This window comes from Meleagris gallopavo, chromosome 23 (assembly GCF_905368555.1).
Source record: "Meleagris gallopavo chromosome 23, MGAL_WU_HG_1.1, whole genome shotgun sequence".
In the NCBI taxonomy this organism is placed as follows: Eukaryota; Metazoa; Chordata; class Aves; order Galliformes; family Phasianidae; genus Meleagris; species Meleagris gallopavo.
Window position 1 is genome coordinate 4,762,387 of NC_139426.1, and position 557,432 is coordinate 5,319,818.

The 557,432-nt window shown below is 46.6% G+C and overlaps 35 protein-coding genes and 3 long non-coding RNA genes across 82 annotated transcripts; 12 read left to right on the forward strand and 26 right to left on the reverse strand.

Annotated features, from left to right (window-relative positions):
* The first annotated feature begins 2,453 nt into the window (after nt 1-2,453).
* LOC146542891 (uncharacterized) lies at nt 2,454-6,276 on the forward strand. Of its 2 annotated transcripts, XR_014887931.1 has the most exons (4): nt 2,454-3,506; nt 3,646-5,401; nt 5,979-6,116; nt 6,208-6,276. It is a non-coding gene; the product is annotated as an uncharacterized LOC146542891 (long non-coding RNA). The 2 variants fall into 2 exon arrangements; XR_014887930.1 differs by lacking the exons at nt 2,454-3,506; nt 3,646-5,401 and having other exon boundaries at nt 5,408-6,116.
* Nucleotides 6,277-8,490: 2,214 nt separating this feature from the next.
* Nucleotides 8,491-17,856, forward strand: NBL1 (NBL1, DAN family BMP antagonist). Its single transcript, XM_010722957.3, has 4 exons — nt 8,491-8,690; nt 15,293-15,487; nt 15,579-15,690; nt 16,493-17,856. The coding sequence occupies exons 1-4, from the start codon at nt 8,668-8,670 to the stop codon at nt 16,745-16,747; spliced, it is 585 nt and encodes a 194-aa protein (XP_010721259.1). The 5' UTR covers nt 8,491-8,667; the 3' UTR covers nt 16,748-17,856.
* A 2,474-nt stretch (nt 17,857-20,330) lies between these two features.
* On the forward strand, nt 20,331-44,635 carry HTR6 (5-hydroxytryptamine receptor 6). 4 transcript variants are annotated; one of them, XM_085242643.1, is made up of 5 exons: nt 20,331-21,079; nt 22,974-23,132; nt 23,216-32,025; nt 36,253-36,363; nt 43,533-44,635. In XM_085242643.1, exons 1-3 carry the CDS (start codon nt 20,351-20,353, stop codon nt 23,627-23,629), a joined length of 1,302 nt encoding a protein of 433 aa, XP_085098769.1. In that variant the 5' UTR covers nt 20,331-20,350; the 3' UTR covers nt 23,630-32,025; nt 36,253-36,363; nt 43,533-44,635. The 4 variants fall into 4 exon arrangements, with proteins under 4 accessions (XP_085098769.1, XP_085098770.1, XP_010721258.1 ...); XM_085242644.1 differs by having other exon boundaries at nt 20,331-20,901; nt 21,003-21,079; nt 22,974-32,025; XM_010722956.4 differs by lacking the exon at nt 36,253-36,363.
* Nucleotides 24,808-62,682, reverse strand: TMCO4 (transmembrane and coiled-coil domains 4). Of its 4 annotated transcripts, none has more exons than XM_085242641.1 (15): nt 62,626-62,682; nt 62,019-62,185; nt 60,075-60,259; nt 59,689-59,863; nt 55,339-55,366; nt 53,577-53,709; nt 48,516-48,613; nt 47,841-47,984; nt 47,250-47,369; nt 45,168-45,332; nt 44,496-44,632; nt 42,294-42,378; nt 38,595-38,712; nt 35,809-35,926; nt 24,808-26,202 (listed from the first exon to the last, which is right to left on the reverse strand). In XM_085242641.1, the coding sequence occupies exons 3-15, from the start codon at nt 60,251-60,253 to the stop codon at nt 25,777-25,779; spliced, it is 1,926 nt and encodes a 641-aa protein (XP_085098767.1). In that variant the 5' UTR covers nt 60,254-60,259; nt 62,019-62,185; nt 62,626-62,682; the 3' UTR covers nt 24,808-25,776. The 4 variants fall into 4 exon arrangements, with proteins under 4 accessions (XP_085098767.1, XP_003212354.2, XP_085098768.1 ...); XM_003212306.5 differs by having other exon boundaries at nt 62,505-62,637; XM_010722955.4 differs by lacking the exon at nt 24,808-26,202 and adding an exon at nt 31,992-33,140 and having other exon boundaries at nt 62,505-62,637.
* LOC146542892 (uncharacterized) lies at nt 53,603-63,563 on the forward strand. 2 transcript variants are annotated; one of them, XR_014887933.1, is made up of 4 exons: nt 53,603-53,730; nt 54,955-55,079; nt 56,625-61,362; nt 62,390-63,563. It is a non-coding gene; the product is annotated as an uncharacterized LOC146542892 (long non-coding RNA). The 2 variants fall into 2 exon arrangements; XR_014887932.1 differs by having other exon boundaries at nt 54,955-61,362.
* A 1,567-nt stretch (nt 63,564-65,130) lies between these two features.
* RNF186 (ring finger protein 186) lies at nt 65,131-68,854 on the reverse strand. Its single transcript, XM_010722953.4, has 2 exons — nt 68,713-68,854; nt 65,131-68,558 (listed from the first exon to the last, which is right to left on the reverse strand). The coding sequence occupies exon 2, from the start codon at nt 67,048-67,050 to the stop codon at nt 66,034-66,036; it is 1,017 nt and encodes a 338-aa protein (XP_010721255.2). The 5' UTR covers nt 67,051-68,558; nt 68,713-68,854; the 3' UTR covers nt 65,131-66,033.
* A 12-nt stretch (nt 68,855-68,866) lies between these two features.
* On the forward strand, nt 68,867-76,855 carry OTUD3 (OTU deubiquitinase 3). The gene is made up of 8 exons (XM_085242217.1): nt 68,867-69,080; nt 69,547-69,695; nt 70,455-70,567; nt 73,164-73,286; nt 73,975-74,100; nt 74,645-74,741; nt 75,513-75,694; nt 76,036-76,855. The coding sequence occupies exons 1-8, from the start codon at nt 68,872-68,874 to the stop codon at nt 76,210-76,212; spliced, it is 1,176 nt and encodes a 391-aa protein (XP_085098343.1). The 5' UTR covers nt 68,867-68,871; the 3' UTR covers nt 76,213-76,855.
* A 947-nt stretch (nt 76,856-77,802) lies between these two features.
* LOC100539729 (group IIE secretory phospholipase A2-like) lies at nt 77,803-79,866 on the reverse strand. Of its 2 annotated transcripts, XM_003212308.5 has the most exons (4): nt 79,514-79,866; nt 79,258-79,405; nt 78,691-78,797; nt 77,804-78,133 (listed from the first exon to the last, which is right to left on the reverse strand). In XM_003212308.5, exons 1-4 carry the CDS (start codon nt 79,539-79,541, stop codon nt 77,991-77,993), a joined length of 426 nt encoding a protein of 141 aa, XP_003212356.2. In that variant the 5' UTR covers nt 79,542-79,866; the 3' UTR covers nt 77,804-77,990. The 2 variants fall into 2 exon arrangements, with proteins under 2 accessions (XP_085098344.1, XP_003212356.2); XM_085242218.1 differs by having other exon boundaries at nt 77,803-78,133; nt 79,258-79,866.
* Nucleotides 79,867-81,265: 1,399 nt separating this feature from the next.
* Nucleotides 81,266-83,226, reverse strand: LOC100551023 (basic phospholipase A2 Cll-N6-like). 2 transcript variants are annotated; one of them, XM_085242221.1, is made up of 6 exons: nt 83,070-83,226; nt 82,637-82,693; nt 82,399-82,528; nt 81,907-82,013; nt 81,627-81,772; nt 81,266-81,569 (listed from the first exon to the last, which is right to left on the reverse strand). In XM_085242221.1, exons 2-5 carry the CDS (start codon nt 82,674-82,676, stop codon nt 81,666-81,668), a joined length of 384 nt encoding a protein of 127 aa, XP_085098347.1. In that variant the 5' UTR covers nt 82,677-82,693; nt 83,070-83,226; the 3' UTR covers nt 81,266-81,569; nt 81,627-81,665. The 2 variants fall into 2 exon arrangements, with proteins under 2 accessions (XP_085098347.1, XP_031412552.1); XM_031556692.2 differs by having other exon boundaries at nt 81,266-81,550; nt 83,070-83,225.
* Nucleotides 83,227-84,466: 1,240 nt separating this feature from the next.
* Nucleotides 84,467-86,290, reverse strand: LOC116216161 (basic phospholipase A2 Cdr-13-like). 2 transcript variants are annotated; one of them, XM_031556691.2, is made up of 5 exons: nt 85,866-86,290; nt 85,426-85,478; nt 84,990-85,134; nt 84,782-84,888; nt 84,467-84,702 (listed from the first exon to the last, which is right to left on the reverse strand). In XM_031556691.2, the coding sequence occupies exons 2-5, from the start codon at nt 85,463-85,465 to the stop codon at nt 84,578-84,580; spliced, it is 417 nt and encodes a 138-aa protein (XP_031412551.1). In that variant the 5' UTR covers nt 85,466-85,478; nt 85,866-86,290; the 3' UTR covers nt 84,467-84,577. The 2 variants fall into 2 exon arrangements, with proteins under 2 accessions (XP_031412551.1, XP_085098345.1); XM_085242219.1 differs by lacking the exon at nt 85,866-86,290 and having other exon boundaries at nt 85,426-85,483.
* A 228-nt stretch (nt 86,291-86,518) lies between these two features.
* Nucleotides 86,519-87,580, reverse strand: LOC104914211 (phospholipase A2, membrane associated-like). The gene is made up of 4 exons (XM_019622405.2): nt 87,544-87,580; nt 87,213-87,357; nt 87,004-87,110; nt 86,519-86,909 (listed from the first exon to the last, which is right to left on the reverse strand). The coding sequence occupies exons 1-4, from the start codon at nt 87,578-87,580 to the stop codon at nt 86,764-86,766; spliced, it is 435 nt and encodes a 144-aa protein (XP_019477950.2). The 3' UTR covers nt 86,519-86,763.
* A 1,017-nt stretch (nt 87,581-88,597) lies between these two features.
* UBXN10 (UBX domain protein 10) lies at nt 88,598-91,600 on the forward strand. Its single transcript, XM_085242480.1, has 2 exons — nt 88,598-88,745; nt 89,598-91,600. The coding sequence occupies exon 2, from the start codon at nt 89,613-89,615 to the stop codon at nt 90,462-90,464; it is 852 nt and encodes a 283-aa protein (XP_085098606.1). The 5' UTR covers nt 88,598-88,745; nt 89,598-89,612; the 3' UTR covers nt 90,465-91,600.
* Nucleotides 91,601-91,976: 376 nt separating this feature from the next.
* On the reverse strand, nt 91,977-99,161 carry LOC100540041 (ATP-dependent RNA helicase DDX19B). 2 transcript variants are annotated; one of them, XM_085242475.1, is made up of 12 exons: nt 99,031-99,161; nt 98,879-98,927; nt 98,738-98,791; nt 98,100-98,235; nt 97,099-97,191; nt 96,776-96,878; nt 96,425-96,539; nt 95,985-96,162; nt 95,360-95,597; nt 94,648-94,810; nt 94,018-94,209; nt 91,977-93,823 (listed from the first exon to the last, which is right to left on the reverse strand). In XM_085242475.1, the coding sequence occupies exons 1-12, from the start codon at nt 99,085-99,087 to the stop codon at nt 93,762-93,764; spliced, it is 1,440 nt and encodes a 479-aa protein (XP_085098601.1). In that variant the 5' UTR covers nt 99,088-99,161; the 3' UTR covers nt 91,977-93,761. The 2 variants fall into 2 exon arrangements, with proteins under 2 accessions (XP_085098601.1, XP_085098600.1); XM_085242474.1 differs by having other exon boundaries at nt 96,776-96,881.
* Nucleotides 99,162-99,273: 112 nt separating this feature from the next.
* Nucleotides 99,274-118,610, forward strand: VWA5B1 (von Willebrand factor A domain containing 5B1). 5 transcript variants are annotated; one of them, XM_085242456.1, is made up of 23 exons: nt 99,274-100,082; nt 101,240-101,397; nt 102,037-102,198; nt 102,471-102,693; nt 102,767-102,909; nt 103,011-103,142; nt 103,295-103,419; nt 104,848-105,018; nt 107,475-107,585; nt 107,651-107,853; nt 109,154-109,268; nt 110,333-110,518; nt 110,618-110,792; nt 111,288-111,335; nt 111,450-111,631; nt 113,160-113,361; nt 113,630-113,947; nt 114,202-114,339; nt 114,605-114,712; nt 115,346-115,420; nt 115,928-115,997; nt 116,166-116,289; nt 116,431-118,610. In XM_085242456.1, exons 1-23 carry the CDS (start codon nt 99,571-99,573, stop codon nt 117,070-117,072), a joined length of 4,323 nt encoding a protein of 1,440 aa, XP_085098582.1. In that variant the 5' UTR covers nt 99,274-99,570; the 3' UTR covers nt 117,073-118,610. The 5 variants fall into 5 exon arrangements, with proteins under 5 accessions (XP_085098582.1, XP_085098584.1, XP_085098583.1 ...); XM_085242459.1 differs by having other exon boundaries at nt 99,943-100,082; nt 101,179-101,397; XM_085242458.1 differs by lacking the exon at nt 114,605-114,712.
* A 5,427-nt stretch (nt 118,611-124,037) lies between these two features.
* On the reverse strand, nt 124,038-125,969 carry CAMK2N1 (calcium/calmodulin dependent protein kinase II inhibitor 1). Its single transcript, XM_085242485.1, has 2 exons — nt 125,553-125,969; nt 124,038-125,070 (listed from the first exon to the last, which is right to left on the reverse strand). The coding sequence occupies exons 1-2, from the start codon at nt 125,713-125,715 to the stop codon at nt 125,000-125,002; spliced, it is 234 nt and encodes a 77-aa protein (XP_085098611.1). The 5' UTR covers nt 125,716-125,969; the 3' UTR covers nt 124,038-124,999.
* A 1,787-nt stretch (nt 125,970-127,756) lies between these two features.
* Nucleotides 127,757-131,127, reverse strand: MUL1 (mitochondrial E3 ubiquitin protein ligase 1). Its single transcript, XM_010722947.4, has 4 exons — nt 130,962-131,127; nt 130,754-130,841; nt 129,617-129,737; nt 127,757-129,042 (listed from the first exon to the last, which is right to left on the reverse strand). Exons 1-4 carry the CDS (start codon nt 131,079-131,081, stop codon nt 128,313-128,315), a joined length of 1,059 nt encoding a protein of 352 aa, XP_010721249.2. The 5' UTR covers nt 131,082-131,127; the 3' UTR covers nt 127,757-128,312.
* Nucleotides 131,128-132,414: 1,287 nt separating this feature from the next.
* On the reverse strand, nt 132,415-133,793 carry FAM43B (family with sequence similarity 43 member B). Its single transcript, XM_003212297.5, has one exon. The coding sequence runs from the start codon at nt 133,459-133,461 to the stop codon at nt 132,583-132,585; it is 879 nt and encodes a 292-aa protein (XP_003212345.1). The 5' UTR covers nt 133,462-133,793; the 3' UTR covers nt 132,415-132,582.
* Nucleotides 133,794-134,519: 726 nt separating this feature from the next.
* On the forward strand, nt 134,520-139,039 carry CDA (cytidine deaminase). Its single transcript, XM_085242484.1, has 4 exons — nt 134,520-136,301; nt 137,407-137,518; nt 138,280-138,334; nt 138,557-139,039. Exons 1-4 carry the CDS (start codon nt 136,007-136,009, stop codon nt 138,668-138,670), a joined length of 576 nt encoding a protein of 191 aa, XP_085098610.1. The 5' UTR covers nt 134,520-136,006; the 3' UTR covers nt 138,671-139,039.
* Nucleotides 139,040-140,594: 1,555 nt separating this feature from the next.
* Nucleotides 140,595-147,888, forward strand: PINK1 (PTEN induced kinase 1). Its single transcript, XM_010722946.2, has 8 exons — nt 140,595-140,995; nt 141,300-141,566; nt 141,923-142,026; nt 143,429-143,611; nt 144,350-144,513; nt 145,345-145,472; nt 146,161-146,397; nt 146,851-147,888. Exons 1-8 carry the CDS (start codon nt 140,699-140,701, stop codon nt 147,109-147,111), a joined length of 1,641 nt encoding a protein of 546 aa, XP_010721248.2. The 5' UTR covers nt 140,595-140,698; the 3' UTR covers nt 147,112-147,888.
* A 135-nt stretch (nt 147,889-148,023) lies between these two features.
* On the forward strand, nt 148,024-151,265 carry AGMAT (agmatinase (putative)). 2 transcript variants are annotated; one of them, XM_085242478.1, is made up of 8 exons: nt 148,024-148,808; nt 148,964-149,246; nt 149,328-149,530; nt 149,714-149,762; nt 149,898-150,093; nt 150,232-150,411; nt 150,513-150,597; nt 150,855-151,265. In XM_085242478.1, the coding sequence occupies exons 2-8, from the start codon at nt 149,011-149,013 to the stop codon at nt 150,926-150,928; spliced, it is 1,023 nt and encodes a 340-aa protein (XP_085098604.1). In that variant the 5' UTR covers nt 148,024-148,808; nt 148,964-149,010; the 3' UTR covers nt 150,929-151,265. The 2 variants fall into 2 exon arrangements, with proteins under 2 accessions (XP_085098604.1, XP_003212361.2); XM_003212313.5 differs by having other exon boundaries at nt 148,024-149,246.
* Nucleotides 151,229-160,635, reverse strand: DNAJC16 (DnaJ heat shock protein family (Hsp40) member C16). 2 transcript variants are annotated; one of them, XM_085242472.1, is made up of 14 exons: nt 160,400-160,635; nt 160,245-160,311; nt 159,483-159,813; nt 158,444-158,628; nt 157,878-157,982; nt 157,549-157,707; nt 157,045-157,175; nt 156,465-156,648; nt 156,100-156,282; nt 155,771-155,847; nt 155,274-155,354; nt 155,085-155,183; nt 154,433-154,600; nt 151,229-154,075 (listed from the first exon to the last, which is right to left on the reverse strand). In XM_085242472.1, exons 1-14 carry the CDS (start codon nt 160,561-160,563, stop codon nt 153,679-153,681), a joined length of 2,331 nt encoding a protein of 776 aa, XP_085098598.1. In that variant the 5' UTR covers nt 160,564-160,635; the 3' UTR covers nt 151,229-153,678. The 2 variants fall into 2 exon arrangements, with proteins under 2 accessions (XP_085098598.1, XP_085098597.1); XM_085242471.1 differs by having other exon boundaries at nt 154,433-154,603.
* Nucleotides 160,626-167,585, forward strand: CASP9 (caspase 9). 2 transcript variants are annotated; one of them, XM_085242476.1, is made up of 10 exons: nt 160,626-160,801; nt 162,028-162,241; nt 162,736-162,816; nt 163,214-163,245; nt 164,341-164,517; nt 164,767-164,856; nt 165,463-165,610; nt 166,153-166,332; nt 166,707-166,816; nt 166,953-167,585. In XM_085242476.1, exons 1-10 carry the CDS (start codon nt 160,670-160,672, stop codon nt 167,043-167,045), a joined length of 1,257 nt encoding a protein of 418 aa, XP_085098602.1. In that variant the 5' UTR covers nt 160,626-160,669; the 3' UTR covers nt 167,046-167,585. The 2 variants fall into 2 exon arrangements, with proteins under 2 accessions (XP_085098602.1, XP_085098603.1); XM_085242477.1 differs by lacking the exon at nt 162,736-162,816.
* A 669-nt stretch (nt 167,586-168,254) lies between these two features.
* Nucleotides 168,255-170,427, reverse strand: CTRC (chymotrypsin C). The gene is made up of 6 exons (XM_085242487.1): nt 170,072-170,427; nt 169,877-169,974; nt 169,683-169,805; nt 168,860-168,996; nt 168,638-168,783; nt 168,255-168,529 (listed from the first exon to the last, which is right to left on the reverse strand). The coding sequence occupies exons 1-6, from the start codon at nt 170,363-170,365 to the stop codon at nt 168,332-168,334; spliced, it is 996 nt and encodes a 331-aa protein (XP_085098613.1). The 5' UTR covers nt 170,366-170,427; the 3' UTR covers nt 168,255-168,331.
* A 142-nt stretch (nt 170,428-170,569) lies between these two features.
* EFHD2 (EF-hand domain family member D2) lies at nt 170,570-173,860 on the reverse strand. Of its 2 annotated transcripts, none has more exons than XM_010722943.4 (4): nt 173,098-173,860; nt 171,463-171,610; nt 171,239-171,373; nt 170,570-171,143 (listed from the first exon to the last, which is right to left on the reverse strand). In XM_010722943.4, exons 1-4 carry the CDS (start codon nt 173,427-173,429, stop codon nt 171,009-171,011), a joined length of 750 nt encoding a protein of 249 aa, XP_010721245.1. In that variant the 5' UTR covers nt 173,430-173,860; the 3' UTR covers nt 170,570-171,008. The 2 variants fall into 2 exon arrangements, with proteins under 2 accessions (XP_010721245.1, XP_085098609.1); XM_085242483.1 differs by having other exon boundaries at nt 170,570-171,166.
* A 109-nt stretch (nt 173,861-173,969) lies between these two features.
* Nucleotides 173,970-190,414, reverse strand: FHAD1 (forkhead associated phosphopeptide binding domain 1). 10 transcript variants are annotated; one of them, XM_085242464.1, is made up of 30 exons: nt 190,089-190,414; nt 189,452-189,685; nt 187,950-188,184; nt 186,359-186,441; nt 186,012-186,236; nt 185,626-185,749; nt 185,122-185,252; nt 184,253-184,318; nt 183,608-183,712; nt 183,385-183,492; nt 182,987-183,070; nt 182,349-182,501; nt 181,817-182,012; nt 181,151-181,221; nt 180,641-180,778; nt 180,301-180,405; nt 179,826-179,915; nt 179,455-179,680; nt 178,738-178,810; nt 178,410-178,516; nt 177,833-177,992; nt 177,404-177,521; nt 176,560-176,695; nt 176,168-176,295; nt 175,944-176,027; nt 175,259-175,479; nt 174,797-174,962; nt 174,626-174,706; nt 174,411-174,499; nt 173,970-174,305 (listed from the first exon to the last, which is right to left on the reverse strand). In XM_085242464.1, exons 1-29 carry the CDS (start codon nt 190,182-190,184, stop codon nt 174,446-174,448), a joined length of 3,798 nt encoding a protein of 1,265 aa, XP_085098590.1. In that variant the 5' UTR covers nt 190,185-190,414; the 3' UTR covers nt 173,970-174,305; nt 174,411-174,445. The 10 variants fall into 10 exon arrangements, with proteins under 10 accessions (XP_085098590.1, XP_085098587.1, XP_085098594.1 ...); XM_085242461.1 differs by lacking the exon at nt 174,411-174,499 and having other exon boundaries at nt 190,089-190,413; XM_085242468.1 differs by lacking the exon at nt 174,411-174,499 and having other exon boundaries at nt 189,452-189,547; nt 190,089-190,412.
* A 1,607-nt stretch (nt 190,415-192,021) lies between these two features.
* On the reverse strand, nt 192,022-199,448 carry TMEM51 (transmembrane protein 51). Of its 3 annotated transcripts, none has more exons than XM_085242481.1 (3): nt 199,298-199,448; nt 194,055-194,479; nt 192,022-193,226 (listed from the first exon to the last, which is right to left on the reverse strand). In XM_085242481.1, exons 2-3 carry the CDS (start codon nt 194,393-194,395, stop codon nt 192,815-192,817), a joined length of 753 nt encoding a protein of 250 aa, XP_085098607.1. In that variant the 5' UTR covers nt 194,396-194,479; nt 199,298-199,448; the 3' UTR covers nt 192,022-192,814. The 3 variants fall into 3 exon arrangements, with proteins under 3 accessions (XP_085098607.1, XP_085098608.1, XP_003212362.1); XM_085242482.1 differs by lacking the exon at nt 199,298-199,448 and adding an exon at nt 198,008-198,619; XM_003212314.5 differs by lacking the exon at nt 199,298-199,448 and adding an exon at nt 196,378-196,527.
* Nucleotides 199,449-204,127: 4,679 nt separating this feature from the next.
* Nucleotides 204,128-350,334, reverse strand: KAZN (kazrin, periplakin interacting protein). 2 transcript variants are annotated; one of them, XM_085242096.1, is made up of 10 exons: nt 350,130-350,334; nt 313,082-313,239; nt 256,019-256,187; nt 214,091-214,282; nt 210,479-210,615; nt 208,927-209,097; nt 208,499-208,688; nt 207,393-207,520; nt 207,255-207,305; nt 204,128-205,909 (listed from the first exon to the last, which is right to left on the reverse strand). In XM_085242096.1, the coding sequence occupies exons 1-10, from the start codon at nt 350,227-350,229 to the stop codon at nt 205,742-205,744; spliced, it is 1,464 nt and encodes a 487-aa protein (XP_085098222.1). In that variant the 5' UTR covers nt 350,230-350,334; the 3' UTR covers nt 204,128-205,741. The 2 variants fall into 2 exon arrangements, with proteins under 2 accessions (XP_085098222.1, XP_085098221.1); XM_085242095.1 differs by having other exon boundaries at nt 207,393-207,523; nt 350,130-350,332.
* A 2,693-nt stretch (nt 350,335-353,027) lies between these two features.
* Nucleotides 353,028-415,780, reverse strand: PRDM2 (PR/SET domain 2). 5 transcript variants are annotated; one of them, XM_085242621.1, is made up of 10 exons: nt 415,646-415,780; nt 408,829-408,902; nt 400,780-400,897; nt 399,661-399,764; nt 396,243-396,395; nt 391,191-391,317; nt 373,974-374,081; nt 368,227-372,595; nt 357,253-357,383; nt 353,028-356,208 (listed from the first exon to the last, which is right to left on the reverse strand). In XM_085242621.1, exons 2-9 carry the CDS (start codon nt 408,835-408,837, stop codon nt 357,278-357,280), a joined length of 5,094 nt encoding a protein of 1,697 aa, XP_085098747.1. In that variant the 5' UTR covers nt 408,838-408,902; nt 415,646-415,780; the 3' UTR covers nt 353,028-356,208; nt 357,253-357,277. The 5 variants fall into 5 exon arrangements, with proteins under 5 accessions (XP_085098747.1, XP_085098751.1, XP_085098750.1 ...); XM_085242622.1 differs by lacking the exons at nt 353,028-356,208; nt 357,253-357,383 and adding an exon at nt 364,672-366,312; XM_085242625.1 differs by lacking the exons at nt 391,191-391,317; nt 396,243-396,395; nt 399,661-399,764; ... (1 more) ...; nt 408,829-408,902; nt 415,646-415,780 and adding an exon at nt 390,865-390,883.
* LOC146542894 (uncharacterized) lies at nt 357,505-358,856 on the reverse strand. The gene is made up of 2 exons (XR_014887926.1): nt 358,129-358,856; nt 357,505-358,026 (listed from the first exon to the last, which is right to left on the reverse strand). It is a non-coding gene; the product is annotated as an uncharacterized LOC146542894 (long non-coding RNA).
* Nucleotides 415,781-415,875: 95 nt separating the features above from the next.
* LRRC38 (leucine rich repeat containing 38) lies at nt 415,876-472,188 on the forward strand. 5 transcript variants are annotated; one of them, XM_085242632.1, is made up of 8 exons: nt 415,876-416,023; nt 417,905-417,955; nt 418,303-418,360; nt 421,987-422,044; nt 438,695-439,024; nt 457,021-457,138; nt 457,723-459,073; nt 469,949-472,188. In XM_085242632.1, exons 7-8 carry the CDS (start codon nt 458,446-458,448, stop codon nt 470,200-470,202), a joined length of 882 nt encoding a protein of 293 aa, XP_085098758.1. In that variant the 5' UTR covers nt 415,876-416,023; nt 417,905-417,955; nt 418,303-418,360; nt 421,987-422,044; nt 438,695-439,024; nt 457,021-457,138; nt 457,723-458,445; the 3' UTR covers nt 470,203-472,188. The 5 variants fall into 5 exon arrangements, 2 of the variants coding, with proteins under 2 accessions (XP_085098758.1, XP_085098759.1); XM_085242633.1 differs by lacking the exon at nt 457,021-457,138 and having other exon boundaries at nt 458,411-459,073; XR_004161929.2 differs by lacking the exons at nt 457,021-457,138; nt 457,723-459,073 and having other exon boundaries at nt 469,949-470,087.
* On the reverse strand, nt 426,545-441,085 carry PDPN (podoplanin). Of its 4 annotated transcripts, none has more exons than XM_019622578.3 (6): nt 440,723-441,085; nt 430,034-430,119; nt 429,423-429,516; nt 428,952-428,990; nt 428,221-428,332; nt 426,545-427,600 (listed from the first exon to the last, which is right to left on the reverse strand). In XM_019622578.3, the coding sequence occupies exons 1-6, from the start codon at nt 440,790-440,792 to the stop codon at nt 427,594-427,596; spliced, it is 408 nt and encodes a 135-aa protein (XP_019478123.1). In that variant the 5' UTR covers nt 440,793-441,085; the 3' UTR covers nt 426,545-427,593. The 4 variants fall into 4 exon arrangements, with proteins under 4 accessions (XP_019478123.1, XP_010721236.1, XP_010721237.2 ...); XM_010722934.4 differs by having other exon boundaries at nt 428,231-428,332; nt 429,423-429,555; nt 440,723-441,075; XM_010722935.4 differs by having other exon boundaries at nt 429,423-429,555; nt 440,723-441,073.
* A 21,150-nt stretch (nt 472,189-493,338) lies between the features above and the next one.
* CFAP107 (cilia and flagella associated protein 107) lies at nt 493,339-496,542 on the reverse strand. Of its 2 annotated transcripts, XM_003212318.4 has the most exons (4): nt 496,251-496,540; nt 495,021-495,134; nt 494,349-494,526; nt 493,339-493,673 (listed from the first exon to the last, which is right to left on the reverse strand). In XM_003212318.4, exons 1-4 carry the CDS (start codon nt 496,506-496,508, stop codon nt 493,390-493,392), a joined length of 834 nt encoding a protein of 277 aa, XP_003212366.1. In that variant the 5' UTR covers nt 496,509-496,540; the 3' UTR covers nt 493,339-493,389. The 2 variants fall into 2 exon arrangements, with proteins under 2 accessions (XP_003212366.1, XP_085098760.1); XM_085242634.1 differs by lacking the exon at nt 495,021-495,134 and having other exon boundaries at nt 496,251-496,542.
* Nucleotides 496,543-496,760: 218 nt separating this feature from the next.
* On the reverse strand, nt 496,761-501,447 carry LOC100544156 (arylacetamide deacetylase-like 4). The gene is made up of 4 exons (XM_085242630.1): nt 500,764-501,447; nt 498,634-498,850; nt 498,380-498,443; nt 496,761-497,772 (listed from the first exon to the last, which is right to left on the reverse strand). The coding sequence occupies exons 1-4, from the start codon at nt 500,941-500,943 to the stop codon at nt 496,998-497,000; spliced, it is 1,236 nt and encodes a 411-aa protein (XP_085098756.1). The 5' UTR covers nt 500,944-501,447; the 3' UTR covers nt 496,761-496,997.
* A 708-nt stretch (nt 501,448-502,155) lies between these two features.
* LOC100544311 (arylacetamide deacetylase-like 3) lies at nt 502,156-505,804 on the reverse strand. Its single transcript, XM_010723029.4, has 4 exons — nt 505,628-505,804; nt 504,165-504,387; nt 503,890-503,953; nt 502,156-503,073 (listed from the first exon to the last, which is right to left on the reverse strand). Exons 1-4 carry the CDS (start codon nt 505,802-505,804, stop codon nt 502,299-502,301), a joined length of 1,239 nt encoding a protein of 412 aa, XP_010721331.1. The 3' UTR covers nt 502,156-502,298.
* A 906-nt stretch (nt 505,805-506,710) lies between these two features.
* On the reverse strand, nt 506,711-510,528 carry LOC100544468 (arylacetamide deacetylase-like 3). Its single transcript, XM_003212336.5, has 4 exons — nt 510,312-510,528; nt 508,936-509,152; nt 508,455-508,518; nt 506,711-507,740 (listed from the first exon to the last, which is right to left on the reverse strand). Exons 1-4 carry the CDS (start codon nt 510,486-510,488, stop codon nt 506,966-506,968), a joined length of 1,233 nt encoding a protein of 410 aa, XP_003212384.2. The 5' UTR covers nt 510,489-510,528; the 3' UTR covers nt 506,711-506,965.
* Nucleotides 510,529-513,970: 3,442 nt separating this feature from the next.
* LOC100544625 (arylacetamide deacetylase-like 4) lies at nt 513,971-519,615 on the reverse strand. The gene is made up of 4 exons (XM_085242454.1): nt 518,839-519,615; nt 517,026-517,242; nt 515,066-515,129; nt 513,971-514,745 (listed from the first exon to the last, which is right to left on the reverse strand). The coding sequence occupies exons 1-4, from the start codon at nt 519,019-519,021 to the stop codon at nt 513,971-513,973; spliced, it is 1,239 nt and encodes a 412-aa protein (XP_085098580.1). The 5' UTR covers nt 519,022-519,615.
* Nucleotides 519,616-526,503: 6,888 nt separating this feature from the next.
* Nucleotides 526,504-532,521, reverse strand: LOC104914187 (arylacetamide deacetylase-like 4). The gene is made up of 4 exons (XM_010722939.4): nt 532,369-532,521; nt 528,885-529,101; nt 528,404-528,467; nt 526,504-527,284 (listed from the first exon to the last, which is right to left on the reverse strand). The coding sequence occupies exons 1-4, from the start codon at nt 532,519-532,521 to the stop codon at nt 526,504-526,506; spliced, it is 1,215 nt and encodes a 404-aa protein (XP_010721241.1).
* Nucleotides 532,522-540,731: 8,210 nt separating this feature from the next.
* LOC100544780 (arylacetamide deacetylase-like 3) lies at nt 540,732-549,701 on the reverse strand. The gene is made up of 4 exons (XM_031556688.2): nt 549,450-549,701; nt 544,821-545,037; nt 543,978-544,041; nt 540,732-541,503 (listed from the first exon to the last, which is right to left on the reverse strand). The coding sequence occupies exons 1-4, from the start codon at nt 549,618-549,620 to the stop codon at nt 540,732-540,734; spliced, it is 1,224 nt and encodes a 407-aa protein (XP_031412548.1). The 5' UTR covers nt 549,621-549,701.
* Nucleotides 549,702-557,432: the final 7,731 nt, after the last annotated feature.

The window sequence follows — 557,432 nt, forward strand, 5'->3', positions numbered from 1 at the left end:
GCACAGCTGCCTTGCTTCTTGTTATTGATATTGACACGTATTTTTTGGATATATGCCTACATAACTTGTGCACAGTCAGCCTGTATCTATTTTGGTGTGATTAAAATTGTATTATTCAGACCCTGTTTTTGAGCCTGTCCATGTAAGCTGTACAAAACTCCTTGTGAGGACAAACCTCCTCTATGGGAACGAGACCATACTGCTCCCAACTGAGGTTGGAATAGGAACAGTTTCCTGCTGCTTGATTTCTAATTACATAAATGGAAGGGGAAAAAGTGGAAATTCTAAGTACCAAGTGGCATGTTAAATTTAGTAGAATACACTCATCTGGAAACTATCACATTTTTCCTTCTTTCTTAAGCCTGCTGAAATCATTGCTTCATCTAACTGTAGTGTGATTTGGATCGGTACCAAAAAGTGCAAGCAAGATAGGCCTAAAATGTCAGGTGTCCCTACCCAAAACTTAATGACACCTTTTAGGGAAGAAGTTACTGTGTCACCCTGATGTAATTTTAATGGGAAAACTGGATATGCAGTGAATAAAGAAACCATATTTATCTGAGAAAGGGAAAAAAATAAAAGTAGCTGTTTGCTGAATAGAACTGGTTTCGAACATTCAACAACTCCCTAAGTGCTCGATTGACCACAAATCTAACTCTTAACAGCTTGATTAGATGTCTGCTGAGGCTTTGAGATGGATAAACAAATCACGGAAAGCAGAGCCTGCAGAAAGAAATATCAAGCTGCTTTTCTATTGTTTATCTGAGTTCTTCGTGTTTGATCAAGATACCGTCATTTCTTTGTATTTCAGTCATGCCTAGGAGCCCTTGCCAAGGTCAGGACCTTGCTGTACGAAGTGCTGCACACACAAATAAAAATGAGGCTCTGCCATGGAGAGTTTACAAACTAAACAGATAGGATTAAGGGGGGTAAAAGTGGTTTGTAGTTCCCATTTTAGAAATGGGAGATGCTGCAGCCCAGACTATTGGTAAGTCTTGGAGGGAATGTGGCATGCTGCTGGGACTCTGATTCCAGTCTTCAGCCATTGCCTCCATCAGCCTTCCTTTCTGACTGCTTTTTCACTTGGCGGGTCGTGGAATCTCAGGGGAAGGCTGCCCTCTTCATAGTCTGGGTGTCTGCAGAAGGGTGTGTTCTGTAACTTTGCTATCCTGACATTGCCTCCAGTTCTTCATAAGAAATACCTGATGAATTAGGAATTCTGTTTTACTGTCCAGTGAGCGATTGTTTTTACAATCACTAATGCAAACGCCAAGATCCTCAATATTGACTTTGGTGTAAACCTGTATGTGATAAGCAGAGAAGACACTGAAATGTATTCCCAGCTCTGTGCATCGCTGGGATGCCTTCTCACAGAACAGGACATCCCTGTGTCAGGTACAAATAACCTAAGCAAGATCCCAGAACTTGGTCACAGCCATATTAGGTCTACCTTATAGATGAACTTAAGTAACGGAGGGAGGAGATAAATAGGGGCCCATAGATACCCCAGTGGGAATGGGGGGAACCATAGGGACCCACAGATACGAGGTGGGACCCATAGGAAAGGGGGGCATGCATAGGACCCATAATAAAGGGGGTAACCCGTAGATGTAGGGCCCTCCATAGATGGAGCATGCCCCAAAGATGGGGGGAACCCATAGATATCCCAGTAGGAATGGGGAGGGACTCACAGGATCCAGAATGACCCATAAATGTGGAGCTCCCCACAGATCCAAAGAGAATGGAGGGAACCCATTCCAACCAGACAGTGCTGCTCAAGTAATAGAAGTGATAATGGCATCATTCAGCTCTCGCAGAGGGTTCACGAGGGTGATTCTCCAAAGGAGAAAGAACTGGTTTTCAAGATGTTTTCAATGGTTTCCCTCCGATTTTGCAGAGCAATGCAAAAAAATGCACAAAGACGCTTGTTTGGAAGGCAAGCAGCGGGTGTATGAATGGACTAAAGGAGAGTGTGGTTGTTGCAGTGATTCCTAATTAGAGCAAGAGCTCTTCTGCTTCAGCTAGAAGGGAGAGGCTAATGGCAGGGCTGGAGAAGATGTGATCGTTGACTTGCTCAGAAGACCACTTTTTCAGCAGGCACTGCTGACCATTCCTTTTGCTCTGGGCTGGCTGGGTTTTGTTGATTTGCCTTCCTACCACACACATCCTAACAGTAAGAAGTGAACAAACTTTTCCTTTTTTTTCCCCCATCTCCCACTCCACCTCTGCCTTTGTAAAAGGGACTGGTGTGAATTTTGGCACACTAACACCAGTAGGCAGCTGTGTGCAATGTGTACAGTGTCTTAACTGCCCTGATGGCCCAGCCTATAGCCCACCCACAGTGAAATACTTAACTGAGACAAGCTAAAAGGGAACAGAGTTTATGGAAATTCAGCTGTGGATCTGTTTCTCTGGTGACTTCTGGCTGTCAGCACTTAGCTGTACTGCACTGCTGGCCGTTTAAGGCTGGATATTCCTTGTGGTGGTGGATACCCACCTCCTGTTGCTTATAAAGATGCTGAGAAAGTTGTTGGTGACTAATAAATCACTCGTCATCTACAGTCTTTATTGGTACTGCTTGTAAAGACTCCAGCTCTGGGTTAGAAGTGTATATCCCTTCCTAGAAAAGGTCATGCCCTTATCAGTTCAAATTCAGTTCATAAATCTCTTGTTATACGAAGGAGTGTGTTTCTTTTTAGAAGTTTAAGACAGAGAACTCTTCCTCCCCCTCAGTGTTGCATTTGAAGTAGCAGTGACTAAAAGCTTAACCCAAGACCCTTACTAATCCCGTGAGCCACGTGGTCCCTGAGGATTTAGGAGTCCAGTCGTGATAGACAGCACCTCGGTTTTGTCCCCTGTAGAACGGAAGCAACAATATTCTCCCCACGTGGCCATGGCTTTGAGCCCTGCTTCACTCAGAGGTGAGATTCAGCAATTTGAGGATGCCAGAAGGACAAGGTACAGGTGCAAAAATGGCCAGAATGGTTCTTGAACAAACTGGCATCGGGAATGTGCACTGAGAGAAACTGTTCCTCCAGCTGTAGGAGGTGGCTGGATTACAATAAGGAGCTGACTTCCTGGAAAGGAAGAAAAAAACAACACAGGACCAGGGTTTACTAATGGGGAGAGGTACAGTGAGAAGCAGTGAGACTGAAGCTTGACTCCTGCAGCTGGGAGTGAGGCACTGGATTATAAGCAGTGAGACTGGGGTAAAGCCAGCAGTGGAATGGGTGCATTTTTCAACTCTCAGTGTCTGAAATGCAAGTTCCAGCGCTCAACATGGGAGTAACCGGGTGAAGTCTAATGACCTGTAACACACATGGATTCGTATCAGATGACCTAACTGTTCGTGTTGGCCACAAACTCTACTGAACTTCAAGGCTGTAAAGGTTGACTGCATTGTTCCGATCTCTGTCCCACGGCTTAATCTGGTACGAACTAAATGCAGAAGTTTTTCAGCTCAAGGACACTGTTAGATGAAGATGTCCCTGGCATGCTTCTCAGATGTAAGACAACCTATTTCTATGCTGATCATGACTGCTTTGTTCTCCCAGCTCCTCCCTTTCGCCTGTTTTCTCTTCCTTGGTTTGGTTTGAAGGAATAGCTGATGGCGTGTGCTTTTTTTCCCTTTTCTTCTGGGCACAGGGCCCGTTTTTCATTTAGTTCTCTCTGAAGTTTACACGGTGTCGTAGATAATCGCTCAAGAGCTGAGGTATTTCATGCATCAATAAATGCATCTTTGGACGATGGACATCAGCCTGGGGCTGCAGGAACTGAACGTGCTGGGTTCTCCTATGCCTGAGAAGTGATTCCCTTAAATCTCTGGGAGCATCCTGGTAGGCGACACGCTTGTGGGAGGCTGTGGTTTACTATCGGCTCAGCTGTGGATTTTATATCCATATTAGGTATAAATAGAGGTGGGCTGGCAGATAGAGAAAAGGTCACTGTGACTCCTCGGAGCACAGGATGAGCCTCTAATGATTTAACTGAGGCTTCAGCGTTAACTCTTGTCATACACAGGAGGAGCTGCTGAAGCAATCCCTATCGGCGGTACTGTTAGAAAAATTAAAAGCAGAATAGCGAAAAATGGCTCAGACCTGTTGGCACGTTGAAGAGAGCAATGACAGGCCAAGACTTCTGGCTGTGTCCCCTGGCAAGTTGTGTTCAGTTCCTCACCAGCTGCAGTAGAACTAGCTGCTTCACATACTCCAAAATCACGCTCCTGCTTCAGGGCAGGAGGGGAGGGAGGGAATGAAAGCAAATTGCTCAGGGTCCCACCTTATGGTAAGGTTAGCAGCCACACCCTCAAAAATATGAAAATCCTGTTATCACCTTAAGGACAATATTTGCATTTACCTTCTGTGAGGTGTGGGGAGTGGGAGAAGAGCAGTTCAAGCTACCAGTGAACACGTATTCATCCTTTTTTTCTCCATTGCCTTCTTTTAAAAAGAATGTTCAACAACTCTGGTGGCAGCAGGATTGAAGAAAGCAGGACTTCAAGCCTTCTGATTTCAGGTGTTTTTCTTAAAGGCCAGTGAACTTGTCTACAAGCCTCTTCCCATGCAGCAGCAGCACAGTATTGCTGTGAGCTGAGTCACCCCACTTGAGGCAGGCGCTGGTTTCCTTTTGGTAGTGTGCAAAATGTTCCCTGTGCACACGTGTATGTTCTAAACTTGTGCTGCTGGTTGACACTTTGTAGGTGCTTCGGTGCCAGAACCGTCTCTAAACACAGACAAGCACCTATTGTGAGGAGGCCCTGGGCTGGGGCCATCAGGCAGCCCTGCAAGGAAAGCAATTAATCGAACAAGAGGATTGCAGTGAAGGTGGTTGTGGGGGGGTTTAGCTGGTTGTAATGGAGTCAGAGGGAAATGATATTTTGGAAGTGGAAGGGGAAAAAAAAAAGTTTGAACTCTTAGGAAGGAGGGCACCTGCAAATGAAGCCCAGCCTTCATCGCAGGCTTCCCAGGTAGAAACTATTCCTGCAGACACGGGTTGAACTGAAGAGTTTTGCATGACCTGAGTTGCTGGGGAAGCGAGAGAGGGAGGGACGGAGGGGCCTAGCATGCCTGCGAGCGGGAGCAATTGGGCAAGGTGGAAAGAAAAGCAATTAAACACACTTGGACTTGCTCGCAGATGGGAGGGGTACTTTGTTTTTTACTGCTGCCCCAGGGCCCCAAAATGCATTGGCACGGCACTGCAGAGAAACCACTAATCCCAGTCACCAAGGGGAGGGAGCAGGAGTCTCTCGTTCTCTCCTGCACGCCGAGCAGAGCATCGGGACCCCCATGGCAGGAAGGCTGATGGGATTAGAGGAAACAGCTGGCTCGAGTCTCACCCTGCAGGAGCTCACATTCCCAGCACTCGAGAAGAGAGGAGCGCCCCGTGCTGAGTCGCATTCCAGGTCTTTTGCTGAGCCCAGATGTTTTCTAATGAGCTCGATGATAAATCCTTTTCCCTTACTCCTGAGCACAGACCCTGCCAGCCGAGTCTGCCCACAAGTCCTGCTTTTTTGCACATCTTTTGTGCACACTTCTGTGTGTTGGGCTTCCTAGCTCACGCCAGCTAACCCAGAGAAAGGCACTGCAACTCACGTCTTTCTGCTGTGCCCACACAGAGGGCTCAGCTGTTACCCTAAAGCCGCGTCCTGCTGGAGGTGGATGCTCCGAATTACCCCCATGACTGAACCCTTTCTCCTTCAGCCTCACATTAACTCTGTTACAAAGCCAGATGCTCTGCATGCATCCCAGGGGTTTAAAAGCACATGCCTTGGTGAGGAGGTGCAGCTCACACCCTACTGGCCCCTGCTGGCCCCTCCCTTCATCTCATGAGGTGGTGATGAGAAATCACTCCAGTTTTCTTGCTTGCCGAGAAGTGAAGTCTTTGAATCCATCTCCTGACATGAGCACTGCTCCCTTCCCTCACTCACATCTGCTCTTGCACACAGCAATTTGAGATTCCAATCTTGGAGATGTCCCCAGGTTTATTTAGGAGCTGTGTGACGGGTTGCCTCATCTGGCAAGAGAAGAGGACTCCTGAAGAGCCCGCTTTGTCCCAGGGATCTGCACTGCGTCGTACCCTCCTGCAAATGAGAGGTGGAGTGATCTGAGCGTGGAGAGGTGGGTTGAGCTGGGATGACTGAGGAACAATTCCTTCACCAACACAGACGCTCCCCTTTCCCAGCTGCCTTTCCCTGCTTGTGTTTTCTAGCATCCAGGTCGCCTTGGAATCTGCGCTAAGACGCAAATAAAAGGAATCATTTTATTTTTAACTTCCAAATACACCCTGTTAATTCTCACGCCTACAGTTCCTAGTCCTGTCCTGACAAGCGGGGAGCCCCTGGCACTGTGGGCGTTTGTCAGCAGGCCCAAAACAGCAGCAGGGTGAGGGAGGGAAGCTCCCAGAGACCTGAGAGCGGATTTCTGCTGTGCCGTGATCCAGCAGCAAGGGAAAGGGCGGAGGTGTAATGTCCATCAGGGCACAGACCTTTTAGGCGAGGCTCTGCTCTCAGATGGCATCTGAATTTGATGTCGGGAGGTGAGACTGCAGCATCGTGTCATACTGACCCACATATCGCACTGCTTGGCGTGGGAACAGCAGTGTGGTTTGGCACCGGTGTTTTGGGGGCAGGCAGGAAGTTCCCAGAGCCTACGGTGAGCAGGAGCCAGTAAGAGAGGAGTGTAAAAGTGCTGCTGATGTCGGCAAACCTGGCTGGGACTCGAGGGGCCTCGCTGGTGAGAGCTGCTCATCTCTGCTGGCATCACCTCCCTGCTCTGCCTCCCCTCTGCTCCCAGCCGCAGTGCAGCTGCCCCCAGCCCGTGCCTTAGCCAGCATCCGTCCGAATGACATCTACAGGCAGCAGGTCTTCGCTCCTTGTTCTGGCTGTGATGCTGATTGACAGAAAGAAGGGGGGAAATGTTGGCCTGGGGCTCCAACAGCCTCTCAGCAGCTTCCTCCATCTCAGTGAGCCAGCAAGTCGCACAGCACCTCTGCCTGCTTCTTCTGACACCAGAAAACCTGGGGTCTGCTTCTTGCACTCCCCCACCCTCAGATGTACAGATGGCCATGTTTCCCTTACTGCTGTTTGGCTGTTTACAGCGCTGGAACACAAATGAATAGTAGGAAGCAGTGAATGAACCACAGGCTGGCTTACATGGCTGCACACTCCAAATAATCACACCCCGGCTGAGATCCCAATCATCCAAATAATGAACTGAGGACGCGACACATTTGGGTGAATTTCATCTTAATGTCTGTGGTCAGTTGCTTCATATCTGGTTGTACCTCCAGCTGATTTTTTTTTTTATTATCCATAAACTTGAGATGCTGCTTCCAAAACTCCGCTGTCTCCTCTTTCATCATTCAGAATAAAACATCCCCCTGGGGCAGGGGCTCGCTGCTGGTTGTGTTGCCCTGAGGAGCAGGCAGGGCTGAGTCCAAAGCCCACATTCAGCCCCGTGATGCAGAGGGGGAAAGAACAGGGAAATTGAGTTCAGGCTGCCAACGGCGGCGGGGGCAAAAGGCAGCTCCTTTGTCTATTGTTGGCCCTTCTGGGGCTGAGCAGGAGGTTGTATCCAGCAGGATAAGAAAGCGATGATGGAAGCAGGATTTTGCCATCCTGCTTGTTTACAACATCCTATTATCCTGGGGCTGGAAGGAACCAAGCAGCAGGAAAGCATTGCCCTGCTGACAGCCTCCAGCCTTCTTTGCCATCTCCAAATTTCCTTTGCTTCTCCCAGCACACCTCTCAGCACGGCTGCTGCTTTCTTACCACCATCCCTTCCAACTTCTCTGATCTCTGGATTCAAATCGAGCCTCGGGGCCCATCTGAGCCCTGCAGGTAACTTCGATTTGGCAGGGCCGTGCCAGTGTTTCATGCAGCAGCCTCTATTAGATTAATTGCATCTGTACAGAAACAGAGCCCTTCCAGTTCTGAACAGTTATTGTAAGTGAAAGATGGCAATGGACGGGGTTTCACTGGGCTGTGAGTTTTAATGGGAAGGAGAAAGGTAGAAGGAGAGAGAGGGAAAGGGAGAGAAAGAAAAGAGGAGTGGAGGAAAAGTGAATGAGGAAAGGAGAAAAAGGCAGGGAAAAAGCAAAGCAAAGTGTGTTGTGGAACGTTCCCAAAGCCTTCGCCGTGGCTCAGCCTCTGCCCCAAGCCCTCTCTATTACATACTACGTTTTCATAGGAAGTGTTTGCGTTCAGCGAGCCAAGCGCAGCCTTTGTTTATGTCACCGCTGGAAGCGAGCGCTGGGAAATCACCTCCGCACACAGCCTTGCCTTCGTCCCACGGCCCCGTTTGGTGGCTCGGAAGGGCGCTCTGGGGCTCGCTCGGAGCCGAGGAGGAGGAGGAAGAGGAGGCGGCGGTCCCCTCCCTCTTTCCCCCTCCTTTCGCTTTCCTCCCCCCCACGCCCCGATTGTGCAATAGCGAGCGGCGGGGCCGGGGGCACCGCCCGGAGCCCGGCACCGGGGAGAAGGGAGGGAGGAGAAGAGGGAAGGAGGGAAGGAGGGAGGGACGGAGGAAAGAAGGGAGGGAGGGAAGGAGGGAGGCGGCAGCTCCCGCCCGCCCCGCGCCTCCGGGGGCCGCGGCGCCGAGGATGCGGCAGCCGCCGGGCACCGCGGGGCCGTAACCGCCCGCAGCCGCCGCCCGCGGCCCCGGAGCCCATGGGATGTGCCCGCCGTCTCCTGGGTGGTGAGTACTCCTCCGGGAATCCTCCTCCGGGATCCCCACCCCTCCCCGAGCCGCCCTCTCCCCTCCGTGCCCCGCACCGAGCCGGCCCGCTTCGCTTTCTCTGCCTTCGATTTTCTGCCTCCTTTTCTCTCCCGTTCTCCCCGAGCGATTGATGAGGGCGCTGCCACCGGCACGAATCGCTCGCAGACGGGGCGGACTCCGGGAGATCGGCTGTGCGGTCATTAAACTATTTTCACCGCCGCCTATTAGCTCGAATGAAATAAGAGAACGGGAGATGGGAAGCACGTCTGCGGGGCTGGGTTCTTCCCGTCCGCTCCGTGGCTTTGAACGGGAATGCTCAGCGAGTCGGTTCTCAAGGCAGTGCAGGACGAGCAGTCGCTTGGGAAGTGCAGAGGAAGGTCTTCCCAACGGCGGTCAGCTTCTCTCGCTTGAAAAGCTTGCACTGAGAATGGATCCTGCAGGTTTTGCCTTTCCTGGAATCCGATGAAGCCGTTTATCTGAACTATCTGTAGCTGCTTCTTGAACCGTAACACAGTATGTCCATTTTTACAAGTATTTGCAGCAGTCGTTCTGTGTTCAGTACAACAGTCTGCCCGTTTGGGGAGATTTCTCTTTTTCTTGCGGATGTTTTGGGGCCAGAACACAGATTAGCTCGTTAAAGCTGCACTAAAATTGATCTGGACAATCCCTTATGCCATAACTTGCCTGCTAACATCTTACGAGGGCACCGTCCCTTTAGAATCTTATGCTCTGCCCCATTGACAAACTCTTTTGTACAGGATTAACCCCATCAACTTCAAAATTCAGACTGTGTGATCTGTTGGTGCAGCTGGGGCACCACAGCTTTGCCATAAGGATTCTTATGGGAAAAAAAAATAAATCAGCACCTCGCTGAAACAAGCAGGGTTTTCCCTTGTATTTTTAGCCTCAGAACTTAACATCCTCTTTGCAGCGTCCCACCAGCCAAAAATCTTCTGCCCACAACTGGCACTTTTGCTTTTTGAAGGCAGTTTCCCATCTCAAAAACAAAGCAGCTCGCCTCAAATTTGCAAACCACAGGACGGGAAACGGAATTTGCCTTCAGTATAAAAATCCCAAGTGTTTGCAAACAGCCCCGAGAAGAATCCGAGCTCTTGGCTTGACCTCTCAGCTCTGAATTCCATTTTGGGGAGTTTGTGGTCTTGCAAAGAGGGTGATCGAGCTCAGCTCTGGAGTGCCCGGCTGTGTCTCCGCAGCAGGGAAAGGAGTACAGCTGGAGGGAGAAATGGCTCGGCCGCTTTGATCAAGCTCTTATCAACCTTCACTGTGTGTACCGGGCCCAGTTTTGGAGAGACTGAATGTCAAGTGTGAGGTCAGCCCCAGCGCCTGGCAGTAATTGAAAATAGCAGCAGGGCTGCGAGCGGTGCCATTTGCCCTGAAAGCCGCCGGCCCCGCGGCGCTGTGTCTTCTTGTATCTTAATGCTGTGGGTAAGGAGCGCAGGCAGTGGATTTCGTATCGGCGAAACAGAGATTAACCGAGCGGGTGGAACAGCAGCACCGGATTTCTGCCCTCGGTTTGGCTGTGGCCAGGATGTGGCCCAAGCAGGACAACGGCAGGAGCGTCGCTGGGGAGCCATCCCTGTTCTGTCCCCTCTTCCCACCTCCCGCTGGCAGCTTGGAACCCGATCCCGCTGCACGGGGCACGGCTCGATTCTTTATGCAAGTTTGGTAATGAATGAGCGAGCGAGCCGAAAGCGAGCGCGGTTGGCATTCGAGACAACACCCATCCCCGGCTGCAGCCGGCCTCGCGCTGCGGGTGTGCTCAGCAAAAAGAAATCTTCGTCCCGGTGGCCACTATTTACTCAAACTGGTTTTATCTGGTTCCAGTTAGGCTTGTTTTGAGTAGGATGAGCGGTGCCAGATTCTGATCTCATTTGCACCGGCGGAGTCATTCGGAGGAGCCGGTCCCGCTTTGCTAAGTGGAAGCAGAGCTGGGCCTGCTGGGAGCCAGCACCCCGGGGATGCGGCTGCGCCGGCTTCAGATCTCACACCGGGAAAAGTGAGCGCCGCTGGGACCCTTCCGGCTTCACTGTCGGCCCAGGAGCGCTGGCTTCACCCAAAAAAAGGGGTGTGCAGGGCACGAGGCAGCCGCTTCCCACACCGGCTGATGTGGGAAAGGTGAAACTGAACAACCGCGGTGTCTGATTTAGGGGCAGCGCTTAGGAAACACCGGCGTGGGGTGGAAGGCGGGCGGGAGCTGAGCCTCGCTCAGGTCTGGGCATGTGAGCACGGTCTGCAGCTGCAGCGCTGCTCCAGGGCCTGGAGGAGAGAGGGGACAGAGGGCAGCGCTTCAGGTCTCTGCGCCTTCCTGGCCGTGGCTGTGTTAACGCCGAAGAGCTCAACCCGTTGAAATAATTCACCAGAAACCGCTTACGTTGCTCTCGCCTCCACCACGGCCCGCCCGTGTCCTTCCAGCAATGCTCCTTTCAGACCCCATCCTAAGCCTCGGTCGTTAAGTAGCTTTCCGATGACTTCTGTAGGCAGAGGAGCTTGGGTTTCTCTTTCCAGCTGCACCGGTTGGGTTTTTCAGGCGCTCGGCGCGCAGCTGAGAAGCCAAAAGTGAATTCTGGAGGGGAGAGGGATTTCGATGTGCTGCACTGCTTTTCTCTCCTCCTGTTTTATCCCTGCAAATCAGCCAGCCGTGCTGGAGTGGAAGTCAGCACATTACTGAACGACGAGCTCTAACACCTCCTGCTTCTGAAAGGAGCAGTGAGAAATGTTTCACAGTGAGAAGTGAGGCAGCGTTTGCTCCGTTAGCACAAGTTTTCAGGATTTATCCTTGTGCATTTTAAACATCTTGGGGTGTTCCCTTTTCATTTTGTTGCTTCTTCCCGGATTTTGCAAGGCCTGAGCTCTCAGATGGGATTTCTGCGTTCACTTAAGCACTCATCTGTCTTGCTGTCCTGAAGAGTTACCTCTAACCACTTTCAAGCTTGATCTCTTCCCTCTCCCCTGGTGATATTATCATGTCATCGCTCACGTTAATTTGGGACGCTGCTGGCACAGCAGTGGAGCCCCAAAAGGATCTGGTGCTTTCTGGTTTTTGTGACCAAGAGCCGACTCTGTTTCCGTGCAGTATGGTGGGCTTTGAGCCGTGGCTAGGTGATGTTTATAAAGCTCAGGGGTTCCTTGTCTCGCACAACCTGGGATGCCACGTGTGTGGCCTTGGGCACCGCATACCCGTGTCAGCATTTTTATGCCTTTGGCAAAATTGTGAGATCCTGGCTGAGAAAAATGCACACAGATATATGAAACCACTCGTGAAATGTTCCCCACGTCCACCTGCAGGCTCGTCTTCTATCACAGTTTACACTTCCCTCTGGAAAAACAGGGTAACACTGATTAGTTTTTTTTTTCCTACTTCCCTCCTGAAGTGTTGGGTTTCCAAATGGCTGGGAACAGCTGTGGGCTGGGTGGTGGGAACACGGCCTCGCAGGGAATTGCTGTGATTGTGCTCCGGCCGGCAGGACGATGCAGTTTTCCAGCTGCTTCCAGGCATCGTTGGGACCGTTCTCCTTGCAGGGCTCAGAAAGTCCTCAGGGCTGCCGGCACCAAAGCTCCACCTCCAGACCCCCAGCTCGCAGGAGGCTCAGCCATGAGCTGACACCCTTTGGCCACGGATGTTTTGCCCTTTGGCTCCGTGGGTGCAGGTTGTGGTTGGAAAAGGGCTTTGGGTTTCGAGGCTGCAGCTGCGCGCATGTTGTTTGTCTCCAGAGTCCGGGATGTGCCAGGCTCCAGGGCTGAGTCATTTCTTTGCTCCTTCATCAGGGAGAGGAGTTGGGGCTGTGATAGAAGCGTTTTTCTTCTGGCTTCAGAATCTTGGTGGTCACGAGTGACCCCAGGTGTCTTCAGAGCAGAGCCAGGGCACCTGGGCACCGCGAGGGAGGAGAAGGAACGCAGCTGGGGACGGGCAGCAGGGGAAGCAGCAGCGTAGTTCCAAACCGGGGAGACCTTCGGGGCTGATGATCTGCAGAACTGAGCTGAACTTTCTGCTTGGAAAGCTTTGACCAGAAAAATCCGTGCCCTGCTGTGGAGAGGAGAAAGGCCCTGTGCTCAGGTGGTGCTGGTCCTGCCGGCAGGCCAGGCTTGGGGTCATTGCTGGGGAGCACACACTTGTTCCTTGAGGGGTTGCACCATGTAATTTAACTTGTCACTGAGGAATGTGCTCAATGCCTTTATTTAATGGTGAGTTTGCAAACCTGCTCGGATACCTCGTCTTCCTTTCTCGCTTCCCTTCCCAGCCAGGGAGGAGAAGGAAAACGGTGCTTTTGTCCCCCGCCCTGTGGCTGCTGTCAGATGGATGGTTTTCATGGCAGCTCTGTTTGCTTGGCTGGTTCAAACGATGCCAGAAAACGAGGCACAGCCGCCAGCAGGCTGCTTGCAGCCCCAGCTCCCTCCCAAACTCAGCTGCACTGCTGTAAATGTTCCCGGTGCCTCTGCAGCCCCTCTGCAAACAGCACCAGCCCCACGCTGCTGGGGCCCTGCTCATGAAGGCACCCTTGCTCAGGAAAGCAGAGGGCTTTAGCGTGTGCTTAAGTGCTTTCCTGAATCCAGGCCAGGGTTTGTACTTTAGCAGAGCACAACCTCACCCGCCTTCCTCTTGGTATCGGAGGCAGGATCCCAGGTGCTCCAGGTGATCCCTGGTGCCTGGGTATCTGCTGAGCCACGCTGCAGCAGGATGCTCCAGGGCGGCGGGGCCATTGGAGCTGCTTGCCTCTTTGCTGCCATGTGTACATGCAGAGAAACCTGGAAAAAAAAAACAGCCACCACCTTCTTTGGAAGGAAGGAAATTGCTTTCTGATTGGGCATGTGGAAGTGAACTTGCGTGCTGACTCCTGAGGAATTTCAGCTGTTCCCCAGGGGGTTTGCAATTGCTGTTTGGGTCACATCCCAGCTCTGATCTCGGACTTGCCTTTGGGAGTGGGATTCCTCAGCACAGAGCCGCTGGCATTTGAGGAATGAGTGATGCTTATTTCAGAAAACCAAGCAAACCCAGTGTGTGCAGCTTAGCTGCGTATTCCTCTGCAGAAAATTTCAGAATTTGCCTAATGAAACGGAAAGAATTCTCAGGGAAATGAGCCCTAAGAATTGTCTGCAGGACAAAAGTGTTTAATCACACCGCTCTCATTAACAGCAGCGTGAGTTCAGGGGCTAAAACCTTCTGCTCTTCTCCGACCAAAACCTGCACTGCCTGCTTTGCATGGGCCAGGCCTATAGAAGTGGTGGTGCATTATATCATTTCAGTTCCTGTATGGTCAGGAAGTAAGAAAAGGTAGCAGAGACGCCAATCTGATCTGCTCAGAGATGGTGGGGCCAGGGAGAGAGGCTTTGCTGTGTTGGGATGGAGGACAGGGAAGCTCTCGCTCCGTGTCCCTCATGAGGAAGGGTTCCTGAGTCAGACCCGGAGGTCAGCCTCAGCAGAGGGCTCCCAGGGCTGATCCCTCTCCCCCATAACGACCATACAGCAGCAGAACTGAGCTCTGAAAGCCCCAGCAGTCCAGACAAACTTGGCGGCCCTCAAGCTGAGAAGGAAGATGTGGAAAGGCTGAGTGCATGGCTGGGAGGACTCCAAGCAGAGCTGACCCCTGTGGCCCGAGCTGATAAACACGGTGTTCTTCCTTCATGTTAGAGGGCTGGGCCTGGGAGCCATGGGAATCAATAGGAGTCTTTCCAGTGTGGGCTTTGGATCTTCATCTGGATAAATAAATAGAAGGAAATAACAAATAACACGCTTCTAACAAATATTTTAGAAAGCACAAACGTCTGCCTTTCACTACGACTTGATCCAAACCCCACGAAGGAAAAAATTTCCCTGTTCCTGTGATGCTGTTCCATCTGCCTTTCCCCAGTGACTGGGAGTGGTAAGGCAGGCACCTTGGCCTGCCTGGAAACTGGCGTGGGATCTGTGTGGGTGCTACGTCACCTCCTCGGCCCGTCAGCGCTGCGAGCAAGCTCCTGCCTGGTGGTCACAGGACCCCCTTGTTTGCAGACCGAGTTCCCATCCTCGGAAGAGCCGTCGGACAGCACTGCCGAATGGCAACGGCTCTGCAAGCATCAATGCTCCTTTGGCCGTTTCTGTGCTTTCCTGCCTCTGCAGTGAGGTTTCCTCGTCTCCCCGCTGCCTTGCAGCGACACCTGCTGCGCGCTGCTCGGAGAAGAGCGGTTTTCCTTCCTGGGAAAGCGGTTTGTCTCTGCTGGGAAGCCTTGTGGCTTTGGCTTTTAAGGTGGGAGAAGCGGAAGCGGGCAAGCCTGCGCCTTCCTCAAACACAAACATTTCTGCGGTCTGCGACCTCTCCAACCTGGCGCAGGCTGCGGTGGCGACGCTTTTGTTTTGCAAACTCCTTCCAGCCTGTCCTTGGGTAAGATGTGGTGGAAAGCCTGCTGTTACTCCTGGCACAGAGCTCGGAAGAGAGGGTTTGCTGCGGGGGAGAGGCAGAGCAGCGCGTCCCGCTCCCTGTGCGGCACTTTGTGTGCGTGTGCCCCCGCCAAGAGCTGCCACGGGGCTGGAGATGGGTCAGCTTGCCTGTTTTCCTTCCTGCTAACGCTTTTCTCCCTGGCTCCAGTTGCAGATTTTCGGCAGAGCTGGCCATGATGTTATGGTTTGTGGTCGGAGCCCTCTTCCCAGCGCTTCTCCTGGCTGCGCCGCCTCCCATAAACAAACTCGCCCTTTTCCCGGACAAGAGCGCTTGGTGTGAGGCAAAGAACATCACCCAGATCGTGGGGCACAGCGGCTGCGAGTCCAAGTCCATCCAGAACAGGTAGGGATCCCACCTGCCAGATCTCTTCCTGCCTTCGTCGGGAGGAGCAGGCACCCACCCGGAGCCCTCCTCCCTCCCATTGTCTCCACAGGGCCTGCCTGGGGCAGTGTTTCAGCTACAGTGTCCCCAACACCTTCCCTCAGTCCACAGAGTCCCTGGTTCACTGCGACTCCTGCATGCCAGCCCAGTCCATGTGGGAAATTGTGAGTATCCCTGCCTGCTCCTCTGTCTTTTCTGCCCCTTTTCAGTAGGAGGCTCTCAGCTTTGCACTGCCAGCTCTTTGGGGGAAGTCATTCTCTTTCCCTGAGGTTGCTCTGCTCGCGGTTTCCTCCAGGCTGCCTCAGGTGTTTCTGCCCTGCCTTGAGACTCCTGGCTGGCAGGGGCTGCTGGAAGCAGCGTGACTGTGGTGATGCACGGTGCATTTGTCAGTGTAGGAAGAAGCATCCTCTGTCAGTCCCTGCATTATTCATCCTGCGTGCCTCCCCTCTCCACCACTCCCCTTTGTCACCTGCTCCTGACTTAAGAGTCACCTCCTGCCGGCCACTCCCAGACCTCCCAGCATCTCTGTTTGTTTCCTGCCACATGGATCCTGGAAGGACCGTAAACGCTGTCTCCAAGGGAGGTTTGGGCAACCAGGGCACTGGCTCCAGCTCTCTGCTTTGCTTTGGACTCAGACGTTTGGGCAGATGGCTTAAGCCAAACTAGCTGAGATGATTGGCACCGTGCCTTCTGCAGTTACCGCTGGTGTTGCTGTGCCTGTAGTGCCTGGGGGCAGGTCCTGCCTCACTCATTGCATTTCCCCAGCTGGTACAACATGCAGGTACAACATCTCTGCAGCTGCAAGATGTTCCCAAGCACCCTTGTGTCGTGACCATGACTATTTGGGTAGCAAGCCATGACTTCTAGCTTAAAATACCCTGAGTCTGCTGTGCACGGCACAGGTCAAGATGGCCATCAGGGGATCAAGCCCACGCGCTCACTCTGTATCCTCATCCCTCTCCCCAGGTGACACTGGACTGCCCAGGCAACGACGAGATCCCCAGGGTTGACAAGCTGGTGGAGAAGATACTTCACTGCAGCTGCCAGGCTTGCGGCAAGGAGCCGAGCCACGAGGGAGCCCTGTTCAACGTCTACTTGAACGCGGAGGAGAACATGCCTGCGGAGGGCCCCGGCCCCCACCACTATGCCCACCACCAACAGGAGGTAGAAGAGCCCCCTGCTTCCAGCCACCACCACCACGAGGAGGAGGGCGACGAGTGACCCGGCCCTCGTGGACTGTCCTTGCAACGCGGGCAGGGAGTGTGTGCGAGGGAGAGGGCCAGGGCTTGGGGAGGGAGGGGGGTGGTAGAGGCTTTCCTGTCTAATAGCTACCCTCACGCTTTGCTCTCCACGACACCCCAGGGCTGGAGGAGCGTTTTGAGGCACGAGCAGGACATGGGGCTGGAGCAACGGGGCCACAGGAGGGCTGGGGGTTTCTGATGCAAAACTACTTGCACATCATAGTAATAATATATTGAGAGAAGTGGGGACGTGGGCAGAGGGGGCTTTGGCAGAGAGTGGGAGCCAAGCTGGGCTCCCCAGGGCTGTCTGCAGGATCCTCAGCCTGCTGTGGAGCCCTTGATGAGCCCTCTGGGCTTTTCTTTTGTACGTGGCTCTTGCCTGGCCTGGAGGAAGAAGGGACACAGCTTCCCTGCAGCCACACACGAGATGCACATCTCTTCTGCAGCGTGTGGGATGGGGGTCTCCCTTCTTCCTTGTGCTTCCCCTGACTGCGTAGGGATGCCTGGGCTCGGTATGGGCACGCTGTTCCTCCTGGCACTCACTGGGTCTTACTTCAACCCCCACGCCTTCGTGTTAGGTAACTCATAGGAGTATTTTGCCCTGGCTGTGCCTCTGGGGCGGTGTGTGAGGTTGCTGGGAGCCATGGTGGCCAGAGCCCTTTCCTTTCTGGTCCTCAGGGCCACCACATAGCTTGCAAGGGTGAGGGAGCTGCGCTGTGCCATGGGCACTGGGGCTTCACATTTCACAGCCTGTGCTGGGGTGGTGTTGGTGGGAGCCGGCCCCTCTCCCCTCCTTCCCTGCTGCACTTTAATTGTGGTGGAGGGAGAAGGGGGACAAGTCCTGGGATGCTGATGGACCTTTGTAGGGGACTGCTCTGGACCCCACTGCAGATGGGGGGCTGGGCTCAGGGTGGGGGCCCCTCCTGCTACCCCTCTCTCTGTTGTATAAAGCTAATTTCTTTGGCACTGTCCTGACAAGAGCTTCCAGAGCTTGTAACCAACGCCTCCCTCTCCTTTTTACGAGTTTTGGTTTGTGTTTTTTGTTGGTTTTTGGTTTTGTTTTCTTAAATAAATTAGTTCTGACTTCCATTTCTGGGCGCTCTGATGCCTGTTTTCGGCAGCAAGCTGGATGTCAGAACCAGGCAGTGCTGCAGGAGAGCACAAGGAGAGCCACGGCTCCCTTCAGCTTCCTGCTGCCTTCCCTTAAAGAGCAGGATAAGCTGCTGAAAGGAAAACCAACCGCACGGATGCAGCACCTGGTCCATGTCTGCATTTCTGGTCCCTTTCTCGTAGGCATGCATGGGCTCTCTGCGGGTTCACGCGACCTTGGTCGGTTCTGTTGCCACTAGGTGACACTCTCGATCCAGCACGTTTTGTGGCCTCCAGGAGCGCTTCTGGGCCGGAGGAAGGCAAGCTTGGACCAGGACTTCACATAAGGTTCCAGTTGCTGGAGGGAGTGCAGCATGCCCAGGTGCTCAGGCTTTGTTCAGTCTTCTCTGGAGCAGAAGCTCTGCGGTGAAGCTGAGATGCTCCAAGCTTGGACTGCAGCGGTGCTGAGGAGGAAGCAGGGCGTTGTGCTCCCTTACCGAGCAGCAGCGTGGCCCAGCTGGGATAAACGTGTGCTGCTGCACTGATTTATCCCAGCTGGGAGGCCGCCACAGCGTGGGCTCGGGGTGGGTTTCCTTGCTTGTTCCCAGCACAGATGGGACGAGGAAGTGAGGCTTTCCTGGTACAAACGCATTTCTAAAGCAACCTCCTGCTGCGATCAGAGCCTCGCATGTGCGTGCTCTGCCCCGGGCTGCCTGCCAGGACGGCGTGACACAGGGATGGCTGGCGAGGTTTGCATGGCAGCGTCCCAGGAGGAGATCCTGCAGATGCAAAGGGGCAGATGCCACACGCAGGCACCCAGGAGAGTTCATCCTGAGCAGCTATTGAGTGGCACACTGCTGGGGGGAGCACCGTGCTCCCCGCGCAGAGATGAGTCCTGCTATGCATCTCCCTTCTGTCTTGCTCACAGATGGCATCCAGGCCAGGCACTCCCATTCAGCTGCTAGGAAAAGTGGGACAGAGTTGTTGAAAAGCAGATTAGCAAAGCAGATTTCGATAAAGAGACAAAGTTCTGTTCCTTCCCTTCATTCACGTTCTTGTTTCCCACCGCTAACATAGGCAGTGTGTTAGGGTCAAACAGGCACATCCTCATAACTCACTGAGATGCGGGGTGTCCCGTCTCTCCATCAGCACTGGGGTCGGTGCTGTCGGCTGCGGTGCCCTCAGCCTGTTTGAAGGATAAACCCTTCCAGCAACGAGAAGAAAATAATCAGTGTCTGCCGAGCACCTCGGGGTACTGACTATGAAAGGTGGAGGTGGGAGCTCAGGTTGCACGATGGCACCTTGAGATTTGGAAGCATCTTCTGGAGAATGGGATGGAGAAGCTGCTGGAGCACGTAGGGTCCTCGGCCTTGCTACCAAAGGGGCAAGTCGCCCTGGGCTCACCCAGCCCCCTGCATGCCTCTGGCTGCTGTCTGAGAGGGCAGCTGCAGATATTGGATGCAGGCTTTGCTGCTTTGTATTTGGTAATGCAAAATTTTGCTCTCATCAGCCAGCACTGAGGATGGAACCTTGCACTCAGCACTGGCGGTCGGGCTCAGCCGCAGATTGCTGTTGGCCTGCAAAGTGAGCATGGGGTCTGCACAGCAACGGGGTGGCAGAGCACGGTGCGGGCTGCGTCTTTAAGGCAGAGAAGGGAACTCTCTGGCTGCCACTTCGCAGAGTTTAGCCCAAATCCCCGTTTTCATTAGCATTTCATTTCATTTCATCTCCTCCCCTCCGCCCCACCTCCTCCGAATCGGCATTTCTGCATCCTGCGCTGTGCATCGCAGAGCAGCAGGTAAAAGTCTGGCTGGCTCCTGCACGCACACGCGCTCGCACACATCCCCGCACGCCCGACGCACCTCTGCCGGGGGACGGGCACCGCCGGGCGGCTTCCCGTGCTCCTGCATATTCCTCCCCGCGTCTGAACGTGGCTGGGAGCATCCCAGCGCCCACCCCAGGGCTGCTCTGCCTCTCCTCGCCGTCTCCGGCTGCAGCAGCAAAGCTCGGAGGAGGTCGGTGGGGCAGAGCCCTGCAGGTGGGCAAAGACGGCGGAGAGGTGAGAGCTGAGAGCTGAGAGCTGAGCATCGCCAGCGCTGCGCGGTCCGTCTGACTCCCTGGTGCAGAGCATTCAGAGCATCACAGAGTCCGGCGTGTCCTCCCGGAGCTCCCCTGATGCCCACGGCATCCTCAGCGTCCAGCTGCGCTGTCCGGGCACGGAGGGGATTTGCAGGGACGAGCAGACGCCTGGCTGTGAGTAACAGGGAGGGGAACCTTGCTACTGCTCATCGGCTCCTGGAAATGTCACTCTGCCCTGATTGCCAGTGAAGAGAGAGAGAGGAGAGGAGAGAGGGAAGAGGGAGAGGAGGAGAGCAGAAAGGAGGACAGCCGGAGAGATGGCACTCCTTCCCCTGGAGCTGGCCCCTGCGACGATCACCTAGCACAGGTGGAGAAGGGCCTCAGCTGCAGAGCCAGTCCCGCTGCCCCGCTCCTCATGGAGGGCATTTTGGGGTCCCCCAATGCCAGCGTGCTGGGGGAGCGCTCGCTGCTGGTGGGGAGCAGCTGGATGGCCGCCTTCCTCTGCTTCATCATCCTGCTGACCACAGCCGGGAACTTCCTCCTCATCCTCCTCATCGTCACCCAGCGCTCCCTCCGCAACACCTCCAACTATTTCCTGGTGTCCCTCTTCATGTCCGACCTGATGGTGGGGTTGGTGGTGATGCCCCCGGCCATGCTCAACCAGCTCTACGGCCACTGGGTGCTGAGGGGAGACTTCTGCTCCCTCTGGTACGCCTTCGATGTCATGTGCTGCAGTGCCTCCATCCTCAACCTCTGCGTCATCAGCTTGGACCGCTACCTGCTCATCATCTCCCCTCTGAAATACAAGCTGCGTATGACATCCTGCAGGGCCCTCTGGCTCATCCTGGCCACCTGGACCTTGGCTGCGCTGGCCTCCTTTCTGCCCATCAAACTGGGCTGGCACAAGCTGGAATTCGAGGTTTGGTCCCCAAATGTCACCTCCCGGGGGGACGAGGAGCAGTGCCGGTTAGTGGTCAGCTTGCCCTACGCCCTGGTGGCCTCCTGCCTGACTTTCTTCCTCCCATCCGCTGCCATCTCCTTCACCTACTGCCGCATCCTCCTGGCAGCCCGCAAGCAAGCCATGCAGGTGGCTTCCCTCACCTCCAACGTGGCCACTGCCACCACCGACGAGAGCATGGAGCAGGTAAAGGGCTGCAGCTGGGTGGGGTGGTGGGGAAACTGTGACGGTGTTCTCTGCAGGAGCCAGGGAGCAGGGAAGGCTGGGAAGTCCACGCAGCTTGAATCTGAGTATGGGGGCTCCAGCGTGTGCCTTGTTCCATGCGCCGTGTCACAGCCCCAGAACGCAGGTGGGCTCCTTGTGGAGAGGAGGTGTGCAGTGGGGAGCCATGCACTTGCTGCATTTGTGATGGGACAGGAGCAGAGAGCCTTCATCACACTCTTGCAGCTTGCAAGCAGCAAACCCATCGCTGCCAGCCATCAGCAGCATCTCTTGTTCTCCCGGATAAGAGTGGGGATTTGGCAACTGGATGGGGATTTTGGGCAACACTCACCTCCATAGACGGAGGACGGTGGCTCTGCGGTGTGCTTGGTGGTGCCCAGGTCTCATCCCAGTGATGCTGAGCGTTGAAGCTGCTCAGGAGCACAGGAACAGCATGAGCAGAAGCAGAGAAATAAATTCAGATGCAAAAATGCTCAGTGGTACAAAATAAATGCCGCTTCATTCACTCTCGTGTCATCCCAGAGGGCTTTAATCGTATCTGACTTTCAATCTTGGCTGTGGTGGGTGTGAGACGTATGGGGAGAAGGAGTTTAAATAGCAAATAGGAAATTCTGGAGGGCACCTTATTTTGCACATCCAGGTTCTATTTTTGTTACCTGGTCTACAATAGGAACGGCAAGATAGCTCCTTACCTGAGGTTGCTGGTTAAGAAAGAGCATGCGTGTTCTGCAACCAAAGCGTGGCTGCAGTTGGGGCTGTCTGTATATCTCCAGGAGAAGGTAATTGCCACTAAATCTAACAGCTTTAATTCCTTCTAACAGGCTTTATTGACCTCATATCCTACAGGAAAAGACAAACTTAATTGCATTTAAGTACCTTGATTTGGTTTGTTGTTCTCTTTGAAGAAAGGAGCCAGGACTCAGACCTAGCCAGCCCTCCTTCGCACGATGAGCTGTACCAGACTTTGAAAAGGAAAATGAGAGTCAAAGGAGAAGCAGGCAATATCAAAACATGTTGTGTTTTTTTTTTCCCCCTGGATGATGGGTTTTTGGACTCTACAGAGCAAACCAAACCCAACCAAGCCAAGCCCAATTCAACCAAATTCAACTCAACCCAACCAAACCCATCACAGCCTCATGGCCCCACTGCTGTACTGCTCAGGGGATGCCCAGGCACTTTCCTTTGCCACGGGGAGCCTGCATCCACCAACTTTTCAGCAGAATTAAAATGAGGCAAGTGTCCCAGCAGGGTGCAGGTTGTAGGTTGTTTATAGGAGCCTCGCATCAGCTCGGGTGAGTGGCCAGCTGAAAATGCAATGTCAGCTGGGGAGCCTTTGAGCTTTTAAATGGATTTTCGTTCTCTTTTTGGGCAGGAAGCTGAGTGGCAATGGGGCCTCACCTAATTATGGCAGAGAGCTGAGATAGTAATTTAATTTTAGATTGCAAGAAGGGACAGAGAACTGAGTTAGTTATGGTGCTTATAGGCTGAAATGTTTGACGTCCCACTTTTAAAAATATAATTATTTTGCTGCTCTTATCAGCAGCTAGAGCTGCCTCTTCGGGGCATGCTTTATTCTCACCAAAACACTGACTGAGCTGGGTTTCCTAAGTAACTTAATGATAAAGCTCCTGTTTTACAGGGGAAAAAATAATCTTCTCAATGTTGAGGTTTTCTATTGCTTCCTCTTCCTGATTTATGGTACAGAGGTGGTGGTGTGGGCCATCCTCCTGCCTCTGCCAGAAGGGATATAATAGTGGGATTTTCTTGCAGGATTAGCAGCACCAAATGCTACTTCCCTTGGGCAGGAGGGTCTGGCCTGGGGAGAAGTCCTTACTCACCACCCCAACTCCTAATGCAGGTTCCCCACGCCCCAAGTCAGCCTGCAGCTGGCAGCGAGAGCAGGAGATTTGCCAACAAGCACAGCAAGAAGGCGCTGAAGGCCAGCCTGACACTGGGCATCCTGCTGGGCATGTTCTTCGTGGCCTGGCTCCCCTTCTTTGTCACCAATGTGACGCAGGTAAGCAAGTTGTTGGGTTTTCTTACGGCAGAAAGAGCTTTTTTCAGTGGAAGTTGCAGCTAACCCTCGCTGTCTCCCCCCAGGCAGTGTGTGACTGTGTCCCGGCTGGCTTCTTTGACGTGCTCACCTGGCTGGGCTACTGCAACAGCACCATGAACCCCATCATCTACCCACTCTTCATGAGGGACTTCAAGAGAGCCATGGGCAAATACCTGCCCTGCTGCCGGCGCACCGGGGAGCCCCGGCCCAGCGCCATCTCTCTCTCCATGAGGAACTCCAACAGCGGGCCCCGTGCGGCCACGTCCCTCAAGAATGTCCTCACCTTGCAGGCTGAGACCGACTCCGTTGTCTCCGAGGTGGTGGCAAATGAACACAGCCTGCTGCCGGCCGCTGAAGGTGCCCTGCCAGCCCCCAGTGCTCGCTCGGTCAGCCTTTTTGAGATGGAAAACCCAGAGCTGGAGCTGCAGCGCCGGCAGCTCGGCACCCCTGTGGCCTGAGTGCCAGCCTGGGTATGTCTCCCCGCGCTTCAGCCCAGGGGAGGTGCTCAGCTTCTGCTTGTACGGCCCAGCAGGTCACCCCTAACTCACACCAAGGGGAGAGAAACAGAGGGGGGAGCACATCCCGTGACTCACAGGCAAGATTTGGGGCTGCTCCATTCCACAGCACATCATGTCCCCCGGGGGCTTAATTTTCTCACCTGATCTGGGCTGTATCTGTCAGTTTCCCGTGAAAGCAGTGACTTGCAGCATGCTGAAACCATCCTATTTAATCATGAGCAGTCTGCGCTATGGGGGATTAAATCTGATGCAAAATGTTCAACGCTGCTTTTTGGATATTCCACACGGGCGTGGGTGTTCAGCTTGTTTGTAGCTCCACGGGTATCCTGACAGTAGTAAGGAACGAAATAAGCTTCCCTTTAGCTTTCATCCTACAGCTTCCTATTTCTGGCATACAGCCATCACACTTCGCTCTGACAATCCATCAATTTGAAGATGATGCCGTTAGAAATCTTTTTTTTTTCTTCCAATGCAGTCAGCAGACACTTAATAAACACCAATGAATTTTTTCAGCTAATACTTCCTCAAGTGCCTTTCAGATCAGAGATGGGTTGGTAGGCTGTTGCTGTGCCCTTCCTGGGCTGCTACTCCACCAGGAGGTTTTGGCTGCCCTCCTGAAGCCCACGTTTGCACAAGTGAACCCCAAGCATCCCTCCAACATAGGAGGCCAGGAGAAGAAAACCGCATGCCAGGTGAAGTCTCATTCATTTTCTTCCTGTGTTGCTGTGCTGCGTGTTTGACTGCATGAGAAATAATCCAGAGGTAGAGTGTATGGAAAGCTCGGGATAGAAAGGGGAGGTTGCTGGCACAGGGAGGGCTCCAAATGAACCAAAATCACAAGCTACAATTGCACTGAGTCAATGAAACATTCCAGATCAGGAGGTGGGAAGGTATTTGTAGCACACAGCAGTTGTTTTAACACTGGAAAAACCCAGAGGTGCTCACAGAAGGGAATTTATCCTCTTGCCATGTTCTTGCTAGGTTGCATTTTCTTGGGCTGAGCAGCAAAATCAGTCAGAAAAGGAACTTGTGTAAAGCTGAGTCCCTCCAGGTTGAGACTGGGGAAAAAGGGAGCGGATGTCAATTCCCTTTATGGAAGGAGGGAGAAATCAAACAGGTTTATGTTTATTCTATGCCAAGTATTAGCTTTATTTTAAACCAATTAAAAATATAACTTTTAAGGCTGGAGATGTGTGTGGGATGCAAGAAGAAAGTCTCTATGTGTTGCTGGCTTGCAAGGGAAAAAGCCTTACAAAGCAATAAGTCATAAAAAGCCCATTCTGTTTTTTGCTGTCTTTCACCTCTGGGACTCAAAGCATGTTCCTAGTAGTAACGAGGTCTCAGACACTCATCACCCTCAATTTGCAGGAAGGAAAACAACCTTGTTGGTTGGAAAGCGTCAGAGCCGTGGTAGCGAAACCTGCAGCAGAGCGAGGAGGGCAGCCAGAGACTCTCAGCCTTTCTCCTCCCTGCTTAGCAGAGCTGAAGTGGAAAAATGCTTTTAATGACCTAGTAATGAGTTCCTCTCCACAACATGCTTAAAGATACCCACAGAACCATCTGCTTTCCCAAGAGCTAAGTACCAGAAAGATGATCCCCAATGGTGGCAATTGCTTCCCTCAAGAAGAAAAGAGCTTGTGCAGTGAGGGGATTGCCACTGCTTCCTGAGGAACTATGCTGATTTGGACCAGAATTGGCCTTTTCTTGTCAGTGGGAGATGCTGAGGGAGACTGCTCTGAGAGCTGTGATCCAGTGATACTGTGATGCCATGTGCTGGGCCCTCAGCAGGTTCTGAAAGCTGCTGCTCGGCTCTGTGGGCTTCACTGATTGTGCTCTGAGAGTAGTTTTAGTGCTGGCTGAGCATCCCTGCCCATCACAAAGAGCTGCAATTGGCCTCCAGCAGGCCAGGCAAAGTGTGGGTTCGCTGATGGTTCTGCTGCCTCCCACCCAGCCACACGGCAGCCTTGGGAGCTGCAGGGCAGCAATTCACACCCTGCACGGGAAGCTCTGCAGACTGTGTAGGGCAGGAGGCTGAGGATGGCTCTGTGCAGCTGACGCTGGGCTGCGAGGAGAGAAGGTCTGGAGATTCAGTTCAGTCTGTTATCTCCTGCTGCCTGCTTCGCACTGCTGGCACTGCTGGGGCAAGTTGGGCAGGGAGGTGAGCTCTCTGCCAAGAGAGATCCAGGGGAATCCTGGCAGTGATTGGCCAAGGAATCATCTCCTGGGTGCAGGTTACCATCGCTGCTCGTGCCAGCACTCACAGGCTGTGTTAGTGCAGAGCTCATGCTGGTGCTGGTTGTGGGTGCTTGGCAGTCACTGTCAGCCCCATCCTCCTCCTGCACAGTGTTTTCCTCTCCCTGAGTCTCACTGCCTGCTGCTCGTTGTGATTTCTTGGCTAGAGGGGAGAAAAGTCTGGTGCTGCCTTTCTCTTCCTGCTGACATTCCTTGGTTTTAATGCCCACAGCTTTCAGAATCGTGTCCATTTGCTTCATGTAGTCCAGGTGGCCGCTGACCTACAAGCAACAGGAGAAGTGCAGTTAGTGAGGAAGCTACAGGGAACCCAAATCAATCCAGTTCTCCATCCCAAAAGCCACTGCTGCCATGAGATCTGCCTTCAGCTCCAACAGGCTGAAAGGGATAGGTCTGAAGAATGTGGTATTCTCTGAAAATAAGCCTATATGGCTGTGCTCCTGGATCGCTTTACCCCTGAGGAATGCATGTTTAAGTGCAGAGGACTAGACTCTGAGTGCCATGAGGGTAAAGGAGGAGGTGATCTGCCCTGGTGACAGACTCCCAAGCAGGAGATTCCTTGACTCAGTTCGACTCACTGTTCTCTGTTAAATTACACACCCTCCCCATGCCTCAGCTTCCTTGTAAAAGCAAACATCTCATTCATATTGAGATAAAGTAATTGGAGCAACAACTGCTGAGTGTGTTGGCTGGAAGATGAGGTAGTATTTAAATGTGCATTGATCAGTCCCATATAAAACTGGGAGTCCACGAGGTTTTAAGTTCATAAACTAAATTAAAACCAGCAGTATGTTGTTGCAACTAACCAGACATTTATCTGTAGGGTGATTTCCACGATAAGATAAACCCTTCTGATACAGATGTTAGGAATTTGTCCTTCATGCCAGGGCACAGGAGGGAGAGAAAACCTCCTCTGCAGTGGTAATTACTGTTATGTATTAAAGGCAGAAGCTGCCCTTTCTGATTCAGCTGTCCTGTTCAAGCCCCATGTTAGAGGTAACTACAGCCAAGACCCTCCTACAGAGCAGTCTTCAGATCTCCAAAGCTGGAAGCACAGTGCAGAATGCAGAGCTCCTACCCAATTGCATGAAGCAGCCTCTGAGTGGTAACATTTGGAGGCACTTAAGGCTTGGAGCAAAATGAAGGATTTAATCAGCATGTTAGTAATGCAATATGCAATTTTAATCAGTCCAGATGGCTCAACAAGCTCTTGATGTTTTGAACAGATTAGTTAATTAAAATAACCATCGAGGGTCTCATGGATTGGTTGTTAAGATGCTCTCCCCAAAAGTACAAATCTTTTACTGCCCCACAGCAGCGCTTGGTGCTAAAGAAGGAAATAAGCACAGCATTGGACAAGGTGGAGAGAAACAAGAATGCAACAGACTGGCTGGGAAGGGGTGCTGGATCTCTTGGTTTGCTGTGTTCTGAAACCCCTACGGCCGTTACAATCGACCTGTGGTGGTCAGTGCTTGGGATAGAAGTGGCACTGAGTGACATGACATAAAGTGGTCATAGGCATGGGCTGAGGGCTGAACTAGATGATCTTAGTGGTTGGAATCTTACTGAACCATCACCAACAGAACAGCAAGCAACATTCCTTGCTATTTCCAAGCTGTGAAGGCATCCTAGTGGGAAAACTGAGCAATTCTACCTCTCAAAAGCTTGTTTCCATCTGCTGTCCAAAGAGCTGAATGCTTCTGCTGGGTGTGCTGGGAACTTCTACATTGCAATGAACAATAAAATCTTTAAAGAGAAATAAACAATTGCTTGATTCTTTGTCAGAACAAAGTGCAGGAGGAACATCAAAACAAAAGGAATGGAAAAGTGCTCTTGTAACCACAGCAAACAAATTATGCTTGTTATAAGGAAATGAAAACAGTGAGTAAGGTTTATCACTGTGCTAAGGTGACTTCTCCCCTCTTGTAACCGATGCTGCTTTGAGTCACTGGAGGACACAACCCAAATATTTATACCACCAATTTGGTACAATTTGATTACAGACAATAGCAGCATTCAGGTGGATCTATCAGTCAGCTGAAGGAGCCATCAATTCACAGAGCGATGGAAAGATTTTCAATTTAACGTCAAGAGTTTCCTCATTTTGGCATCATCAGTGAATGATTTACAGGATTTCCTTCTGACAAATACAATTTTAAGGGAAGAAACTCAACTGCCTCTATTTCTTCTTTCCAAAAATCCTCAGTCATGGATACTGCCTCAAAATCCATGCAGCTTTCTGCTTCCATATGGTCAAGGTCTGGCTGATGGCAGGGCTCCCAAGCTATGCTGGTTGTCAATTAAAATGCAGACACCTTTGCCAAGCTGGCAGGCTCAGAGTTCCTCCCACTTGTCAGAGTGCTGGGCGTACCCTGCTTGATAGATGACATTTGGTTTTGCCAAAATTTCCTGTTTTCCCCAGTGTTTTCTGGAAGCTCATGGCAAAGACCTAGCAACCTCACACTGCTCAGCCAGAGGAATGGTGCTGCAGTTGGAGTGCATGCAAAAGCCAGTGGAAGAGTGGATTCCCATCATGAGAACCATCAGAACATCAAGCAAACCTTGAAAGAGGCTGTGACTGGCTTGAGTTACCACAGAAACACAATTCTCCAATGGAAACACAATTCTCTTTGGAAACAATGTTCTCCTGAAGAGAGGACAGTGAACATGACCAGTAATTCAGAAGCTGGAATGTAAATGGATTAATAAAAAACGTAGATTTGACATCTGCAACAAGTTATATTTGTGGAAAACTTTGTGGAGCTGAAGTTATTTTGAAAAGACTCTCAATGTCTCTTCCATTATTCCTCTTCAATGTTTCTATTCCTGCTCTGAATAACTGATGGAATAAAGATCAGAGCATGATTCAGCCAGAGGTAATAGGCTTTGCTTCTAAGCCATCCCTTTGCACAATTGCAATTCTTGTGAATTGAATAATTCACCGGCTCGACTGGTAAAAGTTCTGCTCTAATTTCTGTGACACTTCTTGAGCAAGACAGTTTTTACAAGCAATCATCTTTCAGCCACAACTCATCGATCAAATCATTCTCACCGCTGTAACCGCGGGCTCCGTTTCACACCAATGCCACAACTTTCACCCGTGGTTTTTTCCACCAAACTTTGATACGTTTTGTGGGAACACATCGATGTTGGCAGTTCTGGGTGAGCACTGTTTTTCTGTTTGGAGATGTGCACTGCTGAGAAATTCACAGAGCTTTCATCTCAACCCACCTCTACCAGTTCCAAGAACACTGTGATGGAGAGCTTTAACTACGTGCTGTGTGAACACTGAGTCTTTCCAGCCATATCACTATCACTAAACATGCCACTTACTCTTACAGTGGCTATAATCAAATACTTATCTGACTGTGCTAAGTCAAGTAGAAGGTATTTAAATTAGATGGTATAAGGAATATCTTAAAGGCCTGGAATACCCCATGCATGTAATTATAGCTGGGAAATGGTTTGAACATAATCTCTTAGACCTCAGAGGAAAAGAGATGCCCCGAAATAAAGGCTGGATTAATGTACTGAAGCATCTGGAAGACCCAGAAATCTGACATCATAAACTATAGCAGTCCACCAGCTATCCAACACTGATCAAGTCAGGATGATGGAGAAGTTTTAGAAGAGCTCAGTTGCTGCAAATGAGGACTCTGAGATGAGATGAAGTCTCCATATCCGGATGGTGTAACAGTGTCTGCCTGCAGCAGGGGAAGACTCCTCCCCTGTGACTCTGACAAAGACCCATCACCCTTCCTCTCTCCTTCTTCCTCCAGGAATACACGAGATCTGGAAGTCAAAGGTTACCAAAACAGACCAGATTTTCAGCTTCATGGAATGAGATCAGTTTTTACCAGCTAAGCTCCGGGTTGCAGAGCACGCTTCAGCATTCTCTGAAGGGCATGCCCAGCTCCTCCTCTTCCTTACCTGCCTGTAGCACAGGTAACATCTCTTACCAAATCTCAGACCAGGAAACCAAATCATGACTTATGCTCAATGTACAGGAAATAAGCATGGACCTGGCCAGTTCCAATGAGTTGGAATGAGTTCTTGCTGCACCATTCGCTAAATGACTTTTCCTGCAGCTCCTGTCCTGTGTCTCATCTCAGACTGCTCAAAAAGACTCATCATTTATGAGACTTGTACTGATCCCAAGCACTTACTCTGAGGCAATGGCTCACATCTCCCTCTGCTCCCATTTTGCTGATGGAAATGACTGTACGTACTGAAAGGAAGAAATGATATGGTGGCTGAAGAGTGATAATAGCTTTCAAGATAACGCCTGGGTTACGAGGGCATAACTCTCCTCCTTACATCACAACACCCACTTCTGCACTGCCAGAAATCAAACTGCCCTCTCTCTTTTAGCGGGTCATTCAGTGAGGGCTGTGCTACTTTAGTGTCATCCTCCCGGTGCAGATAACAGCCTCTTGTCCTTACTGTCTCCCATGCCAGACTGAAACTTTGGATGGGTGGCTTTAAGACATGGGTTCAACCACCAGCAGGTAGGACACAGGAAACAGGAAGCTAAATTCTCCTAAATCCACCTGGCTGTACTTTGTGTAGCCACTCTTCCAGAATCAAACATTATTAACATGACTTAGGGAAAACTGCTACTGCTTTCACTGGCAGTTTTCCTTGTGTAGTGGCTGTGTGATTGGGATGGCTGCTTGCAAAATCTACAGCTACAAACCTGTTCACTATGAACCTGTCAAGAACAGAGTCTTCACTGTCTGCCTTTATGAGAACGAATTTTTATAGGGTACTTCAAAATGGTTCTCTTTGCCTTTTAGGAGCAGCTAAATATCCCCTGCCTTCCAAGGGGTACATCAAGATTAAGCAGTGCATCTGTGATGGAGCAAGGAGGGACACCACCCTTTGAGTTTTCATCTGCCACAAAGGGAAAACAAACTGCAAGTTATTAATGGCTCAATTTGCACTTTTTTGGAGAAAGACTTTCAGTTCCTTCCTCTGTTTCAATACATTATCAGTGCCCACTGCTTGAATTCTAAAGATAAAATGTATTTAACATGTATTTGATATACGATTTGATTGTCAGAGCTCCCAAATGTGTTCAACAGCAAGAGACACCACTGAAAACTAAGGCCTGACAACTTCAGGGCTGCAGGGACACATGAAGAGGAAGAAATCATCTTTGTGAGCTTTTATATCCCAGTGCAGCCCAAAGAATAGAGGAACATACCCCTTACAGCCTAGCAAACAACTAGACTTGTCTTCACAAAGACTTGCACATCCTTCTGGGAAGAAATCATCATCAAACTTGGCCACCAAAGAACTGCTCCAGCACCACCACCAATAGCACTTCCCTTCTGCCAGCTGACAAAGGGATGAGAAGATAAGAAACACATATTTGGGATGCTGAATCGGTTGAGAAGAAAACCTTGTGAGACTAAAGAGGAGACACTAAGGAATTATTTCAGGGGAGATCAGTTCCCTGTAACACTGTGAAGAGGACTGGATATGTCTGCCTTCCTGTATGCAGATGTGAGAGAACACTCTGCAGGAGCCACTGTCTGAAGCCAAGTTCTGCACCTCACTGTTGCTCTTCTGATCCTCTTCATTCCTGTCAGCACGAGAGGTGGCACTGCTCATATGAAACAAGTGGAATAAGGGTATAACAAGAACAGGCAACCTTTTGCATTTCCAACTCCCCTGTGTTCTTAATTAACCCACATTTTGTAACCACAATTAGTTCTTTGCTTCAAGTCTTGAGAATACTAGAAATAAAAAAAACAAACAACAGTTTAAAGTCTTTTTGTGGAAACACCTGAACCACGGAAGTGCCAAATCAATTGGATTTCACAAGATTCAGAGTTGTCATCTGCTTCTGGTATTTCTGTACCTGGCTGGCTGAAGGCCAGACTGTTTGGAGTCTGTTTGCATTCCCTTCTAACAGGAACACTAAGCTCCTCTTCTGAGAGCGCTTTTGGAAGAGAGATCAGTTATTCCTGTTTTTCAATTGCTGTCACAAAGACAGCTTCCCCAGCGCTCAGTTCCCACAGCAAAGAACGGGTAGAAAGCTTTTGAGGTGGCTCACCGGGAAGAAGCAAAGGTGTGCCAAGGTAAGACATGGACTGTTCTATAAACGAGCTCTGCTGTTTTGCCTTCTGTCATGCAGAGATGCTGTGGGAGAACACGGCTGTGAGCACATTTTGCTGCTACGTACTGTTACAGCAACTGCTTTAGAGATAAAAAAAAAGTACTTGTGTCTGTGAGCTGTACAAACCACAGCTCCATCCAGCTGTGTGCTTCAGCAAGGAGGGGTTTAATCTCAGGTGGCGTTTCTGTTGTTCCCTTTATAGGAATTTATGAGTTCCAGCATGATTTGAGCAGCTGCCATTCACACACCATGTCAATGAAAAGCACAAAAAGGAGAATTTAGCTGCCAACATGCTCTCTAGCAGATTTCCAGCCATGCATTCCTATTGCCCCAAGCTTGAGAGTTCATCCCTGATTTCTGCTGCAGTAGAACTGCCCAGAGGAACAGAAGCACTCATTCCTGACTTGTGAGCTTCTGTGAAAATGCTCTGCCTGCATTCTGACACTGAGCAGTGCTGCAGTATTCAAATGTTAATGCAAAATGTAATCTACAATATCCCACTTGAACAAACAGCAATCAATCTAACACTTTACAGCTCAATTACTTCCTTGGTATCCCTAACAGGTGCTGTCAAATAAATCCACTGAACAAATCAGTCCCATTGTAACCATTAGGAAGGCTTTTATAACTCCATTTGCTGAGTGGGAGAACATCCTTCATTTTTTTTAGACAGACAGAAAAAAAACCAACACATACTAATCAAGAGAGACACGCCAGAAATGCCTCACAGGTGAACTGGTGTTCAGAGCGAGGTCTCCTAGTCCACCACTCATTTGAAGATTGTGATGCAAACAGAACCAATCTCTTCGGGCCCAAACTATTGTTCATCCTGGACATACCATGAGATGATGAAATACTGAAGCTGTCTGTACAATACTTTCACACTCAGGACCCTGCATCACCCAAGCTTTATTTCTCTATCACTGCTCATCCCTCCCTCTCCCTGGTTGCGTTTCAGTGGGACCTGAAGGGATTCATTGTTGCAGCTGTCCTTGCTGAAGGTCCCTCAGCAGATGGGTGGCTGTGCAGCCACTCTTTGCAGGTCTTTTCAGGTCCTTTGCAGAGCCCCAGGGTGGTCTGTGAGGGTTGAGGGCAGAAACAGAAATGAAGGCATGACAGATAAGCTCATCCCAGTGCCTGCTCATTGTGCTGAAAAGCAGGCAATTAACGATCATCATTATTGTTCCTCAAAAGCAGTGAGAGCTTAATTGAAAAGCACTCTTGATTTTAGATGCTTAATTTCCACTGAAGCTGAGAATGAACTGTATTTTTCTGGTGATCTCAGGATGCATCCGAGACCTCTGCAATCCCAGCAAGCCAAACTCTTCCAAGTACAGCCAAGCACCCTCACTGGAGACACCGCATCAAGCTGTCTCCTCATTAGCAGCTCTATCTCTGTGGGCTGTGAATGTGCCCATTTCTCAAGTCATTCTATTTATTCTTAATGTTTTGAGAGCCAAAGCTCAAAGAGAAAAACTCGTAAGGGGAAGCAGCAAAGTAATAGGCTCCAGTGAATTACCCCACAGCAGAAGGCACTCACCATGGAACACTTCTCAGGCAACACTATCTACTAACAATGGAGTCTGCATCACTTCAGGACCTTTCTCAAATCAGATGTGTGTTGTGGGTTATAAATCTTTCTGCATAAGACATCTAAACGAAAGGAAACTCCAAATATTTTATGGAATTAGGTTTAAAAAAAAAAGAAAAAAAGAAAAAGCCTTTACTGGGAAACTGAATCCTACAGAGGCCTCTTAGTCCTCCTTTACTTGAGCCATTACACTCCATTTCTCTGCAATGTGCACCAGAATGACAAGCTCTCTGCAAGGCAGATACCTGATTTACATGCATAAATAAGAATATGCATTGCCATGGGTGTACAGTGCCTCCCTCTTCCATCTTCTCTATTTCTGTAGAAAAATCAGGAGGATGTTCTGTTAGGCAGGGTACTGAGCTTGATGGATAGTAGTCTGAACTACTGTAGATGTTCTTATGTTTTGTTTCCTCTACCAGAAAGACAGATTTTTTTTCTTTAGTAAAGGAGATTTCTTGTATTCTGCAATTTATAGAAAACATCTCTCTATATTTCTCTTATGCAACTGCACTATATTTGCAGCAAGATCCATCCTTGCTTACTCGTCACTTTTTACACAGAGCTTCTGAATATTTCCTTCCCCTTCTTGCTCTCTCTTTTTACTTTTAAAATGTTCATCAGAACACACTGAGTTTCTTTTCATAAAGCTCCATGCTCTGGAAAATGGATCAAGAGAATGACACTTACTTAATACAGGTTTTCCCCGCTGTGGGAATTGCTCTTTTTTTCCCCCCAGTGCTTTGCAGTAAGATTAAAGAAGTGAAAGTGTCAGCTCTTTCTGAAGTGAGAACAGTGCTGGGATTGTCTGCTGGCACCAGGCAGCACAGACACAGATGCACAACAGCAGAAGATCAGCAGATAGCAGCTCTGCAGCCATGATTCATTTAGCTGAATGGTAAATGGTTCCTTTGGGGAAGAATGGAGAGGCTGCGGGCAGGGTCAGGTCTGCAGGACTCCAGGGGGTTTGAGGGTCAGAAAGCAAAAGGTCAACAGAAAGAGGGGCTCTGAAGGGAGGAGAGCAACCTGGACTAACTTAACAGGAAACATCACCTCAGTGTCATCACTGTTTGGCTTCTTCAGCCATTTATCTTTTAACCAACAGATGCTTGCAAGTGACTGATGACAATCCCAGGGATAGTGAAAAAAATGAATGTGGGAGTGTGTGGAAATGCTAACCAAGGTAACCCAGGAAAGTGCAAAGATTCCAGAACAGCTACAATGCTGGACCAATGTTAAAAGGTTCTACCATACTACTTCCTTCTGGAAGGCCCACATTTTGGTCTGTGAAGTTCTTATTTTATCTGTATGGCATTGAGCTCTGTATTTTCTGGCAAGAGCTCATAGCTCAGTTATAATGAATGAAACGAGTTGGTAACAGTTGGGTATTTATAGGCTCAGCAGGCTGGTTCTCAAAAAATCTGAAAGAATTTAAAAGTGCCTTTGGCTCCAGAGCAACACTGACAGTGCTACCAGCTTATGGGGACAGGCAGGAGGGATCACAGCAGGAAGAATGATGACAGATGTGCCCTGAGCTTTGTGCTGAGCATCCTCCAGTCCAGTCTGCAGAGTAAAAGATGAGCTGAATCATTAAGATATGGGAAAACAAGATTGCATGCCCAAGATTCCAGTGATTATGAACACAGAAGCTAAGTTCTGCATGGTCTGCTCTGTAAGAGTTCACTCATGAGTAACGATGAGGCATTGAGATCATTAGTTTGCTTACGATAATCAAGTTCAATACTGCTAATCATTAATGACAGCCTTGAGGAAGCTAAGTGTCTCCCACGCACACAGGTGAAACAGGTGAAGCAACACTTCCTGCTTCCCAAAAACACTTACTGCAAAACACAGCAGCCTCGCAGCCTAGCAAACCAGCAAACTGCTACCACAGAGCTGTCAGTGCAAGCTGCCTCTTGCACCAGGGTCATTGTGGCCCAGGACCAAGGTACAAGGGTATGCAATTGTTCTCGTGTGAACTGGCACTGTGCTGGAGGAGCCATCCAGATAAGGCTGCAGGCTGCACCTGCTCTGCTGCCATGCGTTGGAGCTACACGTTCCCCAGCTGCTGACCTACCTTCCCAGTACCACACTTTCTCCTGATCAATGAGTGTGAGGGCAGATGGGAAAAGTGAGACTAGAAGTAGTACTTACTACAGATGAAAGGTCCATGTTTACCATCCTCCTGTCGTCTAGCTTGACTGGCTGGAGGCCAGCAACATTTAGCTGGACAGAAGAGGTTCTGTATACAAATCCCAGCAGCCAGTCCCCCCTAGGAGTAGAGCAAAAGAAGAGTGTGAATAAATCCTGTTGCTAAACTTGCACAACATGTGACTACACAGAGCATAGGGAGAACAGAGGGGCTGGGAAGCACAGTCTAGTCTGGAGCAATGCCCATTGCAGCTTTGTCAGACACAGGAATCAGAGCAGTTGCCAAAATCAGGACAGACTCCTGGGAGGTAAGAGTGTGAGTCTTAGTTAAATCCTGATTTGGGGATGCAGTCTCATTACACTCAGTGAGTTTAAAAATCTGACCCTTTCTGTATTTGCCTGGAGACTGCAATACATTCACATTTACTCTTTTTAATGCACAAATAGGTTGAAGTTCTCCAGGCTCCAGAGAGCTGTAAATGTGATGAGGCCAACGATATCAACGCTGCTGACACAGACATGGGCTGTGAAGCTCCTCAGTGTGCTCCTGATTTATAGGTACTGTATAAATATGTAGTTCCAATGACAATACTAGGAAGGGTCTGTTTCCACTGTAAAGCATTGCTGTAAGTCATTGTGGCAGTATCAGGGTAGGCTACAGGATGAAGAGAGGAGGTGATACATCCTTTGGAAATACAACACTTGTTCTGTGCAGAACCCGGGTACCTAAACATCACTACAGTCAGATTTAAGCTGGATGTGAGGGGTGTGCAGACTCTGGGAGGGCAGCAGATGAGGCTGCCCTTTCACTGCAAAATGCTGTGAGCTAAAAGTCAGGAGTCAAGTCTACACAGAGCTCTGCAAAATCTCTGCAGCACATCCACACTGCGTTACAGTCACTTTTTTATCTGTCACCCCATGGCTGGCTTTTTTTGACATGCTCAATGAGTCTTAACTAATTTGGTTAAGGTTTTCCACTAGGAATTTGTAACCTTGCTGTGAAATCAAGGGGGACAGCCCTGACAGCTGGCTTTCACTCCCTGGTTCCTTTCAGACTTCAAAGCTGGAAGAGATGAGCTGCAGCAGACTGAAGCTCAACAAATTATGTCCAAATCTGATCTTGCAGAAGTATTATTCATTGTACTTCATGTGAACTAAATATAGTTACTCCTGAAGTGACAGAACAAGGGCAAAATTTGTATGAGCAAGAGACAGAGTGATGAGATTCAGGTGGGGCTTTATCAAGAAATGTTTGTACAGTCCTTCTCTCATACCTAGAGAACCTCCCCTCGCTGCCCCTTGTGCCAACAGAGTAACATTCAAATTCAGCAGCTGAGAGCAAAGCAGAGAACTGATGCAGCTGAGTATTTCCTGCCAGTGTCCTCACCTGCTTCTTCCTACTTGTGGGCAGCGTGCTACAATTTTACACCTTTTTTCCTTCAATACTCAGTAGATGAGTAGACTAACTAAATTATTGCCTACACAAAGATAAGAACATACAATGTGCTCCACCAGCATATACAGGCTTTGAAACTGTAACAAAATGATTTCCTTTTTATTACAGCAAATGGATATGCTGAGCTTTTAGCACTGAAACAGATACTTGTTTAACACATGGAGGAAAAACATTTGCCAGGGCAAATGCAGCTCTGTGCAACAACTGCTGTAATTTATGGCTTCTTGGAGGAACACAGAAGCATTCCCAAGTCCCCAGTCACTAATCGACAGGAGGCAGCAATTGCTTTTTCTCTGTGTCAAATGAAGAAATATTTTAATGGTGTGCACATCCAGCATCCATAAAAAGTCCTGTGATCCAAAAGAGACAAAAGCAACATTTTTCAGCCTGACAGATGGGATTAATGATTTTTTTGGGGGGTTATAATCTTGAATGCTCTTAAATCCTTTTATTTAGTTCTTCTTTGTAGATTAATATACTATGTTAGAAGTGCAGTAATGCATTAATTTCTCATCTTATACACATGTAATACATACACATGTGCATATGAAAAGGACCAACAGCATTTCAGCTGTCCTTGATCTGAGGGGTTGTGGCTCTAGAGCTGTCTTTACTCAGTTACATGTTCTTTGCTAATCTTCTTGCCCAGTTATTTCTCAATTTATTTTCCCATGCTCTTCCCTGCTTCATTCCTTCATTTTATTTTCCCTCTTCTAATTGTGCTGGTAAATGGTGCTCTTGTCACAATTATCTCCCGAAACAGAGTCATTAGATTTGGTACTGTCACTTGAATTCTTAATAGCTTTGCAACGCTGCTTCAGTTGCTTCCGGCCTCTGAATCTCCCTCTTCTCACCCAGCAGCTCTCACACCTCTGCACAGCACTTATCTGCACAGTTTTAAAGGCTGGCTTTAAGTTTCAAGGTAACCTTCCTATTCTTTCACATTCTTAGTAAATCTGTGACAGCTACTCCAGTTGGACCCCCTCTGAAGTGAAATTCTTTGTTCACGTGGACTACTTTGACCAGAAACAGTCTAGATATAGCAAGAACAGGACCTGTGTGTTGAGAACCTCTGCCTCCCAGTGTAAGTGTGCACCACAAATAAGCAAGAACTGGGGACAGAGCAGCCTTGAACTGTCTCCTGAAGACTGCCATCTTCAAATAATCTGAAGGAGAGACCTCTGGAGAGGAGAGACGCAGGCACTGCTCAATAGTGGACTCACCAGCTGAACAAACATGTGCTCACGAAACATTTATAAGGGATAGAATCCCTTACAGAATCATTTCAAAGTGACACTAGAATAGTGAAGCAGGGCACTGTGTGCATACAGACCTGCAGTAACCATTTATGATCCTGCCTGACACCACTCTTGTGATTGCCTTCCAGTACTTGGCCTCTCCCTCCACTGGAGCTCCCAGCAGGACCACATCTTCAATGATCCCTTGGGAGTCTGTTAAGGTGAAAGCAGAACAGTTCAAGTTTAAAAGACAGATCAGACAGCGTCTGCCAACCATCAAACTAGTTTGATTTTCTTAAGAGGTACCTACATGCACAGGGCACCATTTGCTGAATAGGCATGTTGACTTATGTAGTACGAGGGCTGCTCCAAAAGTAATGCCTCCTGTGTTATTCTGTTGGCCCATGACATCAGAGGCAAATGTTGGGGATATGGTAGTAGAAGTTAAACCTTCTACCAATATCCCATTACAATTTGTTACTGTGCAACAGATGGCAGCAGAGGGGCAGCCTGACAGAGTGGCATCCGATATGGAGTTGTGTATGGAGCTGAATATCTCCTTTAATGCATTGGAAACAATGGTGGCAATGTTGGAATATTGCAAAGTTTGCACCAGGTGGATCCCATAAATACTCACATGGGAAGAGAAAGAACATCATACGCAGGTTTACCAGCACCCAGTGAATCAAAATGAAGCTGAAGGAGCTGAACATGAATCGCACAATTATGGGTGATGTGGTGCTGAAGATGCATAGCTAATAAATTTGCTCTATCAAATAGTGTTTCTGTGCTCTTTGCAGTTGTGTTTTCCATGGAAATAAACAGAAGGCATTAGTTTTGGAGCGACCCACATAAATCTTCCTCTCTTATGTGACAGCTGCAGCTGGGAAATTTCAGTAGAAATGACAAAATGAAAAATATCGGGCAGCTCTGCAACAGTCCTAAATTAAAATTTAAATATTAATGTGCTTTCCCACTCCTGCCATCTGAAGACAAGAAGAGACAGCCTCAGTCTAGACACTATTCAGGACATGCAGGGACCTTATTTAGGTCTTTTTCAGTTAGACTTCTGTGCAGATACAGGCTTGAAAACAGGGAAAGAGACTCTTAAACAATATATTAATATACATTCCTAACTCTTCTTTGTAAGGAGACATCAAGCACCTGATGTAGTAGTTAAGTGACATTGAGCCCTGCAGTCTCAGGAGCCTCATGGGCACGCTGTGCTGAATCAATACTTTCCAGCTGAGACCAGCGTTCACAAGACATGAGCTGAACTATTTTCGAGCTGGTGTCTGCAGTTCGTAAAATAATACGCTGAAAATTTCTGGGAAGTGAAGGTAAGAGTGCACCACTACAAGCTATGATGGAGAGGTGATGCCTGGCTAGGCTTTTTAAATAGAAATCAACTGGTTTCTTTTCCCTAATAGCACTAAAAACTTGGAGCTCCTTGCAGTGCCTGCATCTTTCTCGACACAGTGTAAATCCCAGCACCTGACAACAGTCCAAAAGAGCTCTCTTGGTATTATTTCTTATTGCAAAGAAAATTTTGCACCAATCAAGAGAACAGCAAAGAGCAATTCAATTTTGTTAGTGTAATCTGTGAGCAATAAAGTCCTGTGTTTCCACAGTCATGGGCAATGAAAAGGAAACCCAGTGCCTGTTCAGGGAGCTTGCTCCAACCGAGGTACTAAATTCCACGGCCACAATGTGAGCCAACTGAATAAACAAACAGCCAGCTCACCAGGATCTTGGACATTTGGGGAAGGTGTTGGAAGCTTTTTTTTTTTTTCCTCCAGTCCTTTGCACAGCTTATTTTGTGCTCAGAAGAAAAAGACGTTCAGCTTTGGCTGAAAAATACCCATTTTCTTTCAATGCTGACAGAAATCTGAGAACAGATCACTGACCTATGTGGTTGCTGGTGCTCCTTATAAATTAAATGTATTTCACAGTTTGCAAATCTTTTATACTGATGGAGAAAAACAAAGTCTGCATAAAGCAGGAAAATAAAAATACAAAAAACAGTTACTGATGGGAAAAGATTGCTAACTGATAAGATTATTTGCCTGGTAAAGGTGTGGAAGATCCAGGCAGGAGGCTGTAACCAGTTTTCAGGAGCCAGGCTCTCCTGTGCCTTTAATACAAATCACTGAGCAAAGAGGAAACACCAGGTCAGTCCTCAGTGGAAAGAGAAGAGTGATGGAATTCAGGAATCACAATGAACAAATCAGAGTGATGGACTCCCTGTGCCATACCATTACTACATTACTACACCTCCGACTACAATGTCATCTTCTGGAAACTCAGCTCTGGCTTCCAAAGTCATTTGCAATGAAGGATCCCAAAGGTTATTTACCTGAATGGCAGAAGAGTGTTTTCTCTTAACGCACTTTGAATTTCTGCCATGGTCTTTCACTGAATAATCCATGATTAGCTATTTGTCCTCATAAATGCCACTGCCATCTGGATGCAAAAGGCTTTCTATTTCTTTTGTGTGAGACATCCAAGTCCAAACCAAAATCGGTCTCAGATGTCCCAGGTCTCAGCTTCATTCCTCCCGTGGCTTGCTCTGGAATGTGCATGTGAAGAACGCCTTGGCAATCTGCACCAAACATGCTGCTTTTCATCTCCCAAACAGCTCAGCTTTCATAATTCAATTAAGGAACTGAAAAATTAGTATACTGTGGGGAGCTGCTATGATCCATAATTACGATGCTTAGATTTCTTTAGAATAGCAGCCAGCTTTAAAGACCCCATATGATTTCCTTTCATGTATTACTTAGCTATGGTCCCATGTTATTCCAGTGAGAGATAGCAGACCTCTAAATAAAAGCCTGAAAATACTTCAGCCCTTAACATTCTTAAGACACAAAAAGAGTTGATCTGGAGCAGGATTAGGATCTGGATTCTGGCTTCAGTGTAACTTCATTAGGATCATTCTGGACTTGATTAGATTTACTCTGAGGACAGAATTCTGTATTTGAGGACTTTTGTCTTAACCCAGAAGTAAAGTTCTGGCATACAGCTGTCAAAAGAAAATATGTTGACCTCCTTTGTCCTCACCCGACACCATCCCCACCTTCCTGGACTTTACTGAACATTTTACTTCATAGAGCTCCTTATTTATGAGAGACTTTCTGTGAGCTGCACAGTTAATGAATCACATGAGCTACGTATGGGAAGGCAGGCTGCACGCACACACTCATACTGACTCAACTCCAAGATGCATTTCACATCAACTGATCATAATGATTTTATTCTTCTTCTCAAATTAAAAATAGAATCTATTAATAAACAGAAACACAAGGGTAATAAATTGACAGATGGTTTTATACTTGACTTCAGGGAAAAATTATCATGAAAATAGCAGATGACAGTGGCATTTCAATGACTTAAATGGAAGGGAGGACTGGTGGAATTAGATACAATAGTACAGAGAGCTGCCAATAAAGGCAAGGCGTCCTCTGCCAAGATCTCAGTGGCTCTGGGCAGCTCACAGATTGATCTAGTGGTCCAATGTCACAACATGTCAGGGTTGTTATTTACAGACTGGTGACCAAACCACGCTGTCAGCCACACTGGAGCACCTCTAATGAAGACTGTGGATTTAATCCATTGAACTGGTGGAACTGACAGGAGAATTGGGCCCTAAACGCATTTCAAAACCATTTTTTTAGGTTTCTGTGTGATTCTAAAAAACCTCAAGCTCTCTTGCAGAAGAACATTTCATTGGAAGGAAAATTTATCAGCAGTAAGGAAAATGAATAGAAAGAGGACCAGAAGGTGAGGCTTACCTTTCTCTTGAGCCATCTCCTGCAGGCAGAAGTAGATGACTCTGGCACCCAGACTGAAGCCAATCAGTGTGACAGGTCGCTTGCCCTAAAAACAAAAGAAAGGAGGAAAAGCCATAAAATGTTCCACTAGACCTGGAAAGAGAGACCAGCCACAGGCTTCCCAAGACCCTACACAGAGAGCGCTCATGCTGGTGCTTGGTCTTTTAAGCATGAGAGAGATTCTGCCAATTTCAAGGAGACTGTCCCTGAAGTTTTACACAGTTCAACATCCAGAATCTGTTATTCTGGATTTTTAATGGCTAGAAAATCAATTGAAAGAATCCAGTGATAAGATATTACTCAAACAGAAATCAAACAGATGCTCATTGTTTTGAAATTTCCAACAGAGAGCCAAATACGTGGAGCAAACTTTTTTTGGAAATGTTTCAATAAACAGAAAAAGCAGCAGTAAATCAAAAATACTGAACACTTCTAGATTTGAGACTGAATGGCAGCAGCACTGTGTGGCTGTTATAAGAATGACATGTGGAAAGCTTTTATTTTGAACAACCTAATGAGATTTTCCTAAAGATCAAAGAGAGCTTAATCTCAGCAGCAATGGTCTTTGTGTGAACCAGGGAGCAGGTGTGTGATGGACTGCCCAGACATCATGCAAACTCGTGTAGGCTCTGCAGCACATTGGAACGTGTGTTTCCACAACAGTTACCACTTGAAAGGCAGTAACAAATGCCCCCAGCATAACAAGGGGCTTGTATGAAATAAAGCTTATTGCCTTTCCTGAGATTGTATTTTTATGAGAAATCAAGTTTGTTTCTACTCTGCTGTTTCACACTGTTATTGATGATGTGCAGGTTTGTGGCCATAGCTCTCACAGGGCCCCTCAATAACAGATTCTGGACTAGGATGCCTGTGAGGAACAAGTGGCCAGCAGCACACTGCCTCTCCCTGTGCCAGAGATAGCCCAGCAAAATCGGCAGGCCTTGGGGGGGCAGAAATGACTTTCATAAACCACCTCAGGGAGCCCTAATGATGTCCATCCCTTCTTTCAGGTGCCAGTCCATTCCTCTTCCCTGTTTTGGGTGTTGTATTTCACCTCTAGTTCAAGCTTGCATTTGTACATGTTTTTTTCTTACAAGTCTTTAACACCATGCTGCTCTTTCTTCCTTCCTTTTCCATTTGTGAATGCCCTCTGCTTTTCTCATTTTCCCTTTAGCTCATATCTTGCCTTTTGTTTCACAGGTTTCCAACAGGAGCATGGAATTTACTAATAATTGTGCCTTTGCACTTACAAAGTACTTGTTGGAATCACCTGAATAGCAACATCTGTACGGATCTGTGCTCATGGCCACTTCCATACCAGTGCTCTGCAGCTGCAGCACAAGTGCATTTATCATGATGGGTCAGCATGTGCAATCCTTGCTTGTGTGCCTGATAAAAATGAAGGAAACTGCAAGCTACTGAGATCTCTTCCCCAGTTTAATTCCTCCCAAGAGAAGATATGTCAAAAAGAAGAAAAATCCAGCTCTTCTCTTTTTCTTTCTGTTTCAAAGGATTCTGTTAGCTGCCTGTCAGCACTGGATTTTCCTCCTTAACTCTGCAAGAATACTGCAAAGGCATTGTTATAATATTCCAGACTGAAGCCTGATGAAAGCTGGTGCAGTTATAGTTTAGGATCAATAAAAGTAGAGAGAAGCTGGATTCTTCAATTCAATTATTTTGTATGTGTTCTGGTATCATTTAGGCAAAAACAGGGCTCATGCTGCATGTAATGCTACAGGGTGTTCTCTTACACTGTTTTGTGCCCCTTAATTCACTGTGAGTACTTTAAACACTATGTATTCTCTCCTCCTTCCCACCTATCTTTCCTTCTGTGCTCAGATTTTCACTCAGTGAGCTGGCCTGCCAGTTTTATGGCATGTCATTTATGACCTGGATCACTCCTTCATTTAGGGAAGCTTTGGGTCAAATGGAATGAATCTTAGCAGGAGTTCTTTGATGAACTTGGGACTTTGTAATTTTCCTCAATTAACTAGATACATGCTGGTCACCTTCATGCATCTTTTTTTTTTATTATTTTTGTTTTTGTTTTTTATTTTTCATGTTCTTATTCATTTTCTTCCCTCGGGAAAGATATCTGTAATTTTCCCCCCATGGGCCAGATCGTTTCCTGACATTCTTTCTGGATAATTTCTAGCCAACTACCTGCTGTCGACTGAGCAGTATATGTGCTAGGTGCTTGCCTACTTCAGCAGACCGATGCAGACACACTCCCCAGGGGTTGTCAATGACATTGGCAACAGTCAAGAGTGAAGTTGGCCAAGTCAAGGCCGTAACAATACCTGCAACACAGAAAACAAACAGTGCAGCACAGTCACAAATCTGGATTGCTCTTAGGAAACATCAAAAGCAAGATGGTTCACTGAAGTTAAAAGCTAAACCTATGGCCTTTTGTCATTTTCAGTGCTTCTTTCTCAAGAGCTGGTCTGAGAAATGTTTTGCTAGACTAAAGATAAGAAAGAATCTGATGTTCTGATATGGAGGCAAACAGACACTATACATGAATGCAACCTGCATGTTTGAAAGGTTTGTGTAAAGCACTAAAATACAGTGTAATAATATAGAGAAATAAACACACATATGAAAAAAAGTGTTTCCAGCTGTAATTTTAAAAGAACAAGTCAATGACACAGAGGCAGAGCAATCCAGGAAAGCAATTCTGAATTACAGGTGTGGTAGAGAAGGTTCTCAGGCCACTTTTGCAGGGTGATGCCAATATGCCTTCCCTGAAATCCTCTCTGATCAGGAAAGCTCCTTTAAATAAACACCAACAGTGAAACTGTACAAACACAGATCCAGTACAATATGGGTTCTTACCTGACAAAACAGTGAATTTTAGGGCTTCCTGAGCCATCATGTTAACAAAACCATTCACCAGGGTATCCAGGGCACTGCCAAGCTCCATCAAGTACTTGGATTCCCAGGCCAGACAGTATTGCTCACTCGAATGCAGCATGCTGCTCCAAGGTGCTGTGAAGCTCCCTGAGAAAAGTTGCAGGCACTGAATTCATGTTCACAAAAAGCACAACAGTGGCTGACTCCTGGCAAGACAGCTCCAAAAAAAGAGCCAGAAAAGAACCTGCGGGGCACTGGAACATTCTGTGATAATCAGGAATTGCATTTAAAAATATTGTTAGATTTAGACTCCATCGTTCTACTATTTTACAATAAATTTTGGCTTTGTAAATAATCCCACAGTTTTAGCTGCTCTGGTAAAGTCTTCAGTGCAGACAGAGATACTGCATGCAGGCTGAGACTTCACGACCCACTCAAGTAGCTCAGAGCCTGCCAAGACAGATGGACACTGATGTCAATTACGTAGGTACTGAGGACATTCCTCCTATCCTCAGACATCAGGCCAAATCCTGCAGCTCCAACTTCTCATACAGACCAAAGGAGTGCCTGTTCAGAAAAAGATCAAGTGCTAATGGCTGTATGGACTGAGTCCAGAGGCACGGAAAATATGTAACATCTTTTCAAAATCTACCACGCAGCATCTTCCTAGCACTTTAGTTAGGCAGGCAAAAATTGCATTAGTGGCTCTGTTGGAAAATAAGGAATCTGTATTTGCAGATCTAGACTGCAATTATTTTTATTCTGCCATCTAACTTAGCCACTTTAGTTTAATTTTTCCCCTTCAGAGGCTAATCAAAAGCAGTGCCTGAATGCTTAAGAAAGAGTGAATAATATACACTGTACAATGTCTAATTTTTGGCTGCAAGACCAATTTTTAAGCCATTCTCTGTCCCGTTCATCTTAATTAATTAAAACCTTTTGACTTTGTTCATTCTCTGAACAAAGCAGGGCAAGTTGAGGCAGCTGCTGACCAAAGTGGCGTGGTAAGTCCCATGCCAGATCTCACCACAATATCCTGCTGTATTTCTGGATGTGCAGATAGGCAGATAGTGGGAGATCAAAAATCCCAACATGTTTTGTAATAATCCTGTCCTCACTCCCTCTGTGTTAACAAGTCATACAAGTGTGCAAATAGGCACAGCTATAAGGAAGAGAGCGAACGACAATTTTAGTTTTGCTTTTTTAAACATTATAACAGATTGCTTGTTTTGGAAGAAGAATGTGTGTCATATGTAACTCCCTTTTAAGGGCAAACAGACACCAAAAGGTTCCTGAAGGGATGCACTTGTGTTTGTAACAGTGCCTGGGAGCCCTCCAATGCCAGAGATCTGGAGCCCTGCTAAGCAGTGAGTAAAGCCAAAGTACTGCAAAGTGAAAATAACCTTACTCAGACAGCTAGCTGCAATCTAACAAGCAACAGGACAAAGAAAACCTTCTACATTCATGATACCCAGTGTTAATTATGATAGTTCTGAAAAAATTGGCAGCTCCTGAGCCAGGTTGCTGAACTGAGCAGACAGTTGACATATTTTATACGACAAGCTATACTAGAAACTAAAACAACACAAACTTTTCAAGGCTGCTGCCTTTAAGTTCACTTCCTGAGTTCTGTGCTTAATGGGATTTGCTTTACACAACTTTCTTGCCAATAAACCTCATTAGCTGGCAGATGGAGAGAAAGAAAACAACACTGTTTTCTGTTAATTGCTGGAGGATAAACATAAGGTCTCAGAGGTAGGTGAGACATATTGTCCTAGTGCTGGAAATCATTCAGCCCAACCAGGTTCTTCCTAGGAAAACCAGACAGGATTTACTGACAGAATCGGTCTCGCTATCACTACCACCAATCCTACCATAAGTACAACCAATTTACTGTACCTTCTCTTTCCTCTGTTTTGATTGGCACTGCAGAGTGGGTTACAAAGTCTTATGTTAACAGCTGATCTGTTTTATTCAACAGCCTATGTAAGTGTGTGAAAGGCACGGTGCTACTACAGCACAAACACTGCTAGGCTCCTCTCAATTTTCTCATCTTGTTCTTACCATATTTGCCAGCACACAGCCATCCAGTAATTGCTATGGTGATGTGAAGCTGCCTTCCTTCAGTAAGTGGGAGGAATTCAAACTCTTCTATGGCTCCCACACGTTTCTTCATCTTGTATCCTACACACAGGGTAGAAACACGGATCTCAGAAATCACACAAGAACAGACACTGTTAACAATAGAAATTCATAAGAGATGTCTTGGCTCATGACTAAGGTTTTCTCTTTCCAAGACCCTCAGCAAATCTATGTATTACTTGGTATGGAGCCAACATGATCCCTCTGAGCTCTCATGATCTGTGGGTATCTGAGCAAAAGGCTGTTTTGCAGAAAACTCAACATCAGCTGTAACAGCTACTGCTCTCTGTTGCTGCACCTTTCTAATCCAAAGCAGGAAGCTTTCATCTCTTTTACTTAGCCACATATCAAACACTATTTTCCTAGTTAGTCATCAAGCATGTCTTGAAATAAAAGTTATCTCAAAGTTGTGAGATCATACTTGCAATCACTTTCCTTGCTCTGGTTATGCTCTACATTTTGGAACACGATCCTGTGCCTCAGTACCTGTGAAGTCTGCAGTCACTCTCTTACCAGTAAGGCCAGCTCCAGCAGCTCCAAAAAGGGATGCCATGACAGCAATTCCTGCAGTTGAACCAAGAGCAGCTGCTCCTGCACTTCCAATGATAGTAGCAGCCCCAGCAGCAACCAGAGGGGCAGCAAGACCTCCTGTCAAGCCTGAGAAGGCAACAAGTGAGTTCAGCAGTCTCTTACCAAGTGCAAAAAACAATCATTTCCCTGTGCTGGGTGAGTACTGCTAATGCTATTGAAAAAGTGACCTGTTTTGCATCACTGGTAAAGGGGCTTTCTAAGATCATCGCCAGGCCTTGAATCTCTGCATTTCAGTAAAAATAAAGAATAATTTAAGTTGAGGAAGAACATGTGATAGATTGTGCCCCAGACAAACATCATCCAAATTCTTCAGTCTCTCTCCAGTATCTTTAAACTGACTTTCCAGCATGCACTGCTCCATGCAATGCTCCCACAAACCCAATGGATTTTCACTTTTACAACTCTTTCAGTTTTACTTTTGGACGGCAGAAGCTGAAGTGACATACTACCTTTAGCCTGGCAATAAAGAAGGAAAAAAACAACACAGTGAACACTTTAAAGAAGCCTGACTTCTGCTGCTGAATATGCAAGTCAGAACCCCACTTTCTCCCCCTTGCACTTCAGGAGCAAGCTTTTGACAGCCCAAGGCAGCCTCACCGATCACTGTTCCACCCCCAACGGTTGCCAAGCCGATCAGCAGGTATCTCTTCAGCTTCCTTCTTCTTTCCTTCTTTTTTCTTGAGACTTCTGCAGTTCTGCAGGGGGATTAAAAGCATAAAAGCTGATGGAAAAGCCTGGCAGATAACAATGCTGCACCACAATCTGCTTATATCCTCCTCAGTGTAATTTCCCTACTGGGAACAGTAAAAAGTACCATGCAGGTGTGGACTGTGACAACACATTCAGATTTATGAGCACGGACATAAGCCACAGATTTAAATTGAAACAATTTAATTGCTTGGAAAAGCCAACAGATGTTACTTACTTTGAAAACACTTCCTAACAGGGGTGAAGCTTGTTAAAAAAAAAAAAAAAAGAAGCAAAGTCAGAAACATTTCAGTAGCTATATACTGCCTATGTGGCTTGCAGAAAATCTATTGCAGTTTTTATAAGATGAAAACAATTTCTGCATTATGCAGTTAATTCTGCGTGTCTAATGGAAAAGAAGTGGGTCCTACATATGTGATGTATTGGCAGACTGCATGGGAGGCTCTCACCTCTAGGCTGCAGAACAACTGCCAGGCTAATCTGGCCCATTATTACTGGTTATTTGTTGTGAGATGCTCTGAAGTCAGATCAGGTTGCAGGAAGGAATGCAAGCACAAGCAAACAGTGAAAGCTGATGGGCACACAGCTCAGGACTTCAGCTTTCAGGGAAGAGAAAGAACTGACAAAAAGAACCATCTACTGATACCAGATAGGGAAGTCTGATACTGCACCTTCTAGGTTCTCTCTGACACAGTTCAATTTCTAAGTATTCAGGGATGCAGAATGGACATTTGGTCTGATCACACACAAATTACTATAATAAAGATGTTAACCTTTCTGATCACTGCACCCTACAGCTTGCAGTACTCTGCCTAGTTCCAGCAGGAGCTGTGCTCCTCCTAAAGCAAACCATTCTCACACTAATACTCACCACACCAAGCCCCATCCATGCTGCACCCTCTGTAGCACATGGGGGAGAAGGAGACTTAACCTTGGGGACAAACAGCAGAGATGCTGAGATGGGTTAGCTCAGATCAAACATCACCAGAGTGAGCTGCAGAGCAGACACAAGGTAGTTTCCACAGAATCATTAAGGTTGGTTTCCCATTCCTCTGTCATTAAAAGTCCATAGCTGTGTGATGATGTAAGGGGAACTGCTTGATGTTCATTAAAAGCAAACCTTGAGTGCAGATAGGACTTTGAGCAGCATCTGTGGTATCATCAGACAGGAAGATAACTGCCACAGCTGTCAATTTTCATCTCAGTTTTTAGGGCAAATCAGTTCCCTGAGGCTGTGAGCATATCAGCTCAGGGTTGGATGTAAGGACATCAGGTTAAATCATGTCTGTGTCATGTAAATGCTACACCAGCATTATGTAAATCTTTGGAACAGATCAGATATTCCTAAGTGAAAGCAACCCTGCAAATGTAAATGATGACTGCTGCAGTCAGCTGTGTAATTATAACAGTTTCTAATGGTGCAGTTCTATGCTGCTTTCTGTTTTGGTTTCAGCAACAGAGCATCAAGAAAACCACCTGAAATGCACCGTGACTTTTACTCCCTTATATTATACACCAGACGTATTTTAAAGACCTGATTACAGAGAAAGTGCAATTCAACTCAGGAACTGATTTTGACCTGGTGACCTCATCCAGCCGTGCCAAATGCTACTTGATGGTACTCATTAAGGTGAATGGTATTCATTAAGATGAATGATCCTTAGCAGTGACCACTGGCCACCAGACCTGTGAGCTGCTGTGTCAGACCTGAACCAAAGGCCAGATCCTCCTTCTGTTGCTCATAAACAAACTGAATTATGTTAGTATTAGAAAAATCAGAATTTGGCCCTGAATTCCCCCACAAGCACATCAGAAGACATTAAAAAAATAAAAACTTCTCCTTTTAGGAACAAGAAATAAAATTAAATTGGGTTAAAACCACAAGAAAATTAAGTAGAAGCAGAAGCAGAGAATAAGGGTAATTTGTGCTAGCTAACAGTGAGATGGAATCAAACTATTTTCCAATAGCAGACTTTATATTTAGCTGCTCTCTAATTATACCTCATGATACAATAACATAATAGTATTAAATACAGTTCTAAGTTCATTTGTCTCTGTACATTTAAGCTGTACTTTAACAAGCTTAGCCAAAACAGGTAAATAAACTGAAAGAGAAAAAATGCCACTTATTAGGCATTAATTTTGGTTTATCTCTACTGTCTTTGGTTTATCTCTCACAAGAAGTACTTTCTATTTCAGAGGAAAGTGAGAGAAACAGAGGATAGTGAAGTTGTTCACAGAGCAAGTTTTCTTCTAACCTGCCTATTCAGTGGTTAATCTGAGCCTTCAAACATGAGAATTTATCTTACTTCCAAACTTGGATATTTTCCCTCCTAATCCTAACCTAATAGTGGATTTTCATTACCCATATAATTGCCTAATCCTTCCTGGAACCCTCAAAGCGCTCTGTAATTTTGATAAAGACAATTCTAGATGAGTCCCAAACAATACACAGCATTGTACAGCACAGCAGGAGGAAAATGAAGCACAGTGGGTGAAATCCCTGCTTCGTTGAAGTCAATGGCAGAACTCCCACTGACATGCATGGCACAGGGATTTCATCTCCACAGTGATCCTCCAAGAAAACCACTGCATATTACCTCTGTTTGCACGTTCTGCAGTTGCAAATGTAGCTGACAGTGGAGAATTGCAGCCTGCATGGCAACATCTTTAGCACCATACAACCTCACCTTCTATAACTCCATGGTCAAAGTGGAGTTTGGGTCATTGCTCTCTGTATGTAACTGCTAAAATTGCCGGTGATGGTTGCTTTCCTTATAGTTTCTACATGACAGCTGTCCCTTGGTTACCTGACTGCTTTTTTCCACTGTGGCAACTAACTGCCTCTTCTCAGTGATCTTGGATTTGCTGCTGAGCCACAGATCACATTTGGAGAGAAGTTATAGGTAGTGCTACAGATCATTTTCCAGTGACGAAAAGTAGCATGAATACATGTTAGCAAACAACTGATGTCATATTTTCCAATTTCTCATAGAGCTGCCTACAGAAGAGAAGTTTACACCTGCAAGTCAGAACACGTTTGGCACAAGTAATGTGGATTTAAATGCTTGGAGCACTGTTTTATAGATAATCACACTGAACATTTAATTTGGCACACACTGGGCCACAGGACATGTCCACGGGAGCAAAGGCAAGAGCAAAACTTCCCATTACAAATATCAGTAAATAATGCATAAGCAGAAGCTGCCAAAAATCCACTTGGTTGTTCCTATTCTTGCAGAGGATGGGCAGAGCTGGAAGGATCCAAAGCAGATCCTAAGATTGTGTTCCCTGCCCCCAAAAATCTGTGAGGTCAAAGCAGCAGTGAGATTACATTCCACTGCATTTCCCAGTTGAGTCCTAACTGTAAAACAAAGAGTCATGAATTCCCCACAGGTCTCAGCTCTGTGCTAGTTTTAGTGCTGTAGTAATGAATGTATTGACACTGCAGCTGTGAACTGCTCTTATTGTGGAGATTTTCTTCTTTTGTCTAGCAGTTATTTCCATGGCTGCAATTTGGGCCTTTAAGGAAAGAACAAGAGTGAAATCAATGGCTTTTGTCACCCCAGGTACACCTGACAACCCGTAGGCAGCACAATTCTGCAGTCACTCCTGCTGCTGTCAGACATCTTTTAGGGCTGCACTACAGCCCACTTCAGAAGCCACAGTTCAGAGGGAAGAGAATTATGTACCAAGGCACTATCTGTGCAAGCGAGGCTCCACTCTTAATATGTGTGCTGTCCCATGTCAGAGGCTCAAGATTGAGTTTATTTTCATAAGCCACAGCGAAATAGTGCCCATTAGTACCAACCCTTGCTCCTGCATTACAAATGGTGCTCTCTTTAGCAGTACATGATCTTTGAGATTATTTTGACTTTCCCTTTTTACAGTGTGCTATAAAGTTAAGCTTTATTTAAACAGTCATAATTGAAAGGTACCTGTTACCTGCTCCTGCCCAGCAAAATGTCTGAACATGTTCTGCGTCAGAGACATTAATTAAAGTAGTTTTTGGCACTCAGGCTAACCTCGTAACATTTTGTGCTGAACTGGCATAAAAATATTAAACAGTTCCTTGAAAGTCTCCTATGGACAGGTTTACTGCCTCACACACTGCTAAACCTTCACACGGTTCCTGGCTCATAAGCAAAGAACTGTGTTTCGTAGAGACGCCAACTGTTTGGCAGTTCTGAATATAACAACTTGCAATTAAGAGGCTTCATCTTACATTAATAACAGAGAAGTCAGGTGATCAACAGTCCATAGATACATAAAGATGCCAGTGGTTGCCCTCAGAGGTCTACCTCCAATAGGAGTTAGACAGCTGACTCTTTAGGCAGAGTGGGCGGATCTGTAGAAAAGCAACAACTGAGGATTTAATTTTACAGGAACTTCATTCTGCAGGAGGCATTATTGCAGAGGTGTGAGTTTGGCCTGTAAGAAATAGCCTGGCTTTAGCCTTGATATATTCACATTGACCCATCCCCTTCTGTAAAGCAGAGCAAGGGAAATAATCAAAACACTGCCGGGTCAGCAAGCATCTGGCCTGTGTGCCTTTAAGAGTCATGGTTTCTCCAGAGGGAACAATTCCTCTGTAAATCTATTTGTTTCTATCTGAAGAGTATTAGGCCAAGAGATACAGATCTTTCTGGTGCACTTAAATATAATCTACAGTCTAGGAGACAAAATAGGAACAAGGAGATGAAGGAGTTTGGTGTGTGCATTTACCAGCTTGCAAGGTTGGGTTGCAGCTCTGATTTTACAAATGCTGAGCACTGTTGGCTCTCAGTGCAGCTGAAGTGCTTTGAGGGCCCTGCAACTCTCATCAAGCTGTAAATGATTAAGTTAAGAGCCACAGGGGGAATGAGCAGAGCCTGGACTTAGGCAGAATAACTGATGCTAAACTTTCAACCACCAGCAGTGCTCCTTCATCCCTTAGCCAAGTGTTCTTACTCTGACTCTTCCTCTGTTTGTTCCTTCAGGCTTTCAAGCAGAGATTCCTCCAGGGCTTCCAGCTCCTCCAAGGGGATTCTCAGCAGCCAGCTGATGTGGCAGATCAACACCCTCACTCGTGCATCATAGTACCCTTAAACAGAGGAGAGCCCAGGTAATCCATCAGTCTTCATCACACCACATTAAATAACAAGTGGAGAAACCCAGCTGCACTAGAGGACCACGTTACACAAAAGCATATTCCTTCCCTCAGGCCCTCTTCATCTTTCACGTGTTTGAAGACAATTGTTATTGTCTAAAGAAGAGAGCTCTAAATGGAAAACCCTCCCCAGTGCAAACCTCATCCTGTCAGCAGAGCCACTGCACCAGGTAACTGCCTATACGGGAGGAAAAGATCTCAAATCTTTAGGTTTTCATTGTCTTTTGATAGAGGACAAGGAGCAGAGGAGTGGACGACATCACGCAACCTGCAACAGGAGAAAGGACTGCTCCTGGGCGTATAAACAAGTGTTGTTAGAAAAGTAATCATAAAAATTTAGATATAACATTTCAAAATTATTTGTGCCAACTCTTTTTTTTTTTTTTAATGTGTTTCTCTCAGTAGCATCTGCTGTTTGCTGATAGCAGGCTTTTATAAAGGGCTCTTGGTGCACTCTGTGATGAAAAGCACAACAGTTTCTCTAGGGTTGCATAAAGATACCAGCAAGACACAACTACAAAGTATAGTTCTGATACGTGCTGCACGTAGACCAAATATGGCCACTGGCAATCTGTTCAGTTTATTTATTTATTACCATCATTACCAAGATACCAAGCTGCTTCAGTAGGCTTTAATGAGTTCACTTTTAAAATCTGTGCTTAGTAGAGAAATAAGGTTAATACTTATCCTCCTTTCATCCCTGATATGTAGCACAACACGCAAACCCAAGCAGGAGTCTTAACAGCAGCCATCCTGCCTGCAATGCACAACTTAGCTTCTCACTTAGGCAGCTTGGCAATAAGTCACCAAGGCTTGAAAATACATTTGTTTTAAATTCCAGCTTAGCAAAACAGGCAGTTTTGCAATAACTGAAAAGCTGATTTTCCATTAAAAATAAAACAGGAACAAAAGTGGTATTTGTTCTCAAGTGAAATAGGCTAATCAGCAGCCAGGGAGCTCTTTCCTGTGTGAACACGCTACAACACGGGGCTTTTAAAAAATGCAAGCTGCAATATAAAACAGACTTCTTGTAAAATTGAACATTTTGTCCAGTAGGCAGTCTGTTGCATGAAATTTATCAGACTAATCAATGCTACACATTGTAAGCCAGAAGTTAAGTGAATCACGTTTATTCACACCAGAATTTATTCTCTGAATATGTATTTGTTTTCCTTCTAGGCAATGAGTGATCTGCAGAGGATTTTAGGGTTGAAATTTTCATAACTGCTCCATGGCTTTCCAAAAGGAAGAAGAGGTCACCTGCACCCCTGGAAACACTGGAGGAGAAAAACATTCCACTCTAGGTATTCAACTTCAGAACTTTTCAATCATTACACACAATTGCATGCCAGTACATGTGAAGCTACAGAGGTGACCAGTTGCTGAGTTTTTGCAGGTAGTATCAGTTGTTTTTCCTGTAGTGGACACAGGGGAAGAGCATGCTGCTTTTGTTATAAAGGAATGTAGGATAAAATCGATTGGCACCCTGAGCTCTTCAAGCATTTTAAAGCATCAGATACGAACTCACTGATGTTAGCCTTACAAACACTAATGTAAACTTACCATCTCTGAGAGAGAAGGACAAAAGATCCTAAAAGGAAAAAAAAAAAGAATATTGAAGTTAAGAGTGATGATGTACACCTAGAGGTCTTAAAATGGAAGTATGAAATCCCATCACACCACGATTTAATGGCTGCAGAGTGTCTATTCTGCCTGTGGGAAGGTAGGGAGCTACAAATCAACAGAGCAAAGCCAGATGCTTCCAGTGCACAATTATGCATATGCAGGTACAAATGGCTGGACAGAAGCAGATAAGCACAAGATGGGAGAGTAGTGCCTGCTTGGTATGTGCTGAAGCAGCTGATTGTTGGGTTGTTGTCGTTGTTATTAGCAATCCTGTTGCAATTGAACGCCCTGTGATTACACAGGACTTCAAAGTCTGGAGAAATCAGGCTGTAAGCTCCCAGCTGCACTGATGCCTTCTGCTCTTCTAGTCACACCTACTCGAATTTTCAGCTCAAATAGGTTTGAATGTTACTTAGATGGACCAGTGGCTTCTATTTCCTTTGGCATTCTGGGAATTCATAGCTCTAGGGAGTAGGGCTGAACTAGCATGAAGTTCTTATGGATTAAGTACTCAAAAATAGAAATCACAAGATTTATAGCTATCTGTAAAGATCGAGGGGCTATGTTGGCTTTCCATCTGAAAAATAAATAGGAAAAACAGATCAATATAAGGCTTCCATGGACAAACCCATGAAAGAGGTCAGTGCTCCTCAGATGAGAAATTCTAATGTTTTACTGCTGTGTTCTCTTCTTTTATTGTCACTGAATAACAATAACAATAAATTCTAAGCTATTTACATAACTAAAACACTAAGCACTAGCTCAGTCTAGCTAGTTCCTCTCCTCCAAGCATAAAGCACAGCTAATTTTATAGGGAATCCTTTAACCCCTTGAGAACATGAAAAATACATTCAAAGACACAGGATGCTGCCAAAGAGTTTATGTTTATTAGACCCATAAGCTTCTAAGCAACATTTGAATTGTAAAAATGTCTCTAATCTGCTGCATGAGAAGCATAGAGAACAAGGCATCTTTAACCCAGTCCTTGAAGAGGGGCAGACTGTAGATATTGAGTCAAATATTAGGACCTGTACTCTGAATATCATTTTAACTTAAGGAGAGTCTACTATTTCATACAGGAGAAAAGCTTTTACATAGCACGAGGGAAACCACAGGGTCAGTGCAGCTGAATGTATGTTGCAGAATCTATGCTTTTTTACAAGGCATGACTCCAAAACCTTTGCTCTGTTGCTGCCTAACATTTACATATGAGTTTCCTACAGATATATTGCTCAGGTGCTCTGCTGCTAAATGTCTATGTGGCTCTGCCCATCCTTGGCCTGCCTGCCCTGCAAGGTCCAACAGGGTAAGTGTTTCCTGAAGATTCTGCTGATCTGGGCTCTGCACAACACAGACAGCATTCCTCCTGCATCCCAGTGGCCAAAGGAAAAGGAGAGGAGGGCTGGTTTGCTATCTCTAGTGCATGAGTAACTGTTGTCATTGTGAATCAGAACTCTCGTGTTCCGAAAGCCACCACAATGTAAGGGAAAAAAAAAAAAAAAAGGAGGCTTCTTTTTGGCTCCAGGCACAGTTAGCATTCTGTGCACAATGCAGGCAGTTCCCCAGGCAGGTTGGCAGGGTGTGGGAAATGGAACCATAAATCCACCAGGCAGAGGGAGGAATGGAACTTGGGTTTTGCAGTCCCCAGGCACTGTAACTGCTGCCATGCCCCCCATCTGGCTTCAGGGCTGCCAGGAGGGGCTGGCACAGAGGTGACAAAGCCCAGCAGAAAGCCCAAGGCTGTGAGGCCCAAGCAGAAAGCTGATCAAGAATGGAACCTGAAATCTGGAGTTAGGTGAAGCTTTTGACCTTGCTGCTGTCGTTTGCTAATGTAGGCAGTCTCCTGAGCAGGGTTGCTGTGCTGCACAGAGCCAGTTCAGAGCAATAAATGCTCCCTGGGTTTTGTGAAGGAGCCATAGGTCATGGCTCAGCTCCTACACAATTTATCCAGTAGGCTCAGTGGCACCAAACGTCAAATAACTTCTTTCAAAAATCTGGCCTAAGCATTCAGACACGTGTAGTTCAAAAGGTGAGAGATGGATACGGGTAATCAGGTGACAAACTGGAACAACTGTTTGATTGCATTGGTAACCATTAGCATACTCAAGTATTTATCAGTGCTTCAGGCTTTGCACGTACTACCATGCAGTCACCTGGAGTCCAATCAGCACTGATTAGATCAGTTCACAACTTGTTTGTTTTCTCTCTCTGTGCAGTAGCTATTGTGGTTTGGTCATTTTGAAGTGGAGGTGTTTTTTATTTTAATTGTGCTCAGGACACACAAAACCTCACAAAAGAAAGGAAAGCAATCTTTATTACAAGTCTTTGCCAGTATTTTATTAATTGCTATAAGTCCAAAATCTATTTCCTCATAGAGATTTCACACTGCAATGCTACTGTGTGTGGGAGGGAAATAACAATAAGGAAAAACACAGGAAAATGGGCATTCTAAGCCTGCTCAAAGCAAGAAAAAAAAAGATTCATAAGAATTTTGTTTTCTCACCCACTATCAGGAAACAAAAGTGGGCAAAATCAACTTCTTCCCCTCCTTTCGCTGTCACTAAATGCAAATAGAAAATTTATTTCTATCCAGACAGGAATCACTGCTTTCTCATACCACACCCACAGCTATTTTTATGACTACTGTCTAGAAAGACAGCATTTGCATGTATTCATCACCTGCAATAAATTCAAATGAAGGCATAAATCCATAATCCTCCAATTTTCACTGAATCAGTGGTGAGCTCACCTCCTGATCTGTGCATCATCCCTTGGTAGAGGGCATTCAAAAATACGAGCATCAATGCACCAGGACCCTGCCACTGAACACACTGAGCATTAAAGTGTGTTCCTGGAATAAACATTTACAGTTAAATAAATAGTAAATGTGAAGTCAGCAGCAGCAGAACACAAAGAAACAGTAGTGCCATAAAGCAACAGATGGAGAACTGACAAAGTTTGATCCTGTGGCTTATTTTCAGGTAATAAGGAAAAAGCTTATCTCAGTCTGGTACCTTGAAGTTTCCCATATGCCAGTATGCTTTCCCATCAACACCCTGCAAGCCTCTCATGCCTTGCCCTACAGCAACCTTTAATTATATGTTTCATCTGACAACACTGATCACCTCACAGGACTGCGTGAGGTCCAACTGTTGAGGCATTAGGCTGATAGCTATTACTGATCTTTGCTTTCAACTAATCAAAGAACTGTTATCAAAGGCTTCTGTGCTCCACAAGGAACCGTGGCAAGTGCCTCCGTTCTCATAACAAAATATTGCACAATCCCAGAGATTGTTATCTCTGAGGATCCAGAGACTGTTTTGTAAAAGCACATGGAGACCTAACACAACATAAACTTGGAGCAAGCACAAGTTACATTTTGCCAAAATTTCACTCTTATTAAATGCAGCAGCCTAATTCTAGAGAATTCATCCTGGAGTAGACAGAGCTAGGGAAACGAGCCTGGGAAATGCTAGGTCATCTCAACACAGAAAGAACTGAACGTACGCTTACTGTTTTGAGCAAACAAAATAATTAAAAAAAATAAATCAAAACAGCTGCTCTTATTTCAGATCTGTCTAAACTTACTAATTAAGCTGATTAAGCTCATTAATCTCTGTCACTGTAGCGAGGTTGCTATAATATTTTGAGCATTATAACATACTGATGTTTGGAGCAAATCCTCTGATGCCTTTTATGGACCAGCTAGGAGACACAAAAGAAGGCAAAGATAAAGGGAATTCATCATGACCAAGAAGGAACACTTCCATCATCTCTTATGCAGCCTTGTCATGTATGTAGAAGTGCTTTGTATTAGAGAAGGAACATTAAAACTGTAAAACTGCTGGCCCTCTACACACCTCCTTGTATGTACACATTTTCCTGCTCCTCCAAAATCCCCCTTTTGCTCACAGTAAGAGAAAGGGGCTCTTAAATGAAAAATAGGGCCTCTCATGTTCAGTGTTTCACCAAAATCTGCAGAATGCCCATGCGTGTAAAAAAGATTGCAGCAATACAGTCAAAGTAAAAGATTTGACAGTTGTCTCTAAGGCAAAGGCATCAAAGACAGAAAATGTTAATTCAGCAGTAACTGCATCTCATGCTCATCACTTCCACGTGTTGTGAATGGATAGACTGCTAAGCACCCACAGAGCTGCACAGAAGAAAATGCATATCAGGATTCTGATTTACTTCCCCAACTGTACAAACAGAACTGGACAAACAGGCAAGTATGACAGATCTTTTTTTGTAAAACCAACCAGAGGCGAGGGGAACGTACGAACTTACCTGGGTAATGACAACAGGATTATCTTTCACGGCGGGATCCTTCAGCAAAAGCTGGGCAAAAGTTTCTGTGCCCTCACCTCCTAAGCCACTAGCAAATGCTGTCATGGCAGGCAAGACAGCATCAGGCAGGTCCAGCCATTTCACCAAGCCCTCAATGAACTCTGTCCTGAAGGAGCTGTAAGGCAACAAAGACAGGTGAGGCCTTGTAACAGAGTATTTTTGCAAGCCTTGAGTGGCCCCTGCTTCCCTGGGATACACTTAAGTCTTTCTTTTTTTTATTTTTTAAACCCAATCCATCCCATTTGCAAGAGACTCTGACACCACTTCGGTGTGAGCCGCTCCAAAAGCCACCTCCTGTGCTCATTTCCTGTGCCCACATTTAGTACCTTTGTTCTTTTTCAGGGAACAGCCACGCCAGGGATACCCCACAGAGTGCTGCATAAGTGAATTTTCCTGGTTCACCCAGCTGCTGGCTCAGCAGCACACACGATTCCTTTTCTTCTGCTTGTTCAGCCCCACTATGCTGCTTTGAACCCGAACTTTTCCACCTCTCTTCTGTAGCCATTTTTACCTGGAAGTTCAAAGAAGAAAAAGCAGAAGGGAAAAAAATAACATAACAACTAGAAACCAGAAATCGAGGAAACAAATTGCCTTTGCTTTTTCACTGTCACACTTGCTGGTCTGTAGCAATGCAGGTCTGTCAAAGCCCAACTCGTGTATCTCATTGCAACATGATGCCGTGACTAGAGAAAATAGGAGGCTTTCTGTTCACCAGTTCTTAGTTCTTTTGCACAAAATCAACAATACTTCTCAAAAGGAGAAGTCTACTTCAAGATGCAAAGAAACTGGGCTCCATTCAGGCATATTATTCACGTATTTAGTGGAAAAAGAGATGGAAAAATAAAAGCTCTGCACCTGGCACAGGGACCAGTATGGCTGCCTGGGAAATAATTTGCTTATGTCATCCCCAACCCAAATTGCTCCTCTGTTCATTTTGCTGACAGTGTTAAGAAAGTTAAGTCCAGCTGCAGCCTCTGATTACGACTGTTAATGGAACTACTTATTTCCCAAGGCCATTGCTATGCTTTGTTTATAGTATAATCTTACCTATACAACCTCCCACTACGTTTCCCTAAACATAACATCCCCATGCTACGTGGAACTTAGGCTGGGCCAAAATATTATTTTCAGAGCACCAAAATGTAAGCAGCTTGTGATCACACACTTCCAAATGAACTGCTCCAAAGGGCTTCTGGGAGCCTCACTGAGTATACAGGGAGTTTTGGCTGCTAATCCAAGCAGCTAGCAGAGAGGACAGAAATCAGGCAGAGGTGACAGCAGCGCATTTCACAATCGAACGTCAGTAAGTCTGCTCCAAAGCTCACTTACATTACCTGAAAGTTCTACTGACTACATCAAGACTCAATCCATTTCCAAAGGGCACATCACAAATGGCAAACCATTTTGTGCTTGTTATTTGGATACTTTCCTCTGAACCCTGCTGTTAGGAACTGGAGACAACCTGCTGTAACAGCATTAACCAAGCACTCAATCTCAGAAGATTCAGGCACCACTTACAGGGTAGTTTAGAATCCCAGAAGAAAGAAGTGCAGCAGAGGAGCAGCTCTTTGTAGAGACTGTATTATCTCCATGCTATCTGTCATGATGTTCCAGGTAAGCTGTCTGTCTTGCTGTCTCACTCAGAAATGTATTTGAGGCTATTCATATTCCTCAAGGCTTGCACTATGTAACTGCTAGTGTATAAACCAACACATATTAATCACTGAAAGGTTGGGGACTGCTGTAATTCACATGCCTGTCCCCAGGAGAGCTCAGCCTCCCTGTAGCAAGCATCTCCTGATGCCGCCTATGGCCTGAGCACACAGGTCTAAGGAACCTCAGCACGTTTCCATGGAAACATCACATTCCAGCAACACGGGAGCACAAAGTCCTCAGGAATAAATAAACGGTGTTCTTTCTGTTCCAGTCAGAGGAGGGGAGGGCCAGGTACACTCTACCAGGGATCAGCACTGGTCCAGGTGGCACTGTACCTCCCCTCAGCACACAGCACTATGCCTCGGGCTTCGGCTCAGAAGGCACAGTGAGATGTCTCCATGCTTTCCAGGATTTCACCCCCTGCCAAAATCCCAAGACTTTTATTACCTCAGCAGCTCCAAAGCCCTCACGTGGGTGACCAAAATCCATTTCATACCACTCCCTAAGCTCTGATCTTCCTAAACCATCCAGAGCCTGACTCAACACGACTGCCTAGAAATTATGGAACACAGTCACAATAACTTCACGCAAAATAACCTGGCGTGTCCACTCACCTCTGAACATAGATGTATTAACTTATTATGGGAAGCAGTACTGGAAATAAACAGTGATTTGTGATGCTGAGTGTTTAAAAGGGCAGCTTCACTTGGCCCTTTTCTGTCACCTCTTCAGTCAAGGAGAGCTCTGAGCAGTACACAGATATCGACTTCTTCATAAATATCTAAGGAAAACGGGGAAAAAAGGGAAAATGTGCTGGGGTAGTACAGCTGGTGGCACTGAATTCAGGACTCTACAACGTCATTCAGCAACTTATAGCATTGCCATCATCTGAAATGTCACTTGAAAGTGATCTTTTTTTTTTTTTTTTTTAAATCATTTGCAGCGCTTGTTTCTCACACAAACACTTTTTTTTTTTTTTTTTGAGATGTGGTTTCTTGCAATTCTATTGGGAAAGGAGGAATCCTAAAAGGACCCGGAGCTGTGGAGAGGCAAAGAGAAACGCTGAGCGGGAAAACGCGCTGAGGGGACAGCAGCAATACCTGAGGAGAAGCGCAGCCCTCGGACACCGCTACAGTGCCCTCAGGAAACAGCCTGAAGCGAGGTGTCCGCCCATCCCACCCCTCAGCCCGGTCCCAGCCCCTCTCGCCGCCTGGCTCCGACCTGCTGCCGGCCCGGAGCGCTGCATTCCCTTCCGCCGCCGCCCCCCGCCCCTTCCGCCCGTCCCAACTCTGCCCGTCACCCTTACGCAGTTTCCGTACGGATGGCGCCGGGCAACCCTCTGCTCTCCTTACGCCGATAGCGTAGCAGGGAGCGTAGTTTACGAAGAGCGGGAAGGAAGCGCGCTGCGCTGAGGCGGCGTCTCACCTGAGGTGATGGCGGGCACCAGGCTGAGGCGGTGGTTTACCTGCGCTGTTGGCCGGCCTTCTGGGGATGGGGAGGAAGCAGCAAGGCCAGCTGCTGCTTGATACTTTAAATCAGCCGAGCAGGAAAGTCTCTAAGACTCAAGATGGAGTGTTAGAAAGCAGGCATTCTCTAATAGCAGTGCTGGATGCTTGGGGGTCATCCTCCTATAATTCACAGCTTACACAACGGATCTTCAGCTTATATATATTACTCGTGTTGCGTATGCAGGAGTTTCCCAGGTGTATGTTACATATGCAGTAACCACATCCAAGCAGGACTTCCTATTTCCCTGATACACTCAGCAGAACTTCCTTATCTCCTCAGCCCAGAGACACAGCTCTGTCTGTTACCTAATCAAACTGCAGAATGATCCATCAGCAAACACCAGCATCCATAACCCAGAGTTATGGGTGCAATCAGCTTGGCTCTGCTCAGCTCTGGTTAATTGGCCTTGTAGAACTCCTAGGGTTGTGCTAAGGCTGTGGAGTTAATTCAGCTCCCTGAATTGCATTGCATTGGTTTTATGGGTTTTGGTCAGTACTTTTGCTCCAGTGGTGGAGCGGAGCAAGCACAGTGCTTGGTGATCCTTGGCAAAATCTGCTTTTTCAGGAGGAAGCAAGCAGCTTTGCTGGATGATCACGTTTTGTGAAAGTGAACCTAGTTTGGGCTGCTGGGTAACTGATGTATACATAAAAATCTGCTACTTTAGTCTTCTAAAATAAAATATCTAAAATGTGTTCTGTTGAAGAGCCAAATTTGACTTGGCCAAACATCCTTGTCCTGCTTGCTTGCTACTAACATTACACCTTCAGGTTTGCTCTCACAAGTACTCCTTATTCTTATCACCCTTTTGGTTTTTGGGCATCATCATGAACTTAAATGTGACGAGAGGTTCAGAAGGCTCCATGATCCCATCTGGGGTGCAAAAACTGACCCAGGTAACCACAATGGACATCTGCACATGGTTCACAACAAGCAGAAAGCCATCTTGACACCAATCTGTGTTCTCAGACCCAAATCTGCAGATTTGTTTCTTGTGTTTGAGGATTGAAAGTTCTCCTGCAGTTAAAAGCAATTTAGAACACCTGGTCTAGGGTTCTGTCTATACAGTCCACGATATTTTGTTGGGTCTCATCATGCTCTTAATGTCTCCATGGCATTCTGTCCTTACAAAACACAGTTCTGGGGTATTTGTGCAGTATATCAGCCACCACCTTGGCCCATTTCTCACCGTGCACTATTTCTGTGCTATGTCATTTAATCACTATGTGAAATCAGGACCCACCTAGCTACTGTAAGCAAGGCAGGGTAATTTGGAACTGAAACCTGATTGCCACTCAGATTGGTATGAAAGAGAACTGCATACAAACAAATCTTTTTATGTTTTAGAATACAAACACATTTTTTTTGTAGCTTTCCACCATAAACTTATATGCCCCTTCAAAGGATTGCATTGTCATTGAGCCTTATCTTGTCAGATGGGAATTAATAGCTGCTGTAAAAGAATTCAGCTCATAGGATGTAATAACTTCCGCCAACATCCATGAACTCTGAATTGGATGACTGTTGGTGGCTGTAAAGGTTCAGGCATTGTTCCAGTTGAACTGCTGAGCACAAGTTTGTAATGTGCTGGTATAGAGCTGTAGGATGATCATTTTGAGGTAAAAGATTCCTTTCTAATAATTTTGTGTGTGTGTGCACTATGAGCATCAGTTCAGGAGCAGTATCTCTTGACTGGAGACAACAAACTGATGCTGGGTGTGACCTGTACACCCTTCTAGAGTGGGTGTTGTTTGGTGCCAGTCTCACTTGGTCTCTTCCCAAGTGTCTTCTCTTGGGCCAAACTGCCCTTCAGTTTTTAATTAGGCTATGTTATGGCTGTAGTCCATGTCATCTTTGTCATCTTATCTTCAGGACAGTATGTTCTATCCTTGCTGTCTTGTCATTTGAATGAGATCAGTGTTCTGCACAGCTGGTGCATGCTTTTCCTTTAACCCTTCTAGCTTATTCTTTTGTATTCATGCACATCACATTGAGGCTCACATTAGCGTTTGTTACAAACATTTACAGTACCAGTCATCCACTGCTGTGGAGAGGGCTTGACAGATTTGTTTTTTTAATCAAAGAAAAAAGCCCAATGCAATACTTTTCTGCTTTACTCACAGAATGCTTTCTCAGTTGTAGTTCCTGTCAGCGAGGGAGCTGTGAAATGTTTTGATGTTAATTGGCACGCAGAATTGAAACACAGAAATCAATGAGCAATTAGCATTATTAAACTTTAATGGATATATTCCATATATATTAAAAAAAAATAATCAGATTTGGCATAGCATAACCATTGGTAGATTTATTTTGATCTCTACAAGGAGGATTGTGGGCATCTCCAAGGGCAATGTCACACTTAATGTAAAGAGAGCAAGAGGAGAGGTGGTACAGGAAGCCAGATAGAGGAGTGCAGCTGAGAGGAACCATTTCTGTGCTAAATAACGCAGAGAGCTTGGAATGTCATGAGCTTTTCAGAGCCTTGCCCTTTGCAAGTTGTGGACTCAAGATTAGAAGTGTTGATTTTGCCTCTTCTCTAGTTTTGCGTGCAACTTAAGGTGGCAACAACCAACGCTGCCTTCTCCCAGCCCTACCTTCCCACCACTGACAACAACCTTTAGGTCCATGATACACATTAAGGTGATACACTGGGTTAAAATCACCCTCTTCCATTGAGGCTAGTTGTCCAGTCCCAGATTATCAGGCTAATTCCCCACATTATCACAAGAAAAGGTGTGGGTATGTTAAGAGAGCAGGAAAACACAGCAATGGGGACAAATTTTCAGTGTCAGATGTTTCAGATAATGTTCTGCAGCAGTAATCCAGAGATGACACTAACAAGAACAAAATGACCAAAGCAAAACAAAATAATTATTCATCTGGGATAAAAGCTGTGAGGAAGGCTTACGATTTTCTCTTACAAATATCAGAATACGAATGTTTTTCTATGTTTTCAGTAATAAAATTAAAACAGCACTCTGCATAGCCATTCAGCCTTAGGGCTATGTCAGACGCTTTGAATTTATGATGTGTTTGCTTTCAAAGTCCAGTAACTGACTCGTGCTGCTGACACTGAGCTGTGCAAGGGGAGCGAGGCATTATCTCCAGGTATCTCAAATTGTTTCAGGCAATAGCAGCAATGTGGGTCTCCTTGTGGCAGGACCTGAGCGAGCTTCCATTACAGCGCCAATAAAATTTAGGAGTGCAGCAAAGCACCATAGACATGACCAACCCCAAAGTCAGCATGATACAAATGACCCATTTTATCATCCCAGAGTATATGAACGGGAGGATGAGGATGGTGAGAATCACCAAAAGCAGCAGGAGCAGCACAAGTCTCTGCACAGCCAGTCTGTTGTCTGCTGGAATAGTTTGGTCTCTGTTTAAAATGTCCTGGCTGCTCTGAGCCCAGCTGCTGCTATCCAGCCCTATGGCAGAGACGTGTACCTCAGGACATGAGTCGGGGTGTTCCAAGAGGTCCATGATCTCTTCTTTATTTGGGAGCGTGCGGATAAGTCCTCCTGACACGAACGTGTTTTTTCTGCACAGGGGGCAGGTGATTATCCAAGTATTCTCTTCTTTCCTGAGGATAAGCTTCAGGCAGACCGCACAGAAAGCATGCTGACAGCCCAGGAGCTTTGGGACCCGGTAAATGCTGTACTTGTTGAAGCAGACCAAGCAGTCCATGTCTGCAAGAGATGATGTGGGTGAAGGCTGGTCGTTCCTTTCAGAACTGCATACCTCAGGAGAGCTTCGGTTTGTTATCATAGCAAGAGATGCTGAGTTCAGACCGTCTCCTTCTGGAAACACTGTTTTCAAGGCATCAGGACTGTCTAGCTCTGTGCCTGGAGAGCTCTCCATTTCTTTGGAATGTCCCTCAGTGAATGCCAATCTCTCCACATCAGCAGCATCTTCTGCATGGGGTTCTGCTCTGCTCATTCCTGCAGCCCCTGCAGTGGGAGCAGGACTAGCCTTCTCAGCCTGAGGTGCTCCAGAAGCTGTCCATTTGTTCTCGCTGCTAAGCTTGTCCATGGATTTCTCCATGGAGATAAACCTCAGTGCAGTTTGTCTTCCCTTAGCCGAAGGACTTCCCAAGTTTCTGTCTCCTTTTATGTGTTCCTTTATTCCTGTTGTATGCATGATCTAGTGACAGCTGTTTTTAAGTGTGTTGTGCTCTCACAGTGTGATGTTTTTATGAGCTGGCCAGTTAATAATTAACTTCATGGCCAAGACGTTTTACAGTGGCTGCTATCACTGAGCAATTCCCATCCAGAAGGAGATCCCATGGTGTAATGAGACTGCAGCTTTTTTCACAGGGACAGCCAGACTGAGAGAATGGCACTACTGTTATTAATCAATTAGCACTTAATTTGTTAAGGGTTCTAAGCACAGCCTGGTTGGACAGTGACAGTCAAAGAATTGTCTAATTGGTGTACTGAATGCAGTGCTTTCATTAGAGAGCGAGGGACAAAAAGGCAGGAAAACTGTCCTGCTTCTTTCTTGCACTGGCTTTCTGCACCACCTTGGTAAGTTGTTTTGTTCTCCTTCTCTTTTGGCGTTAGAACCACAACGATGAACATTACCTACGTGCAGGACTGACAGTAAGGAAGTCTGTCTTGCTTTAGCACTGCTCACTGCCCTAGAACTTGAAATAAAGAGTAAAATAAAGCACTGGCACAGCTGCCCAGGGAGCTGGTGGGGTCAGCATCCCTGGAGGTGTTTGAGGAATGTGGAGATGCAGCACTTAGGGATGTGGTTAGTGGGCATGGTGGGGGTGATTGGGGTTGGACTGGATGATCTTAGATGTCTTTTCCAACCTTCTGTGATTCTTGAGTGTTCAGTGTCTGATTATTATCAACTCTTATAGGAGCAACTCTGTTGGTTTTAGGTGCTCACTGAAGCGTGACTTGAGATCCATGAGGTTTTCAGAGCCCACAAGAGAGATCTGGAAATTGTCTTGGTAGGACTCTTGTTGGCATTCACAGGACAACCTCTTGCTCTCAGTAATGCCCAGGTAGGTGGCTCTCAGCTCTTCTGAAAAATGAGTGCCTGAACAAAATCTCTTTTATTTGAGGGGTAAAATACAGACGGTTTTCTCAGTAAGAATCCATGGAAGGAAGGAAGGTAGAAAAGGAAGGGTCACTGATCCCAGAGGGCTTGGAGACACACAGTACCAAGCCTGTAGCCTCAAATGCACCCAAATGCTATCTGTGCTACTGCATAGCAGCCCCTCCACAGTGGGGGAGCAGCAGAAAGAACTGAAACAACCGCAATTAAAGGGGAAGGAATCCAGGAGGACTCTAACCTGATGAACTGCTGGAGCGTGGCTGGGGTGAGAAGAGCTTGTTCTGTGCCTGGAAATAGCAAAAGAGTTGTTGTAAGCAAACTTCAGAGAAGCGTCTGGGCGTTGTGCTGTGTTTCTGCTGACAGAAGATACAGCAGTGTTTGACGGACTTTTGGGTGACCCCAGGTTTTAGGGGCATGACGAGCTTTCAGTTGAAGACGCGGGCATCACATGGGCTCTGCCTGGTTTTTATTGGTCAGATTGAATTAAGAATGCCTTTTCATGGCTCTTCTGCACTGATGAAATGCTCAGCTGGTGTCCAAAGGAGTCCGAATTTTGACTCGGTTTTGTCCTTGGCCAGCATCTAGAGGGGCAGTAAGAAAAAGGGAACAGACTCTTCAGCAGAGCTTACTGTGATGGGACGGGGAAAACTGGATAAATCTAGCAGAATTGCAGCAGTCCTGCTGGCATCCGGAACACTGTGTCGTGATACCTTTGTAAAGCGACCGTGCGCTTACCCTGGTTGAGCGTTTGTGCCCCAGCTCGGATGGAACAGAAGCCCGGGTTCGGACGGCTCAGCTCCGCTCCGGCGGTGCCCCCTGGCGGCCGCTCCTCCCGGGAAGGGGAGGGCGGGGGAGCAGAGTGGCGGCGCTCTACACACCCCAACGCCTCTCTCGATGGTGCCGTCCCGCTGCGCATGCGCGAAGTCGCCGGCGGGGATGTCCCGCAAGCAAGCGACCCGGGCGCGGCCCGGCGGCCCCAAGAAGGCCCGGCGGTCCCGGCAGCCCACCGGGGGCGCGGCTTCGAAGCCCTCGGAGGGCGGCGGAGGCCTCGCCAGGCAGCTCCGAGCCCTCGGCCTCAAGCTGCGGGAGGTGCCGGGGGACGGGTGAGTGCCGGAGGAGTGAGGGCTGAGGGGCTGCCTCTCCTGGTTGAGCGAGTCTGCGCCCCGCAGGGATCCGGGCGTCCCCCCGCATCCTCGGATAACGTCGGTCTGTGCCCTTCTGCCCTCCGCTGGCACGGACGGCCTCAGGGCTGTGCTGGCCGGAGGGCTTCCCGGCGGTGCCAGGCGTGGGGGGACGGGGTTGGACACGTGCCTTTTGAGAAGCTGGTCCGTGAATCCTTGGGTTGGCCTTTGCTCTTTGTCTCCCTGCAGTTCAGGACAGCTTGGCCCCGCACCGTGCCTGCTTTTGACTTGCTCTGTAGGAGCTGATGACGTGTTCACTTAATTCTTGCCCTGCGTTCTTCTAACCTCAGTTCCCGCTGTCCAGCCTGTATTTTTTCTGCATTGGTTTAATAGTGCATTTTGTTAGCAGTGCTGCCAACGCACTCACAGGTGGTTTCTTGTTCGTTAGCAACTGTTTGTTTCGTGCCCTGGGTGACCAGCTTGAGGGACACTCCCGGAACCACCTCAGGCATCGCCAGGAGACGGTGGAGTACATGATAAAGCAGCGAGAGGACTTTGAACCCTTCGTGGAGGATGATGTTCCCTTTGAGAAACATGGTATGGTTTCCATAGGACACTCATAGATGAGGTTATTCTGGATATGATTGCTTCTCATCTGAGTACTTCCTGTTAAGCTATTCCTCATCCCAGCAGTATGTTATGTTCAGCCTCTAATCTTTAGTAACAGCATTGAGTTTACATTTATTACGTTTCTATAGAAAGATGAGCCAGTAGGGTTGTCCTGGAACTTATTTGAATTTAGGAGGAACCTGGAGCAAGAGTGAAAAGTTAGTGTTTTCACAAGGAGAAAATGAAGCACATGAGGTTTCGCTTGAGAAAATGAAGCATTCAGAGTACTGGTGGCCGTTGAGTGCTGACTTCTTTGGATTTCTTTCTCCTTGACATGTGATATTTTATAGTGTTAACCTAGAGGAAGATCCAAAGCAGAGACCAATGCAGCCTTTGTTCTCACAGCCTTGTGCTTGTGCCAGGTGACATGAAGGTGGTGCATGAAAGCAGCGTGGTCATTTAGTACATGGCACTTTTCCAGAGAGCTAATGCAGAACTGATGGTCTTGCATAATGTAAGGTGTGCTGCATTTTCTGGAGTCTCTGTGGTCATTTAATACTCATAAACTTCTGACACTGCTGGATTCTTGCCCCTGCAGTTGCCATTTAACAGTGGAATTTCCTTTCCAGAATTTATTTTTTGGACTCCTTGTTGAAATTTTATTACTTGCTATCCCTGCAGTGCTTTTGGAACTGTCAGAAACCAGGTCTCTAACTCTCATAAATCTCTTGAATTTTTTTCCTTCAGTTACCAATTTGGCAAAGCCTGGTACCTTTGCTGGCAATGATGCTATTGTGGCCTTTGCAAGGAACAATCAAATGAACGTGGTTATTCATCAGCTGAATGCACCGCTGTGGCAGGTGAGAAAGAAAACTCTTGTATTTTGGCTTCACTTCTAGTTGATGGATACAAAGTATTGAAACTTTCTGATCCATTAAAAGAGAACAAAAATGCTGCTCAGCAGCCATGCTTAGCTTGGCGTGGTGGAGAGCTGTCCTTGCTTTTTCAGCCTTGAAGAAAAACTCTCAAGGCTTCAGTTAGGGGGACAGGGAATGAAAGACAGCAATAAATGTTTGAAAAGTAAATATATGGAGCCAGAACAGCGTGAGAGAAGAAGCTTTAAAACCCGAGGGTGGCGTTTAATCAGCTTCTGGAAAGGGCTGTGTGCTGTGATTCCTTTTTACAGGGGGGGACTGGAACAAGTCATCCACCAGCTCCCTTTTGCTCTCCTTTAAGTATATTCAAACTAGCTTCAGATGGATTCTTGAACCCAAACAAATTTCATTTCTCATTTATATGGCAGCCATTAGCAGTAAGATGTCTAATATATGTGAATATGTATAAATATCTTAACAAGTGTACCTGCCAGTGACACAGATGAGTAGGAACACTGATCTGCTTGACCTGCAAGACTGTATGGAGGCAGTGACCCTGAAGGGGGGTCATGGAAGTGCTGTTCATGTTTTGCTGTTCTGAACCGGATCCTAACGTCAGCATACTTAACTCTTATCCATATTTTTTACATCCTCTTGAAAATCTCTAACTCTTTTTTTTTTTTTTTTTTTTTTCCCCACTCGCTGACCTTTCCTGGGTTGTAAATGTTTGTGGTGAAGATCTGTTTTGTGTGCCTGCTTGGAGTCTTATTAGTGGAAGGTGTCTGTAAGCCTTTGAAACTCATATGAAAGAGCAGGTTGTAGTGTGAGGAGTTTCTGGAGGGGATCACAGCGTGCTGACAGTCTTTCCTAATTGCTAGATTCACCTAAACCAGGACAACTTCTTAATGTTAGCCGTAGTAATTTCTTATTTTTTGATACTTCTTTCTTTTATTTATTTTTATTTTTTTGCTTTCTATCTCTACTTTGGAGCCCCAGCAGCATACTGGAGAGATTAAATTACAAAGAGAGCATTTCCAGAGAAGCAGATCATCAAGATGCTTAAAGCAGATGGTGTGAATATCTCCTTTGGTCTCAAGTCAAAAGCAGATGGTGCATTATCCTTTAATTTTAAGAAAACTATTTGCATACACTGCACTAAGCTGCAGAAGTGTGAACAGGGGAAGTGTTTGGGCTCTGCAGCTGTTTCTCAAACTATGACCTACTCAGAAGCTCTGTGGAGTTGGGCATCCCTGTGATGGCTTCTTAGAGCTTTAATGACCTTTAACTTTTTCTTTATAGTGACTGAAAGTGTCAGGCTACAAGTTAGCACAGACACGTGGGTTATTTTGCTGGCTTTTTGGGTAACTTTACCTTTTTTAGTGTATTTCTGTATTTTTTTTTTTTTAAATCTGCATATACCTTCAGCTTAAAATTCCATTGTACTTTGGAGAGAGCACACAGTGAGGCTTCAATACACAGCCAAAGAAATTGGCTCATCTTCAGTCTTAAGAGCTTCAGGATTTGCAAGATAACCATTAATGCTCTGATAAACGAGAAATGTTGGAAACAAATCTGAGATTCAACGGGTTGAACGACTTAATAGGGTAAAAGGCAGGAGTCAAACGTAACCAAGTGTTGAGTTGGAACTCAGAGGTGAACAAGTGTAGAAGAAGGTGAATGGGGAATATCTCTTGTGAAATCGGTTGTTAATGCAGCACAGACTGCAGTCTTGGTTGAAAGGTGACTTGGTGTAAATTCTGCAAGCTGGGAAAAGACGTAAAAGGATTGGGAAACTCTGGAGCCCTAAAGCAGGCGGGTTTTGTCATTTGCTTACTGGCATCTTCTCGAGCAGAGGTGTCAGATCTTCAAACTCTGGCAAAGGAGACTTGCAAACGTGGTGTAATATTGTGCATCCCTTGCAGGAGTTGAAATGCTGTTAGCTTTTATCTCATAGATGGAGCTAAATTCTCCAGTTCTCTTACAGAAGCTGCAGTGCTTGGTGCTGACAGAGCAGAGGAGCATTTGATTATTAATGGTGCTCTTGAGTTAATAAATCTCATGGTTTTCTTCATTGTATTTCTTTTCTAAGCAAAGCATCCACTTCAGATGCAAATCAGTGTCTTGTCACAACTGCAGAGCAAAACTTGCCATAGGTGACTGTTCCTACTGCAGTTCCAATTTGATCAGACTCTCTTTTTCCTTGCACTTGAGGGGGAAGAAATGCATGAACACTGTCACTGAAAACTGGTTTGGAAAAGATCATCAGAAAACTGTAACTGCTTCTGTAGAAAGCTTAGAAAATCGTCTTAAGCTTACCATTAAAATATTTTCCTGCTGTGTTTTGTTTGTAATGAAGTAACTGACCCAGCAATGTGTATTTTACCCTTCAGACAGAAGCTGTGTTGTTACTGTAGGTACATCTGGATTATTAGGTCAGAGCTTCCTGTTTAAAGATACTTCAGCAGCTGCGTCCTTTTTTCCTAGCACGGTGTTAATCATTACTTCATTAAGTAATGCTAAGAAAAATGCGACTCTGAAGCGAAGTTCAAATCCTCATTTGCAGTCTGTTTGTTTCAATTAGATTCAAGGCACTGACAAAAGCAATGTGAGGGAACTGCATATTGCATATCGGCATGGAGAGCACTATGACAGTGTGAGGAGAATCAACGATGATTCTGAAGCCCCAGCATATCTTCGGATGGAGGTTGGTTGTGTCAGAGTGACCTGATCAGCTCTGGTTGATAAGTAACAGCTGAATGTTGCCAGTTGATTTACTTTCTCGTTTGCATTGAGAGAAGAGAGTGGTCCCTGTTCCATCCTGGGGATAGAAGAATCCTTAAGATCGTTTTAATTAGTGCTGCTCGTTTTCTTGAGGCCATATGGGAAGTGCTGAAATTGCTGGCCTAGAAACCAGTCTTGAATGTGATGCACTGATATATGGGCTGTAGAAGTCTTGAGTTAACCCCATCTCAATTAGGCTCCTCACCTCAAATACAAAAACAAATGGGAGGGAGGAAGGAAGCAGACGGAAATGCAACATCCAGATACAATAATCTTCATATCTCACTTTTTCCCATCAAGGAGTAAGCTGCCCTGTTGGCAGGGTTTGTCTGTGTGTATTTGTATGATGTGTGGAACTATAATAAAATCAATACTCTATTTAAAAAGCCAGTGATTGTTAACTGGTTTGCATGATCTTGTAGTATGTAAGAGTTTTCTCAGTGGAGTATTTATGAATCTTGGGAAGTTGTGTTAGGGATGGTGGAAGTTACACAATTTCCAAGATATGTTGATTTTTTTCTGAGAAATACATGCTGTGATCCAGTTTATGTCAGTGTCAAATTGTATATGATGAAACTAATGCATGCTTGTGGGCTTTGCTTTTCTTGTAGATGCTCTCCAAAAATGACTCAAATAAGGAGGAGGAAATGAAGCAACAGAAGGGCGACTCTGAAGATGAGAGTGAAATTGAAATGGAAGCTGCTGTGCAAGAAGTGTGCAGTGCAACTGGGTGTTCAGTAAGTATTGAGTGCCCTTTTTATGCTCCGTATTCAAAACTCTTTGATACATGAAGGTAATCCTTGAGGAAAAAGTGTTTGTCCTGGACAGTCTCAGTACTGCAGGCATAAATTAGGGTGCATAGCATCCTAGAATCAATCGAGTACATACTTTTATGGATAGTGAATAGTTTTGGAAGCTTTCTTACAATCTCTCTCAAAAAAACCCCTTGGTTTTAAACCAAATTCTGCTAAATTTGGACATCCCATACTCCACAAAATGTAGCTATGGTCACTAGATGACGTGGTTACTGAAGATTCAGAGAACAGAAAGGATCAAGAGTGAAATATTTATGCTGAAGCAGTGTACTGCTCTTTCCTGGTATCTTCAGGACTTTTTTTTTTTTTTTAATTATTTCTTCCCCTCACTTTCTTGAAGAAATTGAGTATGAGCTGATGGGAACATCATAAACAGTAATCCCCTCCCAGTGGTGCAGATGGCTGTTGAATGGATGTCTGTATGTCACTGATTTGAACTCTCTGATGTTATCATTCTCTTGGACAGGACATTGAGTTGGTAAGCCAGGTTCTGAAAGTGGAAGACTACAACGTAGAATCTGCAATATTTGCCATCTTTCAAGTGCAGGAAGTGGAAAGAATCAGTAAGTACGTGGACTTTGTCACTTAGTGCCTCACAAAAATGCTGTCTGACCTTAATGCTCACTGTAAACAGCAGTTCAGCAGGGACGTTGGCAGCAGAAGCTTCCTGTTAGCTGTGCTGCTGCCTCTTCTTTACTTAGAAAAATGTGGAGGGCAGATTTTGTGCTCCTGCATAGTCTTTGGTAACAGTGCCAGTTGTGAGACTGACCCGGGACTGCTGAAAGCACTAAACTAAGTTCCTAATATGACACTGAGCATACTGTATCCTATTTGTTCCCCACCAGAATCTTGAAAAGCTCTATGTGAGATTAGTAATCCCTGGAGCCATTCTTGTGGCCTCCTCACCAGATAACTATGCTTTCAGATTTTAACATCTCTGAGCATGTTCTGTCCTAGATCTATTCTCTGGACAACCTGATGTAGCCAGGTGTAACCTAGTTCTTAAGCACCGAGGACCCTGACTTTTCTTTTTTGTTGCTTGTGATGTAGTGACTTCCCTGTGAAGTTATGAGCACTTGTCAGTAGAGCTTTGTTCTGATGCTTCTGAAAAATAACAGCATGTCACTGTGGAGAGACCCCCTTCTGCATTGCAGCAAGTGACAAACATGTTATCCTACATGAGCAGACAGAAGTGAGCAGACTGAACTTTGTCTTTTTCCATATTTGATCCAGCTTCCAAAAAAATGACTGTTCCAGAAAGCCTGGAAGAAGGAATTGGCTGACAGAGACAGCTTCTCTGTAGAGTGTCTGAGAAAAAACTGTGTTGTTGGTAGGTGCTGAGGAGCAGAGTGATCCCCAGAGCAAAGATCAGAAGCTGTGTGCCTCAACTCTGCGTGAAGATAATGGGAGCAGTTCAGGAATCTTTGGAAGTCAGAGTTTGCATCACCATGAAACAGAAAATATCAAAGGACAGGCTAGATCTGATGAAGAGAGTCGAGCTAATAAAAATTTAAAGGTATGTGCGTGGAGGGGTGGCAGTGATTTAAACATCCTTTAAGGATTAGGGGAGCGCTTAGGATTGCTTAACCAGCGATTATTTTCTCCTCTTAATTAAAAAGTACTTCCAGTTACTGGATTTTGAGAAAAGCCACAGCTGTAGCAGCAACAAAGAGGAGCATTTATTAATGACATACGGCACTCTTCCCACAGTGACACAAAGTTCAGATAAATAGTCTGGAATAAACATTTTCTGGCAGCTGCTTTGGTATCTGCTCGTCTCCTTTCCACCGTGTTATTTTTCTTCAGCTGGGCAGAGAATGTCTGTTTTCAGCTTTGTTTTTACTCTTCCCTTCTCAGGTATTTAAAAAACAAAAGAAGGAACAGCAGCGGCTGGAGAAGAAGAAGCGGCAGGAAGAAAGGCACCGACAGAAGGTCTTGGCCAGCAGGAGCAACTGTGCAGATAACAACAGGAAAGAGGTGGACTCAGATAACCAAATAACCTTGGTGAAGACCATGGCAGCTCTAAATATATGACTGAACGTGTTCTGAGCATTCTGGTGAGAAAAGCAAAGGAGGCTGATGAAGATAAATCTCCTCTTAAGCAAACTTCCAAGCATCTGTTGTTACTGTGAAATTGTTTTTTGTGGAGATTGCTGAGCACGTGGGCACTTTGTTTCTTCACTTGCAGGGCAGACAGTTGTTCAGTAATCCTACAGCAACCTGTGTGAGAGAAGAGTTTTAAACCAAACAAAAAAAGAAGTAGGGACTGCTTTTCATTATCTTGGTGGTGATGATAATGAAGGTGAGAATTTTCATTACACAGCAGCATCAGATTTGCCTTGAGATCTCTTCATGTGCTTAGATTTATTATAGCAACTTTTTACTATGGAGATTTATTTTACCTTACTGTCAGGGAAAGTGATAACAATTCTCAACTCAGGAACATGGTTTTTTTTTTTTTTTTAATTTTTATTTAAGTTTAAAAAAATAAGGGAATAGTCCCAAAATTCTCTTAAAAAAAAAAAAAAAAAAAAAAAAAAGTGTCAGCCAAAGCTATCAAACATGAGATTCCTCTTTTCTTTTTCATCTGGGAATGGACTCCTGTGGCTGCAGAGCTGATACATTTGATCTGGTGAAGTCTAACAAGGTAGTAAAATATGATACGAGCAGACTTGGAGTTTGTGCTGAGTGCTGTTGCTTGGACATCTGCGGTCTCTTCTCCTTTTGCCATACTCTGGAGCTTCAGGGGAACTCCAGAGCTTTAGTCCAAGCCAGGATCTTGATAGTCATTAGTCTCTAAATGAAATTAGTATCACCAATGGATCAAGAGTCCTGGGGAAAAAGCTTCCAAGCAGCAGTGGTTACTGGAAACTATGTCTGGTTCACTCTTTGTAAATCAGGCTTTTTCTAGGGTAGGATTTTAATCTTAATTTCCTCTTAAACCTGTGGTGCTTTCCACTATATGATTGGGAATTTGAACTGAAGCGCTTCAGGACTTGGCCTTAGATTTATGGCTTGCAGTAGTCCAGCTTCAGTCAAGTTTTGGACTTGTATTGAGCATCAGCTTTAAGAAAGCACGTGTGTACTTACACACAACAGACAACAGGAGATGCCTTATCAGCCAGGGCAGAGATAAATGATTTCTTTTCAAAGTAAGAAGCATTAAAAACAAAAACAAAACTATACATAGTCTGTATGTTCTATGGAGCTTCCAAACCAACATAGAAATGTAAATACAAAAATGTTTTGCTGTTGGCTGGAGTGAGATGTGTTTGCACTCAGAAACCTTAGAGGGCAGCATTGACTTGATTAGCTCTTTCCCAGCCAGGTTCTACCTCGTTTTTCCCTTCTGGTAGAAATGTTTGGTTCAGATTTCTGACTGAGGAGAAGTTTAGGTATAACTTGAAGTCCTCTCTCTAATGGAAACCTGAAGCCCTGGCAGTGCCCCACAGCTTTAGTAAGTAAGTTCTGAGCAGGACAGGGCTGGTTTACACCTGTGGTCTCGCTGCCTTGTAGTGTCTGATCCAATAGCTCTCCAAAGCTACAGCTTTCCCACCCGTTCAGGCACTGTCTTGAAACAACACATTAGAAGTTGTCTTGGAAAATTATTTTTATTTGCAAAGATTTTTTGATTTATTTAATTCTGAGGAGCAGGCTTTTCTTGTACATCAATTCAGGGTCTGGCAGGCTTGGTGGAGAGGTTCCAAGTGCCTTTTTGATGGAGTGGGTCTGGAGTTGTGCCTTGCTCCATCTCACTGCAGGAAGAGAATCTCAGTTTAGAGCATTTCCATCAGGTTTCGAGTGTGGCATCTCTAGCAAGAGGGAAGTGAGCCCTTGCACTTGAAGTTTAAATAATTCTGGTAGCTTTTGTTGAAGGTCTTGAGGTTCCTCTTGAAACACTCTGCTGCTGCCTTGTCACACTCACAGGCACCTTTTTGGCACGAAGTCCCAGATCCTGGAGGAAAACGAGGGGAGGGCAAGAGCTTGGAGTTATCTTTCAAATCATCCCCATGAGTCCTAGGGTGGCTGATGATGAGTCCTGTTGCCATCATCCTCCCCTGGGGCATGGAACTGTGTGGCTACAAACCAATAGTGACCCTGGAGGGAGTGTTTAGTTTACTTTATATAGATACTTGTTTTGGTCATGAGGAAGTGCTTGGTTTTGGTCCCTTCACCCAGAGATGGTATTTTTTGCTCCAGATTGGCACAAGGGACAGCTAGGAAATCAGGGTGACAGCGCCATGTCCCCATCCAGATTAGAAAACCTCAAGTGTTCTGTGCCCAGCTCTGCTGGATCAATATTTGGTCTTTACAGAAGGGGAACCCCCATCCTTTGTTGTAGCTCTCGACTTTACCACGGCCCCAGCTGGTACGTTAGCACCGCTCCTGGCACCTTTCCTTCACTTCTACCCCCCTCCCCAGCAAGTGGTTTCCCAGCCAGGTTAGTTTGAAGGACACCAAGGAAGGGATTCCCTGGAAGTGTGAGTGGTTGGGCCCCGTGCCATCTCTTACCGCATGTGATCTGGCCTCCCTTCATGGAGAATTTGTAAAGGACGAGGTGGGGAACGCAGGTCAGGGATGACAGCTTCTTGTAGCAGCAGTCGTGGGCATGGCAGCACCTGGTGTCACATCAGATCTGATCAGGGCAGGGTGGGGAGCAGAGGGGAAACGATGGTGGTGCACAGCCTGTGTGTGCTGGGGTGCAGCACAGCGCTTGCTGAGCAGCTTCATTCACCTGAACATTCCCATTTTTCTGCCTCAGCAAGTTAGTGTAACACCAAATGGCTGCCTTAATTAGCCCAGGTTTGTTCAGGGATCGTCCTCCTTTTGTAAGCTGGTGAGCATGGTGTGAGCTGCTGCTACTGAGCAGCTTTTAAAGACATGAATTAAGGTTACACTGACTGTTTTGGCATTGCTACCTCAGCTCCAAGCCTCGTGCACAGGGGGAGGCAAAGAAGACAAGTGATCTGAGGTTCAGAAAAAGGCACGTGTTCTTTCCTGCCCTGCCTGCCCCAGCTACACCCTGCCTTCAGCTCTGGGAGAAGAGGGCTGGCAGCAACCCTCTGCCTCCTCACTTACCAGTCGGTTGGATCCACCGGCCTCTTGGATCCCCCAAGTCCGCAGTGGCAGCCGTAGCCGTTGTAGGACAGAGCAGACTTCCCAGTCTTCTCTTTAATCATGGAACCAAACTGAGCCACGTTGCAGCCCGCAGGGGCCAGCCCTGCAACTGGAGACATGCTGTTAGTGGAGTTGGAAAGAGAACCCTCTAAAAACGGACTGAAAAAGAGGAGCCACCAGCCCAGCCTTGCCCCATCACCGTGCAAGGGATACTCACGGCAGACAAGGAGCACCAGGAGCTTCATGGCCTCGTGATGGGCAGCACTGGAGCAGGATGATCCCAGGGTGCTGAGTGTGAGCCCAGCTGCACGTTTTATAGCCAGTGTGTCCCCGCTCAGCGCGATTCCTCCTTTGATTTCTCCAAAGTGGGCAAATATTGACAGTCCTCATAATGGTTCCGTTACATGTGCAAGCTGCTCCTGGCATCTTGGAGGCCTGCTCAGGTGCAATTCCCTTTCTTGTGAATGTCGGGATGCCCTTTGATGGGAGGGCAGGGGATGTTTACATGGACTGGAAATGAGTGAAGTCTTGTCTGTGCGTGACTGATTATCTCAGTACTTTGCACAAATAGGGAGAACTGGAGGGAAAACAGGAACAATGTTGTCTCTACGTGGCTTTTGAAAGCACCGTGCTGTATCTTACTGTTTCCCTGTTTGCTTGCTTGGACAGGGAGAAAATGCAGAGTGCAAAGCATCTTCCCTTCCTGCTGTCCTGATGTGGGTGAGATGCAGAGATGTTCTGCACTCAGTCTCAAGTGATGCTAAACATTGCACATCTTTGTGCCCCAGCAAGTGCTGTAACAACATTCTTGGGGTTGCTGGTAATAATTAATGGGTTTGGCATGTTTACATGGAGTTGCCTTCTTTCCCCCCCCCCATGCCCTGTGCACCAATTCCAGCACTTGTGCAGCATTTGAGCTAACAGAGCTGCCTGTGGAGCTCCAAGTGAGCTGGTTTGTATAGCTAGATGTCTGAGTAGAAAAATATATCAAATTTAAACAGGGAGAATGTGTTTCAACTCATCCTGGTGTGCAGTCTGTCAGCTGAATCACCTCTGTGTCCCATCTGACAAGGACACGATCCTTGATTTACACCTTGCAAACAGCAGCTGCTTGGCGCAGGGCTGCGCTCCCCTTCCTAGTGGGTGCTCGTGCCCCCCCAGGGCTAAGCAGTGGGTGCCTGGTTTGCAGCTGTGGGGGGCATTTCTGATTCAAGGGATGCTTCCTTGTTCAAGGGGTATTTCCCAGTACCACTGTTATCACATCTGGGATAAGCTAGGGTGTGAATTGCAGCTGGTGTTCCTGGGGACACCAGCTTTTGTCACTGTTTTGGGGGTTGTACTTTGTTACAGAGCCCCACGGGGTTTGCAGCACTCTCCAAGCTCTCCCACAAGGTCAGCTCTGCTGAATTTACCTGCAGGGCAGAAAACCTGCATTGTGAGGATGCTTGGGGCGAGAGGAAGCAGCTGCTGCCTGAGCTGCCTTTTCCTAAGGGACATGCTGGAGATTGTTGCAAAATAAGGCCAAAACATTCTTTTCTGGTGAGAAACATGTTTTGTTCTGCTCTGACTGTGAGGCAAGCGTGATTTCCCCGCCGTCCCATCGCAGCAAAGCTCATTGGCAGCCAGCCCTCCTGCAGCATCGTGCCTGCCCACTGACTTTCACAGCAGCTTCCATTTCTCTGCCTTCAGGGAAGCTGCGAATTGTAGGGATCTGAAGGCTGAGGGGTGCCAATGAGCACCGTGGGGGATGCATCGCCCTTCAGGGAGCATGGACTGGCTTCTCCTTTCTGCAAAAAGGAGGTGGTACCAGTGGGCAGCCATAGAAGCAGGCTCTGGATCCTGCTGCTCAGCTCTGCTCCTTAGGGCTGGGTGTTTTTTTTATTGGTGTCTCCGCAGGGAGCCCAGCTAACAGATGAGCTTCCCTCAGTGCTATGGGTTGTCACTGAACACAATGAAGTCACAGAGGATCGAAGCTTTGTGCTCTCTGGTTTTATTTTGGAGCAACATACAAGATTCTGCAGCGAAGCAAGAAGCCGAGGGAGCCAGCATCTCTGCAGTGATTTACAAACGGGGAGCTCGAGCCAAAAGGGGTGAACGCCAACGGCAAGACCGCTTCCATCATCTCGCCCTTTGCTGTGACAAGGCACAGGTGTCTGCTCCTCCCTTGTTTTTCTGAGCAGAAACATGACATCTGCGCTGCCCTCCTCACACCCAGTGTCCAATGACGCAGCTTCACAAAAGGGCGGTTGTCCTCCTGCCGTAACCAAAAAGCCCTGAAGAAGAGCATCGGGAAGCGCCCCTGGCTCTGCGCCGAGCTCCGCTTTGCTTACCAGCATGGAGGTGGGTTTATTATGAGGAGCCTTTCTCCATCAGCAGCGTCTGCCTCGACACCTGCGCAGGGCCCGGCTGCGTGCCCGGCACAGCTGAGCCAAACGCTCACACCTGCAGGCTGCTCGCTGGCACCGCGTCCCGGAGCCTATGGGAGCCAGAGGAACACGGCACTGGGATGGTGGCTGTAGGAAGAACCCAGGGAGCTGCCAGGGTGGCAGTAGGGATTTTATCAAGGCCCATGGAGTGATGGGATCCTAAAGCATGGCCGTGGGGACTTACTGCAGGCAGGGACCCCCGGCTGGGGCACAGCGAGGCGTTGGGTTTGTCCCACGCGGCAGCGGCGTGCGGCCAGCTTGGCGTAGCAGCAGGCACGGAGCAGGCAGCACCTGCAGGGAGAATGGGAGCCTGGCCCTGACCCAAACAGGCTGGTAGCTGCTCTCCCACCTGCCCGCAGCATCTTTGCACCAGGTCACCCAGGGCGATCCTCAGCCTGCTCCCACTGCTCCCACACCCACCTCTTCTCAGCTTCCCCCTGCAGCCTTTCACAGAACCCCAGAATATCCCAGGTAGGAAGGGATCCATAAGGATCACCGCCTCCAACTGGCTCCAGCCTTTCTGCACACTGGTTTTCGGACCAGCCCTGCCCTGTGCTGCCATCCCATCCGTTTCAGCTGGTGCTCTCTGCCTTGACAAGGCTGTGGGAAGGGGTGAGCCTTGCCTCACTTTCCCTAAATCCTGTTCCCATTCTGCTGCCGCTTGCTGATGTTGTACCTGTCCATGAAAGCAGCGCGACCACGGCCCCATCCCGAGCCACAGCCGTGGGCAGTCAGGTTTCCTACAGTGCTTCCTTCCAGCCCCGGAGCAAACGTGTGCGGGTGCTTCCCACGAGCTGTGAGCATGCCTGAAGCGAGCGGAAAATGGGATTTTGTGAGGGAGATAAACAAGCCCTGGTCGACTGGAGGAGGGCAGGTTTGGCTGGGATCTCCTTTTCTGTCGCAGCTCCACTCACCGCAGGCGAGCAGCAGCGCCGGCATCAGCAGGACCTTCATCTTCCTCACGCCTGCACCTGGGGGAGAAACGGGCACTGCCCTGCCAACCTTGCCCTGCTGAAATCACATCGAATTCCTCCAGAAGTTGAAGGGAGAGAGGCAGGAGGGCTCCCTCACACGGTGCTGCTGCCTCTTGGCCAAAAACAAGCGCGTTCCTGCGCTGTCCCACCGCCCACCCCTCCAGCTCGCGTCCCACCGCCCCTCGCACCAAAGAGGACTTGGCAGCAGCATCTCCTCAGCTGAGATTTCCCCTCAAAGCACTTCATCACGAGGCAAGGAAAACAGCTCAGCGTGCCGCCTCCTCCCCCTCCTCCCACCACCCCAGCCCTATTTTCACTTCTGCAATGCGATGACCCCCAGCAGCAGCAGCAGGGTCAGCCTGGGGTCTCTTACCGGGAAATGGCACCGGTTCCAGTTCCGATCCCTCACCGCTTGCCGAGCGCTGCCCTGTGCCTCCAGCTCCTGCCTGGGAGTGCAGAAATGCCTCTCGCCTGTCCCCACACGCCGTCCTGCTACGCCCCGTCCCTTGCCGGCCAAACCCACAGCCTGGTGTGACGCAGCCTGGAGCCCCTCGCTGCCGTCTGGGGACCCTCAGGCACCATTCCAGTACCCCCTGCTGCTCCCCGTAGCTTTCTGCAACAGCCCAGTACCCTCCCACTCTCTCCCAGTACTGTCTTGAGCTTTCTAGTGCACCCCAGTGCTGTCTAGAGACCCCCAAACACCCTCCCAATAACCCCCAAGAGCCTCCCAGTATGCTCCCAGTTCCCCCCCATTGCTCTCTAGATGCCCTTGGGACTTTCAGTGCTCTCAGTACTGCCTCCAGACCCCAGGCATCTTCCCATCTTCATTTTTTTGGGTCCTGAACTTTATTCTTTGAGCGCAGACTTTATCTTGCACTCCAAAATGCCACTTGGAGGTTCTAACCATCCTGATTTTTGGTCACAAAGTCCCTTTCTGAACATCCAAGTACTAATTTTAAGGGCTTGTAATCCTGTTTGTAGGGCCCAGGCTCTAATTTTTCAGTCTAGGGAGTCATTCTTTGGGTTCACAAGTTCAGTTCAGGGTGCAAGTCATAATTTTGAGGGCTCAAGTCATCTTTCTTCATTCCATATGCCCATTTTGAGCATATTTTGAGGGTCCATAACCTATTTTTCAGCTCCCCAAACCCAATTTTGTTGATCTAAAGCCCCACGCTGAGTGTCCAAAGTCTCATTTTGTGAGGCGTTAGAAAAGTACTGGGTGTCTATAGGTTGCATTGGGGGTTGCTGGGAGGTTCTAAACATTACCACAGAGCACTGGCACTTAATTGAAGGGCTTTGGGCAACGCTGAAGCTCAGTGGAAAGGCACTGGAAGCCTTTAGGCCACACTTAGCAGCACTAGCAGGGGGCTGAAGGGCTCAAGTCAGTACTAAGCTGCAGTGGGAGGACATAGAGAGGTTATTGTGGGGTGCTATGCAGCACTGGGAGCATATTGGGGTTTTCTAGCAAGGATTGGGGTCCACTGGGAGGGTGTTAGGAGGCTCTGGGCAGCACAGGGAGGTGATTGAAAGGCTCTGGATAACACTAGGGGCCCTGGGAGCACACTGGGAGGCTCTAGGTAGCACTGGGAGATTACTGGGATGCTCTGGGGGTCTCTAAGCAGCATTTGAAGGTGCTGAGAGGTTATTGAGCTGCTCTGTATTGCACAGGGTGGTACTGTGTGTGTGCTGGGAGGCTCTGGGATGTAATGGGAAGTACTGGGACGGCAATGCTGGACTCCAGCTCACAGAGGACCAAGATGATTTAAGCACATAATTTATTTTCACATCGATTAAGTTCAACACAAATGCAGGTCCATGCAGGAACTCAGCTCCAGATGCAAAGCAGAGGGCCAAACCCAAAGAGCCTTCACTTTGGGCTCATCACCTGCACTTGCTCTTGGGGTACAGAACGTAGCACCAGTTGTAGCTCCTTGCACTCCTCCGCAGGCACAGCCCCAGGCTGCGGTCACACTCACAGGACAGCTGGGCACACCACGAGTCCCTTCCTGCGAGCAGCACAGATTCTGATTGGATTTCATTTCATTTTGAGAAGGGAGGAGCCCCTTTTTCAGCATCCCCACTTACTGCAGGTGAGGCGGCCGCTGTGCCAGCTGTAGTGATAGCGCTGCTGCTTGGCGTCGCAGTGGTACTTCTGGAGGCTGTCATAGCAGGCATCGTGCAGCTGGCAGCATCTGCACAGGGCTCTGAGCTTTCAGACTTTCTCCCCTGCTTCCCACACCCCCCAGATTCGAATGGTAAATTTGAGCAGGGAGATGTTTAAATGGGTGCTTACCTGTCTGTGGCATCCTTGGGCTTCCCGTGGCCCCCCACGCCGCAGTAGCAGCCATAGAAGGAGTAACGCAGCACGGCGTTTTTCCCTGTCATCTTTGTGACCACCTGCTGCAGCTGCCAGAGGCTCCCACCAGCCAGCGACGAGCCTGGAGGGGAATCAGTGTGATGACAGAAACACTTTTCTCCCCTTTTTTTTTTGGCATCCCCTTGGTATCCCCTGCTATATTCCACCACCAAGTCATCCCACCACGGTCTTCCCCGCTGTGCTGGAGAGGAAACTCATCCCCAGCACAAGGGAGCTGTTATGTGGGGAGGGGGGGTTGTTATTTGTTTTGGGGAAGTGGTGGTGGAAAATGAAAGCTTGAGAAAGCCACAGCTCTGACATCTCTGTTTGATGCAAATGTGGCTGCTCTGGCAGCACAGGTGAGGACACTTACCCCAAGCAAACAGCATGGCCAGTGCAAGGAGAGCATTCATCTTTCCTACCGCCCTGGAAGAGGAACCCAACGCCAGGTCATCTCCCCACTGCACCACCAAGCCTCTTGCAGCAGGTCACCTCTTCTTTCCTGCTCCCCAGCTGGGGATGGAGCAAGGAGGCAGTGCCCACTGCAGCCCAGCCATGGCTTTGGTAACAAATGCTGCATTTTGGGTGTACTGTTCCCTTTACTTTTGGAACAGTAAAGGGGAGCAGGTAGTGGAGAGCAGGAAAAAAAAGCAGAATATAAAGACAGCAGGGAAAGCTGAAGCCCTTGAAGGGACACAGCTCTGGACTGGTGTCTCAGACTGCCTTTCTCTGCCTGTGCCTCCATCCCCACTTGCAGTACAGCTTATAGTTAAGGTAAGAAAGGAAGGAAGGTGTTCCTCTATCCCTGCTCACCTCTGGAAAGCCTCCGCCGCTCACGGGTGCGTGGTTGGCATGGCTCCATTTATACAGGGCTTGCTTTCACTTCCACAAACCTCAACTCATCCAGTTCTGCAAGTGGGGCTTTTCTATAAAGGAGAAGGCACCATCCTTCCTCTTAATGTGAATGCAGGAAATCCCCCTGACCCCATCCATACCAGCAGTGGTGACAGCAAAGCTGTCACTTCCAGTGCAGGAGGAAGGCAATACACTCTGCCCCAGTCCTAGCAGCTCGGGGGTGTTTTCCTCTGCTTTACCAGCCCTGCTGGTGCTGTATTGTGGGATAACCAGCCCTGATTCGGAAGGTGTAAATCAAAGCCCTAAAGAGGGCTCACAGGGGGCAGACAATCCTTGAATACTGGCAAAAAATACTGAGCCTTCGCTGACAGACTGAGAAGGGATGATCCCCTGACCATCAAAATATGAAGTTTGCTCTGCATGTTAGCTCTGGGAGTGAGTTCAGAGAAGAAGGAGGGGGATGTTGGGAGAAGCCACCAACCCCAGGCTCGCTGCAGGGAAGTTTTGTTGACAAGCCCCAGGGAGTTTTACTTGGTGGCATGTATTTGTCCCCATTTCTCAATGCAAGGGACAGACCCATCCCAGTGGTCCAACAGCAAAACACCACAGAGCATTTTTCACACCGTTTATTCAATTCCTTTTTGCTGGAAGACGAAATCAGTAGAGAAAAGAGAGGAGGAAGGGGTAAGGACTCTCTTTTGGGGAGCTGGGGATCTCCAGCCATCGCATGTGCTCTGCTCACCCTGCACGTCACCTCACCGGCAGGAGGGCTGCAGCCCCTCTCAGCACCCACATCACCCTGTTCTTCCCACAGCAATGAGGAAAGGCACTCAAAACCGGCAGACGTGTGCAGATTTCAGCACTGGAGTTTGCTCCCTCTGCACCTCAGCTTGAAGTAGAAGCGGTAGGACACGTTGTAGGAAGGCAGAGCGCTGGCAAAGCACGAAGCCACGGCCCTGTCACAAAGGCAGGTCTCTTTCTTGCACCAGCTTTGCTCATCACCTGCAGGGGACAAACGCGATGCTCTGCCCCAGTGCTGCTGTGCCGTCCCCATGCTCTCACCGCCTCGCCAGGCAATCTGCTCCCTGGCACTCACCGCAGGTGATGTCCCCATCGGTGACATCGAACTGGTAGGGGGTTATCAGGGGGCTGCAGCTGCTCTCTCGCAGCTGCCTGTAGCAGCAGTCATGGGCATGGCAGCAGCTGCAGGAGATGTGTCAGAGGTGAGGGAAGCGCCAGCCCCAAACGTGAGGTGACCGGGAGGAGCGCGTGGCCCGGCAGCAACATGATTTTCCAGGTACTCACGTGTCAGTGGGGTCCACTGGGGTCCCTCTGCCCCCGATGCCGCAGAAGCACCCATACCAGCTATAGGAGAGCAAGGCACTCTTCCCTGTGGTCACTCTGATCATGCGCTCCAGCTCCAACATGCTGCCACGTGCTGGAGGCAGCCCTGCAGGGAGGGATGGGGGGACAGAGTGGCACCAGCATGGCCCATCACCCAACCCCCCACAACCACACTGAGCGTGGCAGGGAAATGGCAGAGCTCGGACAAAAGACACTCACAGCCTGTCAGTTTGTATGGTTTGTATGCGGGGGGGGGGGGGGGGTGAAACCCCAGCCTCACCGACCGACTCACCGTAAGCCAGCAGCAGGGCGAGCAGGAGATTCCTCATCTTCACGATGGAGGGAAAGGACAGCGAGCAGCACGCTGGGGCTGGTGATGAAATGGGGGCAATAAAATCCCACCCTCCTCTCCCTGCAGCTCTGGGGCTTGTTGGGTTTGCTTTATATGGATAGAGAGGGGAGAGGTCCTCCCCCGTCCCTTGTCAGTGCCCCATCCTCGCCCCTTGCACAAAACCATGAAACCTTGCTTGCTGTGGGGTTGGGACACAAGCGGTTTGTGCCCTAAAGTGGATATCTGGTCAGGTGGAGGCTCTGGCTACAGACACGGTGCTCCAGCCTTGGCAGTGTAGTAGTGGATGCTGTTAGCAGCTTGTCCTCTGCAGCCCTTCAGTTGGTTTGCTCTTCAGCCTTTCCCATGCAATCTTCCCCCAATCTGGTACAACCAGTGCATGGGAGAGCCTGAGGCTTCTCAAAGGTTCTGCAACATGAGACCATGGGCAAAGCAGGCTGGAAGCCATGGGAGCCCCATGGGGGATGCCTTTGGAGCACAGGTTATTGAATCACTACAGCCACGACGTGATGCAAAGAGAGGCAGCTGAGGAGATAACACACAAAGGCTGCTATCGCTGCAGAGCAGCCAGGCAGCCCAGAGCAAACAGACAGCAGGCTCTGCCTGTATTCATAGGCACTGCTCCACCCTTGATAATTAACCCTGCTTCCAAGGGAAGAAATCTATCAGTAAGAAAATGGTGCTTTGTCTGCACAATGAGGGGGGTGAGGCTGGAGGCAGCTCTGGTCCCACCCTGCCCCACACCAGGTGGGTCGGGGCCTTTTGTGGAGGCACTGGGTTATGGCGGTCAGTGTGTGTGTGCTGGGCGGCTCCTGGGAGGAGCTCTCGTCCCAGTGGATGGGTTTGGGGTTTATTCGCCCAGTTCTACCCAGCGGTTGCTGGAGTGGGGCTGTGTTGTCGCCCTGCTGCCACGCTCCCGGGTTTAAACACTTATCCTGAGCAAAGCAAAAGGCTCAGGTCACTTTTTGGGGTTAAAACAACAAAGCTTGGGTGAGCCTCGGCCGTGACATGGCTCCCGGAGGACCGCGGCAAGGGGGCGCTCTGCCCAGAGCGGCCGCTCCTCTCGGTGGTAGCCGGAAGTGGGGCGGTCGCCGTGGCAACGCGGCTGTGTTTACCGGCGGGCGCGGGCGGCACCGGGGTGGCAGGTGTGAGGCGGCGGGGCCGGGCCTTGGGGCTGGGGTCTGGGGTCAGGGGTGGGCTGCGGGGCTGGGACCTGGCTGTGGGGGCAGGACTGGGCTCAGCTGTGGAGCTGGGGACTGGCTGAAGGTCTGGACTGGGCTCAGCTGTGGGGCTGGGGCAATAAAGGCTCAGCTAAGGAGCTGGGCTGCACCGTGGGGCTGGGGCTTACCCCAAAAACGGGGCCCACTGCCACCCCAAGACATGGGGCACAGCACTTTGGGCCCCTGTGGGTGCTGCAGTGCTCGGTCCCAACCCCGTAGAGCAGCTCGGGCACCCAAAGTTAAACTGCTCTGTGTTGGCAACACGTGTTGTCCTGGGGGGGCTGGAGACCCTCACCTGGAGGTGTCCCATTGTGGTGGCTGAGGGCATTTTGGTTGCGTGGGGTGTAACCGTGTATCTAAACTTTTATATAAGTCTGCATATAAGTGCTGCAATGCATTCAGGATTTCCTCTCTGTTGCCTTGGAGCACGTTTGTTGGCAGGAGTAAATCAAACACCCCCCGCCCCCGTGTGACTGCAGTTGGCAGGAGGAGTGTGTGTTCTGCTGCTCCTCAGAGCCCTGCCTGGAACGGGCACTGAGTGGTTGTTCCATTCCTTCTGCTTGTTTTGGGGAGACCAGTCAGCTGTAACTAATTTGTGCACCTACATTGGTGTGTATGTATCCTATCATCTCTGGCTGCCAGCACTGATCCACAGGGTTCAGACCGTGACACGCCAGATCTTTGCTATTAGATGATATGCAGCACGAAATCAGCAGGGAAATTAAGGCCATGTTAGGCCGTTTCCTGTAACTTTTCATTCTGCTTTCCCAACTGCAGGTGTCTTGGGAAGCAATGGCCACAGCAGCTCTTCTGAACCCAGTACCACTTTGCTGCTACTTCCCTTCAAGCACGGCGGTCTCTGTCTTTCAGCCAAACGCCGTCACCATGCACATGACCCGGCCGAAATCTGCCAAGGGTCGCACGAGGTCGACCTTCAATTACTCTGGGACCACGGCCACCTTTCCTTGTGCAGTGCCATCATCGCCAGCAGCTCCACATGACTTACAGAGCAGCCGGAGAGCATCATCTTTGAAAACAGTTTTCCCCTCCGGCCAGATATCCCCAGAGGAGATCCCTGAGCTCCTGCAGCAGGTGCCATTACGGAGCTCATCCTCCCTGAACAAATACAGAGTGCTCCCCTCCATTGGCCGAAAGGGAGTGGAAGGTGGAGCAGAGCAGAGCAGCCATCTGGATGCGAGCTGGGGACAGAAGGACGCTCCAAAAACTGCAGTTCCTTCTGGAGAGCAAAGGTCTGCCTGCAGGTCACCAGAAAGCCGTGTCCCTAATGAAGAAGCCTTGTGTGCTCCTGAGAAGCCAGGAAGGAAAATGAGGCAAGAGAGCTCTTTGTTATCAACTCTCAGTTTGGAAGAACCGCTGCAGAAAGAGCCACGTTTGCTGCTTGCTATTCGGTCTCCCTCCGGTCAACGATTTGAACATCACTTCAAGCCCACAGACAGTCTCCAGACAGTCCTTGCTATAGCAGAACACCAAACAGCTGCCAAATATGAACGCTGCAGCATTGAAACCACGGAGGTGCCCAGACGGAGCTTCCATGACCTCAGCAGGTCCTTGCAGGAGTGTGGGATCCCCCACAAGTCTGTGCTGTGCATCCGGCAGGCTGAGCAGCAGGATGCTGACCTGTAAGCATGGGCTGAGCACTGGAGCAGCCTGGTCCTCTTCATCTTTCTAAAAGTTCCCTTGAAGCAGACTCGTGGTTACCAAAAGCACGTGTCGAAGTGCTACTTCAAGTATATCCACCTAGCCTGACTGCATGGACAGTGTCTTTTATCCACAAGTTCCTTCCTGAGTGCCACCAACTTTGGTTTTTGAAATTAACAATTTCCTTCTTAGATGTTTGTTCTGTTCTTGGAGCAGGAACCTTCTGTGTCCTCTTCTCTAGGTGCCACTTCTGAAGGTGCCACTTCCCAGAGGGGATCACGCGTTCGGGAAGACAGAAGCAGAACTGTTTTATCTGTAAAACTCAGCTGGATTGTGGTTGTATTGGTGAGCAGTGGGATTTTCTCCTCAGTTTTTCTTGTTTGATGACTGTTAGTTAAGAGGAACTGGACAGTCAAGGTGGGATGCTGCAAAATACTTCATTTAATGCTTTTGTGCTGAAATGAGTTAGTCCTCAGGCCCAGCAAGTGCTGCTGTGGGAGGTATTTTTTTGGTTTTGATTTTTGTTTGCTTATAATTCTGTATTAATTGGCTTTGAAAGAGGAATTGGCTCACCTAGCAGTTTTGTTTTATTGAACCAATATGGCTCTTGCAGAGTTGTTTTGTCAAAAATCGTGAGTAGGGCAACTTAGTATGTTTGTGCTAAAAAAATTGGACAGCTTGCCACACAGCTGAGCTCATTTTATAATATCGTGAGGCAAAACCCAGGTTTTTCAGCTCAGCAGAATCGCTCACAAGAGCAGTAACAGTAGAAAATTCATTCTGGTATTGACCAAGAATGTTGAATTTAATTCCAAAGTCAGTGTTCAAGGGTCCAGGTCTCTGCTGCAGCTGTTGGTAAGCCAGCTGTAGCAATGCCAGCATCTTCAGGGAGAGCACGAGACCTGGGATGCTTTCATCAGACCTTTCACAGCCACTCTGCTATGATATTTGCAGCAGCCTCGAGAACGTGGACAGCTCAGGACCACGGAGGTGGGTGGTAGAAGAACAGAACAGCAGTGTTAGCGGGCAGGGGACCGGTCTGTGTGTGTGATGTCACTTCTGCTGTCAGAGTATTTTCATACAGTGTGACGGTAAAATCAATAAAACCTTCTCAGTTAAAATTTGAACTGGCAATGATTTCTGTTTGCTGGAGGCTCGGCATCCTCTTCACCAAGCTGAAAGTGAATGCTCCAGAGATGGCCTGGATCGGACAGCTCAGCCCTCCAACCAACCCTTGTGGTCTGCAGTGTCTCCAAAGAAGTGTATTTTTCTACAGAAAAGTACATCGAGTCTCCATCTAGGCAAATGCAGTGCAGCAAGAAGCTGCTGCCCCAGTTCTCCCCCTCTGCCCTTTGCAAACTGTTCCCTGTATGAGCAGGAGGTGAAGCAGCACCTTGAGATGTTCCTGAATAGAAAATGGATCAGTGCTCCTGGCTGGGCTGCTCCTTACCTCCAGCTCTTCAACAACAAGAAGGCACGAAGAAACAAGCTGAGGCATCGGTTGGTATGTGTTCTTTATTCCAATTAAAAGTACATTAGAAACAGCACACGGGCCCAGCAGCAGCTTTCATGACAATTCAACTCACTGCTGTCACGACGTCGTTCAGCTGTACCACGAAAGGAGGTGATTGCAACAAGTCTTCCACTCTGCACGCAAGCACTCACTCACCTGCCACTTTAAATAGGTTTCCAACAGAATAAAAATAGATACACCCCAGAATACAAAAGAGTTTAACAGATTTTTTTCTTTTTTTTTTTTTTCTTTTTTTTTTCCCCCCCCCCCACTAAAGCCTTTATACAAATCGATAAAAGGGTGCACGGTTTCCTAAAATTTTAGGTACATTTTAAACGAGCCTCTTTTTGTTTTGTTTTGTTTTTTACTTGGTAAAAGGATCCACGTTCCTGTCTTTGAACAGAATATGACGGCCAGAATTGCAGAATAAATTCCTAGTTTTAAATTTACAATGTATACATCTGTTTGGAAGTGATTCCTACACCGAGTAGCGGCCGGTGGCTGCTCACGCGCATCCCCAAGAGCTCAGGAGCCTCCATCTCCTGCAAAGCAGGCTGGGGGTGCAACCTGCAGGTTTTTCCTGCGTGTTGCAGTGGTCCCAACCCAACTCAAAGCCACAGAAGTTGCTGCTCGTCCCTTCTCTGGCGTGGGTCACCTTGAGGCAGGGGCATGGCTGAGCTGCACTGCGGGCGCCATGAAAGCGGGGAGCGCTTCCCCCTCCACCATCTGACCTCTGATATTGAAGCATCCCATCACAGGTACAGTTTGGCATTTCTAAAAGGAGTTTGTTTTTTTTTTTTTTTTTTGGTCAACAAACGCTGTTAGGATTTTCTTTTCTTTCTTTTTTAAAGCCAGATAAATACTTCTATTATTGGTCAGTGAAATCCAGCAGTTCTGTATACATGATTCACGCAGCAGCATCTCAGAACCAGCACCGCCTGCCTGAAGGTGGCTGACCCCCACTCCAATGGATGCTAGCATTTTACAGAGGCAAATTTATTCAGAAAACTAATTAGTACAGTTCCCTTCACGCCATCCCCCCCTCCCCCACCCACCCCCCAGTAGTTTGGCAAGGTTAAATGCTTCAGGTGAATTTCTCGAGCACTGACTTCAGCACTGTCACCACTGCACAGCGGCTGTTCTAACAGATCAAGGACAAAGTAAAAAGAAAGCACTGCCCAGCAAAAGCAACACGGCACCTGTGTTAGAGACTCTGACTTACTGGAGACCCCCCCCGGACAATTTACCTAACGAGAAGCTGGGCAAATCCATCATTAAGCCAGAAACGAGTCTTAAGAGCTCAGAAGGTGACATCCTATTTTGTACAAGTTGAGTTTTTACCTAAAAACCAGCTGCCTTGGTTTCTTTTTTTTGTCTTTTAACAGATCGTGTTTATGCTGAACTTTGCTTCAATTAAAAGCAATAAAGCTTTTTTTTTTTTTTTTTTTTTTTCTCTTCTTCTTCTCCCAGATAAGTTTTCAGTAATTACACATTGCCCACTCGTGGCAAGTTTACTTCTTAGCATTCAAAAGATCTTCCCATTTTAAGGCTAGACTAAGAAATGTTAAAAGCTTCTGTAAACATTTCCTCTTCCTCCCCCCTTAGTTGCACATTTGAAAGTCCAACTGCAATTTTTAAAATGAGGTAATTTTTGTGTACTCGTATCTTAGGAGTCCTCTTCGGGACGAGCTGAGAGGCGGGCCAATCTGATCCAATTGGAGTGGGAGAGCTTCCACAGCAGGGTACGCACCGGTTCCAGCAGCTGTCCTTCAGTTAGTTATCTTCTCAATTTCATCCAAGTCGTCAGTATCCAATCTGTTGATCTTTTTGCCTGTGGAAGACAAGAAACGAGTCAGACACCACACCAGAGAGCAGCAAAAGGAAAGCTGCTTCCTCCTGAGGAGTTGCACTGATCTGCTCAGGCTCAACAAACAGCCGTCAGTCAGATCTGCTCACATCGACAGAAACTCAGAATTATGCAGAAACGACATCTAATTTGAGGGAAAAAAGCCCGAGGGTACGTACTGAAGTGTTCCTGGATCCTGTTGAGGATATTCATGCTGTGCTTGCTGTCCACCATGTTGATCGCCAGCCCTCGCTTGCCGAAGCGACCCGTGCGCCCGATGCGGTGCAGGTAGGTCTCGTTATCTGGATTTCCATCCTTGTCCACAGGAAGGTCAAAATTGATAACAACAGAGACCTGCTCCACATCGATCCCTGATAAAAGCAAGCATCGGATGCCATGATTTTGTAGCAGGAACAGCCTCCTGCAGCCTGACCCGTGTGTGTTTTGGTCAGAGCCTCCAACAGATACTCAGCTGCCGTGTGGTCACCTCAGACCGAATGAAGATTTAACAGCCAGTCTCAAACTCTGAAGCAACACAAGCAGCAGCAACAACCAGCCCACAGAACCCAAGTGCAGCTGGAAATAAACCTTCTTCACAAGATACTTCTGGGGTACTTTGACATACTTATCAGCACAGAGAAACCCACCGGAATGGCTAATGAAAAACAGTCTGAACTGCTCAGGGTCACCTTAGGACCCTCATTTGTCTGGAGTGGAACTTGAGGATAGAAATGTTTTCTGCAAACCGCCCAGCAATGTAAATGAAGCACTGCTTCTGCCCCTCCTGGCACAGCTCTGCCTCGCCTCACCTCTGGCACAGACGTTGGTGGTCACCAGCACCTTTTCCTTGCCCTCTCGGAAGCGCTCTATCACAGCAGCTCTCTGTTCCACCATCATTTCCCCGCTGAGCAGAGCCACCTGGTGGCCTTCCTTCGAGAGCTCTGCTGCCAGCCAGCCAGCTGTCTTCCGGGTCTGAAACACAAAGCAAAGCCTGTCTTTGGGAAGAAGTTTTACTCCACTTTACAAGCGAGACTTGCATTATGTACATACGCTGAAGTCTCAGAACCATCGTCATTAAAGCAGCTTGGAAAGGGACAACGTTTGAGCAGAAAGAAGTTGGGAAATCCAACAGAGGCTCTACACAGCCTGTATTAATTAAACAGAATTAAACTGTTTCCAATTGGTTTCCTGAACTCTGATGATGCCTGACGCCAGGAGGCAGCAGAAAAGCAGGCTGCTGCAGCAGACTGAACGTACAGGTTCCATCCTGTCTGAGCTTCACCAGCAGAGCTCTGCATAGCTACCTGCACTGCTTTTTCTCAGATCTGTGGTGGCGTCCAGGGAAAAGCCTTGGTGAAGCTCACAGAGCTACATATGACAGCAATTACCAAATTTGAGGGCCAGGAATAACTACGTATCAGATGAACTGTAAGACTTCCCCATCCCTTCCTTGGGTTCCATTTTGAAAAGGACATCTGGCCAGTGGGGTTGCTGGAAGTAACTTTCCCCAAAAGGACTCACGTGGCAGAAGACCATGGCCTGGGCAATGGTGATAGCACCATAGATATTACAGAGAGCACGGAACTTCTCATCTCTGCTATTGCACAGAACGTAATACTGCTTAATAGTGTCCAGCGTCTCCTCCTCTCTCTTCAGCTTGATAATGTTTGGGTCAGGAACAACTTTTTGAGCAAATTTCCACACAGAATCCTCAAAAGTGGCTGAGAACAGAAGCATCTGGCAGTCCCTGGGGAGCATTCTGCAAGAGAGAGCAAAGTGAGCAGCATTCCCACGCGGCACCCTGGAATCTCCTGTTGGATGGATGCCCCAGGCAACGCAGACCGACAACCTCAGAGCCAGTTATTTCAGTGGCTGCAAAGCCTCATGCTTCTCTCACCAACTCCTGATCATTCCCACATCTTACAGGCTCGCATTCTCAAAAAAAAAATAAGGAATAAAGCCATGCTCTGAGGCTTATTCCAGAACAAAATTACAACTGCTCGTCTTTCCATAGCGTTCTGCCTCTACCAGCTGCCAGGATTAGAGCTAAAGGTATTGGTTTAATCTTGTTGCTTTGTTGTGGAAGTCACCAGGCCAGGAACGTAGCCCTGCTGCCCCTATGTTGCACAACATCTGTAATGCTTACCTCTGAATGCGGATGCTCTGATCCTGATGGCCCTGGGTTGCTATCATCACGTCAGCCTCGTCCAAGACAAACACTTTGATTTTCTTGGGATCTATGAACTTCAGCTTGGAGCACCAGTCCAGCACAGTGCCAGGTGTGCCAATTACAATCTGTTCTGAGATCTTCTGACCTCTCTCCACTGTCGAGACAGCAAGCCACCCGTCAAGCTCTGAGATCAGCCACAGTAAAACTCATACTGAGCTCAGTTTGAGCTAAGGAACAAACCACGGTAAAATCAAAGGCATTCATCGTTGTCCCAGAACACCCACTAAATTAATTCTTGTTACATCAAATTCATATTCTGTACAGATGTTTAAAAATCATTACGTCCCAGTGCTCTACTGCACCCAAGGAAAATCATTTTCATTTGCAGTCTGTTGGTGGTGTTTCAGCTTACTCACATTTATTGCCTCGGACAGCATATGCAAGCTTCAGCTCCGGGTAAAACTTCCCCATCTGTTCAATCACTTTTCCTGTCTGAAGTGCCAGCTCGTATGTCGGGGAAAGGCACAGGCACTGGAGGGGACAGAGGAATAATGAGCATGAGACAACCAACACCAGCAGGATTTTTTTAAGGAAAGAATTCAGGCCTCAGTAACACTGCTCAACTATCTCACAAAGAAATTGGGTTTAAAAAGCCTCAATAGAAGCCCAGGCCCTTCGGTAGGGGGTCTCTGCACCACCCCATACCCCCACAGAAGGGCTCACCCGTGCTACAACCCACCTGTGGGTACTTGGGAGCTACAACTCACCTGTGGGTACTTATTCCCAGGTTCAACACGGCTGAGCATGGCGAGGACGAAGGCTGCTGTCTTGCCAGTCCCAGACTGAGACTGTGCAATCAGGTTCTGCGGGCTGCTGCGACACACAGCGGGGTTCAACATCAGCTCAGGAAAACAAACCACCCCACAACGCTGGGGGAGAGCGAGTGCAGGCTGAGCCGTTCCCACAGCTCTGAGATGTGGCACTGCTCCGTCCTTTCCCCACAGCCCCAGCGCTGTCCTCCCCTCTCAGAAAGGAGGATCTTTCAGACCCTTCCTACGCTGTGAGGAAGCAGAAAGGCACATGTACGTACGGTTCAGCAAGCATCATGGGCAGGGCGTTCTCCTGTATCTTTGATGGTCTGTTGAAGCCCATGGCATAGACTCCTTGCAGGAGCTGTGGTTTCCTGGAAACAGAGGGGTTCTCTCTTAAGTTTGCCTTGGAATATCTTAGAGGCAAGCAGCTACACCATCCCAAAGGGCAAGAAAAACTTTTCAGCCAGACCTCGACATCTGCATCCCTGCTGGGATTGCACGGCTGCATGATCACCGTCAGTGGCAGGAAGCTGCATGCAGCAGCACAGTGCTCTTTGGAACAGAAGCTTTACCAAAAAAAAAAAAACAACCCTCAATTTACTAAGCCAACCTGCACGCCTGCCTTTCAACATGGAAAACCCTGTATTGCAGCTCCAGAGGCTGCTGCTGCGCTTCTTGCATGTTCTAAAGCAGCTTTCCAGACAATCCTGGTCATCCTGGAATAGAGGCTACTAATCTTGTCCACTAATCCAACCTGAAACTCAGGTCATGGTGGCAGTGAGCTCCTAGCAGTAAGCAGTGCTCTACTCAAAACAGGTTGCACTTGTTCTGCCCACCACTTTCCCACTGCTCAGCACAACACATTGCTTGAAAAGATGGTATCACTTTCAGAGGAAGGCTGGAACAAAAGCCCTTTGAGAGGTAACCTTGCACTGCTCAAGGACACACCAAGCCCAGCTCTGACACCGTTGCTAAGGCTGCACCAAGTCACAACACAGGGCTCACTTAGCCCAGCTGCCTCATTCCTAACTCCCCCAGACTGTTTGCCTTCTGAAAGACAGGAGTTAGTCTGACGGGCACTATAGGAGCTCTGCCTTTTGGGATACATCCAGCCACTAAGGTTAAGGAAGCAGAACAACACCAGTGTGAAGTTACAGCAGGTCTGCTTTCCCTTGCAACAAAGCAACAAAGCTGAGATCACCCATATAATCAACAACAACCCCACACGACCACCTCTCGGTACATGAATCTACCACACACAGCTCACGTTGGCACTTACAGGTGCAGCTCCTCGAAGGACTTGACGGAGTAGAGCGGTGAGTTGGGGTCCCTCTGCAGCACCTCCACCTGGTTGGTGGTGTCCACCAGGTTGCTGCGGATCAGCTTGTTCAGCAGGGACTGGGCAGCTCGGTCCTCTGCCAAAAGGGAGGTGGAAAAGCCATCGCAGGTGTTGCTTCTGGTTTGATGCTGCCCAAGGAAGGAAAGACCCAAATTCCCCCCCGCAGACAAGCCCAGACTTCCTGAATTCCAGGACATCCCACGGGTTCACACTCCACATTAAGCCTCACAAAGTGAAGCTGGCAGAGTTTTAAGGCCGAATGGAGACCTCAGGGCTGAACTCATTTCAGTTCCTACAGCTCAGCACCTAGTTGGGAAGCAGGGCTGAACGCCCTGCTGCCTGCTGACGTGGTGGCAGGTGGCTTTTAGAGCTTCCCTGTTTTCCACACCATCATTAAGGTTGACACTGACAGCCCAATGAGGAAAGAAAAGCACAGGGAAACAGAACTTGGGAAGGTTCCAGGGCCAAAATACTGCACGGAGTGAGGATGAATGGCAGCAGAATGAAACGTGAACGGCCACACGTGGGGTTTTCCCGATAGATCCCCAAGGATCCGGCGGCTCTGAGTGCGCACCCACCTTTCTCCTCATCTTCCGTCCTCTCCACGTTGTCGTCCGCCTTCAGCACGGCACCTGGGGGGAGCAGGCGGGGGAAGGAGGGCGAGCTTTAGCCTCCAGAACCTCAGGAAGCGCACAGCCCGCCCTTCCCCCATCGCTCACCATTGGCGTCGGGCTTGGCCTTCTCCTCCTTCAGCTGCAGGGTGCTCAGCTGCAATAAGGACACACGGTGAGCCCGGCTGCGGGGTAGGGAGGGGCACAGAGAAGGGTGTGTGTGCGTATATGTGTGTGTGTAGGGAGGGGGAAGGCCTCACCGACTCCGCCGCCGCCTCCTGCTCGTCCACGGCCAGGGCCCATGAGTCGGTGGCCATGGCCGGGCCGGGCCGCGCCGCCAGCACCGCAATGGCGCCGGGGGCGGGAAGTGCGCATGCGCAGTGTTGTTCCGCTTCCGGTTAGGGGCGGTGACAGCGGCACTATAGTTCCGGGGGAGCGAAGTTCCGCCCTGCGCCCGATGGGGGGATGGTTAGGAGGGAGCACCGGGTCGGGGTCAGGCCGTGTCCCTACCCCGCGGGTGTGGGGCCCCGACCTGATGTGTTACCGTAGGGTCAGCCCTATTCAGTGATTGTGCGTTAACTGGGGTCAGCCCCACGCTGTGCTGCGGGGTTGGGGTCCCGTTCCCAAGGCACGCAAAGCTCGAGAGAACGGGGCGAGGTGGGCTCGTGCAGCTTTGGGATGGTTGGTTTTGTGCTGCGGTCGCTGAGCTGCTGCAGAAGGGAGGGCTTCCCCCATAAGTGTGTCCACGTGCGAGCTGGGGCTCGGGGCACAGCTGTGCCATTGCAATTTCCATCCTCGAAATGGAGACGCAGAGAGGGAGAACGGGGCCGTGGAAGCGGCCGGAACGCGGGGGAGCCGCGCGCCCCGTCCCCGCTCCACGTGTCCTATTGGGACAGCAGCGCTTGTGGGGCAGCCCCAGCGGGACCTTGCAGCGGGGCAGGGCGCTGCCGTGGCACCCCGCGGACCCTTCTTGTCCCTGCGGGCTCCGCATCGCGTCCCCAGGGCCGGAGAGGGGCCGCGGGAGGCGGAGGCGAAGGCGGCGGTGCGGGAGCATCATCGTCATGGTTACCTCCGCGCGGCTCCGCTCTGCCACGGGCTCCCGGACCTGCGTCCGTCCGCCTGCGTGTGTCCGTGCCTCGGTCACCCCGCTCCCTCCTCCCCTGCTCTCTCCCTCCTCGTCTCCGTCTCCCCGTGCCTTCCAGAGGCAGAGCGCCGTGAAGCGCTGCCTGCGCGATTCCTTTCCCGAGCTGCAGGAGAAGGGGAGAAGTTGCTCGCCCCACCCCGGCCCACCTTCCTCCTCCCCACAGGCAAGGTAAGCTGCGTGTGCGGGCTTTGCCGGGCTGAACGGCATCGCTGCGGCTCCCCGAGGTGCTGCGTGAGCCCCGACACCGCATCGGTGCAACAGGCGGCCGGCCGTGCGCGCACAGCCCTGCAAAGCGCGGCCGGCTGCGAGGCTGTAAGCGGGCTGCGAGCCGCTGGATGTCAGTGTTGATTGATGCAAACGAAGCCGGAGGAATGTTTTGAACCTTTTGCACAACAGCCGTCCTCCAAGTAGAGGAGGTTGGGGGGGTTATCCCGGCGCCGTGTGGGGCCCTGCGGTGTCACCGCTGTGCTCTGCGGCTGAGCTTGGCCGGACGAGTGGTGACTTCTAGCCGAGTCCACGCGGATGGGATTACGGTGCTGCTGATGCGGCTCTGATCCGTCCCGCTGGGGCCGGGCCAGCGGCTGTGAGGCTGCAGCAACCCGCGGCGGTGATGGCTGGGAGCTGTGGCCCCGCCAGCAGGGCTTTGAGCCCAAGCATGGGGCTTGCAGCTTGTGCCAACTTCCTCGGGAGCATGGGGACGCTGCTGCTATCCCCCCGCTGGGGCTTAAATTCACCTCCAGGGCTTCTCAGAAATGAATTCCCCGCTCCTCGCTTCCCCTGCTCATTCCTCTCTTTCTTCCCTAAGGCAAAGCGCGCTCTCTCCTTCCTCCCCCATCTGGTGCTTAATTACTTCCTAATATCCCGATGCCCTCTGCCACCTCTCTGCGGTGCAGCCAGCCCTGCGGTGCAGCCAGCCCTTTGTTATCTCGCCCCGAGCACCTATGCGTCAGCTGGCTGGAAATGATGCTGCGTCTCCCGCAGCGCTGTGCCTATGCTGGAAGGGGAGGAAACACGCTGGGGATGGGAGCACGGAGCAGAACCTCCAGGAGAAGGGTTGTGGCGCTTGGCAGAAGCTTTACAGCCGAGCTTTGCTGAACCAGAGATGAGTCATGGTGTGGAGAGGGAGGGCAGAGCCTTCCCTGGGGACGGAGGCACTGCGGGGTAGAGGGAAGGCTGAAATTGACCCATTCTGCCCCAGCTCGAGCAGGTGAGATGTGCAGGCAGGGATGTGGTGCTCAGGACTCACCTCTCCTTCTGTCCTCAGGACTGTGAAGGCACAAGGAGGACGTGCTCCAAGTTCCTCTCGTGGTTTCTTCCTTCCCAAGCACCGTGTTGGTGGTGAAGATGCCAGGGCTGATCAACCAGAGCTCCCGTTGCCCACTGCTGCTCACCGCCTCCGAGGTGACATCCTGTGTCAGTGGATATGCCCTGGGCATGACAGCATCGCTCACCTACTGCAACCTGCAGGCACAGCCCTGCAAAGGCAAGTGAAGCACATGCTGCCGTGGGAGTTGTGTCCCGTGGTTGTAAATGCAAAGTGATGTGGGCCTAAAGGGTACGACTGGAGAAGTGTGAGTTTGGGTATCATAGAATGGCTCTGGTCTCACCCAGCCCTCACAGGGAAACCCGGGTGTGGTGCTCAGAATCATGTCCAAACGATCTTGGAGATTTGCATTGATGGTGATCCCACCATCTCTGTGTGTCCCTGTGTCCCATCACAGAGCAGAGTGGCAGGGTCAGCTCCTCGACCTGCTGGCAGTGCCTGATGCAACCAAGAACACAACTAGCTGCCTTGGCAGCAAGGGCACAGTGCTGGCTTGTGGTCACCTTGGTGTCCATTGGGTCCTGCCTTACCGTGCATTTTCCAGCTGCATCCCACAGCACACCCTGTGCTTGTTCCTCCCCTGTGCAGCACTTGGCTCTTCTTGTTCTTGAATCAGAAGCATAGAATGGTTGGGTTAGGAGGGATCTTTAAGCCCACACAGTTCCAACCCCCAGTGCCCCCCACCAGACCACGCTGCCCAGGGCCTCATCCAGCCTGGCCTTGAGCTCCTCCAGAGAACTCAAGGCTGATGGGTTCTGGATGAGGGCTTGGTGTTGCTAAAACTCTCCTGGCTGGCAGGGCTCTTCATCTTCCCCCTGGATGAAGGCACCACCGTCGTGGGATTTGAGGCAGTGATCTGCCAGCGTGCTGTGACCGTGCAGATAAAGGACAAAGCCAAGATTGACGACGTGTATTTGAACAGCATCAGCCTGCCTGATGGAGGAGCTCCCAACGGGGGTGGTGAGAGAGTTTGGAGCCTTTTGAGGAACACAGGGAGCCAAGGGGAAGGGGAGGTGGTAGAGAGTGGGTGGCTGTCATGTGTCATGGCGTCAAGGGGGACTCATGTCCGTACGGCATCTGCCAAAATGGTAATGCAGAGGGCTGTGGTTTGTGTTCCCCAGAGAGGAGAGCTGGCGTGGGCATTTGATCCGCGGTGGGGGTGACTTTGGGAGGCCTAGGGAATGGCAGTTTTTGTGGCTGTGACACCCTAATACAGCTGTCTCTCTCTGCAGGAAGGATTGTGATGGATGAGGACTTGGAGAGGATTGCTTTTGTGGCCAACCTGGGCACGATTCCTCCCCTGGAAAGCGTCTCCATCTTCATCAGCACCTCCTCTGAGCTGCAGACGCTGCCCAGCGGGGCCGTGCGGGTCCTCCTGCCAGCTGTGTGCGTCCCCAGGGTCCCTCAGCCCAGCCTGGAGAACACCAGCAGCCTTTCCAGCCACCTGCTGAGAATGTATGGAATATCGGGATGGGTTCTGGTTGGGAGACAGCACTCAGACATTCATTGGGGTTCACCTCACTCACAGGGACAAGCAGTGCTGTGCACTGGGGAGCCCAGAGCTTGGGAGCAGTTTCTGTCTGGCCCAGCTGCTGCAGAGTGATGCCACCAACCCCTCTGAGTACGAGTTCAGCTTCCACCTGGAGATCCGGGGGCCATGCTTGCTGGCAGGTATGGGGCTGCCTGCGATGCCCACGCTCATCATCCTCCTTTCCTTCCCCTGCGTGGGGTGCTGTGGCCCTCCCTAACCACCCCTTGGTCCCTCCATGCAGGCGTTGAGAGCCCCACGCACGAGATCCGAGCAGATGCCGACCCCTCCGCTCGCTCAGCGAAGAGCATCGTCATCACGTTGGCCAACAGGCACACATTTGACAGACCTGTGGAGATCCTCATCCACCCGAGTGGTACGTGGGCTCTGCCCCTGTTTTGCACGCACTGCCAGGGCTCAGACTTCTATAAGATAACCCCAGACCCCCTCAAAAGCCATCGCAACCATGGGTGCATGCAGCTCTTCCAAACTTGGAGCTGAGCTAGGGTGGTTCTCCTGCATTTCCAGAGCCTCACATGCCTCACATCTTAATGGAAAAAGGTGATATGACGCCTGCAGAGTACGAACAGCACTTGAAGGGGAAGAATGATTTCATTAAGGGCACAAAGAAGGACCCCAGTGCTGAGAAAAAGGTGAGAGGCACCGAGGTGTTCCGTCAGCTGGGTGATTGTGTGGTTGCCTGCTCGCAGTGCTTGTCCATAACTGCAGCATCCTCCCTTGGAGAGGGGTTTATATGGAGGAGGAGGGGAAAATTCTGCACTGCTTCTGATGAACCGGGTGTGGAAGAAGCTGCAAGATGGGTATTGTGTGTATAATTAGTGCTGTTCTAGCATAGCGTAATTAGGTAGGTACATTATTATAGCATTAACGGTATTATAATTATTGCAGTGACATTGAATAAAGTATTCTTTTAATTGCTCCGTAAATGTTTACCGTTTCTGGATAAGCTGTCAGAGAGATGGAAGCGATTTGGCTTGGAATAACGAGCTCAGCCGAAGACAAGGTAGTAGAAACTTCTCTTTGTTCTGCTGACGAGCAAATAGAAAAACCTCAGCTCTGGGATTTATGGCTCAGCAGCCCCAGCTGAGTGACAGCTCAGTGCTCCCTGCCTGCCGCGCAGCAGGCGGAGAGGAGGGGGCTGCTGGGAGCCGTCTGTCCTGCGGTGGGCTCTGCATGCAGGACCCCCAGGTGCTTCCAGCCCTGAAGCAGGGGCTGCGTGGGCACACCTGGTGATGCTCCGTGGTTGCTCCCCATGCTGCTGGTGCTCCTCGTTTCGCTGCAGCCCCTTCTCTTTTCCCTTCCCCTTGCAGCACGATGATGAGGACGGGCTGCTCGCACGGCAGGCGCTTCCTCTAATTGCGTTCAGCGTGAGGCAGGTGGAACGAAATGAACCTCCCACGCCACGGCTCACATGGCTCCCTAATTATTTCTGTCTTTAGCATGTCAAGTTATCATGGGGAGGATCATTCCAGAACCGTTTCCCTGCTGGAAAGCCACCTCTGTGCCCCAGGAAGACTGGGCAGAAACTGCACAGAGGATGAGAAACAGAGCAAAAAGCCTTGGTGAGGTGCACATCTAAAGCCCTCAGCAACTGGGGCAGATCTCTGTTGCTCAGAATCACGGCATCATTAGGGTTGGAAAAGACCCCTAATCTAACTAGATTAGATATTAGGAGGAAGTTTTTCAACCAGAGTGAGGCACTGGAACAGGTTGCCCAAGGAGGCTGTGGATGCCCCATCCCTGCAGGCATTCAAGGCCAGGCTGGATGTGGCTCTGGGCAGCCTGGGCTGCTGGTTGGTGACCCTGCACACAGCAGGGGTTTGGAACCAGATGATCACTGTGGTCCTTTTCAACCCAGGCCATTCTATGATCACCAGGCCAGCTGCCAACCCATGCCCATAAACCACATCCCCAAGTGCCACAGAGTGGATCCTGAGTCCCAGCAAGCAGTCCGGGGAGCCTGGGAAAACCCAGCAGCCAATGAATTCCCTCTATATGAAAAAAGGAGGCAGAAAAAATCACTCTCCTGAATTCTTACATCTTCTCCTTCTTCTCTGCAGACAGAAATCATCCGGAAGCGCCTGCACAAGGACATCCCCCACCACCCTGTCCTCATGCTGAACTTCTGCCCCGAGCTCAGCACGGCCCCGGCTGACCTGCAGAAAGCTGCTGGAGAATTCATCTTCCTGGTGGACTGCAGTGGGAGCAGCACGAGCATCGGCCGTGCCAAGGTCTGTGCTGCTGGATCCCTCTCTGTGGTTCTATGATCCTCCAGCTCTCTGTGCCTGGGGCCCTGAGGCATCCAGAGACCAATTGCAGGGCTAAATGCTGGCTGTGCCCTTGCAGACACCTCCACGATCCCTTTTGCAAACACAAACGAGGGCCTGCGGTCTGGTGTGGGGTTATGAGCAGGGTGCTGGGAGCTCTGGATGATGGGAAGGTTGGGATGTTTTGGGGTTCCCATGGAGCTGTCAGATCCCCTTGCTGTCACCACTTTGGGTTTGTCCAGGCTGTAGGATAAGCCCTCATTTATCCCTCTTGGGACCTGGCTCTGCTTCGGGCTGCTGCCCGTGGGATCTGGAGAGGTTTCTGAGCCCACTGGGGACCTGGTGAAGGGGAAAGCACTGTGGGAACTTTAATTATCGTTAGCACTGCCTGACTCGTTGGAGGCAGGCTGGTGTCTGCTGGCTGCCAGCTGGCGGGTGTTGGTGAGAAGCTGCAGTCTCTGGCAGAAGCTCTGCATGGAGTTTCTCTTGGTTTTGGGGGCCAACTGAGCCCCAGACCTTAACGGACATCACATCTTCCTGAGCAGGGCATGGATCCACACTGCCCTAAGCGTGTTCCTTGCAGAGAGTGAGAGGGAATTGCAGAATCCCTCGGGGCTTTGGTTGCATTTGGGTGCTGTGCTGAGCACGCAGAGGCTCCATGATGTGCTCACGCCCTTCCCTAACCCAACTACCACCAGGTTTGGGTGCAAACACCCAGAGCCACCGCATCCCTGCTCTGACAGCAGCCCTGCCTGCAGGCAGGGAGCATTCTGAGCCCATCTCCTTCCCAACCTCCTCCTGTTTCCATGGGAACTGACTGAGGACATCCACCTCCAGTGATGAGGAGCGTGCTGTCACCCTGAGGGATGGCACCGAGCCCCAGGAAGGCCACAGGTTCCCCCCCCTTTTCCTTTGCTGCAAAGCATCCACTCTGGGTTCTTTGACTTGGGCTGGGTTTGGGCAGGAGGTCTCTAATCTGACCCCGGAGGTGGGAAGTTCAAGGCTTTCTGCATCTGATCCCTTTCAGCAGGGAGAAGGGACAGTGCTTGCGTCAGCACTGCTCGAGCTGGCAAAATAACTGGGAATTGACTTCTCTGGAGGCAAACATCTCTTCTTATTGAGCCGCCGTATTGATAGAGAGTGCAACGGGATCAGGATCAATATTTACTGCAAGAAGCAATAAATCCTTCTGCTTGATGAAACAGAAGGCAGGCTTTGGGAGCTCGCTTCAGGAAGCGCTTTAACAGAAATATTTGGAAATCTGGGTGGTTTTTTAATGCTTTTTTTTAAAAAATTTATTTAATCTTTGTAATGAGTTCCAAGGCGCGATGTCAGAACTGCAGGAGCCAGCACCCCCAGAGCCAGCTGGGAGCAGCGATATAAATACATCCCTGTAGGTTTGAGATAACAGCTCGGTGTGAAGCTGCTAAAGGGCAGCCCCACTCGTGGACCACGCAGCATTCTGCCCGTGCCCTGCCCTGGGATGAAGCCAGGAGGCAGCCAGTGTGACCTTGGCAGCTCCTCTCCCAGAGCTGGCTCTGGGCTTTCTGCTGCCCTAGGCAGAAGTCTGCTTTTATCAGAGCACACACAGCTCTGCCAACTCTCTGCTCCCCCTCATGCAGCACTGCTTGCTGGTGGAGTTGACCACGGTGGCCGTCCCAGCATCTCCAAGCTCTGTCCTCTTATGTAAGAGACCAGGAGCAGGCGAGTTAGATAACCACTGCTGGTAATGACAAGTTCTGGAAGCAGCTTCTCCTTGCTATTTTAATTGTGCCAGCTCTAAGGGAGTTGGGGCTGGGGGAGGCTTCTCCTTTTGTGCGACTCGAAGCTGTTTGTTTATTTCTGCCAGTTCGGGCACTGCAGTGCATTATGTGTCGCACGGCTCCGCTTCAACACTCTGCTTCTCACCCCCAACTCCATGCTGCAGTGCTGCGGGGCGAGCACAGAATTCACCATTTTGGAGCAACAGAGATTTTGTTCTTTGGAAGCACCCCGTTGTCCTCGCCGTGTTGGAACCCAAAAAAACATTGGGAAACTTGTAAGAGAGCAGCGATATGCAGAGATTTCTCAGCGTAGGAAATCATGTGAAAGAAACTGATTTAGAACCATTAAGGTTGGAGAAGACCTCCAAGATCTCCAATCCAACCCCAACCCATCCCGCCGTGCCCACTGACCGCATCCCTCAGTGCCACATCTTCCCTGAGTGCTGCCATGGGAGGAGCTGTGGGTGCCCCATCCCTGGGGATGCTCAGGGCTGGGTTGGGTGAGATTTGGGCAACCTGATCTCATGGGTGGCAACCAGCCCATGGCATTGGGTTGGAACTGGGTGGGCTTTAAGATCCCATCTAACCCAGCTGTTCTATGAAGCTAAAGTGGACAGGAGAGGCATGGTGTGCTGACCCACTGCTTCCTTCCATCAGGATGCTCTGTTGGTGGCCCTCAAGAGCCTGATGCCAGCGTGCCTCTTCAACATCATCACCTTCAGCTCCACCTTCAAGATCCTATTCCCAGCCAGCAGGACGTACTGCGAGGTGAGTGCTGGGTGGATGGGATGGGAGCTGGGGGTCAGATGGGCGATCCCACACTCCTCCCACAGGAAAGCCTGGCCGTGGCCTGTGAGAGCATCAGGAGGATGCGTGAGGACACAGGGAGCCCCAACATCTTGTCTCCTCTCAAGTGGATTGTCCGCCAGCCCATCCGCAGGGGCCACCCCCGCCTGCTCTTCCTGCTGTCTCACGGGGCTGTGGGCAACGCAGGGATGGTGCTGGAGATGCTGAGGAACCACGCCTGCTCCACCAGGTATGGGGCACAGAGCTGGGGGGCTGCAGCTCACAGCCGAGCCCGTGTCAGGAAGACAGAAACCTCAAAGGGTTTGGAACAGATCCCAGAAGTTCAGATGCTTTTCTAACAATCAAGCACAGGAGAATTGGGCTGACAGCTTCGCAGGCTCTCTGCTGGTGCTTCCTGCTAGGAGAGATTGACACACCAGCAATCTTCCTCGCTGTTTTGTTTTTTTTTTTTTTTCTTTTTCCCTTTTTTTTTTATTTTTTTATTTTTGAAGCACATCTGGGCTTGGACCCAGCTGCTTCCAGGATGGGAATTGAATTTGCTGAAAAAGAGCAATGGGATAAGCAGGAAATGAATGCGGCGAGCTCCCAGCCCGTTCCCCAACCCTCATGGTCTGGTTTCTTCTCCATCTCTTTAAGAGAGATGAAACATCAGGAAAATGGAAGAAAATCATAGAATGGCTTGGGCTGGAAGGGAACCTAAAGATCATTTAGTTCCAAACTATTAGGCTTGCCAACCAATGAATCAGGCACTAAAAAGCCTTACTCCTCCCCAGTCCAGGGCTGATCAGGGAAGCTGCTCTTTCCTTTCTTTCCTCTATGGAGGGCTGAGTGCTTCTCAGCAGCACAGCACTACCTGTCCCTCTCTCTTGGTGCTGGAATCTGGGCTTTGAGCCCTTAGCTCAAAAGGAGATCAGAACCTCTTTAAGAGGGTGTGAGTCTCTGGAAGATTTGCAGCCATCTGGGGATTAAAACCTCCAAAAGAAAAGCCCCCTGGTGCAGATGCAGAGATTTTTCTCCCTCTGCCTGCCCCTGGTTTGCAGCCCTTGGCTTGCTGAGTTGGGTGACGGCAGCAGTCTGGTTCTTCTTGCCTTGAGAAAATGTTTGTTTTAATTGAGCAGAGATAATTACTAGCTCTTTAATGCTATTGACCACAGGCACTCAGTGGGGAGAGGAGCTGACTTGGTAAGCCAAGCAATTGGGGATCCTGCCGGCAAGCCCCGAGTGTTGTTCCTTCATGGAACCTGAGAATCAGAGAGTGGTTTGGGTTGGAAGGGATCTGAAAACCCAATCCAATCCCAACCCCATGTTACGAGCAGTGATACCTTCTATAGAATCACAGAATGGCCAGGGTTGGAAGGAACCTCAAGGATCACGAATCTCCAACCCCCTGCCACGTGCAGGGCCACCAACCTCCCCATTTCGTACCAGCCCAGGCTGCCCAAAGCCCCATCCAACCTGGCCTTGGGCGGGCAGCTCCCAGCCCCACCCCAGCCACCCAAACACGGAGCTCCTTTCTCTTCCCTTTGCAGATGCTTCAGCTTCGGCATTGGGCCCCACGCCTGCAGGAGGTTGGTGCAGGGAGCAGCCGCTGTGTCCAGGGGCATCGCTGAGTTCCTGGTGGAGGGCGAGAGGCTGCAGCCCAAGGTACAACCGTACCCTCACCTCTCCAAACCAAATCACGTTGCAATCCCATTCCCCCCCTCCTCCTGCTGCTGCTTTTGCAGCTCCCACTCGGCAGCAGGTGGACGAGCAGGAGGGGATGGGAGCATCCTCCTCTCCGCTGGCGGAGGCAGTGGGAGGTGTTTACCCCGCGCGGGGATGGGAGAGGCGATAGCCACCGTGCAGCCGCTCCGGCTTCAAAGCAGCTGCTGCCGCAGAGCAGAGGAAGGGCAGAGAGCCGGCATCAAAGCAGCCAATTAGTTTTGAAGTCAGGCTCAGCCCTGGCGCTGCTCAGGCGAGAAGTACCCAGGGTTGGAGGGAGGGGAGCGTGCTGCAGTTGCTTTGCTTATTAAACTGACTTTAAAGCAAATGAGGGAGCTTCGTTTTCGCTCTCCCCGTGAAGGCTGAGGCTGTGCTGTAAGAATGGTCCTTTGTGGGCTCCGTCTCCTGGTGAAAACATGCACTGAGTGACAAACCTGGAGACAATCGGGTCCTCAGCTCAGAAATGTCCTTAAATTCTGTCTCTGCATCCTCCATCTCAAAGGGCTTCAGCCCTCGTCCCTCTGCAGGGACCTGTAGCACACAGAATCCTTTCTAAGACAGAAGAGCATCAGCGTTTCTGATGTAAATTAAAAGCAAAGACAGTGAAGCGATATGATTTCTTTTTTCTTTTTCTTTTCTTTTTTTTTTTTAATAGAGCTATTAATATAGTGCTTTGCCTCCAGCAGTCTGAGGCATCAATTAATAGCCTTATAAAACAGCCTGGTGCATCTTCCAGAGCTGGTGACAAAGCAGTGGGAACAATAGGGAACACAGGAGATGCAAAGCTGTGAATCTGGTGCTGACATCCCACAGTGTGCAGGGATGGCTCTGCAGTCCACGTGTCCCCACAGATGTTGGCCTTCCCCATCGGGGCACTGGGCAGTGTGTTGATATCTCCATTTATTTGTGCCGGCATCGAACCCAACCAAACCCAACAGGGTTTGGGGTTCGTGGCTCAGCCCCACAGCTTTTGGTGTGGTTCTTCCTCCTGCTGCTCCCCATCCCAGGTGGTCAGGTCGCTGAAGAAGGCAATGGCTCCAGTGCTGAGCGATGTGTCAGTGGAGTGGGTCTTCCCTGAAAGCACCGAGGTGTTGGTTTCCCCACTCAACACCAGCTGCCTCTTCCCTGGGGACCGGCTGGTGGGCTACAGCGTCATCTGTGACACCTCACTGTACATCTCCAAGCCCAGAGCTGTGAGTGCCACGCTTCTCCCACTGTCGCTGAGCTCCCTGCGTGGCTCAGATCCCGTTGGCACCAGTGCACAAACCCAAACCCATCTCTGCTCTCCCCAGGACAAGAGACGCCGGTACAGCACCATGCGTTCCCAGGAGTCTGGCAGCTCCGTTTTCTTTCATTCCCAAGAAGAGGGGACTGGTGCTGAGAGCTGGAGCTACCCAGAGGGATGCAGCACCCCGGATCAGCTGGTGGCAGGCAGGGACCCCAGCGGAGAATCAGACACGGATGCCGGTCAGGCCCCTGTCTTCCTAACCAGCTTTCATCTCTGCTCTGCCAATTTGCTCGCCTGACAGCTCCATCTCCCCAGCTGCAAAGTGTCAGAGGGCTTTGTGGGAGGATGACACATCTCGACGAGGCTGTTTGGTTCGGATGTTTTACCCGAAGCTGTCAGGAAACCGATGGCAGCACTGGAGATCTGCCTTCCCCAGAGGTTTCCAAAGCAGCCCCAGCTTCGGCCCGTGCTGCAGGGGAAACCTCTGCTACCTGTGGGATATCCTCTGCTGATAGTCAGAGAGGAACTGTGCAGCCCATCCTCTCAGCCTTGTCAAAAACAATGAGAAATCATGCGTTTCCAAATGAAATTTTGCTCTTGCTCTGACAGGAAAATGTCTGCACTAATGAAATTTCATTAGTAAACCCTTTGTCTTCTCCAGGAAGATTTGGGTAAATGCAGTCAGCTTTTTTTTTTTTTTCTTTTTTTTTTTTTCCTGGCTGAAAACTGCTCAGACGAAGCCTCCCCAACCAGCTCTCCTGGCATCCCCCTGGGGTTTGAGTGTAGGCTCTTGTTTTCTTCTGCGCTTTTGCTGCTTTGCTTTGAACCAAGCAGGGCTGAATACGTCCTTATCCTCTTCGGGAGGACTGATGCTGACCCTTTCTCCCCCCACTCAGATGTGAAGGCATCCTGCAGGAGACGTGCATACAGTGCCAACCAAATCTCTGACCACCAGCCCCTCTACAAGGAGCCCACGGCCAGCGACCCGGGCAGCGCGCTATTGAGGAACCCCCTCCGCAAAACCCAGCTGCAGGACCTGCAGCAGCTCAGCCCCGAGCTACAGCCTGTGCATTTCCAGGTGGGTTACTCCCAGAGATGCTCTCTGTGCCATAGGATGAGCCCACGGCACTGGGAGTGTCTGGGTTGTGGAAGAGAAGGAGCCTGGGTCACGCCAGCCCTGGTGGGCGTGCTTGCAGCATGCCACAAGCATGTGGCAAACACAGATGGGATGCTGATGGGATCCTGCTCCCTGCTTCTGTTTGCTGAATGCCTCTCCTCCTCCCACACCTGCGTGGTTTGTGTTTAGCTTTGCTGTTGTCTCATCCCCAGGCTCCCTCCCGCCCGTCTCCCCAGCGTTTGGCTGTGGTGTATAATCTGACTGTGGCACATCTGTGCCCTCCAAGGTCCCCAGGTCGGTCCCAAAGCATATCCCACAGCTTCAGGCTGGAGTCTGGATGCAGGTGACGGCCCATAGGCGGAACCCAGTCCTGGAAAGGGCTTGGAGCTACACTGTGGAAGGGTGTGGATGGGTTTTCTCCTGTCCTCAGCATAACTGTGATGCCCAGTGCTGAAATCTGCACTGGGAGGATGTGCAGCGGCCGTGCACTTCTGTTCCCATGGAAACACAGAGGGATGCTGGGGTCTCGTTTCTCTTCTGCTGACACTGGGGTGAAGGGGGGCTGGAGGCGAGGGGATGGGAATGAAGCCTCTGCCCTGTAGCAGCAGCAGGGAGGGTGCTGAAAAGCACGGGAGAAGCAAGCTGATGGGTTTGGGAGATACCTGCGACCTTCCTTGCACTTCTGAGGCCCGCAGAGCATCCTGCCTGTGCGTGGGATGCTCAGCATGAAGGCTGAGATGGAAATGACTCCCTTCTGGAGGGCAGTAAACCATTACCAGCGTGCATCCTGCTCGTAATTAATTGCAGCCTGGTTTTGCTGTCCCTTGTGCTGCGAGGGCTCCTGGCGGCTCTCCGAGGCTGGCTGCCAGGGCTTGACATTTACTGGGCCGTGAGTGTGAGCCCTCTGCTCGCCTCCACACACGCCGTGCTGGGATGGAAAGGTCAGGGCTGGCAATGGGCAGCTCAGTGCTTGGCTTCTTCCCCCTCTGGGAGGAGAGCTCAGGATGGAGATGGAGCTCAGGATGGGATGGAGTACTCGGTGCTCCTGTTTCGGGCCACACGCACAGCTTTCTGCCTCCCTGTTTTGTTGGTGGGTTCATAGAGCATCACACCCTCGGTGGTGAGTGATGGAGGCTGGCTGCTTGCTGCTCTCTGTGGTGGATGCAGCATCAGAGATGCTGCAGGGGAGATTCATGTATCCTGCAAGTAGAGAAACAGCCTTGTTAAAAACATAAAAAAAAAATGACTCCCTTCTCCCCATCCTCTACGCCTTCCTCCTCCCGTTACCAAGTAACTGGTGCTTGATCTTTCCATCTCTCTTCTTTCCCTTGTCTCCCAAATGAAGCCATTAAAACGTCTGCAGGGCTGAAACCCGTATTTCACCTCCTGTGCAAATAGGGAGAGATCCCCTGGGACCTTGGTGCTTTCGGGACACCCTGCAGGTCTGTCCCAGCCAGGGAGTAAAGCTCAATGTCTTTGCATTCCCCAGCCCTTCACTGCCACCTCACGCATCTCCACCACCCGGATCTGTGGTGCGGGCGCCCGCCGGCCCTCCCTGCTGCAGAGCCATGTGTCCTCCTGCCACTGCCCCACGTCCCCACCAGCACCTGACGTGGCTGTGGGATGGATTTCAGGGCTTCTCGATGCCAGCCTGCAGTCCTCATCCGACAGCCGGAGCCCTGGGGAGCCAGGTAATGTGGGAGAGGGATTTGGGTGGTATTGCTGATAGAATCGTACAGTGTTTGAGGTTGGAAATGACAAACTAACATCATCGAGTCAACCCATCCCTACTGACAGAATCATAGCATCGCTGAAGTCGGAAGAGTCCACCAAGATCACCATCTCCCCATCACCACCGTGCCCGCTAACCGCATCCTTCAGTGCCACCACTCAGTGCCTCCATTGGGGAGGGTTAATTATGGCTTTGTGGTTAACTACCTATTTCTCTCCTCTCTTCAGAGGCTGCCCAACATCCATCCTTCACATTTGAAACAGAGACCTCTTCAGACTGGGAGCCCCAGGATTGGGATTCCGGTGCCACCCGGGGGTCCCCGCGCTCCCCCCACACCTCCTGCAAGGCGGTGGTGAAGGGGCTGCGGGGCGGTGAGCCTGTGCAATGGGAGATCACCTTCGACCTCCCTGCACTCCTCCGAGAGCAGAATGGGCAGGAGGAGGGTGAGGAGGACGTGTGGAGTGAGACCTTCCACCAGCTGGCAGCCAGGGCTGTCATCAGGGACCTGGAGCTGCTCGCCGAGAGGGAACGCGACATCGAGCACGGTAACGGAACCTCGGCCTCACGTAGCACCATAGAGCCATGGAACATCCCAGGTTGGAAGGGGCCTCATTGGATCAAAGGATCCAACCATCAACCCACCCCCACCATGCCTACATCTCAGTGCCACATCTCCACGGTTCTGGAACAACTCCAGGGACGGTGAACCCACCACCTCCCTGGGCAGCTGTGCCAGCGCATCACTGCTCTTTCAGAGAGGATGCAGAGGTCTCTAAATGCTGGTGTCTGTCCCATGCAGGGCCAGGGAGGCGATACCAACTCAACGCCGTCCACACCAGCAAGGCCTGCAATGTCATCAGTAAATACACAGCCTTCGTGCCGGTGGAGCTGAGCAGTGGCACCTACCTGCCCCCCATCATTGAGTACAGCCACACAGGTAACGTGGGGCAGGGGGTTGGGTAGGGGGCACCCCAGGAACCTTGCCAAGGCTCAGCCCAACGCCAGATCTGTGCACCTAAGGCACATCCATCCATCCGTTGCTGGGTTCCTGTCACTCGTGGTGGCAACAACCTCACTCTCTGTGGCCAGCCTTGGGTTGGGATGGCATAGGGACCGAGCTCACTGGCCTTCGGGGTTTGTTGCTGCCCCAGTCCCTGCTTAACACCAGCAATTCTCATCCCAATGGGTTCTGTCCAAGCAAGGTGGCCATAGGAGCCTCAGCTCGGGTCACAGGAGGTGTCGTGGCCTTTCCTCTGCACAACCCCTCTCACCTTGCGGCCAGAATGGAGATGATGGATTTTATGGCATGGGTAAGACCTGGTTTTGGCTGTGTTTCCTTGCTGTTGTTCTCATTGGCTCAGTCCATGAAGATGGACTGGACCAGTGGTTGGCAACCAGCCTGCTGCAAAGTCCCTTCCAACCCAACCATTCTATGATTTTATGAAGATATGAGATATGACCTTTTTTTTTTTTTTTTTTTGTAACTGATATCTTCTCTGGTCTTTTGTCCTGTTATGTACAGCACCCTCTCCCCTCCCACCTTCCCCAAAAAAAAGAAAAAAAGAAAAAAAAAGCCAGCCTTTTGCTCAGAGCAATTAACCACACGTCTGGCTGGAATCCTTCTCCTTAAACAGGGAAGAAGCTGCAATTTGCCCTGAAACTCCCAAACCACAGGCAGTGGCTGCCAACCGTGCTTGGAAGTTAATTGGCAGCCATAGCACGAATAGCATGAGGGATGAAGCGGGGCATAATTAGAGGCAAGGGGCTGTGAGGCACTTGCCTGTCACCAAATCCTCTGCTAATGAAGACAAGCTGGGCTGGGACCGCATCTGTTGCTGTCAGGGATGCGGCAGAACTAAAATCACCTCCGTGCTCAGGGGCTGGAAGTGGCACAAGGGAGATTTCAGGTTGGTAGCGATGCTGCTGTGCTTCCTTCCTTGCAGATTGGGACGAGCCCAGGCTGTCACCCTGCAGCACCCCACTGTCCTCCAGCTGGAAGCGCTGCCGCATACCTGAAGGTAAGGGAAGGCTTCCAGGGTGCCCAAAGGTGGGGCAGCTCACAGCTACATGCCAGGCCCCACATTTTGGGCTCCAGCACCGTTCTTGCTCTCCACGTGGCTTCAGCCCCCATGATTGCTGCTCTCTGGAGTCAGGTCTGGGCATGGGAACGGGCAGGAAAACGGCTTGGAGCTGCTGCTGCATAATTGCTGAGAAATTGAGTCAGTGATCCGGGCTCCTCACCCGGTTTTCTGCTGAGTATTCTGTTTTTTATTTTTTAAACTCTATTGCCTACAATTAGGCCTGTGAGCACAAGACCTGGCTGCTTCCAGAGGTGAAAGGCACAGAGCCTTCGGCACAGATTTCCTCACGTTCATTTTTTAATTCGGTTACCCTGTATCCCACACAAGCAAGAGGAGAGGCAGGATTTTAGCAGACGCAGCAGCTCACACCCCAGCACTGTAGGTTTTGCTCCCTGTGCTCTGACAGTCACTCTCCTGTCGCATTTTCTTGGTGTTTCTTCCCAGTGCCATTCCAGAGCCTACCTGCTTCTTCCACACGCTCCCCAAAATCCATCGAGAGCATCTTTGCTGCAAGGTATGAGTGCACCCTGCCTTCCTCTTCCACCTGTATGTCTCATGTGTCCGGCACGGAGCAGTGACCATCACTGTGTTGGGCTGAGAATAGGGGTGGTTGGATGGGATGGGGGAGGTGGGCATCAGGAGGGGATGCGCAGATGATGGCTGCCATCCCATCCTCCTGCAGGCTTACCCTCCAGAAGACCAGGCTGCTGACTCGGGCTGCCAAAGGTTTCATGAGCAAATCTCCAGGCAGAGCGAGCGAAGCCAGCTCCGAGAGTGACATTGAAAGCGCCGATTACCTTCCACTGGTGAGCAGCTCAGCCCTGGGCAGGGGACCTCTGGGCCGTCCAGCACTGTGTCAGGAGGTTCATTTTGGAATGGGGATCTCCACTTTTCCAGCACAGCATGCATATGGTTGGTATCTCAGAGCTTCTTGCTTCTCCTCGCAGGTGTCCCTGCAGCTGGCCTGCGGTGCCTTCCTCATGAACAGTGCCTTCTGCAAGGCAGTCAGCATCCCCATGGAGAAGCTCTGCTGGACTTCACCCTTCTCTTGCCACCGCTTGGCTCTCAGCCCCTCCAGCTCCTCCAGCACCAAGAGGCCAGAGCAGCGTGGAAGCCCTGGGCACAGCCAGCAGCTCCTGATCCCCAACAACAGCTCCGCATGGGACACAGGAGGTGCCATGGAAAGCATCTCCAAAGCTCTGAAAGCTGAGAGCGAGCTCTCCCCTCCTGCCATCACCATCCGCCACTCCCCAGCTGAGCAGCGGGATGCCAGCATCTCCGAGGCAGACAGCACTGATGTCCAAATGCTGCTGCTGGATATCGAGCTGCAGAAGCAGACAGAGCCCGAGGGGATGCTGTGGGCCACGGCTGTAGCACTGGCCTGGTTGGAGCACAGCTCAGCATCCCACTTCACTGAGTGGGAGCTGGTGGCTGCCAAGGCCAGCTTGTGGCTGGGTGAGCAGGACTTCCCACAGGGCTGCAGCCTGGCTGCTGTGAAATCTGCAGCCCAGCAGCTCTTTGTCTTGCTCAGGCACTGGGATGAGAACCTGGAGTTCAACCTGCTGTGCTACAACCCTGGCAGTGTGTGAGATGGGAAAGCAGGATAGGGACCCATCCCTGAGGATGCCACCACAGGGACTGTGTGGGTTGACCAGGCAGCCTCCAGCTGGTCAGCAAACAGAAGCAGCCTGGGCAAAATGCTGTGCTCAGAGGTTGGTGCTTTGCCCCAGGACAGTCCCTGCAGTAGGATGCTAGCTGTGTGCTTCTGGTTCCCAGTCAGCTCTTGCCACTTCATTGCTGCCAAGACTGTGTGTCCCCTCTAGAAATCCGTGTATCCCCACATCCTCAGCTTCTCCTATCTCAGCTATCTCGTAGCAGAAGTGGGCATCCATCAGCATTTCATAAGGGAAACCTGCTGTGATGGAGCAAGGAGCTGGGAGGATGCAGCCTTGCCTTGAGCCCCATGAGCTGCATCAGTTGCAGATGGGGACCAGAAATCTGGATGGTGCTGAGCTCTGTAGCCCCAGGCTGCCTTTCCAGGTGCCCATGCAGAGCTCCTGCAGATGGCAGCATGCCTTGGGGCCCTGTGGCAGACTGGGTGGGCAGGGAGGGCTGCCCCCCAGGCACCAAATAGAGACACCCTGTGCCAAAACAGCTTGGGGGTTTGTACTCCCTGCCAAAATGCTGCATCCCTTGTGTGCAGTGCTCTGATGTTGTGCTGTCGACCAATGTATTGTCCATGTCACTCCTTGTAGAGCTGTGGGGAGCAGAGGACAGGCTGCAAGGGGACATTTTCCCAGCCTGAAGCATCCTACTTCGCCCCACAGATCCCACCTGGAAAGCTCCAGGGATGTGGGCATGTCACGTTGCCTTTTCCTCCTGCAGTGTGCTTCAGGTTCCTGTGCTCTGTGTGTGTGTGTGTGCAGTCAGGGGTCCGTGAGCATCTGTGTCACCCCTTGGGGTCTGTGTGATGGGATCATTAGCACTGCCATGTTGTCTGGGTAAATTGGAGCCTGCCTTGTTTTGGGGTCACCTTGACTGTCTGCAGTGTAGCTGGGTCATGCAAAATGGGAAAAAAAAAAAAAAAAGAAAAAAAAACCCCAAACCCCACCTTTTGATTTCCTCATTTTGGCTCAGAGGAGAAGGAGATGCACCTGGAGCTTCCGTGGTGCATGGAGAACTGATGGCTGCGGGGTTTGATGAGCAGTGATACGAGTGCCTTCTTGCAGGTGTTTCCCCACCCCATCCCATTCCTTTCCCCACTCCCCTCTCTGCCCCACGGCTGCTCCCTTGGCTGAGTCACATGGATGGCAAACACTCATTTGTTCACATCCTCTCACCCTACCACATGCCAGCCAAGCACCAGGCCGTGCCTGCCCACTGTTTTCTGGGCTCATTAGCCACCTCCAGCTGCCTAATTGGGCTGCTGATGAGGGTTGTGGGGTCTGCCTGGCGTAGGGACAGGTCCCCATGGCTCTCTCCGGGTTTGACTGAGGGCTGGATGCAGTGTAGCTGCTGGGATGCTGTTGCTGGAGTGACCGTGAGTGCCTCATTAGGAGAAATGAGTTTGAATACAGTCATCAGCTGGAGCTTAATAAATGAGCCCCTCTGCGTTGCGCAAAACAAATATTTGCGTGGGGAGAGAGTGGCTTCCCCAATTCCAGGGGGCAGGTGGGATGGATGTTGGGATTTTGGGGAGAGAACCAACCCGAGTGGGGCATCCCTGGTGCCAAACTGCAGTCCTAGGCAGGGCCAGACCTCAAACCTTGTGTTCTCCGTAGATGGGGCGCATCGGCGGAGCATGGGCGGGTTATGAAACCCACCAACACCATCCCCATCGAGGGATGCTTCTCAGGAGGGACGCGGCCGCTCGGTGCCGTGGGCTCAGCTCTCCCAAAATAGAGCCCAGGGCAGCTCTGGGTGTCGGAGGCATCCGAGCACAGTCATGTGGATGTTATGCAAGAGTTGATGATAGGTTGTAAACAGCTATTAGCGTGATTGACGGAGCCGGGACCGAGTGTTGGGGGGGAGGAAGGGAGAGATGAGTAATAATGATTAAAAATAATTAGCAAATCGAGACGTTCCCTAAATGAGGGAGAAGCAGTGTGAGGATGGAGGAAGGGGACGGGAAGGAATTGTGCCCCAAGGGGTGAGGGTGAGGAGGGATGCCTGGCGGCAAACACGTGGGTTTTGGGAATGGGAATTTGGAGAATGGGGGGTTTGGGGGATTTCTTCCCCTCTCTCCTCAGCATCTATCTGGTTGTGAGGGGTAGAAGGGCACCAGGTGCCCTGAATGGGCTGCATTGCGTTGGTCGCTTGGAAACCCAAAGAGAACAGCTTGAAAACTGACCTCGGTCTGGGGGGAGAACGGATCCATTGAGCACCACCAGGTCCCAGCATCCCCAAAACCAGAGCCTGAGCTCAGCCCCGAGTTAATGAGGAGAAACGAGCAGATTATGGGAAGACAGCTTCTATTTATACATAAATACCGCAGCAATCAGCGGCGCGGGGCAAGGGAAATCCAATAGAAAGATGTGACTGTGTAAGGAGCTTTTGGAGCCAAACGTTACACAATCGGTCGCTTTTCCTTGGCTGCACCTCCAAATCCCAGCAGCTGAGAACAATACGGGGTGACCGACCCACACGTGGGTCCGATGGCTTCTGCCCATTGGGATCCAGAGCTCCCAAATGCGGACCCCCGTGGGTGTGGGATGCACTTTGAACTCAAACTCCTGAGGTTTTGGGAGCAGAGAGCCGGGGAACCGCTTGGCAGAGACGTGTCCCTGCGTGCATCCTATATATAAAGAGCCATATGCACCCTGCGCCGTGTGGGGCTGTCAGTGGGCGCTGACATCCTGAAAATAGCTGCATCCACCAACGCCTCGACCCACGGGAGAAAAGGGGCACTGGGGGGGTTGATTTGGGTGCCCCATGGGGGTCGCGGGCTCTGCAGTGCTCCCCTGGGTCAGGCTGTTCCTAATGCTGTTCCCATGGGGGTTTTTCCTGCGCCGACAGCGGTGAGGACATCAGGGTCAGCTGCACGTTCGATTTGCTGCAGGTGGTGTAAAGGTTCCCCCCGTCCCCTTCCTTCCGCAGGTTCTGTTCCAGCTGCTGTGCGGTCCGTTCTGAGGTTTGCAATTTAATTGGGAAAGCCAGGGTTTGTTATATTAGGGGAAAAAAAGCGGGGCTCGTGCTGATGGTGCTGTGGACCTCTCTGGTCCCATTCCAAATCCCTTCTCCCAGGGTGAGCATCTGGGCTGCAGACTGCACCTCTGGGGAGGTCCCGTTAATTGTTTGAGTGGTTAAACCTCCTGAATGCAGCAGTATCACAGTGCAGATGAGCAAGAAAAGCCAAGCTGGAGCTCTGTGAGCTTCTCCTTCCTCCCTACCCATTGCACTGGGGGATTCACAGCTCTGTTTTGGGTTAACCCTTTCCAAAGGATGGATTTTGGATGGGCTTCAGATCCATTAGGAATTGTATTTTGGGGGATTTGTTTGTTTGTTTGTTTGTTTCCCCATGTGCCTGTGCAGGGGTCTGGGATGACATCTCTAGTCCCCATCCCTTGGGTTGGTTCATAAGATCATTAAGATTGGAAAAGAGCTCTAAGGTCACCAAGTCCAACCATCAACCCATCACCGCCATGCTCACTAACCATGTCCCTAAATTTGGGGCCATTTAATCCCTAAATTTGGGGCCGTTTATCCCTAGATTTGGGGCTGAGTGTGCCCTTCCAGTCCTCTCCTTCCCCACAGCACAGAGATATTCACATGGTCACGTTGGCATGAGCTCCTCAGTGCCCATTGAGGGAAACAAGAACCACCACGCTGAGTCAGAACCTGGATCCCCAGCCCCGTGACTCACCGCCCGGTATTTAAGGTGTTGCATCACATGTTGGGCTTCTATTGATTTACTTATTTTTTAAATTTCACATGTGTGTTGGTTTTTATTTTATTTTGTCATCCCCCCACATCCCAAGTTGGGAGCTGGTGCTCCAACCCACTGGAAGGGGCAAAACCATCTCCCACCCCAAAAATCATCAGCGATGCTCAGATGAGGTGAGTTAGATGCCCCTGAACCCACAAATGCAGGGCTGTGTGTGTGCCCACCTCCTCAAAATAAGAATTCCTCCCCTCAAGTCTCTGACTATCGAACCAGGGGTTGGAGTTGACCACGGCATTTGTGCTGCATTCGGGTCCCTTGTGAAAAATGATGGTCTTTATTTTCGGTGCTGTGCCTCCCGCGTGTGAGTGTAACGCAACAGTTCGACACCTCAAGCAATGCATGAATTAAGATGTCTGATGTTTTGCTTCGTCCTCATTAGCGGGAACAGCTGTTGGCAGGAGTGGAGGAATTCTAACTCCAGGTTGAAGGAAAATGAAAAGCCCGGGGAGGGGCACAACGCAGCACATAGGAGGGATCTGGGGGTTTTGTGGGATGCTTCCATGTCCTGCTGCATCCCCACTGCACCTGGCTCCTACAGGTATGGTAACTCCCAAATCTGGGCTGGGAAGCTCTCATTTTCCTGCTGGTGATGTTTCCCCACACAGCAACGTGACGATGTGTCTCATGGGGCGCTTCAGGGCTTCTCTTCCTATTTTCCCCCCAGAATAAAAACCCTAAATCCTCCTTCCTGGAAGGAAAACTCAACCCAATGCTTTGGTTCCATGCAGCAAGATGTTACTCCTCTAAAGGAGAACCCAAAGCAGTTGGGAAGAGCCCCCAAAAGCCCCATGAGCTCCTGATGCTGTGGATGGAGGATGGTAATGGGGGCAAAGCCCCCCAAATCCCTATGTGGGGATGTGGAAGTGGGCATGGCCCCATGGCCCACAGCATAGTAGGGGTGGGCAAAAACCCATGGGCAAGCAATCGGCCATCAGGTTTTTCCAGTTCCTGCACAGGAAGGGTTCAGTGCCGTTGGTTGTTGGAATGACCAATGCCATTGGAACGACCAATTCTGTGTTTTTCCCACTGATTTCCCCAATTCCCCAATAACTCCGTGACCCTATTCTTCCTCAAGGCGATCACTCCCCGCAGCAGCACAACCCAGCCAACCCCGACCCCATTTCCATCCCATAGCGGCACTATTTAGGGACAGAAGGTCCCCATCCCACCCCCAGGACCCCGCTGTTCTCACGGCCATGCCCTGCACCGCCGCTCCCTGGGCGATAAATAAAAGATTTTGCAGGGAGCTGCTGCCCTACTTTCTGTGCCCTACTTCTGCTGGGGGATGAGGATTTATTTCGGGTGGTGCCGTGAGTGCCCGCGCTTTCTGTGGGTTTTGCAAAGCGGGGCTCTTCTCGGGGCAGCCCTCATGTTGTACTATTGCTCTGCAGCAGCCATGCTCTGTTTCTCAGCCCCCCCCCTCCCCCTTCTTATTTTTTTTTTGGCAAGGGGAGGTGTAGAGCTGCCCAGAGGCTTTGTTTCGAGGTTAGAAATGGCTTTTCCCATCAGTCAGCTGCTTTAGGGAAGGGTGAAACCCATAAGGAGCTCTGCAAGGACCCCAAGGATGGGGCATCCCCACCCGCATCCCAGTATAGGGCGTTCCCCATGGGATCCTTTGCCTTTTCCCACTTCAGATGTTGAATTCCTGCCCCATATACAGGGATGGGAGGGCTCAGAGCCCACAGGCAATCGCACAGCCCCAAATCCCATAGGGGAATGGGATGAAAGTGTTCACCTGGGTGTGGGATCGTCCTCCTATGAGCGCTGCGGGGTTTGGCACCACGCTCACTCCTCCAGCACTGCTCTCCCCCCTTCCTGGCCCCGCTGCTGCCCGCCCCATTACTTATTTATGGCACATGAAAGATGCATGGCAGCGGCTCTGGGGCTCTGCAGGATCGCGCTGTGCTCAGCACTGGGCTCTGCTTCCTCCCAGCTCCTCCTGGCTTTGGGGAATTTGGGTATAGGAAAAGGAAATGGGCAGATGTATCCAACAATCAGGGAGGGCAGACCCCATTTTCATGCAAAATGAGGGCTTTTTGGTACATCTACCCAAGCAGGTGCCATCCATCTGTAGGATTTCCTGTGGTCTAGGGTTTTCTGTGGATTCCCTTCTGTAGGGTTTTCTACAGTGCTGAGCCCATCCCAGCTGCAGCCATGGCTGAACCCATGGGAAATGCAGTGCGGAGAGGTTAAATTATAATAATTACAATAAGAGTTTTTAAGGGAAAGTTTCATCTGATCTTCCCATCTGTTCTACACCTGTAGGAAGCTGCGTGGGCTGGAAGTAATAAGAAATAAACAGCAGAAGTGCCCTGCATGGGTCAGCCCCCAGGGGGACAAAGACGGTCCCAGTGAAAGCCCTGATCCCAACCCCAAAAAGGTGAATATCGTGGCCAAAATCACCCAATGGAACTTCCAGATTATGAACCTGGGTGCAATCACAGCACTGTTTTGGGGACCTCCTGGACTCTGTAGGGCAAGATGACCCCATAGCCAAGCAAACAATTGGGGTCCCCAACCATCTGGAGGACTACTGAGGTCTTCAAACCTTTTGAGATCCCTCCACCATAACCAAGGGGATTACTGGGCTCCCCAGTTTGTGGGATGATTGGGGTCCTCCAACCTTTTGGGGCCCCTGCACCATCACCAAAGGGACTATTGGGGTCCCCAACCATTTAAAGGATGATTGGCGTCCTCCAACCTTTTGGGATCCCTCCACCCATAGCCAACGGGACTACTGGGGTCCCCAGTTTGGGGAACTATTGTGGTCCTCCAACCTTTTGAGGTCTCTCCACTCAGAGCCAAGGGGACTATTGGGGTCCCCAACCATCTGGAAGACCACTGGGATCCTCCAGCCTTTCAGGGTCCCTTCACCATAACCAAGGGGACTACTGGGGTCCCGTATTTGAGGAACTATTGGGGTCCTCCAGCCTTTTGGGGTCCCCCCACCCTTTGGGATCCTCATATCCCATCCACCTCACACTGAATCAATCAACGCATCCCCAGCCCCGGAGGTGTTTTCCCACCAATCACCCCAATGACCCCATCCCTGATGAATATTAACACCCATTAATTATTCAGCAAAGCACAGCAGCCTGGGCGCATTCCGCCTTTTGTCTCATTTTCCTTTTTTATTGGTACATCATTGCAGAAATAGCCCTGTGTGTGGAGGACAGTGCACCAGACACGATATTCCCATAAAGGAGGAGAGGACACCCGGCCACGCTCCATCATTCCGAGCCGCAAACATACAACAAAATCACCCTCATCACAAGAGGGGAATATATATATATTTTTTTCCCTTTTTTTTTCTTCTTTTTTTCTTATATTTTTTTTTTTGCTTCTCATGCGAAATAGTTAAAAATTAAAAATTAAAAAGAGAAGGAAAGAAAAACCCCACAAGAGCCCGACGGAGCCCTGCGTTTTGGCACTCCGGATTACAGCAGTTCCCGTCGGCGTTGATCCGTTTCCTTACAGACGGTCTATGAGAGAGAGGGAAATGCCACGAGGGAAGAAAAATGAACCAAACGAAGGTCACCCACACCACACTGCATGGCTGTAAGGAAAGCTGCGACCCCATAGACATCCTCCCATCGCTCCCTTGTGCAAGCGCCGTCAATAAAAACCCCATTCCCCCCCCACCCCATCCCCAAACCCATCCCTTTATAAAAGTTTCTTTCCCCCCGCCAACCTCAAAACGCGACCGAAATGAAACGGAGATATCTATAGGTTTATAGCATTCGCCAACATCCAAAGACATCAAATTAAAAACTGAAACGAACGGAGCGCCGGGAAGGGAACCTCTGCTTGGGTTCCACCGCCTGAACGCAGCTTCGGCGGGGGTTGGGACCCCCATGGGGCAGCCCCACGGCAGAACTGCATCGGGGGCATTTGGGAGCTGGGGGGGGAGTGGTGACGACGATGATTTTTTGTTCTTGGTTTTTGTTCTTGTTGTTATTTTTAGGTGTAATTTCGCATCGGGTTGGGGGATTCTGCGCCGCTCGTCCTCGCGCCGGCGGTGCTGGGATTTTGGCCGATAACCTCAGAGAGCAGAAATCCCTCCCGAGGGGGCATTACACGCCGGGGGGGGCCTTTTCGGAGAGGTTCTGCAGCACATCGTCGATCCTATCGTCTTCGATAACCACTGGAAGGATGGGGAAAATGGGAAAACAAAAGGACGGCCGTCAACGCGGTGTGGCAGAGCCCGGTACCCGCGGAGGGATTGGGGTCATGGGATGCCAGATCCGGGGAGGGATGAGCTGGGGACACGGGATGCTCATACGGGGATGTGCTGCGTCCTCGGGGTGTGAGATGTGCTGAGTCCCCGAGGATGCTCGGTGCAAGGTGAGCACCTTAGGGCACGTCCCCAGAGTGGGACTAATTGCATCGCGTCCCGCAGGGGATGCTCAGCCCCGGTACCTCGGGGAGCATCCCAGGGTGCAGGATGTGCTGCATCCCAACGCTGCAAAGTGAGCCCTCCCCCCCATAGTGGCGAGCAGGACGAGCATCCCCGGAGTCCCAGCTACGGAATGAGCCGCTTCCCCGGGCTGCCGGTTCAGGCTGACGCGCTCCCCCCCACCCCAGTCTCTCCCCAGGGCACCCCAATCACCGTCCCCGCTCACCCACCTCTCTTGCTGCGCCCGATCTGCCCCAGCTTGGGGGGCCGCTTGCCCTGCCCGGCCGCCAGCAGCGCGTCGGGGCCGTGGCGGAGGGGCACGGGGAAGGGCAGCTCGCCCCCCGCCGCGCCCCCCGCCAGCTGCCCCCCGCCGTACGGCGGCCCCTCCGCCATGGCCGGGGCGGCGGTGGTGGCGGTGGCAGAGGGGGGCCCGGCGCCGCCCCCCCCCCCCGACAGCCTCCCGGGCCGCGGGGGGTCCCGAGCCCCCCTGGGGCTGCGGCTCGGCGGAGCGGGGCGGCCGCCCCGTCACATCCCGGCGCTGCCCGCCCGGCGCTGCCCGCGGCTCCGGCGGTCCCGCGGCGGCGGAATCGGTGGCGGCGGCGATAGAGGAGCGGGGGGCGGGAGCGGGGCGGGGCGGCTCGGGAACGCCCCCGGGATGGGCCGGTCCCCCTCCCCAACCCCCCACCCCCTAACCCCTCCCGGAGGGTGCGGGGATCCCCCGAGCCGGGAGGGGCTGATGCCCCGGAACCGACCCAGGGAGCCCGGCGCTGCTCTGCGCTGCCCGTGGGAGCGTGCCTGTCCCCGTGTCGTGGACCCATTTGTGTCCCCGTGCCGCGTCCCCATGACGTATCTCCATGGCATCTCCCCGTGCCGCGTCCCCATGCCGTGCCTCTGTGTCTTGTCCCCATGCCATGTCCCCATACCACCTCCCCGTGCTGTGTCCCCATGCCGTGTCTCCGTGCTGGGTCCCCATGCCCTGTCCTCATACCACGTCCCCATGCCCCGTCCTCGTGCTGTGTCTCTGTGCCATGCCCCTGTGCCGTGTCCCCATGCCATATCCCTGTGTCATGTCCCCATATCACATACCCACACCGTGCCCTCCCTGTGCCATGTCCCTGTACTGCATCCCCACACCACGACCCCCACACCATGGCCCTGTACTGTGTCTGCATGCCACGTCTCCATGCCTTGTCCCTGTGCCCTCTACTGTGTCCCCATGCCATGTCCCTGTGCCATGTCACTGCACTGTGTACCTGTGCCATGTCTTCATGCCATGTCCTCTTGCCGTGACCCTGCACTGTGTTCCCATGCCACGTTCCTGTGCTGTGCCCCTCTGCCATGCCCCCATGTCACGTCCTGGTAGTGTGTCACAGTGTAATGTCCCCATGCCATGTCCCCATGCCACATCCCTGTGCCACATCCACATGCCACGTCCCCATACAGCGTCCCTGTGCCATGTCCCCATACAGCATCCCTGTGCCATGTCCCCACACCCACCTTTCCCAGCTCACACGGATCTTTCTGCCCGGTGGCTGCAGAGGGAATTATTTTTTGACAAAGCAAACCAGCACAGGCACGGGGTGAGGTACAGTTTTGGGGCAGTGCTGCATCCCCGGCACATTCTCGGTGCAACCCCTGCAAAAAGCAGGGATGGCAACAAAAAGTCGGTTTGCACGAAGCGGGCTCGCACCGTCTCTACGCAACCAACAGGGACTCTAGCTCGTCTGGGGGCAGAACAGCTCATTTTGGGGCAGGTGAAGGCCGGGGTTCCCGTGTTTTTGGGACTGGGGCTCGCTGGGAACGCAGCCGCAGAGCCCCGCTGCCAGCTCCTTGCATAACGCTGCGTCTGCGCCCAGCATCCCGCGGGGGAAGCTGGGGAACAGGAGGCAAAAGGCAGCGGGGGCAGCGCAGCCCCCAGGAGCTTATTTTGGGCGCTGCGGGGATGGCTGCGTTCCCTACAGCCCCCATCGCAGGACCCGCACGGGGTTTAGGTGGAAAAAACGGCTTTTTGGTGCTGCACGGGGTAAGAAAAGAATCCCCTCCTGCGTCTGTGGCGCCGGGGAAGAGCCTGGGCTCACCCGGTGCTGCCGAGCGCGCCGCGGGGTGATGGATTGATGGCAGCGGGAGAAGGGAAGGAGACGCGCCGCCGTCCCTGCGGATTTTTGCTATTTCTGCTTTTTTTCCGCCTCCTCCCGCAGCGGGAGCGCACCGCCACCTGCAGCCCGGCTGGATGCGGCCCTGCCTTCGGGTTCTGCCGCAGATTTTCTCCTCATCCTGCTCCAACCTCAGACCCCTCGAAGAAGAAGGGGAGAGCCCCCGGCCTGGCGGGCTCTCTGGGGTGGATGCTGCTTCTTACAGCTCGCGGAATGCAGCGGGAGCAGAGGAAGGCAGCGCCCTCAGGGTTGCAGGGATGGAACAAGCCAGGACAAACACGTTTTTCAGTCGGTTTTATTACAACCTGTCCCGTACCCCAGCCCAAACCCCGCTGCAGAAATCAACCAGAGCGCTGCCGTGTCCCGATTCCCACATTGTGGCATGACACAATCACGTGTGGCCAAAGTGCAGCCCCTGGCAGTGCCGGCAGGAGGGGATGATGGAAACGCTGCTCCTTGCCTGTATTCACCATTTATCACAAAACCACTGGCATGAAGCAGAAGCTCTTCTGACCCCCAGCTCAGCCAGCTGGAGGAGCTGCTAGGCAGCAGCACTGCCCACACTGCGCAGCCTCAGGACTCCTCATGTCTTTTAACAGAGTTTTTTTTATCACCAGGGTATTGCAGAAACAAACTGATTTTGCCTCCAGGAGCACCATGTGAACCCTGAGCACCTGCAATCATTTTCAAGCCCAGCTCCCCTCCAGCTCCCTCCCCCTTCCCCAGTCCTTTCATCTCCTGCAATCCAACCACCCCAGCAGCAAGAGGGGCAGGCTGCAAGCAAACCCTCATTGAGAGGGAGCCCTCCAAAAAAAAAGCCCCCTGAGCCACGGCGCTTTAGCTGTTGTACAGGGGAACCACCCTGATGATGGCCTGTCTGCAGATGGGGCACCTTTTGGGCTCTGGGAGGGCTCGGTAGCACTCACTGCAGGAGCAGACGTGCCCACACTCCAGGAAGACACAGGATTTGGCACTGCTCAGGCAGATGACACAGGCATTTTTCAGCATCTCTCCACCCTCAGCGTTCACTTCGCGCATCAGCCGCTCCTGCGCTTGCCTGAATTCCTCCTGCATCTGCTTGAGGTGCTGCCTCTCCCGGTGGTGCCTGTACTGCTTCCTCAGGAGGAAGAAGAGAACGGCACACGTGCTGAAACCAAAAAGGATGGTCAGGATCTTCCAAAGCTTGGCACTCGATTCCTGTTTCTTCAGCAAAGCATCGAAATCGGCGCTGGTCAGGTAGTAGCGCAAGCCCTGCTTGGGTGGCTGCAGCTTGATGGTGTTGTTGTCCAGCACCAGCTCCCCAACGCCAGTCAGCGCCGCTCCCACCTTCAGCATCTGCTCTGTCTCCTGGATGCCTTTCGGGCGCTCCCCGCTGATGTAGTGCCCGATGACATCAGGGAAGGATTGCACTGAGGGGTGGAATTTCTCATGTACCGTCTCCAGGCTGAGCTCGGCGGCCTCCAGTGGTTTCATCACCCTCACGGCGACGCCGGCGCCGTCCTCCAGCGGGGCCAGGTTGAAGGCAGTGGTGTTGGTTCTCTGGTGGATGATCTTCTCGTAGTCATTCCTGGGGATAAAACAAGCATTAGTGCTTCCACACTGGCAATCCAGGCTGGGTTGGGTGGGGCCTGATCTACCCAGGAGCTTGATAATCTTTAAGGTTCCCTCCAATTTAAGCCATTCAATGATACCACAAAACGCCAAGCAGCAGGGAAACACCACAGCTGTCAACACAGCAATATTTGTCATGCTGCCTGTGTCCTCGTGGTGTCCCTCATGCAAAACCTTCTACTGTCACAGGGAAAGCTCTTGGGCAGCTAAACCCATCCAATGCTCATCACCTTCACAGCTGTGATGAGTTGCAGTGCGGTGGGAAGAGCTTCCTGTTGGAAGAGCTTTGTTGGGCTGCTCAGTGCAGTGCAATGATGCTTGAGTCAGCTGCTTGGGGTGGCCTCCAGGTTCCATATGTGTGGGGCAATGGGCACGGCCCTGAGCTGCCAGAGCTCAAGGAGTGTTGGAACACTGCTCTCAGACGTAGGGTTCAGATGTGAGGCGTTCCTCTGTGGAGCCAAGTGCTGGATTTGGTGATTCTTATGGGTTCCTTCCAACTTAGGATTTCCCATGGTTCTATGGGTACGTACCAGAGGTGAGTCGTTCGGTTCCACACCATCTTGTGCTCCTGCAGTGTCAGCCTCTGCACAACGCCCTTGCAGTTCTCCACAAACTGGCTGCTCAGGGTGTCCTTGACAGTGCGCACCACGCCTGGAACATGTGGAGGGCTTGAGCTGTGGTGCAAGTCTCTTTTTTTTTTTTTGTGGGGGAAGATTAGCTCAAATTCCAGCCCTAAAGTGCTTTGGTTTTTTTGCCCCTAAAACTCAGCCCCACAGGGCTCTGGGATATGTTTATCTCAAATTCCAGTCTTTCACTCCCAAGGTTTTAGACAGGCTAAATCCTAGCCCAAATGTGTCTTGTGGAGGTGGTGGAGGCCTTATCTCAAATCTCAGCCCCACTGTACTTTTTTAGGGGGAGAAATAGCCCAAATACCACCCTCACAGGGCTTTTTTGGTGGGGAATAGCTCAAATAACAGCCTTGTGGAGCTTTTGCAAGGGTCAGATTAACCCAAATCCCAACCCCACCGGGCCTTTGGGGTGGGTTTAGCCTAAATTCCATAATCCCATCCCCAAGAATTTTGGAAGGGGAGAGGCTAAATCCCAGCCCTGTGGCATCTTTAGGGAGGGATTAGCCCCAACCCCAGCCACTCAGGGCCTTTGGGGTACGTTTAGACCAAATCCCAGTCTTTCACCCCATGGTTTTGCAGGAAGCAGGCTATATCTAAGCTCCATAGATTTGTTTTTAGGGATGCTAGTCCAAACCCCAGCCCGCAGTGCATATGGAAGGAATTAGCCCTAGCCTAAGTCCCAGTGCCACAGAGCCCTCTGTTAGGGCTGGCATTTGCCCCTCTGAAATTTGGAAGGAATCAGACCACATCTGTCCCCTCCCTGGGTGCTGTTTTTGGGGGGCACTTCACCCCAACCCCATCTCTGTGGGGCTGCAAAGGAGGAGCCTGCATCCCCCTCCCCACTGCTGCAGGGCAGTGATGCCCCAACCCAGCACAGCCCCAATTCCTCAGCTTCTTCCTCCGTGCCCCCCATTACTGTTACTGCCACGACCTGCACACAGGAAGATTTTTTTGGTGAAAAATGTCAGATTTTGGGCAAAAACGGTTGAACCAAAGAGGCAGTGGGGAAAGAGGCCCAGGGTTTTGCCATGCCAATACCTTCGATGACAGCATAGGGCACGCAGCGGCCCGGCGCCTCCAGCAGCACGGCCCGCAGCTCCCCGTCCAGCCGCAGCCTCCGGGCGCCCTATGGAACGGAAGGATCAGCCGCAAGACCCAGACCCGGGAGCAGGCCGCGGCCTAAGGCCGAAGCGGCCACCGCAGCCGGCAGCAGGCCGCAACCCAGCTCCAGAGCTCCCGTACCCACCTGCAGGCCGCGAGCGAGACGGGCCTGCTGCCGATACACCGAGTAGAACAGCGCGGTCAGCCCCGTGCCGGCCGCCAGCAGCGCGGCCTGCAAGGCCGAGGGCCGCCCGCCGCCTTCCATCGCCGCCGTTACCGAGGCAACCGCGCGGCGCGGAGTGATGACGTCATTGATGGCGTACAGCGCGAGGCGCTCTATCATACAGCGGGCCGTTACCATAGAGTGCGCGGTCCTCCGAGAAATGGATGGAGGGTTTCCAGGCGGGGTGGTGGGCTGATAGAGCCCCACTGTAGCCCCACAGCGCTTTGGGAAGGTTTGGCCGAACTCTACGGGGTCTCTGGGGTGGGTTTAATCCAAATCTCGGCGTTCAACCAACAGGATTTTGGAAGGTGAGAGGCTAAATCCTGGCCCTGTGATGCTTTGTGGAGGTGTTAGTCCAAATCCCAGCCCCACTGCACTTTAATTGGAGGAAATTGTTCGAATCTCAGCCTCACAGGGCTTTTTGGGGGTCAGATTAACCCAAATCCCAGCCCCACTGGGTTTTTGGGGTGGGTTTAACTCAAATCTCAGCCTTTTACCATGGGATTTTAGGGCAGGATAGCCCATATCCCAGCCCCGTGGGGCCTTTGAGGTGGGTTTATCCTGAATACCATACTCTCACCCCCAGGATTTTGGACGTGGACAAGCTAAATTCCAGCCCTGTGGCACCTTTTGGGAGGGATTAGCCTATATCTCAGCCTTAGAGGCCCAAATCCCTGTCTTTCACCCCAGGATTCTGCAGGATGCAGGCTATGTCTAAGCTCCACAGGTTTGTATTTAGAGGTGTTAGCCCAAATCTCGTCCCCATAGTGCTTTTGGGGGGCAGTTATCTCAAACCCCAGCCCCATAGAGCCCTTTGTGGGGGCAGATGCTGGCCAGATGCCAGCCCCCAAAGTTCAGAGAGGGAATCAGGACCACAGCCTGTCCTCTCCCTGGCTGTTGTGTGTGGGGGGAGCTCAGCCAAACCCCATCCCAGTGATGCATCCCCTTCCTCAGGCTGTGGGGCAGCGGTGCCCCTTGTTCCCCCTCCCACCACCCCATTTATTCAGCTCCTTCCACTGTGACCTCGCATTGCTGCTCCTGTCAGGACAGGGAGAGCAGGAACTGGGTGAAAATAAACCATTTTGGGTAAAATTCCAGGGATTTAGGTTCTCTGGGCTGCCTTTGCCACCCAGCTTCAGGCCTGGGGTCCCCACTGCCGCCCCCCCCAGAGCGTGGGCCTGCTCTATTTAAACCCTCATGTTGCCATGGCAATATGAGCATCACTCGACGTGGAATAGCATGGAAGGTGCAGAACTCCCCCCCCCCTCCTTCCCATCTCCCCCAGGGTGGAAATTTTACCCCGAGAAGAGTAAAAAAAAAAAGGGTAAATACAAAATAGAAAAGCAACAAACCATCGCGAGTCTTCCAGGCTGGTGAGAGACAGGCGCTGTCACAGGCAGAAAACACAGATTGGGTTTATTTCCAGGAAAGGGATGGGGGATCCAGGTATCCCCCCCTTGAGAGCTAGGGACGTAGCCCTATTGTCCAGCTGTGTCCCGAGGGCACCCGGTGTGGCCAAAGCAGTGGATGCCAACGGAGATGCTCAGCATATGGGGGCCCTTGGGCCACGCAAGCTGCACCCCCGCATCTCACTGGCCAAAGAGACCACGGTGGGACCCCCGTCCCCCCACGTGCCCCCCGTCTCCTCCTCGTCCTCCTCCAGGATGGAGCTGAGCCGTGGGGCGCAGCGGGCGCGCTCGGCCGGCGGGCGGTAGGGACACTTGGCATTGAGCAGCCTGCGCAGGGGCACCAAGGGGACGATGGCTTCACCCAGGAGCTGCTGCTGGAGACGACGGCCATCGTTCTGCCTTTTGAGCCTCTTGAATTCGTCAAAGGCTGAAGCGGAGGTCTGGAAGAGGAGCAGGGCCATGGCACGCGCGGTGGCGGCTTTGGGGACGAGGACGGCGTGACAGCGCAGCACCACGGCTTTGTTCTTCACCTGGTGCCGGTAAACCCACGCAAAAACCTTGGGGTGCCGGCGGTCGGCTGTGCAATAGGTGATGCGGTGCAGCAGGTATGCGTGGCCCGACCTCCGGGCACCCTTCTCACCCGGTGCCATGCGGATGCCGTGCGGCCCTAAGGTCAGCTTCATCTTGGCCCCACCGGCGCCCGCGTCGCTTTTGGCCCATATTTTCCCCACCGCCTCCTCGGTGCATCCCTCTCCTTTGGCGTGCAGCGTGACTGCATTACCCAGGTAGCGCACGGTGTAGGTGGGATCCTCCTTGTTCAGCTCCACTTTCTGCCGGCGGCCTCCAAACACAGAACCCAACCTCTCCAAGGGGCATTCGGGCAACAGATCGGGGCAGGAGCGCAGGAAGCCGGCCAGCAACGAGGCATAGCCCAACCCTGGCCCCAAGCTTTTCCCTTTGCACTTACGTTCGTTTTCCACCAGCACGAACTTGCTGCGGCGCCAGGGCAGCATCACCTCGCTGCCGTATCCGGATCCCTACCCGAGGGTCTGTCCCCGTGTCCCGTTCCCAAAGGCCGGTCCCCAGCGGGATGCTCTGGGTGAGGATGCAATGATGCTGCTGCTGCAGAACGGAGCTCTGCTCCACCTCCCCGGGCGTGCAGGCAGCCGCCGCGCGCAGCCCAAAGCGTGGAGAGGAGGGAGAATGCATCGGCGCACACGGAGGGATGCTGCTGAGCTGCTGCTGCCGGCGGGAGATGTGCTGCTCCGCTACGGGGAGAGAGAGCAGCCCCTGCAGAGTGCAGAGCCCAAAGAGCAGCCCCAGCGGTGCTCCCTGCTGCTAACGATTCTGGGGAGATCCCTTTGGGTTTTGGGGTGCAGCCCCCTATGGATTTGGGGAGATCCCTTTGGGTTTTGCAGTGGTTCTCCCTTTGATTCTGGGGAGATCCTTTTGGGTTTTGGGGTTGTGCCCCCTTTGGTTTTTATGATAATTCTCTCTTTGATTTTGGAGAGATCCCTTTGGTTTTTGTAGTGGTTCTCCCTTTGATTTTGAGGACACCCCTTTGGGTCTTGGAGTGCTGCCCTCTTTGATTTTGATGAGATCCCTTTGGGTTTTGGGGTGATCCTCCTTTTGATTTTGGGGAGAACCCTTTGGGTTTAGGGGAGCAGCCCCCTTTGGGTTTGAGGAGATCCCTTTGGTTTTTGTAGTAGTTCCCCCTTTGATTTTGGGGACATCCCTTTGGGTTTTGGGGTGGTTCTCCCCTTGATTTTGGGGAGATCCTTTTGGGTTTTTGTGGTAGTTTCCCCTTTGATTTTGGGGAGATCCCTTTGGGTTTTGGGGTGCAGCTTCTTTTGGGTTTCAAGAGATCCCTTTGGGTTTTGTAGTGGTTTCCTCCTTTGATTTTGGGGTGATCCCTTTGGGTTTTGGGGTACAGCCCCCTTTGAGTTTTGGGGTGCTGCCCCTTTTGGGTTTGGGGACATCCCTTTGGTTTTTGTAGTAGTTCCCCCTTTGATTTTGAGGAGATCCCTTTGGTTTTTGGGGTGGTTTCCCTTTCAATTTTGGGGAGATCCCTTTGGATTTTGGGGTGCTGCCCCCTTTGGGTTTGGGGTGATCCTTCTGTTTCTTTTTTCATATGGTTCTCCCTTTGATTTTGGGGCAATTCCTTTGTTTTTGGGGTATTGCTCCCTTTGGGTTTTGCTTGATCCCTTTGGCTTTTGGGCAGTCCCTTTGGGTGTTGACGTGTTACTCCCTTTGGGCTTGGAGCAATTCCTTTGGGTTTTGGGGTGTTGCCCCCTGTGAGTTTTGCTTGATCCCTTTGTTTTTTGGGGGTGTTACTCCCTCTGGGTTTCAAGCTATTCCTTTGGGGTTTTGGGGTGGAGTCCACTGTGAGTTCGGGGCAATCCTTTGGGGTTTGGAGTGATCCATTTTGCTGTTGGGCTATTAGTCCCTTTGAGCTATTGCTTTAGGTTTTGGGTTGTGCCCCATTTGGGTTTTGGGCAACCCCTTGGGTGTTTGGTGGTTCTCTCTCTGCTTTTTGAACAATCTCTTTATTTTTTGGGGTGGTTCCTCCTTTGGGTTTTGGGGTGGTGCCTCCTTTGGGTTTTGGTTGGTCTCTTTGGGTTTTGGGGTGTTACTCTCTTTGGGATTTGGATGATTCCTTTGCAGTTTAGGGTGATGCTCCCTTTGGGTTTTCGGTGATCCCTTTGTTTTTTGGGGCAATCCCTTTGGGTTTTTGGGTGGATCCCTCATTGATTTTGGGGTGATTCCTGGGGGTTTTGAAGTGCTGTCCCCTATAGGTTCTGGTGTGGTGGTATTTCCATTGGTTTTTGGGTGATTTCTTAGATTCTTGGGCTGGTGCCTCCTTAATGTTTTGGGCGATCCCTTTGGGTTTTGGGGTGGTTCCCCCTTTGTGGTTTGGGCGATCCCTTTATTTTTTGTTGTGTTGCACCCTTTAGGTTTTCAGGTGGCCCTCCCTTTGCATTCCATGTGATCCCTTTGCCTTTTGGGGTGGTGCCTCCTTTGAGTTCTGCAAATAGCACAGGGGTGCAGGTGATTTTGACTATAAAAAAACCTTTTTTCCCATTGCCATCATTAGGTTTCAGAGTGAACGAGGAACTAGGAAGGCGATCGTCCTATTATCCCTGTGTATGGGGATATCAGGGATGGGAAATGGTGCTCAGCCACACAGGGGAGACGTGACCACTTCCTGGGATGGTGCAGACCAGTCCTTATCTGCACTCAGCAATAGGATTGTGCAGCAGCAGGGGAAAGCAGCGTCAGGGAGACTTCCCATCCGCTTCCCCTGCTGTGTGTTGGCTGTCAATGAGAAACTAGGAGGGGGGGGCTAAGGGGGAAATGTGCTATTTCTTGTTTGCGACCCAATGGTTTTCTTCCTTTTGACCTCTCCCCCCAGGATGTTCCCGGCACCAAATTCCTGCTGGGGAGGAAAGAAAACAAGGCGGTGTGAGAAAACACCCCAGCTTAGCACAGACAGAAAAAGCAAAACGCATAGAAAAATTGCTAGAAAAATTAGTATTTATATTAATATATATAAATAAAATGAGAAAGCAGGCTCAGAGAGAGCTCAACCTCCACCCTGATCCCAATACCTCGAGGTTGGGGATGATGCCCGGCGCACGCGTGGGGCGTTATCCCGACGGGGCGTTGCGTTCGGGGAAATGTTTAACCACGTCGGCGTCATCGTGTGGGGCAGGCAGTGCAGGCATGGAGGGCAGTGAGTGCCTACAGCTGCTGCTTCGCCGCTGCCGTGAGGCCAAAGATTGTGCTTACTGCCCCTACAGCCGTTTCCCCGTGGGCGCCGCGCTGCTCACCGCCGGCGGGGAGATATTCTCCGGTGAGATGTCGCCTTGGGGTTATGGGATGGTGGCCCGTTTGGGTTCTGGGAGATTGCTTTGGGTCCTGGGATGATGCCCACTATGGGTTTCTGGGGTGCTGACTGTTTTGGGTTTGGCTTGAGCCCTGTGGGTTTTGGGGTGGTGGAGACTTTGGGCGATCTCTTGAGGTTTTAGGGTGTTGGTCCCTTTGGGTTTGGGGTGGCATTTGCTTTGTGTTTTTAGCAATCTCTTTGTGGTTTTTTTTGGGGTGTAGTGCTTCCTTTGGGCTTTGGGGCGGTTCCTCCTGTGGGTTTTAAGAAATCCTGTTGGTTTTTGAGGTGGTTCCCCCTATAGTTTTGGGGCAAATCCTTTGGGTTTTTGGGTGGTTCTCCCTTTGGATTTTGGTGGTTCCCGCTATGATTTTGGGGCAGTGCCTTTGGGTTTTTGAGTGGTTCTCCCTTTGGGTTTTGGGCAATCCTTTTTGTTTTTGGAGTGTTGCACCTTTAGGTTTTGAGGTGGTTCACTCTTTGCTTTTTGAGGTGCTCCCCCCTTTGATTTTGGGCTGATCCGTTTGGGTGCTGTGGTGGTGCTCCCTTTGGGTTTTGGGTGATTCCTTTGGTTTTTGGAGTGTTTCACCCTTTAGGTTTTGAGGTAGTTCCTCCTTTTCTTTTTGGGCGATCCCTTTACTGTTTGGGTGTTCCCTTTGCTTTTTGGGTCGGTGTCCCCTTTGACTTTTGGGCAATCCCTTTGCTCCTTGGCATACTTCCCTCTTTGGTTTTTGGGCAATCCTTTTTTAGACTAGTTCCTTTTTAATTTTGGGGTGGTTCCCCCTTTGACTATGGAGAAATCCCTTTGATTTTTGAAGTGTTTCCCCCTCTGATTTTGGGGTGATCTCTTTCCTTTTTGGAGTGGTTTTCCCTTTAGGTTTTGAGGTCTTCCAGGTGGGTGCCACAACCCTTCCCCATGCTCCCTACCAGCTGTAGTCACCGGAAGAACCATGACTAGGAAAATATGGGAAATAAACCATGGAAAGGAGACATGCATTGGCCGGAGCCCAGGATGGGCTACGTTTGAAGGGTTCTCACCAAGCGAGGGGTGGTGAGTGGTGTTGATGCTTCCCCATAGGGTGCAACGTGGAGAATGCCTGCTACAGCCTTGGGATGTGTGCTGAGCGCATCGCCATCCAGAAAGCCATCTCCGAGGGACACACAAGGTTCAGGGCCATGGCCATTGCCAGGTGAGGCCCTGTCACTCTTTGGGGTTTAGGGTGATGCCTCCTTTGGGTTTTGGGTGGTTCCTTTGGGTTTTTGGTGTTGTGTTTCCTTTTGGGGTGGTGCCTCTTTTGGGTTTTGGCTGATTGGTTTGTTTTATGGGGTGGTTCTCCCTTTGATTTTTGGGCAGTCCCATTGGGTTTTGGGGAACCCTTTTGGGTTTTCGAGTGTTACTCCCTTTGGATTTTTGGCAATTCCTTTGGGTTTTGGGTGATCCCTTTGTTTTTTTGGGATGGTTACCCCTTTAATTCTGGGGTGATTCCCCATTTGATTATGAGGCAGTCCCTTTGGGTTTTGTGGTGGTGCCCCCTTTGGGTTTTGGTTGATACCCTTAGGTTTTGGGAAATCCCTTTGAGTTTTGGGTGATCTCTTTGGGTTGGGGGAATCTCTTTGGATTTTGTGATGTTACTCCTTTTGGGTTTTGGAGTGGTGCCCTTTTTGGGTTTTGGGTGATACCCTTAGGTTTTGTGAAATGCCTTTGGGTTTTGGTGTGTTGCTCCCTTGAGGATTTTGGCAATTCCTTTGGGCTTTGGGGAGGTGCCTATTGATGTTTTGGGTGATCCCATTGGGTTTTGGGTGATCCCTTTCTTTTTTGGATTGGTTCCGCGTTTGATTTTGGGACGATCCCTTTGGGTTTGGGGGAATCTCTTTGGGTTTCGAGGTCTTTACTCCCTTTGGGTTTTGGGGTGGAGTGGAACTTAGCCTGATGTGGTTCTCTTTTTGGCAGCGACATGGCAGACTTCATCACACCTTGCGGAGCCTGCAGACAGGTGATGAGAGAGGTGAGTGGGGTCCCTGCCATGCTGAGGGCTGCAGGCTGCCACGAGGAGCTGTAGGGCCACAAGGAGCTGCAGGCCACCACGGGACCTCCCCTCCACCTCCTCTGCTCTGGGCTGAACAAACTGAGGAGCCCAGCAGTTGCTGGTGTGGCTGTGGGTGCTGCAGCCTGCTGGGGAAGAAGCATGGATTCCCCATTGAGCCTCTCTCCCCCTCTCCTCCTGCAGTTTGGCACAGACTGGGACCTCTACCTGACCAAACCCGATGGCACCTACATTGTGAAGACTCTACAGGAGCTCCTGCCACTCTCCTTTGGCCCCGAGGACCTGCAGAAGGCTTGAATTGCACACCTGCATTTCCCTTTCGGCGCTGGGGGCGATGGATTATTCCCCCAACTTTCCCTTTATGCACGTGGCTCCACGGGGACAATGCCAAAGGGTTTGCTGCATGGATGTTGCTTGGATCCAAGGCTGCAAAACTGAGGACAAAAAGCAATTTCAGCTCAAAGTCCCCAACATTATCCACCAGCCATTTGTGCACGGGTAGCTCGGTGTTCAGTGGGCTGTCACTGTGGTGCCACTGCTCCTTTTTGCTTTTTTTTGCTTGCTTCTATGGGGACAAAGAGGAATTCTGGGGGTGTTCACTGATTGTCCTGGCAATTGAATTATGTGCAATAGAAAAAAAAAAATAAAACAGTGTTACTTTAATGAGCCAGGCTGTGCTCTGTGCACCAATGCCCCGTGCCCTGTGTACCATGCCCTGTGCCCTGCAGTGTGCTCTGTGCTGTGTGCACCATGCCCCGTGCACCATATGCTGTGCTCAGTGCACCGTGTGCCACGCAGCCATGCTCCATACACCGTGCCCTGTGCACCAATGCACTGTGCACCAATGCATCCAGCTCTTGTGCACCCATGCAGTGTGCCAAATGCACCGTCACCTCGCACTGTGCGCTGCATTCAGTGCAGCAAAGCACCACACGTTGTGCACATCACAGAATCACAGAATTGTAGGGGTTGGAAGGGACCTCTAGAGATCATCGAGACCAACCCCCCTGCCAAAGCAGGTTCCCTACACCAGGTCGCACAGGTAGGCGTCCAGGCGAGACTTGAATATCTCCAGAGAAGGAGACTCCACAACTCCCTGGGCAGCCTGTTCCAGTGCTCCGTCACCTCACCGTGAAGAAGTTCTTACGCACATTCGTGCAAAACTTCCTGTGCTGCAGCTTATGTCCGTTTCCCCTCGTCCTGTCTCCACGTACTACTCTTTCTTCATAGGGGAGATGCTCCAGGCCCTTCACCATCTTTGTGGCCCTCCGCTGGACTCTTTCCAAGAGATCCCTGTCTTTTTTGTACTGGGGAGCCCAGAACTGGACACAGTACTCCAGATGAGGCCTTACCAGGGCAGAGTAGAGGGGGAGGATCACCTCCCTCAACCTGCTGGACACGCTCTTCTTAATGCACCCCAGAATGCCATTGGCCTTTTTGGCCACGAGGGCACACTGCTGGCTCATGGCCAACCTGTCGTCCACCAGGACGCCCAGGTCCCTCTCTGCAGAGCTCCTCTCCAACAGCTCATCCCCCAGCCTGTATTGGTGCATGCAATTATTCCTCCCTAGGTGTAAGACCCTACACTTGCTTTTGTTGAACCTCATCCGGTTTCTTACTGCCCAGCTCTCCAGCTTGTCCAGGTCTCGCTGAATGGCAGCACAGCCTTCAGGCGTGTCAGCCAGTCCTCCCGACTTTGTATCATCAGCAAACTACATGCTCTTTGCATTGATGCTGCACCACGCACAGCAGCTGTGAGCCAATGCACCATGCACAGTGCTCTCTACATCACAACACCATGCGCTGTGCAATGCACGTTGTGCACCAAAGCACCATGCTCTGCTCAGTGCTCTGTGCACCAACACTCTCTGCACGAATGCACCGCGCTCTGTGCACTAAAGCTCTGTGCTCTAAGCACCAAACCACCATGCACTGCGCACCATCCCATGCACCAACACAGCAGCGCAAGCTGACCCTCCGCACTGCGCATGCGCTCTGTGCATCGCCTCCCGGCGCAGTATCGCCTCCCCCCCCCGCACTGCGCATGCGCTCTATGCATCAACTCCCTCTGCACTGCGCATGCGCTCTGTGCACGGCCTCCCTCCTCACTACGCCTGCTGCCCACACAGAACATGCACAGCGTGCACTTTAAACCTCTCACGTTGCGCATGCGCCCTGGGCACCACCTCCCTCCGTACTGCGCGTGCGCTGTGCACCACCTGACTCACTGCGCATGCGCACTGCGCACTACGCACTTTTCCCACAACCCCGCCCCTCCCGCCGCCGCCCGGTTCCCGCCGTTCCGTGAGGCGATTTGTGGCCGCCATGTTGCTGAGGGTGCTGTTTGCCCGCGCCCTCCGCCTGCTGCCCGGCGCCGCGCCACGCCGCCTCGTTCCCATCCCCGTTCCTCCTCCTATCCCCTCAGCCGCGTCTTCACCCTCCCTCTTCTCCCGCCTGCCTTTTGTCCGCTTCTTGTCCCTCCGGCGCCCGGCCGGCCTGGCGGCCATGGCAGTGCGGCGGGCCCGGGCCGGGCCGTGCATGGCTCTGGCTCTAGGGCTGGCGCTGCTGGAGCCGCCACTGGAGGAGCAGCGCCGGGCGAGGGCCGCGTGCGGCCGCATCCAGGTGTGGGGGCTTGGGGAGGGGTTGGTGATGATCTTAGCGGCCTTTTCCAGCCTGTTCTATTCTGTTGTCCCTATGGTTACAGCCCGAATGTCAGCCCCTGGCTGGACCAGGCCTATCCCCGTGTGTGGAGTCACTGAATGGTTGGGTTGGAAGGGACCTCAGAGCCCATCCGGTGCCAACCCCTGCTGTGGGCTGGTTGAAAAAAAAGGCATTTTGCTCTTTCAAGTCACTCGGGTTTGTCGTTACTGGGCAATCTTGAACTGAGTGCTTTCTCTTTATGCTTTTCCTTTGTTATTCCTTTCAGACCGTGTTTGTCGGGAAGAACAAGGCACAAAAAGATCCTCTGAGCTCTTTGCGCTGGCAGGGCTTCAAGCTGGAGGACTATCTGATTGGGCAGCCCCTCGGGAAGGGCTGCAATGCAGCCGTCTATGAAGCAGCGATTCCTTCACCCCCCCATCACCAGGGGAGCAAGGAGAGCTCAGATCTGCCTGTGTCTGAAGAGGAGCCGTCTGACAAACACCAGCAGCAAGCTGCTTTCCCCCTGGCTATCAAAATGATGTGGAACATCTCGGTAAGGAGTCAGTTCTTAACCGTCTCCTTGTGTGTTCCATCCCTGGAGGTGCCCAGGGTCGAGTTGGATGGGGTTCTGGGCAGTCTAATGTGGTGGGGGGCACCCAGCCTGCACAATGTCTTGGAACTGGGTGATCTTTAAGGTCTTCTCCAGCCTAACCTATTCTATAAGGACATAACATTGAGTGCCAATTATTAGTGACTAATCACACAGCCAGTGATCAGCAGTCATTATTAAATGTGGAGGTTGGTGGCCCTGCGTGTGGCAGGGGGGTTGGAGATTCATGATCCTTGAAGTCCCTTCCAACCCTGACCATTCTGTGATTCTGTCTAGCTGACAGCATGTTGCTGTTGCAGGCTGACTCTTCAAGCGAAGCCATCCTGCGCAACATGCACCGAGAGCTCGTTCCAGCCACACGGACTGCTTTAGCTGGGGAGTATGGAACTGTCTTCCACCACAGGTTTGGTAACCATGGCAGTGGCAGCTGTTCTCTAAGTGTGATGTGGTAGTTCTATCCAACTTGATCCATCAGTTTCATTTTGCAGCACGTCTGTGCTGTAGAGAATGCAGCTGAGGAAGAAATGAGCATGAACCCTTGGGATTATTCCATGTGTGTGTATGCCTTAGCTAAATGGCACTGCCTTTGGTAGTGCTGTATGCCTGAGATGCCATGCAGGAGCACAGTTCTGCCTGTCCTAGTGACTTTTCTCTCTAGTGTGCATAGCAGTGGTGCTGTTCAAATAATAATTTAGCAGTGTTTGCTCTGAGGAGCAGTTGGTATGCAGGAGATTCCTGCAGCTCGGCTGTATGCTTCCCTCCAGTGTCTTAGTCTTGAAGTCTTGAAAGGATATGGGATGATCAGGGATCCACCTGCTTTGGGTCTAATGAGGCACCGTGCCTCAGTTTCCCCATGTTTAAAGTGCATAAATTGCATTACTCTCTGACAGAAAAGGTTAACTCTGTTGGAAAAGCTGGGAGGAGCTGTTTCTGAGAAGTCATCTAAAAGTATTACTGTGCTTTTTAATTACAGAATCAAACACTGACGTTCTGTAGTAGTTTGGTGCTGAATTGAAAGGGCAGTCCTGTGAAACCTGACCTAATGCTGGTCTGGTTCTAAAACAGGTGCAAGGGAAGAGGGGTGGAAGCTGTTGCAGTGCGGGTTGCTGCATGCACAAAACAGAAATTGGTGAGAAGGCAAATGGAAAATGACTGTTAACTCTTCTTCACCTGAGCTATGGGTAGGCTGGCAGCATTGAGGCAGCAGATTGCACAGAAACTTTTCAAGGATCTTGAGTTTAATTGTGCTCTTGTTCAAAAACATGTCTTTTTTTCAACTGGAAACAATGGAGTCCACAGTCCAGATTACTCGATTTACATTTCAGATATGTCTCTGCCAATGCAGATGAATAATGAATGCTTCTCAGTGTGTCCTTAATCTGGGAATGCAACAGAGAAGCCAAAGGTCTATCTGACATTCAGAGAGGAGAGCTCTGTTTTGCAGGTGCATATTCAGTAACCCAAATGCTTCCTGTCTATGCCAGTAAATAAGAGGTCTAAGGTGATCTGCATAGTGTGAATCTGGCCTTTATTTTCAGTCTAACAGGGTAGGATTATGGAAAGTGAAAGGCTGCATGTCGAACATGAGCATTTCCAGCAAATCTTCCTTTGCTGTGCAGGTAAAGCAGCAGCATTTCCTGCTCATCCATCAGGGTGCAGGAAATCCAGTCATAAGTGAAGCAGAACAAACATGTTTGCCCGCTGCTTTGGAACCCTTTGGTGGAGGGGATGTGCCATAGTAATGAAAAATAATCCTGGAGGTAATAGAGATTGGTGTAACTTGTGATGTCTGTACTTTTGCACAGAGAACCTGTCCTTGGGAGGAAGAGGTTGAGACCTCATCCAAATATAATCCAGGTGATTCGAGCTTTCACATCCTCTGTCCCATTGCTGCCTGGAGCCCTCACAGACTATCCTGATGTTCTTCCAGTGAGCCTGAATCCCAGAGGGATTGGTCGCAGTCACACGCTCTTCTTAGTGATGAAAAAGTAGGTGGGGAGAAGCTTGCTGGGGGCTGGGACTTTGTGGGATTGCCCAGCAGGGCTGTGTGTTCTGCTGCTGCATGGGTCCTGCTAGAGATTTGGCCTGCGTTGCTGCCAAAAGCCAGAGTATGCGCTTGGAAACATGCCTCCTGAGAGCTGTTGAGATCCTTGAGATTTTAGCTCTTGTTCAACAATAAAAACAAGCTGTCCATGGTAATAATTGCCACAAAGGAATGGAAAATTTGCCCCGAAAAATGAATGTTGCCTCTAGGTTGAACAGGCTGCTGGAGGCAGAGGAGAAGATGAGATTTGGTGTCTCTGGCTGTCTCAGTTGGGTTTTGTTTTTTAGTGAGTATGGCTGTGCCACTGATGTAAAACCACTTTCTGTTTCCCACTTTTCTGTTCTGTCTGCATCTGGAGGAGCCCTCTGTCCTCTTTGTAGTTCAAGAAAATGTTCTTTCGCTCAATTTGCACATCTCTATTACACTCCTACAGTCTGTATCAGTCTCCTCCCTGATGCAAGGAATAAAACCTGTATGCATGTAGAACCCTGTAAGAAGGTACACCTGGAGACCCTCACCATGCTGGTGACTGAAAAATGGAAAGTTGTGGCAAGTTTCAGTAAGAATTTGTCACTTCTGAGTGCAGTGTAACCCCAGCCAGACAGCACTGAGGTCGGATGGGAAGGGAAAAAGGGAAAAACTCCTGAGATGCTAATTCAGGTATCTTCCATGTTCTGACTAGCTATCCATGCACCCTGCGCCAGTATTTGAGGGACAACAGCCCAGATACCCGTCTGTCCACCATGATGATTTTGCAGTTGTTGGAAGGCGTGGACCATCTCGTTCGACACAGGATAGCACACAGAGACCTGAAGTCTGACAACATCTTGGTTGAGTTCGATTCCGGTATGTAGATCACTGGGTGTTAGTCTGTGTCTGTGGACATAGAGGGTTGTGCTGTAACCTGAGGGAGGAGTGCAGGGTGTTACTAAAGCAGTGTGTTGCACAAGCAAAGTGAATGTTGGCTTGAAGATGGAACTGCCACGCTTGCATTGTTGGAGGTGCCCTGGCATTAGGCTGTCATTCCTCACTGGCCAAACAGCACAGAGCAGTTCTTAAAATGCTGCTGCACCCTGCTATGGCTGCACATCTGTTGAAAGACAGGGAACTGGCAGAGTATTAAAACCAAAAGCAGCATTTTTGTCACCTGTTGGCCCTTCTAACTGAGATTTTAATTACCTGAGCTCTTTTTCAGTGTGACTGGAAATCAAATGGGCAGGAAACAATAGAATGAAGCCAGCTCTTTGTAATTATATGTCTTGGTGCAGCAGCTGTGGCAGGCTTTCGGCAGTGCTAATGTCACCTTTCTTGAAGGAAGACCTCCTCTGGAGCTACACTAGGAATGATTTAAAGCATTGATTTTTCCCTTTCAGAGTCTGGAGAAGTAATGATTTTGCTTTGCAATATTTGACTTGTCTTCAGGACAAGAACTGTTAACTCATGCAAAATTTTTCCAGCCTTCTGCTATAACTCAGTGTGTATCCTTATAGCTTTTGCTGTCGATAAAGATGAAAGTGGAGAAATGAAAAGATTGTTTCATCATTGAAGAGTTCCTAACCTCGTGTATCCTGGTTGTCAGGATATCCATGCTGCCTGCTCCTGGTGTTCCTATGTTTCTGTCTCATGCACCCAGGTGCTCCCAAGCTGAATGCTCACTGCTGTCCCTGTTGTTTGCAGCTGGCTGCCCCCGACTGGTGATCACAGACTTTGGTTGCTGTTTGGCAGATGACAGCATTGGTCTGAGGCTGCCCTTCATCAGCACTGACATGGATCGTGGTGGCAATAGCTCTCTCATGCCACCTGAGGTAAATCCATCCCGCTGGTGCTGCTAGTTGTGGGGATAAAAACTTCAGCACCAGCTGAGGTGCAATATGTGAGAACTTGGCAAAGTGTAGGATTGGGTCTGGAAAGAATGAATTGAATTTTCTTGGAATCCACACTAAATATTTGTCAAATGGGTACTTTGGCCACAAAATGAAAATCAATTGGTGTTTTGAGGCAGTGTTGACTTTTCCCACAGAAAGTTTGTTCTGTAGCCTTTTTCTCAGGCTCAGTTCCACATTGCTGCAGGAACTCCTGTAACAGCAGTCCTTGCATTGGGGCAGCATGTAGCTTTTGAACGAAGTTCAAGGTGGTTGTGAGATGATGGATAGTTGCTTTTTAGTCCTTTGATAATAGCACTGATAAAACCTAAGGCAGTCCAGCTGTCTCTGTGTACCGGAGCACTCTGCCTTGTATTTCCTGCAATGCAAGTGCAGTGCTGGTTGTTATCTCCATGTCTCCTGCCTGTCTTAAATCTCAAAGTGAAATGTCTCTTAGGACTTGGTGCAAATGCTGGTCAGAGGTAACAACTAAATCCTAGATGTAGTGATCAAAATCTTCCACATGTAGTGGTGGACTGAGAAGCAGTGAAAACCTGAGGCATGCCTACAGAAAATATTCTTTTAGAACTCTTTGTTGTAACTTTTCCATCTCATTAAACTTGTCACGCAGGTGACCACAGCGTCAGCAGGTCCAGGCATGGTGATTGACTACAGCAAAGCTGATGCCTGGGCTGTTGGAGCAATTGCCTATGAAATCCTGGGCCTGCCCAATCCTTTCTACAGCTATGGGGACTCGTTTCTGGAAAGCAGAAGTTACTGTGAGGAGGAGCTGCCAAGCCTGCCTGTTGGTGTGCCCTGTGAGGTGAAGCAAGTGATAAGGATGCTGCTCCTGAGGGATCCCAGCAAGGTCAGAAATCTGCCTTGAGGAAGTCATCCGGCTGGTCTTTGCATTGTTTGCAGGTCATTGTTTGTAGGTCGTCTTACCCTGTAGTGCTCCAGGTGCTCCTGTAATGCAGGTGTAATTGCAATGTAGATAACAAACAAAGGTGAATGTGGGTCTTTGTGGGAGCACAGCATAGCACTCACTGAACAGTTTCAGTGATTTCAGATGTTCGTGTCAATGGTTGGTGTTTGCATGTAATTGCCTGAATCATAGAATCATGGAATGGCCTGGGTTGGAAAGGACCACAATGATCTTCTAGTTTCAATCCCCCCCTGCTGTGTGCAGGGTTGAATAATAATAACAAAAGGCTTTTTGGTTCATGGCAGCCTCAGAAGAGGTCTAGGGGACTTTTGGCAATGCAGATGGGACGGGATGTGATGTGAGCGCAGCTAATTTTCCCTCTCACTCCTTTTGCAGAGATTGTCTGCTAGAGTTGCTGCTAACGTGCTCCACTTGAGCCTCTGGGGTGAAAGCATTCTGGCATCCGAGGCCCTGAAGCCCGACCAGATGACTGCCTGGCTTCTCTGCCAGTCTGCAGCCACTCTGCTCATGGACGGACTGGTGGACAAAAGCAGGGTAGAAACCAAAATGAAGATGTGCTTTTTGGCCAACCTCGACTTCGAAGACCTCTGGACAGCAGTTTTCTTGTTGCTGGCCTGGAGAAACCGGTCTGGGTGAAGAGTCCTACCCGTGTGGGACGTGACCGTGCGGTAGATAAATGGCACTTGCTGAAAGCACATAGGAATCTGTCTTTTCTGTCTGCCTGGAATCCTGTACTAACTTAGGGAAAATATCTGCAGGCCTGCGTCAAGAGGTTGAGTTTATCTGTAGCGAGTTTTAGTACACGCTGCTTTTCTCTTCCTGCTAGAGGACATGCCCTTGCCTCACCATTACTCCTTCAGTCAGGGTTTGCAGAATGTGCAGGTATGCTGGGGTATGTGCTTGGTTGCGTTCAGTCAGGAGTTCAGAGCTGGCTTCGAAGTCACGCGCTGAGTGAAGCAAGTTCCTTTTGAGAAGAGTGTCTGTGGGGAAGGAGGTACTGTCTAGCTGCTCTTACACACAAATGTCACGGATTTAAGCAATGCACAAAGAAAGCAGCGCTGGCAGAAGGACATACAAACTTCTTTTTCTTTCTGTTGTGCAGTGGCTGTCCTAATTCTGCCAAAGCCAAGTCGAACTGTGTGCAGTCACGGATAATACTGCATGTGGAATAGGGCTGAGGAGCAGTGCTAGCTTAGGGAGTGTCCTGTGATGCTAACCTGCTTTACCTGGTTTTGTGCTTAACAATGAAGTAACATCCTTTGGTTGGAGAGGATAGGAAACACCACTGTTAGAACGATAACAGCCATGTTAATGAAAACATCGTTTGATTTCATGTCTGTAATTGTGTTAAGGGGAGCTGGGGGAGAATGTTACTGCTGCTGGTTGCACAATAAATGGATGATGACGTTCTGAGCATTCTCTAAATCCAGTTCATCGCTGTTCACCGGATCCAGGTCTTTGGCTATGGAGGCTGTGAGGCCGCGTAGTGCTGGGTCAGTGTTGGTATCTCAAAGTCCTGTCTCTGAAATGTGTTCTTTTATTCCACTAAAGGGAGTTCCCCAATGAGAGCCCCCTCCTGTTTGAGGAGATCATGTGTTCCTCACTCCTTGTGATCATGTGTATCTTCACTCCTCTGGCTGGTAACTGACCTGCAGGTTGTGGGTCAGGTGGCTGATATCCCTGAGCACACCATCACACAGGAATGCTGTCCAGATCTTTCACTCTGAAGTGCTCTCTGGTTGAGTTGACAGTGCAGTGCTGCCTGTCAGGGAATGGCCCTGCTCATTTTACAGCAACGGAGGGCTGTTTGCTATCCAAGGACATCCCCAGGAAGCCAACTCCTGTATCCCTTGCTCCCCTGGAGCTCATTGCAGTGTAAATGCTGTCAGTTTCCTGGAGGAGCCCTGCTTTGACCTCTCTTCCCTTTGTTTTGCCGTTCAACCCATCAGCTCGTGCTGACTCAGAAAAACACAGCACAGCTCCCACTCGCTTACGTGTCACTGCAGCACAGGGCTTGAAATTAGACGTATTTCACATGAAAACAAATTATATAGAGCAGGCTTTCAGTTGTGAATGTACTCCTTTTATTTTTTTCTCCCCCCGTCTCTCCTTATCTCTCCCAGATCCAGGTGCTAGAAGGGCAGTGAGCAGAACTAGGAGCCAGAGCATTGCACTCAGCCTTGGCATTGCACAGGGGTTGCATCTCATTTGTTTGCCCATTGTGTGTCTATAATTCTGGTGAGGTCAGATGCTTTCTGTTTTGTCCCAGTGCCTTTCCTTAGTGGGATGTTTTTATGATACCTCAGTGCTTCGGGTGGCTTTGTAAAAGGCAGGTAAGAAATTGATGCAGCTGATCAGTGTGTGGAAGGGGAATCAGAAGGAGGAAGATGCGTGGGAACAGGAACCTGAGCACTCTGGATGGCAGGGCATCCAGATGCACTTTGAACCCAGCAGAGTGACACAGTGAGCCGCCTGGCTCTGTTCCCAGCTGCAGGAACGGGGCAGGCTTTGGGGTCTTGCTGTGTGTGTGGCAGGATGAGTTGTCTACTCAGGACAGCCAGGCTCTCCGCTCGGTGGCTTTTTGCATCTGCTGCTGCTCCATGCCGCCGTGCCTCGCGGTTCAACGTGCCTCCCAGTGCTGAGTTCGTGGCCCGGCCCGTAGGGGTCTGCTCCATGCTGAGGCTTCCTGTTCAGACCTCAGCAGAGGGGCTGAATGCAGCTTTTGTCGGCGTTCCCCTTGACGCGGGCACATCCAACCGGCCCGGAGCCAGGTAGGAGGGCAGCTGCTGCTTGGTTCCTGCTGGCAGCATGGCTCTGCCCGCAGCTTTCCCTGCCCACGTTCTCCTACCCAGGTTTGGTCCTCAGCAGATCCGTGCTGAGTCAGTGATGGTGAGGAGGTACAACGCCAGCACTGGGGCAGCGCCTTTCGACTCCCTGCTGGTGGCTGATGTTGGAGATGTGAACGTCAACCTCTACAACCTGCCCAACAGCTGCCGCCGCATCTACGAGTCCTACCAAAAGATCGTGGCCTCTGGCTGTGTGCCTCTCACTCTGGGTAAGTGCCCTGTGGGAGCTCCTAATTCTGTCCTGATTCCATTTTCTCCTGTTGTGATTCGGTCTGAGCATATAAACAAGTGCAGCATAAATACAGGGGGGAAAAAAATCACTGGAAAACAAATGCAAGGAGTGCTGAGAGCCTCTTACAATGTGCAACGTCTTCTTCCTTGTCCTGTTGCAGGTGGAGACCACACTGTAACATACCCCATCCTGCAGGCAGTGGCAGAAAAGTAAGTTTCCAACCTGGAGGTGTAGAACACAGCCCCATCCTAACGTTGCTCAGCCCCTAGAGTGATGGCAGTGATGGTGTAAGTTGGGGATACCGGGTGGGTTCGGGACTGATGTGCCCACCTGATCCCACCAAGGCATGGACCTGTGGGGCTGGTGCACGTGGATGCTCACACTGACACCAGTGACATGGCCCTGGGGGAGAAGATCTACCATGGGACCCCGTTCCGGCGCTGCGTGGATGAAGGGCTGCTGGACTGCAGCCGTGTGGTTCAGATTGGCATCCGTGGCTCCTCCTATGCCCCCGATCCGTACAAGTACTGCTGGGACCAGGTAACCTCTGGCAGCTGCTCTTCCTTAAAGCTTATTTGGGTGCATGGGAAATGCAGCCCCGTCTCCTTTCCATAAATCCCCAGTGGGATCTGGGTTGCTGGTAGTGGGATGGTGAATGCTGAGCTTGTGCATCCGCAGGGATTCCGGGTGGTTCCAGCTGAGGAGTGCTGGATGAAGTCCCTGGTTCCACTGATGGGAGAGGTGAGGCAGCAGATGGGGGATGGCCCGGTGTACATCAGCTTTGATATCGACGGGCTGGACCCTGCCTATGCCCCGGGAACAGGGACACCAGAGATTGCTGGGCTCACACCTATGCAGGTGAGGGGCACAAAGCTCCCTTCCTAATAGGATAAGGATGTTTTTCTTCCCATTTGAGGAAATCTGATCATTTATTGTACCCCAATCTGTTTTCCTTCCAGGCTTTGGAGATTATTCGTGGTTGTAAAGGACTCAATATAGTGGGATGTGACCTTGTGGAGGTGGCACCCATATATGATGTCTCTGGTGAGTTGATGGAAATCTGTGGGGCTGCAGGGCTGAAAGGGCACATGCACTGAAGTCTTCAGTTTTTGCTAGGTGCCATCTAGTGTTGAAAGGCGAAGAGCAGCCCTGGGCTCTAGGAACTGTCACAGAGTGGTAGGAACTGATAGAGGTGGCTGAGATCTGTGGGTGAAAACAGATGGGCAGTCATAGCACAAATTTTATTACTTTTTTTTTTTTTAATTTTTATTTTTCGTGTATCTTTTTTTGTCTATTGCTAGGTAACACTGCCCTGTTAGGGGCCAATCTGCTCTTTGAAATGTTGTGTGTCCTTCCTGGAGTGAAAACCATGTGAGGGCAGCTCCTGTCTGGCCCCCAGCCCTGCACAGCAGTGAACCAACACCAGCAGATGCCATCGCAGACCTTGGATGAGGTTCCTGATGCCCTGCTCTCCTCCAGGTGCAGTAAACATGTGCTTTGCAGTAAGGAATAAATGCCATGTGCTGCTACAAGAGGTAATGAAGCACAGCAGCTGGGGAGAGCTGGGTGTCCCTTGGCCCAACCACTGGTGTTCCAGGAGGGGTTTGGTTGCCCTCGGGATGTGTGAGTTGGTGCAGACACGGGGTCGTTTGGCACACGGAAACACAAAAGCCACTTCATCACACATTAAAATAGTTTATTTTGGTTGCGAATCTGTAATCGTCTTAAAACAAAATGACATCAGTGCCTGATCACAAATACACGACAAAAACAAACAAAAAAACCCAAACCAAAAATAAAAAAGACAAGTTTGCCAAATAAGTTAATTCCCCACCTCCCTCCCTGTATCAAAAGTGCAAAAGATGTACTTTGTTTTCAGTCCCACTTGTCAGGCTGTGTTAGTGTACGAGTTGCTGGCAGGCAAGAGAAGGGCTTTGGGACAACCTCTGACTTGGGGCTGCTTCCCTTTTTGCTGTAAGGATGTTTTGTTTCAGCTTCTGAGCAGGGCTGCTTGCTTGTTTATCACCAAATAGTGCATTAGGACTGAACTGCCTCAATCTTTGGGTTACAAACTGCCACATGCAGAGCAGAGCAGCAGGTGCGTGTTGCTGATGATACGTTATAACGCGGGGTGATTTTGGGATCTCAGCTTATGACTGCTGGGAGACGGCAGGCAGAGCTCAGGCATAAGCAGCAGCTGAGGGGCTCTGACCACGCTCTTCTACTGGCAAGCAAGTGCCCAGTGCTCCATGACAACCAAAACTACTTCAGTGGGTGATTTTGGAACAGTTTGGCATTGCTGCAGCAGACAGAAATTATATTTTGAAGGCCACAAGGCCAGATCTTTTTCTTACTTTGCCCAGGGGTGAATTCCCTTGCTGTAGCACATCTAGGCACTTTGTCTTTTTTTTTTTTAAAGTTGCATGTCAAAAGTTTATTTGGGTTTCTGACTCGCTGAAGAGATGGCAGATGAGTTTGTCCATCCTCATTCCTCATCCAAACTTGGTGTGTTTGTGTGTCACCATCAGGCTGACACAGTGTTCTGCCCCAACCCCAGCCATCACACCACGTTTGTGCCCTGTAGCTCATTAGCAGGCAGAAGACCTCTTTTTTCTTTCTTCCCCCGATTTCAGTGCCTCATTGCTGCAGCTGAGGCCCAATGCCTGCTGAGCTAAAGTCCAGCAGCCTCACATAAGGGTGGTTGGCAGCACAGCCATGTTTATTTGGGAGTACACACAGTGCTGGGATGGCCAACAGTGGGCAAAGCTGCGCCCAGCGTGCTGGGAATGCAACAGGCCAAGGTTTTGTGCATCAAAGTAATGCAGGCAGCAAATTGGCTTGAGCTCCAGGTTGGGACTCTGCAGGATTTCAGTCCCAATTGTGGAAGGAAACCGTTTGGCTTTGTGTTATGGCTGGAGGAGCTACAAAGCACCCCGGCACCTGCTGCTTGCATCCCCCAGCTCACAACAGGCAGCCCATACCCCAGTGTGGGACTGTGCTTTGAGACTGCACGAGCTTTACACAGACCTATGTGTAAAACAACAAGAAAAAACAACAACAGAAAACCCAAGGCAGCCTGCATGTTGAGAAACAAAGGTTTGTGGCAGGAACAGAATGGGCAAGATGACAAAGTATCTTAAACCCACACCTAAAACAAAAGGAGCCTCACACGTAAGCGACGGTCTGGTGGTACAGCACTTCTGGGGCAACATTTCAGGAGTACAATCATTGACAAATTAGGTTCCTTGATACAAAGAAAGGTTGGTTTGTACTACAGGTGTAAGGGTGTTTGAAAGGAGCCCCCACTGGCTCTCTAGCAGCTAGGTAGAGTTTCTTCTACACATCTACTGGCTCATAGCAGCATATGCCTACAATCTGAGGACACAGTTAAAGTTATGGCTCTAAAATACATCCTCTAAAACTGACAGAAGCAGGAAGGCATCTGGAAAACAATGTGACATTTAAATGGCTCAACACCGTTACAGTATTTACGGCTGTGCAAAACCCCTTCCCTCCCTGGTTACGGTGGAACTGTTACGCAAGGAGCATGAAACATGCAGATCACCTCCCTGCTCACACCACAGGTGAGTGCCAGCTTCAGGGCTGCTCCGTAGGAATGCTCCCAGCCACGTTCCAGGTCACTTACCCAGGGGGAGCCGAGGGGTACGGCTGTCTGCTGGGAGGTCTGGAGGGTCTTGCCAGGGTTACACCATGCACCATGGGCTAAGCACACAAGGAAGCGAGAGGAGAGCCACGACCTGCCCTGTGTAACCGGCCAACATCGCCGCAGCAGAGATCACGGCTTTTATTCATCTGAGGTGAAATGAGGGATGGCTCGGGGACGGCCCAGGAAGCAGGTGTGGCATGATGAGAAGGGAAAAAAGGACTTCTTGGCTTTTTGACAGTACAGCATCCAAACGTGAGGATGGTTTGGTGGAGGGCGTTTCAGCACGCTTCGTTGCACTCCCGGACTCTGGATGCAGGGAGATTTTTCTTGTCACTGGCCCTCAGAGAGTTCACCTAAAACCTAAGGTCCGTTCATCACAATCATTTGTTTAGACCTGGAGAGAGCTGTCCCTCGGCATCTTCATAAAAAGTGTGTCTGTTAGAATCTCTTAAAATCCCTCAGTCTAGTGCAGGCCACGAGGGGATATAGAACCTCTGTAAGGAGCCTTCGAGAAGGCGTTCCATCCAAAAGGACAATTTATGTAATTTGTTTTTAATGGATCTAGATCCTGGGCTGCAGGAGGATTTCCCTCTGGCTTCGGTGTGTAGCGAGGAATCGTAATCCTCGCCCGCCCCCAGGGTTCCCCCCTCGTCCCCTGATCTGTGAGGCTTAAAGAGGCAGAAGTATTTCTTGTGGCCGTTCAGAGCCAGCACGTAGCCCGTGTAGTCACGTTCAAGGAAATGCTTGTCGTACTGATTGGGGATGGGGGCAGCATCCTGTGCAAACTCTAGCAGGTACTCCAGCCACTCACGGTGCTTGTCCAGGCTGAGGAAGGAGAAATGAAGAGAGCTGCTCCTAGGGGGAGAAGAGAGAAGCAGGATGAGCATGGCTCCCAAGTCAGGCTGGTAAGTGTTGGTTTAGCCAACTGGACCCTGTACTCGTCACTGGTGAGGCTGCACCTTGAGTGCTGTGTTCAGTTTTGGGCTCTTTGCTATAAGAAAGACATGGTGGCCCTGAAGCATGTCCAAAGAAGGGAGCAGAGCACAGGTCTGGAGCACAGTTCTATGGGGGGTGGCTGAGGGAACTGAGATTGTTTAGTCTGGAGAAGAGGTGGTCAAGCATAACTCTCCCTCCTAATTTTCCACCTAAGCAGCTTTGCTTATGCAAGGTGTTAAAACAGGAAAGTAAACTCAGGAGAGGGCCCCAACCTACCCTGTGAATGTATAGACTTCCAGGGCAAACTTCTGGAGAAGGGCAGTTTTGGTGGAGTTGGAGAGAATCAAGACCACGTTCATGTGACCCGGCCTGAGGCGCACCAGGTTACTGTTGTAGTTGATGTCTGTCAGCTCTGTCACCTCAACGAAGCCCTTTTTGGGAACCCTGCTGCAACAAAACAAAGATGGAGTAAAAGGGGAATAAAGGATGAACTCATTCCCCCCTCCTTAAGCTGATCCAGCCCTGTGCCCTGTAGCTACAGCCCATGTCGCTGGTGCAGCCTGCAAGAGAGGAAGAATGGCATTTATGCAGGGCAGGGAAGAGTGGCTGGATAGAATGAGACCTGGTGTAAAGTCACAGCTTCCCCTGGATTGTCAGTCCCAAGCCCATCTCAGAACAGCTGCTTTCTCTCCCACGTTAGCAGGAATCACTTAATAACTAAATTTCTGTATCCACATCCTCTCTGCCCTGTTAACACCGCTCCTTCCTGCCTTTCTGTGCCCATACTGCCCTTGTAACAACTACTCCATCCACATTGCTCTGGCACTACTCTACCACGCACTTCTCTACCTACTACTCACTGTGCTATTCGTACTAGTCTTCACAAACAATAATTCAGCAAAAAAACGTTTTTGAAGAGAAAGGGAACCTGTTACTCTCTTTGCTGAAGCTCGTGTCGTTCTTCTCGGTCTTTGCAGTGGTGTCTTTTTTCTCAGAGGCAGGAGAGTCCCTTGTGTCACTGGAATCACTGCAAAGGAAAATCATTTGGGGCTTGTTTAAAGGGCTGCTTTGAGCTGCTGCTGGCTGGACTGTGAGATCCCCTAGGATGTGCACTCACCTGAAGGCTTGAACAATAACAGTGCCAAAGAGAATGAAGAGCGCAGAGAAGAGCAAGGACAGCAGGGGCATCATTTCTCGCCTAAGGGAAGATTTGCAAACAGCAATCAGGTCTGTGAGCAAGTTTTTTCTTGAATTTAAACATGATCAAGATTCGGAGCGTTGTCCTGCTCCCACCCAAAAGGAGAAGGACAAAAATAGAACATTTTTAAAGTAAGGTGATGGGGAAGTAGTGGAAAGCATCAAATGATATGGGTGGCATGTTTTCAGGGGCATAATATCACAGTCAACTTCTAGGCCAGAGTACCCAGTACTTCCGGCAGAAGCTAATGTTGCTGTGCTGCTACTGCTCTTCACCTTAATCTCAAGGGCATACAGGCACCCGTGTACTTGGTACATTCTCATTTCCTGTTAACCCAAGCCTGGTTCTACCACGCATCTGAACAAGAGAACAGCAATCCTGCTCCCTACTGAGAATTATGAGTGCCCCATCCATACCAGTTGCTATGAAACAAGCTGTCCCAGCAGTCCAAGATATAGTCCAGCGTGGAATAGAACCACCGGATAAGAAACATCTGTTTAAGAGAAGGGAGGGGGAAAAAAAAAAAAAAAAAAAAAGGCAAATGATAAAGCTGTTATTCCCAGCACCACTGAGAACCCCAGCCTCTAAACTGAACTCCAGCCCCAAATCAGCTTTGGATTATGCCATGAGCTCATCTTTCCCTGAGCAAGAACACCCGTGGAGTGTGATTCCCACTGATGAGCATAACGGAACTGTTCAAGGAGGTAACACGCTTGTTAAGTGGCTGGAAAGGTCGTGCACTTACAGGAGCAAGCTCATCATTCAAGTCTTCCAGGACAGTCTCTGAGGAGAGAAGACCAGGGTCTGTTCTTAGCTGGTCCAGGAGATCCAGAAGGATGAAGTTGTCCTCATTGCTGCCTTGCCAGGCCTCCTCCAAGGTTTTATAGGCAATCTTCCCTGCGTTGTTGCGCCTCTCCAAAATGACCACCTGGACAAGCCAACCACATCACAGATGTCTGACAGGACAGCACTTTTTTTGAGAAAGATGTTAGCTTCAAATCCCTGCCCAGAATTAGGAGTCAGGTCAAGTTACAGTGGCCTACATAGAGCGAAGAGATTTACAGTGACAGACGAAAAGCAGCAGCAGAAGAAAAGAAAGGTAATGCTCACAGCTGATTTCCCACGGTACTTCTCCTCATCCATCAGCAAGGCATCTGCAAATTCCGGCTGCCTGTCGTTATAGATGTGTGCAAACCTCAGTGTGTCTTTTGTGTTGGCCACAGCAAAGGTCAAAAATGCCTCGTAAGCGTCAGCAAACTTATCACCTTCTCCAGTGAGCAGGATCACACAGTGCCTGGGCAACACAGAGAGATGGAGAATGAAGAGCTGTTCTGGCTGCCAGAGGAAACAGCTAACGAGAATCTTTCTGCTAATGAGAACGATCCTGAAGGGATGGAAACCCTTTTTGTCGTTTTTGGGCATATTTTTGAAAGCCTGTCTCTGCCTTCCAAATGTTGAGCTCTCCAGGCTGTTGCCCCACTCCTCATCCCTTCTCCCTGTCCTCTGTCCCAAGATGTGCCTAGTGAAGGCACAAAAGCTATCAAGCTGCATGGATACCTAGCAACCTCCAGTGCAGTCATTTCCTTCCTTCTCTTGGAGACCTTTTATATCTCACGCAATCCAACAAGAGATGGCTTTAGAAGCAACCCAAGAGCCTCAGGGGACAAAATGGATTCCCAAGGAGCCTTACTTTCGCTGACGGTGTGACTTCTTCACAGGACACAGCTCCTGAAACAGCCTCTGGTTGGTCAGTCTGGCTGCCATGAGGAACTTATTCTGGGAAAGGAAGTCATCAATGAGCTGCTTCTTCATATCCCGTGCCTAGAGAAAAGAAAGAAAGCAGAGTTGGTACCAAGTGGGTTGAGGGGAGCAAAGCTATTCTAAGGCTCTCACCTGAAGAGCTGGAGGATGCCAGCCATCACGGTCCTCACTGAAACCCCCAAAGACACTTAGAGGCCCCAAGACCAAGAAGTTACCTGCAGCTATCCCCTACAAAGCTCAGACCCCACAGCTGATGCCCACTGAGCTACTTTCCTCCTGGGGCTTCTCTCACTGCCTTTGCTGAAGCCAGAGGTACCACTGAGAATGAATGCCACTTATTCCTCAAAATGCAGCCAACCAACCTCTCATTAGGTCAGAGAAAAAACTTTCCTTCCATTTCATGGAAGCACTTGGAGAGGGCTCAGAGCTGTACCTGTGCCACATCAGCGGGCTTGTCGATGTGCTCCTTAAAGATCATCAGGGTCGGCGTGTAGACATTGATGTTGTACTGACTGGACAACTCTTCAGTCCCTCTGAGCCCCACGTACACGTAACCAAAGGACAAGTAATCTCTGTATGCAAAGGCAGTCAGCTGGATGGGAAGAAAGCACCAGAATCTGTTACGTTAGTACATAAAGAATGCCTTGTCCCACCAGTGTTCGTGGTAACTTTGCTTCAAGAACACCCCCCGCTGTTTAAATGCCACTGGGCACGTGCTGGATTCAGTAGCAAGTCAAAATCCAGAGGCAGATATTGCTTTACCTTATACAGTAATGGCACAACTGGCATGTGATCAAACAGAAGGACGTGGGGCTTGTTTTCTTTCTTCCAGTTAGATAGGAAGCGGATGTAGTTTTTATCTGTAATCTTTAAAGAGAGTCAGATTGTTAGTTTAACCTCAGAATAGTCAAACACATCCAACAGTCAGTGCTGTAGGATTTGGTGCCTGAGTAAGAACCAGGTCTGAAAAAGCTGCCACAGGAATGCCTGACATGTGTGCTGGTTTGACTCGGGACTGACTGCAGCTGGAAGAGCAGCATACAGACTGCACTGCTGGCCTAAATGTGCAGTAGTGCAATTATCCCTGTCACAAAGAAAATAAGCGTTACAGAACAGTGTTGTGTGCTTGCTTCCGAGCAGGGAAGCAGGGTGTGTAGCCATAATTACAGCTCTTGAAGCACTTTGGTTCCCCAGTTGGCCCTTCTCACATCAGTGACACAGATCAGCTCCGGGCTGAATTAATTGGATGAGCCACTGCAACAGCTAATGAGCTCTGTCTATCCAAATCAGACAGCAACCGCGGTGCTGCACGCCCCTCTCACGTGTACCTTTTCTACGAGGTTCCCTGGCAGCAGGTTCTCCACAAACTGCCGCAGGTTTTCTCGACTGACGGCGCTGTGGAAGAAGGTGATCTTCCCGTTCATCAGTCCCAGTATCGACGGCGTGCTGTGAGCGCCGAGGTGATGGGCCAGGCGCCTCTCGTACCCAGCATGAACGACCCCAATGCCCACCCCTGTCAGAGGAGAGCAAATTGACCTAAAAGATGACCGATGACCCCAACCCTGGACCAGACAGCTGAGTTTGAAGACCCCTTCCCTTCCTCAGCACCACACTTGGGAGTTATCTGTGTCATGGTCCCTCCCAGCTCTGTACTTTCCTTGTGCTGCAGTCCCTTGGAACTTGTACTGAAAGCTCTATCAAGGGACAGAGGGAACGTGATGGCCTCTTTTATTTTACCCACTGATGTCACACGTGCTGCAGTAAAACCCAAAGGAGAAAAAGCTCAGTAAGGAGGGACTGGACCACCTCTGCGTCCTGCTGTGTTTTTTAGGAATGTGCATGCAGGAGACATCAGCATGAAAAACAAAATTTCCACTTGTTCTCTGCATTCCCAGCTTTCTTGTTGGCACGCAAATGTATTTCCAGTAGGGCTGACAAGTCCCCGAAATTCCCTCACAGCCCTGTATGGTGCTGAGGTGCTGTATTCTACTTGTTCCAAGTTCAGGACAGAGCCATACAGGATTTACCTACCAGCTTTAATTAATGCAGTTGTTTATTACCATGGCTGCTGGACTAAAATTAGGGAGAAGAGGCATCCTCCCCTTGTAACATCGGGGCTGACTGAGGGAACAACAGTGAAACCACCAGGTAGAAAGAGCTGAAACTGTATGAGTCAGAAGGAAAGCCTAACGTTTCCTTGTTTATAATGCTTAGCCTCATTGATTTAGTTATTATTAACACACAGGAAAGTGTTAGGCTTGTAGCCTAAATCCCCGAGTCCTTCTATGGACCAGCTGCTGGTGGACACCCTTCCCACACCTCATTCTGCAAGGAAATTTGTGCCCAACCCCAACGCCTCGTCCTTACCCAGTGCCTCCAGTTCCTGAGCAACTTCCTTCCACACGGGCTCAATGTGGATGCAGCTGAAGCACCAGTCCGAGGTGATTTTAATGAGGTATGGTTTCTTGAAACTATCTGGCACGATTTCATTGATGTAATGTGAAAAATGGAGCAAATACTTCTCGTCAGAGGTGTCACGTCTCTCTGAATTGAAGGGGAAATGGAAGAAGGACTCATCAAAGTAGAAGCCTTCGTGGAAGTGGTGGAACTGGCGCTGCTGGTGCTGGGAATAGCCCTGGCTCTCCCCAGCATCTCCGTAGCGATCAAAGTTTGCCCTCTTTTCCTCGTTGGAGAGGATCTGGGAAGCAAAGGACAGAAGAAAGGTGGCCCAGTGCAAAGCGTGGAGGGGTGGGGACCGCAGTAACCCCAAGCCACCCCCACCGTGCCCACTGACCACGTCCCTCAGTGCCACGTCCCCACATTTCTCGAACACCTCCATGGATGATGACCCCACACCTCCCTGTGCAGCTGTGCCAGCACATCACCGCTCTTTCAGAGCAGAAATCATTCCTAACATCCAATCTGCACCTTGAGGTGCACCTTGAGGCCATCACCTCCCATCTTATCGCTGTCACCTGGAGCAAAAGCCAACCCTGCCTCACCGCAGCCTCCCTTCAGGAGCCGTATGGAGCGATAAGGTTTGCCCCGAGCCTCCCCTTCCCAGCCTCACCCATCCCAGTGCTGCACGCCGGACCCCTCACGGCCCCGTTCCCTTATCCTTTCCCTTACCTCGTAGGCCTTGCTGATCTGGATGAACTTATCCTCGGCGCCCGGGTCCTTGTTCTTGTCCGGATGCCTGGAGCGGGGTTGGAAGGACGAGGCGTTACTCCCTGCCGCGCCCCCGGGCCTCCCCACCCCCCCCAGCCGCAGGTCCCGCTCTGTACCACTGCCGTGCCAGCCGTTTGTACGCCTTCTTGATGTCAGCCTGACTGGAGGAGCGGCCCACGCCCAGCACGCGGTACGGGTCCCGCTCCGGCGCGGCCTGCGCCGTCAGAAGCAGCAGCAACACCAGCAGCAGGCCGGCCGGGCCCGCGCGGCCCAGCTCCATGGCGGGCACCGGCACCGGCCTTGGCCCCGCAGCTACCGCTTCCGGCGCGCCCGCCCGCCGTCACCATAGCGACGCTTCCGCTTCCTGTCACGTGACGCGGATCGCCATGGAGGAGGCGCGGAGGCGCGCTTTGCGGCGCGGCCGGGTGCGGCTGGTGGAGGGGCTGCGGCCCGAGGCTCTTTGGGGGCCGCTGCAGGCGAGAGGGGTTTTCACCAGCGCTATGGTGGAGGATATGCAGGTGGGCTGCGGGGGCACGGCCGGGGGTCCCGCGTCCTCTCGGTCCGGTGGAAGGGCCTCGTGTCCCATCAGCTCGGTGACGGGACTCGGGGTGTCCTCACGTGGGACCCTGGGCTCCATCAGCAGAGGGGTGGCCAGCAGGGACGGGGAGCTGATTGTCCATCTCTACTCTGTCTTGTGAGGCCCCATCTGCAGCACTGCCTCCAGGTCTGGAGCCCCCGTACAGGAAAAATAGAGAGCTGTTGGAGAGGATCCAGAGGAGCCACAAAGATGAGCAGGGGGCTGGAGCACCTCCCCTAGGAAGACAGGCTGAGGGAGCTGGGCTTGTTCAGCCTGGAGAAAAGATGGCTGCAGGGTGACCTCAGTGCAGCCTTTCAGGACCTAAGGGGAGCCTATAAAGAGGAGAGGAGTCAACTCTTTGAAAGGGTAGATAATAGCAGGACAAGGGGAAATGGTTTTAAGTTGAGGGAGAGAAGATTTAGTTTGGATGTCAGGGGGAAGTTTTTTACTGTGAGAGTGATGAAGTGCTGGAACAGCTGCCCAGAGAGGCTGTGGATGCCTCGTCCATCCTGGAGGTGTTCAAGGCCAGGTTGGATGGGGCCCTGGGCAGCCTGGGCTGGTATTAAACGTGGAGGTTGGTGGCCCTGCATGTGGCAGGGGTTTGGAGATTCATGATCCTTGAGGTCCCTACCAACCCTGGCCATTCTGTGATTCTCACATCCCCCCTGCCCAGTAGCAGGACCCGGAGTGTCTCATCACTCCTCCAGCTCTATGGCAGGCCCTGGGAAAGACCCGTGTTCACACAATCTGATAACAAGCCCTGAGGGATCCAGCATCCTCTCAGCCCCAGGGGTCCTCATGACCCCATTGCCTGCTGACAGGTTCCTGTGAGTCCCTGCATCATCTCAGCCCAGTGACAGAGCCCTGGTGCCCTCTGTGTCCTTTCCATGCCCATGACGTGGCCCAGGGCACCCCTATCTCCTCCACTGGTCATTTGCATCATGCCTTCTTGTCCTTCCCTTTGTTCCCCCTCCATGATACTGGTGGCAAGCTGATTTAGAAAGTGTCTTTTATCCCTGTGGTGTCAAGTTGGGGGTGTCCCCTAGTCCTCCCATCCCCCAGAACTAGGGGTTCCAATACCCTCCTTTTGTTTCCTGTTGGCTGTGGCAGAGCTGAAGGGCTCAGGAAGCATCACTGAGCCTTGTCCCTGCCTTCCCTCCTCTGCAGAGTGCTGGCACCCGAAGGGAACAAGCACGACAGCTGGTCATAGACCTGGAGACCCGCGGGAAGCAGGCCTTCCCAATATTCCTCTCCATCCTGAGGGAAACTGGGCACGATGACCTGGCTGACATGCTGGATGAGGGGTGTGGAAGCCCCATCTCCCCACCTGTGGACCTGAGGCCTGTGCAGCTGGAGCTGCCCGGAGAAAGGCGTGACAAAAGTAAGTAGTGAGAACGTGGTTCTTTGCATGGTGAAGTGCAGGATGGGGTGTAGCAGCTGGATTCCTTCTTGTTGTAGAAAGCAGGCTGTGAAGTCCTGTTTTTGTTATCCTCTGGCACAGGTTGTAGTGGCGACTGCATGAGTTTGTTGGGAGAATGTTGTGCTTTCTGGTAGCAGAAGTGTTGAAGCTCTAGCTGTGCTCTAGCAGCTTCCTTCTGCTTTTCACACGCAGCCTTTGTACTACTGTGCTGAAAACGGGCTTCACTGTCTCTTTGCTACTCCTGTTTTGCCCTTTATCTGTTGATGCAGCTCGTACAGCTGTCATGAGACACCTCACTAAACTCAGATAAGAGAAAAACAAACGTGGTTTTGTTCTGCCCTTGCAGTGGTGTAGCTGCAAGCTGTGGTCCTTAAGGGGAACCAGAGCTGTGTTTAATTCTAATGTGAAATTGGAAGGGGCAGAAGGAGAGAGATGACTTTCCCGTGCCACTGCAGGTGTGAGCACTGCAGAACGCTTGTCCATCCCAGTCCAAGCTGAGAGTCAGCGATTTCAGATGCCTCCAGCACCAGCCCATGGTAAGGATTGTTCTGGAGCCCTGAGGGAGGTCTGACAGCTTGTTGGTCAGTTCCTTGTTTGTCCTGGCACTGTGCTGGGTGTCTCTGTGAATTGCAGAGCAGCTCAGATGCGTGCTAGGTGGGAGGTGACCCCAGTTAAATAGTGCATGGTGTCCCAGGTGGGGGATGAGGATGTGCTTGAGGTCCAGGCTCTCACTGCTGACACTCTTCCTCTTTGTGGTTTGAGAGATGAGAGCCAAACGCTGCTTCTGGTGTGTGGTGGGGTGGGAAGGGGTGGGTGTCACCCGTGTGTGACAGAGGACAGGACAAAGTTGGTGTTAATTCTGTGCAGAGCAGGTATAACATCTCACTGTTGAGCGCTGAGAGCTAAATTCCATTTCTCTTTTGTGTGTTCTAGGTTCAGCTGTTGACAAGAGTGACCACAGACTGGTTAGTATTCTAGATACTTTTCTTCTTTTCCAGTTTATTTGTCGTTGTGTTGGGATTCTTTGCTGCCAGTCATCTCAGAAATTCTGTTTGTAAGGAGCTTGTGCTTTAAGAATTGAAAAGGCAAAGAAAGGCTGAAGATATTTAAATGTTCACCTTCACGATGCAAAGAACAGAATGTCCAAAAAAAGATCTTAGCATGGCTTGAACTTCTACCTGGACTAAAGAAGTCCCACAGCACAGAGCTCCAGAGCTGCTGCTGCAGCTGAAAGCAGTGCTGTGACAGCCAGTCCTTGGTGCTGAGACATGAGGAATCGTGCTGAGGCTGACGTGGCTGTAACCAGGGCAGTGTGCTCCGAGTGGGTCAATCATTAGCCACCTCCTCCTTGGGATCACACGAACCGTGCTGCAAATAACGTGACATGGAGCTAAATATGGTGCTTACACAGTTTCCAGCAAGACAGCTAGTGATTTCCTCAGGCACCAAGTCATGTGTCATTTGTAAAGCAGTGTTTTGACTTTGTAATCACTGTGTTGGGAAACAGAAGCAGGGAAAACAACAGTAAACATGTGCAGCAGATTAAGAGGCTCACACTGAAGCAGGCATTGAGCATTCAGAAATGTGTGCTGCCTTCTGGCAGCACAACTCATACCTGAGGCAGGGCAGGGAGTTTGGCTGTGTTCACATGGCTGGAGTTTGGAGGGGCCTCCCAAAATTAATGTGTTGGAGTTGATGCTGAATCTGACTACCCAGGAGATGGATCTGCCTGTTTTCTTGGCTCCTAGAGCACGCTGCCTGGGATCTCATAGTGAGGTTTGATGAATGTGCCTAAACAACCTGAAAACCTAACCTTGTGACTAAAGTAGTGGCCATTTTCCTGTGAATTTTTTTCCTCTGGTTGCACATTTTAATAATGTGAGCATGGAGAACAGACACTATTATCCATCCCTACGCTTAGAGATGTGAAAAAACTGAGAAAGGAGCTGCTTTAAAGACTCCTCTTCCACGTTTACAGCATGTTCTATTGGACTGTCTGGTGAATGCTCTGAATTAGGGGGTGTTTAATTGTGACTGACAAGTTCTCTTGTGCATGCCAGGTGTACCAGCTGCGAGCAGACCCTTGTGGGCACTGCCTGATCTTCAACAATGTCAACTTCAGCAGAGATTCTGATCTGTCAGCTCGGGCTGGCTCTGACATAGACTGTGAGAAGCTGGAGAAACGTTTCAAGTCCTTGTGCTTCCACGTCCGGACCTTGAGGAATCTCAAAGCTCAGGTGAGGGTGGCAGGAGGAAGACCTGGTTACTCTTCAGGCTGAATTGTGATTCCTGCATGTGACGTATAGGGGTGTATGTGAGTCTCTCTTACTCTGTGCCAATGGGTTTTGTGGTCTGTATGTGGGGTGTCTGTTATCACACTTTTACTAGACAGAAAGCAGCAGGGATCCAGCTGGGTCTGATAGGGCAGGGCTTGGCAGTAATCTGTGGCCAATGTGCAGTTTAAAACATGATGTTTTTTTGTGTAGGAAATTGATCTGGAGCTGCGGAAGCTGGCACGGCTCGACCACAGCACCCTGGACTGCTGCCTCGTGGTCATCCTCTCCCATGGCTGCCAGGTGGGTTTGTGCTCCTCTGACATCATGAGGAGTTCTGATCCTGTATCTGGGTGAAAGCAGACACGAGGTTCTCTGCTGCAGTGCCTTTCCAGAGGTTGGTGGACTTTGGTCAGAAGTTGTTAGCTTCTGAATGTGGGATCTGTACATCAGAACTGAGTGCTGGGCAAAGAGCAGAAGGAGGTGGTGCTGACCTTCATACTGTAGTCCTTGAGTGCTTCCTGATTCTCTGTTTCTGCCTAGAGAGTCGTTAGTCATGATTAAGACTAATCATCACAACGTATAGAACTTGAAGTTAGATGAGAGGAGATAAATTGTTCCTAAAAGGGTTGTATGTTATGTGCCCCTTGTCCTGGAGGATAAAGGATCCCATTGCTGGAGGAGGTGGAATAGGAGTTGGGTTATATTGAAAGGTTGGATTTCTGGGTATTGTCTGCTGGGAACCCCTTCGCCCTGCTGCATATTTGCACAGATATGAGGAAGTGAGGTTTGTTCTGGAAACTTTATGCTAGACAGTGATGGGGGAGAGGGAACACTTGTGCAGAGATGAGTTCCCTCTGAGCTTGCCTTTCCTTCTGTGTTAACAGCTCTTGGATTTTCCTCTTCCAGACAAGCCATATTCAGTTTCCCGGAGGGATTTATGGAACAGATGGCAAAACCATTCCAATTGAAAAGATTGTGAACTATTTCAATGGGTCCCAGTGCCCAAGTTTGAGAGGAAAACCCAAACTCTTCTTCATCCAGGCCTGTGGAGGAGGTGAATCTTTGTGTTGCCAATAAGCTGTTAGGTGTGAGCAGGCTGGTGAGACGCGGTTAGGCTTTGTCGTCGTCTTCTTTTCATGTCTGTTGCCCTTTTATCCAGGTGTTTTCTGGCATTCCCAACCATGTATTTTTACTGCTAACATGGGTTGAGTTTCAGGAGCATCTTGCAAAAGGGCAGCACTGGTGGTTTCATCATGCACCTGGTGGATTCACTGTTCAGAGTTGGGGCTGAGAGATGGGAGGAGGGCAGTAGTGGCATCCCATGCCCCACATCCAGGAGCATTCCACCTATTCTCTGTGTTTAGCAACAAGGGTAGAATTGTAGAATGGCTTGGATTGGAAGGAACGTTGGGAGGTTGGTTGGAAGGGCTTGGTTAGTGGGTAGCCTGGTGGCTCTGACTCTAGCAGCACTGTCAGAGAGCAGAAAAGTGTGGTTTTGTTGGAGGATTTTTTCCCCTACAATTGTAAATAGAGGATGTATGGCTGCAGAGCGTGTCAGATGAGAGCCAGAGCTGTTCTTGCTGCTGTTTTTTGCAGAACAAAAGGACCAGGGATTTGAGGTGGGTTGTGAATCACCCCAAGATGAAACTTGCCGAGGTTCCGTAGAGTCGGATGCGATTCCTTTCCAGGCTCCATCAGGGAGTGTGGATGAGCCAGATGCTGTTGCCAGTTTGCCCACTCCTGGTGACATCTTGGTGTCCTATTCAACTTTTCCAGGTGAGATACTTTTCCTGGGCAGCCTGGTCTGATATGAAATGTGGAGGTTGGTGGCTCTGCATGTGGCAGGGGGTTGGAGATTCATGATCCTTGAGGTCCCTTCCAACCCTGGCCATTCTGTGATTCTGTGAGATAACTGCAGCAGGCAAATGATCTGCAGAAGCAGTTGGTTCATAGCCAGTACTCAAGACATCCTAATTCTACAACTGGATTTTGGAGAAGGCCACCACCAAGCTGCTGTGCCACAGCATAGTGCCACCAGTAGTCAGTGTTTGCTACTAAAGTTAGGGGCAACCACCTGTTGGAGGTGGCGTGCAGGGAGATGAAGACACAGCAAGACTGACTGCAAGAGTAATTTTCTCCTTTCTCTGAAGGTTTTGTGTCCTGGAGGGACAAGGTGAGTGGCTCGTGGTATGTGGAAACCCTGGATGATGTGCTGGAACATTATGCCCGTTCTGAAGACCTGCTAACCATGTTGCTCCGGGTAAATGTCTTTTTTCTTAACCTTATTTTTGTAGTGTTACAGCAATGAGGACCATAATCAGAGGTGCCATCTGTCAGGGAAGGCAGGCAGTTGATACTGAGTGATACTGAGCATGCACTGCACCTTCTGTTCCCAGGTGTCAGACATCGTATCCACCAAGGGGAAGTACAAGCAGATCCCAGGCTGTTTCAACTTTCTACGTAAAAAATTCTTCTTCCTGTGCAAATGATGTGGGGGTGTTGAGGTCCCAATCAACGTGAGGTTTGCTTCCCTGTGGCTGGATGAAAGCTGTCCCTGCTGTGACTTGAACCAGGTGCTCCTGGTGACCGCTGTCTGGCTTTGGAGGGGTCTCTCCTGAGAAATGCAGTCTGAGTGCTGTCGTTGGGGTGATCATCCCCAAGATGAGGACTGGCCCTGTCCCACCTTGTAGGGAACGTGTTTTAGCAGGGATGTTGGGCTTGATGCTCTCCAGAGGTACCTTCCAACCCCTATGATTCTATCCCAGTGAGAGGAAGGGGGAAGGGATGTGTGTTGGAATCCCCAGTGCCAGCCCAGTGATCCCATTGTGGAGTGAGAGCCTCCAGCTGTGCTGTGGCTGTGCTCTCCTTCCTGGTGTGACTGCAGGGGATTGGAGGAGTCAATGGAATCAATTGCTGGAATCAATTGCTGGAGTCAATACAAATACATGATTTTTGCAACAGGAGATTTTTCGGTTTGAGTGAAACAAAAACCAAAAGGAAAAAAAAAAAAACAAAACTTTTGCTTTGTACTCTGTCTTCTGTTCTCTCTCTCGTGTCCTTTTTCAGCGTATACATATCATTAGCTCTAGGAAAGCTTAGTTGCAGTCATCATGACCTTGATGTACACAGTCCCCTGTACCTAGAGCTATAGAACACACCCCAAAACCATCTTTGGGCAATCAAACCAGAAAGTTAGGACGTGTGTTAATGTTTAGTGGCTGTAGATGTGTCACTGAGGGACGGGGGGGGTGGGTTGGGGTTGGGCTTGGTGATGTTGGTGTAAAACTAGGAAGAACATCCCAGGTTTTACAATCTATACAGTTATTATGCACTCGGGCTGCTAGCTGTTTCCCCTTGGAACGTGTTATTTGCGAGTTAGTCAGTAAATGATGTTTATGCAACTGCTGTTTTTCTAATACTCAGAGTAGTAAATGTTTCTGTCAGTCTTGTCAATAGCACAAATGCCTGTCCTTCACCCTAATTGCATCCCACATCGCTGGCACGCTGTAAATTAAAGAATCTTTCCAATGTAGGAAAGATTAAAGAAATACAGAGTGTAGAGGTGTAGACTCAGCTCCATGGGGGCTCATCCCCCTCCAGTGGCTGGGCCCTGGCTCCACTACGTGTCCCCCTTACACCCTTCAAATAACCACAGGGACACACAAGGCTGGCTGTTTCCCTTTATTGCACACCTCAATACGTGATCCGCTCTGCACATCCTCAATTCTCACTGATTTTCTGCCAAAGACAAAAGGATGAGATCGTGGTCAGACCTTCACGTGGAGAAGGACGGGGAGAACACGCACCTAAGCTCTGCTCTCACCTCGTTGATCCAGTCGATGTAGGCGGACACCCTTGTGAAGACTGTTGGTTTCTTGGCTGTGTTGCAGCCCCAGGAGGAGCCGAAGCTGACGATGCCATGCACCTCCCACAGGCCATTCCGTTGGCAGCTCAGGGGGCCGCCCGAATCCCCCTACCCAGGCAGGGCGCCGTGTTACACCCATACACCCCACAGCTCCCCATCTTCATTCTTCCAACCTCACCGCAGCCATTGGGGATGGCCAGCAGCCCCCTCACTCACGTTGCATCCCGAGACGACGCCGTCACCACCAGCACAAACCATGGAGGTCCTCACCAGGCTGCCCCACCAGTCTCTCTGTGAGCACGTTGCGTAGTCCACCACGGGCAGCAGGGCCTGCTGCAAGACCTCGGCCAGCGGCCCGTTGGCTGCAACGACAGCCTCAAGTTGCACCCATATCCAGTGCTGACCCCATTCAGTTCCCTCTGTGGTCACCCCACTTACTCCAGAGGCGTCCCCAGCCAGTGATCTCGCAGGGGTAGCCGTTCTCCAGCTCCAGCTCACTGGGTGGCAGGCAGGCAGCCTGGATGGTGTCACTCTCCTGCACTGGCTCTGACAACTTGATCAATGCAATGTCATTGCTGCAATGACAAAAACCCATAGATCACAGCCAACCAACCCTGTAGAGACTCGCCAACCAACCCTGTAGAGAGCCGCCAACCAAACCTTGTAGAGGATCACCAACCAAACCCCATAGAGAACCGTCAACCAAACCCAATAGAATGCCTCCAACCAAACCCTGTAGAGAACTGTCAACCAAACCCAATAGTGCCTCCAACTAAACCCTGTGGAACACCACCAACCAAACCCTATAGAGTGCCTCCAACCAAACCCTGTAGAGTACCATCAACCAAACCCTGTAGAGGCATGTCAACCAAACCAAATAGTGCCTCCAACTAAACCCTGTAGAGCATCACCAACTAAACCACGTAGAATGTCACTTAACAAACCCTGTAGAACACCACCAACCAAACCCCTTAGAGTGCCTCCAACCAAACCCTGTAGAGCACCACCAGCCAAACCCTGTAGAGAACTGTCAACCAAACCCAATAGTGCCTCCAACCAAACCCTGTGGAACACCACCAACCAAACCCCCTAGAGAACCGTCAACCAAACCCAATAGAATGCCTCCAACCAAATCCTGTAGAGCATCACCAACCAAACCCTGTAGAACACTGCCAACCCCACACCAGCCCACTGCCAGACCCATCCCCACACCCAACCTTGGGTTGGCACACCCCCCTCCCTTCTCCCTTTGCTGCCCTACATGATGAGGAAGGAGTTCCACTTCTCGTGCACAACGATCTTCTCCACCTCAGCCACCACCGCACCGTCGTCCTCCACTGCCAGGTCGTGCTCTCCCAGCACCACGCGGTACGTCAGGGTGGAGCTGTCGATGGCCATCAGCATGGGGGCAGACGTGTGGGGTTCTGTCCCCCATGGATGCCCCCCCAACCCTACCTGATGCAATGTGCAGCTGTCAGCACCCAGCTGGGAGAAATGAGGGTTCCTCCACAGGTGTGACTCCAGGCACCGTTGCGGCTGTACTGCAGTGAGATCTGGACGGCGGCACGGAGTCACGACGGGTAGTGGCCACCCATCCCCGTGCCACCAACAGTGGGGATGGACCCCACGTGGCACACGGTCCCCCCTTACCTGCCACGGCCAGCTGTGAGCACGGGCATCCTCACCGCCCACCACGCGAGCGCCTAACAGCGGTGGCACTGCCGGCTGCCCGCATCCATAGGCTGTGTGACACCAGCGTGGGGACATCAGCGTGGGCACGGCCCCCAGCCCCACCGACAACCCCCTCCTCACACCCTCACCCACCGTAGCCCAGCAGGACGGCGAGACACACGGCCTCCAGCATGGTTGTAGGCTTCCAGTGTGGCAGAACCGAAGAGCCCACCGTCTTATATGTTGGCTGTGCCACCTCCTGCCCTTGGGCATGTGGCCTTCCCCCTGCTAACAGGTGGCCAAATCCCACAGCCTGCGTGCCCACCTTGTGCTATTTCTTATCGGGACCCACCTGGGAATGGATACACTTGTCCCATGTACAACCCCACAGATGTGGCCCTGACCGTGTCCCCAGCCATGAGGGGACGTGGGGGTCCCATTCTGTCACCCAACCCTGGGCATGGGCAAGCGCAACACTTAGGAAATATAATATTTATTTGGGATTTAAAAAGAAAAAAAAAAAAACAACACGGCAAACAACACATCCATACAACAGAATGGAAGCAGCTGTTGAGACAACACCTTCGTGGGACATCACAGTCATCGGCACAACCACTCCTGGAGGGACAGCATTTGAGACGCCGTCCCTTCGGGTGCTTAGAAGACAGACACACAAAAAATAAAGCTTCTCTCCCCTCGGTGGCCTTTATGGGCATCTTTCACCAAAATAAGCCAGCAGCCCAAGGGGAGCCAAGGCCACCTCCAACCCAACGTTGGGGTGCAGTGGGATGGGTGGACCCGCCTGCTCCGTGGCACCAAGCACAGTGACAGCTGCCACCAGCTTGGCACGAGTCGTGGGCTTGATGACACGCAGGGAATGGTGACGGCGTGGCGTGGCTCCTTCCATGTGCTGTGGTCATTGAGCAAATGCTGACTGCAGCTCTTTGAAAGCTGCCTTGCGCTGCTTCATCTCCTCCGCCTGCCGCCTCTTCTCCTCCTGCTCTGCACGGATCTCCTCCTCGAAGCGGCTGCCCTCGGTGACCGCCTGTGCCTGGGGATGGTGACACATTGGCCCTGTCCCCATTGCGTGCAGTATGGTGGCACGTTGGCCATGTCCCCAACGCCCAGTGGTTGCTCAACACTTACCTTGGCCTCGAAGAAGCTCTTGGCTCCCTTCACGCCCTCCGTTGAGACGTCAATCTCGGAGAGCCGTGCCAGTGCGTGCAGCCCGCTGTCCTCCTGCAGCTCACCTGCTGCTGCCTTGCGGAAAATCAGCAGGAACTGCAGCACGAGGTGGGATATCACCATCAGGGATGTGCCATCCATCTCCTCACCAAGGGACACAGCCACAACCCAACCCCTGCGCTCACCTCGCGGAAGCTCAGCTTGCTGTCCAGGTCCTCGTCCACCTCCTTGATCATGTTTTTCAGGCCCAGGTGGGTCTGCGGTGCTCCCAGCTTCTCCATCATCAGCTTCAGCTCCATCAGGTCAATGAAGCCATCCTTCCCTGCGTCATACCTGCAGGGAGGTGGTAAATCCTCATCACGGGGCACATCCTCACTGTCGCGCTGGGCTGCTGTGCCAAACCACTTCTGGTTCTATCCAACCACTAATGGTTCCCAGGAGCATCCTCAGCACTCTCTGCCCATTGAGCGTGGTTTCTGGCACGGGTACCCAGCAGCTTGCTGCCAAGTGTGCCACCAGCTCCGTGCAGCAAAGGGGTGAACCCTATGTGCCTATAGGACTGAGCTGGGCTCTATAGGATGCACTTTCGACTTCTCCTTGCTCAGCCTACAGGAAGCGACATGCAGCTCTGCGGGGCTGTGACTCATTTGTCCCCGCAGCCGCAGCATGGTGCAGCTCACACTGTGCCCCAGCACAGAGCCCTCGTGCTTTCTGCTGGCATCACATGGCTGTGAGCTCCACTGCTGCAAAGCGAGCCCCTGGCTGCAGCTCTGCATCCACTGGGGTGGGCTCTCCTGCGTCGCAATCCTTTAACGCAGCGGGGGAAGGTAGGAGAGAGGACAAACCATGCATGCAGCGAGGCAGGGGCTAGGCTCAGCCCCACACCATCACCCCATCCCCATGCTTCCCCCTTGGTGACCCCCCTTTGCTTGCAGCCCTGCAGCTGCCATGCTGCTCCTCTCGCTGCGGTGCGTGCGGGCGTGCACGTCCTGCTCTGCAACCAGACCCCGTGCTGCTGCCATCTGCCCACGGGCACAGCACCCATGGCCACATGCTGCACAGTGCATAGGGCTGAGGGGGGGCTGATCCCCTCCTTCTACAGCCTCTTTCCCCCTGCACGTTTCCACGTCTTTCTGCTCACCTCCCCCCCCCCCGGCTGACTGAGCTCACTGACCCAAGCTTGCAACATCACACATGGGGACACGTGGGGACGGCACTGAGGATGTGACAACACCACTGCCGCAGCCCAAAGCTGTGTGCATGGCCAGGGTGGAGGTCCTGGGGTTGGGGGGTCCTGTATCCCTTTTCCAGACTACTCTGAGGGTCCTGGGGTCCCCTCTGCAAGGTTGTGGGGGGGTTGCATCCAGGGGTACCCTTCTGAAAGAGTTTGTAGGGTGGTAGGATGCTGCAAGGAGCTGAGAGGGTGTCCTGAGACTCAACTCCTGTGCAGAAATGGGGGGGGCATCGTGGTGAGCCAAGGGGGTGTCCCATGGATTCCTTCCACAGGGAGCCAAGAGGGGGTCCCAGGGATGAGAAGATGAGGGGAGCCCCCTGCAAGGAAGTGGGGGAACCCCAGAGATCTCCCCTGCAGAAGAGTCCAAAGGACCCCTCCCACCGTCAGCCGAGGGCTGGGCGGGTCCTGCAAAGGGGCTGGGGGCTTCCATAACCGCCCCCCCTTCCCCCCGCCAGTTCCCCATCAGGGGCTGCGGGCTTCCAAAGCATAGGGGATGCGATCAGGGCAATGGGGACCCTCTGTCCGATGGTCCCTCCCCAGGGTCTCTCCTGGGGGTCCCATGGGGGGGTTTCCCCTCCACACTCACTGTCGGAAGAGTCTCTCCATGTCACGGAGCTGCCGCCGGGAGAACTCACGGAACTCCGCCGCGGGGCTGAAGAGCCTCCGGCCGCCCCCGGGCGAACCTTCGCTGCCCACCGCCCGCATCGCTGGGCTGCCAGGAGGCACCGGGGTGGGCTCCGCATCCTGCTGCTGCTGCTGTTGCTGCTCCGCATCCCCTTCCCGCATCCCCAACCGTCGGCCCAGCCGCTCCGCCAGCTCCTCCGCCATGGTGCCCGGATGGATGGATGGATGGGCGAACAGACGCAGCTCCGCCCCGCTCCGCCCCGGCAGCCGCTTAGCAAAGAGGGGGGGACGCATCTTCTCGGGGCACTCCAGCACCTCCAGGCTCGGGGGTTGTCAGCCTGCCAGGGTTCCCCCCCTTAGGGTCCCACCAGCATCAGCTCCGTGCATTGTTTGGCGGTAGACAAACGGCACAGCCCAACCCAGAGCCCCTGCAGACACAGAGTGCATGAAGGGCATGGATGGGCTTCCAGCTCTGTGTCCACAGTATTTGGAGCCAGGGGTTGTCCCAAAGTTGAACACAACCATGCTCAGATCTACAGGACAGCACCTGACCCCAAAACCTGCCCCAGGAGCTGCCCATTGCACCCCACTGGGTACCCACGAGCACCATGCCCCACTCGGCACAGACCTGGCCCTGCTCTCCCCAGACACGTTCCAATGCCACACAGCTGTAGGTGAGCACAGCTCCTTCTCTGCCTTCTTCCCATCTCGCAGTACCTTGTTCCAGCTTCTCCCCCTTGCCCCCCCCCCCCCTTTTATTCTCCCTGTGCCCCCATGATGCTGTGGGGACGGAGGAGCCGTCATGGCACAGAGATCAGACTTGACACCATCAGCTTCACCCACACATTCTGGCTGCATTCACATAACCTGTCTTCTGCCACTTCCTTAAGCTTTACGGTACACATCCTGCAGCATCATTTGGCCCTGGGCATGTCACAGTCCCTCCAGCAGTCCTGGTCACTGTGGGATGGCTTCACATAGGCATTCTTCCCCCAGATACATGCCTACATGGTGCCACGTCCAACCCCAACACAGTTCCTTGCTGTACAGCTCTGTGAGCAGAATGTCCCCGTGGTGCTGCTCCTACGTGCTGCCCATCACCTCGAGCTCTCCCACCACACGCTCCCTTGACTTCATCTTCACCAAGAGGGATGGCTGTTGGGCTCTGGGCTGCAAAAGCAGACATTGCATAAACTTAGAATTACAGAATCATTACGGTTGCAAAAGACCTCTGAGACACCATCCAGTCCAACCCCAACCCCAACCCCAACCCACCGTGCCCATTGACTGCATCCCTCAGTGCCACATCTTCACAATGAACACCTCCAGGGCTGGCTATGGTCAGGCCTGCCACGTGTGGCCATCTGGGAGAGAACATGGCACAGAACTATGCATCATCCCCTTACATGAGATATGCTCCCTGTGACCATGGACATCTTGCTTCCAAGTCCCACTGTGCTTTGCTTTCAGTGTGTACCAGCATGCCATACCTTCCCTCCTCGTTCTTTGGAAGAGCGGACACGGTTGGGCAGCTCCTTCTCCTTTCTCTTCTCCCCATCCTCTGCAAGGCTCTGGATAAAAAATGGAAAATCATCTTTGCATCCTTGCAGGAGCTGCCTTGGTTGTTCTCACACTGATGTGTCCTACTCCAGTACTCCCACCTTGCGCTGCCGTGCTGCCTGGTTCAACTTCTTCTCCTGGCCCAGCTCTGCCCTCGTCCTCTCCAGAGCCTCTCTCAGCAGAGCTTTCTCTTCTGCTTCCCTGTAGACTTCATCTTCCAGTCTCAGCATCTCTTCCTGGTATGTTTGCAGGGACTCTTGGTTCAGCCTTTGGGAAACACCAGTGTGGGTCTTTCACCACCACCCCAGCCCCTCTCTTCCTGCCTGGACCGAGATGAAACCTCCATTCGTGGTTTTCTCCCTGTGCACCCCATACGGACACCCCATTGATACTGCCTTGGCTGTGGTCCCTTCCCTGGCATTTCAGAGCCCATCTCCAACATACCCAAAGCAGAGCCCAGCATCCATGGAGTGGGGCTGTGGATCCCTGCTGCCCCAAGCCATAATGTGCTTCAGGCTCTCACACCATCACTCCTGGGAGGAACCTCCATCACCTTGCTGTACCTGAGCTGCTCGATGCTGGTCTCACACTCTTGGAGCCTTTCCTCCTTCCTTTCCAGGCGATCCTTCAGCTTGCTGATCCTCTCATACAACAGTCCCAGTTCCCTCCGTCTCTGCTGCCCCACTTTTTCCCTTTCTTCCTGGGGAAGATGCTCCATGGGCTGCATTCCTTCCAGCTCCTTCATATTCATCAGCCTTCCCAGAGCACAGATTAAGTCAAGGTACTGCAAAAAGAATAGAGGATGAATTATTTACCAGGCCTGCCAAGTCTTACTTCAAAAACGATCGCTGCACTCAGCCATCTGCTCCCACTCCGCTTTCATCTTTCGAGAGATTCAGATGCTGCATGTAAACCTATTTGTGCACTCCCAGTTGTTTCATTTCTACACTGTTTCCCCTCTTAAGGAGTTATCCAGATGGGTTCATTCATTTGATCACTGGGAAGATGATGCCCCACATTATGGAGTGTTCCAGGCTCCTAGGCAGGGCCATGCCATGCTTGGCACTCCTGCTGTACCCAGAAAATCTATTCTTGCCCTGCAGGTGCCCAAAGCCAAGAATGGGCCAGATTTGGTGGGGGGCAACCAGCCCATGGCAGGGGGTTGGAACTGGATGATCTTGGAGGTCCCTCCAAACCTGACCATTCCATGCTTCAGTGATTCTTTTACCACATCTGCTGCCGACGTACCATCCTCTCACTGAGCTCTGAGTCTTCCAACACTTCCAAGCTCATGGCCCCACGTGAGCTCCCATCTGGAAGTTGGCCCAGACACTGCACAGAAGTGACATGCTGATTGAGCTTCCTGCACACTGACAGGCCCCAGGCCTCCCTCCTGGTTTCTTTTCCCTCTTGTATCCCAAGGACTTGATCTTCCCATTCCATTGAACATCTTTACACCAATGTCTTCTTACCTTGCTGCACTTGAATTCTGCACCTGGCGGTGGAGTTGGTTCCACCTTGAGTCCTGCTTTCTGGGCGACCTTCTCTGGAAGGGCTGCCTTCTGTACCACGAGCAGCTCGCTGGCCCTGCCCATGACAGCTGAAGGAAACCAAACACCATGGAATCATGAAGCTGAGGATGCCCCATTCTTGGTGTTGCCCAAGGCCAGGTTGGACTGGGCAGCCTGATCTGGTGGAAGGGCAACCAGCCCACGGCATTTGGGCTCTTTAAGGTCTCTTCCAACCCAACCATTCCAATTCTATGATACAACACTGGCTCTGAGACTTGCCAGGTGCAAAGGCTCCAGCCAGGCCTGCAGTTGCATCTTCCATTCCTACCAAAGGCACATCACACTGTGCTTACCAGCAGCCTGTGTCTTCTCCAGCACCTTGATCCTTTCCCGGAGCTCCGCCAAGCCTTCTTTTTGCCGTTGGATTGTCTCCTCGTGCCTGAGGCCTCTGCATCTCACACCCAGGTTGGCCAGGTCCAATGCCAGCTCCTGGAATTCCAAGCCCGGATAGTTCTCACCCAACCCAACCATTTATCCACAGTCTCACACTTATTCCCTTTTATAACACATCTGTGCACTCACACTCACGTTTCACCCTCCCAGCCCCATCAGCATGATGACTAACACCTGTTACAGAACGGGGTGAGCACCCAATTAAAACCTGATGAGAGCTGCCAGCTGCCACTGTGATCTCACCATTTCCACCCTGCAGTGGCAATTTATTCTCCTCTGGAGGATTTCTAACTTCATGTTTCTCACCACCTCTTGCTGAGAAGGAGGAAGGCAATGCCTCCTGCTCCCATCTAGCCATGAGTCACCGCTTGGCCAACACGAACTCTTCCAGCTGGCACCATGTCTGCCGCTGTTGCGGTACAGCCTGTACCATTTCTGCAGTCCCTCCATCTGCTGCTGGAACCACCTTTGATTTATTCAGTTCTCTAAGACTCAGGAATTCAGATGGTGATTCAGCACAGCATGGGAGAACTAGAACTGTTTCTCCCTTTCCTGCACAACAAAATACGGCTCCCACACACTAACCCCAACCTACTTTTGCCGACATCCATTGCGGAGCAAGGTTGGGAAGGGGATGGAAGAGTCACAGATCTTTCAGGGAGCTGTTACAACTCTAATTGCCAATTACAACTGCCATTAGCATACACAACATCTGACTTTTCCAAAGTGTCCCTGCAGGATTACCTGCTCAGAAGATTCCTCTGGTGTGGCAGGAATAGCCTGTGCCTGTGGAAGCGTCTCCAGCTCTTCTGCCATTCGTCGAGATGCATCCTTGAGTGCTTTGCAGTCTTCTTGGGCTTTCCTGTGCCAAGAGACAAAAGCACGCAGTACAGCTGTGGCAGATGAGGGTCAACACAATGGCTTGCATGGAACAACAACCAGGACAGCAACCACGGTGTGTGTCAGAGCATAGCACCAAGCAGGGATTTCATTACAAGCCCATTTGCACGAGCTCCTCACCATCTCACCTTCAGAACATGGGACATTTCCATAGAGTTAACGTAGCTTAGTTTGATTCGTTCATACTCAAACCTATCTTTTGCCCCATGGAAGTTACCAACATGCACTCAACTCTTGGGGATCCACGGGCCATCACCTCCCAGCAGGTCCTACCTTAACTCTGCAGCTGCTGCTTGAAGCTCTCGATCCTTCTTCGCCACGAGGTCTGACATCTCCAACAGCTTCCCCCTGAGCATGAAAAGCTCACACTCCTGGCTTTTCACACGGTGCAGGCTCTGCTCCAGCTCTGCCTTCTGCTTCTCGCTGAGCTCTCCTAAGCACAGCAGAGTTGCATGGGTTTATGACTATCTCTGCATTCAGCACAGTGGTCTCTGTAGTTCGGTTTGATGGTTGAACCTGATGATCTTGGTGGACTTTTCCAACCTTACTATGATTACTATGACTATGATTCTGTGACATGGTTTAGCGGGCAGGGTGGTGATGGGTTGGCAGTTGGACTTGAGGTCTCAGTGGTCTTTTCCAACTTTAATGATTTTATGATTCTATGAAATTTACATGGTCAAAGGGAACGGACATCCTGCTTAACCCAGGGCTGAACAACAGCATCATTTAGGAAAGTGATTTAGGTCTATTCCCTACTATCTGTGCATGCCTTTCTCCTTCTACTTAGCCTTGCCATAGCTCTGCAGGAATGGGAACATGCTGGATATCACACACATAGCTCACCAACCTCTCATGTCTGACATCCTGGCCCTGGTTTCTGAGAGCTCCTTTGTTAATCCCACAATGGTAGCCTCTTTGGCCTGGAGAATGCTCTGCATGGCAGCCAGCTCTTCTCTGAAATTCGTGAGAAAGATACTCACAAATCTCACAGCTCCCAAGAAAGATTTATTTTGCAGAGTCTGTGCTTGCCTCAGCCCCCACCCAGGACAACCCACGTGCAGGCAGCATTTACTGTTATGCTGAGATCATCCCCTTTATCTCCTCAAAGCTCTCCTCTGGATAACTCCCATTCTCTAACACCCTCCAAACCAGAGCAAGCACTCGCAGACACTTACAGACCACAGCAATGAGACTCTTTGGCCTCCTGGGAAGCTCCTGATGTAGACCTGCAGGCATCATCCTGAAGTGCTATGGGGAATGATGGAAGAGGTCTTAGCAGCAATACCCATAGGCCAGACACTTGTGTCTATCTTGGCTGCTCAGATCCAGGACCAACCAGGCTGTGAGAACACACTGGGTTCTGCAGCCTTACAAGGGCAATACTCCATATATCCTCTCCTTTGTGACATCTTCACGTCCCCATCCCTGGAGACACTCAAGGTGGAGGGGCTCTGAGCACTGATGGAGCTGTGGGTGTCCTTGTTCATTGCAGGGGGTTGGACCAGATGGCCTTTAGGGTCCCTTCCAACTCCAACCATTCTATGGTTCTATGATTTCTGAAGACCACAACTAGCCTTTCTTTGGAAAGCCGTGTTTCTTGGACCCTTGTAGCAGTATTTACACCATTTCTTAGGTCCTTTTGGCACAAGTTCACGTCTGCTTTCTTGAGGGCAAAGAGCCCTTCTCCAGTGGGAAGTCCCTATCCATGCCAATGATGCACTACCAAAAGTCACCAAATACCCCAAACAATGTATGGCAGCTCACAGTGAAACAGAGCCTTAAGAGCATCACAGGGCTCTTTCTATGTTCTGACAACCCTCACTACTGTCTCTATTTGCCCCTCCACTTGCTGTGGGTACCCCCAGCCCAGCACCCACACAACCCTTCGCTACCTTTTATTCTTTCCACAAGCACAATGTTTTCCTCCTTTAGTGCCTTTTGCTGCTGCTCGGCCTCCAGCAATCTGTCTTCTAACGCAACAATTGTCCGAGAGTGTTGCTTAATTTGCTCTTTATATTCTGCTATTTCTTCCTGCGTTTTCCATTTCAGTACCTCTCTCTCATCCTGGAGGATCTTGAGCTGCTCGTCTTGTGTGAGTACCTGCTGCTTTAGCATCATCTAGGAAACAAGACGTGTGATTTCAGTTGTACATGTTATTCTGCAGAAACACGATGAGCATCACCAGGAAGGAATGAGGAAATCTTGTGCAAGAGAACCATATCTATGCCACATCCTCTGTGCAAAGTAGGGTTGCTGGAGCTACCTCTCGGGTTGTGGTTTCCTCTAGGTCATGCACAGCTTCTTGAAGTTTGAGATCCGTCACCTCCTGCTCTTTGGACTTCCCTTCAATTATCTACGGGAGGAAAAGAGCAATGCTCAAGAAGATCATAGAGTCATGAATGTCGGAAAAGGCCTCTAAGATCACCAAGTCCAACACCCACGATGCCCATTAAATATGTGCCACATCTCACATTGAACACCTCCAGAGATGGTTACTCCACCACCTTCCTGGGCAGCCTGTGCCAATTCCACCTCTCTTCCTGAGAGACATCCAAACCCAACCTCCCCTGGCACAACTTAAAGCCATCACCTCTCATCCTATTGAAGATGGATCTCCAACCATATACCTCTATGTGTGTTTTCATGTGTGAGAGTAAAATATCCACCAACAGATCCTGACAACACTGCCAGTCCCAATCGAAACCAGCTCTGCTTTGCCTCCCACGCACATCACTGACCTCAGCCATACTTCTCAGGTGGCTCTCCAAGTCCTGGACCCTCTTCTTTTCTTCATCCAAGCATTGCTTGTGCTTCTCCTCCTTCAGAACAGTGCTCTCCAGAATCTGAGATTGAACAGCCCGCATTTTCAATGAAGATAAAATCATAGAGTAAGGCAAACTAACTTGATTTAGGTGAGGAAAGAAATTCATAGGATCACTGCCCTGTTGTGGGACAAATGCCCCTACACATTTTGATTTTGGGGCTATAGACTTCTTCCTCTTGCTAAGCAACACTTACATAGAAACCTTTTTGTCTTTGTAAGAGGCCTGTTTCTGAAAAACAACCACGCTGCCATACCTTTGCCTTCTCCTCCTCTTTTTCCGATATAATCTGATTGATTTTTATCTGTAAGTCTTGCTCGTGTTTTGCTTTCAGCTCTTCCAGGTGCTCCTGCAGCAGAGCATCCCGTGACTCCTGGACCTCCTCTAATTGGGCCTATGAGGAAACAGCAAAAACTTCTGCTGACCGAAATGCATTAGCAGCAGAGCAAAACAAAGCAAACAAAATAAAACAGAACCCACTCCACCTTGTGTACGTGCACTAACAAACAATTCAGAAGAGAGCCATGAAGTCCAACTCGTCCATTTAGCAATATGGACACAACAGATTCCCCTCTTAAGTTGAAGACTTTTCTATTCTTAGGTGTTATCTGGAGCTCCAGGGGTCTCTGCTACTGCACGTTCCTTATTGAGTTTCTACACTGGCTCTCTTCACTGTATCTCCATGTTCACCAATGGTGGTCAGTGGTTCACCAATTCCCAACTCAATTGCATGTACACGTATATACACGCATGCACACATTTTAACCTGCAACATTTCATTCCTTCGTTCAGTTTCCTGATACTTTTCCAACAACCTCTTGAGACAAGCTGTCAATCCTGCAAAAGCAAACAGGGTATTACTGTAGGGGCTTTTTGGATATCTCATTTTTAACACCATCAGGCTTTTTATTCAAATCTAGCACTGATTAAATTGCTGCCATCCCCCAGACATCTCAGGGAGATTGAAAAAAGCCCAGATTCTCACTGGGAGATTACATTTTCCTTATCAAACACTGTTACAATCTCTGCAAAGATTCATTTCCAACATGCCACCAAGGAAAAAAACCACTACAACTGAATAACAATGATGGCAAGCCATAGAATCATTGAATGGCTTGGGTTGGAAGAGACCTCAAAGACTGAAGAACCATAGGATGTTTGGGTTGGAAGGGGCCCCAAAGATTATAGAACCAGAGGATGACTGGCTTAGAAGGGATCTCAAAGATTATAGACCCATAGAATGGTTGGGCTGAAAGGGATCTCAAAGATTATAGAATCATAGGATGGTTGGATTGGAAGGGACCTCCAAGATCATCCAGTTCCAACTTCCCAAACTCATAATTTGCAGACAATACAGTGCACACATGAACACCCACCAACCTCTGGGACCCCAGTGGGGAGCAAAGAGTTGGGATGCCCCTGGAGCAGGCACCTTTTTTGGAAGTGGGCAGCTCCAACCCCGTGTTTGTCAGCAGCTGTTCTGCTTCCTCCAGCCAGGACAGGACCACATGTGTGATTTCCACCACTGCTGCATGTATGTCCAACACCAATGGGTCCACAAGCATGGCCTCCAGCTTGGTGAGCTCACTCCTCAAGCTGCTGCTGCAGAATGAGGCCCTCAGGAATATCTACAAAGAATAAAACCCATCAATGTGCCAGCCTCCACAATTCACATAATAGACAAATCACCTAAGATCTCTGTGACAGCCCCAAGATTTATCCATTCACTGAGAGCTTTCATTCAATAATATCTTTGGGTAGGAGCAACACAGGGCAGGGTGCTGGAGTGGCAGGTTCTGTTCCCTTCAAACCAGTGCTTTCTGAGGGCTAAGCTCACCTCTCACAAGGCTTTCTACTGCTGATGCAGGCATAACCTTGTCTCTGACCTGTCCTCAGGCCAACAGAACTCCTTGTGCCCCTTATCTCCCAGCTGGAATGTTGTAAACAGAATTTAAATGATTGACCTGGAGCTCACGCAGTGATTTTTTGAACACCTCCACATTTTCAGTCATCTCCTTTTCCTTCGAGAGCTTGGAGCTTATTTCCTCCTGGAGGCACTTCTCTCGTGCCTGACTTTGTTGGTTTTCCTCCCAGATATGCTGGACCTTCTTGACTACCTGCCAAAGGAGAACAAAGCACCACGCACCATTCTTCAGCTGAGGAACCATAGAATGGGTGGGTTGGAGGAGACCTTGAAGCCCACCCAGCCCCACCCTCCTGCCATGGGCTGGTTGCCCCCCACCATTTCAAGCTGCCCAGGGCCCATCCATGACCTTGGGAACCTCCAGGAATGGGGCACCCACAGCTCCCTGGGCAATCCACTGGGGCCAGAAACATCCGTGGCAGTGACCAAAGCCTGCAGTTGGTCGGCCATGCTGGGCTCCTGGGCTTTTCCCAGTGGAAGCCCCAGGACTCCAGCCAAGCTCTGGAGGAGATGGAGAATGGCCAAACTTTCTTTATGTTACGGTGCATGGTCATTCATCTGGGGTGGCCACACTTGACATATGTGAAGCTGGCTGGAGCTGTGGCTGTTCTGCAGTATCCTCAAACCCTAGTGGGTTTTGGAGGCTCTGAGCAACTCTGACATGGTCTCTGCACTCACCTGCTGCACTGTGATGACCTTCCCTGCCTCTCCTGCTGCTTGTGGGCTGCACACTCGCATCACTTGGCTTTTGAAAGACTCTAGCTACAGCAGAGATTAACACAGGAAAACAATAATCACTGAGAATCAACACAGACTCCACTTCAGTGCCCTACAAAACCCTACAACAATCAACACTGAGAGCATCTTGGATCATGACCATCCTCTATCACCACAGAAGAAATCCTTCTGACAAGCCCTTAATGCTGAGCCTACTGACCAGATATAATCTGAGTTCAGTGCTCAGTATTTCCTTCCCTGAACTCACAATCTGCCTTCCACAGATGTCCTTTCCCATGAGGGAAGCAGCACTTTCACTGCCTGCAGCCCACAGGAACACCTCATCCATCTCCCCCTACCTGCCCTTGGGCCCGATCCACATCAGACTTCAGCAGGCTCTCCCTGCGCCCCATCTCCTGCAGCTGCAGGGATTTCCTCTTGCAGGTGCTTTTCAGCTCCTCTTCAACCTGCAACAACAAAGCATTTCAACATCAAAGTTCTACCGGTTGGGCTTCTATGTAGCCCAGCTAGCCACCATTCCCATCAGATGGATGAGCTGCTACTTTGGGTGCTGAGGTTCACCTTGACTTTTTCTGCCAGCTGTGTTTGGATGGCTTTCTGCTCACTGTGGTACTTCTGAACCTCTTCCTGCAATCCCTTCAGCTCACATTCCAGCTCTCCGATACGCTGCAAGAGTCCAGGACAGCAGAAAGTTTCACTAGAGGAAATCTTGAAGAATATGAAGAACAAGCAGGACATTCTACCCATCTCTCTCATTTCATTTACTCTGCTATTTTATTCCAACCTATTTTCACAGCTGATAGATTGATAGGTTATATCTTATGACAGTATCATCTAGGATGTCTTGGTTTGGAAGTGATCTCAAAGATCACAGAACCATAGGACGGTTGGGTTGGAAGGGATCTCAAATATCATCCAGTTCCAACCCTTTGCCATGGGGTGGCTGCCCCCCCATCAGCTCAGGTTACCCAAGGTCCCATCCAACCTGGCTTTGAGCACCTCCAGGCATGGAACATCCACAACATCTTTAGGCAACCTGTGCCATGGCCTCACCACATCCTGCACTGCGGTGTGATATTCCAATTTTGCCAGGAGTTGACATCTACTCTACTTTGTTATGAGAGTTCAATCCTTTTCTTTACAGGAGTGGGATACACAACACTTCTCTTACCATGTCATATCACCCCAAACCAACTAGAAGCTCACTTTTTGGTACGCAGTCATTTCCCTCTCTCCAAGTTCACGCTTCATTTCCTCTTTAATTCTAGAGCACTAGAACAAAGAGCAACCGAGGGAAAAAATTAGCAGGCTGGTCAGATACTGTCATTTCTGCTGGAGATGTCAGCACATCCTTCAGTCCTACAGCACAGTGAAGTGCTCAGCTGCCTGATGGCTAGCTGATGAGTGGGAGTGCCCATGGTAGGGCAATCATGGCATCAAGAGCACAACAGCACTGACACGTTAACAGGCCCATATCTAATCATAGTTTGGCTGGGAGAGGAAAAATGCTGTCCAGGCAGCTTTCTGTAAGGGAAAAATCAGGCTTGGCTGCAGAGAGCATCGCTAAGAGCGGGTTTCCATGGCTCCTCAGCAGGATCTTGGCACCAGTGCCCAGAGCACACAAACAGCCACAGTGTTCCCAAAATTCAGGTCACTGAGTACCTGCACGCACAACAAGGAGGGGAATTCATCTGGGGAACCTGACACCTTGCTGTGGGCATTTTGCAGTGTACAAAGGCAGAGACACAGCCCTGCACTTACTGTGCTTGTGCTAAAAGAGCTGCTGGTCATGGAACCATGGAATCGTTAAGGCTGGAAATGACCTTTGAGATCATCATTCCAACCCCAGCCCATCCCACCATACCAACTGGCCATGTCCCTTAGTACAACATCTAAACTTTTCTTGAACACCCCAACATCACCTCCGTGGGCAGCCTGTGCCAGTGCATCACTGCTCTTTCAGTAAAGAAATTTTTCCTAATATCCAACGAATCCTTAACAGAGAGAAACACGACCCTTCTGATCTTCCTTTTCCATGCCAACGCACCTATGAGACCAGCACTGGGGACACTAACCTTGGCAGACACAACCGCCAGCTGGTTGTCCTTTTCTCTGTTTGCCTTTTTTGTTTTTTCCACCTCCTGCTTGAGCTGCTGAATTTTCTGTTCTTTCACAGCAATCTCCCTTTGCAAGCTGGTCACGAGGCCTGATCAAAACAAGGTAGGGAGATGAAAACCAAGCATTTCCCTGCAGAAGCCCTCTGGGCACCGAGTGGCAAGCCTCCATCTCTGACAACTGCACAACTTGGAGTGCAGATCTGGCTCCTGGCACGCCGTGCTGGACATTATCCCACAACAGCATCATTAGCGAGTCCCCCTGAGCCCTGCAGCATATGCTCCCTGGAGGATGAGCAGCTCTGATGGATCAGTTTCCATTACATCTCTATGTCAGGGCAATTTTTAGGAGCCACTGCAAAGTATCTATTACCAGAACAGCCTTGCAAATGTGGGGTCGCCTTCCAGAGCCAGTCCTCAGGTGCTCAGAGCCCCTGCAAGGAGTTCTACCGAGGAAGAAAATACCTGTGGTCAAAGCGTGATCCCTCTTTAGCTTCTCACTTTCTCTTCTCAGGCTTCTCATTTCCAGGTCTCTTTCCTGAAGGGAATGGCTAAAAACTTCACTCGAGCCCTTCTGCAGGTTGCTGATCTAAAACAGAGGACAATGCACACACTTCACCAGGAAACTTTTAGCTCCAGTGACCCTTCTTTTGCTTTAAGCTCAAAGGCAGCGCTTCTAAGCCCCACAAAGAGCTCCCTGTTATCTGAAAGGCTTCAGCTTGCCATGAACCCCCTCCCAGTCTCAGTTCTCGCAGAACAGCATGGTTGACCTGATGGCATTAAAAGAGAAACCCCTTCAGCTACAATAACCCCTCCTATAGGACACCGGTGCCCATTTGGCCATTGTATACCTGCTCCTTTAAGGCTTTGATCTCTTCTGTTTTGGCCCTAATTTCTCTCTCAAAGGTTAGAAGCCTCTGGGTCAGCTCCACATCATTTCTCACAGCAGCCATGCTCTTGGCCATCGATGCCAGTTCCCCCTGAAGGTCCCTTATCACCGTATCCTTCTGCTTTGATTCTGCTTCAAAAGAAGAGAGACGGCCCATTTCCTTTTCCAGGCTCAGCAGCTTTTCATCCTGCAGATAGATTACATCTGTTGGTCAGCAGATCTACGATTCTATGATTTTGCACACTGTCACCATGTTCCTCCCCCCAGCACAACTATGGGGTGCACCCTTTCCCCTCTCCCCAGCATCACCTTTTCCTGCAGGGAGCAATCCGTGCTGTGAATCCCTAGGAAAGGGTCTCCCATCCCACTGCTGCTTGAGTTGGTGGTCCAGGCTGAACGAAAGCAGAGAAAATAGCAGAAAACCTGCAGGATGGGGGCTTACTGCATATCCCTCTCTTGTCTAAAAACCATTCCAGGGCAGTAGTCAATTCTTAGTTCGTACTCTCATCTGGCACTAAAAAGACTCTTACCAATAGAGCCTACACAAGAGAAAGGAGTTCATGCACTTCTGAGGAACTTGAAAAACCAAAGACACATACAGACACAGTGGATGAAGGCTCCTTTGGTGTTTCAACACCAGTTTCAAAACCAGTTGGTTTTTTTGGCCAGCCCCAAAGAAAGACGCTCTACGTTCACTGCTTACAGCACAGGAAGAGTTAAAAGATTAACACACACTGATTCTCTTGGCTCTATTTCACAAATCAAACGATGTGATCAAACCTGGGTGGGTGTGCTATAACACATTCTCTATCGAACTCCTGTAAGGTCTCTCTCCTCTGCCCAGGATCCTATTTTCAGCTGGATGCCAAAGGCCTACATTGGTCTACAGGAGCTTCGCTCCATTACTGTCTATGGAATTCCATGTTTTGCACATGGCTTTATGGCTCTGGGTCTGCATAGCAATGTTCTTTGCTCTGGAGTATTATTTTGGTTGTTTATGAATGATTTTGTCTTGCTAATGCTGTTAATAACAGCAAAACTCCCATGAACTATTGAAATATAGCTTGATCTTGGGGTGATTCAATTGGATATTAGGAAAACTTCTCTGAAAGAGTGGTTGGGCATTGGCACAGCTGCCCAGGGAGGTTGTTGGGTCACCAACCTTGGAGGTGTTCAGTGTGGAGATGTGGCACTGAGGAACGTGGTTGGTGGGCAGTACTGGTGGTTGGTGGATGATTGGACTGGATGATCTTAGAGGTCTTTTACAACCTGAATGATTCTGTGATCCTATGATCCTATCAGGAGTTGGGCTCTGTGACCCTTCCAACTTGGGATGGGGTCCATACAAATCATGGTGTAATCTGCTATAACCAGAAGAAGCCTCTTCCCATCCTTCTACTGTTCCACCAGTTCATCCCCACGAGCCGTCACCTTTGCTCCACCATTGCACACTCCGCCTTTAAGAAACACATCAGATATGGATCTCTTTTATGTTCCTTTACTCAAGGCAGCCTGTAACTGCACAGCCAAGGAATCAACCCACTGCTTCAGTCAGGAGACCAGAATAGGTGCATGAGTCAGCGAGGGAGATAAAGCGATCGCTGCTCAACATCGCACACGAGGAACAAGGAAGAGGAAATGTCACCCTAAGTTACCCAGGCAATGGCATTCCCCAGTGTTTTTTCACAGCACCTTTCTCAACCAACCCGAATGCCACTGCTAGCACGCAGGGTCCAATTAGCTTTGCTTGGTAAGGAATCACAACTAACTGGCTGTGATGCTCATCATTTACCAGCGTGCATCAAAACCGTCTCTGCTCAGATCAGCCCTGTTTGATGCTGAGAACCAACAGTCCCTTTACTGTCACAGCAAAATCTTTCCTGCAGCCATATGGAATTACCTGGTCTCTCTGCAGGCAGCTGGTTGAGCACATCCATTGGGATGGTTGTGGTTGCACTCCGGGTCCATGCACTTACGGGTCGCTTGCGGAGTGGTGGATGGGGTGTGGGGCCAACCCAGGTGCTGGAGCGATGCTGGGATTGCAGCAAGGGGAGGTGGGCACCATGCTGGGGCTCTGCAGCCTCCTGTCCAGCCCACGACGTGCAACGCTGTGCCAATGGATAGGAGGGTTTCTGCTGGGGAACAAGACTGTGTTGTTAATAAGGGGGTAAGAGATTTTCAGCCCTTTTTCTGCAACAGTTTAGTGGGAAAGGTAGAGAACGCCAGCCTGCTTTACATGCTGTTATACATTCAGAGCTAGGGATTTATTTTTCATAATGGAGGTCTTAGCTCTTGTGTCTGGGTGCTCCTCTTCTTCAGAGCATGTTCATCCTTAATACCACTGAAAATGAGAGAGAAGCCTTCCTACATTAAACACTGTAAACACTTCACACAGCGAAATGGAGAAGTGATTTACACTCTGCAGTCAGCGGTGTCAGGCTTCAAAGCTATTATATCAAAGGAGGATCATCAAGCCCAGAGCAATAAAGAGGCTGACAATGCTTTTTCTGTGCCACTGTGCATAACTGCATTTTTGTGTGCAGGCTGCATGTCTGCTTTTGGAAATCAAAGTGCTGGGTGCTCCAGCTGGAACAAACTTCACCTGCACAGCCTTAGCCCGCCAGGTGAATGGATTCATCCTGCAAAAATGCATTTTCTCCTCTTGGGCTGAGCATTCTGGGCACGTTCGTGGGGTCATCTTCCAACACAAAGAACCTTGTTGAGTCATCCAAAAGCAGTATCTGAGTACACAGAGTGCCATTCATTCACCTTTGATCCCAGGCTGGGCTGCCAGGCACGCAGTTTTCCAGCACCGTTCTCAATCTCTGTTTGCTTAGGATTCCTCAAGAGCCACCACAATAAAAATAAATGTGATTGAATTGATTTTAAATACTCTTATAGCCCACATGCACTACTGGCCCTATTCCCAGGAATAGAAGACTTCCACTAGATTTGACCCCGTATTTACAATTGCTTTGGATTTCTGTTGTTTCCACAGGTCAAGCTGCGATGCTCTGGCCTTCTGTGCAGAACAGAGCCTGCAGTTGTGCACGGCACTACCAAGAAAAGCACCAATAGTGTATTTGCTTATTAATTTCCTCTCATTTGGACCTTTAACGCTAGGACCTAAGGAAAGACTCAACGGAAAATTCAGTTGAAAGAGACCTAAAGCCCATTTCCCAATGCTTTCACATCTTCCCAAGACCTATTTCCACAAGTTCTGATGGGCTTGCCACCAGAAATCTGCTCCATGCTTCCTTCACCCTACTGAGTTGCCTGAATTTCTTCAGCAGAGGGAGCTCCAGCTTTTTATTTCTTGATGATTTAAGAATAAAAGCCTGAGAGCATGACACCCCCTTGATATCATGTAAAACCACAGGCCCGTTTCAGAGCCTGCCTTACCTGGGGGACTCCATCCACCACCAGCTCAAAGGATGCTCCCTGAGCCCCGAAGCGCAGGATGTCTCCTGGTCCCACGTGCACGGCCGCGTTCTGCACCTGGCAGCCATTCACAAAGGTGCCCTGTGGGGAATTGAGGTCCTGCAGGACGAATCCATTCTCCCACCCGGTGAACTCAAGGGCTGCATGGTGCTCCTCTGCCCCTGCAGACTGACAGCAGCAATCAGTGGGAAAAACCTTGGAGAGCAATTGGGGCTGTGTTACTGCTGCGGATTTGCCCAGCCCTCTGGATGATCTTGGACGTCTTTGCCAACCTTATATCATAGAATCATAGAACCCTTCAAGCTGGAAGGGACCTAAAGATCACCAGGTCCAAATCCCCTGCACTGAGGGACACCCCAGCTCCATCAGCTCTCAGAGCCCCTCCAGCCTGACCTCGGGTGTCTGCACAGATGGGGCACTTAGGCTTGTAGCGTGTCACCCTACTTACATCCAAAGCATGAAAATGGGCAGTTAGCCCCTCTGCTTTGCATCTGGGATTACACCCTTGCTAATGCCAGCATAGCCATGCCCCTTTTCTCCCTCTAATTTCTGACACCTTTCCCATCCATCATTTACCCCCATGGCATGCTCACCGTACCTTCAGGATGATGTCTGACCCTTTGTGTTTCCCTATTGTGGTTCTTTGCTGTTTGAGTTGAAAACACTCCTCCGAGCTCCTCAGGAATGCTCTCATGGCCTCGAACACCAAAACAAAATATATCCTACTTAGTTAGCAATCCCCCATGCAATGCATAACCACGAACAACTCCAGCACCCCGCACATCACTCTTCCTGCAATAAAAGCCATAAAGTTATTTACAGAGGCTCCCTTTGCTCCTCCCTGCACCCGCGGTAGCCAGGGAAACCCCCGTGACACCAAAACCCAGCTGCTTTCCTTCTTGTGTTTGTTTTGTTCAGGTTTTTTGTTGTACTTTTTTGTCCTTTACCCAAGCAACGGGCACAACACAGCTCTGTGTCAGTTGCAGCTCCTTATTTCTCCAAGGACATTGCTTCTCCCTGTATCGAAACACAGTTTGTTGTGCAGCTGCCTGGTTTGAGCATGTCACAGTATATATATTTTTTGCTTTTTCTCTTGTTTTTCATCTCCTGCAATGGATTACACCATCCCCCACCTGTGGCCCACGAGGGCCCTTTGGCTTGTGGGGCCTCCTCTGCTGTGGAGAGGGGATTAATGGGGTTTAATTAAATGGAGATCGAAGCCTGGGGTGCTGTGAGTAGGTTTGAATGCAAACATGATGGCCTGATGCATCCCCAGGGCCCTGGGCACCATTTTGTAGGGCTTCCCCCCTTCCTCTCCCCCAATCCCTGTCACCATGGCAACCAAGCCGCCATGATGGCCGCCATTAGGGGCGAAGGCCAGGCCTCCCTCCTCACACTACTGTCCTCCTTCCCACACAGACCTCCCTCCACGTTTCAAGAGAAGGACATCAATACCTCACAGTATGTGAGATTTAGATCTCAAAACGGGCCCTCTCATCTCCGCCAGCACCTGACAGGCTAGCAGGCCCTGGGCAGGCTGTGGAAAGCACCACAAAACTCCCTGGGGACATGTTCCACACCCATGCCAAAACTAATGAGATTAACGAGGAGGTGGTGGGTGTTGCACTCTGGTTTATGGGTGTCGCAACACCGAGTGCTGAATCCCAAGAAACTCGATTCAGCAGCACTTCCCTGCCACAAATTAGTGACTCAACTCACGCATATATTGCATACAAAGGTTTTCCTGTGTTTCTAAGATGCCCTTTACCAGCCATCTTGTCCAACTCCCCCGCAATGAAAAGGGACATGACAGTGAAGATGGCTGCCACCTCTCCCTCTCCTTTCCATTGCCTTCAGAAATAAGGGCTCTTCCAGTTGTCAGTATATTACCATGCAACCCTCACACAGAGGATGAACCACTCCCATGTGATGAGGAAAAGCTACCAAGGAGCAGGAGATCCTCTTCATCCCTTCATCATCAACAATGATAAACAAGGATCTCCGTTTCACCTCCCCCAAATTTCCCTCATGTTTAAAGTGCTCTTTTTTTCTTTTTGTTGTTCCATTAATTTGCTTAAGGAAGTCCCTTATCATATGATTTGCCTGCCTGAGATCATGTCATCCCTTGGGGCACAGCAAAGTGAATATGATTGCAATAATGAGAACAATGGGATAGAATATGAAGCAATAAATCATCACAGGTATCACCATATGGATTTGGACCAACATTTCATTCACACCCTTTTTTTTGGCCATTTGTGTTCATCTCATACCTTCAACATCCCCAGCCACCAAGCCAACCATCCCCACACCTACACCAAGATCAGCATCCTACAAACAATAACACAGCACGGACATTTGGCTGGGGACAGCATGACTCTGTAGATGCTGTTGCCCAGGAGGTAGCACATGTTTGGGATGCCCAAGGAGCAGCGTCCACCCTTAACCAGTTGGCTGATTTCATACAGCTCTGGCCTTCAATCCATGGGAACGGCCACCTGCACACACAAATGCACACACATACACGCACCCCACATACAAAATATTTATTTAGAAAAGGACTGCTTGCACTGCATGGTCTTGTCATTTCACCCAGAACATTCTGAACAACTCTTGGCAGTTGTACACTATGGCAGTTTCCAGCCCCAGACCCCCAGTCCCTTCGATTCACAGCACAACACACAAAAGAGAAAACCACTGAGGCAAGAAATACAGTCCTCTCCTACAGGAGAATGGGCAGTGATGCCAGTAAGAAATCTCCTATGGGTAAAGCCTATAGGTCTGACAAGCTTAAGGGCTTGTTTCATTCCTCTTCGCACCAGCAAGCAAGCAACTCCACAGGCACTTGGGCCAGCCCTGTGCCACTATCCCCAACCCCATTGGTGTCCGGAGTGGTGACAGCTACATCACTAACCTGACACTTTTTCTTGCCTTACTCAAAAAGAAAAGACATAAAAAAAAAAAAAAAGACAGAACATTTCCCTTTTTCCTCTTGGAAAATTCTTATTAAATAGCAGTTTGGTGGCTTGGAAACCCATTGCTGGGGCAAGGCACAAAGGAGAGAAGACACGTTAGGTGGTCCTTAACTTAAAACAATGCAGAAAGCACGTCTGACTCTTCCAGCCTTCACATCCTTCACAGCATCACCATTTCCCCATGGTGTTTGATGCAACGCTGTCCTGGGAAGACCCACTCCTATTTGTGCAATGCTGCAGTTCCCCCCACATCAGTACCTCAGCATCCAGAGAGCATCCAACACTCCCGCACTCCATAACCAGCCCTCTCCGAGTGTTTCCAATCCGCGCAATGACCAACCCCTCCTTTCTAAGTCAACTGTTGGCTTCCAGGTGCTTTTTCCTGGATATCCTCATACTTCGGAGGTGGGGTCAATGGCTCAATTGTGATGGGGCCGGTGCTGCTCCCGTCACCGAGGTTGAGCCTGATGTCCTTGAGATGCAGCTTCTCTGACTTGATCCTCCGCACCTTGAGGGGCTTCAGGCGCTTGCTGAGACGTGAGTTGTGCCGGCCCAGTGGCCGCTCGGTGCCAGGCTCTGCGCTGGCTGCTCCTGGGGGCTGCGTGCCTTCATCAAGACCTGTCAGTGATTCATAGGAGGGCAGTGAGACACTGATCCTGCGGTTCCGCTCCGGGTCGTGGGGCTCTGAGTAGCCTGCATTCATCACCTCCTCGTAGCTGGGGACGTAGTAGCGGGAGGACACGTCTTCATCCTCTTCTTGGCTGCAGGACATAAAGCGAGAACATCAGCCCCGCATCACTTTGACTGCAGTGGGGTATGGGACAGAGAGAGGTGATGAAAACACAACCAGAATATTGGCCCTTCTATGTTATATAGCAGTTTGAACAGACTGCAACGCCACCTGTGTTCAGGCACCTTTCCATTGCCTTCATAGAACCATAAAGGCTGGAAAAGATCTCTCAGATCACCAGGTCCTACTCCAACCCATCGCCGCCATGCTCACTGACCACATCCCTCAGTGCCACATCTCCACATTTAACACCTCCAGGGATGGTGACCCCACCACCTCCCTGTGCAGCCACTGCCAGCGCATCACTGCTCCTTCTGAGAAGCAGTTTTTCCTAATATCCAACCTGGAGGCATGTCAGGTTGGGTTCCATCCCACGGATGTGCATCCACCTGCACGCCTACACTCTGCATTGCTCCTGCTTTAGCAAGTTGCTTTTAAGTGATGGGGTCCTGTGGTTCGACTGGATGATCCTAGTGGTCTTTTCAACATTAATGATTCTATGAGTGGGCATGGTGGGGATGGGTTGACATTTTGACTGGATAGTCTTAATGTCTCCATAGCCCCTCGTCTGCTCTGCAGCAGCCAGTCATCTCCTGGGGTTAACAATTAACAGCATTTCCTTGTGCCACCCCACGAGTGTGTACTGACCAAGCAGGCATCCAATGGCTCAGCTATGTGCACTTGGCTTCCAGGGCACATCTTACATATCCTCGGTGCTTCCTTTCACCCACAGCACCATCAACACAGCTGGGTTTGCTTCTCCCTGAGCCTGAGCTCCTGCTGCCCCCCCAAGACTCACCTGTCCTCCTCCTGCTGTGAAGGCTCCACGGATGCTTGGTGCTGCACCACCCTGGGGATATCCTCGCTCTGCCTCTTCTTGTCACGGACATTCAAGCAGAGAGACAGCAGCAGCAGCAGCAGACCTGCCCCAACCAGCACGTAGGCCACAGAAAACGTCTTGCTCTTAAAAATGCCCCCACCACCGCGGTCGGGCTTGCTGCTATTCCCAGCGTTGGGTTTATCGGGGTGTCCGAAGCCAGGCACAATGTTCCACACAGCCAGGATGATGCCGAGGATGAGCATCCCCATCCCGATGGCTGTCAGTGCGTAGTGTGACCCGTTGGTGCGAGATGGGGCCATTGTGTGTTGGCCACCTCACTGCATCCCCGGTGGCCCCGGGTGGCTACCATGCGTGCGGTGCTCGGGCAGAGCAGATGGGCAGACCTGCAGAGAGAGAACACTGCTCCAGTGGGTGGACCATGAACCAAGCACTTCGCTTTGAGCACTCTGGTTCAGAGCCAGCCAAGCTAACGGTGCCTATCCATCCTGGATAGGATGCCTGCATTTCCCCAGCCACACACATGGGATGTGTATTTCCAAAAATAAACACGTGCAACTGCATCTCCTGGCAGCTCGCCTCAACCTCAGCACGCAGGGATGGCAGCGAAGAGTGCAACCTCACGCTGCAAGCTGCATGTAGGTAATGCAGCAAGGACTTTGGATTTCCACGCCACGGTCTGACAGCAGCATCCCACGGGTGCCAAAGCCAGCTGTGCAAACACGCCACTTTGTTTTCCTTTCTTGGCTTTGCAGTGCTTGTTTGTGCAAGGAGCCCTTGGACAGGATGCTGCTGCATGCTTTTCCCATATACGCCTTTGCTCTGCGTCGTGGCAATCTATGCCGTTGGTCCCTGGTTCGTGTTTGCTTGTTTAGCTTGAGAGCGTGCTGGGTCGCTGGGTCATGGCTAGAAACGAGCAGCATTCCCAGAAAACAGAGTGACTTGTAGGAAAAGACGCAAGCCAGGCAAGGAAATCGGGACTGTTAAAGGCCATCGAGTTCAACGGGGACACAGAGCAAACTTCCCCATCTCAGCCCTCTGCTCTTAAATTCCCCTTTGGATGCTCCCAAAGGACTCTCTCTGCATTCAGCACAGCCCCAGCCCTGTTCCTCACCTCTCCTGAAGTTCCTGCCCTACAAAGCAGCCCAGTGAGGACATGCCAGGTGTTGTTGCTGGAGCCTCCCTCATCCACAGCTGCTCCCAGGCACCAGCACTCACTGTCAGAGGGTTGCCTGATAGCCCCCAACCCCAACTAGGGCCCACCATGCTGTATTGGCAGCTCCATGCCATGCCTTGTGCTGGGGACAGCATCCATGCTGCAGGTGGTTGTAAACTCGATGACCTTTGTGGGTGTGGAGCTTATTGCAGTCGGGAATTGCATCACACGTCCCGCTCCTTCCTCACCTCCCGCTGCATCCGGCCCCATTCCCAGACACACCAGTGCCATCGAGACCAAGCGATGGCCCCAGGTGCCACTCACTCCCCTACCAACAGACTCCTATCCTCAAGCCATCCATCCAGCAGAGCATCGTGCAGGCACTGAGCTCCCACCTGCAAAGCGCTGCCAGGGCTTTGGGGGAGGAGAAATCACAGCACCGCAGTGACCTCAGCCGCAGATCTGTGGGGAGGGACATGACGGGAAAGGAACAGAGCACTCATTTTGCTGGAGGAATGGAAGGTTTCCAAAAGCAAAGCACCTTCCCACCGTCTCCAGCCTCCCTCTGGCACCTCTCTAAGCTGCTCCGTCATTGCAGTGTTGAAAAGTTTGGCCCAGCTCCCTGCCCTGCAGAGAGGGCAAATCGCATTAACCCACGCGGCGATGTCCGTGTCTCTCTCACCATCTAATTATCTCTACTTTAGGCTTATCAGAGCTCGCTGCCGTAGCCATAGCCCCACTGCTGTGACGTCAATGGTTGGAGAAGAGGTCTGGAAAAAGCAGTGCAGCCTCAGTGAAAAGGGAAAGCTGCAGCACCTTCAGGAAAGCACCAAACCAAAGCCTGACTATGGCCAGAAATGCACCTCTAGTTTGGCAGTGGCCGTGGACATCCATCCATCCATTCATCCATCCATCCAACCATCCACCCATCCCTCCACCCAATCATCCGGAGGAAGACGAAGCAGCGCAGAACAGCTGCCACGTGTCCTCCCTGCTCTGGCAAACGGCAGCAGGGAATTCTCAGTCCTGTGCTGCAATCCAGAAACCCCCAACGATTGTTCTGCAACCATTTTCCCCACTTTGTTCACTGCCATCACAAGCCACCATGTGCGACCAGTCCGTACTCACCACCCTCACCGCTCTGCTCCCACCTCAGTGGTGACATGCGGACATGGGGACATAGGGACATGCCCTGTGTCTGTGTCCAGAGCTCCAGCCTTCCCCACAGCTAGCCCCCGCCCCACAGCCAGCCCCACACCAGCAGCCCCAGCCACCTTTGTCCCCATCCCACGCACACCTGCAGTCTTGTGCTCACTGCTGTCAATGATTTACATCAGGAACAACGAATCATTAAACCAGAACGGCTCTGTGTGCACTCAGCTCCTTTTACTAGAAACCACGGCAGTCCTCGCTGCTCCCCATAACCAATGCACTGCGTCCCCTTCCTGCTACTGCCATCAGGTTGCAGCTCCAAGCCCTGCTCAGGGTGAAATCCAGGGTTTTCCACCCCCTCGATGAGGTCAGAGTGGATGCTCATCCCATTGGGGCCGGCCACCGGCAGCACGCTCACGTCGTGACACATGGGACCATTTTCACCTTGCAGGCAAATGAGCTCAGCAGGGGATGAGACACGCAGCTGATGACCAATGTGGTCCTGGGGCTGATGGTGGCTCAGCATCTGCCTCTGACAACTTTCAGTATCGTAGAAACACAGAATCATAGAATGGTTGGGTTGGAAGGGATCTTAAAGATCAAAGAATCATAGAATGGTTGGGTTGGAAGTCTGTAGAAACACAGAAAACCTGGGTTGGAAGGGACCCCAAAGCCCATCCAGCCCCTACCCATGCCGTGGGCTGGCAGCCCACATCAGATCAGGTTGCCCAAACCCTATCCAGCCTGGTCTTGGGCACTTCCAGGGATGGGGCATCCACAGCTCTCTGGTATTTGGCCCAAGCCCTGAACTCTGAGGCTCCCCACACTGTGGGTAACTCCTCCCTGCACCTCCCCAGCCCCGGGAGCAGGCAGGCTGATGTCAGCTCCAAGGCACTTGCCTTCATGTCCATGTCTGCACCCAGGGAACCTTCTCATTAACGATTTCTCCTTCTAATTTGTGAGCTCAGCCCATCCCCACAACCCTCTCCTCCACGAAGTCCTGCACACAGTGGTATTTGGCCACCCCATAACCCAGAAGAGTGGGAAACACCCACAGCTCTCCCTGCTGTGAGTTTGTCCAACTCCTGTTGGCTTTGGCCAACCTCCATCGCCACTCACTGGGGGAACGCAGCAAGACAGAGGGACAGGCTGTTGGGTTTTGCTTCCTGCCAGCAGCGATTGGCACTAATTGCTCCCTGCGTTCCAGAGAGGCACTTTCGGAGTTATTTCCTATGCAGGTATTTGGCTCACCCACCCCTCCCCACGGCACTTCCCCAGGAGGTGCCCACAGCAAAGCGGTGCCTCTTCCTGCAAAACCGGGCGCGCTCTGCTTTCTGCTCCCAATCCCTCTGCAATCTCAGAGTCCCCTTCGATTTTGCTTTAAAGGAAATCAAAGCATGGGTAGAGTGAGCCAAGCTGCACGCTTCCGTTCCATGGAGGATTGCCCCAAGCTTTGCCCTTCCGTCATGTTTTGGTTCCGGGCTGGTTCAGAACCGACGGCAATCACAGCAGCTGCAGAAAAGTCTGAGCCAAACAAACCAGCCTGGGGAACTCCCAGCACCCTGACCTGCTCTCTTCCTGCTTTGTGTAGCATTGTATTCAGTACCTTTGGTTCGCCGGGTTTTTTTTTTCTTTCAGATTTCCTGATTCTGACTTTTCATGCTGCGGATACAGGAATTAAAGGCGTCACGTGGGCTCCTCTCTGCCAGCTGAGATTCAGCCCATCTCCAGCAGCAAACCCTCTTCTGGAACTCACAGCACCATCCAGACACCACTTGGACACCACCTGGACACCATCTGGACATCATCTAGACACCATATGGACACCATCCGGACACCAACCGGCCATGAAACTCATCGGGATGAAGACGTGCATTTGGGATTGGGCACCCACCCCTGAGCGAAGCACACAGATTTGCTTTGCCAAGCTCCTCACTGATCAGTCTTTTGAAAGAACTGCAGCAATACTCCCAACAGAAACCCCATCAGCACCCAGCACCCAGCTCAGACCTGCCCTACAGAGCCACCTCAAGCTTTGTTTGCTCTCCAAACACTGCACCTCCAGCAGCCGTGTTGTGCTCTGACCCCAAAGCACCATTGGGTTCAGTGTAGGGTTTGCCATTTCCCATCCCTTCCTGCATTCAGGACAGCCACCTCCAGTGCTGCAGGGTGACAATGTACCCTAACAAGCCCCATCTCTGCCCCACATCTCCACCCCATATCTCCATACATCCCCATGTCACTGTGCCCCTCATCTCTGCCCCACCTCTCCAGATCCTCCTGTGTGGCATTGCACTCCTGCAGGCCGTGTCCCCCCACGATGCCAAATCGCCCCATTTCCCAATGTCCCCATGTCGCTGTGCCCCCCATATCCCCAAGTCCCTCTGCCCCCTATCTCCACCCCACATCTCTGCCCTACATTACCATCTCCTGCTCAGCACTGCGCTCCTGCAGGCTGTGATCCCATAACCCCATGTAACTCCACATGACCCCATACCCCATCTCTGCCCCATATCCACACACAGCCCCCGTACATCCATGCCTGCCCCGCATCCCTGCCCCACACATCACCTTCTGCCCAGTGCTGCGCTCCTGCAGGCTGCATCCCCATACGTCCTCATAACCCAATGTCCCCATATCCCCCCATATCCTCATACCACCCCATACCCCTTTGCCCCCCAAATCCCACCTGTACCCCACACATTACTTTCTCCTGCTCTTTGTGCTTCCCAATGCTGGCACCGGGGGGACAACACCCGCTCCCATCCCAACCCGGTGCCAACCCTTGTCCCAATCTCATCCCATCCCGGAGCCATAACGCTGCCCCAGCCCTACCCCGGTCCCACAAAACCCCACTCCCCTCCCGGCCCCACGCAGCCCCCTGGACGCCACGCACCTCCCGACAGCGGCAGCGGCGGGGAACCTCCCCGGGGCGGTGCTGTGATGCCGGGGCCGGGCTGGGAGCGTTGCGCTCCGGCTGCAGCTCCGGCTCCGCCCGCTCCGGGCTCCCCCTCCGCCTCCCCCGGCACTTCCCTTTCCCACGGGCTCGGAGCACTGCCCATTATCATTTCCCATTATTTCCCACTTCTTCCTGTTATTTCTCCATCCTTTCCCATCTTTTCCCCATTATATTTCCATTATTTCCCATGATTTCCCATTATTACCTACTATTTCCCATTATTTCCCTATTATTTCCCATTATTCCCCATTATTTCTCTATTATTTCCCATTATTTCTCTATTATTTTCCATTATTTCTCTATTATTTTCCATTATTTCTCTATTATTTTCCATTATTTCTCCATTATTTTCCATTTTTTCTTTATTATTTCCCACCATTCTTTCCCATTATTTCTGCATTATTACCCACTATTTCCCATTATTTCTCCGTATTTCCCCATTATTTCACACTATTTCCCATTATTTCTCAATTATTTCCCATTATTGCCCCATATTTCCTCATTATTTCTCAATTAGTTTCCATTAGTCCCCTATATTTCCCCATCCCATTATTTCCCATTATTACCCATTATTTCCCATTTTTTCCCCACATTTCCCCATTACTTCTCATTACTACCCACTATTTCCCATTATTTCCCATTATTACCCACTATTTCTCATTATTTCTCCCTTATTTTACATTATTTCCCCATATTTCCCCATTTTCCACTATTACTTCCCATAATTTCCTCATAATTTCCTATTTTCCCCCGTGATTACCCACAATTTCCCATTATTTTCCCACATTTCCCCATTATTTCCCATTATTACCCACTATTTCTCATTATTTCTCATTATTTCTCATTATTTCACCATTATTTCCCATTATTTCTCCATTATTTCTTATAATTTCTCCATTATTTCCCATTTCCCCCATGATTACCCACAATTTCCCATTATTTTCCCACATTTCCCCATTATTTCTCATTATTTTACATTATTTCTCCATTATTTCCCATTATTTCTCCATTATTTCCCATTGTTTCTCCATTATTTCCTATAATTTCTCTATTATTTCCCATTTCCCCCATGATTACCCACAATTTCCCATTATTTTCCACATTTCCTCATTATTACCCACTATTTCTCATTTTTTCTCCACTATTTCCCACTATTTCCCCATTATTTCCTATAATTTCTCCATTATTTCCCTGTATTTCCCCATTTTTACCCATTACTTCCCATAATTTCTCCATTATTTCCCATTTCCCCCCACGATTACCCACAGTTTCCCATTATTTCCCCATTATTTCCCATTATTACTCACTATTTCTCATTTTTTCTCCACTATTTCCCACTATTTCCCCATTATTTCCTATAATTTCTCCATTATTTCCCCATTTTTACCCATTACTTCCCATAATTTCTCCATTATTTCCCATTTCCCCCCACGATTACCCACAGTTTCCCATTATTTCCCCATTATTTCCCATTATTACTCACTATTTCTCATTATTTCTCCCTTATTTCCCATTTTTACCCATTACTTCCCATAATTTCTCCATTATTTCCCATTTCCCTCCATGATTACCCACAATTTCCCATTATTTCCCATTATTTCCCCATCCCCTTGACGCAGCCGCATGGGATTTTCCACTGTCTCCCCCACTCCCCTGGGGGCAGTGCAGGCACTGCCCTTCCTTCTCTCGCCCAACCCATTGGGCAAAGAGCCCAGAGCTGCTCCGTGGTGCCATGCAATCACCGATGCGCAGAGACGTCCTGCCCTTTGTATGGTTCAATTTGCATTTTCAAGCTTGCCTGCCTCCCCACACTCCCCCAATCCCACACCAACCTCTTGCGTGGCAGTGTTACCCGTAGATTTCTCCTTTCTTCTGCAAGAAAATAGAACTCAATCCAACTTCATGCAGGAAATAAGCCCTGTGCCTTCAGCCAGACCCTACAGCTCTGGAACCGGCCCCTATGGGCTGCAACCAGAGCTGGTGCAGCTCAATGGGCTCCTTGTGCTCCCTTCTGCAAAGCTGAACGTCAGCCAAGGACGGGCTTCTTCACGGCCACAGAATGAGGGCTGTGTTACAGAGACCCAGCCATGTTCCCTTTGGGGCTCAGGGGTCATCCCAGGGCTCTGGGTGCTCCTGGATGGCCCAACCCCAAAACCAACTCCATGCCCACCCCCAACCCCATGCCCAACGCCATCACCATACCCAACACCATCACCATGCCCAACGCCATCACCATGCCCACCCCCAACCCCATGCCCAACAACATCACCATGCCCAACGCCATCACCATGCCCAACACCATCACCATGCCCACCCCCAACCCCATGCCCAACGCCATCACCATGCCCGACACCATCACCATGCCTGACACCATCACCATGCCCGACACCATCACCATGCCTGACACCATCACCATGCCCAACACCATCACCATGCCCACCCCCAACCCCATGCCCACCCCCAACCCCATGCCCAACGCCATCACCATGCCCAACACCATCACCATGCCCACCCCCAACCCCATGCCCAACGCCATCACCACACCCAACACGATCACCATGCCCACCCCCAACCCCATGCCCAACGTCATCACCATGCCCAACACCATCACCATGCCCACCCCCAACCCCATGCCCAACGCCATCACCATGCCCAATGCCATCACCATACCCACCCCCAACCCCATGCCCAACGCCATCACCATGCCCAACACCATCACCATGCCCAATGCCATCACCATACCCACCCCCAACCCCATGCCCAACGCCATCACCATGCCCAACACCATCACCACACCCAACACCATCACCATACCCACCCCCAACCCCATGCCCAACGCCATCACCATGCCCAACACCATCACCACACCCAACACCATCACCATACCCACCCCCAACCCCATGCCCAACGCCATCACCACACCCAACACCATCACCATGCCCACCCCCAACCCCATGCCCACCCCCAACCCCATGCCCAACGCCATCACCATGCCCAACACCATCACCATGCCCACCCCCAACCCCATGCCCAACGCCATCACCATGCCCAACGCCATCACCATGCCCACCCCCAACCCCATACCCAACGCCATCACCATGCCCAACGCCATCACCATGCCCACCCCAACCCCATACCCAACACCATCACCATGCCCAACACCATCACCATGCCCAACGCCACCACCATGCCCAATGCCAACCCCATGCCTGCACCCCGGGGGAGGGCTTTGGAAGAAGAGGAGTTGGGTTTAGGTTGAGCTGAGCCCTCAGCCCGCATGTATCTGAGTGAGGAGAACTGTTTCATAGGGTTAATTCAGGAATAGGACACACCTCTGCGTTTCTTTGGGTTCTCCATGGATCGCTCAGCGCTGCGGCGGCGATAAATCCTGGCTGCGTGCTCCCTCCTCTGTCCATAGGGCGTAGCAGCAACTCGAGAACAGCTGAGCCCTTCTGGGGGTGGGAGGAATGCTCGGCAGGGACACAAGAGGATGCAACAGGGACGCAGTTGGGATGTTCTGGGGAGCAGTAGGGATGCAGCAGGGATGCATTGGGGATGTAGCGGGGATGGAAAGAGGATACAGCAGGGATGCAGAGGAGATGAAGTAGGGATGCAGCAAGGATGTAATGGGGATGCAGTAGGGTTGGAATGGGGATGCAGCAGAGATGCAGCAAGGATATGGTAGGGATGCACTGGGAATGCAGCAGAGATGCAACAGAGACACAGCAGGGATGAAGTAGGGATGCACGCTGACCGGTTATTAACAGCCAGCCTTAAAAACAGGAACAACCTAAAGGTCAACCATAGATTTCAGGTCATGCTCTCTTCAAATTGGCTTCAAAGTGCAGTTTCCTTCAGCTTTGGCAGCCGCACAATATGGCATCAGCAAATATTTGCCACCAACCTCAGCCACGGACTGCGCCGGGCTTATCTCACTATAGTCACACCTCAATGCCATATTTTATTCCCATTAATACTCCATCATAGTGCTAATTAACAGGGCTGCACTGCCAGCTGGCAGCTGGTGCCTGTTTCCCTTCCCATTGCTCACAATGCTCCTGCCTGGTTCCATGCACAACACTATGGGCTTTAGATGTGTAAAATATCAAATGTTCATCGTATTTTGTTTTATTGCTGTTCTGTATTATCTGTGGTTGCCTTGGCATCATCCAGTCCAAAAAAAACAATCTTAGCCTGCTGGGAAATGGGCAGACCCAGCTACGCACAACCCGACCCCAAGATACGGGGTAGAAAACCAAGCACATGGAATATATTTTCCTGCTGTGCTGCCCTATGGGATAACAAATGAATTCTTACCTGTTTTCTGCAGGGTGCATCACCTTGGATTGGCATTGGTTTGCTCCATGCTCAATAGGGACATCCTGCCCTACACCTTTCCCACGCCCATCCCATTGCCTTGGCCATGGTGGACTCCATCCCTGGCATCACATCCATGGGTCCTGAATGGATCTTGGCCCACATCCTTACCTATAGGAAATCCCAATTCTGCTTGGTCCCACGGGTCAAAAAACCCAAACCCATCCCATGATGAAGATGGCGTTCTTGGTGAGGCAGCCAACAGCATGCCCCATTGGCACCCAAAAGGTGCTGCAATGATGCTGAGCTGCCCAGTGCTTTACACCCACCCCACTCCCATGTCCCCTCTGCACCACCCAATGGATCCCATTGGCCAGGACGTGAGATCAACCCAGTGCCCAACCCCACCACCAATCCCCGACCTCCATTGAACCACGTGGAGCTCACCCGTACTTTAAAATAAGCTTTATTTAGATTTTTTATAATTTTTTTTTTGTTTGTAATATTTGCATCCATGCCTTCAAGGATCCTCCCCCCCCTTCATTGGGGGGAAAAAAAAGTTAAATCTAAGGTTACCCATAATCCATATGCTATTTCCCGAAGTTCTCTCTTTTAAATAAATCATCCTCTTAGTAAGTTTTTTTTTTCTTTTCTTTTCTTTTTTTCTTTTTTTTTTTTTTTAGAATTATTTCCTAATTTACAAAATAAAAAAAAAAAAAGCTGAAATGCAAAAGGAAACTACTGGATACCAAGGGAGATCGCTCGTCTGCTTTCGTCGGCGGAGAGTTTAAATTATTAAAAAAAAAAAAAAAAAAAAAAGAAAGAAATGCGAGGAGAAAAACGAACAAAATAATAATAAAAAAAAGTCAATGTATTAAAAAAAAATTAAATCAACTTTTCTGCAGAAAAGTTCTGCTTTTTCTCCCCGGCCCTCCCCACAGCATCACATGGGGGAACACGGAGCGCGGGAGTGAATTTCTGCCATTTAAGACAAAATATTCCCCATTCAAACGGGGCGCGCGTCTCGGAGTTCAGAAAAATAAGACACTATTATAGCACTATTAAATAAATCTTCATACTTTGTTTTTTTTTTCTTTTTTCTTTTAAGAGCTTCCAATGATACCGCTGAGCGTTAAAGCATACAGGTTTGCGAGCTCGTCGTTAAGCGGAGCGCGGTTTCCAGGCATCCCCCTTAAAATTGGCACTGCTCTATAGGGACGTTGCTTTCCCTTGGCCCCCAGTGCCCCCGGTTTTAATGCCAGCAAAGGGCGAGCACCCCAAATCCACATTGGGAAGCTCCGAGGTCGCTGGGTTTTTCCAAGGCTGTAAGTGCTCCCACGCCGTCCCCGTTCCCCAACCCCTTCCTCCTCCCCGGCCCTCCCCAGCGACGTGGAAAAAATATATATATAAAAACAGCAACAACAAAAAAAAGAATTTTAAAAAAAACAAAACAAAACAAAAAACCAAAAAACCAAAACCCAACATTTCTGTAATAATTTAGTTAGAATAGCTCCTCTCTGGGTTTGTGCAAATAAATTAAAACGACACAAGGGAAGGGGAAAAACACAGATTCCAGAAGGCGTTACGACGAGCCCGTGTGCTGCCACCTCCTCGGGTGAATGCAATTTGGGTGGGTTTCATTTCTTGGTTTTGTTTTCTTTTTCTCATGTCTCTGAAGATGTTGGGGTCCCCTTCTCTGAGGTGGGGTCCCCTCGCAGGACAGGCTCCAGAAAAACAGCGGTTTCGGACAAGAGACGTCACAAGCACAAAGTGCACGAGATTCCCGTTATTTACAGACACACAGCAGTCCTTCAAGTTTCAAGTTTTGTCGAAAAGGAGGAGGTTGGGGGAATTAAAACAAACGAAATGAAACAACAACAAAAAAAGATAAAATCCCCCAAACGACAAAAAAAAAAAAAAAAAAGAAGTGACGACAAAGGAAGAGTTACTGGAATGCTTAAAAAAATAAAATCGAAATACAGGCGGGGGGGGGGGGGTTGGGGCTAAATTACACTGTGACTGGGTATGCACACGTGGGGGCTGTACATTTTTGGGGGCGAGGGGTCACCAGTCCGCGTCCTCCTCGATGTAGTAGTCGGGGGCCGTGCCATCAAACAGCCCTGGGTCGAGGGATTTGCGCTGCTTGCCCCGGGCGAACACCCGTGAGATGGAACCAAAGCCCATCTTCTCCTTCTTCTTTTTCCGTTTTTGGTCCTCGAGGTCTTCCAGAGACTGCAGGGAGAGGAGGGGTGGAGGTGGTATGGCTGATCTTTGGGGTTTTGCTGGGGGATTTGTCACTAAGGTGTTCCTGCAGTGGGCGTGGGTGAGGCTCCCATGTATGGGGTGTGCAACCCATCCCCACCGTGTGCCCACTAAGCTATGTGACAGAATCACCAGACCATGAAGGTTGGAGAAGACCTCCAAGATTATCAACACATCCCTACCATGCCCACTGATTGTGTCCCCAAATGGAATGATAGAATAATTAAGGTTGGAGAAGACCTCCAAGGTCACCAAGTCCAACCATCAACACATCCCTACCATGCCCACTGATTGTGTCCCCAAATGGAATGATAGAATAATTAAGGCTGGAGAAGACCTCCAAGGTCACCAAGTCCAACCATCAACATATCCCTACCATGCCCACTGACTGTGTCCCCAAATGGAATGATAGAATAATTAAGGTTGGAGAAGACCTCCAAGGTCACCAAGTCCAACCATCAACATATCCCTACCATGCCCATTGACTGTGTCCCCAAGTGGAATGATAGAATAATTAAGGTTGGAGAAGACCTCCAAGGTCATCAAGTCCAACCATCAACACATCCCCACCTTGCCCACTGATCATGTCCCTAGTTAGAATCATGAAAGGTGGAGAAGGCTTCCAAGATCACCAAGTCCAGCCATCAACACATCCCTACCATGCCCACTGATTGTGTCCCCAACTAGAATGACAGAATAATTAAGGTTGGAGAAGACCTCCAAGGTCATCAAGTCCAACAATAAACCTATCCCCACCATGCCCACTGATCATGTTCCTAAATAGAGTCATGAAAGTTGGAGAAGACTTCCAAGATCATCAAGTCCAACCATCAGCCCATCCCCACCATGCCCACTGATCGTGTCCCTAAATAGAATCATTAAGGTTGGAGAAGACCTCCAAGATTATCAAGTCCAACCATCAACCCATCCTGTCACGCTCACTGACCACATCCCCAACACATCTCCATGTTGAACACCTCTGGGGATGTTCAACAGCACCAAGTACACAGATCCCAATGAATACTGAGGTCCAGGTCCTGAACTTTTGTATCTGAAGTCATCAGGAGACCCAACCTCTTCCCACCCCACGTTATCGGGAGTTTGGTTTCTCAATGCCATCACTATAGGATGTCAGCTACGCGGCAAAGCCACAGGGAGGCCTAGCTACCATCTGCACGAACACCCACAGCTTTTTAGGGTAAAACATAAAAGAATAACTCAATAATTCCATCAGTGCCTCTAGGTACCCCAAAAACCACTCTCTAATGCAGGATGTGCTTTTGGGAGCTGGGTTTCCAAGGGATTGCAGCCCTACCTGTACGATGGGGTTGTGCAAGTTCTTCTGTACCGGTCCGGGGCTGTCCCCCTGCAGCAAGAAGGGAAACGGATGATATTGAAACAGCAGGAACACAATGTGGGCACCCTGCAGCACCTGGCTGCCCCTGGGACTTACGTTGCAGAGCGAATGCGTCCGGTGTCGTGGTGAGTTGATGTCACTCGGCGTGGACGATCGGTCGCCTTCTGCTGCTGACGCGTCGGAGATGATGGACGGCTGCCTGGAGTGGCAGGGACTCACCCGGACTGCTGTGAGGCAATGGGGAGATGGGGGGTCAGCAGTGGCAAAGCTCGGGTGTAGGGCTGCCCCCCAACGTGAGTGAAACCCTCGTGCAAACGCCAGATCCTATGCAAAAGCCAGCAACACCCCGGGCATAGCTTAAATCCCTATGCAAAACTCCAGCCTGCAGTGCAAAACCCAAATCCACCAATAACTCAGGTGATCCTGCTCAAAACCCAGCAACTCCCCGTGCGAAACCTAAACCTCTGTGCAAAACCCCAGTGCAAGACCTAAGCCTGTGCAAAAAATCCCCCTGTGCAAAAACAGTTCCTGTTCAAAAACTCAACAATTCCCAAACCCTTACGCAAAACCTGAGCCTGCTGTGCAAAATCCCCAGTATGCCCTGTGCAAAACCCCGGATTCTGTCCAAAACCCCAGCAACTCCTAGTGCAAAAACCTAAACCTTTATGCAAAACTCCAGCCTGCTTTGCAAAACCTAAACTTGCGCAAAAAGTCTGATCCTGCTCAAAAATGCAACTCCTTGTGCAAAACAACCCTAAGTATTCCCTGTGCAAAACCCCAGGTTCTGTTCACAATCCCAGCAACCTCCTATGCAAAATATAAACTCCTATGCAAAACCCCAGCCTGTTGTGCAAGACCTAAACCTGTGCAAAACCTTCTGCAACCTCCCATGCACAACCTAACCCCCATGCAGAGGCTCAGCCCGCGGTGCAGTAAAACAAACGTGTCCTATGCAAAACCCAGATCCTGCTCTACACCCCAGCAGCCCCCTGTGCAAAACCTAAACCCATAGAAACCCAAGCACCCCGTGTGCAAGAAAGCTGATGCTGTCCTAAACCCCAGCAACCCCCTGTGCAAACCCAAACCCCTGTGCAAGACCCAGACCCATGCAAAACAAACAAGACCCCTCTGTGCAAAACCACCGATCCTGTTCAAGATCCCAGCAACAACCCATGCAAAAACAAAGCTGGTGGAGGTCTCACCTTGCCGGTCGGCTGAGTGTGCGGGGTGGGAGTGGTACAGGGTCTGCTGGCTCTGTCGGATGGCAGCAGTGAGTGGTAGGTCAGCCTGCAGCACCCACTCCTGGTTGCCATTCAGCACCGTCTCGCCTGGCATGGCCAAGGAATGGCGCTTGGGGACGTCCTTGGTCAGCGTGGCCAGGGATTGCTTGGCCTGTGGGGACACTGAAATCAGTATTGGATGCAATGCTGCAGCACTGGAGATAGCATTTGGATGCAATGCTGCAATGAACTCACGCAATACAGCAACAAACCCTAAAAATGCAATCTCGTGACAACGCTCAAATGCAACGCTGCTACGCTGCTCCATTCACCTCAATGCAACAAATGCTGAGCCCTGACCCAAACCAGGCACCCAGCACAGCTGGGAAATGGTATAAGGCTGAGCTCACCATGGCCAGCTCGGCCTCCAGCTCCTTCATTCGGTTGTCTTTGAGGTCGAGCTGGGAGCGCAGGGCGCTGGCGTGGTCGGTGGCTTCCTTGGCTTGCCGCCGCAGCTCCCACTTCTCCCGTTCCAGCAGATCCTTCTCCTTGGCCAGGGCTTTCACTGCATCCTCGCTCTCCTGGTGCGACAAGGGGAAGGTGTTGAGACAGGGAACGGCCAAAATCCCCTCTTCCCGGCCCTCCCTGCAGGCACCGTATCCCAAAATGGGATGCCTGTGCACCAAAATGGGATGCTTGTGTCCAAGATGGGGCACCTGTATCCCAAAATGGGAAGCCTGTGCCCCAAATCGAGATGCCTGTTCACTAAAATGGGATGTCTGTGTCCCAAAACTGTACACCTGTGCTCCAAACTGGACACTCGTGCCCCAAAATGGGATGCCTGTGTCCCAGAATGGGATGCCTGTGCCTCAAAACAGAATGTCCGTGTCCCAAAATGAGGCTCCTGTGTCCCAAAACTGGACACCTGTGCCCCAAAATGGGATGCCTGTGCACCAAAATGGGGTTCTTGTGTCCAAGATGGGGCACCTGTATCCCAAAATGGGAAGCCTGTGCCTCAAATCAAGATGCCTGTGCCCCAAATCGAGATGCCTGTTCCCTAAAATGGGATGTCTGTGTCCCAAAACTGTACACCTGTGCCTCAAAATGGGATGTCTGTATCCCAAAACCGGACACCTGTGCTCCAAACTGGACACTCGTGCCCCAAAATGGGATGCCTGTGTCTCAAAATGGGATGTCTGTATCCCAGAATGGGATGCCTGTGCCTCAAAACAGAATGTCCGCGTCCCAAAATGAGGCTCCTGTGTCCCAAAACGGGATGCCTGTGCCCCAAAATGAGACATTTGTGCCACAAACAGGATGCAAGCACCGTGCCCCAAAGCTGGAGAGCTCTGCCAGCACCTCACTCCATGCTCCTTGCTTTTTTTCTGCTCACTGAAGATTGCAATGACTTCCTCGTGGCAGGAGAAAAAATGCCCCGTGGCTGCCCCAGCTAACCCAGAGCTGGCTGTGAGCGCTGCTCCTATGGCACCAGCCTTCAAAAATAGCAAATTTCTCCCTTTGCATGGAAAAAAGCCCAGAATAGCTGTGGGAGCTGAGTTCCCACGCTCGCTCGTGCCTGCGGATGGCAGAACCACGAGCACAACAGGAAGCCTTGCTGCAACCCCCCAGCTTTCCATCCCGAAAACATCCCAAAAATGCTCTTTATTACAGAGCAACTGTTTGTGTGCGCGCTCTGCACGCTCCAACCTTGCAGGCACGCTGGGAGCAAGCTGCCTTAGGGCTTCGGCCAGCAAAAGGGAGCAGTTAAATTGGGCTGCCTGGAGATACGGTGGTGATGCTCCATCCCTGCAGACTCCCAAGGTCAAGCTGGAGGGGCTCTGAGTGCTCACAGAGATGTGGGGGTCCCTGTGCACTGCAGGGTGATTGGCCCAGATGGCCTTTAGGGTCAACCCCAAAAAAGTCCAACCTGAAGCCCCAAAGGAAGAGAAGACACACTCTCACCTTCCGGTGCTGCTCGTAGTTGCGGATGAAGTCGCGGAGCTGCTCCTCCCGGCTGTCCAGCGTGGCGTAGAGCTGCTGCATTTGGCTCACCAGGTCTGTTTTCTCTGCCTTCAAGCGCTTGCGGTCGGCTTTCATGGCTGCAAAGAGAGCAGTGAGGTAATCCGGGTCCCCAGCATCATCACCACCTTCTGTAGGGTTGGCTTCCTGCTGCTGCGTTCCACCACACCATAAGGTCAGACTGTACGACCCCAGAGGTTTTCTCCGACCTTAATGACTCTACAATCACATTCATAGAATCACAGAATGGCCTGGGTTGGGAAAGACCACAATGCTCATCCAGTTCCAACCCTCTGCTGTGTGCAGGTCATCAACCAGCAGTCCAGGCTGCCCAGAGCCACATCCAGCCTGGCCTTGAATGCCTGCAGGGATGGGGCATCCACAGCCTCCTTGGGCAACCTGTTCCAAAGCATCACCACCCTGTGTGAAAAACTTCCTCCTAATATCCAACCTAAACCTTCCCTAATCACATTCATGTGATTCCAAATGGAAGAACTACCAGCCCTGCACAGGAGGGATGCACAAACCCATCGTGTCGCATTAACATTCACTTAATTTCTCCTGTTTCTCCATCCCAACCATGAAATCCAATGTTGTCACTGTGACTAACCCATAAAATTGGGCAGCCTTGCGTGGGGATCTTTGCTCTGTAATTAAATACACACTCATTGAGCCTAGCCTTTGACACCTGCACACAGCATCTTGCTGGCACTCTGCAGTCAGCATCTGGCCGTGCATAAATGGGACATCCCAGTGCCATACTGGCTTTTAGGAAAAGCATTTCCATGAGAGATTCTGCCCTGGAGGAATTTGCCTGGAAACACCCCGTGAGGAAGCCAAGGGCTTTCCAAACCAAACCAGACCCAAATGGGCAACAAGGAGGTGGTCTTGCCTTATGTTGGGATGTTAAGGGTCTTCTTCAGGTCCTTGACCATGGTTCATCTACTCCATATCTCCTGGGAATCCCATATCCATCCTTATCTACCAGATTCACCTCCATCTCCTGGGGGATCCCATATCCACCTCCATCTCACGAGGATCCCTTATCTACCCCTATGTGCTGAGGGACACCAGACCCAACACCATCTCCTGGGGACCCCACATGCACCCTTATCTGCTGGGGGACCCCCCATCCACTCTTATCTGCTGGGGGACCCCACATCCACTCTTATCTGCTGGGGGACCCAGTATCCACCCCCATTTCCTGGGGAGACCCTCTATCCAACTCAACCTCATGTGGGGACCCCGTTTCCACTTCTATCTGATGGGGGACCCCAGATCCACCTCCATCTCCTGGGGACCCCAGATCCACCCTCACCTACTGGGGGACCCCAGATTCTCCCGCCCACCTCACAGGACTCCCCAGGACTTTACATGTTTCCATTCTGGACATTCTACTATCACAACATAAGGCCCAAGGGACAGAACCAGCCCAGAGGAAGGAGCTGCAACACAACATCCCGCTCTGAGCCGCATCCCACACCACACCAGTTCTTTGCTGGGAGATGTAAACGCTGCACGACAGCAGCAGGAAGAGCTGCTCTCCTCTCCCTTCCGCAGCAGGAAGGGCTCGTTGGCGTGGGACAACCCAGGAAGGCATTTCCCTACAGATCAAGGCTCCATTCATGCCTCTCCAACCCCAAACCAGACCCTTACGGAGGTGCTGGGATGCCATAGAGGCTGGATTCTCCCCTCCCCTCCCTCACTCTCTGCCTCCGCAGTGCTTCCAGGCTCTCAGCCAAGCATGGCAACGGATTTCCCTAACGTTCCCCTACAATTTCCCCATCACTTGCCTGCTAACAACACAGCATGCATGCAGCCAGCAGGGAGGATGCTGCAGCCGTGCGTGGGGACAGGAGCCTGAGATCCTGCAGCCGAGCAGAGCCTGGCCACTTTCCCATCAGCAACATTCCCCAAATGTAGGGTTTTTTTTTTTTTTTCTTTTCTTTTTTCTTTTTCTGGAGCTGCTGCCCTTTTTTTCCGCTCCCTTTTTTTTTTTTTTTTTTTTGGTTTGTTTGTTTTTGGCAGGAGTTTTCATGGGAAGGAAAAAGGATTTCTGCAGCGTCCCGTAAGCGCTGCGCTGCCGCCCAGCCCGTGGGGATGGATCCAGCACTGTGGGCTTTGCCAAAGGATGGGAAAAGGCTTCCAAAGCTGGGAGGAGGGAGGAGGAAGGGACGTAAATGGGCTGTTGGCTGAGTTGCTCACAAGTGTGAGTCGAGATCCCCTCGCCTCATCCCTCACACCTGCAAGGAAGTCCTGCAAAACAAATCCCAGTGGCTTCTATAGCTGACCAATAAAAGCCCAACTGAAAAAAAGCAAAGCATCACGATATTCTTTAAGCACTCGTGATTCTCAAGCCATTATGGCAGTGCAGTGGAAAGCCTGCTGCTCAGTTGTAGCATTTTGGCTTTTCGCATACAACTACACCACGATTTCCCATGGAGAGGAGGCAAGCCAGCCTGCTCAAATAGCTCACAAGAACCATTTCCAAACCTTGGAACGTAACAAAAACTCTAAAAAAGTCTCTTTGTTTTATTTGCACATCATCAAAGAGCAATAAAACTGAAAACACACAGACCATGGATGACTTTTCTTTTCCCTTCCTTTTCCCTCAACATTTCCCCTTCCTTCCCTTCCTTTTCCCTCAACATTTCCCCTTCCTTCCCTTCCTTTTCCCTCAACATTTCCCCTTCCTTCCCTTCCTTTTCCCTCAACATTTCCCCTTCCTTCCCTTCCTTTTCCCTCAACATTTCCCCTTCCTTCCCTTCCTTTTCCCTCAACATTTCCCCTTCCTTCCCTTCCTTTTCCCTCAACATTTCCCCTTCCTTCCCTTCCTTTTCCCTCAACATTTCCCCTTCCTTCCCTTCCTTTTCCCTCAACATTTCCCCTTCCTTCCCTTCCTTTTCCCTCAACATTTCCCCTTCCTTCCCTTCCTTTTCCCTCAACATTTCCCCTTCCTTCCCTTCCTTTTCCCTCAACATTTCCCCTTCCTTCCCTTCCTTTTCCCTTAACATTTCCCTTTTCCTTCCCTTCCCTTCCTTTCCCTTCCCCTTCCCCACAGCCCCACACAATGCCCTTAACCCTGGGTACCACACCATCCAGCCTTCATTTCCTCCAGTTTATTCACCAAGAAGTGCTTTTTGGAGGAGGAAAGCCTCCAATGTCAGATTCTGTCCTGCAGCACAACCCTTCAGTGGGGTTTGCAGCACTCTCCATGCAGGAGGATGCATGCAGCACAATGCATGCATCACCAAGCAATGCTCTGCTTCCTTCCTCAATGGCTCCAAGGAGCTCAAACCTGAACCAAACCCATCTCATCATACTTTCCAGCTGCATTTCAGCTCGGTTTTGCTCTGTACAATGACAACTTTGTGCCCAACGTGCCCAATTTCCCAGCCTGCTGGGGATGCTCTGCTTGTGCATCCAACCTCACCCCACAAAAACACACCCCCTCACCCAAATAAAAGGGATAGCTTTCCCTTCCCTCCCTAATTAATTTGCCCTGGGGTTATGGGATGCATGGAATAAAGCCCTATAGGGAAAGGCAGCCCTTACCCTGCAGAGCCTCCTTGGCCCGTGCCAGCTCCTGCTCCTTCTGTGCCAGCTGCACCTTGAGCTCAGTGGCCGACAGCACCTCGGGGGATTTGCTGCCATGTGTCTCCTCCAGCTCCTTCGTTAGCATCTCCTTCATTTGCCGGAGCAGGTGCACCTCCTCCTGCAGCTGGGCCACCTCCTCTCGCAGCAGTGCTGGGGAGAAAGAAACAACAAGTGAACAGGAGCCACAAAACCAATGCCTACAGCGTGTGGGTCCTTCCCCCGCTGTTTGCTCACACAATATGGGAATTTGGGGGTTATTTTGGGAAGAAGCAGCCCCTGCCCTACCCGCACTGCTGCCTCCCACCTCCCCTATAGGTGCAGAATAAATGGGGCAGAGCCAGCATAGTGCTGGTCTCCTATCCCTGAGCCAGCAGCTGCTCCGGGAAGGCATAAAATCTGCTTTGCATACTTGAAATGCTTCCCTTATGAAAACTGGCAAGGCCTCCTTCTGTAAATTATTTAGCAATAAAGTCACTAACGAGGAACATTCGAGCTGCGGGCTGGGGATTTCATTAAAGTCCAGAGTGCTTTCTTGAAATTCTCACAAAAAGCTTGGATAAATCGGTGTCCGAGAGCACAGCTCGGCTCTGCCCACGTTACCATTTCCCAAGGGGCAGGAGAAATTCAGGTTTTTGGCCTCCAGCACGTGGGAAATCAGGGCAAATGCACTGGGTCCATGCAGTGCAAGCAAAGCCTGGCTGAGCAGACACACAATGTGTGCACTGCCAAAGGTCATCAGTACGCAACCGAGTGCAGGGCTGCAGCGGGAAGCTTCCCTCCTGCACACAGACCTGCCTCCCCAAACCCCATTAAAATCCCCTTTCCCACATTTCTGCACACGACCAGTCCCATGTCTTTCCCACCCCAAATGCCGTAAAAATCCCATTTCCTCCACTTCTGCAAGCAACCAACCACACAACTCCATTGCTATCCATTCTTTCTCCTTCCATGCCCACCCCAGCCCACCTTGTGCTGTTTCTCCCCTCTCACATCCCCAGCCATCAGCCCCATGGCCAATGATTAACCACACACGTCCAACTCCAACCAGCTCCTCTGCAAGCCATGCTATCAGCTAATTAAATCCCCATTAGGATTCATTTGGTGCCTACTGCATCCCCACTTGGATACGGGCAACGCTGGTCCAACCATCCCAACTAGAGGTCTTAGGTTGGAATCATAGAATGGGCTGGGTTGAAAAGGACCACAATGATCAACTAGTTTCAACCCCCCTGCTGTGTGCAGGTCGCAGATGTACAGTGAGGTCTATGAGATCTATAGGTCCCATCTAGGATGCAATAAATACAGGAGACCAAACCAGTGTGCTGGTCACCTTGGCAAGCAACAAAACTTAAAGATCTTTTTATTCTTATGAACTTCTCACCTTATTTTTTTAAAGAACTTTCTTGAACTCCTTGTTTTATTGCTAAAAAAGTGACTTTTCTACAGAGATGCACAGTTGGTGGAAGAGAAGGAGCCCAAACCATGGCAAGGATGGTTCACCCAAGGACATACGTATATTTAATACCAACCCAACTACCTGCATCTATCCACCTCTATCCAATGGCACATCCATATGGTACAAGCTATCTATCTGTCCATCCTGTCCATCTAATGGTGTCTCTATACATGGACCAAAGTACAACTCATAAACTGAAGGTTTTGGGGATAAATCCTGTATCTCTTGCTACGCTCAGGGAGTAGAAGTCATGCTGGGAGCTGCATGGATGCTGGGAGAAACCTTTCAGCAGGAAATGAACCAAACCCCCATGCTCTACGCCCAGATTAAGCACCTCAATGAATGTTCCATGTCCCCATACGCCACTGGGAGCAGCTTTCAGCCCCACCAGGAGATGCTGCCCCAGACCCAATTGCACAGCATTCATCTCTGCCTTAACCCAAACCAGCTCAGATTCAACCCAACGGCGCTGGAAGAAGCCCACCCCCTTCTTCACAGCATCACAGGACCTTCTGTTTCACCTCCCTAAGGCCAAACCCCAGTGCAAAAAGCTCCCACAACGCATTTTTCCTCTCTTTTTAACCCTATTTTTTTGCCCTCTTCCCTTTTTGCTTCACTGGATGGGCTCATCCCCACCCCGTAACGAAGCACTGCAATTAATGGGGACGGAAGGAGCTCCCTCCTCGCACTGCAGCACCCAGGGCAGCCAGAAATCAACGCCATTTAAACATTTCCTAATTGACAAAAACTGCCATTCGCACACGAAATAATTGGCTGTTAATTATATTTTAGCTGATAGCGTTCAACATCCACCACCCCGCCGCATTCTCCACCCTTTATGCTCTGAGCACCGATTAACGTGCTAGCAGACAATGCAAATAATCAGGTTTTTTTTGTTTTCTTTTTAATATTATTAATAATTTTCATTTAATTTTTGGCAGCATCCGTGGCGAACGCAGCGCTTGGCACGGCTGCTTTTTAAATCCAAGCACCAATTTAAACATTTCCTGGACTCGTTGATGAAAACCAAGAAGATAATTAGCAGTTAGTTCTACAACAAACTTCCAAGGTGCTGTCAGACCTCCATATATGCACACACACACACACACACGTACATCTCCCCCTGGTATCAGAAGGGTATCAGAGAAAAGCAGTGATTTAAGGACTTAGGGATGAGTCAAGCTCATAGTTCAAGAGCACCCCACGGCTCTGATGGTTCTGGTTTGGTCTGACTTTGGGTACCTGGGAAGGTTCACACCAAAGCAGCCCTGGTGTGGGAAACATCCATGCGTCCCCCACCCCCCAGCAGGCACTAAAATAGGGGAAAACCACCAAATTTCCAGGCTACGTTCTGTTGGAGAGCCCCAAACACACTCTGACCTACAGAAGGACCCCAATGCCTGCACAAACCCATCGTGCCCATCCCCATCTTGCCATTGGGACGGCTCCAAACCTGCCCCCATAGCAGCACTGCGTTCCTGCTGGGATAATCCTGAGGATGTGGCACTTTGCAGAGCCCACCCCTGACCACTGGGGCATCCCCAGTATCGGGATATAACCCAAACCCCACTAACAGCCATGCAGCACACGCAGGAGGGGAGGGCAGGAGGATGGAGGGGTGGCACTGTTCTGATCCCCCCCCCCCCCCAGGCAGTCACCCAAGGCATGGGGGGAAACCCACAGAGCACTGGGGAAGAGCAGAGAGTCAGCGAGGGGTTTTTTTTGTTTTTTTTTTGTTTCCTCCTGCAGGGAGCGAAAGGAAGCAGGCAGAAAACAAACAAGGGGAAACGCAGAGAGGGACGGGATAGAAAGCAGCGTGAAAGAACGGCCGAGAGAAAGAAGAAGAAGATTAAAAGCAGTCACAAAAATAAAAAAAATAATAACAGACAGCTACAAACCCAAGCGGGGACGCCCCACGGAACCCCTCCTCCCTTCCCTCCCCCCACTTCCCTGCCCCATCTCTGAGCTCTTACCCGTGGGATTCCAGCCAGCTCGTCCCACGTTCCCCAGCGTTCCCCCGCTCCCTGCTGCTGTCCCCCTCCTTGTCCCCACTCCCTGCTGCATGGCGGCCATGCAGGGCCCCGCTGGGCTCCAGCCTGATGTCACCCGCCGGAGGAGTGGCTTGTCCTGGCCGGGTAGGAATGCAAAGGAAGCAAAAAGGATCCAAAAGGAGGCGGAAAGAAACGCTGGGTGGGGAAACTGAGGCACGGGAGGGCACGGCGCCTGTCGTTTCATGCAATGGGATGCACGTGTTCTGATTTTCAGTGCTGTTTTATTCCATCAGTCTGGCTTGTGAGCTGCCTCGTGCTGAAGCTGAATGCTGGATTATAGGAAGGGTCTGAAGCAATGCTTCTTGTGCTGCTGCTGGAAATGCAACGGGGAAATGAACCCTGGGACACCAGCACCTTTATTAAGGACATGCTTAGCGGGCACGGTGGGGGTGGGATGATGGTTGGAGAGGTCATTGCCAACATTAATGACTCCACAATCCAAGGCTGGGCTGAAAAGCCCAACCTCCACCTGCTCCTACAGCCCTGCACAACTGGGGTCACCATGAACTTCAGCCTCAGCACCGTCCATCCCCCAAGGGCTGATCCTCTGGGACCACTGCAGGACAGCAGCTGATGAAATGCAGTTACAACACGGTGGCATAGGTAGGGCTGGCAGGGGAAAACCCAGTGCTGGTTTCAGTTTCTTTTCCTGTTGGATTACATTGCTTCAAGTAAAAGCATCAAGGAGAGGTTTCAAAACAAGAGTTGCTTGCTTTTCATTTTGGTAACTCATCTTTTCTCTTGCAGGAACCCGGCACTTCTTGCTGCCTGCAAGGATTTCATGTTCCTGAATCATAGAATCATCAGTGTTGGAGAAGTCCTCTGAGATCACCAAAATCCAACCCCAGCCCACCCCACCGTGCCCACATCCCTCAGTGCCACATCTCCACACTGAACACCTCCAGGGATGGAGACCCCACCGCTCCCTGTGCCAACACATCACTGCTCTTCTGGAGAATAAATTTTCCCAACCTGATGGCTTTGTAACCATTGCTCAGAGAACAAAAACCTTGCCTTCCATAGAATCATTCAGGTTGGAAAAGACCACTAAGATCATCAAGTCCAACCATCAACCCAACACCACCATGCCACTAAACCACGACATTCAGTGAAACATCTTTGTCACATCCCTACCCAGGACATAAACATTGATCTTCCCCTCCTCAAAAAACAAAAACAAAACAAAAAAAACCAACAGAAATCATAAAATCCATGTAAAGAGACAAAAAAGCAGCTTTTACCCCCAGCCCTCCCCATTGATCCACTTGTAGAACTCCTCGTTCCAGCACTGGTGACCACAGAGCACAGACATCATGGTGTCACTTCACAACGACAGCTCCATTTGTGCTGTTTCCTGAATTCATCACACTTTTTATTTTTTTCTCTCTCTCTCTCTCTCTTTTTTTTTTTATCACGAGAATTATGGTTGTTATCACAGAATGTTGTGCCTAACGACTTCTGGCTTCCTTCGGATGTTTTCATTCAGCTGCTAAAACTCTGTAATGACACTGAGATAATGGCCCGCAGAAATAAACGATACAGATCATAATAGAAGGGATTTGGTTAAAGCAAAAAAGAAAACAAATAGAAATTATCCATCCTAATTAGCATTCACAGACAGCAACTGGGGAAGGAAGGCAGGAAAGAAAGAAATCAAAGAATTGTTAAGGTTGGAATAGACCTTTACGATCATCAAGTCCAACTGTCAACTCATTACCACCATGCTCACTAACCATGTCAGAGAATCACAGAACCACAGAATCGTTAAGGTTGGAAAAGACCTCTAAGATCATCGAGTCCAACTGTCAGCTCATCACCAACCACGCCAACTAAACCATGTCATAGAATCACAGAACCATAAATTGTTAAGGTTGGAAAAGACCTCTAACACCATCAAGTCCAACTGTCAACTCATTACCAACATGCCAATTAACCATGTCAGAGAATCCTAGAACCACAGTATCATTAAGGTTGGAAAAAAATCTCTAAGATCATCAGTTCCAACTGTCAACTCATCACCAACCAACTAAACCATGTCACAGAATCATAAAACCACAGAATTGTGAAGGTTAGAAAAGACCTTAGAAGATCATCAAGTCCAACTGTCAACCCATCATCACCATGCCCGCTACCCATGTCACTGAATCACAGAACTACAGGATCGTTAAGATTGAAAAGACCTCTAACACCATCAAGTACAACCAGCAACCAGCACATCCTTCTGCATGTTTTTCGGTAGGTTGTGTTGTGGGATCTACCAGAGCCCAAATCAGCAGCATGGCCCTGGGGATAGAAAGTGGCCACTGCAACAGCACGTCTTGCAGCCCCCGTGCTGGCAAAAAATCCATTGCAGCCTTCCAACAAACTGCACCAACTGCAGAGACCGAGATGCTCTAAAACAGCTCTGAGCCCCCCAGAATTAATATTTTCCTTTTAAAGATAACTGCTGGGGAAAAAGCATGGCCAATATAGATTCAACATGACTCTGGGTTTTCCATTATTCATTGAATCTCACCCCACGCCGTGCTGCAGTGCATACATTACCATATATGACGACAAAGAAATGGCACAACTCCTGCAAAGAGGCGATAAAGCGGCCGCCTCGGCTGCTCAACCACCATGCTGACAGGCCATCTCTAATAAGCAACGTGTAATTAAGTCTCTACACACTGAGGCTGTGCTCTTGTGAATGTTTGCATGGGACCGGTTGCATGCATGGAAGTGGCAGAACAGAACACCACCTGCAGAGCTGAACCATTGCACTCGTATGCAAAGATGTGTCCCCGTTCCAGAATGCACCAGGCTCATTTGCATCCTCTGTGATTTTAATGGGGTTGAAGGTTGGCAGCTCAACTCCAAATATGGATGCTACTAACCAGATGTTGTTGCTTTTTTAAGTTTTTTTTTTTTTTTTTTAATAATATATTTCATTTAGCTTCCAGAAAGTTTCAAATAAACAATTCTAGTGATCCCTCTTCATTAACCATGTCAGCACAACTTGATGATCCTTGGGGCCCCTTCCTACCAAGCATGGGGTGGGAGCCCAGCACAAATACCCTTGACAACACCAACTCTGGCTGCTACCCTCTATCATCTTGGGGCCAGATGTTGCAGCTGGGTGCAGATCCAACACAATGGGGTGGCCATGCTCCTCCCAGCAGGATACAGAATCATAGAATCGTTAAGGTTGGAAAAGATCACTAAGATCATCTAGTCCAACCATCATGTCACCCAGGATAACCATCAGGTCACCCAATCCAGTCATCAGGTCACCCAGTCCAACCATCAGGTCGCCAAGCACAGCCATCGGGACATCAAGCCCAAGCACTAGGTGATCAAACCCAACCACCAGGTCACCCAGCCCAACCATCAATCACACAAAGCAACGTGCACAAGACTCAGAACGATGCTACAAGACAATTTGGGGTTACCTGCAGAAATCACAACTAAACAGACATGCTGGCTGGGATTGCTCCTTCTTTGCCATATGGGGCTGCAAGGCCCCATGTTCCCCACTCGTCTGCTGCACCCACCCACGGATGTTCATAAATCAATCCAGAGCCATCCATCAGCTGGAGAAAGACGTGAGATAATGAGCCAAAGTGATCAGCTGGTGAGGCACCATGTGGGCTCCTCTGGGGAGGGACCGCCGAGGTCGGAGCCTCCTCCACAAAGCCTATTAGCTGCATTTAAACCAAAATTTAAAACAGGCGAGCTGAATAATTAAAAGGAAGAGTTAATGGCTCATGCTAACAGCTTCTGAAAAGCTGCTGTTTGTTAAGCAGAGCACCCACAAGAGAGGCACAGCCCTAAATGCACCCTCACTACCACCTTGTACTGCTCCAAGGGGTGTTACATGCTGCTGGAAGCACCTGGAAACACCAAAACAGCCCAGGAAGATGTAGATGGGAAGTAGAAAGCATCTCCTCACTCAGCAACCTGCAAGGCAGCGATTTAACCTTCAAGGAAAAAGCTCACGCTCGTTTAGCAACAGCCCTTATCTACAGGCTGGGGGCAGAATAATTCCATCGAGAACAAAATATAATAGATAAAAATAACTGCAGTGCAGCACAGAGATGGAAAGCACGACACAGGCTGCTTCCTTGCTGCTAAAAAGCCAACGATCAACTCAACGGCACAGGATGGGCCAGCAGTGGGAAGTGCCACCCATTCTGATGTTTGAGGGGCTGGCACCTATTTAACAGCCTGGCTCTTGTCTGGGTGCTTCTGGTTTTGATTTACTTCTTTGTGACTGCTCTTGAGGCATTAGCCAAAAAACTAAATGGTTACGGGGTGCTCAGGCTGAGACCACATCAGGCACAAATGCAGTGGGATCCAAAGGGCATCTTCTGCCTGCTCCTAGAAGACCCCAGGACATCTCTTCCAGTCCATGCCAAGGAACGTCCCTCTCTACAGGACCACAGTAAGAACCCCAGAGGCATCTCTGTTCTTACAGATGTGCATTTGAGAAAGAATCTGGGACACATGGAGCAGTTTCACCTTCCCTTGCCCCTAAATAGAACGCTTCCACTCCATGCATCAAATGATCTCCCTGTGCTTTTCATACTCTGCTATAAAAGAAAAGCCACTATTTGGAAGCTCTACTTGGAATATCCAAGGGTTTAGAGTTCCATCACTCCATTACAACCTCATCCCCACCACTGGGTTACTTCCATCTTTCTCCAGACCAAACCCCTCCAGCAAGGCAATGGAGACAGCCAACGACAGCATCTTCAGTAGGCATCTACCAGGAGCTGGGGCAGCCCGGGGTCTGGCAAGAGGGAATGCTTAGGGAAAGCCTTATGGGACTGCATCACTCCCATCCAGCCCAGCAGAGCTCTGCACCAAGACAGAAAGAGCTGCTTACAGCTCCGAGCGTTGCGGTCAGCGCCTGCCTGGAATTAAGTGATGCACTAGATTGCAAAGTTAATAAAAGTGACAAGTTTTTATTAATCTCTGCTCTCTCCGCCAGGCAGCAGCTCCGACAAAGTTATCAGCGCTTCACACCGGGTGTGGGGAAGCAGAACAATATGATGCAATTAAAAAGGAGCTGCAGGAGCACAAGCAAAGCTTGCAGCGTGAGCAGGGCGCAGGAGGGCTCAGCATGCAGGGGCTGAGCTCAGTTCTGCATCTCCATAGGATGTGCTTTGTGCTGCAGCTGAAAAACAGGCTGCCCAAAGAGGCTGTGGATGCCCCATCCCTGCAGGCATTCAAGGCCAGGCTGGATGTGGCTCTGGGCAGCCTGGGCTGCTGGTTGGTGACCCTGCACACAGCAGGGGGTTGAAACCAGATGATCTCTGAGGTCCTTTTCAATCCATGATTGCATCCAGGAGAAGAACAGCATGCAAGGAAGCACAGCTGAGATGGAGGGGGGGAAATACAGTATTTTTCGTTCGCAAATTCCATGAGACAGAGCAGTGATGCTTGCTGGAGGAAAGTTTTCAACTCATTACTTTTAATGATGTTTTTTTTCCCTGCTGTTTCCTTGCAGACATCTTCATCTCATGCACCTTCTGGAGCTCTGCCCTGCGCTGGGCACCTCCCCAGCAATAATATTGTTGTATTGGAGAGATAAGGCCAATAACAGCAAAAACAAGCAAGGCAACGTGGGGATTTGGAATGAAAAGCAACAAAGGAGCAAATGCAATGCAGCCAACTCGGTGCAAGCAGAAGCAGACCATCTTCTGTATGCTGATGTACACATAGAAATGCAACAGGTAGGGGTTGCAAAGGAGCAGCACAGACTGAAATGCTAAAAAAACCCTCTTAGAAAAAGCTTATTTTTATTGTTTTGTGTGCGTGAGATTCACCCTCGCACCACAGCCCCTGCAGGAATCCAAATATTTGATGCCATCTGAAAGCAAACAGAACCGTCCCGAGATGACAGCTGAGAGGGAAACAATCTGGGCTCTGCGGGGAAGTTTTAACCTCCAAAATCTGTCTTGAAATTCTGGGTGTGATGACTGCAAGCGAAGGAGGAGGAAAATACAGCACACTGGTGCTGCTTCTGCCTTAGAATGGCAATGCTGGGCCGGATTCTGAAACAGCGTTACTCCATTAGAGGTAATGCTATTCCAACTCAAAAGTTGGAATAAACTAAAAGCAGAGACAGCCTCCTTGAATGCATTATTTCTCCCCTCAGCTCATTTCATTACACAGTGCTCCAATGGTCACGTTTCATAGGAATTTATATTTTCCTCCAGTTTTGGTTTTTGGATGGCAGATATCCCGTTATAGCAGCCCTTATCCCAAATATCCCCTTTTATGGCATCCCATACCTGAAATATCCCATTATAGCATCCCTTATTACAAATATCATGCCATAGCATCCCTTATCCCAAATATCCTCTTTTATGGCATCCCTTACCCAAAATATCCCATTATAGCATCCCTTACTCCAAATATCCCCTGTTATAGCATCCCTGATCCCAAAAATCTCTTTATAGCATTTCTTATCCAAAATATCCCCTTTTATGGTATTCCTTGCCCAAATATCCCATTATAGCATCCCTTTCTCCAAATATCCCATTATAGCATCCTTCACCCCAAATATTCCATTATAGCATCCCTTATCCAAAATATCCCCTTTTATGGGTATTCCTTACCCCAAATATCCCATTACAGCATCTGTTATCCCAAATATCCCGTTATAACATCCCTCACTCCAAATATCCCATTATAGCATCCTTACCCCAAATATCCCATTATAGAATCTCTTACCTGAAATATCCCATTACAGCATCCCTTACCCCAAATATCCCATTATAGCATCCCTCACCCCAAATATTCCATTATAGCATCCCTTACCCCAAATATTCCATTATAGCATCCCTCACCCCAAATATTCCATTATAGCATCCCTCACCCCAAATATTCCATTATAGCATCCCTTACCCCAAATATTCCATTATAGCATCCCTCACCCCAAATATTCCATTATAGCATCCCTTACCTGAAATATCCCATTACAGCATCCCTCACCCAAAATATCCCATTACAGCATCCCTCACCCAAAATATCCCATTACAGCATCCCTCACCCAAAATATCCCATTATAGCATCCCTTATCCTAACTATCCCACTACCCTCAGTCCCAAATCAGTAAGGAGGCTGAGAACACTGGAAATGTGGAAGAAGCCTCAGAGAGCCCTTAAGCATCAGCAAAGCACGCATCCAGGGCTAAGGGGTCAAAAAGAGACTTTCCCCCTCCTCTGCAGCCACAAATAGGGCAGGACTGGAGGCTCTCTGTTATTTGGGGTGAGATGTCTTCAGGAATCACGGAACCATTTGAGTCGGAAGGGATCATTAAAGGTCATCCATCCAACTCCCCTGCAGCAAACAGGAACAGCCACAGCTCCATCAGGTTGCTCAGAGCCTGGTCCAAGCTGCTCAATGAACCAAAGAAGCCCCCAAGTTGGAAGGGACCCACCAGGACCACCGAGTCCAACCTCTGGCACCACTCTGAACCCAAACCCGTTGCAAACTGCAAAGCTAACCATGCAAATGTGAACATAAAGCCTTCATTTTAGATATCCAAAGGGCTTTCTAAGGGGGGAAAACAAAACATCCACTGCCTGTTTAGAAGCAGCAATGGGAAAAGCATAAGAAAAACCCCATTTTGAGTCTCAGCATCTCCTGGTGATGCCCATTTTCAGTCCTTTTGGGTCTGGGTCCTGCAGGCTGTTCTCACATTGCTGCTCTGTTTTCTGGAGGGGTTTCCAGTGCTGTTTCACTTCTGAATAATTCACAGTCCTCTTCTGCATAATTTATAGTCCGCAGAGGGTTTTATACATGGAGACATTTTAATTTAAACTATTTGAAATCAAAACCATGTTTTAATTTAACACCCAGCACAAGAAGGGGGGGGTGGACACGAGGAGAAGAGCAAGCATGCTTAACAAAATTCAACCCTTTGCAACAGATGGTTGAGCACAGGAACACAGGATCATAAAGGTTGGAAAAGAACACTGAGATCACCAAGTCCAGCCATCAGCCCATCCCCACCATGCCCACATATCCGACCACCTCCCCTTCCTTCAGCTCTGCTATCCCAGAGCCCCATCCCACCCAATCCCAACCGGGTGACTCCCATCTCCATAGGGTTGGTGTTTGTGGGTCAGCGGCCCCGAAACGATGCCCGTGTAACCACAGAACCATTAAGCTTGGAAAAGACCACTGAGATCCAGTCCAACCATCCTCACCATGCCCACTAAACCACGCATCCTTTGCTCCTCCCCACAGGAAACCATGCAAGGACAGCAAACACCGAGGTTCTAAGTTCAGCATCTACACACAGCGTGCGCTGAGCAAAAAATGCAGCATTTCAGCAACGCCTGCAACCCCGAGCCTTTCAGCCCAAACATCTCCCAGAGAGGAATTTCCCTCGCAGTGAATAACGGTTTGTGCATTCTTTGGCAACCGTGCTCCATTAGCAAACACAACCTGTGTTTCTTCCTCGCTCATTTGTTTGCCAAGTGCCTCTGAGAGGAACAGCATCACCACTGCGAGATACCCTGCGGGCTCTGCAACCCAACAGGAGCTGTGCACAGAGCTGTGCTGCAGGTGAGTTCATCCTCAACCAACCCAGCAAAGCCCAACCTGACGAAGCCTGCATGCAAAGGAGAGCGCCATGCGTCAGAATTGGGAGATGTGGGGGCTGGAGTCACACCCACAGAGCTGTATTCCCACCCCACGGGCTGAGGGTGCTCTGAATGGGGTGGGAAGGGAGTGCCAAGGTTGGTTTTCTTGGCCAAGTGGTACAAGAAAGGGAGATGCTGTAGGGGACTGAGTAAGTGAGTATTGGGGAAAAATCTGTGCCAAGGGTGGGGAAAGAAAAAGTCATTTTCCTCACTGCTGTCCTGGGGCTGGTATGAGAGGATTTCCTTGCTTCTGTCCAGGCAAAGGGCTGGGGCTCACCCTGAGGCACATTCCCTGCAGGAACTGCAGAGCTCAGTGGGATTTTCACAAGCACCTAAGCTGGTTCAGTGCCTAAACCCCTTTGTATTTAGCTCCCCTCATAAATCCCAGCTCATTAGCGTCATTAGCCACTTAACTACATCCCCATCCCACTGCTGGCCAATGCCAACTGGGGCAGGGGATCTCAATCGTTGGGGGGCCAGCAGGCATCGACCTGCGTTCTGTCTCACACCTCCTCTGCAGGACGAGGGGGGCAAACAGCAATCGAGGGCCGTTTGGGGTTTTTTTCATTTCCACCCTTCTCACCTTATCACTGCAATGAAGGGGAGACTGCAATCTACAAAGCCTCTTTGAAACAAGCTCGGAGGGAAAGCCGTGCACTTCCTCCAGTTCTGTGCCAGCAGCTGCAGCTGGGAGGGATGCTTCCAGCGAAGGGTGAGCAGGGTATGGAGCTGCACCTTGGCCATCTGTACGCTGGTTTTGGAAGTGACCAGTGAGAGGATGCACATCTGCAAGCTCAACCCATTGCGCTGCCCATCCTTTGGGCACGTCCACGCTCAATCCGCCTTCTCCCTTTTTTGCAGGGATTTGCTGCAAGCAGCACTGGGGAGATGTGATCCCGCGTCGGGAGGAAGCGTGCGCAAAGAACCCCAAACCCATCGCTAGGAAATTAATCAAGGGCAGCACCAACAGATCAATAGCCATCAGGGCTGCTCAGCAGCGTGCATCGACCGCAGCCTCCACCTTCCTCCAATGGAAGCTGGGCAGCGTTGAGCCCACGCCGTCCACACGTTGCAATGCTCCTTAGCACCATGGCAGCTCCTCCCGTGCCAGCAAGCAGGGCAAACATTCAATGGCATTTCTGGGGAAATAAGGTTTGCAGCTCCCATGCATTGGTTGGGTTGCTTTGGTTTGCTTTGCGTGCTCAAAGCCGGAGGGCAGCGAGGCACGGAGCGAATGGGGACTGCACCTTTCTGCCATCACTGTGCTGCAGGGAGGAAGGCAGCCCATAATTCAACCTGGCGTAGTTGAAATATTCCCCTGAGTGCACCGGGAGACAACAAGAACAAGCAGCAGAAAACCCAACCCCATGAGGTGAAAGCAGGGCTCTGCGCTCAGGGAGCACCGTAGGGCCGGGTAGCTGGATCCAATCTATCTGCACATGGTTGCCTTTAAAAACAAGCCATATAATTCCATCGACCAAACCCACGGATGCGTTTTGTTTTCCCACACCTGCCCCACTGCTTCTGGTTCCCTTCTTTTTGCTGTACCTATTGATTCGGGCTGCTCTTGAAAGACCTGCGGCAGAAAGCTGATGTTGGCTGAGTTATTGCACAGTGGTAAAAGCATGCCTGGTGGCTGAAAACTATTTATTGGAGGAAAAAAAAAAAAAAAAGAAAAGAAAAAAGAAGATAAAAAAGCTGCTGTATCATAGGGAAGGAGGCCACGCTTTGCTTTCTCCAGTGCAGCACACCAGAAGGAAATGTAACGTATGACACTTTCAATAATTCATTTCAACGAATCTCCGTCCTTCCTGCTTTCTAATGAAGGCTCCATGAGCAAAATCAATACAAGAAACATCGAGTTTAGCTCTTGGTTTGGCTTCCAGAAGGCAATGAAGCTCGCCGATGGAAAGTTTCCTGGTCCTATAAGGGATATTTGGAACACTGCATCTACAAGGATGAGCAAACCCTGAACAAGGGCAGCCAGGAGGGACTGTGTCCACTATGGATGGGCGCACAGCCTTGTGGCTACTGGCTAGAAATGATGGCATTTGTGGCCAGCACAGGCTCTGGGATGAGAAGGGAGGGCTCCTGCTTCTGCACAAAGACCCCAAAGTTTCACAGGGATGGAACAAGACCACAGAGAACCCAGCAGACCCAAACACCTCTGCACAAACACGCTGCACTTCGCTCTGCCCAACGCCTTCTGCACAACTCCAAGCCATACAACTTCAAGTTAACCTTTCGCTTAGAGGACAATTAACACTGCAACAACGCTAATCACTCAGTTTGACCACCGTACACCAGAGCCCAATGGGGATGTCCCTGTCAAAAGGCTCTCTATAACCATGGCAGAATTAAAATCACAAAAACATTAAGGTTGGAAATGACCACTACATCGTAGAATGGCCTGGGTTGAAAAGGACCACAGTGCTCATCCAGTTCCAACCCCCTGCTGTGTGCAGGTCACCAACCAGCAGCCCAGGCTGCCCAGAGCCACATCCAGCCTGGCCTTGAATGCCTGCAGGGCTGGGGCATCCACAGCCTCCCTGGTCATGTCCATCAGCCCATCCCCACCATGCCCACTCAAGAATCTTTAAGAATGTTACTGAGTGATGTAATTGCTTTAGATTGCAGAATCCTGCAGAAAGAAACTTCCTCTGTAGCACATGTGCTAAGTTCTGGATGTTGGCTGGGCTCTACACAACCCCAGTGAGCATTATGGGGCATATTCAGCAGAAGACACACAAACCCACCCTGCAACGCTCCCAATTCACAAAGCCCCAGCATCCATCTATGAAAACTGGAACAGGTTGCCCAAGGAGGCTGTGGATGCCCCATCCCTGCAGGCATTCAAGGCCAGGCTGGATGTGGCTCTGGGCAGCCTGGGCTGCTGGTTGGCAACCTGCACACAGCAGGGGGTTGGGACTGGATGAGCACTGTGGTTCTTTGCAACCCAGGCCATTCTATGATTCTATGAAAACTGCTGCTCAAAGCACAGTGGGATTTACCCCAAAGCAACCAGGATTGCTGGTGGGGGAAGGACCACCCCAGGCTCTCCTCCAGGCAACTGTCGTGCCTCCGGCTGCATGGCCCGAGGCGTGCTCCCTGCTGCCTATCACTCAGCTTCCCTTTTCTATTTCACTCCTTTAAAGAGAATTAAACTGATGGATGATGCAAAGATCCCATGTCCCAGAAAACCGCACAAATAAATGCTATCAGAGCAACTGAAAGGAGAGGCAGGCTCATTTTGACACTAAGTGCTTTTGAGGCGAGCTGGATTTTGCTCCTTTCCCTAAATTGCTGCAATGCAGCGCTGGTGTTGCCCACGTACAAGCCATCTGTACATCGCTCACCCCTCAGAAATGGTGCCTGTAGAGCAGCTGCACCACGAGGAACTTGCCCCTCATCCCCATCAAGGAGAGCTCCAGCACCAAATTAGCCCTAATCACAGTGCCAGGGCAGCAGGTCACCCTCCCTGCCAACAAATTAGGCCAGTTGGGCATCTGTGGTTGCTCACTTGGCCACTAACCTGCCTTACAGCAATTAGGGATAATTAAAGCACGGCCCTATATTCATTACAACTCCAACCAGCCTGCTGACAAGGAACGCAGCACAGTGTGTCCCACAGACCTCAGTGGGAGGGCACAGGAGGGGAGAACCTGCCACACACATAAATCAAAGCGCTCGCATCCACCGCCATGTGCATGCTGGGCTGCAAGGCAAAGAGGGTGCAGGAACACCTCTGCTTTGTGCAGTGATGGTTTTTATTTGTAGGGCTAGGAATCCGCAGTCTGACACAGGAAATGCACTTCAGAATCTAGGGAGTAATTGCAACGAGGAATAAAACCACTGCCCATCATCTGAGTGGGGAAGCCTTGGAGCCCTGATCTGTCTGTCTGTCTGTCCATAGCAGGCTGCTGTCAGGGCAGCATCATGTTGGTGAGCAACGCATGTCTGCACACAGGGCTGGGCAGCTCTGCTGCTCTGCCCAGACCTCACACTATGTACTAATTGCAAAAACACCATCAAATCTCACTGCCTGTCAGCAGGGACCTTTTGGGATGGCAGTCACCTGGCTCCACCCCGCATCATCCTTGTGCTCTTACATCCTTGGTAGCTCTGCTTCTGCATGATCCCGAGGCTCAAAAATAACTTAGCTGTAAGTATTTAGGTAGCTATAAGTATTTAGGTAAAAGAGAGCTCTTGCAATAAAACCAGGAGCGTGGATGTCCTTTGCTAAAGGTTATCAAAATATCAGGGTTCGGAGAACTGGGGCTGTTCCAGCATCTCTCCCTAATAACAAACACTGAAGCAATCCTTTCCAGGAGCAGGAGATAAAGAATTTCTTCCTCCAGCAGCAATAAATCAAAGGGCACTATCCAGCTGATGGAAATTGATTTTCCTCCCTTCCTTTGCACTTAAGAGGAAAGCGGGGACGTGGCGAGAGCTGATTCCTCAGGAACGATCTGTCCAGAAGCAGATGGGGAACATCCAGAATAGCAAGAATAAACACACAGCATTTGCAAGAAAAACAACAACAAAACAGCACTTGATCCCAAGCAGACGTGGCTGGAAAACTGCTGCAGCACCGTATGGATGAAGGAGAACCCAATACATTGCTCAGCTGCTCCCTGCCAACTGTAAGGAAGACAAGACCCCAAAGCACAGCTTCCCCCTCCCCACCATCCCTCCTTAGCCTTTAATAACTCATTATCGCATTACAAAGCCAAGGCTCACAGGATTATGGTGTTTAGTAATATTAGAATGGATTTGAGCCTTCCTGAAAGCTTTTGGTACTCCTGCTTTGCTCTGACCCGACCCCAGAGCTGGGCTTTGCCATTCCATGCACTGAACAACGCACCCTGTGCTCCCTGGCTGCAAATGCACGTGCACTTAGGAAATGCAACAATAGGAAATCATAGATACGTTGCTTATTCTACGCTTCTTCTATATGCGTGTAGTAGATCTCACACAGACAGGAGGGAATTTCACATCAAGAGAGGTTCACCGGCCGCTTCCACTCAAAGAGATTCTCAATTCCTTTAGCAGCAAAATAAACAGCTTAGTGCAAACAAGAGGCTTAGCACACCAGTACTGCTATCTCCTGGCAGGGGCTGAGCACTGCTCTGGTCTCTGAGCCCATCCCAGCAGAACCCCCTGCTCCCTTTGCACAGCCTGTAGGGCAAATGGCTTTGGCGAGGCAGAACGAAAGACAACATGTTTTCCTCCACCTTTTGTCAATTATAGCAGCAACTGAGTCAGAGCTGAGAGCAAAAGCACCATTTTTATGCTAAATTGAGATCCATACATGTATTTAAGTAGCAGATGCACATTTTTGCTATTCCTATTTGATTTCCAAACATCTCAAATCAATGCACACGGACAAGCAGAGCTCAGAAAGGAGAGAAATAAGTGCTGAGACACATTGCACCACTGCTCCTCCGTCTTTTCCCAAAGAACTGAGAGCTCCCCATGACCCAGCATGGTACCACGGTTACATTTCATCTTCCAAAGCAATGAGGAGTGATTTCTGCCTCGTTAACACTCAAAGCCCTTCTGCCTCAGCTTCCCTTCCAGCTCTTCCCAATTCAACTCACCACCTCTCACGGATTTCATGTGACCTTAATGATGCACGTGCCCCAGCGGGGTCTGCTCTGCTCACAACAACACAGCCCTGCTGGGCAGAGTCAGCACATTTGCTGTTGGTTTTTTTTTTTTTCCCCCCCAAGAATTTTGCAGCATTACAGGAACAGACAAATGACTATTCATGTTTCTGCTCAATAAAACATGAATTGTGAAATTCCAGCAAGCAACGCTACTTAAGAGAGAATGGATACTGCAGTATAAGCACGAGGAGATTGCACTGCATTGTGATACCCCATCCCTGGAGGCATTCAAGGCCAGGTTGGATGGGTTGGCAACCAGCCCGTGGCAGGGAATTGGAACTGGATGATATCTGAGGTCCCCTCCAACCTAAGCCATTCTATGATTTGCATGCTAACCTTCCTTCAGCCACACTACTGAATGAGAAATGCCCAGCTCCACCAAACCTTACGTTTTCCAAACAGGATTTCAGATCCTAAAGGGCTGCTGAGAAATATCATGTTTAAAGAGTGATGTTAAAGACATCAGGGACAGTAAGGGATGTGTCAATGCACTGAGAACCAAACTCGTTTGCTGTGACTCTTTTTTTGGGGATAGAATTACACTGATTTAAAAAGCACATGAAAACTGGATTACCCCCTTTCTCCTGCCAAGCGATCGAATTAACTTCCTGCAACCCGCCTTGAATTCTCACATTTCACACTTGTGAGCTACTGCCAGGAAACTCAGGAAACTATTTCCTAGCTGGGAATGAAGTGATGCCCCGACAGCCAAGGACTGAGCCCTTGGCTTCCCTTCAACGTCAACACCCAACGAGCGTCTGGGAATAATGAACTTTGGAGATGTGCTCTAGGATAACAACATGTTGGTGTATACGCCATCCCTGCAGACCCCCGAGGTCAGGGAATGGGGCTCCGAGCACTGATGGAGCTGTGGGTGTCCCTGCTCAGTGCAGGGGTTGGACCTGATGGCCTTCAGGGGTCCCTTCCAACTCCAACCATTCTGTGATTCGCTGATAACCAGCCTCTGTGATGAGACCTAGTGGCCTCAATTCCAGGGTTTGGGATAAGATGGGATGCCGTCTCCTTGTACACGTGCTGCAAAGCCAATGGGACCTGCTGGAGAGCTGCACTTGGTACTTGGTTAGACACTATGCCAGCTGGAAATATTTCAGCTTCTACAAGGCTGCGAGCTGCCTGCAGACCTCATCCTCCTGCCTGTGCTGTGCTTATGCCCCATAATAGTCCCCCGCTCTGCTTTGAGCCTCCTTATGCAGGGAAAGCTCCCAATGAAAGCAGTGGGAACCTCTTAATTGCCTCTGCTGCAATCAATACAAACAACACTCAGTGATGCCAACTGCCATGAGAAGCCCTGACTTCTGAACAGCACAATTTCCACTTCTTGCTACCATTTCCACTGCAAAAAAAAAAACAACAAACCAACACAAAAATCTTCAAAGTAAGCAGGTTCCATAAGGGCAGAACCAGGAACCATTGGTCCCACCAAACCCCACAGACCTCCGCCAACGACCCACAGCTCCAGCCCCAACCCAAGGCCCCCCAAGTCCTCAGCCCTCCACGTTTCTAAAGGTCTTCCATTCAATAAATTACAGCCTCACATGTGCTATTAGACACTCTGTTATCCTCGTCTGTCTCCCCTGCTATAATTACTGTGATCATTTGAACAAGTAATTTGGCAGAGGTGTCATTGTTGCTTTGTTTAACGTGCCTCCACTCACCAGTGCGTCATCTCCAAAGCAGCCTGGGTGAGCCAGCACCCTTCATTATCCTATGGCCCTTTTCATCATCTTATGGCCCTTCATTTTCTTATGGCCCTTTTGTGCATGGCCATAGCATGAGGTGTGCCAGTGTTAACTATGCAGCCCTCCTAAGACCCTCACGCTCAACTCTTGACCCTACACGTGAGACAAGGAGGTGATCCAAGACAGCCAGCATGGCTTCACCAAGGACAGATCGTGTATGACCAATCTGATGGTCTGCTATGATGGAGTGACAGCATCAGTGGACAAAGGGAAGGCAACTGATGTCGTCCACCTTGACTCATGCAAAGCCTTTGACATGGTCCCATGCCATATCCTTCTTTCTTAATTGCAGAGATGTGGATTTGAAGGCTGGACTATTTGGTGGATAAGGAATTGGCTGGATGGTCAGGCTGCAGCGGCGCATAAAAAGGGAGAAGGAAATGAACCAATGACCAAACCTTGCTGCAGCAGGGACATCAGTCTGCTGGGACACGTGCAAAGAAATGCCAGAATCCCAAGGACTGATACCATGGTCACCCCTACTAAGAGTGGGGTTTCTAACACTGCTCCATCGCTGGGGCAAGAGGGTGAGGGATATGGCAAAGCAATGCTAACCACAGGACAGGGCAGTGCTATCTTGTGGAAATGTGAACAGCTCTAATTAAGTTGATGGAGTTTTTTTTTCCATTTATATCAACGTATTTCTCCCCTTCCTTGGCTCCAGTTTTCAAGTTATGGGGGAAAAAAAGCCCCAGTGAATGGTAATCATTGGGTTAAACTGGGATCCTAAGTTTAATATACTTGCTGATGATACTTTCCTACAGTCCTTCTTCAGGTTTCAAATGTATTCACTTTCTGCTTCCCATAAATCCGAGCTTTCTTTTTAATCTCCTTATGATATTGTGGGAGAGGACTCCAATTTCATAGAAGGCTTATTTAAGACAATAACAGATAAACTTATTAAGCTCCCGCATAAAAGACTTCAGTGGAGCTGATGCCACGCGCCAAGCGGAGGCGGAGGGCTGCAGAATTGGCTTTCCATGCAGAGGAGGTTGCACTGAGCCCCATCTTGCTTGAAAAGCAGTTTTTAGATGGGCATGAAAAAAATAAACAAAAAAAAAACAAACCCAAACCCAACACAGCTATAATGAGAAAAATAGGTATCTTGGAAATTCTCTCTTTATAAGCTTGGGGAAGGGGAAAAAGGGGAAGAGCTTGGACCTGGGATGGAAGAAAGGGTGTAGTCCTCAAAATACCTCCAGGATGGCCACGGTGTGAGGGTCTGGAAGGGGCAGGAAGCCCCCAGGCCCACAGAACAGCTCCATGAAGCCAAGGAACCCTTTCTTTGCAAGAAACTCAACTTTGCAACTCCTTGAAACCCAACAGTAGTATAGGTGGAAGCCATCCGTGTTAATCCCAGCTCCAGGCATTAATACCACGAAATGGGAAAGCCGTAAAGCTGTCCCAAACACTCCCCCAAAACCCTCACACACAAGGAACATCTGTAGGATGCAGGTTTCTCCACCTAAGAGGAGTTGAGGTTGAGGGGCGAAAGCAAACAAAGCCATTTCCATGTCTTACAAGAGACAGTGAGTTCCTCTTGCAGGAGAGAAACTGAGAGCCATTCATGGCCAGCCGTGACTCTAAACACTCATGAAAGTGCTGCCATATGGCTTCAGATTTATTGCTTGTGTTTTCTAACTCGCACATCTGTTTTCTATAAGTAGCTGTCCAAGGCAATGCATCTCCCCTTCCCTCATGAACCGCCCAGGGAGCTTTGCAAGGACGAATATCTGTGGCTTCAGTGTTTACCTGCTTAGCGGTCTCCACTCTGTCATCAGGAAGATGTAAAATACTGCTCTAATATAACCCAAAGCGGGCACTTTTAGGTACAATGTCCTTGGAGAACCATGCGGGGTGTCTCCAAAAGCAAGGCACCGCTGACCAAAATTCTTCCCGTTTCCCTGCACTGCGCTCATCTTCCCTTAAGCAGAATGCTGAATAAAGGAATCTGGGAGGAAAGGGGAATTCCTCTAAGCAGAAAAGCTATAGGAAAATGGCACAGAGCCAGCAGGGTCACAAGGAACTAATGAGACAGAGCAGACACCGGAGCATCCGGACACAAGGAATGCGTGGCATGCAGAGGGCAAAGAGGACCAAAACAACTCCAGAAGAGTTTGGTTTTTGTGGAGGACCACCAGAGCAACAAAATCTGCTTACTGCTTTGAAACTCCCTTTAATGAAGATCCAATCATTTTTCTTTTTCCCCATTAAAAACGTGGCCTCGACCTCACTTCCTACCACGACTGCTGAACACGACCCATTCTGCCTTTGTTCTTCAGTGTCTGCAAGGAACCTATCAGCTTGTAATGAAGTGCTGGGACCAGTGGAATAAAATACTAGAGAGAAAGAAAATAGACAGGATGCATTTTGCTTCTAGACATGCGCAATTATGCAGTGAAGCTCTCTTAAAACAAATTAACGTGCTCAACTGTCCATTGTGCCCTCCAGTAGTATTGCAAGGCAGGACATCACCAGCAGGCCCTTGGGGGAAGCACTTTAAAAGCATGGAGATGCAAAATGGGAAGGTTAGAGGGCAGAGAAAGTGATAAGGGGATAAGTGGAGGCTGCAACGAAGATTGCAGAGGATATTAAAGAAGAAATATTCCATCTACTCAAGAAATGAAAGGCCAGTGAAAGGAGATAGTGACCACTATGAAACTGCCTGAGTGGGTTCCCAATCCAAGTACTGACACACGTGAGGTTCACTGTGCTCCCTGCTTCAAAAGGGGATCATCTGAAATGGAGATGAGGAAGGGCTGCAGAAAAGATGGGAATGAGAGGAGCAACAAGGCATGGAGGCATCACTCAGGGAGGTAGATGTCCCCATGGCAGATGTCCTATGGTTAGGACGTCCTATGGTTAGGATGTCCCCATGGTTAGGACGTCCCTTCTCACTTCCCAGAACCATAGAATGCTTTGAGTTGGAAAGTCATTAAAAGTCATCTAGTCCAACTCCCCTACAATGAGCAGAGACATCTGTATCTCATGCATAAGGCGAGGCTGACGATGACCCCAGAACATCTCAGCCCCCTCAGTTATCATACCTCCTGCCCAGGTGCCCAGCACATCAAGCAGCGTGGCTTGCTATTTCAACCCAGAACTGCAGAAAAGTGAAAAACCAAAACCAGAACTCGTGCTCCAATCCTGCCTGCTGCTTCCCAGCTGATGCAGCGCCGCGTGTTTTGTGCTGACATGCACTGAGGATGGCTTAAAGGAAGGAAAAGAGAGAGCACAGACCTCGAATGCTTCTCTAAATCCACAGAACGGCTGTGATCAGTGCAACCATAATAGCACAGCCTACAGAGGACAGGCAAAATATTAAGCAGAATTAAACCTTAAAGGATGTTATAGCCCTTTGAGAAAAATGAGCCTGATTTCTTTTATCCTCCTGCTTTACAGCAACTTAGAAAGCACTCATCTTTACAGCAGGCTCCGCAGTCCTCATTACATCAGGCGTTCAGCAGCAACTGCTCTTGTCTCAAACAAATACATAACCTAAATTGCAGCCATCACGCCTGGTATTGCCACCATACAGGCTTTATTTCAGAGCACTGTCCACCACGACGCTCGTAGAAGAAATTAAAGCCTGCTCCTGCAGCCGAAATTCAGATGTATAGGAAAAGCACTCACTTCAGACTAATGACCCTCCCTGCCCATCAGTGTGCTTCTGCTCTTTGAGGAGCTCTGTTTTCAGTGCTGCCTCACACGTCCTCCTCCAATTGTTGGAACGGCCAGCTTTGGAGGAGCCAATTGCTGGGTAACTATTGGAGGAGCACAACTGGAAGCTCTCCTTTCAGAACAGCTTCAACCCAGCAGCATCACCGAATCACAGAATGGCCAGGGTTGGAAGGGACCTCAAGGACCATGAAGCTCCAACCCTCTGCCACAAGCAGGGCCACCAACCTCCACATTTAATACCAGACCAGGCTGCCCAGGGCCCCATCCAACCTGGCCTTGAACACCTCCAGGGATGGGACAGCCTCTCTGGGCAGCATCTTCATGGAGGCCAAGAGACACTTGGACTCAGGGCCAGGATAGTTAGTTTTTTGCCCCCTCCATCAGTCAAGATGTCCCTTCTGTTGAGAGATGGCTGGGGAAGGATGTAGGATATCCTAACCAGTGCAGGAAAAGGATATATTAGCTGGCACAGCCACCTCGCCATCTATAGATGGGCTGCAGAGAACAGCATAACACAACCAGTCAATCAAAAAAAAAAAAAAAAAGGAAAATGATAAATCCAATGCATTTACAAAATATATATATAAAAGCACAAAAGCAGCCCCACTTGTGCTGCATCTAGCCATTTCTTCCTGTTCCATCCCATCTGGACCTGCCCACCAATAACAGTCTGGGTACCCAGACAGCTCCTGCTGTGCTCGCTCAAGCATTGCACCCACTCCTCCCTCTCGTGCCACCCCACCAGGTGCCAGCAGGAACATCTGCCCGCAGGGTATGGCTGTCTGAGCACAGCCCAGGCTGAGCCCTCAATTATTCATGTTATTTGGGTAGTGACATCGGGCAGCTCGGCGCTTTGTAGAAATGCATGAGGAAGATGTGACAAGTGGTCGTATCTTTATGGGCTTTATCCACCTCCACATCTGGTCAAAACTTGAAATTAAAGGCAACTTTCGGCCAAGAACTCACCCAGCTCTTCGCTCCTGCTTGGTGCTCATTTGCATGCTATAAATATTCATATTGTTTCAGCTCCCATCCTTCGATGACCAAAGCGATCGCGTTTCAAAGGCTCTATATTTAAAGCACACCGCACTCAGGTGGCAGCACTGCTTTAAATTTTAAAGAGCTGTGATGCTCTCCATGCACTGCAGACGTGCTCCACAATGCAGGAGCAGCCCCCTCCTGTCACCCTCTGACCCCAGTGGGCACAGCGAGCAGCCCCCAAATGATGCCATGGAATCACACAGTCAATATGGTTGGAGGAGATCTCCAAGATCATCTGGTCCAACTATCAACTCATCACCATCGTGTGTTCTCAACTGTGCCATAGGATCACAGATAGACCTCTGAGATCACCAAGTTCAACCCCAACCCACTGATCACATCCCTCAGTGCCACATCTCCACATTCAGCACCTCCAAGGATGGTGACTCTGCCACCTCCCTGGGCAGCTCTGCCAATGCATCACCACTCTTTCAGAGAAGAAATCGTTCCTAATATCCAACTTGAATAGAATCATTAGGGTTGGAAAGACCTCTAAGAACAAAGGGAGGCAGCACTCACTGCTGACTTTCCCAAATCACGATCCAGCTTCTCCATTCATAAATATTTTACTGATAAGAAATCGGCCTGCCAAATCTTAACAAGTGCTTTGATGAAAAATACAAAAAGCCTTTTCCATTAGTGCTTTTGATGTTCTTTGCATACAGAATAATGAAAGCAGTAGATTGGTCTTCTTACCCTCCTCTGTCCTTCCTCACTTTCAGCTTTTATCTGGCAGAGCCCAGAGAAAATGTAAGATCTGGGCAGGAGAAGCACATTCTCTGTGGCATCCTCATTCTTCTACTTCATGCACCTTGGGCATGGAGAATGTCACCAGGCTGCCCATGGAGGTGGTGGGGTCAGCATCCCTGGAGGTCTTCAATGTGGAGACGTGGCACTGAGGGTCAGTGGGCACGGTGGGATGGGTTGGGGTTGGAGCTGGGGATCTTAGAGGTCTCTTCCAACCTGAATGATTCTATGATTCAACTCACACCCAAGCCTCCACCGTGATTCAGTGGGAGGGGACCAGGAATGGCAAAGCCCTTCGAAGTCATCTTAGAGCAGACAAAATGCTAGCTTAGTTTTGCAAATATTTGCACCCATGGGCAGGGATTGGATCCCTGACACATCAAGACAACAAAGAAGCATCGAGCTCCCTACCCAGACCCAATGGCATCTCAGTGGGGAATGATTTGCACAGCAGATTCACACTCACAGCTTGACCCAACGCCACGGTGCTGGATAAAGCTGCTCTGCAATGGAGATTTAACACACTGCTTTTTGCTAGAGACACACCGCTGGGTATCACTGCATATAAAGGGACTTTAGTCCCAGTGGGAAAGTGTTAAAAAAAGCAATTTCATCCTCAAATGGAGCCATTTGGGTGAGTGGACACCACTGGGAGGTGGTGAACGACCACCAGGTGCCCCTGGGAGGAGCAGCACCGTCCTCACAGCTCCGTGCTCAGCTCAGCACCACGCATGAAGCATCAAATCCCAGCGCTGCGTTTGCAACACTTTGCTGCTGAGCTTTGAATTGCAGCTTTTATCGTCTCCTCACACTCTGGCTGTAGCATCCAAAGCAATTAGAGCCAAACTGATTTTTTTCCTATATTTACTCCTTAAAGCAGAGCTTTCTTGTGTGGGGCAGAGATTACAGATTTGGGGCTGCTTCGCATTCATTTCCCATTAATGACTCAACCACTGCTGTCTCCTCTTGCTCAGACGAAGCTCGCTGTGAGTTCAACTAACTCAACAAACACCAATTTAAAGCAGTTTAAAAGAAAACAGAGAAACTGGCATCTAGCAGAATTTTTGAAAACAAGAATCCCAGCAACACCAAGAGTGTTTAAAGGCACTTCAAAGGGAGCACACTGTTATCAGCCCGAGCGGGATGCTAATGTTTGCATGGAGCTATTGCTGCTCATTATTCATCCTCCTTTTTGGCACTGGAAGCAGTTGGGAACTCACAACCCAGGGCTCTCAGCATAGTAGAAAGCTCTCTGCTATCAGCACGGTCCATTTGGGGGTCTTTTACCCCTCCAGTTATGGAGGGAACAAAGCAACCCTAAGTTTGTAGCATCAAAGCATAGGGTGAGATTGGTCCCTAACCATTATGGCCATGGGGGGGGCTGAGAGCAGGACCTGCACCCAGTGCTGTGGGATTGGGTTGGGTTGGTTCTGAACTGGTGTCTTGTGTTTGGGTTGATGGTTTGATGTGATGATCTTGGAGGTCTTTCCCAACCTTAATGAGTTTATGGTTCTACAACGTGGTTAGTAGGCATGGAGGGGACTGATGGTTGGACTTGGTCGTCTTGGAGGCCCTTTCATAGAATCATAGAATCACCAAGGTTGGAAAAGACCTAAAAGATCATCCAGTCCAACCAACCTTTCCAACCTTAATGTTTCATAGAACCATAGAATCACATCCCCATGGATTATAAGACCAGAGCATCTCCAGCAGCAATGGGATGGAAGCTGCAGGGGATCCTAACCCACCTGCTCCAGCCCAGCAGCAAAAGAGCACACAAACCCCAAACACCCTAAATTTGAAGTCTGCTCCTTGCTTTCAATGAGAACCTAAGAAATGAGGTGTGTGCAAGATGTGACTTTGTGCTGCAATATACATTGCCCTGAGCAGATGAAGAACGAACGCCAAGGGCTGAATGGACTCCACCCAACACAGCTCATCTGCAGGGTCAGCATATGCAAGATCAGGACCTAAATTTATTCCCTGCCTCCTGGGACACTGATAACTCAATTTTCTTGTTGTCGTGCCGTGCAGACAGATAGCAGCACTGTACAGCAGTGATACAATCCGTGGCTGTCACATCGCATTTTTTTGTGCCAAGACATCAAGGTTGGGAAGCAGCAGCTCAGGAGACAGGAGCTGTAGCTCTGATTTTGTTGCAGGGATGGTCACAGTGGGAAGCAAGACTCATGCCAGCCCAAATGTTTGCTATGAGAAGCATAGATCACAGCTCTGATATCAAAAGCTGCATGCAGCAAGGCAGGGCTCTAATTTCACCCATTGAAAACACAAATGTCATGAGTGAAAATGAAGGCTGTTATTGCAGCTCTGATCTCATGACCCTTATTTGCAATATGCAGCTTTCAAAGAATCAGAGAACCATTCAGACTGGGAAAGATCTCTGAGACAATCACGTCCAATCGTCCCCCCACTCCATCATGCCCACTAACCATGTCCCTACGTGGAATCACAGAGTGTCTGAGGTTGGAAAAGCCTTCCAAGATCATCCAGTCCACCCATCAACCCATCACCACCATGCCCACAAACCACGTCATAGAATCATTAAGGCTGAAAAAGACCCCTAAGACCATCCAGTCCAATCCCACCCTCCCCACTGTGCCCACTGACCATCCCTCAGTGTCACACCTCCATGGTTCTTGAACACCTCTAGGGATGGTAATTCCACCGCTTCCCTGGGCAGCCTGTCCCAATAACACAGTCTGAATTTCTAGGGCTGGTCCCTTCATGGCAGTGACTGAGAAGGAATGCCCAGGTCAGGCATTGTTGGCCAAGTGGCTGGGGGTTCTTTGTGCATAAAGGAAGGAAGCACCAACGTGATTCATCCCACACTGTGCACTGATGCCATTTCTTCCTAAGAAAAACGAAACCCCACTGAAATCAGCAGCGGCTGCTACATTTTATTCCTCCCTTAATCTAAACATATAGTCATAAGAGCAAGGTATTTGCTATAAGGAAATGAGCTGTCAAGTGATTTACGGGCTTGCTCTGTTTCAGCAGCTCCAAGCCTTCTCCACTGCCTATTTTTAGCAAGCTGTAAATTAAAGGCAATAAGGGACGGGGTGGGAGCCAGGTTCAGAAATTTATAGAGCCAACTTATCTACCTCTCCATTACCCCAGTGTCCCATAACTGCAGCATCCAGTGCCACGTGCACCACTACCACAGATTCATAGAATGGCTGGAGTTGGAAGGGACCCCTAAAGGCCATCAGGTCCAACCCCTGCACTGAGCAGGGACCCACAGCTCCATCAGAGCCCCATTCCCTGACCTCGGGTTCTCCACCACCTCTCTGGGCAGTCTGTGCAGTGCCTCACCGCTCGTTATAAAAAGCTTCTTCCTTCTATCCAGTCTAACTCTCCTCTCCTTTAGTCGGAACCCATTTCCCTTGTTGCACATTACACAGCTGCTCCTGCTCACACTGCACACCCCCGGAGCGATGGGTGCCGACGTGCACCACAAGCAGAGAGCCTCCAATGGAAATCTGCCCCTTCTACCTGTGAGCTCTATCTCTCAGCCATCTAGCTCTCCATCAAACACCAATTCAATAGCAGCAGTTGCCTTATTCACGTTTTATTGGTCATTCCAACCACAATTATTCTAATAATTCCCTTCAACAAGAACCAGGGTCCTATGCTGCAGAAACTTTTATTTGCGGCGTCTCTGCTGTAAACGATTACAATAATTATTCTCCCTCCCATAAAGCACTTTCTATACAAGGGCTTTAACAATGGAAAGTTATTACCAGAGCTTTAACAATAGAAAGCTATTACCAGTGTCCTTATTTGTGAGAGTGAGGCGCAGGGAGATCAAATGAATTGCTGGAGATCATTCAGCGACTCGCGGGCAGGAGCAGAACTGTCATCTCCTGACCCTCCATCCAGCATTGACTTGGGCAGGGAAAAAACCATACATCCTTGCAGAGCACATCAAAAGGGAAAGGTTTGGTTTATCAGAGCACATCAAAGGGGAAAGGTTTGGTTTATCAGACTGTTATTTTTTTTTCTTTTGCACTGGGCATAAAAAAGGGGATATCCCGTGATTTCTTAAGGCTCTCTACTCTGCCTTCCCTGGCACATCCAATCCAAGGATTATCATTCTTTCCCTTTTCTTCCCTTTTTTTTGGGGGGTAGAGGGGGAAGAGTCCCAAACAATATAAAAATATGCACTGAGAATAGGACTCATGGGGACAAGTGGACTGGGGAGAAAGGAAATGGAAGGAGTGAGACTGGAGACACTGGGACTGGGCACATTGAAGGCAATAGGAATGGAAGGAGTGAAACTGGGGACATGGGAACTGGGGATGCTGAGTGATACTGGGACTGAGGGCACTGGGAATGGTGGGAGTGGCACTGGGGACAATGGGGACATTGGCAATGGGGACACTGAGGGCATTGGGAATGGTGGAAGTGGGACTGGGGTCACTGGGATTGGGACCAGGAACATTAGGAATGGAAGAAGTGTGACAGGGAACACCAGGACAGTGGGAACAATGGGGACATTAGGAATAGTCAGAGTGGGACTAGGGACACTGGGGAAACTGGGACTGGGGCAAATCAGCACTGGACCCTGACCATCCTGGCCAGGGCAATGCACACCAAAGCACCAAACATGCACTACACGTCCCTGAGGCTCTCCCCTCTCAAAAGTATTCTATGTGACAGTTTATTTCAGAGAAAGAGCAGACCTTAATCAGCAAAAAGGCCATGAAGAAACAGAATATTTACACAAAATTGCATCCTGCTACCAAACAAGATGAAATCCTCCGAGGCAGCTATTAGGGAGATCGCCTGGAGGAAGGGAAATTCAGCAAACCAGATTACCTCTAACAGGCTTATCCTCTGGAAATAAAAGTCATCAGATAGCTCCGAAAGACAATTAATGAAAGGTAAGTGAGAGGGGAAAATGTAACAAGGGTGACAATGAGGGGGACATCCATAGGATTGTCATGGATCTGGAATGAGGGCATTACGCACTGCTGGAGGAGGAAAGGGATTTGGAGGTGCTCAGTGCCTTGGGCGTAGAGCTTTGCCAAAGCACAGTTCCCTTATTAAAAAAGCTGTAGGGAGAAGGAATCCTACGGGGCACTGTTGGAATCCAAAGGCTGGGTTATGGGTCAGGAGACAAACCACAGGGGATCTACACTGCCACAAATACTCCCATCACCCTGGGAACCCAGGAGCAAAGCTATCACTGCCTTTGCACACAGAATCCTTAAGGTTGGAAAAGAGCACTAAGATCACCCGGTCCATCCACCAACTCACCAAATGCATGCACTCCTTCAAAACCATACAAGGGTGGTGAGGCAGTAGAACAGGCTGCCCAAGGAGGCTGTGGATGCCCCATCCCTGCAGGCATCCAAGGCCAGGCTGGATGTGGCTCTGGGCAGCCTGGGCTGCTGGTTGGTGACCTGCACACAGCAGGGGGTTGGGACCAGATGATCATTGTGGTCCTTTGCAACCCAGGCCATTCTATGATTCTACGAAGGAATGGCACAAACAGGACCCAAGAAGCCTGGCAAGATCACAGATTGACCTCAAGCGCATTTACTTTTCTTCTTAAAACGTAAATCTCAAGCCCATAAAAACACTGGCAGCAGGCACCGGAAGGTGCTCTGTGTGCTCCTCTATCGCTCCGCAGGGCAATAGGCTTCATCCTGTTTCCTCTGGCCCCAGATCAAGCAGGCTCCTCGCAGGAATTTTCCATTATCCCGTGGCAAACATACCAGGGCAACGCAGCACTCGACTGCCTTACACTCTGACCCCTCTTTAGTGGTGAGATCGTGCATAAAGCACAGTCCATTTCTTGTAAAACACGCCGTTTCTTGTTATCCCAACACTGCAATTTGGGTGAAAAGCGGCTGGAAATCCCAGGCTGTGATGGAAGGAGGATGGATGGATGGATAGAGGGTATTCTTGGCTCCCTATATATCCTCCTCCCAGCTGCTGAGTCCTGATGCATTTCCATAACCCAATCCAACAGATTCAAAAATCTTGGAGAAACTGGGAACACAGCCCAACATCACTGGTTTTACTTCCTTAGATCCTTTTCTTGCACTGCTTTTACTGCAGTCTGCAAACTTACTTCTGAAGCCCATCCCACTGCCTGCAGACAGATCCCCATATGGCAAGCGATGGGTTAAGCCCTGGGCACCACTGCAGAGAGCATCCCAAGGCTTCACCTCTGGGTAGAATCAAACCCATGGTTGGCAACCAACGCATGGCATTGGGCTGGAATTGGATGTTTTTGGTTTTTTTTTTTTAAGGTCCCTTCCAACCCAACCATCCCATGGTTCTGTGATCTTTAAGGCCCCTTCCAACCCAACCATCCTATGGTTCTGTAATCTTGGAGGTCCCTCCCAACACAAGCTGTCCTGTGGTTCTACGATTTTCAATGACTCTTCCAACCCAACCATCCTATGGTTCTCTAAAGCCACAATCAGGCAATAAGAGCAGCACTGCACAGCCCCATGCTCATTGGGAAGGGGTGACCAAGGGACACAAAAGATTCTGCTTTCCCCCTTCTTTCCAGAGTTCTGCTCTTGAATAATGTGGTGGCTCGGCTCCAGGTAAACTCACCCAGCAGCACAGTTCTGATCATCTTGGAGAAGGCAGAGGGCTCAGACTCCAAAAACACATCCTTAATTACATGTGTGTGAGCTGTTTTCCTTGGCCTGGTTGCTTGGGACAGAGAACGCTGGGCGTCTCGCCCCGCAGACCTCTGCATTCAACCCACGCCCTTCGTTAAGCAGTCTGCAAACGAGCTAAAAAAGCCTTAATCCTGCAAACAGCTTCTGCAGTGCAAATAAAGAGCAACAAGCCAGGCACAGGGGGTGGGGGGGGGGAGAGGAGAAAGCGTCCCTGGGCAGCAGGGACAAAGCTTTCATTGTCCCATGTGCTGCAATGAACTCCAGGGACAAAAACAATGTGGCTTTATGTCTGCAAAGGGACAAAGCTTTTCCAGGACACAGCCAGCTCCTGCGACGTCCCCAGCAGTGAATTTGGGATGAGGACCCATTGCACACATTGCAGTATAAAGACACCAGACCCAACTTATTTCGGTCTCTCGGTGCAATATGCCACCAGCTCCTGCAAGGAGCAGGTTGTGAGCATGGCACAAGCACCGTGCACCTCCCCAGAGCCAAAATATCAGGGGAGCACGGCACAGCTCCAGCCATCAATCTGTACTTACCAACTAATCATCCCCGCCAAAAATAACTCATCTAATTATCACAACGCTGCCACTTAAATAATGAATTTTATGCCTTATTACAAAGTAAAATAGATCAGAGGATGGGAAACAATTGCAATTAGTAAAACAACAGGGAAAAAAAAAAAAAGCCAAAAAAACACCAACTCCCACAACTCTGCAAGTGTGATCTGAACGTATGATTAATTTCTACAAAATAACAGCTGATTGCCTCCGACATTGAAGGTGTCGGATCAAGCATTGCCGTCCCATGCTGCACCCAACAGCAGCACCCATGGGCACCTGCAGCAGCTCAGGTGGAGGAGATGGGGCATGCTGCTGTTGTGATAGCAGTGTGATGGATCAGAGAACCATAAAATCGTGAAGGTTGGAAAAGACCACTACAACCATCAAGTCCAACCGTCCAGCCAACCCCACCATGACCACTAACAACGTCATAGAATCATGTCAGTAACACTGGAAAAGACCTCTGAGATCATTCAGTCCAAGCCCAAACCATCCCACCATGACCATTAACCATGTCACAGACTCACAGAGTCAATAATGCTGGAAAAGGCCTCTAAGACCATCCAGCCCAACCTCAACCCATCACTACCATGTCTGCTAATTGTGTGGTAGAATCATAGAATCATTCAGGTTGGAAAAGAACCTCTAAGTCCAATCCAATTCCAACCCATCCCACCATGCCCACTGACCACATCCTCCAGTGCCACATCTCCACATTGAACACCTCCAGGGTTGCTGACCCCACCACCCCTCTGATGTGTTCCAGCACATCACTGCTCTTTTGAAGAAGAAATTGCTCCTTTTCCCAATGCAGGACGCATTCTCAGCACGTGCTCCCAGCTGCACCCAAGCCAAGTTGGAAACGAAGTTGTTGCAGATAAAAGAAATTATCAGTTGCAAAATGTTTTCAAAATAAATGAGAGAAATCCAAAACATTTTGAGTCTTCAAGATGGCATAACATGACCGTAACAACAGCAACTGATCTTTAAAACAACATCCTTCTTCCGACCAGCAAGAAAGATAAGGAGCCGACAAAACACTTCCTTTTAATACATCCTTTTAATAACCTGAGTGCTATTGGTGTGGATTGGAGGTTAAGAGAAGGGCAAATTAATTCACTTAGCATCCAGAATTAATTGTACTTAGCTCGGCTCCACGTTTCTAACCCTGTGTTCTCAATTTGGGACACAGAGCAACCTGCCTCCAACATGGCCACGGCGCAACAGATGCCAACAGAACACCCAGAGAAACCCACTCTCCCTTTAAAAAAAGTTTTCCACCTCCCAAAAATGTGTTAACATTTTCCACACAAATATTTTCTGTCTGAGCTCACTTTTAACAGTTTCAGCTGGATATGATTAGGAATGCAAACAAAGCAAAGGAGGGGAGGAGGCGACGCATGGGCAGAGGCGAAGCCCACTGCAGCACCAAGTACATCATGGGATTCATCATGAAGTTCATCATGAACTTCATCAACGTGGTGCTTTTCCCTTCAACCACAGCACTGATAGTGCTGACACATCAGATGTCCCATTGTGCTCAGTAACACTGCCTGGGTCTGTGCTGCCCCAGAGGAGCTGGATGTGGAGCCAAGAGATGAGACGCACTGAAACACAAACACGGCATTCTAGGTGGGGACGGTCAGATGCAATCATCCTCCATTGCACTGATTTACTTTAAAAGTAGGACAGACACCTCAAACGGTGAAGGATGAGGATGGAGACCCCAAATGGTGGAGGATGGAGACCCCAAATGGTGGAGGATGGAGACCCCAAACGGTGAGACAAGGATGGAGACCCCAAACGGTGAGACAAGGATGGAGACCCCAAACGGTGAAGGATGAAGAGGGAGACCCCAAATGGTGAAGGCTGCTAAGTATCCTGGCAGTGTCTCTGGATTTGGCCATCTGACAAAAAGAAAACCTTTTTCTGCAAGCAGTTGTGTTGCATGGGGATCTTCCACCTATGTAAAACTCCATGCTCCTTTTGGTCAGCAGGCAGTGAGCAGAATGCTCCTAAGGGTGCAGGAGAGCTTGTTTAATTGCTAATGAAAGGGTGAACAGGTATTTGGGGTTCATCCAGCTGGGAGCATTTGGAGCTTGGAAGCCAGAAGCAGCTCCACACCAAAGAGCCGTTGAGTTGATCGCCAACCACTAAGATCCTGGACATGGGCTCCAGCTCTACAGAGCCCTGGGAATCATAGAATCGTTACAATTAGAAAAGAGCTCTAAGATTACCAAGTCCAACTCCAACCCACCTCCACCATGCTCAGTGACCACGTCCCTCAATGCCACATCTCCACAATGAAGGGATGGTGATCCCATGCCAATGCATTACCACTCCTTCCGAGAAGAAATTCTTCCTAATATCCAACCTGAACCTTCCCTGGCACAGCCATCACCTCCTGTCCTATTGCTCTTATCTGAGAAAACAAGCTGACCCATGAGCCCAATGGATGTGCTGGCACCCCCATACCTGCACAGGGGAGAAGTGCCTCTAGGTGCAGGTCATGGGGCAACGAGCAGCGCTGGGAACACCCTTGAGAAAAGACTGCTGGCAGACATGTGACGCAAGCACGGCAGCTTTCACCCAACGCAGCCCTTAATTAGGATTAGCACGATGGGTGGGATCGCCCGCCCCAAGCAGCACAGCCAGAGCGCAGCCTCCAGCTGGTGGGAGAGCCCAGACCTGCTCCCCTCCTCCTGCACCATCAAAAAAAAGTCCTGGGAAGAGCCCATCCCTTTGCTCCAACCAGTTGGGACAAGCCTTGCAATCAGCATTCCCAACCAACCAACAGCGCCTTGAGAGCTTCTTGGCCGTGAGCAAGGAGGATGCTGGTGCCCAACTGCATGACGGCTGGGAGCAGGTGGGCAATGGCTGCTTTTGGTGTCATTTGCACCAAGAGCTGGCTGTGCAACAGGCTGCAACGTGGGGAGTGCTCGCTTTACAGCTGGAAGTCAACAGGGATGAAATTCTAGCGCAACCTGCACAAAGAGCAAAACTTTCCTTATCCGTGCTGCCACTCTCCACTACAGAAATAAAATAAAATAAAGAAAATCTCCCTGGCTCGCCATCATTTCTATGAAGCAAACTAGGGAGCGCAGCAGGTTGCTGCTTGCCTGGCTAAGCAGGCAGGAAGGGAAGCACCCGCCGCAGGCAGATCCCAGCAGGTTGGGACGGTGTGGGCTCTGCTCTGCTGCACGGGCATTGGGTGCACAGAGCTGAGCACTGAGCTGCACAGAGCTGAGCACCGAGCTGCACGGATGCTTCCGACAGAGCCCGCAGCAACGCGCCATGAATAATGCAATTTCCCTGCACGCCAGCTCTCCCCCCTTTATCATGATGAAATGCATCTGCAACTTAAGATACGCTTTCTGCTGCCTCACCAAGGAAAGTTTGGGATAAAATTTGGGAAAAAATATGGCTGCGTGTGGCTGAGGGCAATATTCATCCAGCTTGAGCATGAGCATCTGTACCAGGATCTGTGGGATCTGCTTTGCTCAGGACGCACTCCCCACATTTCTTCCCCAACACACTGGAATAAAGGGCGGTCGTCACACTTCAACTTTATCTCCACTCAATGCTGCTTTATTCTCTCCACCATTTCCAACTCTTCTCCAACAGAAAGCACGATTGATAACTTTTTGGCAACGTTAATTACCAATTTAATACTTCTGTCTTAACGACGTACACAGATTTACGATGAGATCAGAGCAGCCCCGCTAATCAGGGATAAACCCAGCACACTACAGAGGGTTATTGGTTTTTATTAGTCTTTCTTGTTGGTCTAATTGATGGTATTACCCTCTGAACTGCATACACACACTTAAAGAAATTCAAGATAGGCTGGAAGCACGGCCCAAGGGAAGCAGTGTGTGCTTAAGGGCTTCATGCCATCACCTGCAGCCAAACCCACTCTTCTCCCCAAAAATACTTGGTGTGAGAAGAGCTTGTGGCCACCAACAGCAAAAGAAGACATCCCAGCACTGGGGATTTTCATAGAAGCATAGAAATCATTAATTTTGGAAGAGACCACTAAGCTGACCCAGCCCAACTCATCCCACGGCGCCCACTGCCCACATCCCCCAGTGCCACATCTTCACATTGAACCCCTCCAGAGATGGTGACCCCACCACCCCCCTGGGACTTGGTCGGTTCCCAGGCAATGCTGAACAACACGTTGGTGCCATGGCTGAGCGTGGTGACGAGGTCAGAGGTGTGATGTCCCACTATGGATGGGCTGTCGTTGACACACCGCCAGCTCTACTCATCGATGCTATCAGGACAGGTTACTGCCGCCAACAAGTAGAGTTAAAGCCTTATCTGCATATGGGTTTTTAATCCTGCACTGTGATCACTATCACATTATTGTTGGACTAATTAACAGGCAAAGATCTCAAGACCTTTTTATCCAGGCTTTTTTCTTTTCTTTTCGTTTTTTTGCCGTTGTTGTTTCTGCCTCTCAACAGAAACGGGTAGAAAACAACCACAAACACAGCAAGGTGCAGCACCAGGCGCGGCAGGCACAACGTGGAGGTACAACATGGCACCCCAGTCCTCAAACCACAGCAGCATTGTATAAATCTCCCCAAATCTCAGCCCGAGATAACACACGATCTCACTGAAACGAAAAAAAGCCTGTGAGGAAACTACAAGGCATTCAAACCGGTTTGGTTTGTTTGGCCCAGAGAAGAGGAGGCTGAGGGGAAGACTCATGGAGGCCTACAGACCCCTCCGTGGAGGCCCTACAGACCCCTCCGTGGAGGCCCTACAGACCCCTCCGTGGAGGCCCTACAGACCCCCCTCCCCAATGGAGGTCTACAGACCCCCCCTCCCCAATGGAGGTCTACAGACCCCTCCATGGAGACCCTACAGAGCACCCCTCTCCCATGGAGGCCCTACAGACCCCCTCTCCCCCCATGGAGTTCTACAGACCCCTCCATGGAGGCCCTACAGATGCCCCCACCCCCACCCCAATGGGCTCAGCGGGGCTGACACTACTTAAAATTCCAAGTACAGCTGAATTTGGAGTTTTTTTCCTCCTGGAAATCTGAGCATATCCTACTAAAGCCTTCACAGCCATCTCCAAGTTTCTTCTGAGAGAATCTTTTTCCCCTTTCTGCAGCTTGAAAGAGCGTCTAGACTGCCTAAACCCAGACATCAAAGTTCAATTCCTCAAATCTCTTCCTCAAATCAATTTGCTCTGCTTTCCACCCCAAACATAGCACATCTCCTCAGAAAACAGGCACACGCTTCCAGGACCTGTATGCCTACAGCAAATTTCGATCTGCAATAATATCTTACAGCGATCTGAGATGTCTTTTGGAAAAAAAAACAACAACATACAACAAACACTGCTTTATGATGGGAGGGCAGAGACTACTCCTCCACTGGGTCCATTTAATGCAGCTTTGAAAAGCATTGCAATGCTTCTGTGGTGCTAATCAAGACCCAGTGGGTCTTCCCACTCTGTCCACCAGCGATGGCCAACAGCAACCCCAACGCAGTTCTCCAAGTTAGCTTCAAAGGGAGGACACGATGGACAATTTGTTTAAAAATAATAGGCTGTAGCTCCAGCATTTGGGTGTTCTGCCTGCGCTCAGCTATCGCCATCACGCAGATGTGGTCCTTGGGGACATGGTTTAATGAGCAATGGTGGTGGTAAGCAGTTGGACTGGACAATTTCAGAGGTCTTTCCCAATCTTTAATGGTTCCATGATCTCGGTGCTTCAGTGGTGTGCATACAGGACTGGACAACCCTCCTGCTGTAGGGTGGCCAAGCGATTTGTCAACGTGCTGTTTGTGCATGATAACCCTTTATCCCAAGCTCAGGAAACTACATTGTGGGTTTCAGCTGTAAGAAGGGCAGATATGGGTGCTGCAAGGTACCTCTGCGTGCTGGACAAATAAACAAGAGAGCAGTCAAAGCAAAAGAAAATAACTTTCATTTTCTGAACATCCAAAGATGAGGTGGTTTGTGAGTTTATCTTTTTTTCTTTCAAACGTCCCTACTCATGCAGCTGTCACACGGCTTTACAATGGTGTTTTAAGAGCACAAAGGTACGGCCCCTTCTGCAAAAGCCATGTTTGTATAAGAAATAAAAGGCAAATGAAAACAGAGGCTGGGTTACAAAACCCAAACACCGCCCGTGGCCTCGCTGTGCCTGCAGAAGAGGCACGATCCTGTTGCATCTCTGCAGAAATCTACTTGTCATCAGCAGCGCCAGCTCCCCGCATTCTGCTTACTGTTGCAAAAAGGAAAACCTGAATCATAGAATCATCTGAGTCGGATGGGACCAGATGGCCATGAAGGGTCCAACTCCCCTACACCAAACAGGGACACCGACAGCTCCATCACGTGCTCACTGCCCCACGGCTAAACCACATCCCCAAACCACAACCCTCAGCCAGATGGGGGGGGGGTGGAGATGAGTTTTTCCCTTCCCTTTTCCACGACACCGGTAACTTTTGCAAACAGAAGTCATCACAAGGACTCGATCCACCAGGATGGCCAATTCACCGGGGGTTTCGCACGCCCTGGTTGTGCAAGCTGCTGCGTCAGCCTCCAATTCTCTTTATCTCACACGTCACTGTCAACAAGGAATTACGAGAATTGAATTTTAACAAGCTGCAGACGGAAGCATTGCTGTGTGCCGTGCTCAAGCTGAAGTTTGGTGCCTCACTTCGAGCCACAGCCCCGCTCAGTGCTGCAGGACAGGAAGGAATCATCATTTATCACCATCCTAAAACTTAGACTAACCACGCCAAATGAGGCTTATGAATAGGAAAGCTGCAGATACATAAAGATACTTCAAATTAACATCAAAAGCTGAGATGTGACGGGGACCTGAAGTGCTGGCTGCAGCCAGCTGGAATCTAATGCAACCACGTGGATATTACTACGCACACACTGATTTCCCAGGGCACGCCACTGTAACAGTAATAGCGCAGCAAGACCTTGAGCTTGCAATACACGTGGTGCATAACTGCTCCAACATCCGACTGGATTGTGATATCTGAGTTCCTCAGGTTCCTTTGCAACATCAGCTCACAAGCTCTGGAAGAACAAACAGTGGGGAAGATGAGTGGTGAATTTACTCATGCACATCCCCACCGGTGCAAAGCACCATGTGGTACTGATGCTTCGAAGCAAGATGAGCTGAACGCTGAGCGAGGTCTTATTAATAACACTTAGCTACTGATTGTGCTTTACATCTTCAAGCACTTTGCCAACATTAATTAATTAAGGTGTTTTACGTTTAACGCCGGGAGGAGACGGCAGCAAAAGCACTGGGTGAGATGGGCTGACCACCTGGCTCAGCGCATGGTTTGAGTTGGAAGGGACCCTAAAGGCCATCAGATCCAACTCCCTGCAGTGAGCAGGGACACCCACAGCTCCATCAGTGCTCAGAGCTCCATCCAGCCTGATCTTGGGTGTCATCCAACCCGGTTCAGGTCAGATGGGGTCATGGGCAACCTGATGTACCTGATTCCAATGGCAGCAGTTGGAACTGGATGGTCTTCGAGATCCCTTCCAACCCAACCGTTCTGCAATGAACGCTCACACAAAGGACTGGGACAACATACAAATTCCACTTCTGCCTCCGTATGCACACCCACCGTCCAGCCCTGCTCTCACCCTGCTGAATTCCTTCAGTTTTGGTTTAAATTACAGTAAAATGCCCTTGAAGGGCACCTCACCGCAAGAAATAGCACGCTGCAGCACGGAGATTTCTCAGTGCACACAAAAAGGGCAGAGTTATTACCTCGAGCTGTCTTGAGCTGCACCCTAATTAAATGAATAACACACTTCACAAAGGCAGCGTTAATTACCGAGCCAGGCATGAACCGACCTAGGCTCACAGAGCTTCGGACGGGTCCACAGCACCCATATGGCCAATGAGACCTGGGGACCACACCACCGAGCGCCTTCAAACCCCAAATTCACCCTTGCAACCTACAGGCTGGTGGCTGCCCAGCCCATTCCCAGCTCCATGCCCTCCCACAGGACTTCTGCTGATCCTCCTACTTCTAAGAGCCGTTCAGAGATGCACGTTTCACAGAACCATAAAATCGTAAGGTTGAAAAGACCTCCAAGATCACCACGTCCAACCATCAACACATCAACCCATACACCCATCCTGAGTGCAGAACCAACCCAACCCCACAGCACTGGGTGCATTCTCAGCCCTCCACACGGCCACGATGGGGAACGGACCCCGCTGATGTTTAGCAGGTGGGATCCATCCGTCCTACAGCAAAACCCAACAGGTTGGCTGGAACAAACGCACCAATTAATCCTTCACAATCCATCTGCATTGACACCGTGCACAGTGGGGCACAGAGGTAGGGGTGCAGCGGCGATGCTGCCTTACAACAGCCCCAAGAGACCCCAAAACCGAACCACCCAGCAACACACAGCCCCATTCCAGGGACAACAGCAGTAAATAAGTAACAGGGAAACAAGACACAGTGCCATGGGTGGCACAGAGGTGCAAGGGGAGGGCTCGCACCATGCATGCCCCAACACCGTGGCTGCTCAGGGTGAATTATGGCACAAGCCCGTGATGATCTGGGGAAATTTACAGATCTATTTGCATTCAGATCCTTTAAGCTAACAGCGAGTGCCTGGCTGAGCAGAAAGCACTGAATTTCAGCCAGAGCAATGCAGAAGCAAGTCCACCTCCCCCCCCCCCCCCACACACACACACTCCTCTCGGGTTGCAAAGCTCAGCGCAAACCCACAGCACCAACTCCCTGCACCCCATTGCCAGCCTGGCCTGGGCTGTGTGCCCATAACTCTGGGGGGGGGGTATGCAGGATGGCACAGGGTGTTGTGCAGCATACCATAGGGGCTCTGTAGAATGGCATGGGGTGCTGCATAGGGTGGCATGCAGGGGGGTGTATGGGGTGGGTGGCACGCAGGAGGCTGTATGGGGTGGCACGTGGGGGGTGTGTAGGGCGGCACAGAGGGGGGCTGCATAGGATTGGAGTGCAGATAGCTGTGTATGGGGTGGCTGTATAGGGTGGCCTGGGGGGGGATCATGCAGAGCGGCATGCAGGAGGCTGCATAGGGTGGCTCGGGGGGGGGAGGGGGGAAAAGAGGATGGGATGCAGGGGAGGTTTGTGCAGGGTGCTACGGAGGGGCTGTATGTGGGCATGGGGAGGAGGGGGGGACCGCGCAGAGTGGCACAGGGGGGCTGGACAGGGCGGTAGAGAGGCTGCATAGGAGGGCACGGAGGGGGGGTTGGCGCATACGGGTGGCACGGGGGGGCTGCACGGGGTGGCACACGGGGGCCACGCAAGGCGGTACGGGGGCGGACCGCACACACCGACCGCGAATGGGGGGGTGTCCCAGCTGAGCCCGCAGGTCCCCCCCGCCCCGCAGCCCCCCGCCCCCTGCCCCGCAGCGAGCGCCGCCGCCGTTCCGCCGCTCCGAAGAGGAGAAGATGGCTGCGCCGACTTCCCAAATTACGAAACCGGTTGGGGAAGGGAAAGGAAGGCGAGCAGGAAGCAAGCAGGTAAAGCAAACAGCGCGGGGAAAGGAGAGCCGGCTCGAAAGACCGCGAAAGAAAAGAGAGAAAAAAAGCAAAAAACAAAGCGTTGCCCACCTTGCGGGCCGTGCTCCATGGGCGGCTCGCTGCCCAGCTCGGCCAGGCGGCGCCCGGTGGCCGCCAGCTCCGCGCGCAGCGCCGTCACCTCCTGGCCCGCCGCCTGCAGCGCGCCGTCGATGCGCAGCGCCAGCTGCCTGTTGTCGTCCATCATGTGCAGGATTTTGGCCTGAGGGGGGGGTTAAGGGGGGGGAGGGAGGAAGAGGAGGAGAGAGGTGAGTGGGGGTGTGGGGGGGGTAAGGGGGTGGGAGGGGATTGGGGCGGGGAGGGGGCGGGGAGAGAGGGGGAGTGGGGATGGAGGAGTTGGGGTTTGGAAAGGGGGGGGTCAGAAGGGATTGGGGGTGTGTAAAAAGCGAGGGGGGTGAAAAAGGGAATGGGGCTTTGCAGGAGGGGAATACGAAAGGAAACGGGGCTTTGCAAAGAGGGAGTGAGTAAAGGAATGAGGTTTTGCAAAGGGGGTGTGGAAGGGAATGGGGGTTTGCAGAGAGGGGGTGTGGATGGAAATGGGGTTTGGCAAAGGGACAATGCAGAAGGGAATGGAGGTTTGAAAATTGGGGTGTGGATGGAAATGGGGGTTTGCAAAGGGACAATGCAGAAGGGAAGGAGGTTTGCAAAAGGGGGTGCAAATGGATATGGGGTTTTGCAGAGGGGGTGCAAAAGGGAATAGGACTTTGCAGAGAGGGGGTGTATAAGGAATGAGGTTTTGCAAAGGCAAGTCCAGAAGGGAATAAGGGTTTGCAAAGGGGGGGTGCAGATGGCAATAGGGCTTTGTAAAGGGGGGTGCAAATGGATATGGGGTTTTGCTAAGGGAGGTGCAAAAGGGCAAGGGACTTTGCAAAGAGGGGGTGCATAAGGAATGAGGCTTTGCAAAGGCATGTGTAGAAGGGAATGAGGGTTTGCAAAGGGGGGGTGCAGATGGAAATGGGGCTTTGCAAAGGGGGGTGCAAAAGGGAATGAGGCTTTGCAAAGAGGGGGACGTGGATGGAAATGGGGCTTTGCAGGGGGTGATGCAAAAGGAATGGGGCTTTGCAAATGGAAGGTTTTAGGGGAGTGGGACTCTGAAAGGGGGGTGTAATAGGGAATCAGGCTGGGGGTTGTGCAAAGGGGGGTCAGTGCAACGGGGGACTCTGCAAGGAGGGTGTTAAAGGGAATAAAGCTGCGTGGGGGGGGGACAGAATAATGGGGAAGGCAAAAGGGAATGGGGCTGTAAATGGGAATCTGCAAGGGGGTGCAGAATGGAATGGGGCTGGGCAAGGCAGGGGCTGGGGGGGGAGTAGGGCTGCAGGGGGAGTTCTGTTATAGGGGTTGCAAAGGGCAACACGGATGTATAGGAATGCACAAGGGAAGGGGGCTGTGCAATGGGGGGGTGGAAAGTGATGCAGGAGTGACCAGGTTTGTGCAAAGTGGGGGGAGAGCGGGTGCAAAAAAGGAATGGAATTGGGCAAAGGGGCTGCGAGGGGGAAATGGGGTTGTGCAGGTGGGGTGGGGGGAGGGTGAGAGATAGAAGGGGGCTGTGCAAGGGGTGTGTGTGGGGGGGAATATCCCCTACCTGCAGCCCTCCCCCCTGCCGTGGGACAGGAGTGTGAGGAGGGGTTTTTGGTTTTGGTTGGGGGGGTTGCAAGAAGATGCAGTGCTGCAGCAGCTGCTGCATTTCTGCTGTGCCCACATCCCCCCCCCCCCCCCCTCCTCCTCTCCCCCCGGGTGTCTCCGCAGGTGCAGGGAGCACTGCAGTGCGGCCAGGGCAACCTGCAGTGCTAATTAGTGCTTCTGTTAATTGGGCTGCAACGGGCAGGGAGAAAACCCTGCGTGCTCCCCCATGCCCATCCGTGCTGGGAAACAGCTGGGCCCTAAAGCTGATGTGGATCTCCAAGCAGATGGGGTTCCTCCTGTGCAGAATGGGGGATCCCGAGCTCACGGCTCCTGCTCAGAAGGTTTAAATCCTCAAAATCAGGATGAAGTGAAGCATTGAGAAACAAATTCATTCCCTTTCTCCTAGTCATATTAAATGAAAGACTAATTAAATAGCCCAAATTAGAAACTTTATTTCCTCAAATTGCTTTGCTTTTCCAGCAAATGTGGCCCCAGGGGATGGCAGTCCCGGGTGGCATGGAGGGGTTGGGATTGGTGCCTGCAGCCCCATGGAAAATGGGAGCATCTTTCTGCAAAGGTACGCTGGAAAAGCTGAGAAACCTACCAGTTTTGGCCAGCCTCCTGTAAGAGCATCACATTCCAGCAGGCTGCTTCTCAAGAATATATGGATGGCATGAATAGGGATGGAGGAAGGCTTGAAAATGCTGCCCATCCTGCTTGCTCTCATTGCAGCAACACGGGATGTCACGGGATGGTTGGTGTTGGAAGGGTCCCTAAAGATCGTCAGGTCCACCCCCTGCACTGAGCCATCAGAGCTCCATCAGAGCCCCATTCCCTGACCTTGGGTGTCTGCACCACCTCTCTGGCAACCTGTGCAGCGCCTCACCAAGTTGTTGAGTAAAGGGAATATGAGCAGTGTGGGAGATGGAAAAGGGTTGGGTAGCACATGTGTACCATTCAGGCCTCCCAAACCCTTCAGATTACCTTTGTAAGTTTGATAGATAGAGCGTGCAAAGGAACCGGTCTAACTAAATGGGGGAAGCCTTTTGTGTTAGGAACGACCGTAATCTAATACGGCCCTTTGGCATGATTCAATTAAATCCTTTCTCTTCCAATTAAACAATCAGCCGGAATTTAATAAAAACGAATTTCTACGTGTCGTCCTCCAGAATGATGACCTCTGAGATTGTACGGGCTTATGTAAATTCTGCTGATGGCTCTTTATCTGCTTGTGTGTCACTTCCACCAGACACAAAATGGCCTTTACATTATTTTCTCATCTGCTCAACCTATCTCTGCTTGCAGTAAGAATTCCTGAATCGTTACTACAGTTGTTCCCAATTGGAGAAGACTGCCAAGATCGTTTAGACCGACCACCGCCACCATGGCCACTAAACCATGTCACCATTTCCCCTGTGATAGTGCAGGAAGACATATCCCCATCCTGGGTTCTGTGTGTCTCAGTGAGCTGTCTGGGGACCCCAAAACCAGAGCCAGGCCAGGTCATAAAGTGTCTTGGGTGGAGAATTGCATCACTTCAGCTCAAGGCAGTGAAACCAAGCTGAGATCCAAAGCCCTACGTTGACACATCCCAGTTATCCCAGTGCAAGCCTGCAGGAATCCCATTGGGAAGGGGGAGCTGAGAAAACCGTGATCCAAGGGATTTGCCTCCAGTAAAGTTGTGTTATGATAATAGGAAGCAGATCTCTAGGCCCCTGGCAAACAAATGGCTTCCATAGCATATTTCACAGCTGAGCGCATCGATGGCACCAGCCTTTCTGCAGCTCTGTTAAACCCAACATTTCCTTAATGAATTGCAGCAATCTGAAGTATCCGCATCCTGCTTCAGCTTTTATGGGAAGACGTTGGGTCCTCTCCCCATCGAGGAACCTCCTCTATCGCATAGTACCTATGGATCATCCACCCCACCCCCATCATGCCCACTAGCCATGTCCCCCAGTGCCACATCCCTACGTTCTTTTAACGCCTCCCTAACATTTGGTAGAACTTCTTGTCTTCCAAAAGCACCTTTCCATCATGGAAGAGAGAAAAGAGAATGCACATCAAGCAAAGTCCACGTGGAATGCCATTTCCTCTTCCTTCTTAGTCACAAATGAGAGGGGAGAAGCGTGCTTGGCTTTTGTGTAAGCATGGGGTGATTTGGGAGATTGAGTCCTACAGCATGGAACCAGCTCTTGGGAAAGCAGAATGGGAAGTCCACTGAGACATCTGCTCTGCAGACCCAATTTGCATCTGCTCAGACACTATTATAAGGATCAGATAAAAGCTTAAATGAATAGGGAGATTCTGGAGTCCTTCGATGGCAGGAAATAATTGCCAGGAAAAAAATCCTGTGATCAATCAGCAGACAAATATATACTTAAATTAGGTGTTAGTGGGATGGATGCAAGAAAGGTGATTATGGGTTGCCTCTGTGTTTCCTTTGGCAACGAGGATGACATGCAGGGTGGGTCAGTGCACCCAATCATTAATACAGCATCAGCATTCCTCTGACAGCTTCTTTGTCCTGTGAAGTCAATTCCTAGCAGGATCTGACATTAGCAGGGGGAAATTCAGCTGCCTTTGAGTCTTCATGACCCTCTTGATGCTCGCAGATGGCAGGTAGCAGGCTAGCCCTGCGTGGTGTGCTGGGCAGGAGGCAGGAGCAAAGCCCTGTACCAATACCTAGGTAATGTTTCAGCACTGAGCAATGCATAGATGTATGTATATCACTTCATCTATAGGCTCACTGTAAGGATTAAGCATGCAATCATCATTTTAATGATTTGAGGTTGCACTAGTGTCCATCTTCTTAACTCAAGTGGGCTGCAGTCATAGAACAATAGAATCAGTAAGGTTGGAAAAGTGCACCAAGATCACCAAGTCCAATTGTCAGCCCATCACCACCAATCACCTACTCTGTGAAAATAACAAGTTGCTGGGATGGACAGAGGGATTTTGTAGCTGTATACCTGATAATTGGCAGGTCCCTCAGTTCTGGGTTAGGTAGGAAATGATAAACTGAGGCACCATGGGCTGGAGCTGAGCCAGGAATCCCTGCTCGCCTCTCGAGCGCAATCAGGAACAATTCTTCCATCTCTTGGGTAGGAAACTGCAGTGAGATTCATGCTCACGTGCAGCTCTGTGCTCACCCTCACATGATGGGTAGTTTTTGTAGTGCTCTGATATTAACGAGCCAGAGGTTAAAGAGCAGGGATTGCAAAGCCATAAGTGTGGGAGCACAGCTCCCAGTGCTGCCTCGGCTCCAACTGCCTCAGCAGATTTTTTTGCTTCAGTGCAGTGCTAGAAAAATAAACCCAAACCACCATGTTTGGGTATTGCACCATCACATGTTTGGGCTAATTTTACTGAAATCCAGTGGTGGTTGGTGTACCCCAACGTAACTGCCAGCCATGGGAGCACAGGGTGCATGCCTCTTTTAATAAAGTCGGTTTAACTTCTGACATGGATTACGTTAAAAAAAATAATAATCATCCACAACTGCAAGTGTGATAAAGTATCTTAGTATAAAATCAATACTGAGGCGATTCGCAGCCTTTGAAGAATTCCAACCCTAAGTCAGCCTGTGGCTGGCTGTCTCCAAGAGGACTGAAAGATGCCTGGAGTTGGGAAGTTTGGATGCGCTAAAATGGAGCTGGAGAAAAGGACTGATACTGATGGTAGAAGGGCTTTAAGGAGGTGATGCCCATAAAATCCTTTGTTCTGGTGCAAGTGGAAAAATAAAACCTCTCCCATTGAGGATTAGAAGGTGTAGAATCATTAAGAACCATGCCATTCATCTAGCTTAACCATCAGCCCATCCCCACTGTGCCCACTCTCAGACTCACAGAGCCATGAAGGTTGGAAAAGCCCACCAAGATCATCACATCCCACATCTGATGGGTCCCCACTACACTCATGGATCCGTGTGATGGAATCACAGAATCATTAAGGCTGGAAGAGACCACTACGATCATCCAGCCCAACAATCAACCTATCAGAGATGAAGTTGTGTTGGGCGTTGAGCCCAGCAGGGACTTCAAGTCCAAGAGGTGAGGTGCGACCTAAAGAGCAAGAAATACAGATATTGGGCCAGATGTGAAACACGAGGGGCTCTGCTCCATCCCTCACACCCACTGCCGGGATGAGCACTGGGGATGGCCAATTTTCATCAATTTTCTCACTTTCTGGTGGTGCTTCATTAAAACTGGAGGTTCGTCATCCGCAGCAGTCCAGCTCGCCTCGAGATTAAGATCTGCCTCATTTGCAGTTACTTAATTAGCAATTAGCCTAATTTCACTGGCATTAAATTACATTTTTTTAAAACTAAATATTATCTTTTCCAAGAGAAAAAAAATAAATAAAATGGCATGGGTCTGCTTCAGAATATTTTATAGAAAGCAACAGCATCATTATCCCATTCTCAGATATAATGTCTAGATACTTTTAATGAAAATATTCATTATTGCTAATTTGCATCTCTTTCAGCTCTAAGAGGAAAATCGAATGAAGATGTCAAAACAGTGCTACCTCTGCCTGGGGAAAAAGGAGATGGGGTGACCCCAAACCCACAACACTCTGTGTGATGGGGAAGCTCTGCGTCGTCATTGCAATTAGGGGAAGCATTGGGTGGGAGATGGGCAAGGAAAATCAGAGGGGAAAAACTCTGCAGCTGCAAAGAATGGGAAGGAAGGAGGGAGTGCAGAGCAGAAATAGACCCTAATTAAGCCTTCCTTAAGCTTGCTTGGGAGCTAATCCTCAAATGTCGAGGTATGTTGGAATACAGATTTACATTGGGCTGGTGATGGCTTGCTTGGGTTCCATCAGTACAAGAAAACATAGATTACACCTCCACAATACACACTCCACCAAGCTTGGAGAGAGAAGCTAACACCATTTTTTTAAAAGGAAATGGGGATGAATACTTAAAAATAATAAGAACTCGGTGAATATTCAACAGAACTCTTAAGCAAATGTGCCCTTGTCCTATTTGCATCTCTCTTGTGTTCCCTTCCTGCATGGTGGAGTTTTATTAGCACAAACATGCACAGAAAGTGAATTTGAAGCTTGAATACCCGAGGGAAATGAATTTTAAATTCACTTGCTGTGTGCAGTCACCCAAGAAACTTGATCATAATTGTTTATTATACTTAAATATTTATATTGTGGGAGTGCTCGGGAGATAAGGGGGCCGTGCTGCGTGCTGCGCAAACACTGCGAGGTGACGTGTGATGGGTCCAGCCATGCTCTGTCATCTCCGTGAGTGGCAGCTGTGAATTTTGGGGTCAGGAACAAACGTTGGGGTGGAGGCATCAATGCATTCCTGCAGGATCCCAAGAAAGACTGAGAAAGCTCTGATCTGGCAAGAAAAAGTGGTGGATGTGGCACTGAGGGATGTGGTCAGTGGGAATGGTGGGGATGGTTTGGGGTTGGACTGGATGGTCTTAGAGTTCTTTTCCAACCTTAGTGATTCTGTGATTCTACGACATCCTGTGGGGTGTTTGTCAAAGAGATCAGAGCTGGAGCTGGATTCGGTTGGGAACATCCTCACCAAAGCTTTTTTGCTGTCTTAAATCCCATGTTGCAGCTCCAGCTCTCAGCCAGGAGCTCAGATTCCCATGCTCGCAGGCTGTGTGGGGTGTACAATGGATTCCTCTATTTTCCATTCCCCAATTTGCATCCATGAACGCTTCGGAAAGCGACACCCACAGCGGCACTGCCTCCTCCAGCAGATTTCTGGCAAAGGAGCAGAGATCCAAAGGCACCAAAGCCTCACTTTTAATTATTGCTGGCCAAAACAAGCAGCACTTTCTGCAATGCAGGACGCTTTTTTGGCTCTGTCACATACCCCCCTACAATCAGTCTCCCAAAGTTTTGGTAGCAAAGTTGCCTCTGCTTGACTTTGCAGATAGTTCTTTTGCAAAACATCAAATAAATGTTATTCTGGGGGGATTTCCATCCTGTGCAAAGACAAACTGTTGCCGTAACAACTGCCACATCCTGACACCAGCCATGCCCGAATCTGCTAACAGGTTCACTGCACACCCAGTGCTCCCACAGAGTGAGGAAGCACGCCGAGAGAATGTTTCAAGACTGATCTTAACTAAATTATTTCCTTCTATCGCCTGCTTTGGTCTGGAATGCAACGAGCGAGCGAATTTTTTATCATTATGGAGAAATAAGTGCAAGGTCAAATCCCTGCTGGAAATGGGGTGGGCTCTGAACATCGCACCCGTGAATTACCAACTGTTAAGGGCTGGTGAACGAAGAGAAAGCTGAACCTGCAGCTGAGGTTACGGTAATAAGGATGCATTTGAGAGGAGGAATTGCATTTCCCATGCACTGATCTCATGTGTTTCTCTGTGCAGATTCACGCCGGGAGGAGGGAGCTCCATCCCTTGGAGCAGTGCCAGTCCCCGTTGGCTTTCCCAATCCCTTCCATATGAGCCTCTCGTTAATTATCATCACATTCATGTTGCTTGTGTTAATTTACATTCCCAACACACCGCGGGTGCAACAGTTGCCTGCTCCTCCATCGAAATAGGGGGGTATTACTGGCGGCCTCATTAGAGCCATCAGTAATTACCCGTAATTTCTGTCACCCCAAAGATGCCTACAGGTGGGTGAGATTCAGCATTACACGGTGTTTCCTTTGAGCAGAGGCAATGAGGGTGGTGCTGGCACCCAAACGATGCTGCAACTGGGAGGAGCAGAGAGGAATCCAATGAGAAAACCCAAGAGGAACCTGGATGCTCACAGTGCAGCTCCAGCATGTAGCTCCTGTAACAAAATTTGTGCCAGATGGGTTGGATATAAGGAAAAACTTTTCCAAAAGAGTAGCTGGACACTGGAATAGGCTGCACAGGGAGGTGGTGGAGTCACCATCCCTGGAGGTGTTCAATGTGGAGATGTGGTGCTTAGGGCCACGGTTTAGTGGGCAATTTTGGTAGTAGGTGTATGGTTGGACTTGATGATCTTGGAGGTCTTTTCCAACCTTAGTGAGTCAATAATTCTGTGATTGAATGAAAATTCTGCCCTGGGACAGTGTTCTGTTGTGTGCAGAGGACGTTGAAGCTGTCTGAAGGCTTGAAGTGGTTAACACTGCAGCATCCATAAATGAGGGAGTTAATGACACCAAGCTCCACAACAAAAAAATTAAAGGCACCCCAAAGAATGTTCCCTTAATTGTAGCAGCCCGCTGCATTAAATCTGCAATAGGAAAATTCATTTACAATTCAGCTATTAAATTGCAAACCATTACCACTACCTTTACGGCTTTATATTCCTCTAACGAATTTATTATGTAATTACTCCATGTACCAGCACCGTTTCTGGTGAGTAAAGTTGAAATAAGGCACCATTTTCAAAACCCAAAACAGCTCTGCATTTCCAGAGCAAAAAGGGGAGCTTTGAGGATGGATCTGAAGAGCTGAGCGGAGGCTTCCAAATGAGTGCCCAAATGTGGACCCTTTTGGCATGGAAGGGTTGGGAGAAGGAGCTCTGTTGTGTGGAGTTGCTCTTGGAGATGGCTTTGGGAGTTGGCGTTTCTCAACCCATGATGGGTTCAGCCAACCCAATGACTGAAAGAAGGGGAAAACAAATCCGAAAATTGAAATAAGCGAAAAGAAAATTAGAAATAAAACAGAATGAATAAAAATGAAATTGCATTTTCTGCCTCTTATTCCTCACTTCTGCAAAATAAACGAACAACTGTGATCCGAAACCCACATAAAGGAGCATTAAGAGGGACGCACGTTTCCCAGGCAGAATGACTGCAGGATTGTTTGGAGCTGCAAATAAATTCACATCATGTGCCACCCTTGGCTCCTTGAGCCCTCGGCAGCCTCTCTGGCAGATGAAGAGCCAGATCTGTGCATTTGGGGATGCAGCCAATCTGCATCCATAGGGCTTTGCACCAAGCCAGGTTCAACACCACGCAACCAGGTTCTGGGGTCTGTCTGTGCCACCAAATGGGGCGGGGGATCGATAAACGCCCATGAGGTGTGTGGGGAGGGTTTCAGGGGAAGTTAATGAGTGAGAAAGCAATTAAGAAGAAAGATAGCAAGGGAGAAAAACTGAACCTTAATGTACGCATGAAAAAATAAATACCATTTTTTGCATATCACAAAAAACAAACAAACAAAAACAACAACAAAAAAAAACAGCTTTTAGGTTTGCCTTTCTCTATGTCCAACCCGAATTTCCCACGTTGTTTTCTTAGCACCTTGGTAGCTGGCGGGCAGGGATTTGGCATTCACAACAGAATGTGCCCACCTGAGCTCCCCACTGGGTCCATATGGACACCCATACCTTTATTGTACCCAAAAACTCAGTGCCTCTCCCATTACCGAGCCCTGCACTCCAATATAGGAGCACCAGATCCCCACGTGCACCATGGATGGAGCTGGTGGTTGCTATGGTGACGATGGATTTTTCTTTAAAATCCTGCAAAAAAAGAGAGCAAAGGCCTCAGAGCCACAAGAAGAGCATCTCTCTTGCAGGAAGGCCTCAGGCATTCCCAGCACACATCTCCATGCTCTCTGTACATCGGCCAACTTTGCTCACCGGGTCTTTCCCAGCTCCTCTCTGCAAGTCACCAATCCCAGCCCTGCAGCTGCATCTCTTCCAGTTGTTTTCCAAGGCTCATCTAAAGATGAAGCTCAGCTGAGGAATTGGGTTTTAATTGCAGCCCTTCTGGCAAAGCATCATCCTTTGCTGATGAGTTATTTTAATGCACGGAGACACAGCAGGATTGGGAGCACCAAAACTCAGCCTCGTCCTTTGCCATCTCACACTCCTACTTTGTCCCTCCCCAGCCCCAGGAGCTGCATCAGTCAATAACCCCACTGATTCTCATAGTGGAGCCACATGGTACCAAAATTTGGATGTGCTGCTGCAGAGCTGTTTGCATGCATGCGAGTGGAGGCTGTCACAGACAGATTTAAATGAAGTGGCTGGCAAAATCCCCTAAGAATATTTAGTTGGGATGAGGAACTTACAGGAAACCCATCTTTTGAAGCCATCTCGCAGCAACTTTTGTTCCCATGGTGACTAATGTTTATGTTTGTATCCATTCCAAGTGTTTCTATCAGATTTTCTTCATCGAACAGCTGTTACGAGTCATTTCACCAAGACAGATGATCCTGATAAGGAGCAAAGTTTCCATTCTACACAAATGCACATTTGTTTAATAAAAAAAAAAATCCAAATAATTCTATCCCGGAAAAAGAGCTATGCTTAAAAAAATTGATTACCAATGCAGCAGCATGATGGAAAGAGATTGAAGGCAGCCAGGGCATAGCCACTGCCTAATAAGAGGTGATAACACCACAATAGGAAATAAATAAAACAATACCAGGAGCTTTATTAAGTTTGGCTGTGATCTTTCTCTGCCTGGGCTTTATGCAGACGCATTATACCTGAAAATAACATCCTGCTGATCGCAATGGGGCTGGCAATAAAAGGGGAGGAAGGGGCGATTCCTTCTGCTCCCATCCTCCTGCTTTGTAACTCCGAAGATCCAACGAGAGGGACCTGAGGAAGTGAGCACAGCCTATTCTGTGCTTTTGGTTCTAATAATCCATGATCCTCAAATGTTCTGGTACCGTAGTTTTGATGTAATAGTCACAGAACCATGGAGTATTCGAGGTTGGAAAGATCTGTGGATGTTATCTGGCCCAACACTCAGCTTCCATTCAACTAATAATATTTCATCCAGCCAGCCATCCCTGGGCACCTGATCTGGTGCCTGATTTAGTGGTTGGTAAACCTGCATGCAGCAGAGGATTGGAAATCTTTGAGGTCCCTCCAAACCCAACCATCCTATGGTTCTATGATCTCTGAGGTCCCTTTCAACCCAAGCCATCCTGTAGTGCTATGACCTTTTAGGACCCTTCCAACACAACCATCCTATGGTTTAATGATCTCTGAGGTCCCTCCCAACCCAAGACATCCTGTGGTTTGGTGATCTCTGAGGTCCCTTTCAACCCAAGCCATTGCATGATTCTATCAACTTAAATGCTGATTTTGTTATTATTTGGAAATGATAGGTCATGTTTAATTTAAATTCCTGGAAAAAAGGATATTTGAGGCGTATTTTAGCTTCTATTAAAGTTGTTTCTGACCAAGAACTTACAGATAGATCTCCCTGGTTGTGCCTAGGTACAGACTGAGCATACACAGAGGCTTTGTAGGATCTGCAGCTGGTCTGGAAGCAATGACAAGAGGTGGGCACCACAGTGGCTTCTGACATCTGCCTTTGTTGTTTTTTTTATCTCTGGAAAGATCAAACTGGCCAAGATACAGAAGCTGGAGGAGCTGCAGAGCCTTTGGAGGTGGCACCTCCTAATCCCAGCATTGCCTTCATGACCCCATCACCACCACGACCCCATCTCCAGTCCCTGCAGAGCAGAGCAGCAGGGTTGTAGGACCTCCTCCCACAGAGTGATGCTTTACTCCTTCAGCCTTTTAACATCATTATTATTTTAAAATCTCACTGACAGCCTAGCAGGGAGCAACCACTCCTTCACATACAATGCAAGGCATTGGATCAAGGCAGATGCCAGCTGTAGTGGAGTGCTGCCTACTGCAAACAGCACTGGCATGAACTGGAGCTGCTTGTCCTTTCAATTGCTCCTAAATCCCATCTCACCACACTGCAGAACACAGAACATAAGGAAATGGTTTCCATTGTTAACATCCTCCGCCTTAATTTGAAAATTTCCTGCGAGTAATTGAAATTCCTGCTCTGTGAAAGCCTTATCTACTGCTTTGTTTAGTTAGATTAAGAGAGATGGGACCTGCCTCTCGTCTGGATCCACTAAATATTTCTCCCTGCTTTTGTTACTCTTTGTATGGCACAAAGATTGGATAGAAGGAAGAAGGTTTTTTTTACAACGAGGGCAGTGAGGCACTGCACAGGCTGCACAGAGAGGTGATGCAGGCACCCGAGGTCAGGGAATGGGGCTCTGATGGAGCTGTGGGTGTCCCTGCTCAGTGCAGGGGTTGGACCTGATGGCCTTTAGGGTCCCTTCCAACTCCAACCATTCTGTGATCCTACAACAGGCACAACCCGTCAGATTTCTCCTGTTTGTGATGCAGGAAACAAGGCAATGAGATCCAGAACAGTTTTGCTTGCAGACACTCAGCGAGACAATTCATGTGTTGGTTTTCTTTTTTTTTCATAAATACTGGGGAAAGCAGGAACATATGCAAAGGGGGATGGGTGGGTGCAGCATGTGTAACTCTTAATTTACTAAACCCATGCGTTACACGGATCTTCCATCTCGCTTCATTCAGAGAAAACAGCTTTTTCTCACCAGCCTGTGTTCATCCTTGACATTGCTGGAGCATCCTGAGAGCCTTAGCCCCATCCTGCACACAGCTCAAGCTGTCAGTGCATCACCACTCTTTTTGAGAAGGAATTTTCCCTATTGTCCAACTTGAACCTCGCCTGGTGCAACTTGAGGCCATCACCTCTGGTCTTATCTCTGTTACCTGGAGCAGAGGCCGAGCCCAACTCCCCACAGCCTCCTTTCAGGTCACTACAGAGAGCAGTAAGGTCTCCCCTGGGGCTCCTCTTCTGACCCATCCCCATTCCCTCAGCCGCTCCCCATCAGACAGTGCTGCAGACCCCTCACAGCTCCATTGCCCATCTCTGGACACACTCCCAGTGTCTTTCCCATAATGAGGGGCCCAACCCTGAGCACAGCACTGAGGTTCAGCCTCAGAGAACACAAGGTTGTTGGTGGAGTGGAGCCAGTCCCTTCCCCAGCCCATGGACACAACCACATCCCAAGGAAGGCACTGGGTTATTTCAGGATATCCGTGTTATTTCTCAAATCACATCTAACTTTTCTCTCCCAGAACCTAAGATGAGCAAACCAGCGAGACTGCACCAGGTACTGGAGGTGTTCAAGGCCAGGTTGGATGGGGTCCTGGGCAAACTGGGCTGGTGTGAAATGTGGAGGTTGGTGGCCCTGCGTGTGGCAGGGGATTGGAGATTCATGATCCTTCAGGTCCCTTCCAACTCAGGCCATTCTGTGATTCTGTGATTCTGTGATTCTGGACAGGACGACGATGAGAGCCAGCTCAGCTCCTGTAGTTCAGAACTACTTAATTTATAGCCTCTTTTTATATAAATTATTAAGGAAGAAAAATAACCATTACCTCCCAAACATCACCAGATCCACCTGACTCTCCAAATGGATTTACCAGTGCCAGGGGCGATCTCATTTTCTAGAAAACCTGTTTTACTGCCTAATACTCTGAGCTGGTCTATGGCTGATCACTTAAATAGGCTTTTACCAGGCAGCACGGCTCATTTCCTTCGGGCTCCCTGCAGCAGCCTCCGCACGTGGGTGGGAGCCCTGCGGTGAGCAGCGTCCTCGTCTCCCATCCAATTAAAATGGTGATGAATTCCAAGCTGATGCCATTCGCCGAGGCGCTTCCAAAGTTGTTAATTTCCAATAATTACATTCTGCTCGAGATTGGGCGGACTGAGAGTAATGTTGCATCTGGGGCTGAGCTATTTCATAAATAGGATAAAACACCCCGGTCCTGCAGATGTTGATAAGAGAAGGGGAGCTGGAGTGCCCCTAGCAGCCGAAATTCTGCTCAGAGAGGCTTAAGGAGTGATAATCAAAAGCTGCCCTGGACTTTTTGCTGTCTAATCAATAACTTGTGCTGTCTACTGATGAAAGAGCGATAAAACCTCTGATTTATTCCTGTAGTCTGGAGAAACCTCTGGCAGCTCGGCCCAAATTGCGTGCATTGATTTATTGTAAGACACCTAATCTGTATGTACAAACACACAAAGGGAAAGGTTGATCCTCAGGCATTTATACAGTGCATTGATCCCTGTTTTCTGATGTGCCACCCTGCTTGTCCACCCAGAAGACAGAATTATGGAATCACTAAGGTTGGAAAAGACCTCTAAGACCACCAAGTCCAACCCCAACCCACCCCACGATGCCCACTGACCACATCCCTCAGTGCCACATCTCCATGTTGAACACCTCCAGGATGGTGACCCCACCACCTCCCTGGGCAGCTGTGCCAAAGCCAAGAAGAGACTGGAATAGGGCTTTTCAAAGACAAAAAAAGGCATACAGAATAGGATCATAAAATCATCTAGGCTGGAAAAGACCTCCAAGACCGTTGAGCCCAAATGTCAACTTGACCAAAGCCCAGTTCTAAACACGCAACAGCGGAGAGCACCCAAGGCACATGGATGGATCAGTCTGCATCACTGCTTCTTTAAGTGTCAGACCAAATAATTGCACAAATCACATTTTTTTAACCCCAGGGGAGATCATCTTTAATATTACTCCTTAACATTCATTGATATCCAAGACACTTATTACTGCAGAGTGGAAACAGTTCTGTTGGAGGATGGATAACCGGAGAGCCCCCAGCCTGCAGGTGGCAAGACCAAGGGTGTTTGGGCTATCAAGTAGAGTGTTCAGTTCATGGCAGCTCTACCCTAGATCTTGCCAAGGCTTAGCACAGCACCCAGAAAACCATCTCTTGCTGCTTGGAGAGGAAAGTCGCACTGCATTGGATGAAAAGATGCTGAAAGTTAACCTCAAACCGAGAAGAAATTGCCAACATGTGCTGGCAGCCAGGAATTACCCTGCTGCACCCAAATAGCACAAAGTCAGGCTGTGGTGTTAATGGCATTTTAAGAATGCCTGAAATAGGGGGATTTTCCAGATAAAAGACCTTCTTTAGTTGTAATCAGCAGTTTTCACATGAGCTTTATGTGTGAGAGCAGCACGTGTCTAAAAACATGTAATTGGCCAAATTATTTGCCTAGGAGAACAGTAACAACACCAGGGGTGAGAAATTAATACTTAGGGACATATTTTGAGCTTTGTTTTGCCCCATTGGATAGAATCTCTGGTGGTGCACCAAGTCAACAAGTGCTGAGAGGCTGTTCAGTCATAGTAGTTACACGGATTATTAAAGGTTATTATGAATTCACAACCTAAAAAGTTTCTTTACCAACTGTTCTTATGCTATAGGATCCAATGTGCTTGGAAACAATGATTTTTGCACCTCAGCTGGAAATCAATGGGATTTGTTACGCAAATTTGAGGGAGGGAAAAAAAGACTGCAAGACAAAGTGAGATTACCACAGTATGATCAAACCATCCAAACTTATTGGGACGTGGACACATCCATTACCTCCTACGTAGACAGATTTGGAATCTGGGGCCAGTCCATCTGTTATTAATTGTGATTTCCTTGCTGACTCCTCTGGAGGACTCTCTAAAGGCCATCCTATGCAGCACATACAGGACCGTCAGATCCATGGCCTATTCTGCAAAGCTACTGCTGGTTTGTCCAGAACTTCTCAGTTTTAATGCTAAATTTCTAAACCAAAGATCAACAAATCCCTCTTCCCTATGTTGCTATTTTTAATTTAGTTCCTCTGCTCTTTTTTTGTGTACTTTTGGAATTCAGGTGAGCACAGGAATCTCTGCTGGACTCTGTGGGTTTCTCATTCCGCACACTTGTCTCAAGTACCAGCAGTGCATCCTCTCCTTTTGACATGACATGTGTTACCCACATGTGAGAATTAACAAGATTCCTTATGGCATCCTTCCTGCTTTAAATTCCATCTATGCTTTCAGCCAAAGGAAAAAGCACAGGGGTCTCCTATGAGAAATATGACTGACCAGAGGGATTGGGTTGGGGTTAGCCATAGGAACTTCATTTCTGGAGGCATTCAAGGTTGGGTCGGATGGAGTTCTGGGCAGCTTGATCTGCTGGGGGCAACCAGCTCATAGCAGGGTGTTGTAGCTCGATGATCTCCAAGGTCCCCTCCAACCTAAGCCATTCTATGGTGATTCTATGATCAGCTTCCCCAAGAGGCAGAGCTCAGCTCTTGGACAATTGCTAATGGGTTGCAGCTGTTTGACCCACATGTTAAGGTGCTGCGAGGCTCTCCTGCCAGGTAAAAGCATGATGCTGTCAGCAGATTAGACCACGGAAGAATTAAGAGGAAGGGTTTGGTATGGTGACTGCTTTCAAGCAGACAGGAGGGCACCCAGAACAGTGCTTTACAAATCATTACAGTGTCACAGCTGCATATTAGAAAAGAGGTACAATTGTCCTGGTGGAAAATAAGGTGTTTAGAGAAAATTGCACTCGCTCAGGTTCTCCAAAAGTGTGGGTTTTATTTATTTCTTGGTTTATTTATTGCATATAGCAGCATAGATAAGAACAGAGGATGGGAAAGTCGATGCCTCCTTCCTAACCACTGTATTCACCCACAAATTAAAGGGAAGTCACACTGTAACGTCAGGCATTAATCACGTTTATGAGGGTGGTGCCTAGGGAGCACCTCTGAGACCCTGTTCCTACTGCACATTGTGTATAAAACAGAGACAGCATCCCCAGCACTGAATAATTTACAGTCCAAAGGACTGCACAGAGCCCAGCAGAACAAAGGAATTATTAACATCTCAGTGGTGAAGACTTGGTGTGCCCACAAAGGGCAGAGGAACCTGCAGTCATGTTGGGGTTCAGGCACTGCATGGTACAGGCTCCCAGGAACAGGGAGGTCACCCCATCCCCACAGATAGAATCTTAGAATCGTTCAGGTTGGAAATGACCTCAAGGATCATCCAAGATGGTGTTGGATCCATCAAAAGTCCATCCGATCATCCAAGATCTTAGAGGAGAGATGATCCTAAGATCATTGTGTCCCACCATCAACCCACCCCTCTGTGCCCACTGCCCACGTCCCTCAGTGCCACATCTCCACATTGGGCACCTCCAGGGATGGTGACCCCACCACCTCCCCCTGACCCCGTGCCAATGCATCACTGCTCTTTCTGAGATGAAATTCTCCCTAATATCCAACCTGCACCTTCCCTGGTGCAACTTGAGGCCATCACCTCCTGTCCCGTCCTCAAGACACAGTTTTATCTGGGTGAAGGCACACTGGATAATATGGCAGCTCATAAAGCTCCAGGATCAATTAAAAAACCCAAACACACAACAAAAAACAGAGCCTTCCCTATGAACTCAGCCACAAGCCCACATCAACTGGGCTGTGCACACCTGATTTGATATCTAACTGACCTCGTGCCTCTGCCTCAAGGTGCTTACATTCATTTGTCATTTTGTAGCAGAACTTTTACTCGGGAAAACAGATTAATTAGGAAGTGTTTGGAAATGCAAAGGCTGCTTTGGCTGCTAGCCATGCTATCCTGCAACAAACACTTCCCCAAGGAGCCACAGCTTTCAGCATCCAGAGGGGGGATATTTGTTATCTGGTGACTCCTGGCCACCTTTTCTCTTCTCACACCTTGCACTTGAGTAGCGTTTCCAATAAAGATGCTTCACAGACTTTTAAAACAGTTCCTTCTTCATCAAACAGTGCATGTATTTGCTTAGTTATGCATCCATCCTTCCCCATAAAGGGAGCATTAATCACCTTTTTCTTGTCTTTACCCACCTAATCCCATTGTCAAGGTTTGGAGCATGAATGCCTGCCACTCATAATCCCAAAGTCGGATGGAAGACTGGAATTACAGACAGACAACCATTGGGAGGAGAAGGAAGAATGTGTCACTCCCAGTGCCTGGACATTTGCTCCCAGCATGACACAAATGAGGGAACGAGGTGCAGAATCTCCAGAAGCACAGGCAGGAAGAAGAGGAGTTTTAAAGCTGTGACATAGAGATGTGACCTGAAAATATCATGCTCAGGATCAGCACATCTAACCTGCTGAAGAGTAATCCTGGAGCCATTGTTTGAACTCATAGGGGCAGAAATGTTTGTCCTCAACTTGAATGGTTTTGGGGGGATTTTCCATGCTCTTCAGCATAGAGTCTGCAAGGATAAGCACTGGTGCACCCATTTTATAGCCACAGCAAGGACAGATCCAAGGCTCCTCTCCCCACGTCCCTGCTGTAGACCAATTGGAGACTCTCTGATGGCTGGAGCTTGTCTTGGGCTCAGAATCGAGTTAAAGCTGCTCTGCTAACAGCTTGTTCAATGGAAATCTCATTACCCAGAGCTCTGCCAAGAATGTATTCAAAAGAAAGCTGTCACAAGGATCTTTGTCAGTAGTTCATTGAAAAGGAATCTGTTACAGAATCAGACACTGTCTTATTCCAGGGAAAACCTAACAGAACAATTTTGCCAATAATAAGGAGAAAAAAAATCCCAGTCACTCCTGCCCTAACAAGATGAGACCTCTAAGACTGGGAAAGGCATTAAAAGTTATCTTAAACTTGGAGAAGGAATAGCTCTCTTCCCATTACATAAAATTTGTGTTTTCATGCGCCAGCAATGCAGGTTAGAAATAATAATAATAATAATAAATTTATGTTTGGAATCTGTAACAAAACCTTGCAACCATTTTTCAATCTGTGGATCTTTGCCATTCTCTATCAGCACCATAGAATCATTAGGTTGGAAAAGACCAGTAAGACCATGAAGTTCAGCTACCACTTACTACTACTAAACCCACCACTGTACCATGTCCCTAAGCTCCACATCCCCAAAAACCCATAAAAAAGCCCCAAAGTGTCTATAAACCTCAAGTTGGAGCCCAGCAGTGGATATCAGTGCTGCCTGTGTGCTCAGTATCCCTGGAGGTGTTCAAGACCAGGTTGGATGTGCACTTGGTTGATCTGATCTAGTGCCTGATGTGTGGTTGGCAAACTCTGCCCCTGGGAGAGAGGTTGGAACTGGGTGATCTTTGAGTTCCCTTCCAACTCAAGCCATTTTATGATCTGTTAGCATATGCATTCTCACACCACATAGCTTTGGTGCTTACCCACAGCCCCAGCTTCCACCCTAGTCAAGGGAAGTGAAGCTCTCCCTCTCTGCTCCATTGCTCCTGCTTACAGCCAAGGCTGCATCTTTTCACTTGCCCTTCAGAAGTGCTTCACTGCAATGAGCAGAGGCTAAGGAACAAAAATGAGGAATGATGATACCCGACAGAAGCACTATTAGTTCATAAATAACTCACAGGTAACTTGGCGATGGGATGCTCCAGTAGATTTCCATTTGGTTTCTGACTGTATGATTATCTTTGGGCTTTGGGCTTGTTTTTTTTTCTTCCTCACCAGGTGGCCATCTGATTCCAATTGCTCTCACATGCTGGTTTCTACCTGTGTGATGCCATTGGAATGCTCAGGAAAGTGCAAGAACTCAGATTTGGTTTTGGAAAACCTGGATTACTTGAACCAAAGTTAAGTAGAAACATAGCTGACCAACCAGGCTATCCAGAATTTTGGAGGAAGTTTTGATTTTATCACTAATAAATAGAAGCTGGTTCTCATTTTATAGTGGGAAAGAAAGTCAGGGCTTAGCTTTGTCAAAGCAAAGCTCAAGCTGGCTTCCTTTACAGATGCTTTTTTTTCATGAGGCAGCAGAACTCCAATACTCCAAAGCAATTTAGGATTTTATTTAGCTCAGACAGAACAAATTCAAAGAGAACCAGGTTTACCTTCTGAATAAAATATTTAAAGGCTTGACAGCACCAAGCCTTTCTTCATTGGCTAACCAGGGACCAGGAACAATTGCACAGATAAAGATCTCAGTTTATTGCAAGTATATAAACATCTGCATGTATCTAGACACCGTGCTGTAAATACCAACAGCACAGGCATGTTTAGTGCTGTGCTGTGAGCTGGGTGCTTTGATGGCCTTGTGACATGAGCCACAGGGGATGTATTCACAGCAGTACCATCTAGAGACCCTACTGCATCCATAGGCACAGCCAGATCTGCCCCCCAAAAGTGTCCTTGAAGTGAGAAATGCCAATGAGCAATGCCTTTCCATGCTCCCTGAGAATCATAGCCTCGTAGAGATGGAGTCAGAAGGGACCCTAAAGGCCATCAGGTCCAACCCTGCATTGAGCAGGGACACCCACAGCTCCATCAGAGCCCCATTCCCTGACCTTGGGTGTCTGCACCACTCTCTGTGCAGCCTGTGCAGTGCCTCATTACTCTCGTTGTAAAAAATGTTTTTTTATATCCAACATAAATCTCCTCTCTTTTAGTTGGAAACCATTTCCCCTCGTTCTATCACAGCAGACCCTCCTATAGAGTCTGTACATGCTTTTTTTCCCCAGCAAGTGTGCTGCATTGCTGAGCCATGCTTTTTATTGCAATCCACGACCGACCCCAAGCACTCACAGTACATGCTTGTGCCAGGTTCACAATTTCCCATTTTGCAGAATCGATTTGTTCTTCCTAAGAGAAAGCCTTTGCTCCTTTGTATACTGAATTTCAGGTTGTGTAGAGTAAAACCAGCCAAGATCCACTCAAGCACAACCCTCCTTGCAGAGAACTTACAGCCTGCTCTGCCCCGTCATTTGCAAGGTTTGTCTTGGCATCACCTGTTATGTCATCCAAACCATTAATGAAAATAAATGATGACTAGAAGTAGATCCTGGACCCACCAAAACCCAGGCTGAGCATGACTAATAATTACCTGCATGTATTTCTGGTAATAGCATCTCCTGTGGACACGGATATCCAGCACACTGCCAAATTGCTCAGCGTCAGAGACAGCTTAAAGAAGCTGGTCCTCAAGACCATGAAGATGACTCCAACATATCTTCTGCTGGGCTGCATGGATGCCAGGGTCGGCTCTGGATCTTCAGTAAGTGTTGTCTGGGTTACAGCACTAATGCATGTTGACTCCCCTGATTTTATAGGAAAGCCTTTTCTGCCCATCTCCCAGGCAGAAGCTGCAGCACATTCCTATGGTTTCCAGCTTAACTTGGCTGGGCGGACTTCAGGAAAACTGCTGTTAGAAGTGTGATTGAAATTGCTGGGTAGCCAGGCTACAAGTAATAGATGTGAGCTCCGGGCTTTGCAGTCCCAAGAAGATGCAGCATTAGCTGTAACATCAGGCAGGTCAGCGATGCCAGTATTTTACAAATTGGGAATAGGAGGAGTCCAACGAGCCCGAAGAAAGGAGCAAGGGGAAATGAGAAAGGATTGATGTTTGAAGGAGTGAGGACTGAACAAGGTGTGGGTTGCCTCATCCCATTCTGAACAGCATCACCTGCCTGTCTGAGTATCTCTTGGGCTGCGGGTGCTCTTGCAAGGCCATGCAGAGTGCTTAATGCTGGGACACCTCTGCACCAGGGGGTGCATTCCCAAAAGCATCCTTGCTCTGAGTGTGCACGTGCCAGGAATGGGTAAAATCATCTTTCTGGCTTTCACCTCCATGGTGGGTGACCTTCCTCACAAGGAGCCAAGAGGGCATTGGAATCAAAGGAGAGAATGCACTCTGTCCTTTGTTGTCTCTGTGCTGCCTACGTGAGATTCAGACGCAGGAAACCTGATGTTCCCCAAAGATGTGCATAACCCCGTGGCTGTGCAGAAATGTACGTGGGTGTTGGGACGTGCCTTACAGCACCGGGGTCCACTGCAAGGCAGCACAACCTTAACCCTTCTGATGCCATCATGCAGTGCTTGCAGGCATGGTGGGAAGTGGAATGAATTGCTCCATTGATCCGGCCCAACTCGTGGGCTGGGTGATGGAAATGTGAGCAAGTAGTGTCAGCTCCAGGCAGTGTTCACCTGCAAACAACTTTGTTAGCAGCTCAGCTGCACCCGAGAGTATCTAAAAATAGGATTTCCCCCTTGGCTGATGAAAATATCCATGGGAAAATAAAGACATGAATACTTTGAATAAACCAAAGCCCTATTGACACTGCCAGAAATAGGACTATAGAATCATTCAGGCTGGAAAAGACCTCCAAGATCACCAAGCCCAAGTCCAACTTATCCCCACCGTGTCCTCAGTGCCACATCTCCATGTTCCTTGAACACCTCCAGGGATGCTCCTTGGCACCCAGGTAACTGCAGGCAGTTCTGCACCTGCTATCAAGACTTCATACCCCATTTGTGATTTGCTAGCCAAGAGATGACACGCTGTATTTGACGTAAAATGATGGAAGCAGGAAAAAAAGAAAAAAAAAAAAAAAGCCATTTTTAGACTACTAAGCATCATAATAGAGCCATGCTGGCCAAAAATACCCTGGGCTGCAAAGAGGCAAAATTAACAATTCCCCTCACAGCTCGTGATGAAGTGGCTCTTAGCGATTTCTGATGCTGCTGGAGATGGATTAGGGGATGCTTCATGTCCGCTGTTGCCAGTGAATGCCACCTGTTTGCAATGTGCCGAGGCACTGGGAGGGCACAAAAGCAGCTTAGCCGTGGAGCACCACACATCTGAGGCTCCGCTCGTTGGTTTTGATGCAGCCAGGATTATCCAGAGGTGGAAAGCTGGGCTCTGATCCTGGCGGATGGCTCTCCACATCTCTTCAAGGGGAAAGCCAAAGGGCTGAGTGGTTTCTGGGCCAGCTGCCTTATCTCCCCGTGGTGGGTTGCCTCTCTAGTTCCAGGATTGGCTGGAATTGGGAAATGCACATTTCTGCTGATTTAGACACTAAAACCCAACAGTTCCAATAGTGATCAACCTGGACTCTTCCACAAACTCTAAGGCTGCTGCAGACAGACCACCTAACTACTGGAAAAAGGCAAAACATTGGAAGATAAACTATTAAGAGATGGAGAAAGGAAACCAGTTTTGGGCTCCTTGCTGCTGGGAACGGCCCCATTGCTCTTCCAACACGTTGCAAGCAGTGAACCAAGTGCAAGCTCAGTTTTGAGCATAGAGCACCAAAATTCAGACACGTACCTGGAACTTACCTGGAAACAGTCAATTTTTCCAGCACTACTTCTTAATGCCACCCTTGCAAGCTCTCCATAAGGTGAGCGTGTGTCCCGCCAGGCTATCCCCCTCCAAGATAGCACCAGTGCATAGAATCATTAAGGTTGGAGAAGACCTCTAAGACTATCTAGTCCAACAGCCAGCCTGTCACTCACTGAGTGCCCATCCCTGGGGGTGCTCAAGACCAGGTAGGATGGGCCCTGGGCAGCATCATCTGGTGGGGACACCCAGCCCACGTAGGAGCTCAGTGGTCCCCTCCAACAACCAAAGGAACACAAGAGGCTCAGATCAACCCTGACGAAGCACTGAAACAATCTAGGTCTTTATCCTGCTCTCAGGAACTTGTCTGCTCTTTTTCCCCCAGCAAGTTGTACTGGTTTTGGAGAAATGCCGTTCTGCAGGACGTGCGTGCCTGGCTCTCAGCCCACACCCAGGCTGACCTGGGTTGGCCGAGCCACTTCTCCTCCTCCCCATGCTTAGAAGGAGGATCATTCCATTCCCCTTATTCCCAACATGATTCAGGTGTCCCAGTCAGCCCTCATTATTGCTGTCATCCATGAGGCCAGGCGCAAAGACAGAGCACTGAAACGATGAAACAGAAAGCTCCTTGTCCCAGCATCCCCAGACTTTGGGCCCAGCTAACGTGTCCAAATACAGCCCAGCAGCTTTCCTGCCATTAACTGGTCCCACCCTGGGATAAGGGATGCTGAATGAGCACTGACCCAGCTGTAAAGCCTCTCTGCTTGTATCCGAAAGAGGATGTGATTTAGGATGTGCCACAACCTTGCTGTAAACAAACCAGTGAGGGATTTAATGCATGTGTTCAGTTTAAAGCAAGTTTAAAGCATCCTTAATGGGATGCCTGGTGTTTACTTTGATCTGCTAACACGAATAAAAACGTCTTGACCCGTGTTGTCTGTGTTGGGATTTTATGTTGATTTATTCAGCTGACGGATATGCCGAATGCTGATGCACTGCAGTGGGCACCGCCGATGCCATATGCACAGAGAAGGGCTGGAGTAGCTCACATGTCTTATTCACAAGTATGAGAAGACATCTCACGTTAGGAATACAAATTTATGGCTGAATGGAGGCATGTAAGTAAGTAAGTGCACCCAGAGTGTTATGTAGCATCCCCGACACGTTTTGATTTACCTGTTACTGATTGGGCTTGTCCATCCATCACCATTTTGGTGCCCATGTCAGAAGTACTCACCTCTTACTGGAGTGCATTAGTTAACACCTAGCTCTTCATCCTCACGGGCCATGGGCCACCACATCATGGAAAGAGATTCAGGGAGATTTGGATTGGATAAAACAAAAAAGCTTTTTACCATGAGGGTGATGAGGCACTGGCACAAGTTGCACAGAGAGGTGGTGGTGCCCCATCCCTGGAGACGCTCAATGGTTGGGTTGGTGGTTGGACTTGATCCCAGAGGTCTTTTCCAACCTTAATGATTCTATGAGAATCCCTGCAGACACCCAAGGTCAGGCTGGAGGAGCTCTGAGCACTGATGGAGCTGTGGGTGTCCCTCTGCACTGCAGGGAGGTTGGATTTGATGGCCTTTAGGGTCCCCTCCAACTCAAACCATTCTGTGATTCTATGAAAGCAAAGCAAACACCCTGCTGTTGGTCAAAGTGTGCAATTTGCTCCTGACGGGCAGTGAATGGCAGCAGCTTTAGGGCCACAAAAGCGTAGAGGACAGGCAAATAAAGTTATCTCCTTTCTTTTTTTTTTCCCCCTAAGTGTGGAATGTGAAAAAGGATCACTGGAAGAGACATGAGGAGCCTTGGAAAATGAAGCGAGATCAGATTGCCGACAGCAGGAATAGATGTTGCTGAAATATTAAGGATGTGTTGCCTTGGTGTTAGGTGAGAAAGATGGGCAAGAGGGAGGCTGAAGCTGTGACCCCACAGGGGAGGGAGAGAGGAATAAATTCCACTGCAAGGGATGAAATGCAAAGTACCATTTAGCATATACAATCTGTCACATGAAGCCATAGGTGATGCCAGCAGCATACATCTCAAAATCGTGTCTGTGCTGGCATACTGAATATATTCACTTCATGATGAGTGCTTTGCAAAAATCAGAATGGCTGTGTTTTACCCATGCAGGTGGAGAAAAGTGCTGGGGTAGCAGGAAGAGCTTCAATGAGGGAGTGGAAAGAGCATCATCAGAGACAGAAAAAGGAAATGAAGATTAGAAGTGAAAAAGGAAAAGAAAAGGATCTTCTTGAAAGCTCAGGAAATGAGTTGGCTTCTCAGAAATATTGGAACAAGGAAAGAGCTGAGACAGATACGGATGAGTGAGGAAATCACAAATCCTATCAGCGAAAATCAGGAAGTTTCTGACATTTGAGGTGTCACAAAATGAGGTGAGTAGCAAAGGGAGAGTGAATCGAGCCTGAAAGGATGACAACAGATGAGAGTTCACATGGAGAATGCGATTTCCTTTTGCTTGAGTATGAAATATCAAAATGGAGACGGGGCTGGGGGCCCAGATCTACCCAATTCCACCAGCTCTGCTTTGGTGACAGCACAGCTTGTGTTCCATTATTGCAAAAGCATGTTGTGAAAGCAACCTGCATAGCTGGGATGCAACCTGGAGCATCCTTGTACAAAACAATGCAGGCGTCCTGTGTTAGCTGTTGTTTCCATAGCCATCAGTTTGGCATTGCAAACATTTTCTTTGCTCCCTTTACTGTTCTCTGCCTTTGCCTTCAGTGTGGCACTGCTCACCTCCGCTTTTATGGAGCAAACTCAGAGGTGGAAAGAGCAACGCTAAGCATTGCTCCTGTAAATCAACTGTCCAGTTCAAACACAATTCCCCAAACATCACTGCCCATTAGAATCCTGCAGGGTCAATCCAGAAAGTGCTATAAACCCCATTCCCTGTGGATGAGGGGTGGGAATCACACTTTGGATCTCCCCATGGCAATGGGATTTTTTTTAGGAGGACCTGGGGGCTGCACCAGGCACACAGGGAAGAAGCATTGGTTTGGGAATGAACACCATCCATTCCGTAATTACCACTGATGTTACCAGAAGGTCAAAGACTTGTGCTTTAACTTTGGTAAAAGTCAAGTTTGCTCCAGGAACCAGGAGCCTCTACTGCAGTGACTCCAGTCCTATAGGCTGAATAGAAATAGTGGATAGGCAACCCCATGAATATATATAATTCTTGGCTTAGATGCTACATAAATTGTACTCTTCATCCCTTGGGCATCTTACCAACTCCCATTATCACGTTCTTATTCTAATAGGCACAACCTCAGTACAGCAAATCCTGCATTTTCCACAGCTTTCAATCACAAATAAAGAGTAAGGATGAAAAATCTGCATTTCAAATCGTTGTTTGTTGTTATGACAACATAGCATGAATTGGTTCCTCACTGCAGCCCTTGCAGTCTGGGGCTTCAGAGCGTTTCTGAAGCTTTTATGCAGACAGCACATCACATGCCACAAAGCCAAAGAGGTTGGTTTAACGTGATGTGAAAAAGCAGGAGAGGCTTCTTGGAATGTAATTCCTGAGAATATTAACTCAGCAGCAAAGCAGAAAGCTTTCCTCCCCGCGGATTGTCCCACAATAGACCAAACTGTGGCACTGAGGGTCATGGTTAGTGGGCATGGTGGGGTGGGTTGGGGTTGAGCTTGGTGATCTTAGAGGTCTTTCCCAGCTGTAGTGATTCTATGATTCTATTCCACAACACCCTGACAACTCTGACCAGCAGAAGACTCAAGAGGAGTCTACTGAAGGCTCCACGTGGATGAAATGAGGATGTTGTTGGGCTAAAGCCCGAGTCTGAACAGACACAACTCAACATTTGGTTTTCGTTGGTGTTGTTTTTTTTTTTTTTCTTTCCTTTATATTATAGGTTATTTAAAGAGAAAAATGCTAAGAAATCTGAGTTATCCTTGTGAACCACGTCAGCCCATGCAAACCACTGCAAACCTTTTCCTGGGTGCTCTGGTATCCACTTCACTCCAAATTCAGCCTCATACAGAGGATGTCATGCTGTGACAACATTGTGTTAAAGCACTTTACAACAATGCTGAGACTGTGAAGAAATCCCCACTGCAATTAATAATTAACTAAAAATACATGTGGTAGTGAAAGCAGATGCACCTCAAATTCAGATAGATTGTCAGGATAGCCTTTGTGCTATTATAGGGAATGAATTGAAAAACATCTTTTTTTGCTTTTTTGAACAAAATGTTTACTCTGTTATTACACAAGAAAGCATCAAATTTCTTTCCAGAAAGCACTGATTTTGATCAAGAGCCATAAATAAAAAGGACCAGTGATCCTAGAAGAAGTGGGGTCTGGCTGCACAGGACAAGATGCAGTGAGATGGTGTGATGGCAGGTGGATTGTGAGCAGAAGGAAGAGATGGATAAAGGGGTGAAGCCACCACCAGACCCAACCCCAAGTTGACAATGGGAAGATGACCTTTATCTGTCAAGAGGAATCATAGAATGGGTGGAGTTGAAAGGGATCCTAAAAGCCATCAGGTCCAACCCCTGCACTGAGCAGGGACACCCACAGCTCCATCAGAGCCCCATTCCCTGACCTCGGGTGTCTGCACCACTTCTCTGTGCAGCCTGTGCAGTGCCTCACCTCCCTTCTTCCTTATATCCAGCCTAAATGGACCTCGCTAAGCAAAAGCCCTAATGGTTTTACTGCAGTAAAGGGAAAAAAAAAAACCAACCCGAGTGCTTGAACTAAACTATTGCCGTCTGTCTGTATTTTGCTGACTTGCTGAATGCGTAGCCACACTTTGATGGCAATTTATAAATAGATTGAGAGCATTATTAAAGGTTAGTAAAATTGTCCTGACTCCTTCTCTCTCCTCTCACTGACTTCAATAGCTGCCATTCATTCTGCTGAGAGAATTTTGCTTGTACTGAATATAAAAAGAAAAATGCCAGCACACAATCCACACTTTTTATTATGTGTTCCCTGCATTAATGCAGTTATTCAGCTACAGATGTTGAGTTCAGCCCCAGCCCTGACTGAGACTTCAGCAGCTGAGCCAATTTCTGCTCCTCAATGTGTTTTCCTTGCAAGCACTGGAATCCTCACTCATCCATATGCACCTTCTCCCTGCAAATAATTTCAATTTTTGGAGCACTAAGGAGGAAATTAACTGGCTTGGCTTAAACAAGAGGGTTGTAATCATTTTTGCACTTGTTGGTGATACTGCAAATAAGTGAGATAGGCCAACAAGCTGGTCTTTTTTCCCGTTAGCCCATGCAATAAGAGTGAGAAAAAATTGGGGGCATGGAGTTCAGGCCATGAAATGGTACCTACCAGCCACAAAACAAAATCAATTATGTTGGGTGACTGCAAGGCAGTGATTGCAGAAAGCTGTATTGAACGGCAACTGGGGTTCATGCAGCACATCACCTCTGTCAGGCATTCCGGTGTCTGTGCCTGCATTAACAGCACGTCCTGGCAGGGGGAGGAGGAAGGAAATAATTCACTTTTTAATACGGCTTTGAAAAGTGAGAAGCAAATATCACATCTCATAAATAGCTGAGAATGGGTTTTCTGGCTCAAAGTGGTGTTTCTAGGAGAAGGGAAGAGTGCAGAGGGCAGAGCAGGGAGGATAAGACATCACAAGGATACTGTTCCTTTCCCCACTGCCCGGGATTGATCTCGCCAGGTTTGTCTCATTGCAACTCCAAGTGTACTTGCCTAAATAGGAACAAAAAAGTAATTTTTTAAAAATTATTTTTATTTGTTCAGAATTTGCTTAAAAATCTTGTGATAGGACAACAGGGAAGCAGTTTCCAACTAAAAGAGGGGAGATGTGGGCTGGTTATAAGGATGAAGTTTTTTACAATGAGGGCAGTGAGGCACTGCACAGGCTGCACAGAGAAGTGATGCAGACACCCGAGGTCAGGGAATGGGGCTCTGATGGAGCTGTGGGTGTCCCTGCTCAATGCAGGGGTTGGACCTGATGGCTTTTAGGGTCCCTTTCAACTCCAACCATTCAATGGTTCTATGAAATCCCATCTTGCTTTGCGTGGCTGTAGGTGGAACGCAGCAAGCATCCCTGTGCCCAGCAGGCTACTGGAGATCATCCCCACAGGAGCAGCACGAAACGCCAGCAACAGCCTCTTTACAAGATTTTACAGATATCCACTCAATATATTTCGTATGAGAGCTCACAGAAAGATGAATGCGGAGTTCCAATTTCACGGAAAGGTAAACACATGTATATTTGGATCATGTATATTTAGAAGAAACCATTTACAATGATATTTCAATCAGTCTGCCAACAGGCTTATATCAGAAGCAACCACACGCTGGGATTTCATTAGCATGGAGCATGAGAAAGATTTCATCACCCTAATAATTTTTCAAGCTTCCTTAATACTCACAATTGCCCATTTGTTCCGCTGCCTCAAAGTGACCCCTTATGTTGTCGTTATTAACCAAAAAGACAGAAAACAAAATGAGATGCAACCTGGCAAACACAAGCTAATGACATCTGAAGGAAAGTAATTGGAAATAGAGATTCAAGGGGGAAAGGATGCCTTGGAGCCACACTGAATGCGACTTAATTTAAATGGTGGACAATAAATAAGATATGAGTTTGCAGCACGAGGTATGTGCAGGAGCTGCCAATGGCTTTTCAAGCTGCATAATAACAGGTTCCCATTGCAGATTGGAGCACACATCACCTAAATGGCCCTGGAACACTCACCTTCACCTCACAGTGGAGGAAGGCAGCCCAAATAGCCTCTTAGTGGCACAATAAATTACAACAGCGTTGGGAAATGTCAGGAAGGTGGCTGATGGGGATGCGAGGCTGGATGAGCTGCAAGCATGGCAGTGCCGTGGAGATGGGGGAAGAGAGGCTGACAGGAATAGAAACACAGGCATGAGGTAGACAAAGTGAAATTCAGACTGCAGATAGGGAAATACACCCCCAAAGTGACACGTGCATTTGTTACATGCACACACGCACGTACGTACTCGTATGTGTAGGTACAAATATATTTGCTTAAGGGAGAAAATCATGCTTGAGACACAAAATCATGGATTATAGAACCAGAGAATCATCAAGGTTGGAAAAACTATGGGGATCACCAGGTCCAACCCCAACCCATCCCAGCGAGCCCACAGATCACATCCAACAGTGCCACATCTCCACCATTGAACACCTCCAGGGATGGTGACCCCACCACCTCCCAGCATCACCACTCTTCTTGAGACAAAATTTTTCCTGATATCCAATCCTGATTTCCTGAATCTCCTCCTGCACAACTTGAGGCCATTACCTCTTGTCCTATTGCTGTTATCTGGAGCAGAGACTGACCCCCCTCACCAAAACCTCCTTCCAGGAGAGCAATACAGTCTACCTTGAGCCTCCTCAAATGACTACTATCACTCAGATGTGGCTTTTTACTCCTAGATGTAAACTTTTGCAGGTGGCCTAGAGAAAAACCCATCCAAATCACAGCAAGCTGCTTTAAATCCTTTTTTTTTTTTTTTTTTTCTCACGAGAAACTCTCCATCAAGAAACAGTGATGTATGACAATAAATGATGAGTTGTGTTTGTTTTAATAGAGGAAAGGAGCTTGTGGCAAAGAGCGGCTGCTCCTGGGTGCTGCCATGCTCTGAAACACCTGGGAGCAATGGTTGGGAGCACCAGTGAACAAAATGATCATGAATGCCCCTGCTTATGCCCTCAAAAAGCTTCTATTCTTTAGGTAAAGCCAAACTTAGACCTCAGTCAAATAAAAATGTGAAGTTCAGAGATGCCAAATTCCTTCCTTATTATGTTTCCTTACATACGTTATGTTAATGTAAACTGTTTAGGATTCTGGAAGCTCTGCAGGCATTAGCTACACCTCATTTTCCACTGAATTACAGCCAACTTTTTTTGATTTTATTTTATATGGGCTTCTTGCAGACCAAAAGGAAACATTAAGAAACTCGGTTGGAGCAGATAATTCCCAGCTTTCCATTTTACAGGAAGGTAAAAAAAAAAAAGGGAGAGGAAAATGGAAATGTTTTGCCCACGGTCAAGCAACGCTTTGTGGGATGAACATCAAGCAGTCTGAATGCAAAGAAGAAAATTTACACTTCTGAAGGCTCTTGTTTTACCCTTGGTGTATAGCAAAATTGTGTTTTAAACAGCAAATTGCCAAAAATTAGCAAGTTTTGGGTGGAAAAAAAGACAGATAATAGATTTTTTTTCTGACACGCACATCTGTTCATTGGAGCTGCCTCCCAGTCCATTACAGCTGCTCACATTAAAAAAGTATATAAACACGTCACACAATATTTACAAGTGGAATTAGCAGCAGAATATGCACAATTAAACTCTGCTTGGAAATGTTTTGGTAATAAAATGTATTTAGTAAATTTCTGTGTCCTCCTAAGTAAACGGGAGAGCACAGCCAGTGGGGTTCTGGTGATACAAGTACGGCACAACAGGGGGAAAATGCAATATCCTCTTATAAATATTTCCTACTATTCTGTTTTCAGCTTTGGGAATGGGTCATTTTGGAACATCTTGTATGAGTTTGAGAGTAGGGGCTCATTTTTTTATGCCCTGAAAATGACAGGAAGGGACAGGGAAATGCAAAGCCCAATGTCCATCACGGCCATGGTGCACCCTGACACCTTGAAAACTCCCTGATTTTCAATGGCACATTGCTAGAATAATTAAAGCATGACTTACTAGATGGCATACTGCTGCAAATATAGAAACAAAACCTAAAAGTAGGAAGTAGGTGCTGCTAGGGAAAAGCAAGGCCTGAAACCTGGAATTTATTTTTTAATATCATCCAGCAGAGCCGTTATTGCAAGATTCTAAACCACAAAAGCAGGAGGATTAAGAAAAAGAGATGAGAGTGTTACAGGGAGAAGGAAAATATCCCCAAATACAGTAGATAAACAAGTCATTCACCAGCTCCCATGAGTCATGGGATAAGTACGTGTTAACTCCTATGGAGGTGGGATGACGCTTCTGACTGAACACGTAGCATGGAACCACGGAATCATTGAAGTTGGAAAAGACCTCTAAGACCACCAAGTCCAACCCCAACCCACCCCACCATGCCCACTGGGCACATCCCTCAGTGCCACATCTCCACACTGAACACCTCCAGGATGGTGACCCCAACCATTTCCCTGGGCAGCCTCCATGACCCCAGCCCACCCCCAGACCTCTGCACTTCACAGTCAAAAGCTCTGATGTCTTGCAGTTTTTTTCTCCCATCTATCCCTAAGCTTTTGTGCGTTTCCAAACTGCTGCTTGGTGTTTCAGGGGACACAGGCTTTTATTTTTAACTGAGTGATTCAGGTGTGACGCGATCAATTGACAGCCAAAACTGGAACATTAAGGAGAAAACACATCAAGTACCAGGAGACTTTTGGATAAAATCACAGACGTTGGTGAGACTGGAAGAAACGCATCACTTCTCAGGCTTTGCCCCAGATACCAGATGCAAATCAAAACTAAATGAGTTCTGAAACGTGCAGCACAGGCTGCTCCCCTCCACTGAGTGCTGCTCAGAAATTGAATGCGTGATATTTAGCTCTTCCAGTAGAAATGAGGACCCAAGGGTCCACCATTTAAGAGTAGTCATGGAAGTATAGAATGGTTGGAGATGGAAGGGACCCTCAAGGCCGTCAGGTCCAACCCCTGCACTGAGCAGGGACACCCACAGCTCCATCAGAGCCCCATTCCCTGACCTTGGGTGCCTGCATCACCTCTCTGTGCAGCCTGTGCAGTGCCTCACTGCTCTCATTGTAAAAAAGCTCTTCCTCATATCCAGTCTCAATCTCCCACAACTTCCACACCTCATTCAGATGTTCCTTGTTCAGCTCTGTTCCTCGCAGCTTCTCACTGTGCAAAGGGGGTTTTTAGCCAAATAACGACACGGTTTCCTTTTCCTGACAAACCTATAGGATTTTTGGTCCCTTTGTACGGCTCTTTTTTGTTGTTCCAGTGCGGCTGACACCAAAATGATTTGTGTGTGCGCAGCACAATGGCTGGGGCCGACCCAGGGCAGGTTGAGCACGGCACTGAATGCTGCTGTGCAGAAATAGGGGCTGCCCAGCCCTCGTCCTGGTATGAGGAACTACCCGTCTGCCAACGGGCAGCTCACGCACAGAGGTCATGCTCAAAATGCATGAAACTTGCTTAACAGCTGCTACTTGATTACCTGCAGGCTAAAAAACAGGTTTATTGTAGGTATACCTCTGCAGAGAGGAATGTAAGGGAGATATCTACCTCCCAGACTGAAGTGATTCTGAGACTTAGTCAAGAAGCTCAGGTGAGCTTTCTTGAGTGTCATTTCCTTCTCCAAAGCGATTTCCTAGTAGGGGAGGTGATTAGAAGAACTGATCATGACAGATAAAAGCTGTTTCTGGAAATTTTTATGGTTAGACTCCACTGGCTCTGCACCTGCAGGGCTGAATTTCATAGAATCATTAAGGCTGAAAAAGACCTCTATGATTACTGGTTCAACTCCAACCCAGCCCACTGTGCCCAGTGGGCACTGACTTTGTCCTTCAGTCTTTCCCATTTGGTGTCTGAGATCCTAGCAGATGAAGGCATTAAGTCCCCAACACTATTACTGAAGTTTTCTGGGCATGAGGGATGAACACACAACAGTTAACATGCAGCAACTGCTGGTAGGGTTGAACAGGTTGGGTGCATTGGCTCTCTGACCCTAAAAAATGTCCATCTAGGGAGAAATTCGGACTCTGCCCTTGTTGGAGAGCCCCAAACAAGCTGCTGCCTTGGTTCTCAGTGCTGGAAAGACCATCTTTCCTAATCCTTGGTCCCTGCACATTTATCATTTTTTTTTCAGAGATTCTCTTATCCACAAATAAATAAATAAACAAACAAATAAACAACACCCAAATGTACATGGGATGTAGTTTTTAAAAACAAAGCTAGTAAAATCCAAGCAAGGCAATAACTTTCCAACCAGTGAAGTGCACCACCAGATTTTAATAATTAGACCTTGCAGCCCAACTGTGAAAATGAGGGCCTTAAATTTGTGAATTATGGCAACTTGCTGGTGTTTATTAACCCGGCGTGCTCAAATTCTAGGTTTCACAGTACAGCATGTCATCATTAATCTCCTACTGGGAAGCTTTACCAAAGCAATGGTTTCCAAAAATTCCTGCATCCTGAGGGAGAAATCAGAAGCAGATCATGATATCCGTCTGTAGGCAACACGTGGTCCTTGGGATGAGCTGACAGCTGGTCAGTAAGAACAGGGGTCCCTACACTTAGGGTACAAACACTCTGTTAACCCCACCAGATGCAGTTGATGCCTTGCACCCTGGAAGCTCTCTCCAAGACACATGCTCGTCTGAGATAGCATATAACACTTGCTCCATTGCATTTTGATATTCATCCCCTTGGTTTATTTGCCATCCTTCTTGCTCTTTGAGACCCTGATGCCAGGTTTTCCATAGGACCAGGGGTTGTATTTCCACCCTGGTTCAATACCTCGGAGCAGGTGAGGCAGAACATCCCTTCCCTTTGCACATTTTATTGCTTAGCTTTGTGGCTGCAAGTGGCTCGGGTCGTATTTATGAACAACCAGGCTGCCTTCTTCTCTATTAGCTTAACAGAATAGGCTGCCTTCATGTCTATTAGTTTAACAGAATGGTTCACACCAGACAAAAAGCCACCTTTAAGCACATCTTAAAAACCCACAAATTTTCTATTCGTGCGCGTTTCCCTCTGAACTTCATAATTATTCAAGAGCTTCCCATACATGAAACATGAAGGAAAAGTGCAGTAATTACCTTAAATGCTAAGCCTCGAGGGAGTTAGGGCTCGTAGCAATGGATCATTCTTCCCCTCATTGGTGGCTGTTGCTATGTGGTGTTTAAATTGCAGTAACAAATCCGCTACGATGATGCACACTGTTGTTTGATTAACTTGGAAGCCCACGGCTATGTGAAATAACTCTTCTCTATTCTCAGCTACATCATTAAATAATATGTTTATGTTGTTTCAGCAGAAAGGGTCCCACTCCTGATGCAGGAAATCAGATTCAAGAAGAGCTTGTGTTGGGAGCACCAATAACCAAAGAGTCTTGGCAGGTCGCATGGCCCAAGGAGCAGTATTGTTGCTCAAGCTGATGGCCTATAGATACAAGAAAGAAAGCTCTGGGCTGCAGATATCTGTCAGCAGACCAGCTGGAGTAGCTGTCAAAAAGTGGGAAAGCTTTTGGGTTCACAACCCCTTCACCAAACTTGATAGAGATTAGAAGTTAAACATGAGTGCTTGGCTGAGCCAGGGCCCTACATCAGTTCAAGGCCATCACTCTTCAATTTTTCCCTTAATTTTTGTGCTATTTGCTCCCGTCTCCAGTTGCTGAACATGCTAAAGGAAGGTCCCGCTGGAGGCAATACGTGGTTATCTTAAAGTCTTTCCACTTTAAACCATGAAGAAACAATTTCCCCTGAATATAGCCAGCTGATTGCTACCACAAGACTCCGTGTGTATAGTGAATAGAAAGCTCGGGTAGCTTAAATCAAATGTGCTGGCCTATTTTCATTTAATAGAACATCATTTAAAACTTGATTGTTGAGTACTGCAGCACGCTTTTTTAATTCAGTGGCACTTCTAAACCTACCAGCTCTTTTCCTGTAAGGTCTATGAGCACCATTTCAGATTTGATGCTTGAAACACACCAGCATGAGAGCAAGGCATATGTAAACTCATGAACACGTGCAAACAGTGTGATGATCAGAAGAAAGGATTCTAAACTACTGCTCCAATTCTCCATATCTTGCTGCTGCTTGGGACCTTATACGATTTTCATAACCTTTCATAGAAAAACAAAGGTAGTGTCCATTCTTGCTATTCATGCTCCAACTTGGTGTTCACCACTGAAGGAGAATTGGAGATACCACAGTGAAAACTGCTATGGATATGAACAGATGATTCTGTTCACTGGGATTTTTTTTTATCATGGGCGGCTTGATCTGGTAGATGGCAACCAGCCCATGGCAAGTGTTTGGAACTAGATGACCTTTAAGGTTCCCTCCAACCTAAGCCACTCTATGACTCTTCTAACGTGACCCAAGAGATATTACCAGGCACATATCTACAGTTATCCCTGACATTTTAGTGACTGAACATTCCCCAATCAATACCTAAACAAAGCAAACCGGGGATCCTGTTTCTCCCACAAGCTGAACATAGGGCATTCTGAAAGCTGCTTGGATGCACGCTCCTCATTGGAAACCTTCTTGCTTTGATCCCAAATCCAGACTCAGTATTGCAGCTTACACCCATCTCGAATGGCAATGCACTTTTATCAAAGCTAATGAAGTAAAGTTAATACATTTTTCAGCCCTCGGTAAAAGCTTAGTACGCCCAATTATCTTGTCTAATTACATTACACATTGACAGATGAAAACATGACCCTCTGATATTTTAGTTTGCCACCTATAAATCCGCAGAAGAGATCCTATTCTTATTTAGCTTGTTTGATTTGGATTTTCTTTAAGTCATTCTAATGAACAATGTCTTTAAAATAACATTAACTGTTGAGGCGCTAAGCCAAATTTATTTTCTTTGTGCCAAAGTGGGGGAAATTAGTAAAGTTTGCCACACAGCTGCTCTATAGGAGATAAAAATGAAGCAAAAACAAGAGAAGGCAATGGGATGCACAACTGAACCCACCAGCAGGCACAGGCAATGCTTTTACTGTATTGTTCACTCACAAATTATCTCCTGCTATAACCAGCATCAATGGCTGGAATAGAAATTCCCCATTTCTTGCCAGGCATAACATGCACAGCCTCAGGCAAGCACCTACAAAGCCATCACATTTCCCGTACTAAAACTCAATTCCTTTCCTTCTCCCATGCCAGGATGATGTTTGGATGGTAATTGAACACAGCAAACTATCTCCTTTCTTATCACCTATTATTTCTCTCAACACACACTGAGAATCAGGCTCTGCAAATAAACCTCAAATGGAGCAACCTCCTGATACATCCCACTCATACAGGTACCCTTAGGGAAATCCCAGTACTTAGGGGTTACATGAGGTGATACCCAGGTCATTTTAGTTGGAGTGAATTTTAGGGTGCTAGAAACTAAAATAGTCTTCAGTTGAAGGGAGGAAACCTCCTTGCTGGATCCTAGTGGATTCCATGGGTTCATGAGCTCTGAGTCTGGACACTCTGTCCAATGTCCTTTCCATAAACTTGCCAGGGAAAAGGACCCAGCATGAGGCAAAGCACCTTCTTAGCACAACATGCACAGGGTAGCAAAATATTTCCATTTATTCAATAGCGAGCTGTTCATTGCTCTTATCTATCTAAAAGAAAAAATTGGAATTCAAGCATGTTTCTTCAACTAATTATCAGAAGGAAGCTTTATTTCCCTAATTAGAAGCCGTATCGTATTTCTAATGCTGAATTGGTTGTAGAACATTGGTTCATTTCAGAGCAGCACACCTAGTTTTGATCACAGGGCAATGAACAAGTGGAGATGAAGAGCACGGTGTATCTGCCCTATGGTTTTTGATGGTCCCAGTGCAAGCAAATTCATCATCTATGTTACTGGAATTTGATTTGCAGGAATGTACACAAGTTTGCCCTGCAAAAGTCTTCACCCTGGGAGGTGCCCAAGGCCATGGATGGGCCCCTGAGCAACCTGATTTGGTGGGGGGCAACCAGACCTATGGCCAGGGTTGAAACTGGGTCCCTTCCAACACAAGATGTGCAGTGTGTTCCTTTCTTGTCATGTCCTCACACAATAAAAAGGGCATTCTTAATAGTCCCTCTGGAAAATAAAGAAAGGATTTCCCTTGTTGATCACAATGTCTATGGATCTTTAAGAGGAGCAACAAACTGACTTAAAGTTTTCCCCTGGTAAACCCTGCTCAGCTCCAACATGCTTTCCCATGGAGATCTGAGTGGTTTCCAACCTCTGTGGGAAGCTGCATGTTGAAACCCACTGTGCCAAGCTTCCCACCTGATGGTGCATTGCTGCTCCAGCTGGTTTTAAAACACCCCAAATTAAAAGATGATGATGCATATAGATCTAATAGCCCAAAGCAGGCTGGAGTTTGCAAGCAGGTTGATGTTGCTTTTAAACTAATGGGATTTGTAGCTCTCACAGGTTAGGGATGAGGCAACTGCTGTGATGAAGAGACAGAAGAAGCCACATCAGCCAATGCACTGCTGGGCTTCCCACGCTACAGCCCTGGAATAAAAATAATGCACTAGGAAATGCTGTTTTGCAGTAGAGTGGATAGCACAGCTTTTCCTGGCATGTTCCTGGATCAAAGCCGAATTCGATAGCATTAATTATTCAAAAACCAACAAGATGCACTTTGTCAGTGAAAGCAAAGAAAAATAGTAATCAGATCGGTGTTGTTACACTGTGAGGAAGCAAAGCAGATTTTGTGCAAGCGATTAAACTCATTTGTGCAATCAACCTACTCGTACAGTTTGCGCAGAACTGCGAGTTGCTGCCACCAGTTTCATCAGCTGTGAGGAAATGCAGAGCTCACACATGGTGCCTTGTCAGACGTGGCTGATGGTCCTTACATGTTTTTTTTTTTTCTTTCTGCTTTGCTTTCACAGCTTAGCACAACCATGTATATTCATAGAGTCACTTAGAATGGCTTTGATGGGAGGGAATCTTAAAGACCATCCAGTTCCAAACCCTGCTGTGGGTTGGGTGCCCCGCACCAGATCAGGCTGCTCCATCTAATCTGGCCTTGAATGCCTCTATATTGTTCTCCTTACATGGCAGAGACAAACAAAACGGGGCTATTTTTCTTCAACAAGACTTCAAATGGCCTTTCTGCTCTTTTCCTATCCCCAAACACAAGCAAGATCACGGTACCAGGAAGAAAAAAAAAGAATACATAGAATAAATCAGTGTTTGGCTAAATCTATTTTGGAGAACCCAGAGGGGAAAATTATGAAGTTGCCAGTGGCAGGGAGCAATTTCTACGTTGCCTGGGTGTTTTGGAAGGTACTCGTGGTTCGGTGTAGCTTCAAGGTGTGCTCTCTTGCACTGAATGCCACCAAGGTTTCGGCCTCATGCACTGTACTCATGACCCACATATTTTGGCTCGGCTGTGAAACTCACAGAGCCCTGTCCACTTCCATAAGCTTCATTCTGCTGCCTGAGACTGCCTTTGCTTGTCAGATTTTAATTACTTTGTCAGAAGATAATTGTGGCTTTTTCACCACTCTGTCTGCTCCCCAGGCTATTTCATCTCAGATCCAGCACTGGGTTTATCTTATTATGAGAGGCTCAGAAATGCCCCAGAATTGTCCTGCGTTTTCCTCAGCTTGGGTCATTCACAGATACTTCCAATTGTTCCTTTGTTCGGGGGTTCTGTTTAAAAATGCATGGCTTAGATCTCCCATTTTTATAAAGAGTGCAACATAAGATTTCTATCCTAGGATTCATCGCCAGCCTCTTTTGCCTGAGGCAACTGAAAATTGCAATACCACCAAGTGCTTCATAACCAGCCTGTGCCAGAAACAAGGCTGCCTTCTGGCAGCTTTTTCCAGTGGCCATGCTCTGCTCACTTTAATAACTCAAGTCGATGTATGATCATAGAATCACAGAATTTCTATGGTTGAAAAATACTTCTAAGATCACCAGGTCCAACCCCAACCCATCCCACCGTGCCCATCCTTCAGTGCCACATCCCCACACTGAACATCTCCAGGGATGGTGATGGATAGACATGTTCCAGGGCCTCAGTGTCTTTCTTGCAGTGAGGCTTGGGTCTTCAATATCTAAATACTATGTAAATACCATCATGAAAAAATGTTTCTATAGGAGAAAACTATCCACACGCCATCACCTTTCAACATGTCATCTCCAAAATGCCATCTCTTATGAACAGCATAACCTTTTCAAAACTATTGACTTTCGATTTGGTCCAGCATCATGCAAGGAAGCTCAGCTATTCCTGCACTGCAGCACATTTGACTGCCAGCTCTACTTTTCCTTAGCTACAAGTAACCCTGTTTTAAAATAGCAAGAAACAGTACTGTTAATACATTTGAGGCACTTAATTAGGTCCCAGGAGCTCTGCTTCCTTGGAAGAAGTTTGCTTGCTGAAGAGCATCCTTTGCAGACCTGAAATCTCCAGGACTTCTTTTAACAGGATGCAGCAAGCCAGGTGGGTAAGTGCAGCACACAACAGTTCAAACAGCAGAGAGGCTCCAAAACGTTTAGCATCGCCATCCCCCTAACCAGAGTGCCCTGAAAATGCAGTTCAGCACAGTTATTTTGCCTCTTTTGATACTTATTGATCCCACAGTAATTGAAAACTGACAATGGGGTCCCAGCCAGCCCTGACTCTACTTGCCTTCCCTCACAGAGCTCACACAAACACAAGCAGCATCTTTATTTCCCCAGAAATTCCTCTTGTTGTGCAATGCTCTTTTCCCCCTTTCCACCTCTACCCGGTGGCTTTTGGGCTCTACCCTGCAGGTAAAGCACACGAACCATTGCTCTGTCACACCTCTCTCACCACGCAGGACAGGTTGCTGTTAAATACTGCAAAATGTGCTCTTTGTGCAGGAGCTGGGCTCTGTGCCCCCCTGCCTTCCCCTGCTCGTTGGCTGGGTCTCTTGCTCCCAGCACTGCCCATGAAGACCATCTGTTCTGCAACCAGCAGAAGGCACGCACAGCTCGGATCGAGCAGGAGCTGCAGCCAGACGAGCAAAAGGATTTCTGCTTCAGCCTCTTGCCTGGTGCTAACCCATAGATTTGTTCTCAGCTGTTCATTTTCCTGTATCTTACATGAGAATGTAAGTCTAGAATTCTATTACTCTGTTCAGAACCAAAGCCTTTATGCCACAAAGGTGTCTCTTCCTGGAGCAGGGGAAGTAGATGATCTTAAAGGTCCTTTCCAACCCAAACCATTCTATGATGCTAAATCTGATTTGGTGGGTCCCTGCCCCATGGGAGGGTGTTGGATGGGCTCTAGGGTCCCTCACCCAAACCACTCTGTCATTCTGTGATGTTACATTATCACTTACACCACAGAGCAACACCATCAAGACACAATCTCCCACCACCATAGTATGACTTGAGTTAGAAGGAATCACAAAGATCATCAAGTTTCAACCCCCCTGCCACAGGCAGGACCACCAACCTCCAGATCTGGTACTAGACCAGGATGCCCAGGGCTCCATCCAGCCTGGTACTGAACACCTCTAGGGATGGGGTATCCACAGCCCCTCTGTTCCAGCACCTTACCACTCTCTCTATGATAGAACCACATAGAACACATCACCTGCATGGCTTCCATGTAAAACACACATAATTGCTCACTTCTGACAATGCCATCTTTATTGAATTTCAATGCTGCGTAAGAAGCAAGCCACCATCAAGTGTTACCTCTTTTCATCTTCTGCTTCTATAATTAACCAAACTTGGTGGCCAAAGCCAGCACTGCACACCGAGCACCTGCATCTCGTTGAATAGGAAGCAGCAGTTTCCTAGCTGGAACGCCAGCACCTGCCTCTTGAAGTTCACTAATCCCACTAATTGGCTCCTCCCCTCCATTTTGCCTCTAAACGTACACTCTGAGGGTGAAAAGAAGAGCTGCCACCTGCTACTACTTCTTTGCATGATTCCCAGAGGATTACTTCTATATATTTATGCGGACAGAGAAGCTGTTTCCCCTCCAGGTTTATTCTGAGTAATGGGCTCTGTCCTGGTGGGAGGGACACGTATGGGACCTGGGGCTGCTGCTCACATGGACCCACAGCTGCCAGCACACTGGGGATTTGAGAAGCCTTTAATTATCCCCTTTCAGTGCATCAGACGAAGGCTGCCTCTGAGCACATAATATATTGTTTTAGTAGGCTGCCACGAGAGATCTCTTGGAAATATAACTTAATTCATGAGCTGACTTAGGTGTGTGCTATTTATATTATAACTTATGGCTTTCATAATGTTGGCTTGGTCCCCAGTATTTGGGAGCTGATCTGCAGTTTGCTTTCTGTGAGTGCTTGCAGTCCCTGGGAGTGTCTGTAGGACTGGTTACGCAAACAAAAAAATGTTATACACGTGTTCTTCAGAAATTCCAAATATCTCATGGGAGCTTTTCAAGGAGAAGGTGTGGGCTCTTGGGATGTGGGGGGACAGAGGATAGGAGATGAACCCCACCGACCACAAAACGTTTGGTTTTAAACAGCATTTCTGATGGACTCAGTTCCTTCATCACTGCTATGCTCACACAGTGCGTTACCCACGTGCAACACACAGCTGTTGTAGTTTCTCAGTCATAAATGCTGCTGGCAAAACTGGTAATTTTGGCAGCAAAATGCCCACTACAGGCAACTGAGATTTTTTTGCTTGAAGTTAGATATTGCCCTCTTACTTCCAAATGGAATTCAAGTAACATTTCACTATCAAAGGGAGCTTCAAGGCAAAACATGGAACTCGTTCAGAGCCATTAACAGAAGCATTTTGAAGGTTTCTTGGGCTGCTGCCTGTTCAGCTTTGCTTTCTTTGGGGCTCAGCCACCAGCAAAGTACTGAACAAGGTGTCCAACGGTGTCCTTCAGTGGGAGCAACCCAAGCAGGGCACGGGACGTGGCAATGAAGCACTGCTCCTCCAAAGGACAAGGGAAGGCACCCAGCTATCCAGAAACAGACTTCTGCAGAAGATGGAGACCTCAGTCACGCACAAGAGAGAAAACTATGGAGCATCACTGGCTTAGTGAGAAAATGTAGATTGGCACCTACAGAACCTCATCACTTCTCATCCCCTGAATGTCTATTACTACCAAAACTGGTTGGGAAATGATCCCTTCAGGCATATTTAAGAACATCATGTCTGCGTACCTGCTGTAGATAAGAACTTTACCTTTTGGGGGAAAAAAAAAATCCATTTAAAAAATAATTATCGTTTGCAGAACCTATTTCCTCCCTGCAATGGACTCCCTCATAAACTCAAAGCATGAACTGCCCCAAGCTGGTTTACCATCCCTCTTCTATGACCTTCATCTAACTTCAGCTTTCACACTCAGAGTAGGAGTGAGTTATTTTGATTAACAGTGATTGCTTCTTTTTCAGACCTGTAAATCAACTAAAATAAGAAACTCATACCTTGAAAGATTTAGCGGAGTGGCTGCCAAGTATTTTTATAAGGTCTTTATTCACTCCCTGTTGTGTGCGCTGCTCTCAAAGGTGCCACAACACAATCCCTGGCACTATCAATTCCCCTGCCCCTTTTGCAAACATTGCATTTTTCCCATGTTTCAGCAGAGCAGCCACATTAATATAGCTGTAGGACTGGCTTCTTTTCTTGTTTGGACAGAGTCACCACTGATTATGTGAGTAATGTAGGCACAGCACTGAGATTCGGGTCTGCTAATAATTTTGGGTCTGACAGGGCTGCATCCACAAGATGAGTGGGGAGAGCAGAGTTATTCTGTATAATGCTCCTCTGTTAAACACTATTCAAAAACTCCTTAAAATCCTTTTAAAATCCTTTATTTGGTTTTCATTTGAGATGTGTGCACTTGCCAAACCATAGCTGTTATGACACCTGCTATCAAGGGCTGCTTGTCTTTACTGCAGGACACAGAAGCACCACACAGATGCAATGTCTGCCCACCTGTACTTTGGGCAGTCAGAGCTCACTCCTCCTCTCAAGTCCATATAAAAGATCAGGCCGTGTTTGGATGGTTTGGTAAGGAGCCATCCGTAGGGCGCTGATGGCAGAGCAGGTCCGTGGTTTAGTTGCAAGGACAGTGCCTACTGAATGCAGCAAAGCTTTGACACTTCACCTTTGTTACATAGAATTGTGGAATGGTTGGAGTTGGAAGGGACCCTAAAGGCCATCAGGTCCAACCCCTGCACTGAGCAGGGACACCCACAGCTCCATCAGTGCTCAGAGCCCCATTCCCTGACCTCGGGTGTCTGCAGGGATGGGGAATCACCACTCTGCAGCTCTTCACCAAGCACTGGGTTATGCTTAAACCAAGCCTTCAGGAACAATTTGCCTTCTGCCACACCAACATAATGGTACAGCAGTGAAGTAGAGAGGGAACCCTTTAAAGAGAAGCCAGTGGAATGACATGCCTACAGAGCAGCAATGGCTTTGATTTAGGACCCTTACACCAAGTAGGAGAATTAGGGGAGGAAGATATCAAAGCATGTTCCAGGTACCTCTTCACTTTAGTAGAAAAAAGGCTCCAATGGATCCCAAGCAGGGAGCAGAACCAGGGCTGGGGCAGCCCCCAGTTCCCTCCCAGCATGGCACAGCTGTGGCAGAAGCAAGCGGCCATGCAGAAAAATTATAATTACACCTTCAGCTCTGTGCATTCAGATGAGTAACAGCATCACTGCCGCAGCTTTTTTACAGCAGCTTGAGCATATTATTCATGAGGGCTGTTTAAAGAAGTCTGTAATCACAGGAACAGCTTCCTTTATGTCCCTAACCACATAGGATGAATCTGAGGACCACTTTCAGATCAGATACCATTTGTGTGTGCACAGCTTTGTGTGTGCACAGCTTTGTGTGCTGAGGGATGCACAGGGGCTGAATTTTGAAACTCTTCCCCAGCATTGGCCTACGTTTGGACAAATTCATCTGAGTGAACTCAGAACAATGCTGAAGCACTTTGCTTTGGAGCTGCAGCCCTTGCCAAAGGCTGGTACACCTGATACACCTGTCCCTACTTTCAAAGGTCCTTTGTTGGTCTTTCAGCTTTCAAAGCTGTCACAGAGTAGGGATGGGGACCATGGGGATTTGCCATGGACTGTGAGCAGCAATGGGAAAGGGTATGGCAAGCAGCAAACCCTCCTGGAAAGGGGTTTGTGCCACTGCTTCCCAACCAAGGGGGCAGGAAAGGCATTCAGTGAAGCACCAACAATGCTGAGAGCATGATTTGCACCTTAAGCATGACTATATTACAATGACATGTTAATTAGTCCCAACCCCGTTCATGGTTCCAGTCCTCCTCAAAGCCTTCTAATTCGTGGAAGAGTTGGGTAGCAGTGAGAGCTGAGAGCAGGATCTGCACCTTAAGCATGACTTAAATAGGGCTGAGTCTTTGCGATGATTTTATGCCTTTTTTGGGGACTGCTTTTTAATAGGCATTGGGGAAAAATGAAGCCACTGTGTTCTGTAAAAGCAATGTCAGGCGTGAATGCTGTTGCCATGTGAGATCTTGGTGGTGTTTGCCAATAGAAGACAAGCGTAAGCCACAGATGTTACTTAAGGACATCTTAATGTTGTGCTCGCTGTGCATTTTGCAGCCTAATTACACTGCCTTCATTATTAATAATGTGCAATCTGGGGATTAATAGATTAAGACAGCTTTCATTATTTTATTTGGGTCGTTCGCGATGTAAGACAAAACCAGGCAGCTGAAAAAGGAAAAAAGAAGTACAAATCCTTAGATGATTTAGCAAAGATTGCTAAAAGCATGAATAATGGGAGGAAAGGAGAAGCCAAGATGCAGACCTTCTTATATCAATATGCCAAAAGTAACAGAGACTGACTTCGCTTGGAAGGGAACAGAGAGAACTGGGGAATGCTAAGCAAGGCTGCACATCATGCAGCAATCCTGAATTCCTCCAAGTAGAAGGATGGCGAACAGAGGTGATGCATGCTCAGCCTCTGGCAGTCTGCAGACAGAGGAGGGAGGGCACACTTGAAAGTGAGGCAGAATCTGCCCCAGAGTCAGCAGGAGCACTCCCTGGCTTTGGAAAGATACTCTGTGTTTGTAGATTTATTTTTTTTTGAAGCAATAAAATTAAGAGATTTTGACTTCCCCCAGGCTATCAAACTGTGTTTGCTCCTTTTACATCTGTACTCACTTCTATACCTCTTAACCTAGCTGCTAAGATACTCTAAGATATAGCAGAGTCCTAGAGCAAATGTCTTTTTAAACTGTTGCAAGAAAGAATGGAGATTGGGAAGATATTTCAAAAATTACTTTTTTTGGCTTTCACATAGTATATATATTCTTTCTCCCTCAAGCCCCTTCTATAGAGATTCCTCATGCATAAATAAACATTAACCACTAATTCCCAGGCAGTGTCCAAAGTATTATTTTAAGAAGAAACAAGAAAGACAGCCACCAGGCTCACATACATCACCAGCCACTTGTACAGGGCTACTGCTGCTTTCTGCATGTTAGGGAATGGCAGCAAGAAATCACACTAAGTGCTCCAAACACCAACACGACTCCTTTTCCTCATCCAAACCCTCCCAAAATCATGGACAAGCAGTGGCAGAGCAATGCAGAAAGCAGTGTGTCAGCATGAAGAGGTTCAGCATCAAGGTCCCATCAGTCATCATTTCATCTTGACCCACGGCCAAACAACCAGAAGGTGCTCATGCCAAAAGGGGTCATTTTAACCCACACCATAGGTTTTGCTATAAATTTGCATCTTACCAAGCGTCGACTTTCTTCTGCGTTAATGTGCAAGGTCTTAATTTGTGGCGTGGAATCACATGGTTTAGAGGGCACAGTGGGGATGGGTTGATGATTGGGCTTGATGACCTTTGTGGTCTTTTCCAACCTTAATGATTCTATGATTCTAATTGACATGGTTGCTCTGCCCTGCCTCTCGTCCAAGGTAATGTAGTAATACTGTGTGCGCCAGCCAATCTTTGAAAGATTGATAATCTCGTCATATATTATATTTATATATTATATGCCTCTCTCTTTTTATTTTTTTAACATGGGAATCATATCCAGAGCTTCCACTTTTAGGGATGTGAGTACTATCTGCTTGAAAACTAATAAAAGCTTGAGCTGGGTGACTGAGCAGCAAATTATTGGATTTTCCAGAATATCCAGAGGAGGTTAAGCAGGAAGAGCAGGTCGCCAACTATCAACCTTTCAACAAAAGAGTTAATTAAATTCAAATATCGACAGGAAAAAAAAAATGCATCTTTTGCTTAGAATGAAAATTTTCATGTAGCATTTAGCTCACGAAAAGAGTGGCTAATTCCATTTACGTTAATATTAAACCAGCATAGCTTTGCCTTTAGCTTAATCACCAAGCAACCAGAAGAACGCAGGCTATTCAGCAGTAATCCCACAAACATGTCTGGGGCTGAATTCTGACACTGCACCATTAAAATCCATGGAGATTTTCCTGAGACTCCCATTACAGGAGAGGCAAGGATATACGAACCGACGTACAATTAGATGTTAATTGGTCCCAACCCCATTCACGGTTCCAATACTGCTCAAAACCTTTTAATTCATGGAAGAGTTGGGCAGAAATGATAGCACCAATTATTGCTAAGAGGTACCAAGGTGCATTACTTGATATTTATTATTAACAGCATATTTTAAAGCACTTCTCACCCCGAGGATCCCCATGCTTTTACACGCATTAATTAATGAAGAGTCTCACGCTATCACTGAGAAGTAGGCAAAAATTATTCCCAACTCACAGATAAGTGAGGAAGATGGGAATTAAATGACATTCTTAAATTTACACAGTGGGTCAAAGACACCTTATCCCAATGGGGAAAACAGCTCTTTGGTGATGAAGGGGTCTTACAAACACAGAACCCATCCCCTTGCAACCAAAAGTCAAGTTTGGAGAAAATCGACATTGTTTGTTTGCCAAATCCCTGTGCAAATGAAATCGGAGCCGATATGTGGTGAGTGAATTCACTGCAGAGCAGCTTTGCCTACGGCCCAGAAGGAGTTAAGTTATAAGGGGCTGCAACATCTGGACAAAATTGGCTGCCAGGGTGAACTTCCACGGATGTTTTGAATATTTTTGCCTCTTTCCAGTACTGATAGCAAGCATTCTCTTTAAAAAAACACATATCTTCTATTAGCATTTCCTAAGAATCAAGGGAGATTTTGCTCGCAAAATTATCTTCCTATCCAGCATCCGAGGCACAAATTTGAAGAAGTAACTTCACTTTTTATCAAACAACTGTTGGTACACGGGGAAAGAACACAAAGGCTGTATCTCAAAGAGCCATTCAATATTTATCAGCCTTTGGGAGACACAAACACAAGCACGAAGCTTGGCTGCTGTGCATGCATGTTGGGCTCAGTGTTGCTGCCCCTGAGCAGGGAATGGACCCATCCCACCTCCCTGCTTGCACAGGGCATTGCAGGACCCCCTCAGCATGCATGTTAGCAGCCCTGCAGCCTGCAGCCTGCTTTCCATCTGCACACATCTCAAAGTAGATAAGGAGGATGGTGCCTTATCGCTGCATGCTGTCCCCCTCTTATCTGCACCTTCCTACAGGCTTCTTTTGCCCTGCTACCAAGCGATGCTTGCAGAGAATCAAACACATTTTTCTCAAGTTTTCATTTCCTCGTCTCATTCAGAACACAGAGCAGGGGCTGGGAAGCCAGGCAGGATTTTCTGTTTCATTTGTTTCTTGCACAATTGGTGTTTTTACTGCTTATTAGCTGGAAATCTGCATTGCTGATAAACCGCTGTGATTGCAGAGACACTCCAGCCTTCTTAATTGCTCCTTCCACATTTATGAGGGTACTTTTCATTTATCTCTCATGAACTCTAATTAAAGCTTGCAGAGGTTTTACACACACACTTGTGGATGCACTTCCCAGATCATGAATATACATCAGTTGCAAGTCACATAAAATTGCCATCATTTTTCCTTCTGCATTTAACAGGTCTCCATGGTTGAAAAGCTCTGCCTTGGGTCAGAGGTGGGAGAGCAATAGGTGAGTGAGGGTGGTGGGTAAGTTGGAATTTGGGGATTACCTGGGCAAGAACTTGATTTGCAACATCTGCAGCCTGCAGGAGTAGTATCATAGAACCATTAAGGTTGGAAAAATCCTCCAAGATCAAGTCCAACCCCAACCTATCCCACCATGCCCACTAACCACGACCCTCAGTGCCACATCTCCATGCTTCTTGAACACCTCCAGGGAAAATTCTTTACAAATGTTCTCAGTCTTGGTACCCCTTGCCTTAAGGAAAGGCATTTGCTCACATGCTCTACTCTTTTATAGACATACACATACGTATTTATCTCACCCAAGCGTGGCACTGGGTTGCTACACAACATCCAGCTTTGATCTCTCTCCTGGCATGACCTCCATAGAGCAACAAAAACGTCGGAGTCAATATTAATTTATTAGCAATTAACTGAACAAGAGACCTGTTGAGGATCTCGCTTCTGTGCTCTTTAAACATGAGGTTATTCCTTCCTGATTGCAGAAGGGATTTTGCAGTGGGGTTTTATTTTTTGGTTGTTTTAGGGAGATGGGGAGAAAGTCTTCTACTTTTGTAGGGCAGGAAATATTGAAAAAACACCTCTGAGTTTTCGATCCAGCAATATCAAACCTAACTCCAAATAATGAGCATTTTCCAGTACCAAAGGAGAACAAAACAGAAAAGAGGGAAGGAGATCAGAGCCAGCCCAATGTCATGGCACTGAAGCATCTTTTACTGAATGCGTTTCTAACAGCTCTGGTCTTACAGCACTTGGGTGATGGCAAATGTAATATTGCTTTTCAGTACTGTTACCCAGCAATATAAATATTTTCTTGCAATAATTGCAGGCAAGAGAATCCATCCATTGCAAAGCAATAACACGGAGAGTGCAAGAAGAAAATGAAAGCCAAATCCCTGCCTTGGAGTCCCAAACAGAAACCTCAGTGAGAGCTTACCCAAATGTCAAAGAAATAAATCTGTGCCCAATTCACAGAAGAGAAATGCAGAAAGAGAAGAGTTAACTGCTGGATGGGATCGTGTTGTCACCAGCTGCTCTTTGCTTCCCAGTCCCTTTGCAACAAAACCAACTTCTCTCTGCTATTTTTCATCTTTGCACCTCATTGGAAAAATCTAAGGCAGGCTTTTGCAGGATTCCTCCCTTGTTTGTACACAATGCACTGTACACCCAGGAGCAAACTGTATTGAGAGCAAGAAACAAACTGAGAGACAGCAAGGCAAGCAGCAGCATGGCAATGCTGTGCATGGCAGAACAGCTGAGTTTACATTCTCTCCATGATGCAGATACTTATACTTGGTGTGGATAAGGATTTAACAAATGCCAAAAGTCTTTTTACTCCAGTCCCAAGGATGGAAGGGAGTGGAGGCTGGCCAGGGTACAGCAGTGGCTAAATGAACACAGCAATCCTGGGCTGACAATCTTGCCAAGGAACAGCAATGAAAAACGTGCAGCCAGAACAATTCTTACTTGGCCACCATGCATCAGGCTGATTGCATGGACTGGGGTCAGCAAGAGTAAAATATTGGGTGTGCTTCATGCCTGAAGTTATAGATCTGGGCAACTCCTGGTAGTCAAGTACTGAAAGAATTGGCCTTGTTGTAAAGCTTTCTGACCAATTGTGCAGCAGAATTCTTCCAGAAGCTTCATAAAGAAGGTTTCTGGCAGTGATTGTGCAAATAGATGTGTGACTCTTCCTTCATCTGCCTTAAAAACTTATACTACAAGTGCAAGTAGACGTCCATTTAAACTTCACAGATCTAAAGACTCAGAGAGATGTTACCTTCCAACTGGGATTGGTTTTGCTGTCACTGGCAAAAGAAACATGGGAGGTGGTTGTGAACCATACAGAGCTTTTGACCTCAGCCACGCACTGGGTGCTCTGATAACCCCATCTCTGTCTCTGTCTTAAATCCCAGCTAACTAGATAGCATCACACATTGGGAAAATCTCTGGAATGGAAGGACAGAGAAAATCAGCCTTAAAAAACCAATCCCATGGGAATCAATAAACTACAGGCAGTTAAAAACAAGTCATGAATAATAAGAGAAGCCAAGGTGTGGTGTTCAAAGGGACCAGGGCTGCTATCAAGCCTCACCATTTGTGGGTAGCTAATGATGTGCAGGGTTGAGTTGGTAAAGGCAGCAGCATCCGTGTTTCCACGCATCCACTATTTTAAGGCTACTTTTGATCTCCCCTCATTATACGGCACATCATCCCCCTAATAGATTGAACTAACAGAGGCAAATCAATTTTTCCTCTCCCAGATCATGAAAAGAGGGAGCAGGTTGGCAGGCACATGTTTAGGGAAAGGCATCATGGCCTGGGCTCATGTAGCACATGCTAATGATGCCATTAGAGACAACAGGAGCCTTGATGAAGCTTGCTAGATGCCACGTTTTATCTTCTCCTTCAATAGAAGTGGAGTCCTTTGTGCTCCCTTCCTGACTAGCCCAAGCAGAATCATTAGAAGATGGGCTGCTGCCTTGGAAGGGGCTCAGAAGATTTCTGCTTATGGAAATGGGATGACAAGATTAATTTAAAAATCACTACCCAGGGAACAGCAGATTTATTTTTCAGTCTTTCCCCTATCCTGGTTTTATCTGATGCTGTTTTCCAAGATGAACCAGTTTGCAAATTTGAGTGCTGACATGCAGCTTAAAATTATGTTTTATATTATTCCATAAAGGAGAATAATTCTTGTATCTACTTCTGCATCCCCCAAAACACATCAGCGTGGCAAGGATGCTTTTAGAAATCAAACAATTCAAGTTTACTGAAAGAAAGAGCAAATCCTCCCTTCTTTTTTCTTCCTGTAGACACTAATACAACCCACTCATATGAAAGTAAAGGTCACGGTGTTTTGTTCCTAAAGCTTGGGCTGCTATGAGCCTGAAGAGCAGATGGTGGAAAGCATTTAACTAGCAAGCAAAATATTGCAACAACACAGTTGGTTTTGTACAACAGGTCTCTGTAGAAAATGAGAACTATTTTTAAAGGTCAGTTGATGTAATGGAACTACTGCTAGTCAGCCTGCATGGTCTATATAACTACCATCGCTTGGTGTATGACGGTCTGTCTTGGAAAGATGACAGACTGCTGAAGAAAAGAGTATAATTTAAGAAAGCTCAAGAAATTATGTTTAATTTTCTGGGGGAGAAAAGAAAACAGAGGGAAATATTAAAAGCAAACAGCTGGTGGGATATTGAATGGCTAGAAGTCAGTCATACCAAGGAGGTTTTCCTTCTGAAGTATTTCCTCTCACCTTAAATGATTTACTTTATGGGACCCCAGTGTCAAAACTAAAGGGCTTGTGGTGATGACAATTCAAATATTTTCCAAAGGGAAATAAGGTGAGATCCTCCACCCAAACCAGCATCAACTTCAAGCAGTATCTACAGATCAATGAGAATGCCCCCTCACTGGAGGCACTCAAGGCCAGGCTGGAGGGGGCTGTGAGCAACCTGACCTAGAGATGTCCCTGCCTATAGCAGGAGGTGGGAACTAGATGATCTAAAATTTCCCCTCCAACCCAAACCATTCTACAATTCTACGATTAACACTTGCTAAAGCTTTCTCCCTTAAGTTACTGAAAGCTGAGGCATTTCATTAAAACACTGGATATTAAACAAAAAAACTTCCAACTGCAAATGAAAATGGTTTTCACCCTATAACTCTGGGGCAACATCCATTCTATTTTGTTGACAACTTCTGCTATTACAACTTCCTGGTTTATTTTCTTTCTCTGCCTAAGAAAGCAATGAACCTCTCAGCAGGGATGCAGTCGGATATCTTGACATCCTCATGCTTGCTGAATCACGCCTAGTCCATGACTGAAATCCAATTAAATCTAAGCCAGCTGCTCCACACTAGGCTAATCCTATCTTACCTCATCATTCGTGGTATGCATGCATCTGAAAAGTCCTGTCCGAATTGAGAGATCATCTCTATGACTATTTATTCCTCCTGTAACAGAGCCTAAGTGGGCCCTGATGATAATCACACGCTGCTGTGAAAGGAAACAAGTGGAAAGATGGTATTTCTCCCAAAGAGCTTAAAATTCACTTGAAGTCAATTCAACTCTTTATGGAAATAGCTCAATGTTCAGAACTTCCTGAAAGCCTGGCTTTTGGGGTCAGGCATCTGGGAATTGAATAGGGGAAATCATTAACCTACTCTAGGTTGGTGCTGGTGCCTGGATGCATCTATGTGACATTCATTAGATTAATTGCTTCAGCAAAATGCTAGATTAGGTCTGATGTCTGTGACACAGCCATGAGCTGCTGTGTACCTTCTGCTCCATGCTGGGCACATCTCTCACAACAGCAATTAAAAACAGAAAGTAAAAGAAATAAAAAGTAATGCAGGCGAAGCTGGAGGAGGATTTAAAGTTGAGAGGTATAATGGATTCTAGTCACATGTCTCTCAGAAGCAATAAATCCTACTGAGGGAAACGTCGAAGGAAAAAACACTGCTCGGCTATAAAATTCCACCTTTGAGGATTATAAAACACCATGCACAGAGCAAACATCCTTTCCAGGCATAATAGGACTGTCAGAAGTGATTGACAGCAATGACAATCTGTCATAGGAGGCCATACCCATGTGATAGCATCCTGCATGGAGCCGGTTGGCAAAAATGAAATTGTTTATTCATCCCTGTACTACGCAGAGAATGGAACATGCTGTACAATGTAAGTGCACCTTTTCTCACAACCTGCTTTTGTGCACCGGCATTATCTAAGCACAGCTTTTAGTTCACGTTATGCTGCTACTTCCATTCCCCCCTCTTCTCCCCTGGATTTCTTCCCTCTCATGCCCTCTGAGCAGGCTGCACGCTGAGCGCTGCTGAGGGAACGCAACGCCGTGTCAGCTCCAGGCTGATGCTGCCAAAATCCCACACAAACAGGAGAAATGAGCAATCTGGAGGCAAAGCTCCAGCACTGTCTCTGAGGGAGGGTGATGCTCCTTGGCTGGCAGCGAGCAATCCCTGCCATGGGTTATTTTTATGATGAGAAAACCCTACTTTAGATGGATGGAGACCTCCAGGGTCAAGAGATCCCTGCAGATTGCAATGACTTTCATTAAATTCCTGTCTTCCGTGGGCAGAATCTGAGCTGACAGCCTCCACAGAGCTTATTACCTGTCCCTAGATATCGTTTAATGCTGACAAGGGAACCTCTCAGCATACTGACAGCCATATCTTGGTCAGCACCCACTGTATATCCATGAGCAACTTGCTCGTGCTGCTCCTGTTGACATCAGTGACATTCCTGTAGGATTACCTTCAAAGTAATGTCCCATTTGATAGAATGAGAAGTAATGGCCTTAAATTGTGCCAGGGGAGGTTCAGGTTGGATATTTGGGAAAATTTCTCTGAAAGAGTGGTGATGCACTGGCATAGGCTGCCCAGGGAGGCGGTGGGGTCACCATCCCCAAAGGTGTTCAATGTGTAGATGTGGCACTGAGGGAGGTGGCCAGTGGGCTTGGGTTGGGGTTGGACTTGGTGATCTTGGAGGTCTTCTCCAGCCTTGATGATTCTATGATTCTCCACTGGAGAAAGTCCTGTTGCATATGGGAGGAGACAGTTTTCTTCAGAGTCTTTTTCTGTATTCTGTTTTTAGCAACAAGTGATCTCCAAGTTGACAAAACAGACTGGGGAATAGATTCTTCCAAGAGTCAAAAGAGAGGGAAAAGGCTAAGGGTCAGGAGAAGGGATTCCAGACTCTGGCTCTCAGATAACACAGCTCTGAAACCCCCTGTGCCTCTGCTGTGATTCCTCTGCTCCACATCGAAAAGCCCCTTGGTTTGTTCAGCTCAGAGAAATGGAGGGTGAGAGGAGGTCTAATGGTGACCTGCAGCTCCATCATGGCATCCTGCTGCTCCATCATGGCGGCCTGTAGCTCCATCACAGCCTGCAGAACCATCATGGCGGCCTGCTGCTCCATCATGGCGGCCTGCAGCTCCATCACAGCCTGCAGAACCATCATGGCGGCCTGCTGCTCCATCATGGCGGCCTGCAGCTCCATCACAGCCTGCAGAACCATCATGGCGGCCTGCTGCTCCATCATGGCGGCCTGCAGCTCCATCACAGCCTGCAGAACCATCATGGCGGCCTGCTGCTCCATCATGGCGGCCTGCAGCTCCATCACAGCCTGCAGAACCATCATGGCGGCCTGCTGCTCCATCATGGCGGCCTGCAGCTCCATCACAGCCTGCAGAACCATCATGGCGGCCTGCTGCTCCATCATGGCGGCCTGCAGCTCCATCACAGCCTGCAGAACCATCATGGCGGCCTGCTGCTCCATCATGGTGGCCTGCAGCTCCATCACAGCCTGCAGAACCATCATGGCGGCCTGCAGCTCCATCACAGCCTGCAGCTCCATCATGGCCCACATCTCCTCATGGGGAGCAGAGGGTCATGCTGAGTTCTGTTCTCTGGTGACAGCGACAGAGCCCAAGGGAACATCATGGAGCTGTGTCCGGGGGAGGTCAGCGTGGGTTAGGAAAGGCACCGAATTCTTGACATTTTCCTCTGCTGTTGGCATTTCCTTCATCAGTCGCTCAAGCGGCACTTAATATGCATTCAGGACAGCCGATAAGTAGTAAAGTAATTCTCAGGTGCTAAAAAAAGAATTCCCATGTAAGGAATTCTTCCATCGGCACTTTTTGCCCCATTTTTATTCCATCTGCAGTGTGCAGATGCCTGTCAGCACCCGCCGGCTCTCACACCTGAGTCCCAGAGGTATTGCCACCTGCAGCACAGGCAGTGTGCACAATCCTAAGGCTCAGTTTAACCCTTCTCCTCCTCCGTGTCCTTGCAGCAATGCCCCAGTCAGTGATCTGGGAGAAAATGGAGGGGACTTGGCTAAAAACACACAGAAGCAAGAGAACCACCATGGCTGGCAAAGCCTGAGTGGATGTTTTCTGAGTGGATGCCAGGGTGGCATCTCTGGCTCTGTTTTTTTTGGGAGCAATTGGCTCCCTTGCCCAACTTTCCCACTGAACTGTGCGCACTGACCACCCTAAACCTTCAGCGCATCTCTCCATTTGCAACCCAGCATTTGTTACCAAAACCAGGGATTCCCAGCTCGCTTCCCGCATGCAACAAAACCCTGTTAGCTAAAGCAATTAGAAATAAAGGTCTTTGAAAGTGAGAGAAACAGATAAGATAACCACCAGACTCCACCTGAGAAAATATGGGAATAAGATATGAAAACGTGTGTCTTACTCTGTTTGCATATCCCATTTAAACACTGGCAGCAAGTCAGAGGAAACCAAACCCCAGAGACCACCAGATTAGTGGTGATGCTATCAACACGGACCTGGGCTGACCCCACAATGGCAAACTTAGCATGAAATAGTGACCAGAAAAACCCTGGGTAAGATAAATTTGCATACAGCACAGCTAGTCCTTACAGGAGTAATTCCCTCTATGTTTATTTTCTTGTTAGACTTCTAATGGGAGGTGATAGGCACAAGCTGTAATAGGAGCAATACTGACCAGGTATTCCATTAAAAAATAAAATAAAATAAAGCACAAAGCAACATCTGCACAGGATTTCGTGACTTTTAACTGACATTTTGGAGGCAGATTAAACCAACAGCTCAGCTGTGTGTCTAGCACTTCCAAAAGTGCCATCAGCACAGATGCTTAGTGCCAAAATGATTTTCTTTTGCTACAGATGATGCTGGGTTCCCATCCAGGGGTATATCAATCTCCAGCCCTAAGTGGTGTTGTGTTTGGGTCACGGTTTAGTGGGCAATATTGGTGGTAGGTGGACAGTTGGACTAGATGATCTCAGAGGTCTTTTCCAATCTTAATGATTTTGTGTTTCTATGATAAATCTAACACACGGGCCCAACAAAAAAAGCTGTTCTCTGTTCTGAGATGGCCTTGCCACAGCTGTGCATTTTGGAAGCACGCGTCAGCTATAAACAAGTGTCAGGGACTAATGTTTTCACTGCTAAAACCACCCCTAAAAATGAACTATTGCCTCCAGGTCTGTGAAACGTGCCTTTCTTGTGTGATAACAGATGCGTATGTATTGCTTTCGTACCTGTGCATCCATTAAGAGGTGCCTCATCAGCATCATGGCACTCTTCAGAGATTCTCTCTCGCTGGGCAGAAAGGCATCTTCATCTTCATCCAGAGTTTTTGACTTGTTCACGATAAAATGGGAGATCTGGTCGTTCAGGGAGTGCAGCGACTCCACAGCTGGGAAGACAGAGGAGAGCAGAAAGGGCATGAAGCCTCACCTACTGGTTGGCTACCCAGCCCATGGCAGAGGGTTGGAACTAGATGGTCTTTAAGGTTCCTTCCAACCTAACTCTATGATTGGATGAAACATGCTGCGATGCATGGATGGGAACAAGATGTGCTCAAACATGTCGGCACAGAAGAGTTCATTGCACATAAATTAACGTGATATTTCCTAAATTCATCTGATATTAGCATTCATAAAACCTAAGCTGAAGTTTAGGCTGAGAGACAAGCCTTCTCCCCTGAGGTGTGGCAAATCTAAAGAGCAGCACCGCGTAGCCATGAAGAGAGAAAATTGCTCAAGGTCAGGGAACGGGTCGTTGATAGAATAAAAATATGAAAAAATTAGGCTCTTGCTCCCAGCTCAGAGACCTGCTCCCTGCACGTGCTGGGACCCAGCTCTTCGGAGCAGACAAAAGGCACAAAAAGTGGCTTTTTGTAGGATAGGAGAGAGCAAGACTAACAACTACAACAGCACTTATCTCATCTCTGCACGGTAAGTTTGTGATGCAATTTGCTTTTAAACCATCGCAATTGTGAGTCTACACTCTAGACTCATTCAATAAATGAGGCTCAATTAATTCTTCAGAGTATTCCCCTCCTGCAATGAAAGCCCTCGATGAGGCTGTGGCTCCCAGCAATGCATTGCTGCCACATGCAGCATGTACTGCAGCCCCTGCTCCACTCCAGCTGCTGTGAGCAAGGCAATGTATAATTTAGGATGCCTTGACAAACTGATTTCAAGAACACCAGGCAATTGAAAAACACTCAACCTGGTTCTGTCCAAAGATGATCTTACCATAAAATTCAGAGTAGCAAAGATTAGCAAAGAATTTTTTTCCTCCAGTGGAAATAAGAGGTTGAAAAACAAGAGATTGAAATAAGGGTGGAAACCAGATGACCTTGGAGGTCCCTCCCAAACCAAACCAATTTATGATTTCTGTGATTTGAAATAAAATCCACACCGAACTTTTGCCTACTTAAAGTAGCTAATTGTATTTTTTGAAAGGAAGAAAATCAGAGCTCAGCATTCCTTCATTCATGTGCATGCAGCACCATACAGCTTACCAAAAACACCATTCAACCAAAAACTTAATGGCCTGCAAGCAAAAGCTTCACTAAATAATATCTTCACATATGATTGAGGCTTGTATATACCATCATCATAGCACTGGGTATTAATCCCCTCACACCCTCTCTGACCCATGAATAATTGAGGAAGGGTCATTTCTTTCTATTCTTGCACCAGAAGCCAACCTGTGCTGCTAAAGATGTGAGCATCCATTGGAGCTCTCCTCCAGCTGATGGCTTCTCTCCAGATTTCAGCCAGAAATTGGCACGTGCAGCATTTTGCAGCATTTCTCCCAGCCTTTGTACTTTAAAGTAATTAAAGCCAAAAAAAAATTATATTATCCTAAGTTACTTTAAACTTCTGGTTTGAAGCAACAGCTCCATATTCTTCATTATTTCCTGTTTTACTCTTTGGGAAGGTCAGTGTAGTGCTATGTTTAAACTCTGGTTAGTGGAACAAAGCACTTTCCATGCAGATGATAGAAAAATGTTTTGAAAATAAACCAGTTGGGATCTTCTCCATGGAAGTAAAGCATGGGTTTCTGGATCTCTGACCACTGAAGTAAAAACAAAGAAGGCCCAAACTGAATGTCCCATGTCACAGCCTGGTCACACGCAGAGATACCTGATATTCCTCATTTAAATCAAGAGCAATATCCTGCCTTGTGCAGACACACCTTCCAAAATAACAAGAAATCTTAAATATCTCTGCTGAGCAGCCCAGTGTCAAACCAAGTAATTCCTTTGTAAATGTGTAACTTAGGATGAAAACCGTTCTGATTATGGACCTGAGGTATAAGCACAGGTATATTTTGTTCAGTTTTAAAGATACTTGTTTGTGCCTTTAAGGAAGAAGAAAAAGTCAATCTTGCCTCCTTGTATCAGTGCTTGTGGCTTCATCTTGATAGCACATCAGTAACGCTGCGAGCAAGACAACCAGCTAAGTAAAAGTTACAGCTAGCAGAGCTTCCAGCTTTTCCAATTCCAATTTCAACCTTTCCTCTCTGCAAGGATCCATCTCAAGAGATGAAGAAACCATCACAATTTTCCAATACTGCTTTGACATCATCTACAATATGAAAGGACCTGGGGTGCTGCTGTAAAGTCAGAAATCCCCAGAGAGCAAAGGACGTGCAGGGAAGCAAGGAAATTGCTTGTTGCCAGAGATGGGGAGGAAATACATACATATACATAAACACATGGCACAAATTGCTTCAAGGAAGAGCAGTAAAACTGCTCCAGAAGATCTCATTTTATAACCTCCAGCTACTGCCCAGATATGTGCAAGGCAAACTGTAGATAATATATCCTGAGAGTGACAGATAAAAGCCAGCGGTGTCTAAATTTAATTCTTGCTCACAGGATTGACTAAATGGAAGGCGACGTACACCATAATAATTTTAACATGGGACACAGTGTAAGGATTCCTGGGCTCATCAGCTGATTCAAGACAGTGTCCAAGCTGGGCTTTTCTGCAAGCCATCAGCACTCATCACCATGGCTGGAGATGTGATCCCATGGAGAGAAGAGCCAAAAAGCCACATTGAGTGCACTGACCCTTGGAAAATCTATCCCAGCCAAGCACAGAGCAGTCTTCAGTGTGTGGGTTGCCAGGGAAAGTTCATCTCTAATGAGTGGTTCTGACTACCCAGCAGAAGGCAATGACGCGTGTGGGCAAACTGTGCAATTCATTAAAGCCTAATATTACAAAACAGCTTCTCAAATAACATCTACAGGGTTTGTTTTTGCAGAGAGGCAAAAGTATTCAAGGCACTTCAGGCCTTTTCTGTACCATCTCTCCCCTCTTTGTGTGTGCAACCACACCAACTACAGATGCAGGTCCCTGAAGCAAGAGGTTACTTTCAGCAGAGGCTCCTCATCCCATATAATGCACCCCAGCTGATACCTCCTTTGGAAAGGCAGTTAAAACTGATCTGATCTGCTTTTTGGCTAAATCTCTCTCTGTTTCAAAATGGTTAAATAGCAACTAAACAGTTAAATAACAATTCTCAAATGCTCCCCCTTCAGTACCTCAGCAGTGCCTTCTTCTCTTTGCACAGCTCTGGGGAGAAACTGGGAGCCAACACAGCTTGCTGTGCTGGGGTAGGCTTGGAAAGTCATGGCACTTTGGGGCTATGGGATGTGGAAGTGCTCCAGCTGCGTGCAGTGTATGAAAAGGAGCTCTTCAGGGAGCTAAGAGGTAAATAACACCTGTCCTTACGTACCACAGGATCATAAGGGTTGGAAAAGACCTCTAGGATCATCTAGTCCAGCCATCCACCTACCACCAAACCTGCCTACTAAACCATGTCCCATAACCACGTTACTGTGGTTGGCTGAGTCTTTTGCAGGAGCAGCTGAGTTTTGCCTGATTAATGATTCTGATTAGGAAGCATTTCCACTGTAGCATTTGCTAATTGCATTTGGACGCTTCAATGAGTTTATTCACTTAGTAGAAGAAGAAATCTCCCTTGGTAAAAGCCAAGCTCTTGACAAGTGTTCCCCCTTCTCTGTTGCCAGTATGGCAATGGCTGAGCAAACACAATGAGACAAGAAGCTGACCTGCAAGGCCCATGACCAAACTCAAGGCAAAAGCTCCATCTGAGCAAACCAAGCCCAAAGGAACCCAACGGAGCCCAAATGAGCTCACTCTCCTTTGGCTGAGCTGTCCAATATCATGGTAGATGGGAAATACAGGTTGCAGCAACTCCTCCACCCATACATTTGTGACATTGCCATTTATATGAACCAAACATTTCACACTCTGCAGAAACATCTAGATCTGAAACACTCTGTAAATATTGTCTCCTGTAACCGGTATGAGGAGACCAACAGCTTTTTCTTTCCTTTGTAGTCTTTAACTTGTTTCAAAGGAGCCATTCAATGAGCCCCTCGCAGGAGTAATTTACCACACCATTAACTGAAGGAAAAATATCTGGTGTCTACATTAGGGGCTCAATCACCTTTCAGAGAAACACTGCGAAGAACTCATTACAGTAATTACTAATGAGCTGGCCTCTTTGGGCTGTAAATGCTTTGTATGTAACTGGCAAAGAGCTGCACTCATAGCTTCCCAGATGCAGAAGAAAGCCATCAGACCAATAAATGGCCTAGCAGTTCCTGAGCAAAACAAGCTCAGAAATGAAGCTGGTCATTTTTTTCAGCTTATTAGCTTCTCCTTACCAACCTGACCTTTTTGGAAATGAAAAACGACATCGAGAAGTGGAGCTTTGTGGGGTTGTGATAGCTCTTTAGTAATCAGTGTTTTATTGAGACCTTTATTCTATTAATATTTTATTTTAATGCTCCAGGAGTTTCTTTCAAGGTTGGATTTTTAACTATTTCCATTAAAACCTCAATTTTTTAGCTGGCTGTAAACACAAACATATATTTTGAATGCAGTAATCTGACAACAAACTATGTAATTTTGCATGACATTGCTCCTACATTGAAAAGCCATATATCCTAGTGTATTGAAAAACCATCTATCCTAGTAAGAAGCAGAAAAAGAATGAGAATTTTGGAACCATGATGCAAGGACAGATGTTCACCCTCTCCTTAGAGAGAAAAAGGCCATAAGCAGAAGTTTAGGCACATTCAAAAACTGACCTTTCCTTAATTTGTGCCCACGCTGGTCCCTTCCAACTTGAAGGATTCTATGAGAGCACTTCGCTTTGCCTCAGTTTCTTCAGCTCTAAATTGTGTGAGTCTGGTTCCTCAAAGAGTGAGCTGAGGTGTTTACTAGCATTTGGCTAAATTTTTTAAAATTAAAAAGCTCAGTGTGTACTCCAGCTAAAATACTGCCAGGGGTCATGTAGAAAATGAGCAATATATTTATATTCTGGCAACAATCTTGCTAGAGCCATGAATATTGGAGAGCAGAAGTGCTTCCAATGCCTAAAAATTTGTCTTTCCTTCTCCAGGCTCTATTAGCTACACTAATAAATAACACCGCCACTTGCTCCAAAGGAAAGAAAAAAAAAGGCAAATAAATTCTGCTTTGGGGATGTGTAGGACAGAGGCTGGAACAAAGCAGCCAGAGTTGGATTCTTGCTGCTTTGTGATACGCTGAATGGAAGGAGCCCATAACTCCTCCAGCAAACTGGACCCCTCCAAACTTTGGCCAACAACTATTGTTGTTCTCAGGGATATTTGAGATGTCTGACTCCCTCGGGAGCCACAATCTGCCTCTCCAGGAACAATGTCAGACTGGGAGGCACGATGCCAAACTGGTAAATCTAACTTCTGCAAGAGAAACTCATTTCAAATTTGCCAAAAAATGAAAACCCCTCCCCGGATCAGACAAGACATGGAAGCACCCAGCTCCACAGCAGCTGCTCTTGTGTTTCTATGGGTAATCATTTGTCATCTCTTTAGCTAATTGTGACTATTATATTTCATAAACAATAGCTGCTTTATTTAGACAAAAAGGAAGTGAACAACCAAAATTGCATGAGCCAACACAACAGCATGGGCCAGATACCCAGTTGCTCTGAGCTGATCTCAGTGAGCAAAGCTCGTATGTGCAAATGGTGAGGTGGGAAGCCCATGGGAGGTCTGGCACTCACTTTGCCCAAAATTGACTCCAAGATCTTGGATAGGTCAACGAAACCCCACGATCTTGGATGGGCCACCTAAACCCTATATCTTGGATGGGTCAGCTTTCACTCTCTGGTTTCTCATCCATAAACATGAGGGTTGTAGCCCAGAGAAATGCCGTAAAACACAAAGATGCCACCATGGGTGAGGGACTTGCTTGGCTTTTCCCTGCTATTCAACTCCAAATCATGAATTGTTCTGGTTTAACAGGCAGCTCCTGGCGTAAACAGGATACTCCATCTCCTCGGTGTCAAAGGTGGAAGAAAACACATCCTGAGGGGAATTTAATAAATCGCAGGCTTTTCTGAGTTTTGAATAAAACGAAATTGTTAAAAGACAACTGGGCTTGATTTGTTTCCCACCAAACATCTGGAAGAGAGTGAAGCAGAGCCTTTGTGAGTGTTGAGAGACTAATGAGCATTGTCTTGCCAATCCACTGGGGTAGCAAGAATCAGAGAAGGACACCAGGAATCTTGAAACTAGCTTAAAAAAATAAGAAGATACAAAATATAAGCAGGAAAACCGGGGCTTTTTTTTGCTGGTATTTTTGAGATATTGCCTAAGACTGCCCATCTCTGAACTGGAAAGTTCAGAAACTTAATATAAAGATCTATAACATTTGTATTTCACATAGAATGACTTAGTTTGGAAGGGACCTTAAAGATCATCCAGTTCCAACCCCCTGCCACAGGCATGGTTGACAATTGCTAGATCGGGCTGCCCAGGATTTGCCCTATAAAAAAATGCCACCAGTTACAACGTTTGCAATAAGGTCATGGAAAATGGCAACCACAAACCTCTCTATGAAAACCAATTGTTCATAGTTGGAAAAAAAAAGGGGTGGAAGATTAAAGCAAGTATTTAAATTTCCTTGGAGGACTCCTTGAGCTGCTTAAAACCTAAAGCTGCGACATGAAGAGAATGCTGGGGTTAGCAATTCCATCCTTAAAAAAAGAAGCCCAACATCGACGTAGTGTTATGAAAAGCTAACATTCAAGCAGTGGAAGTGCACAGGTTGATAAAGCATGGCTGAGTACAGCAGATCACAGGGTCACGTTTTATCGCGCTTGCACAAAAGCGGCTGTCTGAGAGAGCCGGGAGGGCGATGCGGTTCCTGAGCAGATAAAGGTGACACCAAGGATCACACCAGATGCTACATTTGCACTGATACTGCTGGCAGAGCCACACGCCGACAGCTCCTGCCTTGTTAATTGTACTGCTGCTTTTCCTTTGCATCCCAGGCCCGTAATTTACGATGAGCAGAATTATTACTGCGTTTTATAGACGGAGATGGGACTTTTTTCCCTACATTTAAAATATTCAACTCATCTGCGTATGTATCACACACTGAATGTTTGGCCTTACTTGTAATTGATGTAATCTTGACATTATTGTGTCAATTACTGCCTAATTCTGACTGGTATCCATCAAACCATTGCATCAAATATCACCAAATCTATTTATATGGAGTAAAAATAAGCATCCCGAAGTATATTCGTGCAATCAGAGCTAAAATGAGACTATATTCATTATTTAATAGTCCTGTCACAATTATGTCTTTGGAGCAAAAGCTTCGCATTGAAGAGACTTCTCCAGCATCATTTATTTTCATTGGCAGAGAACTGAATAAAATCCTCTCAAAATAAAGCATATTTTTCAGAGCAGTATTTAAGCTTATTCCTTCTGTCAACTGTGTCTATAAAACGTAGCAAGAGAATGTTCTCTGTACAGGATATTATCCTGTGATCAGCTATGTCTGTTCGCTTCAAGCTCAGCTCGGTGGATTTCCATATAGTTAAAGCAAGTAACTCAAGCAGCAGTCCTAGAAAATCTTTCATGTTTCTGCTTCTCCAGCGTAGCAATGCACCCAGCCTTTTTCCGAGCAGTCATAAAATGTGACGGGTTTAACTTTCCAGATAATGGGATTTCATCATCTCGTAGATATATGGGAAATACAAGCTGCAGAGAAGGAAACCCTTGTTGCTTCGCGAGCGGAATCACAGAATCACAGAATGATTGGGTCGAGAGGGACCTTCAAGATCACCCAGTTCTAAGACCTCGCCGTGGGCTGGGTGCCCCCCACCAGCTCATCCATGGCCTTGGGCTCCTGCAGGGATGGGGCACCCACAGCTCCCTGGGGAAATGATTTCACAAGTCTTGCTTTCCGTTCCTAAAGATTTCCTGCTCACAGCCGAGACAAAGATCTCTACGCTTCTGAAAGGTGTATTCATGGTGAAGTATCATCAAGAAAACAAACGTCCCTCGATGATGTTTGAGCACATCCTCCTCTCATGTTCCAAATGGCATTTTAGCAGGATTTTGTGAGCATTTTCTTTTCAGTGGTGTTGTTTTCATTCTACCTCGGCACAGTCATTTTCAAAATTATGACATTCCCAGCAAAAAGAACAAGTGGAGCATTCAGTGCTAATTACATGGTATTCAAATGCTACTCCCATTTGGACTCATTATTTTCTGTTTATTAGATTTTCTTTATGTTTCTGCTAAGGTGCTTCTACCCCTGTTGCAGCCAGTGGGATTTTTCAGCACCTCATAACTTTTCTTCACGTGGAAAGACTCATGGAAATATTTAAGTGCTTTTTAAAATTTTTTTTATTTTTATTTTTTGATAGAGGGAATGACCTCAAGTTGTGCCAGAGGAGGTTCAGGTTGGATATTTGGAAAGACTTCTCCAAAAGAGTGTTCAGGCACCAGAATGGGCTGCCCAGGGGGGTGATGGAGTCCCAACCCTGTAGGTGTTCAGGAGATGTGGCACTTGGGGTCATGATTTGGTGGGCAATGTTGGTAGTAAGTGGATGGTTGGACTGGATGATCTTAGAGGTCTTTTCCAACCTTAATGATTCTATGATAACCAGTGGGAAATTAACGTTTCCAAACTCCCCTAACAGCAGGAGGCATAGTTTTCTTTGCTTTCTGGCTCTTGTGCCTTAGCTTTAAGCTTAACATATCAGTCAACACCCCCCACTTTATATCCACACTACAAACATTGCATTGGTAAACATTCACTGGTGGCATTTATTTTAGCAATCAGAACGTGGGAGAAAACCAAACATCCCAGTAGAAAGGGAGAACATACACTGCATTAACCTCCCTCCCTCGCTTTCATCTGTAGCCTTTGCAGCAAGATTGTTTGGCAAAGCAATGAAATTAAACTTTTATAAAGGACAAGAGGATAACTGTCATCAGGAGGAAAGTGGGTGTTGGGGTTTATTTCATTCTCAAACATGCCTGTGGTTCTTTGGATCCCAAATCTTGGAGCAAGGTGGCATCTTGGCATCTGACTTTTGAGGACGTCTTTCCTTGTGCAAGAACATCTTTAAGTTGGCAGTAGGAATGACTTACAGTTCCTGAGAGCCTTTCATCTTCCTGAGACCCCTGAATGTGCTTAAACAACAGCAACGAGCATTAAAAGTTAATTTGCCCCCCTGTTAACAACTCAGCCCATCACTGTGTGCTCTCCCCTGGCAGCTGCCTAAGGGAACAAGCTTTTCCTTTGGCACAGGCGTTGTGATGGATGAAGGGAAAGCATTCCATTCTGACAACTGATTGACAGACTGTCCCTGTTAATTATGGCCAAAAAGACAGAAGGAGAGAGGAAAATGATAACACAGCTCCATGAAATGATGTTGGTGCTGTTTGTAGACAGTTCTTAGAAGATGCAGAGGCTGAGCTGGGGCCAACTGTGTGAGGTTTATTTTCTCTATTTCTTATAAAGTCGGGGTGAGATCAGCATCACGCTGGCTGGAATTCAATAGCAATGTGAAATATCATATGCTCAAACTGGTGCAAATAGGAGACAACTTCCCAATCACGTCCTGCTGCATAAAAGCCACCTCTCCTCCCACCGGAGGAACTCTGGTGTCCTGGGTGGACTTCAGACACATAAAGAAAGAATTAGGGACATGACACTTGTCTGGCATCAAACGGCACACCCAGAGCACAGCGGGGTCAGAAAACACCTCTTAGTGTCTCTGGAGGTCTGTAAGGGTTAGTGGAGGCTCTCAAGGTCCCTGAGGGTTCCCAGGCTCCCTCTCTGCAAACCTGACACCAGCAAGGCCCAGCCATCCCTTACTGCTGCCTCAAGAAAACCCCTGCAGCAGGGACCCCAGGTTTCACCCCACAAGACAGAAAACAGCCCCAGGCTTCTTTTCTGCTTCCTCCCACAGGCAGCTTTGCCTCACCTGAAGGGCTGCCTAGGAATTCCTTTCAAGGTTTGCCATGGCAACAAGAAAACTATGGGATATTGGTGTGAAACAAATGGGCTGTTTTTCAATCATCCTTCTGTCTCTATCTAACATCCTCTAGCTATGAGACATGCAAGCACACCCTCCTCTGGATAAGGAGCAGTCCCACTGGGGAGGCACCTGCAGAACTGCACAAGGATGCTACAGAGGCAACCCAGGGTTTCTTAGCAACAGCATCACATCTGGGTCCATTAACTCCAAATTCCTCCGCGAGTACATCTTGAGCTGGGGAAAAATCGTCAGAGGTTGATGGATAGCATGAGAGAAAGCATGTCTTTTGTTCAGCCTGATGGAGGGGAAAACAAAAGGTCGCTGTTGAAAAGCAAGGAGCAGAAATGGCCCTTTTGATATCTTACAGGTGCTGGACTTGCAGCTGGCTTGAAGTCAGGCTGTGGTATGGAGCTCTACCAAAGCTTCAGGAGGGTTCTCGCAGTTCTGTAGGAGGTTTGCTACAGCAAGGAGGCACCAGAAAGGATGCTTGTAAAACAAAGGTAGAGAGAATGAGCAGGCAGAAAGATTCAGTGGCACAGCTGCACAGGGAGGTGGGGTCACCTGTGCTCAATGTGGAGATGTGGCACTGAGGGATGTGGTCGGTGGGCAGCACTGGTGGGACCTGGATGATCCCACTGGATGATTGTATTGGTCTTAATGGCTCCGTGATTCTATTCACTGCACTAGGAATTGAAAGGTGTATTTTCAGCACACTTGAATGCGCGGAGCTGGCCCTCCTGCTCTGAACATGGGTGTTTTCATGCTCTGTGTTATCTGCTCACAGTATTTCGGAAATGTTACATCTTCATGGCCTATTCAGACTGCACTCACTCTCAATGCTTCTTATTCAAAGGACCTTTTCCTGATGATCGTTAACTTCATGACCTCTGATGATCACTTCACTTCAGAGAAAGGGCAGAGAGGCACATTTATGGGCCATATCAGTGCACTGGAATGTCTCCTTGCTTGGAAAGGTCAGCTCACTTCAGCTTGTCCATTTGCATAAGTGATCGGCGTTCAGCTACTGCTCCTTCTCTGCTACAGATGGGAAACCTCCATCAGATACTGCTCTCGCAGGCAAAGTTACCCACAAATACTGCTTTGTAGCAAGGCAAAGACACCACAGAAATTTATAAAGGTTTTGGTTCACTTTTCTGTATTAATATATCTGGAAGAAGAAAATACATCGTTTGAAATTACATTAAAAAAAAAAACACAACTATTATTATTCTGACAAGAACAAAGGATAGATTAGAATATGGAAATAAGAGAAGAAACTGTGGTCAAGAAGTAATTTGCTTGCACAATCTTCAGCACCATCTGCTGAAAGTATATTCAGGTGCAATTACAGCACAAGGGTCTGCTGGATTCACCTAATAATTTCTTCAGCTGTGGATCAAACCCTTTCGACCCCCTTGTGATATGCACGAGGAGCCAAAATGATAAACCTTTTAGTAATGCTGACAGATAGCATGCACTGCACTAGAAGTGAGGAGATACGGGTGGCTCTAATGAAAAGAACATGAGGTTTATCATGTCTTAGCTATTCAACTCAGACGAGATTAGCTTAATGAAAAGCAAAAACAACCTCACCCTTCCCCCAAATCCCAACCTCAGAATCACTCCTCAGCCTTAGAAATGCTTCTGGTGGGGAGAACATAGAATCACTGAGGTTGGAAAAGACCTCCAAGATCCCCCAGTCCAGCCCCAACCCATCCCACCGTGCCCACTGCCCACGTCCCTCAGTGCCATCACCAAAACCCAATATTTAGGACCTATTTTCTGGCTTTTTCTACACCCTTCTCTTGTTGCTCTCTTTTGATGGAGCTTTTCTTTGCATGCAACTCAAAAGGAGCAGCTACAGACTTGCAGGCTTTTATTATTATTATTTTTTTTTTGGTCACATCTTCAACCCTCAAATATCCACAGCCCTGAAAAGAGCCCTCATTAGTGTGCATTTCCATACCGAGGTGAAAGAGGAATGCCAGGCCAAAGTTTTCCCTGGAAAAGCAAGGGACCTCAAGCTGTTAATATGTCATTATGTTTCTGTTCATTAGCTTCTGTGGAAGCTGACAAATATGTTTTTAATGACTTCATATTTTTTTTTCTTAATGTTCTTTAAAGTACTTTTCCCCTACTGTAGTGCTAATAAGGTGTAAAAGTCTTCTCCTGGAGCACTCCATACTGCAGCTCATGTGGCTGTGGTTTTAATGGGAAAATTTTCTTGCAACTGCAACAGCAAATTAAACAGTATTTAGTGGCACACTGAGTCGACTCATTAGCACACTCAAACTTCCACAGCCTATTTAGTCAAGAATCAATGTCCAATGTGGTTTAAAGAAAAAAATGCATAGGAAATTATTAGCAACAGCTTAAGAATTCTACTGGAACCCAGGCTGAATTTTTCACTGTCACAGCTCAGCCAGTAAAAGCCAATTTATAGAGATATAAATACACACATGGAGGGTGCAGCACTGTTCCCCACGTGGAGCAGCATCCAGATCGAAGAAGTTCTATTTAATATTTCCTCCACTCCGCATTTGTTCGCAAAAGACAAAGGATTAAACAGAGAACATTCTGAAGGCATCCACCAATGCTGTGGTTCCCTCCGTTGTTCTCCAGCAAATCAATGATTGTTGAATTGAAATAAATCTCTTTGTAAGGTTCAGACAGTTTTATAATTCAGAGCCAGATTCCAGTAGGAAAGACTTACGTCAATGCCACACAGTTTATAGGAGATTGATGTTAGCTCGGTGTCGAATTTAATCACCAATGACACGCTGCCATTATTTGATTCTGCTTATCGAATTTATTTATCTCAAATTGGCACTTTTTGCAAAATGCTGTAAGAAGGGACCATTTTTCAGCAACATCAGGAAGGGAAAAGCACGATTAGCACACAGCTTTCCCCACCTCCGGACTATTTGAGCAATTGCTAATTTCAATTCCTTGTAAGTGCAGCGTTGTTTTTTTTAAAGCACATCTAAGTGTTTTGCTGAAGTGGGTTCTGGATAGTGGTAAATGAATCATTACTGGGACAATTATCCAAACCGGGTCATCATCGACCATGCCATGCAAACTCAGAATGTGAAGTGGAAAGGCAGTGTGTGACTCAGCCAGCGATAACAGGAAAGAGGCTGATTAGTGCAAATGCAAAGGGCAAATGTGAAGTTACTCTGAACGTAATTTGAAGAGTTCACAGCTCTCGCTGACCTCAGATGAGGTCTTAAAATGGCTTGAGGAAAATTAGTAAAAGCAAAGATCAGTGATCTCTGTTTTGCAGAGCTTGTTTGTGCTCAGCGTATATCGGACCATGGAGTTTGGTTAAACTGGAGAACATATCATAAAACACTGCGTGGTTCTGTCTCACTTGGGGAGAAAAGTGGGTTCAAATAGGGATCATGGCAATAGCAAATACTCAAACATGCCTTCTCCTGCACATAACTAACATATCCAATACTTTGGAAACAAAAAGCAAGAATACAAAGTGTGTACATGGATGCACCTTAAGTTGGCTATTGACACAGTATAGGTTGTTGTAAGAGACAGAAGACAACATTCAGATGGAGTCATTTGTGAAAAAAAATGACCATTCTCTTATGCAACATGCAGTGTAGATCTTATTGCATCTTCCTTCTTCTGACAGGACAAAAGATAATGATGGCCTCAGGTTGCACAGAAGGTGTTCAGGTTGGATATAAGGGAAATTTCTTCACCAGAAGAGTCATGATGCATTGGCACAGGGTTACCAGGGGGGTGGTGGAGTTGCTGTCTCAGGAGGTGTTGAAGAAGAGGATAAATGTCACACTGAGTGATATGATCTAGAGCAGTCGCAAGCAGAGGTTGATGGTTGTAGTAGATCTCAAAGGCCTTTCCAAACCTAACGATTCTGTGTTTCCTTTAAAGAACATGGCTTTGCCCATTCATACGTGTGTAACCATGAGCAAGACAGACGTTGCTCTGCTCCTGCACAGTCCACTGGCCAACCCTACTCTTGGCCTTCAGCAAAGACCACAGAAGCACATGAGCATGCACTCCCACTCAGTGCTGGACATTGGAAGAGAAATCAAGAGGAAAACCATCACCCTGACCACACAGCTTGCTTGGGACTTGTGGGTCTGATATCTACCTGGTGGTCAAGGGGCTTTTCTTGACTTTACACTCATCACAGATGGGCAGTGATGGGAAGAAAGGTTTAGAAGGGCTTTACAGCAGCCCTGAGGGTGCAGTGGAGGATGTTGTCTCACTATCCTTAAGAAATAAAACAGAACCAGCTCCAGAGACAAGGCCTTTCATTCCTGCCCTCCTGTAATCTCATGCAAAGATGACACAGCCTTTGAGAGGCACGAATTAGTTACACAGTTAACCCAGCTCCATTTAATACGGCCATTGCTTTCTGTTGATAAGCTAACAGAAATTTCTCCTTTCTTGGGAAAGCTTCCAGCCTCTTTTCCTTCACTTCCTCCTACACATGGCTCTTCCTATAACACAAATATCTGGCTTCTTTTTTTTTTTTTTTTTTCTTTTGATGGGATAAAACAATAAACACGAGATGAAAAAGGAAGAGGGGCACACTTTTGGCTGGAAATCTGAGACTGTGGCTTCCTTCTGCTTCCAATCATATCTTCTGAAGTTGCCTCAAACGAGGAAAGAAGAAAGGAATTGTGAATTCATAAAAAGTGCTACAGTGAGCTCAGCAGAAATCAGATTGCTTTTATTTGTAGTCTAACCCATTCCTGGTACTTTTCAGTAAATTGGTTTAACTGTAGATAGGTCAACTCTCATATGACTTAATTAAACACTATCACTCCCAAGCAGCACTGCAATGGGAAATAAAACAATGGGAGACATTCTCCTCTTGGTTAAAGTGGTGTAAGCCCAGATTAACCCCACTGAAGTCACCACTTTTCAACATAACGTTCTCAAAGCTGCTCCAAAGATCAACAACCATCTCCCTTCAGCTTCAGCATGCTTGGAAAAGGCTCTAAACACCTGGAAAATGTGGATGTACGCTGATAACACGGTGGATTTGTGCACAGTTATTATGTTCATTACAGCACTACAAATACACATGCAGCTCTACGGGCATTCTGCCATGCCTACAAATGCAAGCGAGCTCTCCGACTGCTTCAACTCCTCCTCCAGTTGGTGCTTCTTGATCAGCGGGTTTATGGTTTTCCAGGAGGCACAGCAGGGTTGCAAGGTGTGGAAAATATTGCTATGATTTCAGGCAAATAAAGCCAACTCCTACATCTCTCAAGGTCAAATATGGTTTCGGCAGCTGAAGTAGCATATAAATATACAACTGCCTTATCACGAGTGCATTTTTATGCACAAGAAATTAAAGAGAACTAGAGGCATTCTCTTTTTAAACAAGGGGTGGAAATAAAATGGAGAAATTAATCTCTGAATCAACATTTGGATAGGCCAGCAGGTGACCTCTTCATCTGCCAAGTCCCAAACACTGGATGCCAAATGTGACAGTGAGTGATGAACACACACACAAACATGTATATTTGAGTTATTCATTCAAGAATCTTGAGGGGAATGGATGCCTTTCTATACGTTTCTGTAAGTTTCAACAAAAACAAAAGAGTGCCAGCGAAACCCATGTCCTATTTTGTCCTTGGCTGGTTGAGAAACATATATTGAAGGTGAAAAGGGAGAAAAATGTGAATCATAGAAAAAATATGAGTTTAGAGAAGCTTTGTTCTACCTCTTAGCAATATTCTTACGGTATTTTCTTGTGGCAGTTGTGTCTTTGGCCTATCCACTTCTATTCAGAAGGGTAGGATCTTTTTGACCACATTACTTGATATATTGATTTTCTAGTGTCCAACCACACCATCAAGCTAATGTTTTTTTGCAAAGTTCATTTAGCTAGCTCTGAGCTTTGCCCAAAGTCATTCTTCCTGCTCATTTCTCACACTAACATTTCTGCTAACCACATTTTCTCATCCTCCTGCCATAAACCACATTCAATAAAGAGAAGCAAGCAGGAAACCCACTCGAAGATCCTTAAAACCTCCTCTAAAAGTGAGAGCAAACAGTTGCAAAGAGCCTCGTTCCTTTTATTTTGCCAACAGCATACCAAAGGCCTGACACCTTTTAATAGCTTCAGTCTGACCTTCCTTGCTTCCCTCTGGAATGACTTCAGAGCCCAGCTATGGGCTGCAATGCAGCATTAAAATGCAGTATTCCACAGCCTGAGATTTATGGTCCGCCACTTAGAGCAGAACATTATGCATCTTAATTGCCTGCTCCTTTCCAGCTTCTCCATTTCGTCAGAAATTTTTTCATCCACCGTGAATTTTCTTGGCAATGTGGGTCTTGGGGAAGCACAGGTAGGAGTTAGGCATGCAGCTTTCAGTGGTGGTTTTGGTTTTGCATTTTCAGCAGTCTGCACGTGCAGTGCATGAAAACTCATCGTAGGAAATAATCATGCATTTTTATTTGTCTGGTTTACCACTTCTCTGTGGGGTCCCCAGAGGGATCAGATCTACACATCCACAGCTTCACACCACCCCCAGGGACTGAGCAGGCAGCAGATCTGCAAAGTCTCCGTGCACAGAGGTTTTTGGCTAATGATGACAACCAAAGAACCATAGAATGGCCTGGGTTGAAAAGGACCACAATGCTCATCCAGTTCCAACCCCCTGCTGTGTGCAGGGTCACCAACCAGCAGCCCAGGCTGCCCAGAGCCACATCCAGCCTGGCTTTGAATGCCTGCAGGGATGGGGCAAATCCGCATAGACTAAACTAAATCAGATTCAGATTTTGATTCAGGTTATGTCAGTGCTACATCACAGCCTGCTAATGGTAGCATCCTACTTGAAGAAATTTTGATTTCCTTCAGCTGCATGGATTTTCAGTTAAAAACTATGGATTTAGAAATGCAAACATTGTACTGATCAAAGAGACACATGCCCAACATCAGCGGAAAGCAATTAATTGCACAGATGATGATTCCATTAGTCAGTTACAGAGTTGTTATTTACAAATTTACACCCAAAAAAACCACATTCCTGGTTCACACAGTGGATGTCTGTAATAAATTATGTCAGTTTTCCATGACCCCCTCAGCTCCCATCCATCTCGAGTTACTTTATTGTCTGTAGGATCTCTCCATATTCTCATAATTACAGCCACAAAGCACCAACCCACCTGGTGGGAAAGGAACTGCCTGCCACTGCCCAACACTCAGTTGAGTCAATCTGCTCTCCAGGAAGGAAAACATTCATAAGTTAGTGAAATGCTGGGAAGGAGGATCTGCTGTGGTGGGTAGGACAGTCACCCCATAGCTGACACTTGTGTGCCCACCTCACATAGAATCATGAAGGTTGGAAAAGACCCTCAGATCACCAAGTCCAACCCCAAGCCACCCCCACCATGCCCACTAATCACATCCCTTAGTGCCACATCAACCCTTTTCCTGGACACCTCACTGTCCCAGGTTGTCAATCCATTATTTCCCACCTTGCAGAGTTGAAGCTACAATGCAGAAGGTGTATCCAAATGGACATCCGTGGCATTGGCACGTTGATTTCTCCAGAGCCACACTTCCCTGCCTTGCCCAACGCATCTATGCAATCCAAATATTTCTTTTGCATTGATTTAGTCACACTGTTAGATTATCTGATTTTTTTTGTTTGTTTGTTTGTTTAATCCTTACAATATTGGTATTTCCCAGGCTGGCAGCCAAGGCAATCCTTTGGAGACCTATGAAGTACATACTAAGAGTCTCATCGACCGATAAATTAAGGGCAGAAATTATGCAGCCAAGTCTGATGAGCAGCTCATTGCAGATGGCACGTTTTGGCATCACAGAGATCTGCAGAAGAGGCTTGTGATCACATATTCTTGTGTGGAATATAAAATCCCAATCAGCAGAACCACAGAGGGGGGTTTACATTGCCTCGGATTTGAACTCAACTGCATTTTTAATTCTATCGAAACCCTGAGCTTTGACAATAAAATAATTGAATGCATTTGATTATGATCTTAATTACAGGCCTGCAGATTAGTATATTTGTTCAAAAACCTAAATAAGCATTGAGGTGTTCATAGAATGGCTTAGGTTGGAGGGAAACTTAAAGATCAGCCAGTTCCAACCCCTGCTGTGGGCTGGTTGCCACCCACCAGCCCAGGCTGCCCAGGGACCCATCCAACCTGGCCTTGAGTGCCTCCAGGGATGGGGCATAAATAAGCTCACTGTCCCTTAGAAAGGTTTGGAAAACAAGGTACTTCTCATCACAGCCTTCCTACAGAGCAGCAGTTTAAAGACACAAGGCACTAAAGTGAATATCTGGATTCTAACACAAAGACAACACTTTCTCAGCATCTCATTGGAGTCCTACTGGAAAAAAAAAAAACTAGAGTTAACTGATACGAGCTGAAATTACGCTTGACCTCTGAGGCTTTCTGCTGGTCAGTTTAATTATCTCATCACAAATTAAATATTAATATCAGTTTGAGCAAGTTCACACTTTGCTGTGTCCAGAAGGCAGGACAGAGGTGACACATCCGAAAGCATGCTGCAGTGCCGTGGCTCCCAACAACAAATAGCTTTTGACCTGGTAGACTGATCCCATTACTTAGAGCTGCTGTTAGCCTTAGAGGCTGTCCTGGGGCTCCTTAGCAGAGAAATCATTGACCCAGTAAAGCATCACTCTTCAGCTCGGAGCTAAGTCAATGCAGAGCTGCTTCGTATGCAAACCTAATTGGAAACGAGGGATGAATTCACTCTTTTCTTCCATGGCTTTGAGCCTACTTGAGCACTGCAAGTTCGAAAGTGCACCTAAGAGTTTTGTGTGAGATAATCAGTGGGCATGGTGGGGTTGTGTTGGTGGTTGGACTTGATGATTGTAGCTGTCTTTTCCAACTTCCGTGACCCTATATCAGGGAAGAATAATTAACATAAGAAATAGAAGAAGAAATGCTCTGCAACCTAGCAGCTTTTCAGGAATGGCAGCCCACTAATTCAGCCTCGACTGCAGAAGAGTTGTGTCCACAGCATCACCACTGACTGACTGCTCCACCTCTTCTCTGACCTTATCTCATGATTCCTGAACTTGTTTTATTCCATTCTGATTTTAGAGACAGAAAAAGAAAATCTAAATAAATGAACCTGAGGTTTTCAAAGCTTAGCAAAGGTTCAGGGTCACCCCCTTCTCTGTATAGGTATATCAGTCATCCAGCTTTAATAACTCAGATTCCATGAAAGGCAGTGTATAGAGACCGAGAAACCCATCAGACATCAATTCTCATCAAGATCACTGTCCTATTTTCTTTCTGCCAGACGCAGTTTTGCCCCAAGTGCAGAAGGCTTTGTTTATAGCACAAAGAATAACTCCCTCCGTCCCACCACTGATTCTCCAGGCTCGTAATTTTTAATTACCTCTCCTGTCAAACTGATGATCAGAAATGCATGGAAACAGGTTCAAGGGCAGGTAATCCACAGAGCCAACCTCAAGTCTTGAGTACAAGAATTTAAATTTGGGCTTGAAACAGCAACAACAAATCCACAGCTGTATCTCAGAGATCTGAAAGCATTTCAGAGATCTGATATTGGGGTCTGGGCATTAGAATTGGGGTACATATGTGTAGATAGCCTATATAGCACTGCCCTCTAGCTCCAGCCTGGGTTTTCATCACCAATTGTCATCACCAAGCACAAATTATTTGGCAAAGACAGTATGAGATTAAAGCTGGGCATTTTCTGTACATTTTCTCACAAAAACAACACTAGTGTTGGCTTTGCTGAAGACTTTACAGCAACTCATTCAGAGGAGGCTCTAATGAAATATGGAGTTAAGCCCATTGTGATTTTAAAAGATTAATTTGCAATAATATCTGTGCTGCCTCCTCGCAGACTTGCAGAATCCCATTAATGCAGCATTCAAATGAATAATTCTTGTGGTTCATCCAGGTACAGGAGGGGTTTGGAACATAGGGATAAATCAGAAATTGCCAAGGAGGGAAAAAAAAAAAAAAGAGTGAAAAAATGTTTGGAAGCATCTTCAGCCCAAAGAAATAAAAGAGAAAAAAAGAAAAGGGAACATGGAGATGTGTCACTGAGGGATGTGGTCAGTGGGCATGGTGGGGATGGGTTGGGGTTGGACTGGATGCTCTTAGAGGTTTTTTCCAGCCTTACCAAGGATTTTTCACCCAGCACACAACGCCAAACCAGCAGCCACAAACCCATCTCTAATATGCTTTATTTCAGTATGTTTTTAATAAAACCTTCCCCATGGAATCTGGTGAGAAATGGGAGAAATAAGAAGTGGGGGGGTAACACAACAGTGCTCATAGAGCTAATGGAAGCAGCAGGATAGGCTTAATCTCTTAACACACAGATGCCTGATGGCTTTAACTGGCTAATTACAGTTACAATGAGCAATAGTGGGGAAGCTCCATGCTTGGCAGATGCATTTACTCAGCTATTATTATTAGATTTTAAATCTGTTTCATTCCACAGATAACTGTGATGTTTTAAAGAATTAAGCAGCCAACTAATGGGACGAGTGCTGAAATTCATTCCAACGCAAGGACAGCTGCACCTACATCTACAACACCACCAGCCCAGGATGAAGAAACCAGAAAACATGGAATCATAGAACCATAAAGACTGGAAAAGACCATGAAAATCATTTATTCCAACCATCAACCCAACTTCCTACGGACTGCAACGTGAAACTCAACAGTTTGTGTCCCCAGTTGTAGTTCTGCAGCTCTTTATTGGGACACAGCTCTGCTTTGCCCTGGAAATACATGGAGATGTTTCTTCCTCCGCAGCACTTCTATTGCAAGGAAACAAAAGGGTGCAGGGGCTGAACTGCAAGAGGGAATTTGAATGAGAGGGAACAAGCATTTTGCTCAATAGCACACAGGAGGCCTTTGGCAGAACGAGTTCTGGGAAGTCAGCAAGAGGAAAATATCTCCTTTTATTTTGAAAAGAGGAGAGAAGAAAAAAAACACAAAACTGAGAGCTCTTCCAAATCTCTAGGTCTTGAACCAAGGGACAATTCCTTCTTTTACTGCGCTCAGACAGAAATACGAGTGTGCCATTTATCTGACTTCAGAGGTCCAGCTTGGCTGCTGGGTGAGCTCCTCCAGGGCACTGCCCACCTGCTTAGCCCTGCTCCCTCCAAGGGCTGAGTGCCTTCCAAAATGCTTCCGAAACAAAAAACAAAGGAGATTTTCTCTGTATCCCTAAATGCAGAGAATTCCTAAGGAAAATGTTAGGCAGTGGGAAGGATAACTTCTGTAGGAGGCATGACCTCCACACACACGGGACAAGTTGGGTTGGGCAGAACTATGCTCTCTCATTCCTTCTGTTTTTAACAGCAATATACATCCAGAGGGCAACTCAGAGCAGAACCCCATTTATCCCACCTCCACCTTGCTGGGGAAGGGCACAGAGCCTCACAAAGCATTTCACTTTTGGGAACACACAACCCCTTCCAAGGAACACACCAAGGCACCACATCACCAGCGTTCCTCCTTTCAGATCATCCATCCATCAGGTTTGGACCCTGAACCCATGGTGGCACATGCCTGCATCACATCCCCACTGCTACAGAGGAGTACTTCTGGGATAGAGAAAACATGGACCTCATATTTATAATTCATTAAATGCCAGCAAAAGTCTGATGTCAGGAAAACAAAACACATTTGCAAGCATCTGGATGCTTAAACAGGCACCAGAGAAAGTTCATTAAAATAGAAATTGAAGTTAATTAATGAACTGATGGACTCCTCTGTTCCCTTTGCTTTAAAGCCATCGCATCCTTCCCTTGGTCTACTGACTAGCTTTATTCAGTTCCAGTTAGTATATCAAAGTGATGTCTTCTGCTTACAAATTCAAGGCAAAGCACATTTATCTATTACGGAAGGAGAATGGATTTACATTTAAATGGGTGTTCTTCATGGATCTAATAACTCAGCTCAGTAATCAAAGTAGCACAATCTGAGCAGGAGCATCGTTGTGTTTGGCATTAATGCAGCCCCCAAGAATCACCCCACGTATTTCTCCCAATTTGTTTCGGGGGTGATGAGGAGCAACATGGGAATGCTGTCATTCCCCAGCTACAATCAGGCAGCGGGGTTAATCAGCAATTAATAGGACTGAGTGCTCAGACTTACATTTCTGCTAAAAATTCAGACTCATTGGGAGAGCAAGAAATCACCATGGTGCACAGACTTCCATTCCTTTAGAAGAGTAAATAAACAAATAACGCTTCCTAAGTGCCAAGGGAAGCTTGGCAACCAAAGTGAAGCTTAATCCAGAAGCACTGGTAAATCAAGGAGTCATTAAGGTTGGAAAAGAGCTCTAAGACCACCCAGTCCAACCATCAACCCACCCCAACCATGCTCACCAACCATGTCACAGAATCATTAATGTTGCAAAGGACCTCTAGGATCGTCTAGTCCAACTGTCCACTTATGGCTTATATTGTCCACTAAACCATGCCCCCAGATACCATGTCTACATGTCGGATCTGTGAATGCTTGATCCTGAAAGCACAGAAGTTGTTAAATTTGATTTCATATTAATCTCTATGGTAACTCTGAGCTGCAAAAACCCGTGGATGGCCAACTCAAAGATGAGATACATGCAGAAAAGACATCCTGCTTCAGTCAGACAACAGCAACACAAGTTTACGTTTGGTGTGTGCATGCAGATACCCTCTGCCATAACAACTCCTCCCTTCCAGTAGTTCCTGCAGTTTTGGTTCTCTGTAAATTCATAGAATGATGGAGTGGTTTGGGTTGGAAGGGACCTTTAAGACCATCGAGGCCCAACCTCCCTTTGGAAGCAGGGGCATCTCCCACTAGACCAGATCCCCATCCAGCCTGGCCTTGAACACCTCCAGGGTGGGGGCATCCACAACCTCATTCTTGGATTCTCCTTTTCCCACACATTCATTACCAGACTCCTTTTCTCTGCAGCAAGAGCTGAAGAGGATTTTAAGGATGCAAACTGGGAGACTCTGTAACTCAGCACATACCTACTGCTGTTTTACTGCAGCGACTACGAAGTTTCCCACCATGTAGGAGGCACATGATCTAAATAAGGCTAATAAAAGATCCTTAAGTGTTTCTGTTGCCTTCCTTGTAAATAAGATTTCCCTGTGGGCCACTCATTTGTCAGCCCGTTTCTCTGCAGTTTATGGCCACAGATCAGAAAACTCAGTACAAATTGTTTAAGTGTGGCACATGCATTCCCCACCTTTTCCTTTCTTGTGGCTAATGCTGGATGTGAGCACTCAGAATGAGTGCCTTTGTCCACGAAGTGTGAGTTTTAGGAGAAAGGCTGTTATAGAATCATAGAATGGTTGCACTGGAAGGGAGCCTCAGGGCCATCTAATCTGACCCCCTGCAATGGCAGGGATACCCACAGCTCCATCATTGCTCACAGTCCCATTCCCTGACCACGGGTGCCTGCAGGGATGGGGAACCACCACCTCTCTAGGCAGCTGTTCCCTATTACTGCACAGTGCAATGGATCCCTGTGCTGCTGAGCTCCTAAGACCAGGTCCATTACCACCCTCACTTTCCACCTGCAATTACCATTCATTTCAGCTGAATATTTCCTCCTGGAAACGCAAACAGTTTCATTATGGCTTAAATATCTGACAAGACAGCTGACTGCAGGCTTGTGAAAAGCAATTATTTCGGATGGTGATGACTTCCCACGTGGGCAGTGAGGGCTGTAACGCCAATAGCTGGAGAAGACCACAGCACTGTCTGATGGACTCTGGTGTCTGGAGGAGTTAATTAATGTTCCAGGGTGAGTAGGAAGAGAAAAACTCTGCAAACATCCAGCTTCACATACAAATTAATTGACATTAAATAACTTTGTATGTTTAATTTAAATGAGAATAATTGATTAGACAAAAACTGGTCCGAGGACAGAGGGCTGTGCATCTGGTGCAGCAGCCAGAGCAACATCAAGTTACCATAGCAACCTGTTGGTTAGGAACGAGGCAAACATTTAGGACGATGGGGTTTGTTTGCAATCCAGAGTGATGACAACTACACCAACGGGATTTGAAATACTGGGATAAAAACTAAAGAAATGTTGCAGATCTGCAGGTTTTTTCTTCCCGCTTTGAGCACATGGAGCACTGCAGTGCAAAGAGAACTCAGCCTGGAAATGCAGGTGCTAACGTGGGTAATCAGAACACAGCTCAGCACTGCATTGCATCACTGCTTCCATCCATCCCACAGCCCACACGTGGTTTGCACAGCTCAGCATCCCAGCCCTGCAGTGATCACAGCCATCGCTGCTCTCATCTCAGCATCCAAAAGTCGTCCTCACATCACCTGAACTTCATCAGTAAGTCAAGAAGTAAACCTGGTAGTCACTGCTGGTTGTTTATGTGTTTTACCGAGCCTGCATAATGCTGCTGCTAAATGATGAATCAGGGGATCCTTAAGGATGGAAAAAAGCTCTGTGACCACCGAGTCCAACCCACCCCCCTGTGCCCGCTGACCACGCTCCTCAGCGCCACATCTCCACACTGAACACCTCCAGCCTCCTGCTGGGAGCTTCCAATCACATCTGGAGCAACGAGAAAACCTAAAATACTTAAATATAGAAGAACAGACACTATTTCTGGGAAGGTAGAGAATAAGATCCATTTTTCTGCTCATTCCGAGCGATGAACGTCTGAAAGCAAAGAAGCTGCTGCAGTGATGGTCTGGGAAAGAAGGGAAGGTTTGACACCAGAGCAACGGGAAGCACATTTGAGTCTTGAAACTTTTAAAGATCTCCTCAAATGGCTTCTGCTCATCTCCCTACAAAAGCAGCAGGTTGAGACCAACCAACAGGATCCGACCTTTGGATCCAAGAGCATTGGGGTTCCAGCATCAGCAGGAGAAATTTATCACCATGGAGGTGAGGGCAGATATTAAAAGCTATTGGAAGGCAGGAGCTATCCTCACATCTTCCAAACACTCTGAAATTATCTTACATTGAAGAGCTGAAGGATGCTTGTCACATTTTAAGTGACTGTCCCTTTACATTGGCTTCCCGACTATAAAAAGTATTTTTCTATGTAATATACACATTAGCTTCCAGCAGGGAAATGTAATTACCATAATAAGATTCTTTAAAACTCGGCTTTTATGTTGTCGACTGCATTAAATTTTAAGTCTTGTGCCAAGTTTTGATAAAAGCTCTGAAAAAGAACAAAAAAAATATATATATATATGGCAAAAATCAATATTATTAGGTGTGAAATAAACTGGAGGCAACCGAACCTTTCATTCCACATGAAAAAAAAAAAAAAACCAACACTGTAAAATTATAATAAATCACTTGTATTTTATCACTTGGTAAATTGTTAGAATATCACTGTCAACACTGCAGCACCGGTGGAGCACTTCTCCACTTTGAATCTGATATTCTTTGCATCCTTCTCACAGGTAACTCATATCCTACGACATTAAAGTGAGTTTGTTTCTCATTTTCAAAGCTTCTCCTATGATGTTGTTCCTGGGATCATTTATTATTTAGACACTCACCCACTTCTTTCTAAATCTTCAGGCTACCTCATCTCAGAACACAAAATCCTACCATCCTGGCACTTTTATGTAGAAGTTAAAAACAAATGCAGAAAACACTGCTGGGCCATTTTCTCTTTAAGCAGCCTCACTCTGATGGTGCTGTCTGGATTTAGTAACAATTCCTCTGCACACGTTTTAAGAGCGATGAAAATTAAGAGAAGTGGTCCAGCTGCAGAGATTGATGGATGGCACTTGGTGCAGTGGTGATAATCAGCCCCATTTGCAGTTAAATCATGTCCTGTTGCACCAACGCAAACACTGCCCGTCTTATTTACGTCCAAAACTCTCTGCTTCCATTATAAACTCGTGTGATGTGGAACCTCCTTGTCCTTCTGTGATACCCAAGATCATCAGGTCCAACCCAACCCACCCCACCATGCCCACTGCCCACGTCCCTCAGTGCCACATCTCACACTGAACGCCTCCATGGATGGTGACCCCATCACTCCCTGTGCAGCTGTGCCAGCGCATCACCTCTCTTCCTGAGATGAAATTATCACTAATATCCACCCTGCCAACTTCCTCTGGCACAACTTGAGGCCATTACCTCTGGTCCCACCAATGGACTGAACATCATTTTGGATGATGCTTTAAGCCTGATGAAATTTGACTTAATGCAAAGCCCTGCAAGTTTTCTAGGCAGAAGAATCTCCTAATTTACTAGCATTCTAGCTAAGGGATAATGCAAACATCTCCTGCACTGAATTCTCTGCTAAAACTTGTTCAGCCATGCATAGATTTAATCCTACCAGCTTGGACACAGCACGAGAACTCAGAACCACCAAATCCTTGATGCTGGATAAACCAGCTCTGTCCTTTCCATTGGCTTCAGGCAGAGATAAACGGATGCTCTGACCTTTCTCTGGGGCACAAGGCTGAGTGATTTCCCTTCCCTTCATAGCACCATTGAGTGGATGTGACATTCAGTCAAGCTCTTATTGACACCAGCGGGTTCCCCACACAATTACAGTCCCTCCCTGCTCGTGCATCAGCTCTAACAATGACAGACCAAGCAGTTCCCTTCTATTTAACCACCACTGAAACCACTGCTTCCCTTCAGCTTCCAGTCGTGTTACAGCTCATCCTTTCCATCCCCTATTTAAAGGCAGCAACACTCCCTCAACTCGCAGCCCTACAGTGAGATTCCCATCCTCACACTGCACTCCCATGTTAATTATTTACCAACCCATACGCAGCACGGCCGCATTGATCACAGATTTGTAATTAAGGCTGAGTCGGAGCTTGAACTCAGAGCAGATCTGCACATCTTTGTGCACAGTGCCCCCTATACTCAGTGATACCTGGATCTGCTCAAACCTCACTCTTGTGGCACACCCAGCAGCTCAGTTTGCATGCAGGTCCTTCCCTGCGTGGAGCATCACAGTGCTGTTTCTCAGGCAGAACATTGACTGAAACCGAGGATTTACTGGGGAAAAAAAAAAAAAACAAAAAAAAACCACACCACAGTTGTGTTTAAGTCAGCATTGTTTCATCTAATAGCTATGATTATCCTCAGCGTGGATGCTCCCCTACCCCATCCTTCTGCTCTCTGGGGATTGATACTGCAAGAAGATAGAAGGCCAGAGGGTAATTATACTGCTTTTCATTTCCACTGATCTCCAAGTGTTGTGTAAAGCACATAAATGCCTCCCACACACAAGATTTCGATCTGAAGGACGACCTGGTAAATACAGGAAGAAACGTCTGGCTATTTTTCAAGGATTAATACCAGAAAAGCTCCTTTCATCTTCTGCTGAAATGCTTTCCCTTTTGCAGCAAGTCCGTGAGCTTGGCTACAGACGCCCTTTATACCAGATGCAGTGTGTAGATAAGTTTGGAAATACAACCAGAGTTACAGTGGCCATTTTTGCACGTATTCACCCTGACCACCCAAAAAAAGAAAAAAGAAAAAAAAGAAAAAAAAACCCTGGATTTCCATGCTGATTTATCCCACACATACACTTTTCTGACTTTTTAAGTCAAAATGAGAGGTCTTGCACTCAAAGCTGCTCAGGCAGAAGTCTCTTGGGTTTTGTTGCTGTTCTTCAAACTATGGCAATGGTTAAACAGAAGTTCTTCATTGCTCACCCACAGCTGTGCTCCCTACGTTGTGCCAGCATTTATCCACTTTCAGCATCATCATCCTAAACAGCGTTTGGAAACCTCCAAGGTTGGATATTAGGAAAAATGAGTGGTGATGTGGTGGCATAGGTGCCCAGAGAGGTGGTGGGGTCACCATCCCTGGAGGTGTTCAGTGTGGAGATGTGGCACTGAGGGATGTGGGCAGTTGGATGTCCCCATTGGATCCCATCAGTCTTTCCAACCTGAATGATTCTATGAATCATGACTTTGGCAACAGCAAGCGCTTCTACAACTTCTGTTATTACAGTGGGAAAAGGGTGTAGCTCAGCATTGCACATCTTGGAGCAAGCAATAATCCAACCAACAGCAAAAAGGCTTTCAGGAGAGCTGTGAACATGATTTTCCCATGTTTCAAGCAGCTTTGTGCTACTCTAGTAACATAGAAAGGTACGGGGGTACAGATCTGCATCAGTCTGACACCAGCACGCAGCAAAAGTGTAAATCCCTCTAAGGAACAAAGAGCCATTCTTCCCAGAGCTCTGATTTTACATGCCAAGCAACAAATGCCACTGCTGCTCAAGTTCAGAGAATCACAAAATCACAGAATGACACAGGTTGGAAGGGACCTCAAGGATCACAAATCTCCAACCCCCTGCCACACGCAGGGCCACCAACCTCCACATTTCATAGCAGCCCAGGCTGCCCAGGGCCCCATCCAACCTGGCCTTGAACACCTCCAGGGATGGACGGGGATCCACAGCCTCTCTGGGCAGCTGTTCCTCCTTCCCAAAACCCTACAGCTCATGTGCCCATAACAACGAGGAGATGCTCTCGCAACAAATGCTCCTTGCTGCTCACCCACAACCAAAGTAGCAGAGGGTATCCAGACCTGTTGAAGTTCTTTCAGGATCCCCCAGGACTGGATCCTTCCTCAACACTTCAGTCTCACATACTGAAAAGCATCTGCAAGAGGTCTTACTTTCACCCAGTGTCCATTTAGGGTTGGCTTCTTTGGGTTCTTTTGGCTTCATTGTGGGTATTTTTGTCTTGGAGTCATTTCTTTTGGAGGGAGTTGGCTGGCTGCTGATTTTTTGCTTAATGTGAATGAAAATGAAAGCTATTAAAGCTAAACGCAAAATCTAGATGCAAAGTTAGGAAAAAAAAGAAAGAAAGAAAAAGGCTGAAAACTCCCGAAGAACATCAAACCTTTCAGCCCTTAATTTCCCACAAATCATGGGTAAGTTTTACATAGTTAAATTCAGCAGTTTCACAGCTCACAGCCTCATTTTCTACATAAAATAATGATGTATACAAAAACACAGTGAAGCCTAAAGCATTGCACAGGAAACCATAAATCACAACATCCATCACGAGCTGCATGATAAGATATAAGAACTGTAGAATCATTAAGATTAGAAAAGACCACTAAGATCATCCAGTCCAACCATCAGTCATCCCTACCATAAAGATCTGAGATTTATTCGAGGGGTGAATATGTGTACAACTTAAGATCTCTCCAGTTTTGGTCATATGCCTACAGAACAGGTGTGTAAGTTCACTTTATTATTCTTCCATTTATTAACCACATCAGACCACTTGAGGGAATGGCCTGAAGCTGCACCAGGGGAGGGTCAGGGTGGATATTAGGGACAGTTCCTTCTCAGGGAAGTGGTGGGGTCACCATCGCTGAAGGTATTCAAGATCCATGGAGAGGTGGCACTGAGGGATGTGATCAGTGGGTGTGGTGGAGGAAGGCTGGTCTGGATGATCTTAATGGTCTTTTTCCAATCTTAATGATACTATGTTTTACTAAAATAAATAACAGATGCAAGGTTCATTTCACAACATATACCCCGAAATGTCTTAGAGTGGACGCATGCCCTTCCACGCAGTGAAGTGAATGGAAAGAGCCACCAATCAGTCCTACAACCACCTCCAGCCCCCAGGGAGGTCAAGAGGTTATGGGTTTGAGGTGGTTAGAAGAAGATCCCCCAGCAATGCTACCATTCCTCACGCTTAGAATCACAGAATCATAAAGGTTGGGAAAGACCTCTACAATCATCCAGTCCAACCACGGACTGGCAATACTGCCCACTGCCCACGTCCCTCAGTGCCACATTTATTGAACACCTCCAGGGATGGTGACTTGCTACAGTCTGCCACCAGCTAAGGTTGTTCCCATGCCATGTTCCATCCCCAGGCTGTGGGGCCAGGAGGTTGGAACACAAACAAACCCTGTGCTGTGCACCGCTCCCCATCACATCCACCCTTCAATGCTTGGCACTTTGAGTAGAGCTGTTCTTAGCATGAGTGCCACAAAAATGCTGTCATGTCACTGTGACAAGAACAGAAAGGTCTGAGCAGAGCATCAAGCCACAGAAAATCATTGTCTAGATGATGCATTAGTGTGCTAATGGTTTAGACTTGTAGAGGGGGGAAAAAAGCTGGTGACACGAGCAGGAAATGGCAGGTGGAGTTTATTTCCTGACAAGAAGTGTCATCGTTAATTCTCGAGCTGCAGTGGAGGAAGGCTGGCTGAGCCCTGGGTGCTCATGGACAGATATCAGCAGGGCTGAGCAGTGCAGGACCCCAGTGCTGAGCCCTGCTGCCACCAGGACCTTACAAAGCCCAACATGGCCTGCCCTGCACAAGAGGCCTGAGATGTGGGTTTTGAGCCAAGTTCCGGTGATTTTGGAACACATTACACGTATGGGTCCTTTTGTGTTTTGGAGGTGTTGGATGTAAGTCCTCCTGTCCAGTCTTTGGAAATGTGAAGGTCTCCTCACACATAAAATTCACACTTCTTGCCCCAAGAATCAAGGGGATTCATTGCCAGATAAGTGCATGAGCGTCTCCTAGTTTCATAAATCATAGAATCATTCAGGTTGGAAAAGACCTCCAAAATCACCAGGTCCAACCCCAACCCAACCCAACCCCAACCCAACCACCGTGCCCACACCCCTCAGTTCCACATCTCCACACTGAACACCTCCATGGACGGTGACCCCACACCTCCCTGTGCAGCTGTGCCAGCACATCCCTGCTCCTTCTGAGAAGAAATTCTCCCTAATATCCAACCTGAATATCCCATAGTGCAACTTAAAGCCTTCCTACTACTACAGCAGCTGAAATAATTCCATTTTCCATTCCTGGCTGTGTCTCTTGGTTGCTGGCTCATTTAAACCTCCATGCCTCAGGTTTGCCACGTGTAAAATAATGAAATGTTATTTGTTTATTCCCAAACGTCGCAATATTTATTCATCCCTCACGTTAGTTGAGCTAATTAATAACATCACAGTTACCGAGAGCAATTCCCCAACAGGATTACTACTGAATTATGAGAGTAATTGTTCACAGGAACTTTATTTGGCTAAAACCTCTTCCCTGGCAAGGAATTTGGTGTGCAGCTTGCCCTGAGCTCCAATCCTGTAATTATTTTAGGGTGAGTTATTTCTGATGTGGGTAACTCCACGCTGCCTTGGGGTACTGCAAGCAGAGCCAAGCAGTGGTTTAGCATTCCCTGCCCATGAGACACTGCCTTGCATCCTTTCCTTGGCCACCTTGTCCCAGCCTCAACCCAAAGCACACACCAGGCAGAATCCTACAGTCAGCCCCATGCAGGTACCCCAGAGCCACAGAATGATGAAGGTTGGAAAAGATCTCTAAGATCACCGAGTCCAAACCAACCCACCTCCAGCATATCCACTGCCCATGGCATGGATTTTCATGTGGATATATCCCCAGAAATGGGAGAGGGCCTTGATGTGACTTACAGCATTTACAGTTTTCCAAAACGATCCTCAATTTTGGTTTCTCCTTTACTACAGTTGAGATCTCCAGCACCTGATTTGTACAACCAAATGTTCTTCAATTCTCAGAACGTTTACATGAAATTTGGACTACTTCATAAACCAAATGCTGCTCGCTGCCATTAAATTGCATTAAATTAGCCTAATTAACCTGAAATGAGCCTAAATCTGTACAGATTACCTACTCTGAACCAACAATCATCTCATGGACACACATTTCTGCACAGGGCCACTGCGAGCCTCCAGTGAACACAGCATCAGCAATGGTGGTGACATTGTGGGGGGCACAGAAAAGCCCCACAGGATCTTTTTTGGTGCACGGCTGGGATTTTTTGTACCCTGGGCTTCCTTTTTTTGATGCACTTCACATCCATTTTCCCTGCCTTGCTGTGTACTCTGCCTCCCTCTCCTGGCCTCTTCCCATGCATTGAGCAGATCAAGAACTCCATACAAAGTTAAGCCAAAGCAGCATTAAGCAGATTAGGATATTTTTTTTTCCATCTAAGATGCCCAAAGCCAATAAAAGAGAACAGCAGAGCCCTGAGGAAATCCTTCCCATCGTTAGCTTACCGGCGCCGTGCTGAGACTTGTGGAAGCAGATTTTGCCATGGGCTGGCAGCTGTGAGAAACACCCAACAAAAGAAAAGAGAAGAGAGAAGCCAAAATACCAATAATCCTTGCTTCAAATCACAAGCACGGGTAGCAAAGCCTGACAATTCCTGCTCAGCCTTTCTTGAAAGGAGCAATTACAAGCACATTTCCTCATTAATCATTTTAACCTACTACAAAAAGGGGGGAAAGCATCACTCTTAGGCCACAATTCCCTAATTCAATCCAGAATGAAAGCTGCAGACCAAATGAAGCATTGCAAGAGTTCATTGAGTCCAATGAATGTTTGCCATAACAAAATCCCTTTCCCACAGGTCGACTGCAACTTTCCTGCAGTGCCATCCAAGGCATTCCCAAGGAATGACATTACAGACAAAAAAAGACAGAAAACAAGCACTTGGGGAAAAAAAAAATACGAGAAAAAGCAGCAGCTCCAACCTGCAGTTGTGTTTTTATGCAGATAAATATAAACATGTGCAAAGTTTGATCAGATCTGTATTAGATATGGGGATATGGGGAAATGCTCAGTGCTGCTCCCAGGTAACAGAGATGGGACCAGAGGTGATGGCCTCAGGTTGTGCCACGGGAGGCTCAGGTTGGATATTAGGACTGATTTATTCTCTGAAAGAGTGGTGATGTACTGGCATAGACGGCACAGGGAGTGCAGTCACTGTCCCTGGAGGCGTTCATTGTGGAGATGTGGACAGTGGCACAGTTGGGTTGGGGTTGGACTTGGGGATCTTGGAGGTCTTTTCCAAGGTTATTGGCTCTATGATTTTATGACCTGGTCTTTGGACGTGGTGGGGGTGGCTGGTGTTAGACACAATGATCCTAGAGGTCTTTTCCAGCCTTAATGCTTCTATTTGTTTTTGGTGAACAGATACTAAATGGGAGAAAGTCCTCCCTTGAAACAATGGGTTTTTAAGACATATCCAGTTTCTTTTCGCCTTCTTGTCACCTGAAGTGCTTCTTCCAGGCTTCTGCACTGCCCTCCCCTTATCCTCGTGCCCTCAGCCTGCAATCCTCACTGCTATTTCTGGCAGAACTCTTTCATCTTGCAGAGTCACCGGAGCATGCTGTACTTTTGTTTTGGTGTCTGCAAAAATCAAGCTAACAAGTAAGCACCTCTGCAAAACAATCTGAGAGCTCAGATGAGGGCATGCTCTATTTTTATCCATGCAGAAGGATGCTGCAGGGGAAGCCAAGGGGTTTTTTTTGCTGCAGTTTGAGGTATGCTCAGAGCTGGTGCTAATCATACCCATGTTTTCAGCTCATTATTCTGGTGGCACGAGAACATGGTGACTGCACTCAATTTGAAGGAATTATTGCATCCCTACACCTTGCTGCTCACGAACATTAATTGACAATATCAGGTTTGTCTGTCAGGAGCAGGGATGAACACTTCCCCTAATTTAATCAGGAGCAAATCAGCTGGTGAGTGCTTCATACACAGCTGCTCCATAATTGAGTCTCTCTGTTGAGGTGACAGTGAACAACGTGTTCTTCAGTTTTGCAAAGAATGACATTTTCAGCATTTCTTTCCATTCTTCTGCGTTTGTTTTTTTTTTGTTGTTGTTGTCGTTGCTTTGTTGTTCGTTTTCAGAGGGCTTTTATTTTGCTTTCTCAAATACTTAGAGTTATTAAGGTTGGAAAAAACCTCCAAGATCATTCCGTCCAATTCTACCCATCCCACCATGCCCACCAACCAGCAAACCAACCTCCCTGCACGCTTCATCTATTGCAGCTGCTCGTGTTTCTGCAGTGAGAATCTGGCCCTGGAATTCTCCAGGCACAAATCCATCATGAGAGCATCTGAGCAAACCCCCTATGACAGCTCTGCTTTCCTCATGGACAGGCAAGAAAACAGTCAGCATAAAAAGTGCTTGGCTTGGGTGGTTTAGGACTGCAGTGAATCAGGGCTGGAAATGTGTCCTTCAGTACTCTGCACGTTGTGTTTCCTACATGCATCACAGTTTGCTGCTTTTGTTGTCCCAAGATAAGATGTATGCATGCAGCAAATAGGCTTTGTTTGTGAAGATGGATTGTCTGGTTTGATATGAAGTCTTAGAGCCTGTTCACGTCAATGTTCTGGGTTCAGCTGGAGTTTAGCGAGGTAAAAATCAAATCTTTATGCCAAGTTTGGTGATGCAGTGGCACAGGCTGCCCAAGGAGGTGGTGGGGTCACCGTCTGTGGTGGTTCAAGGATGGTGGAGATGTGGCAGTGAAGGACATGGTTGGTGGGGTGGTGGGAGGTGGGTTGGGGTTGGATTGAATGATCCTAGAGGTCTTTTCCAACCTTAGTGATTCCATGATTCTAAGAGCTAGAACACAAATCTGAGGGGGAAAAAAGCAAAAGTTTTGAGCCACATTACAACAGTTTCCATGGAAGAACTCCTATTAAAGTTGCAGCCTTAATGCTCTAATTAGTCACCAAACCAGGCTCGTATCTACAAAATACACATAATGGATAATTTGTCTGTAATTGCAAGGCAATACATAAAAATTTCAGCGCAGCATCTTAAAAGCTGAATGGTTGTTAAGTTACTCAAGCCTTCTTGCTCATTCAGGTCACATCTTGAATGAAGTTCCTTACTTCACAACCAATGGAAAATTGGCAAGGTGTAAAACCTGGGAGCCCAGCAAAACAGCATCTCTGAGCCAAAGAATTAATGGAAAATAACAATTTATCTAATGGAGCAGCAAGCCAAGGAATAATACACAAAAATAAGCAAAGTCACGCTATAAAAAAGCATCATCCAGCATTGCCTGGTGGGCAGGGAGTTGGAACTGGATGATCTGTGAGACCCCTTCCAACCCAACCATCTTATGGTTCTGTGATCTTTTAGGTCCCTTCCAACCCAACCATCCTATGGTTCTATATGATCTTTAAGGACCCTTCCAACCCAACCATCCTATGGCTCTATATGATCTTTAAGGATCCTTCCAACCCAACCATCCTATGGTTCTGTGATCTTTAAGGACCCTTCCAACCCAACCATCCTATGGTTCTATGACATTCAGATGTGACAGGAAGATGTAGGACCATCCTAAAGCCAGCCCCTCACTTCCTGCATTTGGGAATTGTAGGCTGGACCAGAAGAAAAACCAACCAACCTGCATATGAGATGGAAGCCTCATTCACAGGCAGCCCTAGAGAGAAGTTACAGTCCCTTTTATAATTACATGCTCTTGAAAGGTGACCGTGCCCTGAGATCACTCTGCGTCAGACAAATTTAATGCATGTGACAGCAAGGATTCACTGCCTCGGGGTGCAGAGTGGTGTCAGTGAACCAAAGCCAGTATAAACCACAGCCTTCCCATTGCACTGCGTGCTATGCTGAGTGCAAATAGAAACACCCAGGTAACTGCAGGGAGCACATCACAGCAAACAAACTTACTGAGGCATGGTAAATACAAGGTAAGTGGCAGCAGTGCTGGAAGGCACAATAGGAAGGGTTCTGTCTGCACAGCTCCCCTGTGTTGCATATTGTATGGGTTGGAAGAGACCCCTAAAAGTCACCTCGTACATATACTGCTATTGCCATGAAAATAAAAAGCTTGTAGGAACCAAATCCCACACACATGACCGAGTCGTCTGCCTTTGGTTGTCAGGGATATTCATGGAGCATCCTTACATTGCATTGCGCATCCCCAGGAATACCTTCAGCAAACGCTACAAAAACATCCTTCATGAGGAAGGGAAGCTTGTGGTTGAGTGACTGGGTGGGAGCCGAAAGTCTTTGATTCACAGACTGAGAAAGGGAAAAGAACAGCAAACAACACAACAATTCCACATGTGTTTTCCCAGCTGGTTGCTCTTACTCACTTGGAAACCAACCCCCTTTCTCAGGACATCAGCTCTCCAACACATCTTTTCCTCGTACAGCACTCAATCCCACAGCCTTGGGACTGATCCCATGTCCTATAACACCAAAGGTGCCAAACCTCTTGGGAAATTTTCTGACATTTCCCTGGAGGCAGCAGTGTGACCACAGCACTGACTGAGCAGTCGCAATTCTAACTCAATCAGTGAGAGACACAGCAGAAGTTGCACAGAGTTGTACAAAAGCCCAGTATAGGATAGGGTTCAGAGCACCTGTGCAAAATCAACACAGAGAAACAAGATGGGAGGGGAAGGGGGAGATGCAGCCCTGTTGCACATCCCCCATTCAGTTGCCAGCAGGTGAAGGTAACTGGCAATCAGGCCCAGCTGAAAACAGATGGGGAAAGGAGCAGGGCTTCTAGGTGCTATGGTAACACAAAAAGCCACAAATAATTAAAAAAAAAAAAAAAAAGCAAAGAAAAAATAAAATAAAAGAAATAAACACTGTCTTTCATAGCACTGAAAACCAAAGCAGAGATAGGACATGATTTAGGACTGGTAGTTAGGATAATGGTTGGTTGTGGTTGGACTTGATGATCTTTAAGGTCTTTTCCAACCTGAGCAATTCTATGATTCTATGCACAAAGCTGGAGGTGCTCTGCATGCAGTGAGAAATTCATGGATGCACTGCCAGCTTGAACATGGCTCTTTTGAAATAACATCCATGCTTTGCCTTGAAAAGTTGCTGTCTATGCTGTGCACGCACCCAAACACGGCAGCAATTCCCACTGCGTGGCTCAGAGCCCCTTGTTTTGGTGCACACAATAATCCCAGCCCTTGCCTTGGGACTGTGGCCATTCAGCTGCACGGCTGTGTTTTGGGGAGGAGCTGAAGCGGGGCTCACCCCACCTTCCCCTTGGGGGAATTTGGGAAGACCTTGGGAAGAGGGGATGGGAGGGAGGACATCGCCAGCCAGGAAGCGATAGGCAGGAAAACACACATCATACAGACGCATCCTTCCCTTACCTGCCTCCATGAGCTGGCACTGCTGCCCAAAAACTTGCGAGAAGGTGACGGGGTTGGGGGTCACATCCATGGCTCGACTCGGATCCTCGGTGTCGGTCATGGGCGCAGCCCGGGGCTGGGATGGACCCCCGGCTCAGCGATGCTCCGGGCAGGGGCTGCCTGTACCCGGCCCCGAGATCGCCGCTGCTGCAGTGTCCCTCCTCCCTCCGTTCCTCCCTCTGCCCGATGCGATGCGATGCGGGCGGCTCCGGGCTGCGCTGCGCTGCGCTGTTAACCCCTGCCCGCCCACCGCCGGCATCGCTCCCGCTCTTCCCATCCCAACAGCACCCAGGGATGGCACAGATGGAGGGCTGAGAAGTAACCCCGGGTGGGTCCGAGCCGGCTTAGTCGTCTTTATGTTAAAAACTCCCTTGGCCAAAGGAAAGGATGCTGATGGGAGTTGTTTCGGGGAAGAAAGGTTCACAGAGCTCCTGGGAAATGAAGGCTGGGGTACAGGGGGGGATGCAGAACCAGGAAACTACAGCAGGAGCCTTGCAGGTAACCCAAACCCATTTCGGGGTTTGTTGTCACCCTGCCCAACTGTCGTCAGCCCATTCTGCCATGGTGTGGTCACAACATTCTGTAGGCAACCAAAGCAGGGACAGGGCTGAGGACATAGGAGCAGCTCCAGCAGTGGGGCATCCAACCTGGCAATGGCACTGTGTGGGGTCCTGTGAGTCCTGACAGGGTGGGTTAGGGTTAGGGTTAGGGTTAGGGTTAGGGTTAGGGTTAGGGTTAGGTCCTGAGTGTTCATTTTTGCAGTCTTAAGCCCCAGTTCGATGTGCCATGGATTTCCCCAGGGTTTCCCATCCCTGGAGGTGCCCAAGGACATGGATGGGCTCTGAGCAGCCTGAGCTGTTGTGGGGCACCCAGCCCACGGCAGGAGTTGGGGCAGGATGGGCTTTAAGGTCCCTTCCAACCCAACCAAGCTGTGATTCCATCATAGAACCCTATTTTCTGAGTCTACAAGGAATGTCAGGTATTCTTGTCGTTATCAGAAGTTCTAGCCATTAGAGAAGGGAAGGGGGTGGTTGGGAGAGAAGAAGGGGGACATGCCCCAAGCCTTGTCCTCATTCACCTTCCACCAAGTCTTGAAGGCATGGGCAGGCTCTGCCACCTCTCTGCATGCTGTGGCCATGCTCAGCTGCCTATAGCAAACTCATTTGACTATATCTATTGATATCTGAAGCCTACAAGAATTCTAAACCCATGAAAAGCATCAGAAAAACATGGTATAAGAAGTATAATAAGGGTATAATAAAGGTTTTGCATCTTCTTCCAGCACAGCACCAACAGAAGGAGGACAGACAAAATCCTTGGCTGCATGCACTGGGAACTCAGGAGTATGGATGCAGTTATTCCTTTGGAGACAGCACTGCTGAAATCAGTTCTGGAACATTTATGCAATCCTGATGCCTGCACGATGCAAGGAAAAATATCAGCATTTGGTAGAGCTCACAAGGATTTTGAAGCAATGCACTTAAGGCTTGGCATCAGAGATAGCAATAACCTCCATGTATTTCTGCCTTCCTTTAGATTGCATCGCCATCAGTTCTTGGCTGACACAGAATTGTTTGGTTGGGTTTTATTCCTTCTGGAAGTGAAACATTTGAATGGGAGATAAAATGGCATAAGTGGTGCAGAGAGGAAAAGCTGTGCTCTGAAAGACTTCATCACCCCAGCAGAATTCCAGGAAAAACGAGAATTTAGGAGGAAAAAGAAGAAGATAGGAATGTACCTATTTGTTTGTAAATGGAGTGCTAATGAGGCATGCTAAATACATCTTACAGTCTGCTGCAAAAGAAATTAACAGAAAATCAACTCTGCTAAGCCCTGAGAAAGTCAAGGTGACCCAATGCTTCATATATCTTTACAAGAGCAGAGGGAAACTCTTTGCATTAGCATCCCATGTTCAAGATACCAGTTCCAGAGCAGCCTACTTTAACAATTCCCTCTCCTTCCTCCCAGGCAGCTGCAAAACAGGCCATAAACAGGCAGCACAGCTTGAACCCTTGGGTTGGCAGTGAGGGACGTGGTTAGTGGGCATGGTGAGGATGGGTTGGGGTTGGAGATGTCCTGCAGCCACTAAAGACAATTCACAACTGGAATGGGCATCAAAGATGAAGGTGGCCTGATGGGTTTTCTTTCTTCCTCTGGACTGTTTAGTGAGTGAACAACTCATTTAACACACATCAGGTAGGCTCCAATGCTGCAAGAGTTTGGCTGCTGCATGTGGGGCGGTGGTAACAGAGGGTGTGTTACTAAGAGGTTGGATCTATTATGGCATCTTCTGATTTTCTGGGTGAAAGAGCCATTTCTATTCTATCTGAGTTCCGTATTCTCAGACCTGCTCATTGCATCTGTACGTATTTGAGAAGAGTGTGGTTGAATCAATGGGGATGAATGGTGACCCCACAGCCCCGCACAGCCCAACACATCTCCTGCTCAAAATGCAGGGATGGAACATTCAGAATCACGGAATAGCTTGGGTTGGAAGGGACATTAAAGATCATTGAGCTCCAAACCCCTTCACTCAGTGGAGATGGATGAAACAAGGACCTCACCCTTCAGACCCTGCCCACACATCCACCCCAACAGAGAACAACCCCATCTCTGCAACGTCATCACGCTGTGCTGATCCCATCCTGGACTCCAAACCACAGAGGAGCATCTTACCCACATACATCAGCCTGGGTCTGAACCTGGATGGATGGATCCTGGCACAGAGGTGGCACTTCATCTCCTTCCTCCTCTTCTGCCACCCAGCAAAGCCCCAAACGTTCACCTATCACAGCTACAATGGGTTGCCTCTCCCTTTTGAAGACGTCCTTTGCTGAAATAACAATCATAGCTCCCCAGTGAGGTTTGTCACATTGATTTATTGGTCTTTCCCTTTACACGGCGGACGGGCAACAGAGCTTTCACTCTTCCAAAGCAATGTTCAGCATCTGAGCACCAGCCAGCTCACGCCACATCTCCATGTAATTCATTATTTCATGAACTCCTCAACATCAGCATCGTCATGAGAGCACTGCAGAGCTTCCATGGTTGGTCTTGCAGATTCCTACTTGCAGAACCTGAGCTTTTTTTGCCACGCTCTCCTTGGGTTTTCACAACAGAATTTCATGTTTTGTCAGCAGGCACACAACGGGGAGGTTAAAAATTTGCTGCAAAACCATGAAATTCCACCTTGGGAAAAAAATAAAATAAAATGGTGTACTGTCCTGAACTTGCAGTGAAGAAAAAGTCCTCATCGTTCTGGAGAAACGACACCATGTTGAATTGATTTGTTTCCTGTAAGAAAAATCAACTCTCCCACACAACTGGAAAACGATGAGTAGTTTGGTGTGGATATTTCTCTACCACAGCTCAGACTGCAATGGAGCCTCCCAAAAGATCACCACAATACAAAGCTGGGTGCTGTGGTCTTTTGGTTGAGTAACTCACCTTATAAAAGCTTAAAAACAGAGCATTTACAACCAGGGACAGAAAGACGTGCTTTTAAAATGGTAGATACATATGTACAGGTTGGTGCAATAGGCCAGAATTTCTCTGGGGAAATAAATGTTCGTATAGCACAACAATTTACACGCTTCTCTCCTTGAGTTTGTTCATCGTTAATGCTGCTCTGAACAACAACAACAACAAAAAAAAGCAGCAAAACTAAACGGCACAAAAGAGACCCCTATTAACCTCATTGGTATGCCTCAAAGGCACTGAACGAAGCAGCATCCGTGCCAGAAACTCTGCACTCCATTCAACTCACTGCTGCTGGAAGCTGAGAGCATCTCAGGACGGGTTGTTTAAAGCAGGATTCGGGCTCAGCATCAATCCTCACGTGAGCGGTGAGGATTTGTGCAGTAAGCATGACCTTCAGCTGAACGTCACAGAATGGCTTCGCTTGGAAGGGACCTTAAAGCCCATCCAGTTCCAATCCCTGCCGTGGGATGGGTGCCCCGCTCCAGATGAGGTTGCCCCAGGTCCCCATCCATGGCCTCGAGCATCTCCAGGGATGGGGCACCCACAGTGCTCTGGGCAGCCTGGGAAAATCAAGGGCACATCGAGGTGGTGCTCAGGACGGAGCGTATCGGAGCTGTTTTTATTAAGCACTGTGGGTTTGTTGTTTGAATTGTCCAGATGATGTCCAGGCGCACAGGAAGGTAATTCCTGTTTTGAAGAACGGGGTTTACCATACTGATAGGAAATGATGAAAGGAAAACGTGTGGAGAAAATTAAAGGAAAGATAACGTGTGAAACGAAAGCTGAACTGATCAGAGAGCTCTATGTGCCCATCAGCTTCTTTGAGATATGTAAGGCCAGGGAATTTATTTTCTGTGCTATTTGACCAAGATTGACCAAGCTGCCCAGCAGATTTGGTTACTCGCTTCCTACTGGTTTTAATGTATAATGAGAATCTTCCAGGCTGCTGTGAAACGTTTCCTCCTTGGTTTGGAATTGGTACAATCACTTCATTCAAGAGGAAATTATTGCTAGCAAAGAGCTCAAGAGGGAACACATCCTTGAGACTCTCCAGTCGAGGCAAGAGGCAGGGCAGCCAGCAGTGGCACAAGCTGCCCCCAAAGCCTTCACCTCCATGTTCTCACCCCCTCAGGCTGGAAGGGCACATTGCTTCTTATGGCTCATCCAATCCTCAGCATCACACCACAATTGCACTTAGCCTACAGTAGGGGTTATCCAAAAGATCTGCAGCTAGGTAAGGTAAGATCCTGAAGACCTTTGCTCTTCTATTCAAACATTTAGCTTAGACACTTTTCCAGCAAACAGAACCAATAGTTTTTGTTTAAAGCTTTTGTATTCATCTCCAACATTCTGATTCTCAGCAAAACCGTACAAAATCAGCTGTTTTCAGCCATTTCATATTTATATATAAGCCATATATATATGTAGATCTATATATAATAGATCCTTTTTTGACCTTTTCAGGGTGGGAGTGGGAAGGAGTATCAACTGGGCACCTGTTTTTTCACAATTAACACGTGGATACACAGATGTGTGCTTACCTGTGCAGAGTGCAAAGACAAGGGAAGGGACAAACTGAGCGAAACAAGGGGGAATTGGGGCCATCAGCCCCTTGGCCTCCTTTAAAAATCCCAAACTCAGACCCTACATTAGCAGGGATCCCATCAAAAGTGGGACCTCAGAAGTGAAATGAGCAGGAGCACCGCTGCCTGTGTGTGATTGTCAGCATTTAGGAGCAAGAGATCTCTCTGCACTGCATTTTTCAAACTGACCTCAGTGTTGCTGCAGCTCTCCTGGTTGCCTCCATCGATGCCTCCTTTTATAGGACCACTGAAGCAAAGCATGCTTGCATTACAGCTTCCACAGAGCTCCATATTTAAGGAAAATCATTGCGTGGCACTGCTCAGTGACATGTGAATCACTAAGCAAACAAATCCTGGCTGTAAGAAGAGTACCAGACTGGCGAGAAATGCGACAGCAGCCTTTAGGAAACAGGTGCTTGTCCCTTTAGGAACCTGTGGGCTATCAGTGCATTGCAGAGATCACTTAACAAGTGGTCTTCCAAAGAAACACGAGTCCTGAAGAACTCCGAAAGCAATGGCACCGTGCCCTTTAAAGCTAAAGGTACAGAGTCAAGGAACTGGGGTACCCACAGGCTGCAGAAACCTCAGCAAAACCCACCTCTCTCCCTGTGGGTTTTTGCAAGTTGCCCAGTTCTTTACCCGTTAGGATGCAAAGTAGAAATAAAACGATGTAACAGTCTTCTCAGCATTTAATTGCATAGTACGTTCAACCCCTCCGTGTTTGGCCAGGAAGAGGATGCTCACCCAGCCCTGCAGCTCTCTGAACACAGGTAACCTGCCTGCCATTGTCTGAATATTTCTCCATGCTATTCCAGCTGCTGGCTCTCTCCATTTCTCCATGCTATGCCAGCACACGCCGTCCCTCTCCTTCTGAATGGAAGAACAAAGCGACAGCAGAAGGAACTGCTCTCACCTCAGCTGGGACAATGCTGGAGGATTATTTCCATTCCCCTTTTCCAGCCAGAAGTTCCTAGTACCTGCAAATACAGAGAGCTGTGATTAATCGGGGTCCATGTTAGGGATAAGCAGTCAGAGCAGCTCTGGTTGCCTGGCAATGAGGCACAGCAGAGATGTCCATGCTACAACTTCTGCTTGGCTTTCCCAGAACTCAGTGGTCTAAGCCACAGTGAGAATCATAGAATGGTTGGAGTTGGGAGGGACCTTAAAGGCCATCGGGTCCAACTGCACTGCAGTGAGCAGGGACATCCACAGCTCCATCAGTCACAGCCCTTGAATGTCTGCAGTGCCTCACTGCCCTCATTGTAACAAACTTCTTCCTTATATCCAATCTAAATGTCCCCTCTTTTAGTCGGGGACATTAACGTTCCATTACCAACCATTCCCGTTTTTGGGGAAGTAATGAACTCGAGAATTGTCCTGTTTTCCCCAAATTTTATTTTTCAAATATACTGTAGCAGTGTATTGATTTTGCAGGCAGTCAATCTCACCTTCAGCTCCATACTGGTAAGCATAAAGTCCCTTAGCTACTACATTAGTGGACAGCAAGCAATTAGTTGCATGCTGCTGCTGGAACAGAAGACAAAGTGTCTTTTCAAAGTTAACCAATGGGAAAATAACTCAGCATCACCCAACGCACTGGACCAGCTCATTAATTTGTCCAAGCCCATATACGTTACAGCAGCTGATCTTGCCACAACACCAACTGATGTTTCTGTGTGTTAACACAGCTCCAAATTACATTGTAATTAAGGGCTTTGAGCCTCTGGCATTCAACCAGGTTTTGGTTTTTATCTAAAATTTGCTCAGCGTTCACCCACACAACTTAAAGGATCCCAAAGCACTTTACCCACTACAGCTCTCAGATACAAACAGCAAACGGAGACAAAAGCCTCATCCTGGTGCTGGTTCTGGCATAGGGCATCTTGCTCTTGCCCTCCACGTCTGTTTTTTATTGGTGAGCAGCTGCAATGAGAGCAGCGATGCTCTGGCTCTGTAAAGTGCTTTGCAATCCTTGCCAAGAGAAACACACGATGAGCTCCATGCATGGCTGCACGCTGTACCTGCTCCGCTCCGACACGCAGAGGTCTATTCCTTGAAGAAGGGGGATGCAGTGCAGCTGGATTTCTTGCATTGCCTGGTGCTGGTGTTAGAAGAGGAGGAGGGACATCTAGAGGCCATGCGGAGTCTGTAACTGTACAAAGAGGCAGGAAAAACTCACACACATGCACGATGGGACGCAGAAATTAAGAACTGTTTTAAAAACCAACCAGCAGGGATGTGCTCTAAGGCCCCAAAGCAGCTCTGTGAGAGAAAAAAAAAAAACAATCCAACACTACTCATCCTCCAAGTGCTGGGAGTTGCTTCTGAAGGCAAGAAGGCTTTTTGTTCTGAACTTATCCATTGGTTAATGGAAGCAGGAAGAAGAAAGTCTCCATCGAGCAGCACGCAGCCTGCCACCCTATGGCTGGGACCAACAGACACAGCCCCAGCCATACAGAGGACAGGGAGTCAGGGTCTATTTTCTCAGCATGGTCCACATCAGCTTTTTAAATAGAAAAGGAATTTTACCTTGTGTAAGCACAGCACCTGCCCATTAGTTGCCAAGGACAAAGCATGGAGTACACTCCTGTCAGTGCAGCACGTGGAGATGTGATGAATTATGCTTATAGGTCACTGCAGCATTGGTGTTCTATCATCCTTATTGCAATATGTGATTTCATTGCAAGTTCGAGGCTGGCTCTGAGAATCCTGACCTTCTTGTAAAGCAGAAGCAAAAATCTGGGACTTTCCTTGATAGTGTTACATCTCTATCAGTTGTGATTGCAAGACGAAGCCTGAAAGCATGAGGCAGAGCATGGGGAAGCAAAGGGCTTAGGTGAACTCACATCCATGCACGCTCACCTTGGGTACATGAATTCACCCAAATCAATGCTTACCTTCTTCCAAAGGCCCACATTTCACAATACGGTTCTACCACATAACAACACATCCAAGAAAATTGGAAAGTTAGGTTTTTCTCCAGGGTATTTTTAGAGTTCAGTATGCACCCTTTCAAGGACATCTCAGCCTTCGTTATCCTTACATGCAGACTCTGCAGCACTGCAAGTTAGGACTAAAGAAGTGCAAAATTTTCCATTACAGCAACAGAAACCAACCCCAAACCACAGAAATTTTAAAGAGTGAGCGACTCCATCATTTCTCAATTAAAAGCTGCGGGTAAAATCATCTGCCAAAGTTCTGTTATTGTTCTGTGCAAATCAAACTCTTCAGCCTTTGCAAATGTAATGCTGCAGCCTTTGTCTGCTGTGTAAGAATCAGAGTGGTGGTGAGGAAGTCAATGCAAGCCAGATTTCGTTGTCCCATATAAAGGCTGTTACCAAGGGGAACAGTAGAAATCCAAAATAAGCTTAGTTGGTTTGGTTTCAGTTCTTTACTATAACTAGAAGAAATTTTTCTTCTATTCAGAGTGTTTCCATTGAAGCAGTGTTTAACGTCGACGTCTGCAATGTCTATAATCAATACCACGTGTTATCGCATGTGATGAGCAAATGTCTGCATCCCGTGGGAAACAAACAAACAAAAACACAGAGAAAAGGCTTCAAACACACAGAGACAAAATAGCTGAGAAAACCTGACCTGCATTTTCAAAGGCACTTGCTTCCTCCCCCCCCCCCCCCCGCTTCAACCCCCCCCAAAATTAATATGTCAAGAGATCTTTTGTCCCCTAACTCCATCTCCCTTTGAAGCTGTTGGGCTACTATCTGGAAGCAGAGGATTAGGGGGAGAAGATAAGGAGGAAGCGTTTGCCTAGATGCCCTGGATAGAGGCTGGAACGGAGCTCTCCCTGCTTCCTCCCCATTGCTCTCAATTCACTGCACTGACAGCACGCAGCACAGCACCAAAGGCTCTGGGAATGCTCCATGGGGGGAAGAGTTATGGAGTTATGCTATTTTGGGCCCTGTCGCTCTGCACCTGCTTTCACCATCATGGGGTAACTGTAGCCAGGCAGAAGAAAAGAAATTCCTTGGTATAAGCAGCTTGATGGGGATGGGAGCAGGGGCTGCAGCCCAACCCTGCTGCACCACAGCCAAGCAATGCAGAAGAGCAGCACAGCACCCAGCCCTGCTGTGTCCCTTGGTGGGAGCATTCAAAAAGATGTGGAAAAAAAAACAAAAAAAAGGTACAGAAACTGAATGTTAAACAGCAGAAAGGTCACATCTGCACTGGGTTTGCTTTGTCAAATAGGATGCTTTAATCATAGTAAGTAGTGGTGGTAAATGTGCTCGCTATGCTATGAGTTGAAGTCAAACCAGAAGTAAAACTGTGTCATTTTTTCACTTTTAGACAGTGCCGAGAGCTCTGTCACTTAACTGTTAGCACACCTGAGCTCGACACAAAAACCAAGCACTGCTTTTAGTGAGCCCTGCTGCAACAACGGCCTAAATCTGGATCTTACAACCTCCTGTGCTCAGCTCTTAGTGCTCTGTGCTACACTGAGTACCACTACTTTTTGAGATGCAGAAAAGAGTCAGAAGGGCTTTATTTGCCACAGCCATCCAGGAGGTGAGCAGTCTTAAGGCAGGAATCAGATTCACAGAATCACAGAATCACAGAATCACAGAATGCCCTGGGTTGCAAAGGACCACAGTGATCATCTGGTCCCAACCCCCTGCTGTGTGCAGGTCACCAACCAGCAGCCCAGGCTGCCCAGAGCCACATCCAGCCTGGCCCTGAATGCCTGCAGGGATGGGGCATCCACAGCCTCCTTGGGCAACCTGCATCACCACCCTACAGAAAAAGGAACAAAAGCAAAGGTTCCTCTCAGAATCACACAGTACCCCCAAATGGAAGGGACCCATAGGAGCACCAAGCCCAACATCTGGTTGCACACATCACCCCCCAAACCCCACGGCTGAGAGCGGTGTCCCAACACCCCCATGCTCACCATCCACTTCCCCTTGAGATGGCACACGTGGATTTACAGGCTTGCAAACCAACCAGCCCCCAGCACACACCCTGCCCTCAGACATTCCTGAAATACATTTGCTATGCAAATTACCTCTTCTACCATGCTTGAGCAATAGACATTCTTCCAAGCTGCTAGTTCTCCTTCTCTAAAAACAGCCAAACAAGCTGTGCTGCTTGTGAACTGAAGGCTTAGAGCCATGGGGCTGCTGCTCACACCTTGGGCCAGAGCAAGGTTGGAGTGTGAGCCCAGGAGAGGACCCAAAACTCGGGCAGTTTGCATCTGTTAGGTGTGGGTTTCTTGCAGGGCTTTCACTTCTACACTCCCAACCTAAAATAACACGCAGATGGTACAAAATCTCAGCTGTGCACACGCTGCCTCCAGTGAATCTCCTCACAATAGATGTATCAGGGACACACTCTGCCCAAAGTGGTTACTACTGTTACATAAAACCATGTCCAAGCTGACAGACTGACATCTGATGTGATTTTAGGGGCCAGAAGGCAAGCAAGGGGGTGATAAATGAGATTCCTGTGCTTTTTGCTCAGTGAGAACAAAAACGCCGTGCTGCTAACCCAAGTGGTGCAGTCCTTAATGGGAAACACAACACAAGGGCTTGGAAAAGCATCAGCCACCAAACGGCGTGAGTTTTATTTTCCCTGACAAAGGACAAAAAGGTTTGATGAAGGAATTTGATTTATTTTCTCTTGTCTTGCCTCTGTGCAAAAAAACAGGTGAGCAGAAAACAGAAAGGACCCCAACGTGTCACACTGCACATGTGGCTGCTGAGCACTCGAGAGCAGCCTGCATTTATTTATGAGGGTGGCGAAAAAGCTGGGCCGTGTGTCAGGGTTTTATCTTGCCATCGCATGACTCCAAAGACAGAACATGAATATCACGATGTTACAGGCAGGCCTTTCATGAATCTAAGCTGGAAAAACCTGTTATAGAGATGTTTGCACTCCCAGCTTTCGAGATCGACAGCAGAGGTTCAAAGGACAGAACGCCTTTAAAGTTGTGCTGCTCCCTCCTAATAACTCAGAAATTATTTTGTTGTGACACACATGTGCTCTGGAATACAAGTTTTATCTCTGTTGACTTGATCCCACTGAAATCATTCTTCAAATCCCTGTTAATTTCAGTGATGGACACAAAACTGAGAACTACTGATAAAAAAATCTCACCCTGTGCAGAGAATTCACTTGGGTTCTGTCTAAAATGAATGCAGCAATATTTCAATTCAATGTAAGATTTTCAGAAGCAACTGCTAATCCAAAGTGGCCGTTGAGAAGGGATTTGGTACAGAGGATTACTGTGGAGTTTTTGTAAAATCAGGCTCCAGTGGTATTTCTAATGGAGCACAAAGAAAATGTCAGTCACAAAGAAATCCAAGAATATACATTTTAATGAACAATATCACTTGGGCAATTTATCTCCCTGTCCTTTCAAAGAAGCACAGAGCATTGTGTGAGCCAAAAAGAGATGAATATCGAATTTAAGGTAGCAGTACTCAAATATATCCTCCACACTGTCATGTAATCTAACCTGATAATCTGATAAAAAATGTTTATCTACCCACTCACAATGACAATCGACAGAGGAAAAGAATGAGAAACTCTTATCCCACATAGGGAAGACTGCTGTTGGTTTTTAGTTAGCTTTATGCAGAAATGGGTAACCCAAGTGGGTCTCAAGACCTCTGGAGGCTGCAGGAACTACTAATGTGGTTCTGGGCAGCCTGGGCTGCTGGTTGGTGACCTGCACACAGCAGGGGGTTGGAACTCGATGACCATTGTGGTCCTTTTCAACTCAGGCCATTCTGTGATTCCATGATTCTATGATTCTAAGCATCCCCAGTCCTGCACATCTCGCTACATAAAAATCACCAAAAAGAGATGAGTGAAAGCATTTCCTGCAATGAATGGGAATTAAACTCCTGTTCAATTCCAGCGACAGTGAAGTTTGAGGGTTACGCCTTTCCAAAGCAGCTCAGTGATGGAAGAATTCATTCTCCCTTACCTTCCAGCCCCATTTCACATTGCAACGGCCAGCAGAGAGAAACTACCTGAAGGAATGCTAAGTGCAGTCTATCACCACATCACAGCTGGGATACCACTAACTGTGCCTCAGTGCGATCTGCACGACAGCAAGTTGGCTTGGTCTGCCTCCAAAACAAGACCCTGAGCAGCAGCAGCCGTGCTCCCTGTTCACTGCCAACCTGCAGCAAGGACAACATACAGACAGACTGACTCAGCTCCTTTGTTTCCATTCCTGCTGCCATCCCCAATGCCCTCAGCACGCGCTGCATCCACTGCAGTCTCCCCAAAATCACTCCCTTGGAAGAGTGCTCACATTGCCTTTATGTGGACACTTAGCTTTGCTGAGTAGCACCGACTTAATTGCAGGAGGAACTGAGGCAGGCTCTGCTGAAACGGGCCCGGATACCAGGGAATTATTTTTCTTTTTTACTGCCATAAGGCAGTCGAAAAGGTTGGAAGTATTGGAGAGCCCATGGTCAAGCAGATGGCATGGAAGTCCAGCACCTCCCACTCCTTCCTGAGCTCTGCCAGTAACCTGCACCAAAACCCACATTTTACAACAACTGTTCCTTTCCCACTCTCAGCAATAACACGGATCTTTATTGCAGTCTGAATACTACCTTTCAAAAACTCTCCAGAGCTTTTTAACTTGTATTTCACTCCCAAGCATCCTAAGATATCTCTATTGAGTAGCAGTAAGCTCTCAGTCCATTCAGCCTTGGAATAACACAAAGTTTAATGAAACAATCCACTTTAAAAACTGTGGCAGTGCAGGTGAAGAGATCCCTCTAAGCTTCCCTAATATTTGTGCATTCCAGCCTTGAACACTTTTATTAACTCCTCATTCAGCTTGAAAACACAAAAGAATACTCTACAAAACAAAACACAAAAGAACATTCTACAAGTATGTTTAAGTACTGCACAGAAACAACATCAAGCATTGCTGTTCTACACTGTATTACTACTGAAATATTTCCAGCTATTACTATGAACTGTACGCTAGCCCAAAAAGTTTCTAATTTTCTACTGCTTTAGTTATATAAAGGATGTGAAAGTTTACCTCTTCTTCATAGGTCACTTACCACAAAGCTCAGATCCGTAACAGCAAGTTCAGAACTCATCTCTTATTTCATTCTCATTACGAATAACAGTAGACTGCCGTGTGACTCACACAGACCACACTCAGCAGACAGAAGCTAGAATTAATAGGCAAGCCCTTCCAAGTTCTCTTTTTAAGGCTGTTCACAAGCTCTCATTTTGGAGTACTGATACTTCAATTGAGAACTGCTGTGTGTGAACATATTGCAGACCTTGGCAGAGTGTGCACAAAAGAGGAGTTGAGATCACAGGAGAAAAGCCAAGGGCAATGGGATTTCTGCTGTAATATCAAGCAACGAGGGGAGAATGCAGGTTTATTTGTGATCATGTCAATGTCAGCCATCACAAAGAGGTGATGAGAACACTGAGACTGCAGCAAGACCACACAGCAGCTGGTGTTTCAGTTGTCAGCAGTGGAAGATGTGATAAATGTGAAAACTACTCAGCGCTGCATCTTCAGTAACTTCAAAACTATGGGGGAATTTTTACTTCTTCTCGTGCTTCCCAACTGTTATAGAATAAGCAGATCTGATGGTATGTCAAACATAATGTTTCCATTCTGGTAAATATAGTGAAGCCTAACCAATACTCAACACCTTCACTGCGGCTGTCCTACAGCCTAATAACTGCTACTGCACGTTACACGTCTAGCTAGAATCTCTAGCTAGAACCTCTTAACCATCTTTGCCACCATTAAACCACAGCATACATAACCACAGAGCAGCTGTGCTTGCAAAAACACTCAATGAATAATGTTGAACTTCTGCATCGCTTCACCAGAGTTTTCCCTAACGATTAAAATTCAGGGAAAACCTCATTAGAGAGAGAATAACATCTTCACAGAATGACTTATAAGACAATCCAACAAGCTGTTTCAGAGGTGAAACAGAACTGTTAATGAGAATAAACAACCACATAAGATATGAACTTACTACTGGAAAGAACTGGGCTCATGTAACAGTGCAAAGTTGCAGCAATGTGATTTCACTCCATCCAGCTCCACACTAACATGGCCAAGGATCCTTCTGGCCCCACTGCTGGAGGACGACACAAGCTGTAATTCCTCTTGGTGTTGGAATGCGACTCTCTAAAATCCCCCGAGCCAGAACTGATTTTGAACTAAGTTAGATCACAACTATTAAGCACAGAGAACAGAAAAAGTTATCAAATGGTGCTTGCAGTGTTAATTAAACTTTTAAATTAACTAGATCCACAGGAAAGGACATCAAGGACTAACTCAGAAGTGTTAGATTTGTATAAATTTGTTTCGGTGTAGAAAGCCCGAGGATGCAAGCATACTTAATTCCTTCTAGATGTACACTGCTCCATTTTGCCTGGTACATCTGGTTTCCATATAAGAAGCAAGTTTTCCCACAGAGTTTTTAAAAAGCTCGCTTTATTGGTTACAGTTATATAAAACGTGTCATAGTAGTTCCATCTAGCTGGTCATTAAGTGCTTGCAACACAACAGATATCCTTGAACACATCTGCAAGTTAGAGGATGTACTGCATGCTGGAGGAGAAACATCCCTCCTGTTGCTTACCTGCACTTACAGGCTCTTCACCAAGGCTACAATGTTCAAAAGCAATGAGGACCCACTTGTTGTCAAATTGCAATTTTTAATGTTTTCATTAGAATACTCTTTGTATCACTCTCCAAAAAGGAAAAAGAAAAAAAAAAAGAAACAATATAACTAATAGCAAACTTTTAATACAGGAACACGCTCCAAGATTAACAGCCCAAGATGAAAACAGAATGAAAATTAATGTAAAATGTAAATCACATATAGTACAATTGAAGTGTCCAAAACAATTTAAATAATTTTAAATATTTTATTTTTTTATACTTGCTACAAATGCTTTATACATTATTTCAACATAAAGTCCCCATAACAGAAATGTAACAAAATGGGAATGATAGTGAAAGTGAAAGTTAAAGTGGCACAAATTCACCAAACAAGTATTAAACTACAAATTTTAAGAGGTAGATTACTTTTTTAAGTCAAGAACAAAAAATAAAAGGGGTGGCTGTATAATGAAACTAGTCACTTCCCATCGACTCAGTCATTAATCTTGAAAGCTATATAAACGTGAGAAATGGTATTTCCATAAAAAGCTGTGTAAGAACAATAGACCAACTGTTGTTTTAAGTTATTAGATAGAGGTGTAGGACCTTTTAGAGTAATTATATATTTCATTTTCAAAATATACAGGTATGTAGCCCTGGTCTAGCCTTTTTATCAATAAAAAGATACACATTATATATAGTATTTAGAAATTGGTATTGGTATTTCACTGCTATATAAAGTTTCATTTGCATGTATAAATAAGAATTTGGAAAACTCACAGAGAACTCACTCAGGCTTTTTTTCCCATTATATGATGGCCATCCGAAAGATGTAGAGAATGGAGAGGAGGTGGGAAAAGGAGATTCTGTCCTACCAGGTCCCTCTGTACTGATTCATTTAGAAGGAAGGTTTTGACAGTTACTAAATGACAAGAAGAGTGCAGCAGTAACTGTTGTCCTTGAACCTACCAAACTGCTGGTAGAACAGGGGATCTCTGCTTCACCAAACTTAGAACTGAACCGTCTCTTAAGTCATCCACGAAGGCATGGATAAAACCAGGATCTCAGCATTCAAAGGCCAAAGATTTGGTTTAGTTTACTCCCACTTTCTTTCAATGCTTTTGTGTGTGGTTTTTCTTTTGTTTGGGGTACTGCTGTGTGTTTTCTGCTCTTGTTTTTGGTTCCGTTTGGCTTTTAACAGCACCCTTCTCTTATCTGACTCACCATGAAGCCCAGCACGCATGTCAGGCACAAAGCCCTGCCTCTACCACTGAGTGTTAGCAAGCAGCCTGCAGGCCATGTTACGATTGTGAGTCAGCTTCAGCTGGTTTCACAAGCTTGGTGGACTTCACATCCATTCTCGTAGTGCTTATCCTAAGTTGAGCATGCACCAGCTCTACCATGTCATTAAGAGATTTTGTTTTGTTTTGCTTTGTTTTACTGGATATTCCTAGAAAATAAAAACAAAAACAAAAATACTGAAGATAAATGTCAAAACAACTTATTCGCAAATGGAGTATGTTTACACAGAAAAACTGAAGGGTGAAAAGCAGATTTGGAGACGACTACTGCATTACATGGCAGTCTTGAATGGTATTAGGAATTGAGGTTTCCTGGGGGAGAAAAAAATGTCTACATGCAGTAGGACTGAAGGTTATGCAGATGTTAAACAGTGTACGAAAGCAAAAAAACCAAAACACTTCTCCATATTTGATAGATAAAAACAAAGGTGATGTGGTGATGAGAGAATCTGGATTTATGAACAATAGTTCAGAAACAAAAGCAAGAATTCTTCTAGCAGAACTATTCATTAAACCATTAAAGACTGCAAGGTGCCAAAGTAAACGAATGGTATTTGAGATAGTCAAGGAAACCTTGCCCCTCAGTAGGTCGTTATTTACCCTGAATGCTACTAAACAACTTCTATATGCAGAGATTTCCAAGCACTTGCTTATTTTGCTTCAAGGTGAAGTGATTAGCTTGGGTGGAAAGGTGTGTCATTCCAGCTTTGAATTCTACTGATCTGTCCTGGCATCGTGTGAAAGTTCCACAGAAAGCACTAAGAGAGCAGTTGATCACAGAATTAAGCAACGTGAAGATCATTATGTCCAAGAGAGGAGGCCTGGTTGACAGTTTTTGTACTTTAAAGGCATATTCAACACCATTATATTCTCCAAATTGCAGGAGTATATATATATATTTTTTTCCTTCAACAGGTCCTAACTTGGACTGTTTAATTTCCCTTCCAGCTCTCTGAAATTATTCTGTTGTGTCCAAGCTTTACTTTATAGGAAGTATTTTCTCAAAACTATCCCACGACAGGTCTTCACCGTCAGACATACAAGCTGCAAACAGTTGGCTTTTGTCACCTCCTGACAATTCTGCTTGTGGGCACTTGTGAAAGAGGCTGGGCCCTCTCCACTACCAACCGCTTTGGTTAAATAATCCTACCTTCAGCCACAAACCTGGCTGTAATCAGCAAAGCAAAAAGCAAACAACCAGCACTGAGTTTTGTGAAAGTCACCCAGCAGATCAGACACCTGTTACAAGAACAGCAGGGCAGAAGGCTGCTAACAGAAATGTTGAAGGCTGCAAAAGAGACTGCTGACTTGAAAGATTACATGAAGACTTTAAACGGGACTCAGGCACATAGAGTATGATTTTATTTTATTTGTTACCCTTTCTTGTGATTAAAATGCTTCATCTGAAAATGAAATAGAACTTTAGTAATAATTTTTTTTTTCTTAACCTGAAACATAAGAGCATGATACTTTTAACAAAAATTTACACATTCATGTCACTTTTCTTACACATCTATTTCCCTTATATTAAGTAGTTAGAGATCTGACTCAATTAGGATGCACATACAGTTGTTGAAGTATGCTTTCTTTTTTTTTTTAATACGATATGCAGAGAATATATTTTTTTTTATTTAAAAAACCCAACATTTCCAATTGTTTGAATAGGAGGGTAAAAACGCAGTCGTGACTTTTTGCTTAACAAACCACCATCACCTAAACCTAGAACCATTCCAGGCCACCGTGTGCTGGATAGCAGATACACGTCACCAGGAACATGAAGTTTAACGACTTAGGTTTATTTGCACTCAAGTGCTGACATTTTTCCCAGCATTTTCAAATCCATTTATAATTAAGGACATTCTCTATACAAATGATGTATATATGACAATGTGACAAAATGCATCAAATATGTACATCATACGTGACTGAGCTGCTAACCACGTTTTAGGAAACGCAATCTTCTTCTGATTTAAATATGACAAATTCAAAAAAAGACCAAGAAAATTGGCAAAACAGCAAGCAACGTGTTCCTGTTTTGTCTGAAGTTCAAATTAAAAGCTTACCTGAAATCTTTTAATTCTTGCTTTGTACTGCTTTCATCTTTTTTGTTTTCTGCTGCCTCGGCATTTGCTGCCTGCTGTAAGCTTCGTGTAATAGGTCCTCCAATCCTCTCTCTAGATTTTACAGTGAATCTGTCTGCTTTTTTCTTACTTGCCACAGCAGACCTACTTGGCAAAACAGCCTTATTACTCCTTTGTATTCTGACGTGCAATTTCCGGGTGGCTTTGCTTGAGATGCCAGAGGAAGTGTTCCTACCTACCACCTTAGTTTTTTTCCCATCAACGTGAGTCATTTTGGACACTCTCACAGGACTAGAGTTCCTCAGTGACGAAGACGGATTTGGCTTTTTCGATCGAATGGGAGGTACAAATTTAATGTTTTGTTTTGATTTGAAGGATGCAGAGGGCAGCTGGATTTGTGCAGGTCCTGAGGTTCGTGCTCTTGTCTTGCCCAAGTGAGGCTGCATGCTCTGCATTTTGATTTCTGCATCTGCTGTTCTTCTGCGCTGGCTGCTGCCTTTTTCGCTGTTTGCAGGTGAAGAACTTGCACCTTTTTTGGATGATTTTTTTTTGGAGGATGGGGAGATGGGTTTTTTGGGACAGCTATACGATGCATGTTTGTTCAAACTTCCAATGTAAGTAAACTCTCTATTACAGTAGGGGCAGATGTGAGGGTCTGACTCAGAAAGGCTATTTTTCAATTCTGCCTTCTGCTGAGCAGATTTCTTCTTTTGCAGGATAGCTTTTTGGACAAGCTGGTTTTTCTTTTTCAATGCATTTATTTTTAGTTTATTTGAAGACATTTTGCTAATCTCAACATTGAAATTAAGTCTTTTTGGCTGACCCATCCGTCTGAAGGCATTCTTTCCAGGACCAGTGATGACAACCACGCCGTTCTTAGGCTGCACTGTCTGTTTCAGTGGCACTGGATTTTTTTTGGGCGTGTATCGCTTTTTGTCACTGGCAGATGCACAGGCCAATATGTGTTTGTGTAACTCAGGCATGTTATCCACACTTTTCCCACATTTTGTGCATCGGATGGCAGTAGTGAAAGTCTGTGGAATATTGTGGGTAGTGAAGTTTGTTGCAGTAACGCCAATACCCATAGGATTTCGATGGTGATACTGAAATGGAGGTGGTTTAAAGCTTGGGTAGTGTTGATTGAGGCCCATACGAACATCTGGATCTTTAGATTTTACCCCAGAAGCCATTATTTTTATAGTAGTATAAAGCTCTTCAGAAGAATCATTTAGATCTTCATCTTCTTCCTCCTCTTTAGAAAGTTCTAAAGAGTCTTCTGACAGGCTCTGCATGTGCTCTATGTTGGCCTTACTGGGGTCAGTAAAGTTCTGGGGTCTCAAAGTCCCGCTTTCGAACTCATGATGTGTGCACACTTTGTCTGGATGGAGATCTCGCTGATGCTGTTGCAAATTGCACAAAAAAGCAAATTCCTTTTTACAGACTGAGCAAGCAAAGATATTTCCTACTCCGTGAAGCAGAAAGCGATGTTCTGACAAGCCTGTTTTATCCCTAAAAAGCTGTACACAGAATTCACATTTGAAGGGCCATTCTTCAGCATGGACGGATAAATGCTTAGTTAGGTCCTTAATAGAAAGAAAAGGTGATTCACAGACATTGCACACAAAGCTTTTATTGAATGTTTCCTGCACTACTCCCGATTCACTTGCAGCACGAGGATCTTCTCTGGCCTTCTGCTCATTTTCAGTTTCCTCCTGTTTTATCATTGGAAGAGTATTTTCAAGGTTATCAGCAGAAGAAATAACGGAAGAAACCACCGAAAGGGGAGGAGGAGATGGAGATGAGGAGGAGGAGGAGGAAGAGAAGGAGGAGGATGAGGAAGACGAAGAAGAGGAAGAAGAGAGAGTGGGAGGACCAGGTGAAGCAGCAGAGATGAGCGGTTCAACGGAAGGAACGGGAGATGGAGAAGGAGAAACTGTAGGTGAAAGAACTGGTAGTGGAGACTGGGTAGTAGTGTTTGAAAGTGGCGATGGACAAGAGGAAGTGTTAGTGGCACTAGCAGAGACATCTGGAGTTGATAAAGGCATTGTTGGAAGAAGGGGAGGAGGTGATGTAGCAACTGTTAGCACAGGCGGGCAGGGTGGTGGGGAAGGAGGATTAGTTGGTGTTAACAAAGGAGGCAGCTGACACATGGAAGGTACGACAGATGCATGTGGCACAAGGGAAACAGAGGAACTTAGGGGCTGAGTGTCAACGGAAGACGATGCAGACAGACTGGGGTCTGTGTCTGGTTCTGCCTGAGATTCCAGGGATTTGCTTGGGCTCGGGCTTCTGTTCACACTGGGTGTGCTGTCTGTGGCTGCATCCATTCCATTATACTCGTTCAGCAGAACCTTCTGTAACATGCAAGTGGTCGGTTTCTTCTTTTTTACACCACTGCAGGTTGGTTGAATGGAATTTTCTTTGTATTCCCGAATTTCGGCATCACCACAAGGCTTCTTGTGCACACTTAAATCTAATACAGATTCCCAAGGAACCTGATGCTTATTTTTGATATCAGACCTTTGTTTTACACCGCTAGACAAATCCAGGGGCTGCTGGTTGCATACATTGCCAAAGGTTGGAGCCACTGTCCAGTCTTTTGATGTTTTGAAGTCTTCGAAGCAAAGAGGGCTCACAGTCTCCCTCTCCTCTCTTCCAGTTAGGCTCCAAGCAGGAGAGTTGCTGTGGCTTTCTAACTTTGGCATTTTTGAACTCCGAAGATTATCATTCCACACAGTTTTTCCCTCACCTGATTTGACAAAATCTCGAAGTACTGGACTGTGCTGTGGAGAACTGGGAGGAGAGCTGGTCCTTCTTTTAAATCTACTGGACGCTGGAGGCAAAATAGATGATGATGCAACAGAAGGTCCCAGTTTAGGGATTTCACTTGATGGAGTTATCTTCTTACTGTCCTGCGTCTGAAGAAGCTGTTTTAGTTTTGATGACAAATAAACGCTTTTGTCTTTATGGAAAGGTAAGCTCTCTGTTGAAATGCTAAGTGGAAGATTTAAAGAACTAGTAGGAGTTATAGGTTCTGGTTCTATTTCAGTTTTTATTTTTGGTACAAGAGGAGGGCTGGCAGTTCTCCTCTTTTTGGATTCATTGCTCCCGCTGCCAGAAGGCTCCTTAGGAGGTTCATTCACCTGTGTTTGTGTAATCTTTATATTTGAGGAAATTTCCACTGTGACTGGACTGATGATACAATTTAGTCCATACAAGTCTGCAGAGTTGGACTCCATCTGAATCACATCGCAATTACTAGTGCTGCTGTTGGACTGAATTTTACCATCAATGTAATAATTTAAGTTTTCAGAAATATTGCTGGAAATATCCATAATGTAGACATCATCTATTTCACCTTCCTCTTCTATTTCAGTACTTGCTATATATACACTCTGCACTGGTGGGGCCTGCTCAGTTTGAAGTGGTGGCTCTTCATGAAAGTATCCTTTTCTCCTGACACCTTTGGGAATAAGATGACGCTCGTGAACCCTGCGCTGATGTCTCCGCATGTTGGTGTGAGTTCCAAAAACCTTTTTGCAGTATTTGCATGGATGCAATTCTTTGGGCTCCTTATTTTCCTCAGCGAAAGCAGAGTGGGACATTTCCTGGGAGACTTTCTCAGAATCCAAGACAACGGAGTCTTGTACAAGATTGGAAACGTTCAAGTCATCTTTAAGACCATCACTCACAATTACTTGGTTATCAGCGACATTATCCAAGTGCTGTGATGATGTTAGTGTTAAGAATGGTTTCCTTTTTGGCCCTGCCTCATGGCGCCGTTCATGCCTTCGTCTGTTAATTTGAGTACCAAAGGCTTTCCCACAGTATCGACATTTGAAAGCGTGGTTAACAGTAGATATATGAATGTGCATGTGGCGTTCAAGTCCTTGCTTTGTTGTAAACTTCCTCTCACAATGCTGACAAGGAAACATGAATGTTTCCTGAACATCACCATTTGATTCACCTCTTGCTTTTGGAATTTTCACCACAAGTTTCTTTGGAGAGCTTTCTGGTGATTCCTCTGACGTGCTCTTTTGCTCTTCCATAGAGTCTAACTTTTCTTCACATATCAAAGGCATTTCAGCATTTTCTTTAGGCATATTGGTATCTTCCATCTCCTCTTCTTCCTCTTCTTCATCCTCTTCTTCTTCATCCTCATCTAAATCATCTGATGCACAGTTTATTGCTTCTTCTTGTTTCTCTTCGGTCACTATTTGCAGTTCACTGGCAGGACTGGGAATCATCAGCTTTGGAAGCACATCTTGATTAACCATCTCCTGAATCACAGCTGTTTGTTCCAGGGACAGTACAGCAGAAACAGAAGGCTTTTCATCTTCTTCTTTATGACCTGATATATGAAGTAGGAAAAGCATGAAACATTTTGACCAAATGCCCTGGAGTACATTGCACCGTTCTTCTACCTTTTACACAGGATAAGTCAATACTCCACAACCCCCACAACGCTTCTCCTTCTCACCACTCTGATTCTGTAACAAACAAAACTATTCTCAGGAATTTCCTTTCTGAAACTTCAGGAAAATGTAAACAACTGCTGATTCTTAACACAGTGAGATCTTAGGATTGAACATCATGGCCAAAGAATATAAAATAGCAGACTTCAGAACATTTAAAGAAACGTCTGAAAAACCTTCATAGGTTTTTCTTTCATTACAAGAGTGTCAGAAAAGTACAGCAGTACATACAGCTGAAGTATTTTGGGCTTGGACCATTTTCCCTAAGTTACTACTAACTTTATGCACAATGCAACAATCTGGACTTATACTGCAATGCATGGCAAGGCAGAACTTAGATCTGCCATGGTGCTTTCCAGTCTGTGAAATTTCTCTATTAGCCATTGCCTGAATAGCTATTTCCTACCCTACAGAATCCACCCGATGCATCTCATTTATCAGTGTAAACTGATTGTTTATTCACACCTCTGTGTGCCAATTTTATTTATCTGTTGTCAGATATATCCACTTCTGAAGAAAATATTTCTTTCTGCCAACTCACACAGAGTTTCTGAAGTGGCCTTGAGTATGGAGCAGGAAGTCCATCTCCCTTCCCTAGCTAGAGCATTAGACATCAGCAATAAAACATGCACGCAGTGTGCAAGCAGAAGAGACAACAGAGTGAAGAAATGGGTCCAAAAAGTTAAATAAGTTTGGAAAAAATATATCTATCAGTACCTGCACAGAGCCTTAACCATTACCAGTTACACCCACAGCAAAGGCAAGTTTTCCATGATTGTAAAACAAAAAAACCCACGCATTTAAAACACATTTAAGTCATTTTTACATACATAATATGTAAAAAGCGTAATTTTATACATAATCTTTTCAGATCACCTTCAGGACAAACAGTATGCTTAGCTATTCTATGCATTATTACTATATTTTTCCCTTGTAACACTGATCTTTCTCATACAGTCATTATTACAGCTATTTAACTAAGGCCTAAAGATATTTTTGAATAAGGACTTCTCTGTTCAAAGGGGTCTGGGCACAGAAATTTTACAGTACGCTGTTTCTTCCAATTGCAGAGTTGCCTTATTGACAAAGTTCTGACATCCAAATTGACAGACAATCAAACTGCTTGGGTAAACATAGACATGTTCACTTTACTGCTTTAGGATAACACATTAGCTTATTAAACATGATAAAACTTGTCCTTTGATTTAAAACGATAATGGGAAAGAAAACAATTAGATACTTGAGAACTCTCACCCTCTTTAGAATCCCTCATATCTGCCGAAGAATCCAAATCAGTCTTTTTCTGCTTTGTGTCTGTTGCCTTCCTCCCCTTGTTTTTACTTTCCTGAGTCTTTTTCTTTCCTGAAAGAAAATAAAATAACAAATAAAAAATAAAAAAATAAAAAAAATGCATTACTCCTGTTGAGCAATTTTTATTTTTCATATCTGAGTGGCAAATTAAAACACCCAGCCTTGGAGTACATCATACTTCTGTAGAAACTCTTTTTTCTTGAGGAACTCAAATGACATCTGCAAGGAAGGAGAACATTCAGAAAACAAACTGACCACATGGCAAAAACTGCTAAGGCCAAGTACAGAACAAAAGAAGCAAGAAAAGATGGCCTAGAAGAAATTACACATCTGCACGTTTAATTTTGATGTCTAATCTGTGACTATATATTGATAAGGTAGTAAGTCTCTAGGGCCTGAAAAAAATTAATCCTGAGTCTCTAAAAACCCAATACTCCAAAATATCTTACAAAACAAGCACAGACTACAAAGGAAATCTATTGTGACAGTTAAGCAGCTCAAGTCGTAGTTATTAATTACCTTCAATCAGTGAGATTACTGTATTTCATACAAGTGTATGGAAATTGCATTATTATTCTTTAGTGTTAATTGGAAGGCTGTACCAAGTAGAAGCTCACAGAGGCTTCTAAACCTGTGCAAACATTTGAATTATGACATGGAGAAGAGTTATAATCAAAGAAATGAAGTATAAACATGATGTTGGCCAACACAGCAAAGGCAGTAAACAAATGAGATGGAACTGGATAATAGCAAACTGTAAGGGTGCATCACCACCACTGACACAAGCAGGCTTGCTGACACTCTCAGATAGCAGAATTGGGAACTGTGTTAGAGTTGCATGAGATAATGAACACAATGAAGATAAGAGTAAAATGGCATAATGCAAAGACCCAATCTGTGATGCAACATGCAAAGACGTTCAGAACTTCACCCAGATATGTGCTACAAAGTTATAACACTATCTTTTTGATCCCGCTCTTAAAAGATTCTGTTCTGCAATCTTTGGAACTGATGGCAAGGACTGGAAGAACAAACGAAACCAAAATCCTCTAACTCAAGTCATCGCAAGGAACTTCCACCTGTAAGCATGTGGTGAAAGCACCACTCTCGTCTGAAACTTCACACTTCCACACACCCACCTCTTAGGAACAAGAATTCTGCAGAAGCAGCCATCCAAATGTCTCCGTTGCTCCCTCTAACACAAGAATACCACGCTAACGCAGTGACCCTTCTTCTCAAGTCAGAAGTGTGAATTACAGCCAGAAATTCATCTCTTATTTAGAAGCACGTTATTCCAATTGATAATCCTGTCGACAAGTTCCTCCTTTTTTTCTTGAAATACTTTTCACATTGTAGGCCAGAAGTCTGAAATGCCTTTAAAAAAAAATTCCTCTCTATTCCAACCCAAATTTTCAAAGTATGCACCCCCTCCTATGGAACTGAGACAGGTCAGCTTTAAAAGGAAATACTTGTTTTTATTTGAACATTCTACATCATCCAAATAATTACCTTCATTTCCTCCCAAGGAGCTCAAGTTTCACAGGCGCTCCCCAAATTCCACAGGGCTTTTCAGATTCATGTGTGTAATTATCCTTTTTTTTCCATCTCCCTTTTACCAATTTAAGAGTTTTCAGTCTCAGAAACTGATAGTACAATCATCCAGAACACATTTTGGTCACCTTTGGAAAATATGCATGCACTCTTCCTAGGCAGTTCTAGCAATTATCCCATAATATCCTCAAATATTCTATCAGTTCATATTAAACCTTTCCAAAGGGAGCAAACTCTGATTTACTTGACAAGGCAATACAAGGCTCCAACACCAAACAGTTTCGAGCTGTCAGCAGTTCACACAGGCACGAGCAGTTTAAGCCCAACTGTATCTGATTTGGTCCAATCTGACCACAATTTGATGCTAAGGACACCTCAGCTATTTGTAACTTCAACATGTAGTACCAAGATCTGAGCAAGAAATTCAAATAGTTCACCAGAAGTATCTACCAAGCTGCCCAAAAACTGCACTTGATCTGTACAGTAACAGAAACAACAAACATTCTACTTCTAGGTAAAAGCCTAAGTATTCAATTGCAGTATAATCCTAAGGAATCAACACTGCATCACCATGTTAAGAGCCACATAACAAAAACACGTATTCAGCTATTCAAACTCCCTAAGAGCTACTGTCTTCCTGCAGAGCATTTATCATTTCAAGAATAATATCTGTATCTTGACTCAACCAACAAAGGCCTGGATGCACCTCTCACCTTTGCCAAGCTACAGGCAGCTCCACAAGATGGTTCAGCTGGGGATGGTATGGCAGATGAAATCACTGGCAACTCCACAGTCTGATTCTACAGCAGCCTCAATTTTCAGCATGGTGACAGGTTAATGTCAAAGCCTGCAAACCAAGAGCCAGCTCTTTCTCACAGCAAGATGAAAGTGTGCTCTTCAAAATGCAGGACACACAGAAGCAACAACAACAAAAATCACTCTCAAGTACCAAAGCAAACAGGTTTTCCAAAGTGTTCTCCATTTATAGAATGCAAATTTACAGCACTTTGAGTTATAATCTGGGAAGTCATCAGAATATCAGGATTTTTAACCAAAATGGAGTTATTTAGGTAGCATTCTTTCTTATCCTATTGATGGGGAAAAGGCCATTTGCAAGATACCTTGGCACACTCCTGAAAAGGAAAAAAATAAAAAAGTAACCTACTTACTGATACTGGCAGAAATATTTTAAGCTATTGGCCTTTAAGTCCAAATGCATTTGAAGAGAAGTTTCATTTGGCATCTGTTCACCTTTATAGTGAGCAAAATGCCTGCATACATTTATCAGATGTGCCAGTTCAGTTGCTGACACATCAGCCAGGGATACCATGCAGTTTCTGTTGTTTTCCTGTTATCAGTTTTAGCCTGTTGGCTGCAGTTTGCAGATTTCTCTATAAAGATCACAGGAGTGTCCTATACTCAAGCACAGCAGGGACTGTCCAAGATGGATCCACCCTATGATCCTAACCATATTCAACAGCAGATGTCCAGGAAGAGAACTGAAGAAAAGTATATCCTCGTGGTATGCCTTCTTAGCTTTCAAACTCACCAGAGCTCAGGATCTTCTGAAGATACCCAGTGGCTTGCTTTTGATAGACTTTCCATCATGAGAGTTCCCAAAGTGCTTTTTAAATTCACATAACCATGAAAGATCGACATACTTTCTCCCTGCATAATTCCAATGAAAACCTCTACCTGCAATTCTGATATCAAAGTATCAATAAGGAATTAACCAAAGGTCTGTCCCACAATTTTCTTGCAGTTTAAGACGTCAAGGACTGACAGAAGCCTGCAGGAGGGAAAACAGCTCCTCACAGTACAGAACCTGGTGGAAGCCTGAGTATAAGTACACACGTGCACTTACCATCAGGTTCCTGAAGGGTCCTACATGGCTGCTACGGCCAGCTGGATCCTCCACTTGGTCTAAACAAGAAAGATACAGGAATGAAACACAGGGAAAGTGAAATGGAAACAATGACAAAAGAATAAATGAAGGGCAGAACTTAATATATGTGCATGGGCATTTCAGGAATTGCAGAAGAAAGATGCAAAGGAAACTGAATGAAAGAAAGAGACAGAAAAACAGCTACCTGCCCACAGCAACAAAGGTCGAGAGAGGAACGCAGGAACATCTGCCTTGCCACTTAGAGGAAAGGGAAGAAGGAACCATATTTACAAGCTATTTATGCATGCTGTAGGCAGGTCAGCAAGAGCATGACCTGCCTTTACCACTTGCAGTATCCACACAGCATTCAGCACAAGCACTGCAACAGATCTCACACTACTGTCAACGGCCAGACAACTGGTCAATATCAATCCTGCAGTGCTGCTTAGTTCAGAGGAGTTCAGGTGACAAACAATAACTACCTTTATTTGCCTGTACTTAATTCTATTGACAGACCAAGACATCCCCAACCAATCCGCAGGCCTGCACTCCAATCACTGCTGTTATCCAAAATACTAACGGGACTCCACAACAACTGGGTAATTCCTAGTGAGATGTTCAGTGTGCTCAGATGCCAGGAGGGAAGAAGTTAAATACAGTCTTGCTTGGAGTCAAATCCTATAATTAAGTATTGCAAAACTGTACAAGATGCTATTATCTTTAATGAGCTTTAAGTGCTGCACCAAACACACTCACAGCTCCCACCATAAAGCAGGAAGGGGAATCTCCCATCTGATCTCTCAAGCACTGTTTTGATGCCTTGCAACAGACTGCCATGTTACACCACCAGTGAGAACCACATGGTTTCATGATGTGAACTGCAGGCTAACAGCATAGACTTGTTGGTCAAATCCCTTTTGGACTGGTTCAGATTTTTTTCTCCTTTTTTAAATACCAATATTTTGGTGTTGAAGAGAATTAAAGAAAGATTAAGAGCATCTCCAAGCTAAACAATCCTTACAGAAAATTCAGCAAAAGCCACAACTCTGCAACCGTTTCCACATTGCTCAGGTTGAGTTTTCATTTGAGAAATAGTTTGTTGTGCATCAGAATTCCTCTAATCCCATATCCAGCATACTAATGGATATGCCATGTTTTTCATGTCAATTACTTAAGTTTGTAGGTGCATGTGAAAAACTGACTGGTTGCTCTGAGAGACGAGCTAGAAAAAAGGAATGCCTTCTACACATGCAAAAAGTCATTGAAAATAACAGCAAAAACTGCTCTAAAACTGAAGAAGCACAAAGAAAACCACATTCAATGATGTCACACAGACTATTGAGAACTCGTCCAACAATGCATGCCACGGTGTTTAAAATTAAGGACCATGCCTATTTAATATACATAATTGATTAAACAGAAAATGACCTAAGCAGGAAAAGAATGAAAAGAGTGTTTTGCTGTTAACACTTAAGTGTCTCGATTCTGTTTTTAGACCTTGTGTCTGACCACCTGCCATTACCCAGGTTGGAAGGCACCCATCTTCTGATTCAAAGACACAAACCACATCTGCCAGCACTGACTTCCATTATCAATACCAAACCCTTCTCAAACTGAATGTTAAAAAGACACTGAGAGGATGCAAGAGCAGCACATCTCTGTGCAGCCCTAAGGGTGAGATCCAAGACATGAACGGCACAGCTCGATTTCTGGAACACAAACATCTAATTAAAGCGGATGTCAATTAAAATCTCAATGGCTACATACTGTCATTAAAGTCTTATTTCAACAGTGCTGGCGAGTACATATGAAAACATGCGGAGAAAAGGCAACAACATCCTGACGTCGAGATGACCCTGTTTGCCATCTATTATTACAAATAATTAATGGAGTACTTTTCTTGCTGCAGCATTATGAAGTTATCTGATAACAGTCCACGTCAATTTTAGTGTATAGAAACTATTGCCATTAAGTGCACTGGAATTTTAACTCCCGAGGATCATGAGAACAACTCAGAGCTACACCAGTCCTGTGCTGTCAATCTGTCCAAGCCTAACTTACCAGTAATGGCCACAGCTCAGCTGCCTCTCAAAACATAAAGTCTCTGAGACAAACTGCATGTTTTACCCCATTGTTTTAGCACATTTCTGTTCTAATTTGCAATTCAATGACCAGGACAACTGCCTTGTTTAAGGACCATCGACAGCACAGAGAAATACATCCTCAACATTGAAAATAAAAGCAAATTCAGGGACTAAAGGATCTCCCACCACACCCTGCACCTCCCCTTCCCTAAAATATACATTCAAGCTTACACAGCAGAAGCAGAAGGAGGAAGGACAGCATAAGCACTGAAGACAAACTTCACAGTGACTGCTAGGACCAAACTGCCTCATTAAAGAAGAAAAAACAACCATCTCTATCATTAGGAAAACAATTCTGTACTGTTATAGAAACAGATTGCCACACAGAAACCATCACTTCACAAACGCACAAAAAAGCTTTTTAATCACAATCCAATGAGATTATAAATGTTACCCCCAAGTCTCACCTTAGGAAGACATTTCAGTTCACCTCCAGGCAGGTGCTCACACACATAACCGTATTTCTTTGTTAAAATGTACTTCTACCAAGAACTAAACATCCACTTTGCAGGAAAGAAATGCAGCAATGCATTTACAGAGACTGTTAACGTGACATTTGCATAACAGATGAACTTGTTGCCATGGAAAGTATAAGAAAATTCTGAGCTGGGGCTATTTAAAACATCAATTTCTGAGAATGTTTGGCAAAGCCTTTCTGATAGTGCTGGAAATCAAATCACTGGATCCCACCACGATCATCTTTAATTCTTTTTCACCCAGAGGGTGGTGAGGCACTGGAACAGGTTGCCCAAGGAGGCTGTGGATGCCCCATCCCTGCAGGCATTCAAGGCCAGGCTGGATGTGGCTCTGGGCAGCCTGGGCTGCTGGTTGGTGACCTGCACACAGCAGGGGGTTGGAACTGGATGAGCACTGTGGGCCTTTTCAACCCAGGGCATTCTATGGTTCTATGAATTATAAAAGCATCAGTGTAAGATATGTCAGCACAGTAGGGCAGACCCAGAACAGCACAGCTGAAGCTATTCACAAAATTGATTAATACATTTAGGCTTGAAAAGTCCTACCAGGAGGAAGCACATCTTAAACATGCTATTATAGCAGTCCACAACAATTGAAATAGGAATTGCCTCTGGTCTTCCTCACATGTATGAACTGAATTAATCCTAGAATCATTTCAGTTGGAAGGGACTTTCAAAGACCATCGGGTCCAACCCCTGCACTGAGCAGGGACACCCACAGCTCCATCAGTGCTCAGAGCCCCATTCCCTGACCTTGGCTGTCTGCCATCTACATTCACAGCACCACATTTGAATCCTTAACATGCTACACCTTCACTGACTAACCTGAGCAGAAATCATAGGAAGTCTTAAGCTTACAGACTTACTCATCCGCAATGACTTAAATAGCACAGAATGTCATCTGACAACTACAGAGCAGCACAAACAAACATCCACAGCCTTTAATTCTACACAAGTTTAACCCACACAAGAGCTGTACTGAAACAATTAAGTGTAAATGATTAAACATGCACATTTTCAAATGTTATTTCTGCCTCAATGCCAACACTTCTAAAGCTAAAACAGCAGATAGAGCACACAAATACGCAGCATTGGATGTCCTATGGAATTTCTCCATCGCTCACCAAGTTGTGCACGTCTAACTCCCACCCTGTCCAGGAACACAACCTCCCCCCAGTCCCTACAACATTGCTGGCAAGTTACTTTACATGGCTACCACTGACACAGAGAAGAAAACTCATCTTATTTTCTGTAGTTACATTCCATTAGCTTTCATTTAAGTAAGTATTAAGGCAAAAATAAGCAATAAGTGACAGCTGGCATACAAAATGCTTCACAGATCTTCCAGAAGGGACCCGTGCTCTCTATATTTAGCCAATCCTTAGCAACAGCTCAGGAACAGCATCAAATTTTTGTATTTAAACACAGCAGAATGCTCAAAATGTAGATTTCCACCGTAATGAATGTGAGCTTTAACCTGAGTCAAGAATACGGAGCTCCTAAACTCACTGCAGTGCTCTGTGAAATGTCTGACCTTGAAACAAAGTGTAAAATTAAAGGTCTTGAAATTGCTAAAGAGCCACACTCCATTTTTTATTTACATTTGCTATTATTTATTTTGTTAGTTGGCTTTTTTCTTTTTTTACCAAACTGAATCCCTCTGTTTATTACAACTGTGGTATGTCATTTCTCAGATGCTCATCTCCAAAGCAGTAAAGGTTGCTCAGCCACACAGGCTGCTCCACTTTATAATGTATTCATCCCCTTCTTCAGCAAGTATTTCCAGTCTGCTTTCCTTTATCTTTCTTGTTCTCTGCTCCTTCAATGCAGCCTGCAGAGGTAACCTTGACTTTGGGGGAATTAATGGGGAGCAAAACAAAGCAGCCATTGTCAGTGATGATTTTATATATTTACTGTTAACAGCTGCAATCCAACATATTTACAACCCATGTTGTATTTCAAAAGGGAAATTATTCAGCATGGTGCACACGCTCCCTTCTTGCCCCCTGTCTTACCAGGGCTTTCCAAAGCCATCAGTTCTGGCATGCAATGCAACTCGCCTTAAGCAATCAATGTCTTTGGGCTGTAACAGCTGTAGAAGCTATTCTTTACTGGAAGCACAGCACTGTTAATTCCCATAAGCTTTTTGCTCAGGCACTATGTAAGAACATTACCAGGTAACAGAAATGAAAACAATTCATGTCAAGTGCTCTTCCTTGTAGGAAGGAAATCAACAAAAAAGCCAACTTAAGCAGAGGTGACAAAAACAGAATTACCAGCTATTACAGCAGTTGCAGTTTGTTTCCATTAGCCTCCCTTAAATATATGCTGGCATTTTATGAACTAGGTGCCCAATGTAGGAAGGAACATCTTTAAGTGCTGATAAGCAGCTACAGCTGAGGCACATCTGCAGGCATGAAAACTGCATCTGTTAGATCTGGAAAGTCTCCTTCCAGCTTCAGGCTGACAATCCAAGGACGTATGGCAGATTATCACAGCAGATCCTTCCTAACATATAAAAGCAGATGAAGGAGAAACATCACGTAAAATAATCATTTTAATATGCAGTGCAGTCTCTCAATCTCTTGTATCTGGTATTTGTGAAGGATTTGTTCTTGCTGTGACACCAAGTGCTTCACTCATCTCAGCTGCAGCCTGCTGACATTTTCCTAGAGGAATGCTTTCCAGTCTTCTCTGGGAACTGAAGACACAGTGAGTTATCTTGCCAAAGGAACTCTAGTGCAATGCCCCAGTTGCCCAAGCACTGCATTGCTCAGCTGCAGAGCAGTGTGACAGCACAGCAGCTGGAACTCCAGTTAGCACAGCTGACAAGAGAAATGCGTACGTTTATAGCTCGTCCCAAAGCAGATGACAATGAAGTGGATTCTGTCTAATCTATGAAATCAAGAAAGTTCCATAGGCCCGTAAAGTCACCACAGGCAACTTCCTCCATTTCTCAATTAATATGAAAACAACCCCAGAGTCAGAGGACAAATGCATCTGTCTTCTGCTCAACCAACTGCTACCTTCGAGACTAATCAGTTTCAATGAAACTGGACTTCAAAACATGTACAAGTCTTTCATAGTACAGCATGTCAGCAGAATAAAACCTCAACAAAAAGTAAATTGGGCATTTTGACATTCAGGTGAACAACTTGAGAAAATACAGCACTGGTACATGAGTGGAGAGACTGGAGGCTGACTGGAGGCCAGGGACGTGGTTGAACCAATCATCTGCTCAAAGTCCACTTTGCTTTTGCAATCCTTGCCAAGGGGCTGTAAGACATGAAATGCTGGGCTCTTTGCTCTCCACGTGCAACTCAAAGACACTGCAGGAAGTCAACTTTTCACTCAGCTGGCTGAAGCTCAGTGTGACCAACTGCCTGGATAAAGCCCAAGGTAGCTTTAACATTTGGCACCCATACTGTGCACATTTCCTTTGAAGAACATGACTCTGAGGCGAAGGTGTGGATTTTAAGATTCTGATACAAACTTGCTGCTGAAGAGAGAGCAGTTGTCCTTGCTGTTGAGTTGCTTGATGCTGGAGCTTAGCATCCAGCTAAATGGTTCATTTTACCTGCAGAACTGAGGAAGTTTGCACTGTACTTGGATTTGAACAGCAGCACTGCATGAGAAAACTTACCATAATTTACAGTAATCAAGCCACTTTCAGAAACACTGAGCCTTTCCCATTCAAGAAAAGAATTTCCTTATGGACTGCCAAACAAAACCAGATTGATACTTGAATAGACTCAAGCAAATGAGGAATCTGGCTCTCAACACGAGTTACAGATGTACAGCCAACCACCCATCTCCATGGCATTCTGCAGCAATGAGAATCATGAAGATAGATTTTCAGCTATTATAATACTCTCACTAGAGTAACTTTATGTCAACCCTCACATTAATAACACAGCCTCTTTGAAGCTCTAAAGCATTAATCACAGTCTATCAAAGCTCTTATAGAAACCTGACAGAAAGTGTGACAACAAAATTAACCCTCAACAGCAACCCTGGTAAGCTCCTAAATGCTTCTGAAGGCTTCATGCTAAGCAACAAACACACACTGGTGATACAAATAAACGTTGCACTTGCTTAATCCAGGGAAAGAGTTCATAAAAGGTAGGTAAATATTTGCTAATGAATATCTGATGGTCAAACAACACTTAATTTCTTAGCTACAAGGGCTGAAATGCCATTGAGTCTTATTTCAATAACTGTTAAACCCAAGTGCAATCTTACAGGCCGATATAATGTTACAGTGAGGAACCTGACCCAGCAGCTGTGGGCAGTGAGAACTCTTCACAACAAAGCCTTTCCTGTCACTCTTGGCAAGAATGACAAAATCCATTTGAAGGTTTGACAGATTAAAAAAATTAAGTACCCTCTGGTTTGTCAATAACTGTTGAATGTGCATCTCTTCCCATAAATAGGTTATCAAAACTTGGTACGACATACTTGAAGATATTCTGCAGCACGTTCCTGCTTGTAATTTCATAATAAATAACACCAGACATCTGCAGATGTGCCCTCAGAGCAAGATGTGTCCTCCCATAAATAGTTCAGGTAAAAGAAATGGTCAAGGCAAAGTTATGGTACACTGTAATAAAACTGGCACCAAAGTTCAGTCATTAATGGTGCTGAATCAGTATTAATAGCATTGTAGAAACAGAAGCAGCAGCAGCACTAACATCCAGAGTAAAGCTGTAATGATGATGATTAGAGGGTAGGAAAGGTTTCCATCTCAAGGAGAACTCAGAGCCTCCACTAAAATAAGGAGTGGCTGAAAACTGACAATTAGTTAAAGGTAAATAAAAATACAATGAAGTCAATCGTTGATTAGCTTGTATCTACAATGAAACCCAAAGCCTCCCATTGTATGAGGACAAAAGAAGGGAAAGAGTAAGTGTCTGGGGTAAAGCCTTGACTTCATAGGATACAAAGCAAAGGAAGTCAAGAAAGGATTATTCATGCGAATAAAAGTCAATGGGTTTTTAAGGGAGAGGGCAAACCCAAACTGAGTGCAGGCAAGGCAGTAACTCACAGAGCATAAGAGAAAACACAAAGCTTGCTCTCATGTGTCACAAGCAAGGGGACAATCCTAAAGCCTCATGTAAGTTGTTTAAGTGATGAAAAAGAAAACCACTTGTTTGACTGCGGAAAACAGTGTCTGTTCCCATCCCCCACCCCCCTGTTTCAAAGTTAACCCTGATCAATAGAAAAAAACTGATAATACTGGGAAGCTGCCTGCTGCCCTGTTTTCCTTCCCACTGCAGGTTATTTCACTGAAGGCAGCACTAGCAAATTTGCTAAGTAGCAATATGGAAGTCAAACGAGGAAGAAACAAAAAGGAAAATACAGAGCTGTATGGATTTGGATTTGAATCTCTGAATCATACAAAGTTTTTATTACGTTAGGCAAATATAGACACTCTGGCCTTTGCTGGTAGCTAAAAACATATTGATTTGTTACTATCACAAAGCATGTTGTTATCTAAGGACAAGACACACAGAAAGCGACATGCCTGCAGGATGCAGTAGTGCAGGACTGCACTGCTTGCCTTAATGAGGATCTGATAAAATCAACACAGTCCTTACACAGCATTCCTGACCGTCTCCAGGACCTTCCATTGCTTCTTATCACACGAGGGTTTGCTTTCTTAGCAGCACACCAGTCCTGTGTTGGAGCAGACAGAGCTGGGTGTCTGTGGTGCTAACGGCAGCAAGATGGTGATGCAGCTCTGGCTGGAGCAAAGCTGGAATGAATCATAACCATCTCACCCTGCTGCTCGGAAGGACTCAGAGCTGCAGCTATCATAGGGGTTGAAGCATTGCTGCAGATGGAAAGAAGGGAAAGTAACCAAGGCTCTATTCAAAAAGCTCTCCTTACGAGGTATAAAAACATCTCTGCTGGTTAGAAGGCCTCAAAGATATCAGATATTCACCAGACAGAAGCTGCCGTGAGAGATGCAGGTCCCTTAACACACCAAATGCAGCTTTTTAACTGAAGTTGCAATCATTAATCTTGTAAATGGTTATGCTTTTTCAAAATTCAATCTGAACTTCGTTCTGGAGGTTTGCTGCAGCTCTTCCTTCTGACCTTCTCCTTTCTCCCTTATCTCTTCCCAGTCTCTGGCTAAGAAACTTTGAAGCCTTGAGTTGCAAAGCTTTCCATTACATCTGTTGGAAGTAGGGCTAAATAGATAACAGTGTCATTTCCTTGAGGGCTATCCTTGCTACAAATGCACAAGTAGACCTCATTGTGGCCTTCCAATACTTGAAGGGAGCTTATAAACTGGAAGAGGAAGCTGTTTATGAGGGTGGACAGTGATAGGACAAGAGGGAATGGTTTTAAACTGAGACAGGGGAGGTTTAGGTTGGATATTAGGAGGAAGTTTTTCACTCAGAGGGTGGTGAGGCACTGGAACAGGTTGCCCAAGGAGGCTGTGGATGCCCCATCCCTGCAGGCATTCAAGGCCAGGCTGGATGTGGCTCTGGGCAGCCTGGGCTGCTGGTTGGTGACCTGCACACAGCAGGGGGTTGGAACTGGATGAGCATTGTGGTCCTTTGCAACCCAGGCCATTCTACGATGATTCCATGAACTTCCCAGGCTTTCATATGGCCTGCATTCCAATACTCAACTATTTCAACTATTTTATTCCACGTAACAAGTCCAGCTAATGAGCAACTTAAAAAAAAAAGACACAGCATCATTGGGCCATGATTGCCAGTTGTGATGACATCCAATGGCAATCTACATTTTGTGAACAGGATGCATGGAGCTAAGTGCAAATGCCTATGTAAGTCTGAAGAGGAAAGACTGTAAGAACTTTGAGCATGCACAGAACCTCACCTGCTTGTTCCACCTTTACATCTCACTTTCACACAGCAGCAATTTGATGCAGTTTCAGCAGTAGTTACGCTCACATGAAAGTAAATCCACTGTCACTTTTACGACAGCACTGATTTATGGTCTCAGAAGCCGAAGCCTGATGTTGCACTCAGAGTTCAACCTCACATCAAAAACATGGCATAATGATCATTTGTAACTGATCGTAATTGATTTATAATTCATCCACCTTAATCTCATGCAATCTCTAGGACAGAATTGTTCACTGAACATCCCGTGAAGTCTGATAAGAACTACGGGGAAAAAAAAACCACCACTATATCAGCAGCAGAGGCAGTTATGGTAGCAAAGTTTTAATGGATTTATGAGCAACCATATGAGACTTTAAAACTGCACTACAGTGAATATTCACCAGGGTCTATGGGGGTCCTGATACAGGAATTTTGTCTTTCTGCAACGAAGGCTGTATTTTAGGAGCTCACAGCTGGGCTCCCTGTGAGGTCACTTGGTTCCAGAACAGACTCCCACCCAAGCCTGCTCACGCAGGATGTTTTTAGCCACACAAAGTTACCAACTTTCTTCCTCTCTATTGAAAGCCCGACTTCACAGAGAGAAGATGTGAGAGGCACACACAGCATTCATTCCACACAATGGTACAAATGATGCCACTGGGGTTCGTTGCCTAGATAAAGTGCAAAGAGGAACACAGCTAAAGACAAATACAGCCAAACAGCTCAGCATGGAGCTGCTACCACAGGGACAGAAATAAGCACAGAAGTAAAGCACTGCCCTCATCTCCTTTATTAAGAAAAAACATTTTTGTCTCAAGTATTACTCACAAGCATGTGGCAGTGCACAACTGTATCCCATTCAGTGTATCTTTCTTCCCTTGAGACCAGACTGCACACAGCCCACGACAGGATTATTTCAGTGCTGTGTGCTTACTTTGCTCAGCACCTCAGATCACAGCCTGATAAAACCAGTGGTTGCATTTTTACACATGACCATCTTCTCTCTATAATACCTTTACTTGGTTTGCATAAAGTTACTTTAAGAAGGAAGATTCAGAATGAAGCCAGGGTCTCTAAGTAACATTGAGTAAATGGGTCCTTGCAAGAGAAGCACACAAATGAGAGAGAAAAGCCAGCTGCAATAGTCTGAGAACAGAAAACAGTGCTCTGGGAGCCTGTTGAAAGCAGCACTAATCTTTCATATTACTACTTACACTACACTGTCACATTTAAAAGAAACAGGCCTTGGCAAGGAAAATAAGCCCAACTACTCCTCTAATAGATTTATGAGTTTAACTGTCAAGTGAAAGCTAGGCTGTTTGTTTTTTTTCCTTAGAAAGTGCATTAATGAAAAAGTCTTCTTTAACGAATGCATTTAATTTGAACAAACTTTCCTACAAGCTCGATAGGCAGGTCAGAAAACATCAGCTTCAGCTTGGGCAATAAGTAGGCAATAACAGCTGGAAAGCTTAACAAGTGAACAAAATTTCAGAAAAAGCAGAAAAAAATGCACTGCATCACTTTCCTACTAGCTGTTGACCTTGACAATCTTCTGATGCACTGGTAGCTGCTGGCTCTCAACCACAGAGTGATCAGTCAGAGACAGCAGGGCTTTGCTGTAGTAGAAGTCTGAGACGCTCCCAGAGTTGTTTCCATTTTGTTTTGTGTTTTTTTTTTAATCCTACTGGTTTCCTTTCCAAATCACCCTAACAACATTTTACATACAATGTTTCAACGCAGAAAAGTAAAGTTAGAAGCATCACTGAATCTGGAACTCCTAAGCATGTTAATAGAAAAATACAAGAGATTTACTGCAACTATGTGAACTTTCAGCCAACTCCAGAAACTCCTGACGCACAGCGTCGTGCAGGCAGAGCACAGGAAGGGAACTACGCCAGACAACCAGCTCTGAGATGCACGACTGAGGCACAGCCAAGATGCTGTGTATGGGGAGAACACCAGGTGCCATCCTAAATATGCTCTAAAGGAGATTATGAACCCAGGGTCAGTAATCACCAGCACCAGAGGTCAGACTATGGAAAGCAGGACGTGGTATTTCCATCTGCTGTCTGTGTCGATGGCACGCTGGGTCAGCTGCTGGCTCTTCACAAGTTTAGGAGGCCCAGCTCTGAAGGTAAGGCTTTGCACCGATAGCATGGCAGGATTTGTTCAGAAACCAAAAGGAATCCCACTGCAGTATAGAATAAGCTTTACAGCAGTCTAAGCATCGATTAACTGGACAATTTTGTGACTGCTGTGATCACTTTTTCTGATAAAATCAGAGTTCCTGAAGCAAATTGCAGCCATAAGACCAAGTGTGAGCATCTCAGAGCCCAAGGACAAGGCGTAAGCTGAACTTAAATCTCAAAATGATCTCATTAATACATATAATGTATTTACTGAACACAGATCAGATATTAAGTCAGTTTTCAAGACATACAGCTCTTATAATGCCCTTCTCAAACACAGCCTTGTCTGGGCATTTATAAAGTATTAAAGTGTCTGCTTCTATTCTTGAAAATGTGTTTCTGCAGGACACAGCAACTCAGAGCTGTCTGAACTTGGCAGTTCTTACATAGTTCTGTTTTCTCCTCTGTTGTTTTACGCTTTCAATCTATAACAGAACACGATGAAGTTTATAAAGAAGGAATTAACTGATCTGTGTCAGTAGGCAACAAATTTCAATTTTGCAACCCTCCCACTGAGCTTCTTTCTAAGGAGTTTCTTACACTGGAATCTCACTTGCATTCTTACTTTCTACTGCCTTCCAATTTTTTCATATGCAAGAGGTTGCAACATTCCCCTCCTCCCATTTTTATTGTATAGTCAGAATTACGTAAAAAAATAAAATAAAAATAAACAAACAAAAAAAAACTGCTTAGAGCTGCTGAATTCAGTGCTTATTTCCTTTATCCTCCCATAAAATCTCAGCCTCTGAACCAGCAAGAGGAGTGTCAGCAATGGGAACCATTTTGGAATCTTAACTGCAGGGAGTGCTGTCAATGCAGCACAAAATATTATGTTACTTAGAAGCAATCAGGTGTGAATTGCAAATATCAGATCTACTACAAACACTAAAATAACTGAGAGTAAATGTAGAAGGGGTAAAAATAAACGGATGGAACTTCCTAATAATAGAACTATAGAATTTCAAAACACGCACACGCTAGAAAAGAATAAATCACTGTAAATTTACTGACAGATAATGAAGCTTTAATAACCCAAAACAATCACACTGAGGAGCTGGCCTTCCTGCTTAACGATACAGGAGTATAATCCCACAGATAAGTTACTGGGGCCTTATAATTCATGTTCTGTTCTCAACTATGTTCAGGATTTTTTTTTTTATTAACGTATTTAGGAAGAGTTTATAGAATGGGGGCAGAGATTTACTGTTCCAAATGAGGGCGGTTTGACATTTTTAAGACCCTTAGCAGTTGAAGCCTCAGAGCTACAAAGCAAAGCTACAGCAAAGGACGACCCACCCAAAACTGCCACAGTTGTTTAATGATTTGCTTTTTTTTTTTTTTTTTTTTTAAATCTGCAGTTTCAGGCATGCAAATCAATCTTCCATGCCGTGAAAAATTACCTTAGAAATGACTCTGTCTGACTTTTCTAATTTATGATTTAATCAAATACTTTCAAGTTGTTTTTCTGGCCTTTCAGGTAAATCACAGGCACGCAAATCCCATCAGTGAACACCATACCCAGTTACAAAAAAAAAAAAAAAAAACACAATAATTCACCGAAGTGCCTTTATGCATGTGCTACGTGTTTACTAAACGCGTCCCACGGCAGACAGCAAACTCCAAGCCAGGAGGCTCAGAGGCTGTAAGCGCAGTGCTTATAAGCAGCACTGCACAGCCGCCTTCCCGAGTATCAGTGACGGGATCACAACGCCGCCGCTTTAAACGCCACCTCGGTGCCTCCTTCGCTCCGTCCGTCACCTTCAGAGCTCCCCGCGCTGGATCCGGGGATCGCACGCAGGATCAGACGCGGTTACATAAGGCCACGCGCGGAGCCGCACGACGCATCGCAGCGCCGTGAGGGCGGATATCCGCGCCCAGCTCCGCCCGCCGGTGCCCGCAGCCGCCGAGGGCCGCGGCGGGGCCTGCCGGCGCTCGGCCGGACGGCGAGTTCCCCGATCGGTGAGGAAGGTCACGGAGGCCGCCGCCCACCCGGCGGAAGCTCGGAGCCGCCCCCGGGCCCGGTCAGAGGCCGGCGGTGCGGCGGGCGGGCCTTACCTTTCTTGGCTTTCGGGGAGTGCCGCCGGCTCCGGGCGCTGGCTCGCTCTTCCTCAATAGCGGCGGCTATCTCCGGGTCGTCCTCCCCATTGTACCACACCAACAGCTCCTCGCCGGGCGCGATTGGCTGCGGGGAGAGAAGAGAGAGGAGCGGAACCAATCAGCGGGCGGCTTGTTGGTGGCGGGCCCCCGCGCGCCGAGGGAGACGTCGATCGCGCCCCCTGGCGGCCGGAGGGCGCGCGGCGCAGAGCCCCCCCCAGCCCCGCCCCCCTCTAGAAGCGGGCCCGGCGGCCCAGCAGCTGCCACAAGGACTTCAGTCCGGGCACCGCGCTACAGCCAAGGGAGGCCTGAGACCATTATTGCAAGTCTGAAGCCAAAAGGGACTTTTGTATGAGGAACAATAGCAGAATCTGTTCCTTCTGAAGCACTTTTTTTTTTTTTTCCAGAAGGCCTCACAGCACTTGACAGAGGCAATAGAATCATAGAATATTTGATAGAATCATAGAATATTTGATAGCTATCTTTATGTCCTGACACTGCAACAAGAGATGCAAGCGTTGAAGTTATATCGTAACTTATTAAGTTAAGCATTTAAGTTGTTATATAAGCAAGATAAGCAAAGTCTGCCTTCCTTAACAGCTCTGCAGGGCTGATGTGATGGTGGTAAATGTGTTTCATAGAACCACAGAATGGCTGGAGTTGGAAGGGACCTCCAAGGCCATCAGGTCCAACCCCTGCACTGAGCAGGGACACCCACAGCTCCATCAGTGCTCACAGCCCCATTCCCTGACCTCGGGTGCCTGCACCACCTCTCTGGGCAGTCTGTGCAGTGCCTCACCTCCCTTCTTCCTTATATCCAACCTGAGTCTCCCCTCTTCTAGCAGGAATCCATTTCCCCATCCCATCACCACACGCCCTGCTGAAGAGTCTTTTCTTCAGCCCTTTTTCTTGCAGCCCCTTTAGACACACAGGCCGCTCTCAGCTCTCCCTGCAGCCTTCTCTCCTCCGTGCTGCACAGCCCCAGCTCTCAGCCTGTCCTCACGTTCCATCCCTGGGAGCATTTCTGTGGCCCTCCTCTCCATCTCTGCCGTACTGAGGACCCTACATTTGTGCTCCAGGTGAGATCTCACCAGCACAGAGTAGAGGGGTAGAATCACCCCCTCAATCTGCTGGCCATGCTGCTTTTGTACTTGCATGGTTCCATCTTGCAGCTGGCATAAAGAAGAGTTACCTGACGCAAATGACTTTTCAGCTATATACAAACTCAGAGAAAAGAGCTGGTAAAACTAGGCAATTCAAACACATGATGATAACAAACATGTAATTTGTTAGTTCCTTGGCTGGAACTGACATTCAACTTGATGAATTTAGCTTTGGAGTAACAATGCTAGAATCTAAATTAAGCCCTCTAACCTTGTGCTTCTAAAATGAGATGCAGCAGCCACTTCATAATTAGACCATCAAAAGAGCTCCATCAGCAGCAACAGGAGGGAGAAAAGGACCACAGTGACCAAATGCCACTTCTGCAGCCTCCAGCAACACCTCTGCCAAGCAGCTTCCTCCGGGCTGTCACCTCTAGATCATGTTGTAACGTCAGGTTGGGACAGCAATGATAGAAGGCTGAGATAGGCATTTACCTATCTGATCTTACTAGAGCATGCACTTTTCACTACAGACTTTGTATTTTACTGCTTCTCTGCTCTCTTGCATTTGGACGCGGCCTTACCTCCCCAGCTGTAACCACAGCAGACACTTTGTGGTATTGGTGTTCGGGTCTCTTTTCACTCTGCATGTTACTATTTTACATTGTGTTCCCCGAGTTATTGTAAACCTGTCTGACGAAACGTCTTTCCATAAACAAATTAATTTCACCTCAATCAAGGACGTGATCATAGCTTAACTTATTTAGGAGACTTTTTGAAACTGAGTTTTCACTGCAGTTTACTGTGTGCAGAATAACACCATTCATCTAGCTCATTTAATTAGCAGAGACAGGAAGAACTTCTGAAACTCTATAACCAGTTTAAGCTGTTTCAGTGACATATGACAACTCTCATACATGTATGCTGGGGAAAACATATGCAAAACAACCTACAAATATCCTCAATTCTTCAGTAAACAGGAAGAGAAGACAAAAGACAAAAATAGTTGCTTGTGCTTAGTTCAGAATATTATCTGAGACCTCATTAGGAGTCCCCAACATGAAATTTTACTTTACTTTTCATGTACAGCAGAGAACAGGGAAATTAAAGCTTGCAGATTAAACTTAAAATCAGAACCCCCCAAACAAACACCTGGGGAAAAAATTTACAGCATTTAAAATGCTACCAGGTAAAGCAGAACAAAATGATATACAAGCCACTAATTTTCTGTTGAAGGTAAATAAAAAATGTGTTGTTTATTTATCACTAAATGGAATTCTCCTGAATTTATGAATTACAAAGAAGATCAGGAAGGGGCCATCTAGGAACACTTTATCAAAACCTGAACATGTGAGCTGTTATTAAGTACATGTTTTCTTCTGTCTCACTGGTCAATAAAGCGTGATGTGAATCTATGATATGGACACTGTAAGAACAAATTCATCTCCCACACAGAAAACGAGACAGAAACCAAGTCTTTAAATAAATGGGAGATGTATAAACAACACTTTGTGAAAAGGAAGCAGAAAACAACACAATTCTTTTCGAGTTAGAAACTGCAGGGAAAATTAACAAGTTATAGGATAGTGAGAGCTGATACAACAGACAATAAATGCCTTCATGCTGCAACTTGCCCATGAGATCACAAATTTAAAGTCACTTCTACATTATCCCCCTACCTAAGCTGTCAGTTTCTCACAGCTCAGCTTTCAGTTTCTTCACTCTACTGTTAAGAGATTTGCTTACTCTAAATTTGTCACTTCACATAGTAAAAAGTAACTTTAGGAAGCGCTAGAAAATGCCGTCCTTTGGCATTTTATATTCTTGGAACAGCTAAGACATCAGATAGAATATGGAGGTAATTATCATTACCATTATTACTAGCATTAATTACTTTTAAAGAATAGCCCATTCATGTAATCAAAAACTTGCTGATCTTGACATGATCCAACATGATCCACTCCAACTGAATGCTGAATGTTTAATGGTGGTGAAAACTGTCCAATTCCATGACAAAATTCCACTTCAAAAACCACAACAAATTCACAAGGTCAGAATTTTCCTTACATACCACTTAGAAACACAGAATCATTTAGGTTGAAAAAGACTTCAAAGGTCATCAAGTCCAACCATGACCTCACACTGAGCTGCCCTGTTGTGTCAGTGGCTACCAAGGGACAGCAGGGTGAGCTGCCAGCCCATGCAGCATGGTGCAACACTCCTAGGAAGAGCTTGGTCACTTCTGAGCAGTACGAAGCTGGGAGTGCTAATATGAGTGATCTCAGCCTTGCAGAGCTAGCTCAGGTATGTCTAAACTGTGTTCCTGGAGCTACACACACAAGGCAGAAACAACTCAGTGGTTCTGTAGCAGCACCCAGACCAAAAGCTACACACAGGTGCTTCTGCACTGGTGACAGCTACAGCAACAAGTCTTCACACATAGGCAGCCTGGAGGTAACACTGTTTCTGGCGTAAGGCTCCCTCCAACCAGCCTACATCAGCTCCCAGATGCTAGGCCATGATTCCAGGATTGGTACTGCTAACACCAGCCTGAAGCTAAACCAACCCCACAGCGCACACGGAAAGGCAGAGCACAAAGTGGTTGCTGAAGGAGCAGATAAACACTGCCAAACTCAAGACTGCTCTTTGAAGAAGCCCACTGCATCCCAGATGTTCCATCACACTGCAAGAAATCCCTGATGGATTTTGAAACAAAAAACAAACAAACAAACAAACAAAAAAGAAGCCTTATTGGATGCTCCAGCAGTCTTCAGAAAAAGCTGCTTGGCAGCACGATCTTGCTGGCAAGATTTATTGGGATAAAATTCATCAGGTTGCAAGCTGAAGAAGACAGGCAAAGCAACAAAGGTTATTTCAGATATTGGAGCCAGATATTCGTTATTCTGTCAGCATTGCTCAGCCTTTGTATAGCAGTACAATTATTTTCCAAAGTGCAGTATTGTCTTTGAGAAAACAGATCTGAAATATGAACATCTGTCTTTATCATAGCTTTTCTGGAAAGATTCAACAAGAGAGAAATTTAAAGTCTTGGAGTGACTCCAAAAGCTCACTTAGATAAACGAGTTAGTGTGAGTATGGGCAAAGATCAGGCAATCCAAGATAAAATGTCTAGAGCAAAGTAAGCTGGCTACAGATGGGCCCTGAGAGCACACCTCCAGTGAAAGAGCAGTACAGACTAGCTGATAATATGGAATCTGCACTCAAATGCTACGTCAAAGCTATCAGAAAGTTTAGAAAATATTTAGAGGCTTTTCCCAATCAAGTTTGACCTAAAATATAACTGTTCTACATACTTTTATGTTACCCTATAAACTTCAAAGTGTATAGCATCAGCTCTTTTCTTCTTAAATGTAGAACAGTTAAATGTTATTGGTCTCACATGGAAATTTAAGAAACATCCATAGCTTAACAGCAAGGCTGTAAATACACAAAAGCATTCTAAGAAGGAACAAAGTTGACCTACACATACTGTTAGCAGATTCTTGGTAAGAGATTTGAATAATAATTTAGAGCTACCATATTCTATCATTATCATAATCTACGGCTAAACAAATATTTTCATCACTCTGGAGATGCAATGCACCAGTAATGCAATGTACCCTTCCCCACTCCCTCTCCTGCAGTGAAACTGGAGAGGTATAGAATTAAGAAAATCTGTTTGTTAGAAGATGGTTATAAGGTTGCTACAAGATGCAAAGAGCAGAAATACAACTGATTTCTGCTCAATACAAAGCATCTCAGTATCTACAGGAATAGAAAAAACATGTTCTATGTAGTCTGCTAGATTTTGCACCCTATTTGTATCAACTTTGATAAAGCTTTGAGTAGAGGGAAATGAAATATAATGCATTAAGCAAAGCAGTAATTGATTTTTCTCAGACACTGATACCTTTAAACTTTTGTAGTATATGGTCCTGTTGATCTCCAGAGGAAACAGGTTTTGCTCCTTTCCTGAACGTGCCCAGTTTATATACCGCAGCCAGTTCCCTTTCTTTGGATCAGTTGCATCAACACACATCCACCCCAGGTTTGGGTAATACACCTACAAGAGAAAAATCGGCATTTATCCCAAGCAAACTGATATCTGTTTATGTTGAAGTGTATGTGCACCAAAAGAAAATACATTCCAAAGCTATACAAAGCAGCAATCATCAACAAAGGACAGAAATGAAGCAAAAAACACGAGCAGAGCATGTTTTACAGGACAGTGTTGCTGCTGTTTGCATTATTTTCAGACAAATTGGTATAACTGAAAAAAACCGAACAACTTTTGGTCAACAAACCCTCCTCTGTGTGAAGGCTTTGGGCTCAAAAGCTAAACTAGTTAACACATTCTATGCTTTGTTTTCAGTTTGCCATGCCTGATGGTGCTGAACAGCTGCCCAGAGAGGCTGTGGATGCCCCGTCCATCCCTGGAGGTGTTCAAGGCCAGGTTGGATGGGGCCCTGGGCAGCCTGGGCTGCTATGAGATGTGGAGGTTGGTGGCCCTGCATGTGGCAGGGGGTTGGAGATTCATGATCCTTGAGGTCCTTTCCAATCCTGGCCGTTCTGTGATTCTGTGATGCGATTCTCTGGAGCTTATATCTATAGTAAGGCTTTGTGTTATTATATAAATACAGTTGAGTTTTATTTCGGCTATCTGAGGAATCAGGAAAAAGTAATGACAAAGAAGTTAGAAGCATTTGCTGTATTTGGAAAGGTAAGGGAGAATACACTGCATATTTAATCTTGCTTCAGAGGACTGTAGAAAATATCAATGCTTCAGAAGCTTTGTGAACAGATCTATGAACTTCTGAATGTTCCAAGGTGCTGTGCAAATGTTTTGTTTCCATTCTTGGTTAAGTGTTTTTAATGTCTACTCATGTTCAAGACAGCTTGCATTAAAGCAAAGATACTGGTAGGTCTTCAGCATTTTCTGCTAACAGTCAGCTCTGCTTATCTTTCAAGACATGTTAAATATTTCCCATGTTTCTTCTTATAGTCCAAGTTAGTCTTATAAGAAAAGCTGCCAATGGATGTTATACACTTATTTTTTTCCAAATTGAAGAATGCTCCACTGTTCAGCAATGAAAGCCATAATTTTTCCATTATTTAAAAATATTTTGTCTCAGAACATTGGCATACTGAGACATTGAGTATGGTTACAAGTATTGGGCAGCCCTCAGATTTTCAGAAACAACAAAAAAGTAAAAAATATGTATAATTTGATAATGCTGTACTATTTGTTTTTTTTGCTTATGGTTAAGCCTGCAGACATCAGCTTCCACTAAGAAGAACTCATCTCTTTCCAAGCAAAGAGAAAACTCCTTCCTTACTTAAACTACTCCAGCGTGGGTTTCATCAGCTGACTTTTGAAAGAATTCATCAGCACATCCAGCCCTTGCAGCAGGAGAAAGCAAACAGTTTCACAGAACGAGGTGGTTAAAAAGGAAGGAAACAGCCAAGCAATGCTTTGGAAGAGTTAGTAGATATGGCAGGCATGACAAAGCATAATATAGGATTGCTTTTTGGTCAAGCCACTTCATCTACTGATCTTTGCTGCAAAATCTTGTGCACTGTGAGAAAGGAAATCGCTTCAGCACCTCTGTATAACACTGCAACTTCAAATGACTCCTAAAAACCATGGTAAATTACAAAGGGACTGTTGTTCTGAACCCTTCAAAAGGTGGCAGTTCCCTCAGTTTTCAGTCACTTGCCATTGTTTCCCTACCAGTGGCTTTTCTCTGGCAAAAGATGAGAATGTCTTCAAGTCAACTGTTCTCCTGAGATACAGCAACCACAGATATCGACACAAAACTCACCCACTTATTCTAAATCATGTGGGAGAATGAAGTCATTAAAAAAAATTGAGATCTTCTTCAGATTAACTTCACTAAAATTAATTGAATTCCTATGGAAAAGCTTTTCTCTTGGTTGAAAGTCCATACACTGCACTGCTCTCACACACCATCCTTTTACAATCATATTTTCTAACAGTTACGATGCTGGGGTGGTTTCAGATATCAACATATGGGAACAACTGTTGCAGTCTCATTTTAGCTGCCTTTTTTTTTTTTTTAATTCCCAAGTCAGTATTAAAGCAGCACACAACTACTCTGAAATCTAGGAGACCCTGTTGTTGCCTGCATTGCAAACTGTGAAACTGTGTCAGTTTGTTTGCTGCTCTCATTTCTCAACACATTTTTCCAAAGACATTAAGATACATCCAGTGAGGACATTGAAAATCAAGAAAAACAATCACAAGGTCAATAATTTACTGGACCGATCCAATCTCACTATGTGCTCGTGTAGCAGATCAAAAGTTGAGATACCTCATGCAGTAGAATTGCTAAAATAAAGCACTAGTTTGATACAGCAAACATTCTACTTTACTTTATTACTTTCCTAAACGTGGATTTGCATTTATGGGAAATTATTCTAGCTCAGTTCCTCTGAGATGGCTTATCACTAAGCTTTGCGTAGTTATCCAGTGCTGTATGTAGTTCCCTTTTTGCAGTCCAGAGGCCAGAAGGATGACTACTATCAATCTCTTTAACCTAAAGATCTGTACTTTAGCACGTTCTGAACAGAAATTGCCATGTCAGAGTTCCTCCATCCCTCCTCCTTGACCACACACTCTGCTAAAGCCACTTCTTGTGTGAAAACCTTCAGAAATAGTGATGTCATCTCTGGGAGTACTTAGGAATTGCCTTATTTAAAAGACACTGTAGATAGAGTTTAACTCTGTTAAGACACCTATACTCTGAAATCTACATAATATCTGAGGTCTTATGACTGTCAGAGGAGTTTGAAAAAACCATTCAGCTGTCCAGGCAGTAATTGCTTTAAGGCAAATCCAAATGCAAGCAGCACAAGAAATACTGAAACAGCTGAGAACTTTTATGAAAGCTGCAAAAGCAAAACCAATCCCCAAAACAAAGCTGTTTTTCAAAGAGCTGGATGAGAAGGAACACTGAGATTTCCTTAAGACTTTCCTTCCAGTTTCCCTCATTTCAATAAGTAGTGAACAGTACACAGCTGAAGAATGGATATTACTGAGTGTTCAAGCCAACAAAGCAAAGCTTTATTTGTTGTAGGCTCCTAAAGAAACGAGGGATCCACAGACAGTATGGGAGAAAATTCACACAGCAATCTCAGTTTCAATAGTGTAAAGCTTTGTAATTCAGAATCAGTATCTGTAAATAGATTTGCAATGGTAACCACAGATAAGGAAGTAGCAACTATTTTATGTCTAAAATCTCTAGAAAGGTAAATACAAAATATTGACCCAGTGACAGGCACCTTTTTCATTAACAAGTTTTTCTTACCTCCCACATGTATACATTGCTCTTAACTTGAGATCTTTTTTTCTTATCGCCAACAAAAGGCCCGAATTTCTTCCCTTTTAAAATTGACTTTGTTGCCCAAACACCTGAAAAGATACATATCAGTAATTATAACAAATCTAACTCAGCTCAAGAAAGATCTTCTATTCACATTTCATATTTCTTACGATCACTGCATGTGTCTGTCTCAGGCTGTGGTGTGCTCTGCACCATTAAGACCACAACCAGGAAATTGAAGTTCACTATTAGTAATTCAAACAGACACGTCCCCAGAACTTCCCCCAGTCACATAAAGCTTAAGCATTTATCTGGTTTCATCCTTTGCTCCAGGACTACTGTAGCTCTGACGACAAAAAATGACCTTGATTTCTCCTGTATTTCAAGATAAATTCAAAATACCATTAGGAATACAAGTTTTCTAACATTTTCCCTCCTACCTCATTCAGTTCCAACAAAACACTCATTCAGACCATGCCAGATCAGGTTCATACTAGAAAATATTAACCTTGCTCCAAGGAGTTTATAACCTGTTACTAACAGTAAACCAGGATATTCCTTAATCTACCAAGTTTTAACATCAAATATCCAATCTGCAACTCTGATTTCCAAAGTTCTCTCAGGTTAAAGAAAAAAATCAGCATTTTGCATTATTACACAAACAATACTTTGTTCCACATAGCAGCTTTAAGTCTGCACTGAATCATCTAAGAGACTTTTTGTATTGACTGGATAGTGAGACACAGCATTCTGAAGTTAAACAACAACAAGATAGCAGCAAAAATACAAAACTGATAGAAGTAAAAGTGATATGAATTAAGGCAGCCAGTAAAGGAACATACCAGCATCCCCATGACCTAACCTCTCTGCATTCTGGTCCATCATTGGCCCTGACTTTGATCTTTTAGGAACATAATCTTGATCTGTTAGTAGGAGACCGCTCCTTCCAATATAAATGGTTTCAGAAAAATGCACCAGACATTATTTCTTCTTCATTCACTGCCCAGCATACAAAGGCACCAAATGTTCACAGCATCTGCAGCAAGCAATTTACGTGAGCCATTTTAAAAGCCTTCGTTCTCTTCTTACAGTTGTGGCACTCACCAAGCCTTGTCTTGTCAACAGCAGATGGGAAGAGCCTGACATCCTCAGGAAGCCCCCGAAGCACGTGCTCAGGTACATCAGCTAAGGTCTCCACTACAGCAGGAGGCTCGGTTGTGTTCTGCAAGTCAAAAACCAGAAGGGCCACAACCATTAGCAAAGGAAAACAGAACAGCATAACAGCTGATCAACCTATGCAAGCTGTTCCTGAGAGTTTTAACTCCTACTTTTACTCATAAGACAAGTATCCGACTGCTGAAGTTAATGGATGTGACTTCAAACAGTGAGTAAATCTATCTGAAGTGATTTCCCTATTTCTCATAGGCCATTTGCCATTGCATTTATTTTCTTTGGTTTCCCTTACAACCACACTCAAAATTCCCCCATTGGTTACTTGGGAAATATAGAGCTTAAAGTATTTTATTTATCTTATCCAAATACAGCATGCCTGGCAGCACTATTCCACTAGTCCTAAAAGATGAAAGAAGAGGAATCACTGTGGTTTTATACCCTGGAAAGCATCTATCCATAATATAATATTTACATAAGTTGATCTTTCAGGATATGGCTTTCATGTGCATTCATGCTTAGTGTTAAGTCTTTGAAAATGCTCATTAATGTGGTGATCTAAAACTCATCCACAGACAGAAATACAGATCGACTTTCACTTGCTGTATTTCATCTGATTAGTTATGCCATGAGAAACTACACTGAGCAAGTAATTAAGTAAGTAATAGAACTGTTACATGCCACATTATGTTGAGACAACATCCACTCGAGCCATTTCCAAATAACATTCCTCCAAATTTCAGACCAAATACATCAGATAAATCTACCTGCCTTATGCTTAGACTGTGCTCAAAGAAGTTTTTCATCACATGGTTGTTGATAGAAGCCCTGCCTCCATTTTAGCATCTAGCTGTTACCACAATGAAAATTCCAGTTCCTTATGGTGAAGCATCACAATTATTTTGACTACACAAAGTATTTGTACCTATTTTTAATTCTGTTCCTGATGCCAGACTGTTCTCAGATTAAAACAAAAAAACACAAAGTGCATAAACACAGCAACTCCTTTGTAACCTGTCTGGAAAGTCTTCCTCAACTGAAAAACTTGTGAAGGAGGTATTTAGGTTTTCTTTTTAAAGAACACAGAGAGCTACAAATATATATATATATGCATACACACACAGATCTAATCTTTTCTAGACTAAAAAAAACTTGTTCTGTGGCTTGTTTTCATATTCCTGCTGCATGCTGTGTCTCAAATGTGATCTCTGTCTGCTCCATCCTTTTTGGACCCTGAATGATGAGAAAAGGTGTCACAAACATTTCAGGACAGACACTCTGTTTGAGCCAGCAAAGCAATTTCTTCATTATAAGCCTCAGCAAAAAACTTCAGTAAAGGTGAATAGAATCACATGGGCTGGACTGGATCAACCTCACATCTGTGGCACACAGCTCATCTTTATTGAAACTGACAGCGTTAAGGAAAAGGATGACTTGAAAAACATTTCTGTTTTAATAACAATCCTTTTCATTTTAAGGTTTGACTTGAGAGAACTCTCTGCCCCTGAAAAGCACTGGCTATCTGTGACCAACTGCAAGAAAAACATGTTTAGCTATTAAAAGCATGTCTATTAATAGAGAGGTAGGAAATTAGAAGTAGTTGACTTCTAGAAACATTTAATTACAGCTCAAAGTTGGTTTTTATTATTTTCTATGGTTTTTTGTTTTGTTTTTAAATCCTCCAATTCTTTAAGTGAAAATTGAGATACACTGCAATTTACACTGCAATTTCCCCACGAGCAGCCCAGGTTTGTGCTGCTGTGCTGACAGTGAGAGAAATGCTGCCCCAGTTTTGTGTGAGGACATGCTGAAGTTACAGAAGAAAGGGCAGCTCCAAATCCAGAGCACTGATGGGAGGGAGCAGAGCTGCTCATGCAGCCTTCCATTTTACCTTTGTCAATCATTACCTAAACTTGCACATGAAAGTTCCAAGCAGAACACCCATGTCTGCCTTGATGCATAAAGGAGAAAACGATGCAAAGCTTCACTAACAGGAATAACTTGCCCAGAAACACACAAGGGATGGCTTAGGAAATATAGGGCAAAGCTGGAAGATCAACTACCCAGCACACTGAGAGCAACTGCATTCACATCAGCAATTCTTTGTTTCCTCTTTTCAAGTGTTGGCTTTCAGGTATTCTTGTTCTAACCCATCTCAAAAAAAAAAACCAACCAATCTAGAATAGCTTCTGGTGTTGCCTTCCTTGAGCGTGTATCTCTTGGGAGAAAGACTCAACAGAAATTCATGAAGAAAACAATACTTACAGTTCTGAAAAATGTATGTAGTTCACAAAAATGAAAAGTGATTTTTTTCTCCTGTTGAACCTAGGACACAGCAGTAAACAAACTACTCCAATGTACATACCAGAATGGGAATTTGGGGTACACCACCTTCTCTGCCGCAGGCACAAACATACCCTGTGCTGCCCAGACCTGGATGCCAGGGGACAGAGAGGAGCTTCCCTGCACACCCTGAGTCCAGTAACACATAAATCCCCCTCTTGTAGCGTGGCTAACACTGAAGCTTGCCTTGTAATGCACTTCCCAGAGCTACCGTTGGGTTATTGTCCTCCTCCTGCTGCTCTGTTTACAGCCTACAAGCAAGCCACTTCACTCCAGAGATCAACCTTAAAGTATCAGCGTGCCAAGCTTACTGCTCTGCTTTGAAGAGAATGATAGGATGTAAATAGTGTCATAAAAGTTATTTCTGTGTTCTATTCTTAATTAAACCAACTGTTCAGAACCCTTAGCCTGTAATTAATACAAAAGGTTTTAAGGTTTTCTTATAGCTGGAGATGCAATAGAAAGCTAATAAGTGATTTATGGATGTTAAGTGATTAGGCTTCATGCCCATTTTAAGGGATCTACAAGAGTCAATAGGCTGCTAGTAATTATATTCATACTATTACTCACATCATGTAAAATTGCAAGCGTTACTCACAGCTGTCACAAGACAACCAGCTCTTCAGTTAACAAGACACCTACTCCTGATTGAACAACCAGCATTACAAAAGCCACAAGCACATGCAGCCTCCCATAAATGCATCCACACTATGAAAGAATGGTGCTTGGCACAAACGACATGTATGCATACGTTGGACTTCATGCTACAGCCCCAAAAAAATATCTGCCCCCTGACACTGAACTGTGACCACTCTGGGCAGTCACAAATGCTGGTGAAGAAGGCAATAGCTCCTCTAACATGAAGGATGTTATATTTAAGTTCTGAAGAAACTTCAGGTGGTGTTAAATAACAACAAAAAAAAAATCAGGCAGTGCCACAGCTGTCCAAGTAAACTCAAACTTACCAGACATGACTCTTGCTTTTACTTGCAGCCACAAAGCAGAGATGTAATAGCAGTCTTCATGTACTGAGCTGAGTGTTCATCTATAACACCCAGCATTTTCCACTGAGCACTTAGGAAGCATTCTGGAAATATATTTTTAATGCATCTCTATAGGCTACCACAGTTGAGTTTTTAATCTTTCAAAGAAAATAAAGCTTCCCCAACCTCTCCTACTTCATAGCCACACTTCAAGAGTGCTCAGTATGGCAACTATTCTCCTCTATATTTATGACTTGCTGAGTTAAGTTACAAGAATGTCTTCTGTCAGCCTTCTGCAACAGCGAGAAAAATGATAAAACTGGAGTCCTAGCAATGTTATTCTATTGCTGCCTTGGTAAGCCCTAACAGCTGCACAGACACGTCCTAGAGAGCTATTAGTAGGGGAGAAAGACCCCGAAATTGGACACTGTGGAAGGAACAGAATGCCAGAAATCCCTTCCCATCCGCTAGATTGAGGGGCTGGGGAAAAAAATCCTTGCTCTTTAGTTATAATAGCTGAAAGTCTATTCACAGAAGAACTGCTTTCCTTTTATTTTTCTCTTCCAATGGCCAGCAAGGAAAAACACGGATGAAAGAAGTTTGAGTCGGACATCTGTTAGCCTTGAACTGATATGAGAGTCCACATCTGAGCGAGTTTCTTTTCTGTCTGCTCTTCTCTGCATCTCAAAGAGGCCCAGATTCCTTCCCTCCCAGTATCCACCCCACCACCCCATTAAGGGAACACCACGCTCATTTCTCCTTCACAGCAGTTTCTAACAAATTGCATATAGAATTATAGAATGGCCTGGATTGAAAAGGACCACGGTGTTCATCTGGTTCCAACCCCCTGCTGTGTGCAGGGTCACCAACCAGCAGCCTAGGCTGCCCAGAGCCACATCCAGCCTGGCCTTGAATGCCTGCAGGGATGAGAGGACAGCAGACATGGAACAAGACAGCTATGAGAACAATGCATTTGAAGCTTCAAGCTGACAAAACCTTTTTTTAAGCAACCAGAGCTAAAGGAGCAGTCAAACAAGCCTACAACACAACCTGATCAACCAAAACTTTATCAAACAGACAAATAAGATCAAAGAGCACAGCACTGGATCACATCCTGTGACGTATCAGACATTTCCTAATAGTCATACCTCCTTTCAGCCATCAATATCCCATTTCAGAAGTCTATTTGTAAGGAAAAGCATACAATCAGAACTTTATTTGACATCTTCCTACACAAATAAAAGCTCAGCAGCTGAACACAGCACTCTGACCCATTCCACAGCAGTTATATTCATGGATTTTGCACATACCATAAAATTAGGCCTAGGATGTAACAAGGCATTTCACATCTCAAACATACATTAATAACTATGTATTATACAGTAAAATGAACAATTTAGTTCAGTCAAATCAGCGCATTCTAATTTTATTTGCAATTTAAATACAGCTTCTTAAAAGACCTTCAAATCAAAACCCAAAGGAAGGCCTACCTACCAAAGGAAGAAATAGACTGATATCAATCACTTTTCCACCCACATTTAACAATCAGATTCAAATTGGTTTTCTTTCCTATAAAGAGATCACCTCTTGGTAAGGATGCATACAAGCACATGTCCTACAGCCAGCACTGCATTAAACTGAGGACCTACTATGGTGTTTTTCATTCATGCCAGCAATTCTGTTGCAACGTTGAGTAGGTGTGCACTAGAAGCTTGTTTTTTCCCTATTAAATGTGTAACTCTGAAGTTCACCAAACACATTACACTGTACTCAAACCAGAAAGGGTGAAGTGACCTAAGAACAATGCAAAGATGGTTGAAGGGCTGAAAGGTGCCTTAACTGAAGCTTTCCTTTCCTGTTTGCATCCAATTCAGAGTTCAGGTACTTGGATAGTGCCTTTCAGCACACCTCTGTAATTTTTATGTCACCTTCAATAGGAACAGCACCTGCAACAAGATGCTTACAGGTGATCAGATTGGAACAAAAAATGAAAGAAAAAAAAATCATGCTGAATGATGTGAAGATTGGCAAGCAGTTTGGTGGAAACAGGAATAAGAGGAATGAGGAGAGGATGCCATTCATAGAATCACAGAATGGCCTGGGTTGAAAAGGACCACAGTGCTCATCCAGTTCCAACCCCCTGCTGTGTGCAGGTCGCCAACCAGCAGCCCAGGCTGCCCAGAGCCACATCCAGCCTGGCCTTGGATGCCTGCAGGGATGGGGCATCCACAGCCTCCTTGGGCAACCTGGTCCCATTCACCATCCTCTGTGTGAAAAACTTCCTCCTTATATTTAACCTAAACCTCCCCCTGTCAGTTTAAAACCATTGCCCCTTGTCCTTCAATGTCCCTTGCCACTGAAGTGACAGGGGCAAGGCAAAGGAGACAGAAGGGAGTTGTGAAAGGGAAACAGAAACCAAGAGCTAGCACAGGGCAGGCAGAAGCAGAAGTTTCCTATCAAAAAACCTTATTGAACTCATCCCAGTTTTACTGCACGTGCTTGAAGACTGAAGATATATTAGAATATCTGAATTAATCAATTTAGAAACTCAGAAGGCACTTTAGCACAAGTGCAGGTATAATTTATCTTATGCCTATATTAATTTTGCAGTAACTTCCCATTCAGTGTTCCATGCAACTTTCTCGCTGCTTTATCTTAACTCAGGCTGGGATGCAGTAAAAGCTACTGATCAAAACCCCACACTTGCTTGGTGGGTTTTTTTTTGTTTGTTTTTAATAAATTATTCAGAGCATTCTGATGCACTTTACACATAAAAGGAAAAATGTCTTTTAAAAAGAGATAGAGAATACATGTCATCTATCCCAAGACAGCAATCTTCCTTGAAATGCAAAAATTAACTCAAATATGAGCTGTATTTTTTTTTTTAATTTGTTGTTTTTAATGTTGTTTTTAATCCTTTGTAATCTTACTGGAAGGAGGCCAGATCAGTTCATGAAAAGGATTTTCTTCATTACAACAAAAGGAACAGTCCTTTCATATAAGCAAAATTAACAATAGCCAATTAGTTTCGGGGTCACTGAAGTCACACCAAAAGCAAAGATAAGCAGAACAAAAGAAATGAGAGCAGAACACCTGAAAGATGTTTGGCATCAGGCATCAAAGACACGCCTTATACAGACCTGGCACTACAACTTGTCAACAGTGAATGAAATGACAAGGGCACTGCAAGAAAAAACACCACGGGTTTGATGCTAAGTACACACTCAGTATGAATGGTAATTGAACAATAAAAAGCATTGTGAGCTCTGTATACTTTGGAAACGAAAGGCAAAAGGCAGAGATGCCAAGAAGGACTCGAAGCTGTTGTAACTCTCCCCAGAAGCAGGGTGATCTCTGTATTGATTGTAAGGTAATAAACATCACAGCACTGCATAAATGGTGTTATCAATCCAGGTATGAAGGACGAGGACTTCGTTTTATACAGTGCAGAAATTTTATTCACTCCTAGAAAGGGAGCAGCGTTGGTGGAGTGAGGAAACCAAACGGGAAGGAAACAGCTACTGATAGCACAGATTAACACCGAAATCTTTGGGAGCAAGTAATGAAGCAGAAGGACTATTGCTCGAGCAGAACAATAAGCTGTTGGCTTTATGCCACAGCACCTTCAAAATAAACCTTTCAGGGGAAAAAAAAAACAAGTCTCAAAAGAAGGAAATGATGAAGCAATAGTTATCCTTGCTACCCCAGACAAGACCACTAAACTTTCAAAGGGTGCACACAGAAATGTTATTTGCATGATATATAATGCATATTTATGCACATATATAATAGAAGAGTGTACTCTAAATCCATGACAACACTGATAGAGTTCCTATTTTGCTTTTTGTTTTTTCAATATGCTTTTTTTTTTCCCCCCACTTAAAATCAGAGCTATTGGAAACATCCTACCATATAATTCCTCACTTAAGTAATTGTATTTACACTCCTATAACTTCAGTGGTGGAGTATACTTCAGCAGAGTGCTAATTGTACTCTGTGCCAATAATGATCAATTAAGGGTTTAAAAGCAAAAAAGTAATTCATTAGGAAAAGCAATGAAAAAAGTACACAAAGCATTTTGCATCCTGTGCACTGTGGTTGTTCCTGGCTAACAAAACAAGCAGCTTCTGTTCACGTTTTAGCAAATTGAAGACTGGCATTCCTTCAGGGTGATACCCCATGGTCACACTCCCATGCCAAGGGGACTTGGTGAGACAATCCAAACAGAGAAGCACTCATGAGAATAATTTAAGGTAATATTTCCTCTGTCTATAGCAAATAGACTACCTGTATTTTTTCTGCTTGGACAGACAGATAAAAAACAAATGAAATCAGGCACACTTGACACAGATTAAAACAACACTCTCCAGAGCATCCAGGACATTCTGGCACCCACATAGTAGAGGATGCATCCCATAATAAATGTCCTTTCCCAACCTTTTCACTTGATTCAAGGGAAATACTCTGGCTCCAGAGAAGTGTGAATCTTCCCAATCAACCAGTTTCTAAGGCAGAAGCTGTTCACTGCACGTTTGAAATGATACAGTGGTCTAAAAGGTGAAAAATGGAAGTCTTTCATTTCTTTTTTGACTTTTCATGTTAACATTGAGCTGTTCTATTAGCCAAATATTTTGATAAAGTCTTCCATGAAACTCACCTGATTCATTTTGAATTCCAGTTGCGTTCTGAGAAGACACACACGACAGAGGAACTCCTCTGATTACATGAGCCCTACAAAGAGAAACAGACAATTGTAAGGCCTACCTACCAGTTTACATTGAACTGAAAGCACACAGAGCTGAAGTTGCTCTTCCTAGAGGGCTGTTCACAACACAGCACACTGCTTGACACAAGATCTGCTCCAAGCTATTAGTCAGCTATTGTAGCTCAGAATAATGCCATATCTAAGAGTTTAGTACATTAACTTGCCTTTTTTTATTATTATTATTATTTTTTTAAATACATGGAGGAAATAACACAGCAAGTGACATTGGAAACACCATCCTGGTGTCATACAGTGTTGTCAGTAGTTGAACTTCTTGGAGGCTGACTGGTACTTACCCACAAAGCATTTCATTTAAGTGCTGTTATTTCTTCCCCCAACTATTTATTTTTTTCCATGTAACAATCACTAAACGATTTTACTAACTGTTAGTTTTTATACAAAGCATTTAATTTAAAATCTGTTACTATTTCCAGCCACTCCTGGGATGTCAAATCCAACCATGGCAATAACATCACTTTCTCTCCAAGCTCTCCTGCAGTTTTGCAGCACATCTCCCACATGCCATTTTCGCCCCACGGCCTTGACAGCTTAACTCGTTTTCCCTCCTGACAAACATGATTTCTGCTTCTGCTCAGGACAAATGGTTTCTGAAAGGCGGTCAGCAGGCTGCCTGTCACCTGCTGGAACTGCCTGCACACATGGAGGTGCTGATTTAAGGAAAAGCAAAGCTGGAGTTGTGTACAATTCTGCGCTGGGGTGATGCAGTAACAAGAAAATGCAGAGCTCTTTCATTCTGTGCTCACTTGGCTGATGTCTGCTTCATGGCAATTTGTAAATCAGGATGGTATTTCCTAGTGCGAATAATACCTGATTCTTGGGAAGAAATATTTGCTTTTTCTATATTTGGCTAGGAAGTAAAAAACTTTATTCACATAAAGACCACAAAAACAAGAACATTTTATTGATTTCAGAGCACTGTGTGATGGACTACAGCTGTAGGATGTGAGAATACAGCAGTGGCACCTGCTGCCTGCTCATCATTTGCCTTATGTGACCTTCAAGGCCCCTCATCTCTAATGGTTCTCTGATTATGAGCTCAGCAATCTTCTATCAGACCCACCACCTATCATGGCTCTGGAAATCAACTTAGAAAGCCTGCTTTAAGAAGTGCATAGACATTATGTTGCATTCAGTGAGAGTCATCTTCAGGTACATACGTCATTTTCAACACTGAATAAACTAGGAAGGCATTTAACTCATAATTCTAGCTACACAAATACAACCCAGGCAGAATTAAAGCGGTGTTTCACAGAAGCAACCATTCAACATCATTACTCATCCAATGCATGCAGTGGTTGGCGACCCTGCACATAGCAGGGGGTTGGAACCAGATGATCATTGTGGTCCTTTTCAACCCAGCCATTCTATGTTTTTATATATATTATTATTCAACTTTCATAGAACTGGATGTATCCAAACCTCTCACTGAGCCTTCATACGAAGTGACCAACCTCAGCAGAATGATGCATTTAAAGCTCAGCTCCCAAACAGGCTGTGCCCTATACTTTAAGCTACAAGTTGCCAGCGGAATCGGTTTATCAAAAAGTATAAGATGAGAAATGAAGCTGTGGTAATCCAAAAGTTGCAATAATTACTAATAAAAGTACCAACTGAAAGCACTCGTTTCACTTTGAAATTGTATTCCTGCTGCTCTGATAGGTAGTTTTTAAACTGCAGAGCTCACATCACTTATCTGAAAACATTTCCCCATTTTCTTTCCTCATTAACGACAAAGAAAATTGTGTAGAAAGGCTGACTGCATTAGAAAAAAAGAAAATAAAATCAACTTCAGCCTACATACACCTTATGGACACTCACTGGTTTAACCTCTACCTGCATAAAAACGACCTAAGAATAGAAAACAAAGCATTTATAACACAAAGTTTCATTTTGAAATTCCAGTTCCACAAAAACGTGGATGTATGACCCAAACCACACAAACACAACACCTCCCAATCGGAATTTTTAAATTAATTTCCAGAAAATCAGGGCATATTTATTTCAAACCACCACCCACGGTGTATCCCATGAGTGCAGCAGGCTCACAAGGTACTGAAGTAACAGAGAAACAAATCAGAAAAGTCAGATTTATTGCATCGTGTCACTTTAATCTCTGAAAAATTCATTTAGAAAGACTCTTTAGAAAGTCTTCCTTGTAATTAACATTGCTAATTTTGTATAAAATTAGTTACTTTTATGTGTGTTATGGATTGGTTGGGTCAGTATTTCCAGTAGGTGCTTCCAGTGGCTGTGCTGACCCATCCACCTTCTGCTTTTCTAAGGCACAGTTATCATCTCTAGATGATGATCCCTTCACTTTGAAAAGGAATATTACTTCCATTTCAGGGGAAGGAAAAATAAACAGGTGAGAGCATTTCAGCATTTGGAAGCTGAAAATGGGACACGCATTACGTCTCTGTCCAGGTAAAAACACATCAATTACAAAGCTGGAACAAAACCTGAAAGCCTCAGCAGCCTCTTCTCCCAGTCAGGCTCCAGGCTGGGAAACTGCAGGGTGGTAGAAATGATCTTTTCCTTTGCTTTAGCTTTTAATTATAGCAGATGAATGATCATTATTTTTTTTTAAACATCTGGGTGCTTAGCTTGTTGCACTTCAATCCTACAATAGCATTCTACATACATTTGCAGCGTGTTAGGTTAAGGAAAGCTTCAAAAAAAAAAAAATAATAATAATAAATGCATGTTAACACTGAAAGATGAATAAGTCCAAACTTGACAGAACCAACAGTGCTATCTATGGGCACTGAGTTGCAATGAAGCTTTCAGTTCCTGTAGACTGCCAGAATGAGAATGGAGAAAAGTGGGCATAAAATGATGAAAGCAGTAACATCTGTTGCCTCTTGCCTGATAAAAATAAAAGTTTTGCTTAGTGCTTGGTAAACAAATAAGCTGTAGATACTAAGAGAGTTTATTCAGTAACCATGCCAAGAAATTAACACAAAGATGAACCCCACGCTCTTCACCTTCACATATATTTCTCAAAAAAAAAAAAACCAACAAAACAACAACAAAAAACACCAACAACATTTCATCCTCATGAAACAGCAAGTAATCAAAAGAAGCAACAGAAAATGCCAAGTGCCTGATAACTGCTAGTAGACAGATATACTGTTCCAGTTTCAGACATAAGTACACCTCTTCATTCTGTCCGCAAAGGCAGTACATTCAAATGACAATTTTATCAGACAAGTGCATTGCAGACTCACAAGCACACGAAACAACCTGTTCCAGTCATTTCTTTTCACAATGCAGGGCTGCCTCCCACTTCTGTCTGCAAGCATCTTTTATACAGAGGCAAAAAGAAAAAAAAAAAAAACACAACAACATTTTTCAGCTAGGAATACAGTCTCAGAAAACACAGCACTGGTAAAGAAAAGCATTTCGTTTTGGGGATGATGTTACATAGTAGGATCATACCTGCCCCATCATGTGCCAACAAATTCAACACAAAATGCCCTGCAGTGCTTTAAAAATGCTGTGATACTTGCCAGGACTACGCATAGTTTAAAGATGCCTCCAAATAATCTGAATTAAGTCAAAATAAACATGCCAAGATGAAGAGTGCTGCACTGAAATGACTGGTATCTTTTCTATACTGTGTTCACATGGAAAGATGGCCATGTGTGAAGAATTAGTGAACCAGAGTGATTTTGTGAGGGCAATACACTCCAGCAAGTATTACATAGTATGGGAAATAGAACAATTTACAGGAGGAAAAGATTGGGCTGAATTACAGAACTCTAACAACAATGGAACAGTAAATCAAAAGGGGATGGCACGAAGCATAATCAATTCTTTGAGATGTGGAGTTGCTAACTATAAAGATCAAAGACTCAGGAGGAAGTATAAGGAACAAGGTATCCCAATGCAGATATTCAACATGCATCAGCTTGTGACCTCGGGCTGTTTGTAAACCTCTGACAAAAACAACATAACCCATAAAACTAGCAGTCTCCAATCTGCACACGTAAGCAAGTGGCTCATAATGAAAAAGGCACCATGCTGTTGCTGCAAGGCATAGCCTACATTTCCATCTTCTCCCCAAGTTGAGACTCTTACTTGCATATATGGCATGAGCACCAACCAGCAGCTGTAGACTGGTAACAAGCAAAAACATTCCTACAAATGTTACCTCTATATCATCCTGAACTTGTTTTAAGAGACTGACATCTAGTGCAGGACAGTATTTAGAACTCCTTTTTACATATTGTCACTTTTGTAACCCCAAAGTGATTGTTTGCCCTTTATTCCACATAAGCAGGGTTTCACTAGAAGCAAAACTTGACCTTTCTTATGTTCTGAGGCATGGGGTGGATGGGCTGAGACACTTCTGACCCAGCCAACCCTGGGAGGACAACACTGAGCTGAGCTATGTGTCTGAAGACGGGTACACAGAGATAGGACAATGAGGAATGGCTTCAAACTAACACAGGGGAGATTTAGACTAATGCCAGAGGGAAATTCTTCACTCAGAGGGCAGCAAAGCCCTGGCACAGCTACCCAGAGAGCTGTGGATGCCCCACAGGTGATCAAGGACATTGATGGGGCCCTGGGCCACCTGAACTGGCACCTGATTTAGTGGGCAGTAACCCTGCCCATGGCAGAGGGGCTGGAACTGGATGATCTTTGAAGTCCTTTCCAACCCAAGTCATTCTGTAATGAAACCAAGCAGCACCACACAATGTAACAATCCCTATACACTGAAAGATCTTTTGGTTCTTACAGGTCTCTGTCAATCAGCTTTGTCTCAAGTATTGTATCAGGAATACCAGCAGCCCCACCACCACTGGGAGATGCCCATTGCTGAGTACTGAAATGTAAAGTAAGGAAAATGCCTTCTGTCACTGAATGCTCAGATAAGAGATACAAGAACATCACCATCCTTTCAATCTTCAATTGTTACAAATGGTTCAAAGTATTCCTTACTACTTCAGAATGGATCTTTGGCAGCTTCATAGGAATTAAAACCATTAAAAGCTCTACAGAAGACCAGAACTGCAAACTCATGAGGTGCTCACCAGCAAGGCTCCACCTTCTGCAGTGGTGTCAAATGATGGTCTCAAAGATGCTGTCCGACCTGTTACTCCTGTCCTGATACTCACCAGTATCACTGCACTACAGCACAGAAACCCCAAGGTTGAGAGAAATAGAATCACAGAATCATTAAAGTTGGAAAAGATCACTAAGATCATAGAGTCATAGAATGGCCTGGGTTGAAAAGGACCAGTGCTCCAATGACCAATGCTCATCCAGTTCCAACCCCCTGCTATGTGCAGGTCACCAACCAGCAGCCCAGGCTGCCCAGAGCCACATCCAGCCTGGCCCTGAATGCCTCCAGCAATGGGGTGTCCATAACCTCCTTGGGCAACCTGTTCCAGAGCATCACCACCCTCTGAGTGAAAAACTTCCCAACTGTCCACCTACCACCAGCATTGCATACCAAACCAAGTCCCAAGTACTACATCTTCAGTGACCCCAACACGTCCCAGAGCAGCCTGTTCCAGTGCCCAACCACTCCTGTGGATAATTTTTTCCCAATATCCAAACTAAACCTCTCCTGGAGCAACTTGAGGCCATCACCTCTCGTCTATCAGCAGTTATGCAGGCGCAGAGGCTGAGCCCACCTCACCACAACCTCCCTTCAGTCCCTATAGAGAGCAATGAGTTCTCTGAGCCACATCTTCTCCAGATTGACCCACTGGATCAGCATCACTCACTGCAGCACTGAGCTTCAGAGCCCTCACAGCTCCGTTCCCTTCTCTGCACACACCCTAGGGCCTCTGTGACTGTATTGTAGTGAAGAACCCAACACTGCCCACAGCACAGAGGGATGATAACCTCCTGCTGGTGGCACTGCTGCTGATACAAGCCAGGATGTTTCTAGGGAGCCTACAAACAGGAGGGGAATCAACTCTTTGAAAGGGTAGATAACAGCAGGACAAGGGAAAATGGTTTGAAGTTGAGGCAGGGAAGATTGAGGTTGGATGTCAGGGGGAAGTTCTTTACAGAGAGAGTGGTGAGATGCTGGAACAGCTGCCCAGAGAGGCTGTGGATGCCCCGTCCATCCCTGGAGGTGTTCAAGGCCAGGTTGGATGGGGCCCTGGGCAGCTATGAAATGTGGAGGTTGATGGCCCTGCATGTGGCAGGGGGTTGGAGATTCATGATCCTTGAGGCCCCTTCCAACCCGGGCCATTCTGTGATTCTGTGATGCTGATGGTCTTTTGACCATCTGCACACACTGCTGGCTCCTGTTCAGCTGCTGCGGACCAGCTCCCCCCGATCTTTTCCCTCAGCACAGCCTTCCAAATCTGTAGCAACGCATGGGCTTGTGGTGACTGAAGCCCAGGAACGGGCACTCGTTCCCATTGACCTCAGCCCGCCCGCGTCCCTCAGTCAAACCATCCCATCTGCAGGCACAGAACCCGCTGTCACCTGCAAACTTCCTGAGGGAGCTTTCAGCCCCTCACCCACACCATCAACCACCGCGCTGAACATCACGACCCGTACTGCCGACCCGCCCGGCCGCACCCTCTGCTCCCCAGAGCCCCACAACCCGGGCCCCTTCCCCGCCGTACCCCCGGCTCCGCGCCTCTGGCTCTGCCCACCACCCCCACAGCCCGGCCCGCCCTCCGGCACAGCAGCGCCCGCGGGGCCGCCTCCCTCTCACCTGCGAGGCTACCGCCGCCTCCTCGTTGTCCTCCTCTTTCTCCACTATCCACGGCCCGGCTCAAAAAGGCGCGGAACGGCCCCAGCTCCGGCACCGTCCGGACGCCATTTTGTCTCCAGCCTCGGAAGTGACGTTGGGGGGAGGCCAGCGGGCAGTGCCCCCCGTAGCGGGACCCCCTCCGGAGCGGGGCCGCCCCCGCTGCCCCCCGGCTCCCCGCTTCGTCCCCATGTTTACCAGAGAGCGCCTCGGCTCGTCCCATCTGCCGCAGCCAGCCGTCCTCCTCACCGCGGCCTCCGGCATCCGCCCTCATCCCCAGACAATGAGCTGTGGAGGAGAGCGGGTTCTCTTGCCCTATTATGGGGTTTTCTGTCCTCTGTGGTAAGAGTTTGCTATTTATTGTGTGGAAAAAAAAAAGAAAAGAGTGAGGAATGAGGAATTCTAGCAGCAGGTTGGAGTCATTAAGCTAACGTAGGAGATTGAATATAGGGATACTTTGTGTTTCTTTGATTATTTTGATATCGCGCTCGTTGCACAAGTCCATCAAGGAGAAATATTAATGATGTGGATGTGCTGAGAAGCTGTGGTGCCATGGTACTGAACCACGCAGCAGGGAGCTTTCTCCACGAGCAGACAAGGAAGATCCCTGCTGAGCCTTTCTTGTCAAGCTGGTGCTTTCTGACAGCCTGCTGAGGGAGCAAGGATGGTCAGTCTGCAGAACAGGAGCTCCATACAACTCCTGAAGGAAGGCTGTGATGAGGCAGGGTTGGCCTCTGCTCCCGGCTGGCAGCGATACGATGAGAGGTGATGGCATCAAGGTGCAGATTGGATTATAGGAATGATTTCTTCTCAGAAAGAGCGGTGATGTACTGGCACAGCTGCTCAGAGAGGTGGTGAAGTCACTGTCCTTGGAGGTGTTCAGTGTGGAGATGTGGCACTGAGGGATGTGGGCACGGTGGGGGTGGGTTGTGGTTGGACTTGGGGATCATAGAGGTCTTTTTCAACCTTGATGATCCTATGAGTATAACCCGCTGCAATTCCAACAAGGACAGCTGCAAAAATGAGCTTTCAAGTGCAAGGCAGATATTGACTGCAAAGTTAGAGTTTTAATGCCTGTATTGTAGTGTGCAACTCCACCAACTGACAGCAGGCTGGAAGTAACAGGGTGCAGTCATCTTCCTTCATGCACTACCCATAGTACACACCTTTCTAACTTCACAAATACTAAGTTTTTTCAAAACTATCATTAATAACTTTAATACAAATCAAGCTATTCTTAAGATCCTACAGTCATAGAATGGCTGGAGTTGGAAGGGACTCTCAAGGCCATCAGGTCCAATTGCATTGCAGTGACCAGGGACACCCACAGCTCCATCAGTGCACAGGGCCCCTCCAGCCTGACGTTGGGTGTCTGCACCACCTCTCTGGGCAGACTGTGCAGTGCCTCACTGCCTTTAAGTGTAAAAAACTTCTTCCTTATATTAAAAAAACAAACAAACAAAAAAAAAAAACCACAAAACACTTAACATATTTACAACACTAGAAAAAGTTCCAAGAAGAACCCAAGGTCCAAGAATCCCATTTAGAAAATAAAGTTCATATCATTTTCTTAGGTCTTTTAACTTCTTTTTCTGTATTCTAGAAACACTGAGACTGTAAACTGGGCAACACAGGTACCAGCAAGCCAACCCATACACTTATAGCACTAGCTACAAAACACTCTTATCTTTATCATTTTCATAGAGTTTATTTAATTTGTTTTGAATTTTTAATTCATTACTAATTAGTTACACTTTTTTAAGCTGAAAGAAGCAAAGCTTTTCTATTGAGTACTAACATTACTTCTCTAAGGCAAGGAAAAGGGTTTGCTTGGCTTTCTCTAGTAATAGGGTAAGAATAGGGTATAGCTAAGATAGGTCTGTTTTATGCTTGGCTTAGCTGGAGATTTTATAAAGCTTTTTATTTCAGTGTACATTATTATTTAATGCTTATTCTTGAACAGCTTTCTAATGGATTGTCTTTAAAACTGTCAGTGGTCTGTACTCAAAACTGGTGTTTTACTTCTCATTGCCTGGCAGTGTAATGCTGGAAAAACATGGAATTCTTTGTAGAATCGTGGGATGGCTTGGGTTGGAAGGGAGCTCAAAGGTCATCTACTTCCAATTATAGATGTATAATTCTTTATAAAAGCCCCTTAATTCAATGTTATTTTTAGTGTTTTGTGTTTTATTAACTGTTTGTTTGTTGTGCTCTGTGTTGTAGATAAAGAAAGAACTCTTGAAAAGCTGAAGCTCTAAACTGCATGGAAACAAGGTATTAAAATAAAGAGTTGGAATAATAAGAGAAGCTAAAAGTACTTCAGGTCTGTTAGTTAAAAACTTAAATGATCGCTGTTATGAGTAAGTTAAAAAAAAAAAAAAAGCCTTACCAGCTGAAGAGCTCCACTAATTATGCTAAGACAAGATAGGCTTGATGATTAATTTGCATTATTTAATTTATCAACTAAGAGATTCTTGCTTACAGTTATTTTAAGGAGAGATTAGTTTGCTTTTTTAAGACAAGATCCGCAGAGTAGAAAACAATTCCTTTTGACTGCTGGAGATTCACAACTCTGTATCTGTTTGAATTACATGTTCTTTCCTTTTCTTCCCAAAATTCAGGGGGACAGAAGAAATATGAAGAAATGAAGAAGCGTGGAAGGAATGTGAGAAGAAAAAGGTAAGGCACTTCTGTCTGCTAGAGTTGTATTAGAACATTCCAAAATGTTGTACTGAGTCTGTGTGAATTTGTTAAAAAAGTGTTATTGGAAAGATAAAAAGAATGTAGAATTTAAACCCTTCAGAGCAGAGAGGTTAGAGCTCTCTTACACTAAGGTAGTATTCTACTGGGGGAAAACAAATACTTGTGAAGCTGTATGCTGGGTTCTGACTTATTGGAATTCAGAGATCAGGGAAGCTAGATCTGGGATTTGGGCTGAGGTTTTCATTGATTTACACTAAAAATGAGGTTGTAAGTTGCTTGATGGTTTAAAGGTTTAAGAGATGGTCTTTGCTGAATGCTTTTCTTTACCTTAATTGCATATTCTGAGTGTTGATTCCTAAATCGTTTGTTTTGTATCTTGGTGTTGAAGGAGGTAAGCTGGACTTCATTAGCTACTTCAGTCAGTAAATAGGATGTGTCAAGGACTGAGCTGTTTCAGGAAAAAGGTTCTTCTTATCCAAATGCTGCTTGGGCAAATCTGAGACCTCAGCTGGCTGAACAGAACCAAATCACTTTCTGGTCAACTGAGAAAAGGCACTGGGGGTCCTGTGCCAATATATCAAAGGAGACAGCAGCTTCTGGAGGGCCAGTATGAACCTTGGGTAGTCACACTTCTGTACTCTGACTGGGGGAAACTCTTAAACTCGCTTTTCTAATGCAAGAATGCATCTGTGTTGTGTTCGAGAATAAATATGTGTCTAGTAATGCTTTTGAGGCATTTTTTCCATGGCTGAATCTTGGTGTTTTCCTCAAAATAAATAACTGAAGGCATCTTTAAGCTTTCTCATGGATCTGAACTGTTAAAATAGTCCAATAGATACGACCAATAATAGTTTTTCCTTCAGGCTGTGACTGAAACATCAAGGAATTTGGTGCTTTATTCAGTACTCAGATGTTTTCTGCAGCCTGTCTGCAATCTGGCATTTGCATCGCAATAATAAATAAGTAACAAATGTGTATGACAGACACCAAGCCCATCACTGGGCTTAGTATGAGAATGCATGTGGTGAATGCCAGTTATGTGGCTGTAACAATAGATTCTCAGGTACTGCACTGATGAAATTAGAGCTTGTTCTGTGCAGAATAGAACAAATCAACACATGAAGGATGCAAATAAGCCATGTTGCAAATATAACAGTGCCTGTTTCAAATGCTTGATGAGTCTATAAGGGCATCCTCAGATAATAACTATGTGATAGCAAATCTCCTGCAAATGCAGACTTTGCTTTTGAAATTGCTTGAAGTATTTTAGTCTTGGTTATTGAGCTCTAATAGTAACACTAATCTCTTTAACTGTCAAAAGAACTCTCAACAAAACAAAAGTAGGCTGGAAGATTTGCAGAAACTTGATACATAATGTATGATTTGTCAGCTGAGTATTACATGTCTTGAACTACAGGGATTCCAGTTGTTTTCCTTTGGGGCCTCACTGGTAGTTTCTCAGGCTGTATTTTTGGCATATCCTATCACTTTTCCTCTAAGCAGCTGTACTTTGCTCAAGTGTGAATAGACTCTTGCTGTTATTCAACTAGCTGTCACTCAACTAGGTTCTATATATTTAGGCCTGCATTCTTTGAACAAAATACCTCTGTACTTCATAGTACATTCTGAAAGATTCTAAGATAGTGACACCCAAAATCCTATAGCCAAGTGTGCTTTCTCCAGTATCCTTGTTGATTATTAAAATTCCAAATCAGACTTCAGTGTGATGCAGTTAATATATAGCTTTTAACTGTAAAGTATGGAGCAGAAATCTGTAGCAAAATAGTATTAATCTGTAGCAAAAGCTAAAATATTATTGGTTGGAAGTCATTACACATTAGAAATTCACATTTATAAATATTTCAGCATCTGGCTCTTGATGTAGCAGTCTTCCATGTATAAATCCTGTGGCTCTCAAGCTGGTTGTTTAAATTATAAATGTCTCTACAGAGCTTACTACATCATACCTCTGTGAATGATAAGTGCTTCAGTAACCTAATCAGATCTTGTTTTCAAGGTATCCAAAACCAGTGAGATTAAGAGATAGGCAGCATTAGAAAGGTAGAGTTTTTTTATGGTGAAAAGAGCTCAGTATATCAGCCTTTAATTCTATAACTCCATCACTTTCTTGTGGTATTCCTCACCCATTGGGGCACATCAGTGATTCTGCAGTACTGTTATTTTCCAGACCTCATTCAACCTCAGTGAGCAGGAGCAGCCTGGCTGTCTTGTTCTGTCATGGTCGGTGCTGGTGTTGGTTCCTCTTGCCCCTGTTCACTGCCACATAGGCTGCTCAGTTTGCTGGGTTTGGAGGTTTTGCTTTTTGTTGTTGATGTGGTCGCTTCTCCTTGAAACTTAGGAAGGTCTGGCCAGTGTACAAGAAAGTTATCTTTATTTTCACCTTGCTTTGAGAAAATGTTCCACCTGGTGGTGTTCTGTAGTACCTGCACCTCAATTTACATTTTGTGATGGTCAAAGAAGCCTACAAATCACAAGCTATCTGAAGTACTGAACTAGTTTTTGTATTCTTAAAATAGCAGTATTGCTGTTCTGTGTAAATGACACCAATAGTGACACAGAGATAAAGAGAAAATCCAATTAAATTTAGAGTATCAACTGACATTTTATGGTATCCATTGCAAACTAGATTTATTTTTTTGCAGCTGTCTCTGTAAACTAATTCCTATGCTGTAGGATTGGGTGCAGAAAATGAATGAACGTGAGTTTTACAGCCGAATTAATCACATAGATATTTCTTGTTTCAGTAAGTTTATGCTGAGAGAGAATGCTGGTGATGCTCTGTGGAAGAGAAAGCACAGCAGTAGTATTCAACTTTTGTTCTGGCTAAGTACCTTTGTCAGTGACAAGCTGGCTCTGAGGATGAAGTAGCTCTAAGTGTAGCAAAAGTGCTTGGTTGTTGCTAATACCATCTCTAACTCCCAGCAACTGCATCAAGGACACTGACAGTGCTTTTTTGGATGGTTTAGGCATGCTCAGTGAAACTCGTGTGGGACTTTGTTTAGAAAGTATTTGAAAAGTGAGGAAAAAGTTTGGATAGGAGGCTACATGTAATCTGAAGCTTTTCTGTTGCAAACACATTTGTTACTTTTCCTCTCTATATGCCTTCATTGATTCTTACCACTAGCTGGTGCTACAATGCAATGTATTGAGTGTGCTGTCACCGTGCAGCTGCATTATCAGCCTGCAGTGAGAAGTCTTTCCTTTCAATGTTGTTTGTGTATTTCTGGAAACATTGCTTCCTGTCAGGTTATAAAATCTTAAATTGTTCTTGTAGTTCTTGCTCAGTTTTCTGCTTGAAACGCAGGTATACTTTATACTCTCAGATGCTTCTATTGCTTTCTGCTCAGTTAATCAAGCATACTTATTGTGGAATTAAGCTAATTATTAATGATGAGGAAATGAACTAGAAAAATCCATGGGGAAAGCTATTCTCAAGAAGTAAGTTCATAATTAGTCAAGCATTTCTGAAACCCAGAACTTCTAGTTCTAAATGAGCAGATGGCAGGCTTTGCCTTCATGTAAATTGTAGTTAATAACAATGTGTTCTCATGATCTCATTAATAATTTTGCCTCTCAAAAAGATTGACGTTGGAGCCAAGGGTAGTTTCCTCAGATGAAGTCTCACTCTGAATCATGAAGGTAATTTGAAGCAGCAATTTACCTAAATGCTTTTGCTATTTACTAATAAAGCAAAGGCTGCCTGTTAGTAATGCTGCTGCAGCCACTTCCTGGATTATCTTCTATTTCAATAATTAAACCTGACTTATGCCAGTTTTGCTGTACCACTTCTCTATTCCTTCCATTTTCTGCTTCTCTGCACAGTACTGCTTGGTTTTCAACTCCCAAAATCAATCACCCTTGCCAAATGCTTTCTGGAAGCACAACCTTGAAAATGCATGGAATGCACAGCACTCCTTGCTGGCCAGAATGCTCACTGCTGCAGCATTTGCCAGTCTCAAAATCTGACCTCTCCAGGCTGGAAAAGCCTAACAAGCCATGTGATTGCATGGGGACCTTTGTGGCATTGTCCAACTGTTTGATAGAAAGCAGGGGTCTATGGGTTTGGTCTGATGCCTAAATCCACATGGCCTAGACAAAGACACATGGCCAGCGTGGTGCTGGATTTATTTATGCATTAATGCCTCCATGCTGCAGCTGTGAGAAATGTACAAAGCACCAATTCAAACTTCTTAGAGCACCTACTATCAAGTTGCACATCCAGTGTTACCTTCTGTACCCACCAGCAGCCACCCAGCAACACCAGATGCTGAGAAATTTGATGTTAGTGATAATACTTCAGATTAAAAACTGCCTGAGAAACTATGCTTATGGCCAATCTAATACTTAATTAGTTAAGTAGGTGAGTATAAATAGTTATAACAATGTCTTCAGGCATGGCATAGGCCAATTATTACTTCAGTGTAGTACTTACACTACAGAACTTATGGTGGTATAGGAGAGATTGCTTTAGATGGAGCAGTGTTTCATCTGAAACATTCATCTTGAGTGCATTCCTGACTCCTGGTAGATTTGATTATTAGCTTTTTTCCTGTGCTCTTTGTTACTATCTTATATTAAAGAATATAATGTTATCATAAAACATGGAACATCACTTCACCTGAAATAATACAAAGCTGTGACAGGATCAACGTATAAAGATTCGTGTGCTGATGGCTTTTCCTTAACCATGGTTATTATCCTTGGCAAGTCATTTGGTGTGTATATCATACTCTGTGGTTGCTTACCTTTCTCTTGTGGATGATACATCAGTTCTTTTCAGTTTGAAAGCTTGGCAGAAGGCATTGCTGTGCAATTGTTCTTAATGCACATCTGAAATAGCGTGCAGCTGAGATACTTGCAATATCATCCTGCAGATACCCTTATAAAATATAGAATGAATCTAAAGCAGCAATTGCTGCGTGTTTTAATTGGTGTTTTAACTAATAGTGAAGGTTTCTAAAAATTACGGGAGTAGTTTAAGATCTCCATAATATTCTTCTGGTGAATGTTTGGCTGTCTCTAGTTACTGAATTCATTCTTCTGATGTCTTCCATTCTTAGAATGAAAACATTCTTTATGAAGAATGCTTGTATGAATCATTCTACTCATACCTGGAGTCATAAATATTCATCAAGTCATTACTTTCACCATATTACCTCTATATATCTTCATCACACACCCAAATACAAGGGGACAACTATGTTTATGATGCTTTTTAGTGACATCTGGCATTCTCACAGGAAGCCTGGTGCCTGCTTGTCTGTTCAGAAGAGCCACATTCATGACTCACAGCCAAGCTGCAAAAGGGGACGTTGCTGTTACTAACCATAAAGGAATGAACATGATCAGGAGTAAGGATTTTAGGTTAACAGCAAGTGTTGATATATTGAATGCTATTCCTGGTGAATAAAAATTCTATCCTGGCCAGCTGGACAAAGTATGGAGCTGTTGTTTCCTGATGTGCTCACATTCACAGGAAGTCTCCTGACCTCAGACCCCATTCTGCAGACATGTATATTGCTCATTCATTTCAGCTCACTGAAGTATTTGCCCTGGAACAATGTGCTGTTTGACTTCTTCCAAAGCAGAAAAAAAAAAGCTAACTGCAACTATCCCCCTCCAAAACGCACAAAACCCCACCAGGTAGCTCCCACTAAAAGTAATGCAGCAGCAGTTATTGTTTTTTCATGTTGGCAGAATAGAGGAAAGGATTCTTCAGAGCTCCTGCCTTCTCTAAGCCATATCCTGGGTACCCTGTGCTCCAGCTCAGTCTGGGAAATTCACGTCCTCATGTCTTTAGAGGTTCAGATCTATTACAGCACAGTGTACTTAATACAAGCCTCCAGTGCTGGAAGCCTTCCAGGTTATAATTCAGTGGAGCATGGGCCATCTGGTAGCAGTTGATGTCACCTAAGATTAATAAAGCTTTACTTTGAACCAAAGGGCAGAATCTGAAGTCCTGGTTAAGACCAAAAGACTTTAATAGTCAATGTAAGAAGTTAAAGTAGATCTTAATGAGAAATTTTGGAGCAGGAGCAAAACGTGGCTTACTTGGTTGGAATGCAGGCTGTTCAGCTGGAGTCCTGTATTTGATCAAGGAGAGCTCCATTTGCTTAAGAAGTTATCTGCTCTGATCTTATGCCTTTTTCAAATGGGGTCTTACTCTGGCTTCACAAATGTCCAGAACTTACACAATAAGGTGTTTTTTTTTTTTTTCCATTTTGTGCTATTTGCAATTTAGAAGCAATGGAGCTGGTGCAGAAGGAAGTGATGACATATGTGCTATTCCTTACAATGGTTGAATAATTCATAATTCCATATGGCATGCTTTTGTTCAAACATCAAGTGCATCCTGCAGGGGACCTTCCAGTACAGGCAAGATATTGTCAAGCCTAAAGTAACTGAAAATACTGTTCTCTCCTATTGTCACAATAGGAAAAGGCTGTGATATTACTGCTTTTATGTGAGTTTAAACCTGTTCTTAGCTAATTCATACGAGCCAGACAAGCAAACTGATAAGTTTTGTGTATAATTGATCTGTTCTTTCTCTTTCAAAAAGCAGTGTATTATGGACATGGAAACAAAGTATCTCAAGTAATCTGGGCACATTTCTGTACCATAATGTAAAAGTACAGAGGAAAACTGAAGCAAGGAATGCTCGTGTGAAAGGTGACTCTAGCTAACACAATATTTTTAACTGAGCCAAATTGGAAAGTGCATCTAGGCATGTGTGAATTGTATTTTAGGGATGGAATCTCATGTGCTAATCTGTAAGAGCTTGTGGCCTCACTTTGCTTGAAAGGTAACTGATGTAATATACTAGAGCTTTCAGAAATGATTGGATAAACTACATGACTTCTTTTCAAGATTAATGCTACAGAAAGTATGAGTCATAGATAAAAAGTGTACTGACACAAGCTAGGTGCCTTTTAAAAAAGTTAAAGTGAAGTCCCTTGTCTTCAGTAACCATAACAAAAATTTCCAGCCCACTTCTGGGGCCAGGATTACATACTTCAAAAATAATGCCCAGTACTAATTCAGCATTAAAGAACTGCCATGAGGTGTACACCAGGCTTAAACTTGTGATAGACTCTCATATAGTAAACACATGACTTTACACAGTGGTATCATTAATTTTCCTTTCAGTTAGTTGTACTCAGCTTTTGATTGTAAGCAGAGCTAAACCAAATGAGATTAAGCTAGAGGTGACACATGGGTGCATTATTCCATGGTGCTATATAACTGTGGACAGATTCTGGGATGGATATGCTTTGATATCTGAGATTTAACTACATGAGATAAGCATGGAAATGTAAATAAATGACTTTCTTTAAAGTCAGTGGCATCTTGTGTGGCTGCATACCTACTCTATAGTCTCACTCTATGCATAATAATTCTCTCATGTTTTATCAGAGCAGATTTTGAAAACAAATTGAAGTATGTTTCCATTTCATGATGAATTGCCTGCCTGGATGCAGCTTGGGATCTGATGGGAACAGTTTATTCAAGGGGAATTCATTCTTGTGGAGAACTTTACATTAGAATCTCCCTGGGTAAGGAACAGAATGACAATTTCCAGTGTTACCTAGAGTAACACTGGCAGTTTGGAGGTGACTGCTGTTGCTGACAGCAAGCTACAAACCAAAACCATGTGTACATATATACTGGAGTTATGAGAATAAAGGAAAGTCTGAACTCAGATGTCAGGAAAGAGGTTTTTGTTTTTTTTTTTTAATAAATGAGACAGAAAAACACTCATTTCTAGAAATCACATCTTTTGGATCTAGAGAGTAATTTTTCACGTAGATCAGTAGGAAGACGAAGCTTACTAAAGCTCAAGCAAGCAAGATCCAAGTGAAGGCTTTTCAGATGTAATCAACATTTATGTTGCTCAGTTGGGATATTTACTGATCTCTCATCTTAATTTTTCCCTACTTCTGTTGCTGTGTACAAACTTGGCAGTCATTGCAGACTCACGAGTGTTAAGAACTGTGCTAAAAGACCTCTAAATGACTTTTTTCTCAGGTTATTTTTGAAAAACAGAGAACAATTAGTCTGAAACATGGCATAATTTGCATTTTCTTTCCAAGGATCAGATGGGAAAGTTCATGACACAAAGAAGAAACAGCAAAACACATATAAATCTATGTAAATTGACTTGTTTAATACATGTCAACCATATGAAATGTAAGATTTTTACACCAAAGATTTGATGCTTTAGTTTAGAAAACACAATGAAACACAATGCACTGCAGCCATACAAAGCTTTCACTCTGAACTCTGCATGTTCAGATACTGCTGCACTTAATGTGCCACAGTAGAAAGCTGCAGAGTCCAAGGATGTCACTAACATGTTCTGATTTAGTGTTTCATGCATGTGATCAAGCAGGCTATCCTGCTAGAAAAAGACACTTATAAAGAAAAACGTGAATACATGAATTCAGAAGCCTTTGCACATCAGCTCTAAAGCGTGCTGAATAGCTGGTTAAAGTGACCCATCAAAACTGGGTATTTTCCAAGCACCCTTTAATTCAGGATGTGTATTTCAATCCTTGTGTCTCTGCAACAAGAGAAGACAGGAAATTCTTGTTGCAAGTCAAATGCACAAGCTTTTAGTTGGTAGGTCAGTTCCAGCTGGACCTATTATACTTTGCCACGTGATAATGTAAGCATTGAGCAGAAAATCAGTATCAATATCTGGAGCAATACCTCCTTTCTGATAAGAAATGTCCTACCTTGCTAATTCAGTAGATGAACATGCCACAAGCACTTAGCCAGCCAAAACACTTAAAAGATTTTGGAAAAAGAAATGCATAATATGTGATGTGAAATAATCTTTGCCAGCAGCATTTAAAATGAAGCAAGCATACATTACCTGCACATCATATTTCAGATGTAAATGTCATTGCTACTGGAGCTTTTTCCTGTAGGATAATCTTTTTTGTTCCTCTAGGAAACTCCTGGTTAGCAAAAATCCTATGCAAATGTTCCATGCTCTGCAGTCTGTTTAAAAAAAGGAAAGTCTTTGGGAGAGCTGTGTGGGATCCCCATAGATGTGGAATTGTTCCACTGTATCTTCCATGGATCATCTTCTCACACTGATACAGGAATAGTCTTTAGTTCTTCTGAAGTAAGAAGCACTTGTGTGTACTGACATGGAATGGCACGGTTACTTGATTCAACTCCTTTCAGGGCCTGTCAAACAAAGCAAGAAAACGTGACATCTTTCTATATTTCATCAATTTACCCGAATGTCATTATGTGATCTCTTTTCCTCTCCCTCCCCAGCTTTCCTGTCACCTCTTTATTTTTCTTCCCAGCTCATATTTTTTTTCTCCTGTCCCTATTACTGGAAGTATTTGTTTTCTGCCTGGTGGTTGATGCTGGAGGAATTCTGTTTGTTAAAATGCAGCGTGGTTTTATGACTACTTTGGAGTTTGTAAAGCATTTGTAGATGGAGTGGCACCAACAACACTGCTCAGTACCAGCTTCCACAAACATCCAGAGATAAAGATCACTTGGCAGTGTTCACGTGTTATCCAGCACTACCAGAACTTGGTCCTCAAGTTCAGTATCCCTCATATCTGTAGGCTGACCCAAAAGCCATGCATGTGATGAGTATCAGGGCACTGTGCCTGCAGTGTCTGACAATGTTTCTGTTGTCTGAGAGGGGATTTGAAGGGCTCATTTCTGGCAGTTCTTGTGGCAGAGGTTACTTTTGGGAAACTGGAAGTATTAGAAATTTCAGAAGGAATTGCTGTGACCTCACTCAGGGGATGCTGCTGTTTGAAAAGCCTGATTAGCAATTTACTTACGAGTACCTGCCTGACATCTTCCTTACAACAGCAATTATGATTCCAGCAAGGATTCCAACAGCTACTATGATTCCAACTATTATTCCAACGAGTGCAATTGTTTCCAGGCCACCTGAAAGAAGAAATTGGGTTTGTTGGCATGTTTTTCATGAAGAACATTGATAATGGAGATTAGTGGTAGAACTGACACGTTTGTGCTGAATTTGTGGGAAGATTTCCTTCTGTGTTAGGAGCTCTCAGGTAAGCTTGGTAATTTCAGCAGCTTTATGGGGTATTTTTGTTTGCTTGGATTTTTTTTAGCCTCTGCTAGATTGCAGACATGCTGAAGTCACCAAGCTGCTCTGTTCTTTGTAGTGAGACCTGCAAAGCCATGCATGCTGTGATTTGGTCTGTGTAGACTACAAGACCCCTCACAGCTCCATTCCCTTCTCTGCACACACTCCAAGGCCTCCATGTTTGTATTGTAGTGGGGGACCCAACACTGCCCACAGCACAGAGGGATGATCACCTCCTGCTGCTGATAGAAGCCAGGAAGCTGATGGCCTTGTGGCCACCTGGGCACACTGCTGGCTCCTGTTCAGCCAACACCCCCAGGCCCATTTCTCCATGCAGTCTTCCAGCCACTCTGCCCCACACCCATAGCAATGCCTGGGGTTGTTGTGGCCAAAGTGCAGGACCCAGCACTTGGTATCACCTGGCACTTCAGTTCTCCCTTGTCTTTTGTTTAATACCTTTTTCAGTTTTCTCTGTCTGTTCCCCATTCAGTCCACCTGTAAAGTAAGAAAGAATAATTGCTGAGGGGCTTTATACCAAGTTTTGCATCCCAATTTACTGCACTGTGTCTAAGGAAAACTTTTATTGACTGTTAACACAGCGGTAATAGGTTGTTTTTGATAAGTAATGAGAAACTGAAACACTCAAGAGTGAATGCAAAGAGCTCTTTGAAACTATAGAGATAAGCTAATATCTAAAGGAATGACTGCTCTGTAACAGTGTAACAGTGGCAGTTAAGTCAGATCCGATTATGTCATTTTTCTGCATGGAAACTTACACAAGATCTGTTTAGTACAGTTCTCTAATTCTGGAATTGAATTTGTATTCAAGAGCAGCTTAATTTCGGTATTTGAATTTTCCAGATATTGTATTTAGTAAATAGTATGAGATTGTGATATATTAAAATGGAAAATGGAAGATTGTTTTACCGTCAGCGGTTTCAGTGTTAACTTCGTAATACGTAGCATTATCATTTTCTTCAGGCACGTCAATGGCACTTTCTGTGGTCATTAGTCTTCCAAACTGCAAGAGATTTGTTACACTCTGTAGTCTTGTGGGCAGCTAAAAGAGTTAGGGGAGAAAACAGAGGGGAAAGAAAACCTCAGTATGTTCAGTGTATGAAGGTAAGCATTTACAGTTCCTGATCTGTCAGCTGATTGCTCTTCCCTGCTATAAAGGCTTTGGTAGATCAGATGAATTCCCAGCAGGACTACAGAAGTGCAGGACAGGATGCAGAAGGCTGCAGACCTGTGTGATCTTTCTGGGTTTGTTGGTTTTTTGTTAGTTTGTCAGTTTGGAGAGAGCTAGAAGAGGCAAATGGCAACAAAGAGGCAGCACAGATTTACTGCCAGAAATGCTTTGAGCACTGTCACCTTCAACCTAATAGCTTGCAAACGAAAAGCATTAGCACGTGGTCTTGATTTTCAAACTCAGAGTTGTTCTCTGTGATTTATGATGGTTTAAAATCTAAGCAATGAGACAAAAGCAGAGGGTGAGATCTGGGTAACAGAAAGGAGCCTTTCCTTGGACTGGTACTCACCAGCGTCGGTAACTCCTCGTACTCTGTGTCATTTCTGTCTTTGAAATCGATTGTTGCACTTTCTTCTCCTTCTAGGATGGCACTTGCTGAATAAAATTAAGAAAAATAGGTTGGATTTTCAGTTGATAGTTACATGCTCTGGCTACCTTGACTTCTAAATTACGTTAAACGTGAGATATGCATCTGCAGGCTTTGCACTTAAGTTGGCAATATTAGTTGGACTTTCTGCCTTCTTGTGGGATAAGGAGCTTAAGCACACACCTCCTGCAGTGTTTCAGCGCTGTGCAAGGACCAATCAAATAAACATTTTCTCCAAGAGAAATGTTTCTTCAGTACAAGTCTTCCTCTCCATACAGGTGAATGCAACTACTCCATATTTCAGCTCAGTCTCAGCTGCAACCTTCATTTTTAGGGCTGTCATTAATGTTTATGGGTATAGCTAGAGTTCAGAAATTATTACTACAGAAATCTATTGAGAGGCTTTTCAGTGTTGCGAAGCTGATTTGCCATAGCTCAAATTGGTTTTTTATGTCTCCTCTTTTTGTTCTAGACTTATGTGTCATCTATCCTCACGTTTGGCTCATACAGCCAATTTCTCATGTACATGGCCAGGTAGGGAAAGTTAAGTAGAACAAGATAGAAAGCAAAAAATGTAAATATGTATGTGAAGATAATTGGCAATTATCAAGAAAACATTGAAAGCACCCACATCATTTGATAAAGTTGCATGCTGACTCATGAGACTACAGCCATGCACACTGTGATGCCAGTGTAGTCTGATAGCTTTTGGGAGTTTGTAATTCACTGTGACTACAAAGCTCAGAAGTAAAGCTGCTTGCTTTGCTGCTGCCTGAGCACAGGACTTGTGCTAATTGCAGATAGCAGTGTGTGACTTTAAGCAGAGAGCAGACGTTGTCCTGATCAAAAACCATCAGGCATAATGGATAATTATTTCCTGGATGCAGATTTTGTGCCAGACTTTTCCTTCAGCAAATGGGGCAAAAGTTTATACGAACTCTTTCAAGCATAGTTTATCATTTCATACATTCAGCATAATTCTGAGTTACTGCAGGGATATTTTGCAATGGTAGCTGAAAGTGGTGTGGGGGAGAACTGCGTTCGTTCCCTTCAAGCAGCAGAGAGATTTGCAGGGAGAGGTGTTGGAGAAAGCCCTGGGTAGACAACACACATCATTTACCTGAGCTGTATGTAAGGTAACCACTGTCAGGTGCTGATTAATTATGAAAAAAATATCAAATCCTTTCTTCCTTTGCAAGGTAGTTTATACAACAGCATTTGTGGAACAGGTTGCCCAAGGAGGCTGTGGATGCCCCATCCCTGCAGGCATTCAAGGCCAGGCTGGATGTGGCTCTGGGCAGCCTGGGCTGCTGGTTGGTGACCTGCACACAGCAGGGGGTTGGAACCAGATGAGCATTGTGGTCCTTTTCAACCCAGGCATTTTATTGTGTCAAAATGGAAGAAGGTTAGAATTGCTTTGGATTTTCAGTACATAAATCTATTGGGAATCATTTTTCTTTAATTCAAGTTCCATTTGACCTTTATGCAATTTTCAACTGCCTTCTTTAAATGAAAAATGTTATTTCAAATGAAAAAGCCCACATGTAATTTGAAATGATTTTTAAAAAGACATAAATATTTTGAAAGGAAACATTTCATGCAGGAGGTGAGTGATCAGATATCAAAAAAATTATTCTTCATTTCCATTTGCCTCTGAATTGTACTGGAGACATACAGATATATCTCCTTCCTCCCAAAACTCATCTTTGAACAAAATTAGAGGTCATCCTTCTCTAGGAATGCAAGAACAAGAGCTGTCCCTTCTCCAAAGTACTAAATACTGATCTAAGCTTAGGTTTCTGGATCTGTATTTACCCCAGTAAACAACTTTAATTTGAAAGCCCAAACACAGACGCATTTTCTATTTAAGTTCCAAAAGGTGGGTGTGAAAATAGTACCTCAGGCACTAACAGATGAAAAACATGAAGCCCAATACTGGCTCTGTAGGCAGCCAGTCTCCCAGAAATGCTCTTACAATTCACAGAAAGACCAGAACAGGGCATAGTAAAGCTCTTCTAAGTTGGATGGTAAAAATAATGCTTTGATCATTTTTTAAGTGAGCAACCTTGTGATTTGTTTAGATCATAGAATCACAGAATGGCCTGGGTTAAAAGGCCCACAGTGCTCATCCAGTTCCAACCCCCTGCTGTGTGCAGGTCACCAACCAGCAGCCCAGGCTGCCCAGAGCCACATCCAGCCTGGCCTTGAATGCCTGCAGGGATGGGGCATCCACAGCCTCCTTGGGCAACCTGTTCCAGTGCCTCACCACCCTCTGGGTGAAAAACTTCTTCCTAAAATAGATTTCAGAAAGGGGTTTGTCTTCTAGGCATGTTCATTATCTCTTTAAAATCTCAGGCTATTTTAAGGCACAGTGCTATTCTATAATGCTCAGGCTTGGTTTATTTGACAAAACCTTTACAATACAACATTGAGATTATGGCATGCACGTGTTAAGCATAAAGAAATAAACTGCAGTACAGCTCAACAACATGCGTTGCGTGGATCAGGTAGATTTCTAATTGCAGCCAGAACTGAAGAAATCCTTCATTCACCAAATAAGCACAGACGGAGAAAACCAATTACTGGTGAAAAACCCCATATGGAAAGCAAAGTAAGTTTAGTATGTTAAAAACAAGCAGCATACTCTGGGAAGATAATTTTACTCCTGGCATGGCAGCAGCTTCCAGCCTTGAAGAATTACCTGACATTGAAGGCAGGAAAGGAAACGGTGTCACAGAGCAAAGGTGTGGAGAACTGGTGAGTGTCACAGATCGTGGAAGTAATTATTTTTTGTGTGGTCAAGTTATCAAAGATTCCTGGCAACCAGTGATGTGTAGGGAATGTATTTCAGTGTGTTTCCATAGGTATATAGTGACTGACAAAAGGAAATGGCCTGGATTGAGCTGACCTGATTTTAGGTTCTTTGTGAAGGTGTTTTAATAAGGATTGTTATAGTATTTTAATAAGGACCTTCTTTTATAGTCTGTAGAGGAAGATAAATGCTTCCAGAAGGTGATGCAGCTCACCTGAGATTTGGATCATCCTCTGGGAGCGCTTTTCTTACTTGAAATGAGAATAATAAGGCTCCTATATTAACTTCCTGAAGCTCTGAGGTTGACCTGATTTGTACAGATCTGTAGGGTTTGTCCCAGGCCTCTCCACTCTGAATAACACTGTGCTAAAGCTGAGGTCCTGGGCTACATTTCCAGGCTTGTTTTCTGGACAGATGTGTTCTACACATTGCTGTGTAGTTACAGACATTGCTGAACTGTCATCAGAAGACTCATTTGTTATTGGTACGTTGCATTTATAGGAAGGAATATTAGATATTAGGCAGCACAATTCAGAGAAAGCTGGGAATAAGCTCAAGGCCAGGCAGGTATCTGGAACCTGAAGCAAAGTAAACTGACAGCAGTGTCCACTGTTTTTAATTGTGTGGCTTCTTGGATGCTGTAGCATCTACTGTTGACATCAAAGAATAATGGCAGTGGGATGTGTGTACTTTGGTCATTGCTGGCTTCATGTAGTAAGAGCCATAGGGTCGAGTACTGGTTGTGTATATGATCTTACTGTGATCTTAAAGGAGGCTGTAAATAAAAAAACATTGCCTCACAGCACTGAGATTGTCTCCAAATAGTCTCCAAATAGTCCCGTGGCCTCTTCTGTTTGCAGCTATAGGTTGCTGTGGATGTAAATTAATCATTCCATCTCTTTGTCCCTACATTCCAGCTGTGTGCATTTCAGTTCAAAGTCCCCAGCTGCTATCAGCCCTCAGCTTCTCACACCAGGAGAGAATCTGATGGCCTTAAAAGTTTAATACTGCTTCAAAAACACTGTGTGGTTAAGCGTCCCATGACCCAGTTAGGGAAAGATGAGCTCACTTCTCATTGTTATTCATAAAGAGACGATTTACTAGAAAAACCTCTTAGGGTTGCTTTCAAATCACAGTGCTTGTGTTGGAAAGGAGAGTGGGTTGTAAAACTCTTGTCTATTAGAATTTCTTTCAGGTGTCTCCAAAAACAACAAAGATATTTTGAAGATGACAGATGTTGGAGGATCTCCTCTTTCCCAGCAGCCTGAACAAACCCAGATGCGAGTGGGCAGAGGCAGCTCAGAGCCTTTACTTGGGCTTAGTCCTGAAGTAGGAAGCCCTCAGAGTGGGTCACTTGGTCATTTCCATCTCTGCAGTGGGTAAAAATTGCAAATCTTAAAGGGTTCTCTCTCTTAAAAGCTGGTATTCAGAATCTTCTTCCTGAGCTACTGAGCGAGTGGTGTTTGAAGGACTGCACGTGCGTATTTTGTGTTCAACCCAGGCCATTCTATGATTCTATGAGCTGAGCCATCCTGCCTGGGCTACATTTGCCTCGGGATTTGTCCTGATGCAGAGCTCCCTGTGTTCTCCTGACTCCATTTGACTGTGAGCCTTTTCCCATGGAATGTTTCCACAGTGCCAAATCCAGGCCCCAACAGTTTTGGACTTTTTCTGAAAATGAGTTTTGCTAAAATATGCCAGGTTATCTTTATTTTGAGCCTTTTGGATTTTGAGCCTTTGGACAGCTAAAATTTTCAGACTAGATAAAGGCGAGGAATAATTTCTTGAGAACTGCAGTTCTCATTTGTAGCTGTAACTTCTGCAAGATTCGTGACACCTTCAGAACCCCAGAACTTTGGGCTATTTGGGCTGTGGCACTGGCATGTATTGTTGGTGGGTTTTTTTCTTAATCGATTCTGGAAGAGTTGCTATGAAAAAGAGTGTCCTGCAGTGTGCTGAGTGCCAGCACTGTTGTTCAGAAGTTGCATGCACTGAGTGATTGCTGAAGTATTCGTTGCTGCTTCCTTATACAAACCTTGACAGGCTTTGCTCTATGTAATGAAGGAAGCTGGAGGACAGAACTACAGTGAAAGTATCTGCCAGTTGGAAACACTGCTGTGATGCACAGGAAAGGATTCAGTTCAGCCTTATTTTGAGCACGACTGATTTTGCTCATCTCTTCTGTGCAGCTCATGACAACGTTGTGCTGAATTTTCAGAAACATTTCCTTTGGTCACCACGCCCTGCTGCAGATGGTTTCTATTGCTGTGACTGCTTTAAGCCAGAGGAACAAAGCCAGGCTTTAAATTTAAAAGAAGCTCTCAGCTATTTCTGAAATAAGTCCCACCTTCTGAATGCTGCAATCTTATATTGTACACTGCCCATACGTAGACACCCACAGGAAAGCAAAACAAATATATATATTTTTTTTTAACTGGGGCAGATGTTAAGGAAAAAACAGCTGCTCTTCAAGTGCTCATGGTATGTATGTGACCCATAACCAAAGCTATGAAACAAAGCCACAGGAGGAAAAGGTGGTCACTTACAAAGCTTTTTCTATGATAAATGACACAATTGGGCACAAAGCTGTGGTCAGGGATACACCATCTAACTCCACTGAGGGGTGTTTCTTTCTAAATTATCTTTGTAGAACTGAGACTTGTAAAGCTTGTGACTTTAAGAAGGCTGCTGTCAGTCTGTCTGCTGTGTACACTGACCTCAGAGCTGCTACACCAGGAACCTGCCTAAACCACTTAATGACAATTTCTGCTGTCCTGTAACCAGAAGGTTGCCCTGCCACAGTCTTATGGCAATTTTCTGGTTTCTGAGCAGGAAGGGTTTGGCTGGGGCAACAAGATTGGAGGTATGAGCAAGTTTCTTTGGGATCATTCTGCAAGTGGCACCTAAAACTGCAGTATTACAATGCCTCTTAGTGCATGGCTGGAAGGGAACAAGTATTGGAGCTGAGGCTCTCCTGCTTTAGTAAGGGGCTCCTGTTTTAGCAGAGGGGTTGGACTTGACAATCTCCAGTGGTCTCTTCCAACCCCTATGGCTCTGTGAAGTGGCCTTAGGAGAGGAGAGAAGTATAGAATTTTATGCTCTGGATGAGCAAGTGTTACAGAACGTACAGCAGAGATCACACAAACTGTGTACAAATACAGGGGTCTGAATACAGATGAAAGGAATTAAGATATGACCTCAGATACTGTAATAAAAGAATCTTCCCCTGAATCACTTCCTTCCAAAAACCATCCACTCACATCTGCCAGCTCAACGCAGCTACTTCCTGCAGTGCTTTATCACAGCCTTCATTAAGGTGACTGACCCCTCATATCTGTCAGCAGAACTGTTTGCACCATCATTTCCTAACTCATTTCTTTGAGACACGCACAGAGCTGGATGCTGCTTGGGCTTTCTTTTTGCTTGCAGTGGTTCTTGGCTATTTGCTGTATATTACCACACAGCAAGAGAGATCCATTCAGACATGTTTAGTCTGGCATTCATACTAATAACACTCTAGATAATATCTGGATGGGTTTCATAGTCAAAGAAATGTTCTAATATGCATTTAGGATGAAGTGTGTCCTCTGTGGGCTTGTAGTGGGAGAGGAGAGGAGAGGAGAGGAGAGGAGAGGAGAGGAGAGGAGAGGAGAGGAGAGGAGAGGAGAGGAGAGGAGAGGAGAGGAGAGGAGAGGAGAGGAGAGGAGAGGAGAGGAGAGGAGAGGAGAGGAGGAGGAGAGGAGAAAGTCCTGCCTGAGGAACTGTGATACAATTTATGCTGGCTGTTGTGGTGTTTGTAAGCAGCAAATACAAAGATGCACAAGCATGAAGCAATGGGAAAGCAACATGAGAGGGTGCACAGCATCACAGTTGGTTTCCTTCGAGTCTTTGGCAGGGCTTCTGAGACAGTGGGTTGGAAACAAATCGGTCATCATTTTTCTCAGTTTCCTTCAGAATTTCCCAGCGTCCCTGTATTTCCAGTCCTGCATTTTGTTACGAAGCAGAGCAAGCTTTGTGCCACACAGCAGAGTGAACTGCTGCTGCATGAATGCAAACTGAGGATATTGAGGGTTGGTGTGTGCCCTTCTAGAGCCTGCCTGTCTGCAGCCTGGCAGTGGGACGCAGGGAGCGCTGGGACCTGGCAGCCTTTGGCTTCCATCCTGTGGTCCCTGACCACATCCAGACAAAAAACAAACAAACCAACAAAACAAACGTGCCACTGAGGAAGGCTTTAAGTTAGGGCTGGGCAAACCGTAGTTAGTTTTGTGGTGTTGCACGTATGGTTTGCCTCAAATGACACACGGAGGAAACACTGCATGCTTCTGTCAGAGACCAGCAGCATGTACACGGTGGGCTAACCTTGCTTTACTATTTTTTGATTCTTAATGTTCTTCTATCTCTCTTTGCTGCTTATTTTTTGTGGATTTAGAAATACAGGATCTGAGGGAAATGCATGGAGTCTGTGGAAAGTTGAGTTACGAGCGCTGAGAATCCAGCCTCTGTTTGCAGTTTTACTGTGCCACCTGAGTCAATGAAAGGCTCGCTTGTGAGCTTGTAAATATGACAGTTTCCTTTCTGTATAAAACTGCACAGATTCAAAAACTTACTCCTACCTTTTGAGAAATGGCTGGGCAGGCGTCCCAGTGAAGAGGAGAATGCAAATGCTATGTTCTCTGCTGGTCATTTTAGCAAGATGCAGCAAAGCACACTCACTGCTTTGTAGTCCCACTGTCTAGCATAGATCTGTTGAACACTGGGGTTTGCATGAGGAGGCACTGCGTAGCATTGCCTCTTGTTAAGACTGGCTGCACATACTGTTGATATAGCTCAAGTGACATGTGGGAACTTGTTAGCAATCATGTCCATTTTTGTGCATGTTATGTGACAGCCAGTAGAGTAATCCCCTCACCCACACTGATACCTGCACCATAGGGAAGGTTTCAAGTCAGGAGATGAGTTGCCAATAAAGCCTTCATTGGAATACTCGTGCTTTTCATCATGTGATGAATGCCCTGCCCAGCTAACTTCCATTTCAGCTGGGCTAACTTCCATTTTAGCTGGACTGATCCCGTTAAGCTTTGCCTGAGGCTTTCATATGCTGACCAGGATCACAGAAGGACAAATGTATCTGCTAATCATTCAGCAGGAAATGGTTTAGTCTGAAAATGCATCAGGTTATGTGGAGTTCTCGGGGCTGTCCTCGGGTGGTAAGTATGACAAAAGGGTTGGCTGTTTCAGACGGATTGAAACCATGGATGGGTTACACAAAGCATACACGAATGTGTTTGTAAGTAGGCAGTGATGTTACCATGTTTTCTTTCTGAATTCTTCCTAATTACAATTTTATTTGGAAGCTCACATATAAATAAGGAAAATAATAACTTAGTTTTCTTCTTTTCCACATCAGTGTTGTATTCTGTCCTTTCACAACTTTGTTCTGTACTGCTTTGTGACCCAATTAAAGCCCTCTGTCCATTCTATTGGATACGAAGTTGCTGACTTGGAGCCCAAAAATTCCCCTTAACATTTCCTGGGTTGTTTTAACAGAAATCATCATTCATTTTTAAGTTACCGATGCTAGATGTAACTCACTGTGCTTTGAGCAAAGAGCACTGAAGTGCTTCCAGCATTTCCCAGGCTCCTGTTTCTCCCTAACATGTTGTTCACAGGTTCGCTGATAGGTCAGCTACGGGGTCTGATAACTGCTGTCCTTCAGTCATGTTTCTGGCTCTGAAATTGTTCCTTTCCCTCTGGCTTTTGTAATGTTGCAGCAACTCGGAGATGGCAGATACCAATGAAACTACTAAAGCTGCACATCACTGTCTGATGGGGAAGAGGACTGTCCTCAAATATGTGATCAATGACAGATCTTATTTAGCAGGAGGAGCTTGGAACAAGCAGTAATCCTTTTGGAAGTTTACTCTGTGATCAGAACAAACTTGCTTTTTTGGACTCAGCCTCAATTCAGAAACTGGAGTGCCCAACTACAGGAGTAGCTGCACACTTATTTGTGACCTGGTCTGCGTTAAGAGGCATCAGAATCTGAGGAGGAAACTTTTCTCTTGAACCCTCAGGACAAATTGCCTGCCTCAGCGATTCAGGTATCTGAATATACCCACTCCACCTCATACATCTGCAAGCCAAAAAAAATTTTCCATCCTCACTGCTCAAAGCAATTAAATTGCCAATGGTGATGCGTCCATTCTAGGTTTGTTCTAACTCAGAATTGCTGATGGTTATTGGCAAACAGCAGTGAAACAAATATTTGAGCCTTGCTTATTATATCTAAAGCCTGCTTTTGAATGTTATTGTGAATGATAGCCCTTCTTGAAAAGTCATAAAACCTAGACAGCCTTAGGAACCCCAAAACCATGTTCTAGATCCATCTACAGAGTTCAGTGCAAATTATACTGGTAATAAAAGTGAATAAAAGTAGAATCTTCCATGCGGGAAAGTTGGAAGAAAATGTACTTTCAAATTTCTCAAAAGCCTAAAGATAAAAGGGCATTTTTCCTGCAGTTCTGGTACACAAGAACCTGTCTAAGACAGATCTATAAAGCGATGGTGCCTTCTTGTCTCCTCTTTGATGGCTGTAAACTTTAGTATCTTTAATACTGGTGCTTTGGGAAGATAAGCTAGCTGGGACTCGTGAAAATAATATTTAGGAGCTTACCTAATAGAGATTGCTTTTAGATTTTCTGTGCAGTTTTGAAGTGTAACTCTGAACTATGAGCCTTATACCCTCACGTAAAAACATCAGGAGTTCCAGTGAAGTCACAAGCCAACGCTGACACGTACAGCTTGTTGCTACAGCTGTTACTTCCATTGGAATGATACTGATTGTCACCAGGCTAAAATCAGGCCATACGTCTCAGATAGGATCCCAAAATCCAAGTGAGACAAGGGGCTGGAGAGAGATGACCTTTGAGGTCCCTTCCAACCCAAGCCATTCTATGATCCTAAGTCAACTGATGCTTTGGAAAAGTAGTGGGCTGAGCTTCAGGTTGCTGTTTTCAGGGAACTGCTACTTGCAGCACAGAATGCCCATCTTCTGCAGCAGAGGTTGCTGGATTTCACCCCTGCAGGCACTGCTGCCACCACTGTGCACACGCTGGGCACGTTGCCTCATGGCCAACTCATTCACATCACTCACATACTACACAGAACAAATACGAATGCGGAGTTCCTGGAATAAAGTGCTTTTCAGGCCAATTCTGATTACTGTCCATAAACCGCTCTGTTAGAAAGACTTCTAATTTATTTTTCTTGTCAAATTCAAAAGAAATAGTTCACCAGACAAACTTCCAGGGGAGGCATGTAATATTTTCAAACCTGCCTTAGGTAATAATTCTTCCTCTTTAGTTTCCCTCACGTGCACACATTGCTTATGGCCAAGGGAGTATTAATCTCCAAATACAGAAGTTAAACTCTTGCATTGAAAGATTCAGAAGTGACATTCACAGCAGAAAACATCACCACCTAAATGTTGGTTACAACTTTTTGCCTGCAGTCTTGCATGTGGTGAAACCAAAGGCACTTCCAGGCGTGCCGATTAACGTTCCACTGCTGCTCCCTTTCCTCCTTCCTTTGCTCAGATGCACAGAAAGTCCTTTCCAACAGCACATAACCCGGCACAAAACTTTTGCTGTCTCTTTCCTGATACCACTCAGCAGTTGCTACAGTTGTAGCTTTAAGGAAGAGCTTTATAGGCAGGACAGAGAAACGATACCATCTGAGTAAACGCTCAAACTGCTCAATTAAAAGATCTGCAAATACTTTGAAATTAAGATTTTTCTTACCTTCTTCAGCAAGTGCTAGGAGGGGCACGCTCCCTAGAATGAAGATGAAGAATGGAACTTTAATAAACATCTTTCTTCCGCTTAGAGAAGAGCTTTCCAATGCTGAGACCAGACGGATTCAGACTCTGATAAATTTTTAGAGTCAAGCAAGAATTGAGATCATGAAAAGAAATCACTGCAGAAACGACTTTGGTATTCCAAATATTCCTTTAGCTGCTGTTGCTGAAGGGGAGAGGTTTGTACAGATGATAACTATACAGCTAAAGCAAAGTATCTGAGTGGTGTCAGCATTTTTTTGTTTAGCAGAGGGGTGGGAGCATGCCTAAGGTGGTCTCAAAAAGAAGAGCCAGGCCCGCCCTCTGCGCTCTGTTTGGGCAGTGCTGAAGTTATGATCTCAGCCCAGGTTTAAAGTTACAGGAGCTGTTGTGGCTTTCAGAAGACTTTTATTTAGCAAAGGGGGAAAGAGGATTCAGGCAGAGAGAAGCGTTCAGGGAGTTCCCTCCCTTCTGCAAACTGTCCCTAAAAATATTGAAGAAACAACACTAAGGATATTTGTCCTGTTATTTCCAGCTGTGAACTGATGGGTTTTTATTTCAAAGCGAGACCCCGTGTTTATCTGAGTATGTGTGGCTTTTAGAGATACTGAAATAGTTCTAGGACAGGGTATTTATTTAATTCTGTAGTAAATACTGTCTGACTTCTTCTGCACGTCTAAGTGTCTTTCAGCCTGTGTCCTCAAGTGACATGCTGGCTGTGCTCTAGCATTTATCTTTGACCATGGACTTCCAAGCCTCAGTGCTGCTTTCATATGTGAGAGGTAGAGGATTTTTCCTTCTTGTGTACAACTCTAAGTAGTATAGCTGTACAGTTTTCAGTACAGTTCTCGTTACTCCTGTAGACATTTCTGTGCATCAGCATTAAGTGTCTGCAAGAGTAGATTAGCAGCAAAAATGTGCTAATAAAATAAAATAGATACGGATTTTAACACAGGTGGGGATGAAGCAGGGCTCTGGGAACGATGATTAATCTAAATGCTTTTCTGAATTTTGGGCAGGTAATGAACTGCTAATTCAGAGGATTGTCACCAGCAGTGCGGTCTGGCTGGAATCCTGAAACTATCCATGCTCCCCAGGGATTGGTGCTGGGTTCGGTTTTGTTCAACATCTTCATCAACACCCTGGATGATGGGATAGAGTCTAATGTCAGTGAGTTTGCCCCAGGAAGGGCTGGACATTGAAAGGCTGTGCTGCCATTCAGCAAGACCTGGAGAGTTGGGCAGGGAGGAACCTGATGAACTTTAACAAGAGCAAGTGTAGAATCTTGCACTTGAGGAAGAATAACTGTATGTACCATTACGTGGTTAGGGGATGACCTGCTGGATGACCTTCTCTGTGGAGAAGGACCTGGGGGTCCTGGTGGAACACGGGTTGGCCACGAATGTTGGCTGTGGTGGCAAAGAAAGCCAATGGGATCCTGAGGAGCATTAAAAAGATCATGGCCAGAGGGCGAGGGAGGTGATCCTCCGCCTCTACTCTGCCCTGGTGAGGCCACATTTAGGCTGTTGTGTCCAGTTCTGGGCTCCCTAGTTCCATAAAGACAGGGATGTCTTAGAAGGAGTCCAATGGAGGGCTGCGAAGATAGTAAAGGGGCTGCTGGAGCATCTCCTGTTTGAGGAAAGGCTGAGTAAACTGAGGCTATTCAGCCTGAGGAAAAGAGACCGAGAGGGGATCTGATAAATGTTTATAAACATCTAAAGGAAGATGGGAGGCAAATGGATGAGACCAGGCTCTTCTTGGTGGTACATAGCAATAGGACAAGGAATAATGACCTCAACATAGGAAGTTCTGAACTAACAGTAAGATGACAGAGCACTGGAACAGGTTGTGCAGAGGTAGTGATACTCAAGACCCATCTGGACACCTACCTGTGCCACCTATTACAGGGAAGTACTTTAGGAGGGGGTTGGACTCGATGGTCTCTTGGGGTCCATTCTGGAACTGACATCTATGTAGGGACCTCTTGAGTTCTAATCAGCATTCACATGTGAGCTGTCTTTACCAGTGTGAGTGCTGAGACCAAGTGGTCTCTGTTGCTCTTTTGCCCCCTGTTTCTGTACTGTGGAGTCCTGCAGTGCTAGCACACCAGGCTCTGAGGCACGAAAGTGAGATATAGATGTTTCCCTTCTACTGACAGTGGTGGAGGAGGTTTTAACTTGGAGAGGTAAAAAAAAAAATGAACCACATAGCTGGGTTGTTTTTCTAGGTAAATGTGAGTCAGAGCTCTCATTAAGACCCCACAGCACTTTGTTACAAAGGAGTAAAGCAAGTCTAAACATAAGCATTGGTACAGTCAAGCCAAAAGGACTGCAGATGGGAAGTGCAGTACCTTCCAAAGGGCTTTTCTTTTGTAACTGTTTAAAAATGAAAGGTGCCAAGGGAATTTCTTATAGGTAAATTAATGGTGCCACAACTGTTCTTGGTAGAACAGTTCACCAGGAGACTAGGATACAAACAAGGAGGTGCTAATGCAGAGGCAGCGGGTGATATTGGCTTACTGTGTTCAAAAACATTGAAGCAAATGCTCTCAAATACTAAATAGCAGCATGTCTTAAATCTTAATCTGGGATTAATTACTTTTGGATAATGTTGCTTGAGATGCTGTAAAGATTGTTCACTTGGGAAATGCTGCTGCTATGAAACTGAGATTTTCTAGGGAAGGATGTCAGTTCTAAGGAAAATTATTTCCCAATTGGAACAAATAGTTCTTTAGGAGAATGGAATGCTTAAATTTCTGTACATATTTTCAGATAGGTTATGAAAGACAAACTGGAACCAGTGACTGGTCTTCATGTTTACTTTCTGTTCCCTGGAACAGAAAAGTGGATCTGTTTAGATCTTCATCCCTTCTTCCTCAAACATGCACTGGGGACCTTTCATTTTCATGGTCATTCCTATAAACAAATCCCTTGGGTTTATGAGTTGGCTTTCCTAAAGAAGGAGAAACTATTTGCTGAGTTAAACAATTTCTGTCTTTGCACAGCACGAGCGTAGAGGTGGAGCTTTTGGGCTTTCAGGAATTGGACTTCCATTTCCAATAGCTACTAGAACAACTTTTAAACATTTTCATTGTTCAGAGCAATGAGGAATAGTTTCTCTCATGCCCTGCTCTTTTCTATTCCAGCCCACTCCTCAAAAATATTTATCAAATAGGTACAAAAAAGGGAAAGAAGCTTGCCTGCAGTTGCAATACATTAGTGGAAAGGCTCGGGATGTGTTGTTCCAGCTGTTTCAGGATGAAGCAGTTCCTTCTGCTTGCCTTCTGCTGAGAGCTGCACATTGCTGAATAAGGACATTGAGGTCCAGAGCCATTGCTGAGCACCTGGTGAGAAAGAAACACAAATTCTTTGAGAAAGACCAATGTACCCTTAGGGAGGTGTGGAACTAAGGAGAGAAAGGAGCAGTTTTCCTCTGAACCCCAACAAATTAAGGTTTGCTAATAGAACTGTAGCTCACTGTCTTCGGTGAAGCCAACGGATTTTGTGAAAATAGAGGAATTATTCTAAGGTTCTGATTGAATAATCTGATACTTCCTCTAATGCAGCAGTTGTGGTTTGCTTTGCAATAGAAGATAGGCACAACTTTTTCTGTTGGTGTGTATTGGACTCAGGAGTTGGACTCGATCCGTGTGAGTCCTTTCCAATGGGATGTTCTCTGACTCTGTGATTGGTTGCAGACCTACACATTTACTCAGATGCTATAAGAAAAAAGTTTAGGCCTACAGAGGGATGTTGCAATTTGGTCTTTTTGTACAGGATCGCAATGGTTCCTGTGCAGTCTTCCCATGAGCTCTTTTTCATCCAGAGGGTGGTGAGGCACTGGAACAGGTTGCCCAAGGAGGCTGTGGATGCCCCATCCCTGCAGGCATTCAAGGCCAGGTTGGAACTGGATGAGCATTATGGTCTTTTTCAACCCAGGCCATTCTGTGATTCTGTGATTCTTTCTAGGAGGAGAATGCTCAGTCCTGCATGGGTCGCTGTGTTTTGATTGTCTGTTGTTGTTGTGTTCGGGTGGTTTTTTATCTCAAAACTGCTCTGCATGTCTTTAATCACAGCGGTTTAAGGGAGGAGGTGGAAATGGCTTGAAGTCCAGGCAGCCCTTTTACTTTCATTTCAACATCTGTTCTTCTTGTCTGACCCTGTCAGTCGGTCCTGCAGCCCTGTAGCTCAGCCCTGTAGGTCCTGCAGCTCAGGCTGCTTCTGGTCTGGCAAGGGTGGAATCATGAGACACAGCTGGAGGAGGAGGAAGCAGTGCCTGCATCCTGCCAAGCAATCTGTCTCAGTGGCAGAACTGAGCTGGCTTCCTTCTGAGTCAGCCGTGTCACTCTGTGCCCCCAGGATGCTGAAGTTGAGCACTGAAGGTCTCCCCACTGTCGGAGCCAGATTTCACTCTTTATTTCTACCTCCAGAATAATTTTTTTTTGTGAGTGGAAGCTGCTTGTGGCAGTGATATTTGCAAAGAGTAAATCTGTAATGTGAACAATTCAGGAACTGAGGGGGTCATTCTGTAACTTGTTGTTGGGTTTCTTTGCAGTAAAGCCAAGTTGCTGTGTTAAAAGCAATGGAAAACTTGGTGGATGCTCTTGGTGGGTCTCTTCTTTCAATACCAGAACATTTCCTTAGACTAAATCAGGGGCTGCTGTACTTCAGTACCTGCTGAAGGGGTGGAATTGGCTGCAGTGAGAAAATGGGAAACGACTTGAAAATTAATGATTCTTACAGAAAACAGCTTTTATGTTAAACACTGCAGAGCCTACAGCTGCCCCTGGGTACAGGAGCAGGAAATTCAGCAATGGGAAGAGAAAGCATCTTCCAGTGAGAGTGACATCTTGTGAAAGGATGGGGAAAGAAAATACGGGTTTACTTTCTATGTACTGCATGTCTTGTGTTCCTTTTTTGTCAGATAAAATTTTTGTGTGTGTTTATAGACTGCGGTCATCTATCAAATGCACGTGCTGATATTAAGAGCTACACATTAGACTTTAAACTGACAGCATGCTTGGCTGTGTTCCCATCTGACAGAATTACTTGCAGTGAAATCAAGATTGATAGCAGGCTTCTGCAGGAGTACGAAGCCTTGCTGTTTGAAATGTCTTTCCCTTGTTGAAGTCCATCAAATATCTTCATTGATTTATATAGGCCTTAAACAGCCACGCTTTAGTGCTGGCTTTTGGTTTTGAGTCTCTGTACATCGAGTTTCTCATGTCTGAAAAAGCATCTGGTATGTGAGATGCCATCCAGAAGTTTTCCATCAAGCAGCTGCCAGGGAATGGGAGCACTGGAAGATGATGTTCCTTCCCTGTCTGTGCTCCTGCCTGGAGAACATTATGTGCACAGATGGGAGCACCTCTGTTGGATGTGAAGAGAGATTCTTGATTCGCAAACTTGGCACAGTGTGAAGTGGGAGATCGTGAGCTACAATAAGTGATATTTATGTGAGTCCTGGAGATGGGGCTAGATTTTCAGCTGTACGACTCAACAGAGCTGCACAGCAGTCGATATACATGAGTCTTCACAAATGCTGCAGGCTGTGGGGCACAGAGGCAAGCTGAAATGTTTTATGATGTGTTAAACGGGCACTCAGAGCCAGTGCCTCTGGCAGTGCAGTTGTCACAGTGCAGAGAGCAGCTCTGAAGCAGCAGCTCCCAGCATAGCCAGGGAATGGAGGCAGGTTGAACCAGTTATTGGAGGCTCGAAATGAACAGGTATTTAAGGGATAAAAAATGTAAGCGTGTGCACCTGCAGTGCTTTCATTTCAAAGCTGTGGCCAAGCTGCTTTTCTCTCTCATCTCACTTCCATCACTCCAGAAAGGACTGAGCAAAGTGCTGGGAGCAGGAAGGGGTAAGAAGGACGTCCATGCACTCTGTGTAACAGCAAGGTGATGTATGTGACGTCAGCACTCCTCTAGGATGTTTCAATGTCTGTGGTTGGATGGTTTGATACTGGTGTGGCTTTATTTCCTGCTTTTATCAGTTCAGAATTGCCACTGTTTTTCATTCATACTGTAAAGATTTTCATAAGATTCTGATGAATTTGGGCCTTGGAGGACAAAGGCATGGATTGATATCTCTTGGGGACTGAATAATGCCAGCTGTTGTCTCTACGTGACATACAGCAGTGTGACTCAGAGTTAAATATGGGATGCCCACTCTTTACTACTTTTAAACCTGTGGATGACCACCATGTATTTAACAAAAAATTATAAGGTTGCTGTAGGTTTTCTTAGGTCAGGAGCGTTCTTTTTAACGAGAACAGTTAAATAAGGAAAGCAACACAGCAATGGAGCCAAGAGAACTTTCTCAGCCTGATAGTTTTTTTTTTTAGGGAATGGTTCTGCATGAGTTTTTCTTCATGCTTCCAAAGCCTTTCCCGGTTTTTATAGTGAAATTATATGGGTGAAGCAAACAGCTGTCATTAGGGATTTACATGCCTTCACATTTTTAAACGGGTTGTGTTTGAGTGCTGCAAATACACCAAGAAACGTCGTGATCTGTAGGTGGCTGAGCTGGCACCTGCCTGGCTTGGCAGGGTGGACAGGGCACAAACAGCACATGGGGTCTGTTTTCCTGGAGATGGGTAACTGGCTCTTTGGATAAGTGTGTGGAAGAAATCCTTGCAGAAGAAATGAAATGCACGTGGGTGAATACGTGAGAAACACTCTCCCCATTAAGGTCCGTGGCAAAATTCCTATTTCCACTGTGTTTTTAGGGAGGTATTCCTTATGAAGGAATGTATTTTCTTTTTGTGTACCAATTCCCAAGTATAAGCAGCATCAAGAAGGAAATGGAAAGATGAAAAAAGCTTATGGAAAGATAATAGCTTCATTTAAGGTGGGGGTGGGTGATCCTGGTGAATGTGGGGAGGGAGAATGTGGAGATGTTCCTGGCCCTCCCCTAATTGGGAGCGATTTTCTAATAGCATTTATGGTTAAATGGGCAGAACGTCCGTCTACATGGCACTCTGCAGCCAGCAGAGGGAGCAGGATGTTTGCTGGTGGGTTTAATTGGAGCTGCAGGGCTGGATTTCGCCATTCCCCAGCACCTGCAGGAAGCCGAGCAGACTGCTGCGCTGCAGACAGGTCAGGTCTGGGGCTGCAATGGCTCTGCCGTGTCTTCCAGCAGCAGCATGCTTCCCCACCCTGGCCACGTGTTCAGGTGGGTATGAAAGGACGTGCCTCATGGAGGATTATCATAGAATCATAGAATGGCCCAGGTTGGAAAGGACCTCAAGGATCATGAATCTCCAACCCCCTGCCACATGCAGGGCCACCAACCTCCACATTTCATAGCAGCCCAGGCTGCCCAGAGCCCCATCCAACCTGGCCTTGAACACCTCCAGGGATGGACGGGGCATCCACAGCCTCTCTGGGCAGCTGTTCCAGCACCTCACCTCTCTCTCTGTAAAGAACTTCCCTCTGACATTCAACCTCAATGTCCCCTCTCTCAACTTAAAATCATTTCTCCTTGTCCTGCAGTTATCTCCCCTTTCCAAGAGCTGACTCCCCTCCTGTTTGTAGGCTCCCTTTAGGTACTGAAGGCTGCACTGAGGTCACCCTGCAGCCTTCTTTTCTCCAGGCTGAACAAGCCCAGCTCCCTCAGCCTGTCTTCGTAGGGGAGGTGCTCCAGTCCCCTGATCATCTCTGTGGTTCCTCTGGACCCTCTCCAACAGCCCTCTGTCTTTCCTGTACTGGGGGTTCCAGACCTGGATGCAGTGCTGCAGATGGGGCCTCACAAGAGCAGAATAGAGGTGGACAATCACCTCCCTGTCCCTGCTGGCCACCCCTCTTCTGATGGAGCCCAGGATCCCATTTGCTTTCCAAGCTGCAAGAGCACACTGCTGGCTCATGTTCAGTTTTCCATCCATCAGGACCCCCAGGTCCTTCTCTGCAGGGCTGCTCTCAAGGTCCGCTCCTCCCAGTCTATATAAATGCCTGGGATTCCTCCGGCCCCAGTGCCAAACTCTGCACTTTGCTGTGTTGAACCTCATCATGGCCCACCTTTCCAGCCTCTCGAGGTCCCTCTGAATGACATCCCTTCCTTCCGCCGTGTCGACCGCACCACTCAGCTTGGTGTCATCAGCAAACTTGCACTCGATTCCGTCGTCAATGTCACTGATAAAGAAGTTAAAGAGCACTCTGATAGATGTAAGACATCTTTCAGCAGCAAAAACCATTGGTTTTCTTGCAGTGACCCCAGCTCCTGGCAACCAAATTCAGTAGACAGCAGTGTGAGAAGTTTTCAAAGGCAAAGCATGCTTCAAATGAATGCAAAACTAAGTGAAATCATGAGAGGGTCAGGGAAATAATGAGTGCCTCAGCTATTTTGCAAAATCTGAATTCTTTCACATTATTCCACTGACACGGTGGAGTATTATACTGTAATCTCTTGAAATGAAATACAGTGCTGCTGAATTTAATAAAGAATCTCAGCTACAATGAATGCTCCATCTAGCAGAAATAGCAGACTGATAGTACTGCGTTAAACACTTCTGCCAAATGTCAACAATAGTCATTCATTTTATTTTTTCTGGAAAATAATCCATTACGTATAATAGCAAGGGAAGAAAGAACAAAAAAGAATGCAAAAAAAAAAAAACTGAATGAATATTCATCATACTAAAGCATTGACTGGATTCAGGCTTGGTTATTCTCTGAGCTACACCATAAATCACTTATGTTTGGATAAAGTGAAATAATGACTTGAGAATGAGAGGGGTGGAGTCCCATCCTGTGTGGGGGTTGGACCTAAAGGGGTGCAATTTCACTGGAACTCATGAACAAAGACCTTATCTTTGCATTACTCAAGCTATTGCACGAGATGACTTCTTGTGATACTACTTTATCAGCAGTAACTGGGAGAGAAGGGAAAGCAGTTCAAATGTGGGATTTTCCTGTCGTCTGGGTAAGTTTATTCATGCTTTAAATTAGGAATAGTTCTGTGCTTTGCTCTGTATTTGCAAGACCCCTTGCATAAGCTAATTCTAGGAGACAAAGGAGAATGGGACAGTTGCTCTCCTGGAGGCCTGCTCATCGCCTGCATGGCCCCAACTCACCTCCACTTGTCTTCAGATCAAGGCACCGCTGTACTCTTAAATATCAGTATTTCAAAGCCCTTTTTAAATAGAAGTGCTGAAACCTTGTGAGGTGAATGTCAGATAAGGGTCCATTTTGTTGGTTTTAGTCCAATACGAAGCAGTGGGGAAGCTGAAGCTCTGGGTGTTGTAGTGATTACCCAGTAATCGGGAATGTAAACAAGAATTGCACCTTTTTCCTTCAGTGCCAACACCATCTCTAGTCCATAAATGACTTCATTCACTATTAGTAGTGAATGGAGATTTTTTTCTTTCTCAGTGTCAATCTCTTCTTGGTTTCACTGAATAATAGGATCATGATTCACATGTTTATAGGTGTAGGCAACTGTGAATGCAACACCATTTTATTTTATTAACCATCTTAGTTTTCTATAAGCAGTAGTGATAACACAGCATCTTTCATAGGAAAGAAATGGGTTTGTTTGGGCTCATTCTGATGAAAAGAAAGGTCCCCTGTTGGGACAAAATGGTTTTAAACTTAGTGCTTCTCCCACCAGCATAGAAACCTGTCATTGTTAGCAAGCCCAAACGTTTTTCCCTTACAGTTTCTTGGTGGATGACTTTTAAGGAGGCAGGCACAGCTGATACATCAATGCCTTGGCACATATTCCATATTTCTGTGTGCGTGGCACTCACATGAATGCCTTAACACTGTCATACAGCACTATTCCTGGTAGCTTTGAATATTGGCATTGATGATGCACCCACTGAGAAGTTACCTTCAAACCATCTTCCTCTTCTCAACACAAATGGAACCTTGGTCATGGAAGAACAGGAAGCTGGATTTCTGTTGGCAGGAAAAGCAAATAAAGTTCTTGCAGAGTGCAGCCTGCATCAGAAGAAGCCACATGGATAAATTTGGCAAATTTTCCTTGTATGCTTAGATAAGGTAATTCACACCATGTGTTTTAGGAGACGACTTTTTGGGTAACTCAGAAGATACCACCACCCTACTAAAAACATTGTATTAAAAATGTAAGAACTAACAAGTGAAATGCTTTGTTGGACACTTTTGGCTTCTCTATTTCTAGTCTGCAGCCATTCCATTTCCCCTAAAAATATCTTCTTGCTTACAGCACAGCCTGAACGAATGGAGAGAATAGAACATTCCACGTGTGACCACGTGTGCAGTATTTTTACCATTTCCATCTTCTGTGCCATTAACTTCCTGAAAAATTTACCAGAGCCTGAAGCAAATACACTTTTTCTTTCAGGTTCCATTCAGCTCTGGGATTTAAGAGACATCACTTATCCTACTTTTGTGAGATCACTTCTTTTTATATTAATAAAGAAATTGACGTTGGACAATCCCTAAAATTGCAGTGGCTGTGAGCTGCAGCCTGGCCAGTGCCAACATTAACACCCAGTGACTTCAATAATGTTCCCCACGGAGTTCACCTTCTTTTGGTGCTGTTTCTCAGCTTTAATATCTGAAATGTGTCAGCCTCAGAAATTCTAGAAGCCTGTATGAACAGGTGTATGAGGGACTTCACCCAAACCTAAGTGAAACACACAAAGCAGGTGTGCCTGCTGGCACTTAGCCTTGCACAGTCGCATTGCGTGGGACCAGGGACTGACACCTGGCTGCTGGAGCTGTGCAACCAACCCACCAAGCAGCTCCATCTCCCAGAGCAAGGAGTCATGGTTAGTGGGCATGATGGGGATGAGTTGGGCTGAAGCATCTGAGTGGTCTTTTCCATCCTTTGTGGTTCTGTGAGTCCTTCAGGAGCATTAGCATGTAAAGCTGCTGCAGCGCCAACGTTTAAGCTGAGAAGGTGTTACGCAGCTCAGCTGTGCTGCTGCTTACCAACATAGCACTGCAGAGTGTAACTGAGGAGCACCCCCAATTCCTTGAGACAAGGCATTTCTGAGGCACTGATGAAAGTTAGTCATTGTAATAATTAGCATTGGTTATCAGCATGTTTTTATAAAGCAGATCCAGAGGTGGTGTGATGAGGCTCCGAACGCTTCCCTGCTGGGGACTGCTGCATTCTTGATCTGATGGGAGCTGACATCTCGCCTGGCTTATTAACAAGGCGAGTGAAATGTCAGAAGCCATTAAGTCAAAGTGTGCTGCATTCCCTAAGGACACTGTACTGTATGGCCAGGGAAGCTCGTAAGAGGATGCAAAGATCGCTTCAGAGCAAAGAAATGAATGAGCAGGGTCACTTACCATGAACAGGACTGTAGGTATTTTAGTTGTACCAGGAGACCATCGAGTCCAACTGTAGAGAGCCTGCTTTGCAGGGGGGTTGGACTCCATGATCTCTTGAGGTCCCTTCCGACCCTACAACTCTGTGATTCTGTGATCAGAACATACAGGAAGCTTTTGTCATCCTGTAAGCATTCTTTGCCATACAGCAAAGTATACAAGGCTTTTTCAACACTTGCATTATACTTACGGGGTGAAAATAAGTCCTTTGCATCAGAGGAGATTTCTCCCCAGTGGTTCAAGGGTCTTTGTCATCATTTTCTTTTGTTCTTCTCTTCATACAGCTTTAAAACAACTGGGGACTTCTTGAGTTTCCCAGGGGGGTAGATATATGTGACATAGGGCTGAAAAAGCCAACTGATCTGCCCACTAGGGATGCTCCGCAGAGAGCTGTAAGGGCCAAACCTTCCCTTCCCTTCTCTCCACCAGACTGCCTGTTTCATTTTATCCATATGGGTGGGTGCACACAAACGTATTTGCACACCCTTCTATTTTCATCGTAGTGCAGGATTCTGGTCTTCCTTTTTGGCTTCAAATCTTATGCTGGCCTTTGTGCCCCGCTGTACATCTTAACGCTGCGTGGATCCAGGGCAGAGATGGGAGTAATAACCTGGAAGATGGGGAAGTGCACCTCAAAGGACAACTTCCAAGCCCTGTTTTGAACATACAGTCTGACCTCTTAAGCACTTTGTTGTATTTTTGGTATTTTTACAGTGAAGAGCAACAAAAGAGTGAAATAATTATTTCCATTATCACTATCACTCGTGTGATGCTTGGAATTCCCACTGACACAAACATCCTTCCTGCATATTTAAATCCGTGGAGTGTATGCAGCAATAGTCAGCATGGTGGATGGGTGAAGGGAAGCAATTGCAAATGACTGCCTTGGTGGGTTTTTTTTCTCTGCAATAGAAGAAAATCTAGCCTGCTTTTCCCATTGTGTTGAGCTTGTATCACAACACAGCTGAGGAAGATTGCTAACAACACAATGTAGCTAACAACACAGGAAGGCAGCTCGCAGTGCCTTTGTGAAATCTCAAAGCAGACCAAAGAGTCATTAAAAGACCTGCAATTAAGTGAGCTGTGCCCTGTTTGTAAGTGGAACTGTTTTCTCCTGGTGTGTATTGGTTTGAATTTGCGTAAGGTCTTCACTCGTGCACAATCTTCCTTGGTTTGGAAAGGGCATTCAGCCCATTAATGTTACAAATTAATGAACTGGAGTCCTTTTTTGATCCCTGCTGAGTAAAATGAATGGAAGGACTTTTAAACTCAGAAGCTATGTATTATGTGTGTATCAACATCAGCTGTCAACTCTTCTAATTGCTTGCAAGTCTATTTGCTGTTGATTTGAACAAAGGAGTGTTTCCTAGGTAGTGCAGAGTACAAATAAGAACAGTGCAAACCCTACTAAAACAATACAAATTTGTTTCCTGTGTATACCAGAACCATTCCTTGTTTTCCTTCCTCTATAGCATTGTTTTCTGCCTCCATTTCCCAGCACAGACACCACTTGTTCCTCTACCCACTGCTCAGCTGCACTGCAGAGGGACACATTCTGCTCTGGATGCTTTGATGGAGGGTCACCAGTTGCTCTCTATGCTGTGAACACACAATTTGGAGGAAATTAGTTCCCCAGAGTCATCACTTTCCTGTCTTTTTAAGCACACATGCTGTGTTTATGATGGCAGTCAGGGGTTAAAAGTCGTGTTCTACTCAGCTTTTCACAAGAGCTGAATTAAACTTAGGGCTTTCAGATCTCAGCAGACCCACTTTGAACTGACCAGACAAGTGTTTGGAAGCATATTGGAGACCAGCTTTACTTGTGGATTTATTACATCTGAGAATGGCCATCCCAGGTCATACCCACCTTGTCCCAAATCGATCTCAAACCTAAATTGGCAGTGGATATGCATCAACATATCTGTTCGACAGCTCAGAAGAATTTTCACTTTTAATTATTTTTAATTTGCTTTACAGTGTGGTACATTTACAGCATGCAACTGTGGCAAGCAGCTGATTGCAGTGCAGCATCTGGATACCTGCTCCATCCTGGGGGGGGGAAGGAACCATCATTACACTGGTCCTTCCCCTGTGAGTGCTTCAGTGATGGTAAATAGTTGGCAGTAGGATGGTGACTACATGTCTCGTACAGCCACATCATCCCCAGAGCGGGTGATGGAGGTCTTCTGATGGGTTTAGGCTGCTCTCGTTTGGCTGCTGAACTGCAGTGTCTCAAGTTTTCAAATTCAATCACTGCTGCTGTCACACTGATTAATATTGATGTGATTTCCCTACCAGCTGATGGCAGCAACAGCTGCAGCAAGGAGAACTGGGCAGGTACAATGCAAGCTTCAGTTCACTGTTTCTATTGTTCATTTGTAAGACAAGGGAGTATACCCTCTTTCTCTTTTGGTTCTTTTTTAGTCCTTTTTTTGTTGTAAGATCAAAGGGAGAACTGTCCAAAGGTGACAGCATTCACAAAAACCTCTCACATGGTCATAGCAGGGGATGGTATTTCTCAGGATTATCATCCTGAAGCCAAAGTGATAAATATCTGAGTAAGAATGGGATTCCTTTTCAGAGCTGATGTTCAACACTCGCTTTCTGTGTTTAATTGATTAACTGGTTGGTAGTCATTCAAGTTTGAACAGCAGTTCCCAGGACACGTTGCTAACATCTGATGATTAGGAAAACCCTTTGCAGTGGTTACATGCACCTGGAACAGCAGCCTGGGATGTGACGCATACCTCAGCTCAGCAAAGCATAAGCCTGGAATAATAACTTCCTCCACAGAAAAATATGCTTAATTAGCTGTTCACAAATGCGAATGAGGACGGACAGTTTTCTGTTTCAGTCTCTTGTAAGTAATGGTTTCTTAGCTGAGACATCTGAATCCTTCCTGTGTGTCTGTACTGTGGTTTTGTTCTTTCTTCCATTACTCAAATTGTTTTAGGAAGTTAGGAGCTCTCATAAGAGGAGGGCTGGAAGTTTCTATGCAAAAGATGCCATTCTTCCTCCAAATTCCTTCCATTTCTTAGTGTAATCAGCAAGCAGAAGGATGTGCTTTTTCTTTCCTGCTGCTTGCCATGGTGTAGTACTAACAGCACTGTACAGATCATAGAAACACAAAATGGCCTGGGTTGCAAAGGACCACAACGCTCATCCAGTTCCAACCCCCTGCTGTGTGCAGGTCACCAACCAGCAGCCCAGGCTGCCCAGAGCCACATCCAGCCTGGCCTTGAATGCCTGCAGGGATGGGGCATCCACAGCCTCCTTGGGCAACCTGTTCCAGTGCCTCACCACCCTCTGAGTGAAAAACTTCCTCCTAGTATCTAACCTACACAGATACAGGACCATGGTTTGTCACTCTCTTGCTTTATTATAGAGTCTATCTTAGTGATAAATGTTGTAAAATATTAATAATTTTCTGACAAAAGGGCAAAGTGGGGCTGCTCACTGCTGCCCTTGCAAGGAGATAGTTGCCCCGTTTGTTTCACTAACATGAGTTTTTAGACCAACCTTGTTTGTCTTTGTTCTTTTTTTAGGGACAGCACTTTCTAATTAGGAGCCTTGTGCTTTTTCATCACTGTGTGAACTTAGTGCTGGAAATATTCTTGGAACACAAGTAGAAAGCTATGAGGGCTTTGCTTGGGAGTAATCAAGACGCATGTTTTGTTTTATACTGCTGCCAACTGAAGACAAGCAGAAGTTCCTGATGTGCGTTATCTATTATGAAATGCTCTCAAGATTTCCTCCACAAAAATCCAGATTTGATAAGCAAATACCAATCTGTAATTTAGTGTCCCAGTTACTGCAACCAAAAGATATAACACATTGCACAGGTAGGCTGAAATCCAGATGCCAGGAGTTGCAGCATGCAGTAGGTTTGCAATTTGGCTCCTCTGTCTGCATGCAAGCAAGAAATAGAAGCTTGATTTTATCCTTGTGTTTCCTTCTCAGGTCCTTTACAACGAGGGCAGCGAGGCACTGCACAGACTGCCCAGAGAGGTGGGGCAGGCACCCGAGGTCAGGGAATGGGGCTGTGAGCACTGATGGAGCTGTGGGTGTCCCTGCTCAGTGCAGGGGTTGGACCTGATGGCCTTGGGGGTCCCTTCCAACTCCAGCCATTCTGTGGCTCTCTGATTCTATGGAAGTTGCTGGTAGCTTCTTGCAGGAGAATAGTGGTGCATGGGGCACAAGATGGTGCTGTGCTCTCAGCATTCAGCAGCTGGTCCCTTCTATAGTCATATAGGTTACTGTGTCTGACAAATGAAAGATTAAAGAGGTAAAGCTTTAATATCTCATTAGATAGAAAGCTTTTCAGAATCTCCTTTGTGCTGTGCAAAATTGCCTGAGATGTCTGGCAAGCGAGTGAAGCTTCAGAAAGATTAAAGAGAATTTCTTTTCTGTGCGCGAAACAGATGAGGTACAGAAGTAAGTGATAGCTGAGAAAGGAATAGACATAAACTGACAAACTGCAATGGAAAATGTTACGGAGAGAAAAGCAGGTCTGGGAGAAACACACAGAAATCAGAGGTGGCCAGAGGGAGGTGTCAGACCTCAGCAGGTGCTGGTGGCAGCAGTGCTGCAGGCTCCCAGTGCTGGCACCTTGCAGTCTGCATGGCTGCTCTGCGAGCAGGGCCGGCTGCTGGCAAACCTGCAGCGTGCCCAGCCCAAAATAATCATCATCAGTCTCCTGCAAACATCTCAGACAGGAAAGCTCCACAGACTCTTTGGAGAAATTGCAAACTGCATACAGGCATGCAGTGTAGCTGTGCAGGTAGTGTGGCTCACGGTGCTTCTCCTGTGTCAGCAAGGACACACACGGGCAGCAGGAAGGTCCATTTCTTACAGAAAAGAATTTGAGCAAGGGCTGCAAGGCAGGGAAGTTCAGTCTTGTTCCCACCTCTGTCACTAATATGTTCTTGGATCTTTCACAGATTGTGCCTTGCTGTCTGTAGTCTCCCATCTGTGAAACAGGCATAATAACACTGAGACATCTTTAAAGAGAAAATGTCAGGGTCTGATTCCGTGTGCTTCATGAGGAGAAAAATAAAGGTCTGTACCTTACATTCTGCATATGGATAACTTCACCAAGATCTGTCTTCTGTGTAAAGTTAAGCACACTGTTACTGCAAGACATCAGGTAGTTGTGCTTACTGACAGGTGAGAGGAACAGCTTTATCTCTGACCTAAGGACTTAACTGAGTTAGAGAGGGGGCAGAAGAGCAGTAAATGACAGCAGACGTGTTTGCACGACGTGGCGTTCACAGGTTACAAGGCATCAGTTCTGCATGAGGACCACCAGTTAGCTGGTGATGCAGATTCATGGAGTTAATCCTGAGCACAAAAGGTATTTTGCATCTTGTTCATCTCAGTATTTTAAATCATCATCACAGGTGTTTGATAGGACTTGGCCCCTGTGATTCAGAGAGGCAGCAGCAAGTGCTCCTTGGCTTCTGTCCCTTACTGTTCCTTCTTTGTGCCCACCTTGACATTATTTCTAAGTTCCCTTTCACCAACCGTACTTCCACATTGGGCAGCAATCAGCTTACGCTGTGTACCTTTATCCTGAATGAAAGATGCTCTGAATTGTTATGAAATGATCTTAAATCAGAATCACCATTTTCTCTTTGACCTAGCTGAAGATCTGAGGCAGTTTGTGCTGCTGTTTGTCCCGAAGGATGTTCCTAATGCCAACACAGAAAGTAGCTGCCCTGGTCATTGAAACAGGAAACAAAGCACCCTCATTTCTGAGACCAGATTCCTTGCTGCCACAGATGATGCTCCTTGGTTCAAAGATAAATGAGTCATATTTAACTAATGTTAATGTCCTTGCTCTACGGGCCGAGAAGGCATCCAGGTACAGCTTCTGCTCCTTGCCTTTGGTTCCCCCTTGCTGTCCTTCTGCTGCCTCTGTAGAATCAAAGAGAAAAGAGTGCATAGCAGTCAGTTGGGTGCTTGCCACCCCTCACCTGCACTTCTGGGGGCATCACTGTGATGTGATTTCCCATCTGCCGGAATATGCAGCAAATATGCAAACAGGCTCTCAGCTTTTTTTAGCTCACAAAAGCAAGGGAGTCCTTTGAAAGGTCCTCGGTTTTACCCAATCATCGCTCCCTCCCTCGCGTTGTGCAGCATTATCATTCTCTGGCAGTGTAAATCCTCACATATGCCTGCCTCCCTCTTGCCTTCAGCCTCTCCCTCCCTCCCCCTCCCCACCGTGCCATCGGATCTGTGATGATATGTGATCTCCTGGATACACTCACACACACACACACACAAGTACCAGGCACCGCTGCTCAGCTCAGCAAAATGTCTTTCTCGTAGAAGTGCTCACCATCACAGCTTCCGAATCCTTGACGATGTGGCCATGCTTTCCTTTCTACCTTCTACCTTCTTCTGTCTTTGTCTGCCTGCTCTTCTTACCCACGGCTCATCTTTGCCCTGCTGTCTGTAGCTGTATGGACTACCACACCATAGACTGCCGGGATCAAGGACTCCCCAGTGTTCCCAATCCATTTCCACTGGACGTACGGAAACTTCTTATAGCCGATAACAACATCCAGGCGATACCAGCTGATTTCTTTATATTTTATGGAGACCTGGTCTATTTGGACTTCAGGAATAACTCCCTCACCTCTTTAGAAGAGGGCACTTTTAGCAGTTCTACCAAACTGGTGTATTTAGATTTAAGCTACAATAATTTAACGCAGCTTGAAGCCGGGATATTCAAATCGGCAGAAAAACTGATAAAACTCAGCTTGGGAAACAATAACCTGGTGGATGTGGACGAGGCTGCTTTTGAGAACCTGGAACAGCTGCAAGTGTTAGAATTGAATGACAATAACTTACAGAGCCTGAACGTGGCAGCCCTCGAAGCGCTTCCCTCCCTGCGGACCATACGCCTGGAGGGCAACCCGTGGGTCTGTGACTGTGACTTTGCCAATCTTTTCAGCTGGATCCAGGACAATGCCTCTAAGCTCCAGAAAGGTAAAGCTGTGTGTGTGTGTGTGTGTGTGTCTTGGAGGGCTGTCTGTGTGTCCTGCCTGCAAGTGACCCCAACTGCCTTTTGGTCAAACTGTAATTGCATGCTTCCAACAAATGAGTCCATTAAAATGGTGTTGGTTTCTTTTTAACGGCGGGTCCTCCTCCCAGCTAAGAAATAAATAGTTTTGATTTATAGGCTGAAGTTGCATAGGCAGTGAAGGAGCCTTTTCAAATCTGTTGTGCCCAGAGCTGATTCTCTTCCAGACATCGGTTTCTTCCCGGTAAAAACATTCCACAACGAGCCCTTTGAACAGCTGAATATCCTGTGCCAGCTCCTTAGGAAAACTGTGCTTTCTCTCATTTTCCTGATCAGCCATAAAGCTGCTACAGAAGAGTTAAATCCCCTTTTTATGCAACTGTGGCTGTCAGCCCTTTTCCAGAAGTATTTTGTTGTGATGCTCTGAAACCCCGCTCAGTATTTCAATTATGGTGCTTTTATTAAAATAGCACTGCTTCCAATATTAGGAACAAATGAAAACACTCTGGAACATCCTCAACGCAGGATATACAATTCTGGAATTTGAGCTAGTAATTTTCAGAAAAGCATTGGGGAAAAAATAAAGAAGTATTAAGGCTGCCACGTGGAGAGCTTTTGCTCCACGTTTCCCACCCGACCCCAAAGCCACGACTGATCCAGCTTTAGCAGATCACCTCACAGTTCACTCCTCCCAACAAACACCAGGGCACCCAGTGCTGCTATCGAGCTGCCCTGCTGCTCATAGAAGGGAAGATGTAAGGGCTGCCACGGGGATATGGGGGTGCAGGAAAGCCATGGTGCCTGGGCTCTGCCTGAGGGCTGTCTGTGCTGGAGATGGTGAGGGGTAAAAGGACGTGGGAGGAGAGCTGGGGAGAATGGGCTGAGGTCAGGGAACTGTTCTGTCAGCTCCAGATGCAGAAGGAAGAGGTCTTCCCTCTCTCAATCATCCATTTGCAATCACTTATTCAAGCTCCTTCTGTGCTCGTGACCTTCAGTGGCAACTTTTATTATAGTCAGCTGGATTGCCCTAAATATTCTTAGCTGTTTAAAAAAATATATATATCTATTTTAAGGAAGAAGTAATTTGAGGAAAAAGTGATGGATTTTGTTCTGCCTGAGTGAAGCTTTCCCCTCTTTCCCCTTTCCCTTCTTTCCTATCCCCTTTCCCTTTTCCTCTTTTCCCTTTTTTCCCCTTTTTCCCCATTTTCCCCTTTCCCAACCAAACTCAGTGTTGTTCTCCCATTGCCCAGTGCCCAGTGCCTCAGCTGAATTTCTTTCTGACCAAAGCATTTGCCTTTCTCACATTGGCCCTCAGCCACTCCTGCCTTCCCCAGGATTTCCTTCTTTTTATGAACTTGTAGCTCCTTCCCCTTCACCTGCACTGACTCTGTTCAGTTTGAAAGAGTCTGTCCCATCCCATGTCTTCTGTCAGTGCTCACCTGAACTTCTTATGCCTGGAAATCTCAAATGATCAAGCTTTACAGCAGTATTGTCAGTGTTCCCCATCTGCTTCAGTATTTCATCTCATCCAAAGCAATGGAAGCTGCATTTCAGCCATTCAGCCAAACAGTTACCAGCCCTCCCAGATCTTTCCAAGCAAGAGAAGGGAAGGAACAACCATTCAAATGGTCGTTTCTTAGGTCAGTTCCTCCTTTCCCATCCTGGCCTCAGTAGTGCTTTGCTTTGCCCTTACTGCAAGCATGGAGCTGCTGAGCTCTTGGCAGCCCACGTGTGCTCAGCGCCTGCACACAGAGAAGTAAACCCAGCACTCCGTTGTTTGTTGGTCATGCTTGTCTAAACCCCTTCACATGGCAATTCTGGGGGTGTCACACCTTCCCCAGCAGGATTTGGGGAGAGCAGCTCCCAGGCTCACCCTCCTGCTCCCTGCTTGCTCCCATTGCTGCTGGATGGCTGGAGATTCTCATCCGTGCTGCAAATGCAGAAAAGTAGGGCAGCAGCATTGTCTGGAAACACTGCCAAAGAAAAAGACTGGAATGCATTTCCAGGGCCCAAGGAAAGAACTTACTTACCTTGGCTGTATACTCTTATAATGCTGCAAAAAGCATTTTCATTGCATGGCCTATATGAATGGAAGAGGGAAGGGCGAAAAAAGAGGTTGGGTGGTGCTTTTCTTTTGGTGATTTTCTTTAAGAATATGCTGCGATTGAAACTATAGAACAGGTTTGTGACAGACTGACACTCCCCAGACGTTAAATGACAGACACTGTGACCTGGATTTACCGAGAAGGGAAAGAATAGAGAAGGGTGAATGACAGTAACTTACTTCGGGGATCCCCAGCCCTTCACAAAAAGCACAGAGGGCTGCAAAGAAGCCAAAGGCTCTACGAACCATCGTGCGTTTTCTGCCTGGGGTGCTTCAGAATTAGAAAGGAAAAAGGATGTGCCAAAGTGAGGCATTGGCACAGCTGCCCAGGGAGTGGTGGGGTCACCATCCATGGAGGTGTCCAGTGTGGAGATGTGGCACTGAGGGCAGTGGGCACAGTGGGGGTGGATTGGGGTTGGACTCGGTGATCTTAGTGATGTTTTCCAACCTGAATGATTCTGTGGTGCTATGGAAGTGGAAGAGAAACATGCTCTGACCACGCAGTGGATGAAGTGAGAATTCAGGCCTGCAGTTTGCAAGTGTTGCTGGGGCACAGCGGTCCCTGCAGACTCAGTATGGGTAGCAACAAGCAGAAGGTAGAATAGCTGGGAGAAAAGCACTGCCAGGTTTGTGCTTTGGGAGCTCATTTTGGTTCTTCACTTTGAATGACACTTGGAATAGTTTAATCTGCTCTGTCTGCGTGTCTAAGAGAAATCACTCAAGCTGTAACCAGTCACAAAGCCCAGCTGCTGTTCCGCCTTTGAATTTTAGCACTGCAGTAAAATATCATGCTGGTCAAACCTGCCTTTGTTTTTTGCAGAAGAAATACCAAGTTGCTTTAAAAATCAGAGTTTTGTCAGCGGGAACTGAAATCTCACTAATTGATCCTGAAACTCTCTACCTCTGCAATTAAGGCCTCTGGAGAACTGGGTGATGTGAACAAAAGCCATACTTCAGCTCATTAGTCTCACAAAAGCCAGGTCCATTTTCTTTCTGGCACACTCCCAGAAAAAGCATGCAAAGCTCTAACTTTGCTGACCTGTCCGACCAGCTGCCTGGAAAGCCTCACATCAGCTCTGCTGCCTTTGCAAATCTGCCTTGTCGCGCACACAGACAGCTGGGATCTGCATCATTGGAAGGCATTTATTCATCCAACCTGAATTTCTAACTGAAGCATTAACTGGCGATGAAAAAAGCAGACCTTACTTTTATATTTGTGAGAAAGATATTAATAGTGGAACTTTCAGCATACTTGAGAACTGAACCACATTTTGGATGCGGTTGATAACTGATGAAATAACTGAACTGAGGAAGGAGCTGTGAACAGAATGATGTCGAGTGGAGGAGATGTAACCACTGTTGTTCTCTTCTTGAGGAGACCCATGGAGATAAGAATAATGCAGCTTTTGGAGCTGGAAAAGCTTTTGGAAGGTCTCTCTCATGCTCTATAGAGATCTGTTGCTGATTTTTGCTTTCCATGAACATGCTTTGGACAGCTGTGCCCACCACCTTGTTCGCTAATGACTAATGTATTCTTAACATGACTTTTAATTAGCACCTAAATATTCTTCAGCATGTGACTGTAGTGTCCCCTTTCCTTCATCTTGCTCTCATTTCTTTCTTTTTCTTTCTTTCTTCCCAGTGTCTTTGAAAGACCTCAAGAAGTTGTATAGCATTTCTGGGACTGCAGATCTAGATGCAATGGTGCTTTCTCAGTCTTTCATGTTTAGTGCATATTATACTTAAGTCCCTCCCTATGCAATACGTGAATGAAAGCTTTTGCTGCCCTCATCATTAAAATAGCATTAGGAAGACCTCAAATGATGTAGTGAGATGGTTCGGACTGAGCATTCTGATGTGTACACTGATATTTCCAGAGTGACTTAAAGAATTCATTCAGCGTTGGCCAGAGACAGCACAGGTGGTGATGGGACTGGTGGCAGTGGGATGGTGGTAATGGGATGGTGGTAATGGGATGGTGGCAATGGGATGGTGGTAATGGGATGGTGGTAATGGGGTGGTGGCAATGGGATGGTGGCAATGGGATGGTGGTAATGGGGTGGTGGCAATGGGATGGTGGCAATGGGATGGTGGTAATGGGGTGGTGGTAATGGGGTGGTGGCAATGGGATGGTGGTAATGGGACTGGTGGCAATGGGATGGTGGTAATGGGACTGGTGGCAATGGGATGGTGGCAATGGGATGGTGGTAATGGGACTGGTGGCAATGGGATGGTGGTAATGGGACTGGTGGCAATGGGATGGTGATAATGGGACTGGTGGCAATGGGATGGTGGCAATGGGATGGTGGTAATGGGATGGTGGCAATGGGATGGTGGTAATGGGACTGGTGGTAATGGGACTGGTGGTAATGGGATGGTGGTAATGAGACTGGTGGCAGTGGGATGGTGGCAATGGGATGGTGGTAATGGAATGGTGGTAGTGGGATGGTGGCAATGGGATGGTGGTAATGGAATGGTGGTAGTGGGATGGTGGCAGTAAGACTGGCAGTGGCCTCTGGAACTGCAAACTCCAACTGAATTCAGCAGTACCTGGGAGGTTCAGAAGTGAATCAGTGCAGTGAGTATGGAATGGTGTTTGTAAGCCGTTTTACAAAGGCTGGGCCATAAGGTGATCATCTCTTGGCTCTCAGGATCCTTCTCTAATCCCATTCCAATCTAAGGTATGCTGTTAAATAAATGTATTCTGTGAATTAAAGAAAATAACATGGTGTTTCACTAATCTAGGCCCTTAGAGCAGCCCTTATCAAAGCACAGCATCCCAATACAGGTGGGTACAGTTCTGCATGTGGCCTTCTCACCTAACCAAAAGGTGGTGAAACCACAGAGCTTTGGGAAGCTGTCGCAATCTCCCATTCTTTATCATACCCATATTTGCTCTGTGGAGAAGGTTGCCTTAATTTCATGTACCAATGCCTTAATTTCATGTACCAGGGAAAGCTTCAGCTAAGAAGGACAGGCTGTTCTGCTCTTCTGGCCATTGCAGCCATTCAGTTCTTCCCCAGGAATCATGCACACATTGGCACATGGCTGGGACAGAACATAATACCCAGTTTTTGGAAATGAACTGAAAGCCTTAAGACTGCTCATTCAGCAGCTTTTCTTCTGTTCAAGCAGAAACTCCTAACAGGAATAAGATTCCCTAACAAGCACAACAAATCTGTTTCTATATATATCCATATATAAATACATAATGTGATATCCTAGTCATTTTCAGTAAAATGATCTGACTGCCACTGGCTTTTCACTCTATTTCTTCCATCATAAGGCTTTTTGGAGTGCATCCATCTTTCACAGATTTCAAGACACGAGGGCAACATTTGCAGCGTGGCACCTGATGTTAAACTTGATATTTAGACATTGAAGCTACTTTTGAAGAAACTGTTGAGCACCTTCTAATGTCAATGTAGGAAACTCTGGGGCATTTGACCATTAAAAAAATTGTTTAGAGATCTAAATATAGGCCTCAGATTTCTTTAAGCCTTACTTTTCTGGTAGCTCGAGGCTGACTTTAATGAAATTCCATCTCTCTTCAGAGGCAGTGCCTCTCTCACCACTTATTAATACATCTATTACATCAGTGACAATGTTTAAGTAGACTAAAGAGAACTATAGCTGGGGGCAAAATACCATACCAGAAATTAAACGCCACATTTAAACATCTCAAGTGTGTGTAAACTGCATTCAGTGATACGAGAGAACAGCTGAACTCCACTCAAAGGGGCAAATCATAGAATCACAGAATGGCCTGGGTTGAAAAGGACTACAGTGCTCATCTAGTTCCAACCCCCTGCTGTGTGCAGGTCACCAACCAGCAGCCCAGGCTGCCCAGAGCCACATCCAGCCTGGCCTTGAATGCCTGCAGGGATGGGGCATCCACAGCCTGTTCCAGTGCCTCACCACCCAAATACCAGTTTTGCTTCTCCCAAATATTTCAATAGCACATTATAGTGCTCTTCTGCCTACTGTTACGAGCACATGCATTAAGCACATTTCATGTATGTATTCCTTACATCTATCAGTGTATGTACGAACGGGCATTTTCATTTTCTCCTACTATTGTGTATTGCCAACTGCTAGGAAACCATCTTAATATTTGTTTTATATGAAATCCACAAAACCCAATAGAATTGAGGCCTCCTTCTCCCATTTTTTAAACTCAAAACAGAGCAAGATTTCTCAGCTGTAGAGAGCTAACAGACCATATTATTGAAGTAACAGTGACTTTCAGAAGCTATCCCACGAAATATTTAGTTTGCACAGGTATTAAGAAGTCAGAAGTGTTATAAGGGAGCAGATGCACACAGAGTGCTTGGAATGTCAGGCTGATCTGGGTAAGTGATAACGTGCTGCTGTTGTCTCTAAGCAAAGGAATATGAAACAAAGGCACCACTCAAAATACGTCAGCAGTCAAAATATGTAGGAAAACCTCATGTTAGATGCAAGGGCAGGTAATTGGAATGCAGTCAGTGCTTGAGCCAGTGCCCCATTGGAAGCTTACTGGTCCAGCAGTTCCCATGATGAAGGTGGTTGAATCACAGCTACAAATACCAGTGTTAATGGAGATTGGTACCTGGTTTTTGTTTCTGGTTTGTTTTCATCAAAAGTTTAAACTTGGAGCACTGCAGAGCTATCATAGGTCTGTTTTCATTAACTTACAAGGGAATTAATTATTAATCATTTGCATGTGGTTTTGTACAGACTGCTTTCAAAGTGCATTCATTTTCTAAGAGTTTCATCTTTCCAGGGGAAGTATTTCAGCCTCGACTGCAGGACGACAGAGCTGTGCATAGTGCTGTACCAGTGCAATTAGGCTCTAGGCTGAAGTAACTGCTAGAACTGATTGTCAAGGACGAAACCCTGGGTTTCAACAGTTACAAGCCTCCAATGGCAAGGCATCTCACAGTCACATTCTTTGAAAACCTATGAGGAAATCTCATTGAAATGAACTTCATCTGGAACCCCCCTGCCTCACTACAGTCTGTAAAGAACTGTGTATGTTTTCTTGTTCTGGAGTTCCAGCAATTTCACACTTCCCCTGTTAGTTAGGTGATCTGTTCCCATGTTTTTATCTCATTTCTGCAGCTTTCAGTGCCTGTATAAAATCCAGAACCTGTCCCTAGAGTGGGACTTCAAAGCATTCCCATGTTAAAAGCAAGCAGTGCATTACATCTGCATCACAACTCCGTTGCCACTGTACTACGTGGGCTTCTTCAGATGGCATAGCAGAAAGACAGAGCGTGTGAGATTGTCCTTGAGACAGCTGGAGATAATGCAGTGACCCTGGCCAAAATAACATAAGCTATGTATTTATAACATGCTCACACTTGTTATTTCATTTACAGATTTGTTTGAATGTGTTGTGGAAGCGGGGAGATATTTATAACTGTCATCAAAGGGTTTCTTGCTGCAGCCAAGCACTGAAAAGCAGACTTCTTGGTGATGCCCTCCGCAAGAAGCCTGGCTGAATTTTAAAGAATAAGCTGGATGGGTTCTACAGAATTCAATGAATATATATAAATATTATGAAAAATAATGTAATTGAGAGGTCAAAATGAGTGACAGTAGATGACTGAGGTCAGATGGCACTAGAAGTGGTGTGGGATGATGTGGGATTACTTTCTGCCTAAGCAAGGAACAAAATGGGATCTGTCGCTGGGCACGGGTGTAGTGGGACAGGTGGAGCTTAGGGCATCAGCTCACTCAGACTGGATTTCATTTGTTGCAGACAACCTGATATTATAAAGAAAGTTCTGTGTTGCTACGGAAGAAAGCAGATGAGGTGGTTTTGATGACGTGTTGTCCTACGCAGCAGTGTGCATGGCTTCGTGTCATGGTGTGCAGAGGGAAGCCAGGTCTGACACTGACTGCATCTGCTTTGGAAGGAGACACTCCCTGGGTCAGTAGAATACAGCTGCTTGGTGGTAGAAAACTCCTTATCTCACTGTTTGGGAACATGACCTAGATTTCAGTACCCACAGCTACGTGGAGAGAGAAGAGTTTTTTTATCCTTTTATTGTCTAATCTGACTCAAAACTCTTGCAGTACACTGCTTCTCATAGCAAGAAATTGCAATACACTGCTTCTCATAGCAAGAAATACTCTCTAAGTGTCTTGGTATGTTGCAGGTGCTTTTCTACCTGCATTCTATCCACTGTGATGGTAGATGAAAGCATCCAGGAGCAGGAATAGCCCAGGATAGGTAAAGTCATTGTAACAATTCAGCTGTGCAGTCTGTCTTTGGGCGTGCTGAGAGCAGGGCTCAGCTGCTCTGCAGACAGCAGTTCTGCTAAGATCGTACCACTCATCAATGGTTTGTTCTACAGCTGGTGTAGAAAACTGTTATTGTCTTGTACTTGCTGTAAGGAAATGGAATTTGAGGTGGCATATTCACTTGGACCTGGCTTTTCTGTCCAAACATAATGATCTTTTCTTGTTAGCAGGAACTTCCTCTTCAGACAAATTTTCAGTAGCTTATAGTCATTTTCTTGCTGTTTCTATGCAACAGCAGTAACTGCTTTTATTGCTCTGATTTAAAGAGAACTTTTTTGCTTTTCTAAAATCTGCCAAAAAAACACACAGGCCTTGTTGTCCAAGCCTTGTTATCCAAGTGCTTTTCACTTCTCCTTTATTTCTCATGGATTGAAACACAGAAAGGTAACCATCCCCATCCTCTTTGGTTTGCCTCTCCTATTTCCCCCTTGAGTTTGCATTCTGAGGACAATAAGGACAACATTCTGCCAACCCCAACTTCTCACAGAAGAAAGCTTTGTACAGGGACCTCTGTCACGAGCTGTGCAATGCAGGAGTGTGTTCTTCTTCTTCCATCTGTGCAGGCACAGGCACGCTCCGGGGCTCCAGTATGTCAGCGTGTCTACAAGACATGAGATAAATACAAATACTGCAGGTTCCCCATTTCCAAAAGTCTCAGAGGATGTCTGAAAGCAGGAGGATCCTCCACCTTCCAGGCCGGGGGGGCTCAGGGGGCTGCAGAGCACATTGCTGCACCATCTGCCATGCTTTGGGCTCAGAGGAAGAACGTCGCTTGTGTTCAGGTGGCAGCCTGCCTAGAGGAAGACATTCAGCCTAGGGCAGGCTGACTGCTGTCCTGTTCTGCTGGCAGCTTTTGTTACGTTGTGAGGGAGAGGAGAATGAAAAGGGAGGCTAGCAGCAGAACTGCAGGGAGACAGACAGATAAGGCAGATAGAGGATGGCTTTTAAGAATCAAAATTTAGTAAGCTCATCGTCATTACAGGGCCACGTAAGTCAGGGTGGTAAATGAATCCCTCGCTGACTTGGCTGAAGCTCCCTGTCACATCAGCATAACAGGTATCAGCATCCAGGTAAGCAGTCAGGTTTGCACCACTAGGGCTTTGTAATAAAACCTAATGCACTGTAGCAATTCAACCACAAGGAAAATGAAAATCGTAAAGCAGAGGCACACATCCCTTCTGCAGTGGCACAGTGTTGGTGCTCTGCTGGAGCTGTGCAATAGAAGCCTCCCGTGCACTGCACACACAGCAGTGCAGTCAAAAGCTGGGTCCTGTTTTGTGATCATTAGCAAAGAACAGTGTGAGTCCAGTAAAGCAGCAGCACTTCTCACATCACTAAAGCACATTTCTCATATTTCCTCTTCACATTCATACCCTCAGCAGCAGATAAAAGCTGTCTTGCTAGCTGTGATACAGGCTTCATTCCTTCAGTGTTCCATTCTAGCCCTATTTTTATACTCTCCCCCTTTTCCCTCTTGTAAATGAGGTAACTGGGGATATGCAATGAGCTACGCTTTTAAACTCCCTAGTACCATATTATATTCCTCACCAGTTTTTAAATGTGGACATTTTTGCTTTCCCTGTGAAGAACGTGGCTCTAGGCATCCTTCAGTAGTGCAGCGAGGCATAATAGCTGTTAGTCAGCGTATCTGCTGAAGAGTTGGAGAGGAAAGGCTGAAAGAGGTCAGAGTCAAACCTAAGGAGGAGCATCCGTTAAACCTAAGTTGTCATTTTGACCAGAAGAAAAAGGCAGCTGTAGTTGTGTACATGGGGGAAAAAAAATAAGGTGCAGAAAGCACCAAAGTGCGGAAAAAAATTCAATATCCCTGTTATCCCTTTTTGGAGTGAGAATGTTTGTTCAGAAGCAATAGTAGGGAAATGTTCCTGGGCCTCCAGGTGTAGCTGCATCCTGAGTTCAGCAGTCACACTTTGAATTCTCAGAACCACAGCCATCAGGTCACACATAGAATCACAGAATGGCCTGGGTTGCAAAGGACCACAGTGCTCATCCAGTTCCAACCCCCTGCTGTGTGCAGGTCACCAACCAGCAGCCCAGGCTGCCCAGAGCCACATCCAGCCTGGCCTTGAATGCCTGCAGGGATGGGGCATCCACAGCCTCCTTGGGCAACCTGTTCCACTGCCTCACCACCCTCTGGGTGAAAAACTTCCTCCTAATATCCAACCTAAACCTCCCCTGTCTCAGTTGAAAACCATCACCTGGAAAAGTAAAAATGAAGCAGCATACTGGGGGGGTGCTCCAAAGGGCTGTGGAATGGCTTTTGGATAGCGTCAAATTTTGTTCTTTTATTTTTCCTGAATTTCATACCAGTTCCTAAGCCTAGAAATAACCCTTAAAACATTTTCCTCAGGCATTCGGTCTCTGTCCAGAGCTACAGAAGGTTTCATCAATATTCCTCTGATTTGTTTCCCTCTCCTCTTCTTTGCAGGTCTCCATGAAATCCAGTGTTCCCTGCCTGTAGAAAATAGAAGAATCTTTCTGAATGAATTATCTGAGGTCAGCTTTAGTGAATGCAAATTTAGTTTGTCATTGACGGACCTTTTTATCATCATCTTCTCTGGAGTCGCAGTCTCCATTGCTGCAATTCTATCAAGCTTCTTCCTAGCAACTCTAGTGCACTGCTTCCAAAGATGTGCTCCCAGTAAAGATGACGATGATGATGAAGACGACAGTGAGGACTGAACTTAGCCTATGTACTTAAATTTCCTTGGTTTATAAATTAATGATAGATCAGCAGCCAAAGTCTAGGAAGAAAACCAGACTACCAGTTTTAGACATGATTAGATTAAATCAGTGTATAAGGTTCCATAGTAATTTCATGAAGGTCACAGGAAGGAATCCCAGTTTGCAGCTGAGACTGTTACTTGCATTTATAACCTGATGCAATGAGAGCAGATTAATTTCTGTCATCATTAGTCAAACACTGCATTTAAATGTGAAGGCCAGAAGGAAAAGGGAGAAAGGAGAAAAAAATAAAAATGTTCCAGTGTTTTAAAAGACTGTCAGCTTCCACACTGTCCTGATCAGATGCAGATCCTGTAAGCACTTTGTAGCTTGTTTTAAACGTGCACTTGGAAAAGGGCTGGCTAGGGGGAGGCAGCTCAGCTGGAAATCTGGGTGCAATTTAGGAGTGTCTTTCCTACAGTGAATTTCTGGGAGATTCTAGCAAGCTCACACAACTTCCTGAGTGACAAAATGCAGTTAAAAGGATTCCTAGGACTGTGGAAAGCATAGGAAGGTTGGTGATTTCTCTCCACGAGTCTTCTCTCTAGATGTGCATCCTTCTTTCAGTGACTGACAGTGCAGTTTCTGTGACAGCAGTTGCAGACATTCAGCCAAAATTTCCTTTTCTACAGGCAAAATGTGGTTGTGGATCTGAGTCATCCACTTGCAGCTGCCTGACACCTCTTTGGCTATGGCAAAAATACAAACCATAACGTTCTTTTGCATTTTCAGTTGCAATGAAATAAAGGAATTCCCTTCTGTGTAACGCTAAGCACAAGTAATTGTTGCAGTGTTCAGCCTGTTTAGTTACTTTAAAGCACTAAGGGCTATATTCTGCTTCTGGTTATGCCAGAGTAAACCAGATGATGTGAACACCATGATCCTAACTGCATAAACAAGAGTGGAATCTGGCCCAAGATATTTCTGACTGTATTATAGATTTGTCAAAACTTGAGCTCTACTATATAACATTAGTTATTTTTGTTAAAATGAAAAAAAAAAAAAAAGACATTTATTACAAGAGATTTTTGGAATAGTGCCGGACAGCTTTTTAGGATAAGTATATTTTTAAAATATTTGTAATGGAAATATTTTTTTAAAGCTCTGTGTATTTCAAATATTATCTAGAGTAGCTGGGAAGGCTTGAGGTAAGAAATAACATAGTAATAAACAATCTAAGGACTGTATGCTATTATAAAAGAGCTGATAAACGTAGCATCTATTTAACTACTGCAAATGCTATAGTATTTCTTAAAAGAAAAACACTCTGGTTATAATATTGCCTTGCTCAGTTAATATGAGTGGTCCTTTCTGGACACCTGGCTCCAAATGTCTTGTATCAGTCGTGCTGATTGCTCGGGCAGACAGGAGCACATTGCTCTGTGTGGTCCAGTGGTGCAGGGTTGGGGCTTAGGGCACCTGGCTGTTGTTCCTGATCCTAGAAGACTTTCAGCAATTCACTCTTACTGTCTGTGCCTCCATTTTCCCACCTATAAAATGAAGGTCACAGGAACTATTTATCATTTTAAAGTGCTTTGAGATATGCAAGGAGGGGGCACTCTACTGGGGCTATGTACATCAGGCCCAAGCAGAAGCTATGGAACAGATCTGATGTGATCCTGTATCAGTATGGCTTTGCTGGCATCACTGGAGTTACTCCATTGGCTCACAGTGTTTGCAGGGGGGTTTGCACCACGCTGAGGTTAAAACCAGGGTGAGAGTGTTTACTTCTGTTAGCTCTGCAGCTTATTCAATGTGACTTAATGCTGCCATCGTTAGCATTATTACTTCTAAAAACACACGGAAACAGAATGCAGTGGGACAGTGAGAGGATGTTCTGTATCAATACTGTCTTCTGTTATTCTTTCAAGACAAATGCAATGACATGATTTTCACTGTGTAGTGCCATGTTTCAAAATAACACAAATATATTTCTAATTTCAACATGGGCTTTCACGTTTATTTGTATGTGGGTATGATAAAAACAGCATCTGATTCTCTTATGAAAAGGAGAGATTGTGCAGTGTGGTTGGAAATACCCAACTTTTTGCCTGGTACAGTTCATGCAGCACGCTCCCTGTGCAACAAATATGGGTATGTTATCAACAGTTTTATATTTAGAGCTGTGCAAATTGTTCAGAGGTGGAACAAGAAACTGGGTCACACCTTTTTGGCTGCAGGTTTTATTATGGACTCAAAGCTTGCATCCACTTAACACAGTGATCTGTCCTGCCGAGCTTTCCAGTGAGACACCAGTGAAGGTTTCAGCACATTTGTACCTTTCCTTTGGTCACAAATACATGGTTTTGCTTCGTTATCCTGCAAGGCTGACTAATTTTGCAGAGGTCGCATCTCAAACTCAACTATTTTGACTGGCTTCTGCTCTTACTTGCAGGTTCATCCTACTGCGATGCCTCAGAATGAAGATCTAGATTTGTTCTTAGTTTGTAGCATTTTGTTCAACCCAACATAGAGCTCCGAAAGCCCTGATTTTATTTGGAGCTTAGCACCCCTCAGAACAGCAAGGAACAGACCAAGCTGACACCCACATAACCCAGTGCAAGCAGAAGAGCAAGGCTTAGTAAAGCTTTATTTATGAAGCTGCCATTCGGGACACTCCATCACATCAAAGTGATTTTACAAAGTATGTTTGTTTGTTTTTTCCAGATAAGAAACTTTAATAATATTTTATGCTACTGATTAATGTCTAATTCATTAGTATTGAATTCATCCAGCTAGAAATATTTATCCATTGTTGGCATCAACAGTTACATAGTATTTATATTGATTTTCCATATTTCTAATTGCTGGTAAATGGGGCAGAACTTAAATTTCGTTCTTATTGGGATCCCTGTTACTATCTGTAACCTTCAGCACAAAACATGCCCCTGTTGGTTGGTTGCCAGAACTGGTCATCACCGTAATGATTCCCTGCAAATAGAACTGATGAGAAAGTGTCCCCAGGGTTGCTTTACTACTGCAGATTCTCCTCCACAAAGGCAGTGCACGGAGGTGACCCCATCTCCAGCTCTGTGGATGTGGGAAGCCTCCCTGTGAAGGGATCCTGCTGTGGATGGGATGCAGTGAGCTTGCACTCAGACTGCACTGACTCCCATCAGTGAAGCTGCCAGGTGGAAGAGCTGAATTTAGCTCCCTGTGCAATACACTGCTAGCTCAAGAAACACTGCCCATGCATTGTTGTAAAGATGCAACTTTGTCCTCCTTGACAATTTTCTTCTGAAATGGCTTAATTTTTGTGGTGGTGTCTCCCACTGTCACAAACGAGCAGACATTTTACCTGCTTCAAAGGGGAGGAAAGATACTATGCATGACCCAAATAAAATGTTGCAGGCTCAGAGAGCCAGGAAGCAGCTGTCACATTGCCTGCAGATATGTCTCCTTGATGAAATGCTGGAGTTTGGTATGCGTGAGAATCCAAAAATGTGCAAGAAAGCAAATCTGCATAATGTAATTGAGATACAGACTGACTTTTTAGAAGTGTGCACGTTGAGTTAAGGAAATGTCTAATCCCCAGGACATTAAAATTAAGATCACCTGAAGCGACTGTCCAAACCTAGCATTTCATCCTCAGTCAGCCTGTATCTTTTTGAGACAGCTTCATTCCTGCTGTGTCTCTTACTCAGATGTGAGCATTAATGGGTTGGGTTTTGGAGCAGCATAAGAACGCATTGGGAAAGTACCTTGAAGGGATGGTTCTGGAAGCTCTTAAAGAGGAGCATACTGCTTCTCTCCCTCAGATGCATAGTTCAAGGTGAGCCACTGTGCTCTGACAGCTAAAATTTAGCCCAGCTTACTTAGGGAGAACCTAAAATGGTCTTGTCTTTCTGCTGTGGGAATGACTGTGTACAGTCACCTATAAATATGGATAGGGTTGCACACACTTGTGCAGCAGGGAGACAGTGTGTGTATAACAATACTAGAGCTTGCTGTAACTATCACCCCTGTAGACAGCCTCAGTGGAACAGCTGAAGCCTGATGGAGATGCTGAGCCTGAGACAGTGCTTCATCCCTAGTGGAGGTCCCTCTGTGCTGGCTTTCAAACCCATGGGAGCAACTCTGTGCAGGACATTTTACTGATCCAGCATGTGCAGCCTACACACTACGTGAGTAAATGAACTTAGTTTCCAAGTGGCCAGCTGGCACACTGCTAACTTAAGCCCAAAATAAAGGGCTTGGGATAGTTTCTGAATAGAATAATTCCTCTCGAAGGAACCATGGAGTAATGCCATTTGTGCTGTTACCTGTTTTTACTGACCTCTAGCTGCAATGAGTTGCTTTACTGTGGAGGTAAGTCGTGGTGATTCATTGTGGTGAATCTTCATGTGTAGCTTCACATCTTGTCTGCATCTTAAGCAAGATAAATCCAACTTGGTACTATCTCTGCAGTGTACAGCAATGCAAATCACCAACAACCATCAGCAGCAGACTAGGAAAAACACTCTTTTGTTCACGCTGACCAATCATCCATTACAACTGTAAATAATTAGCAGGAGAAACCTACGGGATCTTAAACTGACGGAGAGGATGACAGATGCTGTGTTGCAAAACAGAGTGCCTGAGTTATGAGGTGTCTCTCCAGTTCCCACCAGCTCTTACGGCTCACCAAGAGCTCCATGAAGCCATGTGTAACGTTAGGTTAGCAGGCATTATGTGCTTTTTGGGGGGGCTGTCAAAAAAACATACGAGTAAACACTTAGAACAGGCTTTTACTGCTGGTTTTGTGGGAAGTGAAAAGTTTAGAGGGAGGTGAGCAGCAAATAAGGGGTGAAGATGACAGCTTGGGCTCGAGTTGTTCAGCAGAGCTAAGTTTGCTTCACAGCAGCACTGTTTTGATGCAGAGCTGCTTTTTCTCCAAGCAGTAAGTGGGAGGTTCTAAAGGTTAGCCCCTTCACACCAGGTGTGAGATGGCATAGCCTCTTAAAGAGTAACTCAAACTCAAATAAATAGTTGCTGGTAGAGCTTTTAAAGCTTGTTGCTCACAGCACCTATTGGAAAGCTTTAGTTTGAATCTGAAATGCCACATGTCACTTAATAGGTTGTACAAAAGTCGGAAAGTCAGGAACACCCATATAGACAGTGGTGCTGGTGAGATGTGCTTCAGTTGTTTCACCAATCTGAGGTCATTCTTCCAAGCTGATGCCACTGGAATATAAATGGTTGGACTTCGACTCTCCCTTTCTTTTCCTTTCACCACCACCTGCTAAGGAAAGCACAGGATAGAGGCACTGTGCAGCACCTTACAGGCTCCTCTTATCTACAACAGAGAGCAAAAATAGGATTGAGTTGAGCACTAAAGCCAGCTTTGTGACCTTTGCTTAAAATCTGAATGTGATACAGTCTGGTTATCTGACATTCCAGGGCATAGCTTGGTGTTGTTGTGTAGGGCTTTTGGTCTTTAATGAGGGCAAGTGTTGGAAGATTTTACAGTAGCAATAATATTTAGTCTTCATGGTACGTAACAGGGAATAAATAAAATGAACATATTTGACAAACAGTTCTGGTCTATCTTTGCTCACCAATTTTTCTCAAATTGAGTGACTGTCGCTCTCTTAAGAGTAGATTAGGTTTGCAATCTGCAGTGGGTTAAAGTATTACTCTTTATCCTTTCAAGATCTGTCTGCAAATGTGAATTTGGGTCACAGAAGGAAATGACCAGAATAAATCCCTTACGGTCATCTTAGTCAGCTGGGCAAATGCACAGAGATGCTGTTATTAACAATATCTGTTATTGAAGATGGAAAAATATTTCATAGACTCACAGAAAGCCTGGGTTGCAAAGGACCCCAGCGCTCATCCAGTTCCAACCCCCTGCTGTGTGCGGGTCACCAACCAGCAGCCCAGGCTGCCCAGAGCCACATCCAGCCTGGCCTTGGATGCCTGCAGGGATGGGGCATCCACAGCCTCCTTGGGCAACCTGTTCCAGTGCCTCACCACCCAAATACCACTTTCCCATTCTCCAAATATAAACATGGCACCTACTGGTTCTATAAAAGGTTAACCAGAGAGATATCACTAAGGAGAGTGAGAGATTATCAGATGATGGAGTAATATTTTTGGAGGTGACCATAAATTGAGCTATTTGTTGAGCATTTGCCTTAATTTCATCGTGGTGATGTTAAAGCATGCATGCTGGCAGAGGAGGTGTGGGACAGCAGCAAGAAATCAGAACTTCTGTATCTTCACATGGCAGAACAAAAGTCTGTTGCTCTATGAATGGTTTCACTGCTTTCTTCCCATAGCAAGTTGTAAATGTCATTAACTAGCTGTGACTGTATTAACTAGCTTCAGATAAGGCTTTGTGTAGAAAGTGACAGAGGAGCAATATATACAAATATTCCGTATTGCTACTTAATCACTGAATAACTGGAGGTTGGAAATTCTCAAAGTCTAATTGTAAATTGTTTCCAGCAGTGCTGTAATTTTGAAGCAGGTCTGAAGTAAGGTATATTGTCCACAGCTTCAAAAAAAAATCATTTTTGAAGCAAAAACTGGAGGGGAAAAAAAAAAAAGCCTTTTTAGAGATTATTTTGTCTGGAATGGCTTTTTTAACAATCAATTTAAGAAGCCCAGCAATACTGGATTTCAGATGTTCGAGCCATAACCTCATGATCATTATACCAACTGACAAGAAAATCACTACAAATTGAACAGTTTAATTTATGTTATTCCTTGGGGGAACAAAAGCCATTAAGCTGAGAAATTTGCATTGTTTTCAGAAGAAAGTATTTCAGGCAGGCTGATTTCCTCACATCCCTTCCATAGTGGCATATGGGACGCAGCTTATTCACCACTGAGCAATGTGTTGGTGTGAGCACAGCAAAGGAAATAATTGCTTTCTGCTTAACCTGAGCTGTGCTTTAACAGGAATAATTTTAGTTGGCCTCAATTCTCATTTCACTACTGCATTATTCAGGGTCTGATTCCTATCTGGTAAAGATTGGTAGGGTTCTGTTGGTAGGGCCTTTGGCAGTGATGCTCTGTATATGCGTGTCAGTAACTGGAGTTTGTGATTTCTGCAGCTGGCATTGTTTGGAGACTGCAGGCATTCTGTGCAGAGACAAGTCACGTAGCTTTCCAGATTCCTTCTGGCTTTGGAGGTATTGCTCTCAGGTCTGTGAGAAGGGGATCTGACCCAACTCAGCACAACTTGGCTGCAGCCTTGTGTGACTGACAGCAACACAGAAGTTGCCATTCGAAGCACATTCTCTTGATCTGATAATCACTGCACGTCGATGGCCTAGTTTGATGAAGGATTTATAATGAATGTCTTTAACCTCAGCCTAGCCCAGCCATCTGCTCTTCAAAGCCATTTTCTGCTTCAAGGTGTCTCCCTGTAGTCTACAGAGCAGTGAGTCAGCTCCTCCCACCAGAGCAAACCATGCCTGCAAGTGTACCTGGTGCAGTGCCCAGTGGGAAACACAGCTTGCACAGAGCACAGCAGCTGGATATGATGGTAACCTTTGCACCGTGGTGAATAAAGGCTTGTCGGAGGTGGGAGTGTAGGCATCAAAAGGAAAGGGGCTGGAGTGGTGCTTCCATCAGCCCAGCATGTGAGCACTCACCTGTAGAACCTCCTACAGAGCACTGCACCAGAGCTTGGCAGTGTTGCTTTTCAGCTGAATCCCTGAGAGATGACATTAATCTCTTGAGTGATTTGTTAGGTATGGGAATGTTTCATTTCTGTGGTGTACAAAGGGAGAGATTTTCTTGCTTGTAGGACTGATGATCTGATTAAAACAAAAATCAGAGATAATTACTTTGTCTGGACTAATCTATTGGAGGAGTATCTTTGCCATGATAGTTTAATTCATTACTTTTCTGAGTCTTAAAGCAAATGACAGGAATTTTAGACTGATTGCTTGGTCTGGTTTTGTTTTTAGATCATCTTTTATTGAACGGAGATATGTGAAAAAGCATTTAAGATCTGGGGTTATTATTTTCATGTATGCACCCTTGTTTTCATCCCTGCAGCATCACTGAGCTCACACAGTCCCCAGGGCAGTACGTGTGTAAGGCTGCTTGCTCTGGCAGCATCACCTGTCATTTGCACAGTGTTACCAACAATCTGACCACTTTCAGTCTTTGGATTTGATTAAATCACACCACTGCTGAAGAGACTCTCCCCAACAAGTTCAGTGGTTGTTGGATAGGTTTTTGTAGAGCAAAATGCCTTTAGATTCTCCTAAGCTCTCGTGGTCTGTGTATTCATATGGGGAGCTTCCCATTCAGTTAGTTGTCCATTTCCCATCCTGAAGTTCATCTTTTTTTTTTCTTAGATGCAGGAATTGAGACCTCCCTGCTAGCAAGCCATCCTGTTTCTGCAAGCCTACAGGCAGCCCCTGATCAATTTCTCTCCTCCCATTTCTCAGATATCACCACATATTCCTGAGTCTTAATTCTTGTATGGTGACTGTCCATAGTGCCATGAGCACAGGATGGCTCAGAAAGGGAAAGTGTTGGTGAGGGCACTTCATTAATGCAAATAATTTTGAGGTTGTATAACTGCTCTCCCCCTACTTACTGTTATCATTAATGAATTTTTCTCAACCCTCCTGGATTTTACTCTGCGTTCTGTTCCACTGCTGCAGAATTAAGGATGTCCAATCTTAAAAGCATAAGAAGCTTTGTCTCAGAAAGTGACATGGGAGACTGGTCTTTTTTTCCCCATGTTCATTACGAGTTGATCCCCCCTGCTGGCACCTTCAAATGAAGTGATTTAAAATGGATGTGATATTAAAGCTTTAAGAAAGGGTTTTAAAATAAATGAAATGCTATCAGGACTGTAATAGTAACAGCTGCTGTGTCCACCAGCTGGATGGTGGAATTAATCACTCCGTCAAATCCCACTTTCACAGGACTTTGCTTGTTCTCTGTCCCTTCACTAAAAGCACTGGATAAACTCAGCAGAGGTGGCCCACAGCTGGCTTATCAGGGAGCAAGGAGGTGGAAAACTTCCCCTGAACTGTCAGCACAGCATGCACTGTGCAGCTGAGTTTGCTTAATCTGCAGCGTGCAGATTAAAATCCCAAGTTTGGAAGGAGTGGGAGCTCAGGCCCAAACCCCTGTGCATGGTGATGTGGTTCCCCACATGTAATATCGAGGTAAGAAAGTGCTGTTCAGTGCATGGCTGTGTTCATCACAGAGGCAAAGCAGGGCATTTTGTAACCTGTTTTTGGAGGAGTTGGAGAAGCAGCTCTGCATGCAGAAGTCCTGCCATCTGAGACTGCTGGTTGTGGTGCTTTGCTTCACAAAGAAGGAACTTCTTTTTTCACTATGGGATTGAATATTGACCTTGTCGAATATATTTCATCAATACTACAGCTTTGGGAGAAAAAGGACTTGTCCCTACTGACATGCAGGCTCACACTTTTACTCAAACCAGTTCCAAACACCAATCAGTTTCCCTGTCAGAACTCGCTAGCAAAACAATTTATTTCCAACTCTCTGACTCATCCCAGAAAACAACTGGAGTTTTTGCCTTTTGACTTTGACCCAAATCTTTATATAAAGTTTAGCAAGAGACTGCAGGGGGATTTCTTTTGGGATTAAACCACTTTTTGATTGGTTGGCAAGAGCTAAATTTTTAGTTGTATTTGCTTGGTCGAAGGAACCATTAAAAGGAAATTATTTTTAGTGAAACTGAAAACACCACTTCTCATTTGTACATCAGCTAGCAAATCAGGAAATCCAATACTTACTCAGGTCTGGGTTCTCACTCCCAACAGTGCAGCTATCTTAGCGAGCAGCCTTGGACAAGGCAGTTAACCTTTCTATTCTGTGTTTAACCATCTGTAAAATGGCTACGATACCACTTACCTGCCTGGTGCAGCTGTTCTGAGGCTTAATTTTTAATCAAGCTCTGTTAAAAGACTTTGAGCTCACTGCGTTAATGCTGCACCGAGAGGCAAGATGGTTTTATGTCTGTGTTATTGCTGTTAGAAGATCAGTCTTTCTGAGAATAACATGGTGAATGATATTGTTTTAGAAATGACATCAAAGAGGAAAGGGAGTACTGGGAAGCACGAGGAGAGATGTGCTGGGCTGGAGCGCCAACTTTCTGACACCTTAGAGCTCCTACATCTCTATTAATTATACATGGGGAGCAGCTTGTTAATGCATTTCTAACGACGTGTTGACTCAACCTCAGACTTCTATCCTGGTCTTTTGGGTTAATTTAACCCCAGGATCAGAAGGAAATGGACAGCTAGCTGAAGGCATTTCTGTAAGAGCACGGTAGGCTGCTAGGAGCAGAACAGCCCTCCTGGGGGAGAGATGGGAGGAAATGGGACACCTTTGTGGGGAGCTCGTTCTGAATAATTTCTCTTGAAGGACCTGGCATTACATTTCAGGCTGATTGTTCATGGAATATGACCAGGTTATCATCCTGGATGTTATTCTTCTACTTCTTTGCCCTCTAAAAGTTTCAAAAACAATTATGAAAAACACTTAATTTTACTGATTATGTCGTTGAGTCATTCAGGAGCTTATTTATGGAAAAATATAATTGCTTACATCTAACGGCAAGCAGGAATAGAAACCAACAAAGTACTATATTTGACCAAATTGCCTATTACATGCTGCAGTGCTCTGATCTTACCTAATATTTTTAAGCAAATTTGATGCTGTGTGCTTTGCAGGCACAACACCCACACCAAATTACTGTCATTACTGTTCTTTTCCCCATCAGTAGAGGTGCAGTGCCTGAAGTACAGTCCCATGGTAAGAAATGACTGCGTCTGTAATTTAGTGAGAGCCTCAAACAACACGTGCACTCTTTGCAAGAGAGTGGACAACAGCACAGCCTGAAGCTCCCATGGATGACTTTGTGGCAATTTCTTGAATCTGTAGATAAATACCAAGGTCATAAGGAACACTTGCCCTCACGTCCCTAAAGCCATTACAGTAGATGCAATCATTAGCTCACAGAACCTCTATTATTATTATTTCTTTTAAGAGTCACTTAGAAAATGAGACTTTCCAGATGCAGGACAACAAGCTAGCTGGGATGGTCTAAATTAAATAAGAAGTGTTACTGGAAAAGACATCCAGACTGAGTGGCCACGCTGTGACATTAGAAATGCATTACTTTCATTATGTTACACTGCTGATTCATTCACAGGAAAGTCCCTCCCAAAACTTAATGCTGTGTCTCAGACAATTTCTGAAATGAATTCCTAAGCAAAGAAACTCCTTTAGCAAAGAACTTATAAAGTAACTGATGATTCTGAGTGTGCAGGCTGAGATATCTTGAGAAGCCTGGCTATAAGGAAGTGCTGAGCACCTGCAGTTTGGAAAACATTGAAATCTGGAGCTATCCAAATAACTTCAGAAGGTTTGAAAATGCTAAATCTTACATTTAGCTTTAGCTCTTTACCTGGAGATCAGATCTTCAGTGTAATTTAAGTTCTTCTGGGAAAAAAAAAAGAGTAAAAGCAAAATGTAACCTGAGACATTATGACCATTCCCTATGTTGTCTTTGGGGATTTCTCTCTTCTTTCTTTTCCTTCCCGTGCTCTTCAGAAATAACATAACAGATATGAAGATTAAAGCTTTATCCACCAAGACATATCCATTTCAGGCACATGCATTAATCCATGGCACAAGCAATCCTGCAGCATTAAGCCTGCAGGTTATGCTGTTACGTTTGTTGCTAGAATTTACAGAATTGACCAAGCTAATACTTTGTGAGGCACTGGAACAGGGTGCTCAGAGAGCTGTGGGTGCTCCATCTCTGGAGGGATTCAAGGCCATGAATGGGCCCTGGGCAGCCTCAGCTGGTGGGGGCACCCAGCCCACAGCAGGGGTTGGAACTGGGTGGGCTTTAAGGTCCCCTCCAACCCAACCATTCTGTGATTCTATGATTTTTTCTCAATGTATATATATTTTTTTGGCTGAACAGCTGGTCAGTGTCAGCTAACAGCAGTGAGCTTTGGGAGTGATGTCTTTCAGGTGATGCTGGAAATTAGCAGGTGTCCCACTCTACAGAATGAGAGACAACAGGAACAGATTTTGGAGAGATTTCAGGTGGGCTGGAAATAAACACAACCTTCTTACCAGTAAATATTAACTGCCATTTAAACAGGTGTATCTGTACCGTATACAGTGGTTTCCTTGGCATGGGGCTGTCCCTGATTTTTAAGGGTTAATGCTCTCTTACTTAACCCCCCTTCCTCTCTCTCTGACTGGCTCAGAGCACTGGCTTTCATTTGAAGGGCACAGCACACTGAGTGATGTTCACATGATACCAATGACAGCAGCACGATAAGCCTATTTCTGACAGTGTGGCAAATTACTATTATGAAATCCCAGTACATTTGATTGCAGAGTGACTTTCAGAAGGGATCACAGGCAGCAAGGTTACGAAAGGCTCTGTGTTTACTGCAGTAATGCTGACTTACTGGAAAATAATATCAAGAGCTCTTTAAATAAAAAAAGCTTGGGAGATTCCCAATTCATAGAACGTTTGGCTGAGTATATCCAGCCCAGCATTACGTTTCTCTAAAATGAAAGGGAAAAATATCAGCAAAAATTCTCAGGCTGCTTTAATAGGACTCATCAGCCTCCAGCTGTCCTTCCCATCTGACTTTGCTTGCTTCAGGAGATTATTGTTGCTCTGTATCCTCAGAACTGCCTCCCTGTTTCAATCAAAGATCGTAGGATGTCTTGGGTTGGAAAGGGCCTCACAGATCATCCACTTCCAACCCATCTAGTTCAGGGTGTCCTGCATCCATAGAGTGCCCAGGTGAAAAGGAGAACAAGATTCAGATAAAGAAATATGGCAAAAGCTTAAGTGGGAGGAGAAATAGGCAATGTGTGGGTTGAGACAGCACATTACTGATCAGTAAAAGAAGTATATTTTCCAACTAAAAAGTCATCAAACAAACACACCTGCTGACTTATTGCAGCATCCAGAGCTGTGTTACAACACGGAGTGTGTTACAATTCTCACTGCCCCAAACACCTTTCATTTAAAATTAGGTGTGGAATAATGCAATCAGGTGAATGAAAAAGAGCAGGCATTAATGGCTCACCTTTAGAGCAAGGTTTTTATCAGACCCGTGATCATCACTGGTGATGACCACATCAGTGGTCATTTCATGGTGACACAGGTCTTCATTCCATTACCTAATGAATAAGTACAGTTATTATTTTTTTTTCTAGACTTTGCTTTTAATGTTTTTCAGTTATGATAGCCCAAATAAATCCAATTGGTTTTCTTGCTTTTACTAATTGGAACACCACCAAGTTGTGATTACTGTATTCATAAGCAGTGCTCTGATCACTTGCCACAATGAGAGTTTGTGTTTGGCCTGTTTCATAGCAGCACGAATACTGGGAAGCCTTAGCATTCTTGTTAAATTTCACTTCAAGCACATCTGCCCCCTAAATAGTGAAATGTTGGTCTCTGCTACACCATAGCAGTGCTCCAGAGCACTTTTTGATGCTATATTCCAGCCAGTGATGCAGCAAAGAGCTCAGCATGGATATGAATCTGATTAGGATGCCAAATAAATCCTGATCTTGATTTGAACCTCTTATACCTCTGTGATATCGAGGGAATGTTTTGTTTAAAGCAACCTTGTAATAAATTTGTGCTCTAGAGTTAGGAGTTTTAACAGTTTCTCTGCATTTCATTCAGTGGAGCAGTGATTGCATTGGCTGTGTCTGCCTTTACTGAGGGAAATATTGGTCCTGGCAGGTAGAATTGGATGTGGCCAGTCCAAGTCTGTCTCTCCATTACTTCTTCCTGCACTGCCTCTAATTGAGGAACTCTTAAATGATGACTGAAATACACCTCATCTCTATAAGTATGGATACAAAATAGAAAAGTTCCTAAAGTTTGGGTAGAAATTCTCTGGAGTTCATAGAATCATGGAATCGTCAAGGTAGGAAAAGACCTTGAAGTCCATCCAGTCCAACCATCCACCTGCCACCAATAGTGCCCACAGAACCACGGCCCTCAGTACTACATCTGCCCTTTCCTTAAGCACCTCCAGGAGTGGTGACTCCACCACCTCCCTGGGCAGCCATTGCCATTACCTTACCACGCTTTTTAGAACAAATTCTTTCCAATATCCAACCTGAATGTCCCCTGGAGTTTCATATGACTTTTTAGACCAGCTAAGGAGTGTATTTCCCCTCCAAAAGCCCCAAAACATAGATAATTTCTACTCCTTAGCGCATGTAAAAGCTAAAACAAAACTTGTCAATAGTCAGATATATCAGTATATATAAGAGAATGATTCTCTTTCCTACTTATCTCTGTTATCTTGTTTGAGAAAAGCGTTCACATGACGTTTGTTAGGGGATACATTGCCAGTATAATCTTGTTCGTCTGCGAGGTGGAATGTGGCTATTCCAGTCTCCTTTGATTACTTTTCCTGGCCTAATTAGGGATTTGATCCCTTACTTTATCCAGCAGAGACTTGCAGGGTTGTTTTTGCATTCTGCCCCTTTGCAATACGAGTATATTTAGCTGATGATGGAAGATGGCTTCCAAACGTAGGTGGCCACAGCCTGTCACAGGTTCAGGCTGAGACCAAATGGCTGAGGTTGGATGTGCAGCATCAACAGCTGTCTTTTTGTAAAGGTTATTTTATCAAAGCACGTGTTCTTGGAATTTGTTTCCTGGGTGGCATGCTGTGCCACGGAGAGGCCAAGGGTTTAAATAACCTCTTCAAACATAGCTTGCACTTTGCTGTAAGGCCTGAAGGCAGTTTTCTCTGAAGTCAGATTTGGGATGGCAATAGCTTTGGTGCAAGTGAATGGATGTGGTTACTGGGGCATTGTAGTGGCAGTGAACTCTGTGAAAGGGGAAGGCATGATGAACAGGGGATCGTTTTGCAGGCCTAACAGGTATTTGGATAAATGAGACTTTGACCTCTGACCTCAGCAGGGCCAGAATTGCACCTAAAAGCTGAAATGCTTTGAAAGAGCAGAATCATAGGATCATAGAATCACAGAATGGCCTGGGCTGAAAAGGACACAGTGCTCATCCATTCCCAACCCCCTGCTGTGTGCAGGTCACCAACCAGCAGCCCAGGCTACCCACCAACCCAGCCACATCCAGCCTGGCCTTGAATGCCTGCAGGGATGGGGCATCCACAGCCTCTTTGGGCAACCTGTTCCAGTGCCTCACCACCCTCTGGGGAAAAAACTTCCTCCTCATATCCAACCTAAACAGCTGCATAAAAGCTGTGAGGATGATGCTATTCCTCTTCGTGGTGACCAAACATATACCACTATTGTGACTGTAATTTTGGCTTCCTGAGATGTAGAGAAATTGTCTGATCGCAGCTGCAAAACGTGGCATGAGCTGCTAAACCCACCACACAAAGCTGAGCTCTGCTAAACTGCCACAAGTACCCAGGTTTGCTACCTTAAAATCTTGCTGCCTTCCTAATACTGAACTCACATTGGTGCCTTATTGCAGACCCACTCATCAGTGCTACTACATGTTTATGTGGGTAATTAAACACAGGTGGACTGCAGTCAGGATCTCCTGCTAAAATGACTCACGATGGGTAAGTCCCAACATTAGAAGAGGAGGAGGCAGGGGGTATTCAGCATTCACGTGGCTTTTCCTCTGCAACCAAATTAAAAGCATGGCGGTGCTACCAGCTGTCTGCCACCATAATCTGATAAAGAGAATTCTCAGCTTTGAGGCTGACTGGCTAATCAGATAGGGGGTGGTCTAATTGATAAAGAAATGAGGGGGCAAGGTAGAGATGCATGGGGGGAGGAATCTCCAGAACACTGAAGTGCCAGGGGGTACCAGAAAGGGGGGATTTCTTGTGAGTCAGCCCAACCTAGAAATGGAATTATTTGTAATCCCAATGCTTGCACTTCTAAGAATGGACTATTAACAGCCTGACCATATGCACAGAGCACTGGGAGTCTTTCCACTGTTTTCAGTTTACTTTGGACCACACTGCATGTGATGCATCTCACACTGTGGAATTCCTAATTTCCCCCTGGCAATACGGGCTGGGTACCTGCTGTGATATGCATGTTATGATGCCTTTTCCAGCAGAGTTTATGGACCCACAATGATCAGTGCTTGTTTCACAGAGAATGTATGCTCAGATATTTCAGCTTACACAGTGGCTGATATTCTGGTAAATCTGCATGTCAATGTTTATTTACCATGGGCAATTTTTGTTAGTCCTGACATAGGAATTCCATGAGAAATATTGAAGAGGAAATGATTACTGCTGCACAATTCTAAAGGGAAGAAAATAATTGGCCATGGTGGGTCTCCTTAAAAGAAAAACATCTGGAAGATGACTGCATGTCAGTAAGTTTTGAGGAAGGAAAAATGCTATTTTGGCTGGCAGAATTCTACCATTTTGATTCCTCAGTGGCAATCTCTATCACAGAAGCTATTCAGAAGCTGCTATTTCTTCCTGTCTGAAGCAAAATGCACTTTTTTATTCTAACGAATCTGAATAAAATTAGAGCACCATCAGCCAGAGCAATATTCACTTTAAAAAATAAAAAACAACTTGAAATTTCTTCCAGCTTGGCAACAAGCTGACCCATTACTTGGGGGGGGGGGGTTGGTGCCAGTGCTCACATATTTAAAAGGCCATCTCAAACCTCAGAGGCATTTTTGACATTTTCCCATTCACAGGGTTGGTATTTGGGGGCTTGAGAGTGCTTTGTCTGTATTAAGATTTAAACTTTTAACACCTTAGAGCTGTCACCAGTCCACTGGAAGATGCTATTTTGATTTTCCTCATTAGCAGCTCTGAAAAAAAGAAGGAAAAAAAAAAAAATAGCACGTTTCTATTACGTTAGTATTAATTGGAACATATTTTTTTGCCTGTAGCAGTTTGCTGATGATGAGATTTCTGCACTGCTGACTGAAGTGGCCGTGCAGATATCCCCTGCAAACAGAAAATAAGGCTGTCCCTGTGAAATGACCTGCTGGAGAAAAGGCTCATTAATCAGGAACAGGTACAGAGCAACAGCACTGCCTTACACTGATCACACAAACAGGGGCTGACAGTGCTGCCTGAGCCATTAGGCAGAACAGTTTGGTAGACGTTAATGTTTTGTCGGACAGAAAGTTTAGTCAAGTGGTGGAAATACAGGAATGAGGATGGAAGTGCTCGTGCTGCTGCCCAGCTCTCCTACAGCGGTCACCTTGTAAGAGAACCACTGAGAAAGGGCCACATTCCTCCAAAAACCATGGGAGCTGCACTTCTGGAGGTAACGCTGCCTTCAGGTTTTGCGTCCTGGGTGCGAAAGGTAAAAGTGGATGCTGTAAATGACATGAATTTGTGTGACAGTGCAAATTGTTCTTGCTGTAACGCCTCAGGTCGTTTTAGGCTGGTTTGCATCAGCTTTTTTGTCTTCCAGTTACTCTGTTCATGAAAAGGTGTCCTGTTCATTGCAGGGGATTGGACCAGATGGCCTTTAAAGGTCCCTTCCAACTCAAACCATTCTGTGGTCCATTGATTCTATGAAAGAGAGAGACGTCTTGTTGCCATGTCTACCTGCTGTGTACATCTCACAGCTCCCTGTGCAGGCTCTGCTTTCTGTGTTGTTCATAGACCTGAGCCCAGTTTACCTTCTGCTCTGCTTTGACTTTGTGTCTACTGTAGTAGAAATGAGGAGTAACAACGGCATCCTTTATCTGCAGGGATTGCAGGATGTTTGGAAAAACTGCATCCAACGAACAGAAAAGTGGCACCATTTCTAGGAACGCATGGAAATTTACTTGCTTAGAGATTGAGCACTCATTTCCCTGAGATTGAAAAGGGAATCTGAGAGTGCCAGCAGTCCTTTGGTTGGCACTCAGACTTCCACAAACTGTGCAGTGAGCCCTGCTATCCACAGATGGCCTGAGCTCCACAGATCACAGCTCCCCTCGTGGAAGTGTTAGATGAGCCCAAGGCACCTCGGTGTGAGCTTTGGGGAGTAGGAAAACACAGCACATTCTGCCACCTACTGCCTCCCTGCATGTCTGCAGCCCTTACGTTCAGTGTACGGACTCTTGGTCTGCCCTAAGCTGGTTGAGATCTCACTGAGTTTATTTTCACCAGTATTGCTGGGATTGCTGTATTTCAACCTAGGGCACTTCAGAGGTGGGAGCGATTTGCCCCTGGTATTGTATGTATATATGTAACAGGAGCACAGTTTGAAGTTGAAAGCTGACTCTGGTCAGCATCAGCAGCTAGCACACGGAAAGCCAGAGCTTCTGTATCAATGTAGTATTCAAATTGCTTTATTTTTGTTTTCTAAAAGTGATAATTGAGATTTTCTCTGTATTGGCCGCTAGGCTGGTGTGCAGAGGAAGCTTAGGCAATGCACACAGCCTCTAAGCCCATTCTCCATACACACTTTTCTGCTTCGCATGAGCATCCCCTACCTTGAGGAGAAGTGGGGAGGATGAGGCTGAGCCCCCACACTGCTGAGCACTGATCTGGAGGATGCTGGGCTGCCATAGCAGGATGGAGCTGTATGAAGCATAAGGGAGACTCCAGCAGCACTCTCCCAGTGATCCTCATCTATCTCTCAGGCCAACGACTGTCAAGGACAAGGGCTGCCATCAGGTCAATATGCTCTTTAAATATAGAGCTGACTAAATTTAGTGTTAAATCTGCTGTGAAAATTTACAGCTCGTAACATTTACCTGACAGACATCCGGACTCCCTTGTCCAAATATACAGTTCCTTAAATTAGACATAAAATATGCCATGAGGCAGCAGCCTCAATTACATATTTACAGCACTGGATCAGGTAAGTATGTGTTTATGCAACCAGTCCTACCAGTGCCATGAGCCAGGGAGCTCTCAGGGCCACAGGCTGTTTCTGCATTGTCTGAGTCTGACATAAGGAAGCTGGTGTCCTTAGGGGCTGTTGCAACTCAAAGAAGAAAATCATGTGATGATAAACAGCTTCTCTTAAAAACCACTGTGCCTAGAGACTTTTTCCTCCTTAGCAAACATTATTGCCCCAAAACAATGAGTATTTTATTTATATAACCATTTATTTATAGGCCATTGTTGAATAGAATCAGGTCCTTCAGTATCCAAAGTGAATGCCCCCCATCGCTGCGACTGCAAAATTATTTCCAGCACGGAATTCTCTTCACCAACGAGCTCAGCAGTTACTTTGTGGTTACTGCAGTTCTTCAGTACCTCACACTGATGGGATAATTGCCTTTATGAGAAGCAAACAGCCTTTTGAACTGGAGTAGATTTTAAATCATGAGAAAACACCAAAAAGGAAGAACGAAGGGGATGTCTTCACTGCAGGCAGCACGCAGCTCAGCCCAGGTTCGTGGCATGCTGCAGCACTCAGTGAGCTGCTCTCAAAGACAGGAGGCTCCTTTGAAATGGAGTTTGAATTAAGGAAGAAGCTTCAAAAAGGTTGTGTCGCATTCTGGGCAGTTTATGTACCCTTCATCAACTCAGTGGCAGGGCAGAATTTCTATGAGGGGAGCCATGCTGTTTAGAAAAGAAGGATCAAATTGTTTTTAAAAGCTAGGAAATGGATTTTTCCTGAATTGGTGCCCTCCAATACGGCAGGAGGATTACCATCATTAATGTACTACAGCTTAGACCTACAGGAATAAAGCATATCAGTGGCACGGGCTGAAGGTGGTGTCTTCTAAGATCTGATCAGTCCACATCAGTTCAGCAAACAGCATGAAACCATGGTTCTAAAAAAGGAATTGTTAGCTACAAGTGGCAATTCAGTGTTTTTGTCACCAGTGCAAAAAGTACATGAGATATATGGGCAAGCTTTGCCAGAAATGTGTGGCTGCCATCAAGGAAAGCTTTATTCTGTCCTTACAGAGCTGGGTCACTCTGAACCCATTCCCAGGAGCTATACTTGCTTGACCAGTGCCATGGCTTGTGCAGCTCTGGAGGACAGCACTTGGCAGGCATTGTATCCTCATTAGGTAGGGCTTAAATTCAGCCCAGTGAAGCTGTTTTACCTGAAAACTGACTTAGCTCTTTATAAGCACCTTCCAGTGAATATTTATAACATTCTGAAAGAGGCCTCCTGCCCAGCAAACCTCTTGTCAACAGCCTGTTTCTCTGCTCTGTAACCACTCTCCCTTCACAGCTGGCATCCACAGTCCCAGTTCCTGCACAACTTGCCAACCAGCATCACTGCTCCTTGTTTGAGTCCCAACGCTGGCTGAGATCCTCAGTCCAAAGAATCGAGCTTCTTGTCTCTGCAGCTCATCCAGCCTGACACTGCTCTCCTTCCAGGCAAGAAATCCATTCGCTTGAGAGACACGCGTCAATTCCAGCTGCCACCTTGTCTCCTTAATGTCACAAAAGTTCACAGACGAGGCTGATTTCATGCAACCAGGGCTGTCTAGAATGTTTTTAGAACAGGGAGTTGTTCCAAAGCATCCAGTTGTTGTGTACGGAATTGAAGAGACCACTGCACTCATGCTTTCCAGCCACAAGTGAGCGTAACTAAAAAAGCCCTGACACTAAAACAAGGTGTTGGTTTTTTTTTTCAAGAAAAGCCTGGATGAATGTGACACATCTGCAAAATAATTTGCATTTGAAGAAAATGTTTGGCACAGCGATGTTTCATAGTAATGCCTGATTGGGTAACTTTCTATTGTCTTGATCATTGGGTGATCCTTTGCATTTTGCAATGATTCCAGGACTCCCAGAGTGCTTGGCACACAGTAATGGATTGTGGATTACAACAGCTGAGTGTTCTAGAATAAATGTTATCTGTTCTGCGTGTTTAAGAAATGTGCTTTCAGCAATAGCTCCATCATTAAGACCAATTAAGTCTTATTATCATCTATTCTGTCTGAAATTTTGTTTTGTAGAATGTTTGAGCAATGCATCTGCTATGAAGATGAAGAATCATAGAACCACGGAATAGTTGGAGTTGGGAGGGACCCTCAAGGCCATCAGATCCAACCCCTGCACTGAGCAGGGACACCCACAGCTCCATCAGAGCCCCCTTCCCTGACCTCGGGTGCCTGCATCACCTCTCTGGGCAGCCTATGCAGTGCCTCACTGCCCTCACTGCAAAAAACTTCTTCCTTCTATCCAGTCTAAATCTGTCCTCTTTTAGCTTAAGTTCAGCAGGCTTGGAGGCTCGAGTCATCAAAAAGCTAGTTATCTTTGCTGTCTATTTAGCATTGCTGAAGTGAAAACAGCTAATAACTTCAACAGTTCAAAGCCAACATTTTTCTGCCAGGTGTTATTAATCATAACTGACACGTCTTGTGGAGTTGTGCGTTCTTGTAGTGAAGAGGCTCTCTATCAAAATGCATTTCGTCCATTTAGCTACCTAGCGTGCTATGCTTGGTTCCTCTGGGTGTCACAGTTTTTTACTTGTAAATGGCTCAGTGGTTGGAGGGATGAGAGCTGTGCCTGGGGAGCCCTGCCCAGTCAGCTTACAGGTTTGGAATGAGTGCTTTATACACATTTAATGGACAGCATTTGTGCATCTCAGTAATCCCCTGTACCTCGAGCAGCTCGTTGCTTCTCACAGATCAGCTTTGGTTTTAGAAGCACCGTAGATAATAATCATAAATGTTTGATTTACTATGAATATTTAATACTTATGAAGGGTTGATGAACATATTTTTAAACAGACTGGCAGGATTGTGTGAAATGAAGAATATCTATTTATACTTGTCTGACCTGCATTCCAAACAGTGTATGGGCTTTGTGTTTTTATTAAGATAGAAACCTGGTTTGTATTTTCATTCAGATTTTAAATACACTTTTTGTGGCCCTACTGACAATAAAAGGAATCTGAATGGACTTCCTTACAGATACTAGAATTATTCTATCATCTTCCAATTTCCATCCCATTGGAAGGAATCCCTTCTTTATCAATTCTCTTCAAGATGTTTTTTCAAGGGAATATGTTTTTCCTAGCACAGTGCTAAGAGCTGGCTGTGGTTCACTGATTTCTTTTCATCTATTTGCTTTCTATTTGCTAAGGCTGGGAAGCCAAAGAGACCCCACCCTACATACTGCTGTATGTAATTACCAGGGCTCTTTGCTTCTCTAAAAGATCTCAACAACAGTGCTGCTTTCAGATGCAGACAGCTGAGCTCTGCATCCAGCTGGCAAACACCTCCCAAAGGTCGGTGGAGAATCACTTTGCCAATAGGTGCCACTGTTGCTCCATGTATTTGTGCCTGAATCAGCAGCGTCCTTCAGTTCAGAATCAGTTCAACCTTGAAAAAAACAAAACTAAATCCTGGTGACTAAAAGTGCACCTCTGTGCAGAGGTAGAACTCATGGCCAGAGGTTTGTCCAGGCCGTGAGTAACGAATATGCTTTATCTTGTGCCTAAAAGTGATTATAATATTATAAACATGCATGGAATTAATTACAGATACGTTTCATCAAAGCCTTTAAGTTGTTGCGGATCTATTGTTGAACCTCGGACCAGCAGCAGCTGAATCTTGATCTCCTGCAGATCAAACATGATTTAAATGCAAAACTTCCACATTAGTGCAATAAGAACTGGGACTTCTGTCAGCACTAAGTACCAGGGTGCCCCATACAGCGATGCAAAGGCCACAACTGCTGTATCTCCTGGGTTCAGTGCTGGGTAATGTAAGGGCAGTTAATGTAGTTTACTTTGCAGCTTATCTACCATTAAGTGCCATTCAGTATGCAAAGCCAAGGGCAGCTGAGGACTGCTTGCTGACTGCGTCGGTGCAAACCTTGCTTCACCTTGTCCTTAGGTATAAAGCCATTCCATATGCTTAATTTGCTCTTTGACGTTCCAGACATATAATGGAATAATGCAAGCTTCTTTTCTCCTCTTTCTTTAAAGAAATGTGTAGCAAGATGCATGAAAATGAAATAACTGAAGAAAATACAGCTAAGGGATTCATATGCTATTAGGTTCTGCCTCACTATGTATTTTTTAATGCAGCTACCCACTGACTAGATGCTGACACATACGTAGAGTATTAATATCTCCTGTTAAAGGAATCTTCCCAGCCATCTGCAGCTTAGAATGTAATCCAGCAACGTTTTCTAACTAGCAGCCAGCCCTCCAACCATATAACCTAATTCCCATTCCTTCCGCATGGAACAGATCACTCTTACGTCCATCAGCAACAAGCTGTATTAAGTAGTGCTTAAGATCACACTAAGCTGTTTACATGGAGGCAGCTCTTGCCTTTCTGTCTCTCACTAGTTGGCTGAGGGCTTGCAGGTATCTCTGACCCCCTTCATAGTCCAGGATTCTGCTCACACGGGGAAGCTGTCCCGTCCTGGAGGAGAGGCCGTGAGGTTTAGCTGCACGTCTGAACTGGCATGGAGCAAAAGCTGACGTCGGTGGCTTTTCATAGGAAATGGTGTAGATGCTGTTCATCACTCCAGCTTCTTTCCTGTGCCATTTTCTCTTCAGGTGCTCAAGAAGTCCGTAGTTGGTGGGTGGTTCTGAGACAAGAAACGATGATGTGTTATAAATGGTAGAATTAAAACTTTGATCCTGGTGTTTTTAATCTGCAGTGGGCAGTAGGAGTGTTTCTACTATTTTGACAACAGAGGAAGGACAGAACAGCAGTCTGGTTGTTCCCAGGACAGGTGTGTGTCCGTCTGCCTGGGGGGAATCACTGTAAGGTACTGCTAGGAAAACAGTCGTGATACAAACATAAGGAATCCTGATTCTCCGTTGTCTCTGTGATCGGTATTAAAGAAGTTAGCAGAGATTTACGTAACTCCTACATTCAGAGACATAGTAATCACAGAATCATAAACAGCTTAGGTTGGAAGGGAGACCCTAAAGACCATCCAGCCCTCCTCTGCTGATTCCCCTCTTTTCGTTTAAAGCCATTCCCCCTTGTCCTACCACCATTACACCACGCAAAATGTCACTCCCCTTCCTGCTTACAAGTCCCTGAAGCACTGGAAGGCTGCAGTGAGCTCCTCCCAGAGCCTCCTCACCTCCAAGCTGCCCAAGCTCAGCTCCCACAGCCTTGCTTCGTAGCAGAGGCACACTGCAAAATCCACTTTTAAAACGATTTTTAAAACAGGAGGGGCTCTAAGTTGCTATGTTGACCACTCCACTACGTCCCATCTTTTTTTTTTTAAATTAATAATACCAAAAACTACCAAGAATGGGGAAGTCTGATTTCTGAGGAACCCATGCAAACTTGCGTCCGTTCCAGCTGCGGAGGGGAGGCAGAAAGGGAACGTAACCATGTCTGTTGTAGTTATCCTCATACTCTGATACTAAATGTCTGCTCCTCGGTTCCTCGTGGTGTGTGAAGAAGTGCTGTGCTGGCAGGCCCTGAAATGAGATGGACGTTGAACCGCTCCGTTTGTAACATGCACAGCATTCACATGGCTTAGCATGCTTTTGAGTCTGTGCTACCAGTGATAAAATGTCATGATACCTACACTGCCTTTACTTGCAACTTAATTCCAAGATTAAGGACGTTTGCCTTTCAAGTATGGTAAATTTTCAGTTAAATTAAGCAACTACATCTGCATAGCATGAGGTCTGATTTGTCCTCCCTGCTTCCATCCAGTACTGCCAGGGAGCTCTGGATCCTGCAAACCAGCCACAGAATCATAGACTCATTAAGGCTGGAAAAAACCTCTAAGGTCATCTAATCCAAACCATCCCTCTACCACCAACATTGCCCACTAAACCAGAGCTGAGTGCCTTCTTTTGCACGTGCATTTGTTTTAGGATATGAAATGTGCCTTAAGTTGGTTATAAGTCATTGCTGTTTGGTACATTAGCACACAGAAGCCCACATAGGAAACTCTTTTACTTACCTCGTACTTCTTCATCATGGTTGCTCTTAGCGTTCGCTCTGGTTTGTGATCTGGGAAGTGAGTGAAGTCTGTGCTGTACACGCTGCAGCCAAGTTTCCCACAGGGTTTTATAAACTGGAGAGATGCACAGCACTCAGGAGATAGCAAAGGCAACCTGATGATTACAGAACCTCTGTTCTGCTGCTACTTTTTATCGTCTGTGCATTAAAAAGCAATTATTTGAAAGGAAATCTACGCTACGGCCATTGTAAAATTCTACTGTGATTCCTTGGTGTTAATGCAAGATACTGGAATAGCCATTGAAAAATTACTCATGGTTGGGTGTTAAATACCATCCCCTGCTGTGTGAGCTAACATCTGAAAAGTATTTTGCTCCAGGTCAGTTGAAGAAATGCAGAAAAATTGAACATCTTCTCGGGAAAACTGTTCCCCAGCTGCTCTCTTTGGTTACAAAGGGCTTTTTCTTAATATTCTCTGGGCAATCTGTTCCAGTGCTCTGTCACCCTTACCGCAAAGTTCTCATTACTTTCCAGTTTATTTCAACCTCGTTCCTAACCTAAAGAAATACATCATGGATTTCTTTTTTTCTGCGTGATGCGCTGTGATCACATCAGATTTCATAACTGTCAGGCCAAAAAAAGAAAAAAAAAAAAAAAAAAGAAGTGATTTTATTGGAGTCAGGAGCATTTGCCCTAATAGCTCCAATTATCGAAACTAACTGGAATATTTTAACAAGAATTAAAGGCTTAATGATAAAATTTGCTCAGGTAATTTGTGCTGTGTAATTTGTGCTGACATCCAGACTAGTAAGGATCCAAAGATACAAGTAGTAGGTATCAACTTATTGAGGTGTTAATGAAACTCCTATCGTACTGGGCTGTGTGAAGTTGTATATATGAATGTTATGTAGTTGTGTGTGCTGTATGTAGTAAATTGTACAGCATTCTGAAGAGATCGCCATCAAAAATGCCATAGTGCTTTTAGTTGGCAAGTTTTATATCTGGTCCATGGCAAATGTTATATCATATTCTGCAATGCCCGGGCATTGCTTCTGTCCTGGCACGTAGAGAAGAATGGCAGATTATAAAATGTATGGATCTACAAGTAAGATAATTCTCCTTCTCCCCTTCGTTGCTGTGCTGAGGTGCTTACACTGCAGTGATGTACAACCTGCAGAGCATGGCTTCCGACCCCCTCTGTCCTGCTCTCACACTTCCTTCCCAACCTTACCCTTTTCCTCTCTTCCAGCCAGTTTCCAATGAGAACTTTAGTCGAGTACTTTGGTTGAACTTTCCACCAATCCTCTCCACCTTTTTTCCATTCAATCCTATTTCTTTGTCTCGCCAGCGCGACCTTCCCTGGCTGCTGAGTGACTGTCTCTCCCCTGGTGTGGCTGGGTGCTAAAAGCAGGGCAGAAAGGAGCTCCATTTCTTCTTCTGTCATGCTGGGAAGTGGGCTGTGTGTGGCACTGCTTTGCCTTGGAGCCATTTTTGTTTTGGTTACTGCGACCGCAGTAACCACGTTCTAAGCTGCATCACAGTTACTGCTGGGCAAAGCAGTGGCTCCTCACCCACTCAGGTTTTTTCCTCATGCAGAGCTCACAGTCACAGCACAACACACCCAAACACTGCGATGTCTTTTACTCATTTACACCAGCACAGCACACATACCTGTGTGATGGCCTCTCTTGACAGGCGGATAGATGCATTTTATTGTAAGCAAGTGGGACAAACCAGGAAGTCCATTCAAAATAACGTTCGTATTTATTGACACAGCTAAAGATAAGGGCTTGCAGCATATGTATAATATTTGCATATTCCATTTTCCAACTAACAGCTGGAATGAGGTTCACATGAGCCATGTTTGTCATCTTTAATGGCTGCCTTTGAATGACTACCCATCACCTGATATTAAATATCCTAAAAAGATATTTTCTAGATTGAGGCATGAACAGACTCGTGGAATCTAAGATGTTTACTATAAGCCCTTAAGGAAGTTAACAACGCTGTCCAATCCCCTTTTCCCAGATGGAAATGACAACCCACCATAATCATACAGGCTTATGATTCCATGGAACCCATCCTCGAGGTGGCACCAGGTCACTTGGACTCCGTTGTCCTCCAACCTCTTCTTGTACAGCAAGCCATCATCCCTCAGCACATCATATTCACAAGTCAAGATGAAGGACTCGGGCAGCTGGTGAACAACAGCATCTTCAGCTAGCAGGGGGCACAGGTTGGGCTCACAGAACCGCTTCACCGTCTCATAAACTTCAGCCATAAAATCCGTGGGGTTAAGTGGCTTCACTCCTCTGACTTTAAACTCTTCAGGGATGTTATCGGGACTCACCCACTTCCTGTACTTCTGCCTCATATCTGGAGGGATATGGGAGCCCTTCAGGACCTCCTGCATATGTGATGCATCCCCGTTTAAGTACTGCAAAGCGAAGAAAGCAGCGCGTTCCCGGAACAAGAGAGGAACTCCCCGGTTCTGATGATAGGATGGCAAATTGAAGTCCAGTGCCTGAAGGCCTGGGTAGATCAGGATCTGAGCACGCAGCCTGGGGAGGTCTGCTCTGCCTGCCAGGGTCTGGCTAACAGCAGCAGCTAGATTGCCCCCAGCACTGTCCCCGCAGACGCTGATCTGTGCAGGATCCACCCCGTAGTGCTCTGTACTCCTCATAAAGTGTACGGTAGCATTAAGACAGTCTTCATATGCAGCAGGGTATTTGTGCTCAGGAGCTAAACGATACCTAACGCATAACAGACAATACGGGAAAAGGAAATATCATTAGTGTTAATCAGGGAGTGTTATCCTACACTACCTTCAAGCCAATTCGTTACCTCCTGAGCAGGTATTTCCCAGCTAGTGGTTGCAGATAACACATAACTTGTGTGTTCAACTACAAGAATTGTCTTCTGATTAAGAAACAATGAGCTTTTTTAATTAATTTCTTCATTGCGCTACGTATTCTTGACAAGATAATTTAGTGATTTTTTGCCTGTGTTTCCTATGTGCAAAATGGGAGTAACACAGCATGATTATTCTCTCTCTGGTGTAAATTACAAGCATTTGGAGCATCTTGTTACATGTTCACATGTTCAGCACAAAGAAGATGCGTTCTACCTAAGTTTTAAATTCGATTTTCTTTGTATGCCATGTATCTCTATCCTGGTGTATCAGTGCATTAACAGCTATGCGCTGGGAAATCATAGCTGTCATTATTTGTCTCTTTTCCTATGCTGAACTCTTTAGAAATTTCTCTGTAAAAAATAACATCTCGAAAAACAGTGCAGCCCTGCTGTGGCACCCCAGCAGCAATAATCTCTGAGCAACAGGACTGGATAGGGTTGACTTACTGAACGGATACAACTACGGATTCACTTTCTCTGGATAAGTAGCGGCACACTTTTTCATAGGTATCTGGAAAAGAAAGACTTTCATTAGTGCTTTGTCTTTGAGACATCTAGGGGTTGTTCATTTCTAGGAAGGTGTTTATTTGGCTTCATACTTTCTCCAAAATCCCATGCTGAAAGCTCCTCTTCTTTCAAGACAATGAAAACATGAAAATGTTATATTTAAGTTACTACAATTCTTCCAGCAAATGTCTTACCGAGACTTCCAAACACCCATCCTCCTCCATGGAAGAAGAGGATAGCTCTCCTTCGCCCTTGAGATGTGGCTTTTGGCTGGTACACCCTCACAGGTACTTTGTTAAACTGCAGATCCTGGATAAACAGCTTCGGGTCCACCCTCAGCCTCCATCCTTGTCGCACGTATCGGCCAAAAGTGATTTGGCTGCAAAGTCCTGTCTTCTCCAAAATCCTTCCCTGTTCAAAGTTAAGAATTAAGTCTTGGTTTAGCCAACATATAAAAAGCTCCACATCACCCATTGGTGTTCTATAATAAGATGTAATGATCACAGTATAAGAAGTTAGAATAACTATCATGAAGACCATTGAGAGAAGAAGATAACGGCTATGAAAGCATCTCCTAAACTGTCTCTAAATGGCTTCTTATATTCTACAGATTGAGTTCATTCTCATTAGTCGTTTAGTCATTTTTTTTGCCTTTACAAACACATGGAAAACAGTGAGGAAATATAACTTGGCAGCTCATAGAATCATAGAATCACAGAATGGCCTGGGTTGAAAAGGACCACAACGCTCATCCAGTTCCAACCCCCTGCTGTGTGCAGGTCACCAACCAGCAGCCCAGGCTGCCCAGAGCCACATCCAGCCTGGCCTTGAATGCCTGCAGGGATGGGGCATCCACAGCCTCCTTGGGCAACCTGTTCCACTGCCTCACCATCCTCTGAGTGAAAAACTTCCTCCTAATATCCAACCTAAACCTCCCCTGTCCCAGTTTAAGACCATTCCCCCTTGTCCTATCACTATCCACCCTTGTTAACAGCCATTCCCCTTCCTGTTTATACTCTCCCTTCAAGTATTGGATTGGTTTTCTTGATAAGAATGCTCACTTCCAAGAAAGTGTGAGATCTCAGGATGAAGTCACAAAGCAATCATATCCATACCTGGATTCGCCCTACCACGGAGGAAAGACCTTAAATCTTCTGGAATCTTCCAGATCATATTCTAAAGAATCAGATGTGGAAGTCTAGGCTTCACAGACAGCAGTTGGAGAGTTTATCAGTTGTCTGACAAAAATAAAGCTCTTTCATTCAGGAAAAACAGATTTCCCAAGCCCTCACTTCCTACAGTGAGTAAAAATCCTACTTCTTTACTTAAATCCACCATCGTACTCACGTCACATTATAAACATTTTATATAGGCTATCCAAATTGGCAATCCTGGAGTATGTATTTTAATCATCAGCCTTGCCCAGCACACCTCAGTGCTCATTCTAGTCTCATTTACACTTGATCAGAGCAATTAAATACACAGGAACATCCTCGTAAACTCTTACAAAGCTCTTCATTGCACAAACCAATACTCTTGAATAAAGCTTGGTGGATTCATAAGTGCTTAATGCTGAGGGGCATTGTGCAAGTTTTATTGGTTTTATTTGCACAACAGGAATGAACAGAACCAAGCATCCCTTCCCAGTGCTCCTGCAATACTCTGAGCTGGAATGTAGATCTGCTGCAAGGAGCGGATGAGGGGAAGGTGGGAACAACACGGAGGGGCTCAAACACAGCGCAGTGCATCGTGCTGAGCAAGATGCCCGTTTTAAAAATGCTTCTTTATCCGTCCACCTTGTGGGAGGACTCAGGAGGGCCCGTCCCGAGGGGATGGATGTGGTGTAAGGAGCTGCAGGAGGGCGGGATGTGCGCAGTCAGCAAAGGGAACGCTGTGGCGAAAGGAGGTTTTTAAACAATTCAAAGGAGCTGTAAAGCGAGAGAGGAAGAGTTGAGCAGAGCTCTAATGCCGTTTATGCAACGCCGTAAAAGTGAGTCCAGGGATTAAGTAAAGAAGCCCTAACCGGATTTGGTCCCATAAATGTCAGCGGTGGCAGGAGCAAGTTGCAGGGCCGTTCCTTGGGCAAGGTGACTTCGCCTCCAGCCCGGCGCAGTCAGCAGCGAATCGCCGCCTCAGCTCCGCGACTCATCATCGCCGCCCTCTGCCAGCCTGCCAGCGAGCCCCGCCGTGCCGCCCCGCATCGCGACACCGCCTTTGCCCAAAGGGATGCCGGCCTTCCCGTCCTCCGCAGCCCCGAGCGTCGCCCCGACGGCCCCGATCCCCGCGTCCCCCCGGCTCGCGTCCCGCCGACCCGCCCCACTCACCAGGGCCGCCGTGCCCAGCAGGACGGCCAGCACCAGGCGCAGCTTGGCGGGCTGGTTCACCCCGGCGGGGATCTCGTAGGCGGGCAGTCCGAGCAGCACGGTGCCCAGCACCAGCCCTGCCAGGGGCACGAGCAGAGCGAGCGGCAGCAGCAGCAGCAGCACCGCCGCCGGCACCGCCATGGCCCGCCGGCCGCCCCGCGGGGCTCCCCGGCCCGCAGCGGGGCCAGGCTGCGGCCGCCCCCCTCCTGCAGGCCGACGGCGTCACGGGTCGTTTGTGACAGCTCCGCAAAGCCGCGGCCCGGGGTCATGCTGCGAGCCCGGGGGGAGGCCGTAATCTGCCGGAGGGGAGGCGCGGCGTGAGCCGGGCGTGAGGATGCTCGGGGTCCGCGGGGCGGCCGGCGGTGCCTCGGGGGGACGGAGCTGTGCGCCGGGATGGAGGATCTGAGAGAGGCAGAGCGAGCGCTTGTGTCATTGCGTGTCATTGCCCGGAGATCCCGACTGCTGGAGAGAAACCACCGCCTCGCTGTATCCCCAGGGAAATCCGAAGTGTAGCGTTTATTCTGCAAAAATCTGCTGTTTCCCCAGCCTTAGGAATTGTTGTTCTTTTTCTCTTAGGGTTTTCTTTTTTTCTCGAAGTTTTCTTTTCTTTTTCTTTTTTCTTTTTTTTCTTTTTTTTCCTTAGGAGTTTTTTGTTGTTGTTTTTTTTTTTTTTTTTTTTTTTTAAGATTCAAGCCTGGGGTGCATTGCACAAATCGTGGCCAGCAGGGTGAAGGAGATGATCCTCCTCCAATTCTGGGCTCCCCGGTTCAAAAAAGGCAGGGAACTCCCTTAGAAGGAGTACAGCAGAGTGCAATAAAGATGAGTGAGGCCAACTAGGAGCCCCATTCTGTCATGACTGTCTCATACCTTACAAAGTGCCGCTTCCTCTCAACCAATATCTTGCCCCGAGCTCCAGGGGGCATACTGGAGACACCCAAAATTAAATCGGAGTTGATGGAGACCTGGTTATTTTATACTCAGGGCAGCCCTTACTTGCCTCAGGGAGGTGTCCCAAATTGACACAGGCCTGCTGCTGCTGCTCCTCTTGCAGATGTGGTTCTGCCATGCCCCTGTAGGTCAAATCTCTTTGCTAAAACCCTCATGACATGCACTTATTATCTAAATAAAATAAAGGCAAGCTTGCCAAATGAACATCACAAAGATCCTGACTCTAATCCACAGGAATTATTAAATCCCAGTTATTCCATTGACAATGCTGACATGGAAGCAAATCACCGTTTAATTAAATCTAAGGAATCAATCAGGTGCTGATTAGTTGGAAAAGGGACTGAAAAGCAACACTGGAAAGGCTAACTTGTCAATGGTCTCACAATGACAGTGATCACTGTTCAATTATTGCATTTGAAGTTCTGCAAGTTCAAAATTGATATTGTACCCATAGAGGGGTATCATTTTGTTGCTGACAATTACCATCCAAGCTTTGGGAGCATCCACTAATTTCTGAGATGCAGAAACATAACCAAGGAAAACTTCTTCTAAAGGCCTTTTATGAATTGAACAACTCTGTCCAATCCCCTTTTTCCGGATGGAAACGACAACCACCCATAATCATAGAAGCTTATTATTGCGTGGAACCCATCCTCGAGGTGGCACCAGGTCACTGGGACTCCGTTGTCCTCCAACCTCTTCTTGTACAGCAAGCCATCGTCTCTTAGTACATCATACTCACATGTTAAGATGAAGGACTCAGGCAGCTGCTGAATAACAGCATCTTCAGCTAGCAGGGGGCACAGGCTGGGCTCAGAAATTCTTTCAAATTTCTTAAATATTTCGGCTGTGATGTCACGAGTTTTTTGTGGGTTGTATCCTCTTGCCTTAAACCTCTCAGGGATGTTGTTTGGGCTCACCCATTTTTTGTACTTCTGTCTCATTTCCGGAGAAACATGATGTCCCTTCAGGACATCTTGCTTGTGTGATGCATCCCCATGTAAGTACAGCAAAGCAAAGAAAGCAGCGCGTTCCCGGAGTAAGAGAGGGACTCCCCGATTTTGCTGGTAGGATGGTAAATCCATGTCCACGGCCTGAAGACCCGGGTAGATCAAGATCTGAGCACGCAGCCTGGGGAGGTCTGCTCTGCCTGCCAGGGTCTGGCTAACAGCAGCAGCTAGATTGCCCCCAGCACTGTCCCCACAGACACTGATCTGTGCAGAATCCACCCCATAGTGCTCTGCATTCCTCATAAAGTGTACGGTAGCATGAAGACAGTCTTCATATGCAGCAGGGTATTTGTGCTCAGGAGCTAAACGATACCTAACGCACGGAAAGAAATAAGAGTGAGATGGAAACGTAATTAGGATTACAGTTTTCTAGCACCTTGCATTTCCCTATGCTATCTGTAGTGTTTTCACTTCAGCAGCACCAACCAAAGAGCCCACTGTCATTCACTGTCTGCTAAGCACGTCGCCTTCCACATCTGTGGGTTGAGGGACCTGGTCAGTGGGCATGGCGGGGATGGGCTGATGATGGACTGCATGATCTCAATGGTCTTTTTGACCTTTATGACTCTGAGATTCTATGAATTATCACAGGGAAGCAACAGCCAGGAGGATGAAGTTGCAAAGGTGTAGCACTGCTGTGATCTTCTGAGATAAGGTTTGAGCAGGTGTGGTGCAAGCTCACTGCAGTCTGCTGGTGTGGTATGGGAATTCAATCAGCCTGCACCTCATCTTCACTTAGGATATTTCCCTTGAAAATTCTGGAGTTTGGAGGGAAGGAAAGGGAAGGAAGGAAGGAAAAGGAAGGAAGAAAAGAAAAGGAAGGAAGGGGAAGGAAGGAAAGGAAGAAAACAGTGGGAAGGGAAGGGAAGGGAAGGGAAGGGAAGGGAAGGGAAGGGAAGGGGGAAGGGAAGGGGGAAGGGAAGGGAAGGGAAGGGAAGGGAAGGGAAGGGAAGGGAAGGGAAGGGAAGGGAAGGGAAGGGAAGGGAAGGGAAGGGAAGGGAAGGGAAGGGAAGGGAAGGGAAGGGAAGGGAAGGGAAGGGAAGGGAAGGGAAGGGAAGGGAAGGGAAGGGAAGGGAAGGGAAGGGAAGGGAAATCACCCACTACCTTGGGCAGTGCAGACCTAACTCACCCAACAGACACAACCACAGAGCCGCTCTCTCTGGCGATGTAACGGCAGATGTTGTCATGGGAATCTGCAAGAAATTGGGGTGCGTGGGCTGCCTGCTCCCAGCTAGGTGCTCGGCTCTGTCCCTCTCAGCCCTTCACACTCTTCACCCCTGTTTCTCCCTCTGCCCCCTCAGCCGCATCACCTCCCTGTGAGGCAGCCCAGAGCCCCTCGCTGCCTGAAACTGGGCCGGTTCCATCCCTTCTCCCAGCTGTCTGGGCAGAATTCTCCCTCCCTACCGATGCTGCAGTAAATCCAACCACCTCCGTGGAAAAAGATGATGGCAGGCCTCAGGGCAGCAGATGGCACACGGGGACGGGGCAGGTAGAGTCGCACCGGCACTCCACCAAAGTGCATGTCCTGCAGGCACAGCTGTGGCTCCGGGCCCCGCTTCTTCCCTGAGCGCATGTAGCGGGTGAAGGTGATCTCTGTGCACACTCCCATCTTCTCCAAGATCTTGCCCTGTTTGGAGGAAGGGGTAGGCAGTGAGGGAGCCACAGGGAGCATGCAGACACGGGAGAGGATGCCCTGTGCAGATGTTGTGTTCCAAGGTTTCCCAAGAGGTGCTATCTTATCAGCTTTAAAAGCGCCCAGTCTCCCACCAGTGTGACTGGAAAACCCAGTGAATGGCCTGAAAACATCATCTGTGCTTAGCTAAAGTGCAGCCAAAGCCATCTTGCTGTTCATAAATCTTTCATTTAAATGGAGTGAGGGAGGATGGGCTCGGTTTGGGCTCTCGCAGATGGCTTCATCCTGACATGGTAGGCAATCCTATCAGAGACAGAGATATCTGAGGTCTGATAGAAAGGATCTGACAAAAAACATCCTCTGAAGTCAACCAAAAAAAGGAAGGAAAGGAAATCCTTCACTGAAGTGTTAATGTAGCCCACAGGAATCTGGCATTTCATAGACTCATAGAATGACTTGGAAGCGACCTTAAGATCACCCAGTTCCAACCCCTGCCATGGGCTGGGTGTCCCCCATCAGCTCAGGCTGTCCAGGGCCCATGCATGACCTTGAGCACCTCCAGGGATGGGGCACCCACAGCTCTCTGGAACTTCTACCTAACATCCAACCTAAATCACCCCTCTATAGTTGAGAAACATTCCCCCTTGTCCTATCTCTGTCAGATCATGTAAAAATTCAATCCACCTCCTGCTTTTAAGCTTCCTTCAAGTACTGGAAGGCTGCATTGAGATCTCCCCAGAGCCTTCTCCAGGCTGAACAAGCCCAGCTCCCCAGCCTTTCTCCATAGGAGAGGTGCTCCAACCTGTGCATCCTCACAGCCCTCCTCTGGACCTGCTCCAATAGTCCCACATCCCTCCTGTGCTGGATGCAGAGCTGCAGTTGGGACCTCATAATGGCAGAACAGAGGGAGACAATCCGCCCCCTTTCCCTGTAGGTCACTTTTCTTTTCCTGCCGCCCAGGATACAGATGGTCTTCTGGGCTGCAAGTGCACACTACTGCCTTATGTTCAGTTTTTCACCCATCAGGACCTCCAAGTCCTTCCTTCTCCCTAGGGCTGCTCTCAATGAGTTCTTTTCCCACTCTGTACTCATATCTGGGATTGCCTCAACAATCCAAGATATATATTTGCACATATATAAACTGTTATATATATATATATATTTACACGTATAACCTAACAGAAAATAACACTTAAAGCTCACTTCTAACAGAAATCATGGCAAAGTAACTCACCACAGCAGATGTGAAAACCATATGTGCATGGACAGCACGAAGCTTTCCAGGTTGATCCACTCCAGGAGGGATGTGGACATTGGGAAAGTCCACTTGAAGCGTTCTTATAATTGCTAATGTGAACAAAGCAGTAAAAACCACCAGCAGTACCACTAACAGTATATAAAAAAATTCCATTTCACTTAGCTGAAGGTGGGTTGTTCCTACACTTATCTTTGATGCAGGTGACAAGGACCGATGGAGCAGCCCAAATTAAAACACTTCTCCCAGGTGCCACACTTAAAAATCCTTGGAAAGGTTGTGCAAGGTGCCAGCACGCATCACATCGGAAAAGGGACAGAAGAGAATGTGTTTGATTTCCTGTTTAGCTGCTCAATAATTGTGGGATTGATACAGGGACTGGTACACGACATGGCACTCTTGGATTGCGGATGATAGGATCAGCTGTTCAGAGAGAGCAGTTAATTAGTGAAGTCCTAGTTTGTGATGTGTTGCTATTTACATGAAGAGTGAGCCAACTAGCGTGGAGGTTAGATCAGCTCCTGCATATGATCTGCAGGCACAACGTACTCCTTCCTGTGCTACAGACCTTCTTTGAGTAGCGTGGAATAAATGGTATTAAAAGGGCATTTAGAAAGGAAAAAGCTGCTAGCACGGGCTTCACAAAAATAAATGCGTTGGCCTTATTTTCTTGTTGGAGTATTTAAATATAGGAACAAGTTTTTCAGCTTACTCATGTTTGATAGGTGTAGAAATACACGTGGAGCATCTCCACTGTAATTTGCACAAAGCCATTAAAAGTAGCTCTGTCAAGGATTGCTGCAATTCTGATTCCATTGATTCAGCTTGAAATATCATTTAGCTACACTTAACCCATAGAAATATTATGGAACTGGTGGCTGGGACACTTAGGCTTAGATACTGCACGTATAACATAAAATAAAGGCAATACGTCACTGGACTGCAATATCAGTACCTTTCTCCTCTGCCAAAACACATTTAGTCTTCTGGGAAGAGTAAAACCACGGATTGTAAGTGAATAAAATGGGCAAGACCAGATGTTGATTTAAAATTTTACAGCATCTTTAATATTTACTGAGAGAGCAGCAAGTGCCTCATTGAAATAGATCATTAAGACAGGCAGACTGCACATGAAACAGTGCTGGAAGAAACGCTCACCATTTTTTCTTTTCAAAATGTCCTTTATCAGTAGTCATAATGTCATAATTGCTCTTTAACATAATTGCTCTTTAACTCTTGTCCTACGATGGAATTCAGAAACGTAAGAAACTCAAAGAAAAACAGTAATTTTAACAGAAGGAATAGAAGAGTATTTCTCTATAAATTTTTTAGGAAGTTCACAATATTGTCCAGACCCCTTTTTCCAGAGGAAAACGACATCCATTCACTATTAAATGAGTTGATGATTCCATGGAACCCATCCTCGAGGTGGCACCAGGTCACTGGGACTCCGTTGTCCTCCAACCTCTTCTTGTACAGCAAGCCATCATCCCTCAGCACATCATATTCACAAGTCAAGATGAAGGACTCGGGCAGCTGGTGAACAACAGCATCTTCTGCTAGCAGGGGGCACAGGTTGGGCTCACAGAACCGCTTCACCGTCTCATAAACCTCAGTTGAGCAATCGAGTAACACATGTGGCTTGTAGCCCCTGGCTTTAAACCTCTCAGGGATGTAATCTTCACTCACCCACTTCCTATAATTTAATTTAATATCTATAGGGATATGTGAACCCTCCAGGACTTGTTCCAGATTTGACGCGTTCCCGTTTAGGTATTGTAACACATAGAAAGCAGCACGTTCTTGGAATAAGAGAGGGACTGCCTGATTTTGCTTGTAGGATGGCAAATTGAAGTCCAGTGCCTGAAGTAGTGGGTAGATCAGGATCTGAGCACGCAGCCTGGGGAGGTCTGCTCTGCCTGCCAGGGTCTGGCTAACAGCAGCAGCTAGATTGCCCCCAGCACTGTCCCCACAGACACTGATCTGAGCAGGATCCACCCCATAGTGCTCTGCATTCCTCATAAAGTGTACGGTAGCATGAAGACAGTCTTCATATGCAGCAGGGTATTTGTGCTCAGGAGCTAAACGATACCTAATGCATGGAAGGAGACAACATGTAGGAAAAGGAATGATACTAATGATAAATGTACTGCTGAAAATAGTAGTTCTTGCCACCAGTGATACCACGATTACCTTTCCATTTCTCCATGGGTTGTCATAAAACAGCTTGTGACTAGCAAGGCCAGGTGATGGAGGCTAACTGTGTTGGGTCATCGTCTGTTTATGGCATTGCTCAGGTCTTGAACAACTCAGGAGTACTCAGCTGCTATCTACATCCAGGTTCTGGACTGACCCTTAATCATTTCATGCTTTCCATGTGTCAGATAGCACTATTTCCTTTCTGTGTGTTCATTAGTCCTCATCATCCAAATAGTTGTCAATGTATTGATGATAATATTAGCTTGCCATTCATGTAATGCTTCTGTAAGCATCAAGTAGTTTCTTTGAGTGAGGATTAAATAGAATACTGGACTTACTCTGTTTACTATCGATTTCTAGATGGGAATTAAGAACATGTCCTACTTTTTCCAGTTAGATACCCAGAAGTATTATTTGATTTAATCAGGTGATAAAATTCTGAGTCAGTCTTAGCTGGCTCCGAATGAGAGCAATGCAAATTTGTAAAATCACACATCCCACAGAAATATTCCTCTGGTTACAGCTGTCACCATGATCATGGAGGCTGTAAGGTGTTATTCACAGTATAGAAAATAATCCTTAAAACATGGCATGAATAAAGACTCACCCAACAGACACAACCACCGATTCACTTCCTCGGGCAAGAGAGCGGCACAGGCTTTCATGGGTCTCTGAAAGAAACATTTTCATGTGGGGTTTCTGTTGTGTTATTCTTTGGTTGTTTTCATCTGTGTTTTGTTGTTCGTGGGGCTTTTTTTCATCAAGAGTTCTAATGCTGTCCGTTACTTAAGGCAATGAATTGCAAGGAAGAAGCATGCCTTTTCTGTGCCTCTTCCGGCAGATCTTTTTTACCCTTTGATCTTCTCCTTTCGTTATGTTTGGTGCTTTCCCCTCGTATCTCATTGTCTTTTCTTTAGGAAAAATCACGTAAAGCGTAGCAGATATTACAGCAAGACTTAGAAGAGTGCATCTGTGTTTGTACTCAAATTTCATAACAGCTACAGGTTAAGCAACTATCAACCTTATCATTGACGTGGAAGCTACTTTTTAAACTAAATTACAATAATTTCTTCTGATAGATATCTTACCAAGGCTTCCAAACACCCATCCTCCTCCATGGAAAAACATTACTCCTGTTCTTGGGCTGGCAGATGGAGCCTTGGGCTGGTAAATCCTCACAGGCACTTTCTCAAACCACAGGTCCTCGATGAAGAGCTTCTGGTCTGCTCCCAGAGCCTTAATGCCTTGCACATACCGAACAAAGCTGATCTGGCTACAGATGCCAATCTTTTCCAAAATCTTTCCCTGTTCAAACACACACCAAAAAAAAATGGAGAATTCACTCAGGAGATTCTGTATTTTTCAATGCAAAGGAACTGCGTGGGCAATGAATGAAATTATTTATTTTGGTGTCCTCCAAACAGAAATGGAACAACTACGGAGTCGTTCTCACCTCAATATTGACCCTGTTTGTTTGTTTTTTCATACTGTGTTACATTGCAGCACACATTCTGGTTTATGGTACCAGTGGGCAGGTGACAAAAGGAGAACTGGCTTTTCCAGGTGCTTAAGTGAAGTCTTTCTGATTATATCTTGTACTGAACTGAAGCATGAGAACACACATGCTGGAGTTCTTTAGTATTGTCCTCTACAATCAGGAATATTCCTGACTGAGAAATATACATATACAAATATATTTTTTTCATCTTAAATAATTTGTCTCTCTTGGAGGTGCTTAAGTAATTTATTGAGTGCGTGCACAACTTCTCACATATTCTTGACACCCCTATTAGCATCTATCATTACCTCTATCATTCTTGGTTCAGTGAGATCCTTTGTCAGCACAGCCAATCAGAAATCGGGTGCTGCTAACAGCCTAAGCCCTTGTTTGCTCTTTGATCCCATCCAAACAAGCTTGCTTAGCTGCTCATAAGTTACAAATATGTGGGGAGGTGGAATTCTTTCAGCCCCTCTTGGGCAACCTCCCCCAGTTTTGTCACTTGTTTCACAAAGATCAAACCCTTTCCCCAAACCAGTAGTTCAGTCTGTAATTTTATCTTCAAAACAAACACAAAACCCTTCCCTCCCAAGCCCAAACAAAGCTTGAAAGCATGCCTCCAAGGACATTGGCTACATTCTGAGCCTTGAATGGAAACAGCTTCTATTTCATTTCTAAGTATTCTTCTTCAACTTCTTGCTAGGTTAGCACAATTCACAGTAGAGGCACAGTCAGGCTCTCTAACCCCTGTGTTAGGCAGTGCTTGTGTACTGCCTCATGTAAGAGCTGGGCATAATCTGATTCTAATGAGGTAGTGCAATGTGAAGAATCTGATAAAGGATTTCTTTAGCAAAACTCAGCTCTAAATGCAACTTCCTGCACGCTAGCTATGCCTTGCATGGCAAAGTTCTAGCCTTGCATTAAGGTTCACCATTCTCCCCATCACAATCACACAAGGTAACTTACCACCACAGCTGTGCTTATCAAAATAACATGAATGATTCGGAGCTTCACGGGTTCATTCACTCCAGGAGGAATTTCAGAGTTGGAGAAATCAAAATTAATTGCCGCCATGACCAACAGTATCAATCCAGCAACAAAAACTGCCAGGAAAAGCACGAGGATCGTGTAAATAGCTGCCATTTTGCAGAGCTGTGGACAAAGTGATCTGCAATGTCTTTGATTTGACTTTCCCCGATATCTTTGGCTTCTTACTTCCTGATTCTTAATTGCCTTTGTTTGTCAGAAGGCTGCCCTGGTAAAAAGCTTTTCTCCTCCCTTTTGCAAATACATTACTGTGTGTTCCTCTCCCACCCTCCCTCTGCATGCTCCCTTTATTTCACAAAAGATAAATCAAGTTCTGAATTCTGTTAGAAGACCTATGCCAGTAATATTTTGGAATTTTTGCAGGAAAATTGGCAGGGAAGGAGTGTAACGAATCAACTGCATTAAAATCGATTAGGGGTGGAGAAAAGACACGAGGTGTTCGTATTCCTTGAGTCTGTGGCACTATCAAATACATTTCATAGAATCATAGAATCACAGAATGGCCTGGGTTGCAAAGGACCACAGTGCTCATCCAGTTCCAACCCCCTGCTGTGTGCAGGTCGCCAACCAGCAGCCCAGGCTGCCCAGAGCCACATCCAGCCTGGCCTTGAATGCCTGCAGGGATGGGGATCCACAGCCTCCTTGGGCAACCTGTTCCAGTGCCTCACCACCCTCTGAGTGAAAAACTTCCTCCTAATATCCAACCTAAACCTCCCCTGTCTCAGTTTAAGACCATTCCCTTTATCCTATCACTATTCAACTATCCATTTCAGAAGAAGATTGTCTAGAGGTGCTTGTCCCGTGTTTTTCAAATCTGTAGAGGTACCTCTGTACATTGAGGGATATGAAATGGCAGCAGGCACAGGGCAGTGATTGTTCCCCTGCACTCAGCTCTGGTGAGGCCGCACCTTGAGTGCTGTGTCCAGTTTTGGGCCCCTCACTGCAAGAAAGACATGGAGGCCCTGGAGCGGGTTGAAAGAAGGACAACAAAGCTGTGAGGGGTCTGGAGCACAGCCTGATGAGGAGCGGCTGAAGGAGCTGGGATTGCTCAGTGTGGAGAAGAGGAGGCGCAGGGCAGACCTCATTGCTCTCTAGAACTGCCTGAAGGGAGGTTGTAGTGAGCTGGGGGTCGGCCTCTTCTCTTGTGGAACAGTGATAGGACTGGAGGGAATGGCTTCAAGGGAGATTCAGGCTGGATGTTAGGAAATACTGCTTGTCTGAAAGAGTGGTCAGGCAGTGGAATGGGCTGCACAGGGAGGTGTGGAGTCACCGACCCTGGAGGTGTTCAAGGAACGTTTGGACGTTGTGTTGAGGACATGGTTTAGTGAGAACTATTGGTGATGGGTGGGTGGTTGGGCTGGATGATCTTGTAGGTCTTTTCCAACCCTGGTGATTCTCTGATTCTGTGAAATGTGTTCATTTAGCATCTCGTTTCCCCTCCCTGTCCATGTCCATTTAGTTAGTGGGAAGTTATTACCGTACATATGGCAATCATTGCAAATCAACCAGTAAAGAAAAGATATTAATCTGCAGCTGGGAGAGTGCTGAATGATCTGTTAGATGGGTCTGAGTTTTGCCTTGAATTCAAACAGAGGTACTTCTCTATTTTGACTAGATAATAAATGTTCTCTTATTCTTTAGAATATAATTAAGAGAACAGGAAATAAAATTAAGTGCTTATCTTTCAACTTGTCCTTGGCTTCAGTATTCAGTATTCAGTGTTGTTTTTTAAATGCCTCTTGCCTAGCTCTACTCAGGCTTAGCTCTGCAGAGTGCAGCATGAAGAACTCTTCCTATTGACATGAGCTGTAAACACTGCATTGCAATCGGCCCCATCCTCCATTGCTTGGCAATTACAGTTCTCTTTATGCTTCTCTAAACCTCTGTGGAATTATCACAGCCTATCTCATGAGTTGGGTCATTTGTTCTTCGTTCACTGTTTCTCTCTAATGTTTTCCAGTGTTATTTTTTCTGATTTCACACCTTTCTTCATTATTGTTAACACAAGGGCATCTAATAGCTTTGTATTTGTTCAGCCAGCTTTTCCTGCTTGTTCTTTGCTTGTGTCTGGTTAAAAAGTTATCCAAAAAAACTGGCATCAGCAATAGTGCTTAAATTTTTCCCCTGTGGACAGGATGGGAATTTTAGTTGAAAGATTTCTAGTTTTCTCCATTCCTATATTGTTATTCTAAATAATTTCTTCCCTGGAACAAGGAGCTGGTTGTCATAAAGCCAACAACAACGACTGCATTCATTTGAATGCATGGTTAATAAAACAGTAGAGGAGGCTGAGTTTAGATTCATGATCAGGTTGTCTCGTATCAGGTAAACTCCAGTGACTTCAGGGGGTTGGAACTGGATGAGAGAGGCTGTGGATGCCCCATTCCTGCAGGCATTCAAGGCCAGGCTGGATGTGGCTCTGGGCAGCCTGGGCTGCTGGTTGGTGACCTGCACACAGCAGGGGGTTGGAACTGGATGAGCACTGTGGTCCTTTTCAACCCAGGCCATTCTATGATTCTGTGATTCTATGATTCTGTGATCTTTGATGTCTCTCCCAACCCAACCATTCGATGATTCAGCATGCTTTCCCATATGAGGCAATGCTAAGAAATGACAGATCTGACAAGGTAAAATTAGCAAGGCTGTGGTCACTGCTGGTGTTGCATTGCTTCTTTCACCAAGCATTTAGATTTGTTACTGAATAAGTGTTAAGCAAATTTAACTTGCTCTTAAAACAGACATTTTCACAGTATGGGTTTTTATTTTTGTTGCTGTTGCTGAAAGCATCACAACATTGCCATGACATTACAGCTTCTTGGTAAGATAATGCAATGTCCCACTTCTCTTCCTTCTTACAACTGTAGTTGTCAGAACTTTTAAAAGAAAAACAGAATAACAGGTGGAGCTTTCACTGAAGTGTGGGGGTTCCAGTTAAAGAATCAAATCCCAAAGGAAAACATCATTTCTCAGATTCCAAACAAAATTGAGCTCATAGTAATTCCAACTGAGAACTTCAGTTTCAGAAAGAAGTCTTTATTTCAAGAAAAGTGTAGTCCTTGTGTGAGCTAACCCTAGGAGTTAGAATGCATAGCTGCATTAAAATGCATATCTGACACAAGACTTCACCGAACCTAAGACAGGTTCCACAAACATTTCCTACCTTCACCAGGGCCAAAGTGGCCTCCAGTTGTTGTCTTCAGCATTTCTAGGCTGTAGAGAAAACTTCAGGAAGAGATGGTTTAGTGGGCAGCATTGATGGTAAGTGGATGGTTGGACTGAATGATCTTAGAGGTCTTTTCCAACCTTAATAATTCTGTGATTCTATGTTATTTGCCTTGACAGTGTGCCAGCTACTGGAATGGCTGGAGGTGCTCGATTTCATTGGTCTGTTTTTATTATAATGTTTTCTAGAATGGTGGTGCTTTAAATAACCTTAGAATTTTTGGTAAGTAACTGCAGAATGAGAAATTAGATTCCTCATACAGTCAAAATAGAAAACATAAATGTGTTTGCATTCTTTGCCAAGCATAAATTCCAAGGATAGTGTAAGGCCTGCATCATTTTCAAGAAAAATACTTTTATAGACTGTTTATATAATTCACAGTATTATCCATTATCTTTTCTCCAGATAAAAATGAAAAAATCCCATAGCCAAAAAAGGCTAAAATGCCATGGAAACCACTCTCAGAATGATACCAGGTTACTTGAATGCCATTGTCCTCTAATCGCTTCTTGTATAACAGCCCATCATCTCTAAGCACATCAAACTCACAGGTCACAATATAGGATTCTGGGAGCTGGCAAATGATGGCATCTTCAGCTAAAAGAGGGGAAAATGTCATTGCTAGCACTTCTTTGATTGCTTCATGGACTTCGGGTTTATACGAAGTGTACTTCTGAGGTTTGTAGCCTCTAATCTTAAATTCATCAGGAATATTGTCAGCACTTATCCATTTTTTGTATTTCCGTTTCATACTCTCAGGAACATGGCAGTTTTGTATGATATCTTCAAAATATGATGGTTTTCTATTAAGGTAACGAAAACAGAAGTAGATGACTAGCTTCCGAGACAATATGGGGACTGAGGCATTCTGCTGATAGGAAGGCAGTTGAAAATCTAGCCCCTGTAGTCCTGGATACAATAAGATCTGCGCACGTACTTTTGGGAGATGTCTTTTATTCACCAGTATTTGGCAAATAACCGTAGCAAAATTAGCTCCACAGCTGTCACCAGCAAGGATGATGAGAGCAGGATCCACGTGATACTCATCTAAATTCCTCATAAAGTATAAGGTAGCGTTGAGACAATCAGAATATTGCCCAGGATATGGGTGTTCAGGAGCCAAGCGATAGCTGGAATGTCAAAGACATTGGGGTTATTTTCAAAGTCATTATAAAAATGTAATTTGTGCTGTTGGTATGGCAGTTGGGTAGGTCTTTTTATCTATATTTTAAAGTTTGCTTGCTTTTAACTCAGTGTAAATATAAACTAATGGTGTACAGCTATTTTAGAGTATTCCGCCTCTAAGTACATTTCCAAATTAAAGGAAAGGCTCAAGGCAGAAATACACAGCAGCACAATCTGAAATAGGTGAGATTATTGGCACGTTTTTCAGAACTGTTTCAACTGTGAACCATTCCCACAAATGTTTGTACATAAAAGTAGCACTTACCCAACAGACACAACCACTGAGTCGCATTTTTTGGCAATATGGCGACACATTCTTTCAAAGGCTCCTAAAGACAAAGCATAACAGATTATATTTTAAAGGTTAAATATTCTTTTGAAAGCGTAGATCCATAGTAACATATTGCACGTGTTCTATGTGGAGGCCATTGCAGCAGCATGGGACCAATGAGTAACTTTTGTGCAATGCAACCTTTACACGTTTACATATTTTCTGATTATTAGTCATTGGTGGATAGGGCATAATACAGACATATGAATGGTGATGCTGGGGAAAACAAGAAGTGTCCAGGTTGGTATCACATCTCAGCTGATGGATGATGAAAATGTCTAAGCTTGTGACAACCATATGATAATGCTTATGCAAAAGGCTTATGGAAATTTTAGGCTTCGAGAACTCCACTGAGTCACAAAGTGCATCTTCATATAATGCCCTTGATTAATCACCTCTAGGACCCGTGATCAACAGATTTGTGCAGTGAATTCCACTGGGTACTTACAAAGATTTGAAGAACCATTTCTTGTTGCTCATTTTTTTTCCTGGCATCAGATATTCCATTTGATCTTGTTAATCTTTTGCTATAAGAAATGGTGAGTAATCATTCCCTTAACTTCCCATGCTTCCTATGATTCTGTAGACATTCAGTGTATCTGTCTCTCCATCTTTTCCAGCCTGAAGAGTCTTAGTGCTTCAGTATGGAAGCACTTCTATCATTTCCACAGGACACTTTCTGGTTCTGTTAGATCCAATTTGATGCATGGGAATCAGAATGTCATATTTCAAAACAGCATGGATTTATTACAGCAGCATAAAGAGCTTTCCTGTTCTGTCCTATTTTCCTTTCCTAATAATAATTCCCGACATCTTATTTGCTTTTTGACTGCTACTATGCACTAAATCAACATTTTCAAGCAATTATTTCCTAACATACTCCCCAAATCATCTACCTCCCAAATCAGCATGTTAGTCTGCTTAGACTCCATAGTTTCATTTGTTAAATCAAGATCTTCTGGTGACTTCTGCACTCCACATCACCTACAGTTTAATGTCACATACCATTTTATTGCCCAATCCTCTGGTATCATAAAGATATTCTTCACTTCTTCAGCCAGCCACTTGTTACCCTGAGGGCCTTACTATCAGACCTTTCATTATAAAAGCTTGTTATTATGTTAGTTGCTTTCCTGTCATCAAATACCAAGGGGCATTGAAGTGAAGGGTCACATACATGCATGATCAGCATATAGATATGGGTATTGTATTAAGCCAAGGCATATGATACAGCTCCTTTCATGTGCTGATTGTGCAATATGGATTGCATTGTGAACAACAACAGTGCAACTTTGTGGTGGTGTTTTTTTTTTCCTTCCAGCTACGGAGACTCATAACCTCACCTGCAGGTAACTGAAGTCTGTCTGTCGTTGTGCTAATGGAGATACACCCTTTGAAATATGATTCTTTAAAAAAAATTCTTATATTACTTTTAAATCTTAAATTTCTTTAAGTTCTTTCTCAGACTGTGCCTTTCTGTCTGTTAGATCACCTTTGATCCATGAGCCTACAGATTGAGATACACAGATTTGTGCTCCTACCCAGAAGATGAGTATTGAGCAGAGTAATATATCTTAACTTCTGTACTTTGAGGCTCCATTCAAGCTTACAGAAAACTCTTTGGTCCAGTTGAGGTCCACAACTAAAAATTTCTCTTTGGGAAGTAGCTGAAGCTTTGTTTCAAAGAACAAATCAAAAATTTATTCTTTCTGGGAACTCTGTTGTCCTTTTCATCATTATGATTATCCACTAGACTATTAATCCTGTAAGGTCCTTTTCAATTAGTACTGGGTTTACAAAATCTGTTGTCATTAGGAAGAACAAGTGAGATACTGACACATGGCTGAGGGGTAAAGATTTGGATTTGACTTTGAATATAAAACTGGTTTCTTACTAATGCTCCCAAATGTGCCAGCTCCTCCATGAAAATACAGTATTCCTCTTCTTTTGCCAGCAGGTGGCCACTTGGGCTGATAAATCCTCAGTGGTACCTCATCTACTTTGAGGTCTTTGATAAGAAGATTTGAATCTCTGCATGGTGGTATTCCATCCACCACAAGTCGCAATAAGCTTAAGTCACTGCAGATCCCAAGCTTCTCCAAAATCTTTCCCTGTTGGAAAGAAAGAATAATTAGTGTGAAAGGTTACCATCTTCTTTAATTAAAAAAACAAAATCTTGGGTTTATTTTACTGTGTTGTATCTCAGGAGACAGTGCCTCATTGGAGATCCTTGAGCTATTCTGCTTGAATTGAGTGTTGCCGAAGGTTGGGAAAAAGCATCAAACCCTGTTCTGCATAGGCAGTGGTCCTCTTCCTCGTTATCTTTCTTTGCATTTTGCAGATCTAAAAAAATGTATTTCAGCTGACAATATAGAGGAAAGGAGAAAAATAACCTTTGATTTGGAAATTTCAGTAGCAGCTGTGGGCATGAGGCTGATGAAAGAACTGATTAGTAGGCAAATAATCAAGTAGGTTCTGCTAAAATCTATGGGAGTTGTGCAAACTGCAAACAATAGCAGTTGCTTCTGCTCCTTAACCTGTGATGAAAAGAGAACAACATTTCTGGACACTTTCCTGAGCTGAAGGGAATCTCCTTGGCAAGTGGTTGGATTTGGTGATCCCTGGAGGTCCCTTCCAGCCCCTACAGTTCTGTGATTCTGTGATTCTTAGAAGACATTTTTATATCTCTCTTATTAAAATGCCATATATTTTGTATGAAAATTACAAAGAGAATTTAATTACTTGACTATAAAACCAACTCTTTCGAAGCCCAGTATCCAAATACTGTGCGATTTGTAGAGGAAGACCTCAAGACCCTAGGTGGATTGAGTGGTCACTTTCAGCCCAAGGATGAAAGTGCTTTAAGGCCAACCTATGTAGATCTAGGAGGTCATTAAGAACTTGCTTTGTGCCCATCCTTTTTTCCTCCCTAAAAATCTAGAGATTCTTTGACATTGGAAATACCATGCAACTTAGGGTATGGATGGAACAAATCCCAGAATGTTTAAAACTGAAAATCTCCATTTTTTACATCTTTTTCACAATAATTTCTTCTTTCAATTTGAAACATTTTAATTTTTCTATCTATGGAAGCAGACATATCAGAATTATGTTAAAGTCATGTCAGAAAATACACACAGATACACACACATTCTTAAGGAACGAGAGAAACCTGAGCACATCATTCACAAATACATCTTTATTATATTCTCTGAACTAGCCTTGTAAGAAGAAAGCCCAAACCATTGCTATCCATTTTGTATTTATTCTATTGTCTATGATACACAATGTGTGTAGGTCTATGAATATATATATGTATGACTGTGTATAGTAAATGCAGAATGAAGCAAATGGAAAGAGGAGCAATGCAGGCTTGCTTATAAATAAATATTATATGTACATCCAGTTCAGTAGGTACACCATACATATATATATTTATTATTATTAATTTTCATGTGAAACTCTTTTCCAAATGCAAAGTAGCTGCAGTTTGATAGATGCTCTAAAAAAATGAAATAAGCTTTTAGGATTAGTCATGTTTTATGAATTAATTTAACATTCTTCAGCTTGTATAGGGGTGCTTACAGGCTTCAAGGGGGTGAATTGCTGCTCCCTCTTTTCTTCTTTTCCTTAAGCCATTGTCTTCCAGCTCCCAGCTATCCTTCCAAAGCAAAAGGGAAATACCCAGTTGTAAGAAAGTGACTTACCAGCACCATGGTGGTAATCAACAGCGAATGGTAAAACAGAAGCTTTAGAGGTTGGTCAATTCCAAGTGGCAGTTCTGAATGGAGAAATTCATAGAACAACTGCCCCAAAAACAGCGCTGGTACTAAGACAGGTGAAATGAAAATCACTCCTAATACTGCTAAGCTTTTACGAATGAATGCCATTTCACTTCAATGGAAGTGAACTCCAAAAAAAACAAAAAAAACAAAAAAAAAAACAAAAAACAAAAAAAAAAAACCAAAAACCTGTCCTGCCTCAAGTCTTGGTTCTTGGGTGTTCCAGAGGTGTCTTCACAGCAGACTAAGCAATCCGTTCATTAGCAGAAATAAGTTTATTAATGTTGCAATACTCTGATACTCTCCTCCCTTCTTTGCTAATGATACTATTGGCAACACTAAGATTAAAAAAGGGGGAGGAGGAATTTCCTTTTTCAAAAGTGGCATTTGATGTATATGGAACTGATTGATATCCTGATGCTTGTTGGTGTCTGGCTTCTTGTAGGCACGTTATGGATGCCATTACTGTTGTCAGGTTACATTTTGGAGGTGTGAGGATCCTCACAGCTGCCATCAAGGTGTATGCTCCTCTGACAAGAAAAATAGGCATATCTGCATTTATTATGAACTTTGTTTCACAGGCAAACTTAATTAAGAGAACATTTACTCTGTCTATGACCTGTGGTACGTCTCAGTGGAAAGATTGGGTTAATTTAAGTGATGTGTACTTCTTCAGCTAGGAGAGAAATGCATCAATTCTGCTTTTTCCATGAGATAGGAGTACAAACTGTACAATTAGTGCTGACCTGAAGCCATGCGTGGGTCTCCCAGGTGATGTCTATGTCAACTCAAGCACCTGGTACATCTTTTCAGAGGTTGAACTCTGTGAATTTTATGTTCATTCTTGCTTGTAATTTAATGTAAAGGCATTATGGATAGATGTATATTAGTAAGGAATGGCTGAAGTTGGTGGCAGCTGACTGGAGAAACCGTTTCTGTTTTCTTCATTGAATTTCATTTTCTACACAATGACGAAGTTGCAGTTCCCAAACTGTTTTCCTGTCCTGGCTTTTAAAATGAAATTCCCATCTGAAAATTGACTTAATCCGTAGCTTCATTAGCTCAATCTTCAAATCAAAACAACCAAGTCAGCCCGCTTGCACAAGTGGAGATAAGAATGTGTGGGATAAAGCAACTGGAGTCTGCACCAATATTTGTGCAATGTGCAAACCTTCAGCGGTTCCAGGTGGCAAAACCATTCACCCACAGCCCTTCTGTTGTTCAAGAACCATCAATGAAGTGATGTTTCAGAATAACATCCTACTGTTTTACTATTGCAGCTGTATTCTATTGCAGCTCCTCAGTCCTTCCTCCCTACTACAGTTTCCATGCTTTCCAAAACCAAGCAGTGACCTTAGGGCTGCCCAGTCCCTCTGGTAGTGCTCATATTCACAACCATCTCATAAATTTTGGTCCTTCCTGTTCTGATACACATACGTGACTTAAATAATCTGTTGCTACACATCACTTTCTCTTCTACTGATGCTTGGTCAGAAATGTTTTAGATCTTTCCATTCTGGCCAACCATTCTGTTCATGCAGATGTACAAGCAGAGGTATCTGTGATCAGTGTCAGTCTCTCATAGGTTATGTTGAGCAGAGAGTACCATGTTTCCAACAGTCCACATGGATTGGTTTCTTCAAAGCTGGTCTTAGATGGGCAATCACAGACCTCTTCGTAGCCTGAGAATGCACAAAACTCGTCACATCAATCTCTCAGGCAGCTTTCAAACCAAACCAAGGCTGAAGTGCCAGGGTGGATGATGTGGACATCAAGTGGTTGTGGACTGTGTTAGGAAATCATTGACAATTGCAGTGCAGGTAATTCAGGAAGTGCTACAAGAGCTAATGAGTGACAGAATGCTGGTATTTAATGACTGAGGTGCTGATTCAATCGAGTACAGCCAGCTTTAGTAACTAAATGGAAGACATAAAGCAAAACAAAAAAAACAAAAAAAAAAAGGGAATTAAAAGCCAAACTAATAGCTGCTGCTATGTTCCGCTTTTTATTTCTTCTTGTTTGGTTTGGTTTTAGTGTACCTTTCTAAATGAAACACTCCTGTAAATGTGATTTACCCGGCTGTGTGTATGTATCTACCCCAGATGATGCTGTAGGACATCTATATTCCTAATGCAATGTAGCTGACTTCAGTTTTATCAAGTAGAGCAGGTAGGAATCTTACTGCTCCCATTTCTGTGTGCATGCAAGGGAATGACTGAAAACAGCTTAGACCTCTTCACACCTGGTAAGCCTTACTCTTCTGATGTGTGAGAAGGATTTAGTGTGTCCTTCACAGGAGCACACTAGTCTTTAGAAATTATAGCTTACTGCATGCTAAGTTGTACTGTTTGTTAATGTGTAATGTATCTGTCTCCTATCCATCTTTCGGTGTCCTCCCTTGTTGTTATCTCCACCTCCTCACCCATATTAGTAGCCACTCCTTGTGCACACTGTTCTTACTCATGACTGAAAGTCACCATCTGTGCAGTCTGCCATAAATCCTGATTTAATCATTCTTTCTTCCCCTCGTGTCTGCTTTGAGGTATCATAGAATCACAGACTCATTAAGACTAGAAGAAATCCTTTGAGATCACCAGGTCCACCTCCAACCCAACCCATTGCCACATCCCTCAGTGCCACATATCCACACTGAGCACCTCTGGGGATGGTGACTCCTTCTCCTCCCTGGGCAGCTGTGCCAACACATTGCTGCTCTTCCTGAGAATAAGTTTTTCCCAGTATCCAACCTGAAGCTCCCCTGGTGCACCTTGAAGAGTTCCAGCCCTTCCAAATGGCCTCCAGGTTCAACTTCTGCTAACAAATTCTGCTGGACTGTGACAAAAATTTCAAATGAAAATGATGGCAAATGTTGTGTATTGCATTCAGTGATGAAAAATTCAGATCTGATGTCGTTCAGTTCAGGTACTTTTTTTAAATGATGACTCTCCAGAAGGCCTTTGTTAATGCAGTGCTTTGGAATGTGGGTGATTTCTTGGACCTCAGTGCCTCAGCAATGAGATGTTCTGTTCCTTGAAATGGGTGAATCTCTTCTCCACCTGAATCACAGAATCACAGAATCACAGAATCACAGAATTGTAGGGGTTAGGAGGGACCTCTAGAGATCATCGAGACCAACCCCCCTGCCAAAGCAGCTTCCCTACACCAGGTCGCACAGGTAGGCGTCCAGGCGAGACTTGAATATCTCCAGAGAAGGAGACTCCACAACCTCCCTGGGCAGCCTGTTCCAGTGCTCCGTCACCCTCACCGTGAAGAAGTTCTTATGCACATTCGTGCAAAACTTCCTATGCTGCAGCTGATGTCAGTTTCCCCTCGTCCTGTCTCCACGTACCACTGAAAAGAGACTGGCCTCACCGCTATGGCCGCCACACCTCAGATATTTATAAACCTGGATCAGGTCCCCTCTCAGTCATCTTTTCTCAAGGCTAAATAGACCCAATTCGCTTAGCCTTTCTTCATAGGGGAGAGTCCTCCCTCCGCTGGACTCTTTCCAAGAGATCTCTGTCTTTTTTGTACTGGGGAGCCCAGAACTGGACACAGTACTCCAGAATGGAGTCCAAATAACTGCTCCAGGTCACCAAACCAAGATGAGTTCTTTTTAAGTGCTTAGTTTGAGTATAGATAACAAAACTGCAACCAACCTTAACTTTCTGTGGCCAGATCCAAGACTTATTACTGGGAGCATTGGGCAATCAGCAATTGCTGGAGGCTGAGCAAAGGAAAATGCCAGGCACTGCAGCTGAGGTGGATCAATGAAGAACCTTGGAGTGTCTAAACACTCAATGACTAACTGAAACATCTTTTGGGTGCTCATATTTTGTGCCCAGAGCACAAAGATGTCTGCCAGGTTATTCAGATAGCATTGAAAAATCAACTGTATACTGGAACAATTAATACATATCTGTATAAAGTTTCCTTCCAGTGGGAAGATGATCTTTGGAGTATTAAGTGCAACTTTGAGCCAATCATGAGCCCGTATCTGTAATGAGCATTGGCTAATTAGTGTGTAAGATACTTGCCTAAAAAAAGGGTCTCATTGCTAAAAGAATACTTAATGCTGAGATGTTACCTAGTGGTTAATGGAGTGAAGTCCAGCTGGTGACCCGTTATGAGTGGTGTCCCCCAGGGGTCGGCACTGGGGCCCATCTTGTTTAATATATTTAGTGACGACCTAGATGAGGGGATTGAGTGCACCCTCAGTAAGTTCGCAGGTGACACCAAGATGGGAGGTGGTGTGGATCTGCCTGAGGGTAGGGAGGCCCTACAGAGGGATTTAGATAAGCTAGATTGCTGGGCTGAGATGAATGGGATGAGGTTCAACAAGGCCAAGTGTCGGGTCCTGCACTTTGGCCGCAATAACCCCACACAGCGTTATAGGCTTGGGGATGAGTGGCTGGATGATTGTGAAGAAGAAAGAGGCCTTGGAGTGCTGGTTGATGCTCAGCTGAACATGAGCTGACAGTGTGCCCAGGTGGCCAAGAGGGCCGACGGCATCCTGGCCTGCATTAGAAATGGCCAGCAGGAGCAGGGAAGTCATCATGCCCTGTACTCAGCACTGGTGAGGCCACACCTTGAGTACCATGTTCAGTTTTAGGCCCCTCACTACAAGAAAGACACTGAGGCCCCGATGTCCAGAGAAGGGCAACGAAACTGGTGAGGGGTCTGGAGCACAAATCTTATGAGGAGCGGCTGAGGGAGCTGGGATTGTTCAGTCTGAAGAAGCGGAGGCTCAAGGGAGACTTCATTGCACTCTACAGCTTCCCGAAGGGAGGTTGGGATGAAGAGGGGTTTGGCCTTTTCTCCCTGGCAACGAACAGGACCCGGGGAAATGGCCACAAGTTGTACCAGAGGAGGTTTAGGTTAGACACAAGGCAAAACTTTTTCTCTCAGAGAGTGGTCAGGCACTGGAATGGCCGCCCAGAGAGGTCGTGGAGTCGCCGTCCCTGGAAGTATTCAAGATGTGTCTGGACAAGGAGCTACGAGATCTGGTTTAGTGCTTGTGGTAGCAGTGGTAGCGAGAAGACGGTTGGACTAGATGATCTTATACGTCTTTTCCAACCTAGAGATTCTATGACTCTATGATTGTATCTTCTAGCTGAAGACTTTCCTTACATAATTGTCTGCAGCATTCTTTGCCTTTGATTATAGTTTAAAAAGACAGTGGTGATTAGAAAATATATACAATAATGTCAGATGTCCAATATCAGAGTAAGAAATTAGGTAGTTGAGTACAACAAGTCTGTTTACATCACAATGACATTTTTATTTGAGAATTTGTCTTCCATCTCAGGAATTCATTATCGATGTGAATCCTCAGCATAGACCTAAGTTAAATGCCAAATTGCTTTTATCACAATGCAAACAGATGTAAAATATTTCATGCAATTATTTGTTTTAATTGGGCATCAAGGAATAAATTGTATCTAAAACAACAAGAATACTCTGATTGGAGACTTGCTTGTCCTGTTTGCTAGGGGATTTTTAAGCTCACGGTTTATCATCATTTTTAATCATGGACAATAAACCCATTCTCTTCTTCATGTACTTGTAGCATTCTAACTGATTTTACTGACAGCTGGGAATCCCAGGTTTACTGGCACTGGGATGGGCTGCCCAGGGAGGTGATTCAGTCACCGTCCCTGGAGGTGTTCAAGAAACATTTAGATGTTGCACTGAGGGATTAGTGGGGAAATATTGGTTATAGGTGGATGGTTGGACTGGATGAACTTGGAGGTCTTTTCCAACCTAGGCGGTTCCATGACTCTATGGTTTCAGCAGGATGTCTCTCTTTCTACAGCAGGACATTTAATGAAGTAAATCATAAATATTTTGCTTACTACAGATTATCTGCCTGTCAGCTACTCTTTTCCTTTGAAAGCTGTAGGCTTAATAGCCTCCTTTCTTGAGGAAATAAACTTTGCTATATGCTCTATCTCTGTGTGTTTTTTCTTTTTTTTTGCTTTTTGATTGCATTAATGAAATTCCACATAATTTCTTAAACAACAGAAGAGGTATTTCCCAAAAAGAGACCTACAGCAGTCAGTCTGAGCATTTCTCTGCTTTTGTACATTAATGAAGCTTAGGATGAGCTCATGTTGAGAAGTAGCTTTGTTCCTACTGTAAAAGAATAATTTGTGATGGTTCAATATGAAGTTTCATATCATACCTTTAAAGCAGGGGAGCATTTATACACCAAGTGAGGAGGAAAGCCCCACTTTAGAACTATCACTTGTCCAACATGTACTAAATGGTGACATTTTTCCTCCTCTTGACATCTCTATTGTAGTCTTCTATTTTGTTTTGTTCCACTTCATCCATGTTCTCAGTGTGCTGTAAACCATTTATGACCAGCGTGAACTTTGATTTTTTTTGTATTTTTATTTTTCCTTCTCCCTCATTCTCCTTTCTCTGCCATGGCACTGCTCATCATCCTTCTGTGGGAAAGTGCTTTCTGCTTCAGACTGTGCAGTGACTGATATTACTGTGCATTCACATTTTTCTGTACCTATATCAAGAAGTGTATATGCATTTTTAAACAGATGTTGCATTAATCCATATTTTTTTACAGCATCTATAGTTCTTAGCCTTATCATTTCCAGACCTCCTGTCTTTCCACTTCACGGGATCCCAGAGTCCCTGGCTGTTTGGGGATGGAGGCACCTCTGGGTCTCTCTGGTTGCACACCCACAGCACCACTTCCAGGAGGGTTTAGATCTCCAAGAACCCACAGCCTCTCTGATGCCTGTACTGGTGTGCTCCATCACCCACACAGCACAGAAGTACTGCCTGATATTTAGATGGACCCTCTCTCAGTTTGTGCCCATTGCCTCTTGTCCTGGCACCAGCACCGCTGACAAGAGCCTGGCTCCCTTCTCTCTGCACTCACCCTTCAGATCCTTAAACACATGGAAAAGATCCTCCAGGGCCTCCTCAGCTCTGGGCTGAACGTCCCAGCTCTCTCAGCCTCCTGTCATGGCAGGGATGCTCCAGGCCCTTGGTCATCTTGGTGTGTGTGTGACTCTTTCCGGTAAGCCTGGGTTTCTCTTGAACTGGGGAGCCCAGAACTGAAGTATGGTTGCAAAGCTGAGACTTCATTCTCTTATGTCTATGTCCACACTTTTTCTGCTTTATTCAGTTTTCTTCAAGCTTGTCTCAAACTCAGCTCTCATCAGATATGGCATGGACCATCTTGTGCACTTAATTTGTAGATTCATCCTCCGTTACTTCCCTCAAGTTGTCCTCAAATCTCAATTTACATATTACTATTACCAGAACTTTATTAAGCCAAACTGCACTGTGAAACGTTAGTCATGGGTACCAGACCTCTTATGAATAGAGGAAAAAACTATGAAGTGGTGGTAGACAAAATCAGCTGATGTTGTCCTTCTTCAATCATCAGTAAAAATGAAATGAAAACTTTCACAAAATCAATCTCATGGGTAAAAACCAGGCAGAGCCAATGCAGAAATTTCAGAAGATGTTTTAACAAAAGGAAAACTGAGAGTATTTTTTAAAAAATCTTTGCAGGTAGAGAGAGATAGAAATCAGGAAGTGAAAGCAAATAATGGAGGTTTACATCAATCTTAGAAATTTTGTTATCTTTTCCAGGCCTTTAATTCCAGATTGGAATGTTACCACCTTACTATAAGCAGCTAAGAATATTGTTCCATGGAACCCCTCTTCCAGATGGCACAAGGTCACTTTTATACCATGATCCTCTAATCGTTTCTTGTACAGCAGTCCGTCGTCTCTAAGCACGTCGTATTCACAGGTCAGAATGAAAGTCTCAGGAAGCTGGGCAATGACATTGTCTTCACACAGCAGTGGTGAAAATAAAGGCTCAAGAAAAGGTTTGGCCAGCTTGTAGATTTCTTCTGAGTACGGTGCCGGTGGTCCTGGAGGTGTGTAGCCTCTCATTTTAAACTCATGAGGGATATTATCAGCACTCAGCCATTTCTGATACTTCTGTCTTCGCTCTTCTGAAATATGGGAACCTTTAAGTAATATATTTACAGCAGATATGTCTTTATTGAGATACTTCAAACCAAGAATGAGGGTTCGTTCCCTTATCAAAACAGGAATTTTGGCGTTCTGCTGATAAGAAGGCAAATTAAAGTCTGCGGCCTGGAGAAAAGGATATATCAAGATTTGTGCTCTCAGCTTTGGGACATCTTTTCTGTTCACCAGTGCTTGGGCAACGGCAGCAGTCAGTGTACCTCCACTGCTATCCCCACAGACAATAATGCGGGCAGGGTCTACTCCGTAGTCTTGTGCTGTCTTCATAAAGTGTATGGTGGCAGTGAGACAGTCGTGGAATTGGGTTGGATATGGGAATTCAGGAGCTAGGCGGTACCTACATGGGAACAGAAGGGTTTCAGTGTGGTCGTATCTACTGAGTGGAGCCCTCGCTGTCTTTTCATTCGTGCATTCATGTATTTCATTGTGAAGATGGGAAAATATTCCGAGACTATAATCACAACAACAGAAATTACAGTAATTATTGCTTACAGTGTCCAAGGGCTGCTCCAAAAGAAATGCCTCCTATTTTATGATGTTGGCCCATGGCATCAGATGTTGGTGGGGTGGCAATAGAGGTTGAACCTTCCCACCAATACTCCAGTACATTCTGTTGCTGTGTGACAGATGGCAGCAGAGGAGCAGTCTGACAGGGTGGTGTCTGACATGGAAGTGCACATGGATCAAAGGGGTGCTATTTAATTCCTCCATTCAGAAAAATGGCTTTCCATTGACATTCATTGACCCTTGCTGTATATTTATGGAGATGGAACAGCAGATGTGAGCACAGTGAGGGTAGGGGGTGCATTTCTGGAGCAGTGGTTGTTTCCACTGGTGCAGATTTTGATGAGCACAGCACGCAGGCTTTGGTTCATTGCAGATGAATGCATAGCTCATGGTGATGACTATGCTGAAAAATAGTGTTCTGTAGCTGAGAATTTGCTCTATCAAACATGTTACTGTGCTCTTTGTATCTCTCATAGTTTCCACAGAAATAAATAGGAGACATTACTTTAAGAGCCATCTTTATTTGCTGTTTTTAGTGTTTGAGGGAGTTCAGTGCATTATGCTCTCTTTGGAAAACATATCTTTAGTTACTTATGTTTTAGGTGATTGAGGAAATGAGTACTGAGATGTCTGGACAGCCAGAGTTAGTTTCACCTCCAACAGAATGTTGGTTTCAAGTTATGTGTATGGCTTTAGGAAATAAATAAAACCATCCCCATCCAATGGTAGCTACAAGTTATTCTAATGGATTTTATTTGGAAATTAGCAAGTGGGGATTAGTGAGCTAATTCTTTCTAAGAGTCATTAGTGCTAGTGAAACACGTGTGATTATTGAATAAAGTGTTCTGTGTGGTTTGTAGGGAGCATGGGTTGCAGGAACTAATGCATTAAAGAATTAGGAACCCGGGAGGAGACAGGAAGACTGTGTGCTTGGATTAACCCTACTTACCCAACAGACACAACCACTGAATTAGTTTTCCTAGCAAGAATGCGACATGTTCTTTCATAGGCGCCTGTTTAAAGAAAATAATAATAATAAAAATATATTTCAATGGAATTGTAAGTTGCTTTAAAAGTACGTCAGAAGAAAATATTCTGAAGACTTATCTCTGTTCTGTGGTTATAGCTTCACTGTAAATCTTCTTACAGCTGGTGTGATCTAATCTGAACATTGCTCACAGCTTTATTACATTTGTGTAAAAAAATTCTTATGAACTTCTCAGCTTTTCTCATAAGCATGAAGGAGAAGTTCGAGGTACACAACCTGTATAAAGATAATGTAACAGAATGCCTACTATTCATAAATAAAATTATCCTGTGTCCTGACACAATTTTTTTTAATTTGTCATACTTAGCCTCCTACCTCATCGTTTAATTAATTAGCTCAGTAACTACATTGCATATTTAGTTACAGTATTTACATGACTTACGAATGCTTCCAAACCGTCCAACCCCGCCATGAAAGTAGAGGACTCCTCTCCTTTGCCCAGTGGTTGATGTTTTTGGCTGGTACAGTCTTACTTTAACCTTTTCAAAGATTAAGTCCTTGATAATAAGACGTTTATCTTTTAGTGGTGGTATTCCGTCCATTATAGCTCTGAGTAAACTGACCTCTGACATGATACCAAGTTTGTCCAGAAATATTGCCTGTTAATAAAGGAAAAGGAACCACAAATTAGTGCAAATGCTAGAAATGTTGGGTGACAGAGTGATGTTTTACAAATTATCCCATTCTTCAGTGGTGAAATCCTTGCTTAGTCTCTATTAATGGAATAAATCTCAGGCTATTAATAGGAGATAGAAGTGTCAAATACTTCATATAATCGTAGAATCATAGGATCATAGAATCACAGAATGGCCTGGGTTGAAAAGGCCCACAGTGCTCATCCAGTTCCAACCCCCTGCTGTGTGCAGGTCACCAACCAGCAGCCCAGGCTGCCCAGAGCCACATCCAGCCTGGCCTTGAATGCCTGCAGGGATGGGGCATCCACAGCCTCCTTGGGCAACCTGTTCCAGTGCCTCACCACCCTCTGGGTGAAAAACTTCCTCCTAATATCCACCCAAACCTCCTCCGTCTCAGTTTAAGACCATTCCCCCTTGTCCTATCACTATCCAATACTTCCACTTGTTAGGCATTGAAGCAGCCCTTAGAAGAAGGTTTATCCATAACATCTTCCACAGCCAGCTCCTGAACAAGGGTACTTCTGAGCCTTGGCTCCACCGTCACATAATGCAGTGCTTCATACCCAAACACAGTTGGACTGGTTGGTTTGTTGCGTTGCCATTATCCCTACATGTGTATTTCAAAGAGAATTCTATATACAGCTTGTGTCTTTGGATCCCATTGTGAGAGTCTTTCACCTCGTGTTTAAAGACCTCAGTAGTTCAATAATGTGATCCTGTGAAGGCTGGTGTAGTATCTCATTTTGTGCCATTTGAGTAGCTGATTCCACGTGCAAGAAGGATCATTTTGTGGTCCGGCTTTATTCTCATTTTAGTTACTTCTACTGATCTCCTGCATGATAACCATGGGAAAATAATTGTTTCTGTAATCCTTCACTCCCCTCTGTTATTCTCTTTCCTCACACTAGTGCTTTTGTAACAGTAAGGGTTGCACCTGTAATTAACTGCATTGCTTGTATGTTATAGAGATCACTGTTGTCTTGGAAATACAAAAAAGAAGAGTCCATATCAGCTGCTGTGCTTAATGCTGACAGTGTGACAAGCAACTGTTAAACCTGTGATACTTTGACTGATCAGCTTTCGTAGAGATTGGCATTTGTTTATATTGTTCTCATTCACCTCACTGTTAGCTCTGAGTATCTGCTGTGGATTACTGCAACAAAGTACAATTATCAGATATATCAGGGCATGGTTTGAGCTGGAGGGGACCCTAAAGGCCATCAGGTCCCACCCCTGCACTGAGCAGGGACCCCCGTATCTCCATCAGTGCTCAGAGCCCCTCCAGCCTGACCTTGGGTGTCTGCATTCCATTCCATGATGAAGAACATCAGTTATAGGGTCAGGACATGTAATTTTTGTAGTTATTTCTGGTAATATGCAGACAACATTTTTATCTGGTGGAATTGTTTTAAATTGCACAGCAAATAGAAGCTCTCTAAGAATCAGCAGCGTTGGCATTTTTGCTTTCAAGTCCATTTTTCAGCTCAATCTCTGCCATCAGTGCATGGAGTGCGTGCCCAGCAGTGGTCATTCACAGTGCAGTGCTGTGCTCCAAGAGGAAAGCAGTGTGAAAGGCAGAGAGGAACCCAAGCTGGTTAGAAGTGGGAGTGCAGACAGATACTTGGGCAGAGGAGCAGATCTGCAGCAGCATGCAGGAGGTGCTGCCGGAGCACGCATCTCATTGTTTGCAACTCAGTTTCCCAGATGGAGTTAGTCCTCTGGCTACCTCTAAAATCAGTCAGTTTTTCTTTTTGTAGACCAAATTCTAAACCAATACTGAAAAGTAAAGAATGGGTAGATTTTTCAATGAAGAAATTTGATTAAGACATTCCTTATTTAAGTACACCCTCAGAGGTGAATACAGATAGTTCTTCATAAAACTTATTAGATTGTGCACAGTTACATCAAACTGTTTTGTCTCCAGTGACTTCACATGCATTTTTTGTCTAGATCTACCATAGCAAACTTTAATTTTCCTTGCAGTTTTGGCCTGTTGGGTTGCCATTCCTGGAGAGGTTGCTTTGGACAGCAACAACCAGAGCTCCTACTGAGTAGACGTAGCATTGAGTGACATGGTCAGTGGTGGGGATGGACTGTTGGTTGGTCCTGGTAATCTTAGAAGTCTTTCCAACCTTAATGATTCTATGACTTTAGGACTCAAACTTTATTGCATTTATACTTTAGTTTAACTACACATTAATAATCTTATCTCTCTGCTCCTGTTTTTCCTTGGCCTCTCACTGGCCAGCAGCGAGGATACGAAATGATAAAATCAGAAGCTGAGAACTGCATTAGGGCTAGGGTTAGGGTTAGGGTTAGGGTTAAGGGTAGGGTTTGGGTTAGGGTTAGGGTTACCAGTGAGCTTCTAAATTCTTCAGTTTGGTCTCTTGCATACAAATTGCACAAACTTAGGTGGAAAAAGATTGTGCACACAGCGTTTTGAAAACATGGGAGTTCCACCTGTAGTGCGGTAGGTGTAAGAAAACTTTGTGTGACTTCAATTCCTGTCCTGTTTCATTGCACTGCTTTGTATTACAGCAGCGTTCAGAGCTGGGTGAGGCACCCCTCAGGACACACACTGAGTCACATTCTCAGGAACTTACCAACTGACTTCAAAGAAAGCTTAATAAGCAGCGTAGCAGGGAAAAAGAACAATAACAGCACAACATGGAATTCCAGTGAAATGTCATGCACAACCCAAAGAAAGTGAATGTTTTCTTTTCGTCATTTAAAAGGCAAAAAGAAGCTTGAGTTAGCCATCATAGAAGTGTTTTTTAAACTCAGAATAGGAAATCACACAGACACTGTGAAGGGGAAAGATGATGAATGTAGCAGCTGCCTTTCAGATAGCTCAGAAGAAGTCATGCATTTATAGGAGAGAGCTGAGCTCAGTGCAACCTTGCTCATTCTCTGTTATGCAAAGCAAAGTTTAACATATATCATGCAGCAGCTTCAGCACTGCTTGAGGCTGCACAATTTAAAAGCTAAAACTTAAGCCATCGGGAAAAATGAGGGATTATACTGTCTGCAGTTTTATTTTTCTGCATTGCTTGCTTTTGTGCTGCATAGCAAGCAATGGGGTTGAGCCACAGGTATCCACAATAGTGCTCCCATCACCAAATAAATCCAGTTCTGTACTTGATATACACTGATTCCAAAACATTTCACCGATCCCTTATCCCTCTATCAGAAATCAAATTACAAATGTAGCTTTAAGCACAGTGTACTTACCAGACCGAAACCAAAGTTCATGATGTAATGAAAAGCATAAAGCTTTTTGCGCTCACTAAATCCAGGTGGGATTTTTGCTGTGGGGTGTTCATAGTAGAATCCCATTGCCACAACTAGAGCCAAAACAAGAAAAATGGTGAAGAGAAGTGCCATCTTGCTGCACTGTTAGGAGACAAATAGAAGAAGCAGCAGTGTCCTCCTTCCCCCTCTGACTTTTGCAGTATTTCTGAAGGTAAAGGCACAGGTTTGGCAATTCCCTTAATATCCCATCATCCAGCTTTTAAAAATCCCAATAGGAAGGTGAAAACATGTGGCAATCAAACCATACAATTAAATAGACAGTAACAATTAGTCATGAGGGAGGCTTGCATAAGCAGTTTTTCATATTTACAGCTAACATGTTTTGGTTCTGTGCCCATTACCGTATGTGCTTGACATATCATCAGTGTTACAAGGAGATAAAAACTTATTACATCTCTCCCTATTGCTTGAATACAGTCAAGCCTGTCTTATTTCTGAGTTCAAGTGGGACAGGATTTCTTAGTAATCACCTTCAGAGCTGTTTGATTTCTTATTTATTGTGCCACCACATCCTCCTTTCTCAGACCCCTGGTGAAATCTAGGTTTCAGCATTGCAGATGTTCCTCCTCACCTTTTATTTGGTGCTGGTCATATGAATTACTTGTTTGCTTAGGTATCCATACACATACACCTCTATCGGGAGTGTATTTACCCTATTCCTGATCTTTCAGCTTAGAATGGAGTCTTTTTAAAGCAAGGATAGTATTGAAGGTTGGTTCTTGTATGTGCTATGATTTCTTCTCGAGAGCATTCAAATATGTTTTATTATTGCTAAAATAAGAATAATAATGGAGTATCACAGCATCACAGGCCAGAAAAAAAAAATCACTGCTGGTAAAAAGCAGTGGTGATTCCATTGGTAATATTTAACTCTGTGAATATCTGACAGCATCAGTTCTGAAGGACATTGGAGTGGTAAGAGCATTATCAGCGTGATCTTAATGTATTTCCTAACATATCTCATTCACAAAGGCCAAACAGAATATTTATCCAGCATCTCAGAGAGAACCAAAGCTGTGAATTAAATCTTACATGGATTTTAAATGAGGGTTAGCTTATATGCTTTTTTTTGCAGGGATGAATATCAGAGCAATTTAGCACTAGAGTCTATGAACTGTGCAACAAATCCATTTGCAGTAGCTCCCTTCTTTGTAGCTGCCTGGGCTCCTCACCTCCAACTCGAAGCCAGGTTGCTTTTTGGGATGGGACTTGATTGACTGATATTGTACACTGGCACACGGGGACATCTTTGAGTCTAGCAGAACTAGGAGCAGTTGCAGTCTGAAGCATCAGTGATTTGTTCCTCCTGCATATCCTTTCTCCAGCAGATGAATGCCTGTACCCACTGCTATGCTTGGTTGCACAGTGACTTTTTCAGCAGCCTCTTGGTTGAGCCTTAGGGCTCTGCACTCTGTAGCATGATTATGTTGCTTACAGATGTCTTTCCAGTTATAAATGTAAATGCAGATGGTGAGAGCCCTTTCAGCTCATAAGGTGTAATTTGGGAACAGTGCCTTTACACCAAACTGTGAACACAACAAATTCTCTCTCTGCAAAGTCGTGGTATGGATGAAATGAACGCATGAAGTTTCTCTTTCCAAAAGAGAGTTCAAGAGATAAGTTCCATGTTAATATACATCTCAAGGTCAGTTTTACTCAGAGCACCCTCAAGTTTTAGAATACACAATCTGTGACCTGCATAGGAAAAAAATACCCACTGACATTTAATTCCTGACTTCAGAAACTGTTTATGAATTGGTTAGAATAAACAAGAAGGAACTTAAGCCTGAGGATTCACTCTCTAAGAAGTTTATTCCACATTCTGCTTCATCTCCCCAAACTGTTCACGTTATCCAACAACTCCTCTTTCTTTCCCAACATCCCATTCCCAATCTCTCTTTGCCAGAGGGTTGGTTTGGTGCCTGTTTGTTTATCCTTTCTTATGGCAGCTGTGTCACCCAGCTCGATAAGGGCTGCTGGTGAAAGGCACGTCGCCTGTAGCCTGGAGATTGGGACACTCTTGGGAAACTGAAGCAGGAAATTCAAACTCGTCAAGTCTGATGTGCAGATTGGCTTTCTCACAGCTTGGACAAGAGCATTAGGAAACAGCATTGCACAAAACTTGGTTGCAGCTACCTTCTTTAGTTTTTAACAGTGAAAGCAATTAATCAGCTTTGCTGAAGTTGTGCTGTCCCAATGACAGGTGTGGCCTAACCATGCCCATCAGATGTGGCCCCTCTGGCGGCACCTGTGACAGAACCATTGCTCTAAGGTTCTTAGCACCACTGTTCAGCTGGTTTCAAACTTTTTTGGTGCCTGTCCTTATGGAAGCCACTTTACCAAGAGCTGTAAGTCTTGGACCCCTCACTGCAAGAAAGACATGGAGGCCCTGGAGCGGGTTGAAAGAAGGGCAACAAAGCTGTGAGGGGTCTGGAGCACGGCCTGATGAGGAGCGGCTGAAGGAGCTGGGATTGCTCAGTGTGGAGAAGAGGAGGCGCAGGGCAGACCTCATTGCTCTCTAGAACTGCCTGAAGGGAGGTTGTAGTGAGCTGGGGGTCGGCCTCTTCTCTTGTGGGACAGTGATAGGACTGGAGGGAATGGCTTCAAGGGGAGATTCAGGCTGGATGTTAGGAAATACTGCTTGTCTGAAAGAGTGGTCAGGCAGTGGAATGGGCTGCACAGGGAGGTGTGGAGTCACCGACCCTGGAGGTGTTCAAGGAACGCTTGGACGTTGTGTTGAGGACATGGTTTAGTGAGAATTATTGGTGATGGGTGGGTGGTTGGGCTGGATGATCTTGTAGGTCTTTTCCAACCTTGGTGATTCTGTGATTTCTGTGACTCTTTTGGACGTGTTAACTGGGTCTCTTGCATCAGAGAGGAGGAGGGACTTGCATTCCAGAAACTTCAGAAACCACATTCGGGAATCACTAAAAGGACAGTTGTGAAGATGCCACGCATGTAATAAATTGATCCTGAATAAAGATAAGCTGATGACTCCCAGGTTTGACTGAAGTTCATGGAGATATACCCAAGATAACTGTGAGTGTTCTTGTGCAGGTAGCAATACTGATGTGGCAGAGCAGACATCGCCATGGATTAACTGCTCCAGTGCAAGCCAGCATTTTGCACTGCTTTTGTAGCAAATCCTGGTGCACTTCTGGCCCAGCTTCTACCAACACATCAACTGGTAAGCCAGCCTTCATGGTCAGCTCAGAAACCAAAATGACTTGCCAATTTCACACCAAGTCCTTGTATCAAAACAAATCCTGTAATCCTCAATCAGCACAACTTTGTAAGCTTCATCACATTGTTTACTCCTGGGAGAATTGTGTTGCTTGAAGAGTAAATTACTAACACCAGCAATAGGAAGAATGGAACCAAATTCCTATTGTGTCCATGGTGCACAAAGAAACACCATTTCATTTTGCAGAGAACAAGAATTCACAAGTAACTACTGGTTGCTCCAGAGGTTTCTAAGTACTACTGTGTCACCACATTTAATTAATATGGTGACAGTGTGAAGAATTTAACCCTGATGAGGAGCAGCTGAAGGAGCTGGGATTGCTCAGTGTGGAGAAGAGGAGGCTCAGGGCAGACCTCATTGCTCTCTAGAACTTCCTGAAGGGAGGTTGCAGTGGGCTGGGGGTCGGCCTCTTCTCTTGTGGAACAGTGATAGGACTGGAGGGAATGGCTTCAAGGGAGATTCAGGCTGGATGTTAGGAAATACTGCTTGTCTGAAAGAGTGGTCAGGCAGTGGAATGGGCTGCACAGGGAGGTGTGGAGTCACTGACCCTGGAGGTGTTCAAGGAACGTTTGGACGTTGTGTTGAGGACATGGTTTAGTGAGAACTATTGGTGATGGGTGGGTGGTTGAGCTGGATGATCTTGTAGGTCTTTTCCAACCTTGGTGATTCTGTGATTTCTGTGACTCTTTTGGACGTGTTAACTGGGTCTGGACATCACAGCAGCCCACCAACAACCCAACATCACTGTTAGAGCTTCCACGTGAAAGCTCTGTGCTGAAGTCTGGATAGCAGCAGGAAAAGAGACTGGTTGGGTCAACAGGGAAACTAGGAAATGTTTTTTCTTGGGTACACAGAAGTACACAGAGTAATACATGATGCTTGAAGCACTGATAAGCACTGATAAGATCCATGGAGGAAAAACCAGAAGAACAGAAAGACAACACCACAGCTGGGGTGCTTGGTTGGGCATGGTGGGGATGGGTTAATGGTTGGATTTGGTGATCTTTGTGCCCTTTGTTGCTGGCCAGGGAAGGTGGTGGAGTCACTGTCTGTGGAGGTGCTGAAGGACGAGGCCTAGAGCAGTCACATCTAGAGATGTGGCACTGAGGGACGTGGTCTAGAGCAGTCACAGGCATGGGTAGGTGGTTGGACTTGGTGACCTTAGTGTCTTTCCAGCCTTAATGGTTCTGTGATTCCATGACACACCAGGTGGGAGTGGGTGCCTTTGCTCAGGTGCTGGGAAAGGGCTCCTGCTGAAGGTGCTCCTTGAAGTCTGTGGAGCATGAGGGCCATCTGGTGCTAGAAAGCTGAACTGGAAAGCTGAACGAGCCAAGTGAAACCCTCAGCAACACCTACTGCCATTGGCTGTAAGCTTGGATACGAGGTGCCAAGCTCAGATTTGTGTGTGCCTACTTGTATCCATCAGTATTTCTTTGCATGCATGACTTCTTGCCACGACTCCATGTCTCCAAAGGCGTTGGTGTGCATAACTCTGTAGGCACATTGCAAATCTGTGCTTTGTTTAAGTTCCTGAAGATGTGGACAGTGAAAGGAGCATGCTGTCAGAAAGTGTCTGAATAAAGAGGATAGTAACAATTTTGCTGTGTCTTTCTCTAGAAAATAGAAAAATATTTAAACGAATTAAAATTTCCAAAGCTATGGAAATTTTATGTCATTTATATGAATGAGTTCATGTGAATATATGAGGTATTTGTATGAACAAGCATTCTAGCTTAAGAATGTAAGGCAGATCTATAATTAATCAAATTAGAGGACAGGAAGTTCCCTGGACACAATGAGGCTGTTCTGCTTTCTAGATTTTAGAAAATATTGGAGTCACTACTGAAAAAGGAACTCATTGTTCTGTACTTGCTCTTTTCCAGTTACCTGTCTGCACCTCTATGACTGTAACTCCCAATACAGATTAAAATGTATGTGTTCAATATGGCTAATAATACTGCAAACATTCTAAACCAATTAATATCTGTATTAAATCAAGACCTGCAGGTAAAGACTATGGAAAAATCTCAATAGTAGACCAGTGCAGAGTTTGAACAGTGGTCCATATATGATGATGGTCCAGATGATGAACAGTGAAAATATATGTGGACTGCTGAACCGACCTGAAGCATAACACACTGCATTGGATGAGGTGGTCATCTCATAACGTGTAATGTACAAGGTAGAATTGTAGGGACATCTTTAGCTCTTTGTGGAACTCGTGAAGTGTTCAGAAGGGTAAGAAAACCTTGGTGACCAAGCAGAGGAGTGGATTGCAAAATGGAGAGGACTCTGCTGAACACCAGTGTGGCATGGGGTAAGAGGCTCCATGACAAGGAACACATTGTTTGAATAGAGGGGTGTGACAGCTCACAGAAGTCTTTGCTCAGTGCAGTCATTGCCTTTGTGAGGTGGGGAAGCAGCAGAGAAGACATTTTGGAGTATTGTGTATTGGCATATTTGAGAGTCTTTTCCAAGAACCACGAAGATGTTGATATGATATTTAACATGGCAAAAAAAAAAAAAAAAAAAAAGTCAAAAAACAAAACAAAACATTGCAAAAGTTAATTATCAGTCATGTGGTCATTTCAAAATAGTAGAATGGTGAAAAGGATTAAGAACATTACAAGCCAGTGCTGTAGGCTGCACTTGTTAGTCAATACCATTGTTCAAAAGATTTATTGGTGCTATTTGCTTACCAAGAAATGCAGAACATTGCCCTCTATCCACTCTTTGCCACGTTTGGTCTCATACAGCACGCTGATCAAGCAGTGGAGAAAAGCCAAGTGGAAAACTTTAGACAAAAAATGTGCAGAAGTTCAGTGATGATAGTAAGAATCTCAGATTTTGTGAAGGAAAACTGTTATTTTAAGTGAGGTAATCAGATGGGGAAACCTATCATCAAATTTACTTAGGAGAATGGGGTAAGGTGGTTAATCCTTACAGGAGCTGGCCACAGCCTGAGTGGATTCAATGGTCTTTTGGGGTGTTTGGGAGATTTGAGAAACCTACACCGAAAGTTATATTTGGAGGCTCTTCCATTGATTTCTTGAATCTTTGTGTGTATGCTTGTTTCCTTAGTTTTGTGCTGTGTGCAGGATGACAGAAACCAGTGCCCATAATGCTCAAATGCAAAGCCAGCTGTTTAGAGAGGCTGGGCACCAATGGGCAATGTGTCATGTGCAGTGTTGTTGAGGCCTTTGAACTTTTGCTTCAGGTCACTTTGGTTACCAAATTCTCTTGCATCAGAGAGGAGGAGGGACTTGCATTCCAGAAAGTTCAGAAACCACATTTGGGAATCACTAAAAGGACAGTTGTGAAGATGCCACGCATGTAATAAATTGATCCTGAATAAAGATAAGCTGATGACTCCCAGGTTTGACTGAAGTTCATGGAGATATACCCAAGATAACTGTGAGTGTTCTTGTGCAGGTAGCAATACTGATGTGGCAGAGCAGACATCGCCATGGATTAACTGCTCCAGTGCAAGCCAACATTTTGCACTGCTTTTGTAGCAAATCCTGGTGCACTTCTGGCCCAGCTTCTACCAACACATCAACTGGTAAGCCAGCCTTCATGGTCAGCTCAGAAACCAAAATGACTTGCCAATTTCACACCAAGTCCTTGTATCGAAACAAATCCTGTAATCCTCAATCAGCACAACTTTGTAAGCTTCATCACATTGTTTACTCCTGGGAGAATTGTGTTGCTTGAAGAGTAAATTACTAACACCAGCAATAGGAAGAATGGAACCAAATTCCTATTGTGTCCATGGAGCACAAAGAAACACCATTTCATTTTGCAGAGAACAAGAATTCACAAGTAACTACTGGTTGCTCCAGAGGTTTCTAAGTACTACTGTGTCACCACATTTAATTAATATGGTGACAGTGTGAAGAATTTAACCCAGCATTTTCTTCCTACTCACAGTTCAGCTGATGGATAAGAAAGATAACGCCCTGCCTTCTTTCCACACTTTTATCTGCATGGCTATTACAAGAGCAAAGTGATTGCATAAGAATGATGAAATGTTTTACAATTCTTAGGCATTGCATGGCCAGCTCTTTTGACATGCTCTGGCACTCAGCCAGGCATCTGCGTTTATAAATGTGGATCTGTCCTAAAAAATAAATCTATCCTAATGTTGCAACTCAAAGGATTCTATGGTCATTATTTTTCCTTTGCTTTGGGCATTAGCAGAAACTTGTCATTCTTGTCATTTTAGTGCTGTTTCTGAATTTAACCTCAAGTTCTCATCTAATAACTGCATTATTAGTTAACAAAAATGATGTCTGTCTCCCTGAATAGAAGCAAATGCCCCTCGGAAAGGAGCTTCACAGATTATAGCTTAGAGGACATTTGGTGATGTTTGTCAGGTTCCACTTGAAATCATTGAACTCTAGAATTGCTTGAGTTGGAAGAGGCCCTGAGAGGCCAAAAGACCCTTCCATGTTGCCACTCTCAGATATTTACATGGAAAGCTCCAACAGCTTTGACTTCTGTGTGCCACCCATTGTGCTGTAAGCTCAGTTCTGCAAGTACACTCCGTTTCCCCCTTCAGGTTTTACAGCCAGGTCCAAACCCATGGGCTGAATATACCTATAATTCAATGGCAATCACTGCTCGTTTCAGGGACTGTGAATGAATCTTTACCCTCCAGAGGCTTTCAGGCTTTCATTTTATCTGTATTCTCATACTGCTTTTGTGTGTGTGATCCGTGTGCATGCATTTATGGTTATTTATGTATTCCAGGCTTTAAAGTGTGTTTTGCTCTATAAATCATGAGCTTTCGTTCTTTGACAAAAGAAGAGAAGAGAAATTCTTAAAACAGAAAAAGAGAAGCAAAACAAGGGTAAAATGTTAGTTAATGGATATAAACAGAAAGGAAGATGGAAACCACATCGTGGTTCCAAGTAGGAGCAACTGAAAGCCAGAAGTCAGCAGATTGCACTATCATAAGTTATCCCTTCTTGATACTGAGTGATTAACTGAAATGCACTCGCTCTGCATAGTAGTTCACTGTATTGAAGGAGACATTTTAACAGCCTTTTATAAAGTTTACAATGTGATCCATTATTTTACTCGCTGAGGGAAAAGAGAAAATGCCATAACCCAAAAAGCACAGCACACCATGGAAGCCATCTTCAATGTGGCACCAGGTCACCTTGATATTGTTGTCTTCCAGCCTCTTCTTGTACAGCAGCCCATCATCCCTGAGCACGTCGTGCTCACAGGTGATAATGCAGGTGTCGGGTAGGCAGCCAACAACAGCATCTTCTGCTAAGAGTGGTGAAAACCTTGTCTCAAACATTTCTTTTGTTTCCTCATGGACCTGGGGGATGTATGAGGCGGGTAATGGTGGCTTGTAGTCCTGTTTAAATTTCTCTGGGATAAGATCTGGATGTATCCATTTCCTGTATCTCAAATTCATGCTCTCAGGAACGTGAGAACCTGCCAAGACAGCTTCCATCAAAGAGAAATCCTTCCTCAGGTACATCAGAATGAAACAGAGCATCCGTTCCAGGGGCAGCAAGGCAGTGGAAGCATTCTTCTGGTGAGACGGCAGGTTGAAGTTCAGGCTTTGGAGGAATGGATAGATCAAGATCTGGGCACGTATCTTTGGGATGTCTGTTCTGTTCACAAGTTCTTGGCAAGTAGTTGTTGCAAAGGTGCCCCCTGCGCTGTCCCCACATACAATGATCCGATCGGGATCCACGCCGTAGTTCTTGGCAGTCTTCAAGAAGTGGATGGTGGCAGTGACACAGTCCAAGCTCTGGGTCGGGTACCTGTGCTCAGGAGCCAAACGGTACCTGGAAGGTATAAAAGACAGCACTTTCTACATGCTTGTGTTACTTGTGTGTCTGTAAATTGCTTTATTCTGGCATAATTTAAGAGCACAGAGGCTTACATAGTGCAGTCCCACCATCCACGTTATACAAACCCACACATTTACTCAATTTGTGGCCTGGGTGTTTGTGCCTGTGATCAAAGTTTGTGCCAGCAGGGCGGTCTGCAGTTTGCAGAATCACAGAATCACAGAATGGCCAGGGTTGGAAAGGACCTCAAGGATCATGAATCTCCAAGCCCTCTGCCACGGGCAGGGCCACCAACCTCCACATCTCATAGCAGCCCAGGCTGCCCAGGGCCCCATCCAACCTGGCCTTGAACACCTCCAGGGATGGATGGGGCATCCACAGCCTCTCTGGGCAGCTGTTCCAGCACCTCACCTCTCTCTCTGTAAAGAATCCAACCTCAATCTCCCCTCTCTCAACTTAAAATCATTTCTCCTTGTCCTGCAGTTATCTACCCTTTCAAAGAGCTGACTCCCCTCCTGTCTGTAGGCTCCCTTTAGGTACTGAAGGCTGCAATGAGGTCACCCTGCAGCCTTCTTTTCTCCAGGCTGAACAAGCCCAGCTCCCTCAGCCTGCCTTCCTAGGGGAGGTGCTCCAGTCCCCTGATCATCTTTGTGGCTCTTCTGGACCCTCTCCAACAGCTCTCTGTATTTCCTGTATGGGGGCTCCAGACCTGGATGCAGTGCTGCAGATGGGGCCTCACAAGAGCAGAGCAGAGGGGGACAATCACCTCCCTCTCCCTGCTGGCCACCCCCTTCTGATGGAGCCCAGGATCCCATTTGTTTTCCAAGCTGCAAGAGCACACTGCTGGCTCATGTTCAGTTTTCCATCCATCAGGACCCCCAGGTCCTTCTCTGCAGGGCTGCTCTCAAGGTCCGCTCCTTCCAGTCTATATAAATGCCTGGGATTCCTCCGGCCCAAGTGCCAAACTCTGCACTTTGCTGTGTTGAACCTCATCACGTTCACCCAGGCCCACCTTTCCAGCCTCTCGAGGTCCCTCTGAATGACATCCCTTCCTTCCGCCGTGTCAACCGCACCACTCAGCTTGGTGTCATCAGCAAACTTGCTGAGGGTGCACTTGATTCCGTCATCGATGTCACTGATAAAGATGTTACAGAGCACTGGTCCCAAGACAGAGCCCTGGGGGACCGGCCTCCACCTGGACACAGAGCCATTGGTGACCACCCTCTGTCTGCGGCCTTTCAACCAGTTTCTTATCCATCGAGTGCTCCACCCATCAAATCGACATCCCTCCAATTTGGAGATCAGGATGTGGTGGGGGACCATGTCAAAGGCCTTGCTCAAGTCCAGGTAAATGACATCGGTTCTCCCCTTTGCACTGACTGTGGGTACCATGGATGTACATCCTGCATACCCAAAGGTCCAACTGATTTTTGGATGCTGAGGACACTGATCATCACGTTTACTATTATATTTTATATTATCATATCATCAGTATTTTATTATTATGTATGAGTGTGGTTTTGTATGTTATTATTACACTTTACTGTAATAACAGTGATTTAATAACACTGTGTTATAAAACACCATGCAGTGAATGTACAGTGGTGATGAAATAGCTTCCTGCAGACAATTATTTCATTTATTTTGTTAACTGGGACAAATGGATTACAGGGGAGTGATGATAACATAAGGCTCTCTCTGTTTAGTTCTTAACCAACAATGTATTTTCTTAGATGAAAGAAAGTCATGTCAAAATGAATGAGAGCAAGATGCACCTCCATGGCCATGGCTCTTTATTCTCTGCATTTGTGATCTTTCTGGAGAATATTAGTTGAATAAGGAAAAGAGAAATACAACTGAGGCAGCAATGCAGGCTTTCTCAGTTCATAGAATCATAGAATCATAGAATCACAGAATGGCCTGGGTTGAAAAGGACCACAATGCTCATCCAGTTCCAACCCCCTGCTGTGTGCAGGTCACCAACCAGCAGCCCAGGCTGCCCAGAGCCACATCCAGCCTGGCCTTGGATGCCTGCAGGGATGGGGCATCCACAGCCTCCTTGGGCAACCTGTTCCAGTGCCTCACCACCCTCTGGGTGAAAAACTTCCTCCTCATATCCAGCCTAAAGTTCCCCGTCTCACTTTAAAACCATTCCCCCTTGTCCTATCACCACCCACCCTCCCAAACAGCCGTTCCCCCTCCTGTTTATACGCTCCCTTCAAGTACTGGAAGGCCACAATGAGATCTCCCCAAAGCCTTCTCTTCTCCAAGTTACCCCTGTTAACCTTCCTCTGTTGGCTGAAGTGCACAGTTTCTGCTTTCCACTTAATTAAATCTATGGATTAATAAGTTAAACGTCCTAAGATTGCTTTTGTTATTGATAAACCCAAGTCAGTGTATGTTGTTGTCATGCACATGACTATAAGGACAGACTTTCCTAGAGCTCCGTTTCTTCAAGCTCAACTTACCCAACTGACACCACCACGGAATCAGACTTTTTGGCTATGTGCTGGCATATTCTTTCATGGCTTTCTGAAGAACAAACATGAATGGAATTAATGTCTTTGAATACTTGCAGCAATATCCTCCCTTCTTTCTTGGTGGCATAACACCTCAGTTGAGGTGTGCAGAGATGACCACATAACTATCTCATTAAAGAGTTATAAAACCATTCCACTGTAAGTTAGTGGGCAGGATTATGCCTCTTACAATGTATTTAAAGATGCACTGGGTTTTTCTTCTACTTTAGCTCAGTTTTTATGCATTTAAAAGACTTGGTTTGTTGCCGTTTGCTCAATAATACATTCTACCTTAAATTACAGAACCTAACACCTTTTAATATGTGTTTGTATCTTTTGGAGCTTCTTTGATTACGTTTGCAATTATCTGCTTTCTCTAATCAATTAAACTAAAAAAAGTCAAGCTAATTAAAGGACCTGGGGCACACATTTAAGACCAGGTGCTGTATGCCACTGGGGAAGGGATCCAATGGAGGAATGCAGGAGTTAATAACTTCTGTCACGTTTTCAGACCAAAACGGATGCATTCATTTAGCAGCACCACTTGTTGTAAGGGATATATATATGCCATAAATAGGGCTCTATCCTACAAAGAATAATTTAGATATTCATTAAGGGCAGATTAAAGAACTGGAAAAGTAAAATCAAGCATTGTGTTATGCCTCTCGGTTGCCCAAGCTAAGCCTCCATCACTTCTTAAGTTCAAAATAATTTTTAAAAATATATAATTAATGAGCATGAGGAGTGTAAAAAATAATGATAAAAATCACATTTTCTCTTTCAGTTCCTTACTTATGCTTCCGTACATCCCACATCCTCCATGGAACAAGACAACTCCCCTCCGTTTGCTGGCAGATGGTGATCTTGGGAGGTAGATCCTCACTGGCACCTCACCAAAGTGCAGATCCTTTATGAGGAGCTCTGAAGCCCTCCATGCCCTCAGTCCGTTAGAAAACATCCTTATAAGTACGTGCTTCTTACAGATACCCAAACTTGCTGATCTATTTGCCTAGATATAACAGGAAAAATAAGAAATTAGAATAGAAAATCCAAGCCTTTCCACTCTGTTGGGACCACAGAAGGCCACAAGTGGCCTTTCTCTGTGTTATATTTAGGAGAATTGCATTGGGTGTTTGCTACTCTACAGGATTTTCATTAAAAAAGCTCTGTGATTTCAGCTGTGAAGGTGAAAATGTATATCTTTGTGGTTTGAGATAATGTTGTTTTCAGAAGAACGCTGCAATACTTCTTCCATTGAATGTCCCATGTAAATCCCTTCTTATTTCTGTAATCTAGTTTTATCACACATCAGCAATTTGTTCAGGTGTGCAGTTTAGGTGTCATAAGGTCTAAGCCTCCTTTTCTTGTCCGTGGAGAGAAAGAGGTATCTCTAAAGGACAGTTCCAACTTCAGGTATATTAAGCTATGCTCTGGAAATGGCTGCTCATCACCATTTATTATGAAGGGAGACTGTCCACTCCAGATGGCTCAGCTGAAGGACTGAGATAGAAATGTCCCAACCATGACAGTAACTCAATGGTCTCTGATCACCTCCAGCCACAGGATCAGTGACAACAAGGTTTTACAAAGTCAGTGATGCTTGTAATCAGTAACTCACTCCTTGGTGAGAATGGTTCTGAATCTTATCTCTTGCTCCATCTGTGAAACCTTTATCAAGATCCCACAGGTATTCAGGAAGTGGCTCTTCAGACAGTTTCTTAAATCCAGCAGGGAAAACAAAGTCTGTTTGTTAGGTAAAATGTCTTCTTATCCAAAGCCATTCAATTACTGATAATTGAGATAGATATCCTGAGGATCACACTGGAATCCCCCTTTATTTTGAGAATGGTTTCTAAGTGATACATTTCCTGCTAGGGACAATACTTCTTTTCCTATTAAATGATGACTGAATTAGCATTACAAACGGAATGATGGTAATCATAACAAGCAATTTCCAAATTGTGTTGTTCTCTTCTGAGCAACAGAATTATACAGGTATGTACTGTATCAATGCCTCATCAACTAATGGCCAGCTGTGCTTTTGTAACTTAATGTTTCTGACTTCTGCTTTTTCTTTGTTTTTTTGTTGAAGTGACAATTTTGGGATGGTTGATGTTAACACAATTGCTGCTCTCTGTTTATTTAATCTCATCTGCACTTTCTAACATCCCTGTTTTTTTAACAGAGCCTTCAACTGACAAGTATTAATATTATATATGATAAATTTGGTATCAGAACATTCTATGTAAATATCCTCTTTCCTTTCCTTATCCTAGGAGCTCCTGGCATCACAGACACATCTTCAATTTTAAGGAAAAGAACTGTCATAAAGAAGAATGGGGAATTTGGTATGTTATTCAATTTTCCACTGAAAAACTTTTTCTTGATAAATAACAACAAAATACTTCAGAAACAGTAACAGTACATTCAAAATGTAGGAGGTATGGCTATTTCTAGATATATATGATTGTATTAGTAGGTGAACATATTATGTAAGCCAGGTTCTAAAATGTGTGATTGTATGAGAAAAGGAGAACCCAAACCAGCATGCAATAATTTGAAAAACTGTTTGCTCAAATGCCTAAATTCTGGCACAGGCTTCTGTATACATTGAACATCACCTGGTGACCAGATTTTTACTTTTCAACTAATTAAGAAATCACATATGAAATAAGAAAAAACACTCAGTTTCACCACCGTGGACTTGGAGAGTCCATTTGACAGTCACTCTCTCTTACTCATCTTGAAGCATTATGCTTTGCCAACCAAAATGATTATCAGAGCTTTATATCACAGTATGATATGCATAGTCTGAATGCAGATCTGTAGGAATGGATTAACACAGAAGCTATGTTGTGAGCTGGTAGGCTTTCTCTCATCTTTTCTTTCTGAGATGTTCATTGATTTCTTCAAGAAAGCACGTACACAGATGCAGCTGGAGCATCATATGTATGACACCTCTGCTCCAGAAGATAGATGCTTAACTGCTGATCCATCTAAGGGATGCCTCAAATAAGTTCAACAAAAAGGCAGAAGACTGGGCTATGCTACAATAAAAAGGAGGGCTTTCTTGCAACATATATGGCAGGGAACACAAAAGGAGATGTCACTGGCACAACAACAGCAACATTCATCAGAACTAGCAGGATATTCTCATTGCACATTACCTCCAGGGACAGGGACCCCAGCACCTCCCTGGGCAGCCCATTCCAATGCCCAACTACCCGTTCTGTGATGCAGTTCTTCCTGCTACCTGATCTAAACCTTATCTGGTGCAAATGGAAGCCTTTTTTCCCCACCTTTCTCTAGAAAGTGGGAGAGTAAAATATATTGAAATTGGTGGTTCAAGAAATAATTGAGGATAACAGCATAAACTTTGAATAAGCTGTCATCATATAGATTAGTGAGTTTCTTTCCCATTGTGGAGCAAAATTAAACTTTACATTATAACCCAGTTGTTGCATAGTGAAGCTACTCACACATTGGTACAACTGCCTGCCAAATGGGTCAGAATTAGTGGCCTTCAAAGGACAGCAGGAATGGGACAAGGGATGCACAAAGCAGTTCCTCACCATACATTGACCAATGCCCAGCCAGTCCCAGACAACAGCTCCCCCCTAGGTCAGCTCCCTTCAGTTTTATAGCTTTTCTCACTACATCATAGGGTATGGAAAACCCCTTTGGCCAGTTTGGGGCAGCTGCTCTGGTTCTGTCCTCTCCCAGCTCTGTGGGATCCCCAGCTGCCTCGCTGGCAGGACAGTATGAGAAGCTGAAAAAATAAAACATTCTTGGCTCTGTGCAGCACTGCTCAGCAACAGCTAAAACATCGACGTGCTATCAACACTGTTCTTCTAAAGCCAAAGCATAGCATCATACCAGACATTATGAAGAAAATCAACTCTGTCCCAGCTGAAACCAGCTTGTAGAAGCAGCTTCAGTAAAGAGAGTCATCTGAAAGAATCCTTTCATCAAACCAAGTACAGAAACATAGAGGACCTAATAACATTCAGTCATTTAATTGTATTATGCTTATATATAGCTTAACATGAGGAGCAGTCTGAAATATGTAAGGACAGCAACTCTTCCTTCACAGGCTGTGTAGATAGGTACACATGGCATAAGCCATTGGAGGATGAGAGATCTGGTTTGGTGAAAGCATGTAGATTTAAGCAACCCATGTAAATCTTTGATTGTATCACCCCAAATGACTTTTCAGGATTACTGTACATTACATATAATTTGAGGATGACAGAACACTGCTGCTTGAGATGAACCCCATACAAACACTGATGAAATCATGAAATCACTCTGTTTTTCCTACAGACTTCCATTTGATATAGAATCATGGAATCTTTTAGGTTGGAAGAGACCTGTATGATCACCAAGTCTGACCATAAATCAAGTCCAGGCATAGTGGTATCTGCCAAACATGTGATAAGGCTTAGGTTGATCTTGTCTTATATTTGAAAATGTCTTGGGCAAGAGCTGTTTCTTACTCTGCTGGCACAGTCTAGTTTACAAGTAAATAAATAAGAAGTAGTAACAGCTCTAGTGACTGAACTTACATTGATCAGGACGTTAGATTAGGGCCACAAAAATGATTCAGGGATGGAACACTTCTCCTACAAGGACAGGCTGAGAGCTGGGGGCAGTGCAGCCTGGAGATGGGAAGGCTCTGCGGAGAGCTGAGAGCGGCCTGCTGGTATCTAAAGGGGCAGTAAGAAACGAGGGGACAGACTCTTCAGCAGTACCTGTGTTGATAGGAAATGGTTTCCAACTAAAGAAGGGAGATTTAGGTTGGATTTAAGGAAAAAGTCTTTTATGTTGAGCCACTGGCACAGGTTGCCCAGAGAGGTGGTGCAGACACCCAAGGTCAGGCTGGAGGGGCTCTGAGCACCTGATGGAGCTGTGGGTGTCCCTGCTCATAGCAGGGGGTTGGACATGACAGCCTTTAGGGTCCCTTCCAACTCTAAGGATTCTATGATTCTATGATTAGATTACCTCCAATATACATGATTCTAGGTTAATTCATTAAGACATAGTAGTTTAGTCACTGCAGAAATAAGAACAGAATCATGAGTACGACAATTACTACAGGTAGATAAAAATTTAGGAAATTACCTCAAATAGATCAGAGTGCCCTGGGATACAGAAGGTTCATTTATCAGGTCTTCAGCCCTTCTGTTTTTCACTGGACCGATCATTTCATCACAAAAGGCAATCAAGTTACAATTAAATCTCAGTATTTAAAAGATCTCACCTCATGTAGGCAGCTTTTATGGACAGTATTAAAATACCAAACTTGTGTTACCATACGATTCCCATTACACACAGCTGCAATATTTAAATGCTATGTTCATAATTCTACTCACATTTTCCCTTTCCTGAAAATCACAGTATCACAGAGCATGATAAACTCACCAGAATTTCAATCATAGTAAAAAGCCAATTATAGAAGCTGAGCTTTGATGGCTGGTCAACTTCAGGAGGAATTTTTGCCTTGAAGGAATGATAAGAAGCTTCAATTAAAACCGGTAATAAAAAAGCAAGTAGAATTCCTGCTATTAATGTCAGAGCGTAAAATAATTCCATTTTTCTTTGGAGAGTGGAGTGATTTTGTAGTGAACTGTTTGATACAATTCTGACAATATTTATATCCTCCAGACTGACCCAACAGAGAAGTTGTTAGCATACCAAACTTCCTCCACCCTCCACCTACAGATCAGGCCGCCGGATGCTAGCGACGTGCAAACATCCGGCAGTGCCAGCTATTACAGCTTTATTTAGCCTGGCCAAAGTAATGCCTGCAGTACATACATCAAGATATGTCACTACCCTGTGCATTCCCAAATTGCAAATGGACTTTAGTTTTCGGCTGGTTTAGTTGTATTCTGATTTATGGGTCTGAATGACCTGTTTGTTTATTCGTTCGCTCACTGCCATTATGAGGCACCATAGAGCACACCAAGAAGCTCTGGGAATACTTTAGGGTGCTCTTGAGTACACTGGGCTGTCCTTGGAGACCTCTAGAGCATTCTGGAGAACCTCTGGTACATCCTAGAGCACGCTGGACAGCTCCAGGAGTCTTGTAGGGTGCCCTAGAGTACTCTGGGCCAGGACATCCTAGAACACACTGAGGAGAACTCTAGGAGTACTAGAAGCTCTAGGAGTACTATGGTTCCCTAGAGGAGCCCTTGGAGGCCTCTAGGGCACAGAAACTTCTATGGTGGTATTCCCTCAGAGTATGGGTTCTTGACTGAAAAAGTGAGTCATTTCTAGCTGTTCTTATGCCTACGGAAGAAGATGAAATGTACCTACCTAGAAAAAACTCGTTTACACAATATGTGTCTCTTCTTAAGGGAAATAGGGAGAAATCTTTATGTGAATAAGTGAATAGGTTGAAAAAATCTTCAGCTATGTGGACTGAGGGTAAACAGATTGAGTCATAAGAGAGAAACTACTGGTGATGAGAGTGATTAGACTGGATTCTTATGTGAATAGGTCTAATTTAACCTTAGTGGAATTCAACAAGCACAGCTATTCGAACTATGCGGTTCAAAATCCTCAAAATAAAATAAAATAAAGGTGTTAAGCATAAGAAATCCATATAAGAAAGTCATAACAGAATTCTCAGCTTAACTCAGCAGGACTGGAACGTGATCACAGTATGCATCCTTCCAAAACTAACCCAAGTTATTTGACTAAGCTGAGGATTCATTGATCCCTTCCATCACTGTGAGGTGTAGCACGCTTGACTTAGCCCCTCCACCCACTTAGTCATCCAGACCTGTGGAGGTATGTCAATTTTAATGATTTAAACAGACAAATAAAATCATAAAGCAAAAAATTAATTTCTGGGAAATACGTAATTAATATAACTAATCTGCCCTAAAATTAATAGCTTCTAAGTTCTGAACCAGGACTTTTAGAGCAGCAGCCAACCATTAGAGAGACTGGAGGAGTAGTGGGCATCCTACAAAGAGTTATTCATGGACTTTGGGACTGGTTGCTTTGGGGGAATTATTTTTTATCAAATGGTGTTGGACAATGGTTAATTGGAGGACAGAGATGGTTGTTCTGTAAAAGCATCTCTGTTGATTTATTCTACAGGTGAGCTGCTAGCAAATAACTGGATCAGTGCATGCTATGGTTATAACTGATGTTTCTTCCTCCAGAGATTCAGCTAATCCTATCCTTGTGATAGCTGGCATTGGTGCACATGGGCATTGATAAGAGTGCAGAAGGCCCTATAAGGTTTAACTGGCTTTTGGAAGCCCTGGGTTGTTTACCCCATGTGTCATTTGTTCCCATGTTCACTTCCAAAACTGCTGTTCACTTAAAAATATTAGTGGTAGCAATTTGAGGGGGTAATGGCAGTGATTCAGCAAGGATGGGCAAATTGGCTTTCTGCTAACAGTGCTTGAAACTTTCAGATGAGTTATTAAAAAATCCAGCTAATCCTTGTAGAAATCATCATCACTGATCTAGTGGTGGGCAACCCTGCCCATGGCAGGGGGTTGGAAGTAGGTGGTCTTTAAGGTCACCTCCAACCTAAGCCATTCTATGATTCTGTGAAAAGTTTAGTGGGTTAAGCTCAAGAAGGGAAGGTTTAGATTAGATGTCAGGGGGAAGTTTGTCAGAGAAGGAGTGGTGAGGTGCTGGAACAGCTGCCCAGAGAGGCTGTGGATCCCCTGTCCTTGGAGGTGTTCAGAGCCAGGTTGGATGGAGCCCTGGGCAGCCTGGTCTAATACCAGATCTGGAGGTTGGTGGTCCTGTGGCAGAGGGGTTGGAACTTGATGATCCTTGGGGTCCCTCCCAACCCAAGCCTTCTATGATTCTATGATTCTGAATGTCTGAATGAACACAGTGTCATCCCTCTGTGCCTTTTGCCTTAGTCCAGCTGTATCTCTCTAGAGATCTTATTTTCCCATAATTTGATTTGCAATGTGATCTTACTTCCCTATATTCCTAAAGCGGACACATTCTCACCTTCCAGCCAAAAGCATTTTCCATTGATGATTATTTTCTTCTTCATATGTTCTACTGAACCACTGGCTTTGGAAAGAAATCATAACCACTTTTAATGAGAATGTTTAAAGAAGTCGTTGTTCATAAGGACTCAAAGAAGATTACATCTACAAACTTATCCCTTAGCTAGTTTACAAGCTTCCAGTGCAAACTTTTTCAAGAATAAACCTATTGTTCAGTTTTTGTCTGAATCCATATCATATTGGTTTAGTCAGATTTCACTTCAGACTCTTGAAACAATAAACTCCTTCTCTAATTTTAGTTGCCTTAAGGGCTTAATTCTTCACCATTTCTTGTGTGTTAGAGGTTTTGTCAGGACTGAGGGATTAATGAGAGGGTCTGGCAAGTCCTGAGTGATGTAAAGGTGAGGCAAATGTACAGAACAAAACGTATGTGAGTTAATCAGTTTAACACTGCACAGCCACTCCATTCCTGGACATCAGGGCAGCCTCTTGTAGGGGTCAACCAGCCCACGACAGGAATTTGAAACTGGATGATCTTCAGAGTCCCCTCCAACTTAAGCCATTCTATGATTCTTTGATGATTCTATGACTCCTGCCAATGTATTTCTCCCTGTTCTCTCTTTCAATATGAGGACACAAGCTAATAGGCTGAAATGGCTTTGGCTTCTAATTAAACCAAGGTGAGAAAAAAGACAGGCAGTTATTACAAATTGTAAAATCTAATATGCAAAAACACAACTAAGCAATTGAAAGAAATAGCACATCCTTGATGTGAATTCCTGATAGCATCTACAAGCACTCTGAATGTTCTTCTTACAAAGGCATTTGTTTTTATGCATTTTGGATTTAGAAAGGCTGTATCATCTAAGTGATCTTAGAAGTCTTTTCCAACCTTAATGATTCTGTGGCTCTATTAGGGGCATGGTTTTGTGGTCAATACTCGTGGTAGGTGGACAGTTGGACTTGATGATCTTAGAGCTCTTTTCCACCCATAATGAGTGAGTCTGTGGTTCTTCTGTTCTATCTAGAACTTAGGCTCACTCAGTAAAGGGTTTGCTGTATCTTTATTCATAATGCTGATTTGCTGTGAGACCCTGGGAAAGCAGATTTCCAAATGTAGGTTTTCACACAAGGCAGGACACAGACTGCTTTCTGTCAAGGCTAGAAGCTGAACAGAAACCTGGTCCCTGTGAGCTTAGTCCATGGCAAAACTCCACTTACAAGGCAACAATATCAGACTTTTAATACTTAATAGCATATAGAAGGACAGTGTGAAATCATAGGACCACTGGGACACATTTCAAATGGAAAATGTGAACTCAAGGGAAGAATGAAATCAAGAAGCACAAAAATACAGCTCTTGCTTTATCCAAAGCTGACAGCAGTACTTCATATAACAAAAACCAGATCGTCTTGGCCAAGGAGTTTCATTTTTAAAAAGAGGCTTAGTTTTAATCTCTGCCTGTGATGGATTGTCCATGGTTAAGAACCTGCATGGATGTAAAAAATTGGTACTACTGGACACCTTAGTAATGCAGATTTTCCATATTTAAGATTTTTCCGTATTTAAGGCTTCCCTGGGCCTCTTTATAGAACCAGAAAAGTTCATTCTGCAAAAAATGGACCTTTCTTTATGGAAGTGTGCAGGTAAAAGTTGCTTTTTCACTGCTGTTTATTCCTTCAGGAGCAGGGAAGTAAGGAAAAGTGTGTTCCTATGACTCTCATTGAAAACATTGCTAAGTTTCAATTATTGTAGGCTATTAACCTGCCTTTAAATTAGCTTATCTAAATATGAACTGCAGGTTTAGCTTTAAGCTGGTGCTGTTGCAGTTAGGCACTCGTGATTAAATATTCAGAAAACATAAAATCATAGAGTGGTTAGGATCTTAAAACCCATCCAGTTCCAACCCCTGCCATGGGCTGGGTTGCCATGAATGCATCTTTCAAGCTATGGTCCCAGGAATGAGTCGTTCTAAATTTAAGCCTAATAATTCACAGTAGATTCATCACAGTGCGTTACAGCCCAATGTTTCTGTTAAGAAGCACAAACCCAACCACTGACAAACAGAAGTAGAAAAGTGAGTTACCACTGAGATGTGCAGCACGACGGCCTTCTTGTGCAAAAATGGAACCAAACTTAGTTTAAAATGCCATGAAAATGGCTCAACCCAAGTGATTGTGGGGTTTTGCAATTTGTACATTGTTGGGAGTGAATGCTCACAAGAGAAATAGTTCAGTGCTGTGCAGCTATCTGACATGCAGCATTAATTCTGGCACTAAGTGATGGCGTCAGCAATTGATGCAATTCTGCAATATTAACAGGCCTGCTTATGGAAAGCTGCAGTGCAATGGGGAAGGACTTCTGAGTAGGAACATGGAAGAGATCATCAGGAACAACTGCTGTGATGTGACAGACCCTCATTTTCACCAACCAAGGTACGTACGAAGGCACTGACTGAAAGCAATTAGAGTGACCAAACCTAAATGAAAGCATGGTTTGGGTTTCACTAAAAAGAGATGAGCTTTTTAAACAGAGGCACACATTGGATTTGTTGAGGAGATGGTCTGGAAAAAGATCTCATGCCAAACAGCGTGTCATGGTTACCAGGCAATAATGAGGTGAAATCCCAGAATACTCTTTTGCCACTTTTCAGAATGGAACTGCAATCCAAAGGGACAAACCTCAGTACATGCAGAACTCAGTACATGCAGCATTTAAAGCTATCTGATTTTTCACTTCAGTCAGGTGAATTTCAAAATGAGTTGCATGTATTTCACCAGGTTTATTGCAGACAAGAAGCACGAACTCCAGTTTTGCTGTATTACCTCCATTTCTTGCTCTTGGTGCACAGTGTATGAGCTTCTGGTTGCAACTGCTTTGAGGTGAAAGCAAAGCAAAGCAGTTAAACAGTGAAAGAGTTCATACATTCACTGAAATCTGAAAGTGACGTTAGGAAAATAAAAATACTTCATTTTAAGTATGTAGCTGTGTCTTTTGGCTCCAGCTGCATGTTTGCACAATATTCATCCATAATGAATGGAAGAAAAAAAAAAAACAACCAGCCATTTTTAATACATTTCAGAATATTATTTACTGGGGAAGCAGATAAATACTCACAGGACTAGTTCCACTGGCATTAAAGGACTTGTGAACATTTCAAAGAATCAAAAAATCAGCCTTGCTTGAACTTCATATCCCTTCATTTTTAACACTGCTCCTTATTTCTATACCAAAAGTTGTTATATTTGTTACCAGTCCAGACACTGAGTCATTCCTCTTTAAGCCAGACACTGGGCTCTCTGTGTAATTTCTCTCTCCCCTTCAGAGTTTCTGGACTGAGAGGAAAGCTGTAATGCCAGGTGCCTCCCCCAGCTCCATTTCTAACTGTAAAAACACACAGAAGTGCTCAGTGCTGCCAAGCAGCCATGGAAATTCTCACAGCTCTGGTTATTTCAGATGCAGCTATGTTAGGGGATACCTGGTTTTGAACAAGCTCTGCAGACTGCAGTTGCAATGGCTCAACTTATTCTCCCTAGAAGCCCCTCTCCTGGTCCCATATGATGAGGCTGTGACCATCATTTGACTTACTTCATGAAAGGAAAACTGGCATTTAAAGGTAAGAACTCTGCAAGCTTCTCTCTTAATCTTATTTTTTTCTGGAAACCTTTGTGGAAGTTTTTGCAATGCTGAAGTTGAAGGGATTTAGATATTGTTCATGTTCAGTGTTGATAGAACCATAAGTGATACAAGTTTGAATGTGGGAGGCACCAAAAATTCAGTCCTTATTTTTGCCACCAAATAACCCTTGAACCACATGGCTGCTTTGAGCTGTGGTTTCAAGAACGTGCTCGATAATGAAGCATAAAATCAGGTTTATTTTCAAAGGGATTTGGCTCCCCAGCTCACTGCTATTGGCTGTGTAATACAACTTCACTGCCTGTGTGTGGATGCTTTTAGACTCATGCAGTTCCATTGCAGTGGTCCTTTAGTAAACTGTAGGGGAAATTAAGCTTGAGAACATCCTTCAGTTTTGTCATTTGGATCCTTTCAGTGTCCGAAGAAGGGCTATAAGGAAGAAGGAGACAGAGTCTTTAGCAGAGTCTGTTGTGATAGGACAAGGGGAAATGGTTTCCGACTAAAAGAAGGGAGATTTAGGTGAGTATAAGAAGTTTTTTACAGTGAGGGCAGTGAGGCAATGCACAGGCTGCCCAGAGAGGTGGTGCAGGCACCCAAGGTCAGGGAATGGGGCTCTGAGCACTGATGGAGCTGTGGGTGTCCCTGCTCAGTGCAGGGGTTGGACCTGATGGCCTTGGGGGTTCCTTCCAACTCCATTCCATGATTTTTCAGTACTTAGTTCTTACCACTAGATGGCTTCCCAGGATAGTGGATGTAGATTGAGAATTCGCCTCTGGGGTTGGCTTCATTTTGGCACGCTCTTATTAACAGCACACTCATCAAAACCAGTACGACTGATCCAGCAGTGTGAAGTTGACATCACTGAACATCTTCTGGCACCGTGTAAACTTTAAATTTCAGATTATGATGGTGCTGCCACAATTGGTAATGCGGGGTGAGCAGCCCTGAGTTCAAAGGTGGAGAGGCCCTGGCACTGCTGCCTGGAGAAGTGATGGATGCCCCATCCCTGGAGGTGCCCAAGGCCATGGATGGGCTGATCTGGTGGTGGGCAACCAGCTCATGGCAGAGGTTGGAACTGGGTGATCTTCAGGTCCCCTCCAACCGAAGCTGTTGTGTGAAATGTGCATTTAGACCCTCCTCAGTGTGCAACATACCCACCTCACGCTTAACAGTGCAAACAAACAACTCAGGGACCCAATTGCAACATTTCTGCCCTTTCTCCTGTTACAACATAAAGTGCTACAGAGACCTTGTGTTGCAACTGTGCCCTTGTGTCTGGACGAAAGTCATGGAAAAGGAGAGAAAAATCGTCACAGAATCACAGCATGGCTTAGGTTGGAGGGGACCTTAAAGACCATCCAGTTCCAACTCCCTGCCATGGGCAGAGCTGCCAACCACCAGCTCAGGCTGCCCATCCAACATCACCTTGAATGTCTCCAGGGATGGGGCACCCACAACCCCACTGGGCAGCAGTGCCAGGGCCTCACTTACCTCAAAGTAAAAACTTTCTTCCTGTCATCCAACCTAAATCTTACAGCTTGAAGCCGTTCCCCCTTGTCCTATCGCTATCAGACCATGCAAAAAGTCACTCTCCTTCCTGTTGATCAGCTCCCTTCAAGCACTGGAAGGCTGCAACGTCTCCCCAGAGCCTTCTCTTCTCCAAAAAACTGCTTGATGCAAAAAAGTGCATCTCCCTTTGTCACTGCCCAGCCACCGATGGGCAACACCAGCATCTCCCGGCACGGAAAACCCACGAGCTGTCCATAAATCCATCGG

What these genes read in the sequence shown, in the direction of transcription:
- LOC104914211 (XM_019622405.2), bottom strand. Translation starts at nt 87,580, where the DNA reads ATGAGGAATCTCCTGCTCGCCCTGCTGCTGGCTTACG. An exon ending in CCAGTGGACCCCACTGACAC is followed by an intron (nt 87,111 to 87,212) that starts GTGAGTACCTGG and finishes CATCTCCTGCAG; the next exon opens with CTGCTGCCATGCCCATGACT. An exon ending in CGATGGGGACATCACCTGCG is followed by an intron (nt 86,910 to 87,003) that starts GTGAGTGCCAGG and finishes TGTCCCCTGCAG; the next exon opens with GTGATGAGCAAAGCTGGTGC.
- OTUD3 (XM_085242217.1), top strand. Translation starts at nt 68,872, where the DNA reads ATGGTGCCGTCCCGCTGCGCATGCGCGAAGTCGCCGGCGGGGATGTCC. An exon ending in TGTTCCCTTTGAGAAACATG is followed by an intron (nt 69,696 to 70,454) that starts GTATGGTTTCCA and finishes TTTTTCCTTCAG; the next exon opens with TTACCAATTTGGCAAAGCCT. An exon ending in GCAGTGCAACTGGGTGTTCA is followed by an intron (nt 74,101 to 74,644) that starts GTAAGTATTGAG and finishes TCTCTTGGACAG; the next exon opens with GACATTGAGTTGGTAAGCCA.
- PRDM2 (XM_085242621.1), bottom strand. An exon ending in GCAATGTATACATGTGGGAG is followed by an intron (nt 396,396 to 399,660) that starts GTAAGAAAAACT and finishes TTTCTCTTGTAG; the next exon opens with GTGTATTACCCAAACCTGGG. An exon ending in CAAGAATTAAAAGATTTCAG is followed by an intron (nt 357,384 to 368,226) that starts GTAAGCTTTTAA and finishes CTCTTTGTACAG; the next exon opens with TTACAGACTCCGCATGGCCT.
- UBXN10 (XM_085242480.1), top strand. Translation starts at nt 89,613, where the DNA reads ATGGCCACAGCAGCTCTTCTGAACCCAGTACCACTTTGCTGCTACTTC.
- LOC100539729 (XM_085242218.1), bottom strand. Translation starts at nt 79,541, where the DNA reads ATGAAGCTCCTGGTGCTCCTTGTCTGCCGTGAGTATCCCTTGCACGGT. An exon ending in CCGGTGGATCCAACCGACTG is followed by an intron (nt 78,798 to 79,257) that starts GTAAGTGAGGAG and finishes ATGTGACACCAG; the next exon opens with GTGCTGCCATGCCCACGACT. An exon ending in GGGAGGCCAGATCACATGCG is followed by an intron (nt 78,134 to 78,690) that starts GTAAGAGATGGC and finishes GTTTTCCTCCAG; the next exon opens with GATCTGGGACTTCGTGCCAA.
- LRRC38 (XM_085242632.1), top strand. Translation starts at nt 458,446, where the DNA reads ATGTGGCCATGCTTTCCTTTCTACCTTCTACCTTCTTCTGTCTTTGTC. An exon ending in TGCCTCTAAGCTCCAGAAAG is followed by an intron (nt 459,074 to 469,948) that starts GTAAAGCTGTGT and finishes TCTTCTTTGCAG; the next exon opens with GTCTCCATGAAATCCAGTGT.
- LOC100540041 (XM_085242474.1), bottom strand. Translation starts at nt 99,087, where the DNA reads ATGGCCACCGACTCATGGGCCCTGGCCGTGGACGAGCAGGAGGCGGCG. An exon ending in GGCCAAGCCCGACGCCAATG is followed by an intron (nt 98,792 to 98,878) that starts GTGAGCGATGGG and finishes TGCTCCCCCCAG; the next exon opens with GTGCCGTGCTGAAGGCGGAC. An exon ending in TGCTGTCCGAGGCAATAAAT is followed by an intron (nt 96,163 to 96,424) that starts GTGAGTAAGCTG and finishes CTGTCTCGACAG; the next exon opens with TGGAGAGAGGTCAGAAGATC.
- FHAD1 (XM_085242461.1), bottom strand. Translation starts at nt 190,184, where the DNA reads ATGAGAGCATTCCTGAGGAGCTCGGAGGAGTGTTTTCAACTCAAACAG. An exon ending in GCTGCCTGCAGAGAGACCAG is followed by an intron (nt 186,442 to 187,949) that starts GTAATTCCATAT and finishes GCTTTCGTTCAG; the next exon opens with CCTGGACCACCAACTCAAGC. An exon ending in TCAAAGCCTTAAAGGAGCAG is followed by an intron (nt 185,750 to 186,011) that starts GTATACAATGGC and finishes CCTCTGTTTTAG; the next exon opens with ATCAGCAACCTGCAGAAGGG.
- VWA5B1 (XM_085242456.1), top strand. Translation starts at nt 99,571, where the DNA reads ATGGAGACGCAGAGAGGGAGAACGGGGCCGTGGAAGCGGCCGGAACGC. An exon ending in AGGAGCTCCCAACGGGGGTG is followed by an intron (nt 102,199 to 102,470) that starts GTGAGAGAGTTT and finishes CTCTCTCTGCAG; the next exon opens with GAAGGATTGTGATGGATGAG. An exon ending in CGAGCATCGGCCGTGCCAAG is followed by an intron (nt 105,019 to 107,474) that starts GTCTGTGCTGCT and finishes TCCTTCCATCAG; the next exon opens with GATGCTCTGTTGGTGGCCCT.
- HTR6 (XM_085242643.1), top strand. Translation starts at nt 20,351, where the DNA reads ATGGAGGGCATTTTGGGGTCCCCCAATGCCAGCGTGCTGGGGGAGCGC. An exon ending in CCGACGAGAGCATGGAGCAG is followed by an intron (nt 21,080 to 22,973) that starts GTAAAGGGCTGC and finishes CTCCTAATGCAG; the next exon opens with GTTCCCCACGCCCCAAGTCA. An exon ending in TTGTCACCAATGTGACGCAG is followed by an intron (nt 23,133 to 23,215) that starts GTAAGCAAGTTG and finishes GTCTCCCCCCAG; the next exon opens with GCAGTGTGTGACTGTGTCCC.
- CDA (XM_085242484.1), top strand. Translation starts at nt 136,007, where the DNA reads ATGAGAAAGCAGGCTCAGAGAGAGCTCAACCTCCACCCTGATCCCAAT. An exon ending in CGGCGGGGAGATATTCTCCG is followed by an intron (nt 136,302 to 137,406) that starts GTGAGATGTCGC and finishes GCTTCCCCATAG; the next exon opens with GGTGCAACGTGGAGAATGCC. An exon ending in AGGGCCATGGCCATTGCCAG is followed by an intron (nt 137,519 to 138,279) that starts GTGAGGCCCTGT and finishes TCTTTTTGGCAG; the next exon opens with CGACATGGCAGACTTCATCA.
- TMEM51 (XM_085242481.1), bottom strand. Translation starts at nt 194,395, where the DNA reads ATGGCCCCATCTCGCACCAACGGGTCACACTACGCACTGACAGCCATC. An exon ending in TCACAGCAGGAGGAGGACAG is followed by an intron (nt 193,227 to 194,054) that starts GTGAGTCTTGGG and finishes TATGTCCTGCAG; the next exon opens with CCAAGAAGAGGATGAAGACG.
- LOC100551023 (XM_085242221.1), bottom strand. Translation starts at nt 82,676, where the DNA reads ATGAAGGTCCTGCTGATGCCGGCGCTGCTGCTCGCCTGCG. An exon ending in GGCGCTGCTGCTCGCCTGCG is followed by an intron (nt 82,529 to 82,636) that starts GTGAGTGGAGCT and finishes CGCTCGCTTCAG; the next exon opens with GCATGCTCACAGCTCGTGGG. An exon ending in CGCGCTGCTTTCATGGACAG is followed by an intron (nt 82,014 to 82,398) that starts GTACAACATCAG and finishes TTCTCCCTGCAG; the next exon opens with GTGCTGCCTGCTCCGTGCCT.
- PDPN (XM_010722934.4), bottom strand. Translation starts at nt 440,792, where the DNA reads ATGTTTATTAAAGTTCCATTCTTCATCTTCATTCTAGGGAGCGTGCCC. An exon ending in CCTAGCACTTGCTGAAGAAG is followed by an intron (nt 430,120 to 440,722) that starts GTAAGAAAAATC and finishes AATTTTATTCAG; the next exon opens with CAAGTGCCATCCTAGAAGGA. An exon ending in GACAGAGAAAACTGAAAAAG is followed by an intron (nt 428,333 to 428,951) that starts GTATTAAACAAA and finishes TTCTTCTTTCAG; the next exon opens with GTGGCCTGGAAACAATTGCA.
- FAM43B (XM_003212297.5), bottom strand. Translation starts at nt 133,461, where the DNA reads ATGCTGCCCTGGCGCCGCAGCAAGTTCGTGCTGGTGGAAAACGAACGT.
- CTRC (XM_085242487.1), bottom strand. Translation starts at nt 170,365, where the DNA reads ATGCCCAAGGGCAGGAGGTGGCACAGCCAACATATAAGACGGTGGGCT. An exon ending in ACAGCTGCACATTGCATCAG is followed by an intron (nt 169,806 to 169,876) that starts GTAGGGTTGGGG and finishes GGCCATCGACAG; the next exon opens with CTCCACCCTGACGTACCGCG. An exon ending in TGGCTGGGGACGCCTCTGGA is followed by an intron (nt 168,784 to 168,859) that starts GTAAGTGGGGTG and finishes CTGTCGTTGCAG; the next exon opens with CCAACGGGCCGCTGGCCGAG.
- CFAP107 (XM_003212318.4), bottom strand. Translation starts at nt 496,508, where the DNA reads ATGGCTCCAAGGCAAAGCAGTGCCACACACAGCCCACTTCCCAGCATG. An exon ending in GGCTGGAAGAGAGGAAAAGG is followed by an intron (nt 495,135 to 496,250) that starts GTAAGGTTGGGA and finishes GCATCTCTCCAG; the next exon opens with TTTATAAAACCCTGTGGGAA. An exon ending in CCATGATGAAGAAGTACGAG is followed by an intron (nt 494,527 to 495,020) that starts GTAAGTAAAAGA and finishes ATCTCATTTCAG; the next exon opens with GGCCTGCCAGCACAGCACTT.
- AGMAT (XM_003212313.5), top strand. Translation starts at nt 149,011, where the DNA reads ATGAGTTGTCTACTCAGGACAGCCAGGCTCTCCGCTCGGTGGCTTTTT. An exon ending in ACAAGTACTGCTGGGACCAG is followed by an intron (nt 150,094 to 150,231) that starts GTAACCTCTGGC and finishes GTGCATCCGCAG; the next exon opens with GGATTCCGGGTGGTTCCAGC. An exon ending in ACCCATATATGATGTCTCTG is followed by an intron (nt 150,598 to 150,854) that starts GTGAGTTGATGG and finishes GTCTATTGCTAG; the next exon opens with GTAACACTGCCCTGTTAGGG.
- NBL1 (XM_010722957.3), top strand. Translation starts at nt 8,668, where the DNA reads ATGTGCCCGCCGTCTCCTGGGTG. An exon ending in TGCCCGCCGTCTCCTGGGTG is followed by an intron (nt 8,691 to 15,292) that starts GTGAGTACTCCT and finishes CCCTGGCTCCAG; the next exon opens with TTGCAGATTTTCGGCAGAGC. An exon ending in TCCAAGTCCATCCAGAACAG is followed by an intron (nt 15,488 to 15,578) that starts GTAGGGATCCCA and finishes TTGTCTCCACAG; the next exon opens with GGCCTGCCTGGGGCAGTGTT.
- PINK1 (XM_010722946.2), top strand. Translation starts at nt 140,699, where the DNA reads ATGTTGCTGAGGGTGCTGTTTGCCCGCGCCCTCCGCCTGCTGCCCGGC. An exon ending in CCGCGTGCGGCCGCATCCAG is followed by an intron (nt 140,996 to 141,299) that starts GTGTGGGGGCTT and finishes TATTCCTTTCAG; the next exon opens with ACCGTGTTTGTCGGGAAGAA. An exon ending in TCCTGAGGGATCCCAGCAAG is followed by an intron (nt 146,398 to 146,850) that starts GTCAGAAATCTG and finishes CTCCTTTTGCAG; the next exon opens with AGATTGTCTGCTAGAGTTGC.
- LOC100544156 (XM_085242630.1), bottom strand. Translation starts at nt 500,943, where the DNA reads ATGGCGGTGCCGGCGGCGGTGCTGCTGCTGCTGCTGCCGCTCGCTCTG. An exon ending in ATGGGTGTTTGGAAGTCTCG is followed by an intron (nt 498,444 to 498,633) that starts GTAAGACATTTG and finishes TTTCTTTTCCAG; the next exon opens with ATACCTATGAAAAAGTGTGC. An exon ending in TCCGTAGTTGTATCCGTTCA is followed by an intron (nt 497,773 to 498,379) that starts GTAAGTCAACCC and finishes GTTATGCGTTAG; the next exon opens with GTATCGTTTAGCTCCTGAGC.
- LOC100544311 (XM_010723029.4), bottom strand. Translation starts at nt 505,804, where the DNA reads ATGGAATTTTTTTATATACTGTTAGTGGTACTGCTGGTGGTTTTTACT. An exon ending in TGGTTTTCACATCTGCTGTG is followed by an intron (nt 504,388 to 505,627) that starts GTGAGTTACTTT and finishes TCCTCCAAACAG; the next exon opens with GGCAAGATCTTGGAGAAGAT. An exon ending in TCTGTGGTTGTGTCTGTTGG is followed by an intron (nt 503,074 to 503,889) that starts GTGAGTTAGGTC and finishes TCCGTGCGTTAG; the next exon opens with GTATCGTTTAGCTCCTGAGC.
- DNAJC16 (XM_085242471.1), bottom strand. Translation starts at nt 160,563, where the DNA reads ATGGAGCTGGGCCGCGCGGGCCCGGCCGGCCTGCTGCTGGTGTTGCTG. An exon ending in TCAGGAACTGGAGGCACTGG is followed by an intron (nt 158,629 to 159,482) that starts GTAAGGACGAGG and finishes CTCCTCTGACAG; the next exon opens with GGGTGGGCATTGGGGTCGTT. An exon ending in TTGTGCCATTACTGTATAAG is followed by an intron (nt 157,708 to 157,877) that starts GTAAAGCAATAT and finishes CTTCCCATCCAG; the next exon opens with CTGACTGCCTTTGCATACAG.
- KAZN (XM_085242095.1), bottom strand. Translation starts at nt 350,229, where the DNA reads ATGACCGACACCGAGGATCCGAGTCGAGCCATGGATGTGACCCCCAAC. An exon ending in CATGGAGCACGGCCCGCAAG is followed by an intron (nt 214,283 to 256,018) that starts GTGGGCAACGCT and finishes CTTTCTCCCCAG; the next exon opens with CACTGCTGCGAGAGGAGGTG. An exon ending in GGACGCATTCGCTCTGCAAC is followed by an intron (nt 207,306 to 207,392) that starts GTAAGTCCCAGG and finishes TTCTTGCTGCAG; the next exon opens with GGGGACAGCCCCGGACCGGT.
- LOC100544468 (XM_003212336.5), bottom strand. Translation starts at nt 510,488, where the DNA reads ATGGCAGCTATTTACACGATCCTCGTGCTTTTCCTGGCAGTTTTTGTT. An exon ending in TGATAAGCACAGCTGTGGTG is followed by an intron (nt 509,153 to 510,311) that starts GTAAGTTACCTT and finishes GTGTTTGAACAG; the next exon opens with GGAAAGATTTTGGAAAAGAT. An exon ending in ATGGGTGTTTGGAAGCCTTG is followed by an intron (nt 508,519 to 508,935) that starts GTAAGATATCTA and finishes TGTTTCTTTCAG; the next exon opens with AGACCCATGAAAGCCTGTGC.
- MUL1 (XM_010722947.4), bottom strand. Translation starts at nt 131,081, where the DNA reads ATGGAAGGCGGCGGGCGGCCCTCGGCCTTGCAGGCCGCGCTGCTGGCG. An exon ending in GCCCTATGCTGTCATCGAAG is followed by an intron (nt 129,738 to 130,753) that starts GTATTGGCATGG and finishes CACATGTTCCAG; the next exon opens with GCGTGGTGCGCACTGTCAAG. An exon ending in AACCGAACGACTCACCTCTG is followed by an intron (nt 129,043 to 129,616) that starts GTACGTACCCAT and finishes TTTTATCCCCAG; the next exon opens with GAATGACTACGAGAAGATCA.
- LOC116216161 (XM_031556691.2), bottom strand. Translation starts at nt 85,465, where the DNA reads ATGAATGCTCTCCTTGCACTGGCCATGCTGTTTGCTTGGG. An exon ending in GGCCATGCTGTTTGCTTGGG is followed by an intron (nt 85,135 to 85,425) that starts GTAAGTGTCCTC and finishes ATTCCCCTCCAG; the next exon opens with GCTCGTCGCTGGCTGGTGGG. An exon ending in CCCAAGGATGCCACAGACAG is followed by an intron (nt 84,889 to 84,989) that starts GTAAGCACCCAT and finishes AGCCCTGTGCAG; the next exon opens with ATGCTGCCAGCTGCACGATG.
- CAMK2N1 (XM_085242485.1), bottom strand. Translation starts at nt 125,715, where the DNA reads ATGGCGGAGGGGCCGCCGTACGGCGGGGGGCAGCTGGCGGGGGGCGCG. An exon ending in GATCGGGCGCAGCAAGAGAG is followed by an intron (nt 125,071 to 125,552) that starts GTGGGTGAGCGG and finishes CCATCCTTCCAG; the next exon opens with TGGTTATCGAAGACGATAGG.
- LOC100544625 (XM_085242454.1), bottom strand. Translation starts at nt 519,021, where the DNA reads ATGGCATTCATTCGTAAAAGCTTAGCAGTATTAGGAGTGATTTTCATT. An exon ending in TGATTACCACCATGGTGCTG is followed by an intron (nt 517,243 to 518,838) that starts GTAAGTCACTTT and finishes TCTTTCCAACAG; the next exon opens with GGAAAGATTTTGGAGAAGCT. An exon ending in TGGCACATTTGGGAGCATTA is followed by an intron (nt 515,130 to 517,025) that starts GTAAGAAACCAG and finishes CTTTGTCTTTAG; the next exon opens with GAGCCTTTGAAAGAATGTGT.
- CASP9 (XM_085242476.1), top strand. Translation starts at nt 160,670, where the DNA reads ATGGAGGAGGCGCGGAGGCGCGCTTTGCGGCGCGGCCGGGTGCGGCTG. An exon ending in TGAGGAATCTCAAAGCTCAG is followed by an intron (nt 164,518 to 164,766) that starts GTGAGGGTGGCA and finishes TTTTTTGTGTAG; the next exon opens with GAAATTGATCTGGAGCTGCG. An exon ending in TCCTCTCCCATGGCTGCCAG is followed by an intron (nt 164,857 to 165,462) that starts GTGGGTTTGTGC and finishes TTCCTCTTCCAG; the next exon opens with ACAAGCCATATTCAGTTTCC.
- EFHD2 (XM_010722943.4), bottom strand. Translation starts at nt 173,429, where the DNA reads ATGCGTCCCCCCCTCTTTGCTAAGCGGCTGCCGGGGCGGAGCGGGGCG. An exon ending in ATGGAGAGACTCTTCCGACA is followed by an intron (nt 171,611 to 173,097) that starts GTGAGTGTGGAG and finishes ACCTCCCTGCAG; the next exon opens with GTATGACGCAGGGAAGGATG. An exon ending in GCAAGCTGAGCTTCCGCGAG is followed by an intron (nt 171,374 to 171,462) that starts GTGAGCGCAGGG and finishes CTCGTGCTGCAG; the next exon opens with TTCCTGCTGATTTTCCGCAA.
- TMCO4 (XM_085242641.1), bottom strand. Translation starts at nt 60,253, where the DNA reads ATGGCTACAGAAGAGAGGTGGAAAAGTTCGGGTTCAAAGCAGCATAGT. An exon ending in ATCCTGTTGTCATTACCCAG is followed by an intron (nt 55,367 to 59,688) that starts GTAAGTTCGTAC and finishes TTTTCCTTTTAG; the next exon opens with GATCTTTTGTCCTTCTCTCT. An exon ending in TGGGGGTGGAACAGTGATCG is followed by an intron (nt 47,985 to 48,515) that starts GTGAGGCTGCCT and finishes TTGCCTTCTCAG; the next exon opens with GCTTGACAGGAGGTCTTGCT.
- RNF186 (XM_010722953.4), bottom strand. Translation starts at nt 67,050, where the DNA reads ATGCATACAACAGGAATAAAGGAACACATAAAAGGAGACAGAAACTTG.
- LOC100544780 (XM_031556688.2), bottom strand. Translation starts at nt 549,620, where the DNA reads ATGGAATTATTTTACGCTCTGACATTAATAGCAGGAATTCTACTTGCT. An exon ending in TTACTATGATTGAAATTCTG is followed by an intron (nt 545,038 to 549,449) that starts GTGAGTTTATCA and finishes TGTTATATCTAG; the next exon opens with GCAAATAGATCAGCAAGTTT. An exon ending in TCCGTGGTGGTGTCAGTTGG is followed by an intron (nt 541,504 to 543,977) that starts GTAAGTTGAGCT and finishes TATACCTTCCAG; the next exon opens with GTACCGTTTGGCTCCTGAGC.
- LOC104914187 (XM_010722939.4), bottom strand. Translation starts at nt 532,521, where the DNA reads ATGGCACTTCTCTTCACCATTTTTCTTGTTTTGGCTCTAGTTGTGGCA. An exon ending in TGAACTTTGGTTTCGGTCTG is followed by an intron (nt 529,102 to 532,368) that starts GTAAGTACACTG and finishes CTTTATTAACAG; the next exon opens with GCAATATTTCTGGACAAACT. An exon ending in TCAGTGGTTGTGTCTGTTGG is followed by an intron (nt 527,285 to 528,403) that starts GTAAGTAGGGTT and finishes GTTCCCATGTAG; the next exon opens with GTACCGCCTAGCTCCTGAAT.